Source organism: Podarcis tiliguerta (assembly GCF_965153285.1).
Source record: "Podarcis tiliguerta genome assembly, chromosome: 11".
In the NCBI taxonomy this organism is placed as follows: Eukaryota; Metazoa; Chordata; class Lepidosauria; order Squamata; family Lacertidae; genus Podarcis; species Podarcis tiliguerta.
The window spans coordinates 41,415,242-41,991,957 of NC_139544.1; the positions used below are offsets into that span (position 1 = coordinate 41,415,242).

The 576,716-nt window shown below is 42.3% G+C and overlaps 11 protein-coding genes and 4 long non-coding RNA genes across 33 annotated transcripts; 7 read left to right on the forward strand and 8 right to left on the reverse strand.

The window, feature by feature from the left end:
* Window positions 1–231: 231 nt before the first annotated feature.
* Window positions 232–11,561, forward strand: MCIDAS (multiciliate differentiation and DNA synthesis associated cell cycle protein). 3 transcript variants are annotated; one of them, XM_083404526.1, is made up of 7 exons: window positions 232–473; window positions 1,041–1,116; window positions 2,127–2,215; window positions 3,985–4,057; window positions 5,314–5,531; window positions 6,572–6,682; window positions 7,071–10,599. In XM_083404526.1, the coding sequence occupies exons 1-7, from the start codon at window positions 366–368 to the stop codon at window positions 7,494–7,496; spliced, it is 1,101 nt and encodes a 366-aa protein (XP_083260652.1). In that variant the 5' UTR covers window positions 232–365; the 3' UTR covers window positions 7,497–10,599. The 3 variants fall into 3 exon arrangements, with proteins under 3 accessions (XP_083260652.1, XP_083260654.1, XP_083260653.1); XM_083404528.1 differs by lacking the exons at window positions 232–473; window positions 1,041–1,116; window positions 2,127–2,215 and adding an exon at window positions 3,616–3,869 and having other exon boundaries at window positions 7,071–11,561; XM_083404527.1 differs by lacking the exons at window positions 232–473; window positions 1,041–1,116; window positions 2,127–2,215 and adding an exon at window positions 3,847–3,869 and having other exon boundaries at window positions 3,985–5,531; window positions 7,071–7,714.
* A 23,639-nt stretch (window positions 11,562–35,200) lies between these two features.
* On the forward strand, window positions 35,201–46,537 carry CDC20B (cell division cycle 20B). Its single transcript, XM_083404608.1, has 4 exons — window positions 35,201–35,488; window positions 36,366–36,437; window positions 40,431–40,637; window positions 45,788–46,537. Exons 1-4 carry the CDS (start codon window positions 35,426–35,428, stop codon window positions 46,031–46,033), a joined length of 588 nt encoding a protein of 195 aa, XP_083260734.1. The 5' UTR covers window positions 35,201–35,425; the 3' UTR covers window positions 46,034–46,537.
* GPX8 (glutathione peroxidase 8 (putative)) lies at window positions 41,433–44,700 on the reverse strand. Its single transcript, XM_083403228.1, has 3 exons — window positions 44,447–44,700; window positions 43,114–43,375; window positions 41,433–42,006 (listed from the first exon to the last, which is right to left on the reverse strand). The coding sequence occupies exons 1-3, from the start codon at window positions 44,657–44,659 to the stop codon at window positions 41,843–41,845; spliced, it is 639 nt and encodes a 212-aa protein (XP_083259354.1). The 5' UTR covers window positions 44,660–44,700; the 3' UTR covers window positions 41,433–41,842.
* Window positions 46,538–52,944: 6,407 nt separating the features above from the next.
* Window positions 52,945–58,886, reverse strand: LOC310660227 (granzyme A-like). 2 transcript variants are annotated; one of them, XM_083404536.1, is made up of 6 exons: window positions 58,500–58,886; window positions 56,685–56,829; window positions 55,258–55,399; window positions 54,165–54,431; window positions 53,011–53,171; window positions 52,945–52,962 (listed from the first exon to the last, which is right to left on the reverse strand). In XM_083404536.1, exons 1-5 carry the CDS (start codon window positions 58,558–58,560, stop codon window positions 53,013–53,015), a joined length of 774 nt encoding a protein of 257 aa, XP_083260662.1. In that variant the 5' UTR covers window positions 58,561–58,886; the 3' UTR covers window positions 52,945–52,962; window positions 53,011–53,012. The 2 variants fall into 2 exon arrangements, with proteins under 2 accessions (XP_083260662.1, XP_083260663.1); XM_083404537.1 differs by lacking the exon at window positions 52,945–52,962 and having other exon boundaries at window positions 52,965–53,171.
* Window positions 58,887–63,517: 4,631 nt separating this feature from the next.
* On the reverse strand, window positions 63,518–71,673 carry LOC310659530 (granzyme A-like). The gene is made up of 5 exons (XM_083403212.1): window positions 71,434–71,673; window positions 70,049–70,184; window positions 69,444–69,585; window positions 67,291–67,554; window positions 63,518–63,763 (listed from the first exon to the last, which is right to left on the reverse strand). Exons 1-5 carry the CDS (start codon window positions 71,492–71,494, stop codon window positions 63,602–63,604), a joined length of 765 nt encoding a protein of 254 aa, XP_083259338.1. The 5' UTR covers window positions 71,495–71,673; the 3' UTR covers window positions 63,518–63,601.
* A 12,178-nt stretch (window positions 71,674–83,851) lies between these two features.
* ESM1 (endothelial cell specific molecule 1) lies at window positions 83,852–108,593 on the forward strand. The gene is made up of 4 exons (XM_083403240.1): window positions 83,852–84,384; window positions 89,318–89,473; window positions 90,766–91,463; window positions 108,584–108,593. Exons 1-3 carry the CDS (start codon window positions 84,084–84,086, stop codon window positions 90,864–90,866), a joined length of 558 nt encoding a protein of 185 aa, XP_083259366.1. The 5' UTR covers window positions 83,852–84,083; the 3' UTR covers window positions 90,867–91,463; window positions 108,584–108,593.
* A 1,609-nt stretch (window positions 108,594–110,202) lies between these two features.
* LOC310659347 (chondroitin sulfate proteoglycan 4-like) lies at window positions 110,203–149,164 on the forward strand. 3 transcript variants are annotated; one of them, XM_083402593.1, is made up of 12 exons: window positions 110,203–111,002; window positions 117,108–117,271; window positions 119,221–122,781; window positions 124,508–124,978; window positions 125,305–125,481; window positions 131,054–131,252; window positions 132,905–133,036; window positions 136,926–137,095; window positions 141,262–141,445; window positions 142,605–145,464; window positions 145,771–147,853; window positions 148,159–149,164. In XM_083402593.1, exons 1-10 carry the CDS (start codon window positions 110,930–110,932, stop codon window positions 144,650–144,652), a joined length of 7,179 nt encoding a protein of 2,392 aa, XP_083258719.1. In that variant the 5' UTR covers window positions 110,203–110,929; the 3' UTR covers window positions 144,653–145,464; window positions 145,771–147,853; window positions 148,159–149,164. The 3 variants fall into 3 exon arrangements, with proteins under 3 accessions (XP_083258719.1, XP_083258718.1, XP_083258720.1); XM_083402592.1 differs by having other exon boundaries at window positions 142,605–147,853; XM_083402594.1 differs by lacking the exons at window positions 110,203–111,002; window positions 148,159–149,164 and adding an exon at window positions 112,058–112,163 and having other exon boundaries at window positions 142,605–146,231.
* On the reverse strand, window positions 138,388–140,115 carry LOC310659656. Its single transcript, XR_014502911.1, has 2 exons — window positions 139,668–140,115; window positions 138,388–138,964 (listed from the first exon to the last, which is right to left on the reverse strand). It is a non-coding gene; the product is annotated as an uncharacterized lncRNA (long non-coding RNA).
* Window positions 149,165–168,857: 19,693 nt separating the features above from the next.
* Window positions 168,858–201,660, forward strand: LOC310659595. 2 transcript variants are annotated; one of them, XR_014502840.1, is made up of 3 exons: window positions 168,858–170,130; window positions 172,891–172,948; window positions 200,500–201,660. It is a non-coding gene; the product is annotated as an uncharacterized lncRNA (long non-coding RNA). The 2 variants fall into 2 exon arrangements; XR_014502841.1 differs by lacking the exon at window positions 200,500–201,660 and adding an exon at window positions 173,499–173,598.
* On the reverse strand, window positions 173,688–176,291 carry LOC310659603. 2 transcript variants are annotated; one of them, XR_014502852.1, is made up of 3 exons: window positions 176,219–176,291; window positions 174,464–174,525; window positions 173,688–173,795 (listed from the first exon to the last, which is right to left on the reverse strand). It is a non-coding gene; the product is annotated as an uncharacterized lncRNA (long non-coding RNA). The 2 variants fall into 2 exon arrangements; XR_014502853.1 differs by lacking the exon at window positions 176,219–176,291 and adding an exon at window positions 176,057–176,151.
* SNX18 (sorting nexin 18) lies at window positions 201,364–217,338 on the reverse strand. The gene is made up of 2 exons (XM_083402879.1): window positions 215,051–217,338; window positions 201,364–202,488 (listed from the first exon to the last, which is right to left on the reverse strand). The coding sequence occupies exons 1-2, from the start codon at window positions 216,723–216,725 to the stop codon at window positions 202,235–202,237; spliced, it is 1,929 nt and encodes a 642-aa protein (XP_083259005.1). The 5' UTR covers window positions 216,726–217,338; the 3' UTR covers window positions 201,364–202,234.
* Window positions 217,339–217,445: 107 nt separating this feature from the next.
* On the forward strand, window positions 217,446–407,455 carry ARL15 (ARF like GTPase 15). 10 transcript variants are annotated; one of them, XM_083403187.1, is made up of 6 exons: window positions 217,446–217,549; window positions 220,560–220,746; window positions 315,287–315,431; window positions 319,491–319,550; window positions 322,930–323,138; window positions 403,486–407,455. In XM_083403187.1, the coding sequence occupies exons 2-6, from the start codon at window positions 220,699–220,701 to the stop codon at window positions 403,636–403,638; spliced, it is 615 nt and encodes a 204-aa protein (XP_083259313.1). In that variant the 5' UTR covers window positions 217,446–217,549; window positions 220,560–220,698; the 3' UTR covers window positions 403,639–407,455. The 10 variants fall into 10 exon arrangements, with proteins under 10 accessions (XP_083259313.1, XP_083259316.1, XP_083259315.1 ...); XM_083403190.1 differs by lacking the exon at window positions 217,446–217,549 and adding an exon at window positions 217,610–217,626; XM_083403189.1 differs by lacking the exon at window positions 217,446–217,549 and adding an exon at window positions 217,625–217,642.
* Window positions 407,456–446,694: 39,239 nt separating this feature from the next.
* Window positions 446,695–467,294, forward strand: LOC310659644. Its single transcript, XR_014502899.1, has 3 exons — window positions 446,695–446,835; window positions 448,588–448,693; window positions 467,261–467,294. It is a non-coding gene; the product is annotated as an uncharacterized lncRNA (long non-coding RNA).
* Window positions 449,657–494,163, reverse strand: NDUFS4 (NADH:ubiquinone oxidoreductase subunit S4). 2 transcript variants are annotated; one of them, XM_083403243.1, is made up of 5 exons: window positions 494,005–494,163; window positions 483,502–483,580; window positions 458,161–458,333; window positions 454,929–455,002; window positions 449,657–449,871 (listed from the first exon to the last, which is right to left on the reverse strand). In XM_083403243.1, the coding sequence occupies exons 1-5, from the start codon at window positions 494,124–494,126 to the stop codon at window positions 449,768–449,770; spliced, it is 552 nt and encodes a 183-aa protein (XP_083259369.1). In that variant the 5' UTR covers window positions 494,127–494,163; the 3' UTR covers window positions 449,657–449,767. The 2 variants fall into 2 exon arrangements, with proteins under 2 accessions (XP_083259369.1, XP_083259370.1); XM_083403244.1 differs by lacking the exon at window positions 494,005–494,163 and adding an exon at window positions 490,664–490,733.
* A 26,257-nt stretch (window positions 494,164–520,420) lies between these two features.
* On the reverse strand, window positions 520,421–539,016 carry FST (follistatin). 2 transcript variants are annotated; one of them, XM_083403154.1, is made up of 6 exons: window positions 538,771–539,016; window positions 536,468–536,659; window positions 533,373–533,591; window positions 531,042–531,266; window positions 522,357–522,587; window positions 520,421–521,847 (listed from the first exon to the last, which is right to left on the reverse strand). In XM_083403154.1, coding segments are annotated over exons 1-6 (951 nt in total). In that variant the 5' UTR covers window positions 538,853–539,016; the 3' UTR covers window positions 520,421–521,845. The 2 variants fall into 2 exon arrangements, with proteins under 2 accessions (XP_083259280.1, XP_083259279.1); XM_083403153.1 differs by having other exon boundaries at window positions 520,421–521,556; window positions 538,771–539,010.
* Between the last annotated feature and the right edge of the window lie 37,700 nt (window positions 539,017–576,716).

Genomic DNA, 576,716 nt, shown 5'->3' on the forward strand with positions numbered 1-576,716 from the left:
AGCCATGGGGAGAAGTGAATTCCCGATCGGCTCGCCTCCCGTCCCTGGAGAATTCACCCGAAGCAACTCCCCGCTCGTCGGTTGGCCGCGGCGCCAATGCCTGGCGAAAGGGCGCACTTTGGCGCGTGGGCTCCGCGCGGCGGCCTCGGCGGCGGCGGCTGGGTCTAATCCCAGAGGGGAGAGGAGGGGAGAGGGCTGGGCTCCCTTGTTGCCAGGCTGGAGCGTGCCAAGGCGAAGGCGCCACCTCTGGCGCTCAATCGGCCGCCGGCCCGCCTCCCCTCGGCTCTCTCCTCCCCAGAGAGGCGGCCAGGCTCCCCTCGAAGGGCGGCTCAGATCGAGCCCAGCCAGCCGGCCGAGCAAGTGCCATGCAAAGCCGCGGCGGCAGGCAGGCCTGCGGCAGCCTGTGCCCCAACAGGGTGCAGGATCTGGCCGAGCGGCTGGGCAAAAAGCCGGCCAGTAAAGCAGAGAGAAAGGTGCGTTGTTGGAAGGAGAAGGCGAGGCTGCGAAGCCCGACCGACGAGCCTCTCGCCATCTGCTCTTGGCAGAAATAAACGCCGGGGGAACCCGTCTCCCTGCCTGCAGCAGCCGTTCTGCGGCGGGAGACAGCGTCGCCCAGCGGTTAGAGCAAGCGCATTTCCCCCGCCCCCGGCCAGGAAAAAAGGCTATTCCAATATGCAACCACCACTAGAAGATGGGAACTAATAATAGCCGGGAAAGGAGTGTCTCTGAGCACGTGCAGAGCCCTCTGCCTCCAATACAACCACCAGCTGCCATCTGAAGTTAGATGGAGGTGTTTCTACTGCAAAGGGCTTAGCACCTTTTGTTTTAGATGCTCTGTCCACATAAGGTTGCCCTTACAACACACTCCTAAGTACCGGTACTTTTACCCAGTAGTAAGGATTCAAAGGGTTATGCCGACCTAGCCTTCTGCATGTTTACTCGGAAGTAAGTCCCCAGTGGCGCTTCCTTTTCTCTAAAGTAAATGTGCCCAGGAGAGAAACCTTGAAACCTTAATGCTGTTTGTGATTGTTTGCCGGCAGGTGCCACGGAATATCAACCTCAGATGCAACCCAATAGCCATTTATAACGACCCACCTCCGGATTCTGTAGATCTAGGTGAGTGAAGTTTTTTTTAAAAGTCCATTTAACTACCCTCTTTCGTATCGCAGTTCGTGGTGTAATGCAGGGGAAACGCAAGAGAGCACTGCTCGGAACTTGCCTCTCTTCCAGCAGGGAAAATGCTGGGGCATCCTAATAATTAATGTGGGGGGGGGGGACACCCTGTTCTGACACATGAATGAGGTGATAGTAAGCATTTCATAATTGTGTCAGATTAGCAGAGAAAGTCAAGAGACGGAGGAAAATAATCACGCAGAGGTTGCCTACTTGTTTCCTTTTCTTTGATGGCGTATCTGCTTAATGCTAGTCATTTAATGGTAACCCTTTTGTGCAAGGTTGTTTGCAATTTGGATTAAAAGCTAAAGATTTGTGTTTCAGCTGGCTGTGGATTTTTTGTTGGAGCTCAGTGGGTGGTATTTCACCTGGTTTTCCTCAGAGTAGACTCACTGAAATGAGTGGACATGACCCATTAATCCCAATAGTTCTTCTCGGAGTACAAGTTAGTTGACTACCACCTATGCGATCGGAAGTAAGCATCCAGGGTTCAATGGAGACTGCCTGTCGGCTTGCGGCGACTATGGTCCTAATAGATTAAACAGTATGCTTTGCACCGCTGTTGTACGTGCGTGCGTACAGAGACAGAGCTGTCTGCTTTTTTGAACTCTCTTGGGGGCGTGGCTAGGGGAGCTGCCCTAATGACCTCCTGCACTTTAGATTTTACTTTTACCGCAGATGCCTTGCTTGAGAAGAGACCACTACTAAGGTTACTCCTTTAGCAATTTGTATTTCATAGAATCGTAGAACTGGAAGGGACCGACAATGGTCATCTAGTCCCAGGAATCGACACAACCAGAGGACTGGTTAATCTAGAATGAAATAGTCCACACACACATAGGATTTGCGTTTCTATGCTGACAAATCTAATATGATTTTCTTGCACTTTTAAAAAACTTCCCAGTCTTTTGCCCTTTTAAGTAAACACTGACCTGCCTTTCCCCCCCTTTTAGCGTTGTCGACCATCGATTGGCAAGACTTAGCCGACTGCACGGGCGTCTTTCAGCAGGAAGTTTCTGGAGCCTCTGCAACAACCCAGCAGGTAGCTGACAACCGTCGCCCCCTCATCCTCTTTGGTCTTTATTGACACGCTTCCTAGACCTGGGCCCGAAGCAGACGCGATGCTGTTCACCCCATTATGCGTGATGACACCTCCCCTTTTAAAGTCGAGGTTGTTCCGGATCGGGGCTATGATGGGGGAAAGAACTAGCAGCGCTGCCTCAAGACACTTTGCAAGGAGAAAATGCTCCCAGGCCCAATTCCACACGAAGAAGCCAACCGGTCTGGCAGTGGCATCATCTCTGATAGCATCCTCTATCCCACATGGTGGCAGCAGGCCAGCCTGTGTAGCACTACTCCCTGACCCGCCCCAGGCAGCGTGTGCCACCCTAAGGGTGCCCCTTCACAACAGTAGGGCACCAAACTTTCATGGTTCACACGACCAAAGGCGAACCTCCCTAGATTGCGTCTAGAGGGGTTCATTTGGGCGCAAGTACCTCCCTTCCTGTATGGTTCATGGATGAAAGCACACTAAAATTAGGATCTTTTTTAAAAAGGAGAGAGAGAGAAGCGGGAAACCCCAGTTAACGGAAATGGCGCTGTTTATAGTGGGTCCGGGGTATAGATGAAGCGCGTTCAAAGAACATGACTTGCCTCAAAGAATCCTGCGAACTGACGTTTTCCCTTCACAGAGCTGCAGTTCCCTGTCAAACTACAGTTCCCAGGATTCTTTGGGATGGGGGACCAATGTGCGTTGATTGTGCTTTAAGTGTATCGTGTGGATCTGCAGTGGAGTGGCTTCCCTTGTTTTCCAGTGCTTTGCAATAAATGCCGGTTGCAGCACAGGACATCTCCGAGACATAAGCGCTGCCTTTCTTTGCAATGATACTGCTACCTTTGGCAAGGGACGCGAACGAAGTCACTCCCGCTCCGCATCATTAAACAAAATTTTGTTTGGCGATAGGCTAGGAAGTAACGTCCCTTGAACACAGCTCTTTTCTTCTGAATAAACGCGAGGATGATTGCGCGGTTGGGCAGTTTTATCTGGGAAGAAATCTGAGCCCCGCCCCCCCCGAAAATAGCCACCATTCAAAGCACTTTGGATGCAGCCCACAAGAAAAGCAGAAGCTAGCTCATCTCTTTCAATGAATGAATCTTTATTTGCATCAGCCACCAGCCATATCAATAAAACAAAATGCAGTATGCAGAGGATAAAGGTAAAAAGTTAAACTTTTTAAGATCGCAACCCAGAAACCGGTTAAATCTGAGTGAGGACCTTTCGCAAACCCAAATTGACTGTCGGTTTAAGCGGTTGATGGGTTCTTATACTGTTAGGAATCTCCTCCTCTTTGAACCCACGCAAGGGGCGTGGCTAGTACGTCCCACCTGAAAAACTATACAGTTCAGGGTTAATTTTTGCCCGGGATTTGCGGAATGCCCCGCTCAAATGAATCTGATTGGCTGGTGAGGCTAGCCAATGAGAGTGCGCTAAAAGACGTAAAGGGAAGCCCCGGTCGCGAAGCGTGCGCTTGGGTTTTCCAGCTTATTTCTTACCCTGAACATTTCAGCAGGGATTGCTGCGCTTGCATCTCCTCCTTTAGGTGCCGCTGAGTAGATAGCGTCTCTTGCTTTCTCCTTTTGCCATGGCAGTGCAAGCTTGCCGGCTCCACTGTTCAGCATGGCCAGTGGATTTTCAGGTGCGTTTTATTAAGTTCATACACTGAAACTTGCCGAAGAATGCGCAGCGAGAAGAACCTGAGAATCAAGAAGGGTTTTTTCCCCTAACTGTCTCGTTCCTTCTGTATATTTCAGAGCCCGTGCTTGCAACCCGAGCCCGAGTTTGATTTCCAGGAGTTTCGCGATGCCGTGGATAACTTCATATCCGGCAAGTATTGAGTCCAGTTTAAAACTGCGCCTTTCAAAGAGGAAAGGGCAGTTTTAGGACGAACGCTTAGTGTGGGGACACCTGGATTAAAAACCGGTTAAAACTTTTGGGTTTCTGCATCCTGCACGGGTCTGTTCAGAAGTAAACAGTGTATTTATTGGTGTTTTTTTTTTTGTCTTTTTAAAACACTTTTACCCAGTTAATCTGGGAATCCTTCTTGATTGATAAATATCTTTAAATCAGCTAAGGACTATAATCCTATTTAGTTCACAAAATACTGTTGCTCATTGATTAGGCTAAGAGTTAAACTAGGCATGATGAGAGATCTGTGATTGGATATGTTTTGCCCTCTGATGAAATAGCAAATTTAGGACACTGGAGAAAATTTAATTAGGAAAATGGTGAGAGAGAAGAGACTAAACTTCACTTTCTCAGTACCATGTTTCCAGTCAGATCTCACATAACCTTTCACCTATTGGAAATTCAAAACAAATAAGCTGGAGATCCAGTCATAGATCTCTCAATGCCACAGCTAGTTTGACCCTCAGCATGGGTTTGTGTTTAAAGATTTTAAACCCCTAGGCTGTAAACCTATACATCTCCATCTTGAAGGAAACTCAGCTGAACACAATGGAACTTATTTCTGAGTAAATACGCATCAAATTTCTGTTAGACAGCATTTTTAGGTATTTATTTAGAAAAGCATTTCTATCTCATCTTTTCATAAAATATAAGGGTGCTATGTGGTGTTAAAACATAAAACACAATAAAAATTAAAATGCAGGTGATAATTAAGGTGACTGACTAATGAGATTTGCTTTAAAGCACAGGCAGGCAATCTTCAGCCTCCAATGAAAAAGGCTGCTCTTGTTTCAAAAGGTTCAACTAGATGAGATGTTGGGTATCCGTATTCAGAATCTGCCACGATTTGTATCAAAGTTAAAAGCAGCTGCAGGGGAGTATGGAGACTGATTTGGAACTGCAGCTTGTTCCCAGTCAAACCCCACCAAAGCTGCTATTTACTGTGGGAGGGAAGGACAGGTTAAGGGAAATAATTAAAGCCCTCAGCCCACCACTCTTCCATGCAAGGGTCCTACTTAGTCTTTCAAAAAGCAAAGCAGATCTTAAACTACTTCATGTTTTGTTTGCTGTTCAAAGTCACCATTCATTGTGCCAGAAGCACCTTGTGTTTGACCTGTGCATGTCAAATAAGGAGTCAATCAGCTGTATCACTTGTTTCTTATTGGTCTGCCTAGATCCATCCTCTCTGATGCCACCTCTGCTGGACTGCCCTGATTTCTCTTTCCCTGTGGATGATGGAAGGTCCTTCAGCCCTTGCTTTCGTCAGTCTGCAGAGGACGATTCTGCCTCTCAGATGAATACAGAAAACATCTCTTCCACTGAGCAGTACTGGAAAGACTTAGCAAATCAGAACCAGAAAGCTCTAGGGGATGCACTTGTGGAAAACAACCAGGTATAAAAATAAAATGAATATGGGGTTACTCTGAAGCCAGCCTGACTGGTTTCTTAGCAGGAAGCCACTTAGGACAATGACATGGATTTAAGTTGGAACAGCACACTGAGATGAAACATACTTAAATGAAAGCAAGTTGCATTGGTTTCAGTGACACTTGTGTCTAAAGAAAAACCTTAACGGGTCCTACTTGAATATGAATAGCTCTGTAAATGACTTGCAGACTGAGATGTCCATTTGTAATTCTTAAACTATTTTGGATTGGCCCTACTGCAGGGTTGCAAACTTACTTATGCTAGTAAATTTCATTCTACTCAATGGAGCATCCTTTTGAGTAAAAACACATGGAGTTGTGGAATTTGTTCACAGAAGAAGGATCCAGGGTTTCCTTTAGCTTTCAATAAAATGTAAACAAATCCACCATCCATTATACCAAATGGAAGCAATGGTTGCTTTAATCACAGTGGACTTCACATCACAGATTCAAATTCTATTGAACCTGGTTAGGTGTAAATTATGCCTTCAAGGAGGCCAGTAGGAAATGATTTTTCTCTTCACTTTGGGTGGGTTTTCCCCTCTGTAAAATTGCATTTTGCAGGACTTGCTAAGATTGTTGGAAATTTTCACCTAAACACACTACAGTTGTGGCTTTTGAAATGTACTTGCAAAGTTAAGTGAGTGGGGTGCTGTATAAGAATGAGAGGAGCATATTGACAAAAAATATACATTTAAACTTTCCTCTAAGGCAGTTCAGATCTGAATACAGCCGACTAGCCATTAACAGTGGCCCACCAGAGGCCTGATCAAGAAACCTTTTGACATCTGCTTGCCAGTACACAAACATTCCCCAGCAGCATTCCCTAACCTGGTGCCTTCCAGATGTTTTGGACTGCAATCCCCAATAGCCCCTGCCAGCATGGCCAATGATCAGGGATGGTGGGAGTTGTAATCCAACTTCTGGAGGGCACCAGATTGGGAGAAGGCAGATCACTGTACTCCAGTGACTTTCAAAACTTCATCTCCTATTTATCTCCCGACAGCTCCAAGTGACATTGTCTCAAAAGCAGGAGGAAATTGCCTCCCTGAAGGAAAGAAATATCCAACTGAAGGAACTGGCCAGCCAAGCGAAGCAGCTTGCCTCTGTGCTGGATGTAAGTACTGGAATGTCTTTCTCAATTTGGCATCTTTTCTGGCAGTTGTCCCTGCTGATCTGGATGTCCTGCTGATGTTGCATGGGGAGAATGGAACCTCTTTTCTCCACTTGCCCAAGGACACATTCATCTCCCCACAGGGTACCAAATAAGGTTCAGGAGCTGAACCCTGGTCATTCTATGGTGCTGTAAATCCCAGTGGGTAACTATGTCAGATCCACAATCCTATATCCTTCAGGAGTATGAGGGTTTTCAGCAGTATATTCTGTAGGGGGTGCTGTTGGTTTAAAAAACATTAGACTTGTTGATTTCCAACCCCAGCTTCCAGGTTGGCATACACTCATGCATTGAATGACTTAGAGTGTTTGGTATCTTTGTTTCTTGGCAGAAGCTGATGATCCCACAGTGCAAAGACAGCGCAGACCTCTCCCTTGCCAATGGCCCCAACAAGAGGAGCCTCAAGCAGGTGACCATCGCTGAGCAAGAGGAGGAGGAGATGGAAGTGAACGAAATTTTGCGGGAAATATCAGACAGATGCAATGCAGCCTTGCAGTCCGCTGATGACAAGAGGAGCCCAAAGCGCCCTCGGGGAGAGAACGAAACAATCCACATGTACGGTGCTTTCCAGGGCTTGCAGACATGCAGCAGCCACAGTTCCCTGGACCTCCGTGGCAGTGAGCTTGAGGAAGGGGTGTCCTTCACGACTGCCATCAATGAGCACTGTAACATTAGGACGCTGGCCTTCCCCCAAGGCAATGCGTTTCTGGTCAGGACAGCCACTGGGGGTCACAAGTTTAGATGGGTTCCCAGGTGATGAAAGAAGGATGTAATCAGCCAACTACACTTGCCTCTCTTTCCAGTGACTTTCTGCCAAAGAACTGCTCACCTTCCTGCGTAGTGCTGCTTCCACCAAGGCATTTCAGGTGGAGTCTACTGCTGACAGCTGACTGATGTCAACCAGAGTTGCTAATATTTAGCTGGAAGTCCAGACATCTGTTTTAAATGGACAAACACAGAGCATTCTCTGTACACACCCACACCCACACACAACCCACACACACCTACCTTTAAGTAAGCTGATGTCAAACTTCTTGTTACTAATCATGTTTTCTGTTTTGGATTCCTGGCCCATGATTGCACTCCAGAGAGCCAATGTGGTGTAGTGGTTAAGAGTGGTGGACTCGTAATCTGGTGAACCGGGTTCGCGTCTTCGCTCCTCCACATGCAGCTTCTGGGTGACCTTGGGCTAGTCACACTTCTGTGAAATTTCTCAGCCTCACTCACCTCACAGAGTGTTTGTTGTGGGGGAGGAAGGGAAAGGAGGTTGTTAGCCGCTTTGAGACTCCTTAGGGTAGTGATAAAGCGGGATATCAAATCCAAACTCTTCTTCTTCTTCTTCTCCTCCATAATCGGAAACCATGTCCTGTAGACTTCTGTAACATATTCACTAATCCTTGTTTGATGCCAGATGGGCCATCCAACCTCAGCGTAAAAACTTCCAGTTAAAGAGAGTCCACCACCTTCCAAGGGAGCCCATTCCACTGTCAAAGCTCTTGTTGTCAGAAAGTTCTTCTAATGCTTAGCTGGAATCTCCTTTCTTGTAACTTGAATACATTGGCTCCAGAGGGTAGGACCTGACGAGAGGGGACTGTTTGATGAGAGCTTGGGACGGACCCCCTTGGAAGGTGGTGAACTCTTATTGGAAGGCCATCTGTCATGGATGCTTTAGCTGAGATTCCCGCATAGCAGGGGGTTGGACTAGATGACCCTCAGGGTCCCTTCCAATTCTACAATTCTGTGATGACATTTTGATGAGAATTCTCTTCCCGCTGCCGCCTGACCATCTACTATTGGGAATCGATGGTTTAACAGGAGCGACCTTGTTTCCTTTTCAGTGTCCCAAAGCTGATTAGGAAGCCTTAACGATTTTCATTGTCTTGGCCTAAAATACATTTTTAAGCAAGAGAGAAAATAGCTGATTTAATGTAAAAAGATCTTCCTCTATTTTCAATGTTCAGGTGTGAGTGCCCTTACTTATATAGTCAAAACAATACCGTCCATGCACAAGATGGAGATATCGGCAGGCTCTAGGGAACCCCGGTGTCTGTAGAATGAAAAATGAAAATCATCCTAAGCATGTTTAATCTACTCAGAAATGAGCCCCACTGAGCTCTATGGGACTCGCTCGTAGGAGTGTGTATGTGTGTGTGTTTGGCAGGGTGGTGGTGGTTGTAGCTTCAAGGTAAGCAACCATGCTGCAGAGGTTGTAGAAACCAGAAGAGAGCTAGGGTCCTTCCTCTTGCCCCCTCCCTTTCCCTCAGACACCTACTGTGCCACAAATGGCTTGCTTTGGTGTGTATATATAGGCATGTAAGCAGAGATATCCCCCCCCCCTTGTAAACTAGCCACATCGATAGGCTTATTTGCAAGGCTGCTTGATGCCTAGCTCTGCTAGATGCTGCTTATAATGCACTCTAAGTCATCTTCTGTATGTGTATATATATATATATATATATATGCTGTAATGGTTGGAAGAATGTTCTGCATGCACAATTTCCTTCTAAGTTAACACCACAACCAAAAGCATTGAAGTACATGACCCCCTCCTCCATTTTCTTCAAAAGGTCCCTTGAGTAGACCTAGCAGCCTGTCTGAATTGGGGGGTAGGGTTTGAAGAAGCCAATTTCTGATTTAGAAAGGGTGAGACTGCAGTGCTGCTATTGCTTTGAGGTATGCAGGTAGAGGGTTGGGTTGGGTGTCCTCAGGGAAATCTATGAAGGATCACTATACAAGAAGTTCTATGGTGACTAGCAAAATTTGAAGGTTTCAATGGAGAAAACAGGCGGGATCTTTTTCAGTCTTGGTTACTAATACAGTCCATTGAGACTTCTAAACAGTCATGATAAGTTCTGTGGATCTAGACTATATACTTATTATTATTATTATTATTACTGTTGTTATTGGAACAAATGTTCTTGGTTTAAGTGGCATCTGTCTAAAATTTTGCTACCCACATTATTTCAAACTTACCATTGAAAAATACTAAATCCAGGCATACCTTTTTCTTTCTGTGTGGAGCTAAGATGTTTGAATATAATTTTTATAATACCCAAAAGTTTACAAAACCAGGCTTTGTACACAGATATCTGTATATGCATTCCCCCCCCCCACCTAGAATTCCAGTGATGCTTTTGTATCCATTATGGCTTTTGATTTCATTGTTTTTATTTCTGTGCAAGTGCTGGTGCTCATCTGAGCAAAAAGTGTAACTAGCCTGGTGACCCACTGCCTCTATACTTCCTCAGCTTGATTTGAACCAGGAATGACAAATATTTCTGAGTGGTATTCAGCTAAGTTTTATTCAGAGCACACCTATTGAGATTAATGCACCTAATTTAGGCCTCATCTGCTCTAAACATGTATAGCAGTATCATATCCCTTTAAACAGTCATGGCTTCCCACAAAGAATCATAGGAAGGGTAGGTTGTTTTTCGTTTCTCCTTTAATAAAAGGGTTTTTTTTCAACAAAATATAAACAGAACATCAAGTTCCCCTAGTTTCACCCCCAGAACAGAAGATTAGGGTGTCAGATTTTGCCATAAATCTGTGTGCACAAGTCGGTGGGTGCCAGTCTTCCGAGTGTTCATTCAAATATTTTATAAACAGGTACCATATGTCAGGAAAGTCGTCCGCATTGGATGTGTTGTTCAAGACCCTTTTGTCAGTTTTTCAGATAAGGCAATAGTCCACACATTCTGTCACATATCGTGTGATACGCAGGTGCCCAAGTCCTTTCCAGTTCTGTGCTATAAGAAGTTGTGCCACCACCAGGAGAAAAGGGATGAGTTCCTTATAAAGTAAATTGAGCCGATCTTCTTTAAATAGTGTTAATAAATCCAGACTTGGATTATGTTGTACAACTCTACGATTCTATGCTGATTTGTAATGTTGCTCATTTCCACGTGACCACCACAAACCAACTGCCTTATATCCTCTCCCACATGTTTTGTCTGTGCAACCGAATCTTAAAGGTCTTAAATACCCTCCATAAATTAACTCCTCATCTCCGCTTTACATGGTTATTTTTATTACTGAAAACACTGCTGCAACACTCATATAGCTGTGCCCAAGTATGAAATGGCTCCAACTCCAACTGGTTTCTTCGCTCGCACTCTTTCCCATGGTGTCACATTGGTCCTGCTTTTGCAGTTAGACTATACGGCTTGTGTTTGCTTCCAAATCTAATCTATGGAGGAATAGCCAAAGTGGGAATATACAAACACAAACATGACCATTAGCTTGTATTAGGTATTGCCTTTAATGCTTTGTAGGAGGCTTGAGTGCCGCATTCTTCATAATGTTCTGTTACCCTTTGTTGGATTTGGCTCTTTTCCTTAAGCTGATCACAAGTCACTGGCATCTCATCGACTTTTATTTCACTACTTTCTCAGAAGTCCTACTTTTAAATGAAGAAGCAGGACACATTTGGCCAACCTCGGAGAAAAAGCACATACCATTTTGAGGTGACTTCATAACGTTAAACGCAAGAACTCCCTTCATTTGTTCCACACATCAATTTAAACCTGGTCATGTGCCACTGTTTACATTTTCAGTATGTTTTTAGCAGGTAGCTGAAGGTAGGGAGGTCAAGAAGTGTAGCAGTTTTCTGCAGTGCTGTAGTAGGTGTACCAAAAACAGCCATCAGCTGTCCCTCCTCGCACAAGACACCTGTTCAAACTCTTGTCAGCTAATGCCTACTTATTTGCTATATTTACTTCACACTCTCTTAAAACAAAATCTTGGGGGGAAACCAGAAACTGTAATTTCCCTCAAGTTTATTCACACAGCTGGATCCATTTAACGAAATAATCAGCATTAACCTGGTGGCTTAGTTGTCATGAAGTTAGAAAAATGTTTCTTTTTTAAAAACCTTTAATCAGGAGCTCACTAAATTAAAATCTCTTTGGCGGTCTTTGACCCGGCTTTTTCCCCCTCAAGTCTGCTCAAACTGCTATTACCTCGGCTACTTGCATCCACCCCAGCTGAATTACCGTATCTGGAAACTTACAATGGTAGCTGTTGAAAGCCCTGATGGTCCAAGGCCAACTGTGCCCATTTTAGTTTATTGCTTGTTTCTTTATTATTACAGTTATATCACACTTCTCCCACCCTGCCCAAGAGCTCAAGGTGGAGTACGTGGTTCTCCCCATTTTATCCTCCCAACAACCCTGTGAGGTAAGTTAAGTTGAGGGACAGCAGTGGCCCAAGGTCACCCAGGGAGCTTGAAGGGTATGTTGGGGTTTCAACCCTGCTCTCCCAGATCCTAGTCCAGCCATTATGCTATTGTCCCCAAAGAGACCACTTTTCTCCTATTCACAATGGAAAATGTTTAGTGTCAGATTTCTAGCTCACCTCACATCCTTTGAACAACTCTGCATACAGTTAATAGGAAGCACAGTTCCAAAACTGGTGTATAAGCTAGCCAAAGTCAAGCCAAGTCCCATTGATATCAACAGGAGCTTTAGGCAGTCATTAGGGATGAGGAAGGGGGATGCGGGTGGTGCTGTGGTCTAAACCACAGAACCTAGGGCTTGCTGATCAGAAGGTTGGCGGTTCAAATCCCCGCGATGGGGTGAGCTCCTGTTGTTCACTCCCAGTTTCTGCCCACCTAGTAGTTCGAAAGCACATCAAAGTGCAAGTAGATAAATAGGTACCACTTCGGTGGGAAGGTAAACAGCAGTTTTGTGCACTGTTCTGGTTCGCCAGAAGCGGCTTATTCATGCTGGCCACATGACCTGGAAGCTGTCTGTGGACAAATGCCAGCTCCCTCGGCCTAAAGAGCGAGATGAGCGCCGCAACCCCAGAGTCGTCCGTGACTAGACCTAATGGTCAGGGGTACTTTTACCTTTACCTTTAGAGATGAGGAACCTTTTCACAGGTTAGTGGTGGGTGGGACCATGGCTAGTGATGGGTGTGGATAAAGCCAGGAGTGGGCAGGGCTGGAGCCTAAAATAGCAGGATACCCTCTTTTCTCTCTGTTTTTCTGTCACCTTCTGTTATCGTTTTCTCTGTGCCCATACAGGTTCCTCACATGCTTTCATGGTAATACTGTAAGTCCTATGAAACTTAATGAGTATGCATGTATAGGATTAAACTGTTAACCCCTTGATTAGATCTCTCCAAATTGAAATCATTGGGACTTCAAAATGCTGGATGTTGACCTGATTGTCCCTTAGTATGAATTGTTCCATTCACACATTCTGGAAGAAGTTCTTGCTGCTTCCAGATGACCTGTATATTGAGCATTCACCTTATTTAATTGCACAAAGTTTGTGCATAGGTTGGATGGTGTTGCATCAAGCAAATATTATCCTAGACTTTCCACTACATTTCCCCACCACTTTCCTTGCTGCAAAAAGTTTGATTGGGGGCGGGCGGGCGGGCGAGGAGTGGCTTTGTTGTGCAAGTGCTCCACATCAGCTTCAATTTCATGATCTTGAATATATGATTGGATGCCATCCCAAAATAGTGACTTTCTGGAAATGCCCTCAGTTTCTAACAAAAATAAATGTGCTGCACATTTGTGGGAAATTAAATTTGCTCCTTCACTGGCATATGAAAAGTAAATTATATACACATTTAAAATAAGCACACCTATTAGGAGCCCTATAGAAACTTCAGGCTGATACTGTATTTTTGAGCACATTAGCAAGTCAAGTCAAGGAAGATGAATGAGAGGTCACAGGACCAAAACAGCTGGTTGCCTCCTCTCAACTATCAGTGACATTTCAGGTTAGTTGTGCCAGAGATGAAAGTGAGTCCGCTGAGCAGAAAATAGAAGTGAGTGGGAGAAGTCTTTTTATTTTCATCAAATGAACTTTTGCATTCAAGACTGAGGGGTGCCATTCAGAGAAGGCAGTTGCTGCCCCTTGGACTTCCTCCCCCTCCAGGTTTTAAACCACTTACGATGAAGAAGAAGAAGAGTTTGGATTTCATATCCCGCTTTATCACTACCCGAAGGAGTCTCAAAGCGGCTAACATTCTCCTTTCCCTTCCTCCCCCACAACAAACACTCTGTGAGGTGAGTGGGACTGAGAGACTTCAGAGAAGTGTGACTGGCCCAAGGTCACCCAGCAGCTGCATGTGGAGGAGCAGAGACGCGAACCCAGTTCTCCAGATTACGAGACTACCGCTCTTAACCACTACACCACATGATGATGATTATGTATTGGTTGCTTAATAATAATAAAAAATTGTCTCAAATCAACTTAATTTTTTTAAAAGCATACAATACCAAATTAAAATGCACCAAAATATTTTAATTCTTTTAAAAACCAGAAGATTAAAAAGCATATGATTATTCCTAAGGGACTCTTTTATCTCGGCTTATTCTGGACTTAAAAAGCAGAATAACCACAACAGCTGTTCTTAAAGGGGGGGGGGGGTACCCAAGGCTAGTCATAATCAGAACAGGCCCAGGTAAATTAATGTGCATCTCTAACTTGGATTCATTCATTTCAATGGTGCATAAGTCCGTCACCCTCTCCGACTAAATTTTATAAAAGGAAGGATGCTTATTTAATTTTCACATAAATATATACGTTGTCTTTTTCTATGTGCTGACTTATGTTTTCTTTTTTTACAATCATTTTTATTAGTTTTACATATAATCACATTACGTAACATCACATCCTCTTATCACGTATATCTCTTTGGCTCCACTGAGCCTAATGACTTCCCTCCCTCCCGCCTAATGGTTTACAAAATTTAATTCTACATCATCATCATTTTTTTTGCATTTCCCTTCCTTTCCTGTTCTTGTAATGACATTTCTTAAAATATTACATTACTCAACCCGAATAGGTAATAATTTCATTTTACAAATCTTCAGATAACCCTGCTAGTGATGTTAATTGCTTACAGTTGTCTTTCAAATACAATATAAATTTATTCCAGTCTTTTTGGAATGCTCGATCTCGTTGGTTACAGATTCTTCCCATCAGTTTCGCCAGTTCTGCAAAGTCCATGAGTTTCATCTGCCACTCTTCTTTTGTTAGTAATTCCTGTTGTTCCCATTTTTGGGCTATCAAAATTCTTGCTGCAGTTGTAGCATATAAGAACAATTTTTTATCTTGTGACGGTATCTCTTTACCCACTATACCCAGTAGGAAAGCTTCTGGTTTTTTAACAAAAGTGTTTAAAAACATTTTCTTTAACTCATTATATATCATTTCCCAGAAAGCTTTTGCCTCTTTACATGTCTACCCTTCTTTTCCTTACATTTCCAATATTCATTTTTTGTTCTCTATATTTTAGCCAATTTAACTGGTGTTAAATACCGTCTATACATCATTTTCACAATATTTTCTTTAAACGTGCTCCATACAGTAAATTTAATACCTTGATTTCATAACCTCTCCCATTCTTCCCATTGTATATTGTATCCAATGTCTTTAGCCCAGTGTATCATTACTGATTTTACCTCTGGCAATCTCCTGTTTTCAGTGCCTGCATTCAGGCTGCACAATTACAGCTGATTAGAAGGTTGTGCACCACCTTCTCCGTCAAGTGACCACACTTTTTGCTATACAGAAAGAGGGCAATGCACTGGAAAGTGTGGGAAAGCACTGGCTTTGAGGCAATGTCATCTAACCTCCCTGCAAACAGATAAGAATGAATGTTCATTATACAGCCAACATTGTCTAATCTCTCTGGAAACAAATCAGGATGAATGCTCAATAAACAGGTCATCTGGAAGTGATAAAGTGGCAACTGTGAAGTCCTAGGCTGTCTCAATCACTAAGTGGTTATATAAAACATAATCCTTTGCGGTAACTGAAGGTTTAGCCCACAACTAGAAAGGCTTTTGGCAAAAATAAATAGATATTCTTTTCAATTTATTGAACAATATACAGCTGTTTAAATAAAGAATATAAAAAAACTCAGGTTACGGCCCTAAAACGGAGATTCAGCCAAGATTACATTGTTTACTGTACCTGAGACTCACCTACAGTGGGCTGATACACTGCTTAAAGTCCGTGGTTACCACATAAGCCCAGAAAGTTTATGAATGCAAATGAATGCAGTTTCAACAATGGCTGCATGCTTAATCAAAGCACTGACGTTTAAATTGCAACCTCTGGTATGCATGCAGTTCATAAACAAAAAGTTCATTTCATTTTTCTGTTTACTTTTCTTCCTGGATGAAATAGAAACACCTATAAAAATACAAAGGGATAATAGAATTGGATCTCAGTAGCAGAACTAGACCGTGCTTTTCAATGCCTTAAAGAAGCTGGCATTCCTTCTGCTGGTAGGCGAAATGTGCAGGAAGGGGGATTCTCAATAGCTGAAACTGAGAAAATACATGTATTTTGGATAAGTAACGCTCTCCACAATCGCTCTTTGCTGAAGGAATGCTTCGATTGTGCAAATACATTTACAGCCCTGCATTTCACGGGAAGAATGGTTTATAAAACCAGGACATTCATTTTGTTCGCTTCCATGGTAGTTTGCTGAGGCACTGATTTTTTGCAGTCAGCTGGAAAACGAGTGGGAAAAGTGGTTCCATGTTGCACATTTTAACATTCCCTTTCATCTCTTGCCTTTTTAAGGTTCTGAATCTGAGGGCAGGGACTGTGGTGTTGTTGTCGTTTTATCTGCAAGTCATAAGAAGAGCCTGCCGGATCAGGCCAGTGGCCGATCTAGCCTAGCATCGTGTTCTCACAGTAACCAACCAGATGATATGGGAGATCAAACTCCACCTATTTGTGGTTTCCAGTAACTAGTGTTAAGGGGCATTCTGCCTCTGACAGTGTCATGGCCAGTAGCCACTGATAGTCTTATCCTCCGTGAATTTGTCTAATCCTCTTTTAAAGTCAGCCATCACTTCTTCTTGGGGGAGCAAATCCCATGGTTTTAAGTGTTTGGGGTGTGAAGAATGGCCTTTTATTCTTTTTGCTTGCCCTGAATCTTCCAACATTCAGTTTCATTTTATGTCCCTGAGTTCTAAGGAGAGAGAAGAAAAATCTTTCCTCTTTTTCAAGTCACTCTAGCAATCTTTCTGACTGGAGAACAGAGTATAAATGCTCTTAACAGCAACACTGGGTTGCCTGAATACTGTCCACAAGGATATTATTTTAGAATTAAAAAAAAATTCCAGTGGTGCTGTATGGCAATATGTTGTTTTTATTGTATCACTCACTTTCCAGAATTCTTCATTAGACTGGAATAATGTTACTTAGGACATATCTAAATATATATATTTTTAAAAAACACACTCTTAAATGCAATTCACTCCAGTGGGAGGACATTAGATTTAGCTATGAATTTCCCCTCTTAAAATAAATGAGACAAAGCAGTTAATCTGAAAGTCCTGTTCTTGAAGAACTGCCAGTCAAAATTATAACAGAATGATAATATAAGAGATAAAAACAAATGAAAAAACGATAGGTGTGTGACTAAAATTACAGCTCCTTACGCATGCCTATTCCTATATCACTGATACCAATTAGTAAGCTGTATTCTGGTGCACACCTTCGTTAACGTTCTGCTATCCCACAGGGTCAAGCACGCAGATTATGAAACATTGAATACATTGTGTACAATTAACAGGGAAATCAAACATACCAATGGAGCAGTTGCAACTTGGAAATCCCCTTGGCTGTTGGGTCCTTGTCTACATTCCGAACAATTCCCACAAGTTAAGTCAAAAAATTATTATGAGGAAATACTGAATGGGGTCTTTGATTCATAGCCATCATTGTAGTTAATGTCAACTTTTCATATATTTGCTGCTGCTGCTGCTACTAATATACATCGAGTTGTCTTTGTTGGAGCAGTTTTTGGGTCATTACCACAAAAAATGTAGAGGAAATATCAATCTGCTATTTTTTCATTGACACCTAGGAAATGGTTGTGTCAATATTGAGCCAATGTATAGTTAGCAGAGTAAAAACTTAAACACGTTGCAGGATTCCCAAAAAATATACCAGAGGCAATTAATATTTCATCCAGCAGAGCTTTACTGCTACTGAAGGCAAATGAGCATAAATGGTCACAAATCCAATACATTCAGGATTGGCACTGTCCATAAGAAACCCAGTTGCAGGAGACTTAACCTAAACTTACAATAACTTATAATAAGACTAAACCTTAACACTATACAGTATACAGAACACCACACCAGAAAGAAAAGAGATAGAAAGAGAAAGTGAAACCCAGGCTCCTTCTGGCCTTTTATAGTCTGCATGACCTTGACTAAAAGAGAAAACAGACCCAGTTTAAACCAGCTGTACTCAGCTTCTCTGAAGGAATAACCCAAACACCACAAACCTTCTACTTCTTTCTTTCACACAGAGAAGCTTCCAGAACCCTCTTGAATTAATTAGATTAGGAACAATCTTTACGCATCAGATCAATACTTTCCGTACTAAGAAATACAAACCACCAGATGGCAGATCTATTACCCCATCTTTCTATAATGACAATGGGGTGATGGGCCAAGATGCTCTGATTTCATGGGAGATGAAGTGGTAACCCATGAGCGTTACTCTGCCTATGCAGATAAACTCCACCATCAGGATTGTACCCACATTGCAGCGGGGCTGTGGCTATGCTAGCAAAGTAACCCAATGTTGCCAAACCCTTCCCCTCCCAGCAGTGTAGTATCTTTCCCCCTGAAATGTAGTTATCTTGGTGTGGCGGCCTTTCTCAGTCCAGGAAATGCAGTGGGAGGGTGGCTGTGTAGTTGATTGTTACAAAAGTGCAATTAGTTAAGGACTGGAGGAGATGAGGGCAGCCAGGGAAATAGCTGAAGGTTTCACTTGTAAGCATAAAGAGGTTGTTGGGATGCTAGACCTGTAGAAGGGCAGCTGATCTACCCAACGAGAAACAATGCAGGTGTAGACCCACATCCATTGGAAATGGTAGATCTGCCTTCTGAGAAGCTAGCTATGTACATTTGTCCACTTATATGTAAATATAAATAAAATATATAAATATAAAGCATATTTACAGTACAGTGGTACCTCGGGTTAAGAACTTAATTCATTCTGGAGGTCCATTCTTAAACTGAAACTGTTCTTAACCTGAGGTACCACTTTAGCTAATGGGGCCTCCTGCTGCCGCACGATTTCTGTTCTCATCCTGAAGCAAAGTTCTTAACCTGAGGTACTATTTCTGGGTTAGCGGAGTCTGTAACCTGAAGTGTCTGTAACCAGAGGTACTACTGTATATGCTTCCCCCAATCCCCAGAAAAAATTACTGCAAAGACCCATGGGGGCAACTTTTCATTTCGGTGAAAGCTAAATACAAATGAAACCTTCCCCCTGCTGCAGACCCCTCCTCCTTTTCTGCCTTACACTCAGCCTTTGTCTCCACTTTTGGTCTAAATGTCCAGCACCTCGAGCCACTTAACATGGAGTATTTACCCTTATAGTTTAGTATCAGTTGTACCTTCCAGTGCTCTTAAATGCAAACATGTTCGCTTTAAAGGACAAAAGCAAGGAACCAGAGTGTTGCCTCCTTGGCTATTTATTGCAACACCTGCAAATCCTTATCGTTTGCTCTCCTATGACGGCTATTTTGGTAGCTGTCTCAAGCTTCATACTGCAGAAGTGGCAGTTCTGTAAAAGGGAGGGCGATGTAGCCTGTTGACTATTAAGAGTATAATCCTAAATGGAAGACATGCCAGTTGAGGGCCTAGAGCTAATTACTGAGGACCCCCTATTTTTCAAAAACCAAGCCATGAACCCCCTACTTTTGAAAATTTTGATAACTCTATGATAGTTACTTCTGCAAAGCATTTTTTTTTTGAGCAAAATGTGGGTTAGACCCTAATAAGACAAGGATTTTAGGTATACTAAAAAACAGACTAGGGCTGAGCGATATCTGGTTTTCAACATTGTGATATATCAGCAGCTAAACATTGGGATATTCTGATATAAGCTGCTATGCCTCAGTGCCAGGGGAAGATAGTGTCATGATGCCTTGAAGTGAGGGTGATCAGTTCTGTGTGAGGGAAGGCAGCTCAGATTAGCAGTGTGAAATATACTGGGAGTCCTGTAGTGATCTTATGCTCTTTATTGCAGCTTGTAAAACAATGATTAAATTGCCCCCCAAATCTCAGGCTTTTATATACATTATTTACACAATGAGTCCCATCTGATTGGCTGATTCTGCTTCCCTCCTGAAGCCTGATTAGTCTTTTCCTGCAGGCCAATCAATTGTTGCATTCTATGATCCTACCAGCCTAATAGGCTGATTAACTTCTTCCTGGAGCCTGATTGGTCTTCTCCTGCAAGCCAATCAGTTGTTGCAGTCTAGGATCCTACTTGCCTATTGTTCTAGGATCCAAGCTTAGTATATAACACAGTGTTATCGGCTAAGATCATTGGCTGAGATCATCATGTGATATTGTTGTTGTTGTTTAGTCGTTCAGTCGTGTCCGACTCTTCGTGACCCCATGGACCAGAGCACGCCAGGCACTTCTGTCTTCCACTGCCACCCGCAGTTTGGTCAGATTCATGTTTGTAGCTTCGAGAACACTGTCTAACCATCTCGTCCTCTGTCGTCCTCTTCTCCTTGTGCCCTCCATCTTTCCCAACATCAGGGTCTTTTCCAGTGAGTCTTCTCTTCTTATGAGGTGGCCAAAGTATTGGAGCCTCAGCTTCACAATCTGTCCTTCCAGTGAGCACTCAGGGCTGATTTCCTTAAGAATGGATGCGTTTGATCTTCTTGCAGTCCATGGGACTCTCAAGAGTCTCCTCCAGCACCATAATTCAAAAGCGTCAATTCTTCGGCGATCAGCCTTCTTTATGGTCCAGCTCTCACTTCCATACATCACTACTGGGAAAACCATAGCTTTTACTATACGGACCTTTGTTGGCAAGGTGATGTCTCTACTTTTTAAAATGCTATCTAGGTTTGCCATTGCTTTCCTCCCAAGAAGCAGGCGTCTCTTAATTTCGTGGCTGCTGTCACCATCTGCAGTGATCATGGAGCCCAAGAAAGTAAAATCTCTCACTGCCTCCATTTCCTCCCCTTCTATTTGCCAGGAGGTGATGGGACCAGTGGCCATGATCTTCGTTTTTTTGATGTTGAGCTTCAGACCATATTTTGTGCTCTCGTCTTTCACCCTCAATAAAAGGTTTTTTAATTCCTCCTCACTTTCTGCCATCAAGGTTGTGTCATCTGCATATCTGAGGTTGTTGATATTTTCTTCCAGCAATCTTAATTCCGGCTAGGGATTCATCCAGCCCAGCCTTTCGCATGATGAATTCTGCATATAAGTTAAATAAGCAGGGAGACAAAATACAGCCTTGTCGTACTCCTTTCCCAATTTTGAACCAATCAGTTGTTCCATATCCAGTTCTAACTGTAGCTTCTTGTCCCACATAGAGATTTCTCAGGAGGCAGATGAAGTGATCAGGCACTCCCATTTCTTTAAGAACTTGCCATAGTTTGCTGTGATCGACACAGTCAAAGGCTTTTGCATAGTCAATGAAGCAGAAGTAGATGTCTTTCTGGAATTCTCTAGCTTTCTCCATAATCCAGCGCATGTTTGCAATTTGGTCTCTGGTTCCCCTGCCTCTTCTAAATCCAGCTTGCACTTCTGGGAGTTCTCGGTCCACATACTGCTTGAGCCTTCCTTGAAGAATTTTAAGCATAACCTTGCTAGCGTGTGAAATGAGTGCAATTGTGCGGTAGTTGGAGCATTCTTTAGCACTGCCCTTCTTTGGGATTGGGATGTAGACTGACCTTCTCCAATCTTCTGGCCACTGCTGAGTTTTCCAAACTTGCTGGCATATTGAGTGTAGCACCTTAACAGCATCATCTTTTAACATTTTAAATAGTTCAGCTGGAATACCATCACTTCCACTGGCCTTGTTATTTGCAATGCTTTCTAAGGCCCATTTGACTTCACTCTCCAGGATGTCTGGCTCAAGGTCAAGGTCAGCAACCACACTACCTGGGGTGTACGAGACATCCATATCTTTCTGGTATAGTTCCTCTGTGTATTCTTGCCACCTCTTCTTGATGTCTTCTGCTTCTGTTAGGTCCTTACCACTTTTGTCCTTTATTATGGTAATCTTTGAACGAAATGTTCCTTTCATATCTCCAATTTTCTTGAACAGATCTCTGGTTCTTCCCATTCTGTTGTTTTCCTCTATTTCTTTGCATTGCTCATTTAAGAAGGCCTTCTTGTCTCTCCTTGCTATTTTTTGGAATTCTGCATTCAATTTCCTGTATCTTTCTCTATCTCCCTCGCATTTTGCTTGCCCTCTCTCCTCCGATATTTGTAAGGCCTCATTGGACAGCCACTTTGCTTTCTTGCATTTCCTTTTCATTGGGATGGTTTTTGTTGCTGCCTCCTGTATAATGTTTCGAGCCTCCATCCATAGTTCTTCAGGCACTCTGTCCAACAATTCTAAATCCTTAAACCTGTTCCTCACTTCCACTGTGTATTCATAAGGGATTTGGTTTAGATTGTATCTTACCGGCCCAGTGGTTTTTCCTACTTTCTTCAGTTTAAGCTTGAATTTTGCTATAAGAAGCTGATGATCTGAGCCACAGTCAGCTCCAGGTCTTGTTTTTGCTGACTGTATAGAGCTTCTCCATCTTTGGCTGCAGAGAATATAATCAATCTGATTTCGATGCTGCCCATCTGGTGATGTCCATGTGTAGAGTCGTCTCTTGTGTTGTTGGAAAAGAGTGTTTGTGATGACCAGCTTGTTCTCTTGACAGAACTCTATTAGCCTTTGCCCTGCTTCGTTTTGAATTCCAAGACCAAATTTGCCAGTTGTTCCTTTTATCTCTTGATTCCCTACTTTAGCATTCCAATCCCCTATAATGAGAAGAACATCCTTCTTTGGTGTCACTTCTATAAGGTGTTGTAAGTCTTCGTAGAATTGGTCAATTTCAGTTTCTTCAGCACCAGTAGTTGGTGCATAAACTTGGATTACTGTGATGTTAAAAGGTCTGCCTTGGATTCGTATCGAGATCATTCTATCATTTTTGAGATTGCATCCCAGTACAGCTTTCGCCACTCTTTTGTTGACTATGAGGGCCACTCCATTTCTTTTACGGGTTTCTTGCCCACAGTAGTAGATATGATAGTCATCCGAACTGAATTCGCCCATTCCCGTCCATTTTAGTTCACTGATGCCCAGGATGTCAATGTTTATTCTTGCAATCTCATTTTTGACCACATCCAACTTACCCAGGTTCATGGTTCTTACATTCCAGGTTCCTATGCAATATTTTTCTTTACAGCATTGGACTTTCCTTTCGCTTCCATGCATATCCGCAACTGAGCGTCCTTTCGGCTTTGGCCCAGCCGCTTCATCAGCTCTGGATCTACTTGTACTTGTCCTCTGCTCTTCCCCAGTAGCATGTTGGACGCCTTCCGACCTGAGGGGCTCATCTTCCAGCGTCATAACTTTTATATGCCTGTTGTCTTTGTCCATGGAGTTTTCTTGGCAGGGATACTGGAGTGGCTTGCCGGTTCCTGCTCCAGGTGGATCACGTTTGGTCCAAACTCTCCACTATGACCTGTTCATCTTGGGTGCCCTGCTCGGCATAGTTCATAGCTTCTCTGAGTTCTTCAAGCCCCTTCGCCACGGCAAGGCAGTGATCCATGAAGGGGATGTGATATTGACGGTGCCTTGAAATCAGCTGCCCTGCTCTCCCTCACATGAGGAGTGATATATTGCTGTGCATTGCCAGGTCAAAATCGTTATCGCGGTGTGATTTCAAAACTGATTTTGGCCAATATATTGAAAAATCACACAGCGCTGAAACAGACCATAAAATTTGTGACAGTACTATGCAAAAATTGTGTGTGGGGGGGTCAAGGGATGGGGCCACAGACCCCCTGGGTGTGTTCCATGGACCTCTAGGGGTCCCCAAACCCCTAACTGGGAACCACTGGGCTATATGATTGGGCAGACTCTTCATTACATTACTGCAAAACCGCATCTGTTGCCACCAGGACAGATATAAGAACCTACTGTTAGAAGTTTGGAGGGCAAGGAACCCCTAAACTTCTGGGTGTTAGATTCTCCCCATAATTCCTGGATCATAGGAGGAACAAACCTAATAATGGCCAAGTTATTAACCCATTAAGAAGGCCATTAGCAGACTCTCTGGTTAGACATAAAACGGGGAAAGCCTCCTTCTGAGGTGAGAGATAGTAGAGACAAAAGGCCAGAATTTCAGGAGGAAGGGGCAGAATTGTATTTACAAGAATGACTTCAGATTCTGAACTTGCATGATGAGAGTGAGCCGCCCAGAGTGCCTGGGGGAACCCAGTCAGATGGTTGGGGGTGCAAATAATAAAATTATTATTATTATCATGCAGGAGAAAGGAAAAGAGAGCGAGGAAGAGGTGAAGTATGAAGAGTTTGGCAGGAAACCACAAGGTGTATTTCCCCCTGTTCAGTCTCAGACTGAGGGCAAGCAAGGTTGCTTACACGCAACAGCATGCATGTGTGCAGAGGGGGGAGTTTAAAGCTCAGCCTGGGCAGCTGGAAGGCCAATGCTAAACTCTCACCCATTTCATCCTCATAACCACTGGGCCCAAGCACAATGAACCTTCAAAGTTGGAAGTAAACGTTTTAGGTTAAATATGTGGGCAGGCAAAAGGCTCATATTCCACTCCAAACTGCCCCACTATGCTATACTTTCAATAACCCCTGCTTTAAAATAAATAAAAATAAAAATATTTTCTTTGGTTAAAAAAATATGTGCATTGCCTCTTTTCAGGTTGTAGGGTTTTTTCTAGGGATCAGTTACATTCAATGTGAGATAGTAGTGTTGCATACAGTTCAGTGGTACCTCAGGTTACATACGCTTCAGGTTACATACGCTTCAGGTTACAGACTCTGCTAACCCAGAAATAGTACCTCGGGTTAAGAACTTTGCTTCAGGATAAGAACAGAAATCGTGCTCTGGCGGCGTGGCGGCAGTGGGAAGCCCCATCAGCTACAGTGGTGCTTCAGGTTAAGAACAGTTTCAGCTTAAGAAGGGACCTCCGGAACGAATTAAGTACCGGTACTTAACCCGAGGTACCACTGTATAAGGTTGGGGGAGAAGGGGGCGGGAGAGTGATAAGACTTAGTGTATGTGTGGGGTTTTTAACCCCCACTTTCTTGATATAGATTCAGCTGAGTTAGTTCTGGAGCCCACAATGTCTAGTGTAGTTTTGACCCTAAATTTGTCTGAACGGTGTGCAAACAGAGTCATGCTTAGAACAAACACGTTATCACTGCAGTCCCTCGTTAAAATGATAAGTACCCTATCAAACTGGACCTGAAGTGCTGTTAACACACGGCAGGCATTCGTTTTTATATTTCTAGGTAAGAAAGTGTGAACCAAGTTAAGAGATCTGCATGCCACAACTTGCAAGTGAGCTTTTGCACTATTTGCCTTTATTTACAATTGGTAGGGCTGTCTTGCGGACGGGGCACAATGCATGTGGAGTTGGGCAGATGGGAGCCAGGGTCCAATGACATCTTGAGAGCTACATGTCCCTCATTCCTGCCACAGTTCAGTCATGGTAGCTGGCTTGCAGGGTGCAAAGGAAGAAGGTTCCTTGCAGCCTCATAATGATCCCTGCCACCACTTGCCTACATCAGGTGCACATGAGAGCCATTGAATCAGCTGAGACACATAAGCTCCACAGTTCAAAGCCATCAAAACTTCTCTTTGATTGCATGTATCTGAACACTGGGCAATTTTTCTCAAGACCGATAAATGTGTATTTTCCCAATAAAGGGATATTACTTTATGATTTTTTTAAAAAAAAGGTTTTATGTCGTGATTAGTGTGTGTGTGTTTTGAAGCTGTATTTCTTCTAGTTCTTTCCCCTCCCTTGGTTGGCAAACTGAACAAACAATTAAAAAAAGATTACTTTCCAATGGTATTGTTGTCTTCAATCGTTAGGCTGCTTTTAAATTGACGTGAAATGCCCACGGGCTGTGCTGCATTTGAAATCACCTGGGCGCACATGAATGACTCAGTAATAAGAAAAGTCAATTGTAAAAAAAACACTCCCTTCAGAGGTGAAAGATTAATGTTAATACTGTTAATCTGTAATAAACCACATTGCCCTCTGGCATTCCACCCCCTCTCCAACTTGATTTTATCCTATATTTGGATCATGGTAGACAATAAAAGTACTTAGGCAGAAAGGTGTATTTGCTTGCGCTTAATTTATTATATATTTATTTGTGTGTGTGTGTGTGTTTTTCTAATCCACTTTTCAGTTCGGTCAGATTCCCAGCTATTAACAAGTATTTCTTTAATGCAAAGAGAAATACAGGGGAGTCTACTTCATTGCCCTTGGTAACTATGAACACAAAACCAAGTTCATTCTCTACAAACCTTATACACTGGCAGGATGTATTAGATGGAAAACCACCTGCCATTCTTCCAAAACATTTGTCCAGAGCATTCACTCTGGGGCGCTATTGTTGTTTATTTATATAAGTCTACCAAATAGCATTGTTCTCTGGGTGACTGACAAGCATAAAATGCAATTAAAATACAGTGTGATAAAACATGCATATTCATAATGTTATGGGCAGAGTGGAAAGTTGTAAGTTGATAAATCTGTTGTCAGTGCTCAGGCTATTGTATGCAAACTACTGAACTGAACACCTATTTGGGGTTCTGTTTGCATGCTAATAAGTATCCAAGCTCAGTTGTGATTTGGGCATCCTCACTTATTCATACACTTATTGTTTATTTGTTTGTCTATCTGTCATGTCTGTATCTGACCACGGATCTGAGTTTTTAAGGAGAGTCAATCAATATAACTTTATTGTTCTATCCAAAGGCAATGACAAACCCACAGCAACAGTACCAATAAAACTTCAGAGATTACATCCATAATAACGAACCAACATCCATGATATAAGACAGAGCTTGCCACAGTCACCACAAGCTCAAATCCAGCTTGATTTCAAATTAAACCTCGGAAACACCACAACAAAGATTTTATCCAACTCCTTTTTCCTCCTTTTCCCTTTTTCACTTGTATTTTTTTTTTTTTTTTTTTTTTTTGCAGCCATTGCATTCTGTGTGCTACAAAGCTATAATTGTCACTTAAAAGAAACTGGACCATTTCTGCTGAGGTCTACCTGCTTGCTTGTGTGAACAAAGGTTTCAGAAAGCAATCTCTTGGGTCTCTATCGAAGGGGCGGGCTAACAGATAATGAGTGATGTCTTTCGCTTGAGGTTGACCACAAGTACAAAACCTGTTTGCATACAGGACCTGGTTTTAGAGGCCATCCAAGACTGCAATGAACATCACTTGGAAACACAGCTCAATAAAAACATTTCTTAAGGAAGCTGGCGAGAGTTTGGTCAGAGGACTAGCTCTAAAATGCTCTGTTCTGAAGATTGGATACCAAGGGTGAAACCTGGTGTTTCTAATTAGTTGCAGATCCTTTCTGGATTCTATCCAGGAGAGCCAATCCCTTAGTCAACACTTATTCAAGGTCAAAGCAGAACTCAGTTCTGGAAAATAGTAATAATCTAAAACATCTTGACAAGCTGCTTTGGAAAGTTGGTTATCACCCAGTTATATATACTATTATAGCACAGAGCAGGAAAAGATCCAATAGGCATAGAAACATTTTTAAAAATATACTTTTAACTGAGCACAGTCTGCTCTTGCCTTAATTGTTGGCCAGCTGGATTCTGCACAAAGGACAGCAATAGGTCTGAGCTCCTGAAGTCCCTATCAGATTCAGTAGCTAAACAATTAAATGACATCTATCAATATTGGAACTTGAAGTCAGAGACCTACTTTTGCACCATTATGAATGCTCAGGAGATGGACCTGGAGGAGTCATTTTCCATCCTTGACTCAACTCCTTCAGAGCCAAGGCTACTGATGTGGATGAATATGCTGATAACCCAGTTGCTATCTTCCAAGGAAATGATCTTGGCTCATCACCTAAACAGAAGTCCCCCAGATGATCTGCAGGTGGCCATTCATAACTGGCCAGTGAAGAAATTCAGAGGAATAATGAAAACAGAATCTGAACTACAAGCAGGAATTCAGGCATTTGTAGGGGCTCCCCTGGTATTAGGAAATGGTTTACATTGTTTAGGAGAATGTATATCATATCTTCCTATTTTATTTCCACAACTACCTTGTGAGGTATGTTAGGGTGAGAAATAGTGACTAGTCCAAGATCCAACCACTAAGCTTCATGGCTAAATGAGGATTTGAATTTTGGTCTTTCTGGTCAACACAATATACCCTACATTGGTTCAGCTACAGTACTACTAACATACTAGATTATCTCTAAGGATCCTTCAAACATTATAGGATTCTATTATCCTCTCTTTTGGACAATGCAAAAAAGCACCCACCCTATTCTGAGAGGTAAATTCCAGATTTTGCTTATTGAAAAGAGTGCATGGAATTGAGTTTCATGATGAATAGTAGTTTTGGGGTAAAAAAGAATGGCTTGGGGATAGAGAGTTCAAATTGGCTTGTGCAGAGCTGCTCACATGGGTGGGTATGGACTGTGTGCACAAACTTCATTGAATGATAACTTGTGTGCATTTGCAGAAATGTGATTTATAAATGCTAACGAAATATATAAATTAAATGAGCGAAAACCAAAAGCCTGTTACAGCAGAATAAAGTCAGAACAGCACCACTATGACAATTCAGTAATGCAATGCAGGGGAAAAAAGCAAATCCATAAGAAGTCGAAACTTGGAACGCTCTAAAAAGAAATGAGGCAAGCTTGTCATAAAAGCACAAAATTTGTTAACTGCAAAGTTTCTGTTTGCATATTGACAGACTTGCTGAAGAACAACACACTCCCATTGGCATGTGAAACAAAGGACATTCAAGTATAAGGAACAGAAAGTTTGATGTTCTGCGTTAAGTATTCCTTCAATAATGCTAAAAAGCTCCTTTGTGGAACAATGTGTACGCATCACTGCTATTCACAACACCCAAAATTAAGGATTAAAAAAATACAATTGGCTAGATGACCACAGAAGTCATTCCTGCCTCTTTTCATAGAATCTCAGAGTTGGAAGGGACCCTGAGGGTCATCTAGTCCAACCCCCTGCAATGCAGGAATCTCAGCTGAAGCACCCATGACAGATGGCAATCCAACCTCTGTTTAAAAACCTCCTAGGAAGGACAGCCCACAACCTCTTGTGGGAGTCTGTTCCACTGCCAAACAGCTCTTACTGTTAGAAAGTTTTTATGAACGTTCAGTTGGAATATCCTTTCTTCTAACTTGAAGCCACTGGTTCGAGTCCTACCCTCCAGAGCAGGAGAAAACAAGCATGCTCCCTCTTCCAGGTGACAGCCCTTAAGATATTTGAAGATGGCTATCATATATCCTCAGTCTCCTCTTTTCCAGGCTAAACATACCCAGCTCCTTAAGTGCTCCTCATATGGTTTTAGTTTCCAGACCCTTTGCATATACTCCCATTTCCTTGTTTCCTTTAGGCTAGTAGTTAGCATCCATCTGCCTCGAGAGAAAATGGAGCACGCCTGGGTGGGGGTGGTGAAGTCAAACCGCTGGAGAATCACAGCGTCTGCTGTGGTTGCAGAGACTGGTAACTTGAAACTGATGCCTCCCGTGTTGTTTTTGCTGCATCAGCAGCAGCAGAATGACCTCTCCGGGGCATAGGCCTGGGCAGTGTTCATGGAGGCCTGGGCTGCCCAGAGGACAAGACCTTGCTGATGTGGTCCAAAGGAAAGCAGAGCAATACATCTGGCACCAGCTTGGCTGCCGGAGTTACCGGAAGGAGGCGTACAAGGGGCCATCCAACTGTCTTAAGGACTCCACTCTGGATTTGTGTAGCGTTTACTCCTTAGCTCTTTCTTCTCTTGAAGATATCCTGCAAGGCAACAGATACATGCAGTCCTGAGCTCTGTGAAGGAATGGCAGGATGCAAATGTGGTAAAGATTTGGCCAATGCTAGCATGGACCAGAAGCTGAACACCTGCAATTTATTATTATTATTATTATTATTATTATTATTATTATTATTATTATTATTATTATTACTGATGCTCTTATTTGCCATGGGTACAAACCAAAGCATTTGTAACAGTGGACTGTTCATTTACCATTCCTCCTCCAGATAAGTTATCTGGTGAAGCAGTGTCCCTTTCCCACATCTGTTTGCACCTACTTAATGTAACATAGGTACTTAAGAGAGATGTTTCTTAAAATAGCACAATAGAGTATGGGGGGGGGGAAGAATTCCAGGCTCAGCACATGTCCGGGCAGCTGGCCACTTAAGCTGTAAACTCATCAGTTACTTCCATGGGAAAAACTGTGCTGATGTGATCAGGGAACTCTGTGCAGACACCTCCAGCATATCTTGCTGGTTTGCTGCTGGGTCAGTTCAGGGAGAAACCATACAGGTAGTTTATGGGTTTTGGGCTTGTACAAGATAAACATTTTTGGCGGTAGGGTTGGACATCTCTAGATAAATAGATAGATAGACAGATAGAGATAGGTAAGGGTAAAGGACCCCTGGATGGTGAAGTCCAGTCAAAGGCAACTATGGGGTTGCAGTGCTCATCTCGCTTTCAGGCTGAGGGAGCCGGTGTTTGTCCACAGACAGTTTTCCGGGTCATGTGGCCAGCATGACTAAACCGCTTCTGATGAATGGAGGACCGTGACAAGTGCCAGAGTGCACAGAAATGCCTTTTACCTTCCCGCCACAGTGGTGCCTATTTATCTACTTGCACTGGCATGCTTTCGAACTGCTAGGTTGGCAGGAGCAGGGACAGAGCAACAGGAGCTCACCCCGTCATGGGTATTCAAGCAACTGACCTTCCGATCAGCAAGCCCAAGAGGCTCCCTTTAAATAAGCACAGAAAAGCGACTAACCTAAGTTTGCTTTTTTACTAACGTCTCAAGAGGCTAGTAGGCTGCTTTTCTGTGCTGGCCACAGAGGAGCAAACAGCATGGAAAGATCCAAAGCATACATTTTAAGGGATGGCAATGGTTTGTTTCTGTGTGTTACAATTTCTATATTGTAATTTGCTGGATTGGGGAGGGAAGGAGTCTCACACCAAATTCCCTTTCATTTATTGTAGTGCTCTTGTCAAACACAAAGAATCAGCACCACCTAGTGCCAAGCAGTGTTACAAGCACAGTTCCAGAATCATGCTGTTTGTAGCCAGACGACAAAAATTGCTGTTATGTCTTAGAGACTCAGGTGGTATGCAGACTCCTGTTTACACTGCACCCGGTGCACTCCCACTGCTAGTTGGGAAAGCGGTGTACACACAACGTTATCCACAATCTGTATCTATCTTGCAGTTTCTTGTGAATTACTGCTTTTTGATGTGTTTCCCCCCAAACAGCTTTGATTTGAACTGAGAAAGAGATGTTGTCAACGTTTTAAACTAGTAATGTGTACCCAGCCTCAATGCCAAACTACATATTAGATACTTATAAATAAAAATCTAGACAGCTGTTTCTCGTAGTGAAAATTGGTTTCGGGAGTGGAGCAGAGAAACTGCAGGGTTCCAACTATAAGTTAACTTTTTCAAATACCTGCCTTGAGTCTTGTGGGGAGGGCAGGCTGTTGAAGGGGGAACTACAATGGAAACGCATTGGATTGAAAAAGGGTTAAACATCCCCTTGCCCACCCAATTACATCCTTAATCACTATAAGAAACAGCTGTCAGAGATGGCATGCATGTGCTGGTGCCTAACATGTTTGGCCATCATACCTGTGACCCAGAAAACTGGGGTGGGCAGAAAGGCCTTGAAGGAGCTTCTCTGTTGACTTGGTTCGCAAACCCTGTATAGCCAACCCATGGTTTAGTGTGAACGTGTGAGCTCTTGAAGATGAGATCATGGCCGCTTTGCTGCTCCCCAGTCATTCTACTGCTGTGCTGAGCTGAGCTAAGCCATGGTTTGGCTTAGTCACTTAGTGTGTCATCTGAACCCAGGTTTGTGGTTTTGTTCTCCTGGACAAATGACCAGCCATAAACCATAGGACAAAGTTTCTGACACTGGAGGTAATCTAGGCTGCATCCCCCGCAATAAAGCATTCTGGGTACTGTAGTTCATAGAATACTGCTGTGTCCTTCATTACATTCTGTGGCAGCCAATTCCATGGTTTAGCTATGTGCTGTGTGAAGAAGGACTTTCTTTCGTCGGCCCTGAATTCCCTCTACGTTTCTGGTGAGTAAAATGTAATAGTTGCTATCCAGCCAGAGCTTTTCTTCTTATCACTTGGGGAAAGAAAGGGCAAATGGAGTTTGCCATTGGCAAAGGCAGAAAAGGAGCATGTACAGTGGCCACAGCTTGCCCTCAGGTCACTCTTTACACACCTGGACACACCTGGCAAAAAAAGGGATAACATTGTAAAGAGCAGCCACCCCTGTGGTTCTCTGTTAGCAAGGGCCAGTTCTATTGTGTACAGTCTCTTAGCTGCCACTGTGTAAAACCACACTCCCCTGTTCCCCCAAACCTCAAACTGTCACTACTTTGTTCCCAAAACCGGTTAAGATTCCTATAGTTCGTTGTCCCACAACACTTACAAAAAGTCAAGCACTTAAAACGCGGAAACGAGAACCTAAGGACATAATCAACTGTACACTACCCACATAATAAACAAAGGACAAAGCAATGCATATTTCATCATAGTGCAAGAATCCTGACATTTCCATTATTGTCTTTATAGCATTATTTGTCAGAAAGGGTGAGTCACTCATCATGGACTAATCCGTGGCACCTGAAGGGTCCCTAGTGTGATCAAGGTAACCTTCCACATTTGAAATAATAAGCACATAAGGAGTTCGTCATTACAGGTGTGCCTTGTCAATTTCCCTGTCCTTGTTCCCTACCATATTCCTAGGGCTTGGGGTGAGTTACGTGCCTGTGTGTGTGTGTACGCACACACCGGTATACACACACACACGTATATTAATGCAAACCACAGAGTCTTGGGTTAAAAACAAATTGTTTCTGGGAAGATGTTTGCTGATAACCCCATGAGACCCACTGACATTTCCCCATCAGTTTGGAAACAAGAAGCCTTTGACTGAAGGGGCCACCAGGGTTGATTTTTCCAGCTTTTAGCTGAAAGTAGCACTGGGATCAGGTGCACGCCCCATATGTTTAGACTAGGTATTGAGGGCCACAGACCCTTCTGGGAAATCATAATAGTGGTGGGCGAGGAGAGAGGCAAAGCTGGCTAGAGCAACAAATGTAAATTCTACCTTTGTACATTCATTAAAGTACACACTACCCTGGGGCAGACCCAGTCTCCCAGCTTGTTTGGGGCATTTCTACTCTTAGGGCCCAGTAAAAGCACCTGATGCACTGCTGATGCTAAGCAGGTGCAAATACGATCAGTCCATTTGGATTGGGAGAACAGCCAGGAAGAGCCCCATGAGAACAGCACATACATCATCATCATGAACATTTATGATTCTTTAAAATAAAAGGGAGGAGTCAAGTGCAATTCTCTTCCCGTTTGTGACTGTGGGCTAAGGGCCTAGTTCTCATTGAGGTGGGTACCTTATGTTTGGATTATACCACCTCAGACTACAGTGGGTGGATTCTTACAATACTGAATGCTCCTGCATACAGAGTATAGACACCCTGAACATAGAGAACTAGAGATCAGGGAACAACTTCTAGTTTCTTTCTTTTTTAAAAGTCTTGGTTTAAAATACAAACATAAAATGAAGGTAAGTATAGAAAAGTTAAATACAAAAAAAACAACATATCAAGACATAAAAGAAAAAAATTAAAAAGACAAAAAAGAAAAAGAACCAAAAATTTATACAAAATCATGTCTATCAAATAAAAATTTCTGCATAAAACTTCCAATCGTTCTCATTATACAGTTTCTGTTGTCATGGTTTTATTGCACAGCTTTACTTTATACCCTTTTTCATATATTTCACTAGAGTACAACTTCTGGTTTCTACGTGGGAAATTTTTAAATGTTTGATATGGAGCTCACCCTTGGGGGATTGCAGTCGTCCCCTTGATTTGCCCAGTCCTCCTGTTAATTTTTAAAATCTGAAACCAGGCTTGTGAATGCTAATTGAACCCTGACCCACAAACCTCAGTCTCCCCCCAGCTAGCCCCCCCCACCTGCCTGCTTTCTTATAACCAGTCCAGGAACTGGCACTGCCTGTCACCTTCCTCTTCCTTAGGGCCCCTCCCACAATTTATTGCACAATCATGATTATTTGGCAATCGGGGGAGTTATATGCAATCACACTTTCAATACTGCTTGTGCCTGGGGCAGTCACTCTGCTTCATTTCCAATCAGTGCATATTCCGTAACTGCCTGCTGAAATCTTATATATTTTTGTTTGTTGTGCTACAGCAGTTCTCCAGAGAGCAAACACAGAACAAATCAATGAAGCAAAACTGGGATTTATTTCACCCGGGTCACAGACCCAGTTTGGCACCCCCTCATGCACATTTGCATGTACACACACACACACTCAGGCTGAGAATTTCAATGGTGTCCTCAGCCCCCCCCCTATGGCTCTGTCACAACCGGTAGTTACAATGTCGGACTAGGATCTGGGAGACCTGAGTTCAAATCGCCACTCAGCCACAAAGCTCCTTGTGTGACCTTGTGGCAGTAACAGTCTCTCAGCCTGACCTACCCCACAGGTTGTTGTGAGGATAAAATGGGAAGGAGGAAAACGATGGCACCCCCTTGAGCTCCTTGGAGGAAAATGTGATATAGAAATGCAATAAAATAAAATATTTAATGCACCATTTCTGCTTTAAGAACACATTGCAGGCTACACCCACAATAAAACACCAGACTGGAGAGGCCCAAAGTCTCAGTGCTGTCCCTTGCACAACTCAGCCTGTGCCTCTCTTTGGTGCTCCGGTTGTGTGTTCATGTTTTTAAATTCAATGCTTCTATGTTTATTATTACGTTCAATAAAAATCTTGGAAAAGAAAAGAACTAATAATTTGCTGCCCTTTCCAGACAACGCCCCCCCCATCAGCCGCGGTGGGGGCTTGTTAGGATCGCGTCTCAAGTTACACCACCCACCTCCCGGGGACCACAGCCTGGAAGGGATCTTCTCCCAGGAGATCGGTTGCGGAAGGGGGCGAGCCAGGCCCTTCCGCGCTTCTTTGCCCGCCGCCGCGCTCTTTGGCGCTGCTGTTACCTGCTCTACCCGCGCGGCCCCGCGGCAAACAATGGAGGAGTTTCCGCGTCGTGCAGCAGAAGCGGGGCTTTGCCCGGGATCGGAAGAAAAGACTGAAGGGAAAGAGGAGGAGGCGGGGGCCGCGCCGTCCGGGCGAACGTTGCGCGCCGCCGCGTTCCAACGAAGGGAACCTCCTTGCGTCAGAACACCGGTTCAGCCAATCAGGCGTCGGGGCAAGGGATTCCCGCTCTACTTGCCGCTTGTTCTGTCTCTTTAAATTGGTTCCAACCGAGGAGAGACCTCAGTGGAGATTGGGAATAGGGTAACGCAGCAAGGGGGTTCTCTGCGGAGACAAGCAGCAGGTGGGCATAGACCGGAGGAGGGGGAGAATAAGGCAGCCTCGGGAGAGCCTCTTGAGAAGCAGCAGGCAAGATCAGAAACTCCTCTAGTTGTTTGGAAACATTCATTCCTCTAGCCGGGGGGGGGGGGGGGGGAGAGGATTCCATCTAGTGGGGGCGGATCAGGAAAGAGAAGCGATTGTTCAGCTCCAGCAGAGCTAGCTAAGTAAGAAGCCAGCAAGCCCCTCTTCAGAGATGGAGTGGAAGTTAGAAAGATTCGCAGCCCGGAAGGTCAAGACGGATGAAAGTGTGTTGTGGGTAAATCTACGTCCTTCAGTCTCTCTCCGCACCCCCATCACTTTTTTGTTGTTGCTATCTTTTATTTACTTTTTATTTTACATATATATCCTGCAAAATTTTAATTTCAACACTCAGTAGAGTGATCTGAGTGCTCAGTGCATTAAGCACTGGCCAGCTTTGCAATCCTACCCGTGTCTGCTCAGAAATAAGTCTTATTTGAATTCAGTGGAGCTCTGTCTCTCTCTCTCCACCCCCCCCCCCCGCAAATGAGGTTAGGATTTCAGCCTTAATTAAAACTTCACCTATTAAGGGTGCAATCTTATGCACATAAGACTCGGGAGAAATCTCTTGTTTAATATGGTGGGACTCATTTCTGAATACACCCACATTAGTTCATGATGTTAGGGGTAAACTATAGTGGGACTGACTCCTGAGCAAACACACGTTAGATCACTGTGTTAGAAAACCTTTGGAGGCCAAGACGGGGAAAAATAAAGGTCAGTGCCTCTAATTATTATGATGATGGGTCTGTTAGGGTGTATGCGGCGCTCCTTAAAAATAAGGACCATCTAATTCTAATACAATAAATTGCAAGTTATGGAAGGCCACACAGCCACACAGAAGTTCATTCTCTTTCCCAATCAAGATGTGCTTCCAGATTAGTTAGGATGGGTAGTTTTGTTTTGTTTTTTTACAAAACCCTATACAGAAATGCTGTCCCCTGCACCATGAGATGGAGGGGAGGGTGTATGCGAAAGGTCACTACGCCTGGGCAAATGCAGCGTATGGTTTGCTACAAGTCACTAAGAATGTGAACTGACGTCTGCATGGTTCAGACTTTATACCTAAAGGTTGAACAGCGTTATTGTAACATCTCTGTACGTTTGCTTTCTAGGAGAAAATAATGAGAACTCTGGGGACAAATCTCCAACAGACCAGAAACCTAAGTTTGCAGATTCTGGCTAAGGTGAGTGTTTATAAAACTGCAGAAGTGACTCTGCAAGCTTTTGATTGTCTGCAACACTTTTGTGTCCTCCGGAAGAGAGTATGGGAAATGACAGGCATTGTATAAGGGGTCTTTCCTCCAGTATAAGCTTACATGGAGCCAAAACAGATGAATGTGTTAACAGTGTATAAATGTTGGTTGTGGCTATTTACAGTTGGGAATGTTTGGTGGTAGAAGCAGTGCTTTTTTCTGGGGGGACGCAGGGCTACGCAGAGCCCTAAACATTTTGTGAATCTTTGTACTTTTGTCCATTTACTGTATTTCTTTCACCCGATTTGAACTATAAAATGGTGATTTTCTTGAGTCAAAATGAGAGTACCCCTACACATTTTTTTTTTTTTAAAGCACTGGGTAGAAGCAATTCTGCGTTGTAAGTGTGAAGGAGCAGACGCTGAATGTGAACACAGGAATGTACCGCTTTGGCAGTGCAGTACTAGCTGGCTGTTTTGGATACCTGTTGTTTTACAGCTGCTGGTTGCACTCCATACTGTTGCATTCCCAAACACGGCAAATGTAATGGGAGTGCGCCCCCTTGTGAACATTACTGGGATGCCCAGCTTTAAAATTCCAGATTTATTGCCTTGGCTCTGCAGTCAGAATCACTAAACCTTTCTTTAACTACTTTGACAAAAGGGTGGCTTTTATTTTTATATTTTGGATGTCTTACTCACTCTTTATCATAGGGTCCCAAGGCAGGTTGCAACGATATAAAGGTAGTAAAATCAGTTAAAATGATTCAGAAGAAAATGGTGGGTTCTAATCTATCTATATACATACACAGCACAGACGTATATAGCTGAAAGGCTGGGGCAAAGAGGTGTGTCGCCTGCATATGAAGAAAGCTATACAACGAGGGTGCCTGTTGCACCTCTGCCCAGCTTCCCTGTTGTCGGAGTGACCCTGCTGTGAAGCTGTCTCTGTGTGTGTGTGTGTGGTGGAATGGCAGTGTATTGTTAGCTGGATGAATATCTGAACGGCACCAGCTGACATTCAGCTGCCAGCCTACGGCACATATTGTGATCATCGGACAACTGCAGGGGTTTGTATAGTAAGACCTTCAAAAATGTTCTGGCATTATTTGAGCACGCTTGTTAGCTGCTTTGCAGAGTTCTGAACGTCACAACAATCTTCTTCAGGCGTAGTCGTTCAGAGCGACAGTAAAATAAAGGAATAAAGTGATTTTTATGGATGGGTCTGGTCACCTTGAAGTGCTTGGGAGGTTCTGGGAACTAGGATATATCTAATCTTAATGAATGTAAATTACCCAATGTCAATGGCTGCATTAAAAGTAAATCAATTTCCATATATGCAGGGCACTGTACACCTAATATTGATGCCCTCTACAATATTCCTTTCATTATCCCATTTTGTTTTACTTCTGCCCTGGGCAGCCATAAAAAGGATCTTGTAAGCAGCCATTGCCAACCTGGTGCCCTGTAGCTGTTTCAAACTACAACTTCCATTAGCTCCAGCCTCTGTGCTGGCTGGGTGTGATGGGAGTTGCAGCCCGAAACAGCTGGAAGGCACCAGGTTTACAAAGGCTGGTCTAAAAGCGTGCACTGTTTCCGAACAGCTGTTTATTTGAACAAGAGATGTTGTTTCATGTAGCATCTCTCATCCTGGCATATCCATTTGATTCCGTTTGACCTCTTTCTTTCTGTCTGTGTGTGATGGTTTGGCAGTGTACTATTAGTTAGCTGTTGTATCTATTCCAGCAACTAAATACACTTCCATATCATTGCATGACCATGCGTCATAGGCTAAATGCTTTCCATTTGTCTCCGATGGAAGAGGATCGGAAACCCACCAGTGCCTGCAGCGTTGTGAAAACTTGCAATAAGATAGTCTGTTTCTTGTCAAACTGTTGGTTTTAAGGAATTTGTTCCCTGCTTTTTCCAACTCTGGCCAGTTGCTTAACTCATCTCTTCCAGACTAGCTTGTCTGCTGAAGTGAATATATTGCCATATGGTGAAAGGAAATAACAGTAGAAACAGTTTGAACAGTAGAAATGAAACAGTAGAACAGTAGTAACAGTAGTAACAGTAGAAATAACAGGGATAGCCAGGGTGGGGAACCTCAAGCTTGGGGGCCAAATGTCACTCTCCAGGCCTCTCGGCTCCCCCAAGGCAGTGCTCCCTCCCCAGGCCTCACCCTTTAATGGTCCTGCTCTGTGATGTCCTTGAGTGTTTTGGCCCAGCTGGAATGTGTCCTTGAATTGCAATTATGCCTCTTGCTTGCCTGGGTGAATTGTACGTAGAAACCTCTGGCTTTTGCATGGCTGGAATATAGCCTACTGTACAAAGGTTAAGAGGGAAGCGGGTGGTGCTGTGGGTTATACCACAGAGCCTAGGACTTGCCAATCAGAAGGTCGGCGGTTCGAATCCCCGCGACGGGGTGAGCTCCCGTTGCTCGGTCCCTGCTCCTGCCAACCTAGCAGTTTGAAAGCACGTCAAAGTGCAAGTAGATAAATAGGTACTGCTCCGGCGGGAAGGTAAACGGCATTTCCATGCGCTGCTCTGGTTTGCCAGAAGCGGCTTAGTCATGCTGGCCACATGACCCGGAAGCTGTACGCTGGCTCCCTCGGCCAATAAAGCGAGATGAGCGCCGCAACCCCAGAGTTGGTCACGACTGGACCTAATGGTCAGGGGTCCCTTTACCTTTACAAAGATTAAGAGGCACACCTGTTGCTCTACCTACTGGCATGCATCCCCTCAAAGGCAATGTGGTCCTCAAATTGGGGAAAAGGTTTTCCATCTCTGCGCTGTGGCTTTGGGAGTCCAACACAGGAGATGGGGATCTAGCCCCTGAGATCCTCTGGCACAAAGATAAGTCACATCCTTGATAGATTAAGCAGACTTAAGACTGTCTCTCCTCAATGCCAAGGATGTTTATAAGGATCAATGGATTTCTGAAAAGTGGCATTCAGAAGCATTTTTATATATTAATAATGTGTTAACTGTTTTAGAACATTTCTGCTTTGCTTTTAAATTGTGCCTCTGTTTGCCACTCTGGGCTCCTTCTGGGAGGAAGGTGGGATATCAATTCAATAAATAAACAGAAATATTCCCACCTGACATCTGCAAGCTCAAGAAACTTCAGAAGGAGTTCTACTCACGAACCAATGTATGAATACCATACAAGGAGGACCTTCTCTCCTATTGCCAGTCAGGATTCTTCCTCAACTTGGGAAGAGCTTTAGACATGTACATTGGTACACCAACATAACCCCTTCTGATGAAGCGTGAACATGGGGACATCAGGGGAGTGTGACAATTCCATAGCCACCTCCACACCTTCTTTCATCATGCTGAGGTTTGGGGGGGGGGTTGTCATATGTTGTTGTTGTTTAGTCGTTTAGTCGTGTCCGACTCTTCGTGACCCCATGGACCAAAGCACGCCAGGCACTCCTGTCTTCCACTGCCTCCCACACTTTGGTCAGACTCATGTTTGTAGCTTCCAGAACACTGTCTAACCATCTCATCCTCTGTCGTCCCCTTCTTCTTGTGCCCTCAATCTTTCCCAACATCAGGGTCTTTTCCAGGGAGTCTTCTCTTCTCATGAGGTGGCCAAAGTATTGGAGCCTCAGCTTCATGATCTGTCCTTCCAGTGAGCTGTCATATGTGCCCCCCTTTGAATAGACTATTTCAGCAAGTGGTGCCTCGGGTTAAGAACGTAATTTGTTCTGGAGGTCCGTTCTTAACCTGAAACTGTTCTTAACCTGAGGTAACACTTTAGCTAATGGGGCCTCCCATTGCCGCTGTGTGATTTCTGTTCTCATCCTGAGGTAAAGTTCTTAACCTGAGGTACTATTTCTGGGTTAGTGGAGTCTGTAACCTGAGGTACCACTGTATTAGGATGTGATACTGAGAAATTGCTAACTTCATCTGTTCAAACAGCATGGGGTGAAATGTCTGCTGAGTTTACCCAAAGCCCAAATAATCCTTATCTATACAGGACATGACTGACACCAAGCAGCACAGGAGACAAACATCACAGGTGGATGATCAATATTTCCCAATAACTGAGGTATGGATTCTTTTGTATGGGACATCCAATATGAACTGTATCGGTAACCTACCATTCTCCATGCAAAATAAAGTGGAGAAACAATTATTACACTTTTTAGGGTTTTTTTTTTTTTGTAGTATACAGAGAAGAACTTACTAATGGTTAAACTTGCTATGCTCTTGCACTGGTATTTATGAATGGCCTGCCATGACTATGGGAAGTGGAGGGGAGGGCATGCAGGATATCTGTCAGCAAGGGACTGTGTTAAGGAAGCTTTTGACATCATGGCAACAGTTTCCCCAAAGTCAGCATTTCTTACTGGACGGGTGCCCCACCTCTCTTTCCACCGGAAGTCCCGCCTCCTTTTAGGATCGCATTCCATAATTCTGTTTCTTGGTCATACTACAGCAATGATGGGGAACTTTGAGTCAAATCTGGTCCTTCAGGCCTATCAGTCTGGTTCTCAGGAGTCTCCCCAGCTAGAAACCTCCCTCCCTCCGCAAAATCTATTTGGGCAATTATTCCTGTAAACTCTGGAGTTCTTCCAAGCCTGCTGATACCTCCCTCTTGTATGTGGATAGTGGTGCTTTGGTTTCATAAGTGTCCACACTCACAAGACTGAATTTGCTATTAGTATGTAGGAAAATTATCACTTCCCTCTCCCCCCCCCCTTAAGCAGTATGCTCCAGTTTACTCAGTAGTGCACTGTGCAATAGAAAATTATTTTGGAAACCAGTATAGAAGAGAACACTCCAAACGGACTTGGCTTATTCTATCTCTTTTTTAAAAATAAAACTTCTTCATAAAAACTATTTACATTATTTTTTTTTGTTATCCCCCCCTCCTTTCCACCTCACCCCACCCTCCATGGAGCATGCATTTCCTGCTGTTGTTGATAAAATGCTAGATTTTATCAGCTTTAAACAGAACGATTCAATGGCAGGACAATTTCTCACGCTGTACTTTCATTATTGGGTTAAATAGTGTTACTTGAGTTATTTGGCAAATGGTGTTTTAAGTAACCTGCTGGGAAAGAAAGAATTCCTTATTTTGATTCGTCTAGGACAGGGGTAGAGAGCATGTGGTGCTCCAGATGGGACTACAATTCCCATTATCCATGACCATGGGCCAGATCCAGGGCTCAGTTGGGTGAAGTGCACAGCATACCGAACCTTCTCTTTGCTCAGGTGGTTTAAGAGCTGCTCCTTAAACAGAAGAGTTTTCTGTCGAAAGCTACTGACATTTTATCCAGTAAGAAAAACCACTGCTTGTCCAGCTTTTACCATTATTAAGCAGGAATGTACTAAGGGCCGAGGAGAGATGTTGCCCTGTGTAATCCAAAAGGCACACCCGCTTTGTCAGAGGTCTTCTCTTTTTTTCAAAATGATCTGCCTAACCAGAGCAGCTATATCTGGCTTGATGCTTTCTATGGGCTCTTCGGGTGTCCAGAACTTCACGACTTTCCCATCTGGGCTGATGAGATACTTCCAGAAATTCCACCGAGGCATAGCTTTGGAGGAATCTGCAAGAACAAGATTAGTTTGTATTGCAAGCAGAAGGGGCACCATTCAGATTTTTTTTTTTAAATTCAAAACCAAAACCAAAACCCCTTTATAAGAACAGAAGGATGTTAGAATCCTAGAACTGTAGGGTTGGGCTCCAAGGGTCATCTAGCACAACCCCTTGCAATGCAGGAATCACAGCTAAAGAATCCCTGACAGATGACAGGAGGCCCAGCTGCTGGCTCAGGCCGGTGGTCCATCTTAGTCCAGCATCCTGTTCTCACAGTGGCCCACCACTGCCGTTTTCAGAAACTGGTATTCTGAAACAGTGGCGTAGCGTGGGTTGTCAGCACCCGGGGCAAGGCAAGTAATTTGCGCCCCCCCCCCCCGCTGCACTGTCCCTCCCCCAGATGGTCCCTCTCTCTCCGCACTGCACCGCACGCCTGGCACCCTCCCCTCCACAGTGGGCGGCGACCCGAGGCAAGGCAAGTAATTTGCGCCCCCCCCCGCTGCACTGTCCCTCCCCCAGATAGTCCCTCGCTCTCTCTCCGCACTGCACCGCATGCCTGGCACCCTCTCCTCCACAGTGGGCGGCGACCCGGCGGCTCGGATCGGATTCGCACAGCCAGCACTGCAGTGAGAGAGAGTGAGTGAGCCAGGTAGGGGCAGAGAGCTGCAAGTGCGAGCGCGCCCCCCCAGATGTTGCGCCCGGTGTGGCCGGCCCCCCCTGCACCCCCCCACGCTATGCCACTGTTCTGAAGCGTACTGCCTCCAAAAGATGCGTCAAAGTGCCACTGAGATCAATAGGAATGATGTGCTTAGCTCCCACTGATTCTCTGGACTGCCAAATTCTTCCTCCTAATGAATTACAGTAATATGAAACTAGGCTCCTGGAGCTAATCATTATTGCTGATCAACACACGATCCATAGCTGCCTTTCCACATCTCTGCTCATTTCTCCCCTTTGCTCAATTCAGTGGGGTTAGGATTTCATCTTAAGGGCTAGAATCTTGGTGGTGGTTTTAAAAAAACAAGATTCTTGGGAAGCTGGGTTCTGTATCCAGTACCACATTTAGTATGTTTTCCTGTCCACTTTCCCCCCTGGAAGTAATGTTGTACATGCTTACCTATTAGAAATTGAAACGCCGGCGATGCTTCAATTCCTAGAATCTTTATTTTCTTGAAAATGGGGAAAGTTACTCCATAATTTGATTTTGCAAGATATTCAATCTGCCGGCTTGTGTCTGGCTCCATTTCCCCATACTGATTACAGGGGAAGGCTAGCACTGTGAAGTGGTATGGTCCAAACTCCCTATGCAGTTCCTGAAGCATGATGTAATTTTTTTCTGTGTGCTGGCAATAACTAGCCACGTTAACAACCAGAGACGCCTTCAGGGAGACAGAAAACAGGGCAGTGAGAAAGAAAGAGGATGAGAGACTGCTTATGCCGAGGTTAACAAAATGGCTTTACATTCTGACCATCTCAGCTATTTAAATGTAGGAAAAGTATACATGTTCAGCTAAGCTTCAATTGCAGAAAAACAGCCATCCATCTATTCAGTATTGTTTTAGCCACTGGCTGCCACAAAGTAAACTTCTTCAATTGCAGGAAGGAAAATATTAGTACCAGTGATTACTGTTTAGGACTGTTCTCCCCTACTCTGGAGAAATTGCAGGGATTATGTAAACCAATAGCACAACTTCAATTCACTGAAATACATTGGCTAGATTATTCCTAATGTTTACAAATTGTTCATAGTAACAGATGCATTTTTTAAAAAAAGAAATGGGACTATTAAAAAGTCCAAGAATCAAACTCATCAACTGTTTGCATTTCACAATAGTTAGCCATTGGATTCTGCAGACGTTTGCAGCTTCTGTAGTGAAACAAGAGAATCATTTTGATGACTTACAAAAAAACAGGCCTGTTAGAGCAGACCAAGAGGCCAGCTGGATCAGACCCTCTGTTGACAACAACCAGATGACTCTGGAAGGCTCACAAGCAGCACAGGAAGGCACCAGCCCCCCCGCCCCCCCGTAGATGCTAGATCAGGAACGGGGAACCTGTAGTTCAACAGGTGTTGCTGAACTACAGCTTCCATTTGCCCTGAATGTTGGCCGTGCAGGTTGGGGCTAATGGGAATTCAAGTCTAACAGATCCTGTTCTAGATGTTCATTGCATCTGATATTAGGAGAAACTTTGCCGTTGATGAAACTACTTTGTTGGAAGTTAGAACGTCTCCATTTACACCAGCAAATATTATGAACTGTTTCTTGTACTCAGGAGACTTGGATTCCCACTTCCAGTATTATTCTAACTGCTAAAATAAATCTACATTCACAGTGTTGTTGTTTTTTACAACCAGCCTGCATCTCAAAGGACGTAAAATGTCATTATTATGCACGGAGAAGACAATCGCTCCATGCAAAGATTTCAGAAACAAAATACGTGTCACTTACTTTGCCTCTGTATTTCTCCAACGAAACGGCCCTGCCTTTCGGATCCATCACTTCAAAGGAATAAAAGTCTTTGGGCTTTAAGTACTTTAGTTGCAGCAGTCCCAGTATGGCTGTGAACAAAACCATAGAGAAGAAAATGATTAAAATCCTGGTTTTCAGCCTCGAGCTTTTCAAAGGACACGCTGTCAGAGGCAGAGGCAGAGGCGGCTCCATTTTGGAGGATTTTGGGGGAAGTCTCAGCAGGCCTGGAATGTGAAGGAGGAGCTGAAACACAAAACTCACAGCAGCTTGGGAAGGGAGGTGGAAGAGGGAGCCAGAAGGCAGGCCGTGTCCTGTCCCCCCCCTCTGTCCCCAAGCCCAGACTTAGCCTAAAGTTCTAGGCTGCAAGGCCTGGAAACTGGTCTATTCTTTTTCTTTAGACGAAAATTATTGACAGCAAGTCAGCATTTTAGATCCCCTTTTCCATTTAAATGCAATGCCTTCTGTTTTACAATTTGGCAACAAACCATATTTTCTTCTCGCTTTCCTTCTCCCCCACATTTTTCTCCCAGACTGTCATCTGATCTATGGTTATGCAGGGGATTAGAGTGTTGTTGTTGTTGTTGTTGTTGTTGTTGTTGTTGTTGTTGTTGTTGTTGTTGTTCTTCTTCTTCTTCTTCTTCTTCTTCTTCTTCTTCTTCTTCTTCTTCTTCTTCTTCTTCTTCTTCTTCTTCTTCTTCTCCTCCTCCTCCTCCTCCTCCTCCTCCTCCTCCTCCTCCTCTTGATTGGTTTCATTAGAAACTGGTCTACTCATCTTGCAAATGAACTAGTGGGCATAATCTGATTCTCAGAAATCGCTTTGTTAATGTTAACGAGAATGTATGTAAAGGACCTTGAACAGTTAGAAAGAGTAGGCTGGATCCAAGGTAAACAAACAAGCACAGGCATGTCTACTGAGAAGTAAGTCCCATCAAGTTCAAAGAGGCTTATCCCCAGGTTAGTAGATACAGGATTGCAACCAATGTTAGTTGCACTTAATTCCCACTGGGACAAATAGGGCTTTTATCCTGTCAGGCTTCACACATTTATTTCACTGATACCTAAATGCCGCTAACTCACAGCACAGGTTCTATACCAGGCTAGTAAATCCCTCTGAGTTAAATTGGTCTTATTTCCAGGTAAGTGCAGACTTACTCTGGAAGCAATCTATAAATAATAATAGCAACAACAATAACTATTGAAACAATGTTTGACTGCACAAAACCTAATCCATTAATTTATAGTGTGTTTAATAAATATAAGCAACTTTAAACTATTACGTATCACCGTTGTTGTCACTTTACTGCTTTTTGTTTTAAACAGACTCCAGGCAAGACTTCCTATTCACATTTTAAAAGTTGCCTTGTGAAGAAACTGGCATCTTCTCCAGTTGCTAGTAGCCCAATTTCCACAAGGTGGCAGCAGTCACGCAGCAGAAACCAAGTGGAGCAAAGTTTTGCAGAGTGTCCCTCTACCTCAGATGATGGACCAGATCTGATGAAAATCATGACAGTTCCAAGTCAGTGCACAGAGATGGGTGATTCCCTCAAAGTAAAGGGGTTATTCTAGTCATTACTCCATAACTCCAGATTAATAAATGCAAGAAACTTGAAAATGATATACAGGTGGTATTTTAACACCTAATAAACTAGCCAAGATGTAGAAGACTATATCAAGTAAATGCTGGAAAGGCAAACAGTCTGAAGGATCATTTTTTCATATGTGGTGGACTTGTAGAAAAGCGACATGCTTTTGGGAAATGATACATAATGAATAGAAGAATATGTTTAAAATTGTGATCCCCAAAAGTCTGAAGCATTTCTTTTGGGAATAATATGGTGCAGAGGTCCCAGAAAGTTGCTTAGATTATTTATGTATGCTACCACAGCAGGCAGAATTCCATAAGTGCAGAAATGGAAAGAAGAAAAAGTTCTAACAAAAGAGGAATGGTCTTTAAAACTATTGGACTGTATGAACATGACGAAACTGACAGCAAAATGTTTGTGGAAGAGTGGAGATCCTTTTCAGACTCTGAGAAAATGCTATAGTCAAATGAAATCGCAGGCAGGACTGCAAATACAGTGGTGCCTTGCAAGACTAAAAGAATCCGTTCCGCGAGTCTTTTCGTCTTGCGGTTTTTTCATCTTGCGAAGCAAGCCCATTAGCGGATTAGCACTATTAGCACTATTGGCAGTTTAAGGGCTAAAAACGGCTTTTTAAGGCTTAAGGAATTAGCGGTTTTGCTGCTAAAAGGCTTTTAGCAGCTTAGCGCTTCAGAAAAAGGGGTTTTGGAGGGGGGAAAAAACTCATTTTTTTTTGTCAATTTTCATCTTGCGAAGCAAGCCCATAGGGAAATTCGTCTTGCGAAGCGCCTCTGCAAACGGAAAACCCTTTCGTCTTGCGGGTTTTCCGTCTTGCGAGGCATTCGTCTTGCGGGGCACCACTGTATAAGCAAAGGAATGAGAATGATAAAGGAATGTAATGTAGGATATATGTTATAGAAATAAGTATTACATTTAAGGTGGTAGATGAAGGATTTGAACAGAAATGTCATCGAAGTAAGGATGGCAAGTCAAAATGTTAAGGGAATGTTGCATTGAAACCGAATTGAATTTGCTAAATTGTAGGAAAATAAATAACAATTTATGGATCAAACAATGCACAAAAAAATGACAGATCTCTGCTTTCTGTCTCTGTAAGCTGAGTTTGGTAACATGGGGAAACTGTTCAACAATGTACCTACAGCTGACAGTGCACAAAACAGGTGATTAAAGCCTAACATTGTTTTGGTGTAACTGAACAAATAGAGCTCAACTAGTTTGGCACAGCCTGATTAATATTATTACTAGTCTAACAACAACAACCTTCCACATGTCTCAAGGTTCCTGAAAACCTGCCTCTTCATCTCCTGACAGCTTCCTGAAACTTGACACAAACATCCTTAAAACACAATTAGAAGTACCATACTTCTCTAGTTAATCTGTGCCAGGAAGCAAGTCCTTTGCACTTATGTGCACTGTCATAGCTGGAACAAGCTAAACTGTCATTTGCCAAAGGTGGGCTGGGTGGGTTTCTGAAGGGTCTGTATTCAAGATGAACCACAAAGCCACTGAAAGCCAAGCGCCATGAGAAATGTGGGTGGAACTGTGATTTGCATATGAGCTGGAAATCACCACAGAAAGGGGGTGGGGAGTCTTTCTCAGCCTTGGGGCTGCAGCCTGCTGTGGGCAACCTGCCGGGAGTCACCTGGGACCAAATGCAAAAGTGCTCGGAACAATAGATGTGGCTCTTTCTGTAGGCTACATTCCAGCCATATGGAAGTCGGAGGTCACTGCACGCCCACCTGCATTGTCTCTCCATCCAAGAAGGCCTTATCTGAGTTCATGGACAGAGCCAGCGAGGCAAAAAGAGTCGAGGAGGACAAAGAGTAGAGCCAGTGAAAAGTGTGGCTGAGGAGAGGGGACACTGTTAAGTTGTGGATGAACATATCAGACGACACAGCGATTCTTCAAACAGCTCTTGTTTATTCACAGGCCAGAACAGAACTGAACTGAAGGGTTCAGCCAGCCTCCACTACAACGCAACAGTAACCACTTTCTGTAACTATCCAATCACTGAACGTCACTTTCAATCCATTATTTGCATATGTGGACCTGGGTGAAAACTATCTACAGTATCCCCCTGCTGGCCTAGGGTGAAAACTTCAGTACATAACAGACACGGCCTAGGGAGGGTCCTAATAGCCCAGATGTAGAGGGTTGGAGGCAGGGCTGGCCTTAGACATCTTGGCTCCTGAGGCAGACCCCAAAATGGTGCCTCCTTCCCTGCTGAAGAAGAAAGGATGAGGGAAGATCTATATCAGGAGTAAGAGAGGAAGAAAGATCTACGTTGGGAACAGCTGCCCCTGTGGATTTTGACGCCTGAGGCGGTTGACTCACTTGATCTTATGGGTGGGCTGGCTCTGAATAAAAATCTACATTGGGATCAGCTGCCGCTGTCACCTCACCTCACCTCATGGGTGGCTGGCCCTGGTATTTGGTCCCCAGGACTAGGTTTACTGCCCCTACTCTCGTACACACCAAACTGCCTGAGCACTGTTCTTGCTGGGTCTTCTTCTTCCAAAAGCGGTGCCTGTCCCTTCATAAGCTCTGAGGCACTGAGAGAGGATGCAACCACCCAGCCTTCTGCCCTTACTGACCCTCCTCTTGCCACCCTCTTCTGTCTGCTGTTGCCATCAGCGCTGTAGCTTTGCCCCCATTGTAGTTGGAGTCAGTAGGGCAGTTAAATAATTTTAGGCTCTGGTTTTATCCTGCCGCCCCCAGATGCTAAGATGTGGTCTGATAGGGCCCTGTTGTTAGATGGTAATGTTTATTATTGTGAGCCCTTGTGGTCAGTTTGCAGAGTGGGGCCCTAAAGTCCTGGCACCACTTCTGGGAGAGGAGATGGGATGAAGGGACTACTGAAACAACAGAGTGAGAGGCACAGGATTATATCCTCCCTTGCTGTTGCAGTGTTTTAAAGAGGTGAGTCTCCCAGTCTTTAGGGGATGACCCGACAAATACCAAGTCAGTTTTTAAAAAACGAATCAGCAAAGTTTGTCCTGTGTTACAAGTTATGGTGCTGGTTAAAAGACTAGAATCCATGGTTGAAAAGCTTTTGGTAGCCCTCAGCTATGCTTACAATAGTTCAGTTACAGGTTCTTGCATCTAGAGGAGGACTGTTGGGCTGCAGTTCAACATATATTTTACTCAAAAGTAACTTCAACAGAAATCAAATGGGACTTAAAAACCAAGGGCTGTCCTTTTCTCCACCTTCTTCTCGGATTATAATACAGAATTTACAAGCATTAAGCAAATCTGTACTGTTTTTCTCAAGGGAATATGGCATCTGCAACAAAATGTTGCAGTGTGGAGTGCTCCTGTTCTGGATTCTAGTCAGCCTGGAGACTCCATTTCAACATGGGGCTCGAACCCACAACTCTGAGATTAAGCGTCTCATGGTCTACTGACGGAGCTACCAAAGAGCTTTTGCTGGATCTGGGAGCAGACCGGAAGCCAGTAGTCTCTTCCTGCTGCCTGTATTAAGGGTTTCAGGAAGGCTGCGTCCAAGGGAGAATCAAGCGGCTTCTGGTGAGCCTGGCTTTCAAGACAAAGCAGGCCTGTGGCTGGGAGATTCCTGAAAAAGCATACCAGTGAGGAATATGTGTTTAAGTCGAAAGTTAAGTTCTCATATAAAATTCCCTTCATGCCACTACATGAGTTTCACATTAGCCTCAAGAAGCGTATCATGTGAACTGGGCATTCACAGGTCAGTGGCAGTTCCCAATATTAGGGACCTGGGGAAAGTATTGCCTTAATCATGGTATTTGCTGCTAATAAAGACTTTGATTTTTCCATTTGTGTTTATTTGAGTCCACATACTGTTAACTCACACAGTGACTCTCAATGTTAGTTTCGTTTTCTAGTTTGGTTTCTGGTGAACTCAAATGCAGTGGAAACTTGTTATCTACAGATCTATGTGAAATGAAAACTGTGATCTGTTATTTTCCCCCAATTTGGTTGAGTTTCTTCACGAGTCATGCATGGAGGGGTGAGGCGGTGGCAAAGTCAGTGTGGTGCAAACGTGACAGTGAAGTTAATCTGTTGTTTCCTGCAGGTGTGTTTTCACTACACCATCTTGCCTCTTCCCCTCTCAGTCCCATTATGCAGCAGCAACTAGGCCAGAAGGATGTTTGATAAGTGGCACAGTCCCACCACACCATCTGCTACTGGATATAAATATGCCATGCAGGAAATCAGATTTGGCCACACAATTGACATCATGGGGCTACTTCAGAGTGAGGGCAATGTCCTTGCTCTGAATTGGCTTTATGATGGTGCCACATAATCAATCAGCTTTGGCTGCATGAGGACATCACAACGCCCCTTGAAGCAAAAAGCACTAATTTTGCTCAGTATAGGTGAACACCCATGTAATGGTTCTAGGGATTGCTTGTGCGTAAGTTGCCTTTACTCCTGGCTAGGTTGCATGGTTGAACCCTTTCTGTCAGGACAGCCTCAAGTTCCGTGGCTGCCTCAGTCGCTGGCAGAATCCGTCAGTGGGCGTTTCTTAAACCGCTTCCAGCATAGAAGCTGTTTGATGCCCAGTCTCCTCCCCCGTTGCCTGCGCGAAAGTTTTCTGCGCAAGGTGGGTGTGGGCAACGGAGTACTCGTACCCTCTCCGCTGGTCTCCTGCGAAGAGTCCTGGAGCCACCTCTCCAATTCCTCCATCTCCTCCCCTTTCCCACTGGTGTTACGCTGATTACCTTCCCCAGCGGATGGGCTATCCCTCCTTCTACTGGGACCCTCTCCACCATCGTCCGGGAGCCTCCTCTCCGCCTCCCGCTCCGATGGCAGTTCTCTGACAACCCAAATCAGAGGCTGATTTTGGTCTTTCAAATTTCAGCAGCGCCCTATGCGAGGCCAAAATTTGCCCCCTGTATCTCACCTTCCATCCTGCTCAATTCACTACAACATAATTGCGGTGCCCTTCTTACATTATCTTTAGCTCTCTTTGTGTGTAAATGTGGCAGAGAGGTATCCTATCTACCCCCAAGCTCTAATTTCTTGCCTAGTCCAAGGAGACCTCTGTATCTCCTGCCTATTAGCTCCTATTGAGGAAATGCCAGCACCTGAACTATTCACTTCTTTTGTCAAGCCCAACACTCTGGCTAGAAATTGACTTACAGCAAGGGTGGGGAACCTGCAAGCTTCCAGATGTTGCTGTACTACAACTCCCATAATTACTGGCCATTGGCCAAGCTGGCTGAGTCTGATGAGAGTTGGAGTCCATCATATCTGGCCACAAGTCCCTCCCCTTGCCTTAGGGCTAAACCATAGTGGATGTTTCTGTCACAAATCATTATAGCAATCCCATATCAATATATGGTGGTCAATAAATGTATTGTACTTTTGGCAAATTAGACCCTGTTACACATGGTGGATTAGAAAATGTCAGTCTTTTATCTCCATCCACCATGGCATCCCGTAATATTTCACATATTTAAATGTTTGCCGCAAAGCATTTTCCAGGGTTCTAAAACATGTGGGGCACTTCATGAGTACAGTGGCTCCCCACTTCAGATGTTTGCCCTCCAACTCATGGAGGCCAAAGATGATGGCAATGGGAGGCAGTGTTTGTGCCTCGTCCCACTTTCCCCATCCCATTGCATGTTGACTTAACAGCAAAGAAGTTCTGAAGAGCCAGTCCCTTAGTTGACACTCACTGAAGGTCAAAGCAGGGCTCAGTTTTGGAAAACAACAATAGTCTATAACATTTTGACAAGCTTGTTTCCAGAGATACTAGAGATATAAATATGGTTCACCTAGAGGCATACCATTCTAATACAGTGGCACCTCGGGTTAAGTACTTAATTTGTTCCGGAGGTCCGTTCTTAACCTGAAACTGTTCTTAACCTGAAGCACCACTTTAGCTAATGGGGCCACCTGCTGCTGTCGTGCCGCCGGAGCACAATTTCTGTTCTCATCCTGAAGCAAAGTTCTTAACCTGAAGCAATATTTCTGGGTTAGCGGAGTCTGTAACCTGAAGCGTATGTAACCTAAAGTGTATGTAACCCGAGGTACCACTGTACAAGAAGTCATTTAAACTGTGACCCTCTGAAGTGCTAGGGCGGTAACAACCCACCCAGGACCCCCGTCTTCCTTACAGAGAAGAAACTTACCACAGTAAGTACCAACTTTTGCTTCTCTGATTTGCCCCTTATGAATTTCATATGTTTACAGTAGTCAGGTTAGGAGTGCAGTGGGTGAAGGAGGATAAGCAAACCCTCCTTTTGATTCTGCAAACAATGAGCTTGAACATGTGGATGACATCAAAGGCACAACTCCCATTCATTCAAATCAGGCAGCAAGTTTGCTTCCCATGACTGCGGCTGAATGCTTTTTGTTGTTGATGCAATCAGGCTTAGGATTTAGGCTGCTAATTTGACTTCAAGTTCAAGGCAATAGGTTGTATGTGGATGGTGAAATTCTCTGGGCCAGAGGCAAGAAAAAACCCTAATTATACCGACAGTAGACTGAATATTGGAACTAGATTTTAGAAGCGGGAGTTCAGATCACAGGTCAGCATTTAGATCCCAAAGCTGGTCTTGGGTGCTGAGGTATCTGCTTCCCATCTGTTAAATGGGTGTTATAATTCAGCTACAGAGATGAATAATGTTATGTACTGAAGTTCTCACCCTGGGCCAGCAGGGGGATACTGTAGATAGTTATGCAAATGAAGGATCGAAAGTGACGTTCAGTGATTGGGTAGTTTTAGAAAGTTGCAACATTTACGTTGTTCTGGAGCTCTATATAAGCAGGCTGACTGAGCTCCTCAGTTCAGTTCTGTTCTGGCCTTTGAATAAACAAGAGCTGTTTGAAGAATCACTGTGTCGTCTGGTATGTTCGCCCACAACCTAACAAATAAGATGAGCATAAAGTGAATCACAAGCAAACAAAGAAAAGCTTCATCAATATGTATCAAAAATGAGTATCATAAAATCATGTGATCAGCTAGTGCCATTGTTCATGACTGTGTCTATCCAGGAGAGGTGGTTGGGTGTGAGTCGAGCATAGACGCCAGGGTATCGGTGACTTTCACATTTTCTAACAAATGAGAGGATTCCAGTTTGTTCCCCATGGCATATTAAAGGACTACCAGAGTCACCCTGAGGAAAAGAAAGGAAAGAAGAGATTGGATGTTACCATTAAGCAGAAGCTGATCTATATACCTCCCTATGGTCATAATATTCCAACAACAAATTCAGTTCTGCAATTATTCATTTTAACAAAATGTTTTAATTAAAACAGTGACTGCAATGCAGCACAATACAGTCTATGGCAGGCAGAGGCAGATGGCACAGCCTATGAGCCCCAGAATGATTACCTGCTACTGACACCAGACTAATAATAATAATTATTATTGTTGTTGATGATGATGCTAATACAATAATAACATCAAGCAGCATTAATCCAGATTGGTCCTCAGTCCCTAAGTTAACACGCTACATTTTAATAATGACTTCAACCGAGGAAGGATTTTGCCTAGCAAATCGGGTTAAAATAAATAAAACTACACAGCTATAGCTTGATTCCCCAAGTCATACTGGATAAAACACTAAGCATAGTTAAGATTATGAACTCAAATCTTCACCAAAAGCTTCATGCCTTCTTCAGTGTAATCAAAACTTTAAGCAGCTAAAGTTTTACTTCATAAACCTGCAGAGGCTCAATTCTTAATAAGTGAGGGCCATTTCATTTCATTTTACTTAAACTGATTTATAGACTGATTGATTACAGAAGTTTCTAAGTGGTGATTAATTGGTTTTAATTGCATGTTGAGGCCGTTTCATTCCGTCTTAAGCGACTTCTGGTATCTTACTACAGTACAGTACAGTATTTATTTATTTATTTCTAAAAAAGAAGTGTTAAATGTGAACATTCCTTCTAAAAACGAATCAGGTGGCTGTACTTCATTCAATGCCTCAGGTTTCTTATTGTTTCTTATTGAATATTTGGTAAAAAAAACAATTTAACTGATTCCTCAGCCGATCAGTTGAAAGGCAAAAATTTCTTCATTTTTTGGAGGGGGGGGGCAAGCAGCTGTAATTTTACGTTTGCATGAATGCAGAATTAGCTGAAAGAAACAAAGTCTCTCTTACCATACACCTGTCCCCGCCGCCTTTCTTTTCACCAGCACACAGCATATTCATTGTCAGAGGAGGTTGAGAATTATAGTGGTGCTTGTCATTGCAGACCTTTCTGCTAATGATGGTGACGTTGGCTCCATGCAGTGTATCAAATCCGCTTCTTCTATTAATTGTTCCCCACCCAATTACGACACACTGAGTTCCACCCTTGATGTCATCATATGTGTGGGTAAGTGGAATGGTTTTTACAGGTGGAGGGTGGCCTTTTCCTGACTGAAACTGAAAGAATCATAAAAAGGATCAATAGTTGGAATCTATAGACAAGAAGGGATGCGGGTGGCACTGTGGGTAAAAGCCTCAGTGCCTAGGGCTTACCAATCGAAAGGTCGGCGGTTCAAATCCCCGCGGCGGGGTGCGCTCCCGTTGCTTGGTCCCAGCGCCTGCCAACCTAGCAGTTCGAAAGCACCCCCGGGGGCAAGTAGATAAATAGGGACCGCTTACTGGCGGGAAGGTAAACGGCGTTTCTGTGTGCTGCGCTGGCTCGCCAGATGCGGCTTTGTCACACTGGGCACGTGACCCAGAAGTGTCTCCAGACAGCGCTGGCCCCTAGCCTCTTAAGTGAGATGGGCGCACAACCCTAGAGTCTGTCAAGACTGGCCCGTATGGGCAGGGGTACCTTTACCTTTTTTATAGACAAGAAGCGGCCACAGATTTTCATGCAATCTACCTTAGGCTTCCTTCTAGCATATTATTATTAATTATTAATCATAATATTTCCTTTATGAATCGCTCTCCACGAGGCATCCTGAAACAATTTTATATATAATTTTATATATATAATTATATATATATATAAAACCGTGTTTATGGAAGACAATCTTACTCGGCTACGAGTGATCACCAAAGAAGAAGATATAGATATATATCAGCTACATATATAGAAGTTTAAATAACTGTAAAATGCTTTTGAGGTTTTATTACAATCAAGCTGCTTGTAAATTTTGTTAAATGAACACATAAAACAATTGCATATATAAACACACACACACACACACACACACATTCAGTTTAAAACGGCAATAGCACTTACATAAAATTGACTTACCTGCAAAAGCATAATGTCATTTTCAAATGTCTTTGGATTAAATCCTGGGTAAGAAAATGTTTTGGTAATGTTAGCCTTGTGTTTTCCGTGCTCCATTTTAGTTCGTGAATAAGCTCCAAAAATCATGTATGTTTCTTCATCCCTGAAAAGATGAGCCACTGATAAATTCACCACACTGATATTTGATTTCCACCATTCTGAGTGTTTGCATTTGCACACTCTTCTTTATCCATATATGTATATATTTTGCTTGAGCTCTGACTGCGGGTGAGCAGTCATTTGAAGCTCATCACATATTCAGTATTAACTCTGCAGCAGCTGCCATTTTATCACCTTGCCCATTCTAATTTGTGACCACTCTTTTGTAGTCAGAAAGGGGTTTCAGCGCTAATTAAAAGATTGATGAAAAAAACTAATGTTATAAAATGGCGGCTGGCAGAAAGCTTCTGGCAAGTGTGTGCTAAGCTGTGAAAGGTTGACTTGTTTGACAGGTCACTGCCCATGTCAGAATCCCACTGTTTTTAAAAAGACAGAAGAGTATCATGAAGGACTTCTACACCTGTGGAGACCATGCTACTCTTCCATTCTTCTGGAAAAAGTTGGATTTGTGGAAAATACATTTATTTGCTTAATTTGTATCTTGTCCTTCCTCCCAAAGGAGCCCAGGGCAGAAAACAAGAAGCGATAAAACAATGAAAACATCTTTAAAACAATTCCAATACAGATGCAGACATGTTGACAATGACTGGAGAACAGCGTCTTCTGGTTGCCTGTGAAAAATGAGTGAATAAAAATGGAAATTCCATACTAAAGGTGCAAACCAACGTAGCATGAAGGAAATTGTTCCATTTCTGCTTGCCCGATTGAATTATCTCTCTTCTCCCCACCAACTCACACTGCTCTGGGGAGTTTTCCAACTGTCCAGAGTGTACCAGCCAAGCATCTCTGGAGAGAACGGAACCAGAATGGAACTGATCTTCTCCATGAGCAGCCACACATGCAGCAGCCAATTTAACTAATGACCTTTGCCCTGTCAGTTGTCACCACCCAGTTCATTTCTGCATACATTTTTGATACCCACAAATAACCCAGAGGTGCATTTTAAATAAAAGGACACATTCTACTCATGTAAAAACATGCTGATTCCTGGACTGTCCACGGGCCGGATTTAGAAGGCGATTGGGCCGGATCCGGCCCCTTGGCCTTAAATTGCCTACCCATGTTCTAAGCAGCTAGTATCTGGCTCTTATCCACATTTCAAGCCCACAGTTGGATATCCTTGTTCTCTTACCCTTCTTGAATTTACAAGCAGCTGCTGTAAGCAATGGATGTTATGAAGCAAATATTGCTACCTGACTTGAAAAGGTCCTTGAGAATTGATGCCAGGAAGAGGTTTCTACAAAGCATCAGTATTTCTCCAAACTTACGGAAAACAATGGGCTGCTGTTAACACCCAGTTCTGTTTGATCAAAGTTCCTCCACAGGACACGCTATTTCCTTTGATGAGTGCAACCATATATGATCCTAAAGGGTGACCTTCTTCTATCCATTCAACTATATCTTGAGGTTGACCTGTAGGACATAAGTCATTTACTAATCAGGTTGGATTTGTAAACAGCTTTGAGGTTTTCCCCTCTTACAATCAAGTGGTATATATGTTTTATGAAATACCGTATTTTTCGCTCTATAAGACGCACCCGACCATAAGACACACCTAGTTTTAGAGGAGGAGAACAAGAAAAAAAATATTCTCTCCCTCTCTGCTCAGTGCCTCTCCAGCAAAGCGGGAGGAGAAACGGAAGGGACTCCGTTTCTCCTGCTGCTTCGCTGAAGGGGTGCTGTGCAGAGAGGAAAAGCTGTGCAGCGCCTCTCCAGCGAAGCGAAGCCAGGAGAGCAAGAGGGATCAATGCGCACCAATCCCTCTTGCTCTCCTGGCTTCAGCGAAAGCTGCGCAGCCTGCATTCGCTCCATAAGACACACACACATTTCCCCTTACTTTTTAGGAGGGGGAAAGTGCGTCTTATAGAGCGAAAAATACGGTAAGTAAGTAAGTAAATGCAACGTGCTGCAGGCCAGTTCATGAGTTATGGGTGTGTGGGCAAGAATAGAGAAATTCTGTAAACATTTCATATTTTTAAATTCCCCCATTCCACCTCTTGGCTGCTGCTGGTCTCATCCTACCCCTAGGGAGGAAATGGTGGGGACTGTCCTCTGGGGTATCCTGGACTCTGCACCCGTTTGGTATGATTTCAAAGCAGGCCCTTCCCCCCCTTTGATGCACTTTGATACCCCTTTCAACCATTAGATAAGGTTGATTTGATTCCTTGCCTTGTTCTCAATGTAGATCTTCACTTACCTCTTCTTCCCTGGCCAGCAGGGGGTGCCATTTTCTGGTCTGCCTCAGATGTGAATTTTTTGGGGGATGGTCTTGGGGTTTTTTTGTTATACAAACTGCTCTGATATTATTTATGAAGAGCAGCATATACATATTTATATCAATATAAATAAAAAAAAAATAAAACCACATTCCTCACCACAAAATAACTCTCACCCTCCAGTTCCCAGGAGTCTGTGAGGAGGGGAATGTGCTTTAAATTTGTATGGTGTGCCTGCAGCCTGAGTGAAACTGAAATTGACAGATGGGTCCATCTTTAGATGTACTTAACATATTCTGTTTCTTTGGCACAGTGGCTAGTTTAGTTCAGAATTCCACACAGCTCTAAGAATGTTTTAATACACCCCGCCCTGGCCCACAGCCTCTCTCCTCTGTCCTGCCGACCACCAAGACAATTAGGCTAGCAGGGAAAAACTTGCACCAAATTACTTTTTGGCCATGTGGTCGTTCTATATACACCATGCTCTACATATACAGGAGGAGAAGAAGTGGGGTGTGCAGGAGACATATACAGCAGTGGTGTAGCGTGGGTTGTCAGCACCTGGGACAAGGCAAGTAATTTGCGCCCCCCCTCCGCTGCACTGTCCCTCCCCCAGATAGTCCCTCGCTCTCTCTCCGCACCACACCGCACGCCTGGCACCCTCCCCTCCACAGTGGGCGGCGACCCGGCGGCTCGGATCGGATTTGCACAGCCAGCACTGCAGTGAGAAAGAGTGAGTGAGCCAGGTAGGGGCAGAGAGCTGCGAGTGCGAGCGCACCCCCCCCAGATGTTGCGCCCGGTGCGGCCGGCCCCCCCTGCACCCCCACGCTACACCACTGATATACAGATATTGCAACACTGACTTACCTCTCTGAATTTTGAGGAGGAAAATGGTAATGGAAAAGCACAAAACAAAGACACGCCACATTGTTTGTGGCCCCCCACAATGAGATGTCTAATATGTATTGAGCATAGGAAGGAAGTGAGATTTCATTTTGTCGTCTCAAGGGCATCCTTTTATAAGCCCAGAAATTTGAAACACCCACAGTGAAGCCTCTGGGCTTTCTAGAGAGGTGTTGTTTATAGACATCGGAGAGAGTCTGGGGATCTCAGTATGTATATCAACAGTTATTCAGCTAAGAGGTACAAAGAGAGAGAGAGAGAATAATCATTGCTATAGCTGTTGCAGTTTTCAGGAAAAAGTACTTTAAAGTTGGATGAAAACTACAATTCTGGCCAGACTGAAGAAAACACCTACCAATAGCTAGCATGATTATGACATCACCATTCTGTTCCTCCAGTGATTGTTGTATGATGAGATAATAGCGCATCATTCTCTGACAAGCATGCTCTGACAGATAACTAGCCAAAATCAATCTGTCTCAGCGACCTCCAGCTGTAAAATGGGACAGGTGTATTCCAGAATATTGTAGGAAATAGTATAAATGCTTACACCTCCTAGTGAGGTGGTCTGAAACGGTTTTGGGATAATAAATTGTGTTTCTGTGGATAGCCTTAGTTGGGTATCAAGAACAGATAATTATGCAAGGAAGACTGGGGAGCACTGCCAAACCCTTTCCCTGCCCACCTGCGCAGAGGGGAGCCCAGGTGGGCAGGGAACACTTGGCGGGTGCAAACCAGGTGCCCCCACACCGGTGACTCCAGAGTGGCATGGCCCAGTGCACTCTCTGGGCTGACACCAGGAGAGGAGCACCAGGCATCATTGTGCTGTGGGTGCTGTCTTGGGGGTGCCTGTTTTGCGCCCCCTCAAGAATCTGCGCCCAGGGCAATGGCCCCTCTGGCACCCCAACTCTATGCCCCTGAATGGACTTGCTACCACCTCTTCCCACAGCTCAGAGATAACCTGCTTTTGTTCCATGTTACAGGGCTTTTTAATGCTCTGTGATGTGGTCTCAGCCATGGCCAGAGCATAGCACAGCATAGAGAAGTTGGTTATCCTCAGAGTCCCCTGTGGTTTTAATTTAAAGCAGGTGTAAAAAAACACACCCTTCAATGTTGAATTCATAAATTACAAAGAAACAAGAAGTTCCGGATTCAGTTTCTGTTATGTGCATGAAAGTTGCTGTCACTGATATATAAAAACCTTTAAAATCAGTGGTTCTCAACTTGTGGGTCCCCAGATGTTGTTGGACTTCAACTCCCATCATCCCTGGCCTTGCTAGCTATGGGTGATGGGAGTTGTAGTCCAACAACATCTGGGGACCCACAGGTTGAGAAAAGCTGTTTTAAATGGTCATTAAAATGCAGATTGTCAGGAATGTGGCCCCCAGAGCACACCGGGAGAGTCAGTCTCGGAAACTGAGCTGAGTGAGGAAGAGGCTGACTCTGTAGATGAGAGCTGTCTGTTTGATTTTAGAGGGAACAGCCCAGGGCCCCTCCTCTCCAGGGAAGAAGCGGCTAGCTCCCAAGGGGGGGGAAAGTTGGAAGTCAGCCAAGGCGTTGCCAGGCAACCAGCAGATAAGACGGTGTCAGAGGCTGAGTCTTCTGAGGAAGAGGTAGCTCAGCCCTACAGTCCTAAAACAAGGAGATTAGAGAAGCTCCGAGAGCAATGGAAGGGATGGAGACGAAAGGTGGGATTTTGGCGTTCTTCCTGTTGGGGGAGGAACGATGAGTCAGACTGAGCAACTAAGATTAATGAGAGCAGGCAGAACTCCATGCTCTGGATGTGTCTTTCCTTTAAATAAACTTGTATAAAACTGACAGAGAGCCTTCGTTGCTTATCAGGCTGCTCACCTGCCAGAGATCATTATACAGATTGTGTCTCATATGTGGCAGGATCAGCCAGAACATAAGGCCAGACATCAGTTGGATGGAGCAATGAACTGAGAGTGTAAGTTCTGCTCTCTCAGTGAGACAATTAGACCTCCACTAGAACTCTAGGCTGACAAGCTATGCCTTGCCAAAAAAAAGTATCATCCCCCAAAAGAAAACAACGTATGGCAACAGTTTGCTCACATGCTGATTTTTATGTATTGAATAGATGAAACTTTAGAATTTATTAAAGGTAAAAGGTAAAGGTACCCCTGCCCGTACGGGCCAGTCTTGACAGACTCTAGGGTTGTGCGCTCATCTCACTCTAGAGGCCGGGAGCCAGCGCTTCCCGCTAGTAAGCGGTCCCTATTTATCTACTTGCACCCGGGTGTGCTTTCGAACTGCTAGGTTGGCAGGCGCTGGGACCGAGCAACGGGAGCGCACCCCACCGCGGGGATTCGAACCGCCGACCTAGCGATCAGCAAGTCCTAGACGCTGAGGTTTTACCCACAGCGCCACCCTACTATAATTTAAATGGGGCTCACTGTGGGCATGCCACTTCTAGGCCTCACCCGCTCTGCAATCTTATGGCACTTTCAACCAGACATGGAGACGACAGTCCTCCAAATGGAGGGTGGCCCTCTGTGAAGTATGACACCTGGCCCACAACCCTGCTAGATCTCTGTGGCCTGGTTCACACATGCAGCTCAAAAAGGGTGCACCCTGAGGTGGTAGGCAAAGTGGGCTGTGTCATTTTAAAATGCTGTTTCTGAATGTTCTTCCTCTGCAAGTAAACCCACAGGCACATTATGAAAGATTCTAGGTGTTATGTACTGAAGTTCTCACTCTGGGCCAGCAGGGGGATACTGTAGATAGTTCACGTCCACATATACAAATAAGGGATCGAAAGTGACGTTCAGTGATTGGATAGTTACAGAAAATGGTTACTGTTGCGTTCTAGTGGAGCTCTATATAAGCAGGCTGACTGAACCCTTCAGTTCAGTTCTGTTCTGGCCTGTGAATAAACAAGAGCTGTTTGAAGAATCACTGTGTCGTCTGATATGTTCACCCACAACTTAACACTAGTCAAATCTGCTCCCTCTTGTGCTGCTTCTCTGCTTGCAGAGTATTGATCGTATCAGAGGCACTAGCTTTCAGGAGCAATGGGGCAAGGTCTTGCGTGTGACGTCAGAATACTGGGAGGAGCTGGGGGCTGAACCGAACACAGCGGCCGCATGGCTTCAATGGCTGGCAGCTCTTCCTCCGACTCCTCTTGGGGCCGCCTGAAATGATTCATTGCAGTCTAGTACCTCAGAACTCTGCCGTTGCATCCCTACCTCATTCTGCTGCATGTGAATTTCACATCCTTCAAATTTTCTTAATTGAGAGATGGTCCTAGTACAAAACGGGCCATGACAGGGGTGAATGGCATGCTGGCATCTGTCTGTCTCGAGAGAATGGAGTCTGCCTCCGGGAGTGAAATTGAACAGCTGTGTTAGCAGCACCTAAGTGACCCAGTGGCGTAGCGTGGGTTGTCAGCACCCGGGGCAAGGCAAGTAATTTGCGCCCCCTAACCCGGGGCAAGGCAAGTAATTTGCGCCCCCCGCTGCACTGTCCTTCCCCCAGGTAGTCCCTCGCTCTCTCTCCGCACCGCACCGCACCGCACCGCACGCCTGGCACCCCCCCTCCACAGTGGGCGGCGACCCGGCGGCTCGGATCGGATTTGCACAGCCAGCACTGCAGTGAAAGAGAGTGAGTGAGCCAGGTAGGGGCAGAGAGCTGCGAGTGCGAGCGCGCCCCCCCCAGATGTTGCGCCCGGTGTGGCCGGCCCCCCCTGCACCCCCCACGCTACGCCACTGAAGTGACCAGGTTTCAAGTTTGGCAGTGTGTATGGAGGCCCTGGGCTGCCCAAATTTCCAGGGGCCCTCTTGGCCTTGCTGATGTGGTCCAAAGGAAACCAGAGCAATACAAATGGGACCAGCTTGGCTGCAGGAGTTGCCAGAATGAGGCATATAAGGTGCTATCCAACCGTCTTAGGGATGCCGGATTTATGTAGGGCTTACTCCTTAGCCCACTGGTTTTCAACCAGTGTACCAGTGCCCTCAGGGTACCCTGAGGTGCCCTGAATGATGACCAGGGGTGCCATGGACAACACTGGCCTCTGTCCCTCTTTCCTTCCCTCCCTCCTTTCATGTCCTCTTGCATCTCTGCCTCCCAAAGGCTTGCATAGCTGTTTGTTGCAGCTACAAGCTCCCTGGGCAGATGGTGCCTCTGGGTCTAGGTAGTGGGGTGCTGGTTGCCAGGTGGCCTCGGAGTAAGCAAGCAGGCGAGGGAGCCTAGCCACCAGTCCTCCAGCCCTTGCTTTTGGGAATGGACAGACAAGTCACACACCCTTGTGGGGCAGTGGGAGGAGGCAGCTCAGATACCAGGGGGCGGCAGCAGCGGCTGCCCAGAGGACTCCCAAGGAGAGGGGAGAAGAGACTGAGGGAACCCTCCACAAGGGAGGGTGTTCAAAATAGGGTGAGAGGCTGCCAGCTCTGCAGGCAAGGGGTGACATACTGGACTCTGAGCCCCACAGGGCTGCTGCAGGAAGAATGTAGTTGGTCAAGGGAGCCGTGGTCTCAAAAAGATTGAAAACCTCCACCTTAGCGTTTTCTTCTCCTGAAAATATCCTGCAAGGCAGTGCAGGTTTAGGAACAGAGTTTTCCCTCTCCCAGATGGGCTACCTGCCCAGGCAGACAAGCCCCATCTGCACCTCACTTCCCTCTAGACCACTATAGGTCTCGTCCGTTCAATCTGCCAGAGCCTGTGTTTGCATGCAGGGAAGGTCACTAGCTCAGCGAGGGTTTGAGATCCATCAGCTACCCTCACCTGGTTTAGCCAGCCAGTGGAAGCCATTCTTGGGGTCTGCCCACTCTCACATGCTGAGAGCTTCTAGGAGGTGCAGGTGAGTGTTGAGTGCAGGGAGGGGGACCAAAGGTGGACAAACTATCCAAAAGCAGCACAACATGTTCTCCACCAGAGATACTACCCCTCCTATAACATCCCATACACCCCGTGGGTGTATGAATGACATGAGCGACATACCCATGAAGTAAAGCAGCTAGCAAGGGTTTTTTGTTGTTGTTTACATTTGATTTTATTAAAGCCAGATCAACGAGTATTTGGTGAGAGAATCACAAAATCAAACCAACCATCTATAGGTTGCCTCCAATCGTATTTTGTATCCAGGAGATATGCTTCTTTGTGAGAAGAGTATAGACGCCAGGTTGACGTTTATCACCACATGCTGATTTTCCACCAAAGGATACAATGGCTTTTTGTTCCCCGTTACATATCAAAGGACCACCCGAGTCACCCTGGTGGGAAAAAGAAGAGAGAGCCTTGACAAGACTATTACCCGTTGCTGATTCATTTCTTTCTTTGCTCACACTCTCAAAAAGATAGTAAAAGGAGAGTTTGAAAAATTAAACACCTGCATTTCATGATTTCCCTACAGGACAGTCCTTCAACTGTTCTCCCACTATATTCCCACTATAAAAAGGTAAAGGGACCCCTGACCATTAGGTCCAGTCGTGACCGACTCTGGGGTTGCGGCGCTCATCTTGCTTTATTGGCAGAGGGAGCCGGCGTAGCTTCCGGGTCATGTGGCCAGCATGACTGAGCCGCTTCTGGCGAACCAGAGCAGTGCATGGAAACGCCGTTTACCTTCCCGCCGGAGCGATACCTATTTATCTACTTGCACTTTGACGTGCTTTCGAACTGCTAGGTTGGCAGGAGCAGGGACCGAGCAACGGGAGCTCACCCCGTCGCAGGGATTCGAACCACCGACCTTCTGATCGGCAAGTCCTATATTCCCTGTGTGGGAAGTGTAGGAAGTGTGCCAGCTTGGCTCTGCAACTGTGGGTGCCCGGGGCCATAGGTGCCATGCAACATGCATGGCCCTAGCACTGAAATTTGTGGGTGCCTGGCCCCTTCATGGGGAATTTTGTGGGTGCTCAGGCACCCAGGGCCCCAGGGAGTTGGCACCTATGAAGTGTGCTTAGGGTTTCAGCAATTCTATACCTACCTACTTGGGAGTAAACTCCATGGAACTTAGTGTCGGGTTGCCATATTTCAAAAAGAGATTTATTTATTTATTTATTTAGCCAAAGTTGAGCTTTACTTTGCAAAATCTCAAAAAAAGAAGTTTTTGAGCTATTTTAAAGGAAATTTGCCAAAATTTACACTTCTGTACGTATGGATTTTCTTGGACATTTCCGTCGGAACATTGTTTCTCACGGCCAGATCCTGGCTATGTCTGGGAAATTCCGGATGTATGGCAACCCTAAATTACTGGGACTTCTGAGAAAACATGCACAGACTTTAAATATTTTGCAAGTTGCTTTGAGACTTCTTGTGAAAGGCAATGAACAAATTTTATATATATATATATATATATATATATATATATGTAGTAATAATTAGTATCATTACAGTGGTACCTCGGGTTAAGTACTTAATTCGTTCCGGAGGTCTGTTCTTAACCTGAAACTGTTCTTAACCTGAAGCACCACTTTAGCTAATGGGGCCTCCTGCTGCCGCTGCGCCGCCAGAGCACGATTTCTGTTCTCATCCTGAAGCAAAGTTCTTAACCTGAAGCACTATTTCTGGGTTAGCGGAGTCTGTAACCTGAAGCCTATGTAACCTGAAGCGTATGCAACCCGAGGTACCACTGTATTATAAATAATTATAAATGTATGAAAAAGATCTCAAATATGTGCAGTAAACACAAATCTGTAGCCTGAAAAGAAGCCAAAAGATTCTTCCACATGCTACCATGATGAAAGTCAAAAAATATTTTTTTAAATATAATTAAAAATATGGTTAACTGTATAATTTCTGAACATAGCTACCTGTTTACCGGTTCAATGTGAGTACATATTTTGAAATATTTTTCAACAAGTTTAAAAATGACATAGTATTAAATCAGTACGATAATGTACAACATACACACAAACACACCTGTGTGTGTGCACCTGCTTGCTCCGCTAACCGTCCCCTACCTTCCCCCATATTAACCCCCTTTCCACCCCAGCTTGCTTTTCACCTCCTCAACCCCATTTCTGAAACCACTTCTCTCTGCAACCCTATTTTCACCTTTGCGCCAAGTCCACACTTCCTCCCTGCAACCCTCCTGCACATAAATCGCTCCCTCACCCTGGTACCCTCCTGCATCTTCCTCCCCCCACACCTTACCACTACTAAGCAGACTTGTGTGTTTATTTGTGTGTGATGGTAGCTAATCAGGTGCCCATCATAGCTGTAACAAAATCAAGGTCTGATTAGGCATTGGCTTTAGTTTATGCTGAAACTCTGCAGAAACATTTTTCTCAGACCTTGCCCAGGCCTGTTGTTTTTAAGGGCAGGAAAAGCACTACAAAATAATTGCTGTTTCTCTCTAAACTGCTGTTTTCACCCTAATCTTCATTGGGCTATTTTAATAATAATAATAATAATAATAATAATAATAATAATAATAATAATAAATAATAATAATTTATTATTTATACCCCGCTCATCTGGCTCAGTCTCCCCAGCCACTCTGGGCAGCTCCCAATCAAATGTTAAGAACAATACAGTGGTGCCTCGCAAGACGAAATTAATTCGTTCTGCGAGTTTTTTCGTTCTACGAGTTTTTTCGTCTTGCGAGGCACCACTGTGTATTGACAGTTTCCCGTAGGAATGCATTGGCGGTTTAAAAAAAAAGGCGCAAGACATTTCGTCTTGCGAAGCAAGCCCATAGGGAAATCCATCTTGCGAAGCAACTCAGAAAATGAAAAACTCTTTCATCTTGCGAGTTTTTCGTCTTCCGAGGCATTCGTCTTGCGAGGTACCACTGTACAGCATTAAATATTAAAAACTTCCCTAAAGAGGGCTGCCTTCAGATGTCTTTTAAAGATAGGATAACTGCTTATTTCCTTCACATCTGAAGGGAGGGCGTTCCACAGGGTGGGTGCCACTACCGAGAAGGCTCTCCTCCTGGTTCCCTGTAACTTGGCTTTTCGCAGCGAAGGAACCGCCAGAAGGCCCTCGGCACTGGACCTCAGTGTCCGGGCAGAACAATGGGGGTGGAGACGCTCCTTCAGGTATACAGGACCCAGGCTGTTTAGGGCTTTAAAGGTCAGCATCAACACTTTGAATTGTGCTTGGAAACGTACTGGGAACCAATGCAGAGCTCTCAGGACCGGTGTTATGTGGTCCCGGCGGCCACTCCCAGTCACCAGTCTAGCTGCCGCATTCTGGATTAATTGCAGTTTCCGGGTCACCTTCAAAGGTAGCCCCACATGGAGCGCATGTCAGTAGTCCAAGCGGGAGATAACCAGAGCATGCACCACTCTGGTGAGACTGTATTTAAAAGTCTTGAATAAACAGAGCTACAACTTGTTTGAATTATTCCTCCTTATGTGTACAGTGGTGCCCCGCAAGACGAATGCCTCGCAAGACGGAAAACCTACAAGACGAAAGGGTTTTCCGTTTTCAGAGGCGCTTCGCAAGACGAATTTCCCTATGGGCTTGCTTCGCAAGACGAAAATGTCTTGCGATTTTTGAGGTTTTTTTCCGCTCCCCAACCCCTTTTTCTAAAGCACTAAGCTGCTAATAGCCTTTTAGCAGCTAATCTGCTAATCCCTTAAGCCTTTAATAGCCGTTAATAGCCCTTAAACTGCTAATAGCGCTAATCCGCTAATGGGCTTGCTTCGCAAGACGAAAAAACCGCAAGACGAAGAGACTCGCGGAACGGATTCTTTTAGTCTTGCAAGGCACCACTGTATTACACTACTGAACAAGGTGTCAGTCACAAGAGAGTTCATATTTGAGGACAGAAATGGTGAATAAACAAGCTTACCACACACGCATCCTTTCCTCCCTTCTTGTCTCCAGCGCACACCATAGTCATTGTCACAACAGCAGGATTATAGCCATCATTGCATTTTTTTCTGTCAATGACGGTGACGTCAACTTCATGCAGGGTATCAGATGGCTTCTTCTGTCTGTTTTGAGTAATTCCCCATCCAGCTACTTGACACTTGGTTCCTGCCTTGAGATCATCGCCCTTTTTGGTAAGCTTAATGGTTCTCACAGCTTTGTTAATCTTTGCTGTTCCATTAAGCTTAAAAGAGATGGAAGAGAGAGCGGGGTGTGGGTGTGTGTAGGGAAAACCAACACTTATTATTAGCAGGCAGTGTGGTGTAGTGGTTAGTGTGTCAGATTAAGACAAGGGAGAGCCAGGTTTGACACTCCATTCAGCCATGAAACTCTTTGCTGGGTCAGTCACCGTTACTCAGCCTAACCTAGGTAAAAGGTAAAGGTACCCCTGCCCGTACGGGCCAGTCTTGAAAGACTCTAGGGTTGTGCGCCCATCTCACTCAAAGAGGCCGGGGGCCAGCGCTGTCCGAAGACACTTCCGGGTCACGTGGCCAGCGTGACAACGCTGCTCTGGCGAGCCAGAGCCGCACACGGAAACGCCGTTTACCTTCCCGCTAGTAAGCGGTCCCTATTTATCTACTTGCACCCAGGGGTGCTTTCGAACTGCTAGGTTGGCAGACGCTGGGACCGAACAACGGGGGCGCACTCCGCCGCAGGGATTCGAACTGCCGACCTTTCGATCGGCAATCCCTAGGTGCTGAGGCTTTAACCCACAGCGCCACCCGCGTCTCAGCCTAACCTACCTCACTAACAAAACTGCTAAAAATGTGCTGATCTTCAATTTGAAACATTCCACACCACTGTATTTTGTGAGCAACAGTGGGTTAAATAAGTTAAAGTTTAATGAATTTATAAATACACTTTTTAAAAAAAGGAAGTTTTCACAGTGTTCTGTGCAGTAACAAAGAACACCAGCCAGACTTCACTTTTGATATAACCAAGCAGCCCATGATAAACTCAGGATGCTATCAGCAATTCAGAACATCATATCGGTAGCTTAGTTTACATCAGGTAATGTAAGGGAGAGTGGGGGAAATCTTCAGGGTCTTCCTAAAAATACTGATTCCACTAACTCTCTAGTCAGCGGCTAATTTTATGGGGCCCTCCTCAAAATCACGTTGAGGAAGAAAATGGACCAACCCCAATTCCAAAGAACTGCTCGCTAATCTGGGTGTGGACAACTTGGTCCTCCAGATGTTGCTGAACTACAACTTCCATCATTCCTTGCCTTTGGCCAGGCTTTCTAGGGCTGATGGGAGTTATAGTTCAGCAAAATCTGGAGGGTCAGAGGTTTCCCACCCTTGTGTTAGTCCCATGGTCATAAATAAGTCACTATACCAGGTGCGCTCCATGGTCTCTTGTGACAGTCAGATGCCAACAACAGCACCTTGTATATGCCTCACTCTCTTGTGCAATTGGAGAGTGAACTAATGTTCTTCACTGGGGGGAGATATGGCCCCTCCTGGCTTCCTATTACTGAATCCTACCATAACCCCCTCTGGATGCTGCCAGATCTTCCCTTACAGCCACCCCCTGCTAATTGGATCAGAGGAAATTAGTCATGTTCTACTCCCATTAAAATCAGTGTGGCAGGTTAGCCAGAAAACCTCCCTAGATTCTGCCTCCTGGGCATCTAAGTAGATCTCAGCAGGCTTAACAGCTTACCCAACCCTCTCCCCATCTCTCTGAACATCCAGGCTTATGTTTGGGAGGGGGAGCATTTCCTATCACCCAGACAATGGCGCTGTTATGCTCAATCTTTATGATTCCTTTTCTCTACCTTACGTCTTTAACTTCACTCCACCAGTGTTACCCCGTTGCCAAGGCAACCGGCATATCACTATCATAGAATTTCATAGAATTGGAAGGACGTCTAGTCCAACCCTGGCTCAGTTCAGAGATCATGCTTGGCCAAGTGTGCGCCTTTTGCAGCAGCTGTGAGGAGTCCACCTATCATGATGCCATCAGTGGGTGTCACTGTCAGCAAACTCCCAACACTCCTCAGGGAAAAGACACAACATGGTAGCTTCCCTTAGCACCTATATTAGATGTATGTGCCATTTGGAGCTATACCTGTAGAAGCATAAGGTCATGTTCTTTTGTCGTCTCATCATAGCATGGGTGAGCAATTTGTCTAGCAACCCTAAATTTCTGCTGGGTATCCTCATGTTCATCAAATGAATGAGCTCCAAGGACAACTGTGGGAGTTTTCTCCCTAAGAAGATAAAGAATATGGATAAGTTAAAGGAAGTCCAAAGTTCACTAGCGTATGTCAGTTTCACATACAGTATGTTCATTTACAAATCCATTCCTTTTCTGCATCAATATGCATTTTTATTAAAAACCACACAAAATTTTACCTTTTTGAACTTACTTTGCACAAAATAAACAATTTAATACACTCTACCCCAATCTGCTCCCCAATGTATTTTATTACGAAACATGCATTTTTATACCCATTTTAACCTTCAATATTCATTTTTATATGCATTTTCCTAGGTTTTCTTGAGCCAAGAACTGTATTGCAAGATTTAGAGATATGTGCAACACCCAAAGGATAGCTGTGCTCTGATATTAAGCTGGTAATTGCAAATCTGCTAGCATCCCTACACGGGCAGTATTAAGTTTGTGAACCACCACCACCAAAAACAGAAACAGAAACATTTCTTGAAACTTACAGACAATGGGCTGCTGTTAACACCCAGTTGGGTTTGATCAACGTTCCTCCACAGATCTGTCTTCCCTTGATTAAGGCCATATAAGGTCTTGAGTGTGGTTTCGATTCTTTCCCTCCAATTATATCTGCACATTGATCTGAGAAAGGGGTGGTGGTGTTAGTCATGCTAATAATCACAATGGGTGGCATACACTGCCGTAATAATAATAATAATAGAAGAAAAAATAATAGAGGAAAATGAGTAATGAAGGAAAAGAATGTAATTCACTCCAGGAAGCCTGTGTAACTGATGGCCCATCAAACTGAAAAGTGCTCCCTGGCCATGTTATTCTGGTGGCCCAACCAGGTGATTGACAACCTGCCTCCTGTTTCTGCAATTCCAGGCAGTATTAAAACAGGCTTAGCGTGCCTTTGGTGAGCTGCCGTAAGTGACTGGTGGGCTTGATGGATCACTCCTTGTGCTGACCTCCTGCAAAGGATGAAGACAGGTGCATACAGAGAGGCAGAGATTACTGGGTGCTCGCTTTGTGCTCAGCAGAAGCTGAGGGTGGTGCCAATTGTTAGATCAGGGGTGGCAAGTCTCAGGCCCAGGGGGTGAAACTCAGCCCTCCAAATCTGGCCCTTTGGACTCTCCCCAAGCAGCACCCCCTACTCATTATACAGTGCCTTTATGAGCAGAGTGTGATCAGAGGCAGTAATACGAGCTGACCGGGATAGATCAGTTGGTAAGAGTACAAGGCTCTTAATCTCAGGGTTGTGGGTTCAAGCCCCACCTGGCGGGGAAAGATTCCTGCATTTCAGGGGGGTTGGACTAGATGACCCCTGCGGTCCCTTCTAACTCTACAATTCTACAATTCTATGATTCTAAATACTAGCTGCTGGGGATGGGGAAGGTGCTGCGCTTCTGTTCACCCTTCTGATTAGAGACACAATACAGTGGGAGCTGAAGCCATTTACATAGCCATCACACATGAGGCATTTGACAGAGCAGCATTGCTCTCAGAGGGAAGGATAGCATTTCCCCAGCAGTAAACGCTGCCAAATGAGGTCTGTGATACAGCTCAGCCAAAAAGGTACAGTATCAGGCTCACCTTTCAACTTCAACTGGACCAAACTGGTATGCAGGTTCCCTTACTTTGTAAATACTGAAAGGAGCACACATATTGTAAATCAATTGCCAGTTGCTTTAAATGATTTTAATACTGCATTTTTAAATTGTTGCAACCCACCCTGGGACCTGATGATGAAGGGTGTGTAAGAAATCCAATTAATACTACTACAACTAATATATTTTAAGCTAATGATTGAACAAAAACAAGATTTCTTTGCTTAACCAATTGATTGCATTACAATCTCTCTCTCTCTCTCATATAATGGGACACTTACCTCTTGGAATCCCTAGGAGAAAAACGGCACTGAAGAACCACAAGTCAAAGAAAACACCCATCGTTGCTGCTTTGTGTTCCCCCACATCAAAGTATCTGGTATATATACACAGTGAGGTTTTCTTCTTCTTTCTCTTTATGGATGTTCATTTTGAAACTGAAACACCCACAATGTGACCTCAGAAACGTGTCGGTCATTTCAAGGCAAGAAAAGTTTGTGTCATTTAATGAACCAACATGACCAATGAATTGGGGAGGGAATGAGAGACAGGCTTACCCTGTGTTCTCAGGAGTGCTTTACTGATATTTCCTATCATACCTGAGGTTGCTGTGTAAAACTGGGTGACGACTATTGAACCTAGTGGAATGTTTTGGGTAGGCAATTGCTTCCTGCTGAGTCAAAAAAAGGCTTGAGAGATAACGGACTTCCACAGACGACTTCTGTGGAAAGGAGCTTATAACCTGTAATATTACTGTGATAAATGAGTAGACCATAATGTCAGTTCCACATTTGTGAGAAATTGATCTTTTATTGTGGAAGTATCTGACCTCTGGAACTCCCTGCCTATTGATATGAGGAAGTCACCTTAGTATTTTTGACACCGGCTAGAAAACTTTTTCGTTTATTTTGTTTTAGGCAAACCTATCCAGACACATAGTTTTATTACATATATTTGCTTTTAAGATCTGTTGACGGGGTGAGCTCTGGTTGCACGGTCCTTGCTCCTCCCAACCAGTAGTTCGAAAGCATGTCAAGTGCAAGTAGATAAATAGGTACCGCTCCGGCGGGAAGGTAAACAGCATTTCCGTGTGCTGCTCTGGTTTGCCAGAAGCAGCTTAGTCATGCTGGCCACATGACACAGAAGCTGTCTGCGGACAAACGCCGGCTCCCTTAGCCTATAGAGTGAGATGAGTGCCACAACCCCAGAGTCATCCGCGACTGGACCTAATGGTCAGGGGTCCCTTTACCTTTACTATCCAGACATGTAGTTTTATTACATATAGTTGCTTTTAAGATCTGTCAATTTTATCTATATTTTGGTAGTGTATCTACTGTTTTTAAAGCCTTATTGATGTTCATTTTAAACATCTGATACCATTTTATGTTGGGTTGAAATAAACGACAGACGAGTCGTGGGTGTCATCTGGGAGGCATCTCCTCGACCAAGTCTCGGAGAGTCCCTTTTATTGAATATTACAGCATTGCCTCGTATGTGCTTGCTGCTGATTGGTTACACGTGGTGCGTTACATGGGTTACAAGGGTTGCGTATAAGACATACAAGGGTTGTGTATAAGACATTAATCATCATTAGATAGAGGGAACACAGAGTTAGACAGGCAGAAGACTTCCTTAGTAAACAATCTATAGTGATTGATGTAGTGAGACTCAGAGAACGTACAGAGTGCACTTAACATTTCAGGGTGATAAGGAGAGGATGTATACAGATAGATAAGAAGAGGCCAGGACACAACATTCCAGGATGGTGCCAGGGTGGTGAGAAAGGAATGTACAGAAAGACAAACTATGCATCAATTTTATATTGCAGGTAAAGATCTGGACTACTGAACCAATGAGGCTCCCCCCCCCATAAATGGCTTGCTTCTTTCTCAGTGTCCTTAGTGGGGGGGTGGTCAGGTAACCCTCCGCCCACATCTAAAGGATGCATGAGGCAACATGGGCTACTCAGGCAGGACCTGCCACTCATATCTCTGCCAGTGAAAAAAAGACAGTCACGGAACCAAGAAATTACACACACAAAAAAAGAATTGCCGTGAAAATCCTGAAACAAGAAGTAATCGACTATAGAATTAAATTAAATAACAAAAATTAAAAAAAATTAAGGAAAAATTAACCTGGAATTAACAAAGACTTAAGGATATGCCGGCTACAAAACTCGTTTTACTGAACTAATCAGTTTCCTCAGAAGGAAATAAAGAAATTATAAACCTTAAATGATTTTAAGTGATATCAAACAAACTGAAGAGCAGGGCTGAAATGCTTCCCTGAGTTTACAAAAAAGGTATGAAAACCTCAATGATAAGTTTTAAACATAGCCCTATTTAAGAGAACCAAGCGGTAGTAATAAGAAATTGAGGACTCTAGTATTGCTTTCACAAAACGGTTTTAAGAAAAACTTACAAAGGAATACGAGATAAGCTGTTTAGGTTTCAAACAAACCCCAAAACAGGGCAGAAACTCAAAAACAGGGCTGAAGCGCTCCTGACTGCTGATGTTAAAGACTCAATATCTCTGCCGGCTGCACATTTGGCAGGCTTGAGAAGGGACTCTTTGCAGATCTCAGCACAAGCGCATAAACTCCCTCCACACAAAGATTTGTGTGCCATTTGATTCATCCACATGAAAAGAAATGCCTTTGAAACACTATAGGCACCATGTGCCAATGTGCCAAAGAGGCAGCAGCAACTGAGATGGTGGAGAATGATGTTCCTCAGAGCCTTCTGCGAAGTTTACTTTTTCCCCACAGAAGTCCTAATATTTTTTATGTCCACCAGAGGGCTCTCAAACTCACATATACTGTATATTACCTTTAGTAATTTGTCTCTGGATGAATGATTTGTTTCACCCTGCCTTGGTTTGCATAGGAACTGAACATAAAATACAATATGGGGGCGGGGGGTAGTCAGGAGGGCTTCTCTATATGATTGCAATGTATAATAGGGTTGCCATATTTTTAAAGAGGGAAAGTTGTTGAGGGGTTTGTGGGGTTTTTTTTTGCCAAGTTGTCCAGCTTTTTGAGGTATTTTAAAGAGAATTAGCCAAAATATAGACTTCCAATATGGACTGTGGTATGTCCAGATTTCCCCTAGACATTTCAGCGATTTTCACCCAGACACTGTTTCTATGTCTATCCATATTGTCCATAGTATTTGTTACATTACAAGTGAGATTAAAATCCTGCTAATGTTTTCATCTGCTTACAGTGGTCTCCTAAATAAATTATAAACTTTTCCCATTCTTTCTTGAATTTCTTGTCTTCTTGCTCTCTGAGTTTTCCAGTCAGTTTTGCCATTTCAGCGTAGTCTAACCGCTTAGTTTGCCATTCCTCTCTGGTAGGGACTCTTTCTTCTTTCCATCTCTGGGCTACTAGCATCCCTAAGAAGCACCATTTCATCACCACTGTATGAAATTAAATTGGGCTGGTTGTTGGTAATTTATTGATAAACAGTTGTTTATTAATGTTGATATGTGATATGACGTGGGTGGCGCTGTGGGTTAAACCACAGTGCCTAGGACTTGCCGATCAGAAGGTCAGTGGTTCGAATCTCCGCGATGGGGTGAGCTCCCGTTGCTCAGTCCCTGCTCCTGTCAACCTAGCAGTTTGAAAGCACACAGTGCAAGTAGATAAATAGGTACCGCTCCGGCGGGAAGGTAAACGGCGTTTCCGTGCGCTGCTCTGGTTTGCCAGAAGCGGCTTAGTCATGCTGGCCACATGACCCGGAAGCTGTACACCGGCTCCCTCGGCCAATAAAGCGAGATGAGCACCGCAACCCCAGAGTCAGTCACAACTGGACCTAACGGTCAGGGGTCCCTTTACCTATGTGCATTAACCAGAATAGTTTGCATGATTTAGCTGCCTTCTTGTTTCATTCCAGATTATTTTGTAATGCTGAGTACTATCTGTATAATATGTCCTCGCATAATGATAAATATGAATGTGACAAAGGAAATTTATCCATTGCCTTGGCTGAAAATGCTGCAGAGCGCTACTTAAATCCCATTAATTCCAGTGGGATTTCAGCAGCCTAATTGTGGTCAGGACTGAAGTCCTTTTAAATAAGCTTCTAATGACTTTACCATTTACAAGGGAAATATGGGAATCAGCAGAGAGACAAGCCGGCATTAAATGTACACACGATATCCTGCACTTTATGAACAGGATGGTAATGAAATTCTCTCTCATTCTCTTTGTCACTGCATGAAGCCCATTTCATTTCATTCCAGGATTTGTTTCCCTTTCTTTGTTGTTGTTGACAGCAATTCACATCTGGCTCTCAACAGACAATGTAGACATGGCCACAAATGTTGTTTCCTGGAAGAGTGGTGTTTTGAGAATGAAACCTGTCCACTGTTGATGGGATAAATCTTTGGTTTATCTTCCAAGCAAAGGTCATTTATCCATGCCATGTAAAAATGCCGTCAAAGGGTGCTTCCTCTTTAGTGACGTGATCTGAGGGTAGTAAGAGATATTTACAGAGCAGAGCTGCAAGAACAAATGTTGCTGGGTTTTTAGATTATTTTATTCAGATTTACCCACGGGATTTTAAGAGGCAGTTGCAAATGTATTTTAACAGGCCAGAAAACAGAGAGAAATCAAACAATAGCATACATGCTATGTTTCTTTTTTTAAAAAAATTAATTTTTATTTTTAAAAAATTATTGGTTTTCCGTATTGTATTTCTATTTAAATTATATGAATGATTTGCAAATTTGTCTCTGTATGTATAAATTGATACATGCAAATTTTATGCAAGTCTGGGTTCTCTTTTGCCCCCCTTTTAATGTATTAATTGCATTCTGCTTACCACCTTTTACCACCCAATGAGTTCAAGGTGGTGTGCATGTTCTCCCCTCCCACAAAAACCCTGAGAGGTAGATTAAGCAGAGAGACTGGCCCAAGGTCACCCAGTGAGCTTCAGGGCTTAGTGGGGATTGGAGTGCTGGTGTGCTGGATCGTAGTCCAACATTCTGGCCCTCCTACTGCTATGTGTCTTCCAGTCGTTTGTTTGCTTTCTAACAGGCAGAGCCCAGGCTCCAGGCCTTCTCTGATGCTCACCACAAAGAAGCTGCAAAATTGATCCTCACCCCGGGCTCTGACTATGGGCCAGAAGGCAGTTGCAAACCTCAGAATACACCAAGTTGGCTGTGGAAGGTACAGCGTACGAAACAATTCCTGCCACTCCCCCAGAGGAGGAAGAGAGTGGTGGTGATAGGTGACTCCCTTCTGAGGGGGACAGAGGCAGCAATGTGCGGTGGTAACAGGATGTCCCGGGAGGTGTGCTGTCTCCCAGCTGAAGAGAGTCATGATGTGACGGAGAAATTGCCAAGCTGACCACAACCTCCTCCTTCTGACTCATGTGGGTACAAATGATACCGTCAGACACAGCCTTCGATGTATAGCAGTGGCCTATGACAAATCCCAGCTATATTCAATGGCGCTTAGTTCCAGGAATTGGACTGTTATAGCATAAAGACTGTTATAGCATAAATCTTCTGCGGTCAGAGGCAACATGTCTCTTAATGTCAGTTCCTGGAAACTGCAGGTGGGGAAGGTTCTGTTGCGTTCGGCTTGTGGACTTCTCATTGGTCAGCTGCTGTGAGTGCAGAATGCTGGACTTTATGACCCTTTGGCCTGATCCAGCTAGGCTCTTCTTATGCAATTCGATGCACGTCAACCTGGGAACAAATCCCATTGAGCACAGTGGGACTTAAATATGAACAAACATTTATAGGACTGCCGGAGACCGACAGCATAAGAAAAAAGCTTGGGCTCTTCAAAAATTGCAACCGTTTTACCAAGCAGTGAAGCATCTTCGAATACATCTTTTCCTCTCTTTCTAATGTCTCATTGTAAGTTATAGAGGTCAAGAAAACATAGCAGTGCAATCCTTTATGTTATGAGCTTGGTTTGGAAGCTCCATAGAGCTTGGGTAGATGAACTCTGGGGTTGCACAACTTATTTCCTGCCCCTGCCCTTTGAGCCTTAAAATGTCCTCCTTTGGGGATGTTGGCTTAGGTCTGTGTGAGCAGGAATTCTGTGCCCAGATTTTAGCCAGTTCAATGCAGTACAACTAAAGACAATTAAATACTTGTAGGGAAAGTGAGTTTTGCTTTCTCAGGTTGTCTAAAAACCGTGACAATGGTGACTCATTTCGAATCAAACAGAGGCTAGTTTGCCCATCACTATTCCAAATGTGTATCTGGATGGATGATGATACTTGGAGGAAGAATGTGTGGGAAGGTTATATAACATGAAGCCATTATTATTCCACACTTCCCAGTGCATTTTCAAATCATTTTCCTTACCACGAAAACTCTTATGCTGCTTCTTTTTTTGGGAAGTGGGTTTGTTGCGCAAGACCACCAAATCCACTTTCCCTGTGCAACTTGAATTTGACAGTGTATAATTGAATCCTGCCTGCAAAACAGCAACACTCTGGTAGCAGGCTCAAAAGTAACTTTAAAAATACAATTGTATTCTGATTCAAGCCTTTTAACCTTGCTGGGATTCTTGACTTCAGAAATATCTACATCCCCTCCCACACCCAACGAAAAAAACAAACCTTCAAATGGTACTGCTGTGGTCAAGAAAGCATCTAAATGCCCCAATCTTTCTTTTCCTCTTGCATCTATTTTTACTGGATCTTGAGCCACAGTGTCACATGAAACAAAGCACAATTAATAACTCTTTGAAAAGTCACAACAAGAGAAATAACACCAAAGGAGGGAATTGGGTGTTGTTGTTTTTTAGTCTTCTGTTCCTGGAATCTTCTTCTGGAATTCACAGAGTAGCTTTCCTTACTCTTGTTTCTTATACGTAGTATATTGTGCTTACAGCTTTGCACAAAAGAAGTGACAGGAAGGCTCAGCGAGGTCTGGAATGTGAAGAATGGTTTCTTCAAATGCACCTTAGTTTAGAAATCAGCTAATATAGTTTTTAGATGTCCAAATGGCTATTATATGTTATAACACTCAGTGAAAATATTAAATATGTACTGTATAATAAACAATAAATAAATAAATGATGTATGCATCAAAAATAATAATTTATCTTTTCAGGTTTGATGAAATGAGTAGAACCTACTCAGTTTCTTCGAGTGGGGGAGAGAAAAACCTCAGGCTCAAGGACTGGATGTGCCCCCCCATCTTTCTATTCATCCCTCAGGACTTTCCCCACAGAATTCCCATGCTATTTTCTCCCAGGCTCCCAGCATCACCAGTCATGCCCAATACTCTCCTTGATTGCTTTTGCATAGCTGGAATGTGTGGTACCTGTGATAACACCTTTTGCTTGCCTGGATGGAGAGAGGGGTGTTAGCAGGTGACCAAGGGCTTTCGTGAATGAAGGAGAGCTTCCGTGGATCCTGTCCTTGGTTGCAAATGTTGCACCACTTTCTGACATCCTTTGATATTTGCACGTCTACAAATTTTGCAATGTAGTTTGCCAGCAAAAGTAATGTGTACAAAATTGCACACATTAGGATAAAGTTTACGTAAAAATGCGTATTACAGAAAATAACATAAAATGCATTATATTGTGGGAAATGGTGTACATAAATTTATATACTAGGAGAAATTCACACTAAAACGCTGATGACTTTTCATGGTGACTTGTAAAAATAATGATAATTGTAAACTGATGTGGAAATGTGGAGAATTGAAGTTAAGACTGGAGAATTGAGAAACTGAGAGAAACTGAGATTCAGCCATCCCTACCTTCAACTAAAGGTATTTTAACTTGTGTCTCCATTATTTCACCCAGCGTAATTAACTGTACATATTACATTCTTTTATCCTGCTTTCTTTAACATAATTTGTGTTGAATAATAATATTTCTTTTGCTGCTTGTAATATGGGCAGCTTTTCATTCTACATACCACTGGATCTGTTCCAGAAGAGTTTGTGACTGAATTTGGTGGGCTGTTTGTTTATTTTTTTAAAAAAAAGTTTCTCCTTTTTTTGGGCCACATCTGTGTTCACACTTCTATTTTTATCACCTCGTTAGGATATTTTCCTCGAGGAAGCTCAAAAGTGCCAGCAATCTCTTTCATCCCATCAGATATTGTTTGGTATTTTACACAATGAGTACTTCCTAAATATATTTGCAGAAGACGCCAGGAGCAGCGCAGTCGTCCATAACAGAAAGACATTCTTGCATGGAAATGTGTGTATGCATTTTACACACACACACACACACACACACACACACACACGCACACACACACACACAGCATCAAACAGCATGTCATGCAAGCATGTCATTCAACTAATCTCTGAAATATTATATGCATTACTGTGATTAACAAAACAGTATTTTATATTTATGTTGCAAAACATTTTGGCTTCCACCTGAATCAGCTGCTCGAATAAAAATGAAATGACATTTTCCCAAGCAGGCAGTTACAGAGCTCTGAGGATGGAATGATCAAAAAATCTTCATTTGCTGAACCTAAGTGATGCTGGTGTTCTCCTCCAAATTGAGCCCATGCGCAGGGGCGAAGGAAGGTGTTGTGACACCCGGGGCGGGCATCGCTACGTAGGGCACAAGTGTGGTGTCACTATGTATGACGCATGTGCCGTACGTAGTGACGCCACACATGTGCTGCATAGCGGTTGCTGGCGGCGGCACTCCAGTGCCGTACAGACAGTGCCGGGATCCTCTGTTTGTGGCTGTTGTGGCGTTGGAGGGATCCTGGCACCGTCCGTACGGCGCTGGAGTGCCACCGCCAGCAAACCTCTATACAGCACATGTGCGGTGTCGCTACTTACAGCGCATGTGTGCGACGCCACACATGCGCTGTACATAGCTGTTGCAGCTGTGAACGGAGGATTCTTCACATGTGGCTGCAGTGGCGCGGTGGCTGCTTGCCCCGGCGGGGTGACTTCTTGTCACCCCCGCAGACATGGCATCTGGGGCGCACCGCCCCCCCATTGTGATGCCACTGCCCATGTGGTGTTAGTGGTAGCACATCTGCTGTTGCACATAGGAGCTCTCAGGTTCTATCCCTGGCAACTTCCAACATGACTGACATACATGCATACATCATTTCATTTGTATTCCACCTTTCCACAGTTCAAACCGTGCTCAAGACGGCTTATAAGGTGAACCACATACATAAAGGCAGCATAACAGAAATAATCACAAGCAATAAATAAAACATTAAACAATATACAACCAAACTGAGCGATTTCCATATAAATCACAAGATCTAAAATAAAGATGCAAAAAAGCACAGCAGCAGCCCCAACACAACACAACACAACACAAACAATGCTCCAGCCCGAGAGTCAATTCAGTAGCCTCAGCTTTTGTAGCTGGAGTCAGTCAGGGCCCCGCCCTCCCAGGCCTGGTGGAAAAAGGCCTGTAAGGTCTTCCAGGATTCACAGCTAAGAGGGTCTCTAGCCCTTTCAGCAGCCTCAGCTTCTGTAGCTGGAGTCAGTCAGGGCCCTGACCTCCTGGGGCAGGTGGGAAAAGGCCTGCAAGTCAGGGAGCAGGTCTTCTGGGACTCAGCAGTCAAGAGGGACTGAGAGAGGCCCCTACCTGAAATCCTGGGAAGCCAATACCAGTCAGTGCAGGCAATATTATGCTATGCTGACCAATTTTCTGATTCATTGTAAGGTAGCTGCCTCTCTTCTTATGACTTAGGATAGTCCAGCATCATGGTGAACCAAATTTCACCACGTGGAGTGGTTGTATAAATGCCCTCTTGATGTGATGTCACTTTATACCTCTTGCGTCTTATCTACAGTGCTTTGGTAGCTTCAGCTCTGAAGCGGCTTATAAATTTGTAAAGTTAATTTTAAAATTAAAAATCAGTTGTCTTGACTCCAAACCACATATGTTTCGCACAAGGCAAAGCTGAAATCGACAGCCTAGGAAGTGCAGAAGTGCACATTCTGGGCTCACAATAAAGGCTAGGAATAAAACCTGCTTTGTGTATATTCACTCAGTTTGGCATACTTTGCTCCGTGACAATAGTTCAATATTTTCAGAAGTTGTTGGCAAGGAGAAGGCCAAAAGAACAGAAGGAGAGGAAGGGTGTGGGTGCTGGGTGGGCCAGTTGGGTTGCCAGAGAAAAGGAGCAAAGGGAGGGGGACGAGGTTCTGTGAGTCATCATCACCAACATTCCAACATTCCAAACTGGTTCCAAACGTCTTTGTATTTTCTTGGAAGCCACATTTGGGTAATAGCTTCTATTTTAAAAGAAAATAAATCACACCACGGATGCCACATTCTGGATGAGTTAGATGTTCTTGAATTTGCATAGCAAATCTGCAATCACTTGAAATACCCATGCCCAGAGAACCTCTGGTATGTTTGTGACTCTTAATGCTCCACATCCTCATAGCCCTCTGTCATTCTTGTATTCAAGATTTCCCCTGCAATGCAGGAATCTCAACTAAAGCATCCATGATGGCTACCGAACCTCTGCTTAAAAACCTCCAAGGAAGGAGAGTCAACAAGCTCTCAACGGAGACCATTCAACTGCCGGAAACCTCTTACTGTTAGAAAGTTTTTCCTGATGTTTAGTCGGAATCTCCTTTCTCGTAACGTCAAACCATCGGTTCGAGTCCTATCCTCCAGAGCAGGGGAAAAACAAGCTTGTTCCCTGTTCCCAGTTACAGCCCTTGAGATATTTGAAGATGGCTATCATATCTCCTCTCAGTCTCCTCTTTTCCAGAGGAAAAGCATACCCAGCTCCTTCAACCGTACCTCATAAGGCTTGGTTTCCAGCCACTTGACCAGCTTGGTTGCCTTCCTCTGCACATGTTCCAGCTTGTCAACACCCTTCTTAAATTGTGGTGCCCAAAATTGGACACAGTACACCAGGTGTGTTTTGACCAGTATTCTGGGTGTGGTTCTTATGTTCTGGAACATCCAAGGAGACTCTCAGGGTGGCTCATGATGACTCAAGAGAAGCAGCTGTTCCAAGGGTCTTGTGCTTCCTTGTGTAAATTCCCCACAAAATGAAACTTTTGCATCTCTCCTGGTGGAGTGTCCATCGCCGAGGATGGGGAGATTGTCTCTGGGACAGGCAGGAGCAAGGCAGTGAGAAGGGAACAGCACTTACATGTCATGCTCCTTCCCCACTGTTGTCATGTTCAAAATTGATTTAAGTGGCACTTAATAATAGAAATGTGAAAAGATTCAAATTCCTAATTAGAAGTAAGAAAGGCCCATCGCCTTCCAAGATTTATTTCTCTTCAGCAATGATTCTCATGAGTAGAGTATCTCTGTCCTACCTCCTGAGTTTGAGCAGCTGTTCTCTTGGCACTTCCTTGCAATGGCTCTGAAAGCCTGAATGCCATTTGAACAGAAAGAAATGTGAACATTTAGCCTTGGTTTTCTCCAATGGACGACCTGAAATTTCTCCACCAGAGTCAATGGAGTTCAGGAGCAGGAGGTTGCGTTGTTTCAGCCTCACCTGGCACGCACTTGACACTGCCTGCATGCAGATCAGATGCTCTAACGCTCAGCTGCAGCCCTTCCCTGTGGGCTTAAGGTAACTTGGAGCCTTGGCAGAGAATCATGCCCATAAATTGGTCCTCTGCTCCTGGGAACTGCAAATCAGCCAAAAGATAAACTGATAACTGTCAGATATCTGAAGGTGAAAACACAAGACCTTGAAACCTATCTTACTAATGTTGTCTTTGGCATGTCTCTTTGAACACAGTGCCTCAGTTAACTACCTAACCTAAATGTTGACGGGATTATTCTTTTTGTTCCAAATAAGAGTTTCCTTTAGCCTGGTGTGCCACCATATTTTTTTTAAGCGCCCTTCTCCAACTTGGCTTCCTCCAGATGTTGTTGGAGCACAACTCCCATCATCTGTGAACATTGGCCATGCTGGCCAGGACTGATGGGACCCAGTGTCTAAAACATCTGGAAGGCACTAGGTCAGGGAATTGATGCTTTTGAATTATGGTGCTGGAGGAGACTCTTGAGAGTCCCATGGACTGCAAGAAGATCAAACGCATCCATTCTTAAGGAAATCAGCCCTGAGTGGTCACTGGAAGGACAGATCCTGAAGCTAAGGCTCCAATACTTTGGCCACCTCATGAGAAGAGAAGACTCACTGGAAAAGACCCTGATGTTGGGAAAGATGGAGGGCACAAGGAGAAGGGGACGACAGAGGACGAGATGGTTGGATAGTGTTCTCGAAGTGACAAACATGAGTCTGACCAAACTGCGGGAGGCAGTGGAAGACAGGAGTGCCTGGGGTGCTCTGGTCCATGGGGTCACGAAGAGTCGGACACGACTAAACGACTAAACAACAACAACAGGTCAGGGAAGGTTACTTTAAAGTAACAAGACATCACTTTATATTACCAAGGTTGGTAGCAGGGGTTTAGAAAATGAATTGACCATGGCAGCTATGTAGTTAGATATGCGATCTCTCTTTCTGACTTCGGGAGCTGCTTTTGTGAGTGAAAAGGGTGATTTGCAAGGGGATCGAGCCAAAGTTGTCCTGAAGGAAAGGTATGTAACCTACTACTGCTCTTCCTCCCCACCCCACCCCCGTGCACTTTTCTGGCAGACATCCTTGAGCATTTGAGACGGATATGAGAGTTTTCAGCCCTCACTGGAAAACAACCCAACTAAACATAACAGATTACATCAGCTCAGGCTTTTCAATTCCTGGATGGCAGCAGCGTGCTAATCCAACCTTCATCCTGGATTTCGCAAAGTAAAACAAGGGAGGCTGGCAAGAAGACAGCTTGAGGAAATTGACGACGGCAGGCCTGGTGAGCAGTAGGCTGTATAAAGGCTCAAAAAACTGCAAGCTGATCTCCCAGCTACTACTTCTGGTCCTTCACTGCTACGTCCCAGCAGCAGCAGAAGACCTCAGAGCTAAATTTCTCAACCTGCTCTTCTGCAGTGGAAACCGTGCACCTAGCACCAAAAGACATGAATCGTTTTTTGGTCTTCACTCTCTTTTTGGTACCCACGAATGCTGGACCTACCTGGAGCACCAAGTATGCTGTGGACTGCCCCGAGTCCTGCAACAGCAGTGAATGCAAAAGCCTGGTGCACTGTAAGAAGCAGGTGTTGGATGACTGCGGCTGCTGCAGAGTCTGTGCTGCAGCCTTGGGAGAGACATGCTACCGGACTGTCGCAGGGATGGACGGCGTGAAATGTGGCCCCGGATTGAAGTGCCAGTTTTTTTCCGAAGAGGATGATTTTGGTGACGAGTTCGGTATCTGCAAAGGTAAAGGACAGTCGCTGGATAAAACTGCCATTCATGACAATTAGGATGATACTACTCTCCATGTGTAGTGGCTGGTGATTTCATCCAGAAATACACAATTAGTACTCTTTATTTTAAAAGCAACAGCAACACCCATCCACATTTGAATTATCCTGGCATAGCAAAAGCCTCTCTGAGATGGAGACAGACACAAATGGTTATTTATTGCTAAATCAATATTATGTCTAGTGCTTTCATTTCACAGTTTGGTAAGGTAGGTCGTAATTTCTATGTTTTGCAAATGGAGGCTGAGGCAGGGTTGCTTGAGGCTGCCAGCGAAATCTAAGGCTGAGGTAGGTCTTAAACCTAACCTACTCTTATGCTAGCCCCGTACCTTCCAGAAACTACCCAGGCCTTATCCATTTGGAAAAGGACACTTTTATCAGGAACAACATTTAGTGATTGACTGGGAGAGATGCACAGAGGGAAAAACTCTCAGGAGGGTGGTCCTAGGTGAAGATGTCCGACCAGGAGCATAGACGACCAAGAGAACGTAGCGCACTCCACAACAGGAGTTGTGGTACAAAAGATTTGTGGGGTGAGACCCCACACCCAGCAGTGAAGATACAGGGTGATATTCAACATTAGTCATACTCAGACCCATTGAAATTAATGGGCACAACTAATTTAGCTCTATTAATGCCAATGAGTCTACTCAGAATCACATTGAATTGGATGCAATCTGTTTTCGTGAACCAGAAAAAGCTATCCCAGGTGTGCATAGCTTCCATAGCACCAAGATGGGTACTGTGAGCCTTCAGATCCCTGCAGGTGCCTCTCCCCCCCCTCTCCTCCCCAGCACCTAACAGGTGTTTTGTACTGTCAGAGACACAGCCCTTATTGGCACCAACTTTGTTAGAAGCAATGTACGTACTTTGTCAGATAAAGGTAATACAATTTTTGACTGTTCTGCTTCAGACTGCCCATGGGGTGTGCATGAACTTTTTTAAAAAAAAAATGCTGAGTGCTGTCTCATATTAAAATGTTAAACCTTTTTCTCTAATGAACTAGTTTGATATTAGTTTGACATATATGGGCAGAGTCTTTTTTTCCTTTTCTTTCTCTTTGATTGTTTTTATATTCAATCCTTTTCTCCAAGGAGCTCAAAATAGCATACATGGTTCTGCTGCTCTTCTTTTAATCCCTACAACAGCCCTTTGAGGTAGGTTAGGCTGAGAGGCAGTGACTGGCCCAAGTGAGCTTCATGATGAAATGTGGATCTGAACCCTGGTCTCTCAGGCCCTAGTCCGACACTCTAACCACTATAACATACAAGGAGCTCATTTAAACATTGCATTCTCCCATCTGCAGTCTGAAATTGTATACACTAGTCCAATCTACCACTTTTACTCTGCTTAATATGTAACCTAATACTGTATACAGATTGTTAGGTGCCTGGAAATGTACAGAAGTATAGTGTTCTGATCAAGGGAAGTCATGGTACAGCTCTGTTCTGACTTGGGGAGATCACACCTGTGCCACAATTTATGAAGGATATTGACAAGCTGGAACACGTGCAGAGGAGGGCAACCAAGATGATCAAGGGTCTGGAAACCAAGCCCTATGAGATATGGTTGAAGGAACTTGGTATATTTAGCATGGTAAAGGGGAGATGTGATAGCCATCTTCAAATAACTAAAAGCCTGTCACATGGAGGATGGAGCAAGCTACGACCCAAACCAATGGCTTCAAGTTATAAGGAAGGAGACTTCAACTAAATGTGAGGAAGAACTTTCCAACAGAAAGAGCTGTTCAAAAGTGGAACAGACTCCCATGGTGGCTTCTCCTTCCTTTGAGGCTTTTAGGCAGAGATTGGATGAGAGTTGAGATTCTTGCAGTGTCAGTGGTTTCGACTAGATGACTCTATAGGTCTTTTCCAATTCTATGATTCTATGAAAATGTACATGTTCTTATGGTTTCTGCCTAGGGGGTAATAGCTTTTGGAAGCTGGGTTTTGGATTCCTCAAAGCTGGCTACTAAAAAATACATTATTATTTATAGGATTATTATTTATAGGATGGCCTAAGTGATTTGAAACGCAGGTTAGCATGCTTGCACATGAACCAATATAGACAGTGCAGGAAGGCAGGTTATTCCCAGGTAAGTATACTTAGGATTGCAAGGACTGCATCCTTAAAGTCTAGACATATTCCCTGGGAGTTAATCTCATTTGTTGTTCTCAGCACTCTCTTTGCACTTTGCACCCATCGCGCATTTAAAGCCCATGGCTCTCCCTTAAAGACTTCTGGGAACTGTAGTTTGTTAAGGATGCTGTGAACTATAGCTCTATGAGGGTGGAACTATATTCCCAGGAATGGTTCTTCGGGGAACCATTTGCTTTAAATGTGCATTGGTATGCTTTAAATGTATGCTGCAGATCATTGGTAAGTCAGTGGTGTTGTTTTCAGTGGAATCATTATCACTTATAGTTAACTTATGTTATAACTGGCACTATCAGTACGCCAGAGCAGGGGTGCCAACTTGAACAAAATATTGTGGGGGCCCAGGTAAGCCCCACCCTGCAAAATTGATCACATGACGCAGTGCACAAACACCATTTGAATGGGAATGCCCATCAACTTTGTGGGGGCCCAGCCCCCTCAAATATTTTGTTGTGGGGGACCGAAAGCCTCATGGTCTCTAGGAGTGGTCTCTATGCACCAGAGGCTTGGGAGAATCCAAAGTTTGTAGAACTGCAACAACAACAACAACATTGGACTACTGACTGAGGGGTGGGGGGAATGGAATGGCGTGTCTAGTAATCTGAATAGGATCACTGGGCATGACAACATTATGTTGCAGGTCCCATGCATTTACTTAGGTGCTTAGGCTTGCAGGCTTACATTTTGATCCAATGGGGAACGAGAACCTTCCTGTAAAATAAGCTTCAAACCGGCTAATCACCTGTTGAAAGAGGCTGGGAGTCAGAGGAGGTGCTGCAGTCAGTTTCCCACACTCTTTCCCAAGCAGCCTGATTACAGCTTATTAAAGAGCTACGCAAGAGCAGGCGTGGAATGGGTTGTGTGGGATCCTGAAAAGGTTCACATGCAAGAATTCCTCACCCATCTACGAAAGCATGTCCCTGTAGGTGATGAGTCCTAGTTGGAAGGAGGTACTTGAGTGGTTTCTTAGGCAAGGCTTAAAAGACTTTTGAGGTTGCTTCCAGAGTCCAGACAGCCTGTTCACTCCTCATTTCTCCTAATTTGTTTGCAGGGAGATTAGACAATCTTTGGAGCTTTATTGGGCATTCATTCTGATATGTTTGCAGGGAGGTTATGGGGCGTTGCATCAAGCACATGTTTTCTCATGCACTTCCATGCATTCCTGCCCCCACCACTTTTTTTACAACAAATAGTTTGGGTTTTTTTTTGGGGGGGGGGAATAGGGGGCAGCTATGTTGCGAAAGACCTCCCAACCAACTTGAATTGCATCACTGAATTTGCCAGTACGTTATTGAATCCCACTCAAAAATAGCAACAGCCTGAAAGCCCCCTGAGTCTCCCTTGCACAATATATTTGGTGGTGCGGTCACTGCAAGTGAAGAGTAATTAGAAGAGATTCATAGGAGTACAATTCTTATGTGTGTTTTAGCCAATGGAGACTTTATGTTTGCATTTCAAATGGATGTAAATGAAAACCCGCTTCACGGCCTGCTTTAATTTCAGGAGCGTGGAATTGCTTTCTGCTGCTGCGTCAAAGCAGCATCCAACGTCTTGCAACGGGACTGACCTTTTAGTTGTCTTCCTGGCACATTATTAAGCTTTAAATATGTAGTGGTTAGTGTCAGACTTTGGCTGGGGTGTTGGGATGTGGCTTCAGATCTCCACTCAGCTACAAAGCTCGCTGAGTAACTTGGGGCCGTCACTATTTGTGGTAAGAAGGAAAGGCCATCTTGTAATATTTGCTTTTTCATTTCCTGTTCCATTCACACCAAAACAGCCTCTGTCAGTAAACCACGGCATCCAGCTTCGCTTGTTTAGTCCACAGCTTAAATGCTATAGTCCAGCATAGCAAATGGGAGAGGGCAGTGCAGTTCTGTGGCACTTACCATTTAAAACTCCCAAAAATCTTCAGCAGATAAAAACGCTAATGCAGATCATATAGAGGACTGTAGGCAATGTTCTGTACAGAGAGAGAAAACCATACTGCTTCAGGAGTCCTGATCTGGTGGGTGGTGGGGGAAAGCCATAGACAGGGCTGCTGGACAAAGGCATTTTACCGCTTGAGGTACAGCAGCAAAGAGCAACACCTGTCCCAAAAAGCCAAAATGCAAGGGACCCAAACCTGGCAAATATTTTGGCAATTTAGGCAGAAAATCCCACAAGCACCTTTCCTTTGCCTTGGCAGCAACAATTCAATCACAACAAAGCTCGCTAACCTAATAAATCTAATAAATAATGTAACAATTTGTTATTTCATGACACGGCAGAGATAACTGTTTAATTCCAACCAGTTTATATCTAGCTAGCAGCCTTTGTTCCTCCTGATTATATATTTTTAGAAGATTGAAATCTGTGTTTAGCCTTCAGGAAAGGCAAAGGAAACAATTTAACTGAACATATATTTTACAAGTAATAAAGTAATATTATTAACATGCTTGCAACTGTGGAAAATATATGAAGAGATATAAACACACACATGTTGGCATTGTTGCTTTTTTGCTTCTCGTATTGCTTTCATATTGCTTTTCAAATTGTTTTATTATGAAGATCTTTGAATCATTAAGGGTGGGGTGGGGGAGAAGTGAGGTTCAAGGTATATAATCAGAGTCTTCCATAATTAGGAATCCATAGAATCGTAGAATTGTAGAACTGGAAAGGCCCCAAAGGGTTATCTAGTCCAACCCCATGTGATTCATAATAGATTCACTGCTGTTTCTTTTTCTGTCTTGCAGAGTGTCCGTATGGGACCTATGGACTGGAGTGCCGAAGAACCTGCAACTGCCAGTCTGGCATATGCGACAGAGTAACTGGGAAATGTCTGAAATTTTCATTTTTCCAACTGGCTGCATCAAAGCCCCCCAGCAGACTAAAGCTAATTCCACATGCAGGTACGTGTTGATTTCTCAAAGCAGGAATGGGGAAACTGGTCCCTTCAGACGTAGTTGGACTCCACCTCTTGTCTGTTCCAGGCAGCATAGAAAACAGCCAGTAATGATGAGAGTTGTAGCCCAACCATGTCTGGAGGTTCCCATCCAAGCAATAGAACATCCTCCTGTGCAAGTGTGTTGAATGAACAGGAGCTGTGCATGACCACCATGCAGGGGAGTTTTCTGATAGGAGCATCTGAGCATAGGAAGCTGCCTTATACCGAGTCAGATCAATGGCCATCTACGTTGACCGGCAATAGTTCTGCAGGGTTTCAGACAGAAGATCCCTGCTGGAGAAACCAGGGGATGAACCTGGGGGCTTTCTGCATCTGTTGGCCGGCAAGACTCCTTGCTGCCTTTGTCCCAAGAGATTAACATAGTTGTGCTTTGGAGATCCATAACACCCAGTCATCAAACTACACAACCACATGCACCTTTCCAGGGCTGCATGTGCAAGTAACTTATTTTGCATGCACAGCCTTGTTGAAGGGCATGGGTAGGCAGCTTAAGGCCCAGGGGCCGGATGCGGCCCAATCACCTTCTCACAGTCCGGGAATCAGTGTGTTTTTACAAGAGTAGAATGTGTCCTTTTATTTAAAATGCATCTCTGGGTTATTTGTGGGGCATAGGAATTCGTTCATTATTTTTTTTAACAGTCCGGCCCCCCACAAGTCTGAGGGACAGTGGACCGGCCCCCTGCTGAAAAAGTTTGCTGACCCTTGTTGAAGGGCATAGAATCATAGAGTCATAGAGACCCCCGAGGCAGATTGGTTAGATCAGTGTGTCCCAAACTTTGGTCTCCAGCTGTTTTTGGACTACAACTCCCATAATCCCTGACCACTGGTCTTGCTAGCTAGGGATGATGGGAGTTGTAGTCCAAAAACAGCTGGAGACCCAAGTTTGGGTTAGATCTACGTATGGTAGTGGGAGATATTACACATGAGTCTCCCATGGCAGAATAATGTCCAGATGCATTGTTAAGCTGAAGACCAGAAGAGGATGGAGGGACAAGGTCTCCATGATTGTAGCCATGTTATTTAAATATCTTTTAGATCTGGTGTGCAGAACCTGTGGTCCTCCCCATATTGCTGAACTACAAGTCCCATCATCCATTGCCATTGTCTATGCTTGCTGGGGCAGATGGAGTTGTAGTTCAGCAGCATCTGGAGGGCCAACGGTTCCTTGTTCTGGACGAAGACACAAAGGAATGGGGGAAAATTATTTAATAACCTTTCTCTATTTTAAACTTTCAGAGAATGATATGGGATCCGGTGATGGCAATTCTGTAAAAGAGGATTTTGTCAAAGAAAAAGCCATTAACTCTCCAATAACGAAATGGCTAAACCCTCGCTGATATTAGCCTATATGGGCAGGACTGATGTGCTTTCTTCACATTTATAATGAATGTTCAGCAATCTGCTCCAGCAAAGGAAATAGTAATGTGTAATAAACAAATAACCGAATCCAGTCTATAACTTCAGGAAAAGAGTATAAGACTGTGTACAGTGTACATGTTTTAAAGAACACATCTTAATTGTCATTAGAATACTAAAGTACATTATGAACTGTTGAATGTAAACTTTTTTGAAAGGACACATGAATCTAGGAGTCATCTCAAATCTGCAAGCTCTACACAAAATATTCATTCATTTAAAACACAGGAATTGTATGGTGACAGAAGTCCACCAAAGTTAGGAAATGTAAATTTTATAGCTGATATCCTGGTAGACTGATGAATGTAAAAAAAGGGACTAAAATCATTATTAATGTTGAATATGAAGACTACAGTCTTACGCATATTGACATGGAAGTAAGAGCCATGGAATTCAGTGAGACTTATTTTTGTGTAAGCATGTTTAAGATCAGGCTGCACTGCCACAATCCAAGACACAGCTAAATTTGCAGGCAGTTGAATCCTGTGTGTGTTTACTTGGAGTTACACGCTACTACAGTGGTGCCTCGCAAGATGAAATTAATTCGTTCTGCGAGTTTTTTTGTCTTGTGAATTTTTTCGTCTTGCAAAGCACCAATGTGTATTGACGGTTTCCCATAGGAATGCATTGGCGGTTTTTAAAAAAAGGCGCAAGACGTTTTCGTCTTGAGAAGCAAGCCCTTAGGGAAATCCGTCTTGCGAAGCAACTCAGAAAACGAAAAACTCTTTCGTCTTGCGAGTTTTTCGTCTTCCGAGGCATTCGTCTTGCGAGGTACCACTGTATGTTCAATGGGCCTTACTCTCTGGTAAGTGGGAATTGCTGCCTTTACCCAATTGAAAATGTATCCATGCCCTTAAGCACCCTCCATTCCGTGTTAAATGGAGGCTTAAAACCACATATTTCAGCGATATAAATCCCATCAAATTCAATGGGATTATGGCCGCTTGTCTGTAGGATTGCACCCTCATAGTTTTGTTAGGTTCCTTTTACACAGGAAAGACCACCAGCTATCTTTCCACAGCTCATAATACACATCTCAAGTGTGACAAACCCAGGCAGATTTACAGCAGTTTTAAACAGTGATTCAACTGCTAAGTAGATTATATGAGCTACCGATTATGTAAAAACACTAGAGCAAATATTGTAAATAATGCATCTGTGGAAACAGAATGAAGGAAGCTGGAATTAATATGAACTTTCTGTAGGAGACGTGGAGTTTTTATAAGAGGAAACTCTTACAGGTCATCAAAGTGTAAAAAATAAGTCAGGGGCAGCCCCTTAGGCCTCTTAATGTATTTATTGGTGCTGAACCAATTTTTCCCTGCTGCAGTAGACCAACATTTAGACTGGCTTCAATTTGTAAGGCTGAGTTGTCAGTCTGAAGACGGGAGTTCACAATGGAAGTGCCAACACAATCAGCAGTACAGAAAAGTGCAAACAATTCCTGTGTAAGTCAATGGATCATTTCGAAGCAAGTCAGATTTGAGGCTCCTCCGGGAAATTTTTTAGTCAAATAAATGTGGTTTGGCAGGCATAACGAGAGAGTTTATTTAAATAGTGCTGTGAATACTTTCATGAATTTAGTTCTTTTATTGTTGCTTTTTGTCAGATATTTGTGACTATGATGGATCTTTGAATGCGCATGTAATAAGCTCAATGTTCATAAGTGTATATGTGTATTATTGCCCAATAAATCAGATAGAAACATATTGCTTCCACATTCTGTTCATGATGGTTAGGGATGATGTGAGTTGTAGTCTGACAAAATCTGGAAGGCCACACGTTAGCCATCCCTGCAATACCTGATGTCACAATATGCTGTGATCCTGTAAACAACAACTAGAAGTGTCAGAGATTGAAACTGGAACCTTCTGCATGTAATCTAATTTTGAGTTACATTCCTTTTTCCATTTTTAAGACAGAGCAAAACAAGCTCAGTTGGTAAAGCATGAGACTCAGTCTCACGGTTACGGGTTCAAGCCCCACATTGGGCAAAAGATTCCTGTGTTGCAGGGGGTGTGGTCCCTTAAAGATAAAGGTAAAGGGACCCCTGACCATTAGGTCCAGTCGTGGCCAACTCTGGGGTTGCGGCGCTCATCTCGCTTTCTTGGCCGAGGGAGCCAGCGTACAGCTTCCGGGTCATGTGGCCAGCATGACTAAGCCGCCTCTGGCGAACCAGAGCAGCGCACGGAAATGCCGTTTACCTTCCCGCTGGAGCGGTCCCTATTTATCTACTTGCACTTCATGCTTCCGAACTGCTAGGTTGGCAGGAGCAGGGACCGAGCAACGGGAGCTCACCCTGCCGCAGGGATTCGAACTGCCGACCTTCTGATCGACAAGTCCTAGGCTCTGTGGTTTAACCCTTACAACTCTACAATTCTATGGTTCTATACACTGGAAAATTGATTTATTTCACTTGAAGTCTCCATTTCTAATTATTGGGGGCCCCTTTCACCTCAAACAGCTTTCTCTTTAGTGAGACAATCCTGGCTTCTATAGAGGTCATTGGATAAAGGAGTGTTCTTGAAGGCTGGTCAATGTTATGCAACGGTGGCTGGAGGCATAATCCAAAATGCATTCTATAAAAGGTTCTGAAACAATAAGGATCACATACCCACAACAGAGAGCTGAATGAGGCTGGAATGCATTCTGAATCTTGCCATACTGAATAAAGGATAAAAAGACTCCATAAATTGATCAGTTTGCTGCCTTCCTTCTCTAGTTTACAGTATTTGCAAGCATGGTTCTATAGGTGAAATCCTATGCCATAGGAAAGTCTGTCAATTTCAATTTATCGTTTTTCCTGTTTTAAGATCAGTTGCCCATATTTTAAGGTGTTTTTTTTAAAGCTCTCAAAAACAAATCATCAGAATCTTAATGTGAATTTCTCCTGATATAAATATTTTTGTATGCAATTTTGCCTAACATGCACATTTTTGCAAAGCATATTTCTCCCAATATTTACCGTATATTTTCCTTAATAGTATTTATTCTTGCATACTATTTCGCTGATATATGCATTTATATGCACACTTTCTCCTAGTATGTAATGTTTTGCACACATTGCTTAAAAGGACAACTGTGTTGTGTTTGCACACTGTTTTGGACAATGCAAACTAAGCAGCTTCATTTTAAAGGGGGACTGAATTAAATTTCTCCCCCCATCTTTAAGCGGACTTGGACCTCCTCTTCCCATGCCCACAGTCCCACTGCTCTGGAGTGTCCCCCCAGCTCTTCAGAGATTGATCTTCTTCCTTTTTATAACTCAGTGACATACACATTGCTGTTAATAAGTTTAAAAATAAATAAAGCTATTCTAATGACAATTTAAGGTTACAAAATTGTAGCTAGTGTAGTTCAGGCTGAAACACAAATAGCTCAAAATTCATGGGCCCGAGTATGAAAAACTGACTTCCTTATCACTGTCATCAGAGGATCAGCATGAATAGAACTTTTATAGGGTGCTAAAGAGCATAGAATAATCCATCTCCGGGGTGCCAAAGCATATATTTTGAATGAAAATACCATTATTAACACCTGCACACAGCATCAGATGTCTTTAAATGGTCTGTTTTTGATCACCACAATGTTTTGAAAGTATTTCCTGACACCTGGGAATTTGGTAAATATTTCCTGTTTTTATTGTGTCTAGAGAAAACAGGAATTTTCCAAGTTAAAACTGGTTCATTGACAGGCTCTTAGAAGGCTTACAGTTGGGAATTTATGGATGTGTTTTGCTTGTCATAAGAGGTCAAAACGAAACTATCTGATTTTGGGGTTCCTCCGAATAAATGATCTCTTGGAACAAAATCACAATTGAATGAAATGATTGTGCTAACTCTATATTAATTTTTATAGGTTTTGACATTATTCAAAATACTGACAAGCGGAAATCTGCAACCATGCAAACATATTTTTAATGTGCAATGCTTTGTCGATAGTCCCTTAATGATTCACACAGGAAAACCACACATGCAGACTTTCATACATCCCATTTATCTATTCATTCTTTATGACTGCCATCCAAAACGCCAGAAGTTAGTTCTGTAACAATATGCATAGGAGTGCACTGATAATGCAAAGTACTGAATGAATGAATGAAATCTTTATTGCTAAAAGCTATAAGCCATCACAATAGGTCACAATGCGTAAAATACAAATAATTAATTTAAAACTGAACAGCAACAACAGCAAAGCAAACATACAGAAATGTGAAATATCACACCTGCATAAGTTAAAGCACTCCGCTTCTCACACACACACCCTTATGATACTTGTCTTGGTGCCTAGCTCTCAACTTACTTGCAGCCAAGGCAAATTTTGCAACCTGTGTGCAGTTATAAATACAGTATGTTATTGCCGGCCAGCAAAATACAGATTTGCTCAAGGGGAGGTCAATTGGAGAGAGAGAGCAAAGGATGTAATCGAGGAATTTTTGTATATAAAGGGCATCGTAGCAAAAAGGGTTGAATGTCCTCCACGTCTCTCGACTCAAAGATGCATAGTCTTTGGTACACAGGAGTGTTATTAAATCTTCCCATTGGAGTAATATTATTTATTCATTAAACCTTCTTATACTCCACTCTTTCTCCTGCTATTGCTCAGGATGGCTAACAACAATTTTAAAACACGATGAAAATATTCTAAAAATTAACCACAAATCAATACAACACAGAACAATCACATACACAGAACAAGAACACTGACATAGGCTGCAATCTTCTGAGCATTTAAGTGAAAGTTACCCTTAGGAAATACAGTGCGTCTTAACTTAGCAGATAGAAGATGTTGTGCATTTAACAGTCGGTCACTGTTGTGCTGATGATGCTTGTCTTTTCAGTTCACAGCACCTCTTTCTTCCTCCATTAAGTCACAATACCTAAATTCTGCCTATTTTGTGTTTGTTCTTTGTACACAATTGATTTCTTGTTTTTACAACAATGTACAAATGAAATGTTTATGGTAACACAAAACACACTTTATCCTTATACTTGTATCTATCATTCCAAAACATGATGAAAAGCAAAGCTTATTTGCTTTGCTCATTAGATGCTCCTTTTGAAATCTTAACCATGTCCTCTTAACCATTACTATTTCAGAACAGATTTTATCAAACATTCTGCTGCAGGTAGAGGGTTACTTTTCTTCCACTTTTTGGCTACGGAGATTTTCCACTGCTGTCACTAGGTTAACTATTACTTCCAAGTCTATTTCTAGCGCAGAAATATGCTATTTTTACTTAGCCTAAAAGCAAATGTTTGAATCCAGGGATAACAAGTAACCTCTTATTTCATGGATTGTATTACAGATTCCAGTACGTCCACTGTTGGAAGCAGTGTACAGTGGTACCTCTGGTTACGTACTTAATTCATTCTGGCGGTCCGTTTTTAACCTGAAACCGTTCTTAACCTGAGGTACCAGTTTAGCTAATGGGGCCTCCTGCTGCCACTGCACAATTTCTGTTCTCATCCTGAGGTATTACTTCCGGGTTAGCAGAGTCTGTAACCTGAAGTGTTTGTAACCCGAAGTGTTTGTAACCTGAGGTGTTTGTAACCCGAGGTACCTGTTAAGTTGTGGGTGAACATATCAGACGACACAGCGATTCTTCAAACAGCTTTTGTTTATTCACAGGCCAGAACAGAACAGAACTGAAGGGTTCAGCCAGCCTCCTTATATAGAGCTCCACTACAACGCAACAGTAACCACTTTCTGTAACTATCCAATCCCTGAATGTCACTTTCAATCCCTTATTTGCATATGTGGACCTGAGTGAAAACTATCTACAGTATTCCCCCTGCTGGCCCAGGGTGAAAACTTCAGTACATAACAGTACCACTGTACTTCTGAATGCCAGTTTCTTGAAATCACAAGTGGGGAGAGTTCTGTCCTGCTTTCAGTCTTCCCACAGGAATTTGGTTGGCCACTATGAGAACAGGATGCTATTAGCCCATGGGGCTCTTCTTATGTTCTCAGAGCTGATGAGACCAATATAGTGAGTCCAATGGTCAAGAAGGCAGTTTCTACATGTGCTGTAGAGGGAAGTGAGGGGCAGATGGGGCTCCTCAACTGGTAGCCCATCGAGGAGAAGGAAAACTCTGATCCTAAACTTCCACTGATTTGCAGGATAGTTTCGGGAGAAGAATAGTCCAAGGAGAAAACCCTACACAAATTGGGAGTGGAGCCCCTAAGACAGTTGAATGGTGCCTTGTTCGCCTCCTTCCGGCAACTCCTGCAGTCCAGCTGGTGCCAAACATGGTCAATAGCACCAGGATAGCAAACTGAGCAGCCACACAGCTCACCTGCTGACATGGATTGCATTTTCACTTAAATTGTAGTCACTATATCTAATTCTTCCTCTATAAATAAGCATTAGCATCTGCAACTTTTATGCAAATGTATTTTGTCGTCCCCCCCTTTTTTTACAATGCATAAGTGACCCTTTCTGTTGAAGGTAACACTATCACAGTAAGATGATTGGGAAAATAAACTTTAATTTCCTCTCTTATTTCCAAAATGATGTAAGTTCTGTGCTCTTCAAGCTCATAGGAAATGCACCTTTTAAAATGGACACATGGACTGAAAATCGTATCAAAGTATTCTGCCCTCTTGCATGCAAAAGGCCTATTTTGGAAGAGCAAAGCAAACAAACAAACTGAAAAGCTATTGAAATCCAGAAACAATATTAGCATGTTCCTGAAGACTGAAGTACAATGGAAAAAGAGGAATGCAAGAGGGTCCCTACAGCTGTGACACATTTTCCTCCTTGTTATTTTTAGTTTTCTATTCCTGATTTTTTATTTTGGATTTCACTTGGCTTCCCCTCCTGCATCCCCTCACTCATTTATAGCTCTTCCTTATAGAGTGCATTTCATACATTCTTTCCTTTCCTCTAAAGGAAACACAGGGACTCTTTGCCAGCTGAAGGAGGACATGTTTGTTTTGGCAAAATGAGATTCTTGCTTCATTCTATTTAGGAAAACTGTTTATGCTTTTCAGCTTTCTAATATTCTGGGCTTCATAGAGATAAGGAGGCCTAGAGAACATTGATAAGCCAGGCTTGAAATTCTACATTGTTCTGATATTATCCTTTTGGCCGGGGGGCGGGGGGGGGGGAGATGAATTTTGGATGCTGGATGCCGCTTAGGGTGGTCATGTGTCCTACGTCATACTGTGCAACTGTCCCATTGTAAGTGGGACATCCCAGATTTACAAAAGCCACTCTGGCTTCTCATTCAATTCCCAAATATCCTTTTTTGGCTCCCACGCACCGCCCGCTCCTCTTCCTCCTTCCGGAAGCGATGCCAGCATCCAGAAGTGTGGTGCTGACTTCCAGAAGTACATCGTGGCTGGAAAGCTGAGCCACTGTGGCCCTCAAGGTGGCAGCAACGGGGGCAAGGGCAGGCGGGCAAAGGTGCATATCAATGGGAAGAAGCGGGGGGGGGGGGACAGGGCCTGAGTGAGAGGGGGTATCCATCAAGGTCGTGTCCCAATTTCCCTCATTGGGATGTCGGAGGGTGTGCTCCTTTATAGAAAACTACCCTCTATTCGGGATGTGGGTGGTGCTGTGGGTTAAACCACAGAGCCAAGGACTTGCCAATCAGAAGGTCGGCAGTTTGAATCCCCGCGACAGGGTGAGCTCCCGTTGCTTAGTCCCTGCTCCTGCCAACCTAGCAGTTCAAAAGCATGGCAAAGTGCAAGTAGATAAATAGGTACCGCTCCGGCGGGAAGGTAAACGGTGTTTCCGTGTGCTGCTCTGGTTCGCCAGAAGCAGCTTAGTCATGCTGGCCAAATGACCTGGAAGCTGTATGCCAGCTCCTTCGGCCAATAAAGCAAGATGAGTGCCACAACCCCAGAGTTGGCCACGACTGGACCTAATGGTCAGGGGTCCCTTTACCTTTACTTTACCCTCTATTTAGAAGTAATCGTTTTTCTGGAGGGCTGTCCAATTTAAAGAAAATGAAACACCAGAACAGAGAGCCTTCAGCAAGTTACTCATCCACAGTTGGGTACCTGCAGACTGAGCAGGCACAAAAACCACCAGGTCACAGTTGCCCCCACGTTGCCGAGTTGTCCTGTGTTTCTATTCAAACTGGAGTGATTTGCAACTAAATTTGCAACTATACATATCAACTACCATGTGCAAATTTTATGCAAATCTCTGTCCTCTTTTTTCTTTCTTTTTTCCTACAATTTAAGTGGTTGGCCTATCTATTCCTAATTTCCACCATGCAACAAAAACCCAACAAAATCCCCCCCCCATCTATTCCTAACTCCACCCTTCAACAAAACATTTGGCATTTCCAAGTGGGGATAGTGTTTTACAGCGCTACTGTCAAAATTATACTGAAAAGAAACTCCTATTCTATACAGGAATCTGCCTCATTTTACTTTGCTTCTTAGGCTGGCCTACGTATTCCGCTTAGCTCACAGCTGTTACAATCATTTGGCCATTTTGCAGAGAGAACACTTTCTTCTTCATCATTGTTAAGACTATCAATGGCAATTAGCCACTGCTGGAGGTGGTTTGCCACTAAATGTTAGTTGTAGGGAATTGCAGGAGGGGAGAGGGCTATTAAGTTCAGGTCCTACTTGGCTGATGTGAGAGCAGGTTGCTGGAATGGACTGGCTCTTATGTTCCTTGCAAGACACTTCCTGTTCCTGTCTACTTCTATGGTGATCACTCATAGCTGAGTAAGATTGTCTTCCATAAATACGGTTTTAACAGTGAGTCCGTAAGTGACTATGGAGGACAATTCAAGATCCACACGTCCTTCCATGGTGGGGACATAGGTTTCTGGGTGTGAGTTGATCATGGTGAGGGTTTGCCAAGCATGCCTTCCTCTTAACGCGTTTCTCCTTTTCGTCCTTAGTTCGAGTGTATTCAAAACCCATGCAGAGGGACTCTAGCTCTTTAATGTGTTCTGGAAGTAGGTTACTCTCTGGTCACTATTTATTTATTCACACCCTCCAACATTCTCCTCCCATGAAAGTAGGGACGTCCTATTCCACCACCACCACCATTTTATTATTTATACCCCAACCATCTGACTGGGTTGCCCCAGCCACTCTGGGCAGCTTCCAACATATATGAAAACATAATAAAACTTAAAACATTTTAAAACGCCCCTCTACAGAGCTGCCTTCTAAATGTTGTATAGTTACTTATCTCCTTGGCTTGGGAGGTCACATAACTCCATACCCTCCAACATTTCTCTGTTGAAAATAGGGACGTCCTAAGGAAAAGCGGGACATTCCGGGATCAAATCAGAAACCAGGACGGCTTCTGTAAATCCAGGACTGTCCCTGGAAACTAGGGACACTTGGAGGGTCTGTTTATTAACTTTCCCCCCTCAGTTTACCACTAAAGTGCTGATAGTGCTCAAACACACTGTTTCATCATTATATCAACCCTGTTAGGTTCAGAGAGTGAGTGGCCCAATGATCACTTAGTGAATTTCTTGGCTGTATAGGACTCAAACTCAGTTCTCCCCACTGCTAGTCTGGAACTCCTACTATACTAATTATACTATACTGCATAATGAGCACAAATAATCATGAATGCACAATAAAAGGATATCAGGAGGGGCCTTATTGACTGATGACTTGAACCCCTGTTGTGACTAAAATACATGATTTGTCAACAATGTTATGCTGGGTGAAGTCCCCACCCCCCTTGGAAGTGTGTTCTCCTCAGGAAAAGCGCAACTTCATCCACAATTGGTGTAAACAATGTGACCTTCAGATAGAATGGAGCCAAAGGTCCTATGAATAGCCTTCCTTGTGAGGAAGACGGCAGAAGTACTGTTCGTTAAGACATGAAAATGACCTGAGGCTGCAAGCCTGATAAACATTTCTGCTGTTAAACGAGTTGCTTACTTTTTTCACTTAATACATTCGGGAAGTGTCACAGAATAAAATAAAGCAGAATGAATCTACGCTAGGGCAAATATTATTGTGCCAAGCACATGTTGCAGAATACACCTGCAATAAGACACCATTCTGGCGTATTCATATGCACAATCTTATTCTGGAGCACTCTCAGCTAGGAACATAAAAGTTGACATATATGAAGTCATAACACTTGTCCATCTTTCTCAGTTCTGTCAGCACTGACTGGCAGCAGACTCCAGGATTTTAGACGGGGGTCTCTGCCAGTCCTACTTGCATGCAAAGCAGATACTCTATGGCTGAGCTCCAGGCTATGGGATTTTGAGCACTGCAATCAAAACAATAATAAAAACATGCACATTTATTTTTAAACCCTGACATAATATAGTGCGGAATTCAGTGGCCAGAATTAAAACTATTTTGTTAAGACACCCAACTATGGGCTCCATTCCTGTGATTAATGGAATGTGCTAGTTTATTTTTCCCTTGAGAATCCAAAAGGCTTAAAAAAGGATCAGAACTGAACAAAAGCATATCAATAACAGGAAGCTGTTGGTGAGAAATACCCCGATCTTCCTGTAAATTCACGTCACCACGCTCCTCAGGGACAAAGGTGCGTGAACAGCATGGTAAATAATTATGATTTAATATGGGCTTTGCAATGTTGTTTACTGCACAACAACAAAAAAGAATTGTTTCTCAGGGTGCAAAGAAAAGGCAAATAATAGAAACCCATATCAATCTAATCAGGAAACGATGATGTTATGTCTGGGTCAGCTGCTGAAAACAGATTGCAACCCATCAGGGTATCAACTAGATAGCTATACATGGATCCAAGTAAAAATATCAGTGGTAGAAAGTCTAAATGTTAAAAGGGAAGCAAGTTGGTGGTCAGGGGGTGGGGTGGGGAGGTTGAGGGTCGACTTCCTTTTGAGTGCCGAGATTGCACACAAGCACAAATAGTACGGACAAGATTGCAGCACTTCCACGAAAGGCATTTACCATATAGGTTTGGCATTTGGAGGACTAGTTTTTCAATAACCATCTTGAACTTTTGCCCAGTGCAGTGGAGGAATGTTGTGGTTTGATTGCTGGAGAAACGGTGGGAGGCAAAGAGTAAATGGTTATGCAGCTTCTGGGTCAAGGGGTCTGGACTGAGCGGGAGGTTCTGCATAAATGCAAAGCTTTGAGGATATGTCTTCGCCACAGTTCCTTGTCAGTATTCCTGTTCAGGGTTCCAGGCAGCTCTTTTTACTCTCCTGACATTTCTTTTTCAATTGTCAAACTACATTTTGTGGCCTACTGAACATATTCCATCCTCACTGCATTTTTGGGGGGGGGAGGGGAGAAGAAACCTTCTTGTCTTTTTGCACAAAACCACAGTTACCTGAGCAACAGACACCGCCCTCTTCTTTCTGTGGCCCTATTTGGCTACAGTCTTCTGTCAGAGTTTGCCACTGGAAGGAAGGATGGTTTGATTGGCAACTGGGAACACTGGACCTGTGAGAACCTAGCCTCAAATCCTTCCCCAGGGGATGATTTTAGGGACAAACAAGAAGTGGCAGATTGGCTGGCTTAAACCCAAATCTTTCCCACATGCCTACAATTGTGGTGCATGTGTGTCTAGTTTTTATAGTGAAAAGGGCAAATGGGTGAGGATGTTAAACTCTCCCTTTCCTGCAGCACACTAAATACAATTGTGTGCCTATTTTAGCTTGTTTTTGCTGTTTAATTTACAGATGCAGGGCATGTAAAAACAATAAATGGAAAAATAGCACAGAACTGGAAAGGACTTGAGCATCTCCACATCACACGATGGCTACTGAATGTATAGAAAACTGCCTTACCTGAAAAACTAACAAAAAAACATGCTTGCCCTGAACAGTGCAAGTGATGTGGATGATTTTGTTGAAATATGGTACTCTTTTGTAAGCTATTAAAATGAACATTCCCACCAAACTCGCAAACAAACTTATGGCAAAATCTGATAAACCAATCTTCTGCTCCTGGGTAGGTGGGGGAGTGTGGAGAAATCTATTTTTTGTTTATATTTTGTTGAAAAATCAATAGCAATTTGTTTTAAAAAAGAAAGAAAGCTGCATTTTACCAGCTAAACAAAAATACGCTGCTGAGATCTGCTAAGATGTAAGGCGTGTGATCCACTTTGTAGTGCACACACGAGTTTCTCTCATTTCTTCACCAGTAAGTGATGAAACCTTAATACATGGTTAAATTGTTGAATTACTTAAATTTAATAATTAAATGCACTTTCAAACATTGTGCTGTCACTTTGTTCTCACAAACTCTGCATACCAAAAAGAAGAAAGAAAAGCATTAAATAAAAAAAATCTGTGGGGTATTGCATCATTACTTTATCCAGCTTCTTTCCCAAAATATTTTGGAGATAATCACGCAAGCAGTTATGTAAAGGCCACTTAGAACAATGCAGTCTTTGTGAAGAAGTCTGGGAAAAAAATAACTTGTGCAGAAAATAATCCTAGCCTGGTCTGTCAGATTGTAAAGCTTAAGTCTGTTCAGGTCAGCATCAGTTTTAGGATGAGAGGTTTTTATCCACAGGTTTTGAAGAAAGAAATCCACAACGAATTTCCCACCCAGTGTCACTACTGCAGAAATGAGTTAACGTTCTATGAAAGAATGCTAAGTATTAGCATCTGAAAAACAAATTTTCGCTGAAGAGGTTTTGACTGAAGATTTACGATATACATGAAGGAGCGTCTCCACCCCCACCATTCAGCCTGGACATTGAGATCCAGCTCCAAGGGCCTTCTGGTGGTACCCTCACTGTGAGAAGTGAAGTTACAGTGAACCAGGCAGAGGGCCTTGTCAGTGGTGGTGCCCGCCCCTGTGGCATACCCTCCCATCAGATGTCAAGGAAATAAAGAACGTTCCGAACACATCTGAAGGCAGCCCTTCATTTTAACATTACTACTATCCTGCAAAGGAATCTGTGCAATTGCTCTTCAAAAATTCTGATGTCCCCTCTTGAACTTCTTATCACCACGTTTGCAACGGATGCATTCTGAGAATTGGACATGAAGGAACACCTGGATTTACTATAGCTAGGGATGGGGAGAAATTTGGTTCAGTTCATATTTTACCCAGTTGTCACTTCCCAAAATGATACATGAACTGAAATGCAGCTAACTTTTGAAATTCACATTTTTCTTAATGTAGTTCTCCAACAAAAAATATGTACCAAAATGCATATATTAGTGGGCAGCATGCATAGAAATGCATACATTGATGAAAATAACAGTACAGTGCATTGTATGAAAATGCACTGTATAAAGTTGAAAAACTTAAAATAGAAACTTGATTCATCAATCCCTTGATACAGCAAATGTAGAGCTTGTTCAAAAGACAGAGGAAATGTCTACACTTCCTGCCAGGCTTATTAGCGGTGGTCTTGCGGTGGGCTAGAAAGACCACTAGTCAACTAGAAAGCAGCTTCTGACATCAACTGACACGCTGAAGAAACACGTAGTTAGGATTGTGGTACGATGTTCTGAAATAGCTAGCAGGTTTGCTAAAAGTCACAGCTGTCCATTGAATCTGCAAAACAAGTTTCGATGTTCAAAAATTTCTGTAGTGTCCTTGAGATTTGGCAGCATGCACACTCAGGTTTGTTTATACAGTATGTCATGAAGACTTCAAAATCCACAATACACTGCAACTGTGATTAATCATACTCCAATAATTCCAGGGTGACATTCATGAAGTTCACTGGGTAAGCTTAGGCCAGTCACCATCTCAGCCAACATACCTCACAGGATTGTTGTGAGCATTAAAAAGGGGGAGAACAATGCATGTTACTTTCAGCTCCATGGAAGGAAGGTGGGTTGTGAGTGTAATTTTATTGATTAGAACAGTGGTCTGACAGGATCATCAGCTTTCTTTACTGGAAACACATGCTTCCGTCTCTGAGGAAAGCAATGAAACCAATTCAATTCACACGCCCTCCACTCTGCCTCACTAGGAACTAAATTTTCTTTCAAGACCAATTTTCTGCCAAATGCAATTTATTCCTTCCAACTGAAAGCTCTTTTAATAGGATGAAGCAGAAATGCCTATTATAATGAAATAAAGGCTAAATGCCTGTTATAATGAAATGAAAACCCATGCAAATTAGATTCAGGAAACTGCAGCTATTAGCTTTAATATTTCCCCTCCGAGACAACACAAAGCAAAAATATTGGCGCAGTCCATAAGAAACACACAGAGAACATAGCAGCTGTAGGGGTTTTTAAAAAAACAATTTAAAAAAACCACCGGCATTTCTATATGACTGCATAACAATTATTAACACCAGAGAATGCATATATTTGTCATGCTGAGCATTAAAACCACAGTACTATTTCACTGCAACAGAAAGTGCCTATTTAAAGTACTTGCTTGAATGTTATGAGCAGTTTGTTTCAGACACAGAATCTCCAACATGCTAGTATCCACTGACCTCCTATGCCCATGAGGGCTTTCCCATTCATTCTGGCGAAGGAAGATTATCCATGTTTCACTGAGTACATATACAGTATGCTCCCTCCATTATAATGAATGGGAAGACAAATGTGCTAAAAATCAAGGGATGGTATGCAACAAAGTTTCACTCGGAGCAGATACACTGACATTAATGATGATGGATAAGTAAGGCCATTAAATTTAATGGAGCTTATATGAGTAAATTGTAGTTGACTGCTGCTCCATATATTGTTGCACCCCACACAAATCTCTGAGCGGTGTGAAATTCTAGTAGTTACCCAGGGTTCGTGTTTCCATTTGGGACGGAGGCACAAGCAGAGAATGTGGTGTCTTTATGATATATGGCATATTGTAGAATTAATTATATATATATTATATAATAGTGTAGAATTTATCAACCACAGAACCTTAATTGCATAATAATAATAATAGTAATAATAATAATAATAATAATAATTACTAAAGGAGTTTAAAGGAGAGTTCCAAAAGCAGCAGAAATCTCTATACTAACAAAATATATCTACTTGAGAGAAAACAGACGTAATCTAGCTCTTTTTCAAAACTGTTGGACACTTTTCACTTATGAAGATGGAACATGGATATTCCTAAGTGCAAGGTAAAGGTAATTAAGTCCAGTTGCAAACGACTCTGGGGTTGCGGCGCTCATCTCGCTTTACAGGCCGAGGGAGCCAGCGTTTGTCCGCTTCTGTAGACAGTTTTTCCGGGTCATGTGGCCAGCATGACTAAGCCGCTTTTGGCAAAACCAGAGCAGCGCACGGAAACGCAGTTTACCTTCCGGCCGGAGCGGTACGTACCTATTTATCTACTTGCACTGTGTGCTTTCAAACTGTTAGGTGGGCAGGAGCTGAGGCCGAACAACAGGAGCTCACCCCATCGCGGGGTTTCAAACTGCTGACCTTACAATTGGCAAGCCCAAGATGCACAGTGGATTAACCCACAGCGCCACCTGCGTCCCTCATTGCTAAGTGTAGGAATTTTCAAATGTTTTTAATTGAGGTAACTGTAAATGGAATTGGATTGGTATATAAAAAGGCGAAAGGTAAAGGACCCCTGGACGGTTAAGTCCAGTCAAAGGCGACAACGGGACGTGGCATTCATCTCGCTTTGAGACGGAGGGAGCTGGCGTTTGTCTGCAGACAGCTTTCCAGCATGACTAAACTGCTTCTGGTGCAATGGAACACCACAATGGAAAGCAGAATACACGGAAACGCCGTTTACCTTCCCACCACAGCAGTACCTATTTATCTACTTGCATTGGCATGCTTTCAAATTGCTAGGTTGGCAGGAGCTGGGGCAGAGCAATGGGAGTTCACCCCATCGTGGGGATTCAAACTGCCGACCTTCAGCAAGCCCAAGAGGCCCAGTGGTTTAGACCACAGCACCACCTGGGCTCAAAGGAAAGCAACTGGTATTTATGACTTTGATGCCAACTTAGGTGCTTTAAAATATGACTAGCCACGAAGGCATGTTTCATCTCCATTGCTGGAGACAGTATTCCTCTGAAAGTCAGTGCTGGGAATTGCAACTGGGCAGAGTCGTTGTGCTGTGCTCAGGTCTTGCTTGTGGGCTTCTCACAAGCATCTGTTGGGGCACTGCAAGAACAGGATGCTGGACTGGATCACAGAATGGATCACAGCTGGAAGGGACCCCAAGGGTAGTCCAACCACTGCAATGCAGGAAAACTGCCCACAGCCTCCCAGGGTGGGATCGAACCACCAACCTTCTGGTTAACAGCCAGATGCACTAACCCATTGTGCCACAGAATACATCCTTCCTTTTTATTACATTTTTGGAATTATGTTATTTATTATATTTATCGTGAAACATTCTTAGTTATAAATTTGCTTGGTGTAATGTTGTAATGTTTGATGCTTATTTTAAGGTTTACTTCTCCCCCCCCCCCCCAGCAAAGTGCATTTAATTTAATTGAGATAAATATCTGCCTGGGATCAAGGATGCTATTTTAGAAGTTCACTACATTATTATCCAACAGGACAAAACTGAAATACAATGTTGTGCAACAAATACGTTGTTACGAACACACTTTTCATAACACTTTTTGCTTTGTTTTGTTACAGACACACTATTCTATCTGCTTTAAAAAGAAGAAAAGTATTGTTTTATACTACTACATCATGGTTTTCAGCCTTGGATCGCCCTCCAGTGGTAATAGTGCCCTATATCACAACGATGGGGTTTTAACTTCAGATATAAATTTGCTACTGCAGAACGTTTGTGTGTAGCATAACTGAACAGGCTGCCGAGCAGAAATAAATCCCTCTCCATGGCGACTGCTCCTCATTGAAAAAGAAAAGACTTAGAAAGTATACCATGGATACTTCAACAATTGCCAGTGTTGTCTTAAAGGTAAAGGTAAAGGGACCCCTGACAGTTAGGTCGAGTCGCGAACGACTTTGGGGTTGCGGTGCTCATCTCACTTTATTGGCCGAGGGAGCCAGTGTACAGCTTCCGGGTCATGCAGCCAGCATGACTAAACCGCTTCTGGCAAACCAGAGCAGCGCACGGAAACACTGTTTATAGTACCTATGTATCTACTTGCACTTTGACATGCTTTCAAACTGCTAGGTTAGCAAGAGCAGGGACTGAGCAATTGGGAGCTCACCCCGTTGCGGGGATTCGAACTGCCCACCTTCTGATTGGCAACCCCTAGGCTCAGTGGTTTAGACCACAGCACCACCCACGCCCCTAGTGTTGTCTTAGGGAGGCCTACTTTCCACTTTTGAGAACCGTGAATATAATGTATAACATGCAAATACTTTTCAGAATTTGCAAATCATTATTTGTATCCAAAAACTATGAAGAGCCCTGTGGCACCTTAAAGACCAAGAAGTCTATTATGGCATAAGCTTTCATGGACTAGAGTCTCTCCATCATCAGATGCATGAAGTGTCATCCTGAGCTACAACTGTAGAGGGTTTGCATGTGTGTGGATAGATCTATCTATAGGTGAACATGAATGAATCTCTTCTCATTTTCTTCCAGCCTCACAATCCCCTCACCTCCCAGAAAACGTGTATATACATATACCTATAAGTCAGGGTTAATACTTCATGCATCTGACAAACAGGACAATAGTTAATGTAAGTTAATGTCTTAATTTTGTTAAGTCTTTAAAGTGCCACAAGACACTGTTATATTTGCAAAAACAGGCTAGCAGGGCTGCCCCTCTGGAAATTGCTGTTTGTAGACACTAAACCACTGTTTGCTTCAGTTCAATGGGCTCAGACAGTCATCAAATCTAAACCACAGAAAAGAGTGTTTGCTCATTTTATATTGGCTCCTGGAAGATATATTAATGTCAGAGAGACTGAACTGAATCAAGTAAAGCTCAGTTAAGAGTGACCAATTCACACAGTTGTTGTCCTGCTCTACAAAGAACAAACGTGATTTATGAGATTATAGTTAGAACCAGTGAAACGTCACAGATTAATTGAAAGCAGAGTATAATCCCACAAATAGCTACGAGCAAATGAGCTTTAAAAAAGGAATCCAGTGCTAAACCTGACACTTGAGGGATGCTTGTCGCACAACAGCATTAATTTGGGCTAAAACATTTAGGCTGCAATCCTAAAGACCAAGGGTGCCAACTTGAACAAAATATTGGAGGGGCCCAGGTAAGCCCAACCTCACATAACTGATCACATGATGTGGTGCACACACACCATTTGAATGGCAATGCCTATAAACTCCGTGGGGACCCAGTCCCCTCAAATAATTTATTGGGCGGTGGGCTGGGAGTTGGCTCCTATTATGTGGTGCTTAATTCTGAGCAGAAATGCATCCGAATGCAGCAACAAATTGGTTAGACTGATTTTTTTTAAAAAAAATGTTGATTTTATATAATTGAATTATTTTTAATGCACATACTTATGAAAAACATGGGCAGGGGGTGCGGTTATCACAGAAGAGGCATCTGTCTGCCCCCACCCCAGAGTTCACCTTCTCCTTCATAATTATTTTGTATCCACAAGAAATCTTATCAATTTAATAGGTTGCTTAACTGATTAATCAGTTAAAAACCTGGGCAACTGATGGACTGAGAAATATTTAATCAGGTGACAGATTTAGCATGAATATAGTGGAAGGTGCATAAGGATGGGAGGTTCTTCATGAATTGTGAGAAAAGCAACTGTATAAAGATAAATGACACTGGCTGCTTTGACCCACCTGAATTCAAAGGTTTTTTTGTTTTTTGTTTATTATTATTATTATTATTATGGCCCTTTACAGTCTTACGTATTTTTGAGCAGGGACAGATGTTGATGATCAACAGTGGTTTACCAATGGACTACTAGATAGCTATGGCTCTCTTGACAAACTGCGGTGGTAACTTGGTTTAAGAACAGTCCTATTTATGAACGATTTGGTTTAAGAACTCCGCAAAACCAGAAGTAGTGTCCTGGTTTGCCAACTTTACCTTGGTCTAAGAACGGAATCCGAACGGTGTAAGGGCACCAGGAGGCCTCATTAAGGAAAGCGCACCTCGGTTTAAGAACAGACTTCTGGAACGGATTAAGTTTGTAAACCGAGGTACCACTGTACATTTTTTCTGTGGCACCCCTGTGGGGCTCAGGAGCCCAGTTATGTCACCCCTTGCCTGCAGAGCTGGCAGCCTCTCACCCTATTTTGAACACCCTCCCTTGTGGAGTGTTCCCTCAGCCTCCTCTCCCCTCTCCTTGGGAGTCCTCTGGACAGCCACTGCTGCCACCCCTGGTCTCTGAGCTTCACCCCTGCCGCAGAGATGTGCCTCCTCCCACTGCCCCACAGGGGTGTGGGACTTGTCTGTCCATTCCCAACAGCAAGGGCTGGAGGACTGGTGGCTAGGCCTGCTTGCTCACTCCGAGGCCACCTCAGCTCCTGGCAACCAGCACCCCCTGGCCAGCCCCAGAGGCACCATTCGCCCAGGGAGCTTGTACCCAGGGCTGCTGCAACAAACAGCTGTGCAAGCCTTTGGGAGGCAAAGATTCAAGAGGGCATCAGAGGAGAGAGGGAAGGAAAGAGGGACAGAGCCCAGTGTTGTCCATGGCACCCCTGACCATCAATGTTGCCCATGGCACCCCTGACCCCACGGTACCAAGTTGAAAACCACTGATCTAGTGAACAACCCACAACTGAGGCTGTAACTTTGCAACCTGTTGCTCTCCCAGTAACACTCTGTCCAGCCATGCTGTAGTGTTTTATTATAAGAGGACGATGATGATAACAATAACAACCACAGGATGCCGCGTCCTTTGACTTAGCTCCCTTTAGAACCAGGCTTGACCTTACAAGAAGAAAAGGTTCCGGGGCTGAGCCCAGGCCCAAAGGCAGTCCAGAAGTGTAGCCAATCTGTTCTGGGAAAGACCTGGCGAGGAGGACCATCTCTGCACCGCCCGCCCGGCCCGCTCTCCCCCTTTCCTCGCCCCTCTGCTGTGTAACCTGACCTGAGCAACAAGCCCGCCAGCAGCAGAGGCGGCAGCTGTCGGCGGGCGGAGCTCCCACTCCCTGGCGCTGCAAGCGGGCGCCGCTCCCGGGGGCCTCCCGTCGCCTGCTCCCCTTTCCCCGGAGACGGGGCGGCATGGCCCCGGGCTGGGCTTCAGGGAGCGCCCTACTGTTGCTGCTGCTCTCCGTTAGCCCAGAGGCGCTGGCAGGTAGGACAAGAAACCACGCTGCCCCGTTCCCGCGACACCCCCCTTTCCCCGCCGTCGCAAAAAAAGTCCGGGGACGAGGAGGGAAGGTGGGGGCTGCGCGGGCGGATCTGGGCCGCGCGGCTTCTACGGGGTTGCAGAGCTACCTTTGCCGAGGGCTCGCTCGGCTCCTCCCTTTGGCTCCCCGTCGGCCTCTGCGAGCGATTGGCCAGTCCCGGTTGCATTTTGCAAGAATGCAGTGCATGGCGCAGGCTGGCCCTCGAGGGCTGCGGCTCGTGCCCGCTGTAGCCTGGCAGCGGACACTCGGCTGGAGGAGGCGGGAGGGGAAGGCGCGCACGAAATGATACTTTGGGGGCGCGATGCGTGCCTGTTGTGGCGCGCGAGCCTGGTGCCAGGTGCTCAGGCTTGTAATCGAAGCTAAAAGAAAACAAAAGAAAACGCATGTCTCTCCTGGGAGCTTCAACAAGTTTTACAACCAAACCAATCTGCAGCTCGGCTGTATAGTATTGTTAATGCCAATAGTTTGGATGCAAAACTTCTTACTAAAATGGGAGATTGGATAAATAGACACACACACCAGTGCGGAAGCAAAACTTGATTTGTAAACCGGGACCTTAAGCTCAGGTATTTAGGAGGAAGCCTAGTAGTGGGAAGTTGCACTCTGCACGTGTTCAGATGCATTACATTGCTTCTCGTGCTCAAAGACTAAGACCTGACATAATAACTAATTTCTGGAGTAGAATCCTGCTAGAACCTGAGAAATAATCGGCTGAGCCAAACAGTGGACAGAGATGGCAAGTGCTCTCCCCCCCTCCCCCATTCTGGTACTTCGGTTGCCTTTCGACAACCGAGGATGATATCAACGTCATCAGCAGTGGACTACCACCTTTTTGCAGTGTATCAGCATCTAGCACAGTGCATTACGTTGGCTACATCATTAAGTGGTTGGCCAAGGCAAACAGCAGTTTTCAAGTTTGGAAACCCATGTACCAGGCGAGATGTTGACATGATTTTCTCCTGCATTACACTATACCTGCCCCCCCCCCCCGGTCAGTGCCCTTTTATTGGACAAGTTGGGTTAGCAAGATTAGCAAGTATTTGAGTTTCATAGGACTCTACCTAATGGATAACTTTGTGCGACTTCAAGATTATTTACCTTGCCAGGTAAGTCCCCTAAAAGCCATACTTTGAAGCAATCTGAGGCTTTTGGAATTACTTCAGAGTAGTCTTCAACAGGATGACATCAGGCTTAAGGCAAGTGCTCTGTTCAAACTGGTTTGCAGACTGAGCTGTTCATCTTGCAGTTCTCCATTCCAGGAAAAGAACTTGCAGGATCAGATTTCTGAATAATTAGATTCTAAATTAATTCATGCTGAGCCTTACAGTATGATAGATGAGGCTTTAGCTATTTGACCATAAAGGATAGAAGATGTATTGCCTCTTTGATCTTTAGTATTTATGCTGCATTTTTTTTTAAATCACACATCATTAAAAGGTTTTGGAAGCAAATCAAAACAGTTGAAATCAATAGTAGTTTTTTCATTGACAGTAATGGGATTTAGATTGCACCCTTTGGACGTGATTCAGAGGTACATGCCTGTAGCACATCAAATATATTTTCTGCTTTTCCCAATCAGTCAGAAGCTTCCCCCCCGGCCCTATACCTCAAATTGGCTTTTAAAACATCATTGAATAATAATAATAATAATAATAATAATAATAATAATAATAATAAATTTTATTTATATCCCGCCCTCCCCAGCCGAAGCCGGGCTCAGGGCGGCTAACAACAATTAAATAATCAAACAATCAAATAATCAAACATTCTAAAAACATTCCATTATAAAAATTAATTAAAGTCAAATTAATGGCAACCGTAGAGCAAAATTCTGTGCAGGTTGCCAGAGGAGGGAGTCAGGCTGGGACCTGACCAAAGGCCTGGTGGAACAACTCTGTCTTGCAGGCTCTGCGGAAAGATGTCAGGTCCCGCAGGGCCCTAGTCTCTTGTGACAGAGCGTTCCACCAGATTGGAGCCGCAGCTGAGAAAGCCCTGGCTCTAGTTGAGGCCAGCCTAACCTCTCTGAGGCCTGGGACCTTCAGGATGTTTTTATTTGACGAGCGTAGGTTTCTCTGTGGGGCATACCAGGAGAGGCGGTCCCGTAGGTACGAGGGTCCTAGGCCGTATAGGGCTTTAAAGGTTAAAACCAGCACCTTAAACCTGATCCTGTACTCCACCGGGAGCCAGTGCAGCTGGTATAGCACCGGATGAATGTGATCTCGCAGTGAAGACCCTGTAAGGAGTCTCGCTGCGGCATTCTGCACCCTCTGGAGTTTCTGGGTCAGTCTCAAGGGCAGCCCCACGTAGAGCGAGTTACAATAATCCAGTCTGGAGGTGACCGTCGCATGGATCACAGTGGCTAGGTCAGGGCGAGAGAGGTAAGGAGCCAACTGCTTAGCTTGGCGGAGATGAAAAAAAGCCGCCTTTGTTATAGCTGCAATCTGCGCCTCCATGGAGAGGGAGGTGTCGAAGATTACACCCAAACTCTTAACGGACGGTGCTGGCACTAATTGCACCCCCGCTAGAGATGGGAGTTGCCCCCTCAATCCCATATCGTCCCGTCCCAGCCAGAGGACCTCTGTCTTCGAAGGATTTAACTTCAACCGGCTCCCACGTAACCATCCAGCCACAGCTTCCAAGCATCTGATCAGTGTGTCTGGGGCCGAGTCAGGGTGGCCATCCATCAACAGATAGAGTTGGGTGTCATCAGCATACTGATGGCAGCCCAGCCCAAAACTCCGGACAAGCTGGGCGAGGGGGCGCATAAAGATGTTAAAAAGCATCGGGGAGAGTATCGCACCCTGGGGCACTCCACACACCAAGGAGTGGCGGGATGACAATTCCCCCCAAGCGCCACCCTCTGTCCCCGACCGGAGAGAAACGAGCGCAGCCATTGAAGGACTGTGCCCTGGATCCCCACGTCGGCAAGGCGGTGGTCCAGGAGTTCATGATCGACCATGTCGAAGGCTGCTGACAGGTCTAGAAGAATCAGCAGCCCCGACCCGCCTTGATCCAGCTGCCTGCGGAGAAAAAAGAGCATTGTGGATTTCTATTATGAGAGTTGCTGATTGGAAAATTGGCTGTAGTAAATAGGCAAGTTACTGTTTTATTAATTCACACTAAACGATCAAGTGCTTACAAATGGGTGTTATGTGGCACCTGTATTAGTGCCAATTCCGCTGATCAAAGCAGTCAAATGGGTACACGTAGGTCAGACAATCTCGTAGGTGAACTGCTCCCAAGTTGTTAAGGGCATTATATACTCGTAGTAACATCTTGGGGACGCAGGTGGTGCTGTGGGTTAAACCACGGAGCCTAGGACTTGCCGATCAGAAGGTCAGTGGTTCGAATCCCCGCGACGGGGTGAGTTCCCATTACTCCTGCCAACCTAGCAGTTTGAAAGCACGAAGTGCAAGTAGATAAATAGGTACTGCTCCGGTGGGAAAGTAAATGGCGTTTCCGTGCCAGTAGCGGCTTAGTCATGCTGGCCACATGACCCGGAAGCTGTACACCGGCTCCCTCGGCCAATAAATTGAGATGAGCACCGCAACCCCAGAGTTGGTCACGACTGGACCTAACGGTCAGGGGTCCCTTTACCTTATCTAACACCTTGAGCGCAATCTGGTAGCAAATGGGCATCTCTCTGAGCACAGGTGTTCTATACGCTACAAGGCCTCATCTGTGCTGCAGCATTCTGCACTAACTGCAGCTTCTGGATGAAGCGTGAGGGAAGCCCCACATAAAGCACATTGCAGTAATCCCGTCTGAAAGCAAACCAACACATGAACTACTGTGACAAGGCTTTCCAAGAATGGCCATAGCTGTCAAGCCAGGCTCAGTTGGTAAAAGGCACTTCTAGCCATTGAGGCTACCTGAGCCTCTCTGGTGACACACCTGGAGCCAGAAGCACCCCCAAACTGTGAAGCTGTTCCTTCAGGGTGTGCACAACCCTATCCAGAGTAGGCAACTGGCCAATTTTCTTCAGCCAAATTGATACCCTGTGTTAGAACGTCTTAGCACTAAAACGGAAGACAGGAGTGCCTGGCGTGCTCTGGTCCATGGGGTCACGAAGAGTCGGACACGATTAAACAACAACAGCACTAAAACGAACCAAAAATGTCACAGGTAGGGATGTAAGAGGGCATAGTTTTTCTCCACCCTATATTAATTGTATGTTACAAGGCATTTGCAACCCTGTGAACATTTGCTGAGGTTTAAGACCCACTGAATTTTCCTGGACCCTATTTTTGGATAGGCATCCCCAGGATTGCTTTGTAAATGTTTTCATTTGAGTATTTTAGATTTTTTTTATTTCTGCTTCGCTGTTACTTTAAAACATGCTAGAATGATGTTTGAAGTCCACTTTGGTTGTGCAGGAGGACCAGGCAGGTAAACCTGAGGCAGCTTGGTTGGATGTGCCACTCTAGGGCTGAGAGTGCCTTTCGTCTCCTCAAGCCCAGCCAGGGGAACTGGATTTGTGGCACACAACTCCCAGAGCTGTTGTTTTCATATATGGAGACCACTTTCAGCTCTTCTTTGTGTTGCAACCAAAACAGCAGAGGCTTCCTCTGATACCTTACAGACTAACATGAGCCAGGTGCACATTGTATGCACACAGGTACACATCTGGGCAGGCTTCAAGCTTGAGGGGCCCTGGGCCTAGTTCCCTTGTAACCTGGGCCAGTCCTCTGTGGGCTGTAATGTAATAAAAGCCTGTAATAGATGCTTGGGGAACCACCATTTTTATTTCCTTCAATGCCCCTGACATTTTTCCATTGGAGGAAAAACAGCTGCAGGTGGCAGGCAACCTCTCTCTCTCAAAGCACTGATTACTGTTATTATGGTAGTGTTTTGGAGATTTGCGAATGCCATTCATTTGCAACGTACTCACTAGAGGGTTTTATTATCCTGGTTGCTGTTATGCAGTAAAAAAAGATCCGTTCAGAGCTATGAGGTTCAGCTACATCGTTAACCATTCTCCTAACAAACAGCTTTTGTGAGAGCTATAAAACAAGTAAACTAACCGAGGCATGATTATTTAGGAGACCACCTTTCGCCACATACTTGCAATCTCCTCTGTCTTCTGTGAGAGAAAATGAAATAGCACAGAAAAGAAATGGTTGTAAAGCGCTTTGCACATATAAAGGCCGCATCGTATATGATAAAAAATAAATTGCTGCCCATATTTCAAATGCGTTGTATTTCAAAACCTACCTGCTTGGCTTTCAGACAGACTTTGGGAGAGTTAAATCGGCAACAGATAGGGAAATGAGATTGGTGGGGTTTATTTTGTTTTTCTGAGGTTATTTGACCCAAGTCTTTGGGGTGGCTGGTTGATAAATAAAATTCATTAAAAACATGATGCATTATGCCTATATATATTTGACTAAAAGAAGAAACAATTTATTTCCTTTTAACTCATGTAACCAGATGTGAGCTGTGGCCAAGCAGATTTCTTTTTTGTTTGTCTAAGCACAACATAGCAGTAGAGACTGAACCATGGTTACAGTTCAGACGTAATGGGAAACTGTGGTTCTGCAAACCTGGTTGTCTTGCAGTGAATCCAAGGACTGAGCTCCACATTCTGGAAAAGGATTCTACCATTTCTGAATGCCAGTGGTGGTGTGCATGGAGGAAAGGTCCTGATTAACCACATCTCCTTGTTCATGGGAAGCTATTATGGCAAGGAGAATACTAACCTAGGTTTCTTCTCAGCATGCTAATCTCCTCTGTGCTACCTGGCCCTACCTGCTTCTGAACCCTCTTTCTGTTCTTCCTTGTTTGACAAAAGCTGCCACTCTAGAAATTTCCACTCCTCAAGCCTGTCAGGATTAGGGAGCTCACCACATCACAACCTATGCTGTTAATGGTGGTAGAATGTGGAACACAAACATAGTAAACATTGTGCAAGCGATAAAGCTTGTGAACTGGGAGGCAGAATGAATTCTGCACATTTTTACTGCTAGGTGTACCATCTGCATATAATGTGTGGAATCCATTATTTATAGGCAAGCTTGCAATAATGTTCTCTTCTGATCTTTGCTTTTTAGTATCATTTTACGGCGAAAGCTATGTGCATTTAAACATTGCCGAATCGTCCTCAACAACTTCACTGAAATTACGTTTTCAAACAAGCAGACCAGACGGGTTACTTTTTCTCGCTGCAGGAAAAGACATTTATTTTTTGGTGGAACTACATTCCGGAAATGTGCAGGTAAGATTCTATGCGAACAAAGGTGTCTTATGAGCCAGACAATTTGCCTGTCTAACTAAGCACTGCCAATTTTGAAGGAACGGAAGGTCCTCCGTGACAAAAATTACATATACCAGCACTGGTAAAACCAAAAACGACCCGAACTTTCCATTTCCTTTTGATTGTGGCTTGTTTGCTTTGGTTTCGGCAGTGGCTCTCCAAGGCCTGAGGCAGGGAAATTCTCCAGCAAGACCACCAGGAGGAGCTGTTGTTGGAGGTGCAGTGCTGTGGAACTACCCTTCCAACACTGGCATTGCTGCTTCTTACCTGGACTATGTGGGAAGGAGGCAAGGTATCAGCAGGGTCCGGGCTATACAAGAGTGGATTGATTCTGCCAGCGGGCCATGCAGCCTGACCTTGCCATAGCTTTGCTTTGCCCGCACACCATTCAGGTAAGCAGCAATGGTGTTGGCAGCAGTTGGGTGGCTCCATGGCACCGCCTTACCAGTTTGGCCATTCCTGAAGGCCATTGAGATCCTTTTTAACTGGCAATGCCAGGCATTGAACCTGAGGCTTTGAGCACAGAAAGCATGAGTTCTGGGCCTTAGGTAATGCAGGCTCCGTCTGATTGTAATTAAAGCTATAGGAGCAGATTCTATGGTGTATTTATATCTCAATAGTAGGACCAAATGGGACGTGGGTGGCGCTGTGGGCGCCTAGCACTTGCCGATCAGAAGGTCGGTGGTTCAAATCCCCGTGATGGGGTGAGCTCCCGTTGCTCGGTCCCTGCTCCTGCCAACCTAGCAGTTCAAAAGCACATCAAAGTGCAAGTACATAAATAGGTACCACTTCGGCAGGAAGGTAAACGGCATTCCCGGGCACTGCTCTGGTTTGCCAGAGGCAGCTCCCTCGGCCAATAAAGCGAGATGAGTGCCGCAACCCCAGAGTTGGCCATGACTGGACCTAATGGTCAGGGGTCCCTTTACCTTTACCTATTAGGACCAAGGCACAAAAGACTTCTTATGCCCTTGACATTTCACACGAGCGCTAGATACGTATACTGGAGCAACTATTGACACCTTTCCTTCTCATCATGAAGCGGAATGCTGTTTCCAGGACCTTTCAACTATAAGCCATCTGTTCTTCTAGAATAAGAGCGTTGTTTCATGGTACAGACAGGGATGGTTTGAAAGTGGTTAGGACCTACAGTCATTCACATAAGGCCATGGCTGCTTGGGTGAGGTGGTGCCAGTTGAATGACTGCAGGAGGTTTTGGAGGGGAAAATGTAGATGGCGCATTTTATGATTCATTTGTACGGTGTCAACTGACTTTGCGGAGTTTTCAGAGCTGCATTACGTATTACGTCCTGATCCAAAGGACTTTGCATTTCAAATGGCAACCCAAAAAGAAAATGGGAAGATAAGGTCATCTTGAGCTTTACCAGCGCTAATTCATACAGTTCATGTGACAAGGATAAAATGCCATGAACATGGATGACATTATATTTGTAAATGCATAAATAATACAGAAAGCACGGTTTAAATTGCAGTTAAGTGATCAGGGCTAAGATTGCATCATGCACTTGAAATGCTTATCGATTGATCTGAAATATTTATTTACCACCTTTCTACTTAGTTTTAAAGTGCTTAAGGCAAGTTATTTCCTTTCTTATCCTAGTCTGATTCAGATGCAATGCTAAACTATGACTTAGTGTAGGGGATAGGCAACTTTGAAGATCTGTTTCTTTTAAAGGCAAGGTGTCTGCACTGATCCCAAGAGTTGCCTCGTATCTATATCTATGTTTCATGCATGCAGTTAGTTTAAGCTGCAATCTTAAGTGCACCTACCTAGGAGTAAGACCCATTGAACTCCTGATTAGAAATTGTTGTGCTTATGCTGTTTGTTAGCTTTTCCTTAATGCATTTCCTAACTCACTGGAATAATTAAAACTATATCCTTTTTTCTGTAGGTGAGAGTCAATCTTGGAGCAGGAGAACAAGTCCTCCGTTCCCAAGGAAGTTCCCAGCTGAATGATTTAACGCGACACCTTATAGAAGTCCATTGTGAAAGAGATAACGTTATACTGGTGACTAACAAAAATGATCAAGCTGCCACAAAATTGCCCGGTGTCCTGTTTGAACTAAACTTTCAGCATGGCCTCTATGTTGGCGGAAGTGGCGACCTTGATGTTCCTTACCTCGATGGCACACAAACAAATTTCCGAGGATGCATTGAAGATGTGATATTTAACCAGCATGACATCCTGTCATCCCTGAGACCTTCTCCTAGGTTTAAAAATGTCCATGAAGTGTCACTGGGCTGCAGCGATGAATTTTTTGCAGGCGAAGAGGAACCTATTAGTTTCTTTAGCTCGAAGTCGTATGTTTCTTTTCCACTTTGGAATACCCAGACTGAAAGGGTCTTTGAGTGTACAGTGCAGACCACAGCTCAGAGAGGCTTGCTGCTGTACAGTTCCGGTCCAGCAGGAGACTTCGTTGGAATGGAAATTGAAAATGGTCTAATTAAAGCTCATCTTGGAAAGGGAAAGAACAGATTTCAGCTTTCTTCCCTTAGCCCTGTCAATGATAGCCAGTGGCACTCTGTCAAACTGAAAATCTCTGCAAAATATATTGAACTCATGCTAGGCAAGGAAACAGTGAAAAAATCATTACCCTCGCACACTAAGCTTCCTGTCCTCAAGGAGGCCTTTTATGTAGGTGGAGTGAATGATATTATCCGTGCCAGAGTGCTGAAGCTGGGGTTAACCTCACTTTCTGGGAGATATGCTCAAGGGGGATCATTCAGAGGCTGCTTGAGAGATTTGAAAATTAACTCGGAAAGGAAATCCTTGAAGGATGTTCTTGTGACTAAGGATATTTCACCAGGATGCAAAACCAAGAGCGCCTTTAGTACAAATCCAATTGTAGCGCCTGAAAAACAACCCGTTGGAACAGCAGCTTCCATGTCTGCTGTCAGTGCTGTAGCATCCAAACTCCATGGGAAAGAGAGTCACGACCACTTTGTAGTTGTAAACAACTTGATTGTTCCAGAGGGTGGGCAAGCAGCGCTTGAATCTAAGCACATTAAAGTCAACGTCGAATTCAAGAAATTAGGGATTCGGCAGTCGCAAATCCTTTTTAAAGTTAAAGACCAGCCATCTCATGGCTATTTGAGGTTGGATGTTGAGTCAGAGCAGGATGAGTCTACATTCACCATGCTAGATTTATGGCAAGGCAGAGTTCTGTACGTCCACGATGGCTCTGAGGAAAGCTATGATTATTTTACTTTCTCAGTTTCTACGAGCAGTAAAAAAGAGATGCCTCCATATTTGCAAGGAAACAAGAACTACATGTTCACCATTACGGTGAAGCCAATAAATGATGCTCCAGAGCTCACACTCCCCAATGGAAACTTGTTTCTTCTTTTTGAGCACTCAAAGAAATGCCTGGGTGTAGATGCAATAAATATTTTGGATGATGATACAAGTGCTGCAGATCTCAGTATTACAGTCCTGAATGCAGATGCTGGATTTCTAGAAAATTCCAAGATGCCTGGCAAGGCCATTACTGCCTTTCCTTACAGAGACTTACAAAATGGTAATGTTTTCTTTGTCCACACTGGAGCCAAGAACTCCAGGATTGTTCTGCGAGCGAGCGATGGGGACAAAGTCAGCAACACGGTTGTGTTGCGTGTCATGGCAGTTCCCTTAGAGTATAAGTTGGTCAACAACACGGGGGTGGATACGCTACAAGGCGAAGCAGCCTTGATCAGACCCAGAAATCTGGCCATCGAAACAAATGCCTTCCAACAAGAGCTGGATATACGATACGAGATCACAGAGCCGCCCCGTTATGGAGAAATTCAGAGACAGCAAGCTGGTGGAGAATGGAAAGAGGCAAACTCTTTTTCTCAACGCTCCATTGAACGTGGCCGTGTGAGATATGCTTCTACCTTCAAAGAAATTCTGCAAGATAATCCCCTTGAACACTTTAAATTCAAAGTTAGCATTGGCAGCAAAAGAAGCGAAGAGTTTCTGTTCCCGGTCATGGTGAAATGGTTGAGGTACAATTTATTGAGACATGTGCCACTAGTAATTGACAAATCAAAGAGGGAGTACCTTAGCTCAGATCATCTTCTTGCTGTGATAGGAAAAGTAGAAGTGCCAGGAAATGAACTTTATTACAAGTTGCAGTCCTTGCCTGAGAAAGGAAACCTTCTGCTTTATAACACACCTTTGCAAATAAATTCAACATTTAGCCAGCAGGACATTTCTGATTATAACGTAGAATATCAGTTAACCGAGTGGCCCCGCGAAGAAACGGAAGACTCGTTTCGATTCTTAATTTCTACAAAATATGTGGAGTCAAATATCTATGATTTCAGAATCAGCATTAAAGCAGACCCACGAAACATTCTTTTGACAAACAATGGCCTCAGTGTTACTGAGGGTGAAGGGAAACTGATCACGAAATCAGAATTATTTGCACAAACCTTCGCCAATAAGACTTTCCAGTATAAAGTTACAAAGAGTCCACGTCATGGAAAGTTGATGCTTATTAATCTTTCAGATTCCCAGGAAAGTAACAATAACATTAGCAGTTTCACAGATCTGGATATAGTTGGTAGATATCTCATGTATGTACACGATGATTCTGAGACGCAGTATGACGAAATCCATATCACAGCAACTGCCAAGGAGTCGGAGGAACAGGTGAGCTCAGACCCGGAAATGGAACCCCCTTTATCGGCAGAGATCAAATTTAACATTTCTGTCCAGCTGAAAAATGATGAGAAACCACTTCGTGTCATAGATAAGGTATTTCATGTTGTTAAGAATGGAAGGAAACTGCTGACCTTGGCTGACCTTTGCTACCATGATCCCGATACTGATTTTGACGATAATCAGTTATTGTACACCAGGCGTGGCATTCCTAATGGAGACTTGGTTTTCGTCAATGAAACGTCTCACAGGCTGTATCAGTTTAAGCAAGAGGACCTGGCACAAAGGCGAGTCCTGTTTATGCATCGTGGGGCAGACTACGGTCGCTTTGTGCTGTTTGTAACTGATGGGAAGCACTATACTTCCTCACTTCTCGAAGTAAGCGCTTCCGACCCTTACGTCCGTCTAGCAAACAACACTGGGTTATTGATCCAGAAAGGACGAGAGGGAGTGATCACCACAGCTAACTTGAGCGCTGCCACGAACCAAGATATTAGAAGTGAACACGAAATTACGTTTGAGATCTCTTTACCTCCAAAGTATGGACAGGTCTTGGTAAATGATTTAGCAGTGGGCACTTTCACTCAGCATGACCTCAAAGTAAGGCACGTGACGTATAGACATGATGATAGTAACAATTTGGTTGACACGTTTAACTTTACAGTTTATGCTAAAGGTGCCCAGTTGGATGCCGAAATGAACATCCGCATATTCTTGGAAAGTCATCAGCGTCCACCAGTGATCGTAAATAACGCCAGACTTTTGGTTGAGGAAGGGAAACCAGTCAAGATCACTAAAGGGAAATTGCTGGTAAGCTGAAGTTGTCTAATCGTTTTAACAATATACAGTGGTACCTCGGGTTACATACGCTTCAGGTTACATACGCTTCAGGTTACAGACTCCGCTAACCCAGAAATAGTACCTCAGGTTAAGAACTTTACCTCAGGATGAGAACAGAAATAGCGCGGTGGCAGCGGGAGGCCCCATTAGCCAAAGTGGTGCTTCAGGTTAAGAACAGTTTCAGGTTAAGAACGGACCTCCAGAACGAATTAAGTACTTAACCCGAGGTACCACTGTATTTTGAAGCCCAGTGTCAGGTGGTAAAGGAACCATCCCCCTACAGCAGGTTGCCAGGAACGGATAAGACAAGGGAAAGTCCTTACCGGCTGCTTTTTATTCAATGTTTACAGAGAGATGCTTGGAATGCAGCCTCTTGGAGTAATATTGTTGTCCCAAGTGACTCTCCACCCCCTTTTTCTTCCACTTCCTCATTTGTCACCTTCTCCCCTATGGGTAGTACAGAGGGCCCTTCGCTTCTGAGCCCTTTGCTTTCCCACTCTCAAGGCTCGCCTGGTTCTTGGAGAGGGGGGTGGTCTGGAATGCTTTCTAAAGACACCGTCTTTAGAACCAGCTGTTGCCCTCATGGTTCTTCTTATTCCTCCTCTCCCATTATTTCCCAGCTTTTCCCCTCATCTGCCTCTGATCTGTGACCCTCCCTCAAACCCGTGTTGTAATTCTGAAGTCTCCTTCTTCTCTGGAAGGGTCAGGCTGGGGAGGCGGTCTCCCCCTTTCCTCTTCTGCCCAGTCCCTGACACCCAGAGGAAAAGCCAAGCGGAAATGTGACCCATGAGCTGAAAAAAAAAGGTTCCTGTCCCTGTTAATAGTAGGCGTGATGCTTCTTGTCTTAATGCTCACTATTTTGCAAGCATTGGTGTTTGAGCTTGAGTGAAAGATTGTATGGTCCATTTTTAAAATACTTTGGGGTTGTTGTTGTTTTTTAAAGGGCAGGGCAAGCATAGTTCAGTGGCTGAATACACGGTATTCGGATATCGCATAGCAGTGCTGGAGAAAGGAGCCTAGAAAGGAAACCCTCAGAGTGGACAGCACTGGGCTACAGGGACCAAAAGTCTGACTCCGTATAAGTCAGCTTCATACATTTGTATTCTGTGCCAGAATGCAGATTATATGCATGCATAGTTTAGCAACAGCTGCCCAAATGGTGCTGTGTCTCTACCGTACCAACTTTCCACCAGCAAGCAGCTTTTACAAAGAGCCTTGGACAGACTCAGTGAATAATCTCATAGATGGAGGAGTGTTGTGTTGTACAGTGGTGCCTCGCAAGACGAAAAGAATCCGTTCCGTGAGTCTCTTCGTCTAGCGGTTTTTTCGTCTTGTGAAGCAACCCCATTAGCGGATTAGCGCTATTAGCGGTTTAGCGGCTATTAGCGGCTATTAAAGGCTTAAGGGATTAGCGGATTAGCTGCTAAAAGGCTATTAGCAGCTTAGTGCCTTAGAAAAAGGGGGTGGGGAGCGGAAAAAAATCGCAGCAACTCGCAAGACATTTTCGTCTTGCAAAGCAAGCCCATAGGAAATTCGTTTTGTGAAGCACCTCCAAAACGGAAAACCCTTTCGTCTTGCGAGGCATTCGTCTTGCGGGGCACCACTGTACTTTCTAAGGATTAAATGTGAAAACTGTTTTAAAAGAAAGAAGGTGGTTATTCTATGCTTTTAATGCACTGTACATGTACTTTTCAAGGTCGTGCATGAAAACAGTTTGCCATCAGAGATAGAGTTCAAAGTAAGGTCATCTCCAATGTATGGGTACCTTCGGAAGTTTGCATCAGAGGAAGGCTACCTCGGAGCAGAAGAAAATCCAGTTTTGTCCTTCAACCAGGAAGATATCAATGATGGTAACATCCAATATGTGCAGACTGCCTCCGGCCAACTCCAAGACTGGCTTTCCTTGGACGTGACCAATGGAATTCGGGGACTCAGTGGAATAGAAATTGCTGTGGACATCATTCCAAAAGTGATCCCACTAGAAGTACACAACTTCACAGTCACCGAAGGGGGTTCAAAAGTCTTGGATGAAGATGTTATAAAAATCCCTAATAGCCATTTTGCAGGGCTCAAATGTGAATTTGGTTTGATTGAACCACCGAAACATGGGCGGATTGCAAACTCTAACTTTCCTGGAATGGCACTGGCTCAATTTATCAGAAAACAGGTGAGATTACTGAAAACACAATTCTGTTTTAAATTATTCTTTAAAAAGCAGTTCAGATTATTATTTGGGAACTGTATAACTGGGAGTGGTCAATATTCCATTGATCTGGACAGTATGTTGCTTCTGACAACGAGAAATCTCCCACATTTTTAAGAAACATATTGTCTTCCATTATTGTATATTGTATTGTTTATTGCATATAAAACAGGACAAGAATGATGTGAAAAGTAACATGACAGTTACTTAGGTACATGTAGTGGTTGAATCCTTGCAGTTTCATTTTTTGAACAGGCTAGATTCTTAATTTGGTTACTCTCCCTTTTCAGCTAGAACAAGGATTCATCTTCTATGTTCATGATGATAGCGAACAGCTACTTGACAATTTCACCATCATAGCAAACAGCACAGAACTGTGGAAGCAAAGCTTGCCTCAAATGGTATTTGTGACTATTTCACCAGTAAACGATGAACCCCCTGTTATAAGGCGAAACAAAATACTTCGGGTAAGACCTGCATTATTTCCAAAGTTTTTCATCTGGGTTATTTGTGCCTTATTTCTGTAAAAGACAGCATGCACAGCTAGAACTGAAAAGGTCGTCCTAAATTCTGTAGAATCACCTTACATGCAAGGAAAGCATTGGCTAGTATCCAGTTAAGTTTTATTCAGAGTGGAGCCATTGAAATTAAGGAACCTAATTTAGGCCCCATCTGCGCTACACATCTAAAGCCGTTTCATACCACTTTAAACAGTCATTGCTGCCCCTAAAGAATCATGGGAGTTGCAGTTTGCTAAGGGTGGTGAGAGTTGTTAGGAGACCCCACAGAACTATTATTCCCAGACTAACCTGGAAAGAGAGATTGAGTCTTAAATCATGCTATGCTTTAAAATGCTTCTCCATATTTAATACCCCAACCCTCTGGTATTCAATAGATTTGCCCTTTTATCCCCTGAGTTATTTCCAACTTGTGCAATGTGCTGTTAGATATTCTGAAGGAGTGGTTAGTTCAGCAACGATCAGTCATTGTGACAATTTACCATTTGAAACTTTCTTCACCTTTTCCTTTTTGGAGGAATAATCCATCTGAGTGAATGATTCACAAGCCCTTTTTAATCAAAAGATTAATCACATGTTCATGATTGGCCTCTTGGGGAATGATATACGGTATGTGGCTTCTGTTTTGGATTATTAAGCCTTTGAATATATTCTAAGCAGAATTGGTCTCCTATATCCTGCCTGTTTCAAGTTAGCAGGAATGCAATTTTATCTAGATGGCATCAACTTGGATCCTCACTATCCTTTCATGAGTGAAAGGCCTCCTTCCATTTCTGGAGGAAACTGAGACCCTGTTTCTCTGCTAGAGAAACCAGGGGTAGTGCAACATTTTTCATTGATCTCCCCTTCCCCATCCAGATCGTCTGCTTTGTGTGCAGAATATCCCAGGTTAAATCCCTGGCATCTGCAGGTAGGGCAGGGAATATTCCTTTCCTGAAAATCTTAGAGAGCTGCTGCCATTAAGGGAGATAGTACTGAAGTAGTTGGACCAATGGTCTGTCTGGGAGCCAGTGTGGTGTAGTGGTTAAGAGCGGTAGTCTCGTAATCTGGAGAACCGGGTTCGCGTCTCCGCTCCTCCACATGCAGCTCCTGGGTGACCTTGGGCCAGTCACACTTCTCTGAAGTCTCTCAGCCCCACTCACCTCACAGAGTGTTTGTTGTGGGGGAGGAAGGGAAAGGAGAATGTTAGCAGCTTTGAGAATCTTTCGGGTAGTGATAAAGCGGGATATGAAATCCAGACTCTTCTTCTTCTTCTGCCCCAGTATAAGAGAGCTTCCTATGCTCTTATGTCACACACTACTCCAGAAAGTTCCCCAACCTTCCAGAACAGATTTTCAAGAAGCCACAGGAAGCAGAGGGGAGGGAAGATCTGCTGCTTCCCATTCACTTAGTTAGGATCTAAGGTGGCCATCATTTCAAGCATAGGTACAGAAGTTCATCAGTAGTACAGTAGTATATCTGTATAACCACAAGGGGGCCATGTTTTCATTTTTGTGGAAGCTTCTCCAGTCATCAGAAAACAGAATCATAGAATTGTAATGTGAGAAGGTGCCCTGACGATGGTTCATACCATTTTAGTATTTAATTTAATTGTACAGCAGTGAGGCGTAAACACCCCCACCCCGTTCTAGAAACAACCCCATGGAAGCAGATTCATTTCAAAGCAGGTGACTTTTTTAGAGTAATGTTTAGAATTTAAAGAATAAATAGACACAATTAAATGATTGTGGATACATTTTGAGCTTTGGATATCCATGAACTCCAACAATCCCTTGTACGGTGGCGTAAATTATACTCCCTCCCTCAGATCCACTCAAGTAAAAAAAAAAAGAGAAAAGAATCTGGTATTATATTTGTGGAATGTGTTGAGACAAAACTAGGAAAACAGATAATGATCCTTTTTTGGAATGCCCTGAAGTTTATGGGCTGGGCCATGAGGAAGGTAGTAATGTAAAGATTGGGAATCCACGGCAGTCCACAAGTTGTTGGGCTCCCCCACTCCTAGAAGGCATGGACAATTACAGCCCCGCAAACTCTGGAGGGTCACAGATTCGCCAGCCCTGCTTTAAACCCGTTGAAATCAGGACTCAGTCATAAAAAACATGTCCCATCGGTTTACTCAGAACAGACCTGTTGAAATTAATGCACATAACTTAGCCATTAATTTCCATGGGTCTCCTCTGAGTAAGACATAGTTGACTATGACCTATGTAACAGAATACAACAATAACACTGATGAAATCAAATCAGTAGAGATGGAGGGAGGAGTTTGGGGGTGGGGGGGGTGAAGTGAAAGGGACAAAAAAGCCTGGTTATAAAGGGGTATATATATATATATATATATATATATATATATGCCAAAAATAGGATCTTCTTCAAGCAAATGTCTCCCTGTATGATGGCTACATCCATTTCTAAGGGTTTCCTGCCCACGTTGGATTCAGTGACATCTGGCATTTCTTAACCAGTTATGTTTTTAACCACTGTAATTCTGTAGTAACACCTTTTCAGGATTTGGGGAGATGGTAAACACCCACTGTGGTCCCAGAGTTACGTTACAACAATGGAAAAATTCAATATTAAAATCATTTCATCATTTTGAAGACATTGATGTTTTTAAATTTTCTCTGGGCACAGGAAAGCAGGAAGCTGGAGAGTTAATTTTCATTTTGCAATACTGGATCATTTCTTATGGCAAGGGGTTCCTATTTGCTTCCCGTCGAGAAGGGTTGCAACTAGACATTTCTGCCCAATAACCTACATTCTTTCTTCTTTCCCTTTTTGAGGCAGGGGCTACGTTATTGTCTTACTCTAAACACACATTCTGGTGATCCCATTTCACAATTAAAGTATCTGTTTTCCCTTAGCAGAGGCATCATCCGGTATCGTTTGATGTGGTGGCCATGTTTCTGTTGAATTCAACATGAGAATGAATTTTGTCAAAGATTGCTGTGGTACTTTTAAATATTACATGAAACCTTATTGCCCAACGGCAGCTTAACATCTGACGCGTTCCTTCGTGATGAGGAAGGGGCTACGATAAAATGTGAAGTTATAAGTATGTACAAAGGATGAAAGACAAAAGAGGGAGACATTAGCCTTTTCATGAAACAGTGATAATCCTGTGTCAACATGTGAGCAGATCCACATCGATTAGTTCTGCCTCTGACATCATGGATGCCAGATTACCTCTCACCCAGTATCTGTAAATCTAATGTGAATGTCTGGTGGGGCAAGCCAGCTTGCATGATATAGCCCCCACTCACCCATTGATTCAGCCCAGGAGCATTTCTTGTGAATGGTGCTATTGGGCATGGGATGTCTTTTCTCAGTCGTTAGCTTCATTCATTTTCTTTTGCAATGCTTGCATTTGTTCTGAAATGTTGTGGCCAGGGTACAAGTAACTGTGAGTGCAGGGGCAGTCGTTTGCACTTCTCAAATCGCAGTCCCTGTTTCCATCCGAGGCCACCACCACCAGTGACGGGAATTTCTGAAACAGTTTGTGATAACAACATACTGATGGGGCAGTCAATCCCCAGGTGTCTCTTCCGGGTTTATCCTTATATATTTATAACCAGAGCAACAATATTTAGTTAATTGATCAGAGTAATTGATTAAAAAAAAATTGAGGGGATTGTGCAGAAGTGGAGACTGATACTGTCCCAGGAGAAGATTATCTTGGAGGTCCAGAATTAGGTGTGAGCAAGACCCCCTAGCATGAAGCAAGTTTCCGTGACTCTTTTACCAGTGACGTGGAAGAGACTGGGGGTCGGGGAGGTGGTGAAGAGCTGGAAATCTGTGTTGCAAGCAGTACTGAGGACCATAGCAAGCCTGTTATTGTGCCAGAAAGCTGACCTACTGAATAGGGAAGCCAAGGTCTAGTTTGGGAGATATTTAGCTCTTTGAGGCATTGCAGAAATGCTAAGTGGGCTCAGATTAGTCTTATAAGAAAGGTTCCCCTCACATTTTTAATGAACTAAAAATATGGCCCTGATTATACAGTCATACCTCGGGTTGAATGTGCTTCGGGTTGAGCGTGTTTGAGTTGCGCTCCGCGGCAACTCAGAAGTAATGGAGCGCGTTACTTCCGGGTTTCGCCGCATGCGCAGACGCTCAAAATGACGTCATGCGCAGAAGTGGCGAAAAGCGACGCACACAGATGTGCCATCGCTAGTTACGTTTGCTTCTAGATGCGAACGGGGCTCTGGAACAGATCCTGTTCGTATCTAGAGGTACCACTGTAATAGGGCAGCAGATTGTATTTTATCTTTTAAAGTAATTTTTACTGTGAGTACGTATAAAGATGTTTAGATGTTGAATGAGGGAAGTATTGTTTCCTGTGCATGAGAAAAGGGGGAACTGGCCTTCAAAGGTGATTTGATTTATTAAATCTGCATAAATTTTTGCATTAGAAAAATAATAGTTTTAAAGAAGAAAACCATACTTTGCTGTTAGATGATGCACACAGAAGACATAAACTTAGAAGAAGCATTCTTCCATTTTTCTCACACAGAATGGAACACCTCTTCAGGAATGACATACATATATGCAGTTTAAAAAGTTAATTAAAATCTGCTGCCCCCATTTCCCCCCCCAGTCAGTCAAAAGTAACATCTCCAAAGAGCCATCACGAGCTGACTTGTCAAACAGTAATGAGGTGGCCTTTCTTTTAAACCAGCTTTGTTATTTGCTCTTTGATGTTGCAGACACTTTTCCATAATTGTCACACAGCTGCTGCTAGATGGAGCCAGCTTCATTGTGTGGCAGGGGGGGAAATGCCGCAAACTGGAGAACAGAGCAGCCTCCGAAAAAACCAGAAATTAGTCATGTCTGATGAGTATGCATTTATGACAAGGCTTAGCGGATTGGCTAAAGAGTGGTTTGGGGATGGGTCAAGAGAGCTTGCAGAACAGCAGGCAAACCCTGGCCCAGAGGGGTAACTTCTTTTAATCCCTTGCATCGAGAACAACAAAATGTTGTGGCACCTTAAAGACTAACAGATTTATTGCCGCATCAGCATGTGTGTATGTTTCTTTTCCCCCTTTTCCCTTTTACTATCTTGCGGCCATGTGCACATTGCAAGCGGATATCCAAGGTATTATTGCTTCTGGCATTCTTCCAAGCCATTTTCTCCTGGCGCCTTTCTTTTGACCCAGACTGTGAGGTGCAGAGCATCAGCATTAGCCCATCTATTTCCCTGTTTGTTTCAGTCATAGATTGGCCTGAAGTTCTAGACTTCAATGAAACACTGCTGCTATTGAGATAGGTATCGAGACAGAGTGAGTCACGCAGACTATCTTTGTAAGCATTCAGCTGCTCTCAGGCTATACACAATTCCTTCTCCTACTGGTTCAATATCTTATTTAAGTCTTTGTAGTTTGAAATTATTTTAATGATGGACCTTCCTAGGTCTTGCCAACCTGCTTTAGTTGCAAAGATGTACATTTAACCACTTGGGGCAACCGGAATCAATTTGTGTAATTATTTCCTGTTTTTCTCTTGTGTGTGGTTTTTTTTAAAGGTCTGGGTGGGATCAGTCACTGAAATAACTGTGAATGACCTCTGTGCAGAAGATAAAGATTCTTCTCCCGCAGAACTCTTGTACTCTATTTCTCCTCCAAGCAATGGTCACTTGGCACTCAAGTCTTCTCCAAACAAAAGTACCCTTAATTTTACCCAAGCTCATATTGAGGAAGGACAGTTAGTGTTTGTCCATAATGGTATGTCATGTTCATGTATCAGCTGTTGAGTGTTGTGATTTATTTTTTGGATATATCTCTTACATTTTAATTCATTTAAGGATGCCGGTATAACCCAACATAATAATAGAGGACAGCCTTGGCAAATCTGGTGCCCTCCAGATGTTTCGAACTACAGCTCCCATCAGCCCAAGCCAGCATTGATGTCAGATGGAAATACATACTAACAACTCAGAAATCAGGAAGCTAAATTTTAAGACGAGTAAAACCCCCATGGAAATTATTCTGTCCATATTCCATTGATATGAAAGTGGGATGTGGGAGGAGCAATGGTATACTATACGACACTTCTCAATCACCTTACAAATATTGCTCAATTTTTCTTTTTTCTTTTGCAAGCCTAACAATTCCAGAAGAATAAGGGTGCTGAATGAAAAGTGTAGTCGTGACTTGCTACCACCCGAGTTGTGCAAACTAGACCTCCACCACCAACCCCAGTTTGCATATAAGTGCTAAGCCAAACCATGGCATAGTGTGACAGTGTGAGTGTGAAAGGTTTTGGAGAGGACATCCCTGCTACTTTGCTCTGCTTCCAGTTCTGGTACTGGTGTGAAGCTGTGAGCTAAGCCATAGGCTGGCTTAGCTTGTTGTCTCAACTCAAGCTCATGGTTGGTCTCCTCCAGACAAAACAAGATCGATAGGCAAGGCTTGTTTTTGAGTTCCAGCTTGCAGTTTGACCGGAAGAGACCAACTACAAGCCTGGGTTTGGATGACAGACGAAGGCAAGCATGGCTTCTTTTTCTGCAGTCCATCAGGATGAGCAAACTTGCCATGATCTCTTCAGAAGCCCACATTCTTGTTCATATGTGCTAAGCTATGGTTTGGCTTAGCAGTACGTGCAAACTGAGCCATTGTCTGTCCCTTTTCCACTGGATCTCTCTTGAATTCTGAAAACTTCTGATGCATTACGAACTAATCCCACCTTCTGTAGATAATGCCACAATAATTTGTCTTGTTTACTCCACTGAGTAGTAAGTAGAGTCCATCACCCACTCAGATCTTTCACTTCGATATGGACACCAGAACATAGGGACCCAGTCCACATGTCATGGTAAACCATAGTTAATAAAACACAAAAAATACATATCCTGGACTGTATGTCTCCCTCTGCTAATATGTGGAGAAAACAAACTGCGTTCCCTGGCTTATCATTATGACCAAACAAGGCATTTTGGTTTGGTTTGCTTGCAACAAATGACAACCAGCGAGTCAAGAACAAACCTTAGGTACTTATCATGGTTTGTTGATGGTAAAACAAACCACAATTCATGGTTCAGATAACGATTAGCTGGGGATCGTGGCTTGTTTCATCGGTATGCTAGCAGGGAGGAACAAACATACCAGAAAGGAGCAATTGTGGTAAACCTTCAATTATGGCTTACCATGATATGTGAACGAATCTGCTGACTGAAAATACTGAAGTTCAGATTTTTTAAAAAGAATAAAAAGGATTCCATTGTCCAAGGTCCACTTGTAGGTACAAAGATTGTCTGTACATAGAAACCCATCATAGTCATTCCAGATTTATATATTTTTTCTTAGTTACTTAGTTTTACTTTCAGAAGTTTCTGGATAATTTTTGTTGTTATAAGAGTCTATCCATCTTCCCTCAGGGGCCATGTCTGGAGGCTTCAATTTTCAAGTGACAGACGGTCTGAACTTTGCACCTCGACAAATTTTTAGCATCACAGCTCGAACTCTGGTTATTCGCTTAGAAAATAACAATGGGCTGGCTGTCTTTCCAGGTGAGACTTTATATTTTCATTTTTAAATATCCAGGAAATAAGAATAAACTCTGGGGCTATGGAATGTCTAACCCAATATTCAGTGTTTAGCTCTTACTTTATGAGAAAGGAAAAAGGGTTTGGGGTGTTGCAAACATGGAGCTCCCACACCATGTTATAAAACAGGAAGCTGCTTTGCATCAAACCAGCCCATTGGTCCAACCTGTTCAGTATTGCTTGCTCTGATTGGCAGTAGCTCACAAGAGTTTCAGAAAGGAGTGTTTACCAGCTGCACCTGGAAATGTCAGGGATTGGACCTGGGGCCCTTTATATGCAAAGCATGTGCTTCACTGAGCTGTAGCCCACCCCTAAGCTGGGGGTTGAGGGCCTGTGGTCCTCCAGATGTTGATGGACTACAACTCCCATAATCCCTCACCATTGACCATGTCGACTGGAGCTGCTGGGAGCTGGAACCCAAGAACCTTTGGAGTATCACATGTTTCTCATTCCTGCCTTTCCCAACCTAGTGTCCTCCAGAAATTGGACTCCCAACTCTCATCAACCCCAGCCAGCTTAGGCAATGGTCAGATATAATGGGAGTTGTAGTTCAATGGGAGTTGCAGTTCAAGTTGTAGTTGACTTTAGGTCAACAATAATTAATATCTGGTAATAGTCATATGCACATTCACTCAAGTCACGTATGAACTCTCTCAAAGACTACATATTGTCAGACCCTATGGGTGGATGCTGCTAACATGAGACATTCTGTATGTTTCCCATTATGAATCCTAAATCTTGGAAGCAGAGGAATATATGAAATTCTCTCTCTCACACACACAAATTTACTTAATTTGCGTAATTCAGTATGCTTACAACATTTGGGTTTTACTTTGGTTCAGCATATTTTTATTTATATATTTATTTTATTTACAACATCTGCACAATTCACAATAACTTAATGTTCTCTGGGTGCTGAACAGTAAAAACTACCAACCATGAAAATAAAATGCAGAGCTGCTGATAATGAGCTGATTTAACAAAAGAAGCAAAGCATGAGACTTGGGTTTCAGTCTGAATAAATGTGATCGTATTAAGCTGCATGGGTAAGGCTTTTAAAATCTAAACCCCTGTCCCCGCAGTTGCTTTTGGTCTTCCGAGATAGCTCCAGGCAGTAGCTTTTATAGGGGTTTTTATGGTAAGCCAAAGATAATTATAAGCAAACTATTCCTGGTGCAGTTTTGAAGGAGCCCTTCCACTATTCCACTTTCCCCATGTGAGAAAAGTAATGGATCTCTCCATACATTCAGCTCTGCTCTGCTAGGGCTGCAATAACTGTCAAGATTTTCTCTTGAGCACTTTTTGAGTTAGAAAAGTGCTCATATAAATTAAACACAGCTTTGGCTACTTTGATTCACCTCTCGGTTGTCCTGGATTTCTCAGACCAGGCTCTGCCAAGATGGCGCCTTCTATATGTTTTGGACTACAACTCCCATCACCTCCTGCCTGCCCGCTCTTGGTTGTTGTAGTCCAAAAGTTGACAAAAGCTGTCTTAGGCTTTCTTGCAGTCTTCCTTCCCCCCTGTTTTTGCTCAATTGTTATTAAACAAATGAAAATCTCTCAAATATTGAAACAGAAAAATGTGCTGTGCTTCTATCTTAATTCAGGTTCACTTTTAAAGTCTACTTTATATATTCATCCAGATATCGATCCTGCAAGTTATATATGGAGCTGTGTCTGCTTGTTGGCATTAGATTGGTATTCAGTCTTCAATCCATGTTGCTTCCACCTCCAGAACAGTCAAAGATAGGGCCTTTTTGGTGGTAACTCCACATTTTTGAACGCTATCCCAAATGAGAACAGTTCCATAAAATTGGGCCCACATTACTGGGCACACGCTTCCTCGTGAACATGAGCCATGGATCTTAGCCACAGGGAACCAGTAACAGTGACCTCCTGAAAACCTCAGTGATTGGGCAAGAATATCAGGGATCAGGCAGTCCTTGAGATGTCCTGGATCCAAGTTGTAAAGGGCCTTGTAGGTTAATGCAAGAACCTTGAACCTGACTGGTAGCATAAATCATTTTGCAGCAGCTGGAGGCTCTAGAGCAGACCCAGTGGTAGTCCCACATAGTAAAGTACATTGCAATAATTGAGTCTATGGCACAGCTAGCCACTGGGGCTACCTGAGCCTCCAGTGATAAAGATGGATCTAGGAGCACCCCTAGACTCCTAACCTGTTCTTTCGGAGTGAGTGCAGTCCCATCCAGAACAAGCAATGGGCCAATCTCTCGGACACAAGAGCCACCCCACCCAAAGTGTCTCCATCCAGAGTTCAAGCTCAGATTATCAGCCCTCAGCCAGTCACTCAAGCAACAGTCAGTTCACTCAAGCAACAGTCTCTAGATCACGCAGCCTCTCCTAACTCAGATATTATGGAGAAGTTGTGTGTCATGAGTATGCTGATGACACTTTGCTCCAGAACTCCTAATGACCACACCCAGTGGCTTCAGATGTAGGGAACAAGATTGTACCCTGCAATACAACATAACCCAAGGACCGTGTTGGTTAGGCTGGTCCTTTTTTAAAAAATCCTGTCCTTTTTCTAAGTAGTTGAGGCTGGCATATGTAGTATCCCTTCCTTTTATCTTCATGATAACCCTAGGAGGTGGTCTTTGTTAAGTTGAGAGAAGGTTACCAGTCCAAGGTCTTCCAGTGGCTATTATGGCTGAGTAAAACTGAACAACATCCCAAAGCACTGCCTGTTTCAAGACACTAAAATCATATACAGTGGTACCTTGGGTTACATACGCTTCAGGTTACATACACTTCAGGTTACAGACTCCGCTAACCCAGAAATAGTGCTTCAGGTTAAGAACTTTGCTTCAGGATGAGAACAGAAATTGTGCTCTGGTGGCGCGGCGGCAGCAGGAGGCCCCATTAGCTAAAGTGGTGCTTCAGGTTAAGAACAGTTTCAGGTTAAGTATGGACCTCCTGAACGAATTAAGTACTTCACCCGAGGTACCACTGTACTTACATCTATGATTCTAAAATACATGATTCTGTGATACTGCCAATTTCAAGACAATTAAATGATTTGCAGTTCATTTCTTATACTTGTGAAAGACTGAACTAGTTTAAAAGTTTTTTTTTTTAAAAAAAAGGTTTCTTTATTCTTACTGTCCTTTCTGTGAGTTTGGTTGAGTTCCTGCTTGGCCTCTTTGACCCATTATATAATAGCCATCTGTTGAGTGCATGATGTAGCAACAAAAAACGTTAACCACATAAGCATGGACGTTATTATTGGTGAAATACATCATTGTGGATTGCAGACAATATTTTGCTGGAGCAATGTATCAGTTTTGTTTTAATTACCTTGATTTCTCCATCCCAATATTGCATTTCTAGATTTCGGTTTAATGCTTTATAATTCTCGGTAGAAATAAAACAAGTTACTTAGTAGTTCTCCTGCTGATCAATTTCCCCTTAAACTTTGCTGCAGTGAGCTTCTACAAATGAAGAGAGAACCTGTTCTGAACAGTAACAAAGAGCTGATTCAAGCATGCAGAAATTATGAGTGGTATTCAGTTAAATTATGGGTGGTATTCAGTTAAGTTTTACCGAGAAGACACCCACTGAAATTAATGAACTTATTCATGTTCATTCATTGCAGTGGGTTTACTCTGAGTAAAACTTAGTTGACTACCACCCTAGAAGTTGAACAGTTCTTCCTAGACCATACTACTTCAGACTGGGAGTTCAGTTGGCTTTTGTACATTAAATTGGGAGGGACCACTGCCTTTTCCTTGGGCGGCAAAATGTCTTGAGCCAGCCAATTACAATTGCACGTTAAGCAATTTATATGCTAAAAAGTGCTCAGGGCAATATTAATATACTGCTTATAATTATTCAGGTTCTAAGAAACCCATTACATCTCACCATCTAAAAGCTGTCACCAATGAAGTAGCTGAGTCGGAAAACAGAACTATACTATTTACTGTTGCAAAATCCCCGAAACTTGGAAGACTCATCAGTGTCTCTGGTAATAGCACACAGGATATTACAAGTTTTACGCAATCCATGGTAAGAGTCCGTTTTACTATGGGTGTCGGCAATATGGCTTTGTTACAAAAACTTCTCTGCTGTCCGTTATGTTTACACACTTATTCGAGGGGAATTAGACAATATTTCCACAGAAAAATTCCTACCCTTTTCATTTGATCAATATTGTTAGGGACAATATTATACAGCAGGGATTCCCAAAGCGTGAGCCATGGAATTCAGATGGTCTGTGTGGCTTGCCTGTACAAATACAATTAAATATCACACAGTTGCTACAGCAGCCAGAAGAATTACTAAGTGTTCCACCAAGACCCACAACAATTTATGAATGGTTTGGGGGTTGGGGGCATATGGGAACCACTGTTATATGGTGTGCTAAGTTTAATGTGAAGGGTCAACATTTACTAAACCTACGTAAGAAAAGGGAGTGGAAGATTATGGCAATATATATATCCTCAACGTTATAGAAACCAAGTTTGCATTTGTTCTGGGGAAACCTTATAAATTTGAGGGAGTGCAGTGTATAGTTGCTAAGAGGCTGAACTACAGGAAGTTTCTAGTTCAAATATTGCCTCTGCTGTAAACTGATTAACAGAACAGTTTCAAACAAATTTATTCAGAAGTAATAACCTTTTTTTTTTTTAAGAGGGCTTTACTACCTGCTAATTTAAAAGTATAATTGCATCCCAAGTGACTTTGGGCAAGTTACTCTCTCCTGAGCTAAAATGTGCATATGAGAAAAGTTGCTCTAAAGAAATAAAACAGACTTTGTTTCCTGGTAATATGATGCAACAGGCACTATCTTAGAAGAAAGAGGGTTTCCCCACACTATCGTCTTACACAGGAGGGAATGCGTATTTTAAGTCAGCACTTGCCACCTGTAGTTTTCATAAGTGCTTGTGTTAGTTTTAAAACAAGTAAAATTCTGCTGATTGTCTGAAGGTTCCTTAGATCAGAGTTAATCAAAATATTTAAATGAATTAATCAGCTAAATGTTGTCGCCCTAAGAATACGGTTACAAGATTGCTGTAAAGGGGTGTGGATCCGAACCCCACATTGGGCAAAAGATTCTTACATCGGAGGAGGTTGGACTAGTAGATGAACCTTGAGGTCCCTTCCAACTCTACAATCGCAGTAATGGCCTGGCTGGGACGTACCTTTCTCATCAGATTGACCATAGTTTCCTGGTTCGGACATAATGAGAAACTATGGTTAGTTAGGTCAAATCCCATTTAGAATAAAGCAGGGAAGAGGCAATGCAAGGACAGCACACAGGGACAAGGCTTGAGCCTGTCTCAGTTGATTAAGCTGAGATATATACAGCCAAACCATGTCAACAAATGTGATGTGTTTAAAATATTCTAAAGCGCAATATTACTGACTCTAAATTCTGATTATTGACTTCAGTTTTAATTAAGACAGTTTTGTCTTCTTGTCGATCCTTCCTTTACTTTTCTGAAAGCAGCACATTTCCATAGTCATGTTGCAGGCAGCAGAAGCAATGGTGCTGCCAGGTTGTGAGGTGGTTTGGGGCCCCAGCATCACTTCCTTTACCCCCCAGGCCCCTCATGCTGCCCAAGTTGCTCCTTCCACCCTGCTTTCCAAGTAGCGGGAAGGTAACACACTGGCTAGAGGTTTGTTCCTTTCGTTTTGCAGTGGGGAGGGGATAAAGGAAAAACAATCTGCTTGTTACCTTCCTGCTACCAGGATGGTAAGAGGAAGGGGGGAGAATGGGTCGGCTTTTCCTTCTATCCCCCAAAACAGAACAAAGAAAAAGGGGCATATTCTTCCACCGCTCCTTACCTGCCATGTGGGGAGTGAACAGTGTTAGCATTTCACTCCTCCGTTGCTGGATGTGTGATTGTTACATCACACGTCTGTGTTTCCTTTCTAGGCTTGGAAAGTGTGAGAACGGAAGCTAGTCTTATCTCTTCTACTCTATTGTACTGTCATACTTTCTTTCTTTCTCTCTCTCTCTTGGAGAAGAAAGAGGAGAGACGCCATGATTGCTTTTTGCTGTATATGTTGTTGTTGTTGTTTAGTCATTTAATTGTGTCCGACTCTTTGTGACCCCATGGACCAGAGCACGCCAGGCACTCCTGTCTTCCACTGCCTCCCACAGCTTGGTCAAACTCATGTTGGTAGCTTCAAGAACATGGTCCAACCATCTCGTCCGCTGTCGTCTCCTTCTCCTTGTGCCCTCCATCTTTCCCAACATCAGGGTCTTTTCCAGGGAGTCTTCTCTTCTCATGAGGTGGCTAAAGTATTGGAGCCTCAACTTCAGGATCTGTCCTTCCAATGAGCACTCAGGGCTTATTTCTTTAAGAATGGGTCGGTTTGATCTTCTTGCAGTCCATGGGACTCTCAAGAGTCTCCTCCAGCACCATAATTCAAAAGCATCAATTCTTCGGCAATCAGCCTTCTTTATGGTTCAGCTCTCACTTCCATACATCACTACTGGGAAAACCATAGCTTTAATTATACGGACCTTTGTTGGCAAGGTGATGTCTCTGCTTTTTAGGATGCTGTCTAGGTTTGTCTGTCTAGGTTTGTGCTGTATATATCGCTTAATAAATACTTAGAATGCACACACCAACACTCCACTTTGTTTCTGCTAAACTCTCCTGAGTGAGCGTGCACATAGTTTTCTGATATGTGTCGCTGGAAGCGTGCTGGGACTGAAGATTTATGGACGTCCCGAGCTGCGCTTCATAAGGAAGATGCCCGGAGAGGTTTGTCTCATTCCGGGGGCTGCGTGTGCCACCCCCGGCGTGTTTCGACAAACAGATCACTTTTTCTAATATTGTTTTCAGTGCTTTAGGTAGAGATGGTTACTGCACCAGCTTTGCAGAATTAAATATGTCAGGCATGACTGTCTGTGGCATCACTCAGACGTCTTTATTGCCTGCTCTGTGAAATGTTTAGGGGGGGGGAAGGCTGTTCAGGGACTGTCACTAGTCTGACCCTAGTGGTGCCACTGAGAGGAAGGAAGCTCGCTTGTGTGCTAATGTGCCTGCCTGTTGTTCTTGCTGTTGCAGTTTACAGTGGTACCTCGGGTTAAGTACTTAATTCGTTCCGAAGGTCCGTTCTTAACCTCAAACTGTTCTTAACCTGAAGCACCACTTTAGCTAATGGGGCCTCCTGCTGCCGCTGCGCCGCCGGAGCATGATTTTTGTTCTCATCCGGAAGCAAAGTTCTTAACCCGAGGTACTATTTTTGGGCTAGCGGAGTCTGTAACCTGAAGCGTCTGTAACCCAAGGTACCACTGTATTAGGTTTGACTTACCAAAATTGCCACCTCAGCCTCATAGGCAACTGTGACACACATTTTCTTCTTTCCAGTCATTGATCTTCACAGCTTCCCAGAGGTAAAAAGTGGTTTCAAGAGAAGGCAGAACACCTCAGAGCAGCCTATGAGCCAAGCCCAGCTAGCCAACATGATTTTATTAGTTCTGAGCTTTAATTTGAATCTGCTTCAAAAGTAGAAAGTAGTTCTCAACTGCTCTGGTAGAGGCACCCTGTGAAACAGAACCAGCATATTTATTGCTATTTTCTGTGGAGCTAGAACAGTTTACCAAAACTGCTTAGAGGTAAATTTAATAAATGCCGCTGCGCCGCCGGAGCATGATTTTTGTTCTCATCCGGAAGCAAAGTTCTTAACCTGAAGCACTATTTCTGGGTTAGCAGAGTCTGTAACCTGAAGCGTATTTAACCTGAAGTGTATGTAACCTGAGGTACCATTGTATATTGTACCATATGAAGTATTCAAACAGGAAGACACCCAATAAAACCACAATGTAAAAATTAAAAATGCACTCCCTTATGGGTTTTCACCTTCCCTAACAGTATTCTTAGGTAAGGGATTCTGGATTCGAAGGCATTCTTCCTTTCACTTGTGAAAGCACCAGGGTCTCCCACTGAGCACTCGTTGCCATGAACCAGTGGATTTGTTAGCCGGCTTGAGGGTAAACCTTTTGTATTACACATAGAATTAAGGTTTTGCGGTCATGGAGTTCCCACAGCACTTTCACAGGATTATAGGTTTTAACTCTGAGGTTTGGCCCAATTCCACATGTGAAGTAATTCTTTTCTGTAGGCCAAAGAATTAGCTGGAAACCTGTTTTGGACCAGTTCTGCTGTCTTACCTGCATGTTCCAGTAATTTGTTTTTCCTCTCTCCTCTGGACAGGTAGATGAAGGGATGCTCATCTATGAGCATGCAAATAAGGAGGCAGTTTATTGGAATGCACAGGATTATTTTACCTTTACAGTCTCCTCCCCACCAGCAGCTCTGGATCCTCAGGTGTTTCTCATTAATATTTCTTACGAAATTAAAGGACATGATCGGACCACTCAGCTACTTGCAAATACAGGTAAAACCAGTATATTGTTTTCAATCACATTTGTATGATTGAGGAACTCACGACAGCTCACATGAAGTTACCCCTTTCTCTCTCATAAAACTAGAATCTCGGGCCATTTAAGGAAGCTGAAAGTTTGACAGTGAGTAAAGTACTTCTTCCCACAGTGCATAATTAAACTATAGGCCGTGGGTGGCACTGTGGTCTAAACCACTGATCCTCTTGGGCTTGCCGATCAGAAGGTTGGTGGTTTGAATCCCTGCAACGGGGTGAGTTTCCGTTGTTCTGTCCACTGTGGCGGGAAGATTAATAGCGTTTCCGTGTGCTCTGGCTTCCATCACGGTCCTCCTCCGTGTGCCAGTAGCACTTTATTCATGCTGGCCACATGACCCAGAAAGCTGCCTGTGGACAAACGCCGGTTCCCTCAGCCTGAAAGCGAGATGAGCACCATAACCCCATAGTCGCCTTTGACTAGACTTAACCACCCAGGATCATTTTTCTTAGTTAAACTATGGAATTTGCTTGCATAAGATTTAGCCACCTGCCTAGATGGCTTTAAATGAGGATTAGACAAACTCATGGAAGATGAGAAACAATGACTTGCTCTACTGCCAATGTCTATATATCTGGTTGCTGGGAATCTTTAGTGGGGAGATGTTCATGTATCCAGGTCCTCAATGTGGGCTTCCCACAGGTATGTGGTTGGGCACTGTGAGAACTGGAGGCTAGACAAGATGGGCCTTTGGCCTGATTTAGTGGGAGTCTTTCTATGGTCTTAGGTTCTTTTTATCTTCACAACTACTCAGTGAAGTAAGAGGAATGAGTGGCTCAAGGTCATTTCATGTATGTGCAGGGACTAGAGCTCAAGTTTTGCTGACAAATTTGAACACTTATCTTACTCCGCACTGGGTCTCCTATTTATTTTGGCTAGTTAGAGCAACTCCTCTGCGCAAATTGTTAAAAGTATAATTTGTTTCCTTCCATTCCAATGGCAAACTAAGTAAACGGCTACTTCTTTCCCAATATTTCCTGCCTCAGATAGAAAGAACTTCAGAGAGAAGTTTGTGTTTCCCTACTCATTAAAATATTATAATCTATCATAGCGCTCTAAATCATGATTTCTTGCTACTGTGAATTAAAACTACTTTTTCTTTCTTTGAAAAAACAATAGGTGCTGTTGTCCATGAAGGAGGCAAGGTTTTAATTGACAAAACTAACCTAGATGGTTCAAACTTGCTCTTTAAATTACCCGAGACGCAACGCTCTGCATATGAAGTATGGTATCAAGTGATATCATTGCCCCCGCATGGCAGAATTGTGGTGGGAGAAAGAAACATTACTAGGGAGAAACCCAATTTCTCCCAATACATCCTTAACAAATTTGGAATCACCTATATACATGATGACTCTGAATCACTCATGGACCAATTTATTTTTGCTGTGTGGCTAAACCAGAAAGGCAAGTCTGCAGTGAAACCCGATTCTGGTGTTTTAGAAGAGACATTTAATATCACTGTTGTGCCCGTGAATGACCACACTCCAGAGCTAAAGACAAAGCAGCTACATTTGAATGTTTTACAAGGAGATACAGCAGTTCTAGGACCAGAAAACCTGAAAGTGGAAGACTTGGATAACACCCCGGAAGAGATCAAATACACCATCATAAGCAATCCCCCAAATGGCTACCTAGCATTGCAGACTCATCTCAACGAATTCATCAAGGATTTTACACAGGCTGATGTTGATGGTGGCAGAGTTTGGTTTGTGCAAGATGGAACTTCTTCCTCTGGGGTCTTCTACTTTAGCGTGACAGATGGAAAACACCGTCCACTGTACAAGCTTTTTAACCTTGAGGTGACACCCATGTCCGTCACCTTGGTCAACCTAACAGAGGTGGTGCTTTCACAAGGGCAGAGCAGTGCTGCTATTACAAATGTACACCTTTCAGCGACCACAAATGGGAGAAACGCTGAGATCAGTTTTGAAGTAACAGAACCCCCCAGATACGGGCATTTATTGATCGGCAACGAGCGCGTCACCAAGTTTTACCAAGCCGATTTATATGCAAGTAGACTAGTATATTATATGACGGACCTCACCGCAACTGGAGATAGGCTGGGATTCATGGTGTCCACATTGGACAGTAATCTAACAGGACAAGCTATGAACATCACGATCCAGCCTCTTGTGCGAATGGCACTTGGCTTGAACATTCCAAATAGGGTGGCTTACAAGCTAAAAGCCAGCGACCTGGATGCTTCGCAGCTGGCAAACTTGACAAACAGCAACCCCAAGTTTGAAGTGATGGTGCCTCCAGCTTATGGGAAAGTGCTAAGGGGGTCATTAAGCAATTCTAAAAGTGAAGCTGCATTCTTCACACAGAGCGACATCGACAAGGGTGCTATATTCCTCGAGGCAGATGCCAATATGACAGGGGTTGATGTATTAAATGATTCCTTCACATTTATACTCAGAGCAGACAAAGTGCAGCCTGCCATGGGCCAGTTTCACTATGCCATAGTGCCACACGATCCCTCGCTGATTCAGATGTTTACACCGGAAGTGCCTCTCTTAACTACTAGTGCAAACATTTTAAAGACTTACACCGTTACAAAAAACGAACCTGTGATTTTTCCAGAGGGTGACAGGCACACTGAAGCACCAAGCCACACTCCGTGGCATAACCAAAATCACCAGGGGCATCAAAACGATAAAGGGGCATGGTTTAATGAGGAGGTTGCAAGAGGTAGATCTGCCTGGGCTGAGACCACCATCAAAACAAGCTCCAGAAGCACCTGGATTCAGCCCCCTCATAGCAGCAACCGACTGCTCATCATTGTACCGCTCGCCGCTGTGGCAGTTCTGTTCATTGCGAGTGCAGTGGCTGTTTGCGTCTTCCTAATGTGTCACAATCCCAAAAAGACCAAGCCTCTCGTTGCAGGCCAGCCGCCAGCAGCTCTCAGCAGCCCAGGCTTTTGCCAGGAAAGGCGTTTGACTGTCCCCGTGGTCACAATGACACCCCTGCTAGAAGGTGCAGGCAAAACAACCACCTTCCCGTTCATGGCGGTCAGACGGGAGCATCTTCATCCTGTGCCAGTTGCCCCAGCTCCAGCCAAAGAAAGTCTTCTGCAAAGCAGCTGGTCTAAACTTGACCCGGAAATGATCCAGCACTGTCGGAAAACCAACCCAACTTTGAAGCGCAACCAGTATTGGGTCTAGTGTGCCATTGCATCAACTGAGGGACATGTGGGCTTCTGCCATTTTGACACTGGGTTGCTTTTGATGGTGTATATTTGTTTTAGGTTAAAATATACATTCCCTGGTTGTTGCCTCATTAGAAGCCCTGGCAGGTCAAGTGAATATCTTAGTGGGCTTTCAGCTAGATCGGGGTTGGAGAACCTCAGACCCTGGGGCTGAATGTGGCTATCCAGGTAACTTTACCTGGCTTCTGGGACCCTCCCCAACCACCCTCATCCCTGAGTCTGTTTGCCTGGCTAGAATGGGTCCTCTGAAAAGTCTGGATGGAGGGCAGAGAGGGATGTGTAGAAACAAACATAGGACTCAGTTACGTTCGTAAAGATAAAGCGCTTTATATGTGTTAACAACACTGTGACACCAGATGGCACTGTGGAGTCCCGTCTTTCGCCAATGGGATTTCTCTGTATGAAGTTTACAACGCGTTTAACCAGATTGCTTCTTTGATGTGTCTAGATCCAGCCCTACAGTACAGAAGTAGAATTAGAATGCCTTGTTCCACCCACGTCCATTCCTGGCTCCCAGTCACCACTGGCATGCGGCCCAGAAGGGAAGTAGCTTTTTTAAAAAAGGTAACTCACCCCTGAACTAGATACTTAAGGTCCGATCTTGTTGGTCACTGCACAAGCAAAAAAAACCCCAGAAAGAGGCACAGGGGCCACTTCATCCCACTTTGGGTGGCTTGGCAGTATTGGGGGAATATCCGAGATGATATGCCTACTTCCCAACATGCCTCAGTGCTATTCTGCTTGGAGGAGCTGGTATTTCCAGCGTTAGTGCATGCAAAAGCTCTTGCATCAAGGTGAGGAGCATTTATTCCATTGAGTACTGCATTCTCTCAGGTGTTAACCACCACATGCTAGAGCTGGTTTGGCCTTGAGCCAGAAGTGGGCAGAGTCAGGCCTGAAATGAGTGAACCTCTCCTTTTCTCTCTCTCTGCCACCTTTTTTTTGTTTTTGTTTCTGCCCCCCTTCTCTCAATCCCTTTCCCTCTTGCTACCAACCAAGACTTAAGCAGAGGCCCACATCCCTGTCTTACATAGTATAGAAATAACCGGGGACAGAAGTGTCCTAAAGGCAAAGGTGGTTTAGATGCTGAGGTTAGGGCTTAACTGGTAAACTGCAAGGAGGGTGTATTTTGGGGTCTCAGAGCTACTCTAAGTCACAGCAGCGAATTGGTGCAACATTCTGATAAGCACTGTGAAGCTTCCAGATTGGCCAGGCTTTTGCCTTGTCAACAGATGTTGGAACGAAGATGGAGCCTTGATATCAAATGTGACTTGCAGGGTTTGTACCTGCCATAGTTTGCTGGTTTGGATGTAATGGCAAGTTATGGTTTGCCCCAAACTAGGAAGTTACGAATCAAGTGGAGCACACGGGGAAGAAGGGTGTGTGCAAACACAGGGTTTTTTCAAGCATTGCCAAGCTATGGTTTGGTGTGACAGCCAAACCATAAATATCTTATCAATCACATAATACTTTGTATCCTTCTATGCACATTTGTAGACTTAGGGTTTCATGGGTAAAATATGCAATTTTTGACTCGAGAATCTCTATTTTCAGAAAAGTGTCAATTTTGTTACTTTTGCAATCAGCTGGGGAATGTGTGCAAATGCTTCTATGCAACACTCGTATACTGAGCCTACTTGCTTTCAAAAAGGTGTGGATATTCTCCTCCCCCACCAAAATAATGGGCCTGGTGCTAAACTCTACCACATCCTTCTGACCTTTGCACAATTGGAAGGCACAATTGGAAGACAAAACAGTGTCATGGTGATTTTGAAAGGAATTTGTTTAGGTCTGTGAGCAAGGAAGCCACAATTCTCTTGAGCAGATGAAATGGATGGCACAGGGCATGTGCTGTCGTGAGCCTTCACTGCTTTGTGTGTTTTTCGTTACAAATGCTGAACGTAGTTAAAAAATACATGCTTCACCTCTCATCCGTATAGCAAATCTGCATGGCCGTCGGCCAGTCTGCAGCATTATCTTTATGTTTATGCCTTAGTCTAGAGCAATATATCCTGTTGTATATTGCCAAGCCTGGGCCAAAATTCTGTCTCGAGTTGCACAAATAAGAACTGATTTAGCTTGAAACAGGTTCAATAAGAGCTCTGTATCGGAACAGCAGAAATGAAGCTGTGTTGTTGTATCACATTATGTGTTCTTCGGACTACTATATGAAGTTGAAACAGAAATACACTGTAAAACGCAGCAACACTTACCACAAGTCTGTAGAGTCAAGTGTGAGCCACCCGTCACTACTACGGTCTGCCAGGGACTTGACGTCTTGTTTCTCTTGTCCTAGGTTGCCAACAAGATATACCTGGTGGTCTGTGTTCAGCTGTTGGGTTATGTGCTGTGGGCCACTCTGAAAATTTCAGGTTCTTATTTTCCCAATATTCAGTTTCCCACATTTCCTGAACAGTTTGTGAATTTTCTTGTGAATTTTATTTTTAGTCTTCATGAAAATTCACCAGCCCTTTAGTGCAAATTTCTCCCAATATGCTTAGTTTTATAAAGCGATTTCCCTCAGTATAATGCATTTTTGTTTGTTATTTTTACAAATACATGCTTTTCTATGCACCCTAGTGCATGCACCCACACCAATCATTACTTGACAGGTGAACTGCACTGAAAAAAATTAGAGAAATGTGAATTTCAAAGGATGGCTGAGTTTTAGTTCACATATTGTTTTGGAAAGTGCGAATAAGGTTTGCCTTTAAAGGCAAACTGGATCAAATTTCTCCCCCACCCCTAGTTGTGCCATTTATGCTTAAAATACCACAGAAGACTTTGCTGCACAGTCAGTGCATTATTTTATTCTTGTTTGGTTGAAATTGCATTGCTGCAAGCTTTCAGTTATCATTTCTAAGGAAAATGTGCTTTTAAAAAAAATATCTGGTAAGCTTTATTTGAAATGTTAAGGAGAGTATTTCTTCTAGAAATCATAACTTAAAGCTTGCAACAGTGCGGTTTAGCTACCAAAGGGTCCAACCTTTCCCTCTGCTTTAGATATTGACAAAATGCGTGCTGGTTTCAAAAGGTGCAGAAATGAGAGGTGACTATACATGTGTGTGTATGTAAGAGAGAGAGAGAGTACTTAATAATACATCAGAATATGTAAAAAGACAAAGTAGCTTTGGGACAGTCAGTTGGTTAAGGTAAAGTAAGGGGACCCCTGACCATTAGGTCCAGTCGTGGCTGACTGGGGTTGCGGCGCTCATCTCGCTTTATTGGCCGAGGGAGCCGGCGTACAGACTCCGGGTCATGTGGCCAGCATGACTAAGCTGCTTCTGGTAAACCAGAGCAGCACACGGAAACGCCGTTTTTATCTACTTGCACTTTGACATGCTTTTGAACTGCTAGGTTGGCAGGAGCAAGGACCGAGCAACGGGAGCTCACCCTGTCACAGGGATTCGAACCGCCGACCTTCTGATCGGCAACTCCTAGGGTCTGTGGTTTAACCCACAGCGCCACCCGACATTTCTCATTTCGAAAAGTAACTATTCTCATCCCAAGATGTACGTGTCTAGACCCACGCATGGCACTGAGCTGCTATCGTTTTCTTGTTTTAAAAGAAAAGCAGCCTGCATTGTTGCAAGACACAGCTTGCCATACACTGGAACTGCTGTTGCATTGAGAAATCTTACCGGTCTGCTATGTGCTGTTGGTACAATGCCACAAAAGTCCAACACTTTTAGTCTCCACTGATCGCAAGAGGAAAAAAGGAAAACAAATGAAATGAAATGGAGAAATGTTTCATTCTGGCTGGATTTTATTTTATTTTACCTTGTAATACTGCAGCCATAAAAGTGGGGGAGGGATAAATTAAGACTGATCAATCCCCTCCCACATCCAGTACTTTGCTGGTTTTGCACTGGCAGTGGGGAAGTGAAAGTAGAGTAGCACTCTTGAGCTCCCCTGTCCTCTTACGTTTTGATTGGATTTACTGAATTCCGCCATATGAGCTTCGCTGCTGGCATAGTTTCCTTCCTGAATTGTTTTTTTGGGGTGCTTGGGATTCATGCTTTCCCCAGATCTGTCCGCAACACATATTCTCTGTTAGTTTCTATCAGCAATGGCGTTGTGATTTTGGGGAAGGCAAGGGTTGTGAAAGTTTCTTTGGTAATGGGAAACAGGATATATGGGGTTGGGCCTCGCTATGTGAAGGCAAGCTTCTCTCTTTGTCCTCAGAGGAGGAAGCCCACCCCATCCTACGGTCCAGGTAGACATCTTCTTCCCATGAATTGCAAGATAAATTGTTCTTTGCCCCCTGCTGCTTTTTGTTACACTGGGATTTGAGAATAGTGTTTGATTTCCAAAATCACAAAGCTGAATTGTGATAAATTGGCTTTTATACAGAAAGTATATTTTATACAAGGAAAATGTATGTTGCAAAATAATTTATGAAAAAGTAAAACTATAATGTAGAAATGCAATATGGTTATATTCCTCTGCAAATAAAATCTAACGTCAAGTTCCTTTGTCTTTTTTTTAATTTGTAGCACATACTGAAATCTTGGTAGGTTTTGCCATATATTATGTGCAGTACATTACACCCATGCTACTGGAGGTGGCTCATAATATAGCCATGTCTTCCATTGATCCCGGGGCGAGGACACATGTATATATTATTGAGGCTCCGGTTACCCCTTGCATCTGTTCTGCTGTCTTATTTATTGCTGTACAGTGGTACCTCGGGTTACATACGCTTCAGGTTACATATGCTTCAGGTTACAGACTCCGCTAACCCAGAAATAGTGCTTCAGGTTAAGAACTTTGCTTCAGGATGAGAACAGAAATAGTGTGGCGGTGGCGTAGCAGCATGCTCCAGTGGCACGGCAGCAGCAGGAGGCCCCATTAGCTAAAGTGGTACCTCAGGTTAAGAACAGTTTCAGCTTAAGAACGGACCTCCGGAATGAATTAAGTACTTAACCTGAGGTACCACTGTACTGTCAAATTAGGGGTGCCAACAATTCATTTGCTGTCAGAATGGGGCCATGATAGGGCAGTGTGCCCCTTTGAGGCAACATGAATCCTTATCCACATGAATCCTAGTCCAAATGAACATAATTCTGAGCCATCTTATCTGATGAGTCGCAGATCCCTGTGATGTGGATCTGCTGGAAGGTCCCACAACTGAGCTGAATCCATTCCCTTCTGAGGTTGTGCCAGGACGCTGACAACCAGGAAAGACAGGTTGCAAATCAAAGAGGGGCATAATTTAGCATCCTAAGATGTGTAGTTCCTCCTTGAACAAAGCACACACTCTCCCCAAACATCCCTCACCCGTATGAAATCCGAGCAGCCCAAGCAGAGCCGCTTCTTGCTGAAAATAATTGTCACGACAAACACAATGGATGCTGTATTAATCAAAACTTGGTTCAAAATGAAATGAAATAGGCAGCTCTTGCCAAAACTCCCCATAAAAGTTCAGTTTCAGCACAAAGCTTTCATTCATTGCAGTCGGTGGAACCCCTGGCTATAGAACTGTTTGTGGGAGAAAGACTTTGTGGCAAAGTTTTCGACATGTTCCTTTTCTCCACTTCTAGAGCTGCTTCCTTGTTCCTCGTTCCTTTGTTGCAGACGTTATACCTACTGTGTGTGTGTGCAAATCCCACTAACCGCTGATTAAGCTGTTTGTTTGCGAGTTGAAAGGTTTAAGCTGAGTAATGTTTCCTTGACCTCGCGCGGTATGAGAGACGTAAGTCTCATGCGAGGCTGGAGGGAAGGAGACGGGGAAGATTAAGTGCTGGAATGGCGCTTTGCTGGGTGTTTTTCAAACTTCTTGGAAAGGAAACAAGTGACTGAAGGGCTACATGAAATGCACGGAATTTGTTGCAGATGATTGATGTTAAACCCCATGTATGGTGCAGAGTAATCCCAACATGATTTGTGTATAACATGCCATGAAAAATACTTAGAACATTAAAAGAGAGAGAGAGAGAGAGAGAGAGAGAGAGAAGCAATGTAGAGAAATTTGAAGCACACCATGTTTAGTGAACAAAAGGTGAAGAAAGGGCTGCATTCAGAGGAGTAGATTATCATAGATTCATAGAGTTTGAAGGGACCCCAAGGGTCATCTAGTCCAACCCGCTGCAACGCAGGAATCCTGCCCACAGATTGTGGCAGCATGGTGTAGCAGTGGTTGGAGTGCTGGGCTGGGACCCAGGAGACCTGGGGGTGAGCAACCTTTCTCCAGCCTGAGGACAGCAATCCACTCTGGGCAGCCTTCTGAGGGCCACATGCTAGAGGTCGATGGGGCCAGAAGCAGCTGTGGGTAGAGAAGTGAATGGAGATTGTCTCTTTATACAGTAGGCTAGTTTCTTTACACTTGCCTCTCTATCCTCCATTCAGACTTGGAAGAGGTTCAGGTTCATATTCCAGCCAGGAAAAAAAATTTCTGGGAAGGTGTGAGACAAGGCCAGTGTGGGGTGTGTGACATGGGGAAAGTCCCAAGGGCCACACAAGGAAACCGGGAGGGCCACATTTGTCCTCCAGGCTTGAGGTTCCACACCCTTGAAGGATTGCCAGGTTCTGCACTCAACCATGGAGTTTACTGGCTGACTTTGGGATAGTCATTATCTCCCAGACTAACATACTTCACAGGGTTGTTGTGAGGATAAAATGGAAGAGGGAAGATCCAAGTATGCTGCCTGGAAACTCCTTGAAGGTAAGGTGGGATGCAGATGTATTCCTTAATATTAATATCTGATTTCTTTAGTTTCCAATGGACAGTGGAGCCAAAGAGACGGAAATGAGTGCATTTGCACTACAAATTTAAACTGGTTTCGAAATTGCTTAATCCTCATAGCTTTTACCCCACCTACCCTGAACTCTGTGAACTGTGATTTGGGAAGTTTGCTAATTGACAGAAAAAGAAAAAGAGAGATTTAAATCATGTAGGAGTTGCCATTCCTTCCTTAACAGATATTTCTTATCAACACACTTCCTCTTTCCAGTTAAATGTTAAGACCCTAAAGGGATATGTATCAAAGGTTAAAAAAAAAAAGGCAGTCGAGTATTCTACTCGGAAACTAGAGGAGAAATAAACAATCAGTCATAGTTAATCACTTTAAACACTGCAGCTATAAGCACTCACTGCAAAGTATGTCTCAGTAAGGCATACCTTCTGAGTATACTGCCTTAAAATAAGACAGCAACTCCCATTGTTTTCAGTTAAATTCCGACATTAACACTGACATTGAAATAAATGAGATATAAAAGTGTTTTAAGTTTGTATCTTGCCCAGTATCCTTCACATTGGTACATAGTTCATTTTGCATTACTTAGATAACACAATAGCTGGCAGTGCCAAGAATAACAGACCTCAGAAGGAGATGTTAAACAAACATGGAAGAAGTTGCAGCAATTGCTCACTAATGATATGTGACTGCAGGATATTGGCATTCCTTTCTGACATGCTCTCTCCCTTATATACTACCATACAATGAAGCTAGTTGCAATATGTGCTAGGTAGGGAAATAAATGAATGTGGAAAACCCACATAATCTCTGTTGCTATCTCTTAGACTGACTGCGCTATGTAGTTGGTGAGATGGGGCTGGGTTCACCACAATCCTATATACATAGCTGTCAACTTTTCCCTTTTCTTGCGAGAAATCCTATTCGGAATAAGGGAATTTTCCGTTAAAAAAGGGGAAAGTTGACAGCTATGCCTATATATTGGCAGCTCTTAATTTTATGCTTAGCCAACCTGATTCTTATTTTTCTGCAGGCCCATAAATTTGCACAATGTCTGGTCACATGACACAAAGATCAATATTACTTGAATTAAGGATTGTAATGTGTGGGGTAGGCAGGTAATTCTTTCTGTGGTAACCGTTTTCATACGGCTATAAACTTGGCTTCGGCTCATCAAAAACAACCCTGTTAAAACATCAAAGTACATTAAACCAGATGGAGAGAGACTTCTCAAGAATGAGGAGAAGGTGTCACAGGGCTTTGCAGTGAAGATGGTTAAAAAACCATTAAGGATGCAAGGCCTGACTCTGTAGGTTTCCCCCTCTGTGTCAAATAACTGATGACAAATAAGTGTTGTTTACTTTTTATAACACATGGAAGATGGATCTCCCTCGGAAGGTTCTGGACTCTCCTTCCTTGGATGTTTTTTAGCAGAGGTTGGATGGCCATCTCTCAGGGATGTTATAGCATTTCATTAGGTCCCTGTCATTTTATGTAATTGCATTTTGTATAAATTATAAAAATTATAAATAAAACATTTTCTACTTATATACAAAACATTTAAATAGCTACCGGTACCTTTCTATCAGCAGGATGGGGTCAGGGGCATGGATTTTTGCCAGGCTTTTGTTAGGGAGGGCAGAACCTCAGATTTGTATTGATTTTTACTTATTGGGGGGGGGCAGTTGCCCCCCTGGCTATGCCCATGGGGGGCACAGGAAGGAAACAAGGTCGGAAGGGGGCCACAGTAGGAAAAAGGTTGGGAAACAGTGCTGTAGACTAGCTAGGGAATTAATTAACATTCCACTGGCTTTTGAAGATGCAGCTGTTTACCCAAATGTTCCCTTGATCTCTCAACCTGAGTCTCCTGTTTTAATTGCTGTGTTTGCTTTAATGGGATTGTTTTATCACTTATTTAAAGCAGCGGTGTTCATATTCCAGTGCTATTAGGGGATTGTTTTCTTTTGTATTTTAATTATGGAGGTTTATGTTTTAATGTGTGTGTAATTGGTTTTTCATACTTCGCTGAACTAATTAGAAGTCTGTTTTGTCATCAAGCTGCATATCCATTAATTTATTAATTCATTCATAATTAATAATGATTTAATTGGCTGGGTTCAGGTCTAAGCTGGATTTTGGGGGCAACTCCCTAGATGCTGGGCGAAGGTGGGGCAGCCATCACAAGCTATCTAATCTATCCACTCAAGGCATCATGCACACAAATGAAAGTAGGTACCACTCAGTCTAGGACCAATCTTGTATCTGCCCCCCATGTTGAATGTATAAATGCCAGGGTTCTGAGATCACAGAATTTTAGAGATGGAAAGGACCCTGAGGGTCATCTAGTCCAACCCTCTGCAACAACAACAACAACAACAACAACAACAACAACAACAACAACAACAATTTATTTGTACCCCGCCCATCTGGCTGAGTTTCCCCAGCCACTCTGGGCAGCTTCCACAAAGACCAAAAATACACTAAGATGTCACACATTAAAAACTTCCCTGAACAGGGCTGCCTTAAGATGTCTTCTGAATGTCAGGTAGTTGTTTATCTCTTTGACATCTGATGGGAGGGCGTTCCACAGGGCGGGCGCCACTACCGAGAAGGCTCTCTGCCTGGTTCCCTGTAGCTTTGCTTCTCGCAATGAGGGAACCGCCAGAAGGCCCTCGCTGCTGGACCTCAGCGTCTGGGCAGAACTATGGGGGTGGAGACGCTCCTCCAGGTATACTGGGCCGAGGCCGTTTAGGGCTTTAAAGGTCAACACCAACACTTTGAATTGTGCTCGGAAACGTACTGGGAGCCAATGTAGGTCTTTCAAGACTGGTGTTATGTGGTCTTGGCGGCCGCTCCCAGTCACCAGTCTAGCTGCTGCATTCTGGATTAGTTGTAGTTTCCGGGTCCCCTTCAAAGGTAGCCCCACGTAGAGCGCATTGCAGTAGTCCAAGCGGGAGATAACTAGAGCAATGCAGGAATCTCAACTAGATCATACATGACAGATGGCCATCCAACCTCTGGTTAAAAACCTCCAAGGAAGGGGAGTCTACCACCTTTCGTGAGAGTTTGTTCCATTATTGAACAGCTCTTACTGTCAGAAAGTTCTTCCTAGCAACTGTTACTCAGAAGCAATGCTAGAGGCGTGACATGTGTAGTTATCAGGGTAGTGGCCTGGATTGGAAGCTATGACTGCATGCATTGATTCCTGAAAGCTGTTCCAGCTTTGATACTGAACTATTGCCATGTTTTCCTTAGCAAATCTTCCCTCAAAAATGGATACAGGCCAGTTGCACATATCTTTATAAAATTCAACATCGAAAAGCTTTTGTTCCTTGGATTCCTGGCTCATGCACAATCAGTTTGTAACTGGAGAAAAGAATGGTTAAAAGTGCTGCACAGATCTTTTTCACGCCTATAAAAGGTGCCCCAAATTAGCCTGAATTTAGTTAGCTTCCCTGGAGTCTCTGCAGACAATGACTAAGGCTCAGGCTTCCTTTCTCAGCGGTTGGATGGTGCAAGCGTTTCGAGGCTGCATTTGCCCGGCATCCTCCTTCCTTAAAGACATATGTCTGGTTGTGCAATTCAGACTTCCACTGTGCAGTCTGATGGTATTAAGTGACAGATTGTTGAAATTTATAGCTGAAACACACAGTTTACAATTTCCGGTCTCCTATTGCAATGCCTTTCTCCACACTCTTATCGCAATGGAGGGAAAGAAGAAACATTTGAGAAGGATGGAAGGAAGAATAGTTTTTAAAAATAAGACAGACCAAACTGGGGAAAGGTTATGTGAATGTGAGTGATGATTGCAACAGGGCTAATTACTCTTTTGAAATTGCATAAACTCTTCTGCTAAACTTTTATGCTAGTGGGCCGCCTGCCTGCAGCAGAAAGGCCACAAATGGCTCTGTCCTGTTGCCCTCCAGAACTTGCTGAACTGCAGCTCCCATCATACCTTGGAATGGGCCATGTTTGCAAAGGCTAATGGGAGCCCCACAACAACTAAAGGGCCACAAGGTGCCCACCGTTGGCTAGGCTGTTATGTACTGAAGTTCTCACCCTGGGCCAGCAGGGGGATACTGTAGATAGTTTCACTCAGGTCCACATATGCAAATAAGGGATTGAAAGTGACGTTCAGTAATTGGATAGTTACAGAAAATGGTTACTGTTGCATTGTAGTGGAGCTCTATATAAGCAGGATGGCTGAACCCTTTAGTTCAGTTCTGTTCTGGCCTGTGAATAAACAAGAGCTGTTTGAAGAATCGCTGTGTCGTCTGATATGTTCACCCACAACTTAACATAGGCAATGGCAATATATGGCATGTCTGTAAAGGAGCCTTTGGCACAGAGTCAAATCTCATACTCTAGTGACATTATCTTGTACGTTAGATTTATGCTGTGGCATACCTGCCAAAATATTTGCTACCACTGATTTAGATGATTTTCTGCAGCCAGGCCAATAACGTATAAACCCATTCTCCTTTGAATTGTAATGATCTTCTCCCAGACGTCTCCCACCTCACAAGAGAGGCCAGAGAAGACAGTGCCAATCACTCGAGATCTGGAGGGCCTGGAACAAGACCACCATTATGGGCCCCCATCCCTCCTTGCTGCAGGAGGCTTTTGTCAGTGGACCCCCTTTTGGCACATGAGCCCCTGGCTGATGACCAACCCTTGATGCCAACCCTAGAACCAACCTGCCGTGACAATTTGGCCCAGACCAATGTTGAAAACTGAGATTTTTCAGGCATTAGGTAGGTGCAAAAATGCATTAAACAGGAATCGAGTCTTTTTGGACATTTGGCAATGACATCCAAGTTCTTCTCAATATCTGGAAGACTTGCCACAGCCAAGAATACTGGCTGGAAGACATGTGGTGGGAGGGAGAGACATGGAGGAGCCTTACATCATTGGTCCATGTAGCTCAGTATTGTCTCCGCTGAGTGGTAATTGTAGCTCTGTGAGTGGTAAGCTACAGTTCCCATGATTCTTTGGGGGAAGCTTTAAATGCATGGTGCGCCTGTGAAGTAAAATGTGGATTAATTTGCTTTTGTACTATGTTATTCCCATAAAATGCAAATAAACCTCATTTTCAATTAACTTTTTGTCTGCCTTCTCTGCTTCCAATAGCCAGTTTTACCACATAAGCCATTTCCCATACTTAAACTAGCCATGAATCAGGAGATGGTGGGATGGCCTTTTCCCATTTTTTGACACAGTCATAAAGAAGGGGAGGAATGGCATCCTTCCAAGGCACCGAAAGGTCGTTCTCTTTTGGGATCATTCCCCATGGCATCAATTTGGAAGAATGGGAATTAGGCTTGGGTGGATATTAGGAAGGGGTGGTATATAGCAGGAGGAGTCTGTGTCATTCAGAATAATGGGCACCGTATAAAAACAAAAAAACAAAACCCCAGCCATATCGAAACGCTTGACTACAGTGAGTCAAAGAGAATAAACATACTGACTGTACAGAGTTCTAATGAATATTCAGCTAAGCAGAAGTCAGTCTTCAGTACAATGCCCAGATCAGGTCAGATATTAGGCTAGACATCTAATAGGGAGGGTCGCAAAGACCCACACATAAAAAGAACAACAAAGGAATTAAAATACAGTGGTACCTTGGGTTAAGAACTTAATTAGTTCTGGAGGTCCATTCTTAACCTGAAACTGTTCTTAACCTGAAGTACCACTTTAGCTAATGGGGCCTCCCGCCGCTGCCACACAATTTCTGTTCTCATCCTGAAGCAAAGTTCTTAACCCGAGGTACTATTTCTGGGTTAGCGGAGTCTGTAACCTGAAGCGTCTGTAACCTGAAGCGTCTGTAACCCAAGGTACCACTGTAGATGTCTTTTGCACACTTGTCACAATATTACTTAGTATTTATGCAGCACTTCCGAGCGTTCAAAGCTAGCTCTTATGGATATGTTCCCCTGGACACCGGAAACCACAGGAGGGAAGAGTACTGTTGCACTCAGGACCTGCTTGCAGGCTTCCCACAGGCATCTGGTTGGCCACTGTGAGAACGGGATGCTGGACTAGATGGGCCATCGGGCTGTTCTTATATTCTTTCTTCATATACATTGCCTTGTAACCTATGCAACAATCCTTTCAGGTAAAGGTAAAGGACCCCTGACAGTCACAAACGACTCTGGGGTTGTGGCGCTCATCTCTCTTTACTTTACTTTACTCTCTTTACTCTTTACTGGCCAAGGGAGCCGACGTTTGTCCGCAGACAGTTTTTCTGGGTCATGTGGCCAGCATGACTAAGCTGCTTCTGGCGAAACCAGAGCAGCGCACGGAAACGCCGTTTACTTTCCCACCAGAGCGGTACCTATTTATCTACTTGCACTGGCTAGGTTGGCAGATGCTGGGATCAAGCAACAGGAGCTCACCTTGTCATGGGGATTCAAACTGCCAACCTCCTGATTGGCAAGCCCTAGGCTCAGTGGTTTAGACCACAGCATTGCAGATAGGAGGACTGAGGTTGCATGAAAAGCTCTAAATCACTCTTTTAAGATTATCATTTGGAGAAACAGCAGTGGGATGGAAATGCTGACCCCACCCTGATAACAGGTGCCCCACTGGACCCATCCCCCTCAACGTGCATGTGTCTGGCATGGGAATCTGCAAGGGGGCATGCAGCTACATGTGGAGCACATTTAGCTAGGCCTGTTTACATGTCTTCTCTTTGCAGATGTTCATGCTCAATTCATGGGCATTGAGGGCACATGGTCAGCAGGGTGTGTATTTTGGGCACCAGGGCCAGCAAAGTTGGCTCACACCTTTTCCTCAAACAGAAGTAAACAGGGATAGAAAAGCTGCCCTAAAGCCACCTAGTAAGTTCATGACAGATGTAAGATTTGAAGTGGATGGGGACTTCCTTCCTCACAATGCACTCTCTTAACCACTGTGCTACCTTGGGTTCAGAAAGCGAAGATGGAATAGTTACTGAGTAACTGAACTGAAGGCACAGGCACAGAGTTGTGCCCAACATAGTGGGGGCTGCACGTGACGACTGTCGCACCAGGAGAGGCTGACTAGGCCTCCTCCCAACATTTGTGTGCCAGGCTGTGTTGGTCAGCCCAGGGTGACTTCCCTTCAGGCTGCATGGCGTCCAGAGACGACAGAGTGACACCCCATCAGGCCATGCAGCGTCCAGAGATGCCATGGGGTCTGGGGCAACATCCTGGCAGGCCATATCATGTCAGGGTGACATCCCACCAGGCCTCCTCTCCCTCCTCAAGATTGAGGGGGAAGGGCTGAGCCCTGAGTGATAGGACATAGTGGTGCTGTAGAGGCCTCAGCCCCATAGAATTGGGGTGCTTGACTAGAGGAAAGTGAAGCTAACTCATATTACCCTTTGCTTTTATGAATGATGTAGGCCACAAGTTTAGCCCATGTGATGCCCTCCAGATGTTGGACTCCCATCACCCCTTGTCAGAATGGCCAGTGGTCAAGGCTGATGGGAGTTGCAGTCCAGCAATATCTGAAGGATACGGAAGGAACACTGAACGAATAAAGATTGGATTGCATCACTTTTGACCCACTGCACATCACAGCCTACTGGTATCACCGCAATGCATCATCGTTTTCCATTGTCACACAGGTCACACAGATATATTTCATAGCAGCAACTTTAACACTCGCACACACGTATGTTATGGCTTCAGCACCTGCTCTGCTGTCTGCTGATGGCCTTCTCAAGCTCTTCTCAGGAATGTTTTTCTCACTCTTATCATCAACACAAGCTCCAAGGTCTCACACAGACTGTCTGTTACTTTGGTTCATCAAAATTCCACAGCCTCACACAGAGTTGGACTTTTCCATTGCTGTATTCCATTTGGGCTTAGGAGGCCTAGATTAACAGAACCAATCACAATTGCACGACATCCTTTTAAAACCATGTGTAGCCATGTGGCCATCAAACAACAACAATAAAAACATCAGCAGTAAAAACAACACCAGATATGTCACTTATACACACTGGGCTCCCTGAAAAAGGAATTATTAATTGTCTTCTGTGTGAACAGGTTCTTCCTGTTATCACATGTGTCACCACTAAACATGGTTAAATTGCTTCCTGAAAGGTGGGTTACCTATTCAGCACTGGCAATGCTTTCTGTAAAATGACCAGTGGCTACGTTTGCAGTGCAGAGGTTGACTGACTCTGCAGAGAATGTTGCAGAGCAAATAGAAGCAGCGCTGTGGTTCTGGGTTGTGGCCAGGCTGATGTCATTTCTGCTAAAGACAACAATGGAAGCTTAGAAACCGCCTGACGATAGCTGCACAGCCACAAAGACTGGGTGGCTGTGAGGAAAGGGAGACACATCATTGCAGCACACATCATTGTGTGCTGAAATTTTCTACCATAAAAGGATCTCACGTATGTGTGTTAACCAAGACACATTGTGTTCCCTGCTATATTAAAGATGTGCATCATTATTCATATATATTTGCATTAGTTTTCTGATCAAGTACAAATGAGAAAATTCTGTAACCTCTCACATCACATTCCGGGCTTCCCCCCGATACAATAATATAGAGACATGGGGCACATTCACATTTAAAACACATGACTTCCCCCAAAGAGTCATGGGAACTGTAGTTTGCTAAGGGTGCTGAGAATTGAATATTTCTGAGGGGAGACTGTAGTCCAAAACATCTGAAGGCACTGAGTTGTGGAAAAATTAAATGGTAGCTCCTAGACGCCCCCCCCACTGGGGGCCACCTAGTATTGCGGGGGGAGCACTAGAAAAATGGTTAAAGGATTTGAGGGTAGGCATTATCTGTGGGCCCTGCTAGTTTCTGACAGCTACTAAAGATACTATCAATGGCTTAAGGCCACAATGTCAGTGACTACTAGGCATGATGGCTCTGTTCTACCTCCCCATAGGCCTCTGACTACCAGTTGCTGGAAACTGAAAATGAGGAGAGTGTTGTTGCACTCAGGCCCTGCTAATGTCTTCCTACAGGCATCTGACTGGCCACAATGAGAACAAGATGTTCTTAAGGATAGCACATGCTGATACTGGCCTTGCTAGTGAGCAGTCTAGAGCTGTTTGTGCTAAGCCCTTAGACTAGAAAGGAATAGGTGCTTTCAACATCCCTCTCTTTGAAACTGATGGGCAATAGGGAGCTTCTGGACTGCACAGGCCTTGTATCAATGCTATGAGGCCAACTTTTTTTGCTTCTTGCTGGCCAAAAGGATAAGGTAGTTCTTATCAGCTCTGCTGTATATTTCATGCTAAACAAAACACAGTTTTCTGCTTATTTATCAATAAAGAATTGTAGCAATGCCACAAAAATCCTTTTGTTTTCTTCCATCCCAATATTTCCTGAATACACTCATTTGTTCATGGACGATGATGATTCTCTGCAGAAACAGACTTGCTCTGCTCCAATTGCCCTTCAGTTCCAGGAATCCTTCTCACAGCATAGCTGTGGCTGTCACTGCACAAACACTTTGAAAACGGGGAAAACATCTGACCAAAAAATGTAAAGTGCCTGTGGATTAAGTGCTGTTAAAAATCCATTTCCCCACTGCTGAGCTAGTTAACTGGAGCAGACAGGAAGCTCTTCCAAGCCTGAAATAATAAACAAAATAATAAAGAAGTAATAAATGCTGCTGAGAAGGAATGTAAATAATTTGATTGTGCCAATTGTCATATAGGTGGAATTAAGCGAGAGGGAAAAAGAGATCAAGGTGTCAAAGGGGGTTGCAATCCTGAGCACAATTGCATTCCTGAAATTCTGAAAATCCCAACAGGATTCCAACTTCATTTTCATTCATTCATTCATTTATTATATTTCTATGTCGCTTTTCACCCACGTGAGTCTCAAAACGTCTTACATACAATAAACAAGAACATCACAATTGCAACATAAATCATACAAAATAATTATCAAACCATCAGTAAAACAATCACTTTCTATAAAACACTATTAATAAAACAACTTTTAAAAAATAGCCTTAAATAGCACAACTACAAGAAAAGTCTCATGTTTTTTTTGAAAAGGATTCTACAAGGAGAGAATATAAATTCCAGGAAACATACAGTACATGAGAAGAATTTTGTTTGTTCTTTGCTTCTGGATGACCTTTAGAAACACTGTATACTTTGGAACATTAATAAAACAATTATTATAAAGAGTTTCAGAGTGTTGCAATATGGATCATATTTTACTGCATCAATTTTGTATGTTGCTTCCTGCTGCCCCTTGCTTTTGAAAAACATTGCTCTCTGCATAATTTCCCTGTTAACAACAAATACATTGATATTCTCTATTGTATGTCTCACATGATTTATTAGCCCATGGAAACAAAAGAAACATGAGTTTACCAGCCACTGTTTAGCCATTTGTAACCCATCAACACATTTAAAAGGAAAGAGAGCTTTACAAAAGCTTCCTTACCAACTTAGTTGTCTAAAGATAATACCTGCTTGTCATAGGTAAGTGGCTATTTACAAGACACTTTCCCCCTCAGTGTATTTCAAAGCCATGTTTACCTTGCAAACAGGGGTCTGGAGAGCCACACTAGGGTAAAATGCTTGGGTGTGTTGAAGTTTCAGAGAGAAAGCAATGATAGGGAAAGAATTAAGCCCTCCCCTCCCATTCCTTCTCTGATGCAAAGCACCTTCAGGAGCAATTAATATCCAACTGCAATTGTCATGTGTGGTTTGCACCAGGTCTCTGTCCAAAGAACGTATTTGCTCACAGCAGCTACCATGTCTCACTGTCTCCTGTTCCCCTGTTTCCCGGCCCTACATTCTCCTTATGCTGTATCCATCCTTTCCCTTGAGGTGTGGAGGTAGCTTGTCTAGTGGTGCGTGTAGCAAGAAGAAGAAGAGTTTGGATTTGATATCCTGCTTTATCACTACCCGAAGGAGTCTCAAAGCGGCTAACATTCTCCTTTCCCTTCCTCCCCCACAACAAACACTCTGTGAGGTGAGTGGGGCTGAGAGACTTCAAAGAAGTGTGACTGGCCCAAGGTCACCCAGCAGCTGCAGGTGGAGGAGCGGAGACGCGAACCCGGTTCCCCAGATTACGAGACTACCGCTCTTAACCACTACACCACACTGGCTCTCAGGCTGAAATTTCTCAGAAGATAATTTTCTCAGAATTGTCTCTTTTGGCCTCTTCCCAATGCTTGGAGAATTCTGCTTTCCCAGAGAATATTCAGTGAACACCATCAGCATAATCACTATTTCGCCATCTCCAACTGAGATGGAGAATTTTAGGGGCCACTTTCACCCACCCCTAACATACTGAAATACAGCAAAGCATTACATCTTACTGAAGAGAGATTGCTGGTCAGGCATGGTTCTCCACTGCCCTTTCCCCCTGGAATTGTACAGTTATTCAGATGGTGATGATGACGATGATTCATCAGTCTTGAACAGGTGCTTCCCATCACCATGTTCCCTTATTTAGGCCATGTTCTTAGAAGGCCAGAAACTTACTATTTTATATCAAAGAGGTTCATTCCTGGAAGCCAGCCAAAATCTTAGAAGTATCAAGCATAACAAAGACAGGAAGCAGACAGCTCAAGCGCCAAAAATTCCAAAGCTTGCCAAGATATGCATTTGAATGTGTGTGTTTCTTGGGGGGTGGTGAGGAAGGAATGGAAGAAGAGAGTGCTACAGACAGCAAGGTAAAATCAGCCTAAGTATTGAGTACAAAAAGGTCATTCTCAACAGATGTTTAAACTGCTTTTAAAAAGAAGAAGTGGCAAACGAAAGTGTATCCAGGTGTTCTGGGTTTTGTATTTCCAGATTGGGTTTGTATAATGAAATAGAAAAAGAATAGTGGCTGAATTATTTTAGTGTTTGTGACCGAGCTCGTATACTCAAGGTGGGCTATGTGTTTGCATTAGCTCTTAGCTCTTGCCTTGTTAACTTGGTTTATTGTACCTTTTGGACTTACACCAGAGAGATGTAGATCATGGGTGTACCCAGTATTGTCTTTTGGGAAAGAAAACATGGAGGCTGCATTCTATCCATGCAAAAGCCAGAGGTTTCTACATTCCTCACCCCACCCCATTCTTTACCCAGGCAAGCTTGAAGCACTATTGCAGTTCAAAGACACATTTCAGCCAGTGCTCAGAGAGGGTGTGGAGCAGGGTGAAAGAGGTTATGTATGGTCTGGAAGGAGTCTTGAGAGCTGAAGAAAGAAAGAGGCCTGCAGGTCTGCATTCAGCATGTGGGCTGGAGGTTCCCTATCCCTAGTTGCTGATTTACCTACTGCTTTTGGAATTTTAACAAAAGAAAATGAAAAGCTAGCAGTTGCTCAGTTCTTTCTCCAGCATTGGGAGGAACACACAGGTCCTTTGTGAGGAGCTCAGCAGAGGCTAAATTGTTCATCTAGTGCTTGGAAGGCCTGCAGCTCAGAAACCTATAGGCACATAGGACTCTGCCCTATAATAGTCCATCTACCTCAGTATTGTCTACACTGACTGGGAGTGACTCTCCAGGATATTGAGGTTATTGTGGTGGGGTCTGCCTGGCCTGCCCTCACTATTGAACACTGTGTGTTCAGGTGAATGTCTGAACACAGCTTGTGAAACCAGCTGATGAGTAAAAAGATTGGCAGGAAAAGGCCATGTCTTTAAGCTCTGCGAAGGGTTGGTAAACTCACTTCCATTCTCTTTAATTGATGCCATTTCCCCTTCTTGCCTTAGGGCCATGAAAGACCACAGCAGATAAAAAACAACAAAGACCTTAGGCATCAGTTAAGCTAGAATTACTTAAGTATCTCCAGTTTTAACCAGCTGCTGGAAGTTTACTAATGATGTAGCCATTGGCACCTCCAGCAGGAGAGTTCCAAAGCCAGGACACTACTACAAAGAAGGCCCTGTCTTATGTCTCCTCGTAATGTACCACATCCCCTGTCAATCTCAGAGCCTAGACTACTCTATATAGCAACAAGTACCTGGGTCATTCAATACTTTGTAAGTCAAAACTATCGCATTGACTTGGGCCTGATGAGATATAAGCAGCCGGGGCAAATCCCACAGAATAGGTGTCACATTCCTTCATGCAGAAGTATCTGTCAGTACTCTGGTGATGGCATTCTGCACTAGCTGCAGTTTCTGGACTGTCTTAAAGAGAAGCCCCATTTAGAGTGCACTATAGTAATCAAGACATAAGTTAGAGTCCAACAACATCTGGAGGACATTGGCTTGGAGAAGGCTGTTGGTCTTAGGGGGTGAGTTGAGGTACAACAGAATGCCGAACCTTCACAACCTCATGCTGTTTTTCTGAAGATAAATAACTCCCATGTAATGCTGCTTTGAACTTCTTGTAGGAAAGATGTAATAAACACAACCAAAAACTCTTATTCATGATTATTTTTTTCATGAGTGTTGGGTAACCCTTTCTCAAGACTTATTTTATTAAATTCTTTGAACGTTCATAAAGGAGAATGAAGGGATTGTGAATTACTTCCAGTTCCATAAATTTGGTTGTTGACAGAATGTAGAATATAGCAGGATTAAGAGTGTCACCTTTCGGAGAAAAGTACAGCTTAATATTATATAGGGTAGTGATTTAATTTATCTCACTGTCAGATTTCTTTTACAGTGAGTGTGAGGTATGGGGGTTTCAATAAAACCAGAAAGCATACAATATTTTATGGAAACCTGTTTCCTTGGCTGAGCCCACATCAGTGCAAACTCAGCATATGAAACGTATGTGTACACCAGACTTTCTTTTGAAAAAATATCCTGTGGGAGCCCACATCAGCAAATATTTGAAGGAGCTGATACATTTGCCAAGATTTAATGACTCACATGTGTGGCTAGTGGCATGTGTGTCTAATGTATCACTGCTGTTTATTGTATGGCTTTTGATATATATAATGTCAGAATAAGAACAGGAAGAGCTGGTGTGATGTTTATTTCAGATTGCTCAGTAACTAAAATGCAATCTCCCTTGAATGAAGGGCCCTTCTGAATAGGAACATAGGAAGCTGCCTTATACTGAATCCACCTAGCTAGCTCAATGTTGTCCACAACTGAGTGGCTGTGGCTCTCCAGAGTTTCAGATGGAGGCCTCCTCCCGCCCTACCTGGACATTCCAGGAACTGATCCTCAGACCTCCTGCATGCAAACCAATTGCTAATACACTGAACTAACAGCACTTCTCCTCTGAATACCCCTGAGGAACCCAGTTCCTCCAGAGAATGAGACCGAACTCTTATCAAGGGGGCTGCAGGGCTGCTGTATCCCAGAAACTCAACAACAGAGCACCCTTGTTACGGAGACCAGTCTGATCTGTACGCTCCGATATGATATCAGGGAGGTCACAAGACCCACTTTGGTCTATTGTGAAAAGGCTTCTTTGCATGTTTGGCTGCTTCTCTCCTTTGGCACACCTGACATTCCAGATTCAGGAACTACTGTCAGCTTGAGTACCAGCCACTTGTAAAATGTCTTGAGTTGCAAATCACTTAACAGAAATGTTTTCTGCTGAACATGTATTTCAATCTTCAAGGTTGCCAGTACAGTGGTACCTCGGGTTAAGAACTTAATTTGTTCCAGACGTCCGTTCTTAACCTGAAACTGTTCTTAACCTGAAGCACCACTTTAGCTAATGGGGCTTCCTGCTGCCACCATGCCGCCACCGCACGATTTCTGTTCTCATCCTGAAGCAAAGTTCTTAACCCGAGGTACTATTTCTGGGCTAGCGGAGTCTGTAACCTGAAGCGTCTGTAACCCAAGGTACCACTGTATTAGGTTTGACTTACCAAAATTGCCACCTCAGCCTCATAGGCAACTGTGACACACATTTTCTTCTTTCCAGTCATTGATCTTCACAGCTTCCCAGAGGTAAAAAGTGGTTTCAAGAGAAGGCAGAACACCTCAGAGCAGCCTCTGAGCCAAGCCCAGCTAGCCAACATGATTTTATTAGTTCTGAGCTTTAATTTGAATCTGCTTCAAAAGTAGAAAGTAGTTCTCAACTGCTCTGGTAGAGGCACCCTGTGAAACAGAGCCAGTATATTTATTGCTATTTTCTGTGGAGCTAGAACAGTTTACCAAAACTGCTTAGAGGTAAATTTAATAAATGCTTGAAAATAAAACAAAACAAAATATTCTGATGCATTTAGTATACCGAATTAGATATTGGGCATTTGAACAACAATGGGTGTGGGTTTCCACTTTAGTTATATTTTGAACCAGAATTAAGCTGTAGAACTATAGCAGAGACCAGGAACCTGTAGTCCTCTAGATGTTTCTGAAATACAACTCCCACCAGCCCTAACCATTGATTGTGCTGGCTGCAGCTGATGGAAGCTGGAGTCCAACATCTGGAGGGCCACAAGATCCTCACCCCCAAACTAAAGGAGAATAGTTTCCATATTATGTCCCATATGGTATGCAAAATCAATCAATCAATCAATCAATCAATCCAGAAATATTCCAGAACTGTTGCTGATAAAATCCCAATATAAGTTGAAGAGCAAAGGCCATTTCAATATTCATTTCCAATATTATTGACTGAATTTCTGTCTGTCTCCCTCTTACTAGTCCAGTATATAAACCCTGGATAGAAAGATAATATACAGGTTGTCTTCATCAGAGCAATTTAGGTAACCTTACAGCATGACTCACCCCACAGGCTAGTCCTAATAGCTCCAGAGGAATTTGAATCCAATATGTTTTATTCATTGCACCATGACTGCAATGCAAACAGATTGGCTTATTTACAGGCTATCTTTGTTAGCATGAAGAGAAACTGAGGTGGCAATCCTATACATAGGGTGGGAGTTACTTCTGAGCCAACAGGCACAGGACTGTATGGTAATCAATTTATTATTTGAATATCAAAGTGTCACCAAGACAGTTTATAAGACATAAACGAGGCTTAGCTTAGAAAATTTTCTCTTACAAAGCAATTAAAGGCTGTCCAAACCAGGCTGGAGGTGGTAAGGAGCATGAAAGCCATTCCTATGACTAGCATGTCACTTTGATTCTGATAAATCCAGTTATAATTGGGCTCCTGAATCTGGGGCGAATCTGTCTATTTTGGTTCTATCCATATCTCATTTTTCCAATCTTAACTTTTGTGTCGGTTTGTGATTTTCTTCTATTGAAAAAAAAGTTTGTCAAGATTTTAGTATATGTTCCTCCTAATCTGCACATTTTTGTATGAATTCTTGCCTAAAATTTGTTGAATTCTATTTTCATTAATATATACATTTTATGTACTTTCCCCGCAATATACACATTTTTGCACACCATATCCTCCTGAACAACTGCATCACAAAATTAAGAAATGTGCAAATTTCAAAGGACAGCTATGTTTCAGTTTGTATATTGTTACAGGAAGTGAACATTATTGAATTTCTCCCCCAACTTTATCCAGCCCCTCCATGTAGCCCATCATCTAACTATTTGCATGCCTATTTTGGTGTGACAAGAATAGTGAATTCCTCAGACCTTTGATTGTCTCAAAAACTATTGCTTCTTGACTATTATTATTACTAATAATAACAATAATAATTCAACTTATATACCGCCCTATACCCAGAGGTCTCAGGGAGGTTCACAACAAGACCACAACATATAAAATCAAACCAAAAGCAATAACCCAAAAACTCCCCCCCTCAATGCTTCTGCTATGGCCTTCTATAATTTACGGTGCAGAGAAAAGCTCCCTGACAACTGGTTTCAATCTTTTCCTCCTTTTGCCTTGCCATCTGCATCTAGTTGAAAGCCTTTCTGCAAGGTAACATTTATGTGTGCAGGCTGAGCTTGTCTTCTTAGCCCATAACTTTCGACCCACCATGATGGCATCTCGCCATCTTTTTCCCCTGTGATAATGGAAAGTTCTTATCTATCTGTGTTTCATCCATGAATAACCAAAAGCATGCCAATGGAGAGAGAGAGAGAAGGAGTAAGCCGAGCTACTTTGAAGCTAGGTTATGTGGCTGGGATAGATTAGGGCTTTGCGGTATCTGGTCTTTGCATGACTACATGGTGGAAAAGACACAAACAGCAGGCAAAACCAGAACAAGAAAGAAACTCTTCAACTGCCCTTGAGATGCAAAGCTTCCAAATGGTAGGAACAGGGATCGCTTGCTTATGTGGCAGACAGTATGGTGATAGTGCTCATCTGATCTCCCAGCAGTGGACTTCCAGCTGTTTACCCTAGTAGTGGGTGGGGTGAGGCAGCAGGGAGGCCAATGCTATGTAAACACACCAGCAAGAGTGCTGTCGTAGTTTTGCCAGTGTGTTTGCCAAACTCCCCATAGCCTCATTTCTTCGGCTTTCCTTTCTGGTAAGCATCAGTGACTCAACCTGCAGTAGGTCAATGGAGTGCTACCATCTGCTATTGGTAGCAATACTGTGCAAACCTGGGAGCATGCTCAACAGATCCTAACTTCTAAGTAAGCTTGCATAGGTGAGATGGTATATTACAGATCTTTCTTTCTTTCATTCATTTATTTATTTGGTTTTTCAAATTAAAGGTTTACAATCACATATCCAACATACAACATAGAAACAAGATTCCAAAGAATCTCCTGGACTTCCCTCCTCCCCTTTGTGGGTCCTATCGTTAATCATTTCCTCCTGCATCTTTTATGATAATCCAAATATTTTACATATCCATTATGTCCACAAGTCACCATTAAACTACAAGTGTTATTCCAATCCTACTAACAATTTTAGCTGTTTACACTGGTTTTTGAGATAAATTTCCTCCATTCCTTAAATTTTGGACATCCTGATTTCTGATTCTTCCGGTCATTTTAGCCATTTCGGCATAATCCATCAATTTAATCTGCCATTCTTCTCTGGTAGAGACTTTATCTTCTTTCCATCTCTGGGCCAATAACATACACGCAGCTGTGGTAACATACATAAATAGTCTTTTCTGCTCCCTTGGGATTTCGGCACCTAGAATTCCTAAAAGAAAGACTTCTAGTTTTTTAATAAAAAGTTACATTCAACATTTTTTTCAACTCATATATCATTTCCCAAAATTATTTTACTACCTGACATTTCACGGATCTTGTTTCTACTTTGGCTCAAGCCAAGGACACATGCAAACTGTTCTAAAATGATGGAACAGAAGACAGGAGTGTAGAGCAAAGTTTATCTGACACTGTGTAATTCTGACTGCAACCAATCTCAACATGGCTGCTGTTCAAGGCCTCTCATTTCTGGTGGTGTTTTCCAAAACTGCTCCCCGCTCCCCACTGCACTCACTCATGGAACACTTGGTTCCCACTTGCCATTACATTTCGGCATCTAAAGAAAATATTTCTCTTCAGAATCAAGAAAGTCTCTTCCAGCTTTGTGGTCAAGGTCTTTTTGGAAACACATGGAGACAGTTTTGGTTTTCTCCTTTGTTTGTTTAAAAGGTTTTATGTAAGTGAGCCAGGTCTTTAATTTGAGGCCAAACAGCTTCTATAACATCGCTCTATTCACATGTAACTCTGGGGCTGGAGTTCAGTAGAGGAGGTTTTGCTTCAGGCGGCAGATTCTGGAGGCAGCGGAGAGCTGTAGCAACAAGAAGTTGGAAGGAGAGAGCTGTGTAGGTTCTATGTCCTGCTCCCCTATGCTAGCCTGCTGTCCTCAGGTGCAGAGGAAGGCACTATTCTATGCCCAGTGTTAGAGTAAGATTCGACTGCCAGTCTAGTCAGTTTTTGTACATGGAATTGGAGGGAGGCGCCATTTTTCACTTGCCCTCTGGAAGCAAAATGCCTTGAGTGATTCTCTAGCAACTCTCAGGTATGAAGTTCAGCATTTGCTCTTGTGCATTTTTTTTTACCTCAGAAAGAGTGAATAGTGTGCTTCAGGGCTGCAGTAGTTTTTTTTACCTCAGAAAGAGTGAATAGTGGGCTTCAGGGATGCAGCAGTTTTTTTTACCTCAGAAAGAGTGAATAGTGTGCTTCAGGGATGCAGCAATTTTTTTACCTCAGAGTGAATAGTGTGCTTCTGGGCTGCAGCAGTTTTTTTTTTACCTCAGAAAGAGTGAATAGTGTGCTTCAGGGATGCAGCAATTTTTTTTACCTCAGAGTGAATAGTGTGCTTCTGGGCTGCAGCAGTTTTTTACCTCAGAAAGAGTGAACAGTGTGCTACAGAGCTGCAGCATAATTGTTTCCTAGAATGCTGTTTGAGAGGGAAGAGGTTTGGTAGCTGACATCACTTTTCTGGGGGGTGAGGGCTAATAAAAGAAACCTGCCTCGGCCATAACAAATGTCTGTTTTCCCTGAACCATCATAAAAAGTTTTTTTTTGTGGGGGATGGCAGCTCTTCGGAAATTGTGCCCCCTGTTTCCCAGTGGACTGAAAAAACCTGCTCCAAATTCAGTCCAAGCATTTGTTTCAGTCATGTTCAAGACAATGCTATGCAGTTAGTGTATTAAAATCTGCTACCTGGAACAGCCGAGAGTGCCACCATTTTGTGATTATTATTGAGAAGAAGCCCATGCCACTCACCCGCCAGAACTGTAAAGTTCAGTGTGCCAATGAAGAAACCAAGTGGGTTTGCATCTGTTTCTGCCCAGTGTAAACATCTCTTTGCCTTGAGACTTTATCTCCCTCTTATATTACACATTTTAACATAATGACTAAATTTGCCACTTTTTTGACATTCTTTCACATTTGCAGCAGGACAGGCATTTATGGTTTTGGCTGATGCCAGTTTTATAGGAGGCATGGAAACCTTTTTATGCCTGTACTTTTTGACAGTGCTAAATCTAAGGCTGGCAATCTTTTAGCTGTTATAAAATGCATTTTCATTGTAGGGAATTCATTTGCTTCTCTACTGCTGCCAAACTTTATCAGTTGCTTTGTAACCGCATCCTTCCCCTGCATATATATTCCCTGTGCACTCCAGAGTGAAATCTGCCTCCCTCAGTAATCTGGCTCTGAGTCAGCTTGACTTGATGCCACACATTATGCCAGAGTAGTCAATATGGTGCTGCCCAGATGTTGTTGAACTACGACGACCATCATTTAAAATATTGAGTTCATTATATGAGGCCCTTCTTCATGTGCCTCCTCCCCGTGAGGTCTGGGGGGCGGCGCCGCAGCGACACAAGAACGGGCCTTTTCTGTAGTGGCTCCCATTTGTGGAATGCTCTCCCCACAGAGGTTCACTTGGCTCCTTCATTGTATATTTTTAGGCGCCCGGTGAAAATGTTCCTCTTCAGCCAGGCCTTTGGTTGATTAATATTCTACAGCTTTTTAAATGTGTCTATGGGAAGAAGGGGGGTATTGCTTTGCTGTTTTTGTTTTAATTATTTACTTGTGTTTTTATCTTGTATTTTATTCTGTGAACTGCCCTGATATATTGTGGTAATTGCCTGGGTGAGGGGCCATTGGGAGACAACAAAGGAAGGCTGATGGGCTATTAAGAAAACAAAGGAAAGGGGGCTCTGTGCTGGATAACAAATGGGTGGGGCTCCTTCTCCAGCTCTTAGATAGGTAGAAGGGCAAAGCTGGCGTTGAGGGCAGAGATTGCTGTGATATGACTTGGAGGAAAAATGCTGGAGGTTGGGAAGGCAGAGAGAGTGAGCAAGAGGCTAATTTCTGCTTGAATCCAAGGCTGTGGCTATGGGAGAAGCAGAACCTTCTTGGGGTGTTAATGCTGTGAACCCCTCCATCACAGGCTCAGGTTGTATATACGTGTAAATAAACCATAAAGACACCATAGTCTCCACTGTGCTTCATTTTCAAAAGGAAACACTAACCCTAGGTAAGTGCCTCAAACCCCTGGAATCTTGCACTGCTCAGAGATTGCAGAGGCATGGAACAGTACGTTGAATCGTGTAAATGGGGAGATGGTTGTTGCATTATTTTTGTAGATGGTATAGCAGTGTGGTACAGTGTACAACTGCCGTTTTAATTCATCTTCCATTTCCACCTCCTTGTGGAAGAGCAATATTCCATTCATGCTAGTCGTGATGGCTATATATTATCTCCAGTATCAGAAATATTATGCTTCTGACTATCAGTTGATGGAAAACAAGAATTGGACAGTGCTTTTGCTTGTGGATCTCCTGCAGGCATCTGGTTGGCCTCTGTGGGAACATAATGTGGGACTAGATGGGACTTTGATCTGATCCAGCAGGACTCTTTTATGTTCTTTCACTTAACTTTTGTGATCAAAAGGGTGCTAGCATGGAAAGAACTCTAAAAAATGGTGAATGAATTGCTCAGCTCATATATCTTTGATGCATGTGAAAATAAAACACCAACTTACTCTATTATCTATTTTGTCAAAGGGTGAGATCACAAAAGGAGCTTGCATTTCACTAACCTGCCAGTGTTGGGAAATACTATGTAAAATAGATAGGCAAAGTGTGTCATTAATAATGCTGTATTATCATGCCCATCTGTCTTTAGTTTTGGAACCAAAGTGCTGTGTTACAGCAGCTGCTTCCCATTTTTCTCTAATAATTACTGTGATTAGATGATTTAATGTGGTACTGCATTTAACATTCCTGGTAGTAACACTGACTCTGATATCTGCTTATAAATATAGAATACTGAAGAGCAGAATAAGAAAGCATAGAACAAAGGATCTATAAACTCACATTAACGTAAGTCTGGTTATGATAAAGAGGTGCACTTTTCCTGAATGTATATCTCCTCCCAATATGTAGTTTATCTTCAACTAAGATACTGGGTAGTCTTTATTGCAGAAAGCTGTAAAGCTTTCAAATTGCAGACTGGGGTGGTTCCAGACGGGCATTTGTTGTGGGATTGGTGCTGTTCATCAAAATGCCAGCCCAGGGAAAAACGGATAAGTTAAAAAAACAAACAAAAGCAAAGCCTGTTGCTAGTGAACCGTTTGTAATATCTCAAGTCAGCAACATGTTTACAATATTATGTTCCTGTCTAGAAGCACCCCGTGTTGGCAAAAGCATCAAATTTAAGACAATTGTTTAATTAAGACAGTTGCTAAGGCTGGAGCACATGTCATGTTAATTCTTAATGACTGCAATAAGTCCGTAAGTCAATTCAAGCAACATTTCCAAATGGCTCTGAGTTGAAAGGCAGGACTATAGAGAAGGATCAACGTAGATAATACTGAGCCAATGATTTGACACTGAACACAACCAATTAACCACGTCTTCTGTTCCATTCTAGGCCAAGTATCAGTCAGGTTCCATTGTGCGAAATTTTCTTTCGGAGTACACTGGAAATCGCTGCTACTTCCAATTCAGAAAACAGCTGTTACATATGACAAATGTAACGTTCTGAACTTTTGATATGAAAAATAAAGTTGCAGGATATGGTGCAGGCAGGACAACCATCCAGCCTGTTTTACCCAGATCTGGCCAGAATAGCAAGAGTTGATTTCGCATGCCTTTGGAATGCTGCCAGACTGTTCAATGATATTCATGAATCATCTGTCTCACTAGCTGTCTGTTTCACTGTGCATAGCTGAAATTAATTAGATAAAAGATGAATGTTTTAAAAGAAATTAACTGATTGTATCACACCCTTAATATATCTAATCACTTCATTTCAAATATATTTTTATAGTATTTTCATACCACTTGGAAAACTACTGGGGCTGCAGTGCCTTTATGCCATTTAGTGCTTAACAGCTCTAGGGTTCAGCTGGATCAGACACACACACCATTCTCTGTCTTCTATCCAGGCAACCAATAAGTAAGTTCAAGCCAGGGCCAGCCCAATACATTTTGGCACCTTAGGCAAACCACAAAATGGCACCTCCCTCCCTGCTAGGGAAGAAGGGGTGAGTGTAGATAATCAGAAACATCAGGAACAAATGGGGAATAAAAATCTACATTGGGTCTGCCACCCCTGTGGATCCTGCTGCCTGAGGCTGTCACCTCACCTTGCCTCTTGGGTGGGCTGGCCCCAAGTAAAGGACACATTCTAGCTAGGCAAACACACTCAAGGAGGTTATAAAGTAAGGCTATTGGGGGGTGACCTGGGGAGAGTCCCAAGGGACCACACTTAGCCCCTGGGCCCGAGGTCTCGCAATCCTGGGGGATGTTTGCCCATAGCTACTCTGTTAAGAGCCTCACTCTCTCTCCCATGTTCATATCTTTATCTGTAAAATAGCAATAAAATCCACTTACCTTGCAGGGCAGGTGCAGAATGATAGAGATAAGATCATAAGGCATTTCACACATCGGAAGTACTATAAAGAAATATATATAATGAAGTGCCACTGGGGATGGACAACAACCAGGGGAGGAAATTACAGCCCCAGTGAAAAGTTTATTTACATTTTTTTCCTGTTTAATCAAGTACAGATCTCATATTATGCATGCTCAGGACTCCTTTGGGAGCAGTTCCAGCTAAGGTTCATTGGAAAAGGGGGGTGTATTGTAGCAAAAGATAATATAATCAGGCTTAGACTCACTGAAGGAGAACTGTAAAAGTTTGGAGAAATGGCAAGCCGTAAGTCAGGGCAGCTGGCTTCATAAAAAGCAGCAGCTATTCATCCACCCTTGCCCTAAGAAGCAACTGAGTTATTTCAGTATGACTCGTAAAATAAATACAAATGTACCAGACACACAGTATTATTCCTAATTTAAAAATGGCACAATGCATAAATAAAAAGTAGCTATTTCAGACTGGGCTTTCTCCTACCCCCACTTTCCTTCCTTTTAAAAAAAGAAAATCTCTTGTTGGTTTAACCATACGCTAGAATTATTGGACAGGAGAAATTGGAAAGAATGTTCTGGATCTATGTCTGATTAGTTAAAATAGAAGACTGGGTCACATAGACATACTCTTGGGATCCCAACAAGTTGCCGCCAAAAGCAGCTTTTTCCTGGGGTTCCAGCCCAAGCCAGGGCTGGGAAAACCAGCTTTCCAAATGAGTGACAATGCTTTGTTGGCACAGTTGTTCCTCTGCTTGAAATAAAGAAAAATACTTATGCCATGTAGATAATCCCATGTAATTATGGTACCATTCACAGTATGAGTTACATTCTTTGACCCTTGTGCAAATTCTGTTGGAGGAATGTTAAATGTTGGCAATCAAACTCAGTGTTGCCATGTTCCAAAAACTTATTGGCAACTGCAGCAATTTTCTCTTCCTGCTATTCATATATGAGTGTAAGTTGCATTTGAACTCCACAATAAACCATGGTTCATTATAATGGAAATAAACCTAGGTAAGCCTAGGTCTTTCATCCTCCGCACTCTTCCTACCTACAATGTGGTCACACAGACTTTGGAATCTTTCACTTCTGCTTTTGATTAACTGTACCCTGTTGCCTTGTCTGAACCTGACAAGCTGTGGTTAATCATAACTATGGTTTGTTTGAAACAAACCTACTTCAAGATTACACGAGTAAGGCTTGAATTCCTAGCTGCCTTGATGAATATTTGTGACCAAGAAATATCCATGCAGTTCATCCCTAGATCATTCTTAGGTTGACTCTGCTTAATTTGGCATTCTCAAGGATCAGTAGCTATAAACATTATCATGGGAACATTTTATTTACATTGTGTAAAAATGTGACCTCAGAATCACTGCAACCATCAGCCTTACTGATTTGAAATGGCATTTCCCTGACAACAGTTTTCATGATAACCACTTGTTCAAAGTGCAGCCAAATGACGATGTCAGCATTCAGCTATGTCCAATGCAGTAATGGAAAACTAACAATATAGGGGCTATATCTGTACTTATGAGAATGAGTCAGCATAAGCATCACCTTAGCGAAGTGTTTCTCAAACAGTGGGGCAAGACCCACCAATGGGCCTTGGGCCACTTTCAGTACCACAGCCTGCGCTGTCCCCTAGTCATACTATAGGATAGGCCAATGCCAACACTGGCGTATTTAGTTAAGGTGGCCTTTAGATCTATTACCAGCTACCAAGTTAAGAGCAACTGAAATTGGAGGAGGAGGAGGAGGCCATTCAGAGCAGAGAACAAGATGGGTGAACAGTAGGCCTGGAATTTACAGTTGTGATTAGAATTTACAGCTGCGGCGCCCTCCCATCAGATGTCAAGGAAATAAACAACTATCTAACTTTTAGAAGACCTCTGAAGGCAGCCCTGTTTAGGGAAGTTTTTAATGTTTGATGTTTTATTTTATTTTAAATATTTTGTTGGAAGCTGCCCAGAGTGGCTGGGGAAACCCAGCCAGATGGGTGGGGTATTATTATTATTATTATTATTATTATTATTATTATTATTAATTACTAATGCATATGCTACATTGTGCCCTACACAATGGTTAAGACAGTCTTGACATCTGTTCCTTCTTCCTAATACGGAAGGGAAAACTCCTAGCAAGCAGGAGAGGACTACACCCATCCTTAGTTCTCTCTAAAATATAATTTGTAACATAATACATACAATAGTTATTATACTTAGCAATGTACAGACAGACATTGTTGCTGTCTGCCTTTAATTAGGGAATTTGTTTCCCCCTGAAGACTCACCAAAGCCTGAGTTTCAACATCTTCTGGAAATGATGTAAGGCATCATTCAGTCTGGTTTTCACTTTCTAGAGATAGGGAGTGTGTTATTGTGATTTTTATGACTGACATATTGTTACCCACCGAAATATTTGTGATGGGGTGGTATAACAGGTTGTAAATAAAATAAATGAATCATATAAAACATTAGTTCTCATATATCTATTTCAACTGACTGTTCTTTTAAAGCCAACATTTAAAATGTTCCTGGCTCCCATCCATTGTGGGAGGCTCCCTAGCAGAGCTCTTCTGGGCTAAACATATTCCAGAAAATTCTCACAGATACTGTTTTGAGGCATGTGAGAATTTGTTTGTTGCTATCTGTTTATTCCTTGGTAATTGTTAAAGGGGCGTTTATCTCCTGTTCTCACCCATGTCCTTTCCTAAAATGAAAACCATCCACTTTCATTCTCCATCAATACAATTCTGTACATTTTGCACTAGTTAATATGTGAATGCTCAGCTGCAGCTTATTACACTTTTCCTTTTCCTTGGCACACAATTCTCTTTACAGTTCTTGTAGCTACAGCCGTCTCCAATTTTTCCTTCCATGCATATAATCTGAGGCTGGTTGCCATGGACCTGCATCTCAGGCCAAGCTTTGTTCTGGGAAGAAGCCACACCCGAATCTCTTCCTAAAACTGATTTTAGGACATTTACTTACCATTTGCTTCCCATGCTGATTGTTTCCCCCACTTATACAGTCCTTAGGGTTGCAAGTTTTACTCATTTGAATCCTGTTTACTCAGCAGTAAATTAAATGTAGCTTATTCAAAAAGAAAAAGGAAAAGTATGCACAGGACTGCAGGATGTCAAGGACTGGCAGGGCTCTGACAAGTGTGTGACAGGTTAGGGGGCTGGAGGCTGACCCAGGAGAGGGGCCAGTGATTTATGGGTTTTAGTGCCACTTGAGAGGCAGGAGCCAGGGGGAAAGGGAAGGGTCTGAGCAATCAGAGACAAAGGTGGGGACACAGAATGTGTCAGAAGCAGACGAAAAGTCTATTCAGGCAAGGGGTGGGCTGGTCGAATCCCCGCCATACCCAGCCCACTGTCTCCTAGAACCAGGAGGGGCTTCATGCAGGAAAGGTCTCATTGGACCGGGGGGGGGAGCCCAGGGCGTGTGGGGAGGCTGCACCCAACTGCCTAGCCAGGCACAAACCTGGAAAAGTTAACGCCAGCTACGTAGATTCTAGAAGCATGTGCGCATTTGTATCCTTAGGAGCTGCTGTAAGTGTGTACTTTCATCAATAAAGAACTAACTATTGGCCATTTGCCTTCCTTAGCTGGGTGTGCACAGGACAGAGCCTTTCTCACCTAAACTTTTAAATGCAGATTTGGTCCTGATACAACATAGTGGCTTTGAGGGTGTGGAATCTGTCAGACAACTAAGAACATAATAATTTTCCTGGTAAGTATGTATATGTATGTATGCATGCCTGTATGTATATTTGTTTGTTTATTTCCCACCCATTACCACAAGGGCCCAAGGCAGGTTACAACAATTTTAAAATCCAATATAAAAATAGTTAAAACAATCAAGACAATAAGGTGGCTTCTAAAATATAGACTCAGGTGTCAAAGGCAGTTGATATAAAGGTGCATCTTCAGCATATAATGAGAGCTACTCAAAGAAGGGGCCTGTTGTAAGTTCTGTCATGGAGAGGTTGGTGAGATGATAAGGAGGAATGGAAAGAGTTTGAAGAATTGGAAGAGACTGGCCCAGGGAGAGAACCTGGGACTCCAAGAGGAGTCTGACCTCAGACCCTGCAAGGATCCCAGAAAACCAGAACATTCCTTTTCTCCCATGAGAGCGCAGCAGCCATTTTGGGTGCTGTGTTCTTGAACAATTTTATGCAGAGAACTTGCCCTGGAATAAGCACTTTGGGGGGCTATGGTCTCAAATGGTACCCCAAAAAATGAGTTTTCAGGCACCATGAGACCACAGCCCCCCTCAAGTGCTTTATTTAGGACTGCATGCAGTTTTGGGAACTGGGAGAGCACGGCTCCGAAAAAGCATGTATTTTGGCCTCCGTGATCTCATATGTGTCACGCAACTTATGCAGGAACACAGACGGGAAGACGTGCATCCTGGTTTGGGGACTCAACATGTTGGAGGATATGTGACTTGGGGAGAGTCACAGAGGATTGGGAGATAGAGTTCAGGAAGTGCCTACTGGCTTGCCAGAGGACAGACCCACTTGTATGATATTGAACAACTGGGGAAGTGGCTCTGGCACCTTTCCCTGTCAATGAAGAGGCACCTGTCAATGTCATGGAGGCACCTGGGGATAGGTCTGGCTATGAGCTGGCCAAGTCATCTCTGCCTCCATCTGAAAGGATGTAGAGATGACAGTGCCTGTGTGAGTAGACCATGCATGCCCAACCACTATGGAGGAGTTCCCATTTGCTTGACTAGTCTTGAGGCTCATGAGTCAATCATGCCAAAAAGCTGTGCTTGCTCCAGTATTCGAAGGGAGAGTGCAGGGGGCCTGTCAAGTGTTGAATCAACATCTTAGCTAAGCCTAGCCATATTTTACCTGTTTGTACACATGCTGGGATGCTTACCGACTTCATCAATAAAACTTTGAAATCCTCCAGTTGTGGTAATGATTCAAATTCTGAGCCCAAGTGGGTGTGCCAGGACAGTGCCAGGTGCCCCCCTGTAGAGAAGGAATGCTGCTACAGATAATTCCCTTTCCCTTCAAATGAATGCGGACAATGGAACTACCAAGGAGCCCCCCACCCCCCCCCCCCCGCCAATCTAAACACACAAGTGTCTGAAGGGACTGAGACTTTTTTCAGATAATTAGGGCCCAAGTCATATGCAAAAACCATGAATTGGGCCCCCAAACAAACAGGCAACCAATGCAGCTGTTTCAAAACAGGATTTTGTGAGTTCTAAATGGAACCCCTGCCAGCAATTTGGCTGCTGCATTCTGGCAAAATCTTCTTGAGTCATCACACATCCTTTTTCAGACTGACTGAGTGCAGAAATAGAATATAGATGTTCCTCAAAAATCCAGATGGCATAGCTGCGAGCAATACAGACAGTGTCTTTCAAGTGGTCAATAGGTGACAGATGTCAGACAATATTATAGATTTCTCAAGGGAACATCTTTTTTCTTTTTCCTTTTAAAATGATGCCAGGAATAATACCCTTCCCTTGCTGGAAAATGGTGATGGCACAAGATAGAAACATTTATACTAAAAAGGTATGGGAATCCAGATATTTATAGGGAGAGGATATAAGGAAGCAGACTTTCTCTCCCAGCACCCTGACTTTTGAAATTCAGTGTGAACAAAGCTTATATTTTAATTTTTCCATTACTCTATTTATCAGTCTTTTAGGAAAACTTCTATTATTTTATTGATCAGTCTTTTAGGAAAACTTCTCAGGACTATTGGCATGATACCTATAGGTGCACATGAAATCACAAAAAAAAAACCCAAAACCTTTTAGGATTGATAGGTGTATGCATTCTACTCCTTTTCTATAATGTAATCTGTCTCTTCCTCCTGTACTGTGAATATGCTGTGGATATGCTGATGACATTAAGCCAGTGTGGTGTAGTGGTTAGGAGCTGCAGACTCATAATCTGGTGAACTGGGTTTGATTCCCTGCTCCTCCACATGCAGCTGCTGGGTGACCTTGAGCTAGTCACACTTCTCTCAAGTCTCTCAGCCCCACCCACTCACCTCACAGGCTGTCTGTTGTGTGGGAGGAAGGGAAAGGAGATTGTTAGCTGCTTTGAGACTCCTTAGGGTAGTGATAAAGTGGGATATCAAATCTTCTTCTTCTCTGGAGAGAGGGTCAGTGGATGCTGGGGGGTGGTAAGGGGGACTGAGGTTTTTGAGTTCTCTGAATACTGTATGGTGATAGTCCATATATTTTTTGTTTTCTGAATCTCTCTCTCTCTCTCTCTCTCTCTCTATATATATATATGTGTGTGTGTGTGTGTGTGTGTGTGTGTGTGTGTGTAGAAGCAAAACACTACCAACAGCTCTTCTCCCAACTCTTCCAAATCCCTCATGCCCATGCCAGCCAACCTCCAAACTCTTTTTTTAAACCAAAAATTTCAAATAATTAAAAAATAGGTTAGGGAGATAGTGAAAGCAGAAGTTATTTTGCGGGGTATAGTACGTGCACAGAAGATTGCTGTTTGACACCTGTCACGTCCAAATAATCTGACTCAGTATAAGACAACTTCCTATAGTCCTATGTGCCTAAGTAGGGTCAGTTGACACTAGTAAAAGGTGCTCTGAGGCCACCTGGAGCTCAGTCACCAATGCTGGGCCTAGAAGCACCCCTACATTTCAAGCCTACTCCTTTAACAGGGAATAAAACAACTTTCAAAGCAAGTCGAACACCACCTAACTGGGCAGAGAAACCACTTATAAATTGTACTTCTGTCTATGATTGGCCCTCATCCAGTCTATGACCATTAGTTTCACTAAATACTTCCTTCATAGTTCCCCTACCACAGAGTGTTGCCTCTTTGGCCACCAGCTGTATACAGTAGCTACTCATTTTGGTTTAGATGTGGTAAGTCGGGAAATGTTGTCATGCTTCCCTTAAAAACCCTTTTCTTATAGGCCTGCATTTGTCAAACGTATAAAATAGCAAATCTGCCATGGTCTAATTATAGTAGCTTGTAGCATTTGCCAATGGTTTGCTCAGTCTTCCCCATTCGGTAAGCTAGGAAATAACTCTTGTAACCATGGGTTTCTTCCCAATGGAAAACATTGCTTTTCTTCTGGAAACTATTATTGCTGTGAGCAGAGTGCCAGTAAGATTCCATGGCTTTTATCCTAAAGTCCGGGGCTTAATTTGAGTGAGGGCTCACCAAGGTTCATTCTCAGGCTCCCTTTGAAATGCTGAGTCCCAGGCGACAACATAACAAGTATCTGCTTTGAGCTTCCGTTTATGCAGTGGTGCCACCAGGGAAGAAGCCCAGAGCCCCACTTGGTGAAAGTGTCAGAGGTCTTCAAGCAGGGCTGGCTTATCACACTATGAAAGAATACACACACTACCATCTAAAATAGGAGAGAGGCAATGCCAGGCCAGACCATGATGTTTTGCTGGTGTACAGTCAAATGTATACAGTTCAACACTTTCTCCCAAAACAGTGAGAATAAGACACTGTAAGAATATATGTTTCAAATAGGCATTATCCTTTATTACATCTTCAATGATAAGCTGTGTTAGTCCTTTTATATACAAATGCAATGGAGTCCAATAGATTCTAAATATTATTTCAAATGTGATTCGTGGTCTTGTGATAAGTTGCCTAGGTAGAGTCCTTTGGGTCAAACAGAAGGGCCTGGGGGCACATTTGGTCCCTGGGCTTGAGATTTCTCACTTCTGCTATTTATTGACAGTGTCCACAAGTCTATCAATAGCTGTTAGCCATAATAGTAAAATAGGACCTTCCTGTTCAGAGGCAGCAAACCTCTGCACACTACTCAGGTCCCAGCAAATCAGAAGGGTTTTTGTCTTCCTACCCTAGTCTTTTGTTTTGTCTTCCTAGCCTAGTTTTTGGACCCAGAAGTATCTGGCTGGCTAATGTTGGAAACAGCATTCTGAAGGAAGGAGCTGAATCCTTGATCCAATCTTGTGGGGCTCGTCTTATGTCCCCGTATACTCAGAGTAAAACCAAGCATGCAACACTTTCAGAGGTTTCGTCACAAGAAATTCAGCAGCTGCAAAGGCTTCAGATTACAAAGTTCCACAATCACCCTAAAGCTTCAGGGCTAATGTCTGGGAGGATCTCTTAATTCCTTGCTATGTATGTAATTCTCCCTTTTATCTAGTATACAATTACGGGTCTTCCTGCGGAAAAAGAGAATCATCCACTCTTCAGCACAACCCTACTGTGGAGCTGTGAAGTTACAGCACCAATGAGATTAGATGCCAGAAGAAGACGAAAACGTTCTCAAAGCATTTCTACACATGCATGCAGGCAAAATTAATTAAGGGTTTAATATTTATTGTATCATTCCACGCTCCCCTTCATTCCAACACTTTTGACTTCTACTAGCCTTTGGCTTGTGGAGAACCATGTGGAAATGGTGGAAAGAGCAATACATTTGGCAAGTCTCAAAAATGACCATGGCTCCTAGGAGCTTCCCTCCCTGAGCCAAGGGAGGTCAACAAGGCATCAATATCAGCTTCAAGGTGGAGCTGATTTTCACCAGGACTGTAGCACAAAGGGAAAGGCCTTTTCCATTTTATTGAAATAGTTCATTTTTTTTTAAGTGTCATAGAAAGACCCATTCCTACTTTTTGCGTGACCTTTTCAAGACAGCCACTGCAGATTTTAGGTATTGAGGATATTTTCATAAGAGGGGATTCTGAAAGATCCAAATCCCAACTTATGGATACTTACAAAATTAAAAACTCTGGTGTGTTTTTAGAGCATCTGTGGCAATTGGAGACTTTAACAATATTTTGATTGCAAGAAGCACTTAGAGATTCAGTGACCACAGAACGTCATCCCTGAATGTTAGAAGGAGAAGCCCAACAAACGTTAGTCACCAATGCAGCTGAAAGAGCTATTTGCATCTCAGTGGCACCATAATAATTACCTTGCCAATTTGTTTAATGCTTAGAACTGGGTGTACCTCACAATCTTGATTAAAGCTGAGTGCAGATAATGGATTAATCAGCATAAGGGAGCTTAATGGAAATGGCCTCGGGAGAGCACCAGGCACTGTGTGTCTTTTCATGCACAGTGGCCTAACACTGCCCTGTCTGTGTCTCACCATGCGTCATGCATATCTATGTCACACGCAGCAATGTCACATCCCCCGCTTGCTCACACCCACGCAGACAGGTGCATTGTTATGGGGCACAGGCAGGTTAAATACTTTCCCCCCAGGGTCACATTATGCATGAATGCCACCCTGAATCATAATCACAGCCACAAACTCTACTCTTGTTCTGTTAATTACAAGTTGGGTTTTCTTTCCTGCCTTGCCTAAATATTACAGCACAGTGTTGTTGCCAGTGTTAGTCCACCTCAGAGAACACCCGTTGAAAGTAATGGGCATATGAGGCACACTCATTTAATTTATTAATTTATGAAAATATATGTATATGCCACTGAATCATAAAAATATATCAAAGCAGTTTACAACATTCAAAAGATTAAAAAAACCCATACAATAAAAGTGTAAAAATTTAAAAACAATTGAAAAGCAAAAAGTTTTAATAGGTTTAAGTCTGAGTAAAAATTGGATTACAACTCAGCTTTTAAAAGGGCAAAATGTCTGAAATGGATTGGCTCAGTTCATTAAATGTTCCAGTTAATATGAATCTTAACCTTTCACATACCATGAAAATAAGGGTTTCTAGAACTCTGTGTCAATATTTTATGTTTACATGGGCAGCAGCACCAGGGGAGGCTGGTGCATTAGGTTGAAGTGGGCACTGCCCTACCAACCTCAGTCTGCCCTTAGCCAGCTCCCACATGCCTGCTGTCTTTCTTCAGGGGTTGTCTCTGCCTGACATTGCCTTTAGTTCTGTCTACTGTTTGTCTCCCTGCCTTCTGTCTTATCAGTCCCAATGGGTACCTGCCACCGTTGAGCAGCTCCTGTGACAGGTTTTTCTCTTCCCAGTTGTATCATTTAGGGTTGCATCCAATGCTTGTCCTACTCAGCACAGACCCATTGAAATTAATCACTATGACTGACTTCTTTCCGTTAATTTAAATGGGCCTACTCCGAGTAAAACTTAGGACACATTCCCACCATACGTTTAAATCACCGTGATGCCACTTTAAATAGTCATGGCTCCCCTAACAACTCTCAGCATCCTTCACAAACTACAGCCCCCCTAATTCTTGGGGGGGGGGCTATAGTTTGTTAAGGGTGCTGAGAGTTGGTAAAGGTAAAGGGACCCCTGACCATTAGGTCCAGTTGTGGCTGACTCTGGGGTTGCAGCGCTCATCTCGCTTTATTGGCTGAGGGAGCCGGTGTACAGCTTCCGGGTCATGTGGCCAGCAGGACCAAGCCGCTTCTGGCGAACCAGAGCAGCACACGGAAACACCGTTTACCTTCCTGCCGGAGCGGTACCTATTTATCTACTTGTACTTTGATGTGCTTTCGAACTGTTAGGTTGGCAGGACCTGGGACCGAGCAATGGGAGCTCACCCTGTCATGGGGATTCAAACTGCTGACCTTCTGATTGGCAAGTCGTAGGCTCTGTGGTTTAACCCACAGCGCCACCCGCGTCCCTCTGAGAGTTGTTAGGGGGACCCTATTGCCCTCAAGGAGCTACAATTCCCAGAGTTTCCTGAGAAAAAAGATGGACTTAAACCATATTAGAAAGTTCTTCCTAATGTTTAGTTGGATTCTCCTGTTTAGTAAGTTGAATCTATTGGTTTGGGTCCTACCATGTGCAGCAGCACAAAACAAGCTTGCTCCACCTTCCATGTGACAGCCCTTCAGATATTTGAAGATAGTCTTCCCCCAACCATTCTTAATAAGGCTTGATTTTCAGACCCTTTGCCAATTTGGTTGTTCTCCTTTGTACACATTCCCACTTGAGGCCCTCCATTGAGCATGTGGCCCTGGCAAATGCCCACCTCAATGGCCATCCTTATGTTCTCAAAGCTCTTATTTTACAGAGCATTGCTTAAGGCAATTAAGAAACAGGAAAAACCTAAGTAGCTCAGATAACAACCTTGCCTCAGTGCCAATTTAAAGTAGGCGTATTTTTGTTTGTATGTTTGTTAATGGGCAGAGAGTGAAAAGTATACTAGAAAAAAAATCAAGAGGAGAGAATAATGCAGAGGAAAAACAGGAAGATTTAGTTCACATTTTTTTGCTAAACATTGCACAAAAAAGCAACTGTGGAAGGAAATGGATTTCTTCTCTCTGTGTTATCTGTTTATATATGAAACAGTGTGAACATTTGTGACCTAGTGTCAGGGGAGGAAATGTCCATGATCTTGAGTATACGCTCCTAAGTTATTTTTGATTCTGCCAGTTCTAAAACTATAACAAACAGAACAAGGAGGAAAAATAAATCCAGGCGAAAGAAAATTCAGAGAAACCCACCATCCTTCCATTTCACACAGAACCGCAGGACTCAATCTGCAATTTGGCTAAAGGCAGGCACTGGGTGAATAATGAACATGTTAACAAGGAATGAATCATTCATTTGATGAAAAAATGTCTATATTGATTGGATAAATTATTCACAATGAATAATTCACCCATTACCTTAGTTGAAGCCCAGGGCCATTGCAGCAGAAGACTGTTTCAGAAAACTCATTTCTCAAGTCAATGTAAACGAAATAACCTTTTCATCTAATTATTATGCATCTAATACAACAGCTATTGGCTGCCTGGTACATCCCTGATGTTTTGGACTACAACTCCCATTAGCCCAACCAGCATGATCATGGCTGCGGCTGGAGTAAACCAAGGCTCTGCCCTACTGGCTGGTGAAAATGGGCCAGCCAAAGTAAGAAATCAGAATGCAGAAAGATTGAGGGGTTTTTTGGGGGAGGGGATTGTTGTCTAATGTTCCTCTAAGAAACCTGGCCAGATCCTGGTGATCCTAATCAAAGTCTCACGAGCAAATTCTGCATATTTCATAGGCCACAAGCTACTTTCAAATCCCACCTGCACAACAGCAGTAGCATCACTGAAAGACCAGGGAAGAGTCAAACAATTGGTTAAATAACATAAGAACAACTTCCTGGATCAAGCAAATGGCCCATCTAGTCCAACATTCTGTTGTCACAGTGGCTACTCAGGTGACTATATGGGAAGCCTGCAAGCAGGACCTGCTATCAGGCTTTGGGGAAGCGGCTTCCTCTTTCCCTTTGGCCGTGGATAAGCAGAACAAAGCAAAAATAGTCTCTTACCATTTAAAGAGATTTTAATGATCACAGCGAAAGAACAAAGAGTCCATTCTTGGAGTAAAGGTACTCCCAATTAAGATTAACACCCACTTCCCCCATGTCACCTTCATCACTTCCTTGTCTTGCAACCTGATCTCGCAACCACTGTGCCTTCCGTGCAGCTACCTTATCTAATCTCCTTGACCTTGGACTGAGTGGCTGGACACTTTCCAGCAAACCAGAGTGTTGTTGTTTAGTCGTTTAGTCGTGTCCGACTCTTCGTGACCCCATGGACCAGAGCACGCCAGGCACTCCTGTCTTCCACTGCCTCCCACAGCTTGGTCAGGCTCATGTTTGTAGCTTCGAGAACACCGTCCAACCATCTTGTCCTCTGTCGTCCCCTTCTCCTTGTGCCCTCCATCTTTCCCAACATCAGGGTCTTTTCCAGGGAGTCCTCTCTTCTCATGAGGTGGCCAAAGTATTGGAGCCTCAACTTCACGATCTGCCCTTCCAGTGAGCACTCAGGGCTGATTTCCTTAAGAATGGATACGTTTGATCTTTTTGCAGTCCATGGGACTCTCAGGAGTCTCCTCCAGCACCATAATTCAAAAGCATCAATTCTTCGGCGATCAGCCTTCTTTATGGTCCAGCTCTCACTTCCATACATCACTACTGGGAAAACCATGGCTTTAACTATACGGACCTTTGTTGGCAAGGTGATGTCTCTGCTTTTTAGGATACTGTCTAGGTTTGCCATCGCCTTTCTCCCTAGGAGCAGACGTCTTTTAATTTCGTGGCTGCTTTGACCATCTGCAGTGATCATGGAGCCCCAAAAAGTAAAATCTCTCACTGCCTCCATTTCTTCCCCTTCCATTTGCCAGGAGGTGATGGGACCAGTGGCCATGATCTTCGTTTTTTTGATGTTGAGTTTCAGACCATATTTTGCATATTTTGCACTCTCCTCTTTCACCCTCATTAAAAGGTTCTTTAATTCCTCCTCACTTTCTGCCATTAAGGTTGTGTCATCTGCATATCTGAGGTTGTTGATATTTCTTCCGGCGATCTTAATTCCGGCTTGGGATTCATCCAGTCCAGCCTTTCGCATGATGAATTCTGCATATAAGTTAAATAACCAGGGAGACAGTATACAACCTTGCCGTACTCCTTTCCCAATTTTGAACCAATCAGTTGTTCCATATCCAGTTCTAACTGTAGCTTCTTGTCCCACATAGAGATTTCTCAGGAGATAGATGAGGTGATCAGGCACTCCCATTTCTTTAAGAACTTGCCATAGTTTGCTGTGGTCGACACAGTCAAAGGCATTTGCATAGTCAATGAAGCAGAAGTAGATGTCTTTCTGGAACTCTCTAGCTTTCTCCATAAGCCAGTGCATGTTTGCAATTTGGTCTCTGGTTCCTCTGCCCCTTCGAAATCCAGCTTGCACTTCTGGGAGTTCTCGGTCCACATACTGCTTAAGCCTGCCTTGTAGAATTTTAAGCTTAACCTTGCTAGCATGTGAAATGAGTGCAATTGTGCGGTAGTTGGAGCATTCTTTGGCACTGCCCTTCTTTGGGATAGGGATGTCGACTGATCTTCTCCAGTCCTCTGGCCACTGCTGAGTTTTCCAAATTTGATGGCATATTGAGTGTAGCACCTTGACAGCATCATCGTTTAAAATTTTAAATAGTCCAGCTGGAATATTATCACTTCCACTGGCCAGAGTACCAGTGGTATGTTAACATACCGGAGTATGTTAACTCTATTTCTCCTGGTTCTTCTTCTCCTAGCTGTTTACCACCCAGTTCTTCCCAACTTTTTTTTCCTGAACTATGTCCCTCTGCGAACCGGTGTTCCAAATCTATACTGTCCCAGTTTCTGGGAATATTCAGGATCCTGACCAGGAGCAGGGGGAGGGGGAGGTTCCCACCATTCCTCATCTGTGCAGCCCGCCTCAGCACAATCCCTGATATCTGAGCACAACAGCACTGACCCTCCCTGTGGTTCCCAGGAACTGGTATTCAGAAGCATTACTGCCCCCAACCACAGAGGAAGAGCATTGTTGTCATGGTCATTTACCATTGACAGCTTTATTCTCATTGATTTGTCCAATCCTCCTTTAAAGCCTTCCAAGTTGGTGGCCATCACTGCCTCCTGTAGGAGCCAGCTCATTATCTTATGATAATGAAATCATATAGTTAAACGTTCCAAATATCTGGTATATTTTTACGTTTAACCTTTACATGCATAAGAGTTCCCAGCTTACAGCATGGCTAACACCCTCAAGTCATTACAGAATGTGATCTGAAAAGCTTCCGGGGGTGTATTTTAGAAATATTTAATACAGCACTGGGAGACAAGTTGCAATTCCGCACATCTGAAGGGTTTTTTTTTTTGTCACAGAGATCAATCTCAGTAGATGGGGACTAAGCAGGAGACACTGAAAGAACCAACCCTAAAAGCTGCAGGGTGTCTCCCGAGATCAATGCCCAGGCCTCTAAGTGCTGTCTATGATACTTTCAGCAGATGGTAGAAACAGGTCAGCATGTTGAGAGGAAGAAAGGGTGGGGAAATAAGATCAATAATACGCATTCGACTGCTAAATGCAAGAAATGCCATCCAGTGTAGAGTTTGTGATTTTCTACCCTCGGAAAGAATTTCAATCTCATCCCTTCATTCATCTCAGAGGCTCTGATGGTTCTGTGTGGCCGCAACTCCAGTTTCCTGTTTATGCAGTGCGACTCGTTTCAATGAATCAGCATTTCATCCGCTGCTTATTAGACTCAAGAGAATTACACAGCATGTGGCTTCTTTGGACATAATGTTTTTCACTAGCTGCTGGATGTGACCTGTTCCCCTCCCCCCTTAGGGGTTCATTCTGACCCCCCTATGTTTGCTGCAGTTCTTAAGACAGATATTTTATATCTGCATGGGATGCTTTGTCAGGAGCTCACGTTGCATAAAAGGCTTGCTTGGCAGAAGTGTAGCATGGCCCCCCAAATGGAATACCAATTACCACACTGGCATCGCTCTCCTAACCCTACTTTAAGATAGCTTTCAAAGTGGCTCACTCATAAATCTCTTATCCGGCTGCAATCTCTGACTTCACCCAAAGGCTATCCACACAACATTTTATAGATTAGCGGATCTCATGGCTAGATCACCTGAGACCCTTCTTAGTGATCTAACCATCTGCCTGAGTCACATGATAGTTTTGTAAGTCATCCTTGCATGACTGCATCATGCAGAGTTCGCTTTCTACACACTTGTTTTAGATAGAGGGAAAGAAAAGATAAAATTATTGTGCTATGAGCAACTGGGAGAGAAGTTAAGAAAGTATAGTACTACTCAGACTAGCCTGGAGAGGGGAATTGTTTAATTTGCTATTAAATGTATACAATCCCTCATCTCTTCCGACCAAATGCTTTTAAATGTGTATGCTGTATTATGTCCATAACTCAGGCAGAAATCCTATGTACACTTAACTGTGAGTAAGCCCCAGTGAACACAATGCAACTAGTGAGTAAACATGAAAGAATCACACTGTCATTCTTTGACCCTGTCATGTCAAGCTGTTGCCTGTAATCTTGCCAGGTCCTGTAATACAAGATAGTCATGGTGAAACAGAAAACAAAGCAAGTGGATGATGTAATGTAGAGACCAGTTCAGAAGTACATCCCGTCATGATTGTCACAGCCATGCCACCTCACAACCACACACCTTCTAAGGTTATACAACTTTCTAAGATTGTACAATATAATAAACTTATAATTATACAGCAATAGTAATTAGGGATGCATTGCAATGATCAATGTACATCCCCATGTGTTGCCTTTCAGCTAGATCTACTATGGGCAAATGATTTGGAGTGCTCCAATATCTTATTCTGGAATGACTTAAGTTGTGCTTCCCCCTGAAGTTTCAATGAATGCGACAGAACGTGCACACCATTCTCCTGAAAGTGAAACACCTTCAGGTATCTAAAGGGCTGTCACATGGAAGACAGAGCAAGCTTGTTTTCTCCTGTTCTGGAGGGTAGGACCTAAACCACTGGCTTCAAGTTACAAGAAAGGAGATTCCAACTAAACATTGGGAAGAACTTTTTGACAGTAAGAGCTGTTTGACATTGGAACGGACTCCCTCGGGAGTTGGTGGAGTCTCCTTCCTTGGAGGTTTATAAGCAGAGGTTGGATGGCCATCTGTCATGGATGCTTCACTTGAGATTCTCGTCTTGCAGGGGGCTGGACTAAATGACCCTCAGGATCCCTTCCGACTCTGCACTTCTATTATTCTATCTTTGAAATCAGTTTCATCTATGTATTAGCCAGGGCACTGTATATGGGGTAACTTAATATGGTGGGTGGCCACCATGAATGGGAGCTGAGCTTGACTCCTCTTCAAAAGCAGCACTGACACCTACCACTAAAAAGTCTGGCTGGGAGGGTGGTGAATGACCATGCAGACTGGTCTGCCCTTTAACGGGTCCTTCTGATCCCCTGGGGCCCTTGGCGAATACCTAATCTGGCCAACAGCTGGCACCAGGCCTGCTCTCAGCACAAAATATTGGGCCCATTCACATGGTTGACAAAAGACTGCAGTTTGAGATGTAGCAGTCTTGACATTTGTGGAATCAGTCTGTGCTTGGAAAGTCTAGCAACCAAAGGAAAGTAGTTGCCTTGCTTCCAACACATTAGGGACATTCTTCAGCTGGAAAGGCAGCAGTGACGCAGCTGTGAAGCTCATCTATTGTTTCCCTGTAAAAAAAGAAAGGAAAGAAGAAGTAGTGAATACTTCTGTTCTGAACCAGCAATTCCTCATCAAGAAGAAAAGGGCAGTCAAAGTTAGTTACAGTTTTAATATTGCTTTGATATTAGTTATACTTTCTACTGTGATCTGCATATGCAAAAGCATCGCAAAATTACTGGTAGGTAGACCTGGGACTTGGAATGCCTCAGGCAGGGCTGGCTTCTGTTAAACTAACCAAACTTTTCATTTAGCAAATTCCCCACTGAGTTCAATGGGACTTACTCCCAGATAATAATAGTACTTTATCCTTAAAGCACAATCCTGGCTACTTCTACTGAAAAGTAACTCCAATTGTTTGCTAAGTATTGCAGCCTGAGGCTGCAGTTCTAACCCAATTCCCTAGGAGTAAACCACAGTGAATTCAGTGGGATTTACTTCCAAATAGACATGGTTAGGATTGTGGCCTAAGTAAATCATAAATCTCGACCCATGGGATTGTCTCCCAAACCTAGAATATATGTTAGGTTCTTTATTTATGTAAAACACTGAAGTAACCTACAACACTTTCTTTTGAAAAGAGAAAGGAAAAAACCAGGATGCAATCTATCGCTTAAATTATGGCATCATAAAAAAACCCCCACAGTGTTAACAGGAATGTATGAAGGCAAAGATAAAGGTTTAGTGATTTAAAAGATTAATCTAGTTCTTCTAAGTATTGCAATTTTTCCTTCCTGATTCTATAATCCTACATGGAATAGATCCTCTTTTTACATTCTTTTTGATATCACAAAGAACTCATTGTAGTGCAATATTTATATTCTCCTGAGAAGCTGAAAGCAAATCCTATTGTCTTTTAATGTTATCTCCAAGTGCAACAGAACTGTAATGAATTAATGTGCAGGAAAGGCAGGAAAGTGGTTGGTATTGATTGGTAGTCATCAGGCACAGACTGTCCTGTAGTTTTATTACTTAGCATGAGTAGAGAACCTCTTTTCTGTCTCTCTGATATTGCAGATATTTGTACCTCATTTCCATGAGAGAACAGGGAGCATGGGATTTCATACCTGCAAATGATGCTGTACTTAAAAGTCTTTCCAAAGCATGTTTCCTAAAGGAAGTAAGTTTTGTGTCTGCAGTATAACCATGCTGGTCACACTTTATTTATTGTTAGAACCCTAAAGTCCATTAGTTGGAGCCAGGTGTAAATTAAGGGGTGTGTGCAGACAAATACAGAATTAAGGAATATGCATCTCTGAGCATTGTTTTTATGTCAGAACTTGAATGTGCACCATGTTTCATTTCAGTAACATTCCTTAGGTCAGGGCCTTGTTTATTTGTTTGTTTGTTTTTGCTGCTATAATCAGTGGTGTAGCTGAAGCTGGATCTAGGCAGCCCTATCATTAGGCAGAATATGCCAGCTGCCTCAGGCATCAGATGCTAGGGGACAGGGAAGTGTTGAAAGGTTGAAAGAGTTGAAAGAGCAGTGTATGCTAGCTTGATTTCTCAGATATGGTGCAGGATGATGCCCCATCACCTGCCTTGAACTATGATTCCACTGCCAGGCCAATAGTCTTCTGAAGGGTGAGGCCATCATATTTCCGTTTTCCTTAGGCGGTAAAGTGATTTGGAGTAGCCTTGGGGCTGAGGTATAGAACCCCCAAACCCAGAGCCCCATCAGCTGGCTGTCGAGAGAGCAACAGATGATGGGGCAGTGACAAACAGATCCAGTGCCAGCATTTGAGGTCATGGGCATTCAATGCTGATATTGGTCACTGCAGCGTTCTTTCTTACTTACTGAAAACAACAACAACAACAACAAAAACACCTTCAGTGGCTGACTGGGCATGCACATAGTTACATATGGTGAACCTATGATCTTTTTACTTTAAACATATATTATCCTCCCCTACCACAAAATGGTGATCATTCCAAAGTCAATATCATCAAGGTAGCTGAAGCAAACTCCAGTTTATTTCAGTAGTCATGATGGTGCAATGATTAATATTCTGAGTGTATTAAATATTCTCAGCATATAAATACTAAAATCACTTAAAGATGTGAAACTGCATGTGCTCAGTTGGAAAACTGGGTTTGTTTCTCTGTTTCATATCAGGAAGATAGATGCAGTTATAAAATATGGAATGATGGCAGCTGGAAGGGAGAAAATAAATGTTGATTGTGTGCTTCAAAACTGAAGGAATGTACGTGGCCACCTAAGGCATTAAATCCAGGGTCTAAATTTACTTAGCAGCACAACTCACTATTGCTTATTATTTATTAAATTTATATCCTGCCCTTCCACTTGAAGGAGCCCAGGGTGGCAGACACACCAAAGATAAAACAATTAAAACAGCTAAAAACAATGTCAGTATAGATGCAGGCGGGGAAAACAGCTGCTTAAATGGCCTGTTGAAAAAAGAAGGTATGCACTAAGCAGTGAAAAGGCAGCTGAGACAGTTCCTGTCTGATATTTAACAGGAGGGAATTTCAAAGGGCGGGTGCCTTGACACTAAAGGCTCAGTGCCTATATGGTGCAGAAGGAACATCCTTATGGGATGGTTTTCTGCAGGCCTTTTTTTCTGCAGAGCACTATGATTGGTTGGGTATATAAAGGGTGATATATTATTTTAGGTATCCCAGTCCCAAGCTGTCTAGGACTATGTACACCAGAACCAACACCTTGAACTTAGCCCATAATAATAATAATAATAATAATAATAATAATAATAAAAATACCCCACCCATCTGGCTGGGTTTCCCCAGCCACTCTGGGCAGCTTCCAACTGAATATTATAAACAATACAGTGTCAGACATTAAAAACTTCCCTAAACAGGGCCACCTTCAGTTGTCTTTTAAAAGTAAAATAGTTGTTTATCGCCTTGACATCTGCTGGGAGGGCGTTCCACAGGGCAGGCGCCACTACCGAGAAGGCCCTCTGCCTGGTTCCCTGTAACCTCACTTCTCGCAGTGAGGGAACTGCCAGAAGACTCTCGGCACTGGACCTCAGTGTCTGGGCAGTGAAGCTAACTGGCACCTGATGCAATTCTTGCAGTACTGGGGTAACATGATGGTGATATTTGGTTCTAGTGAGCAGTCAGCTGGGAGTCAAAAACCATTGCCAATCTACTGCAAGTCACCCCCAGATCTACCTTCTGTCTGCCTTGGGATATGGGAACAGATGGAACAAATATCAAATGCATACAAGCATGTTCAGCTTGTCAAGCACCCAACCCACTATATTTACTTATATCAGCCCATAGCTGGCATCACTGTGGCTTCCACAGAGATTTGTAAGGAGCAGATTTATACGAATGTCTGACTTTTCCCATCTGCATTTGAATATAGGATATCAAAAACCGATACAGATTGATGGAAGCTGTGAAATGTTTAGTGCTTAAAAAAACCCCTGCATATTCCTACATTAGTGGAGGTCAGCCCAGTAAAAAGCTGGGTCATTGCCTACTTTAAATTACATCCTGTTTTTATTTTGTGGGAAAACACCAAAGTGTATTTGGGGAATATTTTTATGGCGTTGCTGAGATTTTAACGCACACTGAGGCCCACCAGAAGCTGGGCACAAATGACTACATTAGATATTACATAGTAAATATGAGATTCCCAACAGCAGTTTTACAGGTAGGTGGTGTTTCTTGTAGGGGATTGTTGCTCAGTTCTATTGAGATCAATATATACCTATACAATCCCAACCCCATTTACTTGGGAGTATGCCCTGCTGAAATCAACAGCAAGCACTTCTGAGCAGATGTGGTTTGGACTGCACTGTAACATACAAGGTGTGACGGGAAAGTTTGATGAATAGTCACAGAAATCGGAATATTTGAACATACATACCTTACAGGCCTTCAAATTAGCCCCCCTCTGATACAATGCACTGTTGACAATGTTTGTAGAACTGTTGGAAACTTCTGGAAAAGTCCTCTTTTCGTACTGCTTTCAGTTCCCTCGTCACAGCAGCTTGGACGTGTAATTTCAGTTTTGGAAAAAGAAAGAAATCCGGTGAGGCCAGATCGGGAGAATAAGGAGGGTGGGACAACTCAGTAACCTCAGTAACAATTTCATGCAGAATATGCCATTCTTCCGCCATCATTCGGATGGACAAATGCTAATCCCGCATCAATATCTCACAAACTCTGTTGACATTTGCTGCCGTTTTGCTCATTGACGGTCTGCCAGACCGAGTCATCTTTGATGGTTTGCCGCCCTTCATGGAAATGCTTAAACCACTCATACACTGTCTTTCGAGTTACAGCTTCATCTCTGTACACAGTTGTGAGCATTTCGTGTGTCTTCGATGCCGATTGCATGTTCAAATATTTCTCGTTGTCCGATTTCTGTGACCATTCACCGAACTTTCCGGTCACACCTTGTATTTACGTCCCATTGATTTAAATGAGTTTTAGCCTCCCCCAGCTTTTATTGGATTGCCCACCATTGGCATTAAAGTGTTTGTGAGTTTTACTGTGGCTCATATAATTTCTGAAGCATGAAATGCTGACCATGAATCAGGATGAGGAATGGAATCATTACTTTGGCACAGCAGGACCCCCATAAAGACACCAGAAACATCTCTATTGTTTCATTACATAAACCTGAACTCCCATGCAAACCCCATTAAAATCTAGTCTATAAAAGCAACATAAACATGGGCACACTCAAAGTTTTGAAACCTTCCCATAAGGCTGTGCTGTACATACTAATGCAATACAAAACTATATGACTATTTACTTTGGCACAGGAATGAGGGCTCGGTTGGTCTACATAGTGAAATCTCAGCAAGTTGGTGTTATTGCAAACACTTCCACAGCCTCGGCTGAAAAATGTGTGAGGCCTGCGATGATTGCTTTGTTAGAGCACATACACACTTGTCTAACCTCAACTAATTAACACAGCAAAGTATTTAAACTGTGATTCTGGATCAACTTTATTTGTTGCACTGCAAAAGCCCCTAAATTTTCAGAGCAAACTGCTGTAATCAAAGTGTTCAGTTTTCTTTTTCACGTGGGAGGTTGAATTTGGAGAGGCGCCAACAGCAGGAATGCAGGAAACCAGACAGTGTGTTGTAAGAGTTGCTCTTTACTGCAAGGTTGGTGCTAACAAGGTTCCTGGTGCATGAGTAATCACAGGAGAACACAAAACCTCGTGTTCTCTTTAGTCATCAGAAAGTGTCAGCACAATTAAAAGATGTCTTAACAAAGGTCAGCTGTAAGAGGCTTTAAGCGAACCACTGTAAAGTCACGTGCCCTGCTAGTTACATGAATCAGGGAGTGTTCAGATGGTTCTTAGAAGTCTGCCCTGGAAGGTCTCCAGCTTGCCAGGCATTTTTGTATCTTTGCTCCATTTCCCACAGGCTCCTACTTTCCACAACTTCCAAGTATAACTCTTTCCATTTAATATTAGCTGAACTATTTTTTTGGGTTTGGCTACTTCACCATTCCAAGAGATCAAGCTGGGTAACAATGCATTTAAAATAAAACAAGGAGCAGACAATATTGCTATGGCCCAATCAAAACTACAATGAAACTGCAACCTTCCACTTGGGAGATCTCTCAAGGTGGAACTGTCTGTTTAATGACAACAGTTCAAAATAATTAAGGTTGCAATCCTAAGCACATTGATTTGGGAGTAAGCTCCAGTAGGGTTTACAAACACATATAAGATTCAACATTTCATTTTGTCCCACTAGTGCCATATGGCTTGAATGGAAAACAGGATTTTTGTGCGCATTTCATTGCTACCAGACAGGCACACCAACTCCTTGGTGCCCTAGTCCCCTCAAAATTTTAAATAGGGGGGGACAAGACACCCACAAGTGCTGAGGTAGCATGAGCACACGCCTCAGTGACGGCATGCAGCCCCAGGCACCCACGGTCATAAGGGCAAACTGTGGCTGCTGCTACCAGATACGGAGATGTCAAGCACAAAGTGTGAAAAATTACAAAAACAAAAAAGACCAAAACAAACACAGCAATTTTGCCACTGCCGAAAAACAACCAGAAACTCCCAAAAGACAAAATCTGGAGTAAGCAAATGCTGCTCATTAATTTCTAGTTCACTGGCCATTGCTGCTGTGATGTCACAGAAGTCCAAAGATCAGAGTTACTTTAGTGCCAGCATGGTGTAGTGGTTAAGAGCAGTGGACTGGTAATCTGGTGAACCAGGTTCACTTCTCCGCTTCTCCACATGCAGCTGCTGGGTGACCTTGGGCTAGTCACACTTCTCTGAAGTCTCTCAGCCTCACTCACATCACAGAGTGTTTGTTGCGGGGGAGGAAGGGAAAGGAGATTGTTAGCCGCTTTGAAACTCTTTAAGGGGAGTGAAAGGCGGGATATCAAATCCAAACTCTTCCTCCTCCTCCTCTTCTTAGTATATTGAAACAAACCATAAATGTGTTTTAAATGTGCCCATCCACTTGAAGGAGGATGTTCCAAGATAAGACAGGGCAAAATGTGAGAATGATAACTGGTTTGGGGAGTAGTTTTCTTTGGTCTTATGGATTTGTTATTTACTGAGGAAAGTTCTTTAATTCTGATGTGCAGGGAGTTCAATTCCACTTGGTCACTATCTCCTGGCACCCCTGATTGTATTAGAATAAAGATGTCTTCAGGGGTGTTCACATGTTACATCCAACAATCGTACAATCTGTGTACCTGTGTATACTGCCATCTGAGCTGTGCACTTGTACTTATTCACATGTAACATTTACCAAATGTACAGTTTGCATACCTATGCACCCGCCAACTGATCTGTGAAAATCAACAAGCATATTCTCTTACGCACGAACACTCATACATCTGTACAGATTGTACCTGTGTTCAGTGTAATGTGTGAATGAGTCTTCTGAAAGACTCAAGGGCTTGCTATAGCATTGTAGCAGGTCAGTCCGCTAAAAAGATATAAACACAACTGTCTGGAATCCAGTCTGTCCTCTACCATAAGCTGTGGACACAGCACAACCATGCACTGAATTCAGCAAAGCAAATCGTAAAGGCACACTTCAGTGCACTTAAGAAGCCACATCTGTTCTTAGCACAGTACAGTGGTACCTCGGGTTAAGAACTTAATTTGTTCTGGAGGTCCGTTCTTAACCTGAAACTGTTCTTAACCCGAGGCACCCCTTTAGCTAATGGGGCCTTCCGCTGCTGCGGCAGCGCGATTTCTGTTCTCATCCTGAAGCAAAGTTCTTAACCCAAGGTACTATTTCTGGGTTAGCAGAGTCTGTAACCTGAAGTGTCTGTAACCTGAGGTAGCACTGTATCATTCAGTGTTTAGGGAGAGAAGCAGCTCAACATGAAAAGTTACCCATTTCCCATTAAAAGAAACAAGAAGTTCCGAGCAACAGTTAACTTGTGGTCACTGGCAATGGAAAACATTCCATTGAAAACAGTAAGAAGTTGCGGAATGCAACCATATGAACAGTTATCCCTAAGCTAAGTTACATGTTCACTCCCCTTCCCTTGGGTTTTTAAAATCTCACTATCATCCTAAATTTGCTGGGAAGATCCAGTGACAACACTTACTAAAATTAAAGCCACAATGTTACTCAATGCCCCATATGCATACATAACTCATGGAACAATCTATTTGCTTGGCCTTTATCACAAGGAAAGTTCAAAGGAGAGTGGGGGAAAGCCCTGAGTTTTTATGCAGAGGGAATGCTGCTAAAGTCCCTTCAAACCTGTTCTTCAGGCCTCTTTCACTGTGTCTGCAGATCTCATGGAAGGAATCTCTTTTCAGCTAAAAATAATGTGTTCCCACTTAAAGGACGGTGCAAACATGTCTGTCCTGGACACTGGAGAACGAAGCAGAGATTCTGAGGAATACTTCAAAAGCCACATGACCCTCAACGCTGCATAATTGTATACCAGTTTTAAAGAATTGCCATTTAAGGACTGGGTGTCTTTGTATCAGAATCTTTTCAGAGAACCTTTCCTCACAACTCAGTTAAATTATGAATTTTGCTTCCACAAGATGTAGAAGACAAATTCATTAATGGATATGAGCCACAATTGCTATGCTCTACCTCCACTGTCAGAGGCAGTATTACTGTATACCAGTTGCTATTATTCCTAAGTGGGGAAGAGAGCTGTTGCTCTAAAGTTGCATGTGGCCCATAGGTATCTGACTAGTCAATTTGAGAAGAGGATGCTCAACAAGATAGACCTTTGGTCTGATCAAGCAGGGCTCTTATGTTTATTTTAGTCTCGCCTATGTTTTATTATGCTTAAGGTTAAAGGGTTTTAGTGGCAGTTAATGCTGCTGCTACTGATGCCTTTACTAGCTTTGGTTGTTGATCTTATGATGTTTTTATAATGTTGAGTTGTGCCCAAAATGATGGCATATAAAATGGCTGTTATAAATAAAAATATACAGAGGTTGATTTGTGCACCATCTTCACACATCACAGCAACTTTGGCCTGCTCTGTGTAATGGCAGGCCTGCTAAACATCTGAAAGACATGCACTCCTAGTAAACTAGATTGCCCCATAATCTGTTCGGGGGGGGGGGGGAGCAAGACTAAAGCTTTGGAGTCCGCACATCAGTTTAGCATTAGAAGTTAATTTTCTTCACCTTTTCCCTGTATCCGTGATGAATCCATGAAAAACAGTGATGAAATACAAACATAATATACGCTGGATAAGTGTCCAATAAAAGAGCCAGAAGCTGAAGGATTGTGGCATAAGGAATTAAAGAACCTTCCTCGGCAAATAAAAATCCACAAGACCAAAGAAAAATGCCCCCCAAACCTAGTATGCATGCTTGAGCATGGTAGGTTCAAAGGCTGTGCTTCATCCTCAGCTTGTTGGTCACAGGACAAATTCCTAGTAGTCAAGGTATCCTATGTACAGTAGGATGTACAATGTCACATAGATTTGTTTCAAGATACTCTAGCATAGTTTGAAAGTGAAAATATGATAAAGCACAATGCACAAATATTTACGGAAGTACTCACATTATTTCTTTACTTTAAATCATCAGACTTAGTAGGTAACCCCATTGTGTGATTAGATGGGGAATTTGTCTTTTGACTGCATTTTTTCCCTTCCTTGGTTAAAACCAGGAAATGAAACAACAAAACAGCGAAACCAGGAAGACTAGTGCCATGGAACAACTACTATCTCATCTTACAGCAAAACTTACAAGCTTGACTTTTGTTATGTCAACATGATGAATTGCCATTACTCACTCTCTCTCTCCCTCTCCCCTTTATACAACATGCACATACATAAAAAATGTAGTTAATAAGAGAAAGAACCTGGTAAATTTTCTTGTATGGGTGATATTGTTCCCACACCTGTGCTACTAGAGTTGCAAAGTTCCATATTAGCAGTTGCTTTAAAGCTGGAAGTAAGCTTGTCCTATGAATGTATGGGGCCACACAACCACAAGGATTTTTGTTTTCTTTTGTTTGCAGCAGACCTACTTTTAAAACTGATTAAAGGAGTTGCTGGTCTTTGTTTGTTTGTTTCAGTACAAGTGGTTGTTATTTAAGGAACTAAAATCCAAAGCCCCTTTGGCTTGCAGAACCAGTTGGGTCCTTTTGTGGGTTAGTTAATTACATTAAAAGGAAACAGACCTATAGGATAAAGACAGTATTTCAAAATTATTGTTATTTGACTTAAGAAATTACAATTAGGGGAACTATTTTTAAAAAAAATTAATTGTGGGGCTTAGGTAAGTCCTTAGGCACACTAGAATGCCGCTGCTGATATTGCAGATGGCCAAGGCATATTATGCCACAAAGCACACTCCTACAGAGGCAGTTTTAGGATAGTGTGACTGGTTTGGCCCCACTGTCAAATTGTGATCTGCAAGTTTCAGTTGACAATGTAACACCAGGTTTATAACCAAATAAATCAGCTGCCACGCTAAGCAATTCTCACAAACAATACATACATACAAATATGAGCCACTGATCCTCTACTCTTATCCCACTGATATACTTCAGTATTCTTTTATTAGATAAGTGGTCCAAAGTTTCTATTCAAAGACATGTTACAGTGAAATATTTTACGTTGTCATGTTAAGAAAGGAAATACAGCAGTGCTGATTTCTTGCTTGTAGATTTAAGATTCTGGTACAAATAATAAATAGTATTTTTAATCAGCACAAAGTCTAAAATGATTTTAAATCCTGGGTTTTTTCCAGCCAAAATTTATCATAATACCTAGGTGTGCAAGTTACATGACAAGTTATTTTTCAGTCACTGTGAGGTTTGAAATCAGGCCCTATCAGAGGTGCCAACCCTTCATTCAATCAGTCATAGAAATGTGGTTTACTAGAAAATAATAATAATGAAAAACTGTAATTCTAAAGGCACAAAATCGCATAGCTGCTCTAACAGGAATTTGTAAACAGAGAATTGGCTGAATTTTAAAATTCATACCGAAGAGAATTTTAAAAAGGCATCTGAAGCAGGCTTTTATCTAACCAACTTCCTTAAAGACCCAAAAGGTTTTGAGGTCTACAGCATATTATGCACTAAAATACCGTATTTCAAAAAAGCAGTAAGGCAAATAGTATAATCATTATTTCAAAAACATTACAATGGTAGTGTAGGCATTTTGAGTATAACTTAGTTACAATGTGTAGTACAGTCTCCACTATATAGGCATAATTATGTCCTCCTTAGGCAATTTTAGGTTCAGTTGGACTCCAGAACAGATTACAAAATCATCCTTGTACACCATCCCAAAAGGTGTCAAGAGATACTTGAGAGTGGAGTTTGTATCCGTTGTTCATTCCATCCACAAGCTTAAAAATATCCATTATTTAAAGTCCAAGAATTAAGCATATTAAACACTGTCATACTTGTGAAGAGCTTCTTCTAACTTCTGTGTCACTTTTTGGAAAAAAAGTATTTGCTGTTGTAAGAAATGCTGCATTTGTGATTTGAAGTCTCTCACTCGAATTTTGTGAAAATGGTGAATTTCTGCCAGGGTGGCAAAAGAAATAATGTTACAACGATCCTGAATGCCATCGGCTTTCTGAACCTCCATCTTCCCTTCTTCTACATGCCGCTTACTTTCCTTCACTTTGGTAAGGGCTCCTGCATAATGAACAAAAAAGATATACTGGAATTAAAAGATGACTGGAACAAGTCTAATTAAAAGCTATACCGCTAATTACGCTTGCTGTTCACAGTCTAAAGAATTCTGAAATTGTTCCTATATTCTATGAGATAATAAAACCTTTGCTTAAGAGATTCTCTCTGCAATACATCATAGTATATCCAGTGTGCATTCTGAATGTAGCACCAAAGTGCTTACCATACCTAGACACGGTTTTGAAATCCTTTTTTAAAAAGATCAATTGTAAGCTGCCTTGGGCTGAAATATTTACCTCACCCTACAAGTCAGCTTACAATTGTTTGCTGTAAGCAAACTCCACCTAGAATATGCATTTCAGATCACCAGTACTATGTACCATACTTACATCACTTTGCTGCAAAATACAAGAGATGCCTGAACTCAAGGGTGATCATAGCTTTTCTTCTGCATGATTGCAGGTTAATAGTTGATGACATTATCCTAAGGTAACACCTTTAACATATATATTACATTTTCACATTCAGGGGTAAACCAGAAGTGAAAAGTGAAGAAGAGCTCCTGATTGTTAATTCAGCTCTGTTCATTTCATGAAAAGTAATATTATAAACAAGTTTAATGAAGATATGTGAATTCTGGAGTGCTCAGTGTGGCCACAGAAAGTGAGCAAGGAAGTGAGACTACTATTCCCGCAATTCTGTGTTTCTGTAAGACTTTCAGCCCAACAAGCCTGAATTTATAGCCACTGCTCAAGTAAATAAGACAGATCCAATTCTTCAAACTTCTAGATTCCAGTTGTAATTTCACAGCAATCTAAGTCATTAAAAGGCAAAAACAGACTTTAGAATTGTCCCCATAACTTACATACAACTCTCCTTGTAAAACTTTCAGATAAAAAAGGCATAAAAGAGGTTAAACGTTCAACACATTGCAAACATATTTTTGTTTGTTGCAACGGAATTTGTACATTTACAAATGGTGTACACTTCACAAAGTTCTGCCCAGGTGTGGCTCAAGTTTTCTTTTCAACACCTTGGGTGGGAAAAGACACAGGCAACCTCATATCAACAGTGTCCCAGAAGGTTGCATATCCTCACAGAGAATTGTGGAGAATGCTGACAGCATCGGATATGCTGAGGTCAGGGGGAGAGACCATTGTGGCAAATACCCCTTGAAATGGGGACCCTTAAGCAACCATCTACCTTTGTGGTCAAGTAAGTCCCATGCTAAAACTTTTGTTTTCTTTTTGTACAGTAAGTAGCTACAGTAGGATCTTAACTGGCAGCTCTTTACAAGGGTGATTTGGCCAGCTTGGTTCAAAAAGGATGCAGCTGCCACCAGATTGGCTTAAGCCACTTCCTTAAAACATGTGAGAACCACATGCACGCCAAATCCAGTTTTAGAGCACTTATTTTAAAGCTTTTAGAATCCTTTCCGCACCAATTTATCTGCTGAAGAACTCTTCCAAATTGCAATGGATTCTAGAGCATGTTCTCCTATGCGCAGTGAGTTCAAAGTACATTGACAATTCTCAAGAGTGCATTTGGAAACACACTCAATACTCCCCTAGGGGTATGCATAAAAGGGGAAAAACAATTATGGTGGAAAGTTGCTTTCCAGGGAACTTTGCCATTATTGATTTTCTCACTGAGAAGCCTAAACTTGGAAGGAACCCCAGGGTCCTGAGGTACCAGAACAGTATGAAAACTACTGCCTTACTGGAATGATAGGACCAAAACATAAATATAACAAATGAAAGAATGAACAAATGAATAAATGAACTGGCTAGGTCTGGCAAACAAAGAAGAGTCCTAAATCTGTAAGGTATATTCGAAAAAAGCAAACAGACAATGGATGAATGGGTTAGATATCACTTGCATATTTTCCATTACCACTTCTGAGTCACACTGAGTCACAGAGAACTCACAGGATCTTTAGCGAGACATTACTGAGAGATGTATAATTTCAAGTCACTTGACTGCTTTAGTTGCACATTTTCAAAACAATTGTGGACCAGAACTTCAAAATCCGATTAACACAAAAGGTGAGCCATCTCCCTGAATAAAAATGTTTGTTTAACTAGTAAAACAGATTTAGGCTAAGTTTGACGTACATACAACATCTGGTTGTTGTCAGACAAAGAGTAAGCCTTGTTTGTTTTGAACCTTTTTCATTTTAAATAGTAGACATGCCTTTCCAATTGTTTATGCACAATATGTACAAGTAATGAGAGAATACTTCAGCTAGGATAAACAATGCAAGCTTATGGCCATACGTACTCTGCACTGGCACACAAAATGAATAAAACTTACCAACTGAAACGATGAGGATTTTATCAGAACTCTACCAACTAACTTAAGCCTGCAATAGCATTCCATCATGGATCGTGGACCACCTGCTTGCAAAAAGTGAGGCTACATGATGTATACACAGCCAAGACTCAGCTATATGATCATAGTAGAGCAGCATAGGCTACAATGAAGCTTCTACATGCACAAGAAGAAATGATGCAATTGGCTAAAAATGCCTTCTCTTGGCCTCATGACATTCCTGTTTCCCCTTGGCTGTTGCAAGCAGTGTTCTGTTTTAAGTATTTCAAGATGTATTATTCTTAACAGCAGTTCTCTTTTTAAATAAATAAAAACTAACATCTTTTCTTGTTTTCTGGCTTACTTGATCCTGTAAATAATACTTCTAATAGTTTTCAGACCTGGATAAGGCTTGGCTGTATTGCTGTAGGAGCTAAAAATGTTTTGGCTGGCTTTTCATTAGAAACATAAAAACAAAAGTCCTAATAAATATACTGTAGCAGTGCCATGCCAACTGACAGTGGATCTGAAGGAGGAACTAACAGAATCATTAAATAAGCTTTTGAACTTGCAAATAAAAATGCTACATTTTAAAAATACATAAATCAAGAATGTTAGTATATTTCCTGTAGGCTGGTTGAGGTGACATAACCTGGTTACCAGCACTTACAGGCTGGAGAGTACTACTTCTGTGTACTATAAACTCTCTACCAATCCCAGCAAAAACTTTCTTATGGCAGTCAAGAGTAGAAACAAGTATATGTTCTGGCCCCAAAATGATCTGTTTCATAAATCTGATTTTAACATCACTAGATGCAAATCACAAGCTGCAGGACTCTTAATGGATTACAGAGTAGGACACCTGCCTCAAGGAACAATTTGAAGAGGACTCTGTGCAATTCTGTTTGTTCTCCATCAGGCATGGAAGTCACTGAATGTTAAAAAATATATAGTAAAGAGCTTCTCTTCCTGAATTCTAAATCAAACTATGTAAAAGCAAAATGCAGGTGCATGTGTAGGCACACCAGCTGAAGATATGTACTAAATCTTACCTCAAGTTATGAATACTTACTTATTAAAAATTTTAAAACAATAATTATTTGATGGAGAACCGCCACTAGTAAGAATCTCTAATCTATATAGTGGAATAGGCTAGATACAACAGGTTATGATTTGGACCAAACAGTGTTAGGCAACCTGTGCCCCTCCAAATGTTGGATTTCATCTCCCATTTGCCCTAGTAGGCATGGCTAAGGATCAAGGATGATGGGAGCTGTAGTCCAGCAACATCTGGAAAGCCACAGGTTCCTCTTCCCTGCTGTGCAGCAATTTTATATGACAAACTTTAAAATCCTAGGTCAAAGCAGGCAAAATGAGCCACCTTCATTTAGAATCTTTAAACATACCTTTAAACCAAACGAAGAACATTTATGGCTCTAGATTAAAAACATTGAATACTGCTATACAAATCGCACACTTTACTTAATGCAGAAATACAGTTAACACAATTGGAAATGGAATCAAAGCTGTGAAGTCAAATTTTCATTTACTTAACATTAAAGGGGTTAAGATCAAAGACCAAATCACTTTGAAATCACACTTCCAGTTAGCCACTACACTGTGAAAAAAATATGCTAAAAGTGACAGTCTCTAATGGTCTACCACAGCCTTCCCCAACCTGGTCCCCTCTAGTTGTTGGGAGTACAACTTTTGTCATCTGTGACAATTTGACATTCCAGCTGGTGCTGATGGAGGTTAGAATCCAACAACATCTAGAAGGCACCAGGCTGGGGAATGCCCATTCACCCTCACAACAATTCAGATGCTGCACTTAGTATTATTGAATAGAAAATTCTGGTGCTTCTGCAGTATCCTAGCCAGCTGAATCATAAAGAGCAATAGTCCTATTGTGTTCACTGAGACTATCCATGCCAACTTACAGAACAGGTTTTGTGGCAAGATGGTTACCTTAACTCAAAACAAGTAGGCTTATAAAAATGAAGTTGCAACTCAACATTAACTTTTTCCTTCCTTCCTTCCATCCATCCTTCCCTTTTTTTTTTTTTAAAGGAATGGGAATTGGGAAGTTTCAAAAGGATATCATTAATGACAATGGGTGACACCCAACTGTGCCGGACCACTTGCGAAGCAGATTTGCTTGCACAACAGGAGTTCCCCTTCCCCACCCACTATGTGATCTAGGTTTGGGGGACCCTGTAGAAGGGATATAGGTGGGGATGGGAGCAGCTGGGAAGGGAAGAGAGGAGGGTTAAGTCATGCTGAATCTACTCATACAATGTATTTTATCATCCTAACTTTACAGCATTTTTAGAGTCACTCATTCATAGAAGTTGAAATGGAAGTGAAAAGTCACAGAATAGTTATCAACCTCTATTTGCTACAATGTTATTTTTTCTTAGAGATTTTTATTCCCCCCCCTTTAAAACACAAATACCCTTCTTTCTTATTCAACAAATTTTAAAATATAAAAAACTCAGAGTGACACATTGCAAATACTACTATAGTGGACAGTTTAGACTGCCATGGGCATATGCAGCAGTGTAAGGGAGCTAGTTAAAAAAACCCTGTGTTTCTATTTTAACTTTTAGAACAAACACCATCCTAAATTTTTTATCCTGTCAATGCAAGTTTTTAAATGTACAAGCTTGAGAATGGAAAGCTAAAATCAGTGGAGGATGCAGCTATTTGGGGTATCCACCAAGTTGCTTTTATTGTAGCACTTCTACTTCAAAACCCAGAATTCAAAAAGTACTCCTTAAAACCCATGAGAGTTCAAAGATCAGTGTGCATATTCTGTATTTATTAAAGAATGTAGTCTGGTTTGAGAATAATTTGACCAATAGTGAACACACACCAGTGAGAGTTTTTCTTTACCTCCCCCAGTACCAAATCCCCCAAAGGGCATTGTCACTGGTGTGCCTGTATACAGTATCCCCACCCTTGCCCCAAGATCCCTTTTAAACTGCTCTTGTGCAATCCCCAACTGCTTTCTGAGCTTTTACAGTGCAGTTATGACATCAGTTTCTGTGTGTGCTCACTCCTCTAGATACTGGCCACCAACCTGAGCTTTCAGGCTGCAAAGAAAATAATGGTCTTTGATGTTACAAAGTAGGGGCCAGATTACTTGCTCCTTAAAGAAAGCCATTCAGTATAAGTGCTTTTGTAGTTTGTTTTGTCTCCTGATGATTGCAATTAGTGTGGGACACATTATCTGCATAAATCTGAAGGCAGATGTAGAACAACAGCCTTGCATCAAACAAAACTCGAGTTTGCAGCCAGGTTCTGTGGATGAAAATTCAGATCAGAGGTTTCCACTTTTGTGCTGAAACCTGATCCATGAAATTCATTATCTTTCAACTCTGGCAAAATGTCACACTGATTTGAACTTTTTAAATTATCAGTTGCTTCAACATATGTTCCAGCTTTAGTAACAGACAGTTAAGAATTTGGCTGACAGGTTGTTGTTTTTTAAACAGACATGCACTAGGAGCTGTAAATGTATTTCCCAATAAAGTTGTAGGTGGTGGTTTCTGGCTAAAATAAGGAAACACTTTCATGTTACCACTTATGAAGAAACCCCTTTCCTTCACTGCAATAGCATCACACATCCTAGTCCACTACTTACAAAACTACACTCCAGGCAAGAACAGGTACAAATGCTTAAGGAACCTGACTCGTAGTTACGTAGAAAGAAACAATGCCTGTGGGAAACAATCATTAGGAACTTCAGCTATTTCAAAATTGACACACAAGGCTTTCGTAGGCCCAGTAGCAGAAATGTACTTATTCAACTGGACTTGCAGCTTGTTTCACCCCAGTGGATTGTGATGGGCAACCTGTTAATCCTTTTGTGCTTTTATGCTTTCCATGTGTGGTGGTGCAAACTGAATTTACAGCCTCTCTAGTTGGCAAAGCAGAGCTGGGAAAAATTTCTGCCTAAATCCCTAGAGAGCCAGTTTGAAACCAAACACCAGTCGAAGTTAGCAGTGCTTAGTGCAAATTGATTGAAATCATTATCAAGGTACTCATCATGTTTAGATTTCCATGTTTTTCAATGTTCAAACTACTGCAATTGACTTACAAGGTGAAAAATCTAACAATTTCCCTCAATGCAAATTATTTTGGTACATAATAAAAACTCACAAAAATGAACATTTCAGGAGTTCATGTCTGCTTTAATTGACCATATGTGAGCTGCTCTGGAAGCCTTTTTGGCTCAAGAGCAAGGCATAAATGCTCTAAATAAATAATTTTTTATTATTATTATTATTATTATTATTATTATTATTATTATTATTATTATTATTATTTATTGAATTTATATACCTCCCTACACCTGGGGGTCTCAGGGCGGTTCATTATGAGTAACTTAGGTGACAATCCAGTATTTACCATGAGAGTAACTTCACTTCACTTACTTCTGAGTACACATGCATAGTATTGTGCAGTTGAGAAGCTTACCAGACTTTGGGAAAGTGTTTCACCCCAATACATCAAATGTTAATGGATACTTTCTTGTGAAATGTTAGAACAGTATTTTTTTCAGCTTTTTCACTACACACAAAAGGACCAATGCATCATTCTCAAAAGTTTGTAAATTTTAGTTTAGCTTTCTAGCCAGCCATGATATATGCTTGTCAATGACCCCTGTGCTTATGTCAGAGAACAGGAGCTATGGCACAAAATCAACGAAAGCCATATTTGTGTGCCTTCTGCCTGCTACTAAATAGATGAGAGATCCATCTTCCAGTCCCTACTCTCCCCTAGTTGGTAAAGAGAAGAGTAGGAGGGTCCACACATGTGGCACTGCGGATGGGAATTCATCCTTGCTGTGTGGGTATAAGGAAGGCTGCTCACTTCCATTAATAACATTGCAGGGGTGGGGTGGGGAGTGGAATGAAAAGGAAGTTCTCAGAAATATTTCACACAGGCAATGCATCACTTTTGGCAAGCTAAAACCCTGAGAGAATGTTTCATTGGTCTAAACTACATTACAGTGCTAAGCATGGGCCTTAAATCAACTTTAGTCTTTAATGGAGTTTGTATCTATAAGAATGGGCTACCAGGATAACTGGAAGAAAAAGTAGCACATTATCTATTAACCTTTAAGATGCCTCCTATTGTGCTGTAGTCTAGTGAGCAAGCATGGCTTGCTTCTCAATTCTATACAAAATTTCATCAATGATTTGATAAACTACACTAACTTAAAATAGATTATTATCATATTCCATTTTCAGCAACCACATAAACACTTTCACCCACACCACAGCTGGCATTTAAAAATCCATTTAAAGCTTTTTACTTGCTTAACTAGCTATACTGATACACCCTGTGACCAGTCACATCTATTGCAGACATAAGTGATGGTTGTAAATGAAGCTCCTGGACACTTGGTGTCATTTCCTTTAACCCTCACAACTTGCACAAAAAAACGGTCTAGCTATCATATCCCCTAAACTATGGACAGAGATGCTCACAACAGGATCTTAATGCACAGATACATATGGAGAAAGGTGATCCTTCAACCCTGCTCCTAAGTGTAAGAAGTTTCACAGGTCAAAACTTGTACTTTGAATTGCACCAGAAATAGACTGGAGTATAGCTGGTGTAGCACTGGCCTAAAATGCTCATTATGCCCAAACCGTTAGTGAGCTACCAGCCACATTTGTACAGGCAGCAACCATTTTGCACGTGTTCAATTGGCACATGACGACTGGGTCATTTTGGACCTGGAAAATGGTGTATCGGGAGTGGGGCATAATGAGTGGGGCTTATGCATGCTCTGCAGACATGCGCAAGGGCCAGGAACTCTACCCCGGTTGCCTGTACTAAGTGCAGGTTCTGTATTGTCTTCAAAGGCAGCTCCACATATGAGTAGTACATTAGAGTAGTGCATCTTGGAGGTCACTAGAGCATGGATATATGAGGCCAGGCTATCTCTGGACAAAGAGGGTTGCAGCTGGCATACCAGCCCAAGGTGGTAAAACTTAAAAAAAAATTGCACTTCTAATGACAAATTTGGATCAAGCAGCACCTGTAAGTGACAAACCTGTCCTTTCAGGAGACATGGGACCACATATAGCACAGGGTGAAGACTGCTCCCCTATGTGGTGACTGACTCAATTCAATTGTGATGTCCTAGCCATGGTAGATGCCAGCAATTTTATCCTTGATTTTTTTTTTTAAGGTTGTGCTAAGTTTGCAAACACATCACAGTGGACCTCCAAGAGTTTAGCATCGTCAGATGGGCAGAATGCCCCACACCATCCCAAAAAACTCCAACGGACAGGAATGTGAGGATATATGACAGTGTTAGAAAAGAACTGCTTCTTTGCTGTCATCACAGACACCGAGTAGACTTAATAATGAGCTCTAACACTGTAGATTCACTTCAAGTCTTCTACCATTTGCACTCTAGCCATCTTCCTATTTGTTTCACTGCTCCAAGGAATACCAAGGAGCTTACTGAGTTCTGCCCAACATAAGTACCGTATTTTTCACCCTATAGGACGCACCGTCCCATAAGGCACACCTAGGTTTTTTGGGGGGAAATAAGGGGGAAAAAATTATTTTCCCCCAGGCGCGGGGCTGGGGCGGGGGAAGCCCGAGCTTCCCCCGACCCCAGCCCCCAAACAGGCAGCTCTCTGCAAGCCATGGGAGCCCAGCGCTGGCTCCTGCTGCTTGCTGAGAGATCCACGAAGTCTGGATGCACTGAGCTCAGCGCGGGCAGGCTTCAGCATGCAGGCAACTCTCCGCAAGCAGCGGGAGCGCTCCTGCTGCTTGCGGAGAGGTCCGCGAGGCCTGGACGCACTGAGCTCAGCGCGCGCAGGCTTCAGCATGCAGGCAACTCTCCGCAAGCAGTGGGAGCCCAGTGCTGGGCTCCCGCTGCTTGCGGAGAGGTGCGCGAAGCCTGCATTCGCCCCATAGGATGCACACACATTTCCCCTTCATTTTTGGAGGGGGAAAAGTGTGTCCTATAGGGCGAAAAATACAGTACTATTGCTAATAATAGTAATTATGTGGTCATGAAAGGCTCTACTGATTTTATTACAGGTTGTATTTATTTTATATTTACACACTACTCTTCTTTTAGAAGGGCACAGGGCAGTGCATATAGGTTTAATCCATTTTATCCTCACAACAACCCTGCAATGGGATAATGGGAGTTACTCAAAGTCAATAAGTAAACTCAAATCTGAGCAGAGACTCTCAGCTTCTCATCTCCAACTCCAGAGCATTATCCACTATATACACTCCATTTTGATAAACAGCATATGGCTTATATACTTAGAAAATGAAACAAATATTTTTGAGAAATTGCTTAAGCAGTCGCATGCTATGTAAGGATTTGAGTGAAACACTGTAAAATGCTGACAAATTATTGAGGAAGTGGGTCAGACATGCATCATCTGTGACTCAGCAAGCCAAATGTAGGTCGCCAGTCATGTATACTAGCCTAGCAAGATCTCAGTAAACCTCCTGTGGGTTGGGACTCAAACAGGGCCTTATCAAACACCTGGCAGGTCACTAAACATGGCCAGTAGGTTGTGCTTAGTTTGAAGGGGCACAAGTTGTGCTGGCATAATCTAAGGTACTGCATCTTGAGATAATGTCAGCAGAAAACTCTGTGGTACGTTTACATCTAGGCTGATTTACAGTATTTAGGCATACAAGTAATACATGTAAGGTGGCTAAGGAACAGCTTGATAATATCTGCACTACAACTACTTCCATTTTTAACTGACTTAGTGCCTGCCAACACGAATCCATGGCACGCATTAATTCTACTCAAATGGGCTGACTTACAAGCCAATCTTTTCAAGAGCTGGCAGGTATCCATTATTGCTTTTTCCTTCATAAGACAAACCCTCACCCCTATCCATGTAAAATAACTTGTATTTAAATCAATAATCCAGCTACAATTACCGCCCCAAGCGAAAGCACTTAAATGATAAGTGAAAATGATAGTATGTTTTCATATTTTAAATGTTTTCTGAATTATGATGATAGTGCGAATGAATAGCATCCACCAAGTCCTTTCTTGTAGAACGATTGTAAAGGCACACAGCAATCACATTGTCCTTGAAGGTGCAGGTAGCATATCAAATGAGTTTGAAGAATGGCACAGTAATGCAAGACATAGCCTATAACCTGATTGAAGCAGGTATTCCTTCAAATGGCAATTTTTGAAAAGTTGTCTATATAAAGATTAAGAATCATTAAGAATCATGAAACACTTGCATGTTAATGGTCCAACTTGCATTTTGCTGCAACTACTGTGAGAAATTAGTGTTCAAATGTGAAACGTAGGTTAATAGTATTCTCAGAGTGTCATTATCTTTTAGAAGTCACAATTTATCATCCATCATTTACACAATTGGAAAACCTCATACTATAATCCATTGACAAAACAAGCCAACCTCTATTAAGGTCAACAGCATTGATTACAATGTATTTGGCATTAATATATAAATTCAACCATGAGGGCATTTTTCAATACACTAACATCAAATGCTAAAAAGGTTTATTAGCGATGTATTTATAGGCTCCTAGCATGTAATACTCAAGTTACAGTTGATTTCAAGAATAATTGTATATTCCTGGAAGACCTACCTCAACAGATTTGAATGTCATGTGAAAATTCCCACCTCTCTTTTCACTGTGTTTTGTTATTAAGTTTTTCTATCTGGATGTAAATAGTCCTGACTGGAGTGATAACCACAAAGGTTGACATTTTTATCCTTGGCCCTTGATATGTGGAACACATTAACTGATTAGAGCTGCACAGAGAAATTAGACACCAAGGTGATGAACACACTGTCAAGAATGGGTACTAACTTCACAGCTGTATCTGTACAGAGGAAGTCAAACCTCATCACATAGCTCTGAATTGTATTAGATTGTATTGTATTAGGTTTCATTTATGTAAACTGGCCTAAAATCTAAAATAGAGAAACATTAGATCAGTAGAAAACCAGGTGCAAGGAAACAAAGAGAATCCTACATGCCTTTGAAGAAAATCCACCCCGGAAATGTTAACTACTTATGTACTAGATAGCTGTCCATCTATGACCAAATCTTACAAAGTGGTTATGGGAACAAAGCCCAAGCATCCAAATCTTACAGGGACTGAGAACCTGCAGCCCTGCAGCTTGTTGTTCAACTCCCAATTCGCATCAGCTGTACTCAGCAGGGCCAATGGTTAGGAGTGGTGCAAGTTGCAGTTGGGCAATGTTTGGAAGGTCACAGGCTCCCCATCCCTAATGTGAACCTTAAATCCAGACAGAGCAGAGAGTGTATTTGTTTTTCTAAAAAGCTCCTTTGTGATACATTAATGTTCGTTTAATTAATGATCCAAACAACTCATATGTGGCTTGAAATTAATTAAAGTGTTCTGTGGTTGACTTCGCCTTGTTAAAAAACCCTGAAGCTACTCACAAGGTACACAGTAAGCAATGGTCTCTCTGACACAATTAAACAAGTATACTCTTTTAAAATACTGCTCAGTACTTCACTACACTCCTGTTTTACAAACAAACACAAATCCTGAGTATGATAGGCAAGTATAGTTTCCTGCTTGGGGGAGCAGGGTAGGGTAATAACATACCATTAAGGGTTCAAAACAAGCATCCTTAAATTCAGCACTTCCTTAATAACTTGAGTCCATAAATCCTATCAGAAGAGGCTAACTTCTGAGGCAGAATTGTCTCCAGTGTTTTACCAAAAATAAGCATACTGTGCCACCTTAAAGACTAACAATTTTATGCTGCCATAGTCTTTAATAACTTTATAGCCCAATCCTATAATGCTTACTCAGAAGTACTGCAACCAGTGAAGTTTATGCCCAGTAGGTGTGCAAAGGACTGTGGCCTAAAATCAAATCTAGAACCAAATTTGACATGAGGTTATCTTCAATAACTTGGTCCATTATATATGCATATTGGTACAAAGGGGAGAAAAAGGCAAACATTGGGGGGGGGGGGAGCAATGTAATCCTGGTGGCAGAACTTATGACATTTCCATACAAAAGTCAAGTGTATACTGTACAAGATTAGCACAGTGGCCATTCATTATTCGTCTTTGAGGTGCTACTGGACTGTTTAGTTTTGATGCAACAAACACGGATACTATACTCCTCTGGAACATTTTACTACAATAACTCAGAAGTCTAACTTCTATTATACAAATTTAATTGGGTGATAGAGGTAAGCTGATATAGTTAAAACTACATTACCTTTCTGGACATGGATTATGTCTGGGAAATTGGCCAGATGTCCTTGATACAGAGCTAACAAATCCATCACTGGATCGAGGTCCTGTCTGGGTTGCTCCGCAAAGAGTTCACCAATAGCATCATAAGCTTCCCCAGTGAAGGCAATGGCTTGATTGAGGCCAACTGAAAAAGCCTGCTGGTCCATCTCAAAGGCTTGGCTGAGGCCCTTGAAGGAATGCCCCACTTTCTGGTACTCCTTCTTGAAGCCAGTAACCTGCTTGCGAGCAAACTCATTGACTGTCTGGTTCAGTTGAATGGTGCTGTCATCCATCTTCTTGGTGAAGCTCTTGAAGCCATCGACTTTACTTTCCACCTCCTGCAGGTCCAGAGCAGCAGGACCACCAGCAGGCACGCTAATTGTGAGGAAGAAGTTAGCGCCCACCATCTCGTCCTTCTCAGCCTTCCGCTTGCCCTGCTTCCAGGCCTTCTCATCGGTGCTCGGGCAGGTGAGGAAATGCTGGAAGGCATCACACTGCGCAAGCACCGGATGGCTACACATATGGTCCATCCACCAGGCCAGGCCTTTGCGGCGTTTGGAGATGAAGTCCTCCTCAAAGCGCCCCGTGGCCTGCTTCTCCGGCAGATGCGGCACCGAGATGACCGGAAACTTCTCCACCAGGCGCCCGTAGAGCCAGTCAAAGTGCTTGTAGCGCCGGTGCACCTGCTGCCCAGTGTGGCTTGGCACCAGCTTGTAGGCGATGTAGCTCTTCATGCCCTTGAATTTGGTCTGCTTGGTGGGGTCTTCAATGGAGCACTGGAAAGGGTAAGGGTTGTCCTGCCACTCAGGCCCGTAGGTGCCCAGCACCACACACAGCTTGTCGCCATCCTTCACAAAACCCGACGCCTCTCCGAGCACGAAGGCCTCGCCACCGGATTTCACAAAAGTGGAGAAGCGGTTCAAGTTGCGGCTCACCGTGGCCGAGCTCTTGGCCCCACCGGCGGCCGGGTGGTGCAGGTGAGCACCAGGCTGGCTGCCCCGGGAGCTCAGCGACAGGTCGGAGCGGGTGGAGAGGCGGTACCTGCCAGAGGCGCCACCGGGGCCTCCGACCCCCATCCCCGCATTTTCGTAGTCCGGGTACGAGCTGCCCAGGACGCCCGGCTCGTCCGCCACCGTCGAGCTGTCGTCCCAGTCATCGTCCCAGTCGTCGTCGCTGCCTTGGCTGGTCTGATAGGAGGACCCTCCGTAGGAGGGAGGCACCGCTTGGAAGGAAGAGAAGCCCGACGTGGCCGGTGGAGGAGGCAGCAGTTGGAAGGGCTCTGCCGGCGGAGGGAGCTGCTGGTGTTGCTGCTGCTGGTGGTGCTGCTGCTGGGCCGTCGGAGGGTTGCTGAAGGCTGTGGCGGGCGACGTCGCCGCCACCACCGCCGCCAGGGGCTCGAAGCCTCCGCCGGGGACATTGGCGTAGCGGGCCGGGGCCGGCACGGGCAGAGGCGCGGGGGGCTCGGCCACGGGCGCTCGGATGACCTGCACGTAGGAGGCCGGGAAGAGGCCCCGGTCTCCGCGGCTGTTGACCCCCTCGAACCAGCCCTCGATCTCTTGGTCGCTGCACAGGCTCAGCACCTCGTGCTCCCGCAGGGAGATCTCGCCCGGGTTCTCCGACTTGAAGTCGTACAGCGCGCGGGCCCGCAGCAGCGCCATGGTCCCGCCGCCGCCGCCGCCCAGCCGGGGATGGGGGACGCGGGCGGGCCGCCCCACAGCGCCGCCAACCAAACGCAGCTTACGCCCCCCAACCCCCAGCCGCCCGGCCCGCAGGTCCTGCCCGCCCACTCGGCTGGCGGCGCTGCTCCCTTCGCCTGGAGGCAGCAGCGTCTCCTCCGCCTCACCCGCCGGGACCCTTTTATTCTCCTCACGATTCGCCCCTGCGAGTTCTCTGCCTCTCTCTCTGGGACGCGCCTCCCTTTCTTTCGCAGGCCGTGTCGGCTGCTGCCCTCCCTCAGCGACTGAAGGAGGGACGAGGCAGCCCCGTCACTGGTATCGCCAGCAGCTGGAGTCCCCGCTTCACCTCGTCCGAGTCGGCTGGCTGGCTGGGCGGAGGGGTGTGCGCGAGAAAGGCAGAGGGAGGGAGGGAGAGGAGTGCGCGCGCGCGCCCGCGTGTTTGTGTGAGTGCGTGTGTGTGTAGAAGGGGCCGGGCCCGGGGGATTGTCCCACGTCGCCAGTTTTGCTAATCCAGAGCCGAGAGGCAAGGGCTGGGGAGCCGAGCGCAGAGCTGCCGCCCCCATCGATTGGGCCGGGGGCGAAGAGGGAGGGGGCGGGCTGCCGTTTGGGGGTTGTGCTTCCCGTGGCCCCCGCCTGCCCTCTGGCGTTTGCCTTGGGAGAAGCCGCTGCGTTCGAAAGGCTTGAGGGAAAGAGAGCGCGCGCGAGAGAGGGGAGAAGGCGGGAAACTGAGGAGATATTTACTTCAGGAAAAGTGCCGAGAGACCCAAATTAGGCGGGTAGAAGAACAAAAACAACAACTCACCAACGTGAGCTGTGACCCTGACTAGGGAATGGCACACACGTACCCCCCAATCCTCCACAACATAGTTCAATTTACTTACGGGTAAATTTAGGATTGGGTTATTTGGCTGAAATTCAGTTGCGCAGTCCCACTGAGCATAGTAGCATTCCCTCTACAGTAAACACTCGCAGGATTGGTTTGCAACTATTATTATTACGCATTAATATATGCAGCGTTACATTCAAATAGCTATTTAAATCCATATGCTTACAGTTTCACGTTGCTTTATAGAAAATTAGGACAGAAATGATTTATTTAACTAGTTACTGGAGTTATGGCAAGCTACAATTTTTGAAATAATGTTTAAAAACAAACAATTTTAATCTCCAAAACAGCAGAACCTTTACTGAGGGAGGATAATATATTAGGTTGGTCCTATAACCTCAGTCCCCCCCCCCCAGCTGTCTTCTTACTTATACAGTAACCATCTTCGTGGTTCGCCCTGTCTGATAGTTTCCTTCTCCTTGTCTCAGGTTGCCTTTCTGAAACCCAGTAGTGAGAAGGATAGGTAAAGGGACCCCTGACCATTAGGTCCAGTTGTGGCCGACTCTGGCGTTGCAGCACTCATCTCGCTTTACTGGCCGAGGGAGCGGGCGTACAGCTTCCGGGTCGTGTGGCCAGCATGACTAAGCCGCTTCTGGCGAACCAGAGCAGCGCACGGAAACACCGTTTACCTTCCCGCCGGAGCGGTACCTATTTATCTACTTGCTTTCGAACTGCTAGGTTGGCAGGAGCAGGGACCGAGCAACGAGAGCTCACCCCATTGCAGGGATTAGAACCGCCAACCTTCTGATTGGCAAGTCCTAGGCTCAGTGGTTTAACCCACAGCGCCACCCGCGTCCCCTAGTGAGAAGGATAGACAGAGACAAAACTAGAATTAGTTGGCTATGCCTTTCATAGCATCTGGCCCCACCTTCCACTGGTCTCTGTGCTTTCCATCCTCCTAGACCCAAAAGGCACCAGCCACCACTGTGCGTAGTGGGGGATTCTGTTACAAAAAATGCCTTGACTTTCATGGCTACTGGCTACACTTCAGATGATGGGGTAAAAATGCTCAAGATGAAAAGATAGATCTGGGACGAGACAGCCCATTAGGAGACTGCAGCCCCTTTAGAGCGGTAAAGATCAAAACCAGCACTTGAACTGGGCTGAAAAACCCACTAAGAGCCAATGAAACTGACACAACGCAGTCGTAGTATGCTTGAAGTAGTAAGCTTCTGTTAATATTCTTGGTGCTGCATTCAGAACTAGTTTAGCTTGTGAATGCTTTTCAAAGGCAGTCCCCCACAGAGCACATTGAAATAGTCTGAATTGGATGTTATTAAAATGTGAGTGAAAATGCGCATAACCAAGAAAAATTTCAGCTATCATCACAGACCTAAACTGGGAAAAGACACCAGATGCCCCTGTCAGTTGAATATTCACAGACAGAATTAGCGCCAAGACTACCTTCAATCTATGAACCCAAGCAGGCTGTAACCTACTCCTAGATCAGGTGATTCCCCAATCATAAACACCTCTCTTACCCATTTAAGTTTCACTCTATTTGCCACCATCCCTAAACCACTGATCACAACCTTAGTTCAAGTTACAGGTAGGTAGCAGACCAACACAACCTTAGGCTCAAGACACTAAGTGAAACCCAAGGTGTGATGGCCAGGTGTGGAACCAAGTGTAGATGACACTTTACTCCAAATTTCCTAGGTGACTTCTTAGTGGTTTCATATAGCTGCTAAACAGCATGGGGACAAAATGGATCTGCCCAGAATTGGGACCCACCTTTAGCCCAAACATGAGTACAGTGGTACCTCGGGTTACATAGGCTTCAGGTTACATATGCTTCAGGTTACAGACTCCGCTAACCCAGAAATAGTACCTCAGGTTAAGAACTTTGCTTCAGGATGAGAACAGAAATGGTGCTCCAGCGGCGCGGCAGCAGCAGGAGTCCCCATTAGCTAAAGTGGTGCTTCAGGTTAAGAACAGTTTCAGGTTAAGAATGGACCTCCGGAACGAATTAAGTACTTAACCCGAGGTACCATTGTATGCAGTTCTTAATTGTTTACAATATATGTGTATAGAGCCAACAGTGTGACGCGGCAGCTAAAAAAGCCAATGCAATTCTGGGCTGCATCAATAGGAGTATAGCATCTAGATCAAGGGAAGTAATAGTGCCACTGTATTCTGCTCTGGTCAGACCTCACCTGGAGTACTGTGTCCAGTTCTGGGCACCACAGTTCAAGAAGGACACTGACAAACTGGAACGTGTCCATAGGAAGGCAACCAAAATGGTCAAAGGCCTGGAAACGATGTCTTATGAGGAACGGCTAAGGGAGCTGGGCATGTTTAGCCTGGAGAAGAGGAGGTTAAGGGGTGATATGATAGCCATGTTCAAATATATAAAAGGATGTCACATAGAGGAGGGAGAAAGGTTGTTTTCTGCTGCTCCAGAGAAGCAGACACGGAGCAATGGATCCAAACTACAAGAAAGAAGATTCCACCTAAACATTAGGAAGAACTTCCTGACAGTAAGAGCTGTTTGACAGTGGAATTTGCTGCCAAGGAATGTGGTGGAGACTCCTTCTTTGGAGGTCTTTAAGCAGAGGCTTGACAACCATATGTCAGGAGTGGTCTGATGGTGTTTCCTGCTTGGCAGGGGGTTGGACTCGATGGCCCTTGTGGTCTCTTCCAACTCTATGATTCTATGGTAGCTGCAGAACATTTTTGTAGTCTAAAGGCTCTGAGGCTGCCTAACCTTCAAGTACTCAGGGGGTTGTTGTGCATCCTGACTGCTTGTTCTGTCTAGTCCCTGCCTAAAGCTAAATCACCAGTTATGATATAAATTGAATACAAAAAAATCAGAAATTGTGACAAAGAAGATAGAAATTCAGCCCATCAAGACTAGGAGTGGGATCTGGGGAAAATTCCAATCACATAAACCAACGTAATAGAAAAAAAACTTATTTTTCCACATCTAGGCTTGTACATGGGCAAGCATAAAGCCACACTGAGCCTCCTTTCTGCATCCTACAAATGACTGAATAGGAGGAATTTCCTTCGTTGTCTTGCAAGCATGTGCTTCCCATAGGCCAACATAGGACATAACCAGGATTTCTCATGCACTTTCCCCCACTCTCCAGGCAAAACATGAACTCCCACTTCCAGGTAGGATTTGTTTTCTGTTACTTACTGAGTCTCTTCCAAAGTACAGGCAGCAACCATTTTGTGCACATAAAATTGATGTTTGACTGCCAATGTGTGGTTTTTTTTAGACCAGGAAGAGGGTTGGATGGGTAGAAAATGTTTGCAGAATAGCTGAAGAATCATGTTAAACAGATTAAAATGTCAGCAGGGCTGGAGTAAATTCACCGGTTTAAAGTATATAAAGATATAATGAAGAGGAAGGAGAATAAAACATATGGAATAACCAGAATATGCAGTTGTATGGGTAAATATATAGAGCAATAGAAAGGGGGGGAAAGGGAAGTAGATGATTATGATTGTATGAGTAAATTGAATGGAATGTGAAAATATTTAATGAAAAAATGTGGGGGGTGTCAGTAACGAAACTCATGCAAAATTGTCGCTGCCTGTAGTTTTAATAGCAAAAGCTATTATTTACTCTCATCACAGAAGTTAGGACACTTCTAAGTTGGAAGGCTATTTATATATGTTTCATTATTTTTCTTTAGTTATCATTGTACGGCACATTTTTTTCAAGGGGGGGGGGAATTGCTTTATAGGAAAATTGTGGGGTCTGTATTATACTGCATTATACTGTATTATATGATACTCGGGTTCATTAAAATTTCCATATGTCAGTACATTGTCCTTGAATTTTCAAGGGTTGGGAATGTGAATTGCTGGTGTTTTGCATTGTATAACACTGTTGCCTTTAACTGACAGTTTCAGTAGCTGATTATTGGGCTTGTCTGACTCAGCAAGGATTAGGATTCATGCGCCATTATTAGTTCCATGGAATGCTGCTATCAAGAGATACTTTTTTACTGAACACTGCAACATTACAATGATGAGAAAAGCAATACATACAGAACTTTAATGTTTTTAAACTAGGGATGTGGGGTTTGAATATGAGAACTTTCTGCATCTCTAGTTTAGTGCTGTACCATTAAATCTGAAGCATAGTTGGGAGCATGCCATCATGACACTGACCTTGGTGGCATACGATATGCCACCTATATGTATTTATGTGGTTTTGTATCACTCTGTTCTTCCTCCACAGGAGGTCAGGACATCTTATAAGTGCCAGCTGCTTTCAAACTACAGTACACTCTGGACTGTACTGTTACCTCTAATTACAAAATAAAAGAAAAAGGAACTAGAAAAAGTTCAGTTTCAGTTCCCTAGTGGCTTGTGGTGTTCAGGTGTTCTAAAGGATGTCTTGATTCATTCTATTTTAGTAAATCTACTGGATTGCATTCTTTAATTTCATTTTATCGATACTTTGTCTGAATAAAGCCCGCAGGTTAAGATTTTTGTACAGTGGACGCTCGGGTTGCGAATGTGATCTGTGCGGGATGCACGTTTGCAACCCGCAGCGTCCGCAACCCGCAGCGGTGCGTCTTCACACGATTCGGCGCTTCTGTGCATGTGCGGCCGCCAAAACCCGGAAGTAACCTGTTCAGGTACTTCTGGGTTTCGGCAGTCTGCAACCTGAAGAAACGCAACCTGAAGCATCTGTAACCCGAGGTATGACTGTATTTGTTTTTTTGAAATGTGTATATCTTTATTGTTTTAAAATAGATACATTTATGCCAGGAAAGCAAACAAACCAACATACAATCAAATAAACAAACTATAAATTGACAAACAGACAGTAGCAATATATGAAACAACACAATTCTTATAACTAACATCCTTTGTACTCCCAATGATGTGAACGATTGTAAAACTTGTAAAACAAGAAATTAAAAATGACTTCCAGTTAGTCTCGCTGTACTTTATCTGTTGATTATCTTATACCACACAGTTTCTTATATAGAGATTTTTGTATTTGTTTACAATTTCTTTTTGTTATGCAAAAATAATTTTGACACTGTTATTAGTATAAGACATTTAATTTGTATTGTATATTGGAATTTTTATTTTGTTCATCCTCAAAACTCTGGTCTCATATACTCTTCCATTTTTGTAGTAAGTATAACATTGGTCACTGTTTCCATATGGCAATGCAGTATGTCCAACTTCAGTCCTTGACTAAAAGGTGGGGATCAGAATGTATGCATAACCAGGATAAAAAAGGGGACAGAATGTATACATAACGAAAAACAGCAGTAGAAATTATAGAAATTTTAATTGGTTGTGGAGCACAGGAGAATATGTCTGTATTTGAGGATGCTTACTGGCAGTAAGGCAGAAGCAACCGCTTGGTTTTACTATCAAGTCTAAGACTCTGTGGTGGGAGAGTGCTTTCTGATTTTGTGCACTTGTACGGTTCCAAGCATGCCAATGTGGTGGCAACTCTCCTGATTTAGGCTGGATGTACACACTTAGAGTCAGTTCAGTGGAGGGGTTAGTGATGGGTTTAGACTAGGTTCAAATCCCCTATCAGCCACAAATCATGTTGAGTTACATGAGCTAGCTACCACCTCTCATCCTAATCCACCGCAGAAGATTGTTGTGAGGATGAAATGGAGGGGACGTTGTATGCCACCCTACCTCATTAATACTGTGCTGTACTGTGTAACGGTACAACATAACAGTTTCAGAATAGAACTCTGTATGCAATAGACCTGGCTGCGTGTAGATACATAGTTATACTCTGATTTTTTCCCCACCAATGTAAATATTGACCACCTTAGAAAAATGTTAGAGGGTAAAGCTGCAGAAATAACTTTGTGGATTGGAAGGGTTGGGTTGGAAGGATACTGAAAATGGGCTTTGAGTTTGCACTCTGTCCATAATATAAATAGGCTTCACTGATATGTTAAAAAGCAACCTATTTTATTTATATATATATATATTATACTGGAAAACCTCAGTAACACCAGTGATATAAACTTGACTGGTCATGTGTTTTATATGACCTTATCATGGGTATTTGCTGTTGTTGTCAGAGCACTCTCATGAGTTTTTTGTTCCAGGGGAAAAATAATTCATGGGCTGCCTGGAAACATATAAGCAAGTAGCAGGCTGAACAGGGGAACACTTGTTAATTTTGGGAATTTTGTTCTGTGTTCAGCAGTGCTCTGAAAGTTGTGTGAGTCTCAGCAAGATATTTGGTGCAGGGAGAGCTTTAAAATTATGGAATACATACAAAGTGTTTCTATGGAAGGTCTCCAGTACAGTACACCACACCACACATAAAGTTCAAAGTGTTAAAATCAACACAATATATTCCTTCTGTTTGAAATAAAAATCTTTAAGCTGCAACTCTAAGCCTTCATACTTAGAACTATGGCATTGAAATCAGTGGAATGTAGTTCTGATAAATACTTAACATATTGCTAGGTGATTTGCGGAGCAAAGGACATTGTCCATCCTCTGCAGAGTTCATTTTAAAACACCATGTAATGAGTAAGAGGTGATAAAAGGTAGGTGCAAAAGGTGAGGGAAGGCAAAGGTCAGTGCAACAACAACAAAAAAGGTACAAGTGGGACCTGCAACAAAAAGTTGCACTGTGGAGTACTTCTGTTCAGTTAACCATGCTTTTTTCTAGGCTGTTCCACTCCATTTCCCTTCCCGGTTGTTTTTCTGCCCCACCCCCCACCATTCCATTGAACATGCTCATTCCAGACTGGGATGTTTGTTTGTTTTCCCTCTCCCCTAAAGTTTTGTGCATTTCTGCAAATCATGGGTTCCAGCAAGTCTGCTGATAACTCGCCAGTGTGGTGTAGTGGTTAAGAGCGGTAGTCACGTAATCTGGGTAACCGGGTTCGCGTCTCCGCTCCTCCACATGCAGCTGCTGGGTGACCTTGGGCCAGTCACAGTCTCTCAGCCCCACTCACCTCACAGAGTGTTTGTTGTGGGGGAGGAAGGGAAAGGAGAATGTTAGCCGCTTTGAGACTCCTTAAAGGGAGTGAAAGGCGGGATATCAAATCCAAACTCTTCTTCTTCTTCTTCTTCTTCTGTCTGGGTGGTAGTGTTCTGCCATTCAACCCTGAGCTTCCAAAATAGCAGGACTGTTAACAAGATGATACCATAAAATATTGATTTAATTTGCAATTAGCAGTGAGATATTTAAACCTATTTCTTTTATACAGAACACAAAAGAAATGTTTTTAATGGATGCTCCCAACAAGGTGTCAAGGCCTTTGTGAGCAGATGAAATAGACATTTAGTTGTGGTAGCCAGACTCAGGGTAAATTCAGATTGTATGTTCATTGCTCAAGGTGGAACTAAACTTTATGTTATTCACATTTTTAGTTCTTGCATAGATAATAAATAACTTGGGGGCAGCAGCTGGTGATAAACCAGCATGGGACTATAAGGAAGGGGAATTTTAACTCATTGTTTGTGCCTTAAAAAAAATGGAGCTCCCCTCCCACCAAAAGAAACCTGTTTATAATGAGAGGAAAACTCCTGCTGTTGCTATACAGGACCATGGCAGGGGCAAAGAGTTAAAGATCCTCTTCCGCAGGACTGGCTAAATACATTTTACTGCCTGAAGCAAAGTAGCAAATGGTACCCCACCCCTGCTTCCCACCAAATCAAGGAACAGAGCATCCAAGCCAGGCTAGTTATTTGGGAATCTGAAGCAGAAAATCCAATAAACATCTCTTCCCCTCCTTGACAGCAAAAATACAGTAATAATAACGCTCCTGAGCCAAGACAGTATGATACATTCCTTCTCTTACAGGATGGCGCTTGGTTTGTAGCCACTAGCTACACTTGTGTGCTACAGTCTTTGCTACTACTGTTACCTTTCCCCATGTTTTCTCCACTTCACATCTAGCATGTTGCTGGGAATGTAGGAAAAACAAGGATAAATTGTTGGCTTGAAAACATCACTTTATTTACCTGCTTGGAACTGGAAGAGAAATGAACAACCCAAAAGTTGTGTGTGGCTCCCAAGTCACAGGATAGCTACTACCAATCTGCTATACCTCTGAATTAATGGAATCAAATATTTCATCAAAAATATTTCAGTTTTGTGATAGGGCAATATGTTGTTGTTGGTTAATATTCTGTGATAGGCTACTGTGATAGATGGGTTGTATGTGTGTGTGTTGGACTAGATCAGTTGGGGGAAACCGTGTCTCTTGCGCAACTGCCTTAATTACTAACCAGTGTCCATTTTTGCGGAGCTGGAGCTGGAGTTCCTGCCTGACTCTTATTAGTCATCTGGACATAGAATTGCAGGCTGCAGGGGCACCAGATGGGGAACCATATCAAGGTCAGAGCCAGAGCTGACTGCTGAAGATAATGAGACCATTTCATCTGTGGCTGTTGGAAAACAGCCCCCAGAAAAACCTCCCAGATCACTGGGACCTATAGGGCTAGAGCCCAGCCCTGCACAGCCACCTTCCCCTGAAAAGCCAGACGTCTCCCACCAGATATCACCAGTCCAGCAGTTTAGGGAGTGCACCAGGAGAAAGGCTCTGATACACAGGGAGAGTGCCCATCTTCATGCAAGAGGATTGGCCCTTAAGGCTCTGGAGTTGTCTACGGGGTGGTGGAGTCTGGAGGAAGTAGTTTGGATACAAAGGCCTCAGGCTACTTCCAACCCTTGTTGCAATGAATTGCTTACTCTGAGCTATCTGTGGTTTGGGTGCTTAGCCTTGCTGCTCACCCCCATCCTTGCTGTGTCCTCTGTGGGATTTGGCATCAAAGAAGTATAAAACAGCTCCTCATCCCTGGACTAGATGAATTCAAAGGAAGTAGTGCTACTTAAAAAGAGCATGATTTAAAGTTCCAGGAGAAACAAAGTATACTCTCAGTACATTATGAATAGGCTTTCTTTATTTTAAATTATTTTATTTAGCTCTAATTGTATCAGTATTTCATACAGAACTTTAGAAACTAATGTACGTAATGCCACTAGGGGGCACCAAACGTTTTAGAAAATCAAGCTACTAGGCTAAAAGCAGAGAAAATATATACAGTGGTACCTCAGGTTAAGTACTTAATTCGTTCCGGAGGTCTCTACTTAACCTGAAACTGTTCTTAACTTGAAGCACCACTTTAGCTAATGGGGCCTCATGCTGCTGCTGCGCTGCCGGAACACGATTTCTGTTCTCATCCTGAAGCAAAGTGCTTAACCTGAAGCACTATTTCTGGGTTAACAGAGTCTGTAACCTGAAGCGTATGTAACCCGAGGAACCACTGTACAGTACTGTACCCTAATACGTGGTCTTTCAGCAATCAGTGAAAATGAATGCTGAAATATATTTGATCACCAGTAAATTTTTATCTTATATACATTTGAATAGAACTTGGATTTTGGGGTTCAGCTGAACATGAAAGTCTTGATTTTGAGAAATAGCTATAGTTATCCTTGTAACTTTTAACTTTCAGTTCTTGTGAAATTTATTCTTCGTGTAAAGAAATGGCTCTATCCTGGTGATACTGCATGTATTGGATATAGAGGCAGGGAACTCAAAACCTCACATGCTCCTCCGCACTACTGCTATTTCTTTTTACTTCTGCTGGCACTTGATCTTGCAGTTGTAGTGGATAGCCAGAGGAAAATGTCAATGCAGTGTGTAGCAGCTATAAAAACGGTAAATTCTATGTTAGGGATAATCAAGAAATGGATTGAAAATAAAGTTGCCCAGAATTATAATGCCATTATACAGATCTGTGGTGCAACCATACTTTGAATACTGTATTCAATTCTGGTTGCAACTGGAGATGTGAAGGAGCAGAAAAAAAGAACAGAAAAACCGGGAAATTTCCCCCAATTTTTCAGTTTCTTTTCCTGAGCCTTCACATGTCTAGCCACCACACCTCAAAAAGGATATTGCAAGTCTTGAAAAGGTCAGCCAAAATGATCATGTGATGGGAACAACTTCCCCATAAGTAAAGGTTACAATATTTGGAGGTCTTGAGCTTAGAAAAATGGTGACTAAAATGGAACATGATAGAGGTTTATAAAATTACTGATGGTGTGGAGAATGTGGATCAATAGACTTTTCTCCCTCTACTAATACTAGAACAGGGGACATCCAATAAATTTGAATGTTGGAAGATTCAGACAAAAGCAAGCATTTCTTCACATGGCACATATTTAAACTATGAAATTCCCTCTTACAAGATGTAGTGATGAACACCAACTTGGATGCCAGGGAAGAGGAGTAGCACCAATCTCTCAAAACACATTTGCTGCCATCAGTCCTCCTTCCTCTATTATTGAGGCAAGGACAATTCTCAAGGCTGTGAGTGACTGATTTTAATTATGGGGATGAGGGATCATCCAGCCCACTCCTGTCTGTCTCTGCAGAGGCAGGGCACCTTGCTTTTCATGGTGACATCCCACTGATACACACATGGAACATGAAGTCTAATAGTCTAGGCATGTGAGGAAGTATCGCTTTGGGATTGTTGCAAAAAACTCCAACAGCCAATTTTAAGAGATTTTATTAAAAGGGTTAAGAAGGCAAAAGGGAATGGATGTATGCAGGGACGGCATGTTCCCATTTCGCCACATGAGGCCCTGCTCCCCCACTGCTGAAGCATTCCTTACCTAGGTTGTGCAGTGGTGGCATGAAGTGGTGATGATGCTGGCAGATTCTGGTGAGATCTCATGCGATCTTGCCTGAAATCAGTGCTGCTGCCAGCAGCTGTGGGCACCCCCAGCTGGGGACCCACAAGGGTGCTGCCTTGGGGGTTTCTGCTGCCCAAGGCAGCTGCTTCACCCCACCTCATGGGTGGGCTGGCACTGGGTGTATGAAAATAAACATTTCAATTCTACCTATCCTAATATTACTACTTTCAAACAGGGTTTCTTCATGGGCAATGTAGTATCTTGGGTGGTCAAATGGAGGCTGAGGGACAAAGAAGCTCCCATTGATGCCAATGGAAATGCATCTCTAAGTTTCTTGAACCTTTTAAAAAATGCAAACAGCAGCTGCTGGGCAGGGTAGGGGCAGTCGGGCTCAGGATTACAGGGAGAAGCTCAACGCTTTCCTCCTTGTTGTGGTCCCTTTGAAAATCATTGCCCCAAAGCAATGGGAGGAGGGAAAGATGCAATTTGCATCAGGTGCTATTTGGCCCTGAAAACCCTTCTGAGCCAGACGCATCTTTGAGGTGTCAGAAATGAAGTTATGAAACTATTCAATAAAATACAATTTTTACTTCATTTCTATGGATTATAAGCCACCTTGAGTACTGTAATATGAAAAGGCAGTTTACCAGTGAAAAGCAAAATACTATTTTGCAGACTTCGTGCTGACACACACAGAGATCATTCCTGAGTTCATTATAAATAATAGCTCAAAGTATAGTTTTCACTGTATTTTATGAGAGGTGATTTGCTTTGCTCTAACCATATGCTTTAGAATTTTGAAAGAGTAACAACAGAACATTTCCCTGGAAACCAGAGTTACCGGTTCTGCAGATATTTTGAACTTGGAAAAGTAATTTCTGTTGAGAGTTGATACCATGTGTGGTTTTGAGATGAGAAGGGTTTAAAAAAGTGGAAGTACATCAGCATTTCTCATCGTACAGTTCTTCTAAGACAGAAAAGGTGAGTTGTCCAGTTATCCAGATGAAATACAGATTCTAATGTGATGTAAGAAAGAGAGTAATTTATTTGACTGAATATGAAAGTAGTCAGGGCTTATTTTCAGCTGGAACTCACTTCTGGCACCTCTCAGGTGGGTGCCATTGCCATTATAAGAGAACAAGAGAGACGTTCATGATGAGTTCCAGCATCTCTTTTTCTAAAAAAAAAAAAAAGCACTGAAAGTAGTAATACAGTTAACTTTCTAGTTTAGAAATCTAAGTGAAAAAGAACTTTGTCATGGACTGGTTCGATGCAGAGGAATGATGGGAGAAACCAGCTGGGGAACCAACAAGCGAAGAAGGCTCAGAGCTCGGCATTGGCAGAGGAAGCTGCTTGGGCACCTGGGGCAGCATGAGCTACTCATAGGGGCGGGGCACACCGCGGGGCCTCCAGAGTCTGCCTGCCTCCTCCCACTCAGCCGCCCTACAGCTGGGGCAGGGGGGGAGATGCAGCAGGCGGACCATTTGGGCAGCGCGGAGCCTGCATGTGCCCAAGCCACTGCAGGACAGTGGTGGTGGGACAATGATGAGTGATCATAGGGAGAAGCGGTAGAAGACTGGGTAGAGGAGGTGTCAGAAAGTGAAGAGGTAACAGTACTTATAGACCTGGGAGAGTCTGTGGCAGAGAAAAGTCCAGACTCAGAGGCAGAAACTGAAGCAAGGAAGGAGGAAGGCAAAGAGGCAAAGATGGGTCAGGCTGGTGAAGAAATATGGTTCATTTACACATTTACTTACACCTGAGTTGAAGGATGGAATATATCTATCTTCTTGTTGCCCTCATAGCTTTAGCAAGCTTGGGCCCAGAGCAGAAGACTGCCATGCTCCCCAGTCTGTGTGTACAGCCTCTTCCAGCCAGCCCCACATTTCCAAAACTCTTTTTTAAAGGCCAGTTTTCCTTCAGCCTACACCACCACCCACTGCCCACATGGAACTCTCCCTCCCAGGTTACATAATCAAACACTGAAATCCTAAACATGCCCTTTGTCTCTGCTCATCATTCCCTCATGGGAGGAGGGGCTCACACTCCTCTGCTGCCCGGCACAGGGTAACTGTTTGTGTCAATTCCCCATTATCTTCCTCCTACTACATGATGGTTTTTCTCCCCAGGCAATCCCCAGGCCAGGAAACTGATTCAGTCTGATTTTTTTCACTTCTAAGTTGTCTCACACCTGGGTGAAGACTTCAAGTAGTTAGTAATCTTCTACATTTACTAAGTCTAGAAATTAAGTGGGGAGGAATCTGGTACCCAAGACTTCTAGGGGAATCTGCCCCCCAACTCACAACAATATGTTATTAAGTGCATTTCTGCACACAATGAAGCGTTATATGTGATTACATTAAAGCTAACAGTAATTGTGTGTGTTTGTGTGTGGGGAGGTAAAGGGACTCCTGACCATTAGGTCTAGTCGTGGTCGACTCTGGGGTTGCGGCACTCATCTCGCTTTATCGGCCAAGGGAGCCGGCATACAGCTTCCGGGTCATGTGGCCAGCATGACTAAGCCGCTTCTGGTGAACCAGAGCAGCGCACGGAAACGCCATTTACCTTCCTGCCGGAGTGGTACCTATTTATCTACTTGCACTGGCGTGCTTTTGAACTGCTAAGTTGGCAGGAGCAGGGACCAAGCAATGGGAGCTCACCCCGTCACGGGGATTCAAACCGCCAACCTTCTGATCGGCAAGCCCTAGGCTCTGTGGTTTAACCCACAGCACCACCCACGTCCTGTGTGTGGGGAGAGTCCACCACTAATCTATAGTTTTGTTGTAAACAAACCTATGTTGGTACATCAGTTCTTCCTACTAGTATTCCTTTAATTTTTTTCCCTGATAAAACAGAGTGGGAGAACATACTAGCACATGTCAGAAGGGAATGGTACTATAAGGGAGGTAACACATTGTACGTATTAAAATTTTTGCTACCTCTGTTGCTAAATCGCTTCATTTGTACTGTTGCTATTAAGCAAATTCTTCTTACCACATTCTAAGATTTAAGTTGCATCAGTCAATTTCTCTGGGGAACTGAGAGCAGCTGATCTTTCTTAAATGTGAACGAGGGACTGTTTAAAGTTTCTTTTTTAAAATAATGATTGTATAGCTGTGAAATATGTCAGCTGATTTACTTTCATTATTTAAGAACTACAAGCCAAAATGACTGATGAAATACATTTAAAGTCACTTCCTTTTCCATGCTAATCAGATTAATAGGTGAATTTTGCAGATAACACTAGCTTCAGTTCCGAGAATCAGAACTGTGAAAAGGCTTGATTTACTAAAAAAATCTGTTGTGAAGTATCTTTCAGTTCAAAGTGCTAAACTCATTGATTGAAATACTTAAGTCTTGTGTGCAAATAATTTTGTTTGATTTCTATGAACAGATGTCTACTTAAGTTAGTGGAAGATGGAGAAACAAAACGAAAAACATCTTTTTCTAAGTTATTCACCTTTAGGTTTTTATTCTACCAATGTATCTGAGATTTTGGTGTCAGGTTCTCTTTCCACTCTGCCCCCAGTTTCTCCAAGCCAAAAAGGCCTTCCCTTGGGGGGTAACAGATGATAGGAGGCAAGGCTCTCAATAGTTGTGAATAAAATGTGAAACTTTAATTAGGTTAAGGACACAATGTATGTCTTTTAATTTGAAGGGAAACCTCATGTGATCGACTTCATGCTGAACTTAAAATAGAAGTGCCTTGTAAACATTTTGCTCACTGGGTGGTTTTGGCTATCTAATCTTGCTGTGCATAAGGTTTGAAGGACGATACTTTTGGAATGGGGAGCATTATTGTTCATTGGCCTTAAGAACTTTAAAAGAAAATATTTTCAAATTGCTTAGTATAACATGCAGAAACAATATACAGTCAGGAACAGTTTTTGTGATTGCTTATAAATATAAGCTGCTTAGGAAGCTTAATATTGCTTTAATTAATTGATGACATCTGCTTTGCAATTTATACAATGGCACCCATGGGCCCAGGCACTTGAAGAAAGCAAACACATACTTTCAAAAGACTGTCACTGTGCTGGACTGTGCCTTAAACTATGTATGTCATGCAGTGATATGGAACTCATAAAATGTCACAGTGCTGCTTATGAGCAATAGTGGTGCTTTTTACAGACCTCTCATAACTGTGTCTCATCTGATTAGAAAGTGTCACATGTACACTTATACTGTAATTCAGGCACATCCAACTCCCAAGAGTCTGTGATCTACTCCCAGTATTAAAAAACTGGCAGTGATCTACCCATTGTCATTGGAGGGAGGAGGAGTGTGTGTGGTTGGGATGGGTGGATTGCCCAGAGTTTTTTGGGGGAGAGGATAGCACAGGTTTTTTTTTAGCCCCCCCCCCGTAACCTTTTGTACACGATAAGGATCCCATGATCTACCATGATCAGCCGGGGATCTACCGGTAGATCGTGATCTACTGGTTGGACATTCCTGCTGTAATATATCAACCCTTGGAAATCCAGTTGCAGATATTTCATAAAATGTTTTGAGATTATCATTTAATATTGGTCCCCCCCAAAATGTAATGACAAAGAAACAAAGAGGGATCAAAAATGCCCACCCTGATTTAATCCAGATTTTTCCTTTCTGGAGAAGATCGAAAAAGTTTTTTTAAAGTTAGCTCCCGACTACCCATTTGTGATCTCTCAACAACCTGTTTGCAGATTAAGCCCCTGCTTGGAAGCACTATAGGTATTCTCTACTGATTCTTGTTGTTGTTATTCTTAAGTTACTCAGTTGCTTTCCCCATTTTGTATGGTTCCAGATGCATATTTCCTTCATAAATTTTGAGCAATTTGCAGATCTTAAACTTAAAATTAATCTGATCCAGCTAATGATACACAAAGAAAAAGGTGTTTATATATGCATCATCCTGCTGGGAGTGTAAAAGGCTGCTGAGCTGGAGACAGAATAGAATTTCAAGGCAACAATCAGTTTGCAACTGTGGTTCATTCCAAGCATGCTTCCAAATCAGTGACAATACTGATCACCTAATAGATATGGGGATGTAGTCTTGGGGGCTGGTTTAGGCACTCCTTTCTCCTTCCCATCCCCCCAATTAAGTCCTCCAACAGTGCATGCAGCTGATGGCAAGAGCTGATCTGGCATTCTTTTGCATCAACAGTCTTAGTCCAGGTAATGTAATAAAATTAAAAAGCATCTAGATAAATTGCAACAATATTTTATCTTTTAATGTTTCCAAATGACAGGTGCCCATAATGAGAGCCTGTATTTAGCTTGGCTCTTTCTCCTTTGAATTCCTTTACTATTCATAGCTCAGCGGTCATACTTATTTTAACTACACTTGAAAGGAGCAGACTTACTTACACAGCTGCTGTTCTCCCAAAAGCAGAATGTTGAAGTATTTAGAAGAGCATATATAACAAATCTTTCCTGGAGAAAAAACACTTTGAAGATCAATTGTTCAATGCAGTATATTAATATATCTGGGACTAAGAAGTTATTGTTCGGTTTAGAAATTGATTTACCTCTTCAGGAGTAGAAGTTGTTATAGTTGCTATAGGGCAAACTTTAAAGAGAGGTCCACCTGTCTGGTTGGTTTACTTATACACAAATTACTTCTTCGGATCATGGCCACAGTGCTAATAATGCAGCAGTTTCCAGCGTGAAAATCCTATTTCAATAAAAAGTATGCTCTAGGCTTAAATCTTTTGCCTCTTGAATACAAGTGCCTTAAGATTCCAAATGCAGCTTCCTGTTTCTGCTCTTCTTTAGTAAAACCTTCCCTTTACACATTCTTTTGCATCCATCTTGTACATCTTTTCAAGCCTTCATGCTGTTCTGTCAGATAGCCTTGTTATGAATGTCCGTACATCAGCAGCTGTTGGGAGCAAATACTGTCTTTCACATCAAACAATCAAACTGGGTAAAATATGCAAAGGCTTGTCTTTATCTTCATTGTAAATGCAGTTCTGCATGCAGAGCACCACAGTACATAATTGCTTAAGCTATAGTAGGAACAATATTGTCTCACCAGTAACAAAAAGTCTATAATTCATTTCTTGCTCAGGGTCTTAGTTTCAATAACCAAAATGCCATCATGACAGAAAAGAGCATTCAGATCTTTTGTTTCAACTCTGTCTGGCAATTTGTATTGTCTAGTAAAGCTTCTGGCTATAAAGCCATGTTCATCCATCCTGGGTCCATGCTGAGCTTTGATCAGGAGCCAGCCTTCAAAGGTTTGAATGATAACATCTTCAGGACGGAACTGCACAACATCTAGTAAGACTTGAAATTTAGGCTTTTCTTCATCTGTATGGTTCTGCTCTTTTTCAGCAGTACTCTTGACTGTATGTATATTCTTTGTCTGAGTGGCTGAGGCTGGGCCTGGCAAGGCATACAGAGAGTGGTTTAGTTTGCACGCATCCAAATCTTGATCAGCAAAATGCTCCTGATAACGTATTGGAGTTTCCACCCAATGCCGTATAACTACTCCTTCCATTGCTGAAACAATGTTGATAAAGCTGCTGCTTTGTTTTGTTCAACTGGAACAGAACAGTCTTGAACAGAGTAGTATACCCTTTCCAGTTGTACACTCACTTACAGACTAGTTTATCAGTTGAGATAGTGTATTATTTTTAGCTCTGGCAGAGCTTATTGCTTCACTGGGTGTGACTCAAATCCAGAGGCATGCTGCATCTTTTGACAAGCTGACAATTGACCACTATTTATAGGACTTGTGCTTGAGCTGCTTTGAAGGTTGTGGTTTTCATTAGTTGGCATTTGTATGGCATTATTCTACACTTTCTCATTTTTGTTATGATTCAGGGTACATCAGTATATTGTGGTATATGCCCCCCCTATTTATTCTTATTTCTTTAAAAACTATACTGTTACAGTGAATGCAAGTTATTTGTGCTGTTGCATCATGAGCAAGAAGTTGATTTCTATGGATGTTTTCTTCAAGTACAAAGCTTGAATCTGTTTATTGAATGGATGTATAACATTGCCACTGGAGGTTCAAGTGACCTTGATGATGTGGAATGCCTCTTTCCAGCTCCATCTGGTTTGCCAGCTATACCCTATTTTGGCCAGAGGTTTCCTGGCCACTGTAATTTATTATCATGTAACTTTCAGACTGGATTATTATAACATGCTTTACATGAGGCTGCCCTTGAAGATGACTTGGAAACTTCAACTGGTCCAAAATTCAGCAGTCAGGTTATTGAGTTTCCATTTAAAACTTGCATAACCCCTTTTTTTTAAAAAAAAGATATACCAGTTGCTCTTTGCTTCTGGGCCCAATTAGTGTTATAGATAAAAAGCTAAAGGACCTCTGGATGATTAAGTCCTATCAAAGGTTACTATGGGGTGTGGCACTCATCTTGCTTTTCAGGCTGAGGGAGCCGGCGTTTATCCACAGACAGCTTTCCAGGTCATGTGGCCAGCATGACTATACTGCTACTGGCGCACGGAGGATCGTGTTATAATCCTAAATAAAATAGGACCCAAATATCTGAAAGATTGTTTCCTTCCCTGCAGAATTTATCATGTGTTAGAATTGTCAGTGGAGGCTCTCTTAGTAATTCCACCACCCTCGGAAATCTGGGGACAGCCTGGGAGAGGAGGTTCTCTATGGCAGCCCCTAGGTTGTAGAATTTTCTCCGCACAGAGGTGCACTTGGCAGCTTTGTTATATAGTTTTCATCGTATGCTTTACCCTGGCCTTTGGCAGCTGAGATATATATTTTAAGATCCATACTACTTTCTTGACTGTAATTCAGTCTAACTGTCTTAACATTCTATTTATAAATTGTTATAACCCATCAGTCCATTGGTATCATCAGGGAAACTGGTGAGTTATTTTAGCCCTAGGAAGTGAATAGAAGAATCTGTAGATCCACTGAGGCTACCTGGGTCTCAAGCACTGCAGGGGAAGCCAAGATTCCAATAATTTGGGGGTGGATAGGTTTTCATCACTAAATGCAAGACTAGAAATACAAAGATAATTTATTTTGCTTCTTATGGTCATTAGGATGATGGAGATCTGAAAGGACCTGAAATCCTGCACTTGTCCTTTGCCAGTCTTCCAGAGCCTTCTTCCTGGCTTCTGAGATTTTGCCATGTATTTCTACTACATTGGGGGGGGGGGGGGGAGAATAAAATAAAAACCCAAACAAAACAAACATGCTTGCTAGATTGTATCCTTGCTATCCTCACATTAAAGAACCATGCAATTTATAAAGCTGTGTTCAGGAGATAACAGTGTGTTAATTGCATAGAGGCTTTACTGCAGCTCCTTTGCTCTCAGTACATAGATAGTTTGAACTTAAAAGGCCTGGTGAACCAAAGGAATTTTTACATTCTTATAAAGAAATGGAAAATATTTTCTGTTAACCATTATTTGTTAAATTACCCTGGAGAAGATTTTTGTCATGTCATTTACCTGGGCTATCAAATGTCACAATCTTATAAAAAGAAGTCCCTTCTGAAAATGTGTGTTAACATTATTACTTACATTAGCTCAGTTAACCGTAGCTTCACAAAAACTGAGACGTGCCTTTATAAACAAACTGTCTGAGAGACTGGTTTGCTTCTACAGATTTCTACACTGAAATGCATGATATAATTTCTGAGTCATATCAGCAATATATTAAATCTTATTTTACTTATTGTAGCGGCCATTTGATTAAGCAATAAATCATGTGAATTGCAATCATGAAAACCAAGATTTTCAAGGTTTGCAGGCCACAGGTTGGCTGGACTCAGTCCATACACATAAACCATCCCACCAGCAATATTGATTTGCCCCATCTAGTACTTAAAAACAAAATAAAACCAGACTTCTACATTTGTAATACATTCATTTAAAGAATAGCTTGTTTTAGAATACAATTTTTTGGGGGTTTTAAACATCAGTGGTTGCAACCACCTTCCAAAAGTGGTACTGCTCCAACTCCTCTCAACTGACTCAGGGTTGCCCACCAAAGATTTCCCCCTAAGGATAGATTTTTTTCAATATCACTTGGGGGGAAGAGGTAATAATTTAAGGAATATGTTAATTGTAAGTAGATAAAAGCTTTTGAACTTAAAATACGTATTCATTTTCAACTTAAATGTTTCTAATGTACTCTTACACTTCAACCATGTGCTTATTTTTCAAAGGTTAAGTCCCAGTGTGTTCAATGGGGCTTACTCCCTTCTAAGAGCATTTTGGAGTTCATCCCAAGGGACAATAATATATATAAATACTTGGAATTGTATCCAATATTAGTCATATTCAGAGTGGACCTATTGAATAAATGGATATGACTGATTTCTGAATAAAACTCACTTGGATACAACCCTCTGGGTTTGGTGACAGGGTTATAGGTATTTTGGTGTGAGGAAAACACAGATTTTTTTTTACTCCAGCCAGCTGAAAATGTGACAGCCCCTTCCAGTGACATAGGCAATCTGCAACGCTACTTGGTTGCTTTTTTTCACTTCTTATATTTGTTGTTGAGGCAGAGACACCTTTGAAGTACAGGACAGAACTGGTACTTAACATCTGATAACAAATAGAGCATGCTGCATGCTCATAGAAAACTGTAAAAATAACTCTCTCTACTTCTGGCAGTCAGCTTGCTATTTCAAACGTTTTAAAGAAAAACTGTCAACATCAGCACCATCTAGTATGTCCCACAGGCCATCCCATTATAGGGCTTAATGGCATCTTGAATGTTTTGTCCAAATTATTTTAGCTTGAATATGACAGTGATTGCTCTAATGAACTCAAGTAGCATACCGTCTTGCTCCTCAGAAATACTTGAGAGCAGATAGAACTCTGGAAATTATTAACGGGCAGGTCTGTGCAGGCCACAGTAAAGCACTGAATCTAGAAGGAAAAGTATCCAGATGCCAAGTCTGTTTTGTGTGAGACATATTTCTAGAAGCCAGTCATGCAAAGTATTGCAGATTTCAGAGTCTGATCATGAGTTTATGTGCCCTAAAGGATGATGTGAAGTAAGTTTCAAAACAAATTATATACATAGTAACAATACTTTGTACTTAAAAGTTTTATGTGCTTTGCATACATTTCAGTAATCCTTGCATAAATGCCGTACTACAGTACTATTATAGCCCTATGCTGTGTGTTGTGAGAGACAGAAAAATACAGAAGCTTAAGGCCACCTAGTAAGATATGGAAAAGTTTTAAGTTGGGACTTCTAATTCATAGCTAGTCTCTCAACCACCGTTCTCAGAAACACAAATCCTTAAATATATGAATAATGGCAGAACAATTGTGTGAATGAAGTAGCTTCATTTTACACAGCAACAAACTTGCGTTTGCTTCGCAAAATGCTGAGAGATGCAGGCCAGTCTTATTCCCTGCAATTTGTGTCCACAACAAATACTTGGGACAATGCACATATCTCAATATATCCATGTCAAATACGTGATAGGTGGTGATAGAGATTAAAATGTAATGTATAAAGCATATGGGTATTTCAGCTCCTTTAAAAGCTTTAAAGTCAAGTAGGCTGTTTTGAAAAGTTCTTTTGCTCGGGTCTAGCAAATTCAGTTGTTGCACTTCTAAGTCTTGCAGAAAGTAAACTGACCTCATCTGCTTAACTAAAGGACATGTTACAATAACTATAGATAGGTTGCTGTAAACACCCTTCTCTTTTTTGGTGATCATTTGTTGCCAAGTAACATGGTTTTCCATGAATATGATCTTAACAGTGTGTCCGTAAGTGACTGTGAAGGCCAGTTCTGGGTCCACGCATCCTTATAATAATAATAATTTATAATAATAATTTATTATTTATACCCCACCCATCTGATTGGGTTTCTCCTTTCACATTGAGGACATAAGTTTTTGGGTGAGAGTTGATCACGGTGAGGATTTGCCAAATGTACCTTCTTCTTAGCTCGTTTCTCCCTTTTGTCCTGAGTTTGTGCTTCTTCAAAGTCGATGACTTTGAATAGCTTTCGTATAAGCTATTCTCAAATTGGAGCACTTGCAGGCCAGTGTTTCCCAATTATCCATGCTTATACTGCATTTTAAAATATTTCTATTGAGAGCCTTTTTAAACCTCTTTTGTTGTCCACTTGCATTTTGCTTTCCATTCTGAAGCTGGGAATAGAGTAGTTGCTTTGAAAGATGATAACCAGGTATCCAAACAACATGACCAGCCCAACGAAGTTGATGTTGAAGAATCATTGTTTCACTAGTGGTGATCTTTGCTTCTTCTAGTACACTGGCATTAGTTCACCTGTTTTCCCAAGTGATATGTAAACTTTTTGGAGACACTGTTGATGGAATCATTTGAGGAGTTGGAGATGGCGTTTATAAGTGGTCCATGTTTCACAAGTGTACAGTAAAGTTGGTAATACAATAGCTTTGTAAACAAGCATTTTGGTTTCCCTGCAAATGTCCCGGTCCTCAAACACTCTGCATTTCATTTGGGGAAAAGCTCAGGCGATGCTGGAAAGGTAACTGCCCAGGTAGGAAAAGTGATCAACACTTTAAAATGTTGCACCATTAAGTTGGATTTGTGATGCAGAGGGGTTCTTTTGTGCTTCTTGGTTCAGCACTTTGATTTTTTTGGATATTAAGCACTAGGCCACTCTTCCTATGGTGAGTGAACTCCACATTAGATCTACTTTTGCTCATCAGTAGCTGCCAGGATTGTGGAGTAATTGATATGGAGATGTTCATAATGGCAGCGAGTCATGGGGTAAATTGTTATGGCTGGAGCAGAGATAATTCAATAGAGAGGCCACTTCCATTTAGCTGAATTCCTGTCACAACCGGAAATGCCAAGCTATACATAACAGTTGCTGAATCTAGGATCTCTGATACTCAAGTTGTAATAACAGGTGGGGTCCAAATTAAGGAGCAAAATGAGTGCACTAAAACCTTATCCCTTCCATAGCTTACCTCCTTCTAGTCCTGAACTCCTTCTCCTCCCTCACAGGCTTCAGGACTGGAAGTGAGCCCTTGGAGAGAAAAAAATCAAAGATGGTGGGCTATGGAGAAATAAGTTGTGGCAGATCAGGGTTCATTTTCCGTCACCCATCCACTCATTCCTTCTGCTGTTAAGTTCTCATCCTATCCCACAACACATAAACCAGCATATCTGAGTTTTAAGCACATGAGTCTGCAGCCTTCATATCTAGCATTAAAAGAAGATTTATGTATTCATGATTGATAAGTCCACCAGTTGCTATTGGTCGTAATGGTTATATGGTGGCTATATGGCACTTCTATGTCTCAGAATCCCAGCTGCTGGACAGCAATAGGAGGAGAAGCTATTGTCTTCATGTCCCATTCGTGGACTACCATGAAGCATCACCTTGCTTGCTTGCTGTGGGAAGTAAGTGCTGGACTTGATAGAGCTCAGGTCTGACCTAGCAGGACCCTTTATGTTTTATGGATTGCAGTTTAGATGGCAAAACTGGCCCTAATATAAAGCTGAACTGATAGCCCAGATCCAAGATATTGCAAAGGGATTTTCAAGGCAGTTTAAAATTAAGAATTAAACTGAGACAGCAGCAATGAAATATCAATAAAACCCTACTAAAAAGCGCCACCTCAAAAAGAGCAATGTAGGTGTGGTGGTCAATAGAGGCCCTTAAAGGCCAAGGAGCTTTCTAAACATAAAGGTTTTAAGTCTGTATGGGAAGGCCAATAAGAAGGGGGCAAAGTTGATCTCTCTGGGGAGAGAGTTCCAAAGTCTGACTGCTACACATTTCCTTAACTGAGGTTTTCAATTGTTTGCTGATATATAAGTGAATTATTTACTTATACTTTCTTGAAACATGTATCCATAGCACAAAGGATCAAGCACATGCCAGAGTTTACTTTCAGTTTCAGTTGATTTCTTGGATTAGGAAGTTGCCAAAGGTATGAGGGAAGGTGAGTTAACAGTTATCCTCCTTAATAATGTGGCACCTAAGTCAGGGTGGTGAGTGCTGCAGGAATAAATAGGACATATATTCTAACAATGTTTACTTAAAAGTGATTTTCATGCAATTTGGGAAAGTAAATGTGCTGAAGATTGTAACTGAATTGTGTTAAGCTTTGGGATGTAAAGAAAAATGTGGTTACAAGAGAAGCACAATTTATTTGGAGAGTGGAACAGACGGACTCAATGATCCACTGCCCCAAAATAGCTATGCTAGACATAACTGGTGCTGTTTGTGCCAGCTGCCTCAAGGTCCCATGGGCCAAAATGCTACTTGTCTGGCCTTATGAGTGGGATGAAATGGCCCTTGTATGGCTGTGCCATGCAGAGACTAGGGGGAAATACCAGCACACTAGAAGTGTTGTAAGTTATCTCTTTATGCATTTCCCAATAAAGTGTATTTTTAGCCTGACAACTGGTGTTATGACACACACTTATGATATACAACAGAGATGGTAAATATTTGCTTCATGGGCCAAATCTAGCCCGTCAATCCAGCCTATGGCACTCTCCCTAGGCCACATTACTTCCTCCTCACTGAAGGCTGCATTCTGCCCCCTTCACAATTGTATTAGCAAGTGAAGCTTGTATATGTATATGTGTGAATAGATCAATGAATGGATAGTTTGATGTTTATGCTTTGACCCGACCATCACTGATACACGACCCCAATCACTTCTCTCTGAGAAAGTCTGGTCCATAAGTGCAAGAAGGTTCCCCACTTCTAGTGCAGCATTAGACGAGAGACATTTACCATGTTTTCCTGGGTATAAGATGATGTTTTTTGCTAAAAAATATTATTAAAAAAATTAGGGTCTTATACATGGATGGTGAATGCACAGGGGTTCGGGTTTGGGCAGGCAGTCTGGGCTCAGATTTGGGCTCAGGCTCTTGAAATATTGTAACCCTAACTTTGGGTGACCTCTGCAAAAAAAGCTCAAAGTTGTTCTGTTTGGTGTTAAAAATATTGATTTTTTAATTTTGGGTTCTAAAAAATAGGGGTTGTCTTATACATGGGAGCATCTTAAATATGGAAAAAAACCAGTAAGTGGAACTAAATAATAGAATCAGACTGTTAGAAACATCTTCTCTGACCAATATTTGCTGCCTTTGATTGTTTACTGTTCTTTTATGCCAATGGATTGTAAGTACATCACATTTTGAAAATAAAAACAACAGGATTTAAGGCTTAAATGAGAACTGTAGTAGGGCTAGAATTGGGGACTGCAGGAAATTTGAGAAAGATACACTAAGACAGATTGACATCAAATGACCTCTGTACTTGTGTATCTCTTGGTATGTAAGCAGTATATAAATAAGTAAATAAATAAATAATACCAACAATTCTCATCTAGTGATGTCATTCTTAAAAGGAATGTATTTTGTTCCTTTACTCAAAATAAATAATAATAATAAAATATTCAATGCAGATTACAGTTTGGCTCCTCAGCTAAATGCAGCCACAGTTCTGCTGCATTAGTGTAAGAAACCAATAGAAAAAAGACAGTCATGGAACTGAGAAATTGTACAAAACAAATGAAATACCGTGAAAATCCCTGAAACGAGAAGTAATCAACTAGAAATATTATGTTGTGGAAATCAACTAAATAATAAAAATTAAAAAGCTTAAGGGAAAAAATTAGAAAAACCTAAGATAGAACAAAGCCTTAATGGGGTGCTGGCTACAAACCTCGTTTCACTGAACTATTCAGTTTCCTCAGAAGGAAATAGAAAAATCACAAACTTTAAATGACCAAAATTCAAACAAGGGTAGAACCCCCAAAATTCTGACATATTATAATCCTAGCTTGACCTAGGTAAAGCAAAGCGCAGTAATAAAGGATTGAAGACTCAAAAGTACAGTTTCTAATACTGAATTTACAAAAAAGGTTTGAAAACTTAAATAGCAAGTATTAAACAAAGCCAAACTTGAAGAAGGCAAAGCACAATAATAAGGGGTTGAAGACTCAACTGTGAAAATTCTAGTGCTGCTTTTACAAAAAGCTTTAAAAACCTAAATGGCACAAATTCAAAGAAAGGAATACAAGATAAAGCTGCTTTGGGTTTTGAACAAACTCGAGAACAGGGCTGAAACACTCCCATGGTCTAGATGTTACTGCTGATGATCCAGCACAGATTCAGTTCCTGGAATTGCCAGTCTAGCTTCCTGGTGAAGTAATGACCTAAGTATGGGTCATTGAGGTAACAAAGGAAGTGACTCTGTGCCAGACAGCAAATGTCTGGTACTTAGAAAGACAAAAGCCAGCGTTAAGATTTGAGCTATGTCAGCTGGAGGTTGGGCAGCTGGGAGACACAGCTATATCTGATTTCTGTTGGAATCCAAGGCTGTGGCTATTGGAGAAGCAAGGCGCTTTTGGCATTTTAATGCTGTGAACCCATCCATTGTAGGCTCAGGTTGTATATATGTGTAACTAAACCATATATCATAAAGACACCACAGTCTCTGCTGTGCCTTATTCTGAGGAAACCAAACCCAGGGTAAGCGCCTGGAAGCCTGGAAGCCTGCACCACTCTGAGATTGGGATGGTGTGCAGCAATATGTTGCAGTGCTCAGACGTTCTTAAGATAGCAATATGCATCTCTTACTGATGTTACCCATCAACTTAGAACAACACTACCAAGATTCCTGGATTCCAGTATATTCAAAACTTGCAAATGCAGTACTGTACTTGAAATGTAGTACAAGTTCTAAAGGGCATGTTAGGATATTTAAAAGACCTTTATAAGAAAGGGTCTGTGGCATACAGAAGAGGCATGGCCTGCAGAAGGTAATAGATAATGAGTCTATGTTGTTAAATTTTATAACATTATATTGCTATAAAACAAAACAAAACTGTAAGCATAGACAATACAACTCAGAAACAGAAGTTGAACATTCAGTCTGGAGAACAATTCTGTATTATTTTAAAGTTCACTCTTTATTTTAATGTTAGTTGGCCTTTATAGAATGTAATCCCAATTTGGTATTTTGATACTGTGGGACCTGTACAGTTACCAAAAATTTGATCTGTAAATTCTAAACACATCCCCAGGAAAATGTATTATACTGACACCTTGTGGTTTGGAAAAAATACCACAGGAATACTTTAGCTCAGAGGTTTTCAACCTTTTCAAGTCCATGGCTCCATTGACCGACTACATTCTTTCTGCAGCACCCCTGTAGGGATTCAGGTGCCCAGTTATGTCGCCCCTTTCCTGCAGAGCTGGCAACCTCTCACCTTTTTTCAAACACCCTCCCTTGTGGAGTGTTCCCTCAATCTCCTCTCCTCTTCTTGGGAGTCCTCTGGGCAGCTGCTGCTGCTGCCGCTGATCTCTGAACAGCATTGCTCCCCTGCCCCAAAGAGAGATGCCTCTTACTTACACTGCCCCACATGGGCCTGGGACTTGTCTCTCCCTTCCCAGCAGCAAGGGCTGGCAGACTAGCTGGCTGGGCTCCCTCTCCCACTTGCTTGCTTACTTTGATGCCACATCAGCTACAGGCAACCAGCATCCGCTGGCCAGCTCCAGAGGCACAATTTACCTGGGGAGCTTGTAGCCAGGGCTACTGCAACAAATAGCTATGCAAGCCTTTGGGAGGCAGAGACACGAGATGTCATCAGAGGAGGGAGGGAGGGAAAGGAAGAGGGACAAAGGCCAGTGTTGCCTGTGGCACCCCTGACCACCATTCAAGGCACCCCAGGGTGCCACGGCACACTGGTTGAAAACTACTGCACTTAGCTGTATCTTTTAAATTTGTTTCGTATTTTGAGTTACGCACAAGGAGACACATTTTCCTGTAATAAGATTGTGACTTTGGGCAATTTATCTTCAAAAGACTGCTGTGGAGAACGAGGCTACCAATATCTTGTCATTTTTGTGTGAGTTGTTGCAGCTGCTAGTCAATAATATCGTAGCAAGCCTACAGATACAATTTCATTCTTGCAATTCATTCCCAAAAGGGGGGCAGGGTCTGACAAGCACAGAATTAATTTTGCCTAATATGAGAATGGTATTATGAAATCATAATAGCTTTGCAAAGATAACATTCAGTTGTTGCTGACCTGCTGGTAGGCATGGAAAGCTGATTAGCTTTGCCCACAGGCTTTAAAATTCCTAGTAGGTTGCAGTTAGCTTGTGGCCTCCCGTCAGATGTTAGATTCCATCAGCCCCAACCAGCATAGCTGATGATCAGGGCTGATAGGAGTTATAGGTCAGCAACATCTGTAGGAACAAAGGTTCTCTACCCCTACAGTAGAGGACACAGTGTTGCTACTCTTAAGCTAATTTGATAGTCTTCTTAAAATGCGGTGCTTAGAACTGGACACAGTACTTTAGATTTTGCCTGACCAGCACAGAACTGAGGGCAACTGCTACTGCTGATCTGCAATGTATGTTTTTGTTCATGCAGCCTAAGAGTGTGTGAGATTTTTTAAAAGATAGATAAAGTATAAGTAAAACAAATGCATAAAATAAACTTCATTGGGTTGGATCCTGAAAAAGTTAGTCACACCTAGGGCAGATCCATTTCATATATTTAAACACATGCTACACACTTCAAAGCACATGACTTCTCCCAAAGAATCCTGGGAACTGTACTTTGTTAAAGGGTGATGTGAATTGTAGCTGCAAGGAGGAAACTTGAGTTCCCAAGACTTTTGGGGGAAAGTCAGGTGCTTTAAATGTATGGTGTAGATCTGCCCTTAGTATGCAATCATATTCAGCAATTTTCATTTCTGCAACAAGTATAGAACTTAAACAAGTCATGAGTACAGTTGTACCTCGGAAGTTGACTTTTGAAACGTTCGACTTCCAAAGCGCAGCTTCTGATTGGCTGCAGGAAGTTCCTGCAGCCAATCGGAAACTGTGGAAGCCCCGTTGGACATTCGGCTTTCAAAAGAACGTTCAAAAACTGGAACACTCACTTCTGGTTTTCTATTGTTCAGGAGTCGGAATGTTTGACTTCCAAGGCGTTCAGGAGCCGAGGTACGACTGTATCATAGTTCTCATAGATTTTAATGGGAACGAAGTAGGTCTTAGGCTGCAGTCCTATGCATGCTTACCTGGAAGATAATCCTATTTCTAAATGAGGCGTACTTTTCAGTGGATATGTATTGGAGTTCACTAGTCTGGATTGAATCCATTATTTTTGGGGGGTTTTAAAAGATAAATTTAGATTTATATACCACTTTCTTACAACAAAAGATTTCCCCACTCTTTAGTGCTTATGGGTTACCCATTTCTCTCTCACTTTCTCAGACTATCACTTAGGATCCTTCCATTTCACCACTCTAGAATAGCCACACTTTTTCACTCACAGTTTGTATTGGAAGAACGGATTGGGGTAGGACTAATATATGCTATTCCTGAGGCAAGCTTGCTCTCTTGCCTCCTAAATTTAGCACTGTTTTCTCATTAATTTGCATCAGTCTGATTTTTGATCTGTTCATTCATTCAGAATTGCTCTTGCCCAGTTCCCAATTTATCTACTCTGTGCTAAGTCTCTTTCTCCCCCTGTTTTTCTCTTCTTGAGATCTCTCTTCTGCTTTTAATTACCATGGATCATGCTCTTTTTCACCAATTGTTTAAGTTTCTGTTAATGGTTCTATGTCTCTCTTTTCTACTTTTTGTTGGTGTTCCCCAAGGTTCCATTTAAGTTCACTTCACCCCCTTGGCTTTAATGCGTTTCCAACACTGAAAATCTTCAGCTCTTAATGTTCTTTGCCTGATCTCATTCCTTCCTTAACTAAAGTGTATGATGCTTTTTCTGGAGAATAAATCAGAAATCTAATTTGTATATGAAAAGTAAAAAATGGTTAATGACATTTATACTATGATATATATTTATTTAAATTTATTATTAGCCATGGTTAAAGTCTTATATGATATATTATTGATTTTATAACTTTTGTTTCAGTTAGTAGGTTGTTCTAGTCCAAATGTGAGTAAATCCAAAGTAAAAATACCTTTTCATAGAGAAAAGGAAAAATACACCAAGATGCTGAGGTCACAGTCCAGAAGCTCTAGTGCATGTTTGGAAGTGAGCTTTGCATGCACAAACATGTAATGCCCTCAGGGGCTTACTGTAATATAGGAAGGAAGGCATCATATGCACACAAATTGAGAACTGCTGCATGCATGCACACATTTTCCATAAAGAGAAAAGAAAATTCCTGAATGAGAGAGGCTCTAGTTGAGCTATTAAACTAAATTAATATCCACACATGACTCTTCAGAGTATTAAATTAATGAGATAATTTTCTCAATGTAGCCTTTGCTTCTGCTACAGTAGAAAGTAGTAACTTACAAAATATTGTCCCACAATTAAAAGCTCCTGTTACCTTGAGAGTAGAGTAACAAACCATACTTCCTAGTTTGTTGCCTATAATTGAATGTGCTGTGCCTCGTTAACACCCATAATTCACCTAGATGCCACAGTTGTCTGCTGTTCTTGTTTTGCCTAGGGCTGTATTCTGCTTGTTGCTTTCAGAACACCGTGAATTAAAAGACTTTACATAGTGCAACAAAAAATTAAAATGTTACAGTAGTCCTTTTATCAAATAGTTTCCAAGGATTCCTTTTGTCCTTCCCCCTGACACTTAAAGTACGATAAGCTAGGAGAAAATAATTGCTCAAATGATGGGTTCTAGTGAGTGAGGTGTCACAACTGGAATGCTGACAATTTCAACTTGGTATCATGATATAGCCGATGTGTCCCAATTTCTCTTCAGTTTCTACTACTCTGTGTGTGTGTGTGAGACCATGCCTTCCCTTCCCCTCAGCTTTTTCTGTTCAATTCAATAATATCTTGTGATTGAGATTAATAACAGTTAGGTACAAGTTTACTTGCATTCTAGGTGCCAGTGCGTCTGATAAGGTGAATTTGAAACCTATAAGAATACTAGGCTGGATCAATGGGACTCCACTAACTGGATCCTCCCGCAGGAATAGTCCCATACCCCCCTCCCCCAAATCTGCTCTGGAGGATTGTTGGATCATCTGGGAAAGTGTGGGAAGTGGTACAGAGTTCAGCAGAGGGAAGCAGGGGATTGCTGAAAATTGCTTCTTCTTCCTTCCCACTAGCGAGTCCAGTAAACAGACTGAGAGGCTCTGCTGGCTTGGAGTTTTATTTACACATGGAAAATGCCCTTCATTGACAGAGGGAGAAATATGAATACAACCCATTATCTTTGCCACAGAATTTTGACTAATGGAACAAATGTTGGCTAAAGTACTCTGATTTTACTTAATTGATATCAACTGAAGCAATATAACTCAGATAAGCAGCAATGCAAATGAGAATATTTAGACTGCAAAGTACTGTTCCTGGAAAGGAACAATACAAAGCTAGGCTAAACAATGGAAGGTCTGTAGACTCTGTTCCGGCTGTGTTTTAATTTAGAGTTGCTACTTAGCCTGAGAATGGATGCTGGAATTATTATATTATGTTAGAATGTTGGACTAGTTCAAATCCATCTTCAGCCCTTGTCCTCACTGTGACCATGACTGTGACCATAAGTATATCTCAGCCTGAGCAACCTTGACAGGATTGTTGTGAAGACAAAATCAGGGTGGGTGGATAAGGCAAAGGGGAGAACAAAGGTGTACTATCCTGAACATTCTTGGGGGAAGGGTAGAATGAACATGTTATTCATAAATAAAATAATGCAGACATTAAATATGTTAATAGCATATTCATTTCCGAAGCATCAATGAGGACAGAGATGAAGGTGGGAAATTGAGGAAATGGTGTTTGTGTTACTAACTGGGGGAAAGGATTCTTGCCACTAGGTTTAAATGTGCCTAACATGTATGTGCAACAATTCAAAGTGGGCATGGATTCTGATTTCATTAATGCAATCAGTTGTGAAGAACACATAACCTGTTGGTATATTGCCCATCTTATTAATGTTTCTGCAGTGATTTAGATTGCAAATCACAATGTCCTGGAAAAATATTTATATCACCTCATTCTGCTGTGTGTGTATTGTGCATACATGCCATATTTTGGACAAGGAATGAAGATTCAGCTTAAGATAAACTGAAAGTCATTCCACATTGACCTTCTAGTTTCTTCTTTTTTAAACCCTGATTATGTGAATTGGCCATTAGGGAGGTGTCCTAAGGAACATCTACTGCAAATGAAATCTCCTTACAACACAGACATTATGAATATATCATATGCATCCAGTGTCATAGATGAGAGGAAGTTGAACAACTTGACTAGCAACATTCTTAGCTTGACATACAGTTGCTTAATCTGTTTTCTTTTTTTTACAATGTGTTGAAAATGTGTATAGGAGGCAAACTTGATGTATAAATAAATACTTTCAAATGCTTTCATCAAGTGATTTGAATTTATACACTTCGTTAGGCATTTCACTACAGTGGTACCTCGCAAGACGAATGCCTCGCAAGACGAAAGAGTTTTTCGTTTTTTGAGTTGCTTCGCAAGACGAATTTCCCTATGGGCTAGCTTCGCAAGACGAAAACGTCTTGCGCCTTTTTCTTAAAACCGTCAGTGCATTCCTATGGGAAACCGTCAATGCATTTCCTATGGGAAACCGTGCATCGCAAGACGAAAAATTCACAAGATGAAAAAACTCGCAGAATGAATTAATTTCGTCTTGCGAGGCACCACTGTCCTGGAAGCAGTTTTTTTTTGTCTCAGTGTTGTTGTCTCAGATTTGCTCTCAGAGAAAACCCAGATGCCTAGATCAGGTTCAGTGTCCTGACTCCAAGGAACATTCTACAAATATTGTGTTGGCATCCATCCACCAGGGGTGAAGTGAAACCACTGGATAATCACAGCACCTGTTGTGACTGAAAAGTCTAGTAACTCATAACTGCTGTCTCCTGAATTGTTTTTGTTGCATTAGCAGCACCAAAGTGACATTTCTGGGATGCAAGCCTGGGTAGTATGTATAGAGGTCCTGGGTTGCCCAGATGACAAGACCTCAGTGATGTGGCACCAGCTAGGCTGCAGGAGTTGCCAGAAGGAGGCATACAAGACAATATTCAACCATCTTAGGACTTTACTCCAGATTTTACTGGTACTCACCATGAAGTTGTTACAGTAAGTGCCACACTTTTTAACCAAAAAAGAGAGAGGTGCTGGGACTGTATACTCTTGATTACTCCCTGAAAAAAGTACTAGGTTTATTCCTTAGCCTTTTCCTTTCCTGAAGATTTCCTGCAAGACATCGGGTACAGATTTTCCCTCTGTGTTTACTCCCAAAGCCTTTGTCACAAATGAGAATAGCTGCAAGGTAGTGAGGTTTAGGAACAGAGTTTTCTTTTTCCTAGTGTAGAAAAAAGGAACTGATTTATATTTCTGGAGTATCAAATTGAAAGAAATTATCCATTTATAGTACATATTTCATTCTCTAGTATCTTATCAGAAACGAAAGTGGGTGGAAATGATGTATTATGAATATTGCAGACTCTTAAGCAATAAAAAGCTATTTGAGCACTTGCTGGAATTCCACTCTAACACTTAGGAAAGGTATAAAAGTGGGAGATGAGGTTTGCTGACTCAGTCAGCAGAACAACCAACGACACCTTTACAAGTCTTCGAGTCCTGCATTTCTAATGTTTCTTTATAATATTGTTACATGCCACCCCAATCTCCATGAGAATCACAGCTGTATCTGCATTTCCAATTTCTTAGTTGAAAGGGTAAATGTAAGGGTCACCAATCAAATGACCCGGTAATGATGAAGCCTGAACCAACAATTTAGAAATTCAAGGGACTAAAACTTTTCTCCAGTCTGTTGAGCAATAACAGAGTTTGATTAACTTGACTGAGTGTGCAGACCGACTGCCCCTGGTAACTACAGCAAACAATGCAGTAATACTAGCAACCTGCACTTACTCTTTCTTAAAACACTGAGGTTCATTTTGTATGAGCTGTTCTTCAATGCTAGAATTAATCATTATTCACTTGCTATGGCTGAGTATAAAATCTGAGCCTCTCATATATTTTGGCCTCTATTTATTGAACCCTGTTTTGTTTTTTACATTTCCTGCTGTTATTCTGTTATTAAAGCCAAACAATCACTCCAGGAAATGTGGACAGGGAGGAGGGTAGTTTGAAATGAAAATGCTTTCCAGCTTCCTTTTTTCCACTTTTCTGTTCCTTCCGCCATACCCTCCCTCAGATAAAAGGGGGGTGTACAAAGCTAGGAAAGTTATGTGGAGGGGATCTGTTTGACTTAGTTTGAGGCAGCATTACCAGAGTTTATCTCCCAAACATGTATTTTAAGGCTAATGCTCAGCCCTGGAACATGATGATGATGTGAGGCATGTATAAAATACTAATAGGTACCCCAAACCTGCCCCACACCTGAGATTAAAGAGTTTCTAAAGCTGTTAAGTGATTTTAGTGCCAATTTTGGCTCCAGTACCTTTCAGAAATTAAGCACTAATTCTGAGGAGAAAAGGAGAGGTTAAGGCAGAGGGCCTTCTTGGTAGTGGCGCCCTCCCTGTGGAATGTCCTCCCTTCAAATGTCAAGGAGTTAAAGAATTGTACAACTTTTAGAAGACATCTGAATTGGGCACATCTGTATTGGGAGGTATTTAATGCTTGATGTTTTTATGATATTTTTAGATATGCTGTAAAGCTGTCCAGAGCAGCTGGGAAAACCCAGCCAGATGAGCGGAATACAGTGGTACCTCAGTTTATGAACTTAATCCGTTCCAGAAGTCCGTTCTTAAACCAAATCCATTCTTAAACCGAGGCACGCTTTCCCTAATGAGGCCTCCCACCTTCGGTCCCCTTCCACCATTCGGCTTCCGTTCGTAGACTGAGGTAAAGTTTGCAAACCAGAGCACTACTGGTTTTCCCAGAACTCTGGTTTTGCAGAGTTCGTAAACTGAATAGTTCGTTAACAGGACTGTTCGTAAAGCGAGGTACCACTGTATAAATAATAAAGTTGTTGTTATCTTACTGTATTTCCCCTGGTACCATGATATATTCCATTTTATGGAAATTCTTCCTTTACTATTCTTGCCTGTTAGAACACATTAAAACACACTTGTAAAGCTTTCTTTAATACTTTGCTGCTCTCAAGTATCCTAACTAACTGCTGTGGCAAGCCTGTCCAAGTTACTTCTGTAAACAACAGCTGTGGTTCAAGTGCAGTCCTATGTCTTCTTGGTAGCCACACCACACCTAATATTGTGGGACTGTCTGAAGAAGGGCCTCAGCTGAAGATCTTAGCGTATGGGTAGGCACATCTGAAGACAGTCAGTAATCAAATTATACTGCATAATTTTACACTTCTGATAATTTTTTGTGTCTTTGTGCATACTCAGATTTGTAGTAGATGCATGCCTTGGATGCATAAGGTTCCAGGTGTATTCTCTGGCACCTTTAGTTAAGGAGCCTGGCCAGCAGGGCTGGGAAAGATCCCCACTGGAAACCCTGGAAAATGAACAATACTTGATTTTACAGACAAGTTAACAATAGAAGGCAGTCTCATCTATATGAAGGGAGCCCTTCCCTGCACTTTTACAGGCTAAGTGCACATTTTAAAAAGGCAATAATGTAGAATTGCTTAACTCTGGGTGTGTGTTTTAAACAATTATGTACTTTTTGTGCCACTATTCATGTACATTGCTGCTTTAAAAACATTGTACACTGAATAGCTCTTAAAAAAACAACAACCCACCACCACCAAGCATAATACTGACTATGCAGCAAAGGGCCAATCATGTATTCTTCTACATACCACTAAATGCAGTGTTAAGATACTCAAATTAGCAGCTGCAAATTAAGGACCTACAGAACTTGAGGCAAGCAATTAACGTCTGTGCCTATCTAATTGCTGCTGATCTTAGCAAGAGAGACCCTACTTATGCATTATGTAATTGATGGTGGAAGGTATTGTCTTCAGCCTACTTAGCAAGACTTCACTGAGAAGATGATTAAGCAGGCAGAGGGTTGCCTGTTGTGACCTTGGGGCTTCTTCAGTGCCACCAGCCCTGGGCTTCTACAAGGAGTGCTCCCCACATGAATTGTAATCCATAGCCCAGCCTTCATTTTTCAGAGACTAACTTTCTAGTGTTTGTAGAACTTGTGACGTGAGGCAAAATGCAGGTACTATGCAATAAATAAGAATGCAATTTTTCTTAAGGCTTTTTTTTTTGCGAGAAACTTTTGGAGTTTAGGAAAAGCAGACCTCACCAATTAGACCAGGGGTAGGCAACCTAAGGCCGGATGCGACCCAATCACCTTCTCAATCTGGCCCATGGACGGTCCAGGAATCAGTGTGTTTTTACATGAGTATAATGTGTCCTTTTATTTAAAATGCATCTCTGGGTTTTCTGGGTTTCATAGGAATTTGTTCACCCCCCCCCCCAAAAAAAAATACAGTCCAGCCCACCACATGGTCTGAGGGACGGTGGACCAGCCCACGGCTGAAAAAGGTTGCTGACCCCTGAATTAGACCAATGAGAATGCAAGAGTGAAACATCCAATGTGTTTTGTTTTTAAGCCTTTTCTGCTGGTCTTCCCTGGTGGAGAAGTAGAGAACAGGGTTACAATATCAACACCAGTTGCTGGGAATTGCAGATGGGCAGAGTGTTGTTGCACTCAGGTTCACCTGGTTGGCCACTGTGAGAACAAGATGTTGGACTAAATGGGCTATTGGCTTGATCCAGCAGGGCTCTTATGTTCTTATGTTACTCAATGGAAAACAACTCAGATATTCAGGATTTTACTGTAGTTGTGATTGGGAAGTAGTTTCAAAAACTGTTATGTACTGAGTTGAATAGGATCGAAACTGCAACAGTCTGATTGGTCCTAGAACAATAGGATCCAAATCACAGCAGTCTGATTGGTCCTAGAACAATAGGACTCAGAATGCATCAGTCTGATTGGTCCTAGAACAATGCAGCAGTCTGATTGGTTGGCAGGAACCACCCAATCATGCTCCAGATATAAGTGAATCCACAACCTGATTGGCTTACAGTAGAATTCCAGAATTAGCCAATCATGTGCAGCCCATTGTGTAAATAATGTATATAAGCAGATACTTTGAGGGGACTTTCATTCATTCCTCCTCACCACTATGAGCTGAATAAAGAGCATGAAATCACCTTGCGACTCTGAGTATATTTCACTGGCGACGAGGATGGGATCCCGCTGAGCTGACTGCCACACACCGCACCGCAGCACCGCCACCTGCCGCACCGCTGCCTCGCACCGTGTATCCAGGCTTCAGCTCCGGGACACAAGGAACTCAGAATGGCAACCAACAGCAGCTTCTCGCCGTTCAACCCAGCATCTGGAGACTGGGAAGCGTACGCCTCTCGTTTCACCTTCCTCCTAGAAGCCAAAGGGGTCACCGATGAAGAAGACGCCAAGAAGAGGGCAATATTCTTCAGCGTCTGCGGAGAGGAGACGTTTGAAATCGCCCGGGCTCTCCTTGCGCCTGAAGACGTCGCTACAGTTCCATACAAAACAATAATGGAACAGCTGAAGGGGCACTTTTCGCCACAGCCCTCAGTGGTGGCTCGTCGAAATGCCTTCTACGCAAAGCGGCAAGCCCCTGGGGAAACCATAACTGGGTTTGTGACCTCTCTCCGCCAAGCCGCCCGGTTCTGCAACTTCTCAGAGCTGGAGAACATGCTTCGTGACCGCCTCGTCGGTGGCCTGAGGGATGAGAAGCTGCAACGACGCCTCTACGCTAAGAAGAACCTAACGTTCCAGGTCGCTCTGGAGGAGGCCCTGGCAACGGAAGCTGCTGAGAAGTCGACGCAAGAGGCACGGCCGAGCCAGCCGTCCCAACCGAGGGTCCACCATGAAGACCTCACCGACGACTCAGGATCCAACAGGGAGGAGGTGCACCGAGTACAGCAGCGCACTCAAGCAGCCCACATACCACAGCTGCCTCGACGAGAAGGAGGGAACTGCGCAAGCTGTGGAGAAAGTCACGAGAGGAGGACCTGCCGTTTCCGCAACGCAGAGTGCAGGCAGTGCAGAAAATCGGGACACATCGCCCGGGTGTGTCGGGCTCGGCCCACCCGACGCCAGGCATCAGATGACCAATCCAAGAGCCCCAGGTCCCGGGGCCCAACGCACCAAGGCAACTCAACGGAGCTCACGGACTTCCAGGTATACCAGTTGCCCCACCCCAACGTAGAGAAAATTTATGTAGAGGTACGGATAGAGGGGGCCCCATGCCGCATGGAGCTTGACACGGGTTCAAATCTATCCATAATCTCGGCAAGGACCTTAAGGAAACTGTGTCCTACTGGGGGTCCCAAACTCAGGCCGGCCCCATTCACCCTCCGGGACTTCCAGAAACGTAAGGTCCCCACAATGGGGGTGGGGACCTTCAGGGTGCAATACCGAGGGCGGACGCGGCAACTGGACTTGCTTGTGGTCAAGGGCCCCTACATTAGCTTACTGGGATTGGCATGGTTTGGACCACTGGGGCTAGCCGTCACCGGGGTGAACAACACGAGCTTACAAGTGGACGTGGACGCCATATGCAAGGAATTTCCGGGGGTTTTTGATGGGAAATTGGGACAGTATACGGGCCCCCCCATTGCTCTACAGCTTGACCCCGCAGTACGACCAGTCAGGCTCAAGGCCCGCCGGGTCCCGTTCGCCCTGAAACCCCGTATAGACGAGGAATTGGACCGGCTCGTGGAGCAAGGAGTGCTGGAGCCGGTGCCTAATGCCCCCTGGGAAACCCCAATCGTCACACCCGTCAAGCCTAATGGTTCGGTCCGCATCTGCGCAGACTACAAATGTACCATAAACAAGGCCCTCACGGCCCATGCATACCCAGTGCCAGTGGTCAGCCATGTCCTTGCCACCCTGGCTGGGTCAAAAATTTTCGGCAAGCTGGACTTGGCCCAAGCATATCAACAGCTACCAGTAGATGAGGCCACAGCAGAGGCACAGACGATTGTGACGCACAGAGGAGCGTTCAGGGTAAAGCGGCTGCAATTCGGCGTCAGCGTGGCACCAGGCATATTCCAGAACCTAATGGACTCTCTCCTTAAAGGAATTCCTGGCGTCACCCCCTTCTTTGATGATGTGTTGATTGCCGGGCCCACACCAGAGGAGTTTGAGGACCGCCTCCGCACCGTTCTGCACCGTTTCCAGACGGCGGGTCTCAAGGTGAAGCGGGAAAAATGTCTACTAGGAGTGCCTCAGGTGGACTTTCTGGGATTTATGGTGGACGCAGAAGGGGTCCACCCGACTGGGGACAAGGTACGGGCCATTTGTGATGCCCCAGCGCCCAAGAACAAGACTGAACTTCAGGCCTTCTTGGGACTATTGAACTTTTACCATTCCTTCCTTCCCCACAAAGCGGCGGTAGCAGAGCCCCTACACAGACTTCTGGACAAGCGGGCCCCTTGGGTGTGGGGCCAGCGCCAGGAGGCTGCATTCCAGGCAGTCAAGGACTTGCTTGTCTCAAACTCGGTCTTGGCACACTTCGACGAGAGGCTGCCGGTGGTGCTAGCATGCGACGCCTCACCCTATGGCATTGGCGCTGTCCTGGGACACCAACTCCCGGATGGAAGAGAGGTACCAGTAGCATACTTTTCCCAGACACTCAGCGCAACCGAACGGAACTACTCACAAATAGACAAGGAGGGGCTGGCAATTGTGAAGGGAGTAAAAAAATTCCATGATTTCTTGTACGGGCGGCCCTTCACCGTGGTGACTGACCACAAGCCGTTGCTTGGCTTGTTTGCCCCCGAAAAGCAGACCCCCCAAGTGCTGTCTCCTCGCGTCCTCAGGTGGTCAATTTTCCTTGCCAGCTACCAGTATGCACTGATTCACCGACCTGGGAAGGCGATGGGCCATGCGGACGCCCTCAGCAGGCTACCACTACCGGAAACAGGCCCCGACCCAGCACCTGCACAAGAGGTTATGAGCCTGGAGCTGCTTCCCGACCGCCCCATTCAGGCACAAGAAGTTGCACACCATTCCAAGAAAGACAGGGTCATCTCCCGGGTCCTGGACTGGGTGTGGAGGGGATGGCCCAGCAACAGCCCTGGGCCAGAATTCGCTGGCTACACAACCCGCAAACATGAACTGTCGGCCCACAAGGGGTGCCTGTTATGGGGAAGCAGGGTCGTTGTTCCCCAGCCCCTCCGCAAAAGGGTCCTCACAGCCCTACACGAGACACACCCAGGGGTAGTAAGAATGAAGGCCCTGGCCAGGAGTTATGTGTGGTGGCCGGGGATCGACGGAGAGATAGAGGCCTGGGTCAAACACTGCCAGGCCTGCCAAGAATCCCGCCCAGATCCCCCAAGGGCCCCAGTCCAGTCCTGGGAGTCCGCCCGAGCACCATGGTCACGCCTGCATGTGGACTTTGCTGGCCCCTTTCAGGGGAAAACATTCTTCATAGTGGTGGACTCCTACACCAAATGGCTGGAAGTCGCACTGGTACCGTCCACTTCTACATCCGCAGCCATCCGGATACTACGCAGGCTGTTTGCAACCCACGGGCTCCCTGACACTCTCGTCTCAGACAACGGGACTGCATTCACGTCAGGAGAATTCCAAACCTTCACAGCGCAGAACGCCATCCACCACATCCGTTCGGCGCCATTCCACCCTGCCACCAATGGCCAAGCAGAACGCATGGTGCGGACCACCAAGGACACCCTTCGCCGCATGACGCAAGGGGATTGGGAGTACCGCCTTGCCACATTCCTCCTAGCACAGCACAGCACCCCCAGCTCAACGACTGGCCGGAGCCCCGCTGAACTACTAATGGGTCGGCGCCTTGCAATCAGATTGGACCGCCTTCACCCCGATAGAGCTCAGGATGAGGTAGTGGTGGGGGAAGGCAGGAACCCCCGGACCTTCGAGGCCCAGGACCCAGTGTACGCAAAGAATTTTGGGGCAGGCCCAGCATGGGTACCCGCCACAGTCACCAGGGTCACTGGCCCCGTGTCATACGAGGTGCTAACGGATGGGGGGCAATGCTGGCGCCGCCACTGCGACCAGATACGGCGACGATTCCCAGGAGAAAACCAGGAGGAGGAAAGGTCAGAGGAGTCCCAAGGGAACAGAGCGGCAGTGAGGCCCATAGAGCAGGAGGGGCCAGCAGGAGAGGCAGAATCAGTAAATACAGAGAGGACCCGCGAGGCCGAAAGGACACCGGAACCAGAACCACGACTGAGCGAGCCGGTTGCGCCAGACCAAACAGGCCCATCACAACCAGCATCCTTGGAACACGAGCCAGAACCTGAACCCCGGACCAGGGAACACCACAGGCCGCAACGCACACGTAGGCCGCCGGCGTACCTCAAGGACTATGAATGTGACCTCCCGGGCAGGACTGGAACTTAGAGGGGAGGGGTGTTATGTACTGAGTTGAATAGGATCGAAACTGCAACAGTCTGATTGGTCCTAGAACAATAGGATCCAAATCACAGCAGTCTGATTGGTCCTAGAACAATAGGACTCAGAATGCATCAGTCTGATTGGTCCTAGAACAATGCAGCAGTCTGATTGGTTGGCAGGAACCACCCAATCATGCTCCAGATATAAGTGAATCCACAACCTGATTGGCTTACAGTAGAATTCCAGAATTAGCCAATCATGTGCAGCCCATTGTGTAAATAATGTATATAAGCAGATACTTTGAGGGGACTTTCATTCATTCCTCCTCACCACTATGAGCTGAATAAAGAGCATGAAATCACCTTGCGACTCTGAGTATATTTCAAAAACGAAAGGAAGCAGCAATGAGAGGTCAAGAGCTTTCTTACTCCAGATCTTACTCACATTTAGGAAGAATAGGTAAGGTTCCATTCCCAGAGAGAGCAAGACTTTATACAAAATGTATTGGTGTAAAAAAGTTACAAGACAGACAGTTTGGAGATTTTCGCAGCAGGAGATTTGAGGTGCAGCTTTCAGTTTTCTTGTATATAATCCGAGTGCCTTGCTTCCAATTCATCACTGGGTCCTGGTCTTGCAGCACCTCTGGTTCCTGCCCCACCCCAAGCTGCTAAATCCCTGCGCATCTTGTGGTGGGGTGGAGAGAAGTGACAAGAAGTCAGTCTATATCACCCTCCAATGTAGTCTCTTTCAAAACAGACAAAGAAAAAAAGGGGAGAAAGTACTGTTTATGATGCCGGTTAACTAGCGGAGGAAGAGGGTGCAGAATGTAAAACGGGTTTTCCACTTGCTATTCGCTCTCCTGGTCCTCCATGCAGTGCACTGCCTAAGTGTGTGTGTGTGTGTGTGTGTATAATTAAAACTCAGAAGTGAGCTCTTATCAGTTTTTACTGATACCATACAGCCGTATCCCATGCACGTTCATTTCAGTGGAGCGTAAATTGGAGTAAACATTCATAGGACTGTCCTCCCTCCCTCCTGTAGTCTATCATGCCTTCCTCTTCGACCAGCTCACCTCACAGCATCTTCCATCCCTTTCTAAGTCCCTCTTCCATGCCCCTCTTCCTGTTCTAAACCACTCGTGGTATTGCAAAGTCTGTGCCAGGGATCAGGAACCTGTGGACCTCGAGATGCTGCTGGACTACAATTCCCATCAACCCTGACCACTTGCCATGTTGGCTGGGACTGATGACATCTGGGTCACAGGTTCCCCATTCCTGGTCTGTACCGGCCCAGCTTTGAAACCTGCATCCTCCCCGACCCCCTTTACTCTCCGCTCCTATTGCATTGCAGCCCTCCCATTCAGTCCTCCCCTCTGCCCTCCTGCCGCTTTTCTCGTGCCTTCCTCCCGTCAACTCCCCTGTGCGTCCCCTTTGACGCACAGCTTGCCCCCTTCGACCGCCTCTCTCCCTCCCACATCCCGATCTCCCCCTTCAAGTTCCCCCGCTCCTCCTATCTGCCTTGAGTTCCCCCACGCCCCAACCAAGTAGGGAGGCTGGGAAAGCATGTGTGTCCCTTTAAGAGCCTTCTTTCTTCGCCTCACGTGTATGATCAGCTGACAGTGACGCTACAGGGGGAAACTCTCCCTGTTCCTGAAACGTCGGGCGCTGCAGCGGGTTGCACGGGCGCCTGGTTGGGCTGGGCTCGTGTTTTGCTTCTCAGGCGTCTGCTGGGTCTGGCTGCAAAAGCAGCGCTGCTAGCGTTGCTGAGTGCTTGCTCGCTGAGGCTGAGCGAAGAGGGAAGCGTGCCGGGTTCGCGCGGGCAGAGACGGTGCAGGGCGAGCAGCGGTGTATTGGCAGCCTTGGAGATCCAGTCCTTGCCCACCCAGTTACTGAGACCGCTGACCGAGATCTCCCTGATTTCCGCCCTCCGGGAAGCTTCCTCACAGCGACGGCAACTCCATACCGTAGTCCCTGAGATTTTTTCCTTCCTTAGGAGCCGCTGAGACGACAGCCACTTCTTATCAGTCTCCAGACGTTTTCACCCACCTTGAGACTGCTTGATAAGAAGCAGGCTACTCTGTGACCTATTAACGCCTAATCCCAGTTGTTACCCTAGTTCATGGATTATCTGGTAGGTACTTGATTTAAACTGAATGAAATCGCCCTTCCCAATACATTTCTAGTTTGTTTCCGATTATGCACGTTCCTATGTCTTGATATCTGTATGCTTTTTTTTTTTTTTTTTTAATAATGGTTCATGGTGACAGCACATGCATCTTCTTCTTTTACTGGTTCATGGTGACAGCACATGATAAAAGGTCTCTTGGATTTAACAGAGAATTGTTTGTGCTATTTGAATAAGTGAAACTTTGTGGTTCTGTGAAGGTCCTTTTAGCATCAGTTTCACAAACAAACCTGAGTTTCTCTCTCTCTCTATTGTTGACAGGGTAGGGTGATGGGAAGAGGCTTTCCCTATTGTGTCTTGTGAGCTCTCGATTAGGAAATTGCATTCCTCACGCTCCAGGTTTTTTTTTTTTTATCAGACTTAAAACTATTAAAGGCCAGTGAGCAAGAATGGTTTTCCTAAAGAGGGCTATAGTCACACTCATTTGGTTATTAGACTTCTAAACGCCTGACCTCGGTCACTAGTTTTCCTCCTAAATGTATAAACAGAGGGAACGCTTGAATGCATCAAACTGAAACTGGGCATTTGTAGTTCTTTACCTGACTAGTTTGGTATTCAGCAGTAACACTTAGCAGTCTTTAATGACTTTTGCCCTTATTTGTACAAAAAGAGATTTTATCTCGGGTGTTTGCTCCAAGGTTGAATGACTTTTCAGGTTCATGAAAACACTGGCAACTACAAATCCGAATTGCGGTTACATATGAAATAACAACTTTACAAATCTAAAGTAAAACAAAACAAAGTTTACCTAACTGGTAGTAAACAAACACACATGGTTTGGTGTGCTTGTGTGTTGATGTACTCTCTGTTGCTGGATTTATGACTCTGGAGTATAAGTAAGCAGTGATGTTTTCCTGTGCTTTTCAAACAACTCACTTCTTTTCATTTCAGAATACATCTTGCCACTTAATGGTTAACGCTTGCAAGTAATTAAAGTAAATTATAAGCTATTTAGTCATAAAGTGTTAGTGTTCTGATATGCTGCTGCATGGAAGAGGTGTGAGTTGCTATGTCTCCTTGGTTTCAGATTCTTATAAAGTGGTTGAGAAGTAAAGGAATATATGAAGAGATGCCAACTTATGTGACCAACATCCGTGCAGACTGCACCTGTGAAACTTATATTATAGTTTCTTGAAATTTCACTGCTTGAGTTCCCAAATTGTCAAAACCTCACAGGAAAGGCCTGTGTGAATAAATTGGCCCATAAAATCTATCTGTAAGATTGGTTTAATTATCTTAACAGGAGTTAGAATTTTTTTACTTTTTGATATTTTGAGGTGGAATGTCCTTCTGTTTGTGAGACCAAAAATATTTTTTTGGGTGGGTGGAAGCCTGCTTTTAAAAAAGAGTTACCTTAAAAGGCTAACAAATTTAGTATGGTGTAAGCTTTTGTGGATGACAGTCCATTTCACCAGATGTATGAAGTGTTATTCTGAGTTACAGGTATATAGTAACATATTTGAGAGGAGGGGCAGAATTGTAATTGTGAGCTCAGAAGGAAATGAGATGTAGAAAGTGCAGATACAGCAATAATTATGTAATTAACAAAACTGTAGTTGGTGAATAATAACCTGGTATTTGTATACCAATTAACACATGCAGTATGCTAATAAAAGTACAACTACTTTGTCCCAATTCACTTCACAGGAGATGGAATCCACCCAAGAGTTTGCAAAGAACTTAAATGTGAAATTGATCTTCTCACAAAAAAATTGTAACTTGTCTCTTACATCAGCCTCCATACCTGAGGATCAGAAAACAGCCAATGCAACACCAATTTTTTTTGAAAGGGAACCAGGGAGGATCCTGGAAATTACAGGCCAGTTAACATCTGTCCCATTAAAACTGGTGGAGAGTATTTATAAAGATAAAATAACCAAGCATATAGAAGAGTAAGCCTTATTGAAGCAGAACCAGCATTGCTTCAGCAAGGGAAAATCCTATATCACGAATCTATTCAAGTTCTTTGACAGTGGCAAGAAGCATTTAGATAGAGGTTGGCATAGTGTATTTTCAAAAAGCTTTCATCTTGTTCATAAGCAATCTAGAGTTAGAAGTGAGCAGTGAAATTGTTCAGAGTAGTTAAAACAAAAGGAGATCACAAAGATTTCCAAAAGGACCTCTCCAAACTGAGTAGTGAAGGACTAGGAATGAGACCAGGGGTCCTTCACTGCCAGTTTAGACAGTGGATATGTGAAATTAATGGCCCCCCTCCCATGTGCATCACTTTACACTTGCTTACATTGAACTGCATTTGCCATTCAGGACAGGTAGAAGAAAGTACTTCTTCATACAACACATAGTTAAACTATGGTGCTTGTTCCTACAGAAGCCAGTGATGATCCCCAACCTAGATAGCTTTAAAACATGGAGGAGAGGGTTGTGGAAGGTAACTAGCCACGAGCTGTTAGCAGTAATGATTCTGAATAGCAGTTGCTGAAAATCACATGAAGGGAGTGCCGTTTTGCTCAAATCTTCCTTGTATGTTTCCCACGGGCATCTGGTTGATCACTGTGAGAACAGGATGCTGCGCTAGATGTGCTATCAGCCTGATCCAGGATCCTCCTCTTATGTACTTATTGTAATTTGGCACTTTCATGATCTCCTTGAAGTTTTTTGTTATGATGTTCTGTATTGTTACTAATCTACAACACATACTGGGCAATGGCACTAACCTCTTGCAGGGCTTGCTTCCAAAGAGCTCACCAACCTAAAACAGTTAATCAGCAGTAATGGCAGTTGACAAAACAGAAATACAAACAAAGAAATTAGTCTCTATTTATTGGACATGTTTGCCAACTGTGGCAACACTATTACAGGACATAACAATGTCATTTACAACATTAGGGATTCATTCACCTGCTCGTCTTGCAATATGAGGTATGCCACCCTCTGCCAGCAATGCTCCTCTTGGCAAACAAACCAGTCTTTGTACAAAGGAATAAACAGACAGAAATCTGTCATCAGAAATGACAATGTTAAGAAACCAGGGTGGGGTGGGGGTGGGGGTGGGGGAGACTTCGGCATCTGGAATACTCTGTAACTGACCTTAGAAGTACAATCCTTGAACAAAGAAACTTCAAAGAGAAACTGGAATGTGAAACAGCTCATTCACAGTTCACCAGGAGTTTCAGTTCTATCAATTCTGGGCTGAGCTTGTTAAAGGTGTGTGTTTTTTAAAAATTAATGGTACATTTCTTGATTGGCTTACCAGTCATTGATCACCAATGACTGTTTTGTGAATGATCACAAAATTATCACTTTCAGTACTATCCCACATTTCATTTACCTCTAACCTTCCTTCCTTCCTTCCTTCCTTCCTTCCTTCCTTCCTTTCTTTCTTCTCACTCAAACACTAAGACACACCAACCTTACCTGTAACTTAGGATCTTAGTTCATGAAGTGAACTGTAGTCCGTGAAAGCTTATGTCATAATAAATTGGTTTGTCTTTAAGGTTTGGCAAGACTCTCTGTTGTTTAAAATGGGAGCAGTATTTGACCGAAATAGATTTCTATAGCTCTTTGGTCAGCCTACCTTACTGCATCTCCCTAAAATGAAAACAAAAATTAACAGTTTACTGCTGAAAAATAAAATAAAATGGTGAGGTTTGAGAAAGTTTGCACATTATGTGTAAAGGATTCATTTGTCTCCAAAACATTTGTTGAACAGATTGTGTTCAGTCTTTATGCTGGGAAAGAAGATGTTTAACGAGATGGTATGCTTCTTTTTAAGAGCTTAGTTAATGGACCACTAGTAATGAACTTGAATGTTCCAAGAGCAAGCATGCTGCAGCTCCCTGGAAACCTGGAGATTTCTCAAGTGATTTTCTGGATAAATCTGTCTCTCATGTGTTTTTGAAGGAAACATTGACATGCATGACTTCTGCAGAACTCTGTTGAACGCTTAGTATATTTAATTGATTTTGAAATAGGCTCATGTATGTGGGAAATTTACAAAATGCTCTTAGCTGAGCTCAGACTGACCTATTTCTCGGCTTCTTGCCCTTCCATTCTGCTGTCTTACTGCATGCAGCCTCACTGTTTGCTAATGGTGTGCGTTGTGAAAATATGACATACTTGCTTTTCTTTCTTTTAAAATGTTTTCAGCACCTGCTCTTGCTGTTCTTAAAATGTACCTGTATCAGTTCTTCTTCTGCCATAACTCACCCAAAGGATGGTACCCTATTAGATTTATTATGCCTTTTTATGAAATGTGAGACTAGAATTTAAAATCCCTACTTTTTGACATGTCTAGTTATTATGGGTTGGTAGTCTGCTTGATTTGCTATGTATGAAAGGAAAGACAGAAGAATACAGTTTGGAACTTTAATATGATTTCTTTTCCCCCTTCTTGCCAAAAAACCAAAACCCCCAACCTCTTAAACAAAATTAAAAACAGAACAATAATCCTAACGTGTGCATGTACATATCTTTTCTTAATGATACAGGTTTGCCATCTTTTTCAAAATGGCAGATTCAGCCCGTTGCTTGTTCAGCAGGCCGCGGCTTTGGTGGACCTAACTCCATAGAATCAGGTTGCAATAATGCTAATGTTGGACGTATCTAGTGATGGATGACCAATACTTTTTAAATGTTGGTTGCCTAGGCCATGTAAATTGCCTCATTTTTGTTTTAAAAAGCTGTCTAGAAAGCTTCATGGATAAATCTGTGCTGGTAGTTGGGCTTCAAAATCAAGAAACTTATAATTGCATGAACGATTTACAGCTTCCAATATAAGTTTGTCTATAAAACTGTATTTAGCCATGTTTGTATCTAGAATAATTTAGAGAAGTGGCTTTCAAATGGTCTCCGAAGGGAATCCGAGGTTTCCTTGGAAGCTGATCAAGTATTCTTCAGTAGGAATAATAGTAGTTGGTAACAGCAGCCAAGTACCCCTGAAATATTCCTTGGCTACTGCTACTAATTTCCCCCTAAAATACTCAGTAATTTGGGAAGTGTTGGATATGTTATAGCATATAATCTCAGCTGGCAGATGATGGTGAGGGCCAGTGTGTCACCCTGTGTGTCACAGGGTCCATGTACTTGTGATGGCAGTGAAGTGATTTCTTCCCCAAATATTGCAGTTAGCTTTTGAAAGAAAACTCATATTGGTATGTGTGTATGTGTGTGTGTGTGGATTTCACAAAGATTGTGACTGTAGAGCAGAGCTTTCCAAAGTGTGTGTCGTGATGTTAGTGTGTTGGCTGCAGTGTGTAGGTGTGTTATGCAAACGCTCCCCACACTCCTCCCTGGGCTGGAGAGGGGTTAGTCTAACCTCCAGTTTGCTAGTAAAACTTAATTACTGTGTCACGAAATGATGCACGTCTAAAAAGTGTGTCACCAACATGAAAAGTTTGGAAAGCTCTGCTGCAGAGGGTGAACTTTAGCACTCGTCTCCTGGATGCTGCAATCCAGATACTCCCCCACCACTGGACCTGGCTTTTAGTTGTTAAAAAGGACATGTTGTAAATGCTAATCATATTGTTAACACCAATTGGTAATTAGACCCTACAGTCGATCACTGTTTTGAGGTGGAGCACAAGGAGGAGAATGATGCCTGAGTTCATGGCTAGTCTTGTATCCTTGTTGTGGGGGCAGATGACAGGGCAAGTGTTGATTTTGTTCCCCTGGCTATGACGGATCACTCATCGTTGTGCCTGAGGTGAGTGCAGAGTAGCCCTGGACACCAGCTCTGTCACCATGGTGATGGTGACATCTACCTCATACTGCCATCAGTATGAGGTTTCATTTCATGGAAGAGGAAGCAAACAGCAAGATTAGAGTCATGGAGGAGAATCCCCAGAGCTCTAAAAGGCTTGTAGTTTTGGGAGGGGAAAAGGATGCTGATTGAGAAGCCCCCATCCCTACACTCACTAATGTAAATTTGATTCCTAGTCAACCCTCAATAATACAAGAACAAAAATATATCTCTAATAAAGCCATGAAACAGAGAAAAGTGGCAAATAAAAACCAGGCTTATGACTTGCTTTAGGCCAGGGGTCAGCAAACTTTTTCAGCAGGGGCCCAGACCACTGTCCTTCAGACCTGGGGTGGGGGGCAGACTATATTTTGGAAAAAAAATATGAACGAATTCCCAGGCCCCACAAATAACCCAAAGATGTATTTTAAATAAAAGCACACATTCTACTCATGTAAATACACCAAGCAGGCCCCACAACTAACCCAGAGATATATTTTAAATAAAAGGACACATTATACTCATGTAAAAACACGCTGATTCCCGGACCATCCGCAGGCCGGATTTAGAAGGCAATTGGGCCAAATCTGGCCCCCGGGCCTTAGTTTGCCTACCCATGCTTTAGGCAGTTGGCCCTGAATCTGTTGATTTTTGTTTCTTTCTTAAATAGATCCTTCAAGCCTGAAATATTTGCTCTAGGATAGCCTTCCCCTTTGTAAGCTGGTTAACATGGAAATGGTTCTGTGAAAGTAGAAAGATTGAAAATAGTAAGGGATATTGATTAATAACAGAAACTTTCTATCAAAATAACAACTCCTGAGAATAGGAAGAGTGGGAATTCCCTACAACAATGTAATTTTCAAATACTTCTCACATGTGGCATACACTGTGCAAAGATGCTGTTAATATGGCAGAATGAATATATTCAGTGCTGATCTTAGGTTGGTATTATAGAGTGATTTAACCACAATTCAACATTGTTGACAAAGTAAGATGAAGAGCATTTTTAAGCTGCAAGTTGTGCTGATAAATGGTGTGTGATAGGTCTGGAATGTTTTACATGCCCATACTCATGTACTATTCTTGTGATTGTATAATATGTCAACAGGACACACTCCTGATAAAAGCTTCCCAGCTATTAAGTTTGGTCTTCTTGCAGGGCTCCTATGTATTTTAAAGCTTCAAAATAAATCTGCAGGCAAAGCTTTCGCCATCCTTGTTCAAATTCTTTAAAAGTACTGGTGATCTGCCTTGGGAGTGGTGGAGGGGTTGCAGCAAGCTTCCTACATGTTTGTAGTTAGGAAAATTGGACAACTGCAGATACACTTTTGATAGAGGGCTTTTTTGAAGAGTCAGTTGGCAAAACACAAGGGTAGGAGATGGGAAAATGAGAGTAGCATAGCTTGGAGGTACTCCTGGATCCATCACTGTTGCTTGAGGCTCAGGTTGCCTTGGTGGCATGGAGTGCTTTCCATCAGCTTTGGCTGGTGGCCCAGCTGCACCCTTATCTGGACAAAGATAGCCTAACTATTGTTGTCTGTGGTCTGGTAACCTTTAGGTTAGATTACCTTAACACACTATATATGTGAGGCTGCCTCCGATGACAGTTTAGAAATTTCAGCTGGTGCAGAATTTGGTGGGCAGTTTGCTTACCATACATCACTGTTTCTGGCCCAACTGCACTGGCTGCCGATCAGTTTCCAGGCCTAATTCAAAGTGCAGGATTTGACCTATAAAGCCTTAAATGGCTCAGGACAGCAATACCTCAAGGTCCGCCCTTCTCCATAAGAACCAAGCTAGACCCTGCAATCCCTGGCAAAGACCCTGATGTTGGGAAAGATGGAGGGCACAAGGAGAAGGGGACGACAGAGGACGAGATGGTTGGACGGTGTTCTCGAAGCTACAAACATGAGCCTGACCAAACTGCGGGAGGCAGTGGAAGACAGGAGTGCCTGGCGTGCTCTGGTCCATGGGGTCACGAAGAGTCGGACACGACTAAACAACAACAGACCCTGCAATCATAAGCTGAGACCTTTCTTTGTGTGCCTCCTCCATAAGAGGTTCGGAGGGTGGTAACACAAGAACAGGCCTTTTCTGTGGTGCCCCCGCATTTGTGGAATGCTCTCCCCAAGGAGGCTTGTCTGGTGCCTTCATTGCATACCTTTAGGTGGCAGGTAAAAACATTTCTCAATTACCAGGCCTTTGACTGATTAAATAATCAATGTCCTTTTAAATATGTTTGTGGGAGGAGGGTTCTTTGGTGTTTGTTGTTTTGGTTATGTATTTTGTGTGTTCATTTTGTAGTTCTGTGTTGTGAACTATCTTGTGATCTTCAGATGAAGGGTGGCATACCAGTTTAATAAAGAAAATAATCATAATCATAAAACAGTATTGGATCATTATAATTTTTGTACAACGAGAACAAGAAAGTTCTGATTTGTAGACTGAGAGCACACCTCTTGAATATAAGACCCAGATGCATGTTTTGAAATACATCAAATCAGGAGACAATTTGACATGTGAAAGGGTAGAGCAGCTCTTCTTAATTCTGACAAACCTTCATTTCTTATAAGTCCTTGATAAACATGACAAATATGAAGAAGCAGACTCAGCAACAGCTCAGAAAATAAGATTAAATAAATTTCATGTAGTATTCATTGAGTTTCTTTGCCCCCCTTCTTTTTCCTCAGCTCTTTTTATAGAAATGATTGGTTATGTCTGCTTCGCACTGTGGAGGCTGGAAGAGACATAATAATTTTCAGAGTATCATAAATAATTTTCTTTTTATGATAATGTTGATTGATTATCCTGTTTGGATGTCAAGGAAGAGTTCTCTGGGAAGAGTTATTGATGGTTAAACAAGTCTGAGAATTGTAGGTCTGTGAACTACAGTTCAGACATTTTTTGGGGGGTGGGGTGGGAGCCATGACTGTTTAAAGTAGTTTGATAATGCTTTAAATTTATAGTGCAGATGAGGCTTGAGAGTGTGCTGCCTTGCCAAAGGACACCCGGTGAGCTCTCAACTGGGGACCTCTGAGTCTCATTTGTGTTCAATATACTACTATACCAATTAACAGCTGGATTAGTTTACAGAGGATAATCAGGGTTCATTTGAAGCAGTTTGTATGTATGTTCAGTGCACCTTGGCAGTTGTCACTCTTGGTAACTCCGGCTTCTTCACATCTGTTGTTGACATGGATTATTGAGAGATCACCTGAGCTGTGCAGTTTTCGTGCTTTCAGCATGGAGTTAAATGATACCTAATTTGTTTCCAACACTTAGCAGTCCTTGGTCTCTATGCTCTCACACATTTGGCTTCTGTGCCTATGCAGAGCAATGTTCAGAAACTTGTACAATTAAACCAGTAAGATATTTTTGATGTAGAGGTCTGCCACAGAAGCTAGTGTGTATGCCTATTAGGGCATGGCCAACATTTTTCTGAGTTTTTGGTCATTTCTGTATATCTGTGGTGTGTATTACAACACTTTAATCATATGTACTATATAGTGGTACCTCGGGTTACATATGCTTCAGGTTACATATGCTTCAGGTTACAGACTCCGCTAACCCAGAAATAGTACCTCGGGTTAAGAACTTTGCTTCAGGATGAGAACAGAAATCGTGCTCCGGCGGTACGGCAGCAGCGGGAAGTCCCATTAGCTAAAGTGGTGCTTCAGGTTAAGAACAGTTTCAGGTTAAGAGCGGACCTCCAGAACGAATTAAGTACGTAACCAGAGGTACCACTGTAAAATGTTTTTGAGACCTGTCTGTTTTTTGTTTGTTTTTGGCTATAGCCTGCATTCAGACTCTTCTACATCTTGCTGGAGGGAAGGTGGTAAAAGAGGATCATACTTCCACCTTTGTATTTCTTCTCATGCCTATGGCCATTTTAAGAAATGCTAAGGGTATGGGAGCAAATTCCCCTTGATGGCCAGACACAATTGATGCCTGTTTTTGCCAAAGTCAAATGCATACTGATACGATAATACTGCTGCTACTTTATTACTGATATACCCCTGTGGCTGTTCTTAAATCAGTGCACACCTGTGTGATTAGGAATTGCAACAAAAAAATATTTATCTTTAATGCAAGTAAAATTAAATCAAAAGCTTATACAGATATGTATGTATTTTTTTGTTTTGTTTCTGTTTTTTAAAGTGCAGCTATTTTATAATGGGATACGTTGCAAGAGGAATCTTCAGGTTGGACTTTGGAACTTAAGTAACATTATAGAACAGTAATATTTATCTACTGTTGAATCAAGCATCGGCTTCAGTTCTGTGGAGTGATAACTTAGGTTTTATGTTTGCAGGGGAAACAGTCTCTCACTGGCTCCCTGTGGATACACATTGCTTATTTATTCCTGCATGATTTCTGAGAGCATTCCTTGGTGTGGATAGTGACAATATAGCATCATGACTTAGTTCCCTGTTGCTTGTTCCAAGGCTTTGATTAAGCATCAAATGAAGGTGCCTGGCAGTCTTGAATGTTTAACTTGAAACAACTTGTGAGTGCAAATGTTTTGTTTTCTCTTTCATGCTCACCATGTAAACTCCTTGCAGAAAACTGCAGTAAACTGTAAGTAAATGAAACTTAAAAATGGCCCACCATTGAAAACTTTGGCTGGTTATTGAACCTTTTCTTAAGAAATCCTAACTGACAAACAGCACAATATTCCATTTCAAAGCCTGTCTTTTTGTTTTAAGTTTAGAGCATGAAAGTCCTAAAATATAAAATAAAATAAAATAAATAAAATAAAATAAAAGTAACTGTAATCAGGAAACAGGTCTCTCATTACATATTTCCACCATCCACTGAAGCTGTTGTTATTTTCTGGCTCTTTTCATTCCATGTAATCCTTAATTAGTTGAACTGCTGCTATACACAGCCCCCCACCCAGGTAACTTTAAAAATATCATAAAGGTCATAAACTTCTAGCATTTTCTGCTGCTTTCCCCAGCAGCATAGCAAGCCTGGGGCAGACCAGAGTTGTTGAACTTTTTTTTAGCTGAGGGTGGCCAGCTATGTTTTGCCACTCCTCCCCCTTTTTATAGTTTCTTATCGTCACAAGAGATTTAGGCTCTCCAGAGTAGGACACATGGCCACACTTTGTTGACTTTGTTCACATCATGGCAAGCCATGGTTAAGCAGATTGGTTAAAACACAATCCTTGGCTTAACATTATTATACCCCAAACTGGACTTTTGGTATGTTTTTCTCCAAACAATCCACAGTTGGTGAGCCATGAACAGACATTGGCCTTAGATTGTGGTTATTTTGGAGCCCAACAGAGTACAACACCTAGTTTGGATGTATGCCAAGGATTGTGTTTTGTTTCTTCCACCTGCTCTAGGGGAGAACTGGAGTGGGAGTAATCGGTGCATTCATGGTTAACCATTAACCATGGCTTGCCATAGCATGCAAACACACCCAATATTTTATGAATTACTATGGTTTTTCTTTGAAACCTGTTGCAACCCTTTGCTGTAGCCTGTGGCAAAGGGTACCTTTTAATTATTTACTGTTTCAGGAAAACAACTTTAGAAATCTGTGTTGCATGTAAAAATACAGTGTACATTTGTATGCTCCTTAATTATAATAGTGGGTAAAAGATTGCCCTGCTTACTTTTCATAACCATACATTTATCCTGCCCTTTCTCAATTTTCTCATCATAGGCCGATAGGAATTTCTTGCAATAGTTTTGATAGTCTTCACTCACTTTCTTCATAATCTGCTTAAAATACACAAACATTAAAATATAAATATCCATGGCTAAAACTGCAATTCACACCCCATTATCCACAGGAATACTTTTAGCAATAAGCATTTATTTGTATGGCTTTCAGACTACCTAAGATCTGTCCTCTGTTGGACGTTGTAGATTGCTGTGGGGAATATCTCTAGAAAAGATAAGTGGCTCTTACCTAGGCTCAGTGGCGTAGCGTGGGTTGTCAGCACCCGGGGCAAGGCAAGTAATTTGCGCCCCCTAACCTGGGGCAAGGCAAGTAATTTGCGCCCCCCCCCGCTGCACTGTCCCTCCCCCAGATAGTCCCTCGCTCTCTCTCTGCACCGCACCGCACGCCTGGCACCCTCCCCTCCACAGTGGGCGGCGACCCGGTGGCTCGAATCGGATTCGCACAGCCAGCACTGCAGTGAGAGAGAGTGAGTGAGCAAGGTAGGGGCAGAGAGCTGCAAGTGCGAGCGCCCCCCCCCAGATGTTGCGCCCGGTGCGGCCGGCCCCCCCTGCACCCCCCACGCTACACCACTGCCTAGGCTACAGTTGGAAGCTAGAGAACAGTCCATGTTGCCCTGACAGTTGGTCTGTTCTGATAGGTGAGGCCTGCCCTACATATATAGTCTGCGAAGCTGAGGTTACCATATGAGGAACATTTAAAAATATATATTTCCATAGTGTTTAATTGCTGGTACGTCTAATTGTTTCACTGATAATACCTGTGCAGATATTGCCAGCTTTCTTAATGTGTCTTTCCAAAACCGTAAGCTGCAGTGGTTCAGCATACTATTGTGAAAATTGACCATAGCATACTATTGTGAAAATTGACCATAGCAAATCTGCCTGCTGAACAGTAAAAAAGAAATTCTTTTCTATGATAACTTCTCTTTGTTTCTTAATTAGGTTTGTGATGCGTAGTTCCCCTGCCACACACACACACACACACACACACACACAAGCTGTTTGATACTGCCTGTAGTTCACACTGAAAAAAACCCCCAGGGCTTTCTTATGCATTTTTACAGTATATGCATTGAGAGTGCAATCATTGAATCAGCCCACCTATGGATATAGTTAGATATTTCTAAGCCGTTTCAGCCACTGTGCTAATGGGCATAGCAGCCGCTTGCTGCAGATAAATTGTTAGATGGGCCTGTTCACCCATTTCATAATCGATGTGAACAGTATATCCAAAGTATTTGAAGTGGAATCTGACCCTCTGTTTCAAATCAATCTATTATTAACTGCTAAAGTAAGAGCAGATACTAAAAATACTGGTTCTTCATCAATACTTAAGAATATTACTATTATTATTTATTTTATTAATGAATTGCTTCCTATGGGACATCTCCAGGTGATTTATAGTGCAATGTAAGGTACTTTATGTTATGCGTAGTGGTCCACTCTTCAGCTCAAAGGCTTGTTGGAGTAGATAACAATACAAATGCTTAGGACAGTAAAAACAGCATGATAAAAATGGAAAAGCAGCAAGATAAAATAGAAATGGCCCATGTCATCTGGATTAAAATTGTAGATTTAAAAAGATATCTGTTGATATACAGTTTACCTTGGATATGAGGTTTAGACAATGGTTTTTGCAAGTCCTACAGTTGCCAAGAGACATTTCTCCCTCCCCCCCCACTACACTCAGGATTGTACCTGACATAGGACACAGGCACACCACACTTAGCTAGTGAGCTGTGAGCTATTGAGCTATGCATGGAGAACAATGCTGTCTTGAGCAGGAAGGATTACAGATGACTGGATAGGACAGTAATGCTGCCTGAAAAGACCCCAAATGGAAGCAAAGGTGCTTGTTGACCAGAATTCAAGTGACTTTTCACTTTTGTTTTATGTTTGTCAATTATGCCACTCCTCGCAGAAGTGGACATTAGTGTAGGATTCAAGTGTCTAATTGAGATGGATCAGTGTTTCCAAACTCTTTTCTCCATGGACCACTTGAAAATTGCCAAGCATCTTGGCAGACAATGATTTTTCTGCTTGTTTTAGCAGAAAAGATAGGATAGTGACATATGTCAGATATGGAATACTTTCTATATAAGGCTGCTTTCATTTCTGGAGGGGAATCACCTTTAATAATGTTTTAGCTGTGTGGTCCCCCCCCTTTTTTTTTTACAAAAATGCTGCTGAAAGCAATAAACTTCTCTGGACTCCAAATAAAACGTTTTAAATGTGTTGCAAAGTGCAATATACAAATGTGACACTAGATGGCGAGAGTGAGCTATGCAAAATTCAATGTACTTTTCAAAACCTTTTTTTTATATAAAAAAACAATTTTCATAGTGTTTTTTTTAATGGGTAGATTCCACCTCAGTTTGTGTTAAGGAGTTACTATAGAGAAGCTACAGTCTTGCTTGTACTTGTTCTTTCAGCCCTCTTGTAAAACTAATTACAAACTTAACCTTTCCCTTTTGTATGTGATGGCTGAATATATTTATTACATTTTTTTAGTCTTGTTATTCACAAGGGTGTTTTACAGATACACAGTAAGTTTTATATTTAAGTTACACTCCTTTTGTATTTATCGTGGTTTTGTTTGCAGCTGGAAAGCCTTATTATTGTAGCATTTGCTAAAGGTCAAAAGCAAATTAATTGTGTGCTGAATAAGAATTCAAACTGAAGTTACATAACCTTTGTTGTATGTGTTGGCTTCACTACTAAAACAATGACTCTAAACTTCTCATACTAAGCTTCGTCATGTTGAAATTTAGCTGAAATTTCCTTGTACTGGAAAATTGAGGGCTGGGAAAAAAATCTCAGTATTGCATACACTTGCTACATTTTCTTTCTTAAAAGCTTGTTTAACAGAAATATGCACACCAATAGCAAGTTGTTTTCTGTGACAGCAAACCATCCAACTAACTAAAGCAATTGCTAATAGTAGCCTTAGAACAATCTAATACAGTTACAATCTGGGTTTTTTCATCCAGAAATCAGATGCATGCTAGATACAAGTCTTTAAAGCTCAACTTTTAATTATATTTGGAAGACAGGAAAGTCATTGTCAGTACACAATATAATCTAAAAGTTTGATTTTAACTTATAATTTGTAACTTTGGTTTGTTAATTATATCTTATTTAATTACACACTATTAAAGATGATGTAATAAACAAAAACTTAATTAACATCGAAATATATAGACAGAGGGAGGTAAGCTAGTGTACTAGATAGGACTTTCCTGTCTTGCAAGTACCGTTTAAGTTCAGCTTTATAGTTTTGCATCTAAACCATATCTTATTCCTAAATAGAAAAAACAACAACCCCAGAGCATAACTGTAGGTGCAACTAAGTTTTATTCAGAATTGACCAACTGAAATGGTTGAACATGACTAAGAGTCATTAATTTCAGTAGGTCTACTCTGAGTAAAGATTAGTTGCATACAACACATTGTTCTTTAGCTAGCCAGATTGTTGTTACAGTTAACAGACAGCTTGTTTTGGTATGCATACAACTGAAAGAGATACTATTTATTGAATGATTTCAGTGCACAGGAACAAAAGAGAAGGTTAACTCCCTGCTGCAGAAGAGCTAACAATCTAAGTAGGGCTGCAACTTCAAAGGCACAAATTCGTTCTGTAATCCTCTGCTCTTGTGTACCAATATATATTTGCTCCTCCTCCTCCTTGTCAACTGTCAGTCAGGCAAAATGGATCAAAATACTGTTCTTCCATGACCGATCAGGATAAAAAATGAACCAATCAATCAGGACCAAAAAGGAACCATTTTTGTGGCCTGCAATATCTCTCACATTTACTAAGGAAGCAATTAGTAGCACAGATCATGGACTCCCCAACACACTGTGCAGGTTTAGTGTATTGTGTGCTGTGCCACCTATCAGGCCTGCACTCATACATAAAATCTCAATGTAAAACGGTAGCTTAAACTTTCAAACTGTGAAGGAGAAAATTTTATATTTTTAAGACACCAAAGTGATTTTTAGTTTTCTGCTGTCCCTGAAAGTGGGACATTTCTCAAAAACAGGTCTATCTTTAAGAGATACATGGTATTGCCAAACCAGGTTATGAAAACTCGTTTATGTCTTTCTGAAATATATTGTCTCATTCATATAACCACTTGAAGCAGAGCTCTAGCAGGAGTTTGGGGGGGGGGCGGGATGAGGCCATACAAGCAAGGAATATAGTAGCCCCTGACAGGGCTGTTTTTGAGCTTCTGATCTAAGATTCCTTTCCTTCTTCTAGGCAACTTAATGGCATATGATGTCTGCATGCGTACATATATATGTTTTTTGTTTGGGACAAACTATTCACATAACACTTCTTGGAATGAACTGCTTTTATGAGCCTGCCTCAGTAGTGCTATATGAAAAAATAATATGGATAACTTATTTCTATGTCGCTTTTTCGTATTTAGGTGCTCAGGGGTTCACTGCAAAACGTAATCATATGAAAGCTAAAATATTTTTATGGGTGGTAAAAAAAACAAAGCAAAGCCCTGTGATGATAAACACAGTTTTAAACTAGAATAGGCACACACACCTTCTTTCAAAATATGGTGGTACAGTGGGAGGAATTGGAGCCTGTTATTCTGGCCAACCTTTGTGCACCATTATTAAAAAATTCCTGCAGCCTCCCAAGATTAAACTTACGATGGGAAAAAAACATGTGGCATAAACCTGTGTTTCAGAAGAAAAAAAGCACACTTTTATTTCTCATTCCGTCCCTTCCCCCAGCACTAATAATACTTGGTAATACTGTATTTCAATTTCTTTAGAGAATGTCTGGATGTATCCAGCTTTCATATGCTGTTTGTAGAGTTGGCATTTACACGGTAAGCAATATGCCATCTTTTGATGCAATGTATGCTCGAGTCTTGCAAAGTGAATTCTAGTATTTGTGCCTTAGATCCTCTGTTGTAGCTATTCTGTATTTCCAGCCAGTGTATTGTGCTTAAATTGTGTCCTGTAGAAGTTGGCTTCATGTGGTGAAGTGTTTGGCTTTATACATTTACACAAGTTCCTTAAGTTGTTGTTGTTGTTATTATTAATCCATCATTACTCATGTATATTCCCTTTTTGAGGATACAAATACTTCCAAGGCAATTCACAACATTTTGACTTAAAGCTAGAAACATAAATTACACAGCTATAATAGAACATATCTATAAAGGTAAAGGGTAAAGGGACCCCTGACCATTAGGTCCAGTCGTGACCGACTCTGGGGTTGCGGCGCTCATCTCGCTTTACTGGCCGAGGGAGCCTGCGTACAGCTTCCGGGTCATGTGGCCAGCATGACTAAGCCACTTCTGGCGAACCAGAGCAGCGCACGGAAACACTGTTTACCTTCCCACTGGAGCGGTACCTATTTATCTACTTGCACTTTGACGTTCTTTTGAACTGCTACATTGGCAGGAGCAGGGACTGAGCAACGGGAGCTCACCCTGTCGCGGGGATTCGAACCACTGACCTTCTGATCAGCAAGTCCTAGGCTCTGTGGTTTAACCCACAGCGCCACCCGCATCCCATATATCTATAAATCATAGCAATTATATCACACCCTACAAGCATTGAGCAAAAGGCAAACTAGTGCTGCCCCAGTTATAACCCAAGAAATGTCCAAACACACCACAATATTTGTGGCTCTGCCAAAAGCACTGATTGAACAGATATTGCATGTGATTGATATGGGGGGGGGGATTATCTGTTGAGGGAACCAAATAGGGTTGCACTGCTTGTAGCAAGCATCCTCGCTTCTGATGACTAAACCTGCAATAGGGCATTGTTAACTGAACTGAAAGCGCTGGAATGGAAATAGTGTTCCTAAGGTTTTATAGAGTCCTGGTTTTTTAAAGGTGAAAAGCAGCACTTTGAATCGATCCTGGAAAGCTAAGTGGTTACCAGTAGAGCTCTTGTAATATTATTGAATTGTATTAGCACTGGATAAAAGCTGTACCACCTCAGTCTAAAGCAACTGCAGTTTTGGACTGTCTTCCAGAGCCGGTCTATGTAAAGTGCCTTACCATAGTGAAATCGGGCATTTAAAACAGTACCAATGTCCTTATTTTCTGGACGGGGTACATTTTGGCATAGCACTTTCTATCAGAATCAAGCATCATCAACTATCTGCCACCACCATCAGCACCTGTATTTCTGGATTTCAGAAATACCTCCTAGCTGTGAACTTGTTGCTTTGGGGCAGTGTGTCTTCATCCAGGATAGAAATATCTACTTCTCCAATCACCATAAGCATCTCTGTCTTCTGTACATTCAATATCAACTGGCTCACCAACTACAGACAGACAACTGAATACTGATTCTTATATTACTATGCAGCATGGTTGTTGCTTTCACATGAGTTCATGCATTTAAAATGGGGAGACCCAATGGCATGGGTGTATCATACAATTACTTTCTATGCCAACATTGCCAGCCTCCTGCTGTAAGGAAGGAACTGTTCTTGGCCCATCCCACATTCTCTCCCTATTCCATATGTTATCCATTTAGTTTGGGACCTGTCACACATAAGCAGTCAGCTTTGAGACACTGCTGTGCATTGCCTTCACCAGGAGCACTTGTCCCAATTGTGGATGTGGATATTGCCTACACATGATGGTATGCACAAATGTAGTTTGGAAGCAATGTCCACATACTCCTTGTGATTGTTCAGTTTACCTTGGCAGTATTTAGTGCTTATGACCACAGTTCACATATATAATAAAGGAACATTACAGAAAGGAGGCAGCTTATAATAATAAAAAATAATAATAATTTTTTAGTTATACCCTGCCCTCCCTGGCCAGAACTGGGCTCAGGGCGGCTAACACCAGTAAAATTACAATAAAAACATAATTGGGGGGGGGGGGACTAATTTAACATATGGGTTAAAATACAATTTAAAATGCTGCTTCATTTTAATAGTAGCCCATAGATCAAAACCATAAGGGGAGGGAAACATAAGGGTCAGACTGAGTCCAAACCAAAGGCCAGGTGGAACAGCTCTGTCTTGCAAGCCCTGCGGAAAGATGTCAAATCCCGCAGGCCCTAGTCTCTTGTGACAGAGCGTTCCACCAGGTCGGGGCCAGTACTGAAAAGGCGCTGGCCCTAGTTGAGACCAATCTAACCACCTTGCGACTTGGACCTCCAAAGTGTTGTCATTTGTGGACCTTAAGGTCCTATGTGGGGCATACCAGGAGAGGCAGTCTGTAGGTACATGGGTCCTAGGCCGCATTGGGCTAATTTATTATTTATAATAATAATTATTATTTATACCCTGCCCATCTGGCTGGGTTTCCCCAGCCACTCTGGGCAGCTCCCAACAGAAGTAATGCGTCATAAATGGTGCAGACTCATATTCTAAGGAGGAAGAGTGTAATCCTAGATTGGGCAGATGTCCAGCAATTGTGTAGGCACAGGCACATTAAAGGATTACTCTAGATATTGCTGCATCTCAAATTGAGACATTGTACCTTTGTATAATAAATTTCAATGTAGATTCTCCTCCTTCCTTGAACTGTAGGTCTAAGAAGGTCAGCTTCCAACACAACTGGACATTTTGGATGTGAGCTGCTTTGGCAGGCTTATCTAATTTGGAAAACTTTAGAAATAATTTGAAAAAGATACTGCAGCTATTGACTTAAAGAATAGTTGTGGGTCCTTAATTGCACTCCAGAATCTGTCTGGTTCTATGGCAGTTTGGCAGAGGAATGCCATATCCTGTCCTCTTTATTAACTTGTCAGTTTATTTTGCTGCAGCTTTCAAACTTCTTTGGAAGTCTCCCTGCTAAATGCTAATCTAATTGGGCTGTGTTTGTCATGTAAGAACTGACAGGATTACAGCAGGGAGTTTTAAAGCCATAAGGGCAGAGCAAGCCACCTGTGTGTGTTCTCTGCCAAAGGCTGGCTCAGTAACTGTCATGGGGAAAATGATGAGGGAACATATGAGCAAAGAACTAATGGATGCTTAGGTGAAAGTGTGAATATGTGCAGCCCTTTGTCTTGGCGGAGGGTGGTGTTTGTGCTGATTAAACAGCTGACATCTAGCGTTGGAAGGAAGGGACTATAAATATATAATATGCACTATTAAGCCAATGACTCTCATTTTAGTATTGGTTCTGTGTCCAAAAATTATATTAACTCCCCTCCCCCCTGTTGCAAACATGGGATATGGCCTGGTTTTATTTAACTCTTTTTGGTTTTTATTTTAAAATGTGCATTGGAAATGAAGAAATACATATTTAAATCCTGTTTAGTACTGTTCATGGAAAATGCAGAGTACAGAATCTTTTTTTTTTTTTTTTTTTTTTTTTTTTTACTGAAAGGGGCTACAGTGGCACCTTATAGACTTTGCACATTGAAGAAAAAAATACACGAGCAAACAGATATTCACCAGAAATACGTTATAGCCAAGATTTTTAAAAAACCCAGTATATTATTGCAGGAAAGCAGAACTATTTATTTTCAGCTTGCTATTAAGTATGGGCAGTTCCGGATTTATGTATAAGCTATAGCTTAGGGCCCCACTCTCTTGCCCGCTCCCCAAAAAAATTAAAGGGGAAAAACCCGGATGTACATTTCCAAAATATAAGATAAAAAACAAATAAGATAAAACTTACATACAGCACAGTGTTTTATGTTGTGTAGGCTCCTATGTTGTAAGTAATGGGCCCCGCCTGCTAGCCTGCTCCCTAAAATATCACTGGTTTGCTCATTTCTATATCCAGCCACTCCCACCTGAGGTAGAGCTGGAATTGTTGTGTATATGTATGAGGTTCCGACTGTGGGAGGGGGGAGGGAGAACAAGAAAGTGCTATATGCTTGCACGTCTCGTGAGTGTGGTATGTGTGTACGCCTTGTATATGTATAGTGTCCCTATGCACACTAGCCATGCCAGCCACTGGCAAGTGGCCATCACAGGGGTGGCATCTACTTTAGCATCCCGTTCTCACAGGATGGCCAACCACATGGCTGTGAGATGCCTGCAAGTGGGGCATGAAGTGCCACAGCACTGTCACCTGCAGCTCGCAGCCTCTGGTCGGTGATAGAATTATAATGCTTTCCTTCTAGATTCTGAGAACAGTGACAATCTACTGTAACCAACCTTGTGGATTTATTTCCCCACAACCACTGTTTCTGTGTACTGTCTCACACTGTGATGAACACAAAGACTGGCCTTTTATTATAAGTAACTTGAATTTTTATTATGAAAGGGTACTTGGTTGGTGAAATTATTCACTCATTATAAGCACTTAGCTTATAACAATATATACATATTTATGTAATCAAACAGACTAATATAAAAGTGGCACTAGCACAAAATTAGCAAAAGTCAGCTTAAAAGCCATAGAAAGCAGTATAAAATCAATAAAGGCACTGAAAAAGCTACTACTATAAACAGAATAGTTCTAAATGTAGTGTCAATCTTTTAAAGCCAATATAATGAAATGCTTTTGGAGTGAACTCATACAGTATGGAAAAGTCTGCATTTTGCTATTTTCCATTGCTTCCCATTGTGGGGGGAAAAGGAAAATAAAATTACAATTTATCATAGCTTTTAGGCTATATCCTGTGCACTCCTCCCTTTCCTATTGTGTGATGGACACAAGCAGGAAAAAAACCCCCAAATGCATAATAACAGAGGAAAATCATCTCCCCCCCCCCCCTTTCATATTGCATTCCACCATCCATCTGTTCGGTCGAAGTTAGCCTTGGTGTACAATGATTTGGCTGGCGATAATAGGATTTTCTCCTGCACCCCAAATTCCTGTGGTTTAACCAATGCATTAAAATTACCTGTGAGAGGTAGTAAATCCCAATGGATACAGTGAGAAACTTGATAAAATCCTGTTTCTGTGTAACTGATGTGTATGCTCAGTAACAATCATTTTGCCTGTCCTTGCCAGATAATAATCCACTTCCTCATTCACAGCATTGTGTATATATGCTGGAGGCAAGGTAACATTGCAGATTCATTTTAGACCAGGAGTGCGGAACTTCCTTAGGCCTGAAGGCCACACTTCTGGGCAACTCTCTGAGGACCACACACCAAAGGCAAATGTGCACCCACTTTAAAATGTAAAATAAATGTTACCTTTTAACAGTAGGTTAGCTTTTATAACTCTCTTGCACAGCTCTCTCTGCCCTCCATCCAGGCAAGCAGGAAGTGTTGCCAGAGGACATATTCCAGCTAGATAAAAACATTGAGGAGGGTGTGAAGCCGGGCCAGTGAGGGTTGTGGCCTGGGGAGGGTTTTTTTTTTTTTTTTTTTGCTTGGTAGAGTTAGCCAGATAAAGAGGTCTGGGGGACCACATTTGTTCCCAGCTCCTGTTTTAGACTCTTATTTGAGGCTGAGGAAAAACCTTTTCTAAAAGTTATCTGAGGAACATATGGATGGACAAGAATTTGTAAATAGGTCTTTGGGTCTAAGTGCAACTGATTGTCAACTTGATCATGAAGAACAGTGGTTGAACTCTTGTGTTCCCACAAAATCTTAGCAGAAGCTCCTGGGTGTTTTAAAGGCACATTCTTCAATGAATGAAACTTCTGCTTCAGTGACCTTCATCTGGTCTCAACTTAGCATACTCAGCTAATGTGGTGTAGTGGTTAGGAGCGGTAGACTCGTAATCTGGTGAACTGGGTTTGCGTCTCCGCTCCTCCACATGCAGCTGCTGGGTGACCTTGGGCCAGTCGCACTTCTTTGAAGTCTCTCAGCCCCACTCACCTCACAGAGTGTTTGTTGTGGGGGAGGAAGGGAAAGGAGAATGTTAGCCGCTTTGAGACTCCTTCGGGTAGTGATAAAGCGGGATATCAAATCCAAACTCCTCCTCCTCCTCCTCCTCCTCTTCTTCTTCTTCTTCTTCTTCTTCTTCTTCTTCTTCTTCTGCCTGGCAGTAGCAGCATTAAGTGACAAGGAGAAATGCAGTGGCTCTTCAGTAGTCATAGTAATGGATGAATTGCCATTGCTTTGGTAAGTGAATGAGGTGATAACAAGGTTTTATTTTAAGTTTGTCTCTGATAAGCATAGGGGATGTAAGAGACTGACTAAAATAATCAAGGGCAGGCTAGGTTCTTCTTTCATTTTCTTTGATGGAATCTCTACTTCATGTTTAGTATGGTAACACTGTTTGCATTTCTAATTAAAAGCTAAAAGTTTGCTTTCAGTGGGCTGAAGTCTGTTTAAGCTCTGGGTGTGGTGCTATAAACACCTGCCGTATGTATAATACTGGATTTTGATGATGTTTTAATCCTTTCTAGGAACTTCAGGTGAAAGGCAAGTAAGAATTTATAAATAAAAGAAAATCATGGGCCAACATAGCCATCTGTGTTTGGATTCTTTTTGGGTATGGTTAGACTTTCCTTGAAGGTGTGTCTGTGGGGGTTGCCAAGATGGGTTCTTATCCTTTAGAATTGTGTAAAAATGGGGGCCTGCTGCTCTCATATGTAGTTTGGGTCTAAAATGATTTCTTGTATATGAAAACTATGAGGAAACTATGGTTATTAATGCTTCAATGTCTGCTTTTATTCTAACCACTAAAGTTGTATAAAAGGAGCAGACATTTGTTTTAAAAGTTTATGCATTCAAAAGACAATCTGTTTCTTGCTTGGGGTGGAAATCCGCTTTGTGGGGTGTGAATGACAGGAAGCAAGTGCTGACTGGAGGCCTCCATCAGTAAGAAATAACTCTAGTAAAGAATATACAAAAATGGCTTAAACAGGACTGGACTCATTCTCTAAACAGGATGCAGATATAAATAATCCAATGCAAACTGAATTTGTAGGAACTTTCTCACGCACACCATAAATGTTCAAAGCATAATCCACGAATCTTCCAACTACAGTGGCTTCTCAATGCATGATAAGGAGCACTTACTAAGCATGTCAATTCATTGACTACATTACTGTAACCTAGTGTTTTCTTACGTGTATTATGAAATATGAAGACTTCAAGTGCTTCAAAACTGCTTGTAATGAGGTAACATTAGTGCAAACATTGCATGGTTCTTTAGTATGGTTCTTCATGGTTTTAACATACTAGTTTCATGGTATATAAAACTCCAGGAATGTTAACATGGAAGCAAAAGTCTCCCAGGATATACATCTATGTGCAGCAGTTATGTATGTTTCCAGTGTATATCAGGCCCAGTCCAAATCCCATTATCATCAGGGGCAAGCCTCAGCTTTTAGGGTAACTGAAATGAACTCCAGGCTTCTGTCAATTGAATAGAATTGTTTAATGGTAATTTTGGTTTCATTGAAAGCACTTGGGTTTAGCCATATTTGTCAACACAATGTAATTCTGTAATTGAAACAAACTGAAAAATTACACCAGCTCAATCATACGGCATATAAGCACTTAAATTACTCCATTAAAAAGTTTGTGGAATGTGCATATCTTATGGTTTGCATTATAAAATTGCTTATAAAAAGCCATGCACTCAAAGGATTTTTGACATTTGTGTTTTAATTTTTTATAAAGCAGTTATCTATGTTTGTTTTTTATTAGGACAGAACATTCTTTTTAGATCTTGAGTCACTTCATGCACTTTTTTTTTTACAGCATTGTTTCTTCAGCAGGGATTTTCAGCCTCTTCATATGCTAAGCCCTCTAGAGCTCCGGGAGTCCAAACTTGTTTGTTTGTACTGTGATAGGTATTTTGTCATGTTGATGCCAGCAGATCTAGTCACCAAGCCAGAAACAGGAACACCGAGTTTCTTTTTGTAAATGTAAAACAGTTATTATCATAGAAGAATTATGATTCTAGTGTTTTGCCTCTGCTTTAGTTTCTTCCAGATAGTTACAATCTTGTGCTGCTGGTGATTGCCATACACATACAATTCTCATCCCTCTTGCTATATTACTCATATCAAGAGAAAATTAACTGTGATTGAAAGGGCTGGTTTATTCATCCCATTTAGTTAGATTTACTCAAACCAATATTGAATTGGTAAGGAAGAATATGCAGTACCTACATTCTAATGAAGAAAGAGAATGATGTATCTGTCTATTTTATAGGTGTCAAAATCTTTTTTACTTTGCGTATGTAATAGCAATGGATCGTATAGTGCAGGGCTGTCCAACAGGTTGATCGGGATTGACTGGTCGTTTCCCAGGAGGTTCCAGTCGATCATTGTTGATCGAGCTTATTTTCCTTTGCTTTTGCCTAAGAGCATCTGGCTCCACCCCCTCGCTCCACCCTCCATTTTTGCATGATCGCTGGAACAGAAGACGAACTTTTCGCTGTGAGGCAGATGGTTTTCATAGTGTTCTTTTGATGAGCGACTAATCCCCTTTCCCCTTTCCTTTTGCCAGAACCTCCCCCCCCCCAACGGAACTTCCCTCCCTAAAAAAAGCTCAGCAACTTTCACCTGAACCACCCCAAAATTTTTTTTCTGTGAGTAGATTGCAGTCTCTTGGGAGTTGGACATCCCTAGTATAGTGAAATAATGTACTTGAAATTAATTTAAAGCATAAGTTAATGGTAAGTAATGTGTTCAAGAACTGAATAATCTTAGGTGACTCAGTGCAGACATCATGGAACCAATTCTCATTCAATGGCTGGATGTTTCAGAGTGTCTCCATGGTTGTCTTCCCCCACTCTTCCATGGTTTGGGATAGCCATAGTTTGCTATGATATGGTGATATCGTGTCTGAATTGGGCATAGCTGCCTACAAACCAGGGACTGAAACCACACTTGGAAGTTCCTTGGTTGGTTTGGATTAAACTAAACCATGGTGAGTAGCAAACACAGTTTGTTGTGACATCTTGATTGGGCATTTATGATTATCTTAGACTGTGAAAGAAGGGGAAAGATTGCATGAACCGGAGGAGCAGCTGTAGTCTGGGATGCTGTAGTCATGGCTTTCGCGAATTTACAGGGGTTGGAGTGAATGCTCTTTGATGTCATTCCTTATTCTACAGGGCTCTCATTTTCCAAATAATAGTTGTGGGGGGGGGGGTGGCTCTATGTCACCTGAATTCTTTTACAAAAAATAATAACTGTGCTTTGGACATACTCAATAGGTGTTTACGGGGAAGGGGAACTCATTTTGTGAATAACTTCAGAACAGTTCAGATTGTACACCACTACAAATCATTCTGCTGCAGCCCTCCTGCCCAATGGCTCGGCCATAGATGTTTGCATTTCTCATTTAAAACTTTCAGGGAAAAGAAGAAAGAGAACAATCTCCAGGAAGCAGCAAACAAAGCTGTAATTCTTCCTGTTTTAGAGCAGCAGGAAGGGCAATCTTCAAATAAACCTATTTTGAGAGCTGGGAGGTAGTCAAACCTCTCAGCATATCCTGGTTTTAATGGTCAAGTGACCTGCTTCCCAAGAGATCAAGCCTTGTAACTTCCCAGCATTCACCAAGATAGCAAATGGTTTGATTGTACATGATTATCCAATCAGAAGCCCTGCAGTTGCAGGTTGTAAGTTTAATATTTAATGCTACATTGTCTAATCAATGTGACCAAAGTTATAGTGAAGAATGAGTGATTGAGTAAAAAGGGCATTATCAGGAAGAAGCAAGCAAGGAAGGAAATAGATACAGTACTACTTTTCCTGGCTGTTGCTCTTTTTCTTTCCAGTAATTTGTAATGCTTTACGTTTTTCAGGTGTTAAAAAGGGTGGCACACATTTGTATATTATGTACTTTGTGCTTATTTTGTTGACCTTTGTCTTTGTTATATTTAAACATCATCGGCAACTGCGGTGGCCTGATGTAGTTGTCTCTGTGAACTGTGTCTCTTCTGTATAAGCTGCTTGGGCCTATGTGCACATTTTTGCTGCTTTAGGTAAGACCAACTGAGATCTTGATTAGAATAGCGGTGTGGAGGGAATGAAGCTAAAACAAAGGTGACAGCATAACATATTTTTGCAGACCAGTGCTGGAGTGTGCCAGACTTCTGCTGACAGTTGCTCACTTTCTTCCCATTTCAGCTAGATTATAGCAATTCATAGCCTACGTCTTATGTGGGCCCACCAACATGGGTAGTAAAGTTAGTAGAGAATTTAGTGGAAAGGTCCAGCTCCTGATCCCATTACTGGTTGTAAAGTTCTCCTCCTTTCTTGCTACCTGCTATCTGCCTTGCTCAAGATGAAGACTACAAGGACTGTCCTACTGCTCTTAATTGGTAACACTGAATTTTATTGATCTCATATGTTAGGGAACTTAGAATTGTTTTACAGCTACATGGGCTGGAGCAGGCTTCATCAAACTCGGCCCTCCAGACGTTTTGAGACTACAATTCCCATCATCCCTGGCCACTAGTCTTGCTAGCTAGGGATCATGGGAGTTGTAGGCCAAAAACATCTGGAAGGCCGAGTCTGCGGAAGCCTGGGCTGGAGAGAGTTGGGGGTTATATTATTTACACTGGTTGATTGTTTTGTGATTCCTACCTATTATATCCAATTGCTTTGTTGCTTTAAATTTAATTCTTTGTAGATTGTTTTATTCTAAAATATTTTATCTTAAAGTATTTTATCTTTTCTATTTCTATACATTTTATTTTCTGTGTAAGTTCTATAAACATTCATAATTCCATTTCATATCATTTTCATAACATTTAATAATACTATTTAACTTTCTATATCAATAAATTGAGTGATTTGTTGCGCTTACAATCAGGAGTCTGTGTTGTTTTTTTTTGCTGTGTAAGCTGTGCTTCATATTCCACTGGGTTGCTACTTAGCAAAATTCAAACCTTGGTTGGAATCCAGTGCATTGGCTAGGATTTGTTATGGTGTGCACTGATATTGATTGTATATCCACATTAATACAGGCATACAGCTCTGAGCTCCAAGAATTAAGGAAAGGTATAGATGTAACAAACTAAATTGAATTTATACAAATTCCAAGGTATTCTTTAATGATGAAAAATTGTAAAAAAAGAGAGATCTAACCTCTGTCTCTAGATGTTGTGTGATTACATGGAAATAAGTCTGATTGAACTGAATCAAGCTTTTATCCAAGTAAACATATTCAGGACATATTCAGCCTTATTTTCCGCTTACTGGGTGTGTTACAAATAAATATGTAATACATCACAATGCTGAGGAGTACTTTTTTCAAACTGCAGGAAAGAATGAACAAAGAAAGCAAGAACCTTAGGAATTATTTCCTTTGAAACGCTAACCGGAATCATGTAGACTCTAACTTTTAAAATTCAAGATGCAATTTATTTTGAAATGTCTATCCAACAGTATTGAGTTACCTTTTAGATTTTGTTCTCTCTTAACTCCATCTGAGGTGCCTTTTACTTGGTAAGGGATTAACAACCTGAATTTCTATCAGCAAGAGAGCACTTAAAATCTTGAAACAAGGCTAGTTGCACAGCTACTTACATTTTTTCAAAGTATGCATTGTACCACTAGAGGGTGCAATTTAATCTTTAATGAACTCAATGGCATGTGAATAACTTCTTGCCCAAACTGCAGTACAGTTGTTAGTTAATTGGTGTAAACAGCTCATAATACTTTGACATTATGTGAAACATAGACGTTAGAGTATGTTCACCTGGAAAGTCCCCGATCTTCCTAAACATTACATGGATTACCGTATTTTTCGCCCTATAAGACGCACTTTTTCCCCTCCAAAAATGAAGGGGAAATCTGGGTGCGTCCTATGGGGCGAATGCAGGCATCGCGGACCTCTCCGCCAGCAGCGGGAGCGCTCCCGCTGCTGGCGGAGGGGTGCCTGCATGCTGAAGCCTGCGCGCGCTGAGCTCAGCGCGTCCAGGCTTCGCGGACCTCTCCGCTAGCAGCGGGAGCGCTCCCGCTGCTGGCGGAGGGGTGCCTGCATGCTGGAGCCTGCGCGCGCTGAGCTCAGCGCGTCCAGGCTTCGCGGACCTCTCCGCTAGCAGCGGGAGCGCTCCCGCTGCTGGCGGAGGGGTGCCTGCATGCTGAAGCCTGCGCGCGCTGAGCTCAGCGCGTCCAGGCTTCGCGGACCTCTCCGCTAGCAGCGGGAGCGCTCCCGCTGCTGGCGGAGGGGTGCCTGCATGCTGAAGCCTGCGCGCGCTGAGCTCAGTGCGTCCAGGCTTCGCGGACCTCTCCGCTAGCAGCGGGAGCGCTCCCGCTGCTGGCGGAGGGGTGCCTGCATGCTGAAGCCTGCGCACGCTGAGCTCAGCGCGTCCAGGCTTCGCGGACCTCTCCGCCAGCAGCGGGAGCGCTCCCGCTGCTGGCGGAGGGGTGCCTGCATGCTGAAGCCTGCGCGCGCTGAGCTCAGCGCGTCCAGGCTTCGCGGACCTCTCCGCTAGCAGCGGGAGCCAGCACTGGGCTCCCACGGCTTGCAGAGAGCTGCCTGTTTGGGGGCTGGGGTCGGGGGAAGCTCGGGCTTCCCCAACCCCGCGCCTGGGGGGGAAATAATTTTTTTCCTTTATTTCCCCCCCAAAAAACTAGGTGCGCCTTATGGGACGGTGCGTCCTATAGGGCGAAAAATACGGTACATGGATTGATATAGCATTGTAGGTTGCAATTGCATTCTATTTTTTTCCTTTTCTTTAAATTATCCTTTTAAAACTGCAAGTGAAAGAAAATAAACAATTATGTAGCAGATACAAGATACTATAGGCTATGTGTAACCAACAAGCCTTTTAAGTAGAGATATATTATCAGATTCTGTCTCTATTGACTAGAAATTATTATTATTAATTTGATTTCTTGCCTGCCTTCACTGCAAGCTCCCACATTCGGTTACAATAATTTAATTTTTGTGTGTGTATATTTTAAATGTTTTTATTTTTAAATTGCTTTGGGGTGTTTTATAGGAAGCTATTCATAAATGAAATAAGACAGAATGCATGTACCGTATTTTTTGCCCTATAGGACGCACCGGCCCATAGGACGCACCTAGATTTGGGGGGGGGGGGAAAGCTTTGGCATCGCTCTGGGATCTTGCGGGGCTGGGGGAGGGGGAAGCCCTCCGCCAGCCTCCAAACCAGGTTGGGAGACAGCGGGATGGCGCGCTGCGCCTCCCCGCTGTCCCCTGAGTTTGCGGGGCTGGCGACGGGGAGGAAAAGGCTTCTCTCCCCCGCCAGCCTTCTAACCAAGTCGGGGGACAGCGGGATGGCGGTGTTCCGCCTCCCCGCTGTCCCCCGAGCTTGTGGGGCTGGCGGTGGGGCTCTCCTGAAGCCTGGAGAGCGAGAGGGGTCAGTGCGCACCGACCCCTCTCGCTCTCCAGGCTTCAACGAAAGCCTGCATTCGCCCCATAGGACGCAACGCACACACATTTCCCCTTCAGTTTTGGAGGGGGAAAAGTGTGTCCTATAGGGCGAAAAATACGGTATATATAAACAGTTAGCCAGAGCCGGGAGAGGCATGTATGTAAATCACTTCCATGTGCTCTTGTGGAGGGGATGGTGGCCATTTTCCTTCCTTTGCAGCAGCAGTCCTTGGGGGCACTGCAGTTATAACGTGAAAGGGGGAATCACCATGGGTGCACAGTGACTTGGGCCCAGCCTTAGGAATTATTTGTTATTTATTTAAGTCATATACCGCCCTTCATCAAAAGATCTCAGAGCGGTTCACAAGATAAAAATACAAGATGAAAGCACAAATAAACAGTTAAGACAGAAACAACAAAACAACCACCACCCTCTCACAAACACATTTTAAAGGCTGGAATATTAGTAAGCTAAAGGGCTTGGTTGAAGAGCTAGCAAATGATAAGGAGTTACATTGCTTTGCTAATTCAGCTGTGAAGCAGATTACTCTTGTTGGGAAAGGAACAGAAGCAGAATCTGCTTCACAAACCTCCTTCAACGTTTGTGAGTGAGAGTGACCATTGCTCCAGAAACTACATAAGATTCGAACCCTAAATTAACTGCCCCCTCTGAAGCACTGCTGCTTGCAACAACCAAGGGCACGAGGGGTGTGAGTGTATTTTCTCCTTGTTTATTTTCTTGTGCCAGCTGTGTCAGTCCTCCGTCGGGGACCTGGACTGGCATAGTATCTAGCAGATCCTTAGCTGCCCTCCCATGCCTCATTTGGGGGGCCTCTGCTGGCTACTGTGTGAAACACTGTTGGAAGTAGTATTTATTCTACTTTCTGTTGTTGCAGAGTTTCCACTGGATCCTAGCTGGATTAAGGATTAGGATTGTACCCTTCCCTCATTTTTTTAGATCGCACACACATGTTATGACAAGGGTAATATTTGAATAGACATTTTCCACTGTGGATTAGAACTGAGGACAACAAGTGTTGATTCTATGGCGAGTGTCACCTGCAGTTTTTTTAAATGCTCATATTAAAGATTATACAAAAAAAATCTGCTTGCTGTGTTATCAAGCTTATCAAATGGTGTCCCGTGTGTTTTTTTTAATGCAAAATGCAGGTAACTATGATGGATACATTTTTTTCTGTGCATCTGATGTAAAACATAGAAAGGAAAAAAAGGGGGGGGGGGACTTTTCATCATATGGTGGGAATGAGAACAAGCTGAGAAGTATTGAATTAAAAGTAATGACTTAATGAACATTTTTGGGAATCAAGTTCCCACTAAATCCACTATTTTAAAAAAACAACTATTGATGTTAGGGACAGGTAGAAGTCCAAAGGCTGGACAGAGGAGACAGGAGGCCAGAAAGATGATCCAGTGGAAGGGGCCAGTGATTTGTCAGGTTCTGTACCGCCTATGAGGCAGGGGGAAGAGGAAGATTCTGGGCAGTCAGAGATGGGGGAAGAGGGGAAGAAGTTGCAGGAAGGCACAGAGGTGGATGAGACAGTTGCAGAGGGAGAGACAGCCCCAGAGAGAGTTGGGCCACTCCCTACCCCAGTGTCTCTAGGGACAAGGAGGTCTTAAAGCAACAGGAGCAGCTGGAGCTGCCACTCAAGAAAGTCACCAGTTGCTTGTGTGCACTACGGCAGATTGGGGGGTTTAACTGTGCTGGAGGAGTGGTTGTGCTGTTGTACCAACTGTTTGGGTAGAGCACAAGTCTGAAGAAGGAGATTCCTAGCCAGCTATTTAGCATGAGCAGTGCATGTGATTCTTGCAGTTTAGGAGCTGCTGTAATCTAGTGCTTTGTCCAGGGGTCAGCAAACTTTTTCAGCAGGGGGCCGGTCCACTGTTCCTCAAACCTTGGGGGGGAGGAGCTTATATTTTGAAAAAAATAATAATAATGAACGAATTCCCGTGCCCAAAAATAACCCAGAGATGCATTTTAAATAAAAGCACACATTCTACTCATGTAAAAACACACTGATTCCCTGACCATCTGCAGTTGGATTTAGAAAGCGATTGGGCTGGATCAGGCCCCTGGGTCTTAGTTTGCCTACCCATGGCTTTGCCTATAAAGAACTAAACTTCGAATTGCATGTCCTCACTGAGGGCTGGGTGTGCTCGGGACAATTAAGAGCACAGAAAATTAACTTCCTTTATAGTCACTGTGATGAAGTTGTTATATGTTTGCAAACTCTACTTTCAATAAAAGAATGATTAGACAGGCAAGAGGGTGTTATTAATAATTTGAATCTTTTTATTTATAAAATAATTTACTATATTCAGATATGTCATCATGATTTTCAGCATTTTGAACAAAGTTTTAATTTAGACCCATGCATTAAATGATATCATTTAACTTGAGAAACAAGTAAAGTGAAATGGACACAGATGAAATTTGATATTGTTCTTTCGATGAATTTGGTAAACTGATTATAAATATTATGCTAGATAAGTCCTTTGTAATTGTATCTGAATCTAAAAAATGTAAAATAGCAAAATGCAGACTGTAGCTAGAGAAAATAAGGCGTCTCAGGTTGCTTACAGTGATGATTGTGTCTTAAACTAACACTACTGTGTGTTTTCCTAAGTTTGCAGTAATCTGTTACAAATGTGCAATGTTACCAGGCCAGTAACTTTCTAAGGAAAAAGTCTGAACATGAAAAAAGCATCAGAGTAAACATCGGGATGTTTGTATAGATGTATAGATGAAGGGGGACAGGGGTAACTAATTATTTTCCTGTGGTTTACCTGAACTAGAAAGAGAAAGAATGTGCAGAATGGGGATGGCAAATATATGTTTTCTGTTTAAATAAGTAGATGATCATATCCAGTTAATTTCACATGTCCCCAACCTTGAGCCAGTTACACTCCTTTTCAGTTTAATCACTTCACAGCGTGGTCATGAGAATAAAAGGAGGGTGATTGAGAACTGTGAACACTACCTTGAAAAGTTTAAAGAAAGTACAGTAGAAACATGCAGAATCGAAGCATCATAGAATTCAGAAGGGACCACAAGGGTCATTTAGTCCAACTCCTTGCCTGCAGTGCAGGAATCCTTTGCCCAATGTGGGGCTCGGACCCATGCACCCTAAGATTAAGAGTACTAAATTAAAGAAATAATATGTTGGGATGGCGATCAAGGAGCTTTTTCTAATAATTCCACATGACCTCTGTCCTGAAACTACAGTGGTACCTCAGGTTACGTACTTAATTCATTCCAGAGGACCGTGCTTAACCTGAAACTGTTCTTAACCTGAAGCACCACTTTAGCTAATGGGGCCCCCTCTGCTGCTGCACCGCCGGAGCACGATTTCTGTTCTCACCCTGAAGCAAAGTTCTTAACCTGAAGCACTATTTCTGGGTTAGTGGAGACTGTAACCTGAAGCGTACGTAACCTGAAGCGTATGTAACCTGAGGTACCACTGTACATACCTGGCAGGCCTATTTTTAAGCCAAATATTTGCAGCAGGCGGCAGCTATGTATTTTTTTCAAACCATTCACACTGATAGATTCCCTGCAAGCCTCCACTGTGGAAAGGCAGCTAACAACCACACTGTGGTGAAGAAGATGCTTCCATCGTCTGGCAGCAATTCAAGCATACATTTCACGGGAGAAATGCACTATGTGAGCTTGTTTCACTAGACCAGGTGGAGGCTGGATTCCTGAACTGTTTTCTTTTCTTTTCTTTTGGCTGATGCCTGATGGTAGACATTTTACTGTCCAAGTCATTTGAGCATCATTTGCTAAAAGTGGGAACCCAAATATATTCTTTGGAAGCAGCATATGCTGGTATATTAAAATGGTCATGCTGAAAAATGGTTCCATCTTTCCAACATCCCACCACATCTGGACGTTGGTTTTCTAAAAAGGAGGCAATTTCCTTAAGACTTACTGGAGATTAGGATCCATAAAAGAGAAATAGGGCCAAAAAGAGTTGAGATCATAATAGAAAACAAACCCTTTGTCTGCAATACGCCTGCTTATTCTAGCCTAAAGAACCTGCAGAGAAGGTTGGGTATATTTGCATGAATGCCTTTTATCTAGCCATCAGTTTTCTTGTGAAGAATGGACCACAGCCAGGGTTGCCAAGTTGAATAAAGTATTAGGGGGCCCCAGGTAAGCCCTGCTCTACATCACATAGCACACACACACACACACCATTTGAATAGCATTGCCTATAAACTTGGGGGACACTGCACCCCTCAAATATATTATTGGGAATGAAGAAACCTCGGCCCCTAGGAGCTTGCCTAAAATCGATGATGGTCAGGCTATGGCAGGCAGCTTTGCAAATGTTATATGGAACCATAGGGGAAGTGTTGTACAAGGACTGGGTGTGGCTGTTTTTGGTGGTGGTGAGGATGGAGATACCCAGGTAATGGAAAACAAAAATGGATTTCTGAGTAGAAAAGTAGTATGGGAGAACATATCAGATAGCCCTTTCAGAAAAGCTCACACACCATAGTAGATAGCTGATAGGGCTAGTAAAACAGGATAATGTCTTGGGAATTTGATTTCCATTCTTCACATTATTGACAGGGGGAAGGGGAAAGCTACAGGCCGCCATTAGGTCACCATTTATTTTGGAGACACCCATTACCTTGAGGGGACTGTTGTTTGATTAATAATGAGATTCTTGAGGTGTCTGGGGACTGAATTTGTGCTCTCTATGATTTATGGAAAATGAGTGTAACAAAGACACTCCATGTGGTGTTTCTTGGCTTTGTTTATTGTTGTTTAAATTTTTAAAATTTTCAAAGAATTACAAAGGGAGTCACCCAACTCTGTGCTTCAGATGCCCCACCCTAATACTGTGAGAGGGAGAAAGGTCTCTATTATCTGTTAAACTAATAAATATTTTCGTTGCATCCTGATGTTTCCAAGGAATGACAAATATTTGACCAATGTGCGCGCGCGCGCACACACACACACTACTCACTCAGATGGAGTGGGGGAAGCACAGTTGCTTATATTACATTATCTTATGAGTAGATAATTTCAAGATGGCTGCACTTCATGTCAACTGAATGGATTTGCTTTGGCATTGTTGTCTGCACAATTACCTTTGTCAAACATCAATAGTTGTTTTTAATGGCATTTTGAGATTTCAGTGATATAGAATAACCAACCACCAAACTAATTGGGTGGCCTTAAAAAAAGCCCTGGTCTCTGGACATGGTTCATCATGATGAGACAATAGCATTGTGTCACAGCCAGCTGGGAAGACTTGGATTTCTAGAATTGTCTTTCAGAGTCAGGCCACAATCCAGAGAGTTGCACAACCAATTCTGCACATCCAGTGGGATCTTCATGTTTTCTTTCTCTTCTTATCAGCTCTTCTCTTCCACATCTCAAGCTGTTTTTTCTTCTGGGGTTTTGTTTTTTTTTAACTCCAGGGAACTTAAGAAGCAGTTTACAGAAAACTGCAAGGAAATTCCAGTTAGAATGAAAGCCCCACTTGGAAAAAACCTTCCATCTGTCAGGAGTAACCAATATTTCTGAGGTGAGGTGTGTGGCATCCAGAGACAGTGAGTGCCTGGTGTTGGTAGTCTTGAGGAACTCCCCACCCCCGCACCCCCCGGAGGGAATCACCTGGTGCACCTACTTTGTTATCTTCTTGGCACCAGAAGAAGACTTTTTTCTTTTCCCAGGATTTCAAAGTTTCAAGTTCTGCCTTTGAACTTACTTTCTGCTGAAGTCAAAATGTCCCAAATAAATATATCTGCTGCCCATTCCAACCAGTCTGGCTACCTCTTGCAAAAAATAGAAGTCCACAATACCTTCCTATCCTTTTCTTTCACAGTCTAGTGTCAGTTGTGTTTCTCTGTATAAGAAGCAGACTATTTTCTAGCTTCCTGCCTGTGCTCTATGCACAATAAACACATATTGTTTACCTGCCAACAATTGCTATCAGGAGCCAAAGATGGATCTTATATAAAGACCCTTGACCCTTTTCATTTCTGTTGGTTGTGGGAAATAAAGAAGTACATACAGTAGGACAGCAATTAACACAGGGGGTATGTGCTTGGACTTGCACATAAATGCAAACCCACGCAAAATCAGAATGGTCCCCAAAACCACCTCCACTCTCGGAGGTCTTCCTGTGACAGTTTCTTCCATCCCCACCCCATCCTTGCTGACACCATAAGACCCATGCAAAGTTTGGCCTTAAGTAAAGTGCTGCGAAACGATGTCTGTGCTACAAATGACAATTTGGAAGAGATCAACAATTTCAATTCTTCCAAATTTCAGGAAAGGACACCTGTAATTAACTTTTATAGATGCAGTCTCCCCCTGCCCCACAATTATTTCTAATTTATTCTCTGGAGAAAGTACCTAAATCTGTCTACTTATACTCTGTTTTGGTGCAATGCTACCTAGTTTAGATAACCCGTGTGTATGTCACTGCTCACTAAGATAACCAGACAAAGCCCTACTCCTCATACCAGCCTTTTGTGATTTAAAATCTAGTTGATTTTTTTTAGCATAGCAGTTTTCCCCATGGTGTCCACAGAATTATGGAACTTTAACATCAGTTCCCGTCCTACACAAAATTTTAGGAAGACTTTTCTATTCAGGTTGATGCCAACTGAATAGAGACTTGTATGTTTGATAAAGAAGCTGTGTGCAATTTATTTAATAGCAAATGGCATTGATATCATTTGGAGAAAAGCAGAAGTAAAGGCTGAAGGTGCAGGATACAGAATGTCCCTCTGAATTATAAACCATTTTGCAAACCTTGTGTGAATATTTCCACACATACCCGCAGAATTATGGGAAGTCAAAAGTGTTACTGAGAAATTTAGAATGTGCAGTGCAATGCAGAAAGCAAAGAGCCCACTTTTTCAGGCAAATGTGGACTGGTACTGCTGTAATTATGAATGGAGGCCCATTTGGGCATGATTCAAATGTAACCAGAATGGCATTGGAGCCGCTTCTCTGACTTCTGGTCCCACACTGTTCCATTAGCATCTGTAGAAAGGAACCGTATCGGTAAGCAGAATGATTCTTCCCCATGCCAGTGTTTCCAGTAATGTATGAATCTTGCCCCAATGTCCTTGGTTCTGTGCTATTGGCGAACTAGCAACCAGCAGTCTCTACAGGGCTCACAGGGAGTTCTTAATCCACCATTTTGGAATTGCTTGGTGTAGGAAGCTACAAAAGCTGTTGATTGTTTTGCTGTTTGCATTTGTTGTTTATGCAAGATTTATGTGCTAAGAGGAGCTGGGATTGTTTTAAGAAATGTCCAGCGGGAGCAAGGAAACACTTCTCACTAATCTGTTCCAATGCTGCATGCTAGTGGTTTCTCAACGGCAATGTTTCTCTGTAATAAGAGCTCTGCTGGGGAAAGGGAATATGTGTTTCAGTAAACCTGGTCTTATTTTTATTTGACATCTTCGTAACTATCCTCCATTTGGAGCCCACTGTCTTAAAGATGAACGTCCCATAGTGCTTTGTCTGGAACAAAATCAGTTGGACTGTAGTCTGTAAAATCCACATACGCGTTTGCCAATGTAGGATTGTAGACACTTTGTTTTTAAAGAACAAGTTGAGCAAAGTTTATTATATGGGTCAGCAATTAATGATGCCTGGGCCAAATTTTCCTCCTCCCTCCAGTTGCAAACTCAGATGTGAAAGACTGGTTTAGACAAGCCGTGGCCTTGGCAACTGAACTTGCCAGCAGGACATGCTGAAAGGTAGCTGTTTCTGCATAGATTCTGCAACCATGTTCAGCTCTATATACGCTATTTGTAGATGCGATGTGCCTTCTGGGAGAGCACTTGTCTACATTACAACTAGAGCATGGGTAGGCAAACTAAGGCCCAGGGGCTGGATCCGGCCCAATCGCCTTCTAAATCTGGGCCGTGGACGGTCCGGGAATCAGCGTGTTTTTACATGAGGAGAATGTGTCCTTTTATTTAAAATGCATCTCTGGGTTATTTGTGGGGCATAGTAATTTGTTCATTATTCCCCCCCCCCAAAAAAATATAGTCCCGCTCACCACAAGGTCTGAGGGACAGTGGACCGGCCCCCTGCTGAAAAAGTTTGCTGACCCCTCAACTAGAGAATTATTGTTAATGTTCAAACTCTTTCAGCAGGACTCTTTTTAACTGTCTCATTAATATCTAATGAATGAGATACATAATAGAAATTCATAAAATTATTAATGATGAAAGAAGTGGGAAGATCGACTATCTCCCCTTCCTTCTTCACAGTACCATAATTTGGTCTCACCCAAATTAGTTTTTGAACAAAGTATTTCACACACTGCATCATTGACTTAAGGAGTGCAATGTTGCAAGATGCCTTGATGGCTCCCTGTGTAGAGGCCTTTAAAAGGGGGGAGGTAGGCCAATCTATGAAATACAGTCCGATGAGTGGCAAAATGGAAACTTCATGTTTCTCTGAATAGCGTATGCTGCCATCAGCAAGAAGGGGTAGCTGCTTTTGTGGTGGTCTTCACAAAGGCATCTCACTGGCCACTGTCAGAAACAGGATGCTGGACTTGATCCAACTGTTCTCCATGTTCTCATCATCGGAGCATTCTGTGCTTGTTGACAACCTCATGTGACTAAAGAGGTGTAGAAATTACATTCCTTTAGATTGGGGTTAGGTAAACTTCAAACCTGGACACTCCATTCCTACCCCCCTTTTAACCAGAGCCCTGAAGCTGGAATAAGTCACAAGTTAAGGAAGGTAAGAGGCAGGGCCTTTAGGAAAGGTTCATTATTGTATAAGCTTTCAATTTTTCAGCCACCAGTCACTTCTATCCCTGCATTAAAGCACTGAGTTTTCTGCTGTGGACTCACTGATTTGCAGGTAGTACTAGTCTCCCTCTGAAAACAGATCACTCAAGAGAGGGAGAGGACACAGACTATAGGCAGTTTCAATATTTGCAATAAATATGGTCAAGATCAAACATATAAGAGAACCTTCAAGACAGAAATCATGTGCCCATTTTGCAGGTGGGGTATTCTGAGAGAGAACCTGACCCACCATTCTAGTGAATCCATGGCAAGAGACTCAAGCATAACCCACCCCAAAAGCTGGGCATAAGCAAAGAGCATAAGGGGCAGAAGACATGCATGGACACCTTAAAGGTAGGGCAAGAAAGTTCTGGAGGAACCTGCTGCCACTCAGCTTAAGGGTCTGAGACTGAGCAGCTGCTGTTGCTTCTGTTGCCTTTCCCATCAACTTAGTTTAGTATTTTTCTTCAATCAGGGTTAGCTAAGGGGAGAGTCACAAGCTCACACCATGCCACAATGTGCCAGTGAGCATATTAACATTGTGAATTCTGGGGTAGCCACAAGTTTCTGGGCCTCCTCTTCAGTCTACCGCTTCATGCCAGTGCATCATGATCAGTTCCTAATCCAGTGAAAAACAGAGTGCCTACCTAATGCTGGCCTGAAAATGCTGCTAAGCAGCCTCTTTGCTTTAGACATCACCAGAAGTTGAGAGACCAAAGAACAAAGGCCAGCTGGCTTCTCATTGCCCAATTCAAATACTGCGTGCCACTGCTCAACCCAGCGCATCAGTAAGGGCTACAATGGTGCATGGTGAACACTAGTCCTTGTTTCTCATCACTTTGAGTGTCCTAGTCAGAGCTGAGGGCAGCCCAGACTGCTGTAGCCAGCATGACACAGATTGTCAGGCAATCAGCCATTCGTGATCAATCTTCTGCCTATCTCTACTTTAATTCTGTCTGTATAGGAAAGTCCCATTTGAATGGGGATGTATGTCATTAACTTTAGGTCTGGGCAAAAAACACATGGAAATTGTAATTATTCCCTGCTCCTCTGAGAGCTTTAATTGCTGAACCAGTGCAAATGTATTACAGTGGTAGCTTGGTTCTCAAACATAATCCGTACTGGAAGTCCGTTCCAAAACCAAAGTGTTCCAAAACCAAGGTGTGCTTTCCCATAGAAAGGAATGCAAAATGGATTAATCTGTTCCAGACTTTTAAAAATAACCCCTAAAACAGCGATTTAATATGAATTTTACTATCTAATGAGACCATTGATCCATAAAATAAAAGTAATAAACAATGTATTGCAGTCACACAGTCAATCAATCAGTAGCTGAACTGGGTTCCACACAGTCACAAAAACAAAAAACACAGCAGAAACAAAAATGCAACATAAATAGCAAAAACAGACAGACCTCAGTGTAACACTCAAAACGGAAGGGTGACACTGAAAACGGAGCATGTTTGGCTTCTGAAAAAAGTTCGCAAACCAGAACACTTCAGGGTTTGCAGTGTTTGGGTTCCAAGTTGTTTGTACCAAGGCATTTGAGAACCAAGGTACCACTGTATATTATTACATTGTTTGAATTGGCTGGAATTTTGCATATGGATAAGATCATAATCAAAGCACAGTATTTAAGTAGGAGCAGTGAACTTTTCTTACATTTTTAATTAGTAGTTGGTGATTGGCATATATTAAATTGTAGTTATTCACCATTGACATATATTAAATGGGAGTTGTTCAGCATTGACACCGCACTGACCCCAGCAAAAATATTTATTTGTTTGAAGTATCTCTAGGTTGTTCTTTGAGGAAAGGGAGCCCTCCTAAAGCAGCTTCTAAAGAGAAAACTACAATATATCATTTCAACAAAACAATAACTTAAAGGAGCATTTTAAATATTTCACAATTCAGTCTTAGAAATGTATATTGCTTGAACCATTCAAGAAATAGTTAGAACCAGCAATGGTATAGCTATTACAGAATAACAAAATTGGACATTTCCATCAAACATGTCTCTGTTAAAAGCAGCTTCGAAACAAGGCCTGCTTAAAAGCCATACAATATGAAGCAAAGGAAATACCTGTTGGCAGATAGTTCTACAGGCAGGAGGCAACCACTGAGAAGCCCCTGCTTCTTGTCCTCATCATTTAAAAGACATTTCTGTACTGTTTCAGCTAGCAAATACAGTAAGAGCAATTTTGTGGCTGTGTACATCCAGCTTTGAAGATATTAAGAACTAGTGTGATCCAATGATTAGATACTGAATATATACCAAAAAGACCTGGTTTCAGATCTTTCCTCTGCTATACTTTTTGGCTAGCTTTCACCACTATGAAAGAAGATTGCTTAACCACACAATAACATTTGTGTGTGTGTTTTTTAACCCTCAGTTTCTCACTTTTTAAGAGCTTGATTTAAAATGCATAAGTTGTGAGAATAAAACAAGATGCAAACTTTACAGAACTGTGAACTTTTAAACAAACTTTTGCACCATTGCTTGCAATATCCCACAAAATATTAGAAACCTAGAGTTCATTTGAGGTTCACAGGCTCTTATTCACTTGTGATTCCTGCTTGTCCTGGATAACTGGCATACTGCTGGAATGTAGTAGCAACAACAGTGTGTTAACTTCTTTAAATTTGTCAACATTTCCCTAGTTCAGTAACTTGAGGAACACACTACAGTACGATGATTCTCCGGTTAGGTTTATCTCAGGCGTGACTTTAAAGGTAATGATACTGAGCAGTAGATGGCGATGTTGTTCTGCTGTGCTGAAGCTTCTGTAAAGTTCAGCCCTGACTTTAAACCCCACATCCTAGTCTTTGCTTCTACTTAGACATAGTTTGGGTTGTATTGAGATCCAAGACCTGCTTATTCAGGAACTGACTTTACGCCACATGTTCTTTCAATATGCTGTGCTATACCTGCATTTGAGACTTTTGACACATAACCCGCATGCAGGACTAAAGTTTAGGTCTTAGTAAACTATGCTGTTTATTAAATTTCATGAATCTCCTCTGTTTTCTTCCCACTCCCCTTTATGGGTGTATCTTTCTATGCTTAATGTCAGTTATAGAAGCACATGGGGAATTTAAAGAGAAGTTGTTTACAATATGGTTAGAATATGCGTAGGAGAAAATACTAAAACAACTTGTTTGCACAAGTTATGACTGGTTATGAATTATGATTTCAAACATATTTTTCTAATAGCTTGAACAAACATTGGTATTACAGTCGGTTTACTTGCATTTGGAAACAGAAAACAAGGAAACAAAATCCTAGCAATACCCAGTAGCTTTACTATTTTATTGGACTGCAAGAATAGTTTTTCAGATGATGAAATTATAGTGCATTAAACTTCACCTGGCTTAGAACAGTGGATCCCACTTTCTCCACAGCAGACCTTTTTAAAAATTGCCAAGGGTCTTTGTGGACCAGTTAATGGTTATTCTGCCTGTTGTTGCAATTGTAATGTACTGTGCTAATGCTGTATAGTTTTTAATTCTGTTTTTTATAAACACACAGTGGACCACTTAAATTAAGCTCATATCTCACTAGCGGTTCATGGACCACAGTTTGGAAACCCCAGGTTTAGAAATAATTGTGTATAGGTGAGGATATTTTACTGTTGATTTAGAATAGTCAAGACATTTTAAAAAGCTTCTGGGACTGATTCACTGTGTGGGATATTACAGTAATGAAATCTTACTTCTGCATAGTATCGTGAAAGTAATAGCTAAATATTAACCTTAACACAAGTTTGATACAACATATAGAATGAAACAATTCAATTGAGACATTTCTGGCATAAAACACCATATTCATCCCTTTACTTTAATAAATAACCAGTGTAACTACCCTTGTGTGATGCACTGTACATGTTAAATGGTACTCATGAGTTTTGGGACTAAGTTCTACTGCAAACTGAACTACACTCCTGTAGTGACAAATGATGATCATTCTGGCCACATGCTTTCTTTGCTGTATTAAATTGCAATATTCTTTGCTTTATGTTCGAAGTAGAAATTGGTATTGACAATACTGGTGGCTCAGGCCAGAATCCAAAGAATTTAGAATTTGTTTGTTGAATCCAGTGGATCTTGAGGCCTTTGCCACATGGCAATACAGGAGAAATTTCAAAAGCTGTATGTGATATGTAAGAGATTCAGAAATGCGCAGAAAACAATGCCAAATTCCTCTAGCCTACCACAATATGCTCTTTTTTCTTTTTTTTTTTTTAAAGAGAAAATTCTACATTGTTCATTAAATCCCTCCCCACAGCATTTGAACAGTATTACTGTCACACTTGCCCATCATTTGCTGGCTCCTAAAGAAGCATTTTATCTCACATCCTTGAACTATGTGTGTCTTCACATAACAAGCATAATTTGTGTGTCTTCACATAACAAGCATAATTTGTCTGTTTCTCTTGAAACTCTTCTCTGAGATTAAGTATGCAAAATCAGCATAGTGGGGAACAACCGTCTGGAGGAAAACGCCATCTCATCCTAGAAATTACCTGTTAGAATCTTGTTGATGAACTGAAATAGTCAGGGCAAGGGTCTTCCGGAAAGCATGGTCCTAATATGTCTTGCAGTAATACAGACACACCATTCCAGTTGGAGGGAAGATTTTATTTAATTTGGGGGTGGGGGTGGGAAAGAAATTGCCTCTGCAGCCAGACTTGCTCTTTACATTTGTAATACTTAAACAAGTTCAATAGGGGGCCCTTGATGCTTTGATCTAATGCCACAGTACACTTTTTAATGAGAGAAGTTTGGAATATTGTTGTAATACAGAGCAATCTAACAGCTTATTGTAATAAACAGAAGAGTTACACCTAGGAGACCCTTCTTCTCTTTCTGTGTGCTTGGTCTGAAACAGGTAATTACGAAAGGCCTCGGATCAGTTTTGTAAAGGCGGCTCCCTGATGGGTGCCATGACTGAAGTGTGACATGAGCCTTTTCCAATACAATGGGTGGCCTAACATTCCTTTAGAAGGCCAAGCTCATTAAATATTCTGTTCTCTCTCTCTCTCTCTCTCTTTTCCACCCCCGCCTTTCCCTCTTCATGCACTTAGCTTGAGTCTGAGCGAAGTCTGAGGTTTCTCTGCTGAGGACTTAGCAAAATTGCTTAGAGTTCTCAGATTGAATTTTTTATGTGTATGACTTCATGATGGCATTAGCATGCGCTTTGATCCATGTGTGAATGGCACTGGGTCGGCTCTTATTGCCATATCCAGATGGTGTTACGGGGAACAAACAGTTGTGTTTTAGGATTTCTCAATAGACTGTCTAGACTGGCTTTGTAGCAGACAGATACAGCCACCCATCAAATTAGCGTTTGTCAGATTTATGGTAATGGTTCACCAAAGCCTTCCTGTCACTGACATTAAGATTTACGCCGCCAAGTTATTTTGTTTTCTACAAGATATAGGGAGCCTAATTTATTTACAGAGCCCCCACCCCTTCCCAAACTCAGATTCAATAGGACCCACTTTCAGATGGATGGTTCGTGTTTTAGAAATTATTAAAAATCGGTGACTTGCAGCTGGATGGACTGAGGAAACCTTTTATTTCCCCTTTCAGATAAGACGGATGTGTGTTCTTTTAGTCTGTGTGTCCCATATGCTGCTTTTAGAAAGAAAAACATGTATGTGGATTACTGCGGCTAGAGTTTGAACTTTCATGTTACACTGAAGTAACATGAGCTGCTCCCTGTACACAGTGGGAATAACCTTTTGACAGGCACTATGTCCATTTTCAGTGGAAATGTTTTTCCAAGTCTGGCCAGAGTGCCTTTGATCATACCACCTCAAATGTAGGGGTCATAGCTACTATGCAAGGCAAGAACCATTAGCTGTTGACCAGAGCAAAAGATAAATTGGAGAGTAGGGAGCCTTTGGGCCGGGGGGGGGGAGGTTGATGTGTGTGGGGAGAGAGATTTAAATGGAAACAAAACTCTCTGGGATTATCATTCCTTCCTGCTAGAAAATCAGGAGTAGATAAGTGTGTTGTTTTTTTTTAATGGCTTGTATGACTGTTTGAGAATTCTGTTCACACCAACACTGCAGGCTACTTTTATTTTTCCAGGTGACAAAGAAAGGGACTGGCTGTTGTTTTAATCCAAATATGTAATAGTAGATGGTGGATGTATCACTCTTCTCACTTTTTAAAGCACGTTTAGCTTTTTTTTTTATGGAGACTACAATTTTGGAAGTATCTTTTCCTAGTTTCTCCAGTCACTGCAGTGTAAAACAGTGGGATTATTTTTTTGTATTTTTCTCCCACGTAGCAATATGAAACAGAAAAGTATAGTTTATACAGAAAAGTATTGGTTTATACATGGTTTATGAAATTACGTGAAAGGTAACAAAGGCGTTTCCCCCTATTCTCCCATGTAGTGGATACATTTTAAAGGTGACTTCTGATCCCAGGACACAGTATTCAGATGCTGATGAAACATACTCCCAATCTATACCTTGTGGAGGGAGAAAAAAAGTGTGGAAACTCAGATTTTGTCACTGGCAACAAGGTTTCACTTGTCTTATGCACCTGCTTCTTACAGTGGCTTCTAGTACACCAAACCTGGTCAATGAACTCTCTAATGTTTCTTGTGTAGCCATTGCCAAAACAAGCTAAATAAATAGTTCTCCAGAACGTGCAAGCAGATATGGACACCACTGTGTTTCCATGTGGTAGTCATGTTTTTTGCACTGTCCAGTTGCAGTACCATATAGAACAAAACAGTCAGGATAAGGAGTGCTGGAGACCACCAGGAGCTACAAAGAGTCAGTGGAAAAAGGAAGGCTGGGTAATACAAGCAGTAATACAAATTGTGTAAAAGTATTCAGGTAGTACACCTGAAATGCTACACTACTTCCAGAACTTATTTTCCGTTTGTTACAATAATAAACAACTATGCGGTTACTGAGCATGAGATTGGTGCAATTTGACTTTGCGGTAAGGAGGAGAAAGGAGAACAAATTTGGAGGCCTGCTTGCTTTCAAAAATGTGCACACATGGCTTTAAAAAAAATGCAAGCTGATGATAAAATGGGGAGAACTGAACTTTTAAGATTTGAAAACTGAGAAACCATAATTGACAGCTTCAGCTATGGTTCCATGTTGAAGAATAGATAAAGTTAAGGAAACGGGTTTGAACCAAGAAATGGGTTGAGAATGTGCTGTGTTCTTTGTAGGAAAAGAACGACTTGCAGAAGTAGAAACAAGAACCACTAATAAAATACAGTTAGCAGAATGGCAGTTGCCTTGCCCTTTCAACACAATTGAAAATAGTAATATTATAGTAATTAGGAGATTGAAAACATCATGGTGTTAAGCCTTACAAGAGATTGGATGAAGTCCAGATCTAGTTAAAGATGTGTAATCTGTTTATATCTGTAAGTTGAGTGCTTATGGCCCATTGATTGCAGGGACATTTAGGCTTCTCTGACTTTTCCATTGCTGGTACCCACCATGTTCTTGTAAACAGAACAGATAACACAAAAAGGCTGGAGTGAAAAAGGTACTTGAAGAACATTCTTAAAATGACTTTAATTTATTGCCTTTCTTTCAATCATCTCCTAAAAACAGTTTCCTTGTTTTGCACCTGCTTCTGATTATTGTAATATTTTGGACCCTGCTTCTGGCACTATTCATAGGTCTGAAGCACAAGTATAAGCAAGAGGTAAGTAAAAAGGTAGCGTCTAGACATGAAAAAACACATATACAGATATCCTCATCAGAAAGCTGGTATTGTACACTTGGTGGCAAACCAGAGTGAGTTGTTGCAAAATGTGTGCAGCAACCATGAATGAATGAATGAATGAATGAAATTTTCTGAATATCATGATCTTCAGAGGCCATGCTTTGGGTGCACCTCCCTGCTTTTGGAGGGGGACACAATTAGAGCCGGGAAAACGAGGCTTTGTTTTGGTACCCCAACTTTGGAACGCTGTCCCTAGGAAATGACATTTTGAAACCAGGTGAATACTTTTTAAAAAATTCTCTCAGGCCTTATAAATATTTTTGCTTTTTAATTTTTCTTTTTTACTCATTTGGTCTGGTGAGATTCCACTTTTGTGCTGCTGCTTTTAACTGATTGTATTGTTATGTTCTTAAATATTTGCAAATTGTCCTGGAAGTCTTCAGACTGAAGGATGGGATATTAAGTGCAGTGAGTAAATAAATAGCCTTGGTCTGTACAAGGAAGTTGTACAACTTCAAATGAAAGCTTTTGGGAGGCTGTTTATTTAAAATGAACTGAACAACGGCTTATCTAAACTCTGCTTGCAAATATAATAGTACATTGCATACAGAATTCGCAGCACTGAAGCCTCATTCTTGCATTTTAATAGTTTTAAACTATCATTAGGATGTCTCTTCACCCTAATCTGGACATGTCAGGTTAAGTAAAACATTGGTTTTATGACTGCCTATAATTTAATTTGGCAGGGCATAATATCTATTTTGCTCATAAGCACCCCCAAACCAATAATATAAAGCTAAATAAAAATAAAAAGGGTAGAATAAACTTTGTGCATCTGTTTCTTTGTATTTTTATAGTCCTGCATTGAACAAGATGTCTAGTCTTCTGTAGCCGCATATGATGTGGTACTTGTCTGGCTTTTAGATAACAAACGAAAGAACAGTGCCCTTTAGAAAACGACAACGTCCTGTTCCTTTCATTTACTTGTCCTAGACGTATTGGAGCTCTTGCTCTATTGCAGAGGGCACCGTGATCTGTTTTCTAAAGCCCATGCCTTTGGCAAATTGTTGTTTTTCTGCAGTCAACATACAATAGTAATCTTAATGTGCAGCACTGTGTGTGAATAAGCAAATATAAAAAACCCCAGGCTCAAGACTGTAAAAATATTGTGTGTTTTTCTAAAGACCAAGACAACAGAAAGGGCTAGTCACTGAAGTGGATAGTGGCTGTAATAGAGCGGAAAACTGGGGTCTCCTCAAAGAAGGAAGTGCTAGGATACACATGCTTTGTAACAACATTGTCTGGCTCAGTTTCTCATAAGGGTTTTTTATTATTAACAATCTGCCCTATTGTGGACAATAGTTGTGAAACAGTCTTCTGAAATTTCATCTCTTTCCTAATTAAGGAGAGGAATATTACAGGCACAGGAAACCTTTATTCCACCTGCAAAATTCTTGTTGGAAGACACTGGTGCAGTTAAGTAATTTTAGATTGTGTACTTCCTGGTGATATGCTGCCCACCCTTTAAATGGGGATGTGTATCACTTCACTGCTGTGTGTGGGAGCCCTCCTGCTCATTTTGTAGACTGGGGCCCTAGACCTGTGCCCCAGGATCCTGTAACTACATCACTGTTTGAAGAACAGGTTTAGACTTGTGTTTAAGACTACTGTTGAAACTCCTTAATTTATATCCTAAAAAAATATCTTTAAACCAACCTATTATTCAGGTAGCTTCATGCATCAGACGTTTCTAGCTTTACATCAAACCTGGTTGTATATACAGTATTATTTGCTAGAGTTTGCCACGTACATTTAAGAAAAAAGCCATTTCCTCCCATTTCTTGTGCAATAAAAACTTTGGAATAGCAGCATATAATATATGATGGAAAAGTCAAAAGATAACTCATCACCAACCTGGAGAAAGTTTATTTGTAGTCTTTAAAAACTGTTAATGTTATGTGGAATCTCTCTCTTGTTTGGCTTTAGGAATCTCACTTGTGACTCAAAATTTACAGGACGAAAACACAGCATTATGCTGTACAGATTGATGAATTGGATTAGAACTGAGTTCACATCACACATTCAGAGTTGGCATGATATTTGCAGGGTTCCGTGTTCCTGCAGAAAGATTTGTGTGTTTTTCTACCTACTTTGAAAAAGTCAATTTATCCCAGTTTTAGGCTCCCCCCGCCAATATATGTCTCATATCTGTGGACGTTGTGCCCATAAAACTGGCACAAATGGTAAGATGTGTAGTTTATGTACTGAGCAGTCAACATGTAACAGTCAATAGACATTTTGCATGTGTTAGAGACAAATACAACTGAAGAATCTTGACACATTGAAACTAGATCTCGCCAACTAGTCAGTGCAGTGTCATCTCTGCAGTCATTTCAGAGTTGTATTTACAGACACTTGGCAGAACTAAGAGGAGGTTCTGGTCTTATTCTAATTCATTTTGAGAAATCTTTTCTCTATGGCCTTCTTTTATACTTGCTTTTTTCTTTGCCACATCCTCATTTGAGACTGGGTCTTAATGATGGTCCTGACATGGGTGTCAGTAACAAAATAAATGTATGTGCTCTACCATTTATGAAGGGCACATATATTAATATTATTATTAATAATAATAGTAATAATAATTACTACTTTCCCCTTCAAGAGATGTAAACAGAGACCTAATTCTTCCTTATTGTCTGTTCACATGTGTTTTAGACATGTGCATTGTACTGGGGTATCTGCAGTTCTCAAGCTCTTTGCAGCTGCAAAGGGAAGAAGTGGGAGGGTTTGCATGTGGCACTGGCTTCCCTTGCCTTAGGTGGTGCAGACTCTTGTGCTGGCCCTGCAAATGATGAAATATTATCATTATTCCAGAAAACAGTATCCTGATAGGCAACTAGTTATGTTTGAGGAGTACTATGGAAAAGCACCTGGGGGTGAAAGGCCAGAACCCCACTTCTTGCCCTCTCCTGTCTCAGTGAGATGCCTCTCATTCACACCCCTCTCTTTGCCTTCTAGAGTGATACATTTAATTCTAGATTAATACATTTAATAAGTCAGTAGTGTGGTGTAGAGCGGTGGACTCGTAATCTGGTGAACTGGGTTCGCTTCCCCGCTCCTTCACATGTAGCTGCTGGGTGACCTTGGGCTAGTCATACTTCTCTGAAGTCTCTCAGCCCCACTCACCTCACAGAGTGTTTGTTGTGGGGGAGGAAGGGAAAGGAGTTTGTTAGCCGCTTTGAGACTCCTTAGGGTAGTGATAAAGCCGGATATCAAATCCAAACTCCTCCTCTTCTTCTAAATTAATAATTTTTTCTTCTAGATTAATAACAATCTTGCAGGAGACTATACCTTAAATAATGTAGCAAATATCCCCTTTTTCTAAACTGGTACCAGTTCTTGGCAATTGAGGTGCCCCGGCAGGTGTTTGGTGATTACAGGATAAACATTGTTGGGGTAGATTAAGCAGTTAAATAGCATTGACACTCAGGCTCTTCCTTAATCCATACTGAAAGAATCCCACCATTTCTTAGGCTGATAGACATGATAGTGGCTACATTAAATGTTTGTGTGAGTATGAAATTGCTGCTTGGCTCCTGTGTTGGCTATGCTCACAAGAAAGGGTTTGAGTGAAATGAAATTTCACAGGCTTGGTGTATAACTGATCCTTTTACAAACAAGTTGGGATGGCAGAGGCATATAAATTAGTTTTAAAATACAGTTAGTAGCCCTTTAAATGTTATTCAAATGCTTGGTTTCTATGGTCCTATGATTGGTTGGCATGCTTCTGTCTCGGGAGACAATGGGAGAGTGAGTGTTCAAATTAATGCTTGTTTAGTTGGTTGTAGTTGGCAGTTGTAGAATATTTATCAATACATCTATGGTACTCACAAAACAGAGCTTAGTTAGCCAAGCTTGTAGCATACTTTATTCATGAATCATATTGAAGAAGCTTTTCTAGCTTAGTTGAAGATCTGTAAAAGGATGGCTTTTAGCACAGCTTTGTGCTCCAGGCTATTGTTGAATAATCTGCGCCCATCTTTCATTTTAACAGGAAATGACAAGGGGAGCTGTTTCCTCAGCTTCTCCATATTTATATTCCTCATTGGTTTCTTGTGTTTTTCCATCAGTGGTTTGTTTTCTCTCTCTTCAGTCTAAGTAATGTTGTCTCTAATGTTGCTAGTTTTGCTTGCTTCTATCTTCTCTTGAGTTTTCATTACAAGAGCTTTTGAGACTCTGTAATTGGTAATCTGGGATTTAGGGAGTATGGTAGTTTGTGTGGGATGAGGTAGCATTTAATGGTTTGTGCAACTTTCCCAGGATTCATTGCCCAATTTCTTAATACTTCAGAAAAAAGAGGCATCAACCAGCCCAGCCCATGTCCCTACTTACTGAAACCATTTTCTACAATAGGTAGGGAATGTGGGAACAGACCACATCCAGCTCTAGGGATGACATTCCTGATTTAATGAGCTATCAAAAGATGAAGCACAGCATCCACTTACAAATCTAGTGACCCTTCTTCAGCTGTTAATTTGAAATCCTAACCTTCCTTCTCTACGATTGGCTTGTGCGGAGGCAAATACTTGGAATAAGATGGTTCAGAGAGAGCCTATTAGATTGTAGAAATATGAAAACATAGAGCAACAAAATAATAATAGATGGGGGCAGAACTGTAGGTAGGAACTGTCTTCTCTGTGTTCTATATTAGACAGCTTTTTCCTATACCCTTCCCTATTGTCTTTCACATTCTTTTGCTCACTTCATGTTGTACTGAAATGATGTTTGAATCCCAAAGTGACCCAGCTGACTCAGATCCTTAGCTAAATCAAAGCCTCTGCCTTACAATAATATAAATCATCCATGGCAAGCTTCCTCTGGCTACATATAGGAAGAATGGGGATAAAATGTGTAACATTTTGTGTATCATATAACAGTGCGGATTTTGTTTGGTACTTGGGAATATTGTATGTTAACATGTACCGGTACTTTGCTAAAGCAAGTGCTGAAGTATAGGGGCTTAATCACCCAAACCTTTTGCAAAGCCATATACCGTACTTTTCCATGCATTAGGTGAGGGTTTTTTACTCCAAAATAAAGTAAAAAATGAGGGGTCATCTTATACATGGGTAGTGCAGAGGAGGGATGGGCGATTGGTTGCATCCATGAGTAGGATCTAGCAGTTGGGTGGGTGAATGGTGTCTGCTGCAAGGGCTGCTTTGGATTGGCTGCTGCTTTGTCAATTGTGTGTGTTATGTGTGGATGCGTAAAGGCCTGCTTTGGATTGGCTGCTGCTTCTGCAATTTGGCTTGTTAGCATTTGCCAGTTGGGTGAGTGATCTTCGTCGTTCCCCACGAATAATTGCTCAACAACCATGGGCATTCCCCACCCCTAAAAAGCTCAACAACTCTGGTCAATTCTCCCCCAAAAGAGCTCAACAACTTTGGGCCATTTCCCCCCATTTCCTTTAATTTTAGTCCCCCAAAATAGGGGGCGTCTTATACACGGGGGCATCTTATACACCGAAAAGTATGGTAAATTACCTTATTTTTAGTGAGATGCCATTTAATATAATGATGATAAGTATAATCCTGCCACATACCTTGCAGCATGGGCTTGAGCCCACTGTATGCTACCTCATCACACACTCTTTTAATACAGTGGTGCCTCGCAAGACGAAATTAATTCGTTCTGCGAGTTTTTTCATTCTACGAGTTTTTTCGTCTTGCGAAGCACCGCTGTGTATTGACGGTTTCCCATAGGAATGCATTGGCGGTTTAAAAAAACAGGCGCAAGACATTTCGTCTTGCGAAGCAAGCCCATAGGGAAATCTGTCTTGCGAAGCAACTCAGAAAACGAAAAACTCTTTCGTCTTGCGAGTTTTTCGTCTTCCGAGGCATTCGTCTTGCGAGGTACCACTGTAAATGTTTTGGGGGATGAAATGTAAAAATAAATAATACATGTTTCATTATACAGACTAATTACCAATATAAAGAAAGGAGAACCATTGAAGAGCCTTGCTGGACCAGGCCAAGAACCCATCTAACCTAGCATTCTGTTTAGTCAGTAGCCAACCAGATGCTTATGGGAGGTCCACAATAGCCCTCTTCTATTTATGTTAATTTCAGTCGATTGACTCTGAGCTGAACTTAGTTGGATACAACCCATGATCTGTAACGTGGGAAGTAATCTTCAGCATTGTTCACCAGCTGACAAGTTATATGAAGCTCTGTTCTAATGGCAAGGCCCTGCTCTATATAATGAATCTAGGTAACAAGTTGAGACGTTTAAAAAAATGTAGTTTATTGTCCCGTAGCTATATTTACTGTCTGGTTCTAACTACAATAACAAATCAACTGTAGTGATTAAGCTAAGAAATACTGTGTTGTATAAACACAGGTGCAGATCTGTTAAGTATGAAGGTACAACCTTTATATAACTGCATGTTTAATGTTCAGGATCTTTTCTCTAAAGCACTATAAACTCCAGCAGCAGGTTCTTGAGGTATTCTTACCACCTTTGGCTCCTGATGTGTTAAGAATTTATTTGCCTTTTGAAATCTATAAAAAAAAATCAACATAGTCTTAGAAGGCAAAATAATAAGTCCCGTAGGAAAAATGAGGTTTCATTTTTCAGATGACCAATGGCTTTTAAGATATTGCAAAGGAATAATACATACAAGTACATTGCTATTAATATAGTAATCTTTTTTGGGGGAAAAAAGGTTTTTATTGAAAAGTGGGAAATGATATAATTTATTAAGAAATAAAACTATATACTGAAACCACTGAAGCATGGTAGGGAGAATACCATATCAGTACATCACTGGAATGGTGCTGAATTATACAAAAAAACCAACAACAACGATGCCATAAATATATCTGACCACATCTATCTATCTATCATCTCAGGAAACTTTTAACCAATGGCTGATTATCAGAAATGAATAGAATGCCAGTCATCTATAAATGAGTCCGAGTCATCTTGCCCATTATAGGCACAAATTTGTTTTGTTAATGTGGCCATCAGTGCAAGGGATCATATTTTTCTAAATTACTGTTCTGCTGTGGAAGAGTCTTCACTTTTGCACTGGTGTTCTTGTTCTATTCTTGATACCACCAAAGGAAAGTTAGGGCTCTGAACTTCGTCTCATAATATTTAATATCACTGATTTAGCTGTAGGTACAAAATTATGCATAAATGTAACTTAAGCAAGGTTTTGCCTCCAGGACCTGGTGATAGTATGGAATGAACCTTCAAATAGTCCCCTTAAGTTTTAACACTGTTGTTGTTGTTTAGTCGTTTAGTTGTGTGCGACTCTTCGTGACCCTGTGGACTAGAGCAACCCAGGCACTCCTGTCTTTCACTGCCTCCCGCAGTTTGGTCAAACTCATGTTGGTAGCTTTGAGAACACTGTCCAACCATCTCGTCCTCGTCGTCCCCTTCTCCTTATGCCCTCCATCTTTCCCAACAGCAGGGTCTTTTCCAGGGAGTCTTCTCTTCTCATGAAGTGGCCAAAGTATTGGAGCTTCAGCTTCAGAATATGTCCTTCCAGTGAGCACTCAGGGCTGATTTCCTTAAGAATGGATAGGTTTGATCTTCTTGCAGTCCATGGGACTCTCAAGAGTCTCCTCCAGCACTATAATTCAAAAGCATCAATTCTTCGGCGATCAGCCTTCTTTATGGTCCAGCTCTCACTTCCATACATCACTACTGGGGAAACCATAGCTTTAACTACACGGACCTTTGTCGGCAAGGTGATGTCTCTGCTTTTTAATATATCAACTGGCGATTGTATCTTTACAGCAACTTTTATGCTTTCATTGTTTCTTTGAATGATGTAATGTATATCTGAGGTTTAGTGCCTTGAATTTAGCATCTTTCCTTTAATTTCTGTATAAATGGGAAATATGAAGATGGTTGATAGTTATTCTCACTTGAGACAAGCATAACAAAAGATAAAAATAGGAGGGAACTAGGTCATTCAAGCCTGTTGTGTGATTTGGCATACTTGAGGAAGGAATTCAAAAGAGGCAGGAAGGGCTACCTTCATTAAGTTGTTGGCTCTGTGAAAGGGCATACAGTATAATTTATCAAATGGAGTAGTGCATTTTATGATTAGCTAGTCATGTGATATTGATTAAGTAAATGGATTACTTGTTTTCCTAGTCTAATAAGAAATATGTTGGCTGGGCAACAAGCAATGATCCTAGTCCTCTTTAAAGACAGTAACATATTTAAGAATGCAGTCTTATGTGTGTAGTGAAATGTAGTGGCTAAAAACCTTTTGAGAAACATACTGAAATGTACCTGGAACAATTCTTTGAATGCAATGATATGGCAAAAACAGGGTGTGCTTTAGGCCAAATGCATCTGTAGTAATCTTGATTCAACATAGTAATCCCATTGACTTTTACCAAAATTCTGTTTGTCTTCTTTCTTGGACATTAAAAATATATATATTAATATTAAAATTGTGTGATGTTAAATATTAAATCTTCTTCTTTGTGCTTTCCTCAACAGTGTTTTCGAGCACTTTGCTGCAAAGGGCCTCCACCACCACGACCAGAGTATGACTTGGTTTGCATAGGTCTCACTGGCTCTGGCAAGACTAGTCTACTGTCTCAGCTCTGCAGTGAAAATAGAGATAATATAGTATCGACAACAGGTAAGCTAATGCTTTATGTAACTTCTTAAACTAGATATATCTTTCAAAATTGTGGCAAAACTATTTGGCTTATTTCAAACCAAATTAAAGTGTGTTTAAAGAATGCTTAACATCTTCCATTTGGGTAAAATATCTGAATTGTAATTCTGTGCAAATAATATGAAAGTTGCCCGTTTGAGTATTTAGTGTCTATCCATTTAGCTGCAGCTTGTTGTGTCCTTTAATAAATAATAATTCAGATGTGAAGCTGTAGTGATCAAATACATAGGCAGGATATATTTACTGTATACCAGGAGGCCAGATCTTGTTAGACTACAACTGCCATTATCCCAAATTATTGGCTGTGCTGGGAGTCCAGCGTTTGGCTTCCTATGCTGTTTATTTTGCATTTCTCAGCATGCCCCTTAAATAACAACTCAAGGATATTATCTACCTATTATATTTGAACTTGCTCTTCGGTGAAACATCTCTGTTTCTTTGCATTAAACCTGAAATATGAATGGCCAAACTACACATCATGTGGAATTCAACATCATGCTATTACAAATGTTTCATCTGCACAAGCATATCAGATTGCCAAGTGAATTGATCCCTGTTCGCCTCCCCCCTTGCACTGTTCTGGGGATTCTTCCTTGAAAGCTGATTTCAAGGTTCGCTGGAGGTGTACAGGTGGAGATGGGAGGAAAGCCCCATTGCAGAAGCAGAAATCTTTGTGCAGGGCTTTCATTGATGGGGTTCATTAGGTGTTTTTAATGTGAAAACAGCTGTTTGTTTTTGGGCAATAGTACAAGAGGAGAATGGGACGCGGGTGGCGCTGTGGGTAAAACCTCAGCCCCTAGGACTTGCCGATCGTCAGGTCAGCGGTTCGAATCCCCGCGGCGGGGTGCGCTCCTGTTGCTCGGTCCCAGCGCCTGCCAACCTAGCAGTTCGAAAGCACCCCCGGGTGCAAGTAGATAAATAGTCACCGCTTACTAGCGGGAAGGTAAATGGTGTTTCCGTGTGCTGTGCTGGCTCGCCAGATGCAGCTTGTCACGCTGGCCATGTGACCCGGAAGTGTCTCCGGACAGCGCTGGCCCCCGGCCTCTTAAGCGAGATGGGCGCGCAACCCCAGAGTTGGGCATGATTGGCCCGTACAGGCAGGGGTACCTTTACCTTTACCTTTACAAGAGGAGAAGCTCAAATCCTTTATCTCTCTTCTTTGGTCCCAATTAAATCCTCTCCATTCCAGGTTGTGATAAGCTGTGAAGGGGGAAACCTGAGAACTTTAAGCTTTTAAGCCTTTTAATTTCCCTTCTGGAGTATATAGCAGTGTTTTTTTGGGGGGGGGTGTTACTTGGACTTAGCTCTGCTGTGGTCCTGATCCAGTCATGCACAAGACACTGCTGGTTTTTCAGAACAAAAGAAAGAAAGACATGGAGCTCCAACATCATGTGTAGTTTGACCCCAAGACAGATTTCATATTAAAGAAGCCCTTCAGTTAATTAGTAGCTGCAGTAGGAATTTTAGTATGTTTTCATATTGTGCTTTAAGAATGCTTATCACTGAAGAAGGTTGATGACACCCTTCTATATGATCCAGTACAAATGCAGGGGCTGCAGACTTATTGTATATTTTAACCAAGCATTTAATATAGGGAGCTTACTTTACACACAGTAGGGTTTGTTTATTCACATTTGCAGAAATTGAATGGGATGGACAAATAAGATGAAACCACTGGACATGCATGCTCATCTATGGAGGGACTGCAAAATGGATACATAATATGTGTAATATGTTCAGTGTCCTACATATGTACAGTACAGAAAAGTATTGTGCTTATCGGAACATCTTAGACAGTGTTAGAAACTGAGATATGAAAGCTAGGAGCTGAATGGCACCTTAAACCTGGGTTATGGCCGCCACAAATGAATGTCTAGGCACACATTTTTATAACAAGAATACAAAGCTGAAAATGAACAAACTGCTGCTAAAATCTTAAATTAATTTTTCACATGGACTAGTCCTCCTCTGAAGACTCCCCCCCCCAAAAAAAGCCATTCTTCCCCTGCCTGCCCCCCTAATATTCTTAAGAGGGTCTCTTCTCCAGTCCCCAGAGCTGGAAGTGAAGAGGCAGGAAAAGGTCTATTGTTGTTCCAGCAGTGTCAGTTTTAATCTGAAATTTTAGGCACAGTACTGCTCCCAGAGCTCAGAAACTGCTCGCATTAATGAAATCCCCTTTCGCAAAATGTGCCTAAAACAATGGGAGTTTTGAACGCTGGAGCTTATGTGTACTGACATATGAATTCTGTCTTGGTTTATTTTGATTTACTTTATTAATGTTGAAAAATCAATATAAATGTTTTGGAGAAGAAGAAAATAGCCTAGGCAGGATTTGAGTCTACCCTCTGCATTCTTACCATTTACTGTGTGAAATGTGCACTGTGGCAGTGAGCAATAAAAATAAAATTGGTAGGTAATTGATTATGTTGCCTTGTATACTCATACCCAGGAGAAGATGCAACTTTGGATGCATTTGCAAACGAAAAAGATTCCCTCAAAACAATTGAAATAAGTAACCAAAGCTGGAGGGTTAGGCATGGAAGCACCAGGAGTGGGTCAAATCTATCCCATAGAATCATATAGTTGGAAGGGACCGCAAGGGTCATCTAGTGTTACTCAGAGCCAGCAGTGGGGTCCCCTACACATCACTGACTGCTCTCTCTTCCCATATGGGTATTAAACTTGTCCTAAAGAACAAGTATTGGGACGCGGGTGGCGCTGTGGGTAAAAGCCTCAGTGCCTAGGGCTTGCCGATTGAAAGGTCGGCGGTTCGAATCCCCGCGGCGGGGTGCGCTCCCGTTGCTCGGTCCCAGCGCCTGCCAACCTAGCAGTTCGAAAGCACCCCTGGGGGCAAGTAGATAAATAGGGACCGCTTACTAGCGGGAAGGTAAACGGCGTTCCGTGTGCGGCTCTGGCTCGCCAGAGCAGCGATGTCACGCTGGCCACGTGACCCGGAAGTGTCTCCGGACAGCGCTGGCCCCCGGCCTCAGGGGTACCTTTACCTTTACCTTTAAAGAAAAACTTGACTACTGCAGAGGCCTGTACATGTAGTCTGCACTGCAGCTAAAGGGTTCCAGGGAAACTGGAAAAGCATCACTGTAGACTGGGTCATTTGGCCCTGATCCTAGGTACTGGGTAGCAGGTGAATGGACTAAAGGAATGTGAGGAAGCAGTGTTTACTGGATTGTCCTCCTGCAGATACCTTTTTAGAGAAGTCCAGCTGCTTCACTTTAAGGAACTGTTCCTACCTCGCCTGGAGCAGCTGTTTCTAAATTGGCACCTTTCCATCCTTTGTCTTCTGCCATACCCTTCACCAGCCCATACTCACTGCTTGAGGTTTACTGATATGTAGATCCAGTTCTAATCCTAAAAAAAAGTTGTGCCCCGGGTGTCTCTGAAAATATGTAATGATAAATTATTTTTGAGTTTGGGAGGCTCTGAATTTTGCATTTAGATATCAGTTTGTACAATTTCTCATTACAGAGAGATTAATTTGATTTCACAGAGTGGTATGAATTGAAAGAATGAGGAGAGATAGACAGAATTGGAAAGCAACTGATAATCTTCCACCAGCCTTTTGAATCCACTGCTGTTGTACCTATTATCTGGATTGAATAAGGATAAACTTTACAATCAGCTAAAATAGAATATGGAAAACAGACTCCTCTGCTTCCTTTCCAAAAAATAAAAACATGCCCCTAATTCTGTCAAAATTTTGCAAAATACTGTTACACTGTTTTATTTTATATAACTATCCTGCTTCTATGATTCATGTTTTGAAGTAATTCTAAATATTTTTGGCAGCAAAATGATTCTCGGAGGAATGGAGGAAAGGGAAGGGCCTGGGATTAGGGAAGGGATTAGGGAGAAGATAACTTTTGAAACCTTGCCCAGGCACTTAAAGATCACAAGAGGTTGAAGGCCCAAAGCTGAGAGGAGTACTACTACTATTAACAAGCATACTGCTTTGGATAGTCTCTGCACTCCAAAAATTACTAACTTTTTTTGTTCTGATTTCAGGTTTTAGCATAAAAGCAGTGCCATTCCAGAATGCCATCTTGAATGTAAAAGAGCTTGGAGGTATAACACTATTAATCAACTGAATATCTGACTGGTAGTTTTCCATTTCTTGGTCTCTCTCTCTTAATGATAATAAATAATACTTTATTTAATACTTAACAAGCACCTGTGACCGCTAGATACTAAGCATAAGCTTAAAGGAGTACAGTCTAGAGCGGACATGATGCAGGATGAAAGCAAGGGAAATTCAGAATAGCAGCTGAGGTGCAGAGCTTGCATTTCTACTTTGCAGTGCACAACTCCCATAATTTATGTATCTACTTAAAGGGAGGAATTCAACATAGCATTATGGCAGTTCTGTCAGTGCAAGCATTTCAGCTTGCCAGATGGAATGACCCTCTCCCTCCGCCCCCAGCATGCTATTCTGAGGGTTCTCCCAGTCAAAGCGGGGAGAAGGGGGGGGGATTCATGTTGTGCTAGCAGAAGACTTTCTGCTGGCTTCTGCTAGTGGGACTCATTAGTTGAACATGGCCTGCAATAGTGATCTGGCTTTTACTCCTGTCTTATGTCATGTATTGTGCAGAGATGGATTATTGCACCACTGACACTGGTTCAGAAGTAGGACTAGTAAAGCATTAAAAATAATATCCACACAAATGCTGGGCATGTGGTATCTTGAAAGAGTGTGCACCCAGTGTAAGGAATGATAATTTTTGAAACTTTAGCCAAGACAGATCTCTGAGTAGCAAAAAACCTGAGAACCTCCTAATTCATATGAATGGTATTATCAGTTTAGGCTACTGTATTGAAGTACACATTGAAGAGATAGTTATTTTACTTCCTTTAACAAAACGCATATACTGCTTGAGTGTAGTAAAACCTATAAGAATTAAAATGATCAGTTAAAAACAATAAAAAACACTTAAACATAATTTAAAATAACAGTAAAAAAAGATTAAAACATGTCAACACATATGAGTCTGGATAGGCTTACCTAAACAAAAACGTTTTAAGCACTCCAAAAGTGGTACAGTGAAGATGCCTGCCTGATGCCAATAGACAGAGAGTTCCCAAGTGTAGGTGCTACCACACTAAAACTGCAATTTATTACAGCTGCAATTACTTACATCTACTAAGCAGACTCTAGCCAAGATACTAATCCACAATTATTAAATCTCCATACCGTGGTACCTCAGTTGTTGAATGTAATCCATTCCGGAAGACAGTTCGACTTCCGAAACGTTCGACAACTGAGGCGCAAAGGAAGGTCGACAAAGTCAATGGAGAAAAAAGAAAAAAAACGCAGCGGAAGCTGTTCGACTTCCAAGGCGCCTTCAAAAATGGAAGCAATTACTTCTGGGTTTTCGGCGTTCGGGTTCCGAAATGTTAGGCTTCCGAGACGCTTGAAAACTGAGGTACCACTGTATCCATGGTTTCCATACATAAAACAATTCTGTATGGTGATGCCTCTTTAATGGAAGTATTGCTCTTAAAAGTAGCTAAAGATGAAATGCTTCCCATTTGGCGATATTGCTCAAGTGGCCAATGGACCAGCTAGTCCAGCATTCTGTTTTCACAGCGACCAATCAGATGCTTATGGGAACCCTGCAAGCAGGATATGAGTGCAACAGCAGTCTGCCACACGTGATTCCCAGGAAGAGAGGCATACTTCCTCTGACAGTGGTAGTAGAACATAATAATCATGGCCGCCAGTGGCTGTCCAAGGCTGCTGTCTAAGTATTTATTTATTTATTTCATCCATATACTCATGGAACAACTCAAGAAAGCTTATTGGGAGCCAAAGGAAAAAAACAGCGAGCTGTTTAGTTTGCCAGTAGTATCGGCCTATTCCTGAACTGAGAATCTTCTATGAACTGTGTCTGAAGTATTGGATGTGATACTGGTTCGAAATCTGGTGATTTTCTCAAGACTGAGTTGCTTATGAATGGAAATCTGAAAGAAAACGCTAAATAGGAAGGGAGAGGCGAGTAGAATCTTGTATATTGATAGAAATCAGGACATATTACGTCTCTGGCAAAATATGTTTGCTGTATTCAATTCCATAGCAACTTTAGTTCTGTGGCTATTACAAAAAGCAAATCTTTAAAATTTTAAACTTGTTTAATAAGGATATATTTACCTATTTGAAATTCTAGCATGTTGGTTTCTGATCAACCTATTGATCAACAAGTTAATGATCTCTTTTATGCATTGAGCGTGGCTCCAGAAAAATCAAAAACTTTATTTTCAATTTTACATTTTGAGGAGACTCACTGCATGGGATTAAATTGGTCAGCTGCTAATCTATCTGTTAAATGCTGACATAAATTGCAGATGAAAAAGATTGCTTGAGAAACATGACTCTTCTCTTTTTTCCTTTGAAGAAAAAGTTACTGTTTTATTTAAACAGAACTCTCATTTATGTAAGGCTTGCAGTCTGCTTTTATTTTTGCCGGACGCTGACAGCCTTCTATGAGGACATTGGGTTAGTGCCCAATATGGTGCTTAGCAGTTGCATAAGGGCAAAATTTCTGAGTTGGAACAGACAAATTGTCCTGTCAGTTCATTATCTGAGTAACAGACAGCTGGAGATGTTTCAGGGGAAAGTAAAAATGAATGGAAAAACAAAAGGCAAATTCACTTACCCTTTTTAGTCCTAGGGTTGATAAAGTGCTATTGGATGATGATGATTTGCAAGTTCTATTCTCTCTAGACCAGCTGAAGTTCTTGCAGTCTGGATAAAAAGGGGCTCTGCAGAATAAGTAGCCTTTAAAGAAGCTGTACGAAGGGTTAAATGCCATTTGAAAAAAATATTTCTTAAGTGGTAGGTGGCATTGGATCTGTGAAGACCTCTGGCAGGAATTATGAGAATAGTAATGGAGTATCTGGCAAGGAAGGCAGGGACCAGTCCAGAAGAGAGTTAAAAGTGTTTAAAAACCAATAATATTTGTAAATTGGGAAGTGAAGCCATTAAATAGAGCAGAGAGGTATTAGGATGAGTGCACTACAGAGTGATGAAAGTAAAGAATTTTTATTATTTACATATTTCTATCCAACCTTTAAAAAATTTGCAAAACAGATAACAATTAAAATGGCAAAAGTAAAGCCAGAAAGCAGTAGCCATTTTGGTATTAGGAACAGACAACTGGCCATGTTTTAAAGACCAAAATATGTCCCATTAAGTTGATAACACTTTACTGAGAGTGTAAAAGGTTAAAATATGAACATGAGTAGGAGCAGAGATTGACTTCGCTTATTTTTATATACAAGCTGTGGAATTAGTTATTAATTATTAAATTTGCATACCACCCTTTATCTGAAGATCTCAGGGCGGTTCACAGCATAAAATAGTTAGTTATTTAAATGAGTACTTAATCTTATTGTTCTTTTCGGTCTGACAACATTTCTGTTTTTGTTTTGTTTTTAACGATCATTAAAGGAGCTGACAATATTAGGAAGTACTGGTGTCGTTACTACCAAGGATCCCAAGGAGTAATATTTGTATTAGACAGTGCCTCTTCAGAAGATGATTTAGAAATTGCTAGAAATGAACTGCACTCTGCGCTTCAGCATCCACAGTTATGCACTTTGCCATTTTTAATATTGGCCAATCATCAGGACAAGCCAGCAGCTCGTTCAGTACAAGAGGTATGTTTAACATAGCAAGGTCTTATATGCTCCTAGTTATTTGCTGTGATGGGAAGTGAGTGTGTGTGTGTGTGTGTGTGTGAGAGAGAGAGAGAGAGAGAGAGCGTGCACACAGACACACACTCTGCACATGGACCTTTTGTGTGATGTGCAGGACCTGTAAGGGTTTGATGAATTCTTCTTTCAACGCATCTTGCTTAAGGGGAAAATGATGCTTTTAACTGACTTTACCAAAAGCTATTGAAAGTGCCTGCCTGCGTTGTTTATTTGTTTGTTTTTTAATCTGGGATTTTTTTTTTTGCTGTTAGTTTAATCTTGTTTTCATTTTTTGAACAGCCTTAGCACTCTCTTGTCCTCCAATGCGTGAAGCTCCCAGCAATATACACACTTCTGTATAAAAGCTTTTCATGTTTACTCTCATGCTAATGGTTAGCGGTTAAGTTGCAGTTCCTGCTCCTAACATTTTAAAAATTTAGCACAGATTTCCAACTCCAGGAGGGTGAGGGTTAATCTTGTTTATAACATGGTTACTGTGAGGAATGGGCAAAACTTGTAATTATGGTTCCATAATTTGGGTCTACACTGAACGTTTGATCGTGGCCATCAGCCTGATAAATGGTAGGATTTTCAACAGGTGTTCGTTCCCAAATTGCAATGGAAGGAACATAAGTGAACCAGCTCTCTCAAGTACCCTGGAGTTAGACCTGTTTAAGGGCTTTAATGGTGAGCTCTAGGACCTTGAATTTAACATGGAAACAAATGAGCAAGCAGCAAGGCTCACATAATACTTCCTTCAGCTAACACCAAACATTAACCTAGCTGTCAAATTCTGGGCCAATTGAAATTTCCAAAACCGGAACAAACTATCACAGATTAAACCTGCTCTATCATATGTGTAGCTTCATGCAACTGATGAAGTGGTACTGCAGTCCATGAGAAGTTAATCTGCAACAATAAACCTGTTAGTGTTTGTACTTCCCTCTTTCTTTCTTTCTTTCTTTCTTTCTTTCTTTCTTTCTTTCTTTCTTTCTTATCCTTCACTAATATGAAAAGTTCACAAAAGTACATGTGCCGGTGTCATAGCTCAGTGGAAGAGCATATGCTTTGCATGCAGAAAGCCCGGAGTTAATTCTCTTACATCTCCATGTAGGGCTGGAAAAGACACTTGTCTGAATCCCTGGAGAGATACTGCCAGTTCGATGGACTAATGGTCTAACTCAATGTAAGGCATCTTCTTAGATCTCAGATTAGCTTTTTAAAAGAGTTGACTCGCTGTAGACTTAATCCTTTCACAGAAGAAGAAAGACAAAAACCTAACTCAAACAAGAGTTTACACTTCTAGTTAAAGAGACAAATGAAGCCTGGGTGTTCATTAGTTTCTAGCAGTAGGAAAATCAATTTTCTGTGCTTAATGCAAAACGATTCTCAGTAAATTATGCATTTATTGAAAGAGGAATTTAGCGCTGTCTTGTCAAAATACGTGGTCTTTCTCTTTGACATTTCTGATGTGTGGTGGTGGTGTTGAAGCTAGGAGAGTGCAATTGTAGATGAGGATATGTGAATTCAGAAGCCCATACCTTTGCATGCACCTGAATGGGATCCTTGGCATGCAATGTTGATTTCATTATTTAGGTAGATTCCTATTGATGAAGCAGTTCTTAAAGTATCCAGGTCCTAGGCTGTTTAGGAATTTAAAGGTCAACATTATATCCTCTCTTTACTATATATGCATTGGGTGGCCTATTTCTCAGATATGGTTATCTATCTTTAATATAGTGATAATAGTGACAGTGGTACCTTGAAGGGCAATCTTGAAGACCACAGAGCATTTTTCAATCTGAAATGTTGTATGAATGCTGATTAGTAGTTCCAAAACCCTTTTGCCTAAAACTATGCAAGAGCCAAGAAGATTCTGCAACAGCTGTTAGTGATATTGACTTGTGGGAGGTATACTGTACGTTTTCCAAATTTGAAGTTTTTTAAGCAAATATTTTTCTTTATATATGGCATTTTTAAAAATAGCATTGTACAGATTATTTATCCAACCCATTAAGAAGAAAAACACATGTAACTTAATTTGCAAACCAAGGAATCAGATCCATAATTTTTGGTAATATTACTTGCTTATGTGAAAAGCAATGTACATGTATCCATACCCTTAAAGTATGTTAAAAACTTGAGAATTTTTATAGCTTATCTATTCTATGGCTTCCCTTTTTTTGGGGTAAAGTTTATTATTATTATTTCATTTTATAATATATATAAAACATATATAACAATTATAACTACAGACATAAATTAAAAGGTGAAAAACAAAGCTATAAAATAGGCATGTAGAACAAGTAGTTGCCTATGAGTTAGAATAACAAAGTCTATGTAAAGACTGTCCACTTTATCGAATCATCAAGTATCCAATTTTGCCAGGCTTGTGAAGAGAGTTGTCTTGAAAATGATGGTCAGCTGCTTATGTCATAAAGAAATTCAAAAACATTTAAAAATTCTCTGGAGGTTCTAGTCCCTGTCAAAATTTCAAATTAGGTGTGATTTTTAAAATTATAGGTATATTCCAGAGTGGGTGGTACCAAATGCCCAGTGTAAGATTGTGGCTTTTTTCTATTGGTTTGCATGCTGCCAAGATGATATAGAATTCCAGTTCTTTTGACAGTATATTTACATTGATTACTTCCTGTTTTAACATTGAACATTATGCTTTCTTATTTGATCATCTTAACAAATTAAGTTAATGTTTAGAAATGTGCTGCTTCTTCTAAACATATGATTTATACAGTAGGCAAATCACAAAGAAAAACTCCTTTAGGGATCATATTTAATATTCAGTAAGCCAATTTAGACACTGAGCAAGCTGGGATTTAAAGAAGCATGACTTGCTGTTTGTTACCTGTAGTTGTAATGTAATATCCTAAGCTGGAATTTCCTTGCTTATCCAGAATGATCTGCATGTTCAAAATCTCTGGAACATGATGAACTTCCTGCATTGAGAAGTCCTCCTTGAGAGGTTAATATTAGAAACAGGACTTCAGAGATATGCTTCCAAATATGCTCTGTCCCTTGGGCCTAAAAGTAAACTTTGCAAAATTTGCGGCTATGTGCTTCAACACTCCCCTGCCAAAAAGAATTCACCAACATCACAAAGATAAAACTCTGCCGTATCCAGTAGATACCTAGGGTACAAATAACCAGAAACCTCAGCAAACTATACCACCACAATTATAAACCCTATGGTGACAAATTCACAAAGACCTGAAGAAATGGAGTAATCCTAACTTCACTCTCTCAGCTAAAATAGCCATGAGCAAAATGATCAACCTTCCAAAATTAACCTACTTATTTCAAACCCTTCCAATCTGGATTCTACCAACCCAGTGCCGCAAGTGGCAGAAAAAACTACACTCGTTTATCTTCTCACACAAAAAGCCAAGAATAAGCCCCAAACACCTGACCTCCTCCACTCAGAAGGAGGATGGGGAATCCCCAACACCGAACTATATTACATCGCCAACCAAGTGTGCCACATAACCCCATACATTCTAGAAGATGAGACAAAACAATAGGTACACTCAGAGAGAGACATAATCAAAAACACTCCCACAACAGCATACCCTTTCCTCTAAAACATCCAGAACTGGCCCTATTGAACATCTTCCAAGATAACAATGCCCACTCACACTATAAAGATATCATAACCCACCTTCTCTCAGCAGCCAGAAACAACATAGCCAGACACTGGAGGGACCTGTCAGGAATAAACATGGAACACTGGTATCAAGTAGTATGGGAAACAGCCTTACTAGAAAAGCTAACCGATAGACTGAAACTGACATGGGGAGAAAGAGAAGAGGACGCCTTCACTCCAGTATGGCTCCTCTTTATCACATACACAGCCCAACAAGACAACAACATGAACCCACCAACAGCATATGATTCAATATGGCTAACCTGACCCAACCACCTGCGCCCCACACGCACAAACAAATCCCACTGCAGCCAACCAAAGACAATCAACCACACCCTAGGCCACCCCAACCTCTCTCACCAAGAAAGAAACATAAGAAGTAAATAGAAAGAGAACCTACCCAAGTGACACTGACACGAAAACCCCACGCATACACTAAGTAAAAGAACATAAGCTTTACCACCCCACCCCTCTCTCCCGTCCCCACTCTTTTCTTCCCAACCGTATACTGTATATAACACCAATGTCTCACAGCAAATCCAAATGATCTGTAGAAGACACAACCTGAAGAAAGAGACAATTCATGTGCTTCAGTAAGTGAGGAAAATCTTTAAGAAAAAAAATATTTAAAAAAGAAAAAAAGAATGTGTTCTGTCCCCATTTGTCCCAGTGTGGGTTTTCATATGTGGATGTCTCCACTCTGTTGTTAGAACCCAGATGGGAGCAGCCTAAAGCCATTTTAATAATCAAGAAAGCCTTTATTTACACAAAACCCTGCTGTTCATCAGTGTATGTTGTATCTTCTCTTCAGTACATTAAGTTCCGGCTCTCAATCCTGATACATTATTGAACAAGCTGTTTTTTAAATAGATTGAGAAACCCCAGTGCTTCTTAAGGGTGACTGAGAAGCAGCAGCCTCTTGGGTCAAATCAGTTTGGCTTTGGTTTATTAATTTGGGAAAAAAGAGAAAACCTTTCCAGTCTTAGCGGCAAGCCTTACCTATTTTCTTGGCATCCAAATAGATCAGTTGATGGGGCTGTATGATGAGCAAAGTGTAGGCTCTTTCCCAGTTAATTAAGCATTCCATTTTCTGCTAATTACTATAATGCTGCCTTTGTTTTGAATGGCGTCCAGGAACCTTTGTCTGAATGGTTCTATAATGCTGTCTAGGAAGCTCTTATAGATACCCATTGAAAATGTACTCCATTGAAAACCCATCTGGGCCTTGTGCTTCCCCTCTTTTTAATTGCCTGTTCAGACTTTTTTTCCTTGTCGACTCACAGTTTTGTGTGTGTGGCAAGCTTGTTCATTCTGTGGAGTTTGATTTTTATCTAGGTGTTCTCTCTTGGGTTTTGTGATGGGTTTTTGTTTTTTGCCTACAGAGGCTTGTTGGTTGTTGGACCTGATGATAAGATTTGCTAGATTTTGACACACATATTTGTTAACCATTTGCCTTCTTTGTTACCCTTGCATTTACCTTTTGCACATATTTGAGGATTTTCCTGTGATAATAATGCAAACTAAGTCTGTTTTAGTCAACCTCTTTGTTGCATTTTGGTGTAAATAAATGTGAAGCACCATGCCTTTCCTCCATCCCAGACAATTATGTAGTGAAGAGTATCAGCATAGGAAGTCAGTTACAACCCTGGTATCATCATCCTAACTCAACAGGTGTCTTAAGCCCAGTGGCAAGACTTTGAATTCCCTAGGCCAAGATAAACTACTTAGCAGTTCCCTTCATTCATATTCCTTATGCAGCCCTGACTACATCCAAATGCTACACCCTTGATGTCTTGCTGGATCCGCTTACTATGCCATGTGAGGCTCCTGGAAATCAGCAACCTTCTGTTTTAAACAAGTTGTTGGACTAGTATTACAGACAATTGAATATAATACGAATTTTGGGCAGGGTGCTTCTGAAACTGTTGGTTTTAAGAGGTTATCTGTACTTACACAGTACAATATTTAATGAAGCTTTCACTTCAGGAAAAAATAACAGTTCTAACACAAAGTAGCTGCCAGATTTTGTCTGTCATATGCTGCAGTTCTTTTTCAGGCATGGATGAGTTCAAGGTTCTAAACCAGGGATGGGAAACCTGTGGCTCTCCAGACGTTATTGGACTACATGTAATTCCCATCTTCCCTCACCATTGATTATGCTGCCTGGTGCAGATCTGGAAGGCTACCCCTGCTCTAAACCACTGGTAGTGTGGTTCAGAGTCAAAGTAGCTCATAGAAGCAATAAGACTTGTCCAAATGAAGAGAACCATAAAACCCACAAACTTTGGCAAGGAATATGTGGAAAGAGACAGTAAGGGATGCTGAAAAAGAATTTGATGGACACATTGCTAAAAACATTAAGATGAACAACAATAAGTTATTTAAATTTATCAATAGCAGGAAGCCATCTAGGGTGGTGGTTGGGACCCTTGGAAGATTTAGGGCAGATCCCAGTGCCTGAACTAAGCTTTGTAGAAGGGAAGTCTTAGGAACTGAGGCAATAGATTAAGTTCTATGCTTATTAGACAAAATAAAAACTTACAATTCGACGGGTCCAGTTGGCACCCACCCAAGAGTTACAAGAAGTCAAGCAGCAGACTGTTAGATTGGCTCAAAGAAAAGGCAGTGACCTGGAAAGCCAGGACCTGTGGAAATGGTGATGAAGACATGGAACTGGATAGTGAGGGGCCAAGAGGAAAGTGTGTCTGTATTTTTCCAAACATAGGGCCTAAGGACATAATGGGATGTGTGAATAAGGCTTCTTCTGGGCTAGGTTCATAAGACGTTTAGAATCTTTTGTTAGTTGACTACTTCGTAGTTCAGTACTTAAAATGCCTTGCCCCCTTCCCTTCCTGGTATGCTGCAATTACCAATTGGTTCAAAACAATTTTGGTGTTTAAATGTCATTATACCCAAACAGTTAAATATACCTTAGCAAGCTAATTTTATATCCCTTATAAAGCAAACTTAAAAACAATAAAAAGTTGGCAAAAACGATCAATATAAGGGGGAAACAGTAATAATTAAAATGCATTATTTATCAAGAAGGCTATATCTTTTCCAGAGATTTCCAGTTTTTATTTCCAATAGAACATTACACTATTGCCCAAAATTAATTGAAGGTTAAATATTTCAGCAATGGGTGAGGGGAGATAATGAATTAAAAAAAAACAGTTATAAAAGTCAAAACGTAAAAGGGGTTAGGTTATCCCCAGTGCTATTTTTTAAGAAGGAGAGGTGCCAGAACTCGCCATGAATGCCTTTTCTTATACAGTGGTACCTCGGGTTACATATGCTTCAGGTTACACACGATTCAGGTTACAGACTCCGCTAACCCAGAAATATTACTTCGGGTTAAGAATTTTGCTTCAGGATGAGAACAGAAATTGCTTCAGGATGAGAACAGAAATAATTGATTATATCTTCCTACCTATGCTACCTACATACCAGCATGTTTATTATAAGAAAATGGAAATATTTAGAGGGGTTAAATAAGAATTTATTATACAGTCAAATCTGGTCCCTAGGAATTGCCAAAAGATTAACTTAAAAATTAAGATATGCTATAGGGCAAACAAACAAAAGATACATTTCCAACTACACGGCAAAAATTTGTTTGATATATAAATGATGATAACAGTGTTTGGATGCCTCCTGTAGCGTATGCTACTATTTGGAATTCTTAGCAACTTTTCAGCTTCAAGTGAAAAATATCATAAGACCTCGAGGACAACAACTTGATATTTATTAACAGAGCAAATCTTTAGAAAAGAAGAAAAAATGACATGTTACCACCCCCAATATCAATAGTAAAGGTTATTTGCCCAAGGGATCCTTCTGCTTTTGTATGTATGTTTAGTTTTAGTTTTAATATATATATGGTATTCTTGTACACCATGGGTGGCTCTGCCACCCTGGAGAAGCCACTCGTGGTGAGAAGCATGTTCAGCACTGCATTCTGCAATCCATTGAGACCTGAATGCAGCTGTGGCAGTTCTTCTTGCAGGCCATTTCCTCACCCTTCTTCCTGTTCGGAGGGCATTTTAAAAACCAGCTAGCTTTTTCTGTTAAGCAGGTTTAGCTTTTGCTGAAACAAGTTGTTTTGCATGCCTGTATTTTGGCTACAGCCATTCTATCTGAAGGGCCCCCGTGACATGGGATTCATCAGGGTGTACACGAATTCAAGAGGTATTGACGTGATCATGCAAATTCAGCATTTATGAAGTAAGGAAGTAAAATTTAAAAAGCTGTTACTGCAGTCCCTGAAGGATCAAGTGCATATGTATGGGAAATATGTGGAAATTAGTTACGGAACATTGAGGTTCAGCAATGAAATGAAATATTGCAAGAGTTCTGGCCAGGACCTGTCCTAAGGCTGTCATCCTGGCAACTTTACAAATATACTGCATTCCACTTGCACTGGAAGTGTATGTGATATACTGCTGCTGCTTATCTGGGTACATTGACCATAACCTAACTGACCATTTGTAATGAATAACAATTACTAAAGCTGATGTATTTGTGCCATTCTCCCAGCATGGTCAGCTAGGTTATATAGTGTGTTCTAGCATAATAAGAGTTTACTATATTATGTTTAAATCTAACGTAAAAAAGATACTGGTGTTGCATCTACTACTAGCTTTTAACTTGTAGAAAGAATAGGTTATAATTTGTAAATGTTACTGCCAAGTGGGATGTATTGAATTTTTGAATTAAAGATAATGCTAAGGGCAATGTCTGTTCCATTATTTGTTCTGAAATGTAGTCTGTCTAGTGTATAATGGCACTTTGTTAGAGAAATAGGAAATCATTCTCCCCTCTCATTTCTACAGCAAACAATGATTCAGCAGCAGACAAGCATACACCCTCAGAGAAACGTGACATACCAGCTATCCAGAATCTAGAAACAATCTTTATACAGCTAGAAGCAGAGTAATTAATATAATTAAGTTCTTGTAATGATTATTTTGCCAGAACTGTATTCTATCATTGGTCGTCATTGAATCTGAGGACATAACTGTTTTGTTCAAACACGTTATTGGAAGTCTGTTATGTAATATAGCAATACAGTTTTATTCAGGGGAATAAGATCTGGAATACTATTTTAGAACAAAGCAAAACTGATTTTAGCTAACTATTAAACTTTGATATTTAACTATTTTCTGAAAGGTGTTAGAAATGTGGTAGAACATGCCTTCGACTGTGTAGTCTTCACTAGTAGCCTGGACAATGGCTGCATGGAAGTTTTGCTCTGGTATCTGGCTTCAAGCCTTGTACCTGTGACTGTGCTATATAAATACATTATTTGTCAGGTTTCCAGTTCCCCATAAATATCAAGCTTAGATCCAGACATTCAGCGCTTAAAGAAGACCCATTTGAATCAGTATAGCGCTGTCCTATATCTATATTTTGAAATACTGGAAAAAGCTCTAAGTTCCAAACTAGCTTTGCAAAGCTGCATTGCATGAAAACTGGAATACATTTGATGTTCCCAAGAGCAAGGCATTGGAAGTGGGGAATTTAAGGTGACCTTCTTGACGTTCAATCATCAGCAGTTATTAACAGAGCAATTAAAAGAAATAAAGTGATAACCACTTCAGCAGTTTTAGTTGGCAAGTCATGTTCTGGTACTCTTAATTCTCCAGTCAGTGTGAGCAATGAGAAATACTGTGGAAAATACTAACTGTATACCATAGCCATCCTTTTCTTGGTCTTGGTGAAAACAAAGCCAGACCGCTCCTTTTTGCTGAATATAGTAAATATAATGAATATAGTAAAACAACAACAACAATTTTCTCATTCAAGAACACAAATGTGAGATTCCAATGCAAGAATACAGGTGGCAACCATTTTGTGTGTGTTAATTTTGTGCATGGGACACTTTGGACCCGGAAGAGTGCAGAACAGGGGGCGTAATGGGGCGGGCTTATGCGCGTTCCACAAACGCACATGGGGAGACATGAACGCAACCCCTGTGCGAATTGGGGGTTGCCTGTAGTAGAAAACCTGCAACGAATACGCGTGTGTTTGTATTAAAGGATAATAACAGAATACAAAGACTGGGTACATGTGCATGGAAACTGAACCATTCTGTAATTTGTTCTGAAGCATATTTGACTGCCAAAGAAACAAAACTGCTGCTTTCATTTTTAATACAGTGGTACCTTGGTTCTCTAACGGCTTAGTTGTTGGAACAAATCAGCTCCCTAATGCCATAAACCTGGAAGTAAGTGTTCTGGTTTGTGAATGTTTTTTGGAAGTCAAACATTCAATGCAGCTTTCACTTGAGTGCAGGAAGCTCCTGCAGCCAATCAGAAGCCACACCTTGGTTTTTGAATGGTTTTGGGAGCCGAATGGACTTCCGGAATGGATTGAAGTTCGAGAACCAAGGTACCACTGTAGAAGCTTGTGTCTTTTGCAGTGGGAAGTGCTGAGACAACAAATGCAGGAAATTAATCTGCGGTTCTGCATAGTTTTCTCTAGTATGTGTCTGTCTAATATGGATTCTGGACTATGTTCCTACACCTTTTATAGGGCAGTCAGATAGCATGCTGTTTGCTATTAGCTTCGCCCCCATTGTTCATAAGAATTAGTTTGTGGTTTAGCTGTTCTGCCAAGTATGTAGAAAAACACAACTTGCTTACTGTTTTCTTTGGGCAACCTCTTACTATCAAAGATTATTAAAAGCATTTCAAATGTAGAGCTGGCTGTCAATTCCATTTCTCGTGGTTACTTTTGAAGTTGCTTCCAGAATGTTAGATTACTTTCCCCCCTTTGCATAGGTGTTAAATAAGGCCACTTTAAATGTTTCTCCACAAAGTTGATTTTTTTAAGAAAAACTTTGACATTAGTTACTGGAAATCATACATTGTTTCAAAATGCTGGCTGGTCTTCATTACCTTGGCTGCCATTCAGAAAGCTATGATACAATGGCATAATAGTACTCTTCACTTAAGAAGCTGTATCTTGGAATGGAGAAATGGATGGAACCTAAATGTTAATTACTAAATAATTATGCATTATTATTTGGGTCCAAGAAATGGCATTAAAGTGTTCCATGGTGTAGTTCCATGGTTGGCAGTAAATGGTTCCAAGTTCAGCCAGTACCTTGAAAGAGACTGAGATTCTATGGGCACAGTTCTTCGGTTTCTGAAGAAAGGCCAATAGACAGATATAATAAATAATCCTTAAAGAAATGGAAAACTGGGAATGCTTGAAAAAAGGAAATTGACTTTCCACATTTTGAAAGGGTGAAAAAACTTCAAATGGTTGCATATCAAAATGAATAAAAAGAGGGGAAGGTTGTGTGATTGTATTCTGATTTATGACACAGAATATTTTTTTTGGGGGGGGACTTTCCTCATCCTTTGGTCTCTTTTGATCATTGATCTGGGTGACCCCATGCTCAGTCTTTCTTTCCTTCATTTGGCATGGATTTTTTTTGGGGTTTTTTAAGTGTCACTATCATTTGGGAACTCCAGGCAGTTCCACTCCACTAATCTATGATCTAATGAGCAATAATGTGAACATTTTGTTTGCTTTGATGGGAGGATGGCTAGACAGAGAGTGGGAGAGAAGTAGTATCTGTGTATAAGAGATGCAGTGTGATTGAACAGTGTGAAAAAGGCTTGTTAGACCAGAGTAGTAAGCCTGGTTTATTTCATGACAGGTCAGGGAACAGCAAAGCAAATCTATGATTTGTGTACAAGGTTTAAAACTCTTCTGCCCAAAAGAATTCTTATTTCTGATACTTATAAAAGTGGTGATTGTTTGTGGGAATTTTTGCACAAGCACATGGTTGGCATCATAGTTCCTAAAGGTTTGGAATGTTAGCTTTATTCAATCATTTTGCTTTAAATGTAAGTATAAACAACCATGCTAATGGTTGACGGTTTTGTGTTGGTAAAATAGTAATTTAAGCACTAATGGTTTCATATATTAAAAAGAATATTGATAATGGTGTGCCTTTTATGACCACTTTTATTAAATTTTATTTTTTGCCTTGAAACTACATTGGAAGTAGTGTTGAACACTTGGGTATTAAGAGAACTGAAATGATGTGTGCATATACTTTTAAGCTGTTGCACTGATAGTTGTTGATGTGTAGCAAACATTATTTCTGGCCCAGCTGTCATTTACAAAAATGAAAGTGCAGTCTTCCAAGCTATGTTATTGTTCATTCAGGCGTTAGGAAGCCAAACAAATGGATGCTCTTAAACAGTAAGGCACACTTTGTTTTTGTATTCTCCTATAAGTTTAGATAACTAAGTCTTATGCCCACTGGATCACAAAACCAGCTCTGTGCATACTTTAGATAAGGGTTCTGAAACCAGGATCCATGAGCTTCATTCAGGTAGTCCAAGGCATGTCTGTAAAAATCCAATTAAAAATCATTTTGCATCTAGCACAGCTCATTACAAGTGCTACAATGGGTAGAAAAAACACCAAAACCCATAGCAATTTTCAAATTGTTCATGGGGAATTGTGCCATGGGCCACCTGAATAAAGCTTGTGGATGAAAGGGTGCTAGGAACAAACCTCCTCTTTCTATGTGCCAGGGGAGCTTTGAGACAGTTTTTTTCAGGAACCCCAAACCCCATCCAAACTGATGGAAGACATCTTCTCTATCGGTTTACGTAGGGATTAATTTGAAGGGCTGCTGGGAAAAGTAAAAGTTCAGTCCCCACAGAGAAGACCCTTGCCCCAAACATCCCCTGTGGGAAGGAATGTGAACTTTCAGTCCTCAGCAGCACTTTTCCTACTTGTGAAAACCAATGAAGAAGTCCTTGCCATGGAGGCATGCTGAAATACTATGCACATGGCAGGGAGATTAAGAGCTGTGCCCACCTCAGTTCTTTCAACCATTTGAGCAGGGATGTTCACATGATTAGAACTCTCCTGCTTCAAACTTTCACCCCACCCTTAAAATTTAAATCGCATAGAAATGTGCAAACTGGTCTCCTTGTATTTACCAAACAGATCGTACATATTTGCACCGTTGGATTGAAGGGTAAGAAGGGTTCTACATTGGAACCATTTAATGGAGTGAGGGGTCTCCCACTGGAAAGCTTCAAGAGATGGCTGGACTGCCTGCTCTTGCGGATGCTTTGCCACTGGATTTGCTGCACTGATTCCTCTTTCGATTCTGTGATCTACAGTTTTCGCAATACAATGTTACTGAAGGCTTTAAAATTTCATAAAAATGTTGTTGGAAAGCTGCCCCTCTCCCCAGAGCATAAATACCATACTTTTGCAGAAACATGAATGCTACCAATGACTTGGAATACCAAAGGATCACGCACAGTAGTCTTTTGCAATATTTATTTGTGTACCCAATCATTGTGTTGCCGCCTGCACTGCTCTTACTTGTAGTACTTCATGGAACATTTCCTACCTGGTAGCATTTAGCTGGCTACATAGGCTACTTCCAACCCACACCCATTCTCTTGGAGCTTACTATAGGCACCTGCACCATTTGCATGCTGTTGTAAGTCACTGGAAACTATCCAGTGAAAGTATGAAAGTTTAATTACAATGTTGGCCAGACATCACAGAACTGGGTGTAAGAACAGGAGGTCTATGTTCTCCTAGCTTCTCTGGAAAGGGGATTAAATTCTTTCCATAAGCTACCCCATATACTCCGGTAATGCCAAATTAGGATTTTATTTGTCATTTTAATTCTTACTGAGTATGCTATCTAGTTGAGATATTAATACTTTCTCTCCCCACTCCTCACAGACAAAGGGTCAAAGTATTTGCATATATACACTTTGTATATCTTAACAGTTTTACATTATCTCACTCTTGTGGTTTAATTAAGTGCCCGTATCTTCAGTGGGGCTTACTCGCTAGTAAGTGTGTTTAGAATTGCATCCATAGTCAAACTATCTTGTACAAAAGTTGTGTCCTTTTTAATCTAATTCTTATTAAAGACTGTGTAATGTTTGAGCAACTGAGATGTTTAATGAGATTTATAGGTATTTTTAAATAGTGCACATTAGAGGCTAAATTTTGGTCGGGAATTGACCAACCAATGGGGATTTTGAGAACTACTGAATAACAAGAATTATCTGCATGTAATCGCCTGCCAAAAATAGGTAGGATGTCTGGAAATTGGCTATAGGCAAATTGGCCCACATACGAGATTTTCTAGATAGAAACGGTTAGGCGGATGATTTCTGAGGTCAGAGAGGCTGAGAACTAATACTGAGTTCCTTAATATGTTGTAGTCACGTTGAATTTTACTTATGCAGCTGTTTTCAGCTAGAAAAAAATTCAGGAAGCAGCAGATGCATCTTCTTGAGGTTCCCTGCCCTTCCACCATTTGCTTCACAACTGTCTGACTTTCACACTAGTTCACAATCGGAGATCTGACTTTCAAATTAGTGATACTGTGGCCCATCTCCTTAAGACTATTGTGGGCTCATTGTAGTCATTCATGGAAATCTTAGGGTTGTATCCAATTCTGCACAAGCAGAGTTCCACTCATCCTCTCCTCTCCCCTCCTTTCTCTGAACACACCACCCCATCTGCTTTGGAAGGTTCCCCAACCCTCCAGAGCACATTTTGAGAGTGTGTGATAGGCTGCAGAGGAAAATAGAAAGAAACTCCATTGCACAAGTGGAACAGAGGTATTGGTGCCATCCTGTACTCTCCTACTCAGAAGTTACTCCTTCTGAGTGTTTATAGGACTGTGCCTTCTAATTCTGTTGCTAATTAAATGTAAACAGTACATTTGGCCTTAGAAAAATAAGCCTATTCCCTTGGAAAACTCCACTTTTTACGCTTCAGGAGCCTACTGTGTTATAACAATACCTCTCTCTTCTTCTGAAATATTTATATGCCAAGTCTTCATGAGATATTTCAAAAGCCTCTTAGGGTAAAAACGAACTGCTCGGAGGAGGAGCTGGCAGAACTTGTGTTCCAAGTTGGAATCTATATACTGTTTTATGTACTGTATATGCTTTTTTTGTCTTGTGCTTTTTTTGTTCTTTTGTGTTAAAGTCATTAGACATGTCTACCAGCTCACCAGTTTTATTGCTCCATAAAAGAGTGTTTAAAAAGCAATTAATGGCATAGACACATCTCGTACAACACAAGATGTAAGGTTAGCACTGGTTCCCTCAAATAATAGAAGGTTTTGTTCAGCATGTATCATAGTTACTACTTTTAAAAAGACAATGTGAAGACCACCGTAGCAGCAAATTAAAGCCCCTGGGAGCAAGCTGCGTGTTACTGAAAGCTTTAGCAGAGATGTCCTTCAAACCTTGAAGCCTTGCAAAATAAGATGTGATTTACTGTAGAAGTCTGCTTTCCTGCTGTAATTTATATTGGGACACCGGCTGGAGAAAATAAACTTATTTTCCATCAGAAAAAGTTATGTTGACAATACCTAGATATATCAAATGTAAGGCGCACAACATACAAGGTATGATAAGGATTACAGCTAATTATACAAATAGCTCAAATGTAGTAGTACAAAAAGTATGTTTAACTTTTAAGCTAGTAATTAATTGCTGTTCTTGTTTTAATTGTGTATGTGTGTGTCTGTGTGTTTCTGTGTACATATAGACTGTGAGCATATTTCTGGCACGTTATCAGATTAAAATTACAGAATGTTCCTGAGTGTAATCAGATGAGACATTAGTTTAAAAGTTGCATTTTGCTAAGTTATCAGCAGTGCCAAGAAAATTCTACCTTGCTACTACAATGTTGTGTCACATTAAAATATATATTACTTGCTACATATTGGTATTGGGAGTGCAGGAAGCTGCTACTGAGTCGGGGCCATTGATCCATCAAGCTCAGTCTACACTGACAAAGCAGGGACTCACTCCCCAGGCTTTCTGACAGAGGACATTCCCAGCCATAACTGGAAATGCTATGAATTGAACCTGGGTTCTTATACATGCAAAGCAGGTACAGTACTCTGCTCCTGAGCTATGACATTCCCCTTATAAATTTTCCTGTGCAGACAGTTGATCCAGTGCGCAGTAGGGGATTACATTGGCTGACCCTGTCTCCCTTCTAATTTTGCAACTCCCAATCCCCTCTGATGGTTGGATGTATAGGGGCATGCTTCTACATAGTGTCCAAAGAACACGTATGCTAGAGAGGTAGGGCTAGCAGGCATGAATCTTGTTACTCATGGTATGTTTGATCAAATGGCTATGTAAAGTAAAGGAAGATGTTCTGTCCCATATTAGGGCAAAACCAAAGTGTGCAAGCTTTTTAGTTCTCCAGAACTCTCCATAGTAAACATAGCAAACAGAGGGTGGAAAGCAACATTGAGTTAAGACTATTGCCCTGTCAGGCAAGTAGAATGCTTGTGCTCATGGAACAATCTCCCTTCTCCTGTCTGCTATTGGAGTTCTTCTGACCCCACAGAGCCAATTTGTGGAGGTCATGATGGGGGGAGGAGAGAGGGGGAACCCCATTGTGCTAGCGGCACTCATTGTGCTGACTCCCAATAGCACAACTTTTTGATTGAAACTGGCCCAGAGAAATTTGGGGGCAGGGGGGAGAGAATGAGAGGAAAAATATTTTAGCTGATATTAAACCAATGGAGTCTGCATATGGTATTAGTTTTAAGGTGAAATGGGGGAGGACATAGCTGACATTCAAATAAGGCTGCAACTAGGCTTCTCATTCCTGGGAATGAGAATCATAACAATGACTGGCTCTCCATCTCTGAAAACACAAGAACTGACTCTTACCCAGGCCTTCTTCGTCTTTAGGCAAAATACATAGGTTTCGTGGTAGGTGGAAAATGGGAATTAACAAATAGTCTTCACCATAAAAAAGAAGACCTTTAGGGTCTCTAGTCTGTTAGAACTCAGCTGTAGATTTGCAGCAGTATATGGAAATGGCATAGCTCCTGGGGTGTAGTAGGTAGTTGGCTCTGCCTCCTGAACTACCAGTTAGTATTTGGTTCTGTCACACACACACATGAACCCTGCGTATAGCTGCTGTTTTGTATCTGGCTCCGGTTGGGGCACTGTGGAGATTTAATAACACAAAGTAATTATTACTAAAATGCTGTCATTTGTTAATGAGGGTTTCAATATTTTCCTATCTGTTACTGAGTATTTGTTGACATTTTAAATAAAATTGGCACTTAAGATCCACGGTGTATTTATAATCAAAGCTCTAATATTTAATTTTTGAAAGCAATTTACACTTTTCATGATATACTTATGATATATGAATGCATTTCCTCAACTCTGCATTGGTTTCTAATGTTTGCTGAAGATTTGTTTGTAGGGAGCCATTTATATTATTTTTGAGTGATTGACCTTAGAAGAATTTAACTGTCTGCTAAGATATGTTTGTACATGTGCCTGGCAAGAAAATTCGTCTAGCAGTAGACCTTTAGATCTTTGCACTGCTTTCAAATTTCAACAAATGTGTTTTGCTGTAGCAGAGAGTGAGTTTGTTGCATGGGCTGAACGAACTGTGGGGATTACCTAAAGGAACATAGTAATAAAAACAAAACTTGAAATATCGCATTACATTCTTTTGAAATAATAAAAGGGGTGTTAACAAGATTGATGCAAGCTGTAGCTGACAAAAGTTATCCATGGATTCCCTTACAAGTTATTAGCTGTATTCCCATAGCAAAGGTTATGCTGCTATAGCTTATCATAACATTAGCTTACATTGTACACTTTTTACCTGTCTGCAGTCTAGTTTCAGGCTTCCACAAAAGTTCAGTTGTAGGGAACTTATTAAAATCTTTATGAAGGAAACAAGTATTACAAAGCATTCGGATTTGGATTAAATTATTTACTTAGTCTGCCTCTGTGTTCATTGCTTTTGGACTACAAAGAACTAATGAGAAGTATTAAGAGATCTGTAGAGATATTTATGGCATAGTCTGGAAGGTAGTGGCTTGGTATAGTGGTTGATGTTAGTCTAGGACATGGGTGGGCAAACAAAGGCCTGGGGGCTGGATTTGGCCCAATCGCCTTCTAAATCCGGCCCGCGGACGGTCCAGGAATCAGCGTGTTTTTACATGAGTAGAATGTGTGCTTTTATTTCAAATGCATCTCTGGGTTATTTGTGGGGCCTGCCTGGTGTTTTTACATGAGCAGAATGTGTGCTTTTATTTAAAATGAATCTCTGGGTTATTTGTGGGGCATAGGAATTCATTCACCCCCCCCCAAAAAAAATATAGTCTGGCCCTCCACAAGGTCTGAGGGACAGTGGACCGGCCCCCTGCTGAAAAAGTTTGCTGAGAGGATCTGAGAGATCAGGCTTCAAATTCCTGGTCAGCCATGAAGCTCACTGTGTGACCTTAGGCCAGTCACCAACTCTGTACCTAGCATACCTCATAGGACTGTTGGGGACACAGATAACCATGCATTTGAGCTCCTTGGAGGAAAGGTTGAACATTTATACAGTTATAAATGAGAGAAAGAAAGAGCCAAAACTGCAAAAGCAATATGGAAGGATTTTTTACAAAAATGTAATTTGGGTTATTACAGCTTGCTTCAGAATGTAACCAACATGTCTGCAGTAAATTATAGCTACTGTGTAAAACAGGTTGCATTTGTGATACAGGCACTTTGTCAGAATAATTGTTGTGTTCTCTGCTGCTGTTGCTAGACAATTTTCCTGGACTAGTCCTCTGAGGGGCCAAGCAGGAAGGCCAAGCTGGTGTTTGGCATGAATTTCCAACATTGTGCCATAATCCCCTTCTACCACCACTTCAGTGCAGCATGGATCATTTTGGGTGCTCCCCAGACTCCCAGCCTTCAATGTGGTCTGGTGGGCTTTTCCTTGTTGCTGCTTTTTTTTTTTTGCAGAGCTGGGAATGATTTTTTTGTTTCCTGAGGGTCAGGATTGCCTTGATGATGTGATGTCAGGTTGTTTGCTGTTTTCACTTTGCCTTTTTCACCCCCATTTTCATACAAGTTTTGTTCTGCTGTTTTGTTTATCATGCTGGTTTGTTGTTTGTCATGGCTTGTAGCTGAAGCACAGTGCTGGCTGGGTTACTGGCTTTGAATTTGTTATAAAGACACTTGAATTTACATTTAGAAGCAGGGTGGGTGGGTCTGTTTCCCTGAAGGAATTAAATGGTTCAGTAAAGCATACATTCTTTCCAACTCTTGGATATGTTTTATACGTAATGATTCTCTATTTTAGAGTAGGGGCAATACACTGTTGTCTTCAAACACCATACATCAGATCCTTTGCACCCACACCATTTTTAGGTTGGACAGGGAATCACAGGCTTGTTCTCCATTTTTAACATGTTTTTAAAGCCATCTGGAGAACCTGGGCTGAATATATATTAGCGGACCTTCAGCTGATAAAGTTTGTCATTGGCTTAGTTTGGTGTATACTTCAATGGTTGCTTTGGAATTGTCCATTCTTTTTAGTTTTATGCTAATATTTTTATTTTCTGACTGGCTTTAGATTGTGGGCGTTTTTCTGTTTTATATTCTGTTATTTGATTTGTTAGCCACTTTGAGTTTCTCTAGGAAATTAGACAGAATAGAAATTTAAAAAAGAATAAGACTATTGCCTTACTAGCAATTGGAGATCTCTGTGTCCTGAAGGAAGGCAGAAACAAGGAAGCCCAATCCAGGCAGCTGGTGCTCTCGATATCAGTCTGAGAATATTTTGTAGCATTTGTTTGTGTTGATATTTTAAATTGTAATCCATCTTGTGTGTTTGGGCAGAAAAGCAGTACATATATAAAAACAACAAATAAATACATAAAATAATTACATTGCAATCCTAACCCTACTTAGCTGCAAGTAAGCCCCATTGAATTCAGTAAGACTTATTTCTGCAGTCTTGCATGGTAATCCACATTTGCCCAGATTTAAATTTTTGCTGTACCCAAAAAAGAGCAGCTTAATTTACAAATCATTTTGTTTTGTTTTCTGTTCAGCTCTGCCCTGCAAAATAACAAATATGCTCTTTTTACCATGTGATTCTGTTGTATTTTACTCTATAATAATAATAATTGTTGGCAGATGATATATTTTACTAGAGATACCATTGCTCAGTACCAAGCAGACTTTCCAGTTACTGTGCGGATTACCCCTGTTAGTTGTAAAATGTTTTGATCCTAGATTTCAACATACATCAATGAGGGAATAGAATTCCTTTAAATTATGGATGTTGTTGTGTCTGTTGCAAGAGATTTGAAATTCTTCCTGTTTATACAGCCATGGGCAATTTTAGCAATATGTTTTGTCACCTGTTTGTTCTCTTAAGATGATCTGGAAAGTTGATGAAGATTTTTTTTAAAAAAATCACTTTGAGGCCTTAACATCTTCAAAATAAATGTACATATTGTTAGTGACAGATTGCTAAATTTGGCTGTAGACACTTAACTGTATTTCGTGCCAAAAGTAATCCAGATGTGCATAATTTATCCTGCTGCCATATGTGCACTGACATGTTTTTCTATAATTAACTGTCTGTTTTAGTATTGCTAAACAGTTAAATGTTTATCAAAAATCCTTTGGAGTAGTATTTTATTTAATGCCATGCAAAGTCTTGTATTCTAAATTGGATGGGGAAATATATCCACGTGAGAGTTTCCAGGAGACAGTTAAGAAAATGCTGAGCAAGCCCAGCAATAATGCCTGGTTGCTGCTTATCAACTTCAGTTTTTGTTTCTGTAGTCATCACCTTGTCCAACAAATTTTATCTCTAATTGTAATTTCTTAGCAGAAAGGTCATACTGTTCAACCAGAACAAGCATGATATAAAACACACCTGTTTGCTCGCAGACCTCATTACTTTTGAAGAACTAAATATTTCAAGCTACTACAGTTTGAATTAAGCAGCAAAAGGAGGCTTGTATAACTGTGAAATCTGTTTGCATGGGAGGAATTGTTTTATCTTGCATAGTTAGCTGTACACCTGGTGCTTGCTCTCTCGCTGCCTTGATCATTTTATTTTCTTCCAGATCATCACAGCAATTAAGCAAAAGTCTGCCAGTTTGAAGAGCTGAAGCTTTGCCAGACATGTGTTAAAAGAAATCAGGCAGCAAATGAGAGGGCAGGGTGCAGTCCTGAATAGGTATTCCAAGCACGGTCTGTACTTGGACTTAAGTGCAGAACTGCAGGGTGCCACTAGAGTTCCATCTGCAAAACAAAGGTGGAGGATCCTAACCTTAAAGATGCAAACAGCGGTTTATTAGTTTACTGGTAAGGACAGTGCTTCTTGAGAAAGGTACTTTCTCTTTTGCCACCACTACCTGATGGCAAAATATAGGTGCATACCTGTATTAGCAGTAGACCAATGGATCAGTTGCAGAGTAATGCATCAGCAGATCTCTGGAGCACTTGCTCCTCCCAGACTGTGAAATTAACTTTGTCTCCCATTAATGATGAGAGCTGGTGTGCACCAGTGTTGGCTTTCTTTGTTTGCTTGCATCTGTCTGTGCTCGCGCAGTCACAGGGGAGCTGTGGATTTAAGGGACACGCTTGGAATGTCAGCTGGGCTGGGCACCAGGCTAACAGGTGCTGGGCACAGAGCATTGACATACTCAGAAGTATCAACCAAAACATGTTAGATGAGAATCAGAGATACAGGAAATACATTACACATCCAGTGTGAATACAAGGTGGGTTACACTTTTGGGTTATGCTTGTATCCAGTGCTGGGCTAAGTAATCATGCTGTGCTAAGTAACCATCCCATCATTGCAACGATTTACATTTGTATAACGGGATTAAACCCCCCCCCCCCCAGCTTAGTCATGTGTGCCCTAAATGTGGTTGCCCAGATAGATACCTAGTTATTTATTTCCAATCCTTCACCCTAAGGTCCAAAGGCAGACTACAGCATTAAAAACAATACAGTGGTACCTCGCAAGACAAATGCCTCGGAAGACGAAAAACTCGCAAGACGAAAGAGTTTTTCGTTTTCTGAGTTGCTTCGTAAGACGGATTTCCCTATGGGCTTGCTTCGCAAGACGAAACGTCTTGCGCCTTTTTTTAAAACCGCCAATGCATTCCTATGGGAAACCGTCAATACACAGTGGTGCTTCGCAAGACGAAAAAATTCACAAGATGAAAAAACTCGCAGAATGAATTAATTTCGTCTTGCGAGGCACCACTGTATTATAAACAACTTTTTTTTTAAAAAAAAGGTGAATCGTAAAAGCATACCAACCTTCCACAATTTCATACCTTCAAGATGTTGCAGACCAATGATCAGGGCTGATGGGAGTTGTAGTCTGCAGGTTTGGGGCAGCACTTGGAAAGGGGAAGGCTAGTTTATAGATTAGGATCCTAGTTTATATTTTCCAAAACAGATGATGATGAGATGAGCCTGTGGCCATTTTATGTGATACAACGAATCCATCACACACATTTTATTTCATTGCCCATTCTATATATAAAAAGATATGACAAATATTCGGCCCCCTTATTGAAGGAGGGGTCACACTATCATACTGACTCTTCCCGGCTGACCTATCTGTTGAATAATTGTAGGAATGACGTTGTAGAGAATGTGGCAAGACTTTTGAGTGACACCATGTAATTATGTCACCATAGGTCCTAAGACCTACCTTTATATCTTAGGATGTCTGGACAACTTTATCCAAAAGTACCTCCTACTGTGTTTTGTTACCTGTGTTGTGTTTCAATCCATGTATACAACATACTCTTACTATGCCAATAAAGGAGATTGATTGATGTGATACAAGCAAGTGGGGTATTGCAAGTTATTATAGGATCTGGCACCAGGGTCTTAATCAGTGGCCCTAAATCAGGTACAAGTTATTCTCACCTCCCCCCATTCAGCTGTGATAGAGCTTCTCCAATCAACTGTGGACAACCCCAGCCAAATAGAAGAGATGGAGGAAGGCATACAACTTGGGCTTCAGCCTTAAGAGAATGGGTTATTGTAGGACTGTTGAAGCTAATCCATAAGATAGGGTGTAGCTGCTTTTTAAATTAACAGATAAGTATGTATATTAATCCTAGGGAATGCAAAAATTCACTCAAACCTGTCCTAGCTGGGCTTGCATCCTAACAGTATTATGAAGAAAGAAATATGGAATAGGCTAAATGCATTAATCCTAAAATGCTCATATAGTTGCCTTAGAAAATCTCAGTACATCCTTTAGGAGCCATAACTCATGACTTGTACTTAACTGCAATGTTTATATTGCTAGGAGTCTGTGGATAAGATTTTGCAAAAACTTGACTTAGAGAACAAATGTTCACTTGGCTTTTTTAATTGTAGCATTTTTCTGCCATGGCAGTAAAAACCTGAATGAAACAACATCTTGAGCTGGTTTGCATGACATGGTGTCAGGGACTGGCTGGATGATGAGGTGTGGTGGGAGACACCAGCCAGGAAACCCCCAGAGGAGAAAGGCTCAAAGGATTGGTGGTGGGACACTGAGGAGAGATCAGAGGGAGACGTGTGGGATGCTTGAAGGGGCAACAGAATTTAGTGAGCAGGGAGAGCCTGCGACAGGAAGCAGTTCAGACTCAGAGGCTGAAGCAGGAGGCTCCAGAAGCAAACAGGAAACCTGCCTTTCCTACTGTGACAAGCTCCCCTCCCACCTTGCCTCCAAGGACATGGCTGAGTGGTGCGTAGGGCAGAACAAAAGAGATGCCCAGACACAGTTTGAGATTGATTGGAAAACATCTGGCAGAAGAGTCTTAGAGGGAGTGGAAGGCAGGGACCGCCAGTCCTGGCAACTGCTCCATAGGGCAATACCTACAGAGAGTGTTTCTGATTATACGTTCATTGCTTTGAATAAAAAGTTTACTTCACTGACAACTGGCTCTGCTTCTTCGGCTGACCTGCATCTGACTCCAGCCCTGACATATGATAAGCCAAACTCTGGGTTATGAAAGCTGGATGAAGATGTGTACTCACAGCAAATTTGCTTCTTCACTGTCCAGTTTATTCTTGTCCCAAGCTAAGCTAGGCTAGGGTTTGGCTTAGCATGTTGTCTGAATCAGGACTCATGGTTAAGCTCTCTTCACACTAACCAGCCAGTTTACTTCTTCACTGTCCAGTTTATTCTTGTCCCAAGCTAAGCTAGGCTAGGATTTGGCTTAGCGTGTTGTGTGACTCAGGACTCAGGACTTCTCACTAACCAGGAGCTGTAGGCTAACCAGAGACAAACTGCAAGTCCTGGTTCAAATGACATGCTAAGCAAAAGCTTGAGGAAGGCACATAGCTCAATGGTAGAGCATATGCTTTGAATGCAGAAGGTTCCAGATTCAATCCCTGACAATCTCCAGGTAGAGGCCTCTGCCCCAAACCTTGGAAAACAGCTGCGAAGTCAAAATAGACAGTACTAAACTAGATGGACTAATGGTCTGACTCAGTATATTTATGGGCACTGTCACTTTTGTATTTGCTCACACATAGGCCTCTTTAACCCTATTTCTTCATTCAGCTGCAATTTTTGCTAATCTGCACAAACATTTTCATTTAAATCTGTGAACTTCAATAGGGGGAAAACAGGCAGGGAACAAAGTTCCACTCTGGGGATATGAATCAGTTTGTGTGGGGATTCACAGAAATAAGTTCCTCAAACCTTTTTAAAGATATTGTAATTTGTCATTGTTATTTAATATCTGAAAGTAGGATAAACGTATTCTAATGTTTGTGAAAACAGTTTAGATGATAAGATCGCTAGTTTTCATGCAACCTGCTGTTTCAAAATGTCATTTTGTCATGAGAAATTCAGTAATTTGGTTGAATATATTGTTTCTGTGAGGCTATCTTGACTGGAAAAGGGTAGCAAGTTATGAAATAGTCTGTGTTGCCTCCTTGTGTGAAGGTCCCTAACAAATTCTGCAAAAAGTGCCTTTTTTTTTTATTCATCAGCCTCAAAATAAGCAAAAACCTATAACATATGTTATAGTAAGTCATAGATATAAATAAAATAGTGCTTCCATAATGGAAGAAGGGAAATATGTTAAGGTTCTTTTTGTCTCCTTACATGCTGAATAAATAAAGAGCTGATATTTTAAATTAACAATTATAACGCCATTGCTATAGATATCTCTTGAAACTGCTTTCTGTAGCTATTAATGCTGACTAAAGTGTTTAGAAAACAGGATCTCAGTTCTTCATATTTTGTGCAGATTGTTTTATAGCTGCCTTAACATGGCAGTTTATTCCATTTTCATGACTTTTCCTTAACTGTTAAGTTCTGTATTATATTTGAGCTTTCACACAATATAAAATCCACTTCTGTAGCTCATATCTGTGTTATTTGCCTCCAGGAAAAAAAATCCATTTGCCAATAATGCGCTATATTCCACGATAGTTCTGGAAATGCCTTTTACACCGTGCGAAATCTCAACTGTAATGTGGAAATTAACAGTTAGGGAAACCTTGTGAAAATGGAATAAACAGCCCCGTGAATGCAGCCAAAGATTTTGCTGGATAGTTTGAGCGTTTCATGAACCAGTTTTTATTGTTACTCTCATAATTGGCCAATAACTTCCTATTTCATGATGTATTGATGTTAAGGCGGGAAGATTCATTAGTGTTATTCATCTAGTGTTTCTTCATGGAGCATTCTTATCAATGTAGTTAATGTGCAAAAAGCTAGTGGATGCTGAATTCTGCTAATCAGTGCATGTCAGTCTCAGAAGGAAGCTTTGAAGAAGTCACCTTCAATAGATGTTAACTGAGCATTTACTTAGTGTCTAAGTCTTGATATTAATGACTTAGTCCTGTGACCCAAAGCAGGAGAGTTCATCAATGAGTCGATCCTAGAAGAGGCAGCAATTAAAAAAACAACATCTCTAATCATTCTTCCAGCCATATAGTTGATAACAGATATACAGACGTACTACGAAACAAATATCAGTCACTGGGACCTCGGTGCTTAATTATGGATTGTACAAGCAAGTTTACCAATTGCAGTAGGGTTTTGGCATGGTTAACTTTCTGTTTGTTGCACAATCTCTTAACCTGCATTGTAATTATATTGCTCCAGTCCATTGTAGTCTTCATAATTTGCCCTGTGAAAATCTTTCAAGCAAAGCTTGTATTTGCATATGTAAGTTCTTGTTAGCAGTACTCCCTTTGATTTTGTGTCGATTCATTTGCAGCATTTTAATGTTGCTTCAAGAAGAAGTATCAAATGCTTCCCTTGAAAGGGAGATTACCTCTTGAAATGAGTAGCAGTGCTAGACTTGTAAGGCAGAGTTCAGGAGGTCATTCCCAGGTGACAGAACAAATCCATAAATCACATTATAGCATCTGTCTTTAAAATGCTTTAAATCTATCTAATTAGTAAGCATAACAAGCTACACCCTTTTGGAATGATCATCATACCAATAGGCAATTGCTAAATTCACAGAACAAGTGTAGGTTAACCTACAATGTCTGACGTGCCCAATTAAGTCATTCCTTTCTATCAAAATCCCACTTTCTTCTCATCAACATGCCAGTGTTAAGAGTTTTAAGCTTTAGAAACACCATGTCCATCTTTCAGGAGTTTGATGACCACCATTTAAGTCCAGTGTGGTGTAGTGGTTAAGAGCGGTAGTCTCGTAATCTGGGGAACCGGGTTCGCGTCTCCGCTCCTCCACATGCAGCTGCTGGGTGACCTTGGGCCAGTCACACTTCTTTGAAGTCTCTCAGCCCCACTCACCTCACAGAGTGTTTGTTGTGGGGGAGGAAGGGAAAGGAGATTGTTAGCCACTTTGAGACTCCTGAAGGGGAGTGAAAGGCGGGATATCAAATCCAAAACTCTTCTTATTATTATTTAATAAGGCACAGGAAGAAATTTCTGCTTCAAATCACCTGGGTGCATATGATGCTTCTCATCAGGTGCCTTACGCAATTGTTTCTCAAACTTGTGGGCATAAACACTGCAGCCCAGGTCATGCAGGAACTTTTTGGTTAGACCAACTATAGTAGCAGTAGCCCCAAAATTAGTAATAATAGTGGGAATGGAGGGGAAGGCTAACAAAACCGGAAGAAGTAGTGAATGTGGAAGGAGCAGGTAGGATGAAAGAAGGTGGCAACTTGGGATACAAGTTAAGTGTGACAGGAGATGAAACGATAGATGACTGAAAAATCCTTTGAAAGGCTTATGGAGTAGAAGAGGGCCCCATTAAACATTAGAACCCTCCCAAGGAAAGTTAACCATTATATGTATGGGAGAGGGGCTTACAAGGCTATATTAGCTGTACAATTATTCTCTAAACTGAATGGGTGTCATCTGCCAGATACATTTGAGTTAAGTGATACCTTTCTATGTAAGCGAAGAAGCAATTCTTCAAATATTGATAACACTGTGCCTACTGAAGATATCATCTGCACTGAATTTTTTTCCTAGTAAGTAGCAAGCCTGCTTTGACCTATTGGCTAGGTTTGATACTCCTTGGGAGGGTGGGACTGAGCCAGGGCAGGGTGGAGTAGAAAGGAGCAACAGGCTGGGAAATTGTCTGCTGTGCTGGTTCCCATTCTTGGCTGCATTTGTATACCTACTTCCCTAGGAGAAATCTTCATTGAACTCAATGGGACTCACATATAGAATTGTTCACTTAACCTCACACCCCACAAGCACATATTCAGTCAGGCAGACCCACATATTTAGACATTCCCCTGATAGTCTGCTGATCAGCAGAGGAGTGTCAAAGTGTTTAATTCACATTGTGACACTGGGCCACTGGATAGAAGAGGCTGTTCTCCTAACCCAGCACTGTTTTAGGGAGGAATTTTTTTCCTTTCTTCGCATCACACTTTTGGGCTAGGAGGAGTTGAACCTTTTCTCCTCAACAATTACTATGATGGGGAGGAACCCTATGCTTGCCTTAGGAAAGTGCCTCTTCTCCCTCTGCTATTGCAAGAAGGTCTTAGTGCTCATGTTTGCTTTCCTGAGGTTCTAAGACCAGTGTTCAAAACTCCCATTGTTCTAGGCGCATTTTGTGACAGAGAATTTCATTAGCACAAGCAGTTTCTGAGCTGTGGCCGCAGTACTGTGCCTAAGATTTCAGATTAAAACTGCAGAGTGGAAGGAAAGGAGGACCTTTTCCTGCCTCCTCACTTTCAGCTACTCCCTGTGAAGACTGGAGAAGAGACCCTCTTAAGAATATTAGGGGGTGGACAGGGGAGGGACTAGACCATGTGAAAAATGAACATAATATTTTAGCTGCTGTTCATTCATTTTCAGCTTTGTATTCTTGTTTTAAAAAAGTGCACCTAGACATTCCGTTGTTGCTCCCATAGCCTAGGTTTAAGGTACCATTTAGCTCCTAGCTCTTATTTCTCAGTTTCTAACACTGTCTTAAAGACGTTCTAGGAATGGCAGCATGCCAGAGGAAAGAGAGGTACTTTCCCGAGGTAAGAGGCTGGTGGTGGGCTACTAGAAGTTGGGCAAGATCCAGGTTATGAGCAACAGTTCCCCCCCACCCCCTACTGCTGTATAGGTAACAAAGGAAATAATGCATAATGTGTACAGTGTGACAAAATAATGCAAGGATGAGACAACATTGAAAGCAGAATTCTATTTAGCTTTAAATTAACATAGTTTAATAGTCAGATGAGCACTGCTGTTTAAGATACATGTGAAGAAGCATCAGTGGGTAACTTTATTTAAATTGACATTTTTCTTGCTGATAAATAACTGATTTCAATCAATCCATCCTGTAATCTGTTATGGTGTTCAGCTGGGAGTTAAGCTGTTATCCGCAGGTTGGGACAACCCAGGACCCAGGATTTAGGAACCACAATGCACTTGAAGGGTGGGATTGAGAATGGTGAGAAAACATCTGAGGCACTCAAATTCTTCCCCTTCATCATTCCAGTAACTGATGGAACTAGCTTCTCAAAAACCTCTAATAAGCACAACAGTATTTTGGTGGAATACAGTTCTCTAGGAAGAACAACATCCCTCTCCGGAGTTTTGGGTGAATGTGTGTGTGTTTGGAAGTATCAGTAGTTTTGGGGTTTTTTTAATGCACAATAATGAGTAAAGTAAGATGAGAGTCTCTTCTCTCAGCACCTCACCATGCAAACATGCCCTGACATCTAATATAGCGTTGGTGTTCTGAGCCACTTGGGCCCAAAGTGTAACATAAATAACGTCAGTTGAATTTGAAGTGGCATTTTATTGCTCATCACTACCTATTAGTTGATCAGACGTTGTATTCTTTATTGCTCCCACTCTCCTTCAAAAAAGATTAACTTCCTGAATTCTCCCTGGTGAGTGTATGCATCTGTGCATCCGCATATATATTTGTGTGTGTGGCTAGTTTTTGTGGGAGGTAGGTTACCATTTTTACTCAGATGCAAGTCACATTATCTACACCTAGGCAAACTCTTTTACTTCGTGTTTATATCTTACATTTTAATTTTAAGCAAAAACGGGGCCACCATAGATATGTGCAGCGATGAGGGATAAAAATGTATGGCAAAGAAGAACCATGGTGAGATTGGCCTGGGATAGCCAGCAAAGGTGTAAGTAGTTTTTTAAATGGAGTGGTTCCTCAAAGAGGAAAAAGTCTGAAGAACTTATATATATGTAGTCATAACTGAAATAATAGTTTTAGGTCATCTTTATTGCTCATATGAACTTAAATGATTAGTTATTCACACCTGTATTCTGTATGGACTGGCAATAGTGAGTGCTTCTGCTAATTTTAATATGAACATAGTGTTCAAATTCATCAATCTATCTTCAGATGCATATCAGGAAGAGTTAAGCCTTTTTGATATTAACGTAGCACCAGTTGGAAATAAACAGACTATGATTTCAGTGCTAGACACTGCCTTAAGGCAAAAGAAATTACACTGTCATGCGGAGGATATGTAGCTGCTGCTATTTTGGTGTTTCATTTCTTTGTTGTCACATAGTTGAAACTGATCCAGATGAGGAAGAAGTGGAAACTAACAAAAGATGATTACCTGCATGTGACTGGCTATAGGATTTTTTAGGGTGGGGGTTGGGTGAGAGAGAAAGCAGTCCTGGAAGTTTGTTCTAAACACTTTCCCTTTCCCTTGTACATTCTTTGGGGGCATAAGTTCTGAAGAATCAACACATATTTCAGAATATGACACACACATATCAAGTTGTGAAAAAAGTTTTTGTTCTGTCCTGCCTTCTCGCAGAACTTTTGGCCAGGTGAAATGGTTAAGGTAAAGTATAATGAACAGGGCACAGTGGGCACAGTGAATTGTCCCCAGACGTTGGTACATATTTACTGTGCCATGTACCTCGCTTTAGGATTTACATTTTTCTATGCTAAGCTTGAAGCCTCAGAACTATCTCTGAAGTCAAGAGCACAACATTACAGTAATCAAATCTTGAGTTTACAAAGGTTTGGAAGCCAGGTCTTGAAAAAGTAAGTCTTGCCAAATGTAACTGATAAAAAACACACCTGCTCCATGCCACCACAATCCAACATCTAGTATTTGCAATGTAGAGTTTCTGGGAATGCCCCAAGATACAGAATAGACACGGAACGAAGGATAATTACTGGCAATGTTAGAGCTAACATTACCAAGTACATGGAAGTGGTCAGAGGCTAAATTATATTTATCTTTAAAATTTATGATTTTATTGCATTCATCTTGCCAAGAAATAGTGTCATTGTTGCTAATAAGGATAGTATTCCAAATGGCAAAGCTAATTGACAAATTTCCCCATTTGTTTGGCTGTTTACTCTTTAAAAGATAATATTGCTCCAACAGATGTTTTTGTTGGCTGACTGTGGTAGAAGGAAATAAATCACACAATGTATTTTTGCTGTTAATTAGGAAGTAGGGCCATAATGATTACATAAATTTGTATGATCATCGGATCAGAATGGGGTGCACAAGATCATTACTTTGTTTACTCTGGCTCCTCTATACTTGGAACAGTGCAGAATAGTTCACATAATCCAGAACAATGGTGTCCCCCATCCTATATTTGTGCTTCTGGTTCTTCTTGCCTAAGTGCAGAACCTTACATTTGTCCCCATTGAATTTCATTTTGTTAGTTCATTTTGAATTCTGATTTTGTCTTCTGTGGCATTAGCTACCTTTCCCAGTTTGTTGTCATCTGCAAATTTGATGAGTATCTCCTCAGTTCCTTCATCCGAGTCATTTATAAAGATGTTGAACAACAACAGGCAGCACAGAACCCTATGGCAACCCACTTGTCACTTTTTTCCAGGATGACAAGGAACCATTAATGAGTACTCTTTGGGTTTGGTCAATCAACTTACTACAAATCCGCCTAACAGTTACCTCGTTCAACCCAGGCCCTGGAGATTTGAATTCATTTAAAGTAGCTAGGTGTTCCCTTACTACCTCTTTTCATATTTTGGGCTGCAGTTCCCTTCTTACGTCATTCTGTTATCACCAGGTTGGGCATCACTTTCCTTTTGGGTGAAGACAGAGACAAAGTAGGTGTTGAGCAGTTCCACTTTTTCTCTCTCACCCAACAGCATTTCTTCGTCTTCCCCACGCAGAGGACCTACCACTTGGTGGTTCTTCCTCTTACTTCAGACATAGCCAAATAAACTTTTTAATATTATTTTTAACCTATTTTGCAAGCCTGAGCTCATTCTGAGCTTAAGCCAGCCTGACTTCCCCCCTGCAACTGTTGACTACTCGTGTATATTCCTCTTGCATATATGTTTTTTAAATCACAAAATGACTGCAGCAATGGTATCTACTAGTTGTTTGATGCTTTTGCATACATAGTCCACTGAGGAATAATTCCCATCAGTGAGCTGGGGTAGATGGTCACATAGTGGCAACCACTAAGAAGGGAATCTTCCTGCTGTACTGGTGGGTATCAATTGCAGTACCATTCAGAAATGACTTCCTATACCCATAGCAAGATTTGCCAACACTGTTTAATATGGGAGATCTGTTTTTGCTAGAATACTGCTATTTTAAGCATGGTATTGTTAATTAAATGAGTAGGTGTGTGATAATCCTTAATGGGGTTATTTTAGCAGTTTTCCTTTAGTGTTTGAAACTTTTGCTAGCACATAATGGAAGTCAAACAAAACTTCAAAAGCTTTATTAACTAAAACACAGCTGACCTCTTTGTATGGTTTGACGTTTCATCTGTAAGAATGTGTACATTTACACAGCAGTTATTATTTACAACTTTTACCTGTGGCTGTCTAAAGCCAAGTAATTTTAAATCTGCTAAAGTGGAGATCTGCGTAGATGGTAGACACTTATTAACACTGATATTTATGTATTTTTTCAGGATGAAATAGATGGTATAGCTATAGCACTTGCTCCAATTAGGCATTTAGAATGGTCTTCTGTGTGCTATGAGAAGCTGTGGTATATGTGTATATATGTGGACTTCACTATATAGGGTAAAAAGGATAAATATGAGAGCTCTTTTCTTTACTCACACCTGTCAATACTGGACTCTAATGTGTGGTGGGAAATTGAAAGGCATATTTCATAGGTCCAGGGAATTCACTCAGCCAGCTTTCTCAAACCTTACACTTCTGAGATCTTTTGACTAGAAGTGCCATTAGCTTTAGCCAGTACGGCCAATAGTCAGGGATGATGCAGATTATGACTCAAAACATCTTGGGTGCACCTTCTTGGGGAAGGCCGTACTAGGCTGTGCACGGTCATGCTCATGCTAATTTGACCTTGAGTGATCTTTCAAGGGCAGGTGTGATGAGCACACTCTTTTCATCTGTGTCTCGGTGCAGAGAGATTTCTATGTCTTTATGCCTGTGCCTTGTTTGGTTTTTCTCCAGTTCTGTTCTCCAGTTCAGGTAATTGATTCTTGTTCTGGAGCATTTTTGTTTTGCACCCTGATAATGAAAAGTACTAAACTCTGTTTCAAATGATAAAGATAGGAAAAGATGCAAACATGCTAGTTATTTGTTTGATTGCAATTGTTGATGTCATTGCACCAGGGTACATTAGCTGTACCCTGTTAGTTAGCCTATTTTAAAGTGTTGTGGTGCCACACAGGCATCAATAGAGTTGCTATGATAGTATTTCAGTTGCTGTTTTGATGTTTATTTATAGAGCTGAGATGCTTTTATATGTTGATGGAAGAATTTTAGCATGCTTTAAAGTTATGCCATTAAAATACTGTGAAATATTATGGAAGTGTACCCAGAGTTTCCTCATCAGAGGTTACAAGGAAAATATTTTTCCTCCTTGGTCAATTATATATTTATTTTTACTTGGCCTAAATAATAAGGGTGGAGTAACTTAAAACCAGGCATTGGGAAGTTAGTAACTTGAGAGCTTTTAGGATGCAGGGCAGAAACGTTTTTATAGTTGTTGCTTTCAACATATATTTATATTAAATTCTTACAACTTCTATTAAATTATATTTATATACTGTATTTTAAATTCTGTGTTAATTGGGGAAAAAGTAAATCTTAATACTGATTTTTTTTTTTTTTGGTCTTACGAAGTAGTGCATCATTTAAGAGCTACAGTTTAGTTTAAAGATCAGTGTGTGTTTGTGTTCAGTGAAGTTGAGTGACAAAGGCAGTGCATGTGTACAGAGATGGAATTAGAGAAAGAAAACAACACTGCTTGAAATGCATAAGGGGCTTCTTGGGTGAGCCATTTGGAGCTCTAGTTTTCTTTTGTCATTATTTGCTGTTGCAAGAATATCCTTGGAGGTTTCTTTGTCCTGGTATACTATCCATATTTGTGCCAGGTAGGGTGATGAGTTGTACCAGGATAGTATTTAGGTCTTTCTTGCTTAAGGTTCTTTCATTTAATATTTGCTCAGACACTGATCAAACTAAATGCAAATTCAGTACTTCTTCTGAACAATTAAAGCCAGTGCTTTTTCCCCTAAAAAATGTTTAGGTGTACTCTCATTTTGACTCAGGAAAATCACCATTTTATAGTTCAAATCGGGAAAAATAAATACAGTAAAAGTACAAAGATTCAGAAAGTGTTTAGGGGTATGCGTACCCCTGCACCCCCCCCCCGAAAAAACACACTGATTAAAGCCTTTCCATTGCAATGCATCTCGGAGTAGGTTACAGACCCCTTTTTTGAAAAAAGAAGAGTAAACTGGTTAAAGAAGAAGAAGAAGAGTTTGGATTTGATACCCTAGTCTCAAAGAGTGTGGATTTGATACCCTAGTCTCAAAGCGGCTAACATTCTCCTTTCCCTTTCTCCCCCACAACAAACACTCTGTGAGGTGAGTGGTGCTGAGAGACTTCAGAGAAGTGTGACTAGCCCAAGGCCACCCAGCAGCTGCAGGTGGAGGAGCGGGGAAGCGAACCCGGTTCACGAGATTACGAGTCTACCGCTCTTAACCACTGCACCACACTGGCTCTCGAAGGATACTAGAACAAAATTAAGATATAACAAATTGAGGTGTGGTTGTGGGTGTTTTCTTTTAGCCTAAAACTATCTCTGGATTGATGGAAGATGTAATGGCATAGAATCTGTGCTATAATTCTAAAAGAATAGCATATCTCTAACTAAATTGACCGAGAGCGAAAAATGCCCAAGTAAATCAGTTTGTCTCTGCCTAGAGTTATGGGTAACTTGTATTACTTTCCCAACTATTTCATATTTGAATAGCCTATGACTGTGTGATGATTTGAAGGAAGAGCCTGAAACCAAAGAATGTGGAAGTTCTGTCTTGTCCTAATATAACCCACTAATGTGATGGGTGTGGTTGGAAAAATGTGAGCAATCAGTTGTAAGTTGAATCAGTGCCCATCCTAGCTGGTGAAAATCAGCCAGGAGGATCTGAGACTGTTATCCAGTATGTTAACACATTTGTTCAAAGTTGCATTTGTCAAGCCTTTCCTCAAAAAACCCCCACGATTTTTGTATAGCTTTTCTGAACAGTTGAAAACCATCCTGTCTTCTCCAGTCTTCTGTAATGTGAGAAAAGGCACTCATCTTGTAGTGTGACTCAGCTGATGCCATTCTAGCTATAGACTTCTGTATGGTGCTGGGATGTCACTTATATCATTGGCTGACTAAGCCTTTTAGACTCATAGAATTGGAGAGTTGGAAGGGATCCCAAGGGTCATCTAGTCCAGTCCCCTGCAATGCAGGAATCTCAACTAAAGCATCCATGACAGACGGCCATCCAACCTCTGCTTAAAAACCTTCAATTATGGATAACCCACCACCTTCCGAGGAAGGCCGTTCCACTGTTGAGCAGCACTGACTGTTAGAAAATTATTTCTGATGTTTAGTCGGAATCTCCTTTCTTGTAACTTGAACCCATTGGTTGGGTCCTGTCCTTCAGAGTAGGAGAACACAAGGTTGTTCCCTCTTCCATGTGACAGTCCTTTAGATATTTTAAGGTGCCTATATGTTGCTTGTTTCCAACGCCACTGCCCCAAACTGAGACATCAGAACAGCAAACTTCCTTTTAAAGCTCTACTGATGATTTTGACATGATGGTGATTGAATGCCATAATTATCAATTTGAGCTGAATTTGGCATGGCCACACTCTGTGTTCAGCACATACATTAACTGTGCTAGAGTGTCTTGGCTGTTGAAATAGGTATGAGCTGAGTTGCAGACTGACTACATACTAAATCAAGTGCACAGACACATATTGGACTCTGCTTCAGGCTCTGTATACAGTTCAATCATCACCTGCTGGGAATATTTCTGTTTCACCAAGTATCTTTATAGCATTGATTGAATACAGTGTTGGCCGCTTATTGTGTCTTTTATGATTTTATAATGCTTCTGATGTTTTAATAATTTTATTGTCCACCACCATGCTATAGTTTACAATTTACATATAAATATACAGGACTTACCATCAGTCAGAATCTGAGAGTGCTAAGTAGGATGAAACATTGCCCTGACTTCATTAAAGGCAAAATTCCTCTTGAACATTTCTTATAAGTTGTTTAGTTGAACCTTTTAGTCACCATGTTTTAGTCACTATGTGAGCTACAATATTGTTACAGACATATAGTCAATAAGTCCATGAACAATTCCATATAATGAGGGAGAATTGGATGACCTGAAACACTTGAGTACTGAAAATAGGATAATGACCACAACCGTCATGCAGATCTAACTTGGAAGCATGTCAGTGCCTATTAGAGCTATCACAAGCACAGTCTTGGTGTTATCTATTTGCCTCAACAGAATGACAGACTAAATAGTAGAACAGAGATGTGCCAACACTAGGGCATTTACTCTCATGATTCATTTCAAAGCATACCTTTAATTCCTACAATCTGATAATTTCATACCAGAGTTGATTTAATATATTTACAGTATCTGCTTTTAATAACTAATAAATGCATTTGGACTTCTCAGAATATCTCAGAAAATGTTAATCTGACCGGAGAGGTTTGGACCAAAAATAATGTAAGGATTATGCCTATAGGGAGATACGGGTGGCGCTGTGGGTTAAACCACAGAGCCTAGGACTTGCCGATCAGAAGGTCTGCGGTTCGAATCCCTGCGTTGGGGTGAGCTCCCATTGCTCGGGCCTTCTCCTGCCAACCCAGCAGTTCAAAAGCACGTCAAAGTGCAAGTAGATAAATAGGTACCGCTCCGGCGGGAAAGTAAACGGCGTTTCCGTGTGCTGCTCTGGTTCGCCAGAAGCGGCTTAGTCATGCTGACCACATGACCCAGAAGCTGTACGCCGGCTCCCTCGGCCAATAAAGCGAGATGAGCTCCGCAACCCCAGAGTCAGTCACAACTGGACCTAATGGTCATGGGTCCCTTTACCCTTTATGTTTATGCCTATAGGAAGCAGAACTTGATTGCAAAAGTACGCTTCCACACTTGTGATTCCCAGCTACTGGTATTCAGGCACATACTGCCTCCAACAGTTAAAACAAAGCAGAGTCCTTGTGACTAGTAGCCATTCATAGCCATGAAGTTGTCTAATCCTCTTTTAAAGCCATCCAAGTTGGTGACCATCAGTGCCTCTTGTAGGAGTGGATTGCTTAGTTTAACTGTCCGCTTTTGTCTGTCCTGAATTTTCAACATTGAGCTTCGCTGGATGTTCCTGAGTTCTACTGTTAGGTGAAATGGAGAAAAGCTTTTCCTTCTCCACTTTCTCCACACAGTTCATAATTTCATACACCTTTCTTATAATTTTATAGACCTCAATAATTGATATTATGTGTGATATAATTATGCAAGATGCTGTTAATGACAAAGTCTTCAAAAACCTAATAGGAAACTTGTTTTTTCTCCACAGCAATGTAGATCATGTTGCTTTCAAGATGTAATTCTTTGTTTATCATGTAGTGATACAATGATAGTACACTGAATGGTACTCTTAATAGACCAAGCTAAACATAATTAATTCCCCCTTGGCAAATACCATGTTCTATAGTTGAGCTAAGTGCATACTGTTTATAGAGCCTCAGGGATTTCACCTGAATTTCATTGGGGAAGTTTAAGTAATACACAGATGAATCTGCTCTTCAGAAGGGCATCAAGACAAGATGGATGCAGAAGGTTTTTTTTCATCTCCTGTGTATGTTTGAACCATATTCTTCACAGTTTTTCTATATAGTATTAACTTGTTTGTAAATAGCCAACACTAAAAAAATTAGAATAAAAGAAAGTATGAAATGTGCCAAAAACTGTGTGGATTTAAAAACTTTTTAAAAAGAAAGATGCCTAGTAAAGATTAAATCAGCGGTTTAATTATCTTTTAATTTACATTTCTTAATAATTCTTCATGGTCTCTTTGAACTCCCACACAGGATTCTGCACCCATAGAATTCCCTGATTGGAAATAATTGTTAGGGAGAATGGGATTTGCAATTTTTATGGCTCCTGATTCCATTTGGGAGGCAAAGGAACTGATATATCCTGTGTTCCCTAGTAGGAAATGATGCTCCTACTCATGCTCAGTTAAAAAGAACATTCCTGTTTCCCTCCCTCCATCCCTTATTCTTCTCACAAAATATGAAATGAAGTGAAATTCCCTTGTGTTCTCCTTTCAATGTATTTGTAAAGGTGGTTAGTATTTTACTTAGAGGTGTGCATTTTTCATTCTTTTACTCACCCATTCTTGGTCAGCACAGGGTCTTTTTTCCTGTGATGCATTCAAGCGCCTTGGGACTGAAGGGGTGACAGGTCCTACAGTACACACTGAGTGAGAACAGCATTTTCCTGACAGAAGTGTTTTCATCAGTCCTTCTCCCTCTTTTCTCAGCTTTTCCTTTGTACTTTGGGGGGAAAACTCAGTGACGTGCTGTAGTCTTTTCGATGGGTCCCACAACACCTATTAAATGGAACCATCATTTCCATTTAGGCTGCACTCCTTCCTCCTGGCCTCCATTGTTAATTGCTGTTAGTTTTTTTCTTCACCCTGTTTGGGTGAAGGATCAGAAGGTCGCCGGTTCGAATCCCCACCATGGGGTGAGTTCCCGTTGCTCTGTCCCAGCTCCTGCCAACCTAGCAGTTCGAAAGCATACCAACACGAGTAGATAAATAGGTGCCGCTGTGATTGGAAAGTAAACGGCGTTTCTGTGTTCTGTTGAGCCAGAAGCGGTTTAGTCATCCTGGCCACATAACTCGGAAAGCTGTCTTTGGACAAATGCCAGCTCCCTTGGTTTGAAGTGAGATGAGCTCTCCACCCCATAGTCGCCTTTGACTGGACTGTTTAGGGATCCTTTACCTTTTTTTTAATTATTTACCTTAGGTGACTATTTAGATGCTAGCAGCTGCAGTGGCTGTCTTATTTTTGATGGAAATTTGATGAAATTGCCATTTTTTGGCCCTCTTTTTGTTAGCATCTTCATCTGAGATGTTCAGAATTCACTTTCTCCTTACTGTGAATCCATATGGCCAAAATGTGCTTTTTACTTTCCTGTCAAAGAGTTGCTGTCTCATTAGTGACTTCAACTTGATGAACTATTTCTTGCAGCATCATCTTAAAGTGCATGTATTTGTTAAGCCGGCTGTCAAAGCTTCTTTCTAGTCCTATTCCAGCTATCATGTAAACTGTTTGAACCTTAGGCTTCTTGTGACTTGCATCTCCTTTCCTCAGGAAAGCCTTTCTGGTTGCTATTGTTATTGCTTGGCACGCAGGTGAACTCTGTGACATCCTCCATCACATCACTCTCAGGATCTCTCTGTAGAAACTGCCACCATAGATTGGGTTATGCTGCCTTTGCAGTGATCTTTAGGCAATTAACAAGTTAAAATATCAAACCAGGAAATATGTACTTAGCTCCTCCCCCTCCTTACTGGAATCAGTTTTTTAAAAATTTTGCCTATATTCAAAATGGCCATGTGAAACTCCTGACTTCTTTGTCAGTTGTTTCAGGCTCGTGCATTATTTCCGTACTTAGCAGTTCCTGCTTCAATCTTCTTTTATTTATTTGTCAAAACTGCTCCAGTTGATTCCCCTTCACACACATCTAACATTCATCCCAAAAGTGCTATCTCATTTTCACTGCCAGCAGGAACTGATTCTCCCTTCCTTATGCCATTCTCTTGTTCTTCCATGGGGCAAGATGTGGTACGCTCTGGATGTCTGGAGAGAACTGAAGAGCTACAATCTATGGAAAAAATACGTGTTGAGCAAGAACAAAATACCATGAATGTGAACTCTTCTAAAAAGTTAAAAGGGAAGAGAGGTGCATATAGGATTATCACCAGCACACAGCGCCACAAGTTTATGGTGAATTTTCTGGTCAGCATATGATGTGATGATAAAATGGAAAGAGGAGATCCATGTACGCCAGCTTGAGCTCTTTAGAGGAAAGGTGGGATATAAACGTAATAATAAATTCAGGGCTTTTCTTAAAGAGTAGAATTTTAAATGGTTGCAGTATTACTCTGGATCGTGGTTGATACAGGAAAACCCCATGTGTGAATTATATATTCATATCCCCAGCCTTCAAAGCACAATAAGCCACAAGCATTGCACACCTTTTTGTTCAATTATGTACACTACGTACACCTTGTTTCTTGTCCCTCTCTATTGTAAGTAATATTTATTTGGAAGCCAAAAACAAGTATTCCCTATACTTCCATTCTGTTCATGTTAACCCAAAAGTCAAATGATGGCCAAAACTTAAAACATGGAAAAATAGTATTTTGTGCCACAGAGCTTTTGGGTTGTTTATGGTCCAAATCTACAACAGCTCACAGTAAAATTTCCTTCTGAGAAACCCTGCCAGCTACCATTTTCTTCACATCACTACTACTATGAAAAAGGGAGATGGGCTATCACAATGAATTTTGCTGCTCATTCTAATAATATCTTAAATGATGTCCCACTCTGTTATACTGTTGTATGCTTGGTGGCATTTAGCTAAACATTAAAAAATCAGATATGAGAAAAGTAGGTTGCAATGCTTTGTGGAGAAAGTGTTGAGATTGCTATTCAGTGGACAGCTGCTACAGTGAGCCCTGTAATGATATTGTTGTTGACATTGTCTTGAGAGACAATGCAGTACAACTCTGGGGATGAAGTCCCCAGCACCAAAGTGACGTCTCTGGGATACAAGCCATGCGTATGGAGGTCCTGAGCTGCCTAGACACCAAGACCCTCTCTTGGTCTTGATGATGTGGTCCAAAGGAAAGCAGAGCGATATGTTTGGCACCAGCTTGGCTGCAGGAGTTGCCAGGAAGAGGCATACAAAATTCTACCCAACCATCTGAGGGGCTCCAGATTTGTATAGGGTCTATAGGGCAGATTTTTCCTTGGGGTATGAATTTTTCCTTGGGGTTTACTCCCAAAGCCTTTCTTATGATTTAGTATAGCCAGAAGGCAGCAGAGGTTTAGGATCTGCATTTTCCTTCCCTTAGATGGGCTACCTTCCTAGGTTGATGAGTTTCTTCTGCCCTGCCACGTTCTTGATTAATCTGTGGTTCTTTAGAACTTTACTTGGAGTGTTGCAATCTTCTATAACCCTGAATTAAGTCATACTTTGAAATACCTTTGTTGTCAGTACAACATATATTTTTCAACTCCTACTATTTCAGGAAGCTGCGTTTAACAGTATGTTTTAGTGATAAGACACAAGTGGCTAATAGTGACCAAAGCTTTTAAAGAACAAAGAGTTCAGTAAAGCCAAAATAGGCAAGAAACTGATCTCCTTCCTCATCTAGTTTAGTCTACGTGTAGTATTGGAGTGTGTGCCGTTTATAGTCAAAACAGTACATGAAGCTATAATGACTTTAAGACCTCTTCGGTTCCCCTCTTTTTTTTCTTCTTTTTTGAGGAACCTTTTGCTTAACTGTGTTGGTTACATATAGCTTCAGGAACATGGAGTTAGACTTTACGGTTTGTTTAGCTATGAAGGGATGACAGACTTGTGCGGGGGAAGGGATGGTAAAGGGAGCTTACTTTTGGAATGTAAATACATGTAGAGCTCGTCTTCTTTTGTTTAGCATCTCTTTAAACTAAGACAAAAAGATCAGTGCATGAATGAATAGCAGCATGGTGAAATACCTAAATGTTTGAGTTAAAATTTTTGGATGTTTGAAATCCTATTTGGATCCTTTTCCCAGATCGTAGTGCATTCATATGCACTCAGCAGGAAACTTCATGGAGATACACATTTGAGCAGAAGGTCTTTGGCGGTGTCTTTTTCTTAACTTGTGTCTTTTCTTCTTTTGAAGAAAGTAATGGCTTAAGTCTGACTGAAGAACAATCTTTTTTTTTTTTGTACATTCCTTATAAGGATTTACTTATGGTTCACAGATTTTTTATCCACCATCTATGTCTGCAGTCCTTTTGATTTTAAATAGTATATAGCCTACTGCAAACAAGAGGAAATGCCAAATTAAAGATTTAATTGCTCAATGATAAAAGGTGACAAATTATATAGCGGCCAGTTAAAGCTGGTCAAACACAATTTAAAAATTTATCAGGATTTGTTGTGCACATGAAAAATGGGGGAAGGGGGAATTGGTGAAGCTGCCAAATTTTGAAATTAATCTAAGCATTAGGTTGATAAATAAATGAATATTTGTTGATAGATGTTCTTCGGCATCATACATTCCAGGGTTCAGATAAGCTGAAAATTTTGAAGCACATGCGTAACTTTAAAGCACTCTAATAATCTTGAATAAGTTTGGTATTGGCTTCTAGCAACAGACATATCTTTTGTTCCTGTGAAGCCAGTGGCTGGGGAAACATTAGCCTTTACAAATGATTAGGCACCAAGTCTAAAGAAAATGCAAGTCTCTTAACCTCTCTCCACTCATTTGCCTTAGTTACACATTTTTATTTTCCACTACCCAGCTTAATTTACAAGGCAGCGAGCAGATTTGTTTATTTTTTATTTTGTCATTGTATGCTTTACTTTTAGGGGACATAAAAGAAAATGGCTGAAAAGAAAAAAGGATCTTTTTTGTTCAGAGACAGATTTTTCTTCTTCATGTGTATGTCTAATATGCATGGTCCCTTATACTGAAGTAGAGGGATAGAAGGCTGAGTCAAAATCAAATCAATGCTAATAATATACAATGCAGACAGTACCTCCATTTTGCATATGTGTGTGTGTGTGTGTTTTAAGTTCATCTTCCACATGTTTTATTTATTTACCTTTATTTAGTGGAAATATAATATTGTGCTTTTAGTATCTAGCATTATTTTAATGTTGCTAGGAAAAGAAACATGGTTTACTGGCATTTTATAGAGGGTAAATTGGACGTAACCAAATGAGCCCAGGAGCCCTTCCATCAAGGAAAGGGAACCTTTGGATACAACCCTATATACACTAGGACTTAAATAATGATGGGGTTTTCACTGGGGAGGGAAATTTGATTTCATATTTTTGTTGGAAGCACAATTGTTGATAGATCCATCTTATGATCTTTGGCTCTTATTGATATAATATAAGATGGATAACATCACTTTTCTAAGATGGGTGTTCATGGTGTATTATCTTCATAGAGTGCAACAATAAGTGCATTCAGTTTGGATGCTCACAATAGAATTATGAGTTGTTGGCTTAACGTGTTTGTATTGTCTAGAAGAGATTGCTCAAGATAACCTGATGTCTCAAGGGAAACTTGTGTATACTATCCTAATATGCTTCTAACTTGAGAGACGACTCGGTTACAAACAATTCCCCCCCCCCCCGTCCTCTGTAAGATTAGCTAAATTTATCATTTAAGACTCTCATATTTTGCACTCTCAAAATGATTTTACAACAGTAGTTACTGGAGAAGCATGGCACTTTTGAGATATGGACAGCTTGTTAAACTTTCTGTTATCTGTATTCCTATTCAGGTCTTGGTTTCCAAGCATGTGAAGAGGCCAGCAGGAACACATGGGGTTAACCACAGCCCTTCAAAACATACAGTTTGGCAGCATCCACAAGCTCACACTTAATTGGCCCAGTCTGAAGAGAGTTCAACTTGCACTGGGTTTCCTCCAAGGGGTGTCCAAGGGGTGGGGGTAGTCTCACAGGTTTCAGCTGGCCTCTTCCTGTATTGGGTACCCATGGGTACTGAACCCCTAACCAGGACTGTTGTTGTTACCTAATGTGTTCTTTTAGGCCAGCATCTTCTGGTAAGACTGCACATGATCACCTAAGGACCGTACTAAACACAGTGTCTTTCACACCATTAGCAACAGTGGAAATGGCTCTTTAAAAAGTACATTGGAGGCATGGGGATGATCTGATTTAATTCTTTATTCCCTGCTGCAGTCCTGATCTGGATGAAGCCTCTTGCATTTGTTGTTTGTACTGGAAGAAAGCTCCAATGGGATCTCCTCTACCCAACGTAAATAGCAAAAGTGGGGACTGGACCTGAATTGGGGCCAGAGTGGGAATGAAGCCTTAAAGCCCCGCTACTTACCAGGCCTGAGTCCTGATCCAGATCAGGACCTTGCACCTGCAATTTAGTTTTTAAAAGTCATTCATGCTTGCTAATTGTGCAAATAGCACCACATCTGGTTTCAACCTTAGCTTCACAGTGCTTCATTGACTGACAAATATTTGGATTTGTGTTAAGCACTGGCAGCTGGTGCCCAATAGACCTGCTGGGGCTGCTAGGATGTCACAGGGGCATGGCCAAGGAGGTCATGGGGTCATGGTCAAGTTCTGCTTTTCTCCCTACCAAGCTCATCAAGCAGCCACACAGGTTTACTGTAGCAGCAAGTTTCACACGTTTCTCCAGTATTCCATTGGGGTGGAAACTCAACCATTTACCCAGAGTAGTTTATTCAGATGTTAACACTGGAACAATGAGGTCAATGTGAAAAAAGACTTGCACCAACTTTTTTTTAGCATGTCTGATGACACCTAAAGGCAACTTTAGGATGCCATTTAATTTTGTTTGGTATCCCAAGCATCTACAAAATCCTTCTCTGTACTTTGTGGCCAAATTTGCATGCATTTTCTACTCTATAGTAGGTCCATATGAATGCAGCAGGGGCTTCCCTGTTTTGTTTTAGGAGGAAGGGAAATTTTCTTTGCAGACATAGTAGGAATTCCCTATCAGGTATTGGACTGAAGAACAAATGTAGCCTTGGTAATGTCCTACAGAAATAGTTTAGTTGAGATTCATGAAATAGAGATTAGAGAACAAGTGCTGGAATTTGACTCATTAAACATTTCCCTTCTTTAATACAAACTATTTCTATGTAATAGGTTGTTACAAAATTCCCAGCTGGTACTGATATTCTGCTTAACAATTAATTTTTTAAAATAATAATTTTATTCTAAGTGAAGCCCTAGTCAGTGAAGAAACACTGAGGTGAGGTACTTTCCAATAATTGTATTTACTACTCTTTTGTTACATCAAAATTCCATAAGGAAAATGTCTCTGCAGGGTTGCTGCAGTTTGCCAAAACAAAGAAGAATTTTCTTGTTTCTTAAAAAAGAGAGAAAAAACTAACTGTGTTTTCCTCAGTTACATATATCCCAAAATAGGACTAATGCTCTAGTCCCCAAAAGCTTATGGTACAATAAATATATTAGTGTATCAGACCAAACACAGAGAAAATAAGCTAGTAGCACCTTAAAGCCTAACACATTTCCTGGAATTGGACACAATTTGTTAAATATTTTATATTATAATTTGCCCTCTTTGCAAGAGGGCAGGGAGGTTTGCAATATTTCCTGTTGCCACATAAGATGTATTGCTTTGGAGGCATAACTACATACTATGGCTTGGATTTAAAAACAACAACCGTGCACTGTGTTCACTGTACTCATAAAAGCAATTTGAGTAGCTTAAAGGGAGTAGACAGAGCAGCCTAGACTGCTGCACAGCAATAATACCACTCACTCATTTGCAAAGCTAAGCAGGGTCCAGTATTGTTTCAAATTGGAAGAGGGACCGTTTGTTGAGATTCCTGCATTGCAGCTCCTGATGTTCTGGATAAGGGAGCCTCACTGTTTCCGCAACCACTACCACAAGGCTACTCAACAATCATCTTGTCCCTGGAGGAGAGGAGCTAATTTTTTAAAAGTCCCCCCAGTAGCTGTTTTATTACATAGCTCAAATTTATGTTTGTTGTTTTAAATTGTTTTGCAAGGTTCGCCTGAAAGGCCGTTATACAAATATCCTAAATAAATAAACAAAAAACCCCACATGAATTATATGGACTGAATATAATTTAAAATATAAAATTATATATACATGAGAGCATTTCAAGACTGGTCCCTAATTATTAGGTATTTTATAGATTTCCCACCTAACTATAGTATGTATGCTAATGTTTTGAAAAGTTCTGTTCCTGACAGAACATCATGAAACCCTGTCACAATCTAGTTGCACTGACGCTTGCATAAGGATGTAAACGAAACACGCTACTGCTGTATTTGGTGGCACCTGTGTGTGTTTAGGTGGGTCCTGCTTGAGTCATTCTGAATGTTCTGATGCAATGTCTTCAGGCATATTACCATAGTGTCTGTCAGTGAACAGAACTGTTCAAGCTAATGGCACATTCTTCCATTGGTGCCACTGAGTGTGAAAGATTGTTCGCCCCTATGCAGTGTCTTCCATTCTTGCAATTCTCTTCTGTTTGTTCAAGCAGAAAAGCACAGTAATCTGTAACAGAAATGGTTGTTAAAGGTGCAGTGGAAAATAAATGTGTGTATATTACTCTCTCTCTCTCCCTGTTTAAACATATTCATCATCATAAAATCTGGCATGGGCAGAGAAGTAGATAAGAGCCTTCAGAAAACAAGTTGGTGGATATGTATATTCAGCTTCTCCCTAATTATAGATAGCAGCCCTCCTGGAAAAAAAATGGGCATGTTAAGTGTCATTTATCTTCCAGTTGCAACTTTTGCTTTGACCCATATCTCTAATATGAAGCATTTTGTCTTCCTTTATATCTCTTGTAGAAATTCGCATTATAGGGCATCAATACAACATCTTCTGTTTCTGCAAATGCAGTAGAAGGGCAGGATAAAAAATAACTTACAAAAAATAATAATTGTGGAGGGGGCTACAGAGAGAAGGGCAGTCACCAAAATGGTGTTCTGCCCCTATTCTGTTGACAAATTTATTTCTTTAGTATACAGAAAGCATTGGATGCAACATTACAAAAATAAACTAATCATTGCACAGTTACTACACATGTTCAAAACTATAAAGGTGTTGCATGAAACTTTATGCTTCCTTACCACCCAAGATATAATTAGGTTCTTTTAGGAAAAAAGCAAGGCCAATGAGATCTTCCAGAGGAGCAGTTCTATTCTCCTTGAATCAAAAAGTTCTGCAGTGTTTTGTTATGGAGCAGCACTTCTATGCAGATCATGTGCGGCTATGGGCAGCCATCAGTGTTAACACTTTTGAAGGTCTGGCTGTTTCTGCTGAATCTTTAACAGTTGCAGTATGGCTTTGTTTCGTTTTTGTTCACACCAAATATCAATAATTGAGGATCTCTTATATTGTGTGGGCTTCCACATGAGCAGATAGAGTGGGTTGGATTCAAGATCTGGAAAGCAGAGTTCTGCTTATGGACAAAATGCTTCTGACACCTGCTAATGGAAAGGGGAAGCTGATTTCCCCCCCAATTTCCTCCTTTTCCCTTCAGAAAACAGTGAACAGCGTGGGAGGGGATGCAGAATTGCCTTCTAACTTTAGTAGAAGTCTTCACTGGAATGAAGGCCTTTGGATTCGTTAAAGAACTCTTGCTGTGAGTGAAGGAGCCTCTTTGGATCCAGCCCACTGTTTATAGAGCACAGTGGCGTAGCGTGGGTTGTCAGCACCCGGGGCAAGGCAAGTAATTTGCGCCCCCTAACCCGTGGATTTTAGTAGGGGCAGAGAGCTGCGAGCGCGCCCCCCCCCAGATGTTGTGCCCGGTGCGACCAGCCCCCCCTGCACCCCCACGCTACGCCACTGATAGAGCAGGGTTCCTGTATTGGGGCTTTGCCACCAAAGCAAAAAATGACAGCTTTATGGAGAAACGCAAGAGAAAGTAGAGCAACAGTAGAATTTGCAAATGTAACATAATTGTACTGAAACATTTACTTATCCTGGTGAATTGACACTTGCTACTTTTTACCAAAGATGGTAGACTTGAGACCTGTTCAAATGCAAGTCCGTGCATCCAGAGCAAATAATCCTGTAATGAAGTATGACAGTGGTCTGTTTCAACATTAGGCAACATTCTATGTTTTCTTAATGATACTGCGGATGGTTCTGACATGCAGAATGAGGTCTGCTATTAAAACAAAAGATGCTTCTGCCTCTTACTGCCTTTATGGGTGGCCGCATTGAGGAGCGCATTATTCTAGCTAATCCTTGATTTCAAATCATCTGTTGTATAGAAAACTGGCCTACTCTTGCACTATAAGCAGGTTAATGAAAGCTAAGTAGCTATAATAATGCTCCCATTTGCAAAAAGAGCCTCTTTAATTGTAACAAAATTCCGACACAAAAAATACTCCTATATAGGATTTACTGTACCTATTTACACATATATCTAACATGTGATATTGCAGTTAATTTACTGTAAATGGCTGTCGGGTGTTGGAAGCTGACTTAACCCACTCTTTTATAGGATTACCATATTTATGATTTGCACTCATGTACCACTTAAATTTCCACATGGAAGTTATCCCGTGATGTAAGAATTCTGTAATCTACTTAGCAGACCCAAAACTTTGAGTCTTTGTCAGTAAACTATATAATAGGGCATAGCGATGCTAGTAGATTATGCAAATGGAAGCTTTAGGGCAGGAAACACAACTCCAGTAAGGAACCACCACGAAGAGTCAGTGTTTCCAGTGCTGCAAGGAAGAACTGGCATTAGTGACAATGAGGGGAAAGTGCATGGGTCAGCAGAAAAAACAGCTGTCTGATGACAGCTGCAAACAGACAATATCATTGACCCTCTTGAAACATTGACAAAAAGTGTTGTAAATAAAGATGTCATGCTCCCAGTTGGTTTGTCAAGTAGTTGGAAAGGTCACTATCCAGTGGATACTTAGTGATTGTTGCCCGTTGTCTCTTTGTTTCATAGAAAATAAAGGTGGAAAGACTGTTGCATTCTAGTTTCCATATTTTTTTAATTGAACCATAGAGAAAATTATAATATATGCAGCACTACAATTTATTTAATGGATACCACAATATATTTAATAGATATGTTGAATATTTAGTTATAGCAGGTAGTGTCTTTTTAGCTTTGAGCTACACATTATATACTTTATATTGTAGTATATGATCTAGATTAACTCAACCTATTTTCCCATTCCATTTCCATGCAGTAAACATGGAAAACAAAAACATAATTGCCTTTTCGACCAGTGATGACTCCGGTGGTTCAGTTTAAGCCTCCTCCAAACTAATGGGAACTTCTGAAACACTCATTGTTAAGAAAAGCAATGCTGTGAGTTTCTGACAGAAAACTTTTCATTCTTGGGAAAATCATTTCTCTTTAAAGCAGGGTTGTTACTCTGATATAGATATAGATATAGATAGATATAGATACATCAAAACAACACAAAAATACAAATAAAAACAGTGATAAAGACAATATTAATTACAAATTAATTTTGTGATAAGAACTGTTGCTCTCTAGTTGTATAACTCTCCTTTTAAAAATAATTTCATGTATGAAAAACCTTGATTTGTTATGAACTATTACAGTTTCCACAGCTGCCTTTTACATTTTTTAAAAAAAACTAGCAAACATTTCTAAATTGCTGATCCCTGGTGTTGTGTATTATTATTATTTTTTGCTCATTGGCCTCCAGAAATGTTTGGTACATAATGACAACAAAACAGCGTAAAGGTTTAGATAAAATAAGTGACATTCTAACATTACCACTATGAGGAAACTCTTCTTGGTCTTTTATGAAAATCCACATCATGCACAAAATAGAAATATCCACACATCCTGCTGATATATAAGAGCCGCTTTGTATCACTGTGGTTGAGTGTTTCAGCACATTTTGCCTTGTTCCCACAGGACAGCACAAATATCTATGAAGCTTCTGTAATCAATGACAATTATATTGAAGCTAACGTATTGACACTGTTGTAGCTTGTTTGCTCTGCTGTTGATAATGCCTAGTTTGGTTTCTTAAAGCTTTACTAAAAAAACACACTTGAATGATACATAAGCTGCTCATAAAAGCACACCTTATATATCTACTTTACATGCATGTTATGTGGAGGAGTTCAAGCCTTTGTGACCTTTTTGAAAATAGTTTTTCTTAAGCTAACTGTATCACAGCTAACCTAGAAGTGTTAGTTATTAAAACAATATGAGGAACCTGATTCACCATATGTACTCTTTGAGTTAGGAAATGGCATGTGGATGCTAGTTCCTCTCATCTTGTGTGGATTATTTTCACATTGTTGCACCCCCTCCCCCAGAATCTTCTGGTGAAGGCTAGTTAAGAAAAGTTTTACATAAATAAAAATATATGAATTCCATTTTATCTGTAGCCCTGTTCAACATCCAGTACCTAGAATGGTCCCTCATTAATTCCTAGTTAATGCCAGAGCTCTGTGCAAGTAGTTTCCAAAGTAATACTCTAATCTTGGGCTTTCTTATAGTGTTTTGACAATGTCAAGCTGTCCCAGGAGCTGGGATGGAAGAAATACTTGTAGCCAAAAAACCTATTTATTTCTGGGATGAAGTATCCAGTAGAAACCTACTTGCCTGGACAGACATTGAATGTCTAGAGCACTAGATGACCAATGAACTTATGTGGGAGTTAGGGTAGTAGAAAGACTTTTAATAGAAAGTTAAGAGCCTATTTTTTATATATATAAAAAAAGTTTTCCACCCTTATCTAAAAAGATACAAAAATTAATATGTAAGTCATAATAGTTAATGCTACAGTTATGTCTTCATTGAAGCATATTGTTACCAAAATTTTTATATATAGGGATTTTCGGGGTGGGAGGAACAAACACAATGGATTGGATATGAAACAGGTGATCAACATTATCTGGGCAGGGTTTAGCGTGTTATATAAATCTATCCAACAGTTCATAGTGGAGAAATCAATTGGGAATCCATCTCAAACTAAACTATATCCAGTTTGGTGGTTCTATGTGTGCAGGCTCATTATGCAGAACATAATGAGATCTTGTAAACGCATCCAGCAGAGGTTTATGGCAGCTTTGATGACTTGCATATGCAATGTAATATATAGCAGAGATTTGTGCTGAGGTTAGGAGGCATTCAGTCCATATCATTACTTAATATTGTTGGCTCATTGGCCACACCAGTTTAATTTCTTGTTACAAGAGATTAGCTTTCCAGTAATTTCAGATAAGACAGTTTAGCTAGCTGACCTTTTCATATTGTTGGTTGGGAGTTTTACAGTAAGGCTTGTACCCAGAGTAAAACACTCACTTCGATAATCAGAATATATGCAAATGTAAGTGCATTTACCCTTTTCTGTATCTTGGTTCTTCAGAGTAAATGATATCCTTGCAGAAAAGATGCAGGATGCAGAAGCATGTAGGTGAGAAATAATGGTAACAACATAAGAAGAGCCCCTTGCTGGATTAGGCCAAAGGCCCATTTAGTCCAGCAGGCGATATACACAGGTATAACACCTCCAGTACTGGAGGCAATATGCAACCATCAGGGTTAGTAGCCATTGATAGTCTTATCTTCCATTAATTTGTCTAAAACGCTTCTAAAGCAATCCAAGTTGATGACCAATACTACATTTTTGGCAACGAAATCCATAGTTTAACAGTGCATTGTGTGAAGTAGTACTTCCTTTTGACTGTCCTGAATCCTCCAACATTCAACTTCCTTGGATGGGGCTGTGTTCTGGTATTATGAGAGAGGGAGAAAAAATTATTTCTATGCACCTACTCCACACCATGCATACATAATCTTATATGCCTCTATCATGTTCTTATTGTTGTCTAGAGGTGTGTACTCACTGGAATTCTTTGTTTAATAAAACTGAACCACAGACTCAATCACAATCTAATTCTAAAATTCTGAGTTTCATAGTGGGTTTTTTTTTTTTTTTGGTGATACTGCTATTCAAGAAACAAACATAAAATTCTTCCTTGGGCATAACCAATGATCTAATAATATTCCTCAAAAAACAAAATATTCCTCTTTAAATAATGACAACAAACGTTTTTGGTTTGATGAGCTTGCTATTACGACTCTTCGTTCTGTCCAAATGCCTTTTGTGGTGTGCGGGTGGAGGGATCAGAGCCTGAACCCTATATATGTTTACTCAAACAAGATGGTCCTTCATGCTTTGCTTGAACTCAGTTTTCAAACTTGCAACTTGAAATGACCTTTCTTTAAATGGAGTCAAAATTTCATGGTTCAGTAAATATAATGAATATGTTGGCCTTCATCTGTACTTGGTTTATAAGTTTTATGATTAAGTAAATGCTGGGCTTGGTGCTTAAATTCTTTGGACTGATTAGGAAGTCCCTTTAGGTTTCTTTGTTGGCTGCTTATTTTTGGACTCTGGATTGGAGTTATCTGTTCTGTTGTTATCTGCTTAAACTGTGATGACTTATTATTGGGCTATCAAAACAAAATTAATACCTGAACTTGTTCATTATTTAACATTAATGATTTGTAGTTCATCATCATTCCATGATTCAGCATAGCATTTGTGAAATCTAAGGTTATCTTAAAATGCATAAAATCACCCCTTGTTCACATCGGAAACTGCCCTATATTGTTCCATCTAGCACTGTATTTGTCAACTCCAACTGGAAGTGACTCTCCAAGGTTTAGATTAGGACTTTCTCAGTCCTGGTATGCAAGATCCTAAAGATGCCAGGAAATGATGCATGCACTACCACTGAACTATAGCTGTCTTCTGCTCTTATATATGCAGAACTGCACTACTACCACTAATTATTTTATTATTTATACCCCGCCCATCTGGCTGGGTTTCCCAAGCCGCTCTGGGCAGCTTACAACCCATAAAAATTGTAAAACATTAGACCTTAAAAATTTCCCAATACTAGGTTGCCTTCAGATGTCTTCTAAAAGTCAAATAGTTATTTATTTCCTTGACATTCCACAGGGCAGGCACCACTACCAAGAAGCCCCCTGCCTTGTTCCCTGTAACCTTAAGTTCCCACAGTGAGGGAACCACAAGAAGGCCCTTAGAGCTGGACCTCAGGTTGAACGGTGGGGGTGGAAACTTTCATTCAGGTATACAGGACTGAGGCCGTTTAGGGTTTTAAAGGTCAGCACCAACGCTTTGAATTGTGCTCAGAAATGTACTGGGAACCAATGTAGGTCTTTCAAGACCAGTGTTATATGGTTCCGGCGGCTGCTCCCAGTCACCAGTCTAGCTGCTGCATTCTGGATTTGTTATAGTTTCCGGGTCATTACTCAACTGATGTCTCTTTAAGACCTCCCAGTGATGACCATTACAATACTAGACCTCAATTTGAATTTTGTAGCCTGAAGTAATAGGTTGTGGTGGTTTTTAAATATGTTCTAGGACCGGGAGTAGCCCTGCAACTCTCACAGCCAATGGTAATGGAAAAGAAGTTGGAGTTGAGGTCCAACTTCTGGGGAGCCACAGGCTGCCCATCCTTCCTTTAGGACCAATAACTCCCATATATTAGTTTCATTGTGATTTCATTGTGACTACATTATGACTTCCAATTCCCTGATGATCTCCCAGTGGTTTCATATAGTAGATGTTGAATAGCCTTGAATAATGTGTTAGCATGATTTCCATCCAATTTGACTCTTTCTAATTCAGCATTAAAAAATGAATCCGTTGTGACCACTACAAAAGATAAAATATGATTCTGCTCTCAATACAGTGGTACTTTATTTTTATTTTATTCCACATTTTAAATGCTTAGATTTTAAAAATGCTTAGTTAGCAAACACTTAACTTAAAAAAACAGTTTTTCCACCATTTAATATAGTTAATTTTATTTTACCTTATTCCTATTGTGTTTAAACTAGCAAAAAGCTAGAGGAATAGTATCACTTTCCAGATACTGTTGTTAATTTTTTGGCTCTTGTTCTTTCTTTCTTATCCCACAGGATAATCCACAACTCTACAAAAACATGAGTCAAATGCATTATAAATTTCCCTAAGAGAATCAACATCTTTTCCAGCTGTTTGGATGGTCTGTCTAAAACCTAACCAGATATCTCATCTCCCAGTTTTGTTTGGGGCTCTTATACTTTGATTTGCTTAGTGTTATTAATGGTCTGGGCCAATAGTATGTCTTTTAGTTTTCTTTGCAATTCTCAACTCTTATCATAGAATGTAAAATGATCTATTTGTGAAAAGATTGCACTGTGTTCAACTATTTGCATCCATTAACATAAAATCCAGTGTCAACAAAAACCTTTTAAACTTATCCCAAGCCAGTTTTGAATATTATTTATGGAATAAGACATCTCTGAAAGATTATTGCAAATAGATTTAAACTTGTTTTGATCAGATTCAGATAGCTGCACCAAACACTGTAACAGATCCGTATAAAAATCTCTGAGCGTTTCTATTTTAAATCCAATCTTGGCCAACAACAATTTTATAATTTATGAAGAAGAATGTATTTGCAATCATTCCAATTAATACTTTCTTCTATTTTCTCTGGCATGTGCATGTGTACCTAGTTGTAACAGCTTTAAGCATTGGCAAGCAATGCAGTATGCTGCCTGAAGGCTGGAACCAGGCCTCTAAAGCTTTCAATCTGAATCGGCAAAAATAAGCTTGTCTCCCTAGCTGTGCTCCCCAGAAGCATTTTATATGGCCTTTATTAAATCTTGACTGGAGAATAGACCTCTGACATAATGTCTATTTGTAGAAGGTCATCCCTTAAGTGTGTCATGTTTAAGTTCTGTTCGTTAGGGGAATACGTTATTCATTTAAGTATAACTCAGAACTGTGCTTGGAGGAGACATACATCTCTGTTCCACAGTGTATTGTGCTTCTACTGAAATCCCATCACTGTCATTTTATATGGATCATATTGGCCATAGATGATTTCATCAGCCAGAGGTCTGATGGAAAAGGACAGTTTTTGCCTGGTGCCTAAAGCTTTGCAATGATGGCACTAGGTGAGCCTCCCTGGGGAGAGCATTCCACAAGTGGGAAGCCACCACTGCAAAGGCCCATTCTTGTTTTGCCGCTCTCCAGGCCTCCTGTAGAGGGGGCACACAATGAAGGGCCTCAGGTGGTGATTGCAGGGTCCAAGTCAGTTCACATAGGGAGAGAAAGTCCTTGAGGTATTGGGATCCTGATCTGCATAAGACTTTATAGGTCAAAACTAGCAGTTTTAATTAGGCCCGGAAACTAATTGGTAGTCAGTGCAGTCAGGTGAGGATTTGTGTTATTGTGTTATAACCAGTGTGGTGTAGTGGTTGAGAGCGGTGGACTTGTAATCTGGTGAACCAGGTTCGATTCCCCGCTCCTCCACATGCAGCTGCTGGGTGACCTTGGGCTAGTCACACTTCTCTGAAGTCTCTCAGCCTCACCTCACGGAGTGTTTGTTGTGAGGAAGAGAAAGGAGATTGTTGGCTGCTTTGAGACTCTTTAGGGTAATGATAAAGTGGGATATCAAATCCAAACTCTTCCTCCTCCTCCTCTTCTTCTTCTATGCTCAGATTATCTTGCTGCAACGAGCAACCTGGCCACTGAAATCTGCACCAGCTGCAGTTTGTGAAGTGCCATATGTAATGCATTATAGTAATCTAACCTAGAGGTTACCAGAGCATAGACAACAGAAGTTAATCTATCCCTGTGCAGATAGGGGCATAGCTGAGCCACCAGCCAAAGCAGAAGCAAGGCATTCCATGCAACCAAGGCCACTTGAGCCTCAAACAATGATTGATCCTGAAATACCCCCAGGCTATGCACCTACTCAGGGTTCTGTCTTGGGCCCGGTCTTATTCAACATCTTTATCAACGACTTGGATGATGGACTCAAGAGCATCCTGATCAAATTTGCAGATGACACCAAACTGGGAGGGGTGGCTAACACCCCAGAGGACAGGATCACACTTCAAAACGACCTTGACAGATTAGAGAACTGGGCCAAAACAAGGTGAATTTTAACAGGGAGAAATGTAAAGTATTGCACTTGGGCAAAAAAAATGAGAGGCACAAATACAAGATGGGTGACACCTGGCTTGAGAGCAGTACATGTGAAAAGGATCTAGGAGTCTTGGTTGACCACAAACTTGACATGAGCCAACAGTGTGACGCAGCAGCTAAAAAAGCCAATGCAATTCTGGGCTGCATCAATAGGAGTATAGCATCTAGATCAAGGGAAGTAATAGTGCCACTGTATTCTGCTCTGGTCAGACCTCACCTGGAGTACTGTGTCCAGTTCTGGGCACCACAGTTCAAGAAGGACACTGACAAACTGGAACGTGTCCAGAGGAGGGCAACCAAAATGGTCAAAGGCCTGGAAACAATGCCTTATGAGGATCGGCTAAGGGAGCTGGGCATGTTTAGCCTGGAGAAGAGGAGGTTAAGGGGTGATATGATAGCCATGTTCAAATATATAAAAGGATGTCACATAGAGGAGGGAGAAAGGTTGTTTTCTGCTGCTCCAGAGAAGCGGACACGGAGCAATGGATCCAAACTACAAGAAAGAAGATTCCACCTAAACATTAGGAAGAATTTCCTGACAGTAAGAGCTGTTCGACAGTGGAATTTGCTGCCAAGGAGTGTGGTGGAGTCTCCTTCTTTGGAGGTCTTTAAGCAGAGGCTTGACAACCATATGTCAGGAGTGCTCTGATGGTGTTTCCTGCTTGGCAGGGGGTTGGACTCGATGGCCCTTGTGGTCTCTTCCAACTCTATGATTCTATGATTCTATACTCCTTCAGAAGGAGTGTAACCACCCCAAAAACAGGCAGCCTCCCATCCATCAGGTCTAGGGAACTACCCACTAACAATGAATGGCTGTTTCATATGTTCTGTATCTGTTTCAGCTAAACAGCGTTGCTTCAGCTCATCTTTTGCCACTGTGATGTTACTGTTTGCAACTCTTTCCTACTTTGTCCTTTATTTCCTTTTTTTTTAAAAGTAAATAAAATGAAAAAACATTCTTTTATGTTCATTCAGATATGTTCCCATCTGAATTGCTGCCCCAGAGACAGATTTTGTGTATAAAATCTGAACGGAAATCTTTTGGTTGTATTCAGAACTCAAAAGCCTAATACTTGGGAGTTTCAGTGCTGTTTTGCGGTTTTATTATGGCCATGGTATTTATCAAGTCACAATCTCCAGTTATTTTCCAAAGTAAGACACCTGAGCCTGCTATGGGACAGGGGGCATAAAAGGACTGTGCGTTTCAGGGCATAGATAGAAATGGTTTGCAGCTGCCTTGCCCCTCCTGCACAGGGAATTTCCTCTTTAATGTAGGGTAAACGGTTTTCCCCCTGTCTTTCCGTACAGGTGTTCAAATCTTTGCCTGGAGATCTGGCTCCCTTGTTGAGTACATTATGTATTATTACTACTCCAGATTTGCCAGCATGAAAGACTTGTTTGAGATTGCTGAGATATTAACTCTTCTTTTGCTAACTTTGTGCTATGTTCAGGCTATATCTGCCCCATAAATGGAAAACAAATGTATTTCAAAGAAACTTGATTTCTTTTTCAACCTCCCTCTGCTATTTTTATAGGCATGTGTCTTTTCCCCCCTTGCCACATGAGAGTGGCAGAGAACGTCTGGTATTGCATGGAAAAAACCTCTTGTAAGTTCAGGATACATGTATGTTGATATTTTCATGTCTAATTGCCCTTACCAGAAAACTGCTTTAGGCAATGTTCCAGTCTCTATTATTTCATCATTTTGAACAGTGAGAACTATAGTTACCTACTTTCCTGGAAATACATTCTCTCCACACCTTCCGCCTACAGATTAGGAAAGGCAGTGGAAGGCGGAAGACTTCCTTTCCTTAAGTTAAACCCCTTCAAAGGGATTAGGGTAGAGATATTTGTCCCATGAGTTATATAATCATTATATTAACAGCTGAAACCGTACTATTCCCCCCTCAGGAGCTGTTTTTTACTGAACACGGGCATGTCAGTTGTTGGTGGAGTAGAGTTATCTTATATTCCATCAAGTAAGCTATTTCAGATAGCAGATGAAGCTTAGTAGTTCTACCAAAGGGCAAGTTCAAACTTCAGCCTTGTGTTCATTCTTTCATTCATTGGTTTATTAATATGCCACTTTTTGACCCAAAAGAGCACACAAACACACTGGGAACAGATTAATTCAAAACAGCATATGCAACTAATCTCCTAAAGACGGGAGGGGACCCCTCCCCTCCCTGTGGCACAGGCACTTAGTAATCTCACCACTTACTGTGCCCAGCACTTCATGCAAAGAGGGAGATATAGCTGCTGCTGCTGCTGCTGCTGCTGCACATGCACCTAGCACTTCTGATTGCTTTTCTAGTCTGTCTTTCCTGTTCTGAGTCCCCCCTTCTTTTTCTGCCAGACACACCATTACTCTTTAGAGGCCCAAACACCAGGAGCATGTTTAGCACTAGTTCTGTGTTTGTTTGAAGCATGAGTAGAGAAAATAGTGCTTAGCTCATTAGGCACTGTGGAAATGGCATCCGTGTACATTGAAACACTAAAAATGGTAAAGGTACCCCTGCCCGTACGGGCCAGTCTTGACAGACTCTAGGGTTGTGCGCCCATCTCACTCAAGAGGCCGGGGGCCAGCGTTGTCCGGAGACAATTCCGGGTCACGTGGCCAGCGTGACAAAGCTGCATCTGGCGAGCCAGAGCCGCACACGGAAACGCCGTTTACCTTCCCGCCAGTAAGCGGTCCCTATTTATCTACTTGCACCCAAGGGTGCTTTCGAACTGCTGGGTTGGCAGGCGCTGGGACCGAACAACGGGAGCGCACCCCGCCGCAGGGATTCGAACCACCGACCTTTCGATCGGTAAGCCCTAGGCGCTGAGGCTTTTACCCACAGCGCCACCTGGGTCCCATTGAAACACTATTTTGTGAAACACTATTTTGTACATTGAAACACTATTTTGTGCAAATAATTTGATTGAACGTGAGCTAGGAGTGAGCTACTAATTCTCTAGTTCAAATCGTATATCTGGCATGAACTAATCAGTGGCCTTGGGGAACTCGCCATCTCTCCGCCTTAGGCTTTTCTCTCTCTTTCCCATCTGCAGGATGGAGATCATAAGACTGACATATCTTACAAGTTGTTTGTAAAGATTACTGAGATAATGCGTGTGAAGTGCATTGGACACTCAGAAAGCACTCTGTAAATGCTAAATATTTTACTATGTTGTGCTGTTACCACCATCTTAAAGTGCTATGCATATTTTGAATCCCTGATCAATTAGTTCTGAATAGAGCTGCTTCTTTTTTTTTTGTAAAGTTTCTCTATTTTGTGCTATATCTTAAAGGTTGCTGTCTCCCCTGCTTTTTATTAATATGTTTGTATTAGCTTTGATTAATTAGTTTGCAATTAGTTTTGTCTATTCCGTATATATTGTAAACATACCTACTCATGAATCAGGTGAAGGCAGCTGATTTTTCTTTTTGATTTTTTTAATGTTCTAAACAAATTTAAACTGATTGGCAGCCATTTGGAGAGAGAAATCTAATAAAAGGCAATAGTAAGAAAAGGAAGTTGATACTAGCTCTTTCACATGAAGGCTTTTAACAAAATAAATGCAAAATCCTTAAAGTATATTTTGAAAGTGACAGTGTACATTCTTGTGCAGAAATGTGGGGGGGGGGGGAGAGCCAGGTAGCTCTGCAGTTTGGCCCATTGTAATGAAGTCAAGACATTGGTTATACTTTGACAGTTGGATTCTATTCTGGCTCATGACTTTTCAGAATGTTTTAATCATTTGTACCACCATTTTCTGTCATCATTGGAAACACCATTTGAAGAATGAGGTTTCACAGCTGTGATGGGGAACATTTAATTTGCACATGTAAACTGAAGCTGTTTACTATTCATGTGCTGGTTTAGCTAATCCGGGAAGCTGAGTTGTAGTTTGGAATGAGGTAACATTTTATGTTGTATATCTTTAATGAACAACTGTTTGACAAGCTCAATTTTTCAAGTAATGAGCTGCACTATCCTAGCCATTGTCTCCCCAGAAGTAAGTCATATGAAATTAAATGAGACTTTCTTCAGGTACATATATATACATACACATTCACTTGGGAATAAGCTCCATTGAACAATGGGAATGCAGTGCGCCTGAATTATATTAAAATAAGAGGTATAACTGATGTTAAGTTGCATAAAGCTGTGCATAGCTGCACAGTGGTTGTTTTGGGAATCGTGACTGCATATTGCATCTGATGTTTGTAATCTACATAGCCCTGGGACTGTAGCAGATAGTAATCAGTTATCCACCTTTAAGGGCAAATATGGGTGATACCAAACTGCATCTAATCTAGCATAGTGGCTAAGAGATTGGGCTAGAAAACAGGAAGTCCTTGGTTCAAATATTGAATTTACCATGAACTCACTACAGTAGTTGCTTGTTACTAAGCAAGCAAACAACACACTCTCTCGACCCCTCCTCTTGCAATATGGTCATAATAATACTGAACTACCTTACGGGTTTGTTGAAAGAATTACAAAATATGTAAATGAAGTACTTTGAACACTCAAAGGCACTATATATATGCTAAATATTACAGTCTTCCTGATTGTAGAGATTATAGTAATACATAGGGATGTAGGGAATCTCTAAGGCAAGAATCGATCAAGCATTTTGTTTTCCAACTACTGCTTTTAGTCACTTCTTGGCTACACCCCTGATTTGTATTTGTTTTATTTGTCACATTTGTCTCTAGCCCTCTTTCCAAAGTGGTGTAGGCCAGTGCAAGTCAGTACCTTATCTCACTTGAATATAGCCACACCAAGAGTTCTCATTCTCAGTCATGTGTTGGCTTAGGAAATCTGATTTCACAATACAGTAGATAGTCCTGTAAAATCTTAATCCCAGATGGTATCTGTTTGGGATTTGGTTTGATGCATGTGCTGCTGTTGATTTAAATTGTTATATTTATAGTTGCTTTTTCTAATTGTTTTTATATATGCAATTGTTTTTAAAGATGTAACTTTTATGTATGTCATTGTAAATTGCTTTAGGTGGCCTCATGGGAAGTGACTCATAAATGTAGTAGTAGAAGTAGTAGTAAGCAAAACAAGCCATGATCTTCAGTTCAGACATAATGCTAAGCTAGAGATCATGGTTTCATAGAATCATAGAATTGTAGAGTTTGAAGAGACCCCAAGGGTCATCTAGCACAACTCCCTGCAATGCAGAAATCTCAGCTAAAGCATCCATGACAGGTGACCATCCAACCTCCTGTGCATACTCATTGCAAATAGGATCCTCCTAACTGAGGGTCCTGGTTGCGCAAGGGCACTCAGGGCACACCAAGGGTTAATTTAGTTGGAGGGGTGTAAGCCAAGCCCTAGCTCTAGCCCTGGGATCACGCCAGGCTGCCTGGGCCAATCGCCTGGGGGTGGTGTGATCCCAGGGGCTGTTAAGAATGGCAGCGCAACGTAATTGGGGGCACTTACTTCTTGCTGCCGAACACCCCCCCCCCCTTGTGTTAGGCAGTGTTGCTTTGGTCTTGCTTTGTGGTTTAGATCGCCTATTTTGGAACAGGGGCTGGGTAGGAATTTTTCCATTTGGCAGATTGGCTATAGCCACTTGGTTTTCGCCTAGCCCCTCAGCAATCGTCACAACTTGTAAGGTGGTGGTTAGGCATTGGCTCATTGAAATGTGGGGGAGGGGAGGTGCATCCATCACCTGCCCCTCCAGGAACAGGGTATTCCGGTAAAGGACCAGGACCACAGGAACCCCAGGATGAGCTTTGGTTGGTCTTCATCGATGTTGCTCCCTCGTGTGGTCTACCCTTTTAGACTACCAATCAGAAAGGTGGAGTCAGTTACAGTTTGGAGCCAATACCTAAGCCAGTGCCGCTCACATGGTTGTGTTAAATAAAGTTGTGGCCAAAATCTGCCCAAAATTTAAACTAAAATAAATGTCAGTGTGAAGTTATTTCAAGGGGGGTGGGATCCTGGGGGCCTTGAAGTTCAAACCATTAACTATGGTTTACTGTGAAGTATACGCAAGACCGGGACACGGGTGGCGCTGTGGGTAAAAGCCTCAGTGCCTAGGGCTTGCCGATCAAAAGGTCGGCGGTTCGAATCCCCGCGGCGGGGTGCGCTCCCGTTGTTCGGTCCCAGCGCCTGCCAACCTAGCAGTTCGAAAGCACTCCCGGGTGCAAGTAGATAAATAGGGACCGCTTACTAGCGGGAAGGTAAACGGCGTTCCGTGTGCTGCGCTGGCTCGCCAGATGCAGCTTGTCACGCTGGCCACGTGACCCGGAAGTGTCTCCGGACAGCGCTGGCCCCCGGCCTCTTGAGTGAGATGGGCACACAACCCTAGAGTCTGTCAAGACTGGCCCGTACGGGCAGGGGTACCTTTACCTTTACCTTTATACGCAAGACCAGTATAGACAAATTTACATGGCTGGATTCAAACTTTGGCTTTTATATCATACTACTTATGAGTGCCAACCCTTCTGAACTTTCACAATTAATAAACTAAAGTGCAATAAACAAAGATGATTGGCTTCAATGTTTTCTGTGGATAAAACACAACAGTTCTACTATCGTGTAAGAAATCTGACCTTGTTTTTCATTCAGTAAGAATTGTGCATCTTGATATCAAGATCTGCCATTAGTAACTATCCAAGCATACATAATAACTTTCCCTAGAAAACATGTGCATGCATACAGAGTTTTTCAGTCACAATTATGGGGTAGGGTGATAATGTATTATAGACTTGCTGCTAACAAACTTGCAGATTCTGCGAATGGGAAACAATATAATCACATTCCACTGAGTACTTTAAATATCTAGGCCAGTAAGCAGAAATACATTCTTTATGTAAAGTGAGTTTGAAAGATGTATTTTCTTTTGTAACATAGCTATGAGGTGTGGTCATGTTAAACCTAAAGGGCATAGGCTTGTTTATGTTGGTTAATCAGCTTGGCAGACAAATACAATGTTCTGCTTCTACTCTTGGCAATAAATTGTTTAAATCAACTTGTTACTACTTATATTCTTTATGAGCAGGTATCTAAGTGACAAGCAGACATTGCTCCCGGGTAAGAGTGGGAGGATTGAAAATAATTCATTTCTTCAGTATGTAGAGACATTTCAGATTCTAGTATAACACCAGAAACAAGTTTTGCATTTCTTCAGTTAGAGGTCAGTTACAAAATAGAGTTGTGCTTATTGGGCTAAAAGCTTCATTTGATTCATCCTGCTATTGCTGTAACGTTGTGAGATTGTACACATTCCTCTGTGTACAGATTATTCTATGCAAAGTGTTACTGTACTAGTACTATGGAGGTGTTCAGGTGTGGTTAGTTCGCATCTCCCTGCCCCTTGAAGGAGATTTTGTATGTAGCAAAGGGTGATTTCCCACACATACTTTTCCCTCCTCACGAGAAGGTGATTTCCCCACCCCTCCACCCCGTGCATATTTTTTCCTCTTGTGGAGGTGGAGAACAGCTGCTTGCTCTTAGGGGCATATCAGTAAGAGAGATGGTTCCTTTTGCTTAGAATGAAGTTTATGAGATTTCTTGATCCCTGTGGTTACATAATCTTGGACCAGCTACAAGAAAAGATTTGTCTTCTTTGCAGGCAGACTTTACCTATGATGTAGCTATCTGTTCTTGAGTAGGCCACCCATGAAACACACCAAACTCACCAAGTCTGGTTAAGCGGCCCAGATCTGTTCCTTCTCCCCTCCACCCCACCGATAATCATTGCTTCCATATAGTTGTAGTGTATGCTAGCAGCACAGTCCTAGCTGCTTCTTGTTGATGCTGCTCAATCAGTCATTAGAGGCTATGGGAAGTCTACTTGTTTTAAGTTAGCCTTCAGGGAATTAAATCTGTCCTGAAGCCTGTTCTGATCCCTGCTTGGGTTTTCTTTCAGTCATATGCTGTGTTTTGAAATGATTTTATGGCTGCCTTTGTTTGTTGGGATTTTAATTGTTTAATTAAGAAGATAGTGAAGTTTTAACTATGTGGCAAGCTACCTGAAGCAGGGCAAAAATCTTTTAAATAAATCATAAAGAAGCATGTGGTGCTGAGCCTAGAGCGTTGGCATCCACCAGAGAGCGGCAGGGATGTAAAAATGGGTGAAGACCACAGAATAGAAAGTCAGAGAAGGGTCTGGCCTGCTCAGTCATTTAATTAAGTAATACTGGCATAACTAGCTTCACTGTACCACAACAGCTGCTGCTGTTTGCTTTGGTGGTCCTCGGGACAAACTGGATGTGACTTACGGGATCTGTGATTGGATTTCCAAACATTTTTTCCTTTCCTGCCCCACCCCACCCCCAGCTTAAAAGCAGCTGTGGGTCCCCCTAATTTTGATTGGAACTGTTGTACTGGAGGAGAGTTTAAACTTTCCCCTTCACCCTTACACACCCTAAAAAAAGAATTACATATAGTGCCACTTGGTGTATCCATATTTTTCTTCCTCAGCAGAAAATATTTAGATGGGGGGGGGGGGAGTCTGGGTTCCCCAACTTTCTTGAAGTGGAAAAAGTCTGGAGACCCAAGCACAAATAACCCAGTGCTAAATTTATTTTAGCCCTTAGTTGACCTGCTTCTGAGCATTGATAACACCATTACCTTGTGAGTTTATACTTCTTCTTTTTTTTAGGCCAGTAGTGCACAGAGAACAAAACCTGGTAAATTTCATTCATATTCTGTTATAGCTGTTGGAGCTAGAATTTCACAGAAGTAATAGTCATCCAAATTGGTTAGTGGATGAGAAACAGTAACTGAACCCCTTTCTACAGAGTCTTCATTGGGAGAGTGTTCATCATGGTTTAAGGATCCAAATACACCTGTACTATTTTGTAAAGTAATTCTATTACTTACAATAATGAATTGTAGCATACACAGACATACTCATTTTGGAAGCTGACCCGTACTATGTCAGGTTATTGGCTACACATAGCGGAAGGTATTTTCACTTGCAAATATACTGTAGAGCAAACATTGAAATACCTGTTTAGTTTTCTTATAAGAACATGAGAAGACTCTGCTGGGTCAGGCCAATGGCCCGCATAATCCAACATCCTAATCTCATAGTGGCCAACCAGACGCCTGTGGCAAGCCTTCAGGTAGGACCTGAGCATCCTTCAGTTGGGCCAGCTCTTCTGTGGCCGGTTCCTTTTGACTTCTGGAGGTGCAGTGGCAGGAAGGGGCATTCTCTCTGTGAATAAATCTTCAGGAGAAAACAGAAAATGCATTGCATGTTTCTAATTGGGCACGATAATGCAGAAGTGAGCCATTTGACATAGTTTTGCTGATAGGCAGCCAGGAATAGCTAGTGGCAGTCTGTTAATTAGGCTCTGAACCGTTTCGAACAGTCTAGTGTTAAAGTTGTTATGCACGCTGCTCTTTGTGTGCTTAAATGGGGAAAGAACGGTTTGTTGGCACCCTGTGTGTTAATGTTGGTTGAGATTATGTTGTCACTTTTACATTGATTCTGTGATACAATATCAAATAGTTTGGTAGATTTGGTATGACCTTTGGACTTAAACAACAAAAAGAGTCTTCTAGACATAGCATTGATTAATGTACTAGCTGACACTGTGTAGAGATTTAAGATACTTTTGCTTCATTTTTAACATGTATTGCCTTTTATTTGCACACGTTACCTATAACAAAGAAAGTTGCCACGGATTGCTTCATTTTTTAGCTTATTTCTGCCCAAGATGCCTTGCTTGCAGAACTGGTATCCCTAATCACGTAGGTCATAGGAACTATGCATTATTTCTCCCTCCCCCTTAAATCAAACTATCCTTGTAAACTTGTAGAACTAATGCATGTATGTGTCCTGTCCATTAGTTTGGCAACTCACTTCTATCTATGTGGTCCTCTTAAGTAACAGGGCACTAAAGCCATTGGAGATGTCAGGTTCTGATGTAATCCCACCTTTTGGGTATCTGGCATCTGGTCTTGGGCAGCTTGAACAGGGTATAGCTGTCCATTTGACCTTCGAAAAGGCAAAAAGCTCCCTATTTCCACATTCCTCACACCTTTTCCTCCTCTTCTGCTGTCTCCTTGCTGTCTGTCTCTTCTTGCATTGTCACTGCAAAAAATATCAGAATTCAGCGTCAAGTCAGATACGGACAAGTGCCAGTCTTGCATGGCTAAACTCTCTGACTCCAACAGCCAAAGCAAGTGCCTCTTCTGTCTGAGTGAATTCCATTTCTGGAAACTTTCCAACACTGTCTACAGTGAAATTAACTTCATCTGCCTAAGAGAAAGTGGATAATTGGGGAACAAGGTAACACTCACACATTGCTTGCTTTATGATTTTGTATTTAATAAAAGAAAATGCTTATGTGCAGTTCCCACATAGTGGACATCAAGCAGCTCTTTGGAGCAATAGTGCCCCAATCTCATTAGCTGTGTGAGGGACCACAGTGGTGTTTGAAATTTGGCTTTGGCTGTGGCTGGTAACTTTCAGTAAGCCTCTTCGGTTTAGTGGGTATGTGTCAAACAGGATAATGCCCATTTCAGCTATAATAATTCCAGCAGGCATTAAGTTGGATGATTTTTAAATTATTTTTTAAAAAACCTATCCCAAATCTAGGATATCTTAATTTAAATACAACCGTGTATGCTGTTTATATGCTGAAATAAATTTTGTAGATGTCTATATGTGGTAGTACTTTTAATGTGGCTTATGCTTGGACAGTAGTCGGTAAACAAATTTCCAACACCTGAATGCTATCCATTTTGGTTTATTTCTTCAGAGAATTGGAACATGAATCTCAAGGTTTTTGTTATAAAATTTTATGGTGTTCTATCAAGTCACCTTGGAGGAATTAATAGAGATGCAGTTGAAAAAATACATTGTCTCTGTGTCTGGGAAAGCATTCATTTGGTCCTGGCATCCTTGGGGGATAGAGGGCTTATTCTAAGAAGAAAATAGTATCAGGACAAGCCGTGGTAATTACTTACTATGTTGGCTGGCCACCCTTATGTAAATTACCACTGAAAGAAAAATAAGCTAATTACTAAAATAAATCAGCTCCTATAGGTAATAATACTGATTACAAAAGATGGTATCCAGTGTTAGCCCTGTTCAGAGTAAGCCTATTGTAGTTAGTGGACCTGACTAATTTAGGTTCATTCATTTCAGTAAGTCTTCTTTGAGTAGGGCCAGAATTGGAAAAACTCCAAGTTAAGATCTCAAATCAGTTTGGTAGACTAATTCCCAGGCATGCAATTTAAAGGTGTTAAAAGTTTCTGTTTGTGGGTAGGGAGATGAAGAGGTTACAAACAGAGAAGGATCTGTTTTAATGCAAAGAGATGAACGGTTCATTTTTCATAGAGTCTGCTTTGGCTTTCCTGCCACTTCAGACCGTGGCATTAGCCCCTTCACGTTGCTTCTGAGAGTGCTAAACTAGAAGCAGTATTGTAAACAAAGGGAACAGGGAAATGATATATGCAACTGAAGCAGTGCATTACTCAGTTCCTTTCCATTTTAGACAGCTGAACAGCTCCAGCATGTTGCATACTGCCATTTAAACCCACCCGCTGAAAGCAAAAGCATCCAGGAAGACTGTGAATGGTGGTTTTTTCCCCCCATAAGAATAGTTATGTTTCAACCTCCTGGAACTTCTTTTAGGTTTTTTTTTTTTTTTAAAGCAGCCACCAGAAGATTGGTTTATAATAGAAGAGTTAAGGGCATGGCAACTTTCCAAATTCCCATAGTCGGTAAACCCAGATGTTACCTGTCAAGTTGCTCATAGCTTTAACAGATCTGTCACAAGGTCAGACAAATACAATTTCCCCATTACTTTCCTTGGCTCCTTTTCTTAAGTCTTCAGTTAAGATCAGTGGAAGAGTTGAATCACAGTCATTGACCTCATGTATTTAGTTACGTTGCTTTACTCTGATGTTTTAAAAAATTCAGACATATATTGGGCTTTAAAACACAAAGAGCAATATAACATAAACCATTTTGTGGGCTTGTACCACATGCTTTAGTCTATTTCTGCAATTGGCGTATGATAAGAGCCTGGCTCCCTTTAATGTGTTTATGTGTTATAAAATGCAGCTTCAAACATTGTTATGGACATATATTAATTAATAATTCCCAATGCATTTTTTGAAATATCAGAATTGTAACTGATGGGGGGAAGAGGAAAATACATATATACGGCTTATAGGAACTGTTGTTGCTTGTCTGTCCATCTCTTGCATAATGTTCAACATCAATATTGGAATATGTATACAAAACACAACTGGCATGATCTAGCCAACATGAGGTGCTCGTATTTCAGTGTAATTGATCCACAGGTGTACTTTAACTTCCCTTGAAATAGATGGAAATTAAAAAGGTTTCCTTCTGAATGGATTAGGATATTTCTAGTATCCAAGTATATTCTTCTTGATGTGAAACTGTTCTAGAATTTGTACTTAAGTATATTGAGCATATTGTTTTACATTCTTTTACATACGTTCTGTTTTCATTTGGTTAGTTTAATGTACCCTGATATCGGGTACTGACTACACTCACACATAACACGCTAAGCCAAACCATGGCTGGCACAAACACACTGGCTCCCAAGGAGGAAATTACAGCTGCTGTTCTCCTCCCTAGACGTTCTAGCTCAGTGCAGGGCAGGAGCTAAGCTAACATTTGGCTTAGCTTGTCACCCAGACTAGGATCATGCTTGAGCAAATTGTTTCTTCTTGGCTACAGATCATGGTAAAGAAAGAAGGGACCTTAACTACTATCCCAGGTTCAGATAACATGCTAAGCTAAACCTTAGTTTAGCTGCCCTACTAAAATGACTCCAAATGCTTCATAACCTTTGGCATTTATTAATGTGTGCATTTATAAATTGCCTTTATAAAACTAGCTGTCATTGTGTTGTATATTTGAGTACTGAAATGATTTGTTCCATAAAGGCCTATCATCTAGTCATGGATTTGTCATGACAGTTTGAAATATTCACATACAGTGAAAACTCCTTGTTGTGACTTATTCTCACCCATAATTATATGGTTTTGAGTAGCCTTTCGATTCTTCTAGGATTTCCAAGCACAGGTAAGACATAAAGGAAAATATCTTGATGCCAAGTCTAGTCAAATTCATTTTCATTTGCTATAAATACTGGGCTGTCTGGAGTCATCTTCACTATCATGTAGCTGAACTCCCAGTTTGCTGCACACGTTTTAATTTGTCTATTACTAGTCTGCTGCCAGGCAGTAATAAAAATATATTAACTTTCTGATCAAATGTTATGATCTCTCTCATTTTCTTTCTAGATGGTTTATTGTTCCACATTATTCTTTAATTTGTTCATTGTTAATAGGTTTTAGTATCTTATCACATTGATTTGGTGCCAAACAGAAGCCCCAGCTATCTTTTGAACATCTGTTCAGGCTATTAATAGTCTACACTTTGATTTTTCAGACAGTTGTAAATGTGAAGCAAAGGCACAAACCTGGCTCATTACTTTTCAGTCCTTATTTCTTTTTTTATGTTTATTTTTTATTGAGTATAGATTGTACATACATATATTCTCGAGTTATTTACAACATAAATCCTTAAATTAATACATTATACAGTACATCTACCCATACAAATCTTTTTCCACCCATGACTTCCCACCACCTCACTGCAGCTTACTTTTCAGTCCTTATTATTCAGTATGTATACACCTCTCTTAGCTCTTTTATGTGCAGGTCTTCTACAAAAAAGCCTGAAGCTTAGGGAACATTTTTGTTTGAGTGGCTGCAAGTGGGTGGAATTAAACTGATATTGTGGGGACAGGCTTGCAGTATCCGTTATGTGATTTGGGAGAGGCATCATAGAGCCTATTTAAATATAGTTATTGAGATGCATTTACTGTATGTGTTGTAACTTATCTTAAACCTCCTAAAAACATACAGTGACATCAAACATATAAACAGAATGAATGTGGATTTGTGTCATTTACAAAACCAGTTGTCACTTGTTACCTTTTCCATTCTCTTTGTCAACCGGACCCCCTTTTCCTTTTCTCCTCCACTATTTAAACCGAGGGTGCAAATACTTTGTGATGGGAACCTGAATCCTATGTATGCCTTGGCGCACTTTCTTGACTGTTTATACTGTCTGTGCACTCCTGACAACTTCCCAAAGTTCAGAATCACAAGATTCACTTGCTTCCCTTATAACCTCCATCACAACTGAGACCTTCATAGGAAGCCCTCCTTGTGCTCCCACCTGCAGATATTGGCGGGGGCAGGTGGGACCTTTTCCATGGTTGCTCATGGACTGTACAGCTTTTCCCCCAAGGAGATCTTCCTGACATCTTGCAATTTGTTTGATGTAATTTAGCTGGGCACAGTCAGTGGCTTAAATTCTTTTTGTTTTCCTTCCGACTCTGGTAATATATTACATTTTATGGCTCTGCTCTTCCTTCTGACATGATTTCATATAGCTGATATTAACAATATTGCAATTTGCTGTATTAGTCTTTTATAATGTGTCTTATAGTATCTTAAACTGCCTTGAGTGCAATTTGTAGAATGGGGGCATATATATATTTATTTAAGATAAATAATACAAGTGGCCCTAATCACCTGGCCTACCAACTTTCCCCTATATAAGCTAGTCTTCCCTTCCAATTGAAGAAACATTCAGCCTCACACAATTATAATTGCGTGAGGCAAGGGAATGGGGCTAGGCACATCTACAGTGAAGCATCCTCCTGAACATAGGCTTGCAGCTGATAAACACAACCAGCATCTCTTTGGCTGTGGGGTGCAGGGTCTTATGCAGGATGGACAAGAAGTGGACCCACTCACCTGCCTTGCATGGTTGTAGTCACATGAGGCAAAATGCCCAAATAAGGCCAGTGAAGAGCACTTATAAGAAACAAACAAATAATCAGAAGCAAAAGCCTGGTACTTGATAGGCAACTTGTTATAGTTACCAGTCAGACTTTCCTCACATCCTGCTCCACAGAGGAAAATAACGTCCCACCATGCAAAGTCAGACTACGTGACATGTGAAGTGGCCTCTACTGTCTGTATTGTCCACATATTCATGATCCAACTTTCTGTAAACATGCAAGTGCCTTGCTCTCCATATGGTTATCAGAAGAAAAATGTGATGTTTCTACTATGCTCATTCAGACAGTACTCAGTTATAGCTGCTCACATGAGCAATTCAGCATTTGGGTAGTGTACTGCACCTCCTCTTCCTGTAAACAAGAAGTCACAGCTAGTGAACTAACTTGCTGTGCTCCCTTATTCAAGGATATCACTCAAAAAATGTAGACTTGAAATGGGTTACTGTATTCTTCAAATGGCTCTTGAGTTCACCTGGCTCTATTGCACAGATTTTCCTTGGCTTCAGACACTGAATCTTCCATCGTATTCCGCCTTTGTAATTTAATCCACTTCACCTCTGTTTAACCTTACAACAAGTTAATCTAGATGCATCCCAATACTAACATATATTAAAATGACTTTGTTCAATCCCTCAACAAGTGTTCACCAGCTGTACTACTAAAATAGATAGGGCAACATCAGTATTGACCATATTACTTCAAAAATGCAGATGCCAAGTTTATTCAAATCTCCTTTGCTTTGATGTTATCTGCATCAAAAATAATTCTGAAAATAATTCAATGAAGATACAGAATTCAGAAAAATGAAGTTGATAGCTAAGCAATAGGGCACTGTGCCATCTCATGTATAGTGATAAAGTAGCAGAGGGGAGACCAACTAACACAATTACAGTAGGAAAAATAATTTAGCATTTTAGCAGACTGTCTCTTCAGCGTGTATGGTGTTAATATTTAAAACTCATTGAATCATGGCACTTTTTGGCAGAAATTAATGATACATCTCTGTTCTGTTAGCATATGTATATTTGTGTTTCGTCCCCAGCAGTTCTTCCAGGAATGACTTGGCAGCCTCATAGCTACTATGTTAGTGAAGTTAATTGTCACGGCAAAATGATAATATTATGAAGCTAATACTTCCAGGATGTAATGGAGACTTTGCAGTCTCCAATAGAATCAAATGTTACAGACAGTCTGGGTTTTTAGGGTGCATTAATTTTGCCGAGTTGCTTGTCTGCCTTGCATTGACACAAGCTGCAGATAGGATGGCAGATGATCCATGTAAAATAAACCTCCCATTATTCATCTTGGCTAGGATGAACTGAGAAATATTTTTGAACCTCTTTGAAAATGACTCTGATATGGGAATTGCAATTCTTGCTGTGTGTGTTCAAAACATACGCAAGTATTAATTGTCCTAACTGTTGAACAGTTTCTGGTTCCTTGCCTCTCCCTCAAATTCATATTCTGTACTGCACATCTTTTGCAATTTTTGGCAATCATATACTGTACATTTGTTTAGTCCTTCCAGCTTGGCTCCATCATTTCTGATCTGGGCACTCCTCACAGCCCACTTGTTCCTTGTTATATTTTGTTTTTGTTTTATTCCAGCCTTCAAAACCAGACAGGATTCTTCATGTATTTTCTAATGCTGAAACAAACTTCCACCTTAGGAAATCTGTGTAGCCTCTCATGTAAACATACTACAATATACAAAAAACATACTGCTGTGTTATGACTAATTTATATACTACTTTTTGACCCAAATGCCTCCAATCAAACAATCAAAGCATAGCAAAATCGTAGTAAAACAGCAAAAAACAAAAATGCAATTGCACTGAAAACATATTGGGAACATCTGCAAATAAGCAGAAGAAACATCAATCAAACCAGCCCTGTCTCTCAACTAGAATGTACACATTCTCCTCCCCATCCCTCACTTGGGAAGACGTGTTCTACCAATTGGCTGCAGCTCTCGAGCAGAAACCGCCTCTCTGTCACTGCAAACTTTTCACTTTGTGAATTTTTTCTTCTCATACAGTATTTCTACCATAGTTACCATGCTTTCCGCCATCAAGAATACATTCTCCCTTTCCTTTCTTCTGTCTGTCAAGGCTCCTCAAGGGTCAGGTTATTTGCTTTTTTATTATCTATCCTTTAGATCAGGGGTGGCCCGCTGGCTGGATCAGGTCCTCCAAGCCATTTGAAGTGGCTCACCTGGATAGCTCAGTCAGTAAAACATGAGACTCTTAGTCGCAGGGCTGTGGGTTCAAGCCTCACTAGATTCCTGCACTTCAGGGGGTTGGACTAAATGACCCTTGTGGTGCCTCTTAACTTTATAATTCTTTGCCCAGTCACCCATGCACAGGCTTCCGCTGACACGACTCATTAGGTAAATCCCCACCCATAGATCTCTCATGGTGCTTTTGCACTAGCAAAACACCATTTTATGCTACGATCACCAAGTGGTGAACATTCACTTGTGTGAATCAGCCCTCAGTAGCTAAAGGTATTTTTAAATTAAGTGTTGCCAGTGTTGATGTGCTCAAGAAGGCTTATAGATGTCTGTCCTAGATAGACTTGGCGTCCCAATAGTCAGAGAATTTGCAGCCAAACCAAATTCTGGGCATCTTTTTTGGTAGTGCCAAACCATGCAAAAGCACAGGCAAAGTTTTCTGATAGAGCCTAAAGCTATGTGAAAATTAACTTACTAATAGAGTACACATTCACAGACAGACAAACCTTTGGGGCCCTGGAAGTGTGGAAATACTAATTACTACCACAATTTGTTTTGCTGGGTGCTGCTTTGTATAAATAAATGTAACATGGTTATTATGACATTTGGTACAACTGAAGAGATGTTTGGTGTGGTTTACCAGGCAGTTTTTAAAAATACAATAAATAATTAAAACAATAAGTTTATAACAGCAGAACTTTTAAAAATAACATTGGAAATTAAAGTAGCAAGTCAGCAATCCTTAAAGCCTGGGCAAATGAAAAGGTCTTCATCTGGTGCCAAACAAGAAAATAAAAATTAAAAAAAATCACTCAGCACCAGGCAGGTTTCCCTGGAGAGAAAATTCCAGAGCCAGGGCGCCACATAGCAACACAACACCATATAGCACCAGAATGCAACATGGAGCTCCTTCATGTACTATGATCCTAACAACTGTATGATTCAAACTCCTTGTTGTGTATCTCTAAAACCGTAATTGTGACTTTCTGCAACTTTGTATGTGCTGTTTTTTGTGTGTGTTTGTGTGATTCACTGTTGCTTTAAGGCAACAGGTTTCCGCAGTTCCTGACCTGTATAATTGTTCCCCCACCCTCTTAGTTTAAGCCCAGGCAATTTGCTCTTCTGTCTTACCTATACAGTACCTTGATCAATCTTCACACACTTTTTAAAATGTACTTACCAGTCGGGATACAAGAAAAAGTAAATAGTTGTGTACACTGAACAGAGTTTGGGGCATGAATTTCTCATGCAACAGTACCACCACCTTCCATTGTTGCATGATAAAACCAAAACCGCTAAGACAAACACATACTTTGAATCCTGACCATATAAATCACAGTTCATTATAAACTATGATGCTATGGCCTCCTCATTCTCCTTCATCTCCTCTGAGTCTGAAGTCATAAGAACCATACTCTAGGCATATACTGGCATTGGGGAATCACTCTGCAGCTGCATTTGCCAATTTTGATTTGAATTTTCTATCTTCACTGTGGTGGACTAGGCACACTCTGAAACAAGGCATTTTTATTACCTCTGTGTAATCTGAAGCTTCATTTCTTGTTGTTCTCCTGACACTTATGCCTGTTTCCTCTTTCAGATTCCAATGTGGCACATTGCCTGTGGTGTGAAAGACAAGATGAAGAGAGATTCATTCCATGAATCTGTCTGCAGCTGGTCTTATTTTAAAAACAAAACAGTGTGGCTGGCACTCTTTGGTGGGTGCTAATCATCCGGTGGCACAACACAGACTAGCCTTTCGGGGTTTGAAATTTGAATCTACTCCAAAGCTTGAACTTTTCCAGTTGGCAGAACAGTTTGCTGTTACATTATCTCCCAGTGCTAGCGTATAAACATTTTTGTAGCACATATTTATTTATTCTTCACTGATACTCCCATTACCCTCTTTTCAACTTGGCATCTTGCATTTCCAGGGGGAAATGTCTTATTTTGGAGTACAAATGGAATAATATAAGCAATAATTTTCGTTCAGTTGACTTTCTAAGGATGCAAATTGCTCATTTCGGAGCTATATGAACTTAACAGTGAATGTGCTCTGAATGAGTGACAGTTTTGCGGCATTACTTCCAGAGGGTCAGTCCTGCTGCTAATGGCATATAAGGGATTTCTTACAAACAAACCTTAGTTCATAAATCCTACATCAGGAACTAGCGGATAGGTTTTTTCCCAGGCAATCATCTTTATAAGAATGTTAAATGCACTGTGTGACTCGTTTGCTGTGAAGGATCCTAGAGATCTCTCTTGAAGGAAGTGGGAATCATCTCTCTTTTGGGTTATGGAAATATCATATTCTCTCAACCCTAAAACCACAATCTCTCATAGGGAAGATGCAATCTCCCTCCAGCCCAGCTAGCACATCAGTTCTAATTTAGTGATGCCTAGAAAAAGAATGTAAGAAGAGCCCTGATGGATGGAGCTGAAGATCCGTCTAGTCCCACATCCTGTTCTCACAGTTGTTGTAGTTGTTATTAATTTTATTAAATTTATATACCACCCCTCTTCCAAGGATAACAGGGCAGTATAAAAACATAAAAACACAGTTACTGATCCATAAGAAGACCTCTCCTCTTATTCCATGACTTTTAAGTTTAAGTTTGGTGAGATGCTTTGTCAAAAACTTTTTGAAAGTCTAAATTATGTATATGCGACTTAACTAATGGTGATTAAGTTCTGTTTCATAGTCACACTCACACAGGTCATTTTGTTCCTTTTTGTCTTATTTTTTAAAGAGATGTTTAGAGATAAAGTGCTACCATATTATAACACTTTAAGGTCCCTTGTTGTACTCAGAAGCACTGTTGTCCGTGATTTTAGCACCGTATCTCGCTTTTGGTGCTTGACTGTGGCCAGGATTTAAGCTGCAAACTGTCAGCCACACACTACAGAAATCACATACACTGTGTCATATTCAATATAATAGTATTTACAAGCTGCTCCTACATTTAAAAGATTTTGGGGGCGGGCGTTTTCCTCCCAGTTCCTTATCTTATTTTTTCAAATACATTATATTGTATGTCTTTGTGATGTTTAGAGGGAAGCTGTGTGGCGAAGTAACACTAGACCTTACAGCCCTTGACATGGAAATTGCAGCATAATCTACTGGTATGCAGCCTCCTTGTTTCCTGCATGGGACATGGCTATAGTTGATGAGTTTCTCATTCAACTAACCCTCGACCTCATAAAATTGGACCCGTACTTGAAGCCCACCCTTTATAATGCCAGCTTTTTTTCTCATTTTCAGCCCATGCAGTTAACTTGTATCTAGTTTAAAAATAGTCTTTTAAAAGAATCAATTTCATGGTGAATGCATCTAGTCAAACAAGCCATTTAAACAACATATTACTCGTGTGTAGCAGACCATTTTACAAGTACCTGATAGTTTTACAAGCCTGTGTTTCAGACAGGGTAATTGGTTGTCTCTGATATTCGAGTTTGGGACTTAGACTCATTAACTTATTTCAGTGAACAGAATATTATCCAGTTTTGCTGTACACCAGGTGCAATTCTTAGTGCCACTCATATTTTTTTATATAATACAAATAGGATGCAACAGTAGAGGCTTAACTTTGGGACACAAATAAGCTAATTAAATGCTGTCACCCTTCAGGCTTTTCACTAGATGTGAGATATATCACAATATATCTAATTATGATCTCTGTACTGTTTAAGTAAAATTGTCATCATCTCTTACTCTATATGTGTATTGGCTTTGTAATGCAGGTATTGGCTTGGATCCAGAAACGCCTTGCGCAAACAGAAAGGAACTTCCGCAAGGGATCCCTGCCAAATTCTTCTGATTTCCTCCTCCTGCTCCCTGTGTCTCATCCCTCCTCCCATATCAGAGGGTTCCTTGATCCCCAGGAGTGTTTGAGCAGGTTCAGGGGCTATAGCCAGGAAACCCCCATTGCTTGAGAAGAGTTCCACTCATTCTTCTTTGGATCCAACTCGTTGTGTATATGTGTGGTTTTGTGGCTTAAAAAAAATGTACTGCACATAGTAAGATTGCTTTGGGTAAAGGAATTCCAGTATCCATAGTTATCCTACATTTGTGGGTCTCTCCATTCACTGCAATTGAAGAATAATTGCCAAGTGCACAGTTTGTCGCCTCCATGCAGTAAATGCTGCATGCTCTGGATCAAGACAATGGAATAAACAATTACAATCCAGTTGGGAGCAAATGTTTCAAATGCATGTGCTATTTATCATTATCTATTAGGTAACAGTATAAATGGCAACTAGCAAATAGAGCAGGGCAATTTTAGCAATGTTGGCAGAGTTAGTAAAACTGGGGTTTAACATGTAGTTAAAATGAGAGCTGTTTTAGCACACACACAGACACACACGACAGGAATCAGCTTCCATTGATCTTGCATGCTGATAGCAGTAGCTGTACGTAAAGCACCAGTGCCAGACTTTGGGCTCTCACATTTCAGCAGCACCCTGTGCAATACCAACATTGGGCGCACCCTCTTGCCTTTCATTCTAAGTCGTTGTTGCAGTGCCCCCCTCTTGGCTCAGTGGCCAATGCAGGCAAACTGGTCGCACTCCTCTAAATCTGCCTCTGCTGGCACCCCTTGACCAGATTGTTGTTACCACACCTTTCTAAGATGATTTGCCGTCTCTAATGATTTCCTTTTATTATTTGCAAAAAATGACTTTTCTTCTCAGAAGTCTTTATCATTCAGTACCGAAAGGAGGAAGCGGACCATTCATTTGGGGTTTTTATTTAGAATATTCAGTTATGTTGACTAATGGGGACATAGTTATATGTGCTAGGTCCTGTGGCTGCAAAACAAGTCCAGATAATCACCCCTCCATCACCGTGCTTGGCAGTTGGTATGAGGTGCTTGTGCTCTTATGCTGTGTTTGGTTTTTGCTGAACCTGGTGCTGTGCATTATGGCCAAATATATCCACTTTGGTCCCTGTCTGCTACTTAGTCTCTTAATTCCTATGGGAGCAGAAAGGGTGTACAGTGGTACCTCAGGTTAAGTACTTAATTCTTTTCGGAGGTCCGTTCTTAACCTGAAACTGTTCTTAACCTGAAGCACCTCTTTAGCTAATGGGGCCTCTGCTGCCGTGCAGCTGGAGCACGATTTCTGTTCTCATCCTGAAGCAAAGTTCTTAACCTGAAGCACTATTTCTGGGTTAGCGGAGTCTGTGACCTGAAGTGTATGTAACCTGAAGCGTATGTAACCCGAGGTACCACTGTACTTAGTTTTTCACACATTATTTCTCCATCTTTATTTCTGTTAAATAAATTATATCCAGTGTAATATGTCATCTGTGGTTGTATTTACCTAATTTTAAGACCTGCTAAGGAACAAATGATTGCTATTATGTCCTGATATGTAAAACCACAGAATTCAAAGAAAGTGCCCTTTTCCCCATGACTTTTTCACATGAGAATCTTTTAACTGCTTTATTAGAGACTTAGATGTACTACCATTCTCTTTATCACTGTGGCCAGAAAGAAACTGTCACTCTCTCTCTCTCTCTCTCTCTCTCTCTCTCTCTCGTGTGTGTGTGTGTGTGTGTGTACAGGGTAAAAAAAAATGTTCACAAGAGCAGGGGGTAATATTACTAGAGTTTGGAACATCAAAGAATGTCATGAAATTATTAATTTCCTCTTGTTGCAGCAAATACCATGAGTTAGGCTGTCAACATGGGTAGTGTTGTCAGATTAATAAAAGCAAAAATTTGGCCTCTGGTTGATTATGTTACTGAGTAATGAGGATGAATGGTGATTGTCTAAAAGGTTTTCTTTTAGTCATTGCTCTCTGTAAAAGAACAAACAAATTAATATTTAGTATTTTCAAATAATGTGTTTGAAAATTCTTAATTCCAGCAGGTAGTTTTACTACCTTGGTAAATACAGGCCCCTGTATAATTAGTGAGGCAAAGAATGCTGCTCTTCCAGGAGGGGTGTGTGTGTGTGTGTGTGTGTGTGTGTGTGTGCTAAGCATTCTTTACATTAGAGGTTTGTGAAAATCTCAGGTTACTCAGCCATTTTTGTCAGCTTAGCACCAGCTGGCTTTGTTATCAAGTGGCTGCGCTAGATCCGTGGTTTGTTATGCTTTGTACAGCTTTTGCTTCCTCTCTGAATATAGCTGTCAGATTGCGTTTGCTGAAACAAGCCACAGTGGTCATTCGTTTTGCTTCAGAATATCCAGTTAATGGACTATCATCCATGCAAAACCTTCATTTTCAGCTAGCCAAAATCATAGCATGCATTCCTATAATTATAGTTCAATTCAGCTTCTTAGTAGTGTATGTATGAACAGCATTATGGAATTTATTACCTAAGTGGATTACATTTTTAATGATATACTATTATACTTTGCCTTAACTATGATAGGATTTTTTTGAGAGTGAGAGAGAGAGATCCAAATCCCAGTGTCTAACTGTTGTTGCTAATTTAGCCACAATAAAACTGACATAAAAGGGATAATTTGGCAAGATATCATAAGTGTATAGATAGGAGAAAGGGAGCATATTCTTGTGTGTCTCTTCTAACAATGCATTTAAATTAATATTCCTTAATAACCCAAGGAAGTGGTTTAGATGAATGTTGTTGTTGCCATTTGTTTCATTAGTGTTCAAATTATGTTTATCATAAAAAATCTAAATTTAAATAAAAGTCTTTCTCTTGCCTTTCTAAATGGTAATGTCAAGGATTTCATCTGAAGTATGTCTTCAAAGGAAGAATAAAATTCATACTTTAGCTAACAAAATTAATCATCTCCATTTTAAATCACTTTACAAGTAAATAGATATTGCATATAGATTGTGTCTTGGTTATATATTACTTTTAGGTATATTAGATTTTTATAGATACATAGGTCTGCCATGGGTCTGGATTTTTCCAGACATTACAGGGATTCCAAACGCGGAATTGACATCCAGGGGGGAATTTCCTGGATTTTAGGCAACTCAATCGAAATTTCATGGTTTTTTGGCATTTTTGTAAAAAGAACTACCACTACTACTACTTTGGGGGAGTCCTGATTTTTACTTTTTGAAATATGGCAATCCTAAAATATAGTACTATATATTTAGATTCTAGTCCTTCCCCCCTCGCATACACTCAGTGCCTTGTAGGTTAATGGGCGAATTAGGCCACAACTTTATTGATTTCAGGAATGAGAAGTATTGGCTTAGGCATTGGTCCTATTGACTAACCGGCTCCAGCCCGATTGCATGAAGACCGGCATGGGTGAACACCATAAGGGGGCTGAGGCACGTCAACTAGGAGCTCCCCCGGGTCACCGCTCGGGGGCTTGCCTTAGGCCCACACCTCCATAGGTTTCGGACAGGGTCACCCCCCCCCCCGAATCCTTTATCGGACTACCCTTAGCTTTTGGGGGGAGGTGATGGCGTTTCCTCCCCCCCCCCCACATCCTCTTAACCCCTTCTTACCAATGCCTAACCGCCAATGCCAAGGAGTTGTGACGAGTTGCTACGAGGTAGGCGAAAAACCGATTGGCTGAAATTGCCAATTGGGAAAAATTCCTAGCAGGCCCCTTCCGGCGACCGACCGAGGTCCATAGCAAAGTCAGGAGCCTACCTAAAGGGAGGGAGGGTGGGAAAAAACCTGATGGCTGGCACGGCGAAAAGAGGGCGAGCCCCGGCCGCGCCGGCCCTAAATAGGGCAGGCCCCGCCCCCCAGCCACCCGATTGGCTGGCTGGGTGTACGATGCGGCCGGGATTCCCTCGGTCTCGCAGGGGCTGAAGCCAGCCCCCGCGCACAAGCCAGCCCCCGCGCACGTGGGGTGGGCGTGAAGCCCGCAACCCCACCTCCTCCCCAGGATCGGAAGTGGCTTTCTCTTGTTGATAAATATTTTGCATTTTGCAACAACAGTAGTGCAGGTTAGAAGTTAAGTTCTAATTCTGAAGATGAAATAATGCGTTTCATAATCAGGGGTGGCCTGTATCATAAATGAAATCTAATTCTTTGAAAGATCTTCCTGTGCTTCTAAATGTATTGTTAGAATGGTGGTTTCCAGCAGATCATTCACCCCCAACAAAAACACCAGCATGTCACTGCATATAACCTATTTCAAGAACAGCTGTAAAGTAATTCTAAAAACGAGCGTTCAAGATTCTTCCAACACCTTCTTGAAAAGAAAAGTAAGCCAAAAAGTATATACAACAACTGATTTTTTGTGTTGCTTTTTTTAAAAAATAGATCAAAAAGTATTTGGAACTTGAACCACTCGCACGAGGAAAACGCTGGATACTTAAGCCCTGCTCCTTGGATGATATGGAAGCAGTAAAAGACAGCTTTGGCCTGCTGATAAATTTACTAGAAGACAGAGACCTTGAGCCTTCAAGAATGTGAAGAAAACTCAGATGGTTCTCAGACAGCATTGTTCCTGTTTGTCTCACCTTCAGCTGAATTATGGTTTGGTATACAGAAGACTGTGTTAGAGCTTGCAATAAATATATTTTTGCATTTAGCCTGGAAAGCCTGTTTATAAGTTCTGTGAATCAGGTTTGTGATTCTTTTCAGTAATGTTGTCTATGCTGAAATGGAGAGAACCTTCAGTTTACCAACAATTCTGTGTACCATATGCCATTTTTATGCATTGTTGTTAGAAGAACCTTAATGCAGAATTTTGCTGCATATACAAAATTTAAAAGAATCTGTAACTGGATACTAAGAGATCTAGTGATGTTCCTGAAAAGAAGATACGTTTTGCAGATCTCTGGCCATTACTTGTGTAATTATGCGGGATGAGCACACAAGCTATCTGGAAATTATAGTTGCTGAGAACCACAGTAGATTCTGAAGCCAAGGAACACATTTTTAATGCAAAGACTAGTCAGAAGCCTTATTGAATGCAAACACCTACCTTTTAACATTTACAGTTTTAATTCTTTTTAGAGACGAACCATTGATTTAGCAGAAGGTGAGGCAATGACAATAGGCATATCAGTATTTTGTTATCCATCAATTTGGAAGCATCTCAAGTGCTCAAAAAATAGCCTTTGTAAATTGTAGGTGTCAGTTAAGCTGATGATTGTGTAAAATTGTGGTGAAATCGGGGCTAACTTCTAGTACAGATAACGGAGCATGAACAATAAGCAGGTTTAAATAATCACTGGATGTATTCTATATAACTAGTATTATGCTAGAAGTCCTAGAGGCCATGGAATTTTTATTTTTATTTTTAAAAGTCAGTGTCTTGGAACTATACTCAAAAGTCTGTGTTTCTTAAATACCCCTATTTTCAGGGGATCCAAGCTGTACCAGACTGAATGTTGGTAGAAAGCTTTTCACCCAGAGCATAGTATGTTTTTGTTGTTGTTTTTGTTATATGTGACAGCACTCCATTTAGTTCCAGGAATGTATACCTTTCTCTCCCCAGGTTTACCTAGTCTTGAAGCCCTCAGACTGCTTCAGAGCTCAATACTGCCTTGGTTGTAGCAGTCAGTGGTGCAGCACTATGAAACTGGGCTCTTGCCAGTGGCATTGCTTGTGCGTACCAGGATGGGGGAAGGACAAGGCGTCAGCCAGATTGGAACAGTGCAGGTGCGCAGTGGAAGCACCAGATTGGGCCTGCACCACTGTGTCCTCACTGCCATCATGCCTCACCCACATTCCATCCCAGTAGGTGTGTTCATATGTGTTGAAAGCCACCCAGAGTGGCTGGGACAACCCAGCCAGATGGGCAGGGTATAAATAATAAAATTATTATTATCACCATCAGTAAGTGGCAGCGGCACCGCTGTCAAGATGCTATCCACCCCACCAACCACTCCTGCATAATCAGCAGTGGATAGCTTTTCATAAGTTGTGTTTGAATGTTGAATATTATATTCCTCTACCAAGTACGGAGTGGAATAGATCTTGGTAAAATATTGCAGCATTGGTGGTTTTGTAGCATTTGGGCATCTTTCTGTATTTTTAGCTTTGTTTTGTTTTAATTTCCAAAGTTAAATGCAGAATATCCTCCACTTGTAATTTTTGTATAATTTACTCTAAGCTACTATTGAAAAGTGAAGGGTGTCAAACAATTTCTCAATATATAATGCACTTTGATCTGTGAACCTACGTTTTTTATTTTTATTTTTTAATAAACACCATTGGATTTTTTTGGGTAACATCTGTCATAAGCTGTGAGTTGCTTGTGAAGAATGCCACATGGTTCATTCTTTAGTAGTCGGGCGACTGCTAAACAGGATTTGGAGCAAAGTGGAAAAAGAAAGCTGAGAGCGATCGGAGGGCCAGAAATTCTGACAACTAAAGGTATGTATTCATTTTGCCATCATATTGTACCCATTTCCAACCTGAAATGCACCTTTTATAGAGACTGGAGTTTCAAATATTTTAAAAAGAGTTATGATTCATCTTCAATCAATAGCTGCCTAATTTATTTGAAAAAAATCACCAGCATATGAGGTGGGCTATGGTCCTTGCATTGACCCAGGTGGTTCCTGATATGTTATTTTTGACAGAGTTGAGGCTTCTGTGTGTATTTTAAAATGTGCAAATAAGAGGGGATGTGCAGACAAAGAGGGAACAATATTCTCACTTGCTTTTTACCCCTTAACTGATCCCAATTTCTATTAGTTCAAAGGAGTGTCTTCACCAATAGACGTGCCTCAAACTGTTAAAAGGGGTTTGCCTTCTAGTTTTACGAGGACCATCCACTACTATTAAGGGCTTCAAAACCTTGACAAAAAAAGAGCTGAACTAGCAAAACTGAAAACAAAGCTTTAGCCGCATTGTAGTGTAAATATAGAGTAGGGTTGGAATCCCATGCTCACTTTCTTGAAAGCCCCATTGAACCCACTGGGAGTTTCTTAGGGTTAAAATGCATAAGGATGAGTTGCAGAACTTTTATGATAATACCTAATGACAGGGCCAGCCCAAGACATTTTGGCACCTGAAGCAAACCATAAAACGGCACCGCTCCCAACCAGGGAAGAAGGGGTGAGTGAAGATCTACATCAGGAACAAGGGAGGAACTCAAGGTCTACATTGCGGCCCCTGTGGATCCTGCCACCTGACTTGCCTCATCTTGCCCCTGCCTAGTACACAGGGAAATATCACTTATCAAACATTTCTGATGAAAATTCTTAGATAACTCCATATTGCATTTCATACTGCAGGGTGAAACAATACCTCATATCTGCTAAAGGGTGGCAGAGAAGCCCTTTCTTTTTCATTGTTCTTTGGTGGTTCTCTGTGGTAGCTGAATTTAAACATCAGTAGAACTTTGATGCGTTTAAACACTTCATTAAAAGAACACAGTTCATGAACTAATGCCATGTTTCTATCTAAACTGATCTTGAATGTACATTAAGCCACAAACAGCAACACAGTTCTTCAGGCACTTCATTGGCTTTCATCATACAGATGAAATGAACCCCATTCCTAGGAATCTGTGGAAATTCATTAAAAAAATGAACATTGTCTCTTTTTTTATTTACGAAAGGTGTTGTGGTGTAAGATTCTTATAGACATCTATCACATTGATGTATGTGTGTGCATGAGTGTGTGTGTGTGCGTGCCTGCACTGGGTTTTTCCTCAGACTTATGACTGTCTATACTAGTTTTGACAGTAAGAATATAAACATGATCAATCTGTATCCAAGAGGAGCTGTTTTGACAGGCTTCTGACAGACATCAAATTCTTTACAACTGTCAGTGACTCCTTTTGTCTATCAGTTCTGAGATTCTCATTGTGTTGTTTCCATGTTTATATCCTGTGCTAATATTTCTGGAAGTGCTATCCTTTTTGAACATCTTTAATGTGTTCAGTATTCTTTATCCTCCTCTGTATAATGTGTCATGTGTCTCAGCTTACATATGCAAATACTGTAAAAGAGAAATACGTGTCGTAATACTGAGCTTCTTGCATTTTATAAGTTATAGATGTTAGCAGATTTTTGTACTTAAAAGAGTTGCTTTTTATAATGCCAAATAATTTATATTACCCAGGTTTGTATATTAGTTAATAGCAATGGTTGACACAGCTAACCCACCATATATCTGATTTTATACTAAAAGTACAGCATTGATATTTACCACATTCATGCAGGCAACTTTGATGCAGAAAGAACTGTTTGTGATTTATATAACTTACGCTAACCAAAATGGAAATAAATGCTAACCAAAATGGAAATAAATGCTCTGTAGAACACATAAATATGAATGTTTCCATCAATATTAACATTTAGAAGTGTGTTTCGTTTGTAAAAAGTTCATTGACCTCGTAAGTTCAGGGCTGTTTCTTGCAGAAGCCCAGTTGAAATGCACAAGAGCCCAGCCACTCGTTTTATTGTAGAGGATATAGTGAGATTGCACTACAGGTAACTCCCTGTTTAAGCAGGGGCTGCATTCCTGGCCCTCACATGCATCGGTGGAATGCACATAAGTCCATGCCACCCCGTTGTGCCCCCTTTCCTAGCCACTTTCAGGTTCATGGCAATGTGTGCGTGCACATTCATGTGTCAATGAGACACACATAAAATGGTCACAGCCTGTAGTTATTTACACTGTCATTCTCTCAATAAAAATAGTATTGAATGATGAAAAGTTTAATCATGAAAAAATCTGTACAAAGAACATTTATGCTGGAATAATAGTTCCAGTAGATCTTGCAAAAAGATAAAGACAACCAAGCAGGAATCTGGTCTTTAGTTGAGGAGCTTTCCTGAAGAATCAATGTGGATTCTGAATTTTGACATGCATAAAATCTGTCAATTTCAGTTTCTCATTTCTCCCATCGCCGTTTTTCCCATTTCCACATTAGTTTATGATTGATTTTTAAATGTCCGCATGAAAATGCCTACGTATTTTCATCTACTATACACAGTTTTGTATGTAATCTTGCCTAGTGTAATGCACACTAATATAAGCATTGTTTTGGTTGGAGCACTGTATTGCAAAACATGCAGAAAAGCGAAGTTTTAAATGATTGCTTTTTTCTGTTTGTGTATTCATTTGAGAAATGCAAATGAAGTAGCTTCACATTAAAATGCAAACAGAGTGGATGTTCTGTATGACCCTGAGGAGGCCACTAACATCAGATTCACATCTATAATACGGGGAGGGAGAATCTGTTAGATAACTCGCCTTAATAGTTAGTGTTTCCTTTATAATATAATACTACCTTGTCTCTTACAATAGATCAATAAAATTTTGTGTATGTATATAAGTCCACTGCTTTCCAGGCAGTATCGAGGGGTATTTTTTTGCCTTTCATGTTTTATGTGCATTGCTGCTTTCACACAACAGCTGGTATAGCACACCCCCCTCCCAAGTTGAATGCATATACCTACTTCATATAAATCACTCCTTAAAAGAAATATCAGTTAAAAATAGACAATATCAGCTGTTGTGTGAAGGCAGCAATGCACATAAAGTATGAAAGTCCGCAGTCCACGTATCCACATGTCCAAAGTCCTCCAGAACATCCAAGCTGAGGTCCATCAACATGGGCCATAGCTGTCAACTTTCCCCCTTTTCTAAGGGAAATTCCCTTATTCTGAATAGAAAAGGGAGAAGTTGACAGCTATGACATGGGCAGTTGAGCAGACACAGCACTTCAGCTTTGCTGCCCTTTTATACTTTGCATGCTGATTGCAGCATCTGGGCTTGATGAGGCATATGACCCTCACCTGTTCCAAGCCTACTCAAGCTGAGGAATCACACACTTCCTCCTGGAGCTAGCAAGCCCCACCTAGCCAGCTAGTGAGCTGGGCTGTGGGCCCTTGCCTGCCTCAGCCTCCTGGTGCTCCCCACCCGCTGCCCCCTACACCCCAGAGCCTACTGTGTTCAGGAAACGGGGTCCTCTCTGGGTCTGGTGATGAGTCCTGCTGCTCTGGTTCCTGTGCACTGATCCCATCTCCTCCATCACCTGTGAGTACTTTCTACACCAACCTCTCCTTCCCCATCCCCAGTTTGCCCCAGTCTGTCTCAGTCCTGGCTGCACAACTCACCAGAATCTTCCTCCTCCTCCCTGTTGTCCTGCCAGTTCATGAGACAGGGCAGTGATAGTGGTAGGCCGTTCAGTTTCATCCCAACAATCAGGGTAACATTTCTGATATGGCACTAAAGCTTTCCTCTTTTTTTTACATCTCTACTTCTCCCCATTGTTTAGAGATATTTGTTGTTGCCTACTTATCTTGCTTAAAATGTGTAAATAATAATAATTAGCAGCAATACTATTGCTTAGTGTTTAATGTGGGGTTGTCACCACTCCCACTCCATTGTGTTTTTTAAAACAGATTTTTGTTGGTATATGTAAATCGCTTGCAGATTTCTGTTGAAATATAAAGCGGTACACAATAATGTAATTAATTAGCGTGTGGTCCTATGCATGTCTTTCAAAAGTAAGTTCTGTTGAGTTCAGTAAGACTTACAGATAAGTAAGGATAGAACTGCAGCTTTAATTTATCAAACTTAAATATTGGCAGATGTAATTTTAAAAGTCGTTTTGAATTTAAGAAGGCACAGGCTGTGAACTATTAAGCCTTTAGTTCTCATTGACTTTTCATTAGCCTCTCTTCGTCAGTGGAATCCTAACAGCTAAAAGTTTGCCTGTTGAATTTGCACCGTGCAAATGTGTTCACTTACTTGCTGCTCTACCTTTAAAGTAATGAGCATGACCTTAGTGTGACAGTAAATAAGGTAACATACAGCTGCTAAAATAATGACATACATTAATGGTATAAGGAATGTTTACCCTGCATTCCTCTCTATTAGTGTCCACAATTAACCTGCTCCACAGCTGAGAAAATAATTCTAGCCAGCAGTGATAAATTGACAACACTTCTCCCCATGGAAGTGGCAACAATATTTATAGAAGTTACTACAAACAAATGCATATCAAGATATAGTACCATGTTTCACTAATTTTAGTCCTTGGGATGTGCCAAAGATACAATATGTATATGCTATTATAGTTAAATATAACTCAGTTCCTCCCCTGCTTTTATTATTAAAACAAGGTTCACTTGCTGAGTATTTTCGCTTCTTTACTCTCATTATGTGTGTTTTTCGTCCTGAAGTATCCGAGTGCCTAAAATTCACAGGGGCTAGGGGAGAGCGAAGAATAATCCCGAGTCTCCTGGCTCCCAGGCATCAGCCAAAACCACAAGATTATTCCTTCTTCCTTGCAGCGTACTCTGTGCACCTGGAGATGTGAAAGTACCCTTGCCAACCGTCTTGTTTTGCATGATGAGGATCTGAATTCACACACAGTTCAGAATAGGCCTGAGGTTTTGGTTCAGGCCCATCTCCAGTGAACAGTGACAGGGCCATGGGAGCCTAGTCTAACAGATTGTAAATAAGCTCCCTCTGTTCACTTAATACTTGATCTAACCTCACAAATGTCATGTGATCCTTTTGGTATGTTGATGCATTATTGTTGAGTTTTTTTGACCTGGCCATTAGAAGAATCACGTACTGTGGTTTGAAAACCAAGAATTCCTGTCTGTTTTCACTTCTTTTATAATGAGGTAAAAGAAATACCTAGCAGGGACTGTCTTGGGATGCAGCCGGGCTGCTAATAGTATGCTATGTAGTTGCCATCTGGATTTTCTGAATCCTGATTGGTTGGTTGTCAAAAAAACAAAACGAAAAAAACGCCAACAAAATTCAACAGCCTCTACATTTGTAATTAAGCTTGAACCAATATTAAGTCAGACGAACTTGACAATGTGTAACTTATATGTAAATTAATTATGTGATGAAGTTGCTGCATATTGTAGCAAAGCTCATCTATAAAATACATTAGGTGCTGTCCTCAACCCCCAAAGTCCATGGCTCTTTTGTGATTGGTAGAAACAAAAGATAAGGTCATAAATTGAATTTGTGGGGGTTGTGGTGGGGAACAATGACATTTCACACTGCCTGTTTGACAGTAATGGAAAAGTGATACGATCACGGGGATGTCTACTTGCCAACTGCAATTATTAAAGCTCATCTGAAGCAAACCATGGGGAAGGGCCATAGCTCTGTAGTGCAGCATCTGCATTGCATGGAGAAGGTCCCAGGTTCTGTTCCCAGCATATTGAGGTTGGGCTGGGAATGTCCCTAGTCTGAAACCCTGGGCCTACGCTACTAAGCTAGATGGGCCAGTAGTCTAACCTGGTATAAGAGAGCTTCCTATGTTGATTGGTTGGTTGGTTGGCCTCCATCTGTCTTGGGAGACAATGGAGGAGTGCACCTTTGATGGTGAGGTCAAACTGCTGGCGGGTTGCAGCGCCTGCTGTAGATGTAGAGACCAATGCAGGAGAGACATGCTTTGTTGCAGCTGGGGCAGAGGAAGGTGTCCAGTTGTGCTTCTGCAGAAGCGGCGTGGTGTTTGTTCTTGCATAAAGGTGACAGCTTATAAAGTTGCCTTCATTAAAGCAACATCAATGGCAAGTGGGAAGACAGAGTGGTTAAATGGTTGGACTAGGGCTGGGGAGACCCAGATGCAGACCCCCCCTCACTGGATAACCATGAGGCAATCCCTATCTCTCAGCCCAAACATTTTTCATAAGGTTGCTGTGAGGATAAAAGAACCATGTATGTTGCCACAAGTTCCCTGGAGAAATGACAGATTATAAACATAATAAAATAAATACTTTTGGAAGGTCATAAATTCTAGCCTCGCACACACTGAACATAGTCGCTAGCACAAAATAATACATGAAGGGAGCTTACTCAACTTGGGTAATGTCTTCTGGGAAGCCAGTGTTTAAAAAGGAGTTTATGACTTTATAGTGCTGGGACAAGTAACATTGACAAAGGCTGAAGTTGACAACAAGAAACCTGATTTCATTGATGTTGTTTGATACTGTCTGTCCTGTTTTATTATGTCTACTATATGCTGCTTTGGCTTTGGATATTTTATTGGAAAGGTGTGATATAAATCTTAGTGATAAATAATAATAAACATAACTCTACAGAAACCATCCTCCGCTCTAGTGCAGCACTAAATGAGAACTTGGCTCCTACACCATAACAAGCTCTCCTCCTTTCAGTGTCCTGCTAGATGCAAGGCTGCCAGCTTGGAAGGCTTTAAAAGAGGATTGAGCAAATATCAGTGGCTACAAGTTACAATGGTTCTGGTCTACCTACTCTGTATGATGTTTCTGCATACCAGTGGCTGGCAATTGCAATTGGGAAGAGTTGTTGCACTCTGTTCAGCCACTGTGAAAGCAGGCTACTGGGCTAGATAGACCTTTGACCAGAACCAAACGGGCTTTGTGTGTGTTTGTGACGGTAGGGACAAGCCTCAAACCTGAGTTATGGGACTGTACACATTCAATATTTCTTTTCTACAGCAGCCTTCACTAAGCTGGTGTCCTCTGGATGTTTCGGACAATAGTAACTGGGCTGACTGGGGGATCTGGGGAGCACCAAATTGGAAAAGGCTGCATAAAGGAATATATGCTACACCATGCTGAGCCACAATGCGGTTTGGAAGCGGCAGCTAGCCCAAGATGCAGCTACCAAGGAGCTTAAGTGGGATGCTCAGCCTTTCACTTTGGACTAAAAGGATGAAAATGAAACCCAAAAATACATAACAAAAAATCAAAATGTGTATCATTTTATAGATTATTTTTATTAAGAGTGGTGCCAAGGGCACCTGTCATTAAGTGACCACTGTGGGGTGTGTGGCATAACACACAGTGTCTGCTGTGGGGACATGGCATAGTACCAAATTAGAGAAAGCTGGAAGATCTGCACTGGCTGCCTTTTAGGTAATGAGCCAAGTTCAGGGTTTTGTTGTTGACGTTTGCAGCCTAAACAATGTGGGACCAGGAGATCTAGCAAACTGCCTCCCCTAGTACATACCGAGCTAATCTTTTAAGATCCTCGGATGAGACCTTGTTGATTGTTCCAAAACCAGCGAATTGTTCTTAGGGCAGCATTCAACTAAGTTGTTGCATGCACAGAATGAGGTCTTCTCACACAATGGGACTTTCCCTTCCCATCTCTCTGTACCCTGAATCAGCTCTAATGGTTTGGATGAACACCCAGAAAGGGTTTATGGAGCAACTGGGTGAGGAAAGGGAGGCATGCATACCCCACTTAGTGCTATGTTCAACTCCACCCTCAGTGATGCCGTGGAAGTGGGGCTTCCTGGTGGTAACACGCTCCCTCTGGAATGCCCTGTAACACATGAGGCAGAGGGAGTGATGACCTTTAAGCAGCTCTCAAAGACATAGGGTTACCCAGGCTTGGGGGGGGCTGCCTTTATTTTTATTTTATTTGTCCCGTTTCATTTATGAGATACGTCTCATTTTTATCTAGTTTTTGGTAATTTGAATGCATTTTTTATTATGTTTTTGTAAATGGTTAGAGATTGTTATCATTTGAAGTGGTATACAATGGTACCTCCGATTACGAATGGGATCCCGAAAACTTTGTAGCTGGAGGCACCCTTCTGCGCACCCATGCGGCGCATTGAGTGCTTCTGTGCATGCGTGCATGGCAAAACCCGGACGTATACACTTCCGGATTTGTCGCGCTTGTAACCCGAAGTTTACGTATCCAGAGGGATACTAAGCAGAGGTACGACTGTATATACTTTTAACTAAATGTTATGTACTGAGTTGAATAGGATCCAAAATGCAGCAGTCTGATTGGTCCTAGAACAATAGGATTCAGAATGCAGCAGTCTGATTGGTCCACAGGAGCCACCCAATCCAGCTTCAGGTGGAAGTGAATCCACAACCTGATTGGCCTACAGGAGAATCCCGGAATTAGCCAATCACGTGGGGCCCATTGTGCGAATAATGTATATAAAGCAGACATTCTGGGGGAACTTCCATTCCTCCTCACCACTATGAGCTGAATAAAGAGCATGACATCCACTCTCGACTTCAAGTATATTTCACTAAATAAATATGAACAAACTGTCATTTAGCACTGCATGGACAAGCCTGAATGAGTGTGAGCAGAGCGTTGAGTTCACACGCCTCCCACCTGCATGGCTGGGCAAAGCTCTTTGGCAGGATTTTGTTTCTGTGTTAAAGAAACCCAGCTGGGTTGTTAAACCAACCGGAGCTTGTTTTGTACTAGGATCCCTGGTTTGAGTGTAACGTTAAGCCAGGATTCTTTAAAAAATAAAAGTAAACTCTACCAAAGCTGTCCACACGACTGTGCAGGATACGGACTGTGTGAGTCTGATGGCTAAAACCATGGTTTTGTGTTACATAGCAGCCTTTTCAGTGTCTTGCATCTGCTCCCACCCCTGGAGTAGTCCCAAGACTACTTCAATGAGTTAAACTTGCATTTCTTCTGTAGCAATCGCTGCAATAGGCTTCATGTCCATTTTGGTTTACATCAATTCTGGTCTGCAAGTCAGATGACCTTGATTCTTTGATTAAAGAATATGAAGATTAACAGTTGGGTTTCTTTGACCTCTCATTTTCATGCTGCCTGAAAAGCTGTGTCTCTAGAGAATCTCTAAAAAATTGGTTAAAGGTGTGGAAAGAAATCAAAGTTGTAGTGATGCTGCATATAACTTAAGATTGCTTTGGGCTTTCTCTTATCCTGAAAGGAATCCTATATCCCCACAGTATTATCCCTTCTAGTTGCTATTTTACATAATATGTTTGGTTTAGTGCCAGTTGCACTGGTTGAGTTTGCAATTTCATCCCAGGGGAAAGGGGAAGTAATGTGAGCAGAAGAATATTGCCAGCACACTTAATCTATTGACATTTATTCTTAGGGACATATCAGCACTGGCTGTCGATTCACACAATACTTCCCTCCCCCCCTTGCAAGCAGCTGGTATAATTGTTGCTGGAATAATACAAAACTGATGCCAGCCATATCCATAATAGGCTGGTTCATATACACATGTCCTTTTCTATGCATGCGTAGTTACTTGCATACATTTAAAACAGTATTCTGTGATCCTGCCATTAGCTGTGTGTGTGTATCCTGCACAAAGCTCAGCTGTAAATAACACGTCTCTTTAAATTTCATAAATTATTTGCTAATTTTTAAAATCCACAAAATAATAATAAACTGATCGGCTGATTGAAGAGTGTTCATAGGAAAGTGATTCAGAAGTCTAAAGAGTTCACATGTTCAAAATACAAAAAGCCAAATGTTATTTCAGTTACAGGACAGTTGTTCTTGGGGATAAAGGCAAGAGAACAATTTCATCATAGTTTACAAATTATGAATTTTGTCATTGATCTGTCATTCTGTTTTTAAAGGGATGGTGTGATTATTAGCCACTGAACATAACTTGATTTTCAGGGTGGGGTTATAAATATTGTTAGTGTCCTCTTACAGTACAGTTCAGTAAACAACATGTAAATATGATATTAAGAGTTTTTCCAAAAAAGGGCGCTGCAAAATAAAACCTCTCTTTGTGTATCGCTGCTCCTCCTTTTCCTAATTAATTAATTAATTAATTGAGTCAATAGGACTTCTTTCCATTAAATTTAATTCAGGTGGCTACCAAGTAATTTATGTAAGTAATAGAAATGGAGCTTTATAGTTTATTGACAACTTCTTTTCTTAAGAGGTCTAATGTGTTAGCTGGAAGTCAAGCATTAATCCACTCTAAAGTGCCTGTGAGGCAGCTGATGACTCACTGAACAGACTTGAAAGTGTCAACAAAAAAGTGGGGCCCCTCCAGCTGATTCTTGTCTTAAGTCAAGAGCCAGCTTACCTATGGTCTAGCCAAACCCTGCAGCCATGCTGACTAATAAGACCTCCTCCCATAAATGTAGCTACCCATTTCCAGTCAATGGGACACAATTTTTTGATTTCTTTTCTTCACTTTCTGGGATTGTGCTGTGGACTTTTATTGGTTTCTTTCACACAAAAAGGGGGGGGGGAGGAGTGTGCCTCCCTCCCCGACATTTTTGCGTTTTTCCTTTATTCGTTTTCATCTGCTTTACTGGAAAATACTTGGCATCGCCACCTCTTTTCTTCCAGTTTGCAGCTCAGGTTGCCTTTGGACAGCCTGCACTCCCCAGAAGATATGTTGCTTATGTGCTTCCAGAGAAACAGATTCGTCTTCAACAGCTTCCCATTCCCCAATACATCTGTGAAATATCTAGCAAGCACATGATGCCAAGACGAATTTGAACTCTTTGGTCCTGGCAGCCTTACCTTGTCAACACTACAGAGCTTTTCGACCAAGGTGTACCTCTCTTGAATGTGCTGGCTCAAGCCCAGGCCACTGTGAGCCTAGTGCGGTTGGATGTTTGAAAATCATTTTCTCTTGGTAGCAAAACAGCTTGGAACGAGATGAACAGTATATAGATCATCGCTTGTTTGCTACAACAACAAACGGTAATGGTACAAATCTTATTTTTGGAAAGGCCTGCTGTCTGGCAGACACTTCCCCCCCTTAAGGTGCTTGTCTGAGTTTCACTGTTGAATGACTGGAACGAAAGTTGTAGGATGGCTGTTGTAATTAACAAAAATGTGTGTACAAGTTGTAAAGTGCTGTCTGAATCCCAAAGGGGATAGGCTGGTGATGCACGGCACTTACTTAAAAGCGATATTGGCCCCAACCCACAGGTTCCTGCATGTAAAAGCATGCTGGATAGCAGGCTGGCTGATCACCTGTTCAGGGAAATGGAGCACACAGAGAAAGTTGGATTGAGTCCCCACTTGCTGCTTCTAACAGCTGGTTGGTGCTGCGGAAGCTGGGCCAACTATTTGAGCCAGTGTGGTGTAGTGGTTAAGAGTGGTGGACTCGTAATCTGGGTAACCGGGTTCGCGTCTCCGCTCCTCCACATGCAGCTGCTGGGTGACCTTGGGCCAGTCACACTTCTTTGAAGTCTCTCAGCCCCACTCACCTCACAGAGTGTTTGTTGTGGGGGAGGAAGGGAAAGGAGAATGTTAGCCACTTTGAGACTCCTTAAAGGGAGTGAAAGGTGGGATATCAAATCCAAACGCTTCTTCTTCTTCTTCTTGAGGGGGGGCTTGCATGGAATTGATCCAAGATGTCTCTCTGTGCCCGATACAGAGTAGGGCCCAATACATCCAGGCTCATTCCTGCTGGACAATGGGTTTTCAAAATGCCTTCCAGAAAACATGGTCAGATTGCTCACCAGTCTTTTCCTCTTGCTTAAAAATAGTAAACATAGAGAGATATATTATACAGATCCATTTCTAATTCAGTATCCTTCCGGTGATGGCATCTGACGGATTTCTGAAATTTCTTTAGGGGGTGGGGTTCTGAGAGAACGGAAGAACTTTAAGAACTACAAATCAAGAAAGAGAAAACAGTGCCATTTCCGAATATATTTAGAAAATTATGAAAACCACAAAAAAAAGTGTAGAGTTCCTGTTTCTGGCTTTGAAAACAGAATGTTGAGAATCAAGGGAAAATGTGAAGACAGACTGTTCTTGGGTTAGCTATTACTTATGAGCAAGAGAGTCAAGATTCTGTGCCAAAAATCCCAAAATTCTACAGGAAGCAATCCCAGGTCGTGTGCCAAGAAAACTCAAATTCACAACTTAGAATAAATAATGCTGCAATGCGTTCATTTCCCCCCTCTTTTTTTCAAGTCTATAAGCTCCATACTTTTACATGGGGTTTTTTTCTGAATCAAGTATTTGAATTGCTGTAGAATGTTGAACTGTTTTTTTCTAAGTAATGGCGGGAAGAGAGGTAGCGCATGTCACTGATTGCCTGTGGGGTCAAAGGATAGGAGAAAAACTGAGGGGGGAGGAATTAAGTGCAAAAGATGTGTTGGAAAATGAATAGGAAGTGCCCAGGGCAGCCTTCCTCAACTTGATGTTCTCAAGATGTTTTGGGTTACAACTTGCATCATTGCTAACCATTGGCTATGTTGTCTGATGGGGAGTTGTATTTCAAAATACTTGGAGGACACCAACTTCAAGAAGGCCTGTTTAAACAACCCAAAGCTCCTTACTTTACCCCAAAACTCCAGTAATCATAAATCCCTTCCTCGTGTCTCACCTACTTATAGTAGTAATCAGTGACAGGTGGTCATTGGGGCTGGTGGGGCAGTGGGCAAGTCAGAAAATGGCTAAAGGGCAGTAGTGTAAATGCCACAAACCAACAAACAAATAAACAAACAGTCATTGGTAGATGTAGTCACTTTTTTAATTGGTCCCACAGGAGCCTCACACAGAAATTACATACAGAAAGCTTTCGATGGCATGGCTGTATTAACAGTGGCTATCAGTCTGAACTTCTATAGATACGCTGAGAAGTAAGGCTCCCTGTAATCAAGGAGATCTAAACTTCATTTAAGTTCTTGGAACCATGTAAAATCCAAAGTTGCTAGCACAAGTTGTATACTTGAGCTCCAGGTACAAGATGATCTCCAAAGAATTTTTCCAGAGATTCCTGATTACAAAGAAATGTGGAAATTTTACACAGCAATGTGCCCAATTTCACATTGGCAAGCCCTGTTATAATCAACTAAGGTTGCAATCCTCTATCCACTTATCAGGTAGTAAGCCTTTTTTAACTCAGTGGGACAAACTTCTGAGCAGGCATGTGCAGGATGTTGCTGTAAATGTATCTGTGAACATGAGAAAAAAGAAAACTCACACGCACTCCATACACCATAGAGGATGCCTTCAAATGGATGTCTTCTGACAGCCCTCCAGAATAGAGAGTTGCACTTGAATAGTTGGGAACAGGACCACCTTTCTCCTGCTAGCATTAGGAGAAAGAGAAGTTGCATACATGCCATACAGTCAAAGCCCCCAAAAGGGAAATTGTTTCATCCCCTTGATCATTTTGTTTGCCCTTTCTGAACATTCCCCAACTCCACATTATTCTTTTTCTTTTTTCTTTTTTTGAGATGAGGTGGGCAGAACTGTACATAGTATTCCAAATGCAGTGACACCAAAGATTTGTATAACAGCCTTATGAGATCAGCAGTTTTATTTTCGTCTCCTTTCCTAACGATCCCTAGCATGGGATTTGCCTTTTTCACCGCTGCTGCACACTGAGTGTGGCAAATGTTGACCACATGGCTTAGCCTGATGCCTTCAGGTCCGGTGGAAGATTCTAGTCCAAGCCAGGCCAGTTGGCGTTTGTGCGTGGAATGGGAGGCGCCATCTTGTCCTTTGCCTCAGGCAGCAAAATGCCTTGTGTCATCTCTGGCAATGATATAAAAATATAATGAGAGGATATATGGTGCAGACATAACTCAGCCTAGTCTGGAGTGTTAATTTAAATATGGGGATGGAAAGTACTAGGTCAGGGAGCTATTTTGACTGAAGAGAAGCACAGTACAAGAAATAAAAATAATAATCCAAAGGCTTTGAATGAATAAGTTAGAACTAGAAAGAAAGAAAGGATGGTTGTGAAATGTTTGTTACAAGCTGGCTGCTATATGATCTTGCTGGCTCTTGCCAGGCTTACTGGAAGCAAATTTTGCTTTGCAGACTAGTTATCTTGCTGGAATCACACTTGCTGGTTTTTTTTTTTAAAAAAAGCAGCTGGCCTCCAAGGCGTCCGATCTCTGAGGAAGTGTTTCCATATGAATACAGCGCCACAGTTTGGTGTTGAGGAGGGAAGGGAGCATTTGGTCGTAGCTGGGAAATGGCAAGTACATAAACCAAAGGAGCTGGGGCTCCAACACAGATACAGTAGCATAAAAGACACTTCTGTGACCTCACAGCATGTGTGCGTGTGTGAAACAAGCAATCACCTGGGCTTATTGGGTCCCCCCACATCCAATAGACACCCTGGCGAGCCCTCCTGCTTTGGCCCACTTAACATGTGCTTGTACATGTTGCCAGAGCAAAAGTTACCTTGCCAGTGCTTAGTATTTGTCCCTGTGCATTTGTTCATCTGCGATGTGTGTGTTTCTGTGCTATGGTCTGTTTTAATTTGAAATGGGTCAGGATGAAAAATGGAAGGTAAGATCGATGAATGGATGGACAGAATAATATCTGCCTCAGGCCAGGAGACAAAAAAGCTGCTTAAAGGATGGGGTGTTATTCTTCCAAGGTATGCAGGGTTCTTGGAAGGGGAACAGGTCCTCACCAGAAAATGCATCACTAAAAAATCTTGGCACCTTTTAGGGAGCACCTGTTCAGAACAGCAGGAGAGGCCCTGCTCAAAAGTCCCCTTCCCACGCAATATGAAGTTAGTGAAAATGTGGAGCGAGTTCTTCTCACTTGTCATTCCCTGCTCAAAGAGATTCCCAGCTTCCAGACATCCATAAATCATTGTAGAAGGCAGAGAGCATTTGTCCCGTTTTCCTAAAATCTGACAATATATTTCAATTTTTATCCATGTCTGCAGCTGCTTGATGGTTCTGTCAATGGACATTTGATAGGACACACTTTCGCATGCAATGCGTTATGTTACATGGTGCCTTTATTTATTGTACTTTTTGTTCAAGGTGACAAACATGATTACCCATACTCCATGTTATCTAAAGGCCAGGCAAGAAATGTGCCAAATAAATACATAAAATAACAGTGACCTGCCCAAGGTCACTCTGTGAACTTCATGTCTGAATGGGAATTTGACCCTGAGTGTCTGCATCCCTGGTCTGGCAGTCTAACCACTGTACAACAATGTATTGCATGCTACATCTTTTGCTGTACGTAATTGGATTATGGGCCACTTTCCTCAATTTTGAGGAAACTGGGTTTAAGACTTAGTAGACTAAATCCATCAAACATGCTATTTGTCCCACTTAAGGGCTGAGATGTATGAAGAAGTATATTAATATGATGAAGTTCACTATATGCAGTAGAGTTTGCCTTCCCAAATTGGTCTCTTGAGAATGTTCCAATGCACATCTAGGCCACTGCTCTACAGATCCCAGAAGCCCTTTCAGAGTGACTTAAACAAGTTGAGTCATGACATTAAGATCAATTCACTAAGCCAGGGAGAAGCAATTGCTCAAGGGTAGAGCATGTTTCATGTGCATCAGTTTCCAGGTTGAATGGAAGATAGCACTGACCAAAATGGACCAGTGGTCTGAGAGGCCCTTCTCTCAGTCCCGTCACAGGAACATTTGGTGGAGATGCAGGACAGGGCCTTTTCAGTGGCTGCCCCCAGACTTTGGAACTCCCTTCCTAGGTACACTTCATCCTTGTTCTTCTTCCACCAGCAGGTGAAGACCATTTTATTCCAACAGGTTTTGGGGAACTCTTTTTAAGGAAAGGGCTTTTAATAGCGCTGTGCTGTTTTTACTATCTGAATTTTAATAGGGTTGTTTTTTATATTGTTTTGATTCTATTGTAGTTCAAATACTTTTAAACTATTATCTTTTAAATATAGATTTCTACCTTTCTGGGTTTTATCCGTGTTTTAATTTTTGGAAACCTCCTTGAATACTGATTCTGGGATAATCAATTATTACTGATTCTGGGATAAATTATTATTATTATTATTATTATTATTATTATTATTATTATTTAATTTAGATTCATATATTCATGTATTCTGTGACTGTAAATACACTCACTGGAAGATAAGCTGTGGAGTTTACTTGTGAGTAAAACAGTGTATCACAATATAAGTCTGCTGGGGGGGGGAAATCAGCTTGGGACAACTTCTTTGCTATTTAAATATAGTCGTGCGAATTATCTGATGAAGCGGAGCAGCTTTGTCAGAAACTTGAAGACGTCTGTAAAAAAAAGATATGCCTGAGGTGTTCCACTTTTTGACTAGATGGATTGGTTGGGCAGAGGGGAGGGCGGCCAGAGACTAGGTTGGCAAAAAAGAGCGAGGAGGGAGTGAAGGTCTATGCAATATGAGCAGTTTGGAAAGATCTTAAGCTTTTAACAAACATAATAAATTAGGAGAGCTTCTGGGGAACTTCAGCTATCTCCTGATTATAAAATGAAAACTGGCCATTTATCATGAAAAACACATGGTGAAGAGGTAGAGAACGGCAGGGGAGGGAAAGATTTCTTGGCATGTATAGCGAACAGGACCAGATTAAACCTCCAGACTTGTTAACCGTCTCTTAAACCGTATATAATCTGCTATGCTAGAACCCAGAGTCGGGAGCCAGACCAAAGTCTTTGAGCAGACATTTCCTTCGACACAGGCTTTGTTTTGAGAGTCTGGCCTCGGGTGATCATGACGTCACCAAAGGCTTGTTTTTCTGTATGGAAAGCCAAACATTTGCCACTCCCTACACCTGGGAATCCTCTGAAACGGGAAAGGGAGGGGTGGCATTGGCGGGGAGGGGGGACAGGGAGAAAGAGGCTCAACCTGGGTGGAGACAGGGGAAAACAGGAGAGAGGTGAGCTTTGAAGGAGAAGAGAGCAGCACAGCACAGTTGCAAGGTTCAGCAAATAATTGGTTAAATTAATTGTTTCGAAAGCTTTTGAGTTGCCTAAAAAGTGCTCCTGATTACTTGGACAGCAGATTTTTATTTTTTAAAAAATACCGTGTTTGATACAAGTGCATCTTAAAGCTACAGATGGCAAGCACTATCTTAAAGAGGCAAGTCGCTGTCATTCTCACATACTTGGGAGAGGATGTACTATCTAGAAACAAACAAAAGAAAAAACATTTTGCTTTAAAAACCAACCTTCTTGCCTATAGAACTATTGTTTTTAATCCATGTGCAAATTTAATTTTTGATTAATGAACGATTGACTGCAGTTTATTTAATCTGGTGGAAAGTCCACAGCCAAGCAAACTGGTGTGGAAGACTGTATTTGCAGTTAAAATTAAATCTGGATCCAAGCCAGCAATATCACGATAGTAGAAACCAAAGTGGGTGAATTTATTTATTTAATGGATTTATCATCCAAGTATATTTTCCACCAAGCAGTTTACAAACGTATATACCGTATATGCTGGAGTATAAGCCAACCCGAATATAAAACGAGGCACCTGATTTTACCACAAAAAACTGTGAAAACGTATTGACTCAAGTATAAGCTGGTTCACCACACCACAAACCTGGTGGTGGCCGCAGCGGTAGAGGAAGAACAAGCAGCTCGAAAGGCCTCCTTTCGGGCCGCTCGGTCTCTGCTACCCACCTCACTCGAGTATAAGCCGGGACGGACAGACTTTTCAGCATAAAAAATGTTATATTCAAGTATATACGGTTAATACCATTCCATAATAATAATAATAATAATAATAATACCCCGCCCACTCCGGGCGGCTTCCAACAAAATATTAAAATACAGTAGTCCATCAAACATCAAAAGCTTCCCTAAACAGGGCTGCCTTCAGATGTTTTCTAAAAGTCCGGTAGTTGTTTTTCTCTTTGACATCTGGTGGGAGGGTGTTCCACAGGGTGGGCGCCACTACCGAGAAGGCCCTCTGCCTGGTTCCCTGTAACTTCGCTTCTCGCATTGAGGGGGCCACCAGAAGGCGCTTGGCGCTGGATCTCAGTGTCCGGGCTGAACGATGGGGGTGGAGACGCTCCTTCAGGTATACAGGACCAAGGCCATTTGGGGCTTTAAAGGTCAGCACCAACACTTTGAATTGTGCCTGGAAATGTACTGGGAGCCAATGTAGGTCATTCAAGACCGGTGTTATGTGGTCTTGGCAGCTGCTCCCAGTCACCAGCCTAGCTGCCACATTCTGGATTAATTGCAGTTTCCGGGTCACCTTCAAATGTAGCCCCACGTAGAGCACATTGCAGTAGTCCAAGCGGGAGATAACCAGAGCATGTACCACTCTGGCAAGACAGTCCATGGGCAGGTAGGGTCTCAGCCTGCGTACCAGATGGAGCTGGTAAACAGCTGCCCTGGACACAGAATTGACCTGCGCCTCCATGTATAAATACTGTATAAAACCCTTTGAAATATCCACTTCATAACAATATTAATATCTGAACCAGTGCAAAAAAATAATACACGCAGGTGGATGGACCTCAGCATAAAAACCACATTTTTTAATATCTCCAGTTTACTGCAGCCAATGATAGGAAGCAGTTCTGAGGAAAACCAGCTGAGAACTGAGAAACTTAAGGCAGAAGACATTCTGAGCTCAGTTGTAATAAGATGGTTATTCAGCTGCCAGGTCTGAGGCTCCACTCACCCTGGTTTATAACCATTTCGTAGCCTGGAAGATACAAGACACAGGGAAGACATCCTCCCAGTTGCTCCCCCTCACATGCAAGAAAAGAAGCTTGCTGTATATACTGACCAAACTGTATAGAAAATCTTCACAGCAAAACCACAGTTCTGAGTTTTGTACACAGATGGGCTGATTCGTGTGTAGTGTATGAGGCCATGGTAGGCCGAGGCAGTGAGTACTTTGGTTGAAAAGAAGAAAACCCCCAGAATATTTTGCAGCTTAACCCATTTTTAATCTCTTTCTCCTAATGAAGCGTGTTGGAATACATTAGAATCCAGGATAAAGTCTTCCATGTTTGTAACTTATGTTTACAGCGTCCAGACATTCCAATTAGAAGGGTCAAGGGCATTTGTAGTTTGTTTTTTTAACTGCCTCCAGGTATGAAATGTCAAAAGAGTGCAGTGTGCCTATATTTGCAAATATTAAAATTGTAAAATGCAAATGAGTTGCCGGCGGGGATGGGGGGGTGGTCTTTCCTGCAGATTTAAAATTAGATTGCCCCGCCCATAGAAGTCCCGTATGCAAGAACAGAGGAAATAAGAAATGAAATCCTCCCTGTTTGTTTATTTGCTGTTTTTCAGTGCTAAACTGATCATTTTTCATAACTGCCTAAGTTGAATGAGGGAGCACCTTTTAGATGAATTACTGCCAGTACTTCTAACGCCATTGCCTAACTTGAAAATATGAATTATATTGGTCCTCCTGGCATTTTTAAAAAATCTCTGAAAAGGCAGTCAGAAAATATTTTAACTGGTTTTGAGTCCAAATTAAAACATTTACACGTGCAGTTAAAATACCTTATTCCTTGGTGCAGCAGACATAATGCTTGCTCCTTGCATGCCATGGTTTGGAACTTGCACCCATGCCATCCTCAGCAGGAAATTCCCTTTCCCTTCAGTTGTTACACCTTGTTTTGTGTGACGCCAGCAAAAATAGGCTAACCACATTTAAGGCTGACAAGTTCTGCCCTCATCCCCACAATCTGAATTTGGTTTGCAAATCCAGCCTTCTTTCTAATCACAGAATTGTAAAGCTGGAAGGGATCCTGAGAGTAATCTAGTCCAACCCACTGCAATGCAGTGACCTCTTGCCCTATGTGGGGCTCGAACTCACGGCCTTAAGTTTAAGAGTCTCATGCTCTACCGACTGAGCTATCACTGGAGAGCTGTGCTTGGTGGCACAGCTACATTTCTAGGTGGAGCATTGAAGGGGGAGGCACATAGTACCAGCCACAATCCTGGCCCTCAGTTCACTGGTGGAGACGATGTGAACTGGAAAGCCAATGGAAGGGAGAGGCTGTGAACTTCACCCTCCAGAATGGGCTATATAAAGGTCATGTTCATTTTTTAAAAAGGGACTTCAAGGCTACAGTGAACAAGGGGTTACCAAAAGCTATAAAACAAACAAAATGTTCTGTGCTATTACTAAGATACAGTGGTACCTTGGGTTACAGACGCTTCAGGTTACAGACTCCGCTAACCCAGAAATAGTACCTTGGGTTAAGAACTTTGCTTCAGGATGAGAACAGAAATCACGTGGCGGCAGCAGGAGGCCCCATTAGCTAAAGTGGTGCCTCTGGTTAAGAACAGTTTCAGGTTCAGAACGGACCTCCAGAACGAATTAAGTTCTTAACCAGAGGTACCACTGTATTAAAAACTAGTGTGGAGCTTCTTTGCTCAAAAAACTACGCTAATCTTGTATCACAACAGCAGCAATACAGAAAGTGGGGGATGGTTTAGAAACAGACCCAGTGCACAATATAATGCAACCATAGTCAAGTGTTTAGGGAGAGCAGAGAACAGTATGCATAAAAAACAAACTTGTCCACACTACAGTTTTAGGAAAGGGCAAAGGGTGTTTTCTTTCTAAACTCCTCCTCTAGGGTCCTTCTTTCTAGTCTTGCTACTTACCTTTAGATTTTCCCTTCCTGCCGGACAGTCAAAGGAAAACTTTTCAGCTGGATGCTCTATAAAAGACTAACTAATAGGAAACTAATTGTGGAAAACAACTGGGATTTCTTTTTCTGGTTGCTAGGTTGATTTTTCTGCCCAGAAACCATGAAAAGGCCTCATGCTGAGCTTGCACACATGGGAAAAATCAGAAATTAAGCCTGAGCTACAGCCTAGGTGGCCAGTCAGCCAGGCTAACTGTAGTGTGTACAGCAGTGTATGTATTCCTCTAGGGCAGCATTTCCCAACCTTGGGCCTCCAGCTGTTTTTGGACTACAACTCCCATAATCCTCAGCTAGCAAGACCAGTGGTCAGGGATGATGGGAATTGTAGTTCGAAAACAGCTGGAGGCCCAAGGTAGGGAAACACTGCTCTAGGGCTGTTCCCATCCTTTGACATCAAGTACTAGAGAAAAGGTAGAAAAATAGCCTCTGATTGTGAGTATAGTGTGTGTAATGTTACCCAAACTGTTCAAGACAATGTTGACCTCCCCGAGCTGCTTCTTGGGTGCTGTAGGGCAATCAGATTCTCATTGTTGGTTGGCAGAATGATAGAGATGACCTGCTTAGCAAGTAGTTGTGTGTATTCCATAGTATGTTACAATAAGGTTACCAGACGTCCCCTTTTCCCGGGGACAGTCCCCGGATTTACAAATCAGACCCCATACAAAATCCATTGAAGTTGAAAAGTGTCCCTGGATTCCTTGAAAAAAAATCTGGTAATCTTATGTTACATCACAGTAAAATGTTTGTCTGTGTTCACTGGAAGGCAAAGGCTCTTGGACACATTGTGAAGTGGAGAAACCTGTTGTGGGCACCACACAACACACACACACACATCACAATCAAGCATGCACCACAGCTTATTCTATTGTCCTCAATATAATGCTTCTTTCAGTCCTGAATTCAGTACAGCGGAACCTGGGTTCTCAAACTTAATCTGTTCCGGGTGTCCATTCGACTCCCAAAACAGTTTGAAAAAAACGTTCAAAAACTGGAACACTTCTGAGCTTTCGGCGTTCGGGAGCCAAAACGTCCTAGTACCAAGGCGTTCAAGAACCAAGGTACAACTGTATAGGGAGGAGGCACTATGGGTAACAGGGGAGGGCCCCTGTGGGTATGTGTGCCCCTGTGGATGCCACATCGATGACTCCTGCCCTAAGCGGAAAATGTAGTGGGAAAGATTTGCATACAATCATGTAGCACTTTAAAAATTCCTACTTATCACAGCAGCACACAAAATACGGAAACGTTTGCATTTCAGATGTTTCCTGGGCTTCTGCTGTTAGATAAAACAGATCCCAAAATTCCAGGGTCTTTGAAGTTGCCCGCTCACCATGTATTCAAAAACATCAGGGGTTGACCGCAGCTTTGTTTTAAAGGGACACAATTAGCTAGGAGAACAGCTGGTTGTTTAAAAATAGGAGGATGTCTGGGAATACCTCTTTTGGAAGAGAGAAAAGAAGGAATCAGGTCTATAATGCTAACACGCTGGTGATCCATCATTGAATTGACAACTGTTCTCTTCACTACCAGAACTATCCTGATAAGAGTATAAACATGGAAGTGGCAGGTGCATATCTTCAACAGATCTTTTTTTAAAAAAACTTAACTGTAGAAACAACAAAACTCAAAGTTTGATCTTTTTTCAAGGGCACAACCCAGCTCCTTTTTGCTTATAGGTAAGCATCGCCATAGAACTGGAGCCCTACAGAGGCACTTTCTACCTCCCTTGTGACCTAAGAGGCTCTCCATTGTGAAATAAATAAATCGCATGTACTCAATTTCTTCTTAGCTCTGGTTACTGCCACCACCCTTCCTTGCAATATTATCCTAGATTGGTTTTGAGTACCCTTAAGCATTATAACAGAGTGGGTCAAGGAAAAGGTGCAATAGGAAAGAGCTGTAGGGGAAGAATCTCCATTAAGAAGGCATACCATGGGCTTCACTAAATTCCTCAAAACTGAGATTACTTTATTTATAGGTCAGGGTGCTTACTTTATTTGTAGGACAAAGGGTTCACAGATGGAAAACAAGGGTTAACTCAAGACAGACATACCCTAAACATGTTACAACCTTTACTGCAGGGGTCACCAACCATTTTGAGCCCCTGGACACATTTGTAAACCAGAAAAACTATCATGGGCACCAGATCCCCTGCAATGGACTGCTTCTTTCAAACCGCATTTCGGTTGTACAGGGGATTGGCTGTTAGTAAGGGGGCAGGTATGTGGGGGCTGGCTGAGAGCAGGCTGGCCTCGGTGGGGAAATAACCTTTTCATCCTAAGAGATCAGTCTCTTAGTGCATAATAACAACAACAACAATAGCCACAGGAAGGTAGGAATTTGCTATATTCTAGGTCAGGCTGTTTGTTCATCTAGTTCAGCAGTGTGTGATTTGTCTGCTGTTGGCTCTCAAGGTTCTCAGTCACAAAGCTTTCCCATCATGTTGAGGTCAGATGGCTATCTGCCATGGATACTCTAGTTGAGATTCCTGCATTTTGGGAGGTTGGACTAGGTGAACCTTGCGGTGCCTTCCACCTCTACCATTCTATGATTCTATGTCTTGCCTGCTCTTTTTCAAAACAACCACTAGCAATAGCAGGGATTGAGCCTGGGACTTCCTTTGCATTCTCTAATGCTGAACGGTGTTCCCTGCCCATAAATGCTGGAAGTCTCTTAAAGGGATGCGAGTAAAAAACACTACATGCTCTAAATCCCTGTAAGAGCTGCAGACAAGTTTAGATTTGGGCACCTGACAATGTTCTGTTTTGGGGACAAGCAAGGATGGTAGCAGCTGAGACCAGAGAGTTATTTCCATTGGTTAAATTAGCAGAAGGCAGCTCAATCCATCCATTTTTATTTTCACTCCTTCCCCTCTCACTTCAGCAAGAGTCCCCCATCAGTTCTGAATTATTCCTCCCTTGCGCTGTAGTTCTGTATGCACTGCTCAGCAGACCATGGTGCAGGGGAATGATTGTAGGGGTAGACTGCAGGGAAGGTAAAGGTAAAGGACCCCTGGATGGTCAAGTCCAGTCAAAGGTTATTATGGGGTGCGGCGCTCATCTCGCTTTTAGGCTGAGGGAGCCGGCGTTTGTCCACAGGCAGCTTTCAGGGTCATGTGGCCAGCATGACTAAACTGCTTCTGGCACAACAGAACACCGTGATGGAAACCAGAGCGCATGGGAACACCATTTACCTTCCAACCGCAGCACTGACAGGCTTTCAAACTGCTAGGTTGGCAGGAGCTGGACAGAGCAATGAGAGCTCACCCTGTCACAGGGATTAGAACCGGTAGCCTTCTGATTGGCAGGCCCAAGAGGCTCAGTGGTTTAGACCACAGCGCCACCCACGTCCCAACTGCAGGGAAGACTGCAGAGTGGAAGAGAAAGACCAATTGTGTGGGCTGCTTCTGCTTGCACAACCTCTGGATGCGACCCAAAACCTTTACTATAGTAGCCTCTAAACTCTATAACTTTCTGCTTGAGGGACACTAAATTCTACACCGCTGTTGAAATTTAGAAGAAGTTGTAAAACTTTTGTCCCCCCCCCCCCAGCATGTTGTTTGCTTGATTTTGTTCTGTTCTGTTGCTTCTTTGTATTATGCCACCAGCTTTTTATTTCCACTGTATTTATTCCTCTTTACAGTGGTTTTTATAGTCCATATACCACTTTGGACTTTGGAAAAGCAGTTGATAAATACCTAAAAAAGATAAATGTAACTAGGGACTCCCAAAGGAATTTTGCTTTATCTCTTCCAAAAGCTGTGCTTCTATAAATTTAAACAGTACACAATTGTTGGAGGTGATAGTGGGTGATTAAAGAAAAAGAAAAAGTTTGTCCATTACCAAAATATTATCAGACAGCCCAAGTTTGTCAAGCTGTCGCCTGGCATGCACCCCCTTCTCTCTAATATGTCATATAAAAAGGAAAACACCACCCGGACACATGTAAGATGAGCTTTGATTTATTTTTTCACAAAATCAGTGCTCTGGTGCTGTTTTGTAAGGCAGTCAATTCTGCAGGTCTTTGTGTCATAATAGTTTGTAAATCTTTCCACCTACAACCTTCCAGAGACTTCTACGTGAGGATTCCTCCCCCAGCCCCCTGAAAACAGCAAGGAGATGTTTTTTGGGATGCAGCACAAATTTTTGAAAGCTGTTGTAAGAAGGATAATAAACAGGGAATCCTTCTCTTTGGGGGTTACAGGGGAGCATCCTGAGTGTGATAGTTTCATTGGTTGGGGCAACTAATTATTTTGTTGTCAGAAATTGCTCTATAAAAGGCATAAGAGAGCGATTCAAGGCAGTTTCCTTTTATCTGCCTCACCAATTGATGTCTATACAGAGCAAGCAGGGCTCCCCAAACACGTCAGTCTTTTTCAGATACACAAGATTAAGTAGCAAGTGACATTCAAGACCAATCGGCCCACCCAGAAGAAGTGAAACCAGCGGAAAAGCTGTCAGATTCCCCCTTTTCTCCATTAATCTTGAAGCTTTTCAATGCTGCCAGGTCGCATCTCCATCAAACAAGCTGGGGAGAGTGTCCGGCTATTTTCTTTCCGCTAAGTCTCTCCTCCTATCATGCCCCCCTCTCGTAACCCCTTTTGTGCTGGGCCCCAAATTACCTTTACCAAGGGTGGAAGGAACACTCGCCAGTGCAGTCTGCAAACCTTGACAAGACAAATGCAGATGTTCTCTGTGTCCCACGAGTGGCACAAAAATATGTGTAAATGTGAATGGAAGAGATGTGGGCTATTTACACCAAGCGCTGTAACTGCGTGTTTCATAGTTTGTTTATACTTGTGCCACTCCTTCCTTCCCTCTCTTCTGCCATGGCGTGCAAGGCTTCCAATATGCTTCTCGTTTCCCAAGGGTCTTCAGTAAGTTGAAGATAAATTAAGGATTGTGATTTGTTTGGAGAGGGTACATGCATCAGGGCCGTTTCCTCCTGTGTGAGAGTGAAGAGGAAAAGCCATTTTTTAAATAAAGTGCCTGACATCTGCATTTTTTAAAAAAGTATTTATATTAAGAATAAGCATTCATGGGTGAAACCCCAAGTAGCATACGGCTAACCTAAAAATAATCGGCACATTTTTTAAAAAGTGTGTCTCAGATTGTACATCTTTCGAAAGGGACAAATGTTTGATTCATAAATTGGCGATGTTCCAGCTCATATTAGTCTGATTTTACTTGGTTACCTTAAAGGGTTATTGCTGTGGATGGGTAAATCTGTATGTTTTGATTTATCTCAGCTTTTCCAGTCTTACGTTTAGTTCTCCATATTTTCACATCAATTTTTATTTTTTTAAAGATGTCCCCATGAAATGTTTCCAGCATTTAAGTGTGCATTTCTCCAAATGTATGTATTTTTGTATGCCATTTTGCATAATACACACATTTTTGCAAGCAGTTTTCTCTAGTATAATGCACTTCAACACATTATTTTCAATAACACGTGCATTTTATACACACTTCCAATAGTCACAGCTTTGTACACATTGGAATGCTGTATCACAAAATTCAGAGAAGTGCTACTGTGGAAGGATACACACATTCCAGTTCACAAATAGTTTTGGGAAGTACAAATTAGGTTCACATTAAAATGTTAATTCCTTCCGTATCCCCAGGTATTGCAATACCGAGCTAGTTAATGTCTGAGAAATAGAGTGAGCACTTTAGAAAAAGTAATATATGAGCTCAAAGCTTCAGTGCTATGCATAAATTATCCAGAGTAAATTATTTTAAAATGTTATTTCAATGTTGTAATGTTTTTATAAAATATATATATTAATGGTTTTATTGCTATTTAAAACATTAGAATTTTAGCATTGCATTATACTGAACTGCTGTAACAACTTCAGAGAGTATAATACACCTAAAAGGCAAGCTAGGTATCTATTAAAATAAATGTAAAATAGATCCCATTGAAATTTTCTTGCAAGTACACAAGGCATAGGGTTTAAGGTGTACATTGGAAAAAGGAAACGATAAAGGTCACAAACCAAAAAGGGACAGGGAAAGAAACTAATTAGAAAGATCTATGAAATTGTAAAGACAGTTCCATGTATTGAAACTGGGCCCAGATCATCTTCCCTGGAGGGGGGTGGGTCTTACAACAAGATTACTGCCTTGATCTGAATTTATTGAATTCCTGCATCACAGACTCACATGATATCTTGGTGGGTGGAGCTGGGAGCAAACTGGTGGGAGGATGAAGAAGAAGCAATGGGGAGAGGAGGTGAAGAAAGAGGGGATGGAACCGTAAAAACAAGTTGTGAAATGACAGAGAGATCTTATAAGAAAGGGAGGGAGGGAGGGAGAAAGAGTCTCCCTGGCATTAAGCGGGGAAAGTATTCTATAGAGACAATGTGAGAGAAATGTTTCTGTTGCATTTATCCATTTGTTTTCAAAGGCAGGGGGTACTCAGTTCCTATAATTGCCAGGCGCTTGCTATCGTTTGGCGGTATGACATAATGAGAATAAGATCAAATTATGTGTCAGGTGTCATTTCATTTCTCTTCACATATTTCATAAGTTTTTTTTTTTTATTATTATTATTATTATTATTATTATTATTATTTATTTTATTAAAGAGCACGTGCTTTGATCGACTCGCAGTCCACTTCATCATATTGCGAAATGTTTCAAACAACAACAGCAAGCGTGCCATAGTAGGTTTAAAGAAATGAAAATAAATTGCTTTTGTTTTGTTTTTCTTTGCATTTTTAAAGGAAACTTGAGGGCAGAATCTTTGTCTTACTAGCGGCATGCCTTGATTTTGTCTATTAAAATGTGGGGAAGCAAAAAAGGGTAAACGATGTTTGAATGAACGGTGGCGTGTTTTATCTTCCTTTCTTGAAACGGAGATCCCAAAATATAAGTAGCCCCATTAGTGATTCTGCCAGAACTGTGCAGACAATGCCTCTAATTGGCTCTCATTAGATTTTATGTGCCATGGGCAATGAATGATGTGTGACTCTACTGCCTGACACGCTGTTGTGTAGAAAGCTCCTTTTGAAAGGGAAAGGACTGCTCTGTGTTTGAAATGCATGGAAGGAGGCCTGTCACTGTGGTCATTTTGCCCGGCAGTGGAGAACAGAAGAGCAGCTTCAGACCAAAAGGCCCACCTTGCCTCAGACTACATTCCTTGGGTAGCCACTTGCAGAAAAACTGTTTAAATAGTACAAGGAACATGGATGGGGGTGGGGTCGGGTGGTGGTGTTTCTATTATGTTTAATGTATGTAGAGTTTGGTGTCAGCGTTGCTTGTGCTGTTCAGTTGTGTTCCTTTGGTGGTGAGAGAGGTTGGGGTTGGCTTAGGTGTGATTGTTTGCTTGTGATTGGCAGTGGTGATCTTTGTTTTCGTGTGTGAGTGGGGTGGGTGGGTGTTTTGGATCAGGTTAGCCATATTGATTTGTATGCTGTTGGTGGATTATTGTCATTGTCCTGTTGGGCTGTGTATGTGATAAAGGGGAGCCATACCAGGGTGAAGGCGTCTTCTTCTGTTTGTCCTGTTTTTTTTCTTCTCCCCCTAATGCCTCAACAAATGAAATGGATTTGTAAAAATGTTACATGGGAAAAAAACAACAACGACGCATTACACTTACTTCTGTAAAACAAGAAAATCCTTAATAAAATATCAAGATGAAATAAATAAATAAATAAATAAATAAATAAATAAATAAATAAATCGTACAGGGAACCAACAGAGTCTCTCTCTATTGTGGCATCATCAGTCTAGGGGACACATACAGGGAGCACCAGAATTAGGGATCCAGTATTCTGCTTCATGTTCCTGGTCCATGTTTTTGTTGGAGAAGGAAAGGGGATGGGGGATTTGCTGGTTTACTGCCAGAAGACAACCCCATGTGCAAAAGGCTAAGCAGGTCATCAGTGTGATGCAAAAACTGGCTCGTGAATTCAGCCTGCGTGAATAGATTGCCGCTTCCCAAGTTGCAGGAAGTCAGTCGTTCCACTTTATTTTGCACCTCGTCAGACTTCTGGTGCTCTAGGTCCAGTTCTGGATTCTGCACATTAAAAGGCAAATTGAACTAGTTCACAGGAGGACAATAGAGATGCAAAAGTATGTGAGATAAGTCCGGCCATGAGGAAAGGGTAAAGGATCTGGGCACGTTCAGCCGAGAGAAGAGAAGACTTCTTTGCTGTCGCAGAAAACAGAACTAGCGTGGTGTAGTGGTTAAGAGGGGTGGACTTGTAATCTGGTGAACTGGGTTCGTGTTCCCACTCCTCCACATGCAGCTGCTGGGTGACCTTGGGCTAGTCACACTTCTCTGAAGTCTCTCAGCCTCAATCGCCTCACAGAGTGTTTGTTGTGGGGGAGGAAGGGAAAGGGGATTGTTAGCCACTTTGAGACTCCTTGGGGTAGTGATAAAGCAGGATATCAAATCCAAACTCTTCTTAATTGACTTACATTGCAAGAGGGTGGGTTGAACATTTAAAACAAAAATGGTATCAGCAGCTCGACAACAGTATTGATTACCTAAGTTGGGAGGTTTTCTCTTTTTTTTGTATATTTTTTTATTATAGATTTAAACAAAGCATATTATCCAAAAACATGTCATCCTTAATTTTTTTCCATTTTTACAAAAAAAAAACAAAAAAAAACCCCCACACTCACCCCCCCCCCGACTTCCCTCAGTTCCAGTCTTTGGTTTCTCTGTGAATGCTGTTCTCTCCATGTTACAAAGTTGTATAAATCCTTAAATTATTTAACTAATTATTGTCAATAAAAAGTTTGTGAATGTTTATTCAAAACCTGCCAAGGAGTCCAATTCACTTTGTTGCCTCTTCAAATACTTTGTAAAGGGTTCCCATTCATCTTTAAAGTCACAGTTATCCTTGTCCCGTAGCTTATGTGTCAATTTTGCCAGTTCTGCATAGTCCACCAGTTTTTCTTGCCATGATTTTTTAGTTGGAATTTCTTCAGTCTTCCATCCTTGTGCTATTAGGACTCTCGCAGCCGTTGGCGCATACATGAAGAAGTTTTTCAGCTTTTTTGGCAGATCTTTCCCTACAATCCCTAACAAAAATGCTTCAGGTTTTTTTAAAGTTGGGAGGTCTTCAAGCCATGGGGGTAACCTAACTCCAATCCTGCTTGCACTATACATTCAAAGCTGTATCATACCATTTTAGTCAGTCACAGCTACCCCCAAAGAATCCCAGGAACTGTGGTTGGTAAATGGTGTTGAGAGCTGGTACTCCCCGGCAGAACTACAGTTCCCAGAGTTCCCTGGGAAGAGGAATTGATTGTTAAACCACTCTGAGAATTGTGGTTCTGTGAGGGGAATAGGACTCTCCTAACAACTCTCAGCACCTTTAACACACTAAGGCACTGGAGCCAACTGCTAGAGGCCGAAGGGGTTTTCGCCCTCCCCTAAAACATTTGAGGGGGCTGCTCCCCCCCCCCCAGGTTGATGAGCATTGCCAAACGGTTTGCATGCACTGTCATGTGATCGATTAAGTGGGGTGGGCACCCCTGAACTATGGCACCCAGAATTATATCAAACCGCGGACATTTTTACTAAAGCACTTCCAAAGGTTACACATGAAAGACATGTACAAAATATGCTTTACGTTTTTGTTCCACAATAATGAACCGCAGGGGAAATGTTGAATGGTCTCTTTAAATTTGAAGGTTCATTATTGTTCCACAAGCTGTGTATTTCTTTAAGGGCCAGAGCAAATAACGTGAACTAGTTTTACACCTGTGAAGCAGTATAGCAGGTGCTGTTAAGGTGTGGTAATTAAGCTGTTGGGTATAGTATATAAAGAGCAGCACCTTACTCTTTCAGTACCCTGGTGGATGGGTCATGCTTACTGATATAATATATCAGTTTAATTATAATATAATGTAAAAGGAGTTTTTGCTTTTGTTATTAAAACCTAGCTAAAGTTATTTTGCGGTCCCAGCAAACTCTCTGCAGCACAACTAATCTGCAAATAGCCATTAGGTTTGCACTGTCATGTGATTGTCTATGCTGGGCGGGCACCCCTGAACTATGGAACCCAGAATTATTTGGGGGAATCCATGACTGGTTATAGTGATACAATACTGCTTTAAATGTGTGGTGCTGATGTATTTCCTGCACCGAACAGGGAATTGATCTGTTTAGAAGCTCTCCTTTCTATGTGACATGCTTTGAAAGAATTAGCTGAGTCTTCAGCATGAATCTGAAGAACCTGTGCTTGGAGCTCCAGGTGTTTCTCATCTGAATTACACTTGATTGCAACTGTTGGCTTGCCTGCCTCCTCTTTTGCTTTCTTCCTGGGAGTCTTTACTCCAGATATCCTTGCATTTGCAACATGGGCCTCTGTGGAGCCATCTGGGAGAAGTGCTCTGGGAATCCAGTCTGAATAGGCAGCCTGCCCCAAGTCTATAATTCTTCTGGAAATCCAAAAGTCTCCTTGGGATGCTTCACAAATAACTGGTATTGGACCTATGGAAGCTAGCATAGAACTGATAACTGGTACTGGACCTATGGAAGCTAGCATAGAACTGAACCACACAACAGCCATAATCTACAAAGTGAGTAAGTAACACTGCAATCCTATATATGTTTGTTCAGAAGAGAGTATACAGAAGAAAGCATTGCACTTTGCAACATACAACATGGGCACAATGGCTATGTTCTACCTCAGTGGTCAAAGGTATTGTGCCTCTGAATAGCAGTTGCTGGTGATCCCAAGTGGGCAGAGAGCTGTTGTGCTTATGTCCAGCTTGCAGGTTTCCCACAGGTATCTGGTGAGCACAGGATACTGAACTAAACGGACCACTGGCCTGATCCAGTAAGTTCATCTTATGTCTTCTACATAAGAACCCAACTTATGAGAGTGTGAAACTACCAAGTGGGCCTACTCTGCTGATATTTACTGCCAAGATGGTCTACAGGGAAGGAGGTGGTCTTTCATATACTTAAAGATGTAAATTACTTAGGCTCCAATACTTATGTGAGCTCCTTGAATTGAGCCCAGAATCTGGCAATCAGTGTAGCTGTTTTAAAATGGGGATTACATTGCTTCTAATTGGTGATCTGACTGCTTCATCTCAGGCCTGTTGCAATTTCCAAGTTGCCTTCAAGGGCTGCCCCACGTAGAACACATTCCAGCCATCCAATCTGAGAGCTAGCAGGGTATGAAATCAAAGAACTGTAGAGTTGAAAGGAACCCCAAGGTTCGTCTAGTCCAGGGTTTCCTAAACTTGGGTCTCCAGATGTTTTTGGACTACAATTCCCATCACCCCTGACCACTGGTCCTGCTAGCTTGGTTTCCACACCCTTGATGATCTTGATCGCCCTTCTCCGCACATGTTCTGTCTTGTCAACATCCATCTTAAATTGCGGTGCCCAGAACTGGACACAGTATTCCATGTGTGGCCTGACCACAGCAGAATAGAGCGGTACTATTACTTTCCTTGATTTGGACACTATATTTCTGCTGATGCAGCTTAGAATTGCACTCACTTTTTTATTGCCGCATCTCACTGTTGATTCATGTTAAGTTTGTGGTCTACCAAGACCCCTAAATCCTTTTCACATGTACCAGGTGCCCCTCATATTTGTGCCTTTGATGATTTCTGCCTAAGTGCATAACCTTACATTTGTCCTTCTTGAAATTCATTTTGTTAGTTTGAGTAGGTAAAGGGATTATCCTCCTTTTCAATGTATGCTTTTTCTTGAAGTCGGTATTCATAGTTGCCTTGTACCTAGATCATTGGTCCATCAAGCTGGCAATTGTCTACACCGGCTAGCAGGAGCTCTCCAGGGTTTCAAGTAGGGTAGAGTTGCCATATTTTGAAGAGCAAAAAAGAGGACGCTATGATGACCCTTATTTTAAATACTCCTACTATACGTGGGCTATAACAGCTGTGAGGGGCAGGAGAAGAGATGAAGAATGTAGTGTTTGGTGGGAAATGAATTGCAGGAGAACAGAAACAGCGCTGAACAAAGGCAGGTCAGAACAGAAATTAGAATGGAAACTGCTGCTTCCTCACATCCCTGGTCTTACGCAGGGCCTTACACAACCTCTTACACAGGAAAAGAGCTGTAGAGTTAAAGCACTGTATATATGCTTAAGAGTGCCTGTAGCAAACTGCCATTTTCTGAGCTAGACCATTGTTCCATCTAGCTTAGTATTGTCTACACTGACTGGCAGCAGCTCTGCAAGGTTTCAAATGGGGGACATTTCCAGCCCTACCTGGACGTGCTGGCGACTGAAGATGACTCGCACCCCATTCTAATCATGAGATTAGAATCAGTTGAGCGACTGTGAAGATAAGAAAAGAGCAGAGGTAGTTGTTGTACAGTGGTATCTTGGGTTACATACGCTTCAGGTTACAGACTCCGCTAACCCAGAAATATTACCTCGGGCTAAGAACTTTGCTTCAGGATGAGAACAAAAATCGTGCTCCAGCAGCGCGGCATCAGCAGGAGGCCCCATTAGCTAAAGTGGTGCTTCAGGTTAAGAACAGTTTCAGGTTAAGAATGGACCTCCGGGACGAATTAAATACTTAACCCGAGGTACCACTGTATATAGATGAATATGGAGCACAAGCGCTGTGGTTTTATTTATTTATTGTCTTGCTCTGCTTCCTAATGGCAGGAGACACTGGCACATTTGGTTAGTTTTGTATGCTGACAGCACAGCGTATTGCAGATGGGTTGTAAACACATATTTTATTGGTTGTGCGCAATTAAACTGTTGAGTCAGAGTTGGGCCACAGCTGCTCAGCCGGTCTTCGAGGAAAAGCCATTTAAAAATAGTTCGTAGGAATTGCTTATTCTTAATGCCAGGGCACAATGTGTCACAACCAGAAAGATCCATGCTCAGTGTGTTCCTCGAAATGTTTAGCTGTTTCCTTATGCTTCAGCTGTGTTTCTCCTGAGTCTGTCTGGTTGAAGCATTTATTGCATTTATTGGGCGCTTGCTACTTCAAAGCTTTGCAGTACATGCAAAAAGCTGCATTGGCCACAGTGGTTTTCTTCTTTCCCTTCGGCTGAAGGCACACCACTCAAGTACACATCAGCACAAAGGGATGCATAGCTGTAGCTGCCCTGCCCTGCTTCCCATTTGCTTGCTTGCTTGTTTATTATATTTATATCCCACCTATCTCCCATACTGGGACGCAGGTGGTGCTGTGGGTTAAACCACAGAGCCTAGGGCTTGCAGATCAGAAGGTTGGCGGTTCGAATCCCTGTGACGGGGTGAGCTCCCATTGTTTGGTCCCTGCTCCTGCCAACCTAGCAGTTCGAAAGCACGTCAAAGTGCAAGTAGATAAATAGGTACTGCTCCGGCGGGAAGGTAAACAGCAGCCAGAAGCAGCTTAGTCATGCTGGCCACATGACCCGGAAGCTGTGCGCCGGCTCCCTCGGCCAATAAAGCGAGATGAGCGCCGCAACCCCAGAGTTGGCCACGACTGGACCTAATGGTCAGGGGTCCCTTTACCTTTACCTTTATCTCCCAAACTGGGATTGCAACATTTAAAAACAACCTTAGAAAACACAAAAGCAAACAATGTCACCAGCAGCCGTGCTTCTGCTCTAGATGGGGCTAAGAAGATGCTCACCCAAGGATGTTAGCACCTGGGCAGGTTTGCAGAGGGAGCCTGGACCCAAGCCATGTGAATTAATTAATTTTGCATCTTGGCTTTCCTCCAAAGAGCTTAGGGTGGCTTACATAGTTTGTCTCCCCATTTTATCCTCACAAAACCCCAGTGAGGCACTGACCCAAGATCACCTATCGAGCTTCATGGCTGGGTGTGAATTTGAACCCGGGCCTCTCAGGTCATATAGCCCAACACACAAACCACTGGGCCACAGTGGCTCTAAGTGATGGGGGAAACTTGCATGTACGCAAGTCCTGTGTGTACATTGGCATGCACGTCGAGCTCAGTGTTGTATCATCCACTTTCCAGCCTGTCCCATAGTCATTTGGCAAGCTCACATTTCAGAGGGGTTAATGTAGATTTTAAAAGGAAATTATGAAACCTATGTATTGGGAGGGCGGGGAAAAACCTGGCTCATTGACAGATTGCATACTTTACCTGCAGAAAGCTCCAAGTTCATTTGACTGGAAGGAATCTCCAGCAGAGATGTCACAAAGATTTAAGGGCAAACAGCTCTCCCCCCTTTCAATCCTTGTGTGCAGAATTGGATGTGTAGCCTGCTGAGAATAAGGCTCTGCAAACACCTATTCCACACACACCCCTGCTAAGGTGAAGAAATTATATTGGAGTACAGGGAGGCAGCAGCAGGGGTGGCTCTGGGTACTCACAGGCGAGCATCCTGACCTCTCTGGGAACTAGGGCCACATTTACACCATAAACACTATCATACCACTGTAAATAGTCATGGCATCTCCTAAAAGGATAGTGGGAGCTGTGGTTTGCTAGAGTTGGGCTCCAAAACAATGCAACCCAATTCTGGGAGACCATCTTCCAGGTCTGAAAAAGTGCTTTTTGAGGCCCATTGCCCCCAAACACTGCACAAGACCTATCCCCCTTTTTTCAGGGCAAAATCACTTCAGAACAAGGAACCCCATATGGCCATTGTACTCTTGCAGGAAAAAACAGGATGTCCCGTGTTTCTGGGGCAGTTGACAGGTATGCCCTCCCAGAGCTGCACATGGAGTGGCTTAGTAGTCAGTCTCTGTACCCAGGGAATGGTATATCTGGGAGGGGAATAGGTAAAGGTAAAGGGCTGTGAGGGGACCATTAGGTCCAGCCATGACTGACTCTGGGGTTGCGGCGCTCATCTCGCTTTATTGGCCAAGGGAGCCAGCATACAGCTTCCGGGTCATGTGGCCAGCATGACTAAGCCGCTTCTGGCGAACCAGAGCAGCGCATGGAAATGCCGTTTACCTTTCCGCTGGAGCGGTACCTATTTTTCTACTTGCTTGACGTGCGTTCGAACTGCTAGGTTGGCAGGAGCAGGGACCGAGAAACGGGAGCTCACCCTGTTGCGGGGATTCGAACTGCCGCCCTTCTGATCAGCAAGTCCTAGGCTCTGGGGTTTAACCCACAGTGCCACCCGCATCCCGGGAGGGCAATAGGGGTCTCCTAAAACCTCTCAGCACCTTTCACAATTTACAGCTCCCAGTATCCTTTGGGGGAAAGTCATGACTGTTCAAAGTGATATCATAGTACTTTAAATGTATTGTGTGAATGTGGCATGGGACGACCAGTCTTATAACCTTTGACAAGATGTTGAAGGTCATGTTCCCACCAAGGCAAAGATGGCACAGGTTGTGTTCTCAAGTTCCCCTGGATTCTTTGACAGGTGTGTGTGTGTGTGTGTGCACGTGTGCACTTTAAATATATGTTGCTCTACATAGCCTTTGTTTTTCTGTTTTGGGTTCAGTGCTGAAAACAGAGTGTAGGCGATTCCTAGTGCCAGGTCCCCTCATTCTACAGCTTGTATTTGTAGAAGGTACCTTCTGAGTGTTTTGGACTACAACTCCCATCAGCCCCAAAGAGCCCAGCAGTGGTGGCTGAGGGGAGTTGTAATCCGAAACACTCGGAAGACGCCAGGTTGGGATGCCTGAACTAGGGCTTCAGGCTGATCAATGAAAGGGAGAAGGAGATGATAATATGCTACTGGGGCAGGAAAACAGAAAAGGGTGATCATATATCACAACTTGGAAGTTTGAGCTGGTAGAGCCCAGAAACATTGAGATTCTCCTAGAAACCCTTTTGTCTGAATTGGGTTGAGGTGTCCCTGATGGAAGGCGATCACATCAGACATTTGAATGTGTGACCTTAGCCATGTGATTTTTGCTCACAACTATATCCTTACATCGCTACTAATGTTCATTAATCCTGGATGTCAACTCCTAAGAAAATATTTCTTCAGTGCTCAATTTGTCTTTTAAGCAAATACTTTTTTTTTTTTGCCTTTGACTCAACTGAACAAGACTCAACAAAGGAAATTTTCGCAGCTTGCATACCCTCCTCACTTCACAACTGGCGTAATTACAATTATGTGAAGATTAGAATTGCCTACGGGGCTACAACAGTCTATGTGCGGAACAGCAAGTTTACTAGTCCCCGAGAGAGAGTTTAACAATGGTGGCAGACTTCATTACCGAGGTGTTTGTGTGGTTGGCAGAGAACAGATCTTTAAGAATGCTCCCGTCTTTGTTAGTTTTAATACAACGTGCTTCATTAGCATTATTCATGATGCTATCGCACACATTCAAATGTTTCCTGACTCCGCAATTGGAAATAATTTTATCTAGCTCTGAAGCAGTGCTCCTTTTCCCCCCTGGAAAGTCTAATAGGTGTGTGTGTATATGTATGTATATATAAAGTTTTAGTCTCAATGATAAGATAATGTGTAAGTAATATAAATAATCTCAGTCTCGGTATTGGCTACCAGGCTTTGCTGGTGCTTCTTTCAGACTGGCTATGGAAGAGGGCAGAAGCAGTGGTGGTTCACCATTTAACTAGAAGCACTATCATTTAGGACAGGGGGACAGACCTGTGGCACTACAGACATCAGCACTCATCCATCTCAGATGGCTTGGTTCATGTCCTGGGATAATTACAGTTTCAGGTCAGCAACATCTGAAAGACCACAGGTTCCCCATTCATGGTTTAGGACAACACTGCATTGGGTATCACCCATAGCTGTCTCCACCCCATTAACAGTGTGTGTGTGCGCGCGCGCAGAGGTGAGTTTTCAAGGGCAATTTTAAAGGGGATCAGAGAGCTCAGCAAATGTATGGTAACAGGTCAGTGTGACTTCAAAGGCACTTTAAATAGCTAGACTTGCTTTGGGTGGATGGTGGGCACCATTTGCACCCATGGGCTTCCTCAAGGTGGTAAGACCACCTTGTTCGCAGGGAAACCAAAATGCTTGTTTACAGAGCTATTGTACTGCCAACCTTACTGTATGCTTGTGAAAGAGCCAGTCTGGTGCAGTGGTTAAGAGTGATAGACTCCTAATCTGGGGAACCGGGTTCGCGTCTCTGCTCCTCCACATGCAGCTGCTGCGTGACCTTGGGCTAGTCACACTTCTTTGAAGTCTCTTAGCCCCACTCACCTCACAAAGTGTTTGTTGTGGGGGAGGAAGGGAAAGAAGAATGTTAGCTGCTTTGAGACTCCTTCGGGTAGTGATAAAGCGGGATATCAAATCCAAACTCTTCTTGTGAAACATGGACCACTTATAAATGCCATCTCCAACTCCTCGGAAGATTCCATCAACGGTGTCTCCGAAAATTTTTACATATCACTTGAGAAAACAGGCAAAATAATGTCAGTGTACTAGAAGAAGCAAAGATCACCAGTGTCGAAGCAATGATGCTTCAACATCAACTTTGTTGGACTGGTCATGTTGTGCGGATGCCTGATTATCGTCTTCCAAAGCAACTACTCTATTCCTAACTTAAAAATGGAAAGTGTAATGACCAAAGTGGTCAACAAGAGGTTTAAAGACTCTTCTCTCAAGGCAAATCTAAAAAAATGTAGTATAAACACCAACAACTGGGAACCACTGGCCTGTGAGCGCTCCGGTTGGAGAACCACCTATACCAAAGGTGTCGTGGGCTTTGAAGATGTTCGAACTCAGGATGAAAGGGAGAAATGCGCTAGGAGGAAGGCACGCTTGGCAAACCCTCACCCTGATCAACTCCTATCCGGAAACCTATGCCCCCACTGTGGAAGGATGTGTGGATCCAGAATTGGCCTCCAGTCACTTAGACTCACTGTTAAAACTGTGCTTATGGAAGACAATCTTACTCGGCTACAAGTGATCGCCGAAGACCTCCTTGCATTTCTTTTTTTAGGAACCTGCCTTATACTGAGTGAGACCATTGGTCTATATAGTGCTGTGTTGTCTAGACGCTCTCTGGGATTATCAGGCCATGGGTCTCTTTCCAGCCCTACCTGGAGATGCGAACCTGGGGCTTTTTTGTATGCAAAGCAGATGCTCTACCCTTCCCCATTTTTGTTTGTTTGTACAGTTGCAAATGATAGATCCCCCTGTCACCTGCAGCCTGGGTTTCTGACAGATTGCTTCCCTTTCTCTTTCATCCATTGGGTTGGTAATTGCATCCAAATAATGATCAGATTAGCAAGCTGCATAGAGATGCTGGGCACCAACTTTCAAGTGGATGGAATGTAAACAGTGGTGGGGCAGGCCTCACCAGGAGTGCTTTTCCCTTTTGATAGTAAACAAAAACACATACAAAACCCATTCTCAGCTTGTTTTCTTGACCGGTGGCCACAATCTGCATTCCCCCACCCCACCCCCAATCTCGCAAGGCCTGTCTCCCTTGGTCCATATGGCTAGTCTTGTTCCTGCTGGGTCTCACTTATATTCTACAGTCTAAGCAGCAATAACTTTTCACAGTGGAAGGTGAAAACCCCAAAGGAGACAAGTCAGATCAGCCTTCATCAACATGCACCACATTAGTGAAGGCTAAGCTAGGAAAAGTTAGGTTAACATCAGGACTCAAGCATGCTGTTCAGTTTAGATCCCATATATCGTTTTTGATAGTACAGTGGTACCTCGGGTTAAGAACTTAATTCGTTCCGGAGGTCCGTACTTAACCTGAAACTGTTCTTAACCTGAGGCACCACTTTAGCTAATGGGCCTTCCGCTGCTGCCACACCGCCACCACAGAGCGATTTCTGTTCTCATCCTGAAGTAAAGTTCTTAACCCGAGGTACTATTTCTGGGTTAGCGGAGTCTGTAACCTGAAGCGTCTGTAACCTGAAGCGTCTGTAACTCAAGGTACCACTGGGCACAAGCTAGAGAAAACATGTCATTTATCCCAAAGTAAATGAGATTGAAAGCTTTTTTTCCTGGGGGCTCAAGGATAAAGCTGTGCAGTATCTTAAATGTGCAGGTCTCCAGTCTTACATTTTCTGCACCTACATCTGCTGCTACCACCTCACTGAAGCAGATGGGTGATAGGAGATAGATGCACTCAGCACTTCTGTGTCCGTCCCCCAATAGCAGCCAATGACATGGAGTGGGGCAGGGAATGCTAGGTGCAGAGTCCCCAACAACCAAAGCTGTATTCATGCTAAAATGGGGCAGGGGAGCTCCTAACCTCTGCTCCACTACCAACTTCTCCTGTGTGGACTGCAAAGATCTGACAGGGCTAGTAAGCATGTTTTATTCATTTCAACAATTTATCTACCACCTAATTACAACCATCTCTAAACGGTGTTGGGCCGATCATGTTTATAAGCGTTTACTAGTGTCGGCGGCTGTCCATTGGGAGTGGAAGGGTGGGCTTTTTGGTGAGTGACAAAAAGTATATTCATCTGATATACTATAACAAAGCAGTCAAAAGCTGACTAAGAGCTTTGTGTTCACCTCTTCTTAAAAGCTGGTGGCTGTTGATTGCAAAAAATTACATGAAAGTACATATTCCTCGCTTTTTGTGTTAACAGCGCAAAGTTGAAGGGAGAAGCAATGAGTCATTTGTCCAGTTACTCACTTAATTTCAATGAGCTGTATTCAACCTTGCATACTTAGAAATGTTTATAGCAGGAAACCACCAAGTCATTGCGAGGAACAAGTGCTTCATTAAGGGGGTATGCAAAGAATGCCACAATCTTCTTTACGAAATCATGGAAAACTAAAATAACCCATTTTAAAAATAGTTCATGGTTGCTGCAAAAACAGTTTCCTCCTGATTTTTTTTTTAAAAAAACCTTGACTCACCTGTGATTTTTTGGGGGGGAACAGGGGCATGTGAAAACATGAGAATTTCTACATTAGCCTCTAATGTAATAGCCTCTGTTCCTTTCTTCCTATAAGGTACAAGTTCTAGTGCTTAGTTAAAGAACATGCAGTTTACACCACATTTAATTGTGTGAAAATACTTAAGACTCTGTTGGGAAGTCTTTTACCACTGAGCTAATGGGGGTAATATTTTCCTGTATGTAACCTGATATGTTTTTTTAGGGCTTCTGCATATTAAATGGATTATTTCAAAACAGGAAACCTGAGTTCCTGGGTAATATGTGAAGCAGGCTATTGCATATGCAAATTAAATTGGTATAATGCTAAACCTGTTATGCTTTTAAGTGCTGTCTGCTACTTTTTTCACGTAAAAGCATCTATTATTGGTTTTTATTTATCTAAGCTGTTGACTCCCTTACTAATGAAGTTTTACTAACCACTCTATGGTTAACATGTGTTCCTTTTATTTCTTTAAATATAAGTGCTATTCTAGGGTATCTTTAATTATCAGCCATCACCAAATTATTAAATGATTTAATAAAATCCCTGCAGGTTGGCCTATTTTAGTTTTTCCAACTCTTGTAACATTTGCATTATCTGGTCTCCATATTTAAGAGTGTTGCTCAGCATCGTCAGTTTCGGAGCTACTACTAAGAACTACTGCACTCCTGCAAAGCCTCTGACATATACATGCTGACCGCTAGGACTTTGGAAAGTGATGGAGAAAATGTTGCTTTCTTTTCCTAGACGGTGTGATTTGACCTGAATGGGAAAGCCATTTGTCCACTGTGTACAGAGACATCATTATGACATCCCAGCTTTCTCTGCCCTCCGATGGGTGCCTTCTTCCCTGCACAGCCGATATGAGAGCAAGCACTGCATAAAATGTCTGGTAAGTGATGTTGAGGTCGGGGTGGGAATGTGTCATTCCATTAGCTTCTGTTACTGTTGACCTGCTGGTAATGGAGATTATGACAGCACACCAGGGATCGCCTACATGGTGCCATCTAGGTATTGATCGGCTAAAACTCCCACCATCCCTGCTTCTTGGCCATGCTGGCTGGGACTGATGGGAAATGTTGTCCAACATCTGGAGGGGGCATCACCTACTCTTCCAGTGCACTGACATTAGCTCTTCTGTAGCTCCCAGCGTCAGCCAGGCAGTTTACCTTCCCCCTTCCTTTAGCAGACAGGACAGTGGAAAAGCTGCTTCTCTGAATAATGCGACCACCAGCCTGTCACCTGGCTGTCAGCATTTTCATCTCCAGTGTAGTCACATTTGCACAAGGTTTAATTTAATCTGCCTGAATATATGCTTTATTCATTACCTCCCCCAACAGAACACTTTGCTTTAGTGTTACAAGTTTTACCTGTTGTCAGCCAGTGAACCCGTGACTTGTTCAACACATAAACTATACCCAAATACTGCTTGATAGTAGGACCAGGTCACCCATCTTTTGCCAATTTGTTAACCAGGTTTGTCAACTTGCATTGATATAAATAAGAGGACCACTCTGGATTAAATGTAGACATTCAAGTCTCTCTCGGGCTTAGTCCCAAATTTAGTGATGCCATAGTATTCCAAACACTGTACTGGAGGGCTGAATGCAACCCCATAAGCATCTGGACTTCCCCAGTTCAGTGAACAAGACAGGGCGGAACAAGAGGCAGCACAGCGTAAACGCGGCATGATTGGATTCAGTGGGGAAGAAGCAATTTTGATAATTCCAGCATTACTGCAAAGCAATTTTAATGGCATTTCCTGTTCCAGAAGAATACTGTACTATTCTTGTTGGTTTGGGAAACTGCCTCCTTTCTCCTAGAGGTCAGAACAAGAGGGTTAGTTGTGTAATAAAGCCTTTTTCTTTTTTTTGGCAGATGCTGAAGTTCAGTAACCAAACATCACATTTTAACACACTGCCAGATAACCTCTCCAATGATGAGCTCAAGCCAAGCAAGACCCCTTATCATGAAATTAAAAAAGGGAGATGCTGAACTTAGTCTAAATATAGACTTCCACTTCCCTGCACCAATACTTTGCAGATAAAGGAGGGATTAGCTTTCTATTTCACAATATCACTTACTGGATGCATTTGTTTAAAATTGTCCCATTAAAACTATGCAGTGTAGTAACACTGCCGTGAAGCTGGAATCACTCCCTACAGTTTTGGCACATTTTAAGCTCAAGACATGCATGTACTGGGTTTTTTAAAATGCTAGTGACAGGCAGCTCAACATTTCACTGGTGGTTTCAAATATGAGACGTTCAGCCTCCCATCTTGACCTTCTGCCACTGTGGCTTCTAGCCACCCCACCCTCCAAAAGCATTTCACCCCGTCACAACCCTTTTTCTTAGGATTTTAATCATTGTCATTAGAATTTCATCAGTAGCAACTTGTTACCTGCACTGAGCACCAGGGTTGAGGTGCGCCAGCAAGTCGATATCTAGGTCTTCCCCAACAGTTAGGATCACAACTCCATCAGTGTCAGGAATTGGGCAGCCTGATCAAACCTCAACCAATTTTCAATGCCCTAATAAGAAAATCTTAATTTACAGATGTGATTAGATTTTGGGTTTTTATTTATTTTGGTGCGCACTGATCTCCTCCTGCTTATTTAACATGCTGACATGTTCATCATGCAGTTCCCATGTCGAGCACCAGGAGGAGACAACAAGAACTGCCTCTTCAAAGCTGCTGGGTCCGGAAGCGCCGAGGAACTAGAACTGCATTCGCCTCTGCTCTTGGGAGGTAAAAATCATTTCCTATAGCAGGGGGTGGAGAACTTTTGATCATCCAGATGGTGTCTGATTCCAACTTCCATCAGTCCAAGCCACTACAGTCAATGGTCAGGCATGTAATCCTGATGGACAGCATCAGAGCCGGTTGCCTATGCTACCTCCCAGGAAAGCGCTAGGATTGGGCGTTGCTGTCATGAACTTGGCTTCTAGAAAGTCAGCAAATGCAGGGCTATGGCAATTTCCCTAGGTTTTTGCCTTGAGGTCTACTGCCTCCTTCGTAATACTCAGAACACACTGGGTTCTATCCAAGAGAATGAAACCCCCCCCCCCCAAAAAAAATCATCTCACAATGGCAACAGCATAGTCAGGTCCCTGGCAGCTGCCTGCCCTACTGTTGTGCATCAAGGGCAGGCAATGGCAGTGTTTTCTGTTGTGGTACTTAAGCATTACTGTGAGTGTACCTTCAAAGGCTAAAAACAAGATCTTACAATATTTTCTCAATCAGACTGCAACTGAGGTCTATAGGAATGTGACACTTAATTCAGTCTTTCAGAGCTAGTCTTCAGATAAGGAATCTTTCTAGGAAGTCAGCTGTAGTGAAGTGAACTGGAAGATGCTCAGAGAAAATGCAGTTTACAAAACTGCTTAAAACAGTAAGCAGAGATCGCCTGCTGCCAGCACTTAAACAGATTAACCTCTTCTATATAAATAAGCGAAAAAACCAGAGGAACATCTAACAGCCTTTCTGTGTGAAAGGATGGACATTTATTGAACTATAAAATTACTCCAAAAGGCAAGGCTTGATCTTTAATGTTGCAGCTCATTTCAAACATTCCTTTTAATGAATTCCACGTACAGCAATTTCCTAGAGGTATGAACACCCCAAATCTCCTCTCTAAATATAGGGAAGTTTGTAACAGGTTCAATTGGAGACATCAAAAACATTTTAAATAGACACCACAAGATGCATGAGTAGTTTAAAGGTCAAATTTATTAGGAGATTAAGAGATGTATTATACATGGACTATAAATACAGCACAGCTGACTTTATTCACAGTCAGACGCAGAGACAGCCAATGCCAACCTATTTTGTGGACACCCTTGTTCTTTTGTTCCAAGAAAAGTTTGCACCATAAGACTTGGATTTAGGTTTCGGAATCCTCTGCTCTTGAACATCATAGCTCCAGCCTAGGAAAAAACATGTAGAGAATTCTAAACAACACACATGCACCCAATAACAGAGCAAGTGCAACACAAACAATTGCAACGTCAAGCTTTTAAGAGCTAACAAAAAAGAAATAACCAGCATATTTGATATACTATATGTAATTACTAGCTTATTCTTTTGTAAAAGGCAGAGAACAATAATCCTTTAAGACAGATATGCCTTAAATGTGACCTCCACCTGTTCTCAGGTTTGTCAGATCTCAGGCACTGTGTGTTCCAACTTTCGCCGCTCCTGCTGATAGACCAGCACCAACAGTTGACACATGAAGTCCTGTAATCTCATGCATCTACACCTCTCTTTCTGATGTCGGGCCAAGCTTTGAAAATATGCATGGTAGCAGGGTACCACAATGCCACAAGGAAGCCAGAAGGACAAGGAGGTGAGCTTGGGAGAATTTAGTAAGCGGCCTTCTAATCAGAATCAGCTGCTCTGCAGACCACAGACACTGCCAACTCTCCCACTGCTTAAAAAAAAAAATTCGGATGAAATCAAAGGGCACTAATCTCTTGCAGGGGTTTTCTCTCCCTGTAAACCTTAGTCCAGTTGCACCCATCAGAAACACATGGAATTGCATATGATGGTAATACAGGGGTGGAACTGCTGACCACAGAAAAGAGATGGGGAGTCTCTTGCTGATAGATAGGGTTAAATGAAGGGCAGGCAATCTTGATAACAGACTATTCAGATGCTCAGCAAAAGTGTAACACGGCCAACCTCTCTCAGTGAGCAGGTTCTAAAGGCTACCAGGGAGCAGAAGGGAGGGATGCTTCTTTCATTCTTATATACATCTTATGCATATAAACCCGGGCCAAAGGAATTCTGCATATGCTTTTTTTGTGCCCAAGTGTGTGTTTTGGACTTATGTTTCTGAGGTGGAGCTGAATATTTCAGAAGCAGTTTGCAATAAGCCATGAAGGTTGGTTTTCTGTTCAAGAAGACAACTCTACAGGATACCAATAGCAAACACTTAAAGTCTAGTTATAGTCTACAAAAGATACAGAAAATTTGTCGTGACCAAGTTTGTAAGGCTGAGCTAATTTGCTTCCTTTAGAAAAAGTATTTGGCAGGCGATCCTGACAGTCACCTAAATATGCCCCATGTGGAGCCATAGCTCAGTGGCAAAGCACATGCTTCACGTGCGAAGAGGTCCCAGGTGTCTCCAGGCATGGCAGGAAGGCTATCCTGTCTGAAACCCTGGAGAGCCACTGGCAGTCAGTGTAGCTTCCTATGTTCCCTAAGGTACATCAAGCCCTCCTATGAGCACAATACCCCATTTTCAGGAAAGGCAGGGGGGAAAGGGAGCATATTAAGAAACCAAGCAGAGGGGACAGATGCAGGTAGGCGATTTCAGTGCAGGATTAGATTGTACTTTTATTGTTTCTGCTCTTCTATATTTCACCCAATATAAACCTTTAGCTGAATTTATAATAAGCACTGAAAGAGTAACATAATAAGTGAGGGGAAAGTCCAGAAGTATTCTCTAGAACTGAATCTTCCAAAATAAAGCTGCTTATTCCATCCCATCCTCTCTCTCTCTTGCTTTATTTCTGTGTTCCAGAAATAATGTACCGTATTTTTCGCACCATAGGGCGCACCGGACCATAGGGCGCACCCAGTTTTTAGGGGGGGAAATCAAGAAATAAAATATTTCCCACCCCCAGCCCCAAAGAGCAGCGTACAGGCTCCGCACAACCTCTCCCTGCCGGAGGGGTTGAGCGGGGCTATGGCAAAAGCCAAGGCAGCAAGCAGGATGGATCCCGCTCGCTGTTTTGGCTTCCCCTTTAGCCCCCGGGCAGCCTCTCCTTGCCAGGAGATGCTACCCAGGGCTAAAGAATCCATAGCCCCGTGCAGCCTCTCCTTGCCGGAGGGGTTGCGCGCAGGTGTGGAGGAAGCCAAGGCAGAGAGCGGGATGGATCCCGCTTCCTGTTTTGGCTTCCTCTTTAGCCCAGCGCAACCTCTCCCTCCCAGGAGAGGCTGCGTGGGGCTAAATAATCCATAGCCCCGTGCAGCCTCTCCTTGCCGGGAGACGCTGCGCAGGGCTTTCCTGGCTTTACTGGGAGGTGGGGGGATTCCCTCACCTCTCCCAAAAGCCTGCAGAAGCCGTGCAACCCCTTTAAAGAGATCGTGGCTTCTCCTGGCTTTCCTGGGCAGTGGGGGAATTCCCCCACCTCCCGCAAAACCGGCAGAAGCCGTGCAACCCCTTTAAAGAGATTGCGGCTTCTCCTGGCTTTCCTGGGAGGTGGGAGAAGGGACTGATGCGACCAGTCAGTCCCTTCTCCCTCCTGTGGAAAAGCCTGCAAGAGCGCACGGAGCTTGTGTGCGGCTCTTGGGGGCTTTTCCCGCCTGCCTCCCCCCTGCATTCGCTCCATAGGATGCACAGACATCTTCCCTTGCTTTTTAGGAGGGAAAAAGTGCGTCCTATGGTGCGAAAAATACGGTACCTCTTAATATATGACTTTATTGACTTTTATTTTCTCGTAATTAAGATACGCATGCCATCCGTATCTATTATTAAAACTTTCAAGATCCAATATATAAGTTTTTTCCAATTTAATCCAATCTCTTACCCAAATTAAACATTCCACTTCATAATATAATTTTAATTCTCCACCAAACCAGATCCACCTGTACATTAATGGACAATCTCTGCTTTCCATCCATCAACTCCCTGCAGGCCAGGTTAAGCGTGCCATAAAATGACAATGAGGTGCATACACAACATACCCAAATAACCACGCTATATACCACACACATCACGGAAACCCCACAATAAAAGTCAGCTGATTGGATTGCTTCCTCTCAGTTCAACTTCACACATCTAGTTCGCTCCAAATAAGGATGAAAAGGAATGGCAGTATATGCTATTTCAAATGTCCTTTATGCACCCAGAATCTCTTTTGTACTGGGCCGGGGTAATAGCCATGTTTCCAGAGATCACCCAATTTTATAGGCGCAACTTCTCCAAGGGAAAAATCAATGAAGTGGCACAGACCGGCGGCTTCTTATCCCTTAGCCCAGTTAATGTCCTGTCACGCCGTGATCCCAGGGGAGCCCTCCTTCTCCCAGATAGGCAGGCATGAGCTTCTACTTGCCCTCTTGTGACTAAGCAGGGATGAGCAAAAATGCTCTGTGCACACACACAAAAAATAAAACCCTACAAATAGAAAAGGTGCTGAACTTCCAGTGTAAGTTAAAAATACTTTCAGCATAATTCTTTTCTGGGATTCATTTAAGGAAAGTTTATCCTGAAGCAAAAAATATATATGCTAAAAAGGGAGATATTAGACAGGCTTGGGTTTAGCACACTAGCCTTCATCCCTCTAGAGACAAGCTCAACTTTTGACTCTAGAATTTGAGAGTGAAAATGAGTTTAATGGCCCCTTGTTTCCCCGAGTGTTATAAACTAGCACATAATTTGGCATCCTTGCCAAGCAGCTCCAATCTCTGTGCTCAGGAGGCCTAGTTGTGGAATTAGTGAAACTTGTAGACCAAGATAAAGGTGCCCTGGCACCGGCAGAGGGGAAACCTTGTCCCTTGCCCGCATTACACTGGGCTGTAGGCCAACACTCTTGGTTCTTCATGTTAGCGAGTAGAGTACTAAGTTTCTTGTCAAATATTTGCAGGAAATGAGATAGATAAAAGGGTTTAATTTTTTGTGCCAACACTTAAGGAGCTGCAAATGCTTACAAGAAGTCCTCCTCCTCAGAAAGCCCTCAGACTATGCTAGGGAAAACTGACACATCTGAAGTGTGTTTTATTTCCGTTAGGAAGACGGCTGGTTGAACACTTTCAGCCTTACATAAATAGAGCCAGATAATAATAATAATAATAAACTAAAGATGAGTTTTTAGGAAGCGGTTTGATAACCGCCTCTTTTAGCGGGTCTGGGAAGGCTCCCTCACGGAGAGAAGCATTCACCAGCCTGCGAAGCTCATCGCCCAGTCCTTCCTAGCTAGCTTTTATAAGCCAGGATGGGCAAGGATCAAGGAGACAGGTGGTTGGTTTCACTCATCCAAGCAGCCTGTCCACATCCTCAGAGGTAACAGATTGGAATTGATCCCACGCAACTTGACTAGACAGGCTCAGTATCGGAAGCCAGCTTACCAGTTTGCAAAACTGTAAGGATGTGTACCCCGCACTGACTTGTGAGCCACATCAAACTATTGTGCTTTAAGTCACAGGGCTTAAGCCAGTCCTTTACAATATGTATTTGCATACAGACTCATCTTTTTTATTTCAAATTTCTCACAGTAGCAAAGAATTAATCCTCATGGTGTCTGTAAAATCAACTGTGTTCCTTCACCTCTGAAGGTCAGGCAGCAAAACACAAGGAATATATTATCCCGCATGCTTCCAGCAGAATGGGGGACTAGAATGGACAACTCTGAAAACATCTGGTTATGTCAGCAAAGTTGCACAATAATGCAATGCTGCCTCTTGCTCAGTCATAGGAAATCTTAATCACTAGGGAAGATGTGGCTTAGGACAGCAAAAGTTCAGGAAACAAGGCAATCCCTGAGTCAGGCATGAGCATTCAAGGCTGGGTGCCACTCACCACCTGGCCCAGGGAGGGATCTGATGGGCTCTATAAAGGACTACTGCCGCTGCTGGGCAGATAGGGCTCTGTTTAAACTGCTGTTATTTTTTTACCTATGTCATTTTAAACTGTGATATTAATGCTGTATTCTTAGTTTTAGATTTTGATTTATGTATGAATTGTTTTCCATTTGGTTGTGTATTTTTTGATGTGGTTTATTTATTGTTCATGACTTTTCTAATTACATAAATCTTGTTATGCTGTAAGCTGCCTTGATCATCGTTTTTTTAACTGTGGAAAGGCGGCATACAAATAAAAAATGATGATGATTATGGAGAACTACCTGCCAGGGATAGTTGTGGAGCACAACTGGGTAGAGCACTTGGTGGGTAGGAGAACAATGGATTCCTCTTTCCCATTAAGTGGCAGAAGCAGGCAGTGTGCCAGCAAAGCACTGCATGGAGTGTGGTCTGCACATACCGTTTTTTTCAGCGAAGGCTATAGCAGCTTCTTTCGTAGAAAAGGTCATCAACACATTGGACAGAGGATCCGCGCTGCAAAATATCAATGTTTAGTTATTTCTTTGCTTAGTTATTTCTTTGTTTAAAACATTTTAAATACCACTCTCCATCACACTAGATTTTAGTGTGGTATATACACCATCTCTCTCACTCACAAACTACAATTTTCACATTTATCAAAATGCCATGGGGGTAAAAATGGTTCTGCCTGGCACTGTTATATTTAAGAGCAGTATTAGTGCCGACAGTGGAGAAGACATTCTATAACCTGGGTCTCATTGCTGAGAAAGCCCTCTTCCTTGCAGGCTGTCTTTGTACTAGTGATGGAAGAGTTACGTGGAGGGAAAGAGTCTTGGCGGGAAAATAGGCATGTTGACATGGGAGTAGGAGCTCCTTTAGGTATAGTCCCTGAGCCATTTAGGGCTTCAAAGATTAAGGACTAGCACTGTGCAGTATTCCAGGCAAGAGTTATCAGAACATGGATCACTAGGGCCAGCCTCCCTCCATTTGGAAGTGGCTGGACTGCTGAAAAACACTGTATGCCACAGAAGTCATTTGGACCTCTAATGACAGTCCTGGGTCTTAACTGCATTCCCAGGGTCAGTACAATGGTTCAGAAAAGACTAAACACCACCTCCCAGGACAGCAAAACTATCTACCTACAACAACTTCACCTTGTCAGGATTCAGGTTTAGATTATTAGTCCTCATCCAGCTCATTACCAAGTCCAGGCACAGCCTCACCCAATTCAGATGACAAAGAGAAACAGAACTGAGTGTCCTCTGTGTACTGAGATCCACTGGGGAGTTCCTCCTCCTCCTCCCTCCATCCGCAAGTGAGGCTCAGCACCTCAGTGACCTCTGAGTGGCACCCCAGCAATCAACTACTTTCCACCTTGATAGAACACTGGCTGCCAACTCTGGCTAGTTTTCAGTGTCAGCTGAAATCTCATCTCTTCTGTCAGACTTTTAATGTGGTATGACCATTGGCACATTGATATTCATGCTGAGAAGGAGGAGGTGGATTGTCTACTCAATTTGCCGTATTTACTCGAATCTAATACTCACCTTTTTGGGCCAAATTATGTTGCAGAAATTAAGGTGCACGTTATATTCGAAAGCACATTTACAATCATCAGCAAATACCTTTTTTTGGTTTCAAGGTTCTGAAAACTGAGGTGCGTGTTATATTTGATACCGCATTAGACTAAATAAATCATATTAGAGTAAATATGATATATTGTTTTAATTGTTTCAATGCTACTGTGTTAGTGTTTTTATTTTATGCAACCTGCCCTGTGATCATTTATTTGATGAAGGATGAGATAAAAACACATAAATGTAAACAAACTGACATCACCCACCAGCTTCACTCATTAAAAAACATGGGGAGGGGATAAAAAGGAAGATTGTGGGACAGCACAAGAATCAAAGGGTTGAACAGAAGTCTCCCAGTCTCTTGAAAATACAAAATGCAGCAAGGCAATATAATTCTTTATAACAGAATCATTTAATCAGGCTATCTCTAACCAAATATGTGTACTTGAGGCATGATAAAAGTTTTCTGCCTCTAGCTTCCTGTTCTCTACGATCCCCAATAGCTGCAGACGGGAATGCATTTGGAGGTGTCAGAAAATTAAAAGAAGACCACAATGAAAGGTAATCTACTTTTTTCTACTCTCATTTCATATTTCTAGAGAGGAGAAGGCTGAACTACAAAAGGGCCAAGAATTCTTCGCCTTCCACTTTCTGAATTAGCCAAACCTCCAGCCCACAACAACCCAAAATGCTAAACACATATAGTACACATTTTTTTCAGAATGAAAAAAATTAGTTTTAGTTATTTCAGAATGAAATAACTAAAACAGAACTTTCTGTGCCAGCAAGAGAAGCATGGTGAATTCTCAGAATTTATGAGTATACATACGTACATTATAGAGCTTCTAAAATTTATATAAAAACTTATCCCAAGGTCACAAAATGGGGAAACAGACCCTTTCACTGAGGACAGAGGACATAGTTGCATCATTATTAAAATGGTGTTTTGGCATGCAATATGCAGATGCTTGCAGAATATTCAGTTATCTTCTTTAGAGATACTGAACTAACTTGCTAACTTTATATGCAAAGACTGATTGTGAACAGGACTGGTTTTTTACCATGCCTTTTAAACACAGAATTGAACGTAATTCTGTGGAGATGCCGCCGCATGCTACTGTCATACAAACATACACCAACTCATTTTGGAGGTCACTCAGTATCAAATTAGGTGAAGAAGGAAATCGAAGGTATTTTCCAGCCCCTTGTAGTCTGCCTTGGGCGACAGCAATTTAAATATGTTACTGAACATATTTAGGGCAGCAGAGTGAGCTCCATTATCAGTGTCACTGCAACACACACTTATTGTAACTGTTGCTGAAATTTAAGTTCATTGAATTGCTAAGATCTCTTCCCAAATGTGCAGTGAAAGATCCTCAAAAATCTAATTTCAGAATGAATCTGCTACCAAAATAATACTTAGTTGCTGTTGTTTACTACATTGCTATCCGATCTTTCCTCTAAGGTGTGCATGATGGCATACATGCTCCCCTATCCCCATGTTATCCTCCCAACCACCCTGCAACTGGCGACTGGCTCAAATTCACCTGATGGGTTCATAGCTCAATGGGGATTTGAAATCTGGTCTCCCAACGAGCATTGCAAATATAATGCTTCGTGTGTTTTATTTAAATAATTTCAGTCCATTATCTTGGTAATCTTTCAGCCCCTCAATACACAGTGGATCGTGAGTATTGTGCTCAAATTACAGATGGGGAAATTAAGGCTGAGAGCTAGTGCCATGCCTCTGTACTTGGAAGTTTCTAACTTGCTTGCTTTGAGAGGAGGCAAAAGAAAGCCCTCTTGAGGCACAGGCAGTTCTGCTTTAGCAGAAACTGAGCATGGACCTTGGAATTAGAATCTTGTCTCTTGACGTCCCATTTAAGCAGTAACACCAGTGGCAGCCAGAAGATCTGCAACAGTCTGTCTACCAAGCCCCACTGCAATATCAGCTGATGGAGTCTTCGGAGATGGTGAAGACAGGCAGACGAGAGAATGTGGAAGGGTTTGCTAGATTCAAAAGGTCAGAGAATAAAGTTCCATAGCACTCAACAGCCTACCAACTATGGAACTTGCCAGCTATTTTATACTTACGAAGATGCCCAGCCCATCAGTGGGTTTTCCCAGCGCTCCCTTGTGTCAAATTCTATCTTCCATTTTTTGGTATTGTTAACACCAGCTTGCATGGCATTACGGGCTGGAACAAAAATGTGAACTTTTCTGGTTTTGATATGCTCCTCTGGTACACCTGTTAAAGGTGAAATGTCCTGGGGGGGAAAGAAAAAAGAAGAATAAACAAATATGACCCGGGTAAGAATAAACAGGTTACTTTCCTCTTCTTAAAATATGTCATTTCCATCCAGGGAAATGATACGAACAATCCAGAAGAAAGAGGTTTATCACTTCTGGGTTGGATTCAACCAACTGCCCTCACTAGTGCAGATCTGTGCATTTTGGTAGTGTAACTGGGCTTTCCTCCTTCTGCTTCCCCACATGACATGGCAGGGAGGAGGAGGTGAGGGGAGACTGTTCTATCAAGCAATGAGAAATGCTTGCACTGACTGAGCAATCTCCTTAGTGCTACGTGGAATTCCTCCCTCTGAATTCAACTAACCTGCAGGAAAACACACTCTTTTGAGACTCTCTTCGCTCTCTGTAGAGTCTTGTTTGAATCCCAATAGAAGTGGATGAGAGGTTTAGACATCGGGGATTGCAAAGATGGATTTGAATGGGCTGCTGTAAACCTATTTTCCTGTGGCTGTCAGTGCTGAGCATCTTGTTTTGGACTAGCTGTACCAACCTCGGTCATTGCTGCATGGTAGCAAGCGGTGTATGGGCAGGTGTGGAAGGATATGGTTTCAACCTGACAAGTCAGACATTCCAAACTAGGTTGAGGCAAGTATTTGGGCAAGATTACTTGAAAACGTTTACTTCATAGACAGTTTTGGATGCCATACTGAGGCTTCTGAATACTTTGATAAAGCAGTTATGAATTGTAACACAATCTGGTTGAAATCTAAAGACTTGCAAGTGCACTCAAAGATTTCCAGATCTATACCAGGGTTCTCTCTCCTCCTCCAAATGCAGTTTCCCGTGCAGCATCAGAGGCTATTTCAAAGGGTCCCCAACTTTCAGGAGTGTCACTTGGGGCTGTGAAGGGGTTTGCAATAGCAGCAGAAACATTCAAACAGCCTGCAGTGTTCATATAACCCTCTTGGATCCTAAGCATTGCTGGAAGAAATTAACCCAGTTTAAAATATAATCTGTCTTGTTGTTGCTACGAAGCAGCATTGCAGAAAAGAGGGTGCCTCCCATGTTACTTTTTACTAGTAAAAAATTGTTTTTTAAAAATAAATAAATGCTGAGTTATTATTATTCAGGTTTTTAAAAAGGCATATAATGGGAAACTGAAAAGTCAGTGTAACCAGTATTAGAAAGCTAGATATATGAGCTAGGCGCAGAATGGCTCCTAAACCAAGGGTGCAGTCGCCAAAACGGAATGTCTAGTTGCCATTTTGAGCCAGACAGCTTAGAAAATGTATTTTTCAATATGACTTTTTGGTTCCTGAAATATGTTCTGATTGCGCAGATCACATTACAGATAAAATTCTACAGGATGTGTTGCCAGTGTGTGAAAACTGTCAAGATCCAACCAAGGCATGCATGGGTCACAAGTGGCCACTAGCCAGGTGTAAAATGTGCCTGGCGAATTTTGAACACTGCCAGTAACTTACTCTAGGCAATAGTGACATTGTATGCATTCTGTTAAGGTTTGAGAGCGGAAAGGCAGCAAGAAGGCTGGATTGTTAGAATGAGGGTGTGGAAAGAGGGGGTTTGGCTGTATGATGCAAGGAGAGGGCCAAATCTAACCAACAGGAAGGTATCGATCTCAAGCCCTTTGTGCTACCTGCTCCCCGCCCTTTATTCAATTACGTGCGAGATCCTGCCGGACAGAGAACTGTCTCTTTACACTGGTGCGGTAGTATTATATCCATCTCAAGCTCTTGTGACTGGGTCAGGCTATGAAAGTAAACTTTACGGAAAGCCTCTCAGCAGTTCTCTATAATTTGCACAGCAATCCTAGTCCTTTAACAGCTGTTGACAAAAAAAAGTGTGGATCATCAAATACTTCCTGCAGAAGCCACCACATTAAGCTAGCAGAAGTAACTCAAAACTGCCGCCTACTTAGATTCTTGCATGCACAATGCCAATGGGAGAGGCTTGGACTGTCTTCCGCTGCCTTTCTCCAGGAACAAAAGGCTGATCTGGTACAGGTCCAACTGCAGGCAGACAGAACTAATCCAAACCAGTGATGACATGACTTAAATTTGAGGAGGCAAACAAGTCTAAATAGCACATTGGGATTTTTAAAATAAGCCTCCAGCTACCAACTTCAGAGTCTCTTCTGTCACAGAGTTTAAAAGCTCTTCATATTCTCACCAGGCCATCCTTAGAAAGAAAGAAAACAGGAGGCCCGTCTTCTATCCCCTTCCTCCCCTTTTTTTGCTTCACTTTATAAAATAAACTCAGAGAGATCAGTCACAACTGCCAAGTGTGAAATGTTTGTCTTGCATTTAGAACCAAGGAGGGGGGGGGAACCCCACAGGAAATTACAACAACGCACAAAAGCTGAGCTCAGACTACCTAAAGCAAACTGTCAAAATATTTTAACAATTTAATCATAAATGTTTTCTTTGAGTGCAAGTAGTGTTTATGTTGAATACCAGTCTAGTCATAATATGAAGACACACCAATTATTAGTCAAAATGTTGCAACGCACAAAACTACATTCTCTCCTGACAGATTGGCATTTGATGGCTAAAAAAAGAAATATCTGAAAAGTTGTTTGGTTGGGCAACCAATTGTCAGGCTTCACACAACGTGTTTTACCTGCAGAAAAAAATAAGGCGAGGCTTGATTGTTCCAACATGTCTGTTTATAGAAATCAACTAGCAATAATACATCCGCTTTCATATTAACATATCCTTGGGATTAGGACATATTAAAAAAAGAAGGCGGGGGGAATCCTTTATAGGTCACCGACTAAAAGGAATCCAGTTCTCATTAACTTCCAAAAGGTGAGGCATTTTTTTAAAAACCAAACAAACATGAAAAACGAAGTAGAAGATATTAAGGAAGAATAAAAATGCAAAACTCATTTTTACTGGTTTGAGGGTGTGTCACATATATTCAAATGATACGATTCAAGTCTCTTTTTTGTTAGAGAGACAGCGATGGAGTGGTGTGTTTGTACACAAGAGGGTTTTTGTTTAACAACCAAGCGGCACATAAATTTCATGAAATAAGAAAAAATGCTCTTTACAACAAAGCTCACAGGAGGCTTCAGCATGGGCTGCCCAGCTCTTTGGGGAAAAGGCAGAAGATCAACGGAAGAGAAGGAAGACACGAGCAAAAGCACACTATTTGGGTGGCCTGAAGGCAACAAGTATTTTGGCTGGAAAAGCGAGAGCCAGAAAGAATATCCCAATCTCCTCCACCAAGTGCGACAGCTCAGTGCGCAGGGTATATGCATGGTCTTAAGTGACAGAGATCCTGGGTTCTGGTCTCTCGGCTTTTCTTTCCCCTTTCAAGCAGCACAAAGCCGTCAAGAGTGGTTGCTGACTACATCAGACTGGGCCAACATCAAGGAAATAATCTCTTCCCTTCCTCACACCCTCAGCATAGTTTCCATTTCTCCTACTGACCATCTATGTTGGGAGCTCAGCTGTTGGGGAAGGCAACATGGCCCCTTGCCCTTGCAAGCACGTGTTGGGAGTTTGCTGGCTCCAGGGGTGACCTACTACAACCTGCAAGCTTGCTTTTGTGTCCTCTGCATCAGGTGTGGGGAACCTTTGGCCCCCCAGATGTTGCTGGACTGTCATGCCCAGCAGCCTGAGCAAGCGTGGCCAAGGATGATGGAAGTTCAGCAGCATCTAGAGGGCCAGAGGTTCCCCATAGCTGTTCTACGTGCTCATCAAGTAAGGAAGCACTGTTTAACTAGTTCAGTGTTACTCCTAACTGCAGAGCAGGTGGGGGAGACGATCCTCTGCAGGCATATTTTCCACATCTATTTCCCTACCCCAGTAATATTGAATTATTAAAAGAATCAAAGAGAGAGTTGCAGGGGCTATGTGGCGGAGCCCTGGCAGCCATGTTTGGCGCATGTGAAAGGGGGCTGTACCATCTCTAGAATGGACCAGGATGCCCTTTGTGTATGGAGACCAGTGTGCACGAAGAGCGCCATGACCACTGAACACACAGATGGCAGTGGCAGCAGGGGGGACACACATGACTACTGAGTGCACTGGGAGAGGCAGCATAAAGCACCCCACAACCACCACCCCTTAATTTATTTCCAATGTAAAAATGCAGCATCCCAAAAAGTAACGCTGCCTATTTGTTTGCATTTATTTATTCTCTCTCGCACTTCTCCATGAAGCAATTTCCTCAGTGTCAGAAGCTCCCCAACCCCTTTTTTGCAAAATCTATTGCTTTTGTGAGCGGTCAGCTATAGTTTGAAAAATATGTTCTACCTGCCAATCAGCTCCCAGCTTCCCTATTTGCTAATATTTGTTCAAACTCACAGATGACTCCCAGCCCGCTTGCTGCCCCCCTGCACATACTATCATATTGCCCTCTTTTTTTCCATACTACCCAAAACACGTGCAAGGACTTCAGGACCACAACTGTTCCAGAAGTGTGAAAATGCATAGTCCTGATGTCCTTGTCTCTTTTTTTTTTTAAGAAGAAAAATTAAGTAATATTAGGGATGAGAGCCTTGCTCACATGGAACATAGCTCCTGGAGTTGTCTGGGTGGAATGCTCGCTTCACAGCTCACATTCCACTCATACTCTCTTTTCTACCGCCCCCTCCCCACAGTGTACCAGTGCTAAGCAGAATAAACTTGCTTCACTGCTTGCATTCTATTCAGCCAGTCCCACCTCCAAATGTATTTTGAGGCCAAGTCAATTGCTCACTTTTGTCCCGACTCCAGTGTTACCTCTCCCTTCTTTGCGCCTGCACAGAGGCTTCAACTGCTGTCTGCTCATCCCCAGAATCCTCCAAGTGCCCATGCAGCTCAGTTTCTCCCGATTTTTTGGCTCCCCCACTCTTTCCCCCCTCCTGCAACATTGTACACTTTCCTCCCCAGTTCCACAAAACTAAATGATTTAGTTTGATATATCTCAACAGTTTCCCTAGGCTTGTTTTGCGCCCACCTCATTTGCATGTGGAGACACCAAGAAGCATGATAGTATCATAAGCTTACACACTCTCAAATTTGCAAAAAAACCCACAGGTTTTTAAGGAATTTTCTGTGTTAGCTTCTGCAGTACACAAATCATGGCTGCTTCTTTTTTTTTGCAAACACGTGCAGGTAGGGATATCCTCCCACAAAGTGTGTCATATTTTTTAAGATACATGAACAGGTAAATCTCTGTTTTACATTGTCAGCTGCAAGTGAGAAGATACGATTATACGGGACTCACCATCTCTGTGGGAAAAGCATGCCATGGAGGCCTCCTGTTTACCATGGCTGCTAAACATGCATAGGTCTTTAGACTACCACTATACCAGATGTTCTTCCCAGGTGCTTTCCTCACATCATAAGTGAAAGTACAGTCCTGGTACACATGGCGTTTTGGATTATCATCTGTGGGTTGTAGCCAACAGTGGCTTCATGCTAGCAGAAAGTGCTTGTCCATGGCAAGACTCCATTCTTATCTTCTTCAGCCCTCTGTACCAAAATACCACATGCTACTCCAGAGAGTCACCCAGCTCTTAACAGCAGGCCTGTGGGGAGCAGGAAACTGCAGTCGGAATTGATATTCTTGCACAAGCGGAAGTGTTTTCTATTAGAATTAGGTCACCACTGAATGCAATCACATTTCTGTCCTTTATATTCTCATAAGACATAGTAATCATAACTTTTCTCCTTCCCCGGTTCTGAGCAACAGCGAATCGTCCCCTGCCACCCCAAATAGCATCTTTTGTTGGTCCTGAGTACATGGAAGATGTGCTCTAGATAGAGGCCAACTGCTGTCTGCAGTAGCCGGACTTGCAAAAGAAGCCAAGGGAACTCTGGAGAGGAATCTCCTTCGTGAGACGGTGGAGGAGGATAGAATCCAGTCTCTCCTCTCCCCAGAAATGGATGGGGAAAGTAGGTCACAAGAAGGGGATATTTCTACCGAAAAGCAGCACATCAGAGATGAGGGCTTCTTCACTACTGGAAGTTAAACACTAAAGAAAGCTACACTATGTCTTAGGTGCACAGCATCAAGTCTCTCTTTGCCTTACCTCCCCCCCGCAATCAAGTCAATCCACTGCAGGGCCTTTACTGTAGTTATTTTAAAACTAGTGTATAGCTTTACAATAGGACTATGCTGCCCTTGGAAGATTTGTTATGCTTAAAAATTACTTCTAATGAAGAAAAAGGTCTAGTCTAACGTGGAAAAAGTCAAGCCGTAGATACCATGGTATTTGACTGGCTGCAACTAAAGAGAAAAAAAAACCCTTTAGTGGTGGCAAGGGATTTATCCTTCTGAAAGCCTCTTTTTCAGAGCAAGAAGAAAAACAGGGCCTGCTTTAATAATTTAAAATAGCTGCATGATGCTGCTAGCTCGTTGTACTTTTGATTCATTACAGCCAAAGTTTCCATGCCTTCTGGGAATACAGCAATTGTTTATTGATATCTCCCCTCCCCTCTCCCCACATACACACTCCTCCCTCCCCCAGTTTAAAGCTGGCAATTGAACAGACAGTTGTTTAGGACAATGAGTTTCTGGATTGTGAAGCCCTGAGTTGTCCTGACACAGAATTGCTGTTTTTGCTTGCACTAGACATGTAAGGTACTGTAGCATTGCTGAGCTGTTGCCAAAGATATGGAATAAAGGCTTGGCATCTCTCACATACTTGACACCTAAAGAGCACAGAAGCTCTAAAATTCCTATTCCCTGTAGGCGCACTCTCAGTCTAGACAAACTGATTTCTCACACTTTGAAAATGCATTACAACACTCTATTGTGATCATTTCATCCACACAGCTTCAGCTACTGACAGAAGAACCTGTCCTTTTAGCGACATTTCAATGGGCTAAAGCTCCCGCTTCAAGACGCCATTAAAAACAATATAATACTTGAAAAGAACTAAGTCCAACTCTCTACTGTGTCTCCAGCGCTTTGTTCCGAGTTCAAGTTCTCAGTGAAAACTACCTGTGAACCAACTTTCTGAAACAAAGATGTTGGGAAAGAGTTGGGTTTTTTAATTTATTTTTTTAAAAATACCTTTTTGTATATTTAGCAGTATTGTGCTTAACAATTCCAAGCTTTCTGTGTCCATTCATTTTCAAATGCTGACAGCAGAGCACCTGTGGGATTTCTTTGATATTATGTTGGGGTGTGTGTATCTTCAAAATATAGAAAACAAAAAACTGGTGCTTTGTATATATAATGAACTAGAATCCTGTTTGGCATGGCAGATGATACTTTCCATTTTGAAGCAGGTTTTCAGGTGGAGTGATATAAGAGAGGTGCTTTTAAGAACAGGGAACAAAGAGAGGGATTTTAATAACGAAATACCTCATAACACAACTGTAAAACAACAACAACAGGAAACCAATTTCTAGGGTTCTAACCTTTAATTTTCACTCCTTCCCCCAAAGCAGAAGAAGTGGGCTACTTTTAAATTAGATCACTCCCTCCAAAATCATGGAAGAAGTTTTAGTGTCCTGCTTCATTTCTGAGAGTAATTGTATTACTTCAGCCACCTTGTTATGGGGAAAATTAGTAATGTAAGCTTTTAGACAATGATATGGCCACAGAGAAGAAACAATAGCAAACCCACCCTCCTACCCCACAACCCTTTGGGCATCAGCTGTTTTTGTTTCATGAAATCAGGAACATATAACAATTTCACATCTGCATAACGACAGAGCACACAAATATGACCACAAGAGATTGTAAGGAACCCATGAGAGCAAATATCTACTGTTTAACATTTTCCTCCTCTCTAAATAAAAGGAAGCCGGGAACAAGCAATGGGAAGTTGATGTCAAAATGCAGAAAACCTCCCAGCAAGCTTCCAGCAGCCACCCAAGATTCAGAGCCTTGCTAGTTGCCCTCTTTTCAATGCCAGAATTTCACACATTTCAATGACCATTATGACTTCAAAGAATCAAATTTTCATCATTGTCCATCATCTGCCGGTTGATTTGTATAAAAGGGTTCTTCTGCATGCACTCCAGACAAAAGCCCCCTAACTTCCATTATATCAAGTTTAAAAGTTCTGTTTGTGACAGTTGTGTCTGTGGTAAATTAGGGTAACACTGAAGGAGTGCAGCTGCTCTGCAGGAGCCTCCTTTCTGGCACCATTTCACTTAAATAAAAAACTGAATAATTAGCCTCTGCCTTTATTAAACCACACTGGACTTAGTAATTACTTCCGGTTGCCCAACCTACTTAACCTCCACAGTTTATACTTTTTTATATATAAAGATAGGGACTGAAGAGATGGTATCGCTACTTTAGATAAGTTTAGACAAATTTGCTAGCATGCCTCATATTTTAAATAGACCCCTAAGATGTTGCAACGGAGCTGGTTAAAACAGACTGTGCCAGGACAAGCACTGGAAGTTTAAAAACAAAGTTCAAGAGCATGGAGTTGAAAAACATATGACTGGGACAACTGTGGATAACTACTGTGTCTGCCTCTATGTACTGCTCCTGAAAATTGTTTGTGTGACTTTTTGAGGGGGAAACAGTTTCATTTCTCAATGCTTTTCCCTATTGTCTTCTGGGATGAGGTTTGAGGAAGGGAAGTCTGCAGAATAAACACTAAACATGAGCAGGTATGTAACTAATAGATTCAAACAGCACAAGCAATGGGGAAGTGCATTAGCCTTCAAGAAAGTACTTACTATACCCAAACGCTTGTCTTTTTCCTACATAGACATTCATACAGTAATTCTGGGTTGATTCCCACATAGAAGGCAGCTGTGGTTTTTCTCCATTTGATCCCTTCTGTCTATCTCCCAATAGGGAAACTTTGGGAGAAATGTCAGCATGCTGTACAAAGATATTGTTAGCAGTGGTTTCCATAAATACTGTGGTGGAAAAAATTCTGTCAATCACTAACATTGCTGCTGGCCTGGTTACTGTATCTATGTATAACCCAGCTCATGCTTGTATTTCCCCACAGGCACCTGGAGATGACCAGGAGGGAACGAAACACCTGAAGATTTGCTATCAACTTACTTCTCCTTTGCCCATCCTGTGTTAACTAGTGGGGCAAAATATTACAGACCTGAGATCCCATCTTGATGGCAACCCAACAAGAGTTGTCGCTGAATTTTCCCTGAAGAAAAAACAGCAGGAGGAACCAAAGAAAGCAAAAAGAGATTTTCTGACAGAGGGGATCAGCCCCCCATTTTCAGGGACGATTTGCAAATTACTTCCTTCCCCCTTTTTGCGAATACCTATGGCGTTTCAATAATGCATTAAAAAAGCATAACACACTAGGGCTTATCCACACTTCCTCTGGCCCCACTGCTATCTCCCAGGAAAAACAGCTCTTTGCTCTTTAATGCTCAATTTCAGGTATCCAAGAGATGTCACATGATCGGAGATTGAAGAGATGTGTCTGTAGGCTCTTTGGTTTTAGCCATACTATCAGCCATAAGAATAATCTATAAGCTTAACAACCCAGCACCACCCACAGCATGACACCAACACAGGCATTAGTAGCATTAAATTTTTTTTGAGGAAGAGGGACTATCAAACCAAGACTACCGTACTTCTCTTTTGCCCGTTTCATATAACTAATTAGTGAAACAGTAATGTTTGCTTTTGTGTCCCTCTTGTCTTCTCCCTCCCCTGCAACTATAACAAAAACAGAGAAAAAGTCTAAGCCCTGGTAACCCCTGAAATATTTGGTGCTTAAGAGATTTCTTTAAAAATAAAAAAAAATCACCACTGCTGTATTTATCCACAGGTACACTAAGATCCTGCCAAAAATATTTCTAATTACCTGTGCACATAAAACCCTTCCATACAATTTCATCAAGAGAATGAGGTGTTTGGAAATTGGGAGTTATACCCCTACCACAGAAAGAAAGGAATAAAATTGCTTCCTTTGCAGGCAGACACCCAAATTTTTCATCCACTCCAAACACACACACACACACACACACACACACAGGCTTTAAGTATATGCATTTCTTACTTGACAGTTTTTCAGACAAAACACAAGAAAACCAGCAGCGAAGTTCAACACAAAAGGAACTGTCAGATTAGACATGCAGGCAGAAAGATAGATTTCTGAATTTTCATCTTCCCCCAAAGAAGCACCATGCTACACAAACCTGAGAAAGGCCAACTAAGAGCAATTTCCCACCAAATATGCTCAGTTGCAGATTCTGGCAGTTTGCCACTGCTACCTTGCTGCTGCCATTCTGTGCCACAATGAGCATTATTTTCTGCTTTAAAAATCAGGAAATAATGGTTAAAAAGAAGAAACTATGACTATAGAACAGCTAAGGGGAGTTGCACAGGATTTCTTTTGACTCCATTGTATAGCAAACCATTTACACTGTTGACCAAAAACACAGCTAGCAATGGCCTCCACAAAGCTGACAATGAATCATAGAACTGTAGAATAGGAAGGGGGTCTTGGGGTCATCTAGTCCAACCCCCTGCAATAATATTCTCTATCATCCTCATAACTTATCTTGTCATCCTGAGATGCATGGAGCAACTATTGAGGTGTTGTACTCTTTACATAATTAGAATGGTGAAATGGGGAGAGAATGGACACGCTAGCTAGCTTCATCCACTTTGTCAAATTCCTATTACCCTCCATGCGCTGGGGTTGCAGAGTCTGCTGTGCTCATGGAGGCTCTCCCCACAATTTAGTATTCTGATCATGCAGGATTATACCTAAACATGGCTAAAGTGATTGATGAACCTGCGATCATTGCAGAGGTAAAGCATGCCTGAAGAGAGAAAGGGTTGTATAAAGGGGGGTGGGAAGAGTTATGGATTTTACTGAACTTATTTCTTAGACATAGACATCTTTCTGTGAAAGCTTTGGTCTCAAAACCAGTGTCTCCCCAACTCACTAAAAGCTATTGAGATGTTTTTTTGAAAAAGAATTACTATTACTACTATTACACCCCACTTGCCCACCTGACTGGGTTGCCCCGGCCACTCTGGGGAGCTTCTAATAGAATATAAGAACATAATGAAACATCAAACATTAAAAAAATTCCAGTATAGGACCTCCTTCAAATGTCTTCAAAGCATCTTCAAATGTGGAGATGCTCATTCAGGGATATAGGGCCGAGACCATTTATGGCTTTAAAGGTCGACACCAACACTTTGAACTGTGCTCGGAATCATACTGTGAGCCAATATAGATATTTTAGGACCAGTGTTATATGGTTCTGGTGGCTGCTTCCAGTCGCCACTCTGGTAGCCACAGAGTAGTTTTCTGGTAGTTTCCAAATCAGCTTCAAAGGTAGCCCCATGTAGAGCGCATTACAGTAATCCAAGTGGGAGCTATCCAGAGCATGTACCACTCTGGTAAGACAGTGTGCAAGCAGGTAGGGTCTCCATCGACACACCAGATGGAGCTGGTAGACAGCTGCCCTGGACACAAACTTAACCACAGAATTAAAGGCAGGTTCTCCCACTAATGTGTAACTGTATGGGAAGACAGGCCACAAAGGCACACATAGAGCTTTAAATGTTCACACGCAAGAGGCTAGGGCAGTTTAGGAAACAGGAAAGGGGTCCAACATGCCAATTCCAATCATTATCAATAAATTAACACAAGGCTGAGCTGAACACAACTACGCATTTGCCACAGAGTAAACAGTGTGGGCAAAGATTTTGGGTCTAGAACAGCCTGCACTAACCTGGGGCCTTTCAGACATTTTGGACTACAACTCCTATCAACTCCAGCTAGCCTAAAACACATGGAGGTTACTGAAGGCTACTCTAGAGAAGCCTCTGCAGTGGCTTAGAAGGTCCTCTTATGTTAACTTGCAGCGTTAATATGAAATCTTATTTTAGGAAGTGGAAGTATTAGATGCTGTGCCCTAAGTATTTAGCCTCTGCCAGCCAATACACTTCCCCTCCACTCTTCCCCATTTTGAGTAATGAGAGATGTTGCACTTTCATGCTGTGATAGGCATTGTTAATGAAAGGCGGAAAAACAAGCACCAAGTAATGAAGATTATTTCCAAAGGCAGCAGGTAGGGGAGCTGGGAAGAACTGACACAGTTACCCTGTTAAAATAGTACACAATAGAGAACTGTTAGTGTTAGCATTCTACACTGCTATGCTTTAGGGATGTCACAGCTATTAACAGTTTAAACTTTCACTTCGTTTTGTTAATTAATGCCTAGAACTTTCAAGTCCCCATTAAACACTACTTCTAGAAGCCTGTTTTCCTAACTCACATTTATTATATACCCGCCTCCCGTTTCTCCTCTCAGCAACTGTAAATATCGGATACATTTGTTAACATTTATTTTAAATTTTCCCTTGCCCCGTTTCTTAGGGTGGATTACAAACCAGAAACAGGAACCTCTTTGTTGTAGAAGTCGTCTTTTGTTGTGTTTATGCAAGCAACTTAGAGGTTTTCTCTCTCTATTGTTTAATATAGTAACAAAAATAAACAATAAATAACTTTCCAAATTCAGCAAAAGCCAAACCAAATTAAGGAGGTCTTTTCCAAATTGTGGCAAGATTTCAACTCTCTTAGGGAAGCAAATCTGAATTTAAAAAGGTATTGAACAAAACCCACACAGATTTTCCTCTTGCACTGGCAGACCCCAACATCCTTCTCCCTGCCACACAGATCTCTAGTAGCAGGGGGGGAAGGAATGTGTCTGGTTGCATTGCCCCTCCAGACACTCCTCCTAATGCTGAACTCAGCCTGGCCGTATCAACTGCTTTGTAGGCGAAACAGCCCCACAGAAAGGCAAGAGGGCTTATATGCTTCCTATGCAACACCCCTGACATATTACAGACCTGTGGGGGCACATTAAAGAGGTAATACTATAGACCAGCTGAAGCATGATCACATATGACCGAAAGTAGCCTTTCCCAATCTTGGACTACAACTCTCATCAGCCTCAGCCAGTATGGAATGTTGGGAATTGTAGTCCAACGGTAACTGAGGTTGGGAAAAGCTGACCTGAAATATCACAGGAAGCCATTGCCCCCGGCCTTCCATAAGAAGCTGCAGCAATCTTTCTGGTTGTATGCTTGAACCCATATTTTAAGGTGGATTCAAAAAAACCAGACAGGATCCAGTTTATTTGAATCCAAATATGTGAAATTCATAATTTCAAAAAATAATAATAATGAAATATATAATATTAGAGGGAAGGCTCAATGAGCACATTTAGTTTGTAGCTGGTTGCAATGAGACACTAGATTAGTTTAGAGGAAGCTCTAACTGTAGGTAGCTAATTCATGAAAAACTTCTGCAGGGAAGCTGAAGAATCTTTAATAGAAAAATTCAATAAGATATTGGAGGGGTGTTCAACAAGGATAGGGAATTCTGCCACCTCAGGGAGTTGTTATGGAATTGCTCTTATTAAGAGACCCCAACAATTAGAATTCTGTGTTATTTCTGGAATTAATTGTAAAACAAAAGGCTTTTCTTTAAAAGGAGTCCTAAAGGGACATTTATTATTGACAATGACAATCTCAGCCATTTGTATGGAAGGTACAAGAATTGTCACCTCCTCAGAACAGGGGAAGGGGCTGGATTCAGTCTTGCAGCATGCCTTCTCCTGCCCAACCACCCCAAGAAAGCTATTTTGCACTGTTCGTATGGTTCTGATTTCAGAAATTAAGTTCAGAAATTACATGTGTGGTTCCTGATACTACAGGGAATGAATGCACAGAAATCTTCTGTGAGCATTAAACTAATGCTGGATTGGAGTGGTTATGGATAGCAAATTTCGAAACCTTGCAAAGTTACTATGACAAGTGTCTCCCAAAGCATCTAAAACAGATTGAATATGTTGCATGTCTTCTTAAAGGGCTGCACTGAACTTCCATCATAATGAGGTCTGAAAACCTACTATTCTTTGATGTAAAGTGAAATGCTACTTCATGAATAAAAAGGTCTCCCATCTGCCTTCCAAAGAGACATATCCTTTGACCCAGTGCTCCAGACTAAAGCGTTGAAATCTCTGCACAAGAATGCCCTGAGCAGACAAAACAGACACTTGAGATGTTAGAAAAATGGTATAACCCCCAATCTCAGACGCTCCTGCAACCTAGCAGAGATAGCACGGCCATGTACCAAAGTGAAAAGAAACTGAAAAAATGAAAGCCAGACCCACCAGTCCCTTAATCTGAAAACTAAATGTAGCTACCATCACAAAAAAAGTATTTTGTCAGGTTAGTAATTCAAAATGAGCTGCTGCTGACCCACAAAAATACTTGAAAAGCTAGCAAATGATGATCCAATGCCATTCTGGGAAATGAGCATCTCTCATGTAAAGCCTCTCTTTTGGAAGACCATAAAACCCTTTTACAAACAAGGATAAATATATTGATTTCGTTGCTAGATCTGCCACTGCTACAGTCTGTCGACTGGCGGAGAACTTGTTGCCTGCAGACATTTTACAGAAAGCTCTGTATCACTAGCCAGCCAGCTGAGCTTGCTAACACTACCACATGCTTAATCAAACAGTAATTACTTAGAAAAGCAAGTGGCAGCAAGCACTGGGGGCTGAATTGAGATACAGTATTCCAATTAAAGAGGGAATTAATTGGCAGGCAATGAATTGCAATGAATTATCAATCTTTTAAAAATTGAATATACTTCTCTAAATATAAATATGCATGTACTATGTTACCGTGACCTCTGTTCTCAAAATCCTATTCATTTATTTTGAAAGGGCTGCGTTGGAGCATTCATTTGGGGTGGGGTGGGGGGACTGCAAGCTATATGGTTCTATTACAGAAATGCACACCGTCTCAAAAAGTTTAAGGGTATTGGTTTGCCTGTATTAGCCCCAAGGCCCATTTGCAAGGGTTCTTGAACAGAAAAATCATGTGGCATATTACTGCACCTTCTATCAATCAAATGCTATTTTAAAATGTACCTTCACCACTAAGGTTGCTACATGACAGCCGATAATCAATTAGTAAGCTCTCCGGAATAGAAGACAAGGCACTGCAGTGTTTGCAGAGGTCTGCCCATTTACAAATGGCTTCTATTTTCTACTCCCTTGCTTCACATACACTACTTGCGGAGTTGAATCTGCCACCACTAATTGTGGCTTTGATTATCACTTTCAACATGGCAGACTTCAAAGTGATAATCATGAGCACAATTACTGAAGGAAGAATGCAAAAGAAACTGAAAGTTAAGCATTCTGGAAAAGAAGGACTAAAATAAAGTTAAATAAATTGCGCTAAACGTTAAATGTGAACAGTCAAAACAGACCATAAATTAATTGTACATTTCCATTGACTTTAAGTCTGAAGCTTGTCTCCCATCTAATTAATCTGGAATTTCTTTTCATAACAATGCCACCATATACACAAAACAAGACTCCACAGCTAACATGGGTTCTGTGGCAATAGGGTACAATTCAAACAGATGATGCTCTAGTTATCTCTGCTTTTAAAGCCAGTTTGGAGTTATTTTGTCTAGTAAATACTGCTAAAAGTTTCTCTATATCTAAAACTGAACCAGTTTACAGTTACAGTGCCAAATACTAACCAGTGATATCAGCTTCCACTAGAAATGAACATACAGATAAATAGCTACTTTTGTCTTAACAACTTTATCTTCTTTCACTTTTCAAGGATGCAAATCTCTATTCCCCCCCTTTTAAAAAACTAATTCAATCAACAAATTGTGTTCAAAGAACTTCAAAAGAGAAAACCTCACCCACCTCTAGGGAGATGTAGTTTAAAGCCACCCCAAAAAAGTCTGCAGACCCCAGATATACTAACTTTTCCAGCAATGCAATTACAGCTACAAATCTGATGTGCTTAAACATCAGGGCTACTTGAAATTCATCAAATTAAACCAGTAATGATAAGCAGAGAAAGTGCAGCCAGCATTTGAGGCAAGGTGTAACACCAGACACAAAAAAGGACTAAATTGGGATTTTAACATATTCTGTGCACTCTGTGCTTATAGCTTAAGCTTTAGACAGCTGAAATAAGTGTGACAAGAAAGACTGCCCTTTCCTGTAGAACTCCACCTTTCACATAAATGAAACTTTCTAGAAACTTTAAAAATGCAAAAATGCACTTTAATTTCTACACAGATTACAAGGAAAACAGTTTCATGTAATAGTTATTTTTCTTCTCCAAATTTATGTGCATGAACATGTTTAAAATCAAGAACTATATAATTAATTAAGCATAGTTTTACAGCTCTTGTAAGAATTTCAAGTAGTAAGGACCGCAGTGTACTAAGAAGTATGGCATTGGAGCCCCATGCCAAGTTATTTAGGCATGTCTTGGATTTGCTTCTGAGGTTCCTTAATTACCCTTGGAAAAGATGGGTGGGAGAAGAAATCAAATGTTTGAAATAGAAAACATTAATGTTGTTGTAAACAAAAAGAATGGTTATGTCCTTTAGTCCAAGGAAGAGTGTACTAATAGGACACAGCATATCAAGCAACCAGCAAATAAAGTAAGAAAGCCTCCATATTTCCCCTAGAAAACACCTCCCTATAATAAAAACTGCAATTTCATTGGGGTAGGTTGAAAAAAACATGAAGAATGGATGAGGATTTGTTGGGCTGTGCTAACCATAGCTCCCTATGAATTATATCTTGGTTGCACAACACATGTTGTACATGCAGTAAATTCCAGATTAAATCCCTTGTATTGGCTGGGAAAGATCCTATCTGAAACCATGGAAAGTTGTCGTCAGTCAGTGTAGATCATTGGTCCAGAACTGGTGGATAAGGGCCCACTACCAGGCTGAAGCCTTATCTAAAGTGGGTTGTAACAGCAGTACAACTGCAACACAAATACATGGTTTTCAAACTAGAAAAGCATTCCCGAAATGGATGTTTGGATTAAAGGTGGGTCCCACTGATAGAGACAATACTGAGCTAGATAGATCAGCGGACTGACTCAATGTATAAGGCAGCTTCTATGGTTGTATGTTGACAATGTGGCACTGGAACCTATTAAGAGAGTCAATTCTATTAAAAAGTTAGGACTGATTGGTAGATGCCGAGGAACAATTAAATTCTAGTGGGGAATACTCACTGAGCTTCAGAGTCGGAGTGCAGCTCAGATAACTGGGCCTCATGTGGTCATAAGACACTTGAAATAAAATTTGCCAGAGTAAATGCAAGTCGTCATATAATGATTCTGTCAACTGGTCAGCAAAGAAAGAATGCTATCCTATCAGTAAGAATGGTGCCAAGAATTCAGGATATTTGACAGCTATCTTAAGCAACACTGCAATTCTTCCAGATTTCTCTTCAACAAATTTTTGTGAGTGTATGAAAAACAAACAAACCAGTTCCTATATTGTTAAGGTCAAAGAAGAAAAGTTTCCTCCTGTCAATGACATTAACCTTCAGTTTAAACAGAAAGCTTTGGTCACATGGCAGTTGTAATCCTTCCAATGCCTGCGTCCAAGATACAGCTGTCCTTCAACTATGCTTTGAACTGGAACTAGCTGTAAGAATATATTTGGATGGAGACGAGAGAGTGAAACTAGTCTTCAGCAGCTAAATGGGGCAAACCACAAGTATTGGAGCACAGAATACAGTGGTACCTCGGGTTACATACGCTTCAGGTTACATACGCTTCAGGTTACAGACTCCGCTAACCCAGAAATAGTACCTCGGGTTAAGAACTTTGCTTCAGGATGAGAATAGAAAGCATGCTCCGGCGGTGCAACGGCAGCTGGAGGCCCCATTAGCTAAAGTGGTGCTTCAGGTTAGGAACAGTTTCAGGTTAAGAACGGACCTCCGGAACAAATTAAGTACTTAACCCGAGGTACCACTGTAAGCTGCAGATAAGGCCTGAGCCTGTCCTGTGGGGAAGGCACTCTGGGGAATCTCTGTACAGAAGAATTGGCCGCCTCTAGGATGCTTGTACAATGCTGGAACATTGTTCCCACAAATGGAGTTTTCAGCATAGTTAGGAAGCACTGAACAATTCATTTGAGAGGATATTTTAGTAATTGCGCAAAATCGCTTGCTTGTGCCAGAAGCCTACTGATATGTGTTTAGGATTTAGGTTTTCATGAGCCAGCAAAGACAAGGTTATGTTTAGATTAGGGAAGGTATCTCCAATAACAAAAATGCAAATACAGCAGCCTGAAATATGTTTAGGCCCTGCCTTTTAAACATGGATTTTTCCTCCAGCCTACTTCATCTGCTGAATACGAATCACGAACCCAGTCCTTTTCATACATCTCACGACGGAGGACAAGCAAGAGTTAAACCACATTTCATCCAAAGTATGTTATAGGACATGTTATGTCTATAAAAGATTACAAGGGATGCCTTTCAGCTCGGTTCTTTTTAATTTATTCCAAACTCATAATGGCAGCTCATTATAAAACTAAGACCTTTGATTTATCCAAGACATTCCTAGCAAAGAGTCATGTCCAACGAAGTCACTCTGTTTGCCCAAGGACTTCTGCCTGCAATCTCCCCCTCCTTTTCCACCCCCGCAATCCAAAACCCCAAACAGATTGGGGAGTGGGGGATGCTGTGGAAGGAGAAGTTCCGTTGAAGCGGAAGTCCTTGCATGAACGAAAAGATGTCGCTGGGTAGTATTTTTAAAGAGTAAGCCAATACTTCTTGTCCCAACAACTCAGACCTGTAGTTTCTCATCAGGCTACTTGCCCAGGTTAACTATTTTTCCTGGTGAGTAGTTTGGCAGACCCCGTCTCTCTTTCTCAGGGACATATACACAGGAGGGTTGCTAACATTTTGGGAGCTTATTTGCAAAAAATATATATATCAAAAAATCATTATGGATATTTCTATGCTATCACTCAATAAGATCCCCAGGGAGAGTTGCATAATCACAACACATTCCCTATGTCGAAACTTAATCTAAGCTATCAGTGTCATTTACAGGGAAACCTAACATAAGATGCCCATCCTTTGTGGTTCCAGATGGTTACTGATTCATTTCTAGACTCAAATCAAAGTGCTAACTATTACTTTTAAAGGCTTAAATCATTTGTGGTCAGGACACTTGATGGATTAGTAGAGGAGGTTTCTTTATTAGAGGCACATTTGTGGGGTAAGTCTTAAAGAGACTGCTCTGGAGCTGCACCAAGTTGTGAAACCCTCTGTTGCTCAGTCCCTGCTCCTGCCAACCTAGCAGTTCGAACGCACGTCAAAATGCAAGTAGATAAATAGGTACTGCTCCGGCGGGAAGGTAAACGGCGTTTCCGTGCACTGCTCTGGTTCACCAGAAGCGGCTTAGTCATGCTGGCCACATGTACGCCGGCTCCCTTGGCCAATAAAGCGAGATGAGCGCCGCAACCCCAGAGTCGGCCACGACAGGACCTAATGGTCAGGGGTCCCTTTACCTTTACTACCAAGGAAGATCTATGTTTTGCCCTCTTCTGCCTCTTTTGGCAGAATTTTTTTAAAAAACTTAACTGGCTGGTGTGTTTTGGTACTTATCTGCTATTCAACTATTCATTTGTAAATGTTTTTTAAAAGTTTTACTTGAGTGTAATTTTTTGGTATTTTATATTGTTAGTTGCCAAGGGTGTCCCCAGGTGGAAAGGTAAGACATGCATTTACTAAAATAAGATAAATCTTGCGGCATTCCTAACATACCAGGGAATATGTAAATCTGTCTAGCACTACAAGTCCTGTTTCAGCTTAAGAACCATAGTGTGCTATTCTGTCTGTCAACTAAACATTCATCTCTCTTACCAGTCTTAAAAGAATTTTTTAGGAACTCTGTGGAAATGTTCTCCTTTGCTCCTGTATTCTCCATTTTCAGGTAGCTCTTATTATATTTAATTCCTAACTGCAATTCATTAATCTGTTCATTACTAACAAACATACCAGATCAGACCATTAGCCTACTTGCCCAATCCAAGATGGACCATCTTTATCTATGCCAGTTTTCATTTGCATTCATTTTTAAAACCCAATGGTGTCCCCTAACCACAGTAAATCCTATAACAGGAATGAAACACACTCTTGAAATACAGAAGTACTGAGTTAAATGTAAGAATCAATTTTAGGCCATTAGTACATCAGACTGTTAAACATACTGCTTGAGGTATTGGCAGTAACAAATGTTCTAACTGAATGCAAAATATTGTACAATGCCTTATATTACCAGCAATTCTGAAGTGACAGCTAGAAAGTCAATGTTAAAAGAAATTTAGAAATGAAATGTATAATTCAAACTCTGTTCCTTTTGAATGCTTCAAATCTTCAGCTAAGCAGGCGTCCAGCTCCCTCAAAATACCAACCTGTATTTTCTAATTTTACTGAGTTCTTCTGTTACTGGCTGGTGTTCTACTAACTCATAATCATACAGAGTTCTTGAAAAACAATACTGATATCATGGCTAGCAATCTGGGGGTTGTAGCATGCCCCCTAGGTTAATGGGCATGTGGTAAAAGTCTGACTGTAGATACCCACAGTGAATATTTACTCTTCTAATTCACTTACGTGCAGAAATACACACTTGCTTGGAGTATGTTCTATGGAACTAAATGAGACTTTCTTCTGAGTAGACACACATAAGATTGCACTGGGACTATTGTGTTATCAGTTCAAGAACTGATCACGAAATCTACAAGTCAACCTTACAACAATGACCACAATTTTCAGTATCACTAAGCTCCAGAATAGATACTGAGGTATCCATAGCATTATCTACAAGAGGTCTTAAAACTGTGTCACAGAGAGCCACCCCTAACTCAAAAGAATTATTTGGGCCTCCAAGCGTAACCAGCACAAAGTAAAGACAAACAGCTCAGCTGGCAGCATTCAGTTATCTCCAGTCTGAGGTCAAGCAGATCAAAGGAGCAAACAGGGATCACAGAGATGCTTTCAGGTTCCCTGCAGAAACAAAACAGGCCATGAAAAATAAAGGGTTGCATTGCTGGTCCTTCACTACTACCACTTGAAGAAGTGGGTGGGCACATGACCCCTGACTGGGAGAGAATGAAACAATACTTTCTACTCCAGTCCGTGTCTTTTGGGCCAGGGATGGGTCTACTTTACATTACACCCAGGGTACCTCTCTTAGGAGCAGCCAGACTCTCAATGTGAGAAGTATGGCTCCAAACCACACTGAGGACATTAAAAGTACAAGATATCTCTAAAGCTCCTTTAAATTCTACCCCATTTACATCTCTACAGTTCATTAGGGCTAACATTGGTCCCTTCAACTCTATGGGAAGATTCCTGCTACTCCTTTGTCCTGAATGAAGTCTGCCGGTTTAGGGATAAGTTTCTCCTATTCTTTCCAATATACAAAGCCCAACTGGAATGGGGGCAAATGGCATCTTATACCAACCTGGAAATCTTTAGGAAGTTGACTCATTTTGACCAGGAATCCCACAATCAGAGTTGCAGTATTTATTATTATTATGCCAACCTTGCCAGCAACAACTTGCCACTAGTATTATTATTACTTAATTAACAATAGTACTGTGGTACTTACGTACTGGATTAAGCATTTCTTGCTATAGCATACAGACAAATTAGGACAGCTACTTTTATATTTTCCTGTTTTTGAGCTGCAAAGTGATCTGGAAGAGCAATATTTACAACTCAACAAATCAGACTGTGAGTGGACTAACAGGCACGAGGGCTCATGCAGAAACACCGCAGAGATTACTGAAGTTTAAGAGAACTATATGTGACACACACAACTTTATAAAAGGAGAAACAGGATTTCTATAATAGTACTGGAACCAATTTTGTTTCATATGGTAGAAGTTAAATCATTTTAAGTTTCACTAAGGGAGACCACTGCTGACATCTCACGTCAGCAACAGGGCAATTTCCCAACATAGACAAAGCCTAGAGGGGCCACCTCTCACCCTGAATTTTATAATGTCAGCCAAGATCAGCTGGCAAGCTATCGATATCAGCTCCTCAGGATAAACTCCAGACCTTTGGAATTCAACCCATGGATGGTTCACCTGGTGTTGCTGTTAGGCCACAAACTCAGGATGCTACAGAAGGACCCATGCTTTAGATCTGACTGTTTAGATGTAGGAAAAACATCTGTGGCAAGGCTAAACGAGGAATCTTTTTGAAAGTATTTATTCTGCTATATTGAGGGCTTCTTCGTGTCTCATTTAAGCTGAGTACGTATCACCCACATAAATTATCCTCTGCAAATGTCCACATTCTGTCTCCCAGTCTAGGAATCACTACAATATTTTGCCTATTTCTTTTGCAGACTTTATCAATGTCACCATAAGGGCATTCAAATTTAAGAAACACATTTAAAGGTCAACTCCACTGAAACATGATGCAGTCAAATTATTGCATAGTATCCCATTTCAGCAATAAAAGGTGAGAAAATAAGGGCAGCCCCTTTGCCAGAAAAACTCATGATGAACCAGTATTATGAACTGTGTGTCTGTCTCTATGGATGGATGGATAGAAGGATATAGATATAGTTATAAGTTGGTGGGTGCTCGAGTTTGTGGGTACTCTTAACCCCTGGACCCAGCAAATGTTAAAATATAAGCCAGGCTGGCTTCCTGAAGAAGTAATCGCCTTGGGAGATGGACCATTAAAAGCAGACAGATGGGAGAGGCCCCTCCTCCAGCTCTGAGTCAGGTAGAAGATGAAAAGAAGAATTTTTGAAGAGTGGAATGGAGATTTTAGAATGGAGTTTTTGCAGTGATACTGCAGATGGTAAAATGCAGCAAGCTGGAGAGAGGGTCAGACCCATGTTTTAGAGTTATCTTTGATTTCTGTTTGAATCTAAGGCTGCAGCTATGGGAGGGATCAGACCCTCTTGGAGTGCAATGGTGGGAGCCCCTCCAACACAGGGGCTCAGCTTGTATATATGTGTAAATAAACCATATATCATAAAGACACCAGAGTCTTTACCGTGCCTCATTTCCAAAAGGAAACAGGGACCCTGGGTGAGTGGCTGGAACTCCTAGAATCTCGCACCGCTGAGAGGTTGGGGTTGTGTGAAATAATATTAAAGCTGCTCCACTGAGCTAGAAGACTAGTGGCAAGAGAGGAAGACATTTGCAGGGTAGTCCATTCAAATTTCAATAATTCTGATTGAAGTTAAGGAAGTTACAGAGTCAGTCTCAAAGTATATACGAGTAACCAGAGTTTGGGTTATTAAATTTTATCACATTAAATGGACACGATGCAAATTTGTGGCTCATTGCTGTGGGTGTTGACATTAAGACTTCTTAAAACTGGATTGCATTAATTTATTTTTCATCATCAAACATCAAAAGTTCAGTCTGCCACAGAAGCACAAACTGAACTTTTTGTAATGATCTTATAGATCGTTAATTCATTCAGGGTCCACATTTCTAAATTCAGTGAAGACTAGTCTAGCCGTACTTCAAATGATACTTGTAAGTGACTAGAAGTTCAAATAGGCTAGGGAGGGCAAGGGGTAAATTAGAACAGGCATATTTAATTCTAAGAAGTTTGGAGAATCCCCCCCCCCCAATAGCTTTACAAGCTTTACAAGGATTGATTGATAACAAGTAGTATTATTTTAGGGGGGAAACTATTCATTTAACAAAAAATACCTGTAAAAATATGCAGCATATGCAGAATCTGTATCTAGGGTTAACACAGAGTGCATTTTACCTGTAAGATGAACTTAACTTACACAGGCTGTCTTACATATAAAATATTCTACTATATTTAAAGAATACAAAAAAGTGCAGTTGAATTTAAGTGTGCTCCCACACAATGACCAAGCATTTCAACAAAATCTGCACCAAGAATTGTTCTTCATATTGCTAGATAATGTCGCTGAAGAAGTCAATCGGAAAGTTTCATTTTATTTAATATTAATTGTAATGGCATTATTGAAAAGGGGGAGCACAACTGATCCCCACCCTGATACCCTGAAATGCTCCTGAATGCATAGATGAGCTGGGAATCCCCCCAGAATTCAGCTCTGCACTTGCTAAGAGGGGCTGGATACATCCTTCAATAACCACCCTGTTTAATTAAGGTAGCACTGCAAGTTTTCCCAAGCCACTGCCATTTGCTTTCAAGGAGGTACGTTCTCGCAATGTTCAAAGGTAAGCACACTACAACTTATGTATTCTTAGGGGTTCTATTACCATTTTCCATCTCCAAAAATCAAACATGATACAATTGTCAATGAAAATTATTCTTTTAACTATGACATTCCCACTAGGAGTCTTGGATGCTTTACAACAAAAGTCAGGCCATTGTATAATGTAAGCATAAATATCAGGTTGCATCACTGTACTAGTGATGGACCACACGCTGCAATATGTTAGAACTTAAAGGCTGCCAAAATTATGATCTGGTAATGATTAGCAAAAGAATGCTACACAGTTGTTTCTAATTGCAATCCTTCATGCATATTTAAAACAGGGTGTATGAACACAGCTTACAATTAATTTACACGGCTTCTTTAAACTGTGTTGCGATAAAATGAGACAACCCAACAGTTAATTTTAAGAAGTGTTTGTAAATCATTCATGTATAACAGGGAAGTGGGCAGATTCCAATATGTCACATTAAAAATGTTTTTTACTGCTTCTTAACCACAATTTAGTCAACAGGAATGTAGTCAAGATGCATAATTTTGTATTTTAAACTCTTGCATATCTCAGTACAGTGTTTCCCCGCAAGACGAATGCCTCGCAAGACGGAAAACCCGCTAGACGAAAGGGTTTTCCGTTTTGGAGGTGCTCCGCAAAACGAATTTCCTATGGGCTTGCTTCGCAAGACGAAAATGTCTTGCTAGTTCCTGCGGGGTTCTTTTCCTCCCCCCCCCCTTTTCCCAAGCCGCTAAGCCGCTTAACAGCTGATCCGCTAATCCGCTTAACAGCTGATCCGCTAAGCCGCTTATCAGCTGATCCGCTAAGCCCGCTAAGCCGCTAATAGCGCTAATCCGCTAATGGGCTTGCTTCGCAAGACGAAAAAAACCGCAAGACGAAGAGACTCGCGGAACGGATTCTTTTCGTCTTGCGAGGCACCACTGTACACACTTTTTTTCCTGAAGACACATTCCTGCATTGCAGGAGGTTAGACTCGATGATCCTCAGGATCCCTTCCAACTCTTCTATCCTATCCTATTTTATGACTTTTATGATTTACCAAGGTACCCATTTTAGTCAAGAAAGGCCTTTTACTCGGCAGTTACACTCTTTTTCCAGTACCCTATGGAGGACTGAATACCTGTTGCACAGAAACAACCCTCAAGGCAGCGTACGCAGCAGAAAGCCCTTACCAATTTTTCATCAACTGTGATGAGTTGCGTGTCTTGAGCTTGGTCCTGTGCCAGCCGCCATGTGGAAGTGTTCAGTGACCTGCAGTGCAAGACTTGAAGTTAAAAAATGATTCATGCAATGAGAAAATAGAGGCAGACAAATCTTACATAAACAAGTTACTTTAACAATATCCATCTTGTAAAAAAAGGGGAGAGCAATGAGGGCTCAAAAATCCACCCACCTCCCGCCACCCCCCAATTAGTTCTGTCTACTGAGTTTTTGGCAGACTCTCACTTAGCAGTTCACAACAGGCTGCACTTTATGTCAGCCTACAGGCTCTCTGTCACACAGAGACTGCCAGTGGCAAGGACTGTACTACTCTATGCAAGTACAGTAGCTGGTTTGTCACGAACGAACAGGGGAAAAAATGCAAAGCTACTGCGACTCCTCTGGAACTCTGAACTTCAATGAAGCATCAGAGGACTTAAACTCATTAGTCCCTTTCCAAACAATTCAAACTGCAGTGGAAGTTTCAAGGCAGGATCATAAATGAAAGAACACTCCTGAGACTAGTTAAGACACAGATTCTGAATTAATGCCTAGGCCCTGTTCAACATTTCTCTGATGTACACATTTATCTGCAAATAGCCACTGTAACTGACTTCTAAAGATCTGTCCCAGAAAAATGATTCAAGTCATTTCTATGGTTCAGTTAGTACATTAGGCCAAACACTGGGCTGGATCCAAAAGTTGTCCTTGCGCTGGACGAAAGGACTGACACTTTGCAATGGGAACACTGTGCGAGAAAATCCAACTAAATTCAAAGAGGTTGTATAGCCTCCTGTGTAGGCAGAAGGAAACAGAACTGCTACAGAATTAACCTCTCATATCACTATGCGAATTCTTGCTCAGGCATGTGAGGAAAGCGGTGGCAGCTCTTTTCCTTCTCAAGGTTCTTTGGATCCAACCCATTGTTTTCAACTGTAGTTATCAATATTCATTAAATAAATGAAAGATTCCAAGCACACACTTTTTTTTTTAAGATGAAGCTTGAGACTTCATCTTTTTTATTAGTCTATTGTTTTTATTAATTTACTGTATGCCACTTTGTAATCAAGATACCTGTACAGCTCATTATGTTTTATTGTTTAGCTTAAAAAGCAAGACAGAGCATTATAAATGTCCATCTATTTCACTTCCATCCCACTCCTCTTTGGGAAACATCAGATCAGCAAGTTTACTATGGACAGAATTTAAAAACCAGACTCCTTTTAAGTTTTGAATTGTCTCTGAAGCAGTTACATAATTCACAAAGCAAGCAGACTTCCAAATGCAAATTATATTTTGAGTTTATGAGGTGCCATAGCTGCCTTGCTGGCATAGATTCCACCACTACATGAGCATCACCATTTTTGAAAGTCAGCAATTTGGTCTGACTGTAACTTGAACAAGTTTGAAAGACAATATGTCCCACTCCCACAAGACGCTAACCTTCAAACAGAAAGCAAAAAAATAGTTTACTTCCTCAGTATTAGCTTTCTAGTAGCTTATAATTTAAACTGTGGTGATTTATTGAGATCACTTTCAAGCATGCAAACCTAACTAGTATTTTATCTTGGTTATAACACATCATTCTTAATAATGACTAGAAATCAGGCTTACCCAGATGTGCGATATTTTAACAAAGCGAAGCAAGCTTCCAAAGCAGAGACTATCCCAGTTGTTTCCGACTGAAAATGAACTTTAAGGCTACTCACAAAGTTCCATTAATTAGAAGAAAATAGCTAAGAGTGTCTCACATGCTGCCTTGTGAACTCCAGAAAGCTAAAGAAAATATATCTGAATGCCTCCCAATGTGAAGCAAACAAGATAAAGCCAGAATTTCAGGCAAGTGGTACACTCTCTTCTTAAAAGTTTGGACATAATAAGAATCACAAGAAAAAAGGGGCAATAAGATGGTGCTATCATATCTTACATAAGAACAGGGCAGAAAGCAGGGCCACACAGCCAAGGATCAGGCAGGTAGGTGTGAGGGCAGACACTTTCTGAAATAGCCTGCTCTTAAGCTGTTTAGGGCTTTAAGGCACAAACCAGCTCTTTAAGTCAAGCTTGGAAACAAAATCAGTTTAGATTCATGTTCCAGCTGCTGAAACCCAGACAATAATTTGGCAGAACCGTTTTTGCACTCACTGAATCTTATAGAACTGTTTTGAAAAGCATCCCTACATTGCAGCAATACAGCACTATCTGAAAGTAACCAAGACAGAGGTGACCGCTAATCTGTGGCCCTCCAAATGTTGCTGGCCTGACGGGAGTTGCAAGTTCAATCTCTGGAGGGCCACAAGTTAGTCATACTCTACTACAGGATGAGTTACTGACACCAGGCCCATAGTCTCCAGAAAAGGCCAAATAACCGGCTAACTAGCCAAAGCTACCAAAAGGCACTTCCTGCCACTGTGGCCGTCTGTAAATCTAATGAGAGTGACAAGTGAGGATCAGAACTACCCGCACGCTATGCACCTGCTGCTTCAGGGAGAATGCAGCCCATCTGTGCAAGCTAGACGTGGTTCTATTACATTTTTGATCAAATATTCTCAAAAGGCAAGCACAGCCAATCTTCAGCATGCCTTCAAGTTCCATTCTTTGTCAATAACATCTGTACAAGGCTGTTAATAGTATCAGTGTTAGAAAATGGGATTGGAATGTCAGAAGCCATGTGGCTCCTGGGATTTAGGGCAAAATGTCTAGGCACCATTTTTTGCTCCTCTGCTACCAGACCAGGCAGCCTCGCAGCAAAATAAATAAAAAGAAATAAAAAAATGCTGCCAGGCGTATCAGGGGGTCAGCAGGGTAGTGTAGCAGCAAAAGACACATCTGATTCATCCAGCAGCGTGGCAGTAAAAAATGGTGCATCTTTTGCTGCTGCGACACTGGGCGAATTAGATGTTTGCCAAGGGTTGTGCTGCAGAAAAAGAGGCGTGTCTTTTGCTGCCGCTGTGCCCGGCAGACCAGATGACTGCAGCCAGGCAGGTGGAGATGCCAGGTGCCAAGGGCAGCCCCTGGACATCTCCATCCAGTCGCAAAAGTCCGACTGCCAATCGCAAAACGCGAATGGTGCTCAGCCTTCAAACGCTGCATGGGGTACCCTCAAAACTACTGCTCTTCAAATTGAGGCGATGCAGTTTCCACTTTAAACAAGTGAGTGAAAGTCATAGTTCATGGTTTTACACTCTGAATAAAAACAAGACAGAAGTGATGATGGTTGGTGGTCCCTGGACCGCAGTGTTTTTGTAGGTGATTGATGGTGTTCGCCTCTAGCTGCAGCTGATCAGGACCACAGGAGTTGACGGACTGCTGTCAAGACCCAGGAAACCAAGATCGCTGCTAAATACATTATGCTGTGTGTTTCTCCATAAATAAATATAGCTATCACCTGAATCAAAACCTTCAAGACCTGGAAATATCCAGTGGGATTTACATCCAAAGAAGTTACATTCAGAGAGGGTAGGGGTACACTGTACAATGTATGCAATTTATTTCAATCAAAGAATACCAGTCCGTTTCTCTATTGCTTTTGTTTGTTTGTTTGACCCTAACACCACAGGGCCGCTTCCACCATTGAAGTATAAAATGAAAACACAAAATACATCTCATAAAATGAACAAAACAAACAAACCAACCCCCCCCCCCATAACAATATACACATTTACTACTTATCTGGCAGTTTTTAAATCCTGCTAATTTTCCTAGAATTAATTGCATTAATTTTCTACAGTTAAATATGTGCAGGCAAGTCACTACACGCCTGAGAAGTGCTATGAAATATTTCTTTTGTGACATATTGACAGGGAAAAAGAGATAGAAAAATCAAGCTCTTTTCTATGTTGCATAACTTTTCCTGTCTAGAGACAATTTTATTCACCACAGGAAACAGGGCAAGTGACTTTTACTATGTTATATTTATAAACACCTAAAAATAATTGTGTTTGTACCCTAAACTAAAGATATTGTAGATAAACAGAATTTGAAACACAGATCTGAAATGAAAATATTCAAAAGGATAGATAGTACACATATAGGAACTTAACTTGGAGAAAAAAGATACCTGACATTATGTCCAGACATGGACAGGTGATTTCACTATATCAGTCTCCTGCAACAACATTGTCTTGGAAACACAGATGCCACTCATTTGGTGCATGAAATAAAACCAAAATAAAACTAATTTTAACATTACTAGCCAAAGGTCAGGCAGCTACTTGGTATCATGTATCAAAGTCAATTACTACAGAAAGTTCACCTGTCTTTTGAAATTGAACTCATGACCCTTTAGGTAATAAAAACATGATTTAGGAAATGAACAACTACTAGGCATTTCATATGAGCGCTACAAATAGAAATACAACTGAAGCCCCCCAATGTTGATCACAACCAGTGGTGCTATCAAACTCCAAGTGAAAAAAGTGCATTTCTTTATGCTTCCGTAGCATCAGATGCCGAAATAGGTCAATCAGAGTGCTATTTATACATACAATTGCTTAAGAAAATGAGTAATTTGGTAACAAAATTGCTGAAAGAAAGAGTCACCCACTGATAACAAGCCAAGGAACTGCTGCCTAGACCAGACAAGGTAGACAATGATGCTGGTTCCAATAACTGCTGCAGCAAAACAACAGCTTTTCAGCTTAAGGAGGAATACAAAATCTAACAGAACAGTAATTATGCCCATGCAGCATCTCCTTAGCTCCTGACTAGTACTGTACTGGAATTCTGTATTTGTGGGCGGCTGGTGGCAACAGGGAGACGACTGGGGGCGGAAGGATTACAAATTTGCAAAAACCACAGGTGACCTAAGTTCTGCCCTGCCAGTGTTTTCTGAAATGTCAAATGTCTCCCCACACAAATATATTCAGATTGTACCAAAAGCCACAGTAAATAACAAGTGTGCTTTTATTATCACAAAGTAGTACAAAAGTCAAAGGGTTTAATTCCAGAACTGTGAGGAATGAAACAGCTAACGTTCCACAACCCACCTCTGTGTTCAGGAAAGGCTATGATATTTTACTTTTTTAATTTTTGTGCTGCCGGTTGTCCCCCAAAGTCAAAGGAACAGTTTCAAATAGCTAGTACAAGGGCTGCTGTTTATATGTACAACTAGTTATCTCCCCCTAGTAATTAATAAGTCATATTGTGAAAAACGATCAACACTGACATTGTTCACTTATTAATTGTTAACGAGTTTGCTCACTTCTGATCAAAGGCGTTTGCGCCTTTAGTAAGAAAACTTACAATAACGTAGGGCACAGTACAACTATAAGGGCAAAATATAACATCACATTTGTGTATGCAATAGGTCTTCTCTTTCCATGCCCCCTGCCACCACCTTCTACCCCCCAGGGTGTCTCCCCATTCTCAGGAGCAGATCTGAGGGGCATGCAATGGGAGGAGAGAAAAGAAAATTCCTGTTTTCATGAGTGGAACAAGCAAAAAGCCACAACTGGATATCACCCATAGGGGATTTCATCACTTTCATCTTTCAAAATGGTCACTAGCTTGGTGGCCTCAATTGCCTTAGCAATAGTTCTGAAAAAGTATATATTAACTAATCATTTACTTAACAATTTAGACCAAAGCCAGTAACACTATTATCTTACGAACTTATTATTCAAATATTTTTAACAAACCAATTATGTATATCTGTGTGAAGTATAACAGCATAACAAATAGGAAGAAGCAAGTGCGAGCAGATGCAAAAGAGGCACCTTTAATAGTTGTGCATAATTTCACAACAACTTCATAAAGGGAGCTTTAGAGGGAATTTTAGCAAGTAAGGCAGGTCCGCCATCCATTTTCCTTCTGGTCACTTCAGAAGAAGTGGGTATAAATGTCAAGAAGAATTAACACATTCAATGGCAACTCTTCACACAAATCATTCACACACAGGCTAGTCCATGTTTGTCACAATAGAAAACAAACCAGACACACTTGCCCCATTATACATCTCCTCAACGTACTTCTATTTTTTACAGTGCAATTCTTTCCCAACTGAAATACTCCCAAACAGTATGCACAGGACTGCATCCGTAACTATCCTATGTAAAACCATCTCACATCTTATTCTGCTTTGCCATGTGCAGATGTGAATTTGCTCCCTGCTCTTAAATTTGCATTTTGAAGCACTGTACTTTGAACATGCTACACCCTTAAACATCCATTTAAAATATACACACACACTAATTACAAATCTACAAACAGTAGATTATGAATTATGAATATCACTGCATTTCTAGGTGAAACCAATCATCAGTGAGTTGACAAGTGTACACACAACCAGGGGCTGCAATTGGTCATGATGTTTTGAGTCTGAATAAATGGTTCTCTACAGAAAACAAGTTATCTATATTTATTTGAGGTTTTGCGGTATCAGCTATGCAAAGGGCTGTTGCAACTCATCTGCTCTCTGGACAGGACACTGTTCTGTTGAAGGATATATATCTACTCAAAATACTGTGTAATATACGTACACAAAATAATCTTATTTTCAGAATGGAGAATTATTCCCTCAAAAGCAGGGACTTCGAAGAGTTTATCCTGTGATGCCATACAAAAAATGCAATTGATAATCAGAATTATTAGCAGGAGTAATAAAAGACAAAATAAATCTTTTTAAACAGAGAAATAAGAGGTAAGCAACACCTGTAAGTTTTCCCTAATGAATACCTAGAGGTTTTTGTGGAGATTCAGCGGAATCTGCACTCTGTGGCTGCTTTTAAATGAAATTTTTAAAACCTTGCTGAGTTCTAGTCAAGACTTTTACATATGGTTTAGTTTCATCTTGGTACAACTATTTCAAAAGATGCCTACAAGTGGGTTGGTGAAAGTTCAATCTCTGTCAATCATGGAACTGAAACATACACAAACAAATAAGAGGCAACTTCTTCATTCAGAAATTGACTAAGGGCTTGTAATTTTTTTTTTAAGTACAATAATAAGCAGTGTTATGAATCATGTAAAAAAATTGAACTTATTTTTCTGCTTTATCTAAAACTAAATGAATTTTATTTAGTCTAGAGAAAAAATGTGATGTTAATCTGTATTGCCACCAATCATATTGATTGAAGAACAAAGTTCAAATACTGCTTGAAATTGCCAGCTCTCTTTGGATATAGGGAATGACCTTACCAATAGAATGGAAGTTTCTCACACTGACAATCAAATATGTGCTTTGTAATGAATAACATTCTTGAGATTCCTGAAAAACACAATGGCTGGTTAAGTAATAGATCTTTCAAAGAAGACTGTTTATCTGCCAGAAAAATATAGGTGTCAAAAGCGAGACAAACAATTAGAAGTCATGCCTCTCTAAAATGCAAGATGAATATTGAACATATAGTGATACCGATTATTTGAACACAACAAAAATCATATTTGCATTTTAATTTGTTGTATACCATGCAGTAATTAGAACTGTGATATAATCTTAATTTTAAAAACCAGCACTGCTTTTGATTTATTGTCCTACAAAATTTGGTAATAGGCTCTAATTAAAGGGTGGCTTACGACATCGTTAGTGTCTGATTTTTCCACTATTCAAAGAAATGTGAAAGTGGGTTCATTCTTTCAGCGAGTTAAAATCCTAGACTGCATAAGCAACCCAAGCAATTGCTTGAGGCAATATTTTTAGGGGCACAGTGAAGCATCATGAAATCAGAGATGGACATCTTAGGAAACTTTACAATATAACTCATTGTGCAGGCACACGCAATCAAGTGCCTTTTATAACATTGCAAGGAATACTGGGACACACTTTCCAGATGATGCTGTGTACCACTTGGGACGATCTACTGCCTTGAGGTAGCACTAATTGGATATTTCGGTCCAAGGAGATCGCTTAAATACATCAATGTTTGTCTCAATGGGTTGAAAAGAAGAAGAATGCAATGTAAAGAAGCTGTTACTTGAAGTCCCCATTTTAGGAAAACTTAAGACCAGTGTTTTTTCCCTTTAAAAATGTTTAGTGGTACTCTCATTTGCACTCGAGAAAATCACCATTTTATAGTTCAAATCGGGAAAAATAAATACAGTAAATGGACCAAAGTACAAAGATTCACAGAATGTTTAGGGGTATGCATACCCCTGCATCCCCCCCAGAAAAAAGCACTGCTTAAGACCACCCAAGAACTGAAGCTCCAATATTCAATATAGAATTCTTTTTTAAAATGTATTACCAATGAGATCTAGGATACAGAAGACAACCCATAATGCATTTGTCCAGAAGTGTAGCCATTTTAAACTATGCTAACATCAGACTATAAAAATGTTGTAACTGCTCAGATCCTGATTCCCAATGACACAAACATTTGCATACAACTGTGAAGTTCATTAAAAAAGGACCGAGGTAGGCCAAGAGACAAGTAGGCCTTTATCTAAGAAGACTCTTGTAAACTACTTGCATTACAACGTTATACACATTTATTGGGAAACTTATTTTGCAGTAAGTCTCACTGAATCCATGTATAGGGGTTTGGGGTTTTTTTCAAAAGGAAATTTCTTTCATATTTTGCTCCAGTGTAGATCCATTTCTTCTTTCTGGTTTAAGAAACAACAGCATATTAATCTGAATCTTCTATTTATTCAGCAGTGTTTCTGTGCAAATTTTTCCAACCAACACTAGTATATGTACTAACTGATAATAAAGCTAAAATGGATGACACAGGTTAGGGATGATTAGAAAAATCTTTATAGCCCAATCCTATAGTAAGGCAAGGCACGCCTTAAAATCAGTGCACTAGAGTGTGCTTGATTCTGCGAAAGATCAGGGCAATTTTCCCTCATAGGAGTACAGTATTTTATTTCTCCCACAGGTAAAAGAGTATACTTTTTTAAAAAACCACAATAACCAATCAGATGGGTCAAATTTAGCCCAGAGAAAAGAGGGAGAAAAATACACAGAGAAAGACTACTCAAAAGGTAAGACATTTCTTCTATACAAGCTCCAAGAAAACCTCTGTAGCTCCTCCCTTCCGCTTCTCCCTCAAACTGGTTGCTGATAGCATATGGTACAGTTCAATTTGTGTGAACTTTCTTTAGCTCTAATTAGCTACAAATGTAGTAAGTTCTAATCATAGGCAACTATCAAACCTAAACAGTATGAAATGAATATACTCTTCCTCTTATTTTCTCCACTAAATCAGCAATGAATTTGTTAGGGAGACTTTGGTTAAGATGCAAAGGAAAGGTCAAAATATGGTGTACATATACACATATTCACACGCTATAATAATATTCAGGGCTTCCCAGTCCCCGAAGAGTTTGTCGACAGTTGAAATTTGTCATTCAAAAGCAGCTATACTACAGGACATTGTCCATGCTGTAAATAATATATGTGTGTGAAAAGAGATCAGGTGCCTTACAAAGATAGATTTGAATATATTTATTCCAACATTTTTTAATGTCTACATGTTCATGTTCTCTCAAGCCATACAGATAGAAGAGTTTACTTACAACAGAAGTTACTGCAGTGGACTTCCTATTCACCCACAAGCAAAACAACAGTATCTCCATATGTATATTGTACAGTTTACACTATTTTTTTAAAGGAAGAGGGAAACAAGATTTGCAACTGTGGAAAGTTCTGAGAAAAGCACATCTTAAGTAAGCTTCAGTCAGAAGATCAACATTAAATAAAGAAAGCAGCAGCATCACAAGAATGGAAAAACCAGGCTTCTGATACGATGGGCTTCTTTCCCATACAGGAGTCAAGTCAACATTAACACAAACCGGAAGGACTACCATCACAGTGACCGCTGTTGCAAAGGGCACGTTCTTATCTTGTACTGTATTGTATATACTGCCTTTCCGCACGGAAAAAGGCACAGGCCTACCTACTACTTCCTTTTACATTTCAGGGCCTTCACCATGCCCGGCTGCTTGCAATTATCACCTTGCGCCAAGTGACTGCACCTGACAACCAAACACTACGCTTCACGCAGCTGAGGTCTCCAAGCGAAAACATACAAGAAACCTGTTTGTTCAGGTGCCCTTTAGACAATCTTTGCTGTCGTTTTCTATCTGAAAGGAGAGCTAATTCTCTCTCTCTCCCCCTGTTTACAGCTGGACGCACAGTGAACTGCGCATAGTGGAGGCCAGATAAAAGAATCAAAACCCTTAAGAGTTGGGGGTAGGCGAAGAGCTGCTTCCCCCTCACGAGTAGACTCCCAGGGGCATCTACAGGGGGGGAGGGCAAAGCTGGGTTAGGGGCGTCCCAGTTAAGTCTGTCGCATATAAACACGTGTATATGTGTACACACACACACCCCCTGGCTCGTGGCCTTAATCCACGCCCTTTCTCAACGACGACACCTGGACAACGAGACACATACACATCCCATATCCCGCCCCACCTCCAATCCCATTCCTGAGCTGGTGGGCAGTGGAGGATGAGGGGCCACGGCCCTCCCGCTTCCCCTATCTACCCGCCAACGCGCCCGCTTCCCTTATATAGATTGACAAATACATATATACCTGGGCCCGAAGCCGCCAGTGGAGGCAACGGCTGCCGCTTCTTTCCCTGCCCCGCGCGCCAAGTGCCTCGCCGCCGCAGCCGCTGACATTGAAAGCTCCTGCAGAAGCAGCACCGCCGCCATGTTGGTGCGAACAGCTGCTGCGGAGACGGGGCGCCGCGAGGGACAAAACGCGGAAACGCGAAGCGGGGGAGGGGCTGAATGGCTGCTGCTGCTGCTGCTGCTGCTGCTGCCGCCGCCGCTGCCGCCGCCGCCGCCGCCGTAACAACTTGCCACAAGAGGCGAGAGCAAAGTGAGGCGGCGGGGGAGGAGGGAGGGGCCAGTTTTAAGCAGGAGGACAAAGTGAAAGGAGTGGGTGGGGTGAGGTGAGGGAGGTTAGGTGTGGTGCAAATCATACCTGCGCCATCCCTCACGTGTCTATTTGGGAGCCATTCCCGTTGACTTCAGGGGGACTTTGTTGTTGTTGTTTAGTCGTGTCCGACTCTTCGTGACCCCATGGACCAGAGCACGCCAGGCACTTCTGTCTTCCACTGCCTTCCACCGTTTGGTCAAACTCATGCTAGTAGCTTCGAGAACACTGTCCAACCATCTCGTCCTCTGTCATCCACTTCTCCTTGTGCCCTCCATCTTTCCCAACATCAGGGTCTTTTCCAGGGAGTCTTCTCTTCTCATGAGGTGGCCAAAGTATTGGAGCCTCAGCTTCAGGATCTGTCCTTCCAGTGAGCACTCAGGGCTGATTTCCTTAAGAATGGATAGGTCTGATCTTCTTGCAGTCCATGGGACTCTCAAGAATCTCTTCCAGCACCATAATTCAAAAGCATCAATTCTTCGGCAATCAGCCTTCTTTATGGTCCAGCTCTGCTCCCATGTAAATCTCTTGTGGCTGCTGTAATGTGTGATTTGAAGATTGGCGTTGGGCTAGAAAGGTGTGGGGGGGGGGTGAGGACTCGGGTTCAGTAACCAATAGAGGCAGGGGGCCTCCTTCCCCTCCCCACCCCAAGCCCCTTCGTTGGCCCGATCTTCCTCACTACCAGAAGTGGCAGATAGGCAGGTATGGTCTGGAGAACTTGGCTTGCTGACTGGCTATAGCTTCTGTCTGTCTTCTCATCCACCTCTGTTTCTGGGCACCATCCAGAGGTCAAGGAGGCAGATGTGGCAGCAGCTGCAGACACCTCTTCCTAGGTGCACAGCAACCCCTAGTCAGTTTCACAGTGGTCAGGGATGGTGGGAGTTGTGGCCCCGCAACAAATGGGGAACAGAGGTTGAAGAACCTGCCTAGACAGTCCTGCTGGGCCCCAATCCTCCATGCTGCATTGCCCCAAGAGCAAGGATAGGTCAGTAAGTATAGATCCTTCTGAACAGAGAGGGCTTTCGAGAGATAATGGACATATAAGTGATCCTGGGCAGGTTTGTGCAACCATCAGTTACTGAGTCCTCTCTGCCACCGGAGAGGAAGTGAAGGTGAACCAGAACAGCCTCCACACAATTGCTCACCTTTCTTCTCTCTCTCTCGGCAGTCTTGGTCCCCGTCCCCCCATTCTCTGCGTGGTGCAATTGGGTGGACTGGATTTGCTGGTCGTCTCCAGTTCTTTTTGCAAAAAAAGGGGGAGGAAGAGAGAAAATAAAATGGCAGCTCCTGTGAGGAGCAGCTGCTGCCTTCTCTTTCTCTAATGGTTTCTCTAAGCAGAACAGCTGGGTCCAGTTCTCCCTCCTGGGTTGCTCAGAGAATTAAGAGGGGGAGGGGGGACAGAGGCAGGAACAGCCATCTGATGGCTCAACAACTTGCACTCTCCCTTTAAGTGGCATTTCAGGTTGATTTCTACAGAAGTCGCCAAACTTTTTAGGTCCTTGGGCGCAATTAGATTTTTGAGCGAGTGCTGTGGGCACCACCCTTCCTCTGGAGAGACAGAAAGTGCATACATATGCACAATAGATTTTAAGCTCACTGTTTTCCCCAAAGAATCCTGAGACCTGTAGTTTATCACTCAAAGAGGTTTGAGTCCCAGTAACCTTAACAAACTACAGTTCCCAGGATTTGTTGAGGGAAATAATGTGCTTTAAATGTATGGTGTGCCTGCAGTCTTCAATTCAAGTAGAATTAATCATCTTAGCCTTGAAAAGCCCATAGAGCTGAACGATGAAGTGTGAAAGAGTGCCATTTGTTCCACTTCCTCCTTCAGCTCTATTAGCTTTTCAAGGGACAGAAAGGCACTTCCCCCTCACCAGGTCACAGCAGTGGGTTGTCACTATTCCTAATTTTTTCGAGGACGTTGGTCACTATCCTTCCCAGAGCCCTTATTAGATAATAATTGTTACCAATGGAATGCATTCTATTCACCAGATATTTGCAGCCACCTGCAGTTTTTATACCTACTGCACTTTGTAAACCTTTTAATGGCATTTGCTCTTATTCAGTTCTCTGCATGTTCATTCAAAAACAAGACTCCCTGTGAGTTCTGTATGTATCTGTCAGATTGCAACCACACAGCACAATCCTAAATACCTAAGTGTGATCAATGGAATTTAATCCCTAGTGAGCGAATCTAGTATTGCAGCCGTAGTTCTCATTAAATAAGAACATAAATATGACTAATTGCTTGTGTGCTAACTCCTGTGCACATTGGGTTAGTGGTGTCTTTAAGAATAAAACTGTATTGGTGATAGAATGACTCCCTTCTTCCTGCCTGGGGTATGTTTCTCTTCCTGCGCTGTACACGTCTGTTACTTTCCATATGCAAAATGATCTCTCCTGCTGGTACTATGTCAGCTTCCCCCCCCCCCCACCCCTTTCTCTTTTTGTGATGTCCGAATTAGGATTTGAAAAAGGAATAATGGCAGCTTTCCATCCACTGCATCTTTTAAATCTTGCTAAATTCACTATGCAATACTATTACATAATGAAAGATTTATTTTTTTATTTCGACACCATTTTCCGTCTTTTAAAATCAGTGAGGATACTCACATGGCACATGCTATTTGTGATTTTATGCAATCCCCAAGCTATAGCCAAAGAGCTGATGAGGCGGGAGGGGGGAGGGGTGGACACTATTTGTTACGGCCTGCTGGACTGCATATGAAATTTACAATGAAGTCAGAGCTGTCTGGTTTTAATTCCCCCCCCCCCCTTTTCCTTTTGTATGAGTCTTCAATAAAACATCACAGCCCATGGAGAAAAAGAAAAATTAAAAACAGGCAACTTCTGCTACATTGTCCGTTTCACATGCAACTAAACAGACGGCACAGACCTACAGGGAAACTCCACCTTTCCCCCATAAGTCTGCAGAAAATCATTTTTAACGGGCACTGCTTTCATGCTGGCTATTGATAATGTGGTTTTGAAATCTACTGTTTAAATGTTACTCTAGACTAGAGGCAAGTAAGAGTTTCAATCAAACCCCTTGTTATCAGAATGAGTCAGGGTAGATTGTTTGTGTTGCAACTTGTTTCCTGTGGCTTGTATCAAGCCCACCCCTTGGGCTGTAATCAAGAGAGGGCTCATAACTCTTTTCAATGCAGCTTGAGATTGCTGTTACTCCTGCAAGTAACAACACTACAGATATAGCATAGAGTCCATCACTGATACGCCAGGAATACCATGAATGCCTTCCTTGCATCACTGTGGCTGTTACGATTGCTCAAAACTCCTGTGATATTTGGTCATATCAAATATTGGTATGATATTCGATACAAGGAAAGGTCCTAGAACAGATAATTAAACGGTCGGTCTGTGAGCACATAGAAAAGGATGCTTTGCTTACTAAGAGCCAGCATGGGTTTCTAAAATACAAGTCATGCCAGATGACTCTCATTTCCCTTTTTCATAATGACAAGCCTGGTAGGTCAGGGGAATCCTGTAGACATCGTGCATCTTGATTTCAGGAAGGCTTTTGACAAAGACACCCATGATATTCTTACAAGGAAGCTGGGCTGGACAAGGTAACTGTTAGGTAGATTTATAGCTGGTTGACTGACTGAACCCAAAGAATACTCAAGTACAGTTCTTCCTCACCCTAGAAAAATGTGGTAAGTGGGGGTGCTGCAGGGTTCTGTCCTGGACCTGATGTTCAACATTTTTATAAATGACTTAGAGTCATAGAACTGTAGAGTTGGAAGGGACCCTGAGGATCATCTAGTCCAACCCCCTGCAATGCAGGAATAGGCAGCTGCCCCATACAGGGATCGAACCTGCAACCTTTGCATTATCAGCACCATGCTCAAACCAGCTGAGCGTTGAAGGTATTGAGAGGATGCTGATCAACTTTGCAGATGACACCAAACTAGGAGGGCAAGTCAATGCCGCTGAAGGCAGAACTGGGATTCAAGATGACCTTAACAGATTGGAGAATTGGGCCCAAACGTAACAAAATGAATTTCAATAGGGACAAACAAAAGGTTCTACACTTAGGTAGAAATAATCAGTACATGTGGAAAGGATCTAGGGGTCTTAGTAGACCACAAGCTTAACATAAGTCAACAATGTGATGTAGCAGCAAAAAATGCTAATGCTATTCTAGACTGCATCAACAGAAGTATAGTGTCCTGATGAAGGGAAGTCATAGTACTGGCTCTATTCTGCCTTGGTCAGACCACACCTGGAGGACTGTGTTTAGTTCTGAGAACCACAATTTAAGAAGCATATTGACAAGCTGGGACGTGTGCAGAGGAGGGCGACCAAGATCATCAAGGGTCTGGAAACCAAGCCTTATGAGAAACAGTTGAGGGAACTGGGTATGTATAGCCTAGTAAAGAGGAGACTGAGAGGAGATAAGATTCCGTATGGAGGAAGGAACAAGCTTGTTTTCTCCTGCTCTGGAACTTAGAACCCAAACCAAACCAATGGACCTAAACCAAGAAAGGAGATCACAACTCCATCGTGTTTTTATTCTTATTCTTATTCATTTAGTAAATTTATATCATGCCCTTCCTCCCAAAGGATCTCAGAGTAGTAAACACATCAAATGCATGGTTGTTAGGAAACCCCTCATGGAGCTAAACCTACCGAACACCTGTAACAAACTACAGTTCCCAGGCTCCTTTGGGAGAAGCCATAATATTGAAAGTGGCATCATAGTGCTTTAAATGTAAGGTGTGGACTTCTATATGTCTCCCAGGGGTTAGTAAAAGACTTTGTTTGTTTGTTTTCAGAGGTATTTTAGAATTGAATTTCTTTTGCTTCCTGACACAAATAAATTAATTATGCCACACATTTTTATTGTTCTTTGAAGTAAGATTATTGATTATTTTACCCAGGTTTTCTTTGTGTGCTTATGCACACTGGAAAAATGATTAAAATATTCTTTCACAATTGCTTACCTAGCAGACAGGGAACTGTGATTCTTTTATCCCCCACCCCACCCCCACTTTAGAAACCTGCAAGATGAGTAGAAGGCAGGGCTGCAAAGCCTTTAAAAAAAATAAAACTCATTTCAGGTTTGTTTAGCGGCCGATGCTGTTAAGAAACTGTTCATACTGTTTGACGTAAGCAGGGATTTTCTTTTCTTTTCTTGTATTGTCTATGCAAAAGCCCCCTTCTCTCTCCCCCCCCCCACTTTATAGTGTCTTCTGTGGGTGTAAAATTGGTTATGTTTTCCATGAGAAGAAAGAGGTAAAACAGATTTTTGTCTTTGAATTTTTATAGCCATATGCTCCTATGTTCTTTTTTTTCAGGTTTTTTCCCCCCTTTAAAAACTTTTTTAAAAATATTGGGTGTGCCTGACTGATGCTTGAGCCTTGTGAAAATAAAAAAGGGTGCTGTTCATAATGGCTTGAGTGCCTCGAGCAGGATAAATCAGACACATCTTGGTAGATAATAATGTTAAATGCTAATCATCCTTTGCTGGGAAGAAAATGTCTCTTTGTTGTTCTTTTTGAAGTCTGGTGGTGAAGAGAAGCAGGGACTTTTGAGGCTGGTTTAGCAAAGACCCCACATATTGTAAATTTGATGGGTGCCTTGTCTATTAGATCTCACTGCTCAAAGTTAAATAGACCCTCTTTACTTGTTCCATCTTTAGAGTGTGTCTAATATTCTCAACAGACTGTTGCACAGACATACACCCTGCCTTTTCTCAAGTGCCGTCTACAAGTCTTGAAGACAGGAGTTAACTATGAATCCTGAAATCTGGTATCCTCCTAAAAACCCATGCCAATGGCTTGTGCTAGTTTTCTGAAGTCATATACCACCACCACCAAGTAGAGGCCAATATAAACAGTCAGAGGTCCTGGTTAACACCCTCCTCACCCCCCAAAACAACCCAGTCATATCAGTTCTAAAACTGCACCAAAGATTCTTGCCATTATTATTCGTGACTTTTGAATGACATAAAATTATTAGAGGAAACAGCGTGAATACACTTTATAAGAGAGAAAAAACTGTTTCCCTCTTTTATCACTGGGGGAAAGAAGACTTATCAGTGAATAATGAATAAACAGACAGATGCTTGTGAAACTTAGGCTCCCCAAAGCTGGAATGTTTAGCTTGAACAATTATATCTTAACTAGGATAATCAGTGCAAAATGTGATCATCTCAGTAGACTGAGTATTTCAAAGAATCAGCTTTATACAGCTACAGGTATCTTAAGCTCCAGCTTGGATATTTTCTATGTGCTGTAAATTAAATCGGTGGGGAATTATTTCTCTTTATTAGATACCAGTTTCTTGTTGCTCAGACCATTGTACTCCTTCCACATCATTTTTCTGGTGATAGTCCATATAATGCCCTGTGGCACCCCCTCCCCCAAAAACCCCCACCCCGACAGTACCTTTAAGGATATAAGTCACCCTACTAAGATTGACCTAGACTGATATCTTCCCAAGCTGCACAACGCACTGCCCATTACTGGTCACTAACTTTTATGAGAGCTACCATTTACTTAAAATGGCTTTGAAATGGTACTATGTCCTCGTGAGGTTCACCACAAGCAGTGGCAGACTCAATTTGTTACAGAACGAAAGCCCATGGAAGTTGAGCTGCCACTTGTAAAGCTGACTACCTCCAGTGGGTGAATTTTTTATCTTGACTCATTCTAGGCTCAATTTTTCCAATGTTTTCCTCACTTTTAAAAAAGCATTTATTTTATTTTATTTTTTAAATGGCTTAGTTTTGTCTGCCTCCTGGAAGCTGTCATGCCTTTAGCATCTCCAGCCCATTTGGAGACTAATCCTGGACAAACAGTATTATATAGAGCTCAAAGTATGAGGAAACTTTATCAGTACTAACGCAGCCATGGTTTTACTGTAGAGTATCTGGCTTTGCTTGTAGAAGATCCTGGGCTATGACCTCTCACATAAGTTTTCAATAGTCCATCTTGGTCTATTGGTATTACTAGGGATGGCATTCAAAAATATTAGTGACACAATATGTATAAAAAAGAAAACAATCCAATTGATGACACAATCTAATAATCCCTAAAGTGAGGACATAATGCAATGCAAAGTTGACTTATCTGCCACAATGTTATGGATGTATTGTTGCTCTTGTTTATTACACCATCTGTGCTGGGCCCAGGACTGGACCAGAATCCAAAGGTTCTGCTAGGAGTCAGTCCAACAGGACAGGACACGAGGCAGGGAACCAGACAAGGACAGGTACAGGATCTCAGGCAGGTTCTAGCATACGGCAACGTTGCTCCCGCAACCTGGGGCGGGGTCCGACAGCCTTTTATCTCTGTCAGGGTAGCGGCTGGCCCTGATCCCCCGGCGACTCACCTCCCTGTTTCACCTGAAGGCGAGCACTCCTCCTGTGAGTACTCAGGTCCCTCCTTCTCTCAGACCTTAGTCTCTGCAGCTCGGGAGACGTCGGTGGGTTACTAGACCCAGGGGCCACCTCAGCCTCCCCTGACCAAACCAGCAGTGACTCGGCCCAGCTGGTGTTTGTTGCAGGAGAACCTGTGCAGACTGGGACTCTTCAGGATCAGGCCCCAGACTTGGTTCAGATGATGCCTAAGGCAAAGGATCCAGTGCAGATTGAGACTCCTCTGTTTCCGAGTCCAAGCCCGAGTCCCAGGCCATCACACCATCATTATACCTGGTTCTTGTACATCTCAAACGGTTTACTGTGTGCTTTCTCTTCATCTGCAGAAGATATAGTTTGACTTTCCTCCAGCCTAATCACCTTACAGCCAATTCTGGCTAATGGTACCAGCAGCCCTTTGCCATCTTTCAGTAAATCCACCAGTTTGTGTGAAGCTAAACCTGCCTGATTCCCAAAGGCTATATCCTGCCCTGCATGTGTTTCAGCTAAAGCCCGGCCTGTTCTGTTCACTCCTACTGTGTAGGACAGAAACCACTGACTATTAACTGTATTCTCCAGTGATGAAGCCCTCCGCTCCCCATTCCAGTCTGCAGACCATACTGGGTAAGCAGGGAAAGCGCCTCAACTCTGTAACTGAGACAAATAGATTGAACGATGAAAGCCCTATTCAGGAGTTTCTCCCCTGCACAACTAGAATCATCTGAAGTGGTTGAAGATGTTTGCCATCACATCCTTGTCACCCATCTGTTGGCCTTCCACACATTGGAGGGGTACCTTCAGCAGAAGGCAGACATTTCTACCTGGGTACACTGAACCCAGATTATACAGAGCAAGAAACTGCACCTTTTAGTCGCAAGAGAGTTTAATGAGCGACAGAACATTGTGGTGTTGTTGCTGGCTCCAATTTTTATTTAGGGAAATTCTAAACGTTTCGGTTAACTGAACTGGTCACTGAAAATTTCTGATCACTTTTATTACACATTTTTGTACCAACTAATATTCAGCATCACCCAGGAATATATTTCCCAGTAATCTTTTGAGAGTTAGATCCTTCTTTTACAGGAAGAACTATATGTTATCAGATACATAGGCTGCCAAATAAAACACCAGTTCTGCATCCAGTTTTCCCTGTCCCAGAGGCAGAGCTAGCGAATGTCCCAGGGGGGTGGGGTAAGCGATGGGTGGGGTGGGGTAAGGTGAGGGATGACACCTGGGGCGGACCACACCCACTGCACCCACCTTCTTTCACCAGTGCCCTGTCCCCTCTATAATACATGGAATGATTTAATCAGTTTCCTGAAATCATGATGCCATACCCTGCAAGTATTCGGAAAAACCATGGCGGCCATTTTGGGCACCATGATACAATCTGATCTGGTGTCAAGATCTTGCTCCGAAAAAGCTACACATCTAGCCTGGTTTTGGGGTGTTGAAGGGGCAAGTAAAGATAACCTGGGGAACCTCCATTACATCTTTAATCCGTGTTTTCCCCCCTAATAAAAATATTTCTATACTATTGTACCATAAATATATATATATCACAGCTGCTTAGAACAATATAAAAACATACAACCAAACAATGAATTAATAAAAAGTTAAAAACACATTAAAAGCAAATAGAAATTAAAAACGAACATCAATAGCCCATTGTAGAGGATGTAGAATCATGGAATTGTAGAGTTGGAAGGGATCTTGCAGGTCATTTAGTCGAACCCCCTGCAATGCAGGAATCTGCCCTCAGCTGTCCCTGGGTGGGCTCCAACCACCAACCACAGGAGGTATAGGATACCCTCAATTGCCTACATTGGCCTGGCTGAAAGGTTTTCTGCAGGTGTTTGAAAGTTGACACAGAAAGCACTCACTAAATCTCTAATGGCAGGGTGTTATACAGGTCTGGACTGATGACACTGGAGGCTCATTTTCTTCTTGTTGTCAAACAAGCCTCACCAACTCAAGGGTTGACCCAAGATGCACCTGCAGATGATCTCAGTGATCATAGCCAACTCCTAGGGGCCAATGTCCCTTCAACTCCCCCATAAAATATTTGAGCCCCCCCCCCAAAGTTAATGAGCATTGGCATTCAAAGGGTGTCCATTTACCACGCCAAATGACCAGGGTGGGGCTTACTTGCCCCCCCCCCAAATATTTTATTCAAGTTGGCACCCCTGTCTGTAATCAAGCTGGAATATAAGGGTTCAGGCAATCCCTGAGGTATCCTGCACCCAATTTGTTCAGAGTTTTGTACATCAACCCTGAACCAGGCTCAGTAGCAGACTGTGAGATAGGTCAACCAACATGATTACCTGCTAATGTGACCTGTTTTCAAAGGCAAAGAAGCAGCAACAGCCTGTAAAGCAGGTGTGGAGAACCCCCAGCCCTCCAGAAGCTGCTGAATTACAACTACCACCAACTCTGGGCATTCGGGGGGGGGGGGTGCTGCTGATGGGAGCTGTACCCCACACCTGCCCGTGAACTTTGATTGAAACATGGGAAGTCAGCGAGGCTTGGCTACCAAGCGGTTGCTGATTTTGTTTTGGACGGAAACCCTTCCTTCTACCATGAAAAAAAAGAGAGAGTTCCACACTGATTTCTTTAAAAGTAGAAATACTTAAAAACAGCAACAATTGTGTGTACATGATTGTTATGATGATGAAGAAGAAGAGTTTGGATTTGATATCCCGGTTTATCACTACCCGTAGGAGTCTCAAAGCGGCTAACATTCTCCTTTTCCTTCCTCCTCCACAACAAACACTCTGTGAGGTGAGTGGGGCTGAGAGACTTCAGAGAAGTATGACTAGCCCAAGGTCACCCAGCAGCTGCATGTGGAGGAGCGGGGAATCGAACCTGGTTCACCAGATTACGAGTCTATTGCTCTTAACCACTATACCACACTGGTTCTCAAGAAAGCCCAGCTGAAGATGTCAAATGGTTTTCAGGAAACCCCAGAAGGCTGCCAAGTGCAGACAAGTGGAGAGGGGATTTGAAGAATAAGGGGCAAAATGGGAATGTGCCGCTTCCCCCCGCTGTCACCTTGCCCCCTTGTTGTCACCCCAATGCCAGCATCACACCTCTTTTACCTGCATTATCACTGGTATCCCATCTGTGAAGTGCCAGAGCAGCTTCTGGCAAGATATCGCCGAAGTCTCATGAGATCTCATGCATTCCGTTGGATCTTCTGAGATTTCAGCACATCAGAAACCGCTACCACTGCTGGTAGAGACAACAGGGCAGGTGATGGAGGCAAGATGAGGTGAGGCAGGCTCCTCACCCTGCCCCATCAGTGGGCCGGGCCTATGTCGATTTCTTTGTAGATGAAAGGACATGTATAGGATTGCACTGTTGGTTTGGAATCCTATATGCTCAGGATTAAGCCCTCTTGACCTCAGTGGAGGCTTACGTCTGAGCAGCCTTGGACTGTGCTGTATTAGAGCTTATTTGCCAGCAACTAGAACCACATTGTGCCCTTTGTCAGTGGGGTTTTCACCTGTCCAAACACTTGAATATCCCTCAAACCATTCAGATATATGAGGTGTACTCCAACATCATGAATTTCTGACTGAATTTTTATAACGCGTAATAGACACATCACTAAAGCTTGCAAATAAAAAGCACCTCTCTATATTAGCTTATTGTGGTGGAAATCTAAAGTCTCAAAGTAATTGCTGATGATGTGAATTTCTTGTTTTGGTAGCTGCGTTGGGATTTCCACCTTATTGTTTAAAAATAATACTATCTGGCAAACCTGATAAGCAAAACATTTTTTCCTGAACAACAACGGTTCTGATATTTGAATAATAAATGTTAAAGTCATTATGCAGCAGAACTCAGGCCTTTAAAAGAAATTATAATTTATCTTAAATTCTACCCAGTTGGAAATGTTCAGATTCTTCAAGCCAAATTATAAATTACGAAGGACTATTGCAAAACTGGGGAGAACAGGATGGAGGTATCCCATGCCATTAAAAGGCTTAGCATATTAATAGCCCTTTGACATTATCAACCATTCAGCTGCAGGATTCTGTCATAGGAAAGAAAAGGCTTCTTACCCCAACAGGAAGCACTGGCAAAGCAAAAGTGACATTAATTCCCTGTCAAATGAAACCTAACTCTTGTTTCTGAGATGCACAATGCACGAAAATGCTTGCTTGTTTGTGCACAAATTATTATTTTTTATGTCAACTTCTTCATATATTAAGAAGCTCGTCCTTTAATTCTGAATCACTTTTTTATGAATTGTGTTTTCATCCTATTAAGTTTTGCAACAAAGACATTCCCATTACCCATTACAGTTCAGATCACAAAATGTCACCTCCAGCAGAAATCCAAATGTGCTGTGTGTGTGTGTGTGTGTGTGTGTGTGTGTGTGTAACACGTCTATTGAGGCTTTCTCTGCCCAAAGTCAATACTTCCACTTATATGTCATGACAAAAATTAAAAGCCAAAATAAAACTACTCATCAGGATCCATGGATTGCTTGTGTTGCTGTTGTTTTATAAGAGTTTAAATTTTGTGTTCCAGAGAGGCTGTGTGTGCTTCTTTTTCTTTGTTTTTTCTTTGTTCCAGAGCTGTCACTCTAAATTTGGTGGTAGTGGCGTGTCTTTGCGCAGTGAAAACTTGATCCTTTGCTAATTTTGTTTACGCTTGTATTATTTTTACACACCCGCTCCTACGCTGTCCTATACACTTTATATTGTCAATTATTTTTTCTTTCAGTTAACATTTCAAAAGAAGGGAAATAATCATTTAAGGGAGATAATCTCTTCTGTAACAAAGAGAGAGAATCAGATTTAAATGAGGCAGAGTTCATCAAAGAGACTTGTAATCCTTATTGTGTCTGTGTATTCCTCCCATCAATTCACAAAACATACTTTTAAAAACCATAGCACAAATCGCAGCAAACCTAATACATCAATTTATATTCACACACAATGTTTGACGTTTTCATATATTGCAAACTTAAAAATTACTTTAAACATCTTATTCTTCCTTGCCTTTTCCATGCAGCTATGGATGCAGAATTTAGATTTTTGCTTTCTTCCATTGAATTTAATTGTACCCACAAATGTATTTGTAACAAATGTAAGAAACATTTTGTTGCTCTAGACAGAAGTGCACCAAAATAAAAATAAAAATAATAAAAATTAGGGTGAGTTTGGAACCCTAACCATATCTATTCAGGCATATGCCCTATTGAATTTAATGGATTATTGCCAGGTAAGTAGAGTTAGGATTGCAGCTTTGGGCATCTATATTCTATATGATTTTTATTCAAATTGTTGGAAGAGAACTAGACAATCTGATAAGAGAAGCTTTAATTTTTCTTGAACAGCTGAGCTGATTTGCAACCAATGTAATATTAGTGGTTTAATTTGCATCAAGCTAAATAGATTAGAATTTCATTATTTTATATACATCTTTTTTATATCTCCAAGTAGTACCGGTAATTCTTATTAATCTAAAACTTGTTTCACATACTCTTTTATAATACTTAACTAGAGAAAGCAACAGAACTAGGCAATATTGGAACTATAGAAATATACATGTTAATGACACATTCAGTTTAAAGTTTTCTAGTCCAAAAGAGATACAGGTATAATCCCCTTTAAAATTCCTCATTCCACATACTTTTAATCATTTACCAAAACAGAAAAACAAAAAAACATAGGCTAAGATTTAGATAGAAAGCAGTGGAGCTGTATAAAACGCCACAGGAACAGATTCCCAGAATAAGGTACCCTACTTAAAGAAAAACTACAAGCTCCTATTTAGACACTAGTTATGTTCACAACGCGGGTGGCGCTGTGGGTTAAACCACAGAGCCTAGGGCTTGCCAATCAGAAGGTTGGTGGTTCGAATCCCTGTGACTGGGTGAGCTGCTGTTGTTTGGTCCTAGGTTCTGCCAACCTAGCAGTTCAAAAGCACGTCAAAGTGCAAGTAGATAAATAGGTACCACTCCGGCAGGAAGGTAAACGGCGTTACCGTGCGCTGCTCTGGTTCGCCAGAAGTGGCTTAGTCATGCTGGCCACATGTATGCTGGCCATGGCTGTATGCTGGCTCCCTCGGCCAATAAAGCGAGACGAGCGCCACAACCCCAGAGTCGGCCACGACTGGACCTAATGGTCAGGGGTCTCTTTACCCTTTATGTACAATTCCTAGAGTGGCTTAGCATCCAATCCTGTTTCAGAGAACTTTGGGAGGGAAATAGGGTCTTAACAACTCTCAGCACCCTTAGCAAACAGCAGCTCTTGGGATTCTTTGGGGGAAGCCATGAGTGTTTAAAGTGGTATCGTAGTGCTTTAAATGTATGGTGTGGACACGGCCATCTTGTGGTCCTGGAATGACAAAGTCCAGTGCAATCCTATGCATATTTACTCTGTGGGACCAATTCCCAGAAAAGAGTTACAGGATTGACAGAAGCTGTGATGAAATGGACAGCAGCTGTCTAGGGTTTCAGACAAGGGTCTTTCTCAGCCCGGTCTGGAGATGCCAGTACTGTACACAGAGTCTAATCAAACTCTCAGCAGGGCACATGGCACAGCAGTCGTAGTATGATTTTCATGTATGCACATGCTACATTAAAATATCTGCGGAATATTTTTTGAAATACTAAGCTTTGGTTTAAGGGAGTCTGCCCCAACCTGGTGCCTTCTATATATCTCTGAGCTACAATTGCAACCATTCCTGACCCTTGGCTTTGCTTGTTGGGGTTGATGGGAACTGGAGTCAAAATACCCATTCAGGCATGCACTATACTGGGGATGGGGTTTTTAATTTAAAGTATGGGGATTTTAATTCAAGGCACTTCTCCTCCTTGCCATAACATGTGAATGTGGGGTGAAGAACCTATGTCTTTCCATATATTGTTGGACTCCAGTTTCCATCAGTCCTAGTCAGCATGGTCAATAGTCAGCAATGATGGGAATTGTTGTCGTTCAACAGCTAGAGGTCCACAGTTCCTTATCCCTGATGCAAGGAGTAAACATATCCTGCAGTCTCACATGTTGTGTTCATGTACGTCTTGGCCTCCATGCATCTTGATCCAGGACCAGCTTCACTTTTGAGAGGACCCCGGACAAACTGTCCACTGGTTGGTCCTTCTGTTGTATTGGCAATAATCCAAGCAGTGATGGGCAGCTTGGTCTACCCATCCTTTAAACTCCTCATGACCAATGGCCATCCTGGCTTGAGGTTCTGAGAATGTAGCCCAAGATAGCTGGCGGGCACCAGATTGGGGAATGCTCATGAACACATTCTTTTAAAAATGGATAATATGCAAAGCTCAGAGTACGATAGTGAAGAAGAGGAGGAAGATGAGGAGGAGGAAGAGGAAGAGGAAGAGGAAGAGGAGGAGGAGGAGGAGGAGGAAGAAGAAGAAGAAGAAGAAGAAGAAGAAGAAGAAGAAGAAGAAGAAGAAGAAGAAGAAGGTGGTCACGGTTTACAAAATTGCCTTTGGGAGGAAAATGGATTTCCTATTGCTGAAACACGATGCCATGCAACCATGTAAAGTTCTGCCAACAATACATTCAAAGCATCATCAGCAAAACCATATTTCTTAATTATATCTAATGGATGAAGTAGAATTAACAGCAAAAGTTGACAATTTAACATTTAATCATTGTCAATTTAACAAGGTAACCAATGTCTCTGAAATAAGGATTCAGTTCTCATAGACTTGTTGCTATGTATTTAAGAATGACAGTATTAAAATTAGCAACATGTTTCCTGCTCCGTGTTCTGCCTCGTCACAGTTTCCTTTGACACGATCTATTCTTTTTAAAGTCTCTAAAATGAGACAGGAAATGTGTGTGCGTGAGTACAGGGATGGGGGGGGGGAGAGAGACGGACACCACTGATTTGGATCCTAACTTCATTTTGATTTGACCGTCAGTTCCCTGGATTCAGAATCTTCCATCACAATTAGCACTTCAGTGTCCGGATTTCCTTCTCCTTGAATGCCCACAAGGTTCTGCTGTGATGGCTTTTCAATGTGAAGACCTGGAACAAGAGGATGAATTCAATAGCAACCCAAACTGGTGAATGAATGGTATTCCCAGGCCATTGTGCTGGTTAGTCGCATGTGGGGAGGTAATAACAAGGCATTCGAGTCTTTCTTAATGTCTCATCTACATATCAGTCTCATGGGACCTGAAGCCTTTTCAGCCACAGCTTTCCAAAATAAGAGCTAAGAGGTGTAGATTTCCCAGGACTGCCAGCATGAACATCAGTCATCTGAAATACGCAAGATCCCGTTTACACTTCACTCCCTTTCTCTCTCTTTCCCAACCCCCAAATGCTTGGGATATCTGTAACATCAAGTATTGGCCAAAGTTTGAATATATTTAGACAACTATAAAACTGGAAACCCAGCCCCAGCTTAATGCTGGACATGGGTATTTTGATTGAATAACATGTTTCAGTTCGCTTTTGAAATGGGCAAGCTCTCCCAAAGTTGCCTCGGATTAACTCTGATATTCTCTGAACTCTTCTGGGGAAATAAAACATCCAAACAATTTTTCTGAGCCAATCCGATACTTTGGAAAACTTACCTGTCTGTCTGCTGTAAACGTAAAGGGACCCCTGACCGTTAGGTCTAGTCGTGGATGACTCTGGGGTTGCATGCTCATCTCACTCTATAGGCCGAGGGAGCCAGTGTTCGTCCACAGAGAGGTTTTCCAGGTCATGTGGCCAGCATGACTAAGCCGCTTCTGGTGAAGCAGAGCAGTACACAGAAGCGCCGTTTACCTTCCTGCTGGAGTGGTACCTATTTATCTACTTGCACTTTGATGTGCTTTCGAACTGCTAGGTTGGCAGGAGCTGGGACCAAATAACAGGAGCTCATGCCATCGCAGGGATTCGAACCGCTGACCTTCTGATCAGCAAGCCCTAGGCTCTGTGGTTTAACCCACAGCGCCACCCGCATCCCCGTCTGTCTGCTGTATTTTCTCAAATTGCTCATTGGAAGAGAAGTTGCTTTGCATGCAGCAGGTCCCAGGTTTAATCCTTGGCATCTCTCTATAGGGCTGGGAGTGGTACCTGTCTGAAATCCTGGAGAATTTCTGCCCCCCAGTGTAGTCAATACTGACCTGTGATCCAACTCAGTATGAGGCAGCTCCCTTTGTTCTTAACAACATTCATCACCGGCTCACATCCCCAAAACATGTTCCTCCTCCTCCCTATCTTCACCTGTAATTGGCCAATAGGGGCTGCCATCACCTGCCCCCACCGCACAAAATAATGCCTCTGGGAATGAGACGACATCGTTGCGTGGCTTTGTTCTTTTCAAAATTACAAAGTGGAAAGCTGCTGGGATGCTGAGGGCAGCAAAGTCCTCACCTCTCTGTGCTGGGATTGGGGTGGTGCAGGTTTGTTTTTAATTTATTCTTTTTTATTTTTAAAATGCATAACCCTCTTTTCACCATCTTGGTCCCAAAGCGGCTCAAAAATACATACAGAAAATATACAAAATGAAAACTATAAATTAAACTCCAGAAGATTAAAACACCGGTGCAGCATTTGTGGTGCAAAGGTGCCCTGGAATAAAATGGCTTTAACCAGGCGTCTGAAATGTAGCAGGGATGGTCCCGGGCTGATTTCTACTGGGAGAGAGTTCTATAGAGTTGGGCCGACTGTACTGAAGGCACAGCTCCTCCTTGAGATGAGTTGCGCTTCTGGTCCATGGGAGACCACCAACAAGGCTCCACCAGATGATTGGCTTTGGACCTACCAACAGCCCAAAACATCTGGAGGGCAGCAGGTTGGCGTAGGCTGATCTAGGGGGGTCCTTCAATTTTCCCTCATTAAGTCTACACAGTCTCCCCCCGGCCCAGACAGGCACATTCAGAGCCTGCCAGGACAGTGAAAATTCAGCTTGCTCCTCTGCTCAGTTCCTTCCCCTGTATGCAGAAAGTTATTCTAAGTACATGTGTTCATGTTTTGTATTGCTTTATGATTTATTGTACCCATTGATATTTAATATGAGCTGGCAGTATAATAATATTTTTTTATGAATAAATATCATATTGATTCTCACAGGAGTGGAGAATTGTTGTGGAGGGAATGCTGTTTTGAAACAGGAAATTTTAAAGGTTCAAATCCTGCATAAAAGAGGTTGAAGGCTAACATTTTTGTGTGTGCGGCACGAACTTTCATATAATTCTGTGGCTTTTAGCTACCAAGCTCATACTGCTGTGTAAGTGCCCTTTGAAGGTGCCACAAAGCTCTTAGTTGCCCTTTCCTGTGGAATTGTATCTTTTTACACTCCCTGTTGCAAAGTATTCTGTAAATACCTCTATGTGCCATACAGCAAACTGAATTTAACAAGTCGGTTTATTTCAGAATAGCATATAACTGAAGCACAGCACTCCTGCGTCCAATTACTCCCCTTGATTTTCCAGGCAAAATTCACACAATCACGGTATGAATATGAATTCAGCATGGAACAGTTGGCAGGTTAATACATTTATGCGCATTAACATGGACACCTCATATTCAATGCAGCTGCAGCTTTGTTACTTCCTTTAATCTGTCTTGCTTATGCATTCAGTTAGTATCCCATAGGAATAAATGTCTCACACATTCCAAGCATTTCTGAAACAGACTGGTATCTCTTAAACATATGGCAGACTTGATTTCATAATGGGGCTCACCCATTCTAAGCTTCACATCACCTACCAATTACTATGTAACTTAATTGCTGCTCTGATTATGGAATACTTTGGGTTTTTTTGGTTGTAGTAGTATGAAATATAATTACAAGTTATTTGGCAGGGGGAGGTGGAAGAAGAGATGATAAATAGAACTTCTTTTGGTTTCTCATTTTCCATATAAAAATGAAGCTCCATCAAGCATAGTTTCAGGGCAACGTGTTCGTTTGTTGGTCCACAAAAGGGACTAGAGAGAATGGGTCAAGTGACTGTGCTTTCATATGACACATGTCCTCTTTTTCCAGGATATGCCCTCTTTTTCATGGATACAGTCATACCTCATGTTACAGATGCTTCAGGTCATGTCTTTTCAGGTTGCATCCCACTGCGACCCAGAAGTACTGGAAAGGGTTACTTCTGGGTTTCACCGCTCACGCATGCACAGAAGCGCTAAATCGTGCTTCATGCATGTGCACAAGCACCAAATCGTGCCACGCACCTGGGCAGATATGGCGCTTCAGGTTGTGCTGTTTTCAGGTTGCGAAAGAGCCTCCAGAACGGATCCTGTTCGCAACCAGAGGTACCACTGTATGTAAAAGGAGAGTCATCATAAGCAGTCTGTAGTTAAAGGCAGAAGTCGGCAAATGTGTCTTCTTTTTTGCTCTTCAAAATATGTCAACCCCATCATAGGTCCATTTACTGTCTCAAAGGCTGTGGCTTTCTTCATGTATCAGATGCTGGCCTATCTCTTCTTCTGTTCTCTTCTTGGGAACCTTTCACCAGCTACGCCTGCCTATGTGACATGGGTCTCCATGGGGCCATTTTGTGAGATGCATTCTGCAACTTGTCATTGGCACAAAAATGCCAAGAGAGAAGTTGTGGTAAGAGTGTGAGGATGGCTGACCCCTGAATCGGAATAAACGTCAATCTGTATAAAACCCATTTGGGTTTTCTTGGAGAAAGCAGCAGGGCAAACAAAACTCTTGGACCGATGCCTAGAAAGTACGGGACAAGCAGAATGTGGATGAGCGATCAGTCTCAAACTGGACACATAGTGTTGTATCCCCATTCACGCAAGGTCTTCCACATGTGCAACAGAACTTCTGCTCCCTCTCCTGCTGCATTCCCCCCATCTGTTCTAGGGATTCCCCCAACTCTCTAGAGGGATGAAGGGGCGCATGGGTGGGTGGGGGACAACTGATATAACCCATTGCAGCAGTTTGGAATGAATAATCTCCATCTAGAGCAGAAATGGAAAACCAGTGCCCCTCCAGATGTTGGGGGATGCCAACTCACATCAGTTCCAGCCAGCATAACCAATGGTCAGAGATGATACAAGTTGTAGTGCAGCAACACCTGGAAGGCTACAGGTTGCCCAACCCTAATGTAGAGCCTGACAGAGGAAGTGTGATTCTGTTAGAGCTTTTGGATCTCTCAGCATCTTTTGACACAACTGATCATCTAAACTTTGTGAGCTGGCTGAAGAAGTTGGGTGTACGAGACATAATTGTTTAGTGGTTCCATTTCTAGACCAGAATTCCATGTCTGCATCTGGACCAGTAGCAGAAGGTAAAATCGGATGAGTGCTGCTCTGCCTCATATAAATGGAATGAACAATAATTTGGAGATATAGATACAGATGTTAGAATTCCTGCTCCATGATTGCAGTCATGGGAATTTTGTCTAACACATGACAGTTTATATTTTGACTCCACAGAGTGGGAAGTGACAGAGACAGGATGTTTGTGTTACTGTGTTCCGTGAAGTGGGACTATTGTCCTTTGCTCTTTCTCTTTGCTGTCTGGCGCTAGAGAGAGAGGGAGCCATGTTGCAGTGCTCTGTGTGTGTGTATATGTAAATAAAGTAGATTAGCCAAAATGCTGAGTTGCTGAGGTCTGTTACGCAAACTGTGAACACTCTGCAGATCCCTAAGTGTGCCAATGTCTGTTGGCATCAGTCACTGTGATGTTTGGGCTGAAGAAAGCTTTTGAAACTCCCAAACAAAAGACCAGGAGAGAAAGAACATGCCAGGGTCCTACTTGAGAGTAGGACGAGCTCCTGACAATAGATATGTCAGGTTATGTATCCACAGCAGTAACCAGAGGAGGAATGACCGCTGGGAGAAGTGCAGAAAGAAGAAATGCCATGGTACACCTGCAGCAGCTGTAAGGGATGCGGGTGGCGCTGTGGGTTAAACCACAGAGCCTAGGACTTGCCGATCAGAAGGTCGGCGGTTCGAATCCCCGCAACGGGGTGATCTCCTGTTGCTCGGTCCCTGCTCCTGCCAACCTAGCAGTTTGAAAGCACGTCAAAGTGCAAGTAGATAAATAGGTACCGCTCTGGCGGGAAGGTAAACGGTGTTTCCGTGTGCTGCTCTGGTTCACCGTGCTGGCCACATGACCCGGAAGCTGTCTGCGGACAAATGCCCGCTCCCTTGGCCAATAAAGCGAGATGAGCGCCGCAACCCCAGAGTCGGTCACGACTGGATCTAATGGTCAGGGGTCCCTTTACCTTTTTACCTGCAGCAGCACAACTGGATGCCTTCATCTGCTCCAGCTGCAACAAATCATGTCTCTCCCATATTGGTTTCTACGGCAGCAGCAGGCACTGTAACTCTCCAACAGTTTGACTTCACCCTCAAAGGCACACTCTTCTGAGACAGACAGATGCCAACCTTATAGATACATATGAATTGAAGTAGCTTTGGAGGAAGCTTAAATCCTGAGCCGAAGCAGAGTGCTTTGGAGCAAATTGGGACTTGTCTGAGATGAAGTGGACTCAGTACAAGGCACCCCAACTCAAACCAGGAATCTCTGCTAAGCACCTTGCAGTGTTTGAATGAATCAGATGCCCCTACAGACAAGTGTCTGCTAAAAGTGGAACTCATTTCTCTAACCTTACCTTATAAGGAAAACAACAGAATAGAGGAAAAAGGGGAAGATGGGGCAAAAGGGGGATTGTAGGGGAGATTGTGACTGTCAGGTCAAGCTTGTAATCAGGAGAGATGATTTTACCCAGACACTCCAATCCCAGTATTTTCAGAAAGGAAAACCAATAGATTTTAGTTTCGCCTCTCTCTGAAAAACAACTATAATGGTAGTCAGCGCTAAGACTGCTGGACCCATTTGTTTGCAGTTGTCAGGTTTCTTATCTAGGGGCACCTCTCGCATGCCTGCTATATTCCAACCAACTGGTTGTGTTTTTTTTTTTAAAAAAAAAAACCCCAAACATTAAAGGTGTCATTGGACATGCCTGAAATTTTGAACTAATTCTGCCAAAATTAAAGTTATAGAAGGCACACACACATGCACACACACTTTTAAAGACACCTAGCACAGCACACACCCCGACCTATTTGTCTGTAATTTGGCATGTTTCTTTCCTCAAGGCACCTCTCCTATGTCTGGTATTTGCAGACCAATTGCCCACAGATCACTTGGGGAGATTATGTGAATCCTTTTTATCCACTCCAAGGCTACAAAGGCTGCCCTTAAAGGAAAGCACCGCCACTATCCTTCTGAAATTTGGCAGGATTTATTCCCTTAGGAAGGGCTACCATGTCTGCAAATTGTATCCCATTTCAGTGTGTGTGTGTGTGTGTGTGTGTGTGTGTGGCAGGCACCGCAACCAGTTTCTGCAAAATGGCTTTGTTTCTAGGGAAGAGGGGTGAGAATGTGAACTCCAAAAAATGCCTCCTGAGAAATTTCAACTTGCACTGCCTTCTAAAGTGTCAGAATTGCAGTCTTGGTTGGTATCCTGCTCTGCTGCTAGATACACTAGTAGCAAAAGGAGCCAGGATAGCCGATTACCACCTTTGATTTGTATTATGATCCTCTCAGATCACGAGCTGGCATCCATTCTGCATGCATTGATAATCTCCTGTGGATTGCTGTAATGCACTTTACACGGGGCTGCCTTTAGAGACGGCTAGGAATGCTTTGATTATTGCAGAAACCAGCTGCTCTTTTACGGAAGCGAAATCGTAGTCCGGCTAAGATTGGCTGCCTGTTTGCTTCTAGGGCCAATTCAAGTGTTAGGGCTTACCATTAAAGACTCAGATGGCCTGGTTCCTGCCTATCTTCAAGAGTTCCTCTTCCCATATGTGCCTTCATGGTCTTTCAAATCTACCCAAGACGTCTTGCTCTGTTTTCTATCATTATACCAAAGAGCACAAAACGAGGCCTTCACTGAGGCAATGACCCTTGTGTGGAACTCCCTAAAATTCAACTGTTACCATTATAGAACTGCTCTGGAGGGCAGGCCCTGAACCAATGGCTTCAAGATACAGGAAAGGAGATTCCGACTAAACATCAGGAAGAACTTTCTGACAATAAGAGCTGTTTGACAGTGGAAAGGTCTCCCTTGGGTTGCCTTGCACTGCCCTTCCGCAGAGATTTTTAAGCAGAGATTGGACGGCCGCCTGTCAGGGATGCTTTAGCTGAGATTCCTACCTTGCAGGGGGGAGTTGGGCTAGATGCATAGCTGTTTTTGTGTGTGTGTTTTAAATTTATTTAATCGTTTTTTCAATACAAACAGCAACCACAAAAAACACATACAACAAAAACCACAATAACACAATTTAACAATTCAGATTTGAGTACTGATACGCCTATAACTACACCTTTTTAACAGTATTTCCCCACCTCTCCTCCCCCTACTTCCCACCACTTTCCACCTTATCTCTAAAGTAATCCTTCCAGATTTCTTCATATTTATCCATTCTTAATTTGCGTCAATACGCAATTCGTTCGTATGTAACTAGTCTGTCCATATTGTTAATCCATGTGCCCAATGGGATCTTTTTGCGGCTCTTCCAATTCATCAGAACAAGTTTTTTTGTTTCTAATATGGCACGGTACATCCATTTTTTTAACCCCTTGTAATCTCCCATGTTTCTGGTATATAATTTAGAATTAAATTCAAATTCCCAAAATAACATTTATTTATTTTTAAATCACTCTTGCTATATATATCCTCACCTCGCACCAAAATGATCTTATCATCGGGCAGCCAATCATCATATGTACTAAGTTTGCATTTTTACTTCCACATCTCCAGCAGTTGTCTGCATTTGTTATTTTCTTCTGGTAAAGTTTTGCTGGAGTCCAATGGACTCTGAATATTATTTTCTGCTGAATAAGTCTTAGTCTTAGATCCATAGAAGCTATTTCTGTTGATTTTATACATGACTCCAATATCACTTGTTATCTAAATCATGCTTGCATAGCTGTCAACTTTTCCCTTTTCTTGCGAGGAATCCTATTCGGAATAAGGGAATTTCCCTTAAAAAAGGGGAAACGTTGGCAGCTATGGCTAGATGACCTTCGGGGTTCCTTCCAGCTCTACAGTTCTAAATACAAACGTCACAGATCTCCTGGACCTCTCGCATTTCATGGCCTTTTGGCCTCACTGTTTACAAAATTAGTTTCCCTATCTGTGTCTGCCAAGTGAGGATAACAGTTCATGCATCCGATAAAGCTGATACTTTCCCCCTGAAGCTTGTGCCAAAATAGACCTTGAAGGTGCTTCAGAAGACTAAATTGTTTTTGCTGTACCAGATTAATCTGACTACCCTTCTGGAGTTCCCCAGAAGTTAGGCATTCTTTATTTGATAAGGGTTTTGCTGGCATTTTGCTCATTGCACCAGAGTGTTCCAGAGGCTTCTACTGATGGAAGTCTTATTGCCAGCTGAGTGACAATGTTTGATACAGCCCAGTGGTGTCTATTCACATATTTTCGTGTAGACCACCAAGTATAAATAAATCCAGCTATCATTTTAGGTTTGCCTAGAATTAATTCCTCAGCAAGTAGACCTGTTAATACGCGATTAAAACTTCACAATCCCAGTGTCCACCAATAAAAGCTTTATTGTATGCAGGCAAAATACATAGTTATATTGACATTGTATGGTTTTACAGGATAAAGAAAGAGTCTTAATGACATAAAGAGGAACAAACGCTGTCACTGTTGCAATATTTATTACAATATTTCAGCCTTCCTTCTCGAGAAGCTGAGGGCATTGTATAACCCACATTTTATTCTCACAACAACCCTGTGAGTTGAGTTTGACTGAGAGAACGTGACTGGGCAAAGGTTCACCCCATGAGCTTTGTGGCTGAACCTGGATCTCTGACGTTCTAGTTTAACATTCTAAACACTGCTGCACACTGGCTCTCAGGTGCCTCAATATGAGACGTTGGAAGTAAGTTAGAGTACAATTTTCTAGAATCTAAATGTGACTTTGCACCAGAGTGGAACGTTTATTCTGTGTGGAACAACCCTTTTACTCAATCGTGGTTGAATAAATAATAGCAGGTAAAATTATTTGACCTGTGCTTGTTTACCACTTTCCCATAACTCTAATAGATCACTTTTGAAATGTCAGTATTGCGGCAAACCGTGTTCCTTTTGCATCCCCAGTGGTGTAGGAATGGGGGGCGGAGGGGGCGGGTCGCCCTGGGTGCCACTCTGGGAGGGGTGACAAGATGGCCCCTGCCTCCCCTCAGCTGTAGAGCGAGCGAGGGAGCCCGCAGTCCGTATGGGCGCCACTCACGCACCGTCCGTATGGATGGTGCATGTGCGGCATTCTGTAGGGAGTGCGCATGCACAGGATGCTGCACATGTGCAGTCCATATGCGCTGTGCTGCCCTGGGTGCCGGAGAGGGTTCCTCTGCCACTCTACATCCCCCAATGAACTAAGGTTCAGATATCATTTCTTCAGGTTTACTATGGCTCAGAGCTGTAAAAATGGGAAACCAATGGCTCCTGTGTTGTTGGACCTCAACTCTCATCCTACAACCTCTGTCCACAGTCAGTTCAGCCAATAGTCAGGGGTGATCAGCAACATCTCTGAAGGGATGCAGGTTCTCCAGTCCTATGCTAGGCATTTTGCCAGAGGCCTGCAATCTCATGGCAATTTCTAATGATCTACTGGAATCCACTATGTGAATTTGTACCATCACACAGTGAATTTTTTCCCCTTTGCTCTCTGCTACTGGTCATCACCAATGTGGCCCCAAATCACATAGTGGGAGTAGTAAATTCACCATTAGAATATAAGGTTTAAAGTAGTGCTGCAAATAAGTCTTCAGAAGACCACTAGTGGCCAGTGTAGTGGTATGGAACTTAATTTGAGAGGGCAGAGCAGTGGGGTTGTAAACATTCTGGGGGTTGGCTCACTCAGGTGGGAGTGCTGGATTGCCTCCACCATAGCCCTGCCCAATCCCCACCCAGGTTATCTGCAGCGACACTGGTGTTTGGAGGGTGTGGAGACACCCTTCCACACCAGCCAATACTGCAAAAATTACTTAGCCCACAGATTATTTTCCTAGTCCACTTCTATTTGGTTCATCTGAAAGAAAACCACCACCACCAGTTTCCCAGCATATAAATGCTTCCCTTCCCAACCATGTGACGCTTATTCCTGCTCACCACATATGATGAGGCAAGCAGCCATTTTGAAACCCTGTCAGCACCAACTCTTGGAGTTCATCCAGCACTAGATTGGGATATTTTTTCCACACCCAAAGAAAAGTACGAATTTGCTACCATGATGGAACTCAAAGTAGCATATAAGGGATTTTAATGCTGTATTGTTTTTAATACTCAATTGGGAGCTGCCCAGAGTGGCTGGGGAAACTCAGCCAGATGGGCGGGGTATAAATAATAAATTATTATTATTATTTACCTCATGGTCTTCCATTCAGACACTGCCCAGGGCTATACGTGCTTAGTTTTAAGTTGACAGGCCTCCAGACAATTCCCGGGGCTCGAAATAACAACCTGCATTTGCAAACTTGGTGCCCTCCAGCTGTTTCGGACTGCAACACCCATCCCTCCCAGCCAGCAAAGCTAATGGTGAGGGATGATGGGAATTGTAGTTCAACACCTGAAGGGTACCAAGTTGGGAAGCCAGCTCTGAAACTAACTCCCTCCACATTCAAAAAGCCTTGCTGGTGGTGGGGAAGAACCACATTAAGCAACCAATAACTGAAGCCAATGTATTATAGGGAAAAGAAATCCATTTTTTTATTTTTTTCACTCATAATTTATTTACAAATACACATTATAACTTTTATATACATTGCACATTTACATGGTAGAAAAGTACAAAACTATATATTTAAATGAATTTATATTTAACTCGCCATGTTTGAAAATATAAAATTGCCTCAGAAAAAAAAAGTATTATGAAAAGCAAGAAACTTGAACTGATAAAGCTTTGATATAATATTCTGTGAACACTTTGAATGAGAAATGAAAAGGACTTTTAAAAATGGAACTGCAGGACCATCTTAAAGGAAACATCAAATAAAACGTTGATGCATGTGACAATGTATTTTTTTTCCAATAAAAAATTATGCTCTCATTACATTTAGCCATATAGCTATTAACGGCCTTCATAATCCGATCTTTGGGTTTGGATTCTCATAGTACAGTAGAAATGTCCAGTACACTGAGATCACCTCAATAACAAGAATCAATCAGAAGAACATAACCAAGGGATAACCAAGGGGAAGAGGTTTCCTTAAAGACTGCCTCATTGCACCCCGAATCTATAGTTAAGTCAGTTTACAGCGCCTTTTGGTCAGTCAAGATTCCTTGTAAACAAATACCCGAGGGATTGTGGATGTATGTACAGAACCGGCAAGGAAATGCAATAAATAAAAATGTAACAGGAAACTGACATGCAAAGTTTTGTTAAAGTGGAAAAGAGTTAACACTGGCAGAAACAAGGATATGAAGAGTTGTGACGGGGATGGGGGGGATAAGCTTTAAGGAATGGATTTATAGTTTACAAGAAAAAAAGAAGAAGCTTTACTATACAGGCAAGAGACCTCACAATAAATAACACTGTTCATCCCATAACGATTAAATTTCTTCCAAAAAAAAAAAAAATAGGTGTACAGTCAATCGGACATTTTTTTTATGTATAAATTATAAAACATGACACAGTATAAATAAATGTCTACAAGATTCAACTATATGTATACTTTTTTCTTCCCCAAATAAATAAGCATACATTTATGTACAGTATGGACATTGTATTTCTTGCCCAATGGCTGTTCCAAAAGTGATGGAAGTTTTACCACTGATTGGAAGATAAGCTGTAGTCCTGGTCGTCGTCTTCGTCTTCTTCGTCAAGATCTTCATTAATGGCTAGATGGGAGAATACAGGGGAGCTGTTGTTTAAACACGGACAACAACAGCGCAGAAGCAGCTCAGAGCATGTTTTCAAAGCCCCCTGCATAGCCGTGATAGAGAGTTGCATTTTTACTCTTTTTTTGTTTTGTTTTGTTTTTAAGCGTGGCTTGTAGTGAGATGCGCTTTGGCATCTGCTGTTACGCAATAAAGTTTTTGTGTGCATGTGTGTGTGTGTTACATAATCTATGAAGTCATAACTGCAGCAAGTTCTGAAGACTCAATGGCTCAGGTTTTATTGGCAGATTCCTGAAATTAGATAAAAAGTGCTCTTGTGTTCTAGGTTTTTTAAACTGCTTTTTTATTTTTATTTTTTTGAGTCCTTCATTCAGAGGCAACTGCAAGGAGACAGCAGCCCACGTGGTTAAGTGTTAAGCTAGGGGGGTCGCGGGAGGGAGTGGGGAGGGAGGGTGCGATTAGATTGTAGCCAAGTGTTAATAAAGCAAACAGCAAAGCACACTGAAGCAAACGATATTAAGAGAGGGCAGGAAATCGCCCGAAAGATGCATTTAAGGCAGCCCTCTGATGTTAAGCAGACCCTTTCCTACAATGAGAAAAGGCTCCCCAAAATGTCCGCTGTTGGCTATCTGTTATGCCTTACGAACCACAAGACGTCTGTATAATATATAAATCTTTCTGCATAAGATCTCTCTCATGTTCCCTTTCATGTTTAATAAGGGTGTCAGTCTTCCCTAAACTGGGGGCTGTTTTGCCTTCAGAAGATAACCGTTCCTGGGAAGGTTAAAAATCTCACTTACAGTTGCAAGATCCTGGGTGCTTTACTTCCAAAAGTACACCCAGTGAACACGCTGCCTCCTTCATAGCACATTCGCTTGGGTAAGTGGTGTTATCGCTGGCACAAACAGATTCATCCGATTTGCTTTCGGGACAGAGCTCGTCGCAGAGGGCACACCGGCCTCTGCCCACTTTTAAATCCCACAAACATTTCTTCCCGGTGCTGCATTGGATGTCTTCGCAAGATTTGGCCTCTACAAGAGATTTTCATTAAAAAAAAAAAAAAGAGGGGAGGGGGAAAGAGGTTGACGTTTGCTTGCTTGTTGGTTTTTTTTTTAAAAAAAAAGAACAAAAGCAAAGTAACTGTGAATTTATATTGTGACAATTTCTGCAGGGTCACAAAGACGATTCCAAAAAACAACAACCCTGTGACTGCCCAACAGGAGGCAGTGAAGCTGGAGGTGTGGAGAGAAGCTAGGACTTAAAATTGAGTTTTACTTGTCTCCTGGCTTTCTGATGGAGGGTGGGGCCCTGGCTGAAAGTTTTAGCTAGAAGAGGGAGAGTTTCAGCTAAAGGCACTGGAGGCTGTGAGTGCAATCTCAGAGAGGTTTCCTTATCCAACACTCTCAATCAGCAGAGGCTGATGCCCCTTAGGACTGGCAGGGAGGCCAACAGTAGATGCAACCAGAGTCAATGGCAGGTAGAACAAGAGACAATGATAGGCAGGGCCAAATAATTCTGGTTTTGCCCCCATCCTCCTCCCTACTGAATTCTGCAAGTGCAAAGAGATGGAGAACGAAGAGGAATCTGACTGCTAGTGCCACTCTCTGGACTTATTATTAGGAGGTGGGGGCTGACAGAGGACAGACTAAGATTGGTAAGGCAGAGCTCCATTCATCCTAGCAGACCAGCCTCCAATGCTGTCTGCTCAGGCTAGGTAGAGAGACAGGGTCACGATGCTGGATACTGAGAGGCACGGCAGTGAGGTGATGGATGACAGAGCTGTGTGGGCTACCCAGCCTGCCCTGCACCCCATAAGCTATACTGCTATCCTCCTGTTTGGTGCAGAATCCTGTTCCTTCTCCTGTTTTGAAACAAGATTCATTTGCTAGCCTGATCTACCTTCTGAACATGGAAGGTTGAGGAGTGCCATCTGTTCCTTTGCTGGCCTTAGGATTCTTTTACTCTACTTGCCTTTGGGTGTAATGGCTCAAGCTGAAACCCTTGCCATGGCCAAATCCTATAAATCTGATTTATTGGCAACAGCCACCACAGAAAGTGCCAGCCCTTAAAATGGTGTTGTCTGGGGTGAAGGACAAGGTGGTGACACTCCTCTACTCCACACACAGAAACCAACTGTGCTGGTGGTTGAATCTTACTTCCACACTAATGACAGGATAATACTCTTCACCACACCTAGAGAGGTCAGGAGAGGCTGTGTGGCAACACAAGGGAATGGCTGCAGAGCTCAGGAGGAACTCTGGGTGGCTGCTGCTTCTACCCACCAGCATCTGCTGCCTGAGGCGGGTTCCTCACTTTGCCTAGTGGTAGGGCTGGGCCTGACTATAGGAAAGCACTAGGGGTGAGTGTCAGCTCTCTCTGTGGGCTGGATAACCAGGTGAATCAGAGTGATTCAGGAGTCTTTCCCTCCCATGCTGAAGTGCCACATCAAAAAGAAAGACAGACCCGCCCACTCAGGATTATGGACGAAAATGAATCCCTTTTATGTCCCTCACCAAAAAACCCCACTTGGATCAATTTATCCACAATTTGACAGGCATAATCCACTCTGGAAGGACTACTGTGCCTACAAACTTCATCCACTCTGGCCAAAATAAGGGAAAAGTTTTAGCTAATGTTAGATTCCCCATTGCAAGTGAATGAAGAAACACAGAGTTGTTTTAGACACAGTGCCTGGGAACTAGAAACAAAACCCAAAGCAGAGAGAATTCAGAGTGACCTTGAGAGGAACCGGGGTTTTAAAAAGGCAGAGATTCAAGGTGAATTTTTAGGCCCATTCCCTATGAATAAAAGAAAACGCACATGACTGCCCTCAAAATGGCCCTAGGTTGCCTGATAAAGGGGGTGTTGGTGACACACATTTGCCACTGAGATCCGTAAGCATAAGCATACTCTCAAGGGAGCAAATCCCATGGAACCCAGGAGGACTTAGAAGTGGGCTATGTGGCTCTTGTGTCATACTGATCTTCCAGGTCAGAGGTAGTGGCCTACTGCCAATGTAACAGCTTCCACATGAGCTGCTGAGCCAACTCTGGGCACAGGGACAGCTCCCAGTGCTGGCACAATGTTATAAACTAGTAATTACTGCTGGTCCCAAGACCCCTGTGCTCGATCTTTGAGACCAAAGATCAGAATAGGGTTTTTAAGGGAAAGGCATGCGAGGAGAGAGGGAGGGAGGGAGGGAGAAGCATCTTGCTTTCGAGGGCTCAATTAGTCCTCTATTTTTATAAACAGTGGCAGACCCAGCCGCAATGGTCACACTGAATGACTAGCTCTGCATTCTCAGAAGGGTCAGATAATGTAGCAAACCACTTATGACACCAGAAGGAGTTGCAAAATCAGCTCGTGTTACAGCAAGGAGCCCAAACAAGATCAAAGTTTTGTCTCCCGCTCTAGGTGTTAGGTTAGCACGGCAAAGCAAGGGGAGATTGCGTGATCAGAAACCTCTCTGTCTTGAATGGTTACTGTACTCATTTTGCCTATGTTCGAGTTTGCGTAGAAATGTCACAGGCTGTAGATTTTGCAAGTCAAGGTCCTTTAGCTTCAATGTTTACAGCCAACTGAGGACAACATTTCATGCAATCAGTACAGGTCAAATTTATTTACTTTGTAGGATCCACTGCAGTCTTTATTGTTTTAGCATGGAGTATATAGTGTATGTGACTGTATAGGGCAGTGGTGAGGCAGGGAAGGGGGGAGCTGCTGTTAAAAAAAGTTAAACATCTAAGATTTTGGCCACATGCAAAGTGCTTTTTTAGATTGTAGCTGTTGCCTTTCTTTCTGTCCATAAATTCAGTACAAGAGATATAATTTGCAGCTGATTATCAAATTAGTAAATTATATAGGGAATCACATCAGCCGTTGGCTTCAGTTGTACATCCTTCAGCTGAAACTTGTATTATCTTCTTTCTTGGATGCTATGGCTATTTTGCACGCTAACATGGCTGCACCGTTATTCCCCCACTCGTGTGGGAGATCTAGTTTCCCCCATGCTGTGTATAGCACTGTGGAAATTGCATTTCTCAATGGTCCAGGCGTAAGAGAGGTGAATATGAAAGAAAGTCCCCTTGTTTTGTTCATCTCCTGTAGTTCCCCAGTTGACCTCCTGATTTGCTTGTGCAGTGTTTATATAGCTCCGTGTTAATTGTTCCTTCATCCCACAATTTCAGTGTACTTCCCTGTCACTTTCCTAACTGCAGAAAGTCTGTTGATTTTTTTTTAAGTGGATTTGTTACACTAGGGCCACAGAGCACTTCAATCTTCTTTAACTGTGCTAACCTAAATGTCCAATATGTGCTTTAATCCCTTGACCAAACATAAATGGAAGGATGTAGGGTTGCCATATTTAAAAAGCTTTTTTTGGAAAAAAATATTTGCCAAAAAAACCCACATTTTTGATATGGACTGCCATAGGCCTGGGTTTTCCTAGACATATTGTCTGATTTCCCAAAATGCCACCTGGATGCCATTTTTGATGGACGTATTCCAGACATATGGCAGCCCTAGAAAGATGAGAATGCAAGTGGGTAGTGGGGGAGAATGACTGGAAAGCTCACTGAAGCAGCTGAGGGAGGGACCAGAAGCTGCCATACTCTCAGTGGTATCATCAGGGAGACAACAGGCTCAGCTTATTTTTTCTGAATTTGTTTTTTCCAAGCCCAGCACCATGCATGACCCGGGCTGGTAGTGATGGTTCCCTGTCACTAATTTTGACACTGGCAGATATCACCAGTTGCCTGATTTCCCCAGGTATGTTCAAATAGGGTTCTGCATTTTTCACTTGTAGAAGTCACAGACTTAAAATATGAAGTTCTTTGCTTTTCATCATCCATTGTAAATGCTCACAAAGTGATGCATTCTGGACTAAAATGTGCTTTTAGTAGCACTTAGGAAAGCCGCCTGGGTGGCAGAGCAGGACAGAGTCCTTTAATGTAAGGGAATGTAAGTACAAAGGAGCTATTGAGGTGTAGTGTCTATAGAGTGCCAGATTTAAGTAAGTTAAACATACATTCAGAACCCCGCTCAGCTGTGATGCACAGCACTTGATCTTGGGGGAAAAGACACAGGATATGTTGCTAATCCAATGTCTGACCCCCACAAATGACAGATGAGGTGGTAAAACTTTGCCAGGACAATGCCTCTTGAGACTGTACATATGAGCTCAAATGGCTGAATGCAAAAAAAGAGAGAGCTCCCTACAAAAATCCCTAGAAAACTAGAGTGCCAGAAAAAAAAGCTAAGCTAGAAGTTCTCTTTTTGATCTACTTTTCTACTACATTTATTTATTTATTTATTGTATGGAGAAGCATTTGATCATGTACGTCCATAGCTGCAATCTGAATTGGTACAGCACTGAGAGTTCAACATGCTATCCACTGTTTGTGAGAACGAGGTTAAAAAGCCCTTTTCCCAAAAGCCTGCCCTTTTTGGAGAAAGGGGAGAGCACAACTTTAACAAATGATCTGAACTCCCAAGTTTCCCCAATAGGACAGAGTTATAAAGCATCACCAAGGTGAATGAGAAAGTTTCTGGAAGATGGAGAGGAGCATGTCTTCTGTGGAAACAGGCAAAAGTCGTCTCCGATCACATGCAACCCCAACCCTCTACAGTGGTACCTCGGGTTACAGATGCTTCAGGTTACAGACTCCGCTAACCCAGAAATAGTACCTCGGGTTAAGAACTTTGCTTCAGGATGAGAACAGAAATCGCCAGCCGGCGGTGCGGCGGCAGCAGCAGGAAGCCCCATTAGCTAAAGTGGTACCTCAGGTTAAGAACAGTTTCAGGTAAAGAACGGACCTCCGGAACAAATTAAGTTCTTAACCCGAGGTACCACTGTATCTTCAAGTTCCATACTGGAATCAGCAGGGAACTGGGTTTTGTAGAAAAATTATTGCGTTAACTAGGGCTAAAAGTATTAACTGCTTTTGACTGTATTTCTGCCTGTGACGAAAGCCTCAATTCTGGGGGGTACTCCTTGCAAAAAGGTTTCTTTCAGTTGCCCTCACTTATCCTGACCCTTAGCTGCCATCTGTGATACGAATCTGACTGACTTTGCAAAGGTAATTCCTCAGTGGGTACGGTGATCTATGAGGAAGGTGCAAGAAGTTGAAACAAGAGGGGAAATGGCAGAGATATAGCAGCCAGGTAAATGGAATTAGAAAAGTGGATTTTCTGTAGAAATTTCCATGCCACTGAAAGGCTAGTCTTGACCAAAAAGTAGAGAAAAACTGGCGCGCCCCTTGCGCAACACATTCCATTCCTCATCTTCCACACCAAAACCACAGCAGAAGAAAATGCTAAAAGTTCCAAAATTACTTAAAAACCAAGTAGGAATGTATTCCTGGAATCCAGAAATCCAGGTTTTAGTTCAATAAAACTTTCTATTTAATTCAGCTGACAATTACTGAGGACAAATCTTTGGCCCACCTCCCGTTGGAACCCCAAATACATGAGGATACCAGATCTTTGAAGATGTTTTCAGACCACATGGCTTCAGTGTTGAAGTCAACTGGATTCCAATAGAAACAACTGCCTGAACAACAATTCATGGGGAATATTATTTTACATGGACCGAAAATAGCTTTTCTCCCTTACAAAATCTAGATCTCTCACAGGAATGGGGAAATAACAGTTTGTAGCGTGCATAGCCATAGCATCAAAGAAAGAAGGGATGAGAAAAACCTTTTTCCAGCCTTGGCGTACTGAGTGATAGGATGGAAGGGAGGACTGAAGGTCTTCTTGGACTCAGGTTAAAATCTGAACCGGAGAAGAAATTTGGGGCTCATAATACCAGCCTCATATTGTAGTTACCCACATTTGCGTTTTTGGGCTCACAATACTAGTCTCCTATTGGAGTTACCCAAATCTGCATTTTTCAAGTCTGGAATTATGAATTTCAGCACCAGCCCAACTCCTGAGTCTCTCCCCTTGCTGTCACTTAAACTGCCATCTGCTCCTCTTCTGTTGCAAAGAAATTGTATTAGAATGATTATGGTTGCCGGATGAAGGAGAAATTTTAGGGGATTATTATTACCTGATAGTTTAATTGATTAACAGTGCAACACTATAGATGTCTACTTGTCACCACCACATCCAAATACTAGTTGGATCAGCTCATAGATCGTGGGGGCAGGGGACCTCAGGGGATGCACAGGGCTTTGGGTCCAGTGGCTCTAAGCAGGTGGCTCCCCATAATGGAAAGCCCTATTTTAGGGCTTCGTGAGCTTTTGCGCCCACTTGGGCATAGCACAGACCCTCCAAAAGTCCCTATTTCCCAAGGACGTCCCTGATTTAGAGAAGCCATCCCAGTTTTCTGATTTGATCCCAGAATGTCCCACTTTCCCCTAGGATGTCCCTATTTTCATTGGAGAAATATTGGAGGTTATGGAGTTATCTGACCCTCAAGCTGTTTGAAGGCAGTCCTGTACAGTCTTATCTTGTTTTGCGACTGGGTTCTGTTCTGGAGCCCCGGCTGCTAGCTGAAAAGGACGCTGGGCAAAGTGCCGTGTCTGCGCATGCGCGCTTCCGGGTTTGCCGCGGATGTTTGCTGGAATGGACGCTAGATGAGGCGGACGTTCACAGAGGTATTACTGTATAAGGAAGGGTTTTTTTAATGTTTAATGTTTTATTGTGTTTTTTATATATGCTGGGAGCTGCCTAGAGTGGCTGGAGCAACCCAGTAAGATGTGTGGGGTATAAATAGTTATATATATCTCTCTATATATATATCTATATATATATCTCTCATTATGGAATGGGACCTCCCTAATTTCATTGGAGAAATGTTGGGGGGTATGATAGCATGGGACCTCTGCCACAGTGGAGCCACCCCATACTAGTGGTACAGAGGCCAGCATGGAGGAATCCATGCAGCTTCCTAACATCTCAAGTCATTGACATGGAGTATATGTATTAGGGTTGTCCCATCAATCTATGTACATTTTCCCATGAGAGGAAAACAGCCACATCAGTTTTTAAGAGGGAAGCATGCTGAAATTTGGTTTGAACACATGCATTGAAGCTGGCAGAATTTTGTAAGAGGCATTTCCTTTTCACATAGGAAAGAATACCTCTTGCAAGATGATACTTTCTATCTGCAGTGTTAATATGTAACTATGGCTATTAAAAATAATTTTCAAGTTGACCTCAGGGCACCTTTTTTGTCAATGTAATTGATGCATCTAAGCAATTTAGCAACTAAATCAGGTGTGGGGAACTTGAGGTTCCAACATTGTTGGACTCCAATTCTCATCAGCCCCAACCTGCACAGCCAACATTTACCAATGACAGAATATTTAGTCAGCAGGTTCCTCACCCCTGATCTAAACCTTGCCATCTTAATTGTAACAGAAATGTAGTTTGAGGGCAAGGAAATGTGGTTTGAAATAAGATCCCTGTCACAGAATCATCAGGTTGCCTTGATCAAGTCTCTATCTCACACCCTCTTTCTCTCAAAGCCTTTAGTTCTTTAAAATGTAAATCATACCTCACAGAATCATTGTGGGGGCCAGTGTGTGTAAAGTAAATGAATATAAATTTGCCTTGCTGGCTTATGCCACCTATATCTGAGGGGCACAGATACCCTGAAAGCAACCTCTCTCCACTCTGGTGGGTTCCTCTGGCTTACAGGTTGCCGAAATCCAGGTGTCTCATCCAGCCAATATTGAATAGACACTCTCTGACACTGGCTGTTGTATGGTGCTCATTGCCCTTCTTGTTAAGGCGACTGATGGAAGCTATCTGGCTCCCAATAGGGTAGCCCCACAACCATTTGCCACTTCACGCATTGGTAAACTTCCCCGTGAGACAAGAGGAAGCAGAATGGGGATTACAATAACCGTAAATGGTAATATTTAAAGTTTATAGAGCACTTTTTGAGTGTTCAAAGTCCTACATTCCTGCGGTGTGATTCTATAAAACAGTATTTTCCTCGCTCTTCAGTAGATACAGTTGGCCCTCACTCATCTGAGGTGAACTCAGAAAACCTACCAAGATAACTGGTGGAGAGTCCACACAGAAGAGGTTCTATGGGCAGGAAGGAGGGGTGTGTGTCCTCAGATGGGGGAAAATCTATTTAAAATGACTTGAAGAGGAGAACTGGTCAGGGTAAAGGTTAAACACAGGATCATAGACAGTGGCTTATGCCAAGTATTGTCTACACTGACAGGCAGCCGTTCTCCAGGAATTGAAACTGGGTTTTCTCCCAGCCCTGCCTGGAGATGGCAGGGATTCAATCTGCTGCATGCAGAACAGATGCTCTATCACTGAGCCAAGGTCCTTTCATAAACACTCCTTCCACCTGCCAGTTCTCTCCTGTGGCTGCCTCTCCACTAGACACCGAGCAGGGAGCCCTGTGTTTCCCTCACAATATCTGGTTCCACCCATGAGGCACAGATCCCAAGTTGGATGGTGTAGCCTCCTTCATTCAGGCCTCTCGGGTTTTCCCCACCCCAATGCATGGTACTTACTGATACATTTTCCTTCGTAGGCTAGACCGATGGATCTTCCGAGCAGGCAGGTTGCTTTCCTCAGATGACAAGCGCTTGCATATGTGATCCCGTCGTTCCCACAGAGATACTGTTCAGGGGAGGTAGGCTCTGGGCAAATCCGATTGCATGTCACACAGTTAGCGTTATTGTTTTGATCGACCACACAGGTGGAGCTGCCAGGGCACAAAACGTCCCTACAGGTCTCTGAAAGAATAGACAGGGGGAACGACCTGTGAGCAACAACAGGAACCACCTTCACCACCAAGTAGCTTAGAATAACATGTGGCACCAACAACAACCATTGAGAAGTTGTTTTGTAGCTTTTTACGTTAAATGGAAATGAACATAGTGAAGAGATGGCCACTCTGTCTCAGTGGTGGGGAGTCTCTGGTCCATTTCTGGCTAATTAGGCCTGTTTTCCCCAAACTATTCTGGCCCACCTGCTCCACCCCTACAAATATATCTGTCTGCCCCACACATCAGGGCTTGTGAAGCGTGAGCAGGCAAAAACAAGCCAGACTACTTAGTCTTCATCCAGTGGGCTCCCACTTCCAGTTTTTGAAGTCGCATATGCATGGTGTTTGTTGCAATCCAGGTGAATCCTCTAGTTTCTTGAGGTAAACTGCTGTTTTTCTCAAACCAGCTTACAACAATAATAGTAATTTGTTACTTATACCCCACTCATCCAACTGGGCTGCCCCAGCCACTCTGGAGAGCTTCCAACGGAATATAAAATTCTGTTACAGGACTGCCTTCAAATGTATTTAGCAGGTTGTGTAGTTGTTTGTCTCCTTGACATCTGATGGGAGGGTGCCACTGCCGAGAAGGCCCTCTGCCTGGTTCCCTGTAACTTCACTTCTCGCAGTGAGGGAACCGCCAGAAGGCCCTCAGAGCTGGGCCTCAGTGTCAAGGCTGAACAGTGGGGGTGGAGATGCTCCTTCAGGTACACAGAGCCAAAGCAGTTTAGGGCTTTAAACATCAGCACCAACATTTTAAATTGTGCTAGGAAATGTACTGGGAGCCAATGTAGATATTTCAGGACCAGAGTTATATAGTCCCGGCAGCTGCTCCCAGTTCCCCGTCTGGCGGCCACATTCTGGATGAGTTATGAGTTTCTGAGTCACCTTCAAAGATAGCCCCATGCAGAGCTTCAATATGATTAGCCGCGTTTACTTCATACTTAAGAAGGATGTGTATGTGTGAGACAGCCACCACACATGAGGCAGATGACAGCTGCAAGAGTAGGAATTCCAGGTGGAGAGGGTTGCAAAGCCATGCGCATGCAGGCGAAGACACATCTGCCTCCTGTCTGGTGTGAACAACACCATGCAAATGTGAATTGAAACACAGCGAGGTGGGGGTGGGGCAGGGAATGAACTTGCTGTGTTTAAGTCTCCCTTATCTGTGGTGGCAAGAGGGACATAAGGATCCGGCCCATTGGCCCGATCCAGTTCCCTACCCCTGCTTGGTTTACTAGCCACAACATGGATAGCACTGATGTTTTTAAAACTTGAAGTAGGTGCCACATTCTCTGCATCCCGGTGCCCCTTGTGGTGAACCCTTGCCAAGCCAAGAGGGCACATCATCATCATCATCATCATCATCATCATCATCTATATTTATATGGGTCCTTACTGAGAAGAGCCATAAAAAAGCAACTGTATCAAAAGGAATTATTGTGAAAATAAGAAATATTTAGGCAGGGAGGGGTGCCTGCCAAATTTTGTTCTCGCCCGGGGTGCCATGATACCAACCTCCACCCCTGTTATGTGGATGAGTGTGACACTGTGAATGTTCTGTTGTGGAAAAAGTAACAGCTCCCAGCACATGGAAACAACTAGGGCCTCAAGGGGCAGGATCAGCTTTGACTATTCTCCAGGATTATTCTTGCTTTTTAATTGCACACATGTTAATTGTTTTTTTGGTTGGGGGGAGGGTAATTTTCAAGTGGCATTCCCCACCTATAGCCTGAAGAAGAACACTTGAGCCAACCGCCTGAGGACTCTACCACCTCATTCCGTTACACATGGATAGGACAGGCTTCTCAGCACCCTTAACAAACTACAGATCCCAGGATTCTCTTTCCTTTTTTAGAGGGGAAGCCATGTGCTTTAAATGTATGACGTGTACACAGTCCTTACTGGGGGAAATTGAGTTAGAATCCACAAAGCACTTTTCTGCACTGGTATCTCCTGCATTATATACCATGATAAGTAGTATACCAGGAGCACCAGCAACTTCTGGTTTTCCAGATATACCTTCTCCCCCACCAGCATTGCAACCCAGAGAACAGATAAGTTGCAAACTTACTTTTGCATCTGCCCTGGTACTGGACTTCAAGTTCCGGCTGCTCTTTACACCTGGCTTTCAGAAGGGCACACTCATTCTTGTAGGTTTTCCCATCCAAGCCACACACTGGGCCCTTCCATGTGATATTAGAGCAATCTGGAGCACAGACACACCGAGGTTTGTTCTTCTTGTTCATTTTGCATTTCTTCCCAGGCCCACAGTCCACATTCTCACAGGTTTCTAAAGAGGAAACGGGAAAGGGAGCAGGGCAGTGGAAGAAAAACCCAGAGACATTGCTTTAATTAAACACCCAGAGTCCTCACCACAGCTTCACAAACAACCACAGGCTGACCCAGAATATAAGGAAGGTTATCCCCTCTCCCCTTCACCGTAGCAAAAAGGCCATAAAATAAAAACACAGGATCTTCCCGTTTGCTGAGCCAGATGCTTTCAACGTGACGCACAAGTCCGTATCCACTCCACTCCTTCCCAAATGCCCCTTATTCTGGTGCTAGAGGCACAAAATAATGTCTCTGCACTCCCCAGTTATTAGCCTGCAATATAGCAAGCATTGGGCAGTAGCAACAGACATTAGAGCCCCCCCTCCATTGAAAAGGTGGACCATGCTATCCTTCTGATGGCATGCCAAAGAGGCTGATCTCCAACGAGAAACTGCATGCGCAGGACTAACAAGTGAGATGCATGTCAAAGATTGCTTCTTTGAGGAAATCTGCCTCAGCTCCTCCCTTTCTCCAGTCCGTTAGAATAATAGAATTGTAGAGGATCATCTGCTCCAACCCACTGCAATGCAATCTTTTGCCCAACATGGGGCTGAAACCCTGAGATGAGGAGTCTCATGCTCTACTGACTGAGCTATGCAGTATCTTCTCTGCTCATCCAGCACTCCTGACCTGTTGGGTTTTGCTCTCTAGCCTCTTTCATTGGGGAGGTCATTTAAGTTACAGACAGCCCAAGGTTTCACGTGCCTTTCTGAAAAGCCCTGGCTGCGATCCATTTCTTTTTAAAATTATTATTATTCTAGAATAATCCTGCCCAAGATACTTGGGTAAGTGAGTTGCTGCTACACCTTAAAAGGTAAAGGGACCCCTGACCATTAGGTCCAGTCGGGGCCGGCTCTGGGGTTACGGCGCTCATCTCGCTTTATTGGCCGAGGGAGCTGGCGTATAGCTTCCGGGTCATGTGGCCAGCATGACGAAGCCACTTCTGGCAAACCAGAGAAGCATGGAAACTCTGTTTACCTTCCTGCTGGAGTGGTACCTATTTATCTACTTGCACTTTGACATGCTTTTGAACTGCTAGGTTGGCAGGAGCAGGGACTGAGCAACGGGAGCTCACCGCGTCGCGGGGATTCGAACCACCGACCTTCTGATCGGCAAGTCCTAGGTTCTGTGGTTTAACCCACAGCGCCACCTGCATCCCCTGCTACATCTTAGTTCTTTATAAAACAGCCTTCGCCAACCTGCCACCCTCCTTACGTTTTGGACTACAACTCCCATCTGCTCCGGCCAGTGCAGGAAAACACCTGGAAGGCACCAGGTGAGCAAAAGCTATGGAGCTTTACACACTGTTGCCACTAAAAGAAAGTTCGTAGTGATTGCCACCTTCCTCTTTCATGCTCACTCACACACCATGTTCCCCCATGTAACCAGAGCTCAACTTGAGTCTTCATCACAGCATGCTTTGGACTCCAGTGGTCAGTAAGAGGAACAGGGGTGTTGTTGTTGTTCCTGGCAGGGGCCCCGTGGCCATAATAGCCATGTGGCAAAAAGCTGCTCCCGGCATGAAGATGAATTGGCTGGGAAAGGGTGGCCTGCCAAACTTCTGCTTGTTGTGCAGCTGTTAGAGGCACAGGGGGAACTGCTGGCAAGCCTACCTGCAGACTCTGGTATGAAGAGCACATGCAGAATTTATTTCTGCATAACTCTAGCTGCCCCTAAACACATCTAGAATTAGCTCGAGGCAGTCTTAGAGCCCCAGGAACTCTCCTTCAAAAATAAAATAAAATAGCCACGTCTATTATAAGGAGAAGCTGTTACGGTCAATGCATTCATTTTCTTGTAGAGAAGGAGACACTGGATGGCAGACTGTCTAGAGACACCAACCTGAGATCTGGAAGCCCTCTCTGTTACTGTAGGGCTCTTGCTAGTCAAAAAATGGCAAGGCAAATGCACTCTGTACCAGCTCAGGCAAAGGTAAAGGGACCCCTGACCATTAGGTCCAGTCGTGGCTGACTCTGGGGTTGCGGCGCTCATCTCACTTTATTGGCCGAGGGAGCCAGCGTACAGCTTCCGGGTCATGTGGCCAGCATGACTAAGCCGCTTCTGGCAAACCAGAGCAGCGCACGGAAATGCCGTTTACCTTCCCGCCGGAGTGGTACCTATTTATCTACTTGCACTTTGACGTGCTTTCGAACTGCTAGGTTGACAGGAGCAGGGACCGAGCAACGGGAGCTCACCCTGTCGTGGGGTTCGAACCGCCGACCTTCTGATCGACAAGTCCTAGGCTCTGTGGTTTAACCCACAGCGCCACCCGTGTCCCTTACCAGCTCAGGGACACTTTAATATCTTCTGCCTTGCCACATGTATCACATGGTTAGTTAGTTATTCAGCATATAACCCGCCCTTCACCAGATGATCTCAGGGTGGAAAAGGATTGAGCCCACGGCACTGAAAACAGATGCCTGGGCTCTGAGCCTTGGCACAAATTACGAAGCCCTAGGCTGCGGTGGGTGGGGTGAGAAGTCTCCTCCTTCCTAGGAAGGGGCGGCAACTCAGTTTTAGAGCTTTCTATGCAGAAGAACTCAAGCACAACCTCTGACTGCTTCAGGGATAAGAAGAGTTCTCAGGTTGCAGGACTGGGGAAAATGTTCTGCCTGTGTGACCTTGGAGAGAGAAGCGCTGCTGGTCAGAGCAAACACTACTGGTCAGTGTGGACCAATGGTGTCTGACTCAGCACTGTGCAACTTAACAGATTCATTCACATGTTACACTGGACACAGGTACAAAGCTGTCACACAACTCATTGAATGCAACATGTGAACACCCCTGGGGAAGAAATGCAGTCCTTTCCTATTTTTATTTTTAAGAGGCCCCCACCTTTGCAAGGGATACAGTTCGGGGCACCCCCGCTGAAAATCATCCACTTGAAAAGCACGTGATCGCTGACGTCCTCCTCGGTCCAAGAAGTGGTAAGCCTGCCGGTTTTACAGCACTCCTCCTTGCTGAGACCATTTTTGTAGAGGACCTGGCAGCGGCCGTTCCTGGCTTGCCGGAGCCAGCAATTCCCAGCTGCATTCAGAAAGAGAGAGAGGGAGAGAGAGAGAGACCCAGCCATATCAATGTCAGTTACCAGTGACCCAGACACAACACGTGCGGCTTTCATTGACTTTTACTAGACTGTTTACTTTTTATTTGTCCGGTTTCATAACCTGAAGCTTCTCCTCTGGACCAAATGGAAGCGCTATTCCAATAACCTGATCAAGCCAATTTGACGTCTTACTTTTCCATATGGAGAAAGCGCTGTAGCTTTGGAGGGGAGTGTGGCGCGTAGGGTAGGGTGGGGGCCTGAAAAGACTTAATTGCACGTGGCAAGGGTGCGAAATAGATCTCAGGAATTACTATTTTTTAAAAAAAAGGAAGGAGAAGATCATAAGAAAAAAAATGACGCTTATTATCTCCCCCTCATTTGTCCATCCCACACTCCACCCCCTTGCTTAATTCATACATAAAAGTTGGCACACACACAACCGACGGGGAAATTTCACTACAGTCTTTCCCGTTCCTCCACCCAAAGTATAGGATTTGGCAACGGTGGTAGCAGCGATGATAAAACCGTAGTCTTTCGAAATCATCAAACTTTGCTGATTTCATCAATAGAAGAACTAGATGGCTTGTAGTGGAGGAGTGAGTGACCGAAGTGTGCACGCGTACTGCTAAGCGCAGGAGGAGGGAAGCGGAGAAGAATCGGATTAAGCTACACAAGTTTACACTGGTTTACTAGAGAAAAACAATTGGGGGAACATACGCGCACACAAACACACAGTTACCCACAACAACAACCTTGCGGCTGTCTGCTGCTGCTGCTTCTGGATCCGAACCAAGAACACTGATTAGACCTGTCGCTCCATTCTCTGAGATTGAAGAATTTGGGGGAGGGGGGGCCAGTCCCTCGTGAACCACCAATGTGACTCCTCCAAACACTCAGTGGCAATCGATTCTGCTTCTTTATCCATATGGGAATTTTGCCAGAGCAAAGAATGCAGAAGGAAATATCACACACACACACACACACACACACACACGACTAACGTGGTCCCAAGCACCAAATCTATCCGCCTCAAAACTTCAAAATAGTAATGGTAATAATAATTATCGTATTTTAGCTGCTGCCAGTCTAAGGTTGCAATATAGCACCAAGGGAGGCATAATCATTCACAAAGGAAACAGAAATAAATGCCCAAGTCTAAACTGTAGAAGTATCCTAATAACCCCTCAATCCACATCTAATCAATACTGGAGTGCAGATGGGGGCGAAAATACGTGGTTACATTGTGGGTTGTTTTTTTTTTAAATCACCCTAAGATATCCTTTGCCAAAGTTCACAGAATGGCATAAAACTGGAGGAAAGCAGGGGCACATAAAACAATTATCCAAACTTGAAAAAACTCTTTTCCTCTAGGAGTGTGAGCTATAATAATGAGTTCCTTTCGGAGTCCATATTCCCATCCTCGCCGCGCCAAGATGATTTTAGCAAATTAAACAGCAACCTTACCAAAAAGCTGCAACAACAAAAACAAAACTGCACAGCCTCTCCCTCCCTCCCTCCCCCTCTCTCAGGCGCGCGCGGGAGCACACACAGATTCACACATGTTCAAAACCAGACCTCCGTGGTGGTCGAACTCAGAAAAGTTCTGAGCTGGTGCAGCGGCTCATTTAAGCTGCAGCGCGTTAGGGATGCAAGATAAAAGCTATTGAGAAAGGGGCTAGAGCTAATGATGATGAAGGCAATCAAGATTTTAATGATGATTGCGCCTAGCTTCTCTGCCCGATGCACCCGGCCAAACGCGGATCGCCCTGTCACTTCTGCGCCATTTGTGCCAAGGACCCCGCGCAGAGCAATCCTAAGCACACGTTTCCACCCAAAAAAGTAAGTCCCATTAGGAGTTGAACGGACTTGTTTATTTATGTCCGAGACGGCAGCCGTAGACATGCAAAATGCCAGACATGTCTGCTCAGAGGCATGCCCCGTTGAGTTCCACAGTCAGCTCATCTGACGGGAGTCTCTGGAGAAAAGCGTGAGGGAAGAAGGCAGAAAGGGTAGACAGACAGACTCTCTCTAGGCAGACGGATGACAGACTAGGCACATCTGCACATTAAAAAGGCGTAAAAGCGCATCTTACCCTGTGCTGTTTGATCTTCCATGAAGTGGCAGAAAAACAGTAGGAGAAAAACCATGCCCGGGAAGATTCTCTGGTTTAACATCCTTAGTTATTTCCCTCCAGCGGAAAGAGAAGACGCGACCTCTCAAGTAGCAGGAGGAAGACGAGGGAAACGAAAGAGCACGCCAGACAGACAAGCCTGCTTATTGAATGAACGTCAGGCTCTGAATGCTGCCTCTCTTTAAATCTATGGGGTCTTAGCTCTGCGGTGGGCGGTCTCCTAATGTGTGTGTGTGTGCGCGCGCGAGTGTCTGTGTGTGTTCGGAGGTGGGGGGGGTAAGAGTGTTGGAGATTTTTAAAAGTTGAGTGCGAATCAGTGTGAAACCCTTTCCAATGATCCGACCCCCCCCCCTTTTTTTTTAGGTGCGCGCGCGCGCGCGGGCACACACAGACACGCGCGCCCATCTAGTCTTTACGCTCCGCAAGCCAGGCACTCCACTCGCCACACTGGCGGTTAGACCGACTCTACCTACCCAAAGGGACTCGCCTCACCTTTCTTACCGCCTGCGGTAGCAGGAAGGAAGGAGCGTTCGTTGTTGTGGTGGTTTGTGTGCGTGTGTCTGAAGCCAACAACAACAGTTTCTAGTAGCCTTAAAATAAAAGGGGAAAAAAAAGCTTATAAGAGCACCCCCTGACTTCACTAATAAACCAGGGCGCATGGAAAAGAAGGGGGGAGAGAGGCGCGTTTAGACAGGAGACGCTACTTCTTAGGGAGTCTGTTTCGAAAGCCCGTTTCGCTGGTTTGCAGCGCCTGCTTTTCCCACCCGAGTTCCCTAGCCCCTTCCCAGCCCAACCTGGCCGGGGGGGGTGATATGCGAGTTGCAAAACAGCGATTGCGTTTGGAACGGAAGAGCATTGTGTGCGCAGAGTTATAAGCTTGCAATGAGGTGCAAGCTGAGCTAGACGGCGACTGAGCAGTCACGAAGTTTTCCTCCCGAGAGGAAAAAGACGAAGCCTTGGCGTTGTCCTCGTTGTCTGTCTCTCCTGCGCCCCTCTCCCTGTAAGTGTCTGGACGGGGGGGGGGGAGTGTTGCACGGTCTCCCTACCCCTCCCGCCGTCTCCCCACCACCAGCCCCGCGCCCCAGATGTTGTGGCTACTCATAAATCTCTAACCCTCACACCTCCAAACAGTAGTTAAGTGTCTGGCGCGCACATATTTCGCCCTCTCTGGGACTCGTCAAAAACAAATCAAAGTTTAATGCCCGGTTCAATACCCAAGTGTGAGTCTTTTCACTTGGGGGCGTCTGAAGTATTTGGAGTTGCAATGGAAGGTGGTGGCGGCGGTGGAGAGGAGGAAGGAGAAGGAGAAGAAGAAGAAGAAGAAGAAGGAGAAGGGACTGGCGATGGGGAGGCGACGTAGGCGGTCCCTCTTCCCGAAGAATAAAATAATAAGCCATCCTCCTCTCCGACGGGGGAGGCGGAGAGACGGGACGGACGCGATTGCAACAGGCCTAATGAACTTTTGCAGCGTTGCTAGTCTATTAAGCGCTGTCTGGCATTCTTCTCGGCTTCTTTCAAGAAGAGTTGGCGGACTCATTTATAATAACATTTTTTGGCACCGCTGAATGAAACTGAGTAGGCGATATTTCCTTTTATACCAAACGATTACTTAACGGGAAAAAAATGGGGAGTGTTGATTCAAAAATCCGCCTCTTTAAAAACAACAATAAAAAAAAGCCCACCTCCTCCCAGTGCCCGGCCCTTACCAAGAGGGCAACAGACAGCAAAAAATGCAGGCAAACATTCTTGCTTACTGCCAGGTCACTGGGATTTGTACCGAAGTCCGGCCGATCCTTCTTCAGACTCCCCCCCCCCTTTATCCCCCCCCCGTCTGCCCCTTCTTCCCCCCTCCATCCCCAAGTCTCTCTCACTCTGCCCCCCCCACAACCCCCCTTCCTACAACTGCAAATAACTCAGTGATAACAGATTTTTTTCCACCAACTGCAGGAGATAGTGCTAATCTTTTAATAAAAGATCCCATTACAATGGGATCTGTCTGGACAGACTATAATAGATCTAGAAATACAGCCGTGCTAATATTAGAAGACAGTTGTTTGGGTGCCTTAGACTGGGCCACGGTCCCGCCTTTGAAAAATGGGCATGAATCACAATACCACGCCGAGGCATATTCCCCCCCTCCCCCCGTCACACCCATTCACAACCAGACTGGTAAATGACTGACCTCTTCCTTGTAATTTATATATATATATACATATTTGGGTGGTGCTGGTGGCGGTGGTGAGTATAGTCATTATAATCTTTATTGCCGAGCTCCGGGGCATTTTGATCATTTCAGAAGCTTCTTTGCATCCTCCGCCGCGCGCCCCCTCCCCGTCTCACCCCGTCCCCCAAATCAGTTCAGCCGCGCTCTCCCTTTCCCCCCTTTCTCAATAGCTCGCCTGATGCGGGGTTGATGAGCGCCCTCTTATGGCGGATGCCGTTATGCACGGACAGGAAGGTATAAAACAAGCCAGGCTTCTGCAGGAACCGTCGTTAAAAATGAGGGATTCCTGTCGAAAACAGGTAGCGGCAGAGCCTAGGATGGATCCCGGTGTTCCCGCACGGTTTTGACAAAGCCGGATATTTTATTTATTTATTCTGGCTTCCCTTAAAAAACACGCGCGCACGTAGCGGGTGGTGTTTTCCCAGACATTGACTCTTTTGAAACTTTGCTCGTTTCCTTATGAATCAGGCTTGTAAATGTTGCCGCTGAAACGTCCTGGCTCTCCGATTTAGCCTTACTCCATCCCCCAAGGGAAGTCAACGGGGGGCCCTCCAGAGCTGAGGCTGGTGGGAATTGTAGTCTAGAACAGCTGGGGGGCGCCTGGTTGGCTATCTCTGCCTTATGTTCTAAGGAAATAATACGCCATTGAGAAAGCCTGATAAGCTCGCTGGCTTTCCACCCTGTGCTCAAAGTCACAACGGATGAAGATGCAAAAGGGTCTCTTGTGACCTGAGGCTGATTACAGGCCTCACTGCACCCCCTCTTTTGCTCCGCATATTTGGCTCAGAGTACTGCACACACAGCACCCCAATAATCTATTGCAAGAGCTGGGCAAAGCGAGCTGGTATTGTTATCCAGATGTTGTGGGGGGATATCCACTGCCTTATCGACTTAAGGCCACTTTCAGCGAATTTGTGGCCAAGGAAATATTTGAACTGGGAAGTAGTCACACAGTTACTATACCAGTCAGTGTTTTTTTTCTGGGGGTACTCAATGGTAAAAGTTAAAGGACCCCTGGACGGTTAAGTCCAGTTAAAGGTGACTATAGGGTTGCAGCACTCATCTCGCTTTCAGGCCGAGGGAGCTGGCATTTGTCCGCAGACAGCTTTCCGGGTCATGTGGCCAGGATGACTAAACCACTTCTGGCACAACGGGACACTGTAACAGAAACCAGAGTGCACAGAAATGCTGTTTACCTTTCTATCACAGTGGTACCTATTTATCTACTTGCACTGGTATGCTTTCAAACTGCTAGGTTGGCAGGAGCTGGGACAAAGCAACAGGAGCTCACTCCTTCACAGGGATTTGAACCACTGACCTTCTGATAGACAAGCCCAAGAGGCTCAGTTCAGACCACAGTGCCACACGTGTCCCTACCACTACTCAATGGTACGCTACTGCCTCTTTTTCTAGAAGAAAAGCACTGGTCTAAAATGTGGCATTTACCATAACAACTTCATGGTGAATACTGGCACCTTTTTTTTCCTAGAAGAAAAGCACTGTGTTTGATCCTAACAGACCCTCATCTTGCATAACCCCATAGAACTCTATCTATGGCACCCTTTGCAAATATGGTGCCCTCCCATAAACCCCAAACACCACAACATCTGGAAGGCACCTGGTTCCCAAGATGAGAGGGTGTTGGATGGAAGTGATGGGAATACAGTTAACTTTCACTTGTGTATCTCCTGCTGGTGCTAAGTATGAAATGAAATGCATTTGGTGGCCCAGGATCTCAGCTTTAATTCCATGTTGGATACTGGATAGATAGATAGATAGACAGATGAAAGCCATTGCAATTTGTGTGCAAACATATATAAACTCGAAAGATAAAATTGCCATATTAAATGAAAAATTAGGCAGACTAAAACTCTGCATCATCATGGCCTTAATTTAAATGTCACCTGTTGGAAATTTTGTGGCTTTTGGTGTCACCAGCTTATCTTGGTCTGCAAGGAGAAAAGTAATGTAATGAGAATACGAGACATACAGTAAATGGTGGCAAACATAGTCAGGGACAGAACAGCAGAAAACTAGGCCAAAAGGATGGAATAACAAAAAATTTAAAATTAAAATTTACCTGCCTTCATTCTTTACAGCATTCTGGCAATTCGAGAAAAGATCACTCCCTCTCCCCAATTCACACATGTAGCAAAGCATTTGGTTACATCAGGTCAAGGACTGAGCCAGTGTGTGGGATCAGTGTGGATAAAAAGGAGGGTTGTTTGCTCTGGAGAACGGTTCACGTTCTCTCACTGAAGCTTCACCTTGATCATGCTTCACCTTGGCTTCATATTGATCGCCTGGGCAAAATGTTTATCCCAATTCTAGAAAGTATTTGCTATTACAGGGGCAGCTTTAACAGCCCATATTCCTGGAAGCAAACCTCATAACAGGTCATAACGGTCCCATATGCGCCTCAGATGTGCATCATCGGCAGATCAATATGATTGCCCTGGTATGGAGACTTGAATCACACCTGTTTTCTGACATCGCGTAGAGACAGCTGCAGTTTCCTTTATTGTTTTGGCTTCTTCAAATGCTAGACATTTGGTTTTGCTCGCACCTAGATGTCGGGGAGCAGCATTGTTGGACCTGAAATCTTCCTTTCATATATCAGCATATTTTGACTGCCCTGCCTCCCTCCTCTTGCTTTGTCAACAACAAAATGTAACTTACAGTAAAGGCAACAATGATGCCCACTCTGTAAAGGAATTGTCTCACGGGACACAAGAATGCTGCTATTCTCAAGCTTTGCGTTTTCTCATTAAAAAGCTAGCTTGTTTCAGAAGCCTATACATTTTAATATGTCTGGCTGCATTCTGAGGAAAATAACAATGAAGGGGAACCCGACCCTGTCTCATGGGAAAATGGTTCTTTGAGACAACTTGTGAGGAAGCATATTCAGTATGCCTTTGTAAGGAATGTTATTTTTATTGTCATTTTAATCAGTTTTCATTTTAGTAAACATTGGGAATTTTCTCTAGAGCCTGTTCCAAGGCTTATCTTGCCCTCCAGAAGAATGACCATCACTGTCATGGTTCAGTTTTCCTTGATAATTGTTCTTGTTTCTCTGTTGTTACACTCAGGTACAGTGGTACCTTGGGTTACAGACGCTTCAGGTTACAGACTCCGCTAACCCAGAAATAGTATCTCGGGTTAAGAACTTTGCTTCAGGATGAGAACAGAAATCGCATGGCGGTGGCACGGCAGCAGCGGGAGGCCCCATTAGCTAAAATGGTACCTCAGGTTAAGAACAGTTTCAGGTTAAGAACACAACTCTGGAACGAATTAAGTTCTTAACCCGAGGTACCATTGTACTTTGTTTCCCCAAAACATTTAACAGATAGGAACAGTATGTGTGCATGGGGTACTATTTTGGCCTGTTGAATGTTTTGGTGAAGCAAAACACCCGAGCATGTGGTAAATAGAAAATCTTTCCTACTAGAGATTAAACACAGTCTAGGCACAGATTTGGAAAATGTTATGGCTTCTCTAGCATGAGACGAGTTGTTGTTTTTTTTTTGGGGGGGGGGTTAATACTGAGCTAACATTTTCAATATGGTTAGTCCCATTTTATAACTGTCAATGGGAACAAAGAGATTTTATGCTCATATCTGAGATACTTCCCGCAAGCAAACTCTTCTCAGTTTTGTGGGGATCTTTGAGAAATTGTCCTTTGAAGGGCCCCCTCCTAAGTTAGTGGATTCCTGGCCACAGGCTCAGTTTGAAGTGCTGGCCGGTGGCTCCGAGTCTCCCTTTAAAATTCCCCACAGTGCTTTGGAGCAATGCTACAACAGGGGCATTCTGAGAAATTTAAAATGGCACTTTACAGACTCAGAACGCACTGTAGCCAGGACTGGCGGGGCAGGAATATCACATTGTAAGTACTTGGGGAGTAGGAGAAAAATAGCAGCTAAGAATAGAAACCCACTATCTTTGGCCAATCGCTTTAGGTCTTTTTCGGCTACCTTAAAATGTTCCAGAAAGGCTGCCCTTTTTTAGGGTGTCACATGCCCTGCACTGGCCTTGCTCCACACCCCACATCCTCCAACATCCCACTGATCCAAATAGGGACACTCATAGAATCATAGAGTTGGAAAGTGTCCTGAGGTCATCTAGTCCAACCCCCTGTAATGCAGGAATCTCAGCTAAAAACATCCATGAAGCAACTCAGTTTTTTCTTTGGTTCCAAGCTTTCATGGGAGCTAGTTGACTCATGCCACAGTGCCGGACCAAAAAATGGGACATTCTGGGATCCAGTCAGAAGCCGGGATGGCCTCATCCCAGTATACCTGAAGGAGTGTCTCCACCCCCATCGTTCTGCCCGGATGCTGAGGTCCAGCGCCGAGGGCCTTCTGGTGGTTCCCTCACGGCGAAAAGCAAAGCTACAGGGAACCAGGCAGAGGGCCTTCTCGGTAGTGGCGCCCTGTAGAACACCCTCCCATCAGATGTCAAAGAGATAAACAACTACCTGACATTTAGAAGACATCTGAATGTCTTCAGGGAAGTTTTTAATGTGTGACATTTTAATGTATTTTTAATCTTTGTTGGAAACCACCCAGAGTGGCTGGAGAGACCCAGCCAGATGGGCAGGGTGAGGAGATTTCACCCCTCCCATACTCAAGAATCACCTCATCAGTCTCCTGACTCTGAGGAGAGGAGGAGGCGTGTTCTTATATCTGCATGTTCCAATCCAGCACTCAGTCTGAGATAGTGTGAGACTCACTGTGTGTGAGAGAGAGACTCTGAGAGAGAGAATCAGCCAGTGAGTGAGTGAGTCAGCAAGTCAGTGTAGAAAAAGACTGAGAATCTCCATTTGTATATAGTGTATAGAACAGTAGCTGTTAGAGAATAAAAGAAGATATTCTTCAGCACTGTCGTCTGAGTATTTATGCTCTGCTGTACTTCTGCTGCACAACGACTGTTTTCTTGGAGAAGTGGTTTGCGGTGCTCACAGCTCTGAGTTGTGAGTCCACGGCACTTGGACCTGTTCTACAGAGGAAGGTGGTCTCTGGAAGTGCCAACCAGCTCGCCTAGCCCAGTCGGGGCTGAGGTGGACGAGTCCAGTTGGTGACACTGGCTCAAGGGCGATGCTGACATCGGTTATGGGCCCAGTCGTTGTTCCAGTTGTACCAGTCATCCCAGTCGTCCCAGTTGCCAGAGGTTTCTGTTGCTGATTGCCGGACGGCGGAACGGAGGCTGCATGCTGGACTGATTTGTGGTGCCCAGAAGCAGAGCTGTTTTGGAGCAGAGTGTTCCGCTGTTGCTGTTGCTGTTGCTGCTGCTTGATTTATGGAGGTATGTTGCTGACTGCCAAAGAAAGAAGATAGCATCCCTGTTTGCCTGTTAATTGCGCTCTGAGTGGGAGAGAGAGTGGCTGAAGGAGTCAAGGCTTTATCTGTGTTGCACGAGGGAAGTGTCTTGCTCTAAGTAATAGCAGACATGGCCTGTGCACATTCTGGCCAGATGGCTCTGTCTTTTCCTCTCCTGACGCCTGAAAGCTATGCAGTATGGCAAGTGAAGATGAAAGCGTTTTTGCAGAGGGAAAAGCTATTTCACACTATAGAAGATGACCCTCCTGATAAGGATGATGATGAATGGCCTGAGTGGCATGCTGCAGACATGAGAGCCCGAGGGACAATTGTTTTGAGTGTTTCAGATCACTTGCTGGTTAATTTAGAGGGTGAAGAAACTGCACGAGCTGTTTGGCATAAGCTGAGACATATGCATTTGAGGCAGAATGCTGGTTCCAGCGTGATTTTCTTCAAGAAACTGTGCAGGCTTGAGTTGGAGAAAGGTGGTGATTTGCCTAGCCATCTATCTGAGTTAAAGCGTCTCAGACAGGACCTTGTTCAGCGAGACCTGGCTATTTCAGAGGCTGTGTTTGCAATGCTCATGATAAATAGCCTAGATGATTCTTACGATGGAGTAGCTGCCCAGATTTCTACAATGCCTTCTGACCGGCTAACGGAAGATTATGTGTCTAGCATGCTCCTGAATGAGTGGGATCGCAGACAGGCTGTTAGAGAAAGCCGGGGAAATGGTGCTGTTAAAAATGTGCTTGAAAATGTGCCTAAGTCTCCAGCAGGGGAAAGTGAAAGTGAAACTGCTGCTGTTAAAGCACTAAAGGAGAAGCGGTGCTTTTCGTGTGGAGCACAAGGCCATTTGAGTTTTCAGTGCAGCAAGAAAACTTCAAAGAAGAAGGGAAACTTCAGAGGCAGAGGGGGAGGAGGACGAAACCCCCAAGCACCTGCTACTTCAAAGGCTTTGATCTCTCGCTGCTGCAATCAACGTGGGCGGAGTTTCTTCGTGGTCGACTCTGGCTGCACGAACCACGTAGCCAAAGATAAGGATCTCTTTGTTCAGCTTGAGAAGCAAGAGAAAGAAATTAATCAAGCAGATGGGACGGTTCTCACGAGTGTGGCTAAGGGAACTGTGTTCTTAAAGAGCCTGAATGCAACAATTAAGAATGTCCTGTATGCGCCTGATATTCAGGACAATTTGTTAAGTGTTTCCCAGCTTGAGCGTCAAGGGTTTAAGGTGGTGTTTGCTAAATCTCGCTGTGAAATTCGTCGAGATGGCAAGCTCATTCTGTATGCAAAATGTGTTAATGGTTTGTACCAATTGCCTTTTGTTTCAGGTACAGGTACTGCAGAAGCAACTAAGAAAGAGTGCTGCAATTTGTCTGTTGATAAGAATGAGAAGTTGCATGACCAATGTATTCATTATTACCACCGTGTTTTTGCTCATTTGAATTTCCAGGCTGTGGCAAAAATGCCTGATATGGTTCAGGGTATGAAGTTGAAAGAATGTCCCTACCACATGAAATGCGTTTCTTGTGCGGAGAGTAAGGCAAGACAAGCTCCCAAAGGTACAGAGTCTGGGAGAGAGGCCAAGAAACCATATGAAGTCATTCATGCTGACTTAGTGGGGCCTCTAGCGCTCTCTAGAGGCAATTCAAGGTTTTTCATGGTTTTGATAGACTCCTATTCAAGATATGTTTGGGTCTGTATGCTGCAGAAAAAGTCTGAAGCCTTTACCAAGTTTCGACAGTTTTGTAAATGGCTCAGAAATGTACATAATGAGAACATACGTTGTCTTTTCAGTGACAGGGGAGGTGAGTTTTGTTCAGAGGAGTTTGAGAGTTTTCTCTCTGAACAGGGCATTGAGCATAGGACTGCCACGCCCAGATCACCCTGGCAGAATGGTTTATGTGAGAGAGTAAACCAGACCTTGCAGCAAGGAATCAGAACACTGTTACACGATTCGGGGTTGCCCAATCCCTATTGGGCCGAAGCTCTTTCGTTTTTCTGTCACGTGTACAACAGGAGGTACCAGTCCGCAGTAAATTGCACCCCATATGAGATGCTTCACGGAAGGAAGCCATGTGTAAAGCATTTTAAAATTTTTGGATCAGAGGTTTGGGTGCACACCTCGCAGGGTGACAAACTGAGCAAGCGTGGAGAACATGGTGTTTTCCTAGGATATGAGAAAGGGTCTTATCGTGTCCTGATCACAGACACGAAAACCATCAGGCTGACCAGGAGTATTGAGGACAATCCACAATGGGACAGAGTTGGCGTTTTTCAGTGCCATCCCATTTGTGATGATGGTGCAAAAGGGGCAAAGACAGTTAAGAGGGAGGCAAGTTCTGATGTGATTGATAACTCTGATGCCGATGTAGTTTCGGATAGTGGCACAGATTATCAGAGCCCAAAAGCCTCAGGAGAGTCTGACGCAGATGCAGACTTAGCAGCTTCATATACTTTAGCTCCCCATTCTCTCAAAGAGGAGGAAGCACCAGAACAAGAGGATCAGAGAGTTTTGCGCAGATCCGAAAGAACAACCAAGGGTGTACCACCGAAAAGGTTTTCTGAAGAGTTCGCCAAGACTGCGGTCACGGGCATCTCTGGTGTGGTTTCTAAACCAGGCAGAAAGTGTGCTGAGAGTAATAGCACAAAACACTTTATTTATTTCCTTACCTGACCTAAAGTGGTTTATGTGTAATATGTTTAAAGGATCAGGATTGAAGGAGCAAGCGTGTTTGAATACTGAAAGTGGTTTGTTCAAATCTGCCTAAATGAGCAATGTTAATTTGTATCAGAGAGGAAGAAACATGTATGAAGATTTTTCTAGAAGCTGCTTATTCATTTGAGTGTTCACAATGTGTATTTTGTGTAAACTGCAGATTGAGGTTTATGTTTTAACTCCTTCCTAATGGACACAGAGTGGTTACAGTGATTGTTTAATGGTATTGTTAAAGTGTCTTAGATAAAGGGGGAGAGAGGTAACTGCAGATATGTTAACCAAGGTTGTAAGCAGAGAACAACCTTTTGGAGTGTGTGTGTAAATTGCAGTTATGTTAAAGATTCTTGGAATGGTCGGATGAAATGGGGGAGGATGAGGAGATTTCACCCCTCCCATACTCAAGAATCACCTCATCAGTCTCCTGACTCTGAGGAGAGGAGGAGGCGTGTTCTTATATCTGCATGTTCCAATCCAGCACTCAGTCTGAGATAGTGTGAGACTCACTGTGTGTGAGAGAGAGACTCTGAGAGAGAGAATCAGCCAGTGAGTGAGTGAGTCAGCAAGTCAGTGTAGAAAAAGACTGAGAATCTCCATTTGTATATAGTGTATAGAACAGTAGCTGTTAGAGAATAAAAGAAGATATTCTTCAGCACTGTCGTCTGAGTATTTATGCTCTGCTGTACTTCTGCTGCACAACGACTGTTTTCTTGGAGAAGTGGTTTGCGGTGCTCACAGCTCTGAGTTGTGAGTCCACGGCACTTGGACCTGTTCTACAGAGGAAGGTGGTCTCTGGAAGTGCCAACCAGCTCGCCTAGCCCAGTCGGGGCTGAGGTGGACGAGTCCAGTTGGTGACACTGGCTCAAGGGCGATGCTGACACAGGGTACAAATAATAAATTATTCTTATTCTTATTCTTATTCTTATTCTTAAATTCCAGATGTCCCACTCAAATTGGGATGGTTGAGTGGTTTGACATCCTCGGTAAGAGGACGTGAATATGTCATTGAACTTTAATAATGACTCTTGCTTGGAGTATCGAGAGAGAGGTGTGTGCATGTATGTATAGAAATTAGCCTACATTTATATCCATTGCTCCGCCCACCTTTGCCTTTGGCCCTGCCCACTACTGTCATGTGACCTCTGGAAGGTTGCCTAGAAGTGAATGTGGGAAAGTGAACTGAGAAAGGTCCTTCCCTCCTCCTCCGTAGACACTCTGGCACATTCTCAGCACATTCGGCTCACGTGCAGAGTTCCCAAGGCAGCACTATCTGCCAGCAGAAAGGTATGCTTTCCAGATGGTCAGGGTGGTCCATATTGTGCAAAGCTCCAAGTGTTATGGCTGCCATTTGGAGCATCCATGTGAAAGCCAAGCACGTGTTTAAAGCTCTACCTTTGAAATCAGTGGGACTTCAAGGTGCCTTCAGTGGGATTTCGAGTTTGGCTGCATCACACCCTCTTGCATCAATAAATCAGAAATGGAAAAGAGCGATGGAAAGAACTTCCTTAATTTTAACACATAGTACTGTGTTTTTCTGTGTTTAACACACCCCTGTGTATAAGAAAACCCCTATTTACCAAATTAAGGGGGGATTGCCTACCTGACCGCCACTGCCAATCGCACAACTCGCCAAAGCCACCAATCGTCTTCCCGCTTGCCACCAGCCACCGCCAATTGCCAACCCAATTGCTGCAGTAGCCGCCAATTGCCAGCAGGCCTTGCCGCAGCTGCCAATCACCCGCCCAATTGCCACAGCAGCAGCCAATCGCCAGCAGGCCTTGCCACAGACACGAATCACCTGCACAATCACCGCTGACAATCTTCTGCTCGCGGTTGCCACCAATAGCCCGTCCCCCCTCTGCACTATCCATATATAAGTTAACCCCCAATTTTAAATATTTTTAAATAATAAAAAAGTTGTCTTATACATGGAAAAATACTGTACTTTAGTGACAAATATTTGCATTGGTTTTAGAACCAGTTCAAGTAGCCAAATTCTGTTGTCATAAAACTATTGAAACCCTATTGGAAAATTGTTTGTGAGCTTGTCTAGTGCAAATTAGATCTATTTGGGAAGTTTACATTATTTATTTACTTCTATTAGTTAATCATCACCATTATTATTCATTCATCACTTCTTCTTTTTACAAAAAATCTCAAAGCGACCTACAAAGATTATGAAAGAAAAATGGTCATGCACATAAACATAGACATGACAGTATTGTTGTTTTCTTTTCCTGGTTTTTATGTATACAAATTCAGGCTGGCCAGCACTCTGTCCTCCACTCTCAGGTGTTCATCAAGCAAACCATCATAAGAAACTTCACTGCACTGTCTCCATAAAAATCTGAATCATTTTGCAGCGGCTTTATCAGACCAGTTGTCTCTTTTGCGTATTTGGTTCATCACGAGCCAAGGGAAGGACTGGGACGGGGTGTTGTGTCTGCGCAGGCTGTCTGTGACCTTAAATACAAGAAGCCTCTTGTGAAGCTTTGAGGACTGTGGTGACTGTGTGTGGTTAGACAAATGCTTTGTGTGGATATAGTTAAAAGGGCATGCGAGCAGGTGGCATTCCCAAACGCCTCCAAATAAATCTGCACATGCTGTATAAGGTCAAACTTACCCGTGCTTGGGGTTTATTGGTAGCTGAAATAGTAATAACAGACCCTTGTGTCCCTACTTGAGGTCATAGATTTCGGCACACATTGTTAACAGTGGGACAGTGGAGAAAACATAAGGGCAGGTTGGAATCTCATAGGGCTGTTTTGTGCGCTGTTGTCAAGGGAAGCTATCACAAAATGGGCGGGCAGGGGGGCCAGGAAGGGAAGAGAAGAGAAGAAAGCAAAATAAAACATTAAAAACCCTTTGAATATGACATTTATTTATGCAGATAGCACTTTTATTTTGCCATTTAGGCAAAAAACGTCTCTCAGAGTAGCTTACCTGTTCCGTAGTAGAACAGCTCCTGCCTTCAGGCTTACAGTCTAAAAGAGAAGACACCGAAGGAAAAAGGGAAAGGGAGGGAGAAGGAAAAAGAGAAAACGCAACCTCAGTGCCACTTCTTAAAGATATAGTTCTAACAAAGTCCAGCTGTGATGCAAACAGTTCAGGTAGCCTGATGGAATGACTGTTACGAGGCAAGAGTTGAGGGAGGGCAAATGGCGGCTCCTCCCTCAGTCAGGGTCCCTGCCTGCACCCTGATCTTAAGCTGCAAGTGAGAAAAGGCTCAGCTAGAAGGGCCCACCCTAAACACAGCAAATGAAAATGGTGCCCATTTTTAAACATACAGAACCACAGTTGCAACCACATTGGACTTCTTCACCCATTAACGCTTTTCAGATATACATCTAAAAATGTAAAAAATGAATCAATGTCCACCCACCTGCACTTTCCGGGAACAACCCCCCCCTCAATCTGGCCACTATGAGAACATGATACTGAACTGGATAGGCCATTGGACTCCTCCAGCAGCCCTTTCCTTATATGATATTTTTTGTTCCTACAAGCTATTCCAACTGAACAGGTCTCTGCCATGGGTGTCTATTTTGAATGGTTTTGATATTACAGTGGTACCTCGGGTTGCATACGCTTCAGGTTACAGACGCTTCAGGTTACAGACTCCGCTAACCAGAAATAGTACCTCGGGTTAAGAACTTTGCTTCAGGGTGAGAACAGAAATTGTGCTGCGGCGGCGGCAGGAGGCCCCATTAGCTAAAGTGGTGCTTCAGGTTAAGAACAGTTTCAGGTTAAGAACGGACCTCCTGAACAAATTAAGTACTTAACCTGAGGTACCTCTGTAATCTGCTCTTATTGCCTGTGTTTATTGCACAACTCCCATCATCCCTGACTATTGGACTGATGGGAGCTGGAGTCCAAGAACATCTAGAAGACACCACATTGGTTTTCCTTGGTGGAGGCAATGCAGAATGAGATTAATATGGTGCAGTATAAGACAGTTTCCTTTGAGGGTCTCAGGCAAAAGGCTTTCCCAGTCTACTGGAGGTGCCAGGGATTTTTTTGCATTCCAAGCCCTGTGCTTCAACACTGAGCTGTGGCCATTCCCAATCATGCTTTGCAGTGTATTAATTTCCCTAACTTTTATGGCTTAAGTCTGCACTTAATTAAAAAACAACAACCACAAACCCATTGAACCATAAAACATTTTAGTGTCAGCTGGTTTTGGTGGCTGGAAAGCAATCAATGCCAACATGCATTTGCAGACTATTTCTATGAATGCCATACCAAATCACATGACATTTTATGCAGAAAACAAATGGAAAGCATGACGCTGTAATGTGACACACACATATACACACACACCACACACATGCACATGTTCCATAAACAACATAGCTAGAAAGTGGCTTGCGCTTTACTTAATGTGTGAAACCCTTTGCCTTTTCAAGTGCTTAGGATTGTAGATTAAGTAGTTTATGGAATACATCTTAATCTGTTTACATGGGTATCTTAACAGAGATCATTGAAGGTTCTGATGATTTACAACAGCAGTTGATGTAGCAGCACTTTTATATAGATTCTATCCAAACTGAGTTTCATTTGTGTGTTCCACTGGACAGAATGATGGGATTTGCAGAAGGTAGGGAGAAAAGAAACAAGCTGTCTCTCTTTGAAGCAGCGATTGTAGAGCCATCCTATGCACATTTGAACAGAAGCAAGTCTCACTGTGCCCTCTGGGTTTACTCACAAGTAGGAATGGGGGAGAAATTCAATTCAGTTTGTCTTTAAAGGTGAACCTACCCAATTCACACTTTTTGAAACAACACACAAACACACAACCATCCTTTGAAATCAGCATGTCTATGAATTTTGCAACACACTTCTCCAGCCAAATAGTGTGTAGAAAAATGCACATACTAGGGTAAAGGGTGTATGTATTTGTATGCATGTGGCGGTGAAAGTAACATACAAAAATCCATTATATTAGGTGAAATTGGTTAGCCAAAATGTGCATGTTAGATAAAATTCTGTATATTAGGAGAAATTCACCCAGACATGCTGATGAACTTTCAGGAGGATTAAAAAAAATATCTTGCAAACTGATGTGGGAATGTGGAGAACTGAACTTGAGATAGGAAAAATGAGAAACTGAAGTTGACGGATTTGCTCATTGCAGCAGCTAGCAAAATGTGTATAGACCTGCAGCCTAAAATTCATTGTGGGTGGTTTTCTGGGGTCCAGGATAGGATGAACATCATTGTCAATGGTTGCAAGAAGCATGCACAAATTTCTGACCAAGAAAAGCTGTTAGCCCCATTTCTACCTGCTGGGTGTGGCATTTCTTTCTCTCCGTGCAATAAAATTGTTGTCTGCAGAGAGAGACAGGGAGGGAGGGAGGAGTAAGAAGAGTTAAATGTAAACAAAGCCCAGAAGAGAACAACGCAAATAAGCAGCAGGCTGGCACCTCCAGGGAACCTTAGCTCCTTCTCCCTGTTGGAAACTATTAAAGACATTCTAAGTCTCACCAATGGTTAATTCACACCCTAGCGTCTCTCTTTTAAAAATTAGACACCACCCAGGCCATTTCCAACATGCACACCATTATTTCTCACTCGGTTTCTAAAAGCAATTTCCCTTTCTTGCAATCCTGCATAGTGTTTGCGTTTTTCTTATCCTCCAAAACTCATTCTGAGAAGCCGACCAACACTCAGTAAGCCTCATTAAAAAGCAAGAAGCCAAAACAACATATGGAAAAACAACACACCCACACACCCCTTTATCTCGGGCCCTCCATGACCTCCTTCAGGTCTTGTGTCTGGCTAGAGTGTGTCCTTGACCTGTGACAATATCTCTTGCTTGTCTGGATGGGCAGATGGACTTGCAGAACCTCTGACTGTAGAGTCCGGGCAAATAGTCACATCTGTTGCTACACCCCTGGCAGCCCTTGGAAGGTGGCGCATTCAGGAAGGTGGCCTTTAGGTTACAAAAGGTTCCCCCACCCTAACTGTCAAGTAAGGTAAGTGGCAACCCCTCCTGAAGACTTCAAGGGGGGAAAATCTTCTTCAGTTCCATGGTTTTCCAGAAAGCTCCACCCATCCCTCCAAAAACCAGAAAAGACATTCATGAAATTTCCAGCACAGTTCTAGTTTGTGCACGTCTTAGTTCATTGGTAGCATTCACACTCCACTACACAGAAATAGCTCCAAGTCTTTATTCCCCTCTTCCTCCTTCTGTTTCTTCTTTTCATCCTTGCTCTTTATACCTGAAGTCCCCCCCACGTGGGTACATAATGCTAGGCTTTGCCACTTGTGGTTAACCTATAAAGACCGATAGCCACATTCCCTTCTAGGGGCCATATACTAGTGATGGCTGGCCAGAAGCAAAAGTACAGTAAGCATAGCATTAAATGTAGACTTCACCTTTGCACAGTAGGCTAGTTTCTTCACTCTGTCTGCCATTTAGGCAAGCAAGAAGCATCATCAGAGTTCAATGGCACTTTCAAGCTAGAGAAAAGCACTGAAGGGACAATGAGGAGTGTGGCTTGGGTGTGTGTGGTCTTGGGAGAGTTCTGAGGGCCATACAGAGAGACCTGGAAGGCCACATTTGTCCTGCAGGCCTTGAGTTCTTCATGCTTGCTATACACAGTGACTGAAATGAAGGCTGGCTGTACCTAAGCTTTCAATGAAATGGAGACGTGTTTTTTGTTTTTTTGTATGAGAACTGATATTTACTGGCACAGTAAAGTGATGGCCAGGATGAAAACTCAACCCCAAATCAGTCTACAGTAAAACTCTCATTTTAACTTACTTTCAGGTTTGTCAGAATGGGCCCTCAGTTACTGCATTTTGTGCCACATAAGGAAGAAAGTAGAGTAGACTGAAGAAGAAGAAGAAGAAGAAGAGTTTGGATTTGATATCCCGCTTTATCACTACCCTAAGGAGTCTCAAAGCGGCTAACATTCTCCTTTCCTGTCGTCCCCCACAACAAACACTCTGTGAGGTGAGTGGGGCTGAGAGACTTCAGAGAAGTGTGACTAGCCCAAGGTCACCCAGCAGCTGCATGTGGAGGAGCAGGGACGCGAACCCGTTTCCCCAGATTACAAATCTACCACTCTTAACCACTACACCACACTGGTATAATCATTAGAAGGATGATGAACAAATGAAGCGGAAAGAGGATGGGTGCTTGTGTGGGTTTTTTTGAATGGATGCGTGTCCATGCATGCATGCAAGAGAAATAGAGAGACAAAGAGAATAAATGGAAGGGAGAATGCCACAAATTATTATTATTGTCATTTATTAATTTATATGCCACTTGTATGCCGAAGTGGTCCAAACACTCCGCCCAGAGGAATACAACTCTTGACCCTGAAACACTCGCCTGCTTCTGATATGATGGGTCCTTACCATTTTCTTTTCTTACATTAGGATGCAGAGAAAATTCGGCTCCATTAGATACGGCTACAAAGGAGAACTGAGTTTCAAAAGTTTGCCGCGTGGATGCACCGCCCTCCGTTTTCCTATATTTCCACCCTTGTCTGGTGAGATGAAGACCTAAGCTGGAAAGCTAAATCCTGACTTTCTCTTTCCCCCTTTTTTGGACCTCTGCCTCAAGCATAGGCAGTCATGCTTTCTGTGGTGACTGCTAAGGATGACTTTCTTATGACCCTGTCTAAGCTGATGCTCTTGGGTTCTTGAATGTAAATAATCTAATAGACTTTAGCCAACAATTCCCAAAGGAGATGCAGCTGTAGTGCTATTACTTGTGGAATAACAACCAAACCAAAGCTATTCATGCTTGAGGCTGCACTGTATTCATCATATGATACACACAGGGAAACACAATATTGTAGCAAAACATCAGCTAAACAGATACTTGAGGCATAGGTTATGCCCACAGAAATGTAGGACACATATTTCTCCAAATACCATTAACACACATAAGATTTGTTCTTGCAACGTTTCCAGTGGGAGCTGATTTATGCCCCCAAATACTTTCTTTTCTTTTACTGGAATTAAAAATGATCTGAGCTGCAGTGCGCTTGGGCTGCTAAGTGCAACCAGTTAGGCTGCTTAAATCTCGTTGACTGGAATTGCATTTTCAGGCCGTCTTAGCTGCATGCCGAACCGTACGCCTTCGACAGCAAATAACCAAGCAAGGAAATTATATGCCGACAAATGCACCTGAGCATCCCTCCCCCCTCCCCGTTCTCCCCCGGGCTTTCAGCCATGAAAAGGAGCAATTGTACAGCATCCCATATCGAGAAGCACTGATTTGGCTTCCAGGCAGCACAGGCTTGTAAGAAATGAGAAAACTGAAGGGCTTTCTGAACTTTTATAGAGGATCAGGAGTAAGCTGTTTGGCACAGGTGTTTCTGTAATTATGATACACTGGAAAAATTCATGGTGATCCACAAGCACTCATGCTGAGGTCACAGCTGTTCCAACACATACTTCTCTGTATATGATGCTGTGCTTTAGAGTTAGCACACTTGGTTCTGTGTCATGTTAAAACAAACAGGTTTTCCCCACCCCGAAAACAGGCTTCAGTGGTGCTAATGGATGGCGGCTGCAGGATGGTGGCTTTGATTTTTTTTAATCGCTGTTCCTTTCAGTGCAATGCTGGTATTGGACAGTATCCTTTGCGTTCTGCTGGTCTCCACCCATCACTAAAAGGCTTAGAGGCTATCAGACACCTTCCTGAACTTTTCTGCGATGCAACAGATCACATCGTTTCTGTTGTCCAAAGGATGGCATAGAGCAGGGAAGGTGACGAAAGTACTTCTTCACACAGTGCACAGCTAAGCTCTGGAACTCACAACCACAAGGTGTAGCAGGCTTTAAAAGTGGATTTAGCAAATCCATGGAGGATAAAGCTATCAGTGGCTACTAGCCCTGTTGGCTATGTGATCTCCAGTATTGGAGGCAGTGAATATTCATTGCTGGGACCATGAGAACCCTATTGTGCTTATGGGCTTCCCATAGGAATGCTAGACTTTATGAGTCTTTGGTCTAATATTGAATAAACAAATAATACTCTGGCAGTTGTCTGGGTCTCAGACAAAGGTTTTCCTTTTCACCAGCTACTTGATCCTTAAAAAGAGAGAGAAAGAGGTCCAGCGCTGAGGGCCTTCTGGTGGTTCCCTCGCTGCAAGAAGCCAAGTTACAGGGAACCAGGGAGAGGGCCTTGTTGGTAGTGGCACCTGCCCTGTGGAATGCCCTCCCACCAGATGTCAAAGAGAAAAACAACTACCAGACTTTTAGAAGACATCTGAAGGCAGCTCTGTTTAGGGAAGCTTTTAATGTTTGATGCACTATTGTATTTTAATATTTTGTTGGATGCCTCCCAGAGTGGCTGGGGAAACCTAGCCAGATGCTGTATAAATAAATTATTATTATTATTATTATTATTATTATTATTATTTATTATTATTATTATTATTATTAGAGAGACCCTGGCATGGATGCAAATCCGCAGCAGACCTTGCAGATGCTGAACAGCACAGAGCTGGTTTTGGCACACGCTGTCTGAGTGAAGGATGCAGAGCTCTGCCTCTGCCCTTAATTCCACCCCACATTGAGAAGATGGGCTTAGCCTGTATTATATTAATCCTAGGGTGCATTGTGCATCTGCCAGGCAGCACTTGTGCTGCAATTTGGGATAAATCCAAACAGTAGCTGGTTGGCTGGATTTATTCCTATCTGACTTCTTAGAGCAGAAAAGGAGGAAAGTTAGCAATAGTACAAGTATGGTTGACAAAGGGCTAGATAATCCACAGAGGAGAGGTGTCTCAAAGGCTATTTAGTTAAGATTATCAAGGGACTGCAATCTCATGCTTAGTCTATGATTGCCCTGTTTCTATTACGCTCCCCAGGAAACCTCCAGTATCAATTACTCTTAATGACAGGGGTCTTCACCGGTTTTGAGAGAAAGAAAATCTCAAATATATTCTTCTTGTCTGCTTGTGGATATGTACTTTTACATTCTGCTAACTCAGATGGTGATGATTATAAAATGCATTGATGGATGATGACGACAACAACAACAACAACCCGGTCCAAGATAAGCACTTTTAACTGCATACAATGCAATGAGATAAACTGAAGCATGGGTTTAATTCTCTTGCAGAAGTCAGTGAAACTTAAAAAGTGCTACATTTTGGTAGGAAGATACAGTGGTACCTTGGTTTAAGAACAGCCCTGTTTATGAACTATTCCGTTTACAACCTCCGCAAAACCGGAAGTAGTGTCCCGGTTTGAGAACTTTACTTCGGTCTAAGAACAGAATCCAAATGGTGGAAGGGCACCAATGGCAGGAGGCCTCATTAGGCACAATCATGTGCCTTGGTTTAAGAATGGTTTCGGTTTAAGAACGGACTTCCGGAACGGATTAAGTTCGTAAACCGAGGTACCACTGTACTTTGAAAACAGCATCACTCAAAGCTAAATTTCAAAAGCACAACTTGGAAATTCTGGGAAACTGATGTTTTGCTGAATTTAGGATTTGTGTGGAATTACATTTCTATCCTTTTGGGCATAGCTGGCTAGACTCTAATATGACCTGTAGTGAATATTGTGTGTTCTTAGAGAGACAACTAGTGAGAGCTGCCAATCAATCATTTTATTCGTGTGCCGCCTTTCCAAAGCTAAAACCATGCTCGAGGTGGCATACAACATATAAAAAATTACATAAAACTGCAAACATAACAAAAGGAGTCATAAACAATAAACAAAACATCAGAAAGTATACAACTAAATTGAACAATTTCTACATAAATCATAACAATTTCCACATAAATCGAACAATTTCCACATAAATCATAAGATCTAAAATTAAGATATTAAAAAATGACATCAACAGTGACAACAACCCCCTAAATAATACCCCAGCCCAGTTGTATGTAAGGAGTATGGCCAACCGAACTTCATTTTCACTTTGTGGCAAATTGGATTAGCACAGGAGAGAACTGTGGTCTTGCCTCTGGTTCATCAGACACTGGAGCACAGGTGAACATGGCTCCCAGTCTCACATCCTTCTCTAGAAGGATGTCCCACATAGATTGCATTGCAGTAGACAAGCCTCTTTGAGGCTACCAAGATAAGAACGATAATTAAGCCACAGAAAGTGCTGCAGGATTGAAAAACCTATCCAGAACTGCTGAAAAAGCATCACAAGCAGTATATTATTATTAGGTAGGCAGAAACAACAGTCCAATGCACATTTAATATTTATAAAAAGCTGTTACTCATGCCACTAATAATTTCTCTGGGAGGGTTAGACTGTCAGTTAACCACATTCCTTAGCGAAAAATGAAGGCAGGGGAGAAGAAAGAGAGAGGGAGGTTACAATTTTGTAACTTGCTTTACCCGGTACGGATAGTCTACTCTTGTGGCCTGGCAATGTGTTATTTTGTACTCTTGAATCTTTAATAGGCAGCTGTGCTAAAAAGAAAAGGTCCATTTTTATTTTATGCCCTTATGGCACATCTGTTCAATTAACAGCATCGTGTAGTTTCATTGCAGCTGGATTTGGGAGGCTGCTGATGAAATCAAATTCAAATTCAAATCTCTCTCACTCTGTTTCCCCCTTTTCCTTTCACATCCTGTGTCCCCGCAACAGCCTCATAAACCTGTCGGCTGAACAGTTTAAAATCTGTTTTAGAACCCTGAATTCCACGTTCCAATAATTTGTTTTCTCAAAGCACCCTGGATTTTAAACAACATGAGTGCCGGATCCTGCTTGGTACATGGGCCTCAGGTGCTTGCAGTGATTGCTGTGGCAACAAAAACATGCAGCTGAGGATGAACATCTGATCATGTAAACCTCTTTGGTACTGCATAGTATGGATGGAGATACACTTTCCCATCAGTCTTATGCAGTGCCTTTTTTTTCTTAAAAAAATGTTTAGGGGTACTCTCATTTTGACTCAAGGAAATCACCGTTTTATAGTTCAAATCAGGAAAAATAAATACAGTAAAAATGGACAAAAGTACAAAGATTCACAAAATGTTTGGGGTATGCGTACCCCTGCGTACCCCCAGAAAAAAAGCACTGGTCTTATGATACTGATGGAAATGTATAGCTACATGCCGTCGTTGCTGCTTGCAGCCATTGACTGCAAACCCTCTAAGTGTCTCTATTTTCCAGGGATGTCCCTGATTTAGAGAAGCTGTCCCAGTTTCTGATATGATCTCAGAATGTCCCATTTTTCCTTAGGCCAGGCATGGCTAAACTTGGCCCTCCAGCTGTTTTGGGACTACAATTCCCATCATCCCTGATCACTGGTCCTGTTAGCTAGGGATGATGGGAGTTGTAGTCCTAAAACAGCTGGAGGGCCAAGTTTGGTCATGCCTGCCTAAGGCTGTCCCTATTTTCACTGGATAAATGTTGGAGGGTATGGAGTTATCTGACCCCTGAGCCATCTGAAAGCAATTCTGTATAGAGAAGGTTTTTTTTATAATGTTTAATGTTTTATTATGTTTTTTATATACGCTGGAAGCTGCCCAGAGTGGCTGGGACAACTGCATTAGATGTGTGGGGTATAAAAAGTAAAATTATCGTTATGGAATGGGGCATCCCTATTTTCATTGGAGAAATGTTGGAGGGTATGTGATTGTTAGAACCCTGCTAGAACCCTGGAGATTATTTAATCATCTTGGAAAGGTAGTTTAGTTACCAGACTTATCTATCAGTGGCTACTAACCCTGATGGATGTGTTCTACCTTCACAGATGGAGGCAGCATGCTTCTGAATATCATTTGCTGAGAACCGCAGAAGGGGAAAGCTCTTCTTGGCCACCATGAGAACAGGATTCTGGACTAGATGGGACACTATCTGGATCCAGCAGGCTCTTATGCCCTCACCATAAAACCATAAAAAGTGTGCTACTGCTAGGAATGGGAAAATCTATCAGTTTCTCATTTTTCCCAGTTTTTAGTTTAATTCTCCACATTTACATAGCAGTTTGCATTTTTTTTATTATAAAAAAACTAATTCTGAAAATTTCCCAGCATTCTATTGCAACCTTCTTCAAATCTTCTGATATACATAAAAATGTAAGGTTGTTGTCATGGTGCAGTTCTTGTGGCCATCAATAGGTGGCCGCACAAACTACAGTACAATTTGGCAGGCCAGCAAGCAGCAGTGTGGGTGGAAGGCAGCCCAGGTGAGCTGTTTAATGGGGTGAGGTGGTGCTTCAGAGAGCTCCTTCCCCCACCATTAAACCCAGTGGCAGTGATGAATAACAGAGGGGGAGAATATCCTAACAGGCTGGTCACATGCAAAATGAAGAAGGGTTGCCTAATGAGGAAAAGGGCTTGGCAAGTAAGTGAAGTTGGCGAAAAGAACAAGCAGAGGCAGCAGCCCCTGGGATACACATATTTGTATGGAATTTTGCTGAACACATACATTTTTGCAGAGAAGTTTCCCCTAATATAACACATTTTTGGAATAGTTATATTTGGAATATATATTTACACACACTTAATCCAGTGTTAGAAACTGGGGTAGAAAAGCTAGGAGCCAAATGGCTTCTGGGACCTGGGCTGTGGGTGCCAAAACAGAATGTCTAGGCATCACTGGGCGACTATTTATTTATTATTTTAATAAGCATGAATTAATATGCAATTCACATAAAATGTGATATTGCTAATATCACATTTTAGCAGAAATGCATGTTTAATTTGTTGTTTACAATAAAAATGTTGATACCATACTTCAGTTTTCAAAACACTTTACTCTTTATGGTTAAACTCCTTAACATATTGTCAATCCTGAACATATACTTTCAGGCTTAAAAGCACATGAATTTCAGTAATCCTTGAGTGTCAGCCAGGTACGAAAGATGGTGCCCAGACTTTTTGAGGTGCTCGCAAATGGAGAATCTTTAGGCACAAAATGCACCTGATGCCCTGCTAACCAAATATATATATTTTGGTACACATTCCTTGGCTGGAAAGCCGCAAATTAATTAATTAAAAAGGGATGTGCAAATTTTGAAGGATTGCTATGTTTTGGGTCTCATATTGTTTTGGAAAGTGTGCATTAAGTAGGTTCACCTTTAAATGCAAGCTGAAATGAAATGTTTTTCCATCTGTAATTACGCCCATGCCTGAGAAGTTTGTAGAGAATTTATCCTCCCCCTGAGAAAAGTCAGTGAAATGGTCTCCCAATTTCTCTGCCCTCAGTTAGGGTGGAGAATTTCAAGAGGTTGTAAAGGTCTATCGCTAGCCAACAAATGGCAGCTCTCAAACTTTTGAATGACTGAAGTGTTATTCTGGTAACTACTCAAAGTGTATTTGGAATAATGATATGTGATGGTGTTGTATTAAGAGTCAGGAGAAGGAAAGACAAGAGTTATAGTTGCAAGGTCAGAAAGCATCAACAAGCAAGAAAAGGTAGAAGGAAAAGTATGAGCATCATTTGTAGGGACCTCAATTTGGAGATGAGATGTTTTCATCCAGTTTTGAAAAGATAAAAAGAAAGAGTTCGGGAATTTGTTAAATGGCCCCAAAGACTGCAGCCATTGCAGAAGGTGCCTTTTCAACACAAATTTGGAGGCTACAAAGAACAAGGTAAGAGTATCAGAGGTGACAGTTCTTGCTGATGAGAGTGGCAGACAAGGATGAGTGGAATGGACATATTTTTAGGCATGTTGTTATCTAGACAAAACCAACAGGCTAAGAAAAGAGTCTGCATGTGAAAAGAAAAACAGAAGGATACAAAAACTGGGAGTTTAGTAGGGACAGTTTACCACCCATCTCTTCTGTCAGGCGAAATATAATTGTACTGAAGTTCCACTATATTATATAGTCAGTAAATGTCTGGGGTATTCACTGTGGTTCCAGTGGAATGAATATTTTGTGGTGTTCGGAAGAGTTTCTTAGTGCCGTGGCTCTGGGATTGAGGTTCTCCTGTTTCAGGGGATGCCATCGGGGGCTCCCAAATCAGAAAGGGAATTGCATGCAGGGTCCCCCTGAAGAAGTCCAACATACAAGCCCATGATACTAACTCCCCTCCATATTGAGGTCACATTCTGTCCTGACTCAGAATTCCCATCTCAGAAGCCCCAGTACAACCAGGGTCTATCCTGCACTATCAGAGTGAAAGATACCTGGAGTCGGCTGAGCCCCTTTAAATGAAGAAGAAGTTTCCGGTAAAGGCAGAGCTTACAAGTGAGACAGAACTGCCACTCCTAAGTTAGGCTAAGTCCACACTTCTGCTTGTCCTGTGTCTAGAAAGCACAGTCTGAGCAGTTTCTCACTTGACCCTCACTTTCTAGGCAGGGGTCTGAATGGTTTTCCCCTTGCACCACTCCTTTCCCGGGGAAAAACCACTCTTTAAATTGCTTGTTCCGACTGAGCACTAAAGTGTGGGTTTTCCCAGGGGAAAACAGTGAGATGAGAGGATGACCATTGCTGAAGCAACATCAACATTCTGCACACATGTAGCATTCAGTCTGAGCCCTGCCCCAGATAAGGTCAGTGCTTGCATTGTAACACATAAAATGTGCCCCTGGGTCTGAGGAACCATGGCATAAACAACAGCCAGCTCCTCTTCCTCCTCGTCTTCTCAGTGGCAGAACTTTATCCGCCAGTGCCTCCTCTTGGCCACTCAGTTGCTCACCTCTCAGTCTGGGCAGTGGTGGAGGTTTGTCCCAGCCTGGGTGCAACCTCCAGCATGGTCCAGAGGGTTTAGGACTGGTGAAGATGCAGATGGTAGCTACCACTGCCCTTTCTACTTGCTCACTAATTGTCCCATTCTTTTCTAGGCCACATGGAGAGGGCAGGTAAGGAGATGGGAAGGAGGATGAGCAGAAACTATGGGGTTCTAGCACTCGAAGGTAACCCCTTCTCTGGGACTTGGGGGCTCGGCAAATGCCTGACAATGCTGGCCGTTGAGGCTGTAGGTCCTACTGAAATGAAAGGATGCTGATCTCATCTGTGATACCATAGTAAAACAATGTATTTTCTCCTGTAAGGTCTTAGGGCTGTGTATCTGCATGTCACTTCATTACTTAATAGTCCTCAGTGCTACTCAACCTTTCTGTGGTTAATTTTTGTAGTGTGCCTTCTGCTACTGAGTTTATTCTTTCTTTTAAGTTTATGGTGTGTTTATTTTGGATTGATCTTTTAATCGGTTTTTAGAATATTCATTGGTGTGCTTTAATACAGTGGTACCTTGGGTTACAAACGCTTCAGGTTACAAACGCTTCAGGTTACAGACTCCACTAACCCAGAAGTAGTACCTCGGGTTAAGAACTTTACTTCAGGATGGGAACAAAAATAGCACAGCTGCGGTGCAGCAGCAGCGGGAGGCCCTATTAGCTAAAGTGGTACCTCAGGTTAAGAACAGACCTCCGGAACAAATTAAGTTCTTAACCAGAGGTACCACTGTACGTTGTTTACCCTGTGATGGTATGGTGAAGGGTGTAAAGGTAAAGGTAAAGGTACCCCTGCCCGTATGGGCCAGTCTTGACAGACTCTAGGGTTGTGCGCCCATCTCACTCAAGAGGCCAAGGGCCAGCGCTGTCCGCAGACACTTCCGGGTCACGTGGCCAGCGTGACAAAGCTGCATCTGGCGAGCCAGCGCAGCACACAGAAACGCCGTTTACCTTCCCGCTAGTAAGCAGTCCCTATTTATCTACTTGCACCCGGGAGTGCTTTCGAACTGCTAGGTTGGCAGGCGCTGGGACCGAACAACGGGAGCGCACCCCGCCGCGGGGATTCGAACCGCCGACCTTACGATCGGCAAGCCCTAGGCGCTGAGGCTTTTACCCACAGCGCCACCCACGTGACCTAAATAAACAGGTAAATTAAATGAGTAAATCTCTCCCTCTTCCTATTCAACAATGGTTTTCTTGATGGCAATCTTCCTCTCCCCTCTGCTTGTTACCTTTTAACTCAAAGTAAATTAAAGTAGTATTCTGGCCTCATTTTACTAGCAAGTTCACTCTGGGCTGCCTAATTCACCATATCAGTTCCTAGAGATGGTTTGTGTGTGTGTGTGTGTGTGTGCATGCGCGTGCGGGCACGCACGCACACGCACAAACACATTTTAATTTGGAATCAGTAGCGGGGGAAAAACAAGGAAGAAATAATGAGAAATACCAGGGTAGGAAACTGTAACAAGAATAGAAGCAGAACAGGCGGTGGTGGTGAACTACCAGACATTTACTGCATTATTCCGTAGCAAAATAAAGTTTTAAAAAAATTACACAAAACATTTGCTTTCACATTTTTAATTAGATTTTCTGGAAATGGAAAAATAATTTGCTTTAATGGAATTACTATCAGCCTGTGACCCAAAACCTCTTTCAATATTTAACTGTATTAATATAAACCAGTCATTTCGAGTTAAGTAAAAGAATATGTTCAAAGTGGGAAATAATCCAGACAATCTACCAAGCTCGCTTTCTTTTTACAAGCCTCAAATAGCTTCCATTCTACTAATGGGCTTAATTCCGTTTTCAAAGTATACATAGGAAATGTTCGCGGCATTTAGATGTCTTTATCCAAAACACGTATTACTCAGATTCTCTCTCTGTGTGTGTATCAGATAAACCACAACGCCAGTATTTTAAAACCCTAATAGTATTGGCAGTCCTTGAGAAATCTAAAAAGGGTTGGGAGGTTTGTCATAAGCTTATGTGTCAGGGAGGCTGGGGCTTAAGAGAGTCAACAATGCTTTTATGATACATGGTTCCTCATTTCCCCCCAGCCTCCTGAAAACACATGGGTTAGGCAATACAAATGCACAAGCCTTTATTGGTGCGCCAAGTTATGTGTAACTAGGTTCAGAAGTTGAGGAGGCTGGAAGGCAGTGGATGTTGAGAGAGATTAATGCTTTATTGATCTGTTGTACCAAGGATGGGAAACGTGGAGCCTTCCCAATGCTGCTAGAGGACAGTTCCACCATCCCTCGTCATTGGCTATGCTGGCTGGGGCTGGTGGGAGTTTAAGTCCAGCAACAACTGGAGGGTCACAACTTCTATATCCCTGGGGTACACATTGTATTCTGTACTGGAGATATTGCTCCACTGAGATACACCTTTATTTCTTGCAGTTATACCTAGCTGATTTGTTGTTGTTTTGTTTCTGAGTTATTCTTTTTTACTTGGTCTGTTTCCCCCCTTGCATCAACTGTACTTTTTAAATAAAACCCATACAGCACCCATCACAATGTTTTCTGAAAAATCTAAAATTAAGTTCAGATGTTTGCAACTCACTCAGTGGGAGTGGCCCGAATTTGTTCAGGGATACAGACACAGAAAGGAATCTTAGAGCTATAGGATCATAGAGTTGGAAGGGACCCCAATGCAGGCCTCCTGCCCCCAGCCATCCCTGGGTGGGCTTGGACCACCAACCTTCTGGTTAACAGCAAGACACAATGACCCATTGTGTCATGAGGTGGTGAAATCCCAGAGACAGTCTGCTGTTTCCCTGTGGCAATGAGAAGGCCATTGTGGCAATTTTTTTCAGGGGGTATGAACATGCAAATTACCACTGAAGAAATAATATTCGGACTGGGGAATATGCCTTGTCACAGTACTTGTGGGTTTTGTGTTTCTTTAGCAAATTGTGTGGGCTGTATCCATTTGGCCTGTGTCTCTTCCTCCCGGTACGTACTGTCACCGGATGCCCAAACAAAACAGACAAAATGAACCACCACTATAGAGAAGTCTGACAACCGGCCATGTGAATCAGTTAGGTGCAAGAAGCAAGACTCAGAACCGGCCCAATGCAATGTGAAAGGTCCCAAGTTCGGCTCCCTGCATCTCCAGGTAGAGTTGAGAAAGGACCAGTCTGACACTCTGGAGAACTATTGCCAGCCAGCGTAGACAAGGCTGAGCGAGATAGGTCAATGGTTGTCAGGGGCTGGGACTAAGGAGGAATGGTGGGCCAACCCTTCTTGCACCTTCCAGAGAAGAGGAGGACAGTATAGATTTAGAACAGTGGTTTGCAGAAGGTCATAGTTCAGAGGCTGCAGAGGGGAGAAGCTGGGAAACACAGTGGTACCTCGGGTTAAGTACTTAATTCGTTCCAGAGGTCCGTTCTTAACCTGAAACCGTTCTTAACCTGAAGCACCACTTTAGCTAATGGGGCCTCCTGCTGCCGCCGTGCCGCTGGAGTACGATTTCTGTTCTCACCCTGAAGCAAAGTTCTTAACCTGAAGCACTATTTTTGGGTTAGTGGAGTCTGTAACCTGAAGCGTATGTAACCTGAAGCATATGTAACCCGAGGTACCACTGTATTGGAAGAGCAGCAGGAAGAAGCAGCACCAGGGGAGATACAGCTGACAGACTCAGTGTCTCTTGACAGCATTCCTGACCCTCCCTCTCCCAGAAACAGGTGTGCCTTGAAAGTAGAAAGCTCAGAGGCAAAAAGTACAGCTCAGCTGGCACAGGGGTGACGTAGAATAGGAGAAACTGAGGATGTGGGGCCTTACTTGGAGCTACACCATTATCTAAGAGAGACCGCATTCCTTTGTCTCTCTATGTGAATATTGAATAAATTACTTGGTCATTTATTTCTTCTTGTTTTCCTGCTTTTTGGCATCCCACAGTGGGAGGGATAGGATTCCCTGAAGCCTTGACAACGGTCTAACTTTCTGCACAGCAGTTTTCGAAAGTCACAGTTAAGTTTTGTTTTAAAGAAATCCATCAATCCATTTTAGACTATTCTTGTTCTTGGGAAACACATGCAAACATTTGGTGATGATGCACATATTTGGGTGCAGGGCTCTTCTTAAATTCTTTTCATACGGAGTCTTAACATAGTTTGGGTTAGACATTCCACTCACTGTGTGTACACTGTGTGTGCAGGGCCTTCAAATATGGCCCTTCTTGTATGCATGGACGGAATGAGTGAAAGCATCTTCTGATGTGCTCTAAGCATTATCTAATGTGACCCCAGAAATGTAGGGCTGAGTGATACAGAAGAATAGGTGGAGCTTTGCAGATGGGAGCAGGCAGTAAAGGAGCTGTAATTTGGGACAATTGATTTTTAGGTGGGTACTCTCTTTATTCTAGATACTGGATTGACTAGCCCCATTTGTCCCACCAAAAGGTGTCCATGATTGTATCATTTATTCCCATATAAGTGAATTGCTTCCATACACAACTTTGGAGAACACCAAAGTTCTGCAGGGGAACAATGGCACAAAGTTGGCAAGAACACTGCCTGCAGTCCCCACTATATATGAATATTCTCTCCAAAAGACACTACCTCCCATAATAATGGAAATTTTGCTACTGAATTACAATTGCAAGTAGAATTCTAATTCCATGCAGGAGGTATTATTATGCATAATCTCCCAATTGTGTGTGCTTCTGCAAATTACAGCCGCGGTTTGGCACTGTATTAGGTACACTTAAGCCCCATGAAGTCAATGAGCTTAAGGCACAACTAACTTTGCAGGATTCTGACTTGTGAGTAAAATGTCAAGAGTGTGGTTTTCCCTTTTCTACTTTGGAATGGCACTGGCATTTTTAGGATTGTTGCTGAATTGCTATTGGAAGTCGGAGTTGCTGCACCTGCTTGATAAATGCAGGTGTGATTAGGTAACCAGCCATGCAGTTACCTGGTTTCATAACTGTGTTTCATTTTGCAGGTTCCAAAAATGACCTGATTATTTTAGATTGCTCACAGTTTCACTTAACCTTGTGACTCCTTCTCGAGAGCTGTCTGTGACATCATGTGGGAAAAATGCCACTTTAAAGTTCAATCCCTCAAATCATTGATGCTGCCCTGTTTGGTTGAAGATACTCTAAGCAGCAGTGGCCACCATTATTATAGTTTGCTTGCTTTGTTTTGTATGGGATTTCTCAGCCACCCCGACAATGCTAATTTGGATTTTTGAAAGAAAGAAAGAAAGAAAGAAAGAAAGAAAGAAAGAAAGGCAAATAAACAACACATTAACTATTGATTTAATAAAAGGTCTAGGGCAGTGTTTCCCAAATTTGGGTCTCCAGTTGTTTTTGGACTACAATTCCCATTATCTCTTACCACTTGTCCTGCTTGTGAGGAGGGATGATGGGAACTGTAGTCCAACAAGAGTTGGAGACCCAAGTTTGGGAAACCCTGGTCTAGGGGATTCTCAGTCCAGGTTTCTTCACTGGTGAGGGAGAGGACTTACATAATTTCCTATGCACACTTCATCTCTGTGTGCCCATCTTGTTCTCCCTCCACTCATAACACCAAATGTTAACAACCAAACGTTGACGATGGAAAAAAGAAAGGTGGGAGAAGCAGTTAAATTTTACAAGTGTGAGAGTAGAGCAAAACTCTTCTCATGTTTATACAGTGACTGAAGAATGCGGACCTGCCACTGATCCTGCCGTTAGCATCAGGCATGCGTTGGTGCTTGGAGATGTCTTCATGGAGGACATCTATACGTGAAGAGCTGTTGTGTGTCCCGTGCAACTGGGACCCCCATAAATCAACAACAGCCATTTAAGAATCATATAAACATTTAAATTTAAGAGCGAGATTCCACTGATAGTGTATCTTCAACAGATCTTTCAAAATTATATCAACGCAATTATTATGTTCTTATGCTGGATTGTAAGACAGGGTTAGCCAATAAGGTGGCCTCTGGATGTTGTTGGGCCAGAGCTCCCAACATCTCTAATCATTGGCCATCTGGTCACTTCCCTTCTTCTTTTCTGTGTGCTTTTAGTTGCGCTATGTCAGAAACCTAACTGAATGACTCATAGAATTTTGGGATATGCCTCTCTCTCTCTTTCACTGATTACAAAGAAGGGCCCACAAGTATAGCAAAACCATAACAGGGGATGTTTTCAACATTGCTGCCTTTCTTAATCACTCCTTAGCTTTTGTAAATAATCTGCGCAAGTACATCCGCAGGACGTCACAGGGACACCAATGAGTAATTGGCAGTTCAACAGTGAAAACCATGAGACCATGAAAATTTTATATGAATTTTCTCATCATCACAGGCCTTTCTTCCTATTCCTTGGAATTCATCGGAAACAAATGTTTTGAATTGTAGCTGCTTAATGCCAGACACTTATTAATTCTATTTATTTACTTTAAAAAAAAATTCCATATCCTGAAGAAGCGTTTACTCAACGAGGCAGGTTTAAAAATATATTTATATAGGAACTAATATACTTAACCAGAATTTTTCTGCATTCCCTTTGATGAATTTTTGCTTGCGCTTTCTGAAAGACTTCCCCTGCCCCCCTGGATTTCAATGATCGTTTTGTTATTTGCTTTTCCTGTTCAATGTTTTGCAGAGAAAAATAAAACTTTTTGCATTTATCACATGTCACATTTTCTTACAATGGATGTGAGAGAGATATGACTAATTCAGATTTAATGGTTTTGATGTGTGATCAAAGAAAAAAGAGAGGAAACTGGCTATAATAGGAAAAGGTTGGTTTAAAGGAAAAACAACGAAATAATTCAATATATAAGGTACTGTCCATCACAGACAGCTACAGTCATGTAATGACCACAAGCCCAACTCACTTGATTTTATGAGATAAATGTACTCAAAGTGCATTTTTAGCGTTTGGTGTTTAGGCCTCAAAACTGACTAATTTTGTTAGGCCTCTAGAGTGCTGCAAGTAAGGATTTCAAAAGGATGCTAAAGCCACTGGCCAATGCAAAGTTAACATTCAAATTAAAAAAGGGACACAAGAACACACACAACTTCTGAATTTATACAATAAATGAAGGCATGATCCAGTTGAATGCAGGCTGTGTTTCTACATTGGGGTTGCCATATTTCTAAAAGCAAAATCCAGGACACACCGAAAGTTGTTGAGCTTTTGATTGACTTGCCTTTGAAGTCCCAGTAATGTCCGGACGCATGGTAGTCCTAGTCTACATGGCCTGCCTACTCTCCCCCCCCCCCGATAATGCCTGTATAAGTGAGGCATCTGATCAAAGATCTGTATTTTAAATAAGCTTAAAAATATATCTGTAGATGCTTGCTTCAGATGTTTAGCCTTGGCAGATATTTATTTTTCTGAACAGGGCCCCTCATTGATTTGTTGCAGTACTTCAAAGTTGTAAAAAGGAGCAAAAGCTGGGAACAAAGGTCATACAATTTACAGAATACAATCCAAGCTGCAAAAACATTAATTAGAGTTGGTAATTACTCAAACTCAGCCATATCTCCTCAAGGTTTAAGATATCCTGAGAAGGTTAAAAGGCAAAGAGCTAAAAGCAACAACAGCTGCAGCCTGGTGAGAAAAAAAGAGACTGCTCTGAGGTTGCTTTAGAAACTGTATTTTTATTAAGTTCTTTTTCTTCTAAAAATCTATGTGTGATATATGTACTGACTTTAATGTAACTATACAAAGAATGTAGAAAGTAAGAGATGTTAGATTCTTATGTTAGATTCTTATTTCATTGATGGTGTGTGAGAAGGTGAACCCAAGACCTCTGTTTATATGACAAGATTTAAAACCATGAGCCATCTGTTTTAGCCATCTGTCCCTGTTGCCAAGGGCAGAAGAGCCAAGAGCAGAAGAGCAAAGGGCATAGGGTGATCTGATAATTAAGATGCCTTGTCAAGGCAAATGTAAGATATATGATAGAAGGAAATATAGCTCTTTGTCTCCCATAAAAGGTAATAGGAAATGGGTGTATCTTTTATGATTGGTTCTAGCAAACAGCCAATAGGAATTTCAACCAGGCTGATTGGACAGAGGCAGCCAAAGGAGGAGTAAGGAGGCTGGGCTGAGGGAATATAAGTGCTGGCCACCAGGGCTGGGGTGGTGCAGAGCTTTTGGTAAATATACCACTGTGCCAATCATTTATTTGTCTGACAAATAAATTATTATTTTAATTTCTCTATTGCTGCGTTGAATATTTCATTCCAGCTAAGCGTTAACCACAAGCAGGGTGCTACATAAGGAGATGTGTAGGGTTAGTATTATGGGTACAGTGTTTCCCAAACTTGGGTCTCCAGCTGTTTTTGGACTGCAATTCCCATCATCACTGACCACTGGTCTTGCTAAATAGGGACGATGGGAGTTGTAGTCCAAAAACAGCTGGAGACCCAAGTCTGGGAAACACTGGTGGAGGATGTTGAAAGAGAGGGAACAGAATGGAACAACGAAAGATGCATTAAGACCTAAGATTTTATTCTTTTTACCATATGCTATTATGCCTGGCTGTGTGCTTCACTTATGTGCAGATGTATTTTGAGCCTAAACCTCTGCTTCAGTTACCCAAAATGGAGATGGAACGTGAGTAATATGGAGTGGTTCAGAAACTGGTTTCATTGCATGGCGGGGCTTTTCCACTCACCTGACCTCCCTCTGGCTGTGTCGCTGCTGCATATTGGGACAGAGAGGGGGAAGTAGCGGTGAAGTCAGTGCAGTGCAAATGCGCTGGCAGGAGCAACAGACTGGCCTCGCTGTTTGCACAACGTTTGCACTATGCTGACCTTGCTGCTGCCTTGCCACTGCTTCTCTCCATCCCTGTATGAAGCAATGACACAGTCAGAGGGAGGTTGGATGAGTGGTTCAGCCTCACCATGCTGTAGGTTACTGTTTATTTTAACATGCTGATGGCTGGGTAGATCAATGTTGTGGATGTTTGCCTCCAAATGTACAATGAGAAAGAGAGCTCTGCAGAAACTCAAATTAATCTCCTATTTTGATATTTAGCTTTATATATCAGTATTCATACTGATGGGAGTGGGGAAAGGCAGAATACAGAAACAGAAGAATTTTGGAAAGATACGGTGTTATCCCATGATGCAAAGTAATTCTTCTTTTTTGTCCTGTATGAATGCTAGTAACACACCTAAAACACTACCTCAAATGGCTTTTAATTCCTTCAGCATTTTTACAATAACTCCAGCCATGATGAATTCATTTGGCACTAATATGGATGTCATAAGTACTTTATCAGATTTCCACCTCAGTTCATTATTAATTACCTTGGCCATTACTGAAAGAGTTGCCCAGATGTGCTTATGATAGAACTAAAGTAAACAATGACTGATTCTCTGAGGTTATGATTAGAGCAACTCAACACAATCTGAAAAAAACCTCATGTGTCTTAAATGTAAAGCACCTGCCAAGCCACATGTGAAACGGGCTCCACAGAAATCCTTGTCACTCACTAATGTGGAAAGGTTGGTGTAATGAAGAACTAGCTCGTATTTTAAAAGTCCGTGTGTGGAATAAAATACTCTTTCAAAAGAACCAGGCATTTTTCCTCTTCAAAAAACCACAGAATCGACAATGGCAGTGTTTAGCACACCAGTGGTTTTATGAGCGAAATATTATCATCCTAATTTTTCTTCATCTGGTGCGCTATATCCTGACTTGCGGATAGCACATCACAGAAAAATGCACTGTTTTCATGGACATACAGAAGTTTAAAGATTGCGCAGAACAATGAGCTCATCCAATTCATTTTGCTGTCATTCTTCCTGACAATTATTCCACACAATTTCTTTCCTTTCCTTTTTCGTGCTTTAACTTTTAATGAGTATATTCTGGTATGAATTGGCTTCTGCATTGTTTCTTAATTTTGATAAACTTCCATGTTGAGATAAATCCCACCCCCCAACCATAGCTTTGCTAGCCCAAAGGTAAATCGTGTGTAAAATAACAATATTATACTATTTTGAAAGCTGCTTGATCACTATGCATTTCGTTAGATACATGGTTTCATCTAGTTATAGATTTTGGCTATGCATTTAGACACCTCTTAAGATATCAATGGCACTGATACTACTTGAATGCGGCAGCGAAAACAGTGAAATTTTTTTAAAAATTAAATGGCATTTGCTGTTGTGGCAAAGTGGATGGCAGTGCTGTTTTGAGGCTGTCCAAGATGCAGCTTTCCCCGTGCTTTACTCTGAAAATGAACCGTACACCTCGATGTAGGGTCCTTTTTCAGAGCAAGGCATTGCGGGAAAAGGTGGCCTCAGAGACTGCCTGTATCACCTCCATTTTTCCACAGTGGCAAAAACACACCTTCCAACTGTCCCTATTTTCCAGGGACAGTCCCATATTTACAGAAGCCATCCCAGTTTCTGATTTGATCCCAGAATGCCCTGCTTTTCCTTAGGAGGTCTCTATTTTCATTGGAGAAATGTTGGCGGGTATGGAGTAGGATCTCCCTATTTTCATCAGAGAAATGTCGGAGGGTATGCAAAAACCATTTATAAATTTGGGCGTTGCAGGAAAGTGGGTGGCAATGCTCTGTGCTGCCCCCACCCCCACTTATTTCTGAATTCTTCCTCAGAGTGAGTCTTTGGGGGGTGGGTGGGATAGCGGCACTTTGTAATGGAGGGGGTGGGGGAAGGAGACGAAGGTGGCAGCAGAGGGAGCAGCAGCTGGGTGGTCTCCCTCAGGTGGCAAAATGCCTTGAGCTGGCCTGCTAAAAATACCACTCTAAAGACTTTCCTACGCATTTGGAGCGCAGATAGTGCAATCCTGGGAGTTGCTCTTCTGCTGTCCACATGGGGAAATGTTGATCTAATATGTGGTCCAGTTTAGTTTTTAAAATTGTAATTAGTAATAGGGCTCCCCTTGCCTTTCTTGGCCAATGCCCTTTTCCTTTTCCAGGTTTAATCAATTTCACGGGCAGGGCATTCCTAGCTTACTTCCCTCCCCCTTTTGTTCAGCCCACTTTCCCCACTTCTGGCATTGACAGCCTTTGTTTATCTGGAGCTCTTTTGTCTTTTCTGACTAGCTAACTACACGTTTGTCTCTTCTAATCTTTAATCTTTCCTCCAGCTCCCGCCCCCTTTTGACCACTTTTGTTCCTCTGCTCTGAACTCCCTCCAAGTCATCAATATCTTTCTGGCATTGGCCGGTAGTGTCACAACCTCTCACTCTTTTCTGTCCTCTGTGCCTTTATTGATGCAACAGAAAAGAACAAGGATGGGCTTGCCGCTTTTCCTGTGAGATGCTCAGGCCTAAACTCAGCGCCTTGGATCAAAGCTCTTGTCTTTTAAACGGTTTCAGTCGTTTATTTTTGTTAGCTTCTTTTGCTGAGGCCCGATTTCCTCTCTCCTTTATTTATTCAAAAATGCATACCTGAGTACAGAACGTGTAAAGGGACGAGTACAGAACCTGTGTAAAGGGACATCTATTCGATGCTGTGTCAAAAAGGGTCTTCCGTTCTCCCACCCCACAACCATTTTTCATCAGGTAACGTGAAAAGAAATGGCATTTGAAAATCATTGAAAATTTTTCAGAGGATTTTTGCTGTTGCACTTACCTTAATTTTGAAGTGGCCGACAGGGTTTGTGGGAGCCATTTCTTTCGTTCTGCAAAGCCTCTCTCCGGTGGTCTTCTATTCTGAAGCCTTCCAGGGTGGCCACACTTTATGAAAACCCCAAGACATCCCCAGCTGGTTTTTCTTATAATCACGTGAAGTCACGGAAGCTGCCTACCATGCTCTTGACAGCTGCTCATTGTTGTTCGACGTTTTTTAAAATAACTTTTAGTATTCGTCTACTTGTACGGAAATCAGAGCAGATTTTTTAAAAAAATTATCGAAAACAAAACTAGTGAGTGCCCTGATACCAGGCACTTGGAAGCAGGCTCCTGCACTTTTTAGGAACATAGGAAGTAGAGCCAGACTGTTGGTCCACCTAGCTTAGTACTGTCTACTCTGTCTGGCAGCAGCTGTCCAGAGTTTCAGACAGGGGCCTCTCCCAGCCCTCCCTGGAAATGCTGGGGGTTGGTTAAAAA

Bases quoted from the DNA above. Each gene is read 5' to 3' on its own strand.
- NDUFS4 (XM_083403243.1), bottom strand. From the start codon at position 494,126: ATGGCGGCGGTGCTGCTTCTGCAGGAGCTTTCAATGTCAGCGGCTGCG. The intron at 483,581-494,004 runs GTATATATGTAT...CTTGCACTGCAG, and splicing joins ACTGGCGGCTTCGGGCCCAG to GTCACTGAACACTTCCACAT. The intron at 455,003-458,160 runs GTAAGTATAAAA...GATATTTTGCAG, and splicing joins CTGATGGGCTGGGCATCTTC to CGCGGATCCTCTGTCCAATG.
- LOC310659347 (XM_083402592.1), top strand. From the start codon at position 110,930: ATGGCCCCGGGCTGGGCTTCAGGGAGCGCCCTACTGTTGCTGCTGCTC. The intron at 117,272-119,220 runs GTAAGATTCTAT...TTTTTTCTGTAG, and splicing joins TACATTCCGGAAATGTGCAG to GTGAGAGTCAATCTTGGAGC. The intron at 141,446-142,604 runs GTAAAACCAGTA...AAAAAACAATAG, and splicing joins TCAGCTACTTGCAAATACAG to GTGCTGTTGTCCATGAAGGA.
- MCIDAS (XM_083404526.1), top strand. From the start codon at position 366: ATGCAAAGCCGCGGCGGCAGGCAGGCCTGCGGCAGCCTGTGCCCCAAC. The intron at 2,216-3,984 runs GTAGCTGACAAC...TGTATATTTCAG, and splicing joins CCTCTGCAACAACCCAGCAG to AGCCCGTGCTTGCAACCCGA. The intron at 6,683-7,070 runs GTAAGTACTGGA...GTTTCTTGGCAG, and splicing joins AGCTTGCCTCTGTGCTGGAT to AAGCTGATGATCCCACAGTG.
- SNX18 (XM_083402879.1), bottom strand. From the start codon at position 216,725: ATGGCGCTGCTGCGGGCCCGCGCGCTGTACGACTTCAAGTCGGAGAAC. The intron at 202,489-215,050 runs GTAATGTAGTTT...TTCATTATGCAG, and splicing joins CATAATCCATGTCCAGAAAG to GAGCCCTTACCAAAGTGAAG.
- GPX8 (XM_083403228.1), bottom strand. From the start codon at position 44,659: ATGGAGCCGCCTCTGCCTCTGCCTCTGACAGCGTGTCCTTTGAAAAGC. The intron at 43,376-44,446 runs GTAAGTGACACG...GTCTCCCTGAAG, and splicing joins TGGAGAAATACAGAGGCAAA to GCGTCTCTGGTTGTTAACGT. The intron at 42,007-43,113 runs GTAAGCATGTAC...TTGTTCTTGCAG, and splicing joins GGCGTTTCAATTTCTAATAG to ATTCCTCCAAAGCTATGCCT.
- CDC20B (XM_083404608.1), top strand. From the start codon at position 35,426: ATGGAGTGGAAGTTAGAAAGATTCGCAGCCCGGAAGGTCAAGACGGAT. The intron at 35,489-36,365 runs GTAAATCTACGT...TTTGCTTTCTAG, and splicing joins CGGATGAAAGTGTGTTGTGG to GAGAAAATAATGAGAACTCT. The intron at 40,638-45,787 runs TACTAATGGTTA...TGTTTTAAACAG, and splicing joins GTAGTATACAGAGAAGAACT to ACTCCAGGCAAGACTTCCTA.
- ESM1 (XM_083403240.1), top strand. From the start codon at position 84,084: ATGAATCGTTTTTTGGTCTTCACTCTCTTTTTGGTACCCACGAATGCT. The intron at 84,385-89,317 runs GTAAAGGACAGT...TCTGTCTTGCAG, and splicing joins CGAGTTCGGTATCTGCAAAG to AGTGTCCGTATGGGACCTAT. The intron at 89,474-90,765 runs GTACGTGTTGAT...TTAAACTTTCAG, and splicing joins AAAGCTAATTCCACATGCAG to AGAATGATATGGGATCCGGT.
- ARL15 (XM_083403182.1), top strand. From the start codon at position 314,347: ATGGATAGGTTTGATCTTCTTGCAGTCCATGGGACTCTCAAGAGTCTC. The intron at 314,521-315,286 runs GTGATGTCTCTG...TTTCCTCAACAG, and splicing joins CACGGACCTTTGTCGGCAAG to TGTTTTCGAGCACTTTGCTG. The intron at 323,139-403,485 runs GTATGTTTAACA...TTTAAAAAATAG, and splicing joins CAGCTCGTTCAGTACAAGAG to ATCAAAAAGTATTTGGAACT.
- LOC310660227 (XM_083404536.1), bottom strand. From the start codon at position 58,560: ATGTGGCGTGTCTTTGTTTTGTGCTTTTCCATTACCATTTTCCTCCTC. The intron at 55,400-56,684 runs GTAAGTTTGGAG...TCATCTTTTCAG, and splicing joins ACAGCAGCCCATTGTTTTCC to GGATGAAGAAACATACATGA. The intron at 54,432-55,257 runs GTAAGTCAATTT...TGATTCTTTCAG, and splicing joins ATGACATTATGCTTTTGCAG to TTTCAGTCAGGAAAAGGCCA.
- FST (XM_083403153.1), bottom strand. From the start codon at position 538,852: ATGTTAAACCAGAGAATCTTCCCGGGCATGGTTTTTCTCCTACTGTTT. The intron at 522,588-531,041 runs GTAAGTACCATG...AATCTCTTGTAG, and splicing joins CTACGAAGGAAAATGTATCA to AGGCCAAATCTTGCGAAGAC. The intron at 521,557-522,356 runs GTAAGTGAGATT...TCTCCCATCTAG, and splicing joins GCACCCAGGATCTTGCAACT to CCATTAATGAAGATCTTGAC.
- LOC310659530 (XM_083403212.1), bottom strand. From the start codon at position 71,494: ATGGGTGTTTTCTTTGACTTGTGGTTCTTCAGTGCCGTTTTTCTCCTA. The intron at 67,555-69,443 runs GTATAGCTCCAA...ATCTCTTTTAAG, and splicing joins ATGACCTTATGCTTCTACAG to CTTAATGGAACAGCAAAGAT. The intron at 63,764-67,290 runs GTAAGCTTGTTT...TTTTCCCACCAG, and splicing joins GAGGAAAGGATGCGTGTGTG to GGTGACTCGGGTGGTCCTTT.